General features: G+C 54.4%; 2 protein-coding genes and 1 long non-coding RNA gene across 20 annotated transcripts in view; 1 reads left to right on the forward strand and 2 right to left on the reverse strand.

The window, feature by feature from the left end:
- Positions 1-75,220: 75,220 nt before the first annotated feature.
- On the reverse strand, positions 75,221-182,565 carry NFATC1 (nuclear factor of activated T cells 1). 7 transcript variants are annotated; one of them, XM_058691753.1, is made up of 11 exons: positions 182,036-182,565; positions 167,404-168,499; positions 153,288-153,447; positions 136,987-137,189; positions 136,321-136,493; positions 134,604-134,744; positions 124,171-124,226; positions 119,729-119,861; positions 106,730-107,112; positions 106,423-106,618; positions 75,221-76,954 (listed from the first exon to the last, which is right to left on the reverse strand). In XM_058691753.1, exons 1-11 carry the CDS (start codon positions 182,160-182,162, stop codon positions 76,911-76,913), a joined length of 2,712 nt encoding a protein of 903 aa, XP_058547736.1. In that variant the 5' UTR covers positions 182,163-182,565; the 3' UTR covers positions 75,221-76,910. The 7 variants fall into 7 exon arrangements, with proteins under 7 accessions (XP_058547736.1, XP_058547739.1, XP_058547738.1 ...); XM_058691756.1 differs by lacking the exon at positions 182,036-182,565 and adding an exon at positions 177,696-177,929; XM_058691755.1 differs by lacking the exon at positions 182,036-182,565 and adding an exon at positions 168,976-169,090.
- Positions 182,566-201,228: 18,663 nt separating this feature from the next.
- Positions 201,229-455,400, reverse strand: ATP9B (ATPase phospholipid transporting 9B (putative)). 12 transcript variants are annotated; one of them, XM_058691760.1, is made up of 29 exons: positions 455,248-455,399; positions 434,170-434,346; positions 416,253-416,403; positions 413,226-413,339; positions 404,598-404,706; positions 389,907-389,965; positions 379,418-379,469; positions 361,131-361,225; positions 340,215-340,295; positions 328,441-328,516; positions 320,880-320,956; positions 286,641-286,801; positions 270,427-270,569; positions 252,935-253,047; positions 248,652-248,900; positions 232,460-232,621; positions 231,675-231,767; positions 226,992-227,075; positions 226,732-226,902; positions 223,445-223,543; positions 222,721-222,810; positions 221,649-221,793; positions 221,480-221,544; positions 220,701-220,856; positions 220,422-220,486; positions 215,989-216,097; positions 207,079-207,136; positions 206,247-206,450; positions 201,229-201,714 (listed from the first exon to the last, which is right to left on the reverse strand). In XM_058691760.1, the coding sequence occupies exons 1-29, from the start codon at positions 455,361-455,363 to the stop codon at positions 201,578-201,580; spliced, it is 3,411 nt and encodes a 1,136-aa protein (XP_058547743.1). In that variant the 5' UTR covers positions 455,364-455,399; the 3' UTR covers positions 201,229-201,577. The 12 variants fall into 12 exon arrangements, with proteins under 12 accessions (XP_058547743.1, XP_058547744.1, XP_058547746.1 ...); XM_058691761.1 differs by having other exon boundaries at positions 434,170-434,343; positions 455,248-455,398; XM_058691762.1 differs by lacking the exon at positions 201,229-201,714 and adding an exon at positions 203,019-206,160 and having other exon boundaries at positions 455,248-455,400.
- A 23,460-nt stretch (positions 455,401-478,860) lies between these two features.
- The window catches only part of LOC131489870 (uncharacterized), a 6,699-nt gene continuing 979 nt past the window's right edge, over positions 478,861-484,580 (forward strand). Inside the window, exons 1-3 of the long non-coding RNA XR_009250781.1 lie at positions 478,861-479,119; positions 481,409-481,690; positions 483,166-484,580. The exon at positions 483,166-484,580 is cut by the window's right edge and continues 979 nt beyond it. This is a non-coding gene — a long non-coding RNA (uncharacterized LOC131489870). The remainder of the gene's footprint in view (positions 479,120-481,408; positions 481,691-483,165) is intronic.

Here is a 484,580-nt window from a genome sequence, read left to right on the forward strand (position 1 = left end):
CACCGGATTCACCTGGGTCCGGGTTTTGCGTGAACGGGGACGAGGGCACACGGGCCGTTGTGACTGTTTCTCACGTGGCTCGCGGCTGTTGTCTTCAGCTGGGAATCCCTTCTCGTGGCGCAAAGTACCGCTCTCTACAGACTGGCTTAGGTCGCAGACGGTATTTTAAAAACCTTCCTGCTATGTTCTTAAATTGCCGAAAGAACCCGAGTTTGAAGGTCTTCTCGGGGGAGCTGCACATGTGGCCACCACTCAGAAGTGCTACTGCTCCGAGGAGGCCGAGCCCCGCCCGGAGGCCAGCTGACCGTGAAGCATCGGGGATGACGAGGCGCGCCAGGGGCCGAGAGCGCCCGCGGGCCCGTCTGGTGGAAGCAAACGTTTGGTGGAACGTTCCAGGCCGCTCTTCAGAAGGGGCCGCAGTGACCCAGGCACGGGGAGGGGAAGTGGGGGGGGGGCCCGCCCACGCACGCCCTTCCCCCCTCAGCCTGTGGCTCCTGACGGGGCGCGTGGCCTGCAGCCTGGTCCCAGCAGGCCCGGTGTGTGGCCGGAGAGAGGGGGCTCCCTGGGCCCCCCCCTCCTCCGCCGGTCCCGCAGCTGCTGCCCCTGCACAGCCTGCTCCCGCCTCCCCCCCCCCACCCCCCAGTGACCCCTGGGCTTCTGCGTCTTCTCGCCTGCCCGTTGTGTGCGTGCTCCGGCGAGGTCGTCTTCGGCGAGCCGTGGGGCGGGAGTCCTCGTCCTCCACGGAAAACACTGGGATTAAGGCCGGCAGAGCCGCCTGGCCTCTGTGTGGCCCCGCTCTCCGCCCACCCTCCCGCCCTGCTTCTCCAGTTGTGGGCCCAGTGATGACGGGCGTGCAGATTATGTCACAGTGGAGAGGACGCCGTGACGATGACAGTGATGCCACAATGATGACGGCGATGATGTCATAACGGCAGTGACGCCGTGGCGATGGTGTCATGATGTCATCACGACCGTGAGGATGACGATGATGACGGTGGTGACGAGGATGGTGGCTGGCACTTACTGCGTGCCGGGCACCACTCGACCCACGTGGCCTGTGTTAACGCACATAACCCTCTCAACCCCTTTCACGGATGCGGAAACTGAGTCCCGGAGGGCTCCTCTGCTGTGTCCGGCTCTGGGCACCCACCGTTCCTCAGGCCTGGAACGCGGCACCACCCTTAACCCTCTGTCTGCTGGTTGGAGACTTGTCATTCAAGCCCGAGCCAGAGGGTCAGGTCCGCCCTGGTGATTTTCCAGAATTCACTCTGCACCTCCCCCCCCCCCCCCCCGTTCCTTCTTTGGGTGCCGCAGGCAGGCTCTCCCCGGAGTCCTGAAGTGATGGCCTTTGTCCAGGCCCAGGGCAGGTGGTCACAAACGCTGCGTGCCTGGTCACACAGGTCCCACCCTGGGACAGCTGGGGAAGAGCCTGAGCTGCGTCTGCGTGCAGTTTGTCAGACGGACCACTGGAAACCGTCTTTCATGTCCTCGTCCTTTACTAACAAAGCCTGCGGGGGCTCTGTGTCCACTGGCCATTCTGACTGAAGGCAACATGGCACCGTGCCTCTTTGCGGGTGCGGCTGTGCAGTTGTCCCACTAAGGACACAGAGCCCAAAGCAAGCGCGCCTGCAGACCTCGGCTCAGGGGAGCCCCTCGCGCGTGGCGTCGACTACTGACACCGCCAGCCTCTGCCTCGGCCTCGGCCTCCGCCGTGCCCGCCCGCCTGGTCCTGCCTCCTTCTCGCCCAGGCCCAGGCCCTGAAGAGCGTTGTGCCCTGGTCGCACTGGCTTTCTGGCCCTTCTCTTCTCTGGGTTGCCGAATTTGAGACCCTGGAGCAAGTTCCCGGAAGCAAAGGATGTTCAGTAAATTATGGGGAAAGGGTGTTTCTTGAAACCAAAGCCAAAGGTCAAGTTGACATAGCAACAGAGCACAACCTGCTCTAGGCCACCTGAGCCCTGAGACCTGAGTGTGTGCAGGGTGAGTGTGGAGTGTGCCATATGTTGGCGCAAATTCAGTCATGTCAGGCTGGGAAAAATATCTGTAGAACACAGACAGTCGGAGCCCCATGAAGGCGGCATCTCATATTCGTTGTACTTGCGTCAGTGTTCCGGATCATACGTCAGTGTTCCAGATCGCATGTTAGTGTTCCAGATCATATTATGTTGTTTCTTGGCTTATAAACACCAATGTAGAAATTAAGCATATTTGCCCTTTTGATGAAAATTGTGGCTAGGGGCGCCTGGGTGGCTTGGTCGGTTAAGCGTCCGACTTCGGCTCAGGTCATGATCTCACGGTCCGTGAGTTTGAGCCCCGCGTCGGGCTCTGTGCCGACAGCTCAGAGCCTGGAGCCTGTTTCAGATTCTGTGTCTTCCTCTCTCTCTGCCCCTCCCCTGTTCATGCTCTGTCTCTCTCTGTCTCAAAAATAAATAAACGTTAAAAAAAATTAAAAAAAAATTGTGGTCATCAACTTTTCTTCAAAATAAATAATAAATAATAATGTTCCTTAATTTATATGGCAGAGATGTCTTTAAAAAGCAGATTAGAAACAGAATTTTGCTAGATCAAGTCTTGTTAACTATAGTCTGACTACACTAGAGAATCTCTAGGAAGAAGGGGTGAACGTCTTAGTAAAATAAAATCCTGCCATAATGAAATTCTCTAATTTCTTTGTACTATTCACTTAGATTTGGTATATGAGACTTCCTTAAACTAAGTCTCCCCAAGCAATGAAACCCAAGTTTAGCTAACAATCAGTGTCACCACATGGGCATTTATCCTCCGAAGGCAATAGTCAGATCAGTACCCACCGTCGGGTGCATGTTAGAGACTAATAGTGGGTATCTCATAACTTTTACTATTCCTGCCTATTTATGATTTTAGTAAAAATTGCAGGTTGTCTTGGGACTCTTCATTTGTATTATATTCTACCGCTAGAGGAAATTGCATCTACAAAAGTCAACTTAAAATTATTTTCCAGGGTTGTGGAAAAATATTCTGACATATCACCAGATTACTTGTATTCCAGACAAATCTTGTCAGCTGCAGTGTCATCAAAAAATCTTGCTGGTGGCTGGAGCGGAGAGCACGGGTCTCTGTCCTGCTGACTGTATCCATCCGAATAAGATTTTCCACATTACGCAGACGCAGTACCGACGGCCGTCACTGCCACCGCGATGTCTCCATTACGCAGGTGTTGGGGGCATGGAGTGGATCTCGTATTTTCTCTCTGTGCCCCACCCCGCCCGGCCTGGGTGACACGGAGCCCTTCTAACCACTACCCCAAACCAGGCCACCCTTTTGAAGAGCACTCCTGGCCCCTGTGTATGGTGGCAGGGTGGCGGGCGGCACCTGGGCACTGAATCACACCCGGGGCTCTGGAGGTCAGCTGGTAACTTTGCTTCCAGAAGGGGTCTGCACCTGTGGTCCCGAAGCCTCACTTTCTTGTACCCATGGTCCCTGTGGCCCCATCTCGGTGGCCCTGCTGAGACTTTGCCCCGAGAGGAGGGAGATGGTGAGCAAGACTGGCTTTTGTTGGCAGAAGGACTCAACAGTGAATTATTTTGATCTGTTTGGGAAATTATTCCTCTCTCGGTGAGACCTATCATGACGGCTGCTTTACCATCAAAATTTAATGCACGTGTACCAGCCCAACCTTCACATTAGTCTCTAAAACTATCACTTTAGCCTTGGCCTTATTACTTTGCAAAGGGATCCCACTTTGTCCAGTCATTCATTCATTCATTCATGCATGCGTGCCTTTTTTTTTTTTAATGTTTATTTTATTTTTAAGAGAATGAGCGGGGGAGGAGAAGAGGGCAGAGAGAGAGAGAGGATCCCAAGCAGGCTCTGAGCTGTCAGCACAAAGCCTGACAGGGGGCTTGAACCCTCGAGCCCTGAGATCATGGCCTGGGCTGACGTCAGACACTCAACCAACTGAGCCACCCAGGTGCCCCTCACCCACACACGCCTTTGACAAACATCGGCGTGGTGCTGTGATAGCACGGGACCCGGCCACAGGGCCCAGCAGAGGTGGTGATGAGTGTTGGGAGAGGTGGCTCTGGGTGCTCGAATGAGGTCCCCCTGGGACAGAAAACAACTGGAATGTGTGTTTTCAGGGGATTGACGTGGTCAGATCTGTAGGTTTTATTATGTATTTATTTATGTCTTTTTATTCTTTTTATTTTTTTACGAAGTGAGCTCTATGCCCAACGTGGGGCTCAAACTCACAGCCCTGAGGTCAAGATTTGCATGCTCTACCGACTGAGCCGCAGGCACCCTGTGGGTTTTATTTTTTAAGAGTTATTGTATACATTTTTATCAAAATAATATGAGAAGCGAAATAGAGCCACAGTGTCTATTAAGAAAGGCAGCGTCCCGGCCCACCTCCCCACGCCCCAGAGGGACAACTTGTGATGCTGGCGATTCCAGCTGTCGTTCTAGACACTACGTGCACCTTCTCTGCTGTCCCCACCGGAGTTTTCCGCAGCACCTACTGTCACCCTCCTGGCTTAGACAAAGGCTTTGTTCCCCAACCTGCCCCCGCCCTCCAGACTCCCCGTGTAACCGCGCTGCACTTTGGTGTTGTTGAGAAATCAATGCTCGGTGTTTACAGTATTCTGTAAGTTTTGCTCACTGCCCGGCCAAGTGGTCTAAAGGATGGCCATGAAGTCTGCAACGATAGATATTTATTTATTTATTTATTTATTTATTTTTTTTTTTTTAACGTTTATTTATTTTTGAGACAGAGAGAAACAGAGCATGAACAGGGGAGGGTCAGAGAGAGAGGGAGACACAGAATCTGAAACAGGCTCCAGGCTCTGAGCTGTCAGCACAGAGCCCGACGCAGGGCTCAAACTCACGGACCATGAGATCATGACCTGAGCTGAAGTCGGACGCTTAACCGACCAAGCCACCCAGGTGCCCCGATAGACTTTTTTTTAAACACGGACTGTATTACAACATCCATAAGCAATTACATTAATTTCTGTATTCGTCTATGTTTTCAGATGGCAGCCGCCCTGTGCTATAACTACATCCTCTCTTGTATAGCTGTTTTCGGTTTTGTTTTGGTTTGTTTTTCTTCCAAGATTTTATTTAAATTCTAGTTAGTTAACATACATTGCAATATTGGTTTCCGGAGTAGTATTTAGTGATTCATCACTTACATACAACACCCAGTGCTCATGCCAACAAGTGCCCTCCTTAGTCCCCATCACCCATCTAGCCCATCCCCCACCCACCTCCCTTCCAATAACCCTCAGTCTGTTCTCTGTATTTAAGAGTCTCTTATGGTTTGCCTCCCTGTCTGTTTTTATATTATTTTTCTTTCTCTCCCCCTATGTTCATCTGTTTTGTTTCTTAAATTCCACATATGAGTGAAATCATATGGTATTTGTCTTTCTCTGACTGAATTATTTCACTTAGTATAATACATTCCAGTTCCGTCCACGTTGTTGCAAATGGCAAGATTTCATTCTTTTTGGTCACTGAGTAATATTCCATTGTGTGTGTGTGTGTGTGTGTGTGTGTGTGTGTGTGTGTGTATACCACGCCTTCTTTACCCATTCGCCAGTTGATGGACACTTCGGCTCTTTCCGTAGTTTGGCTATTGTCAATAGTGCTGCTACAAACATTGGGGTGCATGTGCCCCTTGGAATCAGCATTTTTGTGTCCTTTGGATGAATACCTACAGTGCAATTGCTGGGTCACAGGGTAGTTCTATTTAGTTTTTCTGAGGAACCTCCACCTCGTGTAGCTTTTTAATTTTCTGGAGTTAGTTGCTTCTTTTGTTTTCTTGGTTTCTCTAAGTTCCCATCACTAAGTCTTCCTGGACTCCCCAGCAGCTCTACAAAACCTAAGCACAACATCCTCATGGTCACAGGGACCAGGTAACCCACCCGCTTGGGGTGGGGTGGCTGCCCTCCTGGCCTTGGGGAGCTGTCGGCATGGGGCCCCTGCACCCATCCCCCGCTTCCTGAATCACACACCTACCCGTTCCTTGGCTCATCCCCTCACTGGGTGGAGCACACTCCCAGCTCCCTCAGGGGGCCACTCTCTGTCAGCCGGTGCCACCCTCTCCAATGTCACTGACTCCTCTCACCAAAGGGTTTTAGGGTCTTTGATCCCTGGTGACCTAAACCTTCACAGTAATGTACTTCTCTTTTTTTAATTTTAAAAATGTTTTTATTTTATTTTTGAGAGAGAGAGACAGAGAGACAGAGCGTGAGTGGGGGAGGGGTAGAGAGAGAGGGAGACACAGAATCCGAAGCAGCTCCAGGCTCCCAGCTGTTGGCACAGAGTCCGACGCGGGGCTCGAACTCACGGACGGTGAGATCGTGACCTGAGCTGGAGTTGGACACTCAACTCACTGAGCCACCCAGGCGCCCCAAGACTTCTGACCATGGAGGCCTCTGCCTCTTCCAGAGACAGGTGGGCCAGGGAAGGCGGTGGTCACCCAGGTGCCACCCCAGGGCTGGCAGAGGGCAGGGATGCTGGTTGGAGAGGGAGCACAAAGAGAAAGAATGAGGAATACCCTACGTTGGGGCAAATCAAAGCTCGTCCTGGGGACCCTTGAGGCATCACTGTTGCTCTGCTGCTCTGTCCTGAAGGGTCTCCTCTGCCAAGGCTCAGGGGACAGTGGAGGCCAGGGGACCCTGTGGACTCTGACCTCCCTGCCCTCCCTGCCCAGGGCCCAGAGCCCAGAGCCCAGAGCCCAGGGGGCTCTCCACACCAGGGGGCCGGGAAAGCGCACAACTCGGATTCCCGTGGCCCTGAGCCCTCGGGGGCATCCCCTGAAGCCAGGCTGCCATCGACGTGAGTCCACGGCAGGGTTTTCAGAGAGCTGAGTGCACTCTTGGATTGAGGCCTGGGGCCGAGGGGAAGTGGTGTAAATGGCCCACACCGTTGGGCCGTTCCAGGTTCGAGTGTCGTGGAGTTCACTTGGCAGCCACGGAGTCGGGGCCTGTCGGGCGTGGTGCTCACGGGGCCCTGGGCACCGGGTCCAGGCCTGGCCCAGCCCCACGCTCTGCCCGGGGCCCCGTGCAGCCTGGCTCCTCAGCCCCCGCCCGCAGCGCCCCTGCTCACCGGTCCTCCCGGCGCCCTCAAGGTGGCCCACAGGCCACGGGGGAGGCCCCCGCACGCTCCCCAAGGCGCCCCTCACCTCCGCGTCTTGGTCCGTGCTTTTTCTGGCCGGCTGCCCCCTGGCCCGCTCGGACTCCAACCCCAGAGGCGATGCTGGCGCCCGGGAAGCTGCCGAGGGGCCCCGCGGAGACGGGCGGGCAGGATGGTTGCTTCCCCTACTCTTTCCCCTTCCAGCTGAGCAGTAAGTAATCTGGGGCATATTTATACTAAAATACTATTTGTTGTTGTTCTGAGATTCAGACCTAACTTGGCATCTGGTATTTTCGCTGGCAAACTAATAGAGGCAGGGTAGGAAATCCCTGGCTGGGTTCCCTGGGGCCGTGGAGTCCTGGCGGCTCCAGAAGCCACCCCTCCCCGCCCAGGGAGTTCCTGAGCCCAGGACCAGGGCTGAGGCTGGGCTCTCTCCCCTGCAAACGTCCATCAGGAGCTCTGCCTGCTCTCTCTCAGGGGTCACCCGTGTCAGCCGGGCAGGCTGTGGGGAGGACGGGGGCTGCTCAGCAAGCCAGGGTCACCTCGCCATGTGTGCGTCCACGCGATGAGGCTGCAGTCTCCTCCCGCATCCCTCCTCCGTGGGGACACTTTCTCATCACCAGGGAAGGCGTGGCAGGTGAGACCCTCAGGAGGGATGTGGGGGCTTCATGCCTGGAGACACACAGCGACAGATGTCACCGCCAGCCAGCGGGCCTCCCTGGCACCCAGGGCCGGATGTCCTCCTGCTGAGGGGAGGTCCCCCTAGGCCGCTCACTGGGGTCAGGCTCTCCGGTGTCAGGCCCGGGCACTGAGGTTGCCAGAGTCATGGAGACGGGGCCCCAGGGAGACCGGGAGCTCGCAGATGAGGAATGGGCGTGCAGGCCACTGGTCCCCACGTCACCTGACCCGACAGACACTGGCCCTCAGTGTCATCTTGCTCGGCTGTCTGTCCGGATCCCAGAAGGAAACACGTGGTTGTGTCCACAGACCTGCTGCTGGTGCAACGGAGAAGCCAGAACGGGTCATAGTGGGAGCCCCTCTTTTCCCAGGTCCGGTCGTAGCGGGAGGCCCCCCTTTCCCACATCCAGAGCCCCCACTGCAGTGGCACCTCTGACCGCCCTTCCCCTGGGGGACTCTCCCCGACCTCACGCCCAGGACAGGGCACATAACTTCGTTTCGGTGACATTTCCAAGGGCTGTCACTGTCCTCACCTCTCTGCCCCAGGGCCCCAGCTCGGCCTTCGGGTCACTTCCCACTCAGATGTGGGGCCTGGCCTGACAAGGCAAGGGGCCGCATGAGGTCTCTCTCCCTGATGCACTTGGGTGTGGCCTGCTGTCTTCTCTCCCTCGCCTGCTGGACGGTCTGGGATTGCCGCTTCTTGTCTGTCCGTCACAAATGCGCTTTGACCCGAGTGTCCACGGCCATGCCTTTCACCGCAGAAAAGTTTGGAAATATGGAGAAAGTATTCCGCGTCCAGATTCTTGAAAAGAAGTGGATTCTGAGTGACTGATGTCTTTACCTTTAGCACAAGAAGGTGACGTACATGATGTCATCACAATCCCAGACCCTGTCACGGAAGCGAATGTGGCACAATCCCCTCCGTGTGCACGCGGGCCAGCCGCGCCTTGGGCTCAGACTGCGAGCACGGGGCCTTACGGCCTACTTAGCGCCACGGTCCGCACATTTGGGTGGTTTTTGTGGGCGATCTCAGGGTTTAAAACGGTCCCAGTTCAAGTGCCGGAGAGCCGTCTAAGTGCTGTGGGCGCAGGAGGGCGTGATGTGCTCACGGGGAAAACACGCGTGTCACACGAGCTTCCTTCAGGCCTGAGCTCCGGCCACGAGCTCGTTAGCGAGTCCACAACACATGGTAACTACGACGTCTTTAAGCAGAAACACGCGCATACACTGGCGGTGTGTTGCTCGGTGGAGGAAAACGTGACCAGAGTCCGGAAGGAACCCAGCGCCGTGTCTCCCGGGGCCGGCCACGGTTCGGCGTTTGCTAGTCGGGTGCGGTGACTCTGGAAGGTCAGCGCCGTGAATTATGAGAGCCTGTCGTCAAAGAGCACCTACCTTGGCAGGAAGACCTTCACAGGTGGGGCGGGGCTTCCTACTGTGCCCAAGACGTGCAGCTACACGTATTTCATAGGAGATAAAGGTGTATACATAAAATACGTGCCCTCCACGTGAAGGCCCAACATGCACACGTGCAAATGGCTGTGTGCGTGTGTATGCGTCCTTGAAGCAACTGTTCTGGACACGGGATCTGCTAACACTTCCCTTCTGGGTTGAGGGCGGTGGGTGACGAGAGTCCTGACCGCCCCTCCCTGGACACCCGTGGGGCCGATGGAGGCCGAACGCGGCCCCGTCCAAGCTCTGAAGTCCCTGTGACCTGGCTCCGACTTTGCCTGCGTGCGGCACGGACCCTCGATGCGGGCAGCGCGGCAAGCCGAGGGGGCCGGGGGCCTCCGTGTGGCATGTGTTTTAGAGGAGCCGGCCCGGGGGTCCACCTCCAGCCCCACGGAGCTGCTCCGTCTTATTTTTCGTGATTACTTTTCCAACATTGTAACTGCAAAGCCACATTTTCTTCTCGCCTTACATGCCGGAGGCAAAGCTGGGGCCTGTCAGCCAGGACCGGGGAGCCCGGGCTGGCTCTTCTGGGGAGGACGCTCCCGGGAAATGGCCGCCGTGTGTGCGGATGGTCTGACTCTAGGTACCCGGAGCTCACTCTCTGCCAGGACCACGCGACAGGCTCAGATGCTCAAAGGCCTTGCCCACCAGACAGGACCACCCACAGACAGGGAAAGTGACCCTGCAGTCTGACCACAAACCCACACTGCTTTCCCGGAAATGTCCAAGTGCAGGGTGGACAGCGTAGGGTCCAAGCAGCAGAGGGCACCCGAGGGGTCCACTCTCCAGGGCGGTGAGTACACGGGGTCCCTGCTGCTGAGGCTTCTGCACTGACCCCCGGCCCCCGGGACACAGGCTGGCGCCCCTTGGGGCCAGCCTGGTGGCCAGTGGCCGCACGTCTCAGTGTTGAGCAGCATGGAGGTCAAAGGTCTGAGGGGTCCTTTGGTATTTCTCGTAGCCAGAGAGGCCAGCACACCCCAAAGTGCATGATCCCAGAGTGGGGAGGCTTCTGGATTGCGCCCTGGTGAATGCAGGTCAGGCTGTGGAGGACACACAGAGCAACCTTCCGGCGTCGGCTGGAAGCTCCAGGCCAGCGGCGGGTGGGGGGGGAGACAAGATGTACCCTCCAGCAGTTCTAGGGCAGAGTCACGTGAGTACAGACTGTGCCCCACCCCCAGTGCCCCCGAATTCTGAGAAAAGATTGCTGCGGCCACCAGATCCACAGTCAGTTTATGAAGCCCCAAGCATCATCGCCTGGTAGGGAATGTTCTTTGGTGTCAGATGCAGGTGTAGGAGGAACCCCCGGGCTCTTGGCAAGTCAGACCGGAGGGTCTTGGTCTTACGAGAATGGGTTGGGGACAGGATGAGGTTTAAGAGGGGAATTCTCATGAGTGATGCTCAGGGATGGGCCAGGGAGAGAGGACGTGAATCCGGACGTGATGAGCAATCTGCTTCTCGTGGAAAACACGAGTCAGGTATGAAGGTCACTGAGGGGTCAGATGGGGTGCAGGCTTCCAGCTGGGGGTCCCAGGTTTTGTCTCGTCTCCAGGCTTCTTACTCTGCAAACCTGGGCGCATGTGAAATGCCACACTATATTTTTTCTTTCAAATCAAATTAATCCCACTCCCAGCACTGAGAGGAACTAGTGTCCACCATTCCTGGGGAAAGTCTCTGTCTCCTGTGGCCACCCCTGAGTCTAGGGGGCCTTGGGGAGGCCTTGGGGAGGCCACCTTGGTTGCTGTCCTTCCCACAGGGCAGGGGTCTCTGTTGTCCCCTTGCCTGGTCTGGGCACTGGTCTTGGCCATTTCTGGAGACACAATGCTCGTGGCCCAGCCTCCCCGGGTGCCACACACAACCACACCTCCCCAAGTGAGTCCTGCCAGCCCCAGGGTTCAGGCCCCAGCCTCGTCCTTCCTGCTGTGGGGTCTCTGCTCTAGGACCCCGGGGGCCAGGCCCCAGCCTCGTCCTTCCCGCTGTGGGGTCTCTGCTCCAGGACCCCGGGTGCCAGGCCCCAGCCTCGTCCTTCCTGCTGTGGGGTCTCTTCCCAGGGCTGGCTCTCCTGTGCTCCAGGACCCCGGGGGCCAGGCCCCAGTCTCGTCCTTCCCCCTGTGGGGTCTCTGCTCCAGGACCCCGGGTGCCAGGCCCCAGCCTCGTCCTTCCTGCTGTGGGGTCTCTTCCCAGGGCTGGCTCTCCTGTGCTCCAGGACCCCGGGGGCCAGGCCCCAGTCTCGTCCTTCCCGCTGTGGGGTCTCTGCTCCAGGACCCCGGGTGCCAGGCCCCAGCGTTGTCCTTCCCGCTGTGGGGTCTCTTCCCAGGGCTGGCTCTCCTGTGCTCCAGGACCCCGGGGGCCAGGCCCCAGTCTCGTCCTTCCCCCTGTGGGGTCTCTGCTCCAGGACCCCGGGTGCCAGGCCCCAGCGTTGTCCTTCCCGCTGTGGGGTCTCTCCCCAGGGCTGGCTCTCCTGTGCTCCAGGACCCCGGGGGCCAGGCCCCAGTCTCATCCTTCCCCCTGTGGGGTCTCTGCTCTAGGACCCTGGGGGCCAGGCCCCAGTCTCGTCCTTCCCCCTGTGGGGTCTCTGCTCCAGGACCCCGGGGGCCAGGCCCCAGCATTGTCCTTCCTGCTGTGGGGTCTCTCCCCAGGGCTGGCTCTCCTGTGCTCCAGGACCCCGGGGGCCAGGCCCCAGCCTCGTCCTTCCCGCTGTGGGATCTCTCCCCAGGGCTGGCTCTCCTGTGCTCCAGGACCCTGGGGGCCAGGCACTGGCTCTGCACGCAGGCCTGGCTCCTTCCTGAGCCTGCATGTGCGATTGGACCGGGGCAGGGGCCACAGACCGGGCAGGGCCTCCAGGTCAGGGATCCCCCCATGCCATGCAGGGCCCTTGTCGCAAAGTCTCCGAACAAGCACACACCGTCCCCAAAGGCTGGGACCGTGGGCTGTGAAGATCTGCCCAGAGACTGTCACCTCCAGGCCCGGCTCCTGACTCCATCACCTGCTGCTGTGTCTGTGCTCTGCCTTCACTCCCCGGCCTGTCCCGGGCACCACCTCGCCTGCACTGAGCCCAGCTCTCTGGGGACGTGGGGTGACGGCGGCCAGAGGGCCACCGAAGAGCCACTGCCACGCACAGGGTCTCGTGTGGGGTGGACACAACCACGCACAGGGCAGAGAGCCATCCCACTGCACGTGGCTTCCCTTTTACCGACCGCCGACTTCATCGTGCCAACGGCCGATGAGAGCGGACCGTGGACGGTGCTGTTTTCCAGTCTCTGTCCACTTCTCTAGCCCGTGTGTGTGTCTGTGTGTACCCCCTGGCTTCTGTCCGTGGCCCCCACCTGGTACTGGCCGAGTGGGGTGGGAGTGTGCACTTTGGGTCACACCTGCGTGTCTGACTTGCACACAGCGAAGCCAGAGGACCCCGGGCTGGTGTGGCCCATCCACAGCCTGGGCCTCCAAGCAGGGTGGTTGGTCCCCATGTCCGTTTGTGTCCCGCCCCACCCCCCCTGCCAGAGTTGAGTCGTTGGCTGGTTTTGCTGGTCACCGTCTTGAGTCAAAGCTGATTTCCTACATAAAAAGCATCTGCCGTGTCCTGCAATGGCTCGCAGTCTGGCATCCCCGATGCAGATGCTTCAATTGCGTTTGACACACCGGGTACCTTGTCACTCCTCACGCCCGGAGCCCTGCCCCGGACTCGACCCAGAGACGATGCTCGGCCTGGAAACCCTGCTGAACGCTCACCATCCCCGTGTGAAAGTCACGGCCGCGTTCAGGGTTTCCTGACAGCTCAGAAACATGACAATCACGCCGGTCGAGATGGGCTCTTTAATCAAGGAAGCGAGTTACCGTGCATTTGCAGTCCCCCGAGACAGCACAGCACAACAGATGCCCGGTGGATAGTTGCTGAATCAGATTATGTTTTGTTAAATGAAAACATAGGCACTCGAAGGGCCTGGAGGCAGGGAGATGGCTGTCTGGGGGAGGGGCTGAACGAAGCCTGCTTCCGTTTCAGACCAGAATCTGGACAGAAGCCGAAGGGGTCTGTGAGTGGGACCAGCACAAAACCCGGGGAGGCAAAGACAGGAGCTTGGCCTTCAGTGCAGAACTCACAGTGCCAACTCCTCCAGGCAGGCCTCGGGAGATGCTCTTCCACATCCACAGAAAGACCGCCCCATCTCACTTTCTAGAAGGCACTTTCCAGCCATCACGTGGGGGAAACAGACTGAACATTTCCTCTATTGATAAAAAGGCCTCTTAGAAATTGCCAACTTGGGCTAAGCAGTTATTATTTGTTTCGGTCTCAGAACACCTTTCAAAGTTACTGAGGACCCCCAAGAGCTTTTGTGCATGTGGGGTGCACCTATTGAGACATATCATGGTAGCAATTAAAGCTGAGAAATTTGAAAAACATTGGTTGATTGATTCATTTAAAGGTAACAATGATAAACCCTTTAAGTATTAGCATAAGCAACCTTTTATGAAACATAACAAAACGTCTTTAGCGAGAACAATCTCTTTTATGTCTGGCTTACTGGTCAGAATCACATCTCTATCCGAAATATTTAGTTGGAAGAGAGGAGCACTGTGTTAGTCTTCCCAGATAATTGTGAGTATTCTTTGAAACGACACAAATTGTGATAAATTCTAGGTTCTCCGGGGCCGGCCGCCACGTGGACTCTGGAGCCACCCTGCAAGCCACTTTGACGGGCTGGATCCGCCAAGTGCCCGCGTGTTTCTTTATGCAACAGCACGAAGCCCAGTCATCAGCATCACCCCCAACCTGCTCAGAAAAGTGGGAAGCGGAGGAGAGCCCAGGCCGGTACGAGTTTTCCACGTTCTAACGCTGGCTGGGAAGCTGATATCTTGCCATCAGCAGCCAACACGTCGGGTCGTTTGCCTTAAAGCAAAGCGCCAACCGTGTTCGCTTTTGAGAAAACACTCGCCTGACGCCCGCGTCTGAGTGACCGTCGGTGTTGGCTGGGTCTCAAGTGAGAACGTGACGAGGGGCCGGTTCGGTCTGGACCGGGCCTCCTCCTTCCCGGCGTGCTCCCGGAGGCTCACTCGGAATATGGCCAAGATCGGCGCTCGAGGGTTGGAATGTAAGAAAGCTAGTACTTTTGCGCTCTGTGAAGGGTGCCGGTCAGTGACCTGGCAACATGGGCTTCGCAGCCAGCGTGTGATCGCGGGCCAGCGTGCTTCAGAGGCCGGCGGCAGCTCAGCATCACCGTGAACGGGTTCTGACCTCAGGGACTGGCCGGTGGCGTCTTGGGCCTGGGGTCCCCGGGGCCGGGGTTTGCCACCGAGACTGCCGCCACGTCTCTCACCAGTCAGCTGCCAGCTGCCGTTTGGCGGGCGGTGCTTTGGTAAGCCAGCGGGCGAGGCCGAAGAAGGTCCGTGGGCCGGGGCCGGGAGCCGCGGGGTCTGGTCCTGGTCTGACAGCCACCACGGCTGCCATCCGGGGAGTCGTTGAGTGTCCCTTGATCATGAACCCGAGGACGTCACACCACGGCCTCCAGTACCTTTGCCGCGTGAAAGCGCCCCTGCGCTCTGTGGATGGACCTCCTCCTGGCCCTGGGACCCGCGGGCACTCGGACACGCCTGGTTCTCACCGCGCCGGGGACCCGGAGTCTCAGTGCAAGCTCGGAGAGACTGTGCATTTCCATTTGTTTTTGGTCGTTGAATTTCTGTGAACACAGTTCTCCTTAATCTCTCAGAGTCAAGGTCCGGCTGCCGGGACCGGCCGGAGCCAAGTGCCCATCCGCCCAGGGCGCACACATCCGTGGGGCGAGTGACCAGGAGGCAGGGCAGTCTGTTTTCTGTGGTTGGTGAGCTCCACGGTGGAGTCGAAGTTTAGTCAGTAAACATTATTTATGGACACCTGACGTGGACACTTGCACCTCGTCAGACAGTTACTCCGTCGACCTCCCGAATGTGATTAGCAGCGACCTCTTCCTTCAGTGCACCGGCTGCTGGGAGCAGGGGTGCAGGACGCACAGGGAGGGCAGGCCCCCAGGACTGGCCCGGCCGGGCAGCTGGGTGAAGCGGGTGGGACGGACGCCCGGGAAACGCGGGCACGGCTGTCCTCACTCGTCATAACTACGCTGTTGTCTCAGCACCACGTCCCCCATCGCTGAAGATACCGAACTAACGCAGACAGACGCCAGACCGGGTGTCGTTCACTGCCTTCCCCTGTCTCTTTCTCGCTTCGCCCATGACACGAGGCCGTGCGAGAGCTCCTGCCCGGGACACACTCGGCTTCTGCTGGCACGCTTTGGGCTCGAGGACCCACGAGGAAGCACGCAGGGGGACGTCGGGAGAGAACACCCACAGCGAATGAGACGGACCCCTCGCGGTGCAGCTGGCACAGCCTGGAGCTTTGTCCCACTGTCCACGCTGACCCTCGGGCCGAGGCTGCTCCCGGTGCTGGATGCTATCTGTGTGGCTCGCACCTGCGGACGGCACAGGGGGGCACTGCAATCAGGCCGGGGCCACCTGCGAGGTCAGGCTGAAGCCCTGTTAGGGGCGGGGCAGTGGTGACCGCCCGCATGTGCCCGTGTGCTTGTGTGCTCCCGTATTCCTGCGTGTGCCCACGTGCCCATGTGTGTCTGCCTGTGTCCCCCTGTGCCCGTGTGTGCCTGTGTGCCTGTGTGTGCCCACATGCTCGTGTGTACCCGCGTGTGCCCGCGTGTGCCTGTGTGCCTCGCTAACACAGTCCTGCTCCCACTTGCATCCACTGGCTGGGCGCTCCAGCCAGAGTCGACCAGACCCGGGGCCTTGGTGGAGGGCACGCCTGCCCCGGGCTCACACTAGAAGCCACAGGCCGAGCCCTGTGTCCTGTCTCTTGTGAGGCCAGCTCCCGCCAAGGGGCACCAGGCTCCTGGGTTTTCTCCCATGTACGACGGAGGTAACCACGTGCATTCTCTTTGCAGAGCAATTGCCGTTCGAGGAGAAGAGACACAGTGTCCTCTTGCCTGTGATGGCCTCGCCCCCTCGTCCCGGCCTGGGTCACCACGCATGGGTTCCTGGCCCCCACCCCGGGTGGGTGCTGGCAGAGACCTCAGCTCCGGGGCCTGAGTCAGGTCTTGGGCACTGAGCCATTTCTACTTAACCCCGTCTTGCACATCCACCCACCCTTAAAGTCACCTGTCTGGGGCACCTGGTGGCTCAGTTGGTCGAGTGTCCCACTCTCAGTTGCGGCTCAGGTCATGATCTTGGGGTCCGTGGGTTCGAGCCCCGCGTCGGGCTCTGCGCTGACAGGGTGCAGCCTGCTTGGGGTTCTGTCTCTCCCCTCCCCCCCTCTGCCCCTCCCCCGTGCTCTCGTTCTCTCAAAAATAAAACGTAAAATGAAACACTGAAGGTCGCCTGCCTGTGACTGAAGCGGTCGGAGGCTCAGGGCCGGCTTCCTTATTGTCTTCCCCAGAAGACAATCCAAACAGAGGCTCACTCGATGCTTCGGCTGGTCTGCCCGTCCGACACCAGGCAGCCTGAGCCATGTGGCCTGAGGGTGCTCCTCGGAGAACCCACGGGCACGGCTGCTGAGTGACCGTGTGGCTGTTCGTGTCTCCCACCCACCGGCCGTTCCCATTGTCCTGTGCTGGGTCACAGGGGGAGCTGCAGGTGACAGCCTCTTCCTAGCAGTCTAAGGAGACCCTCCCGGGCCCAGGGCTCTGGGAGCCCCTCCCAGGTGACAAGGGTCGCCCTCCTCTGCTCACGGGGAGCGGGTGGAGCATGTTGTCACGTGTTATCTATGGCCAGGGTCCCAGAAGCCCCCCGGCTGCCTTTCTCTGCAGGGAACCCCCCCCCCCCCTGCAAACCCACAGCTGGGGAGTTGCGTCCCTCCGCAGGGTGGGGTCCCTGGCACTTCGGACTTTGCATAACAAATGGAAGTGCCGGCTGGACTGGGTCTCAGAGGCTGGATTCCCTGTGGTCACTAGTGACAAACACCCCACCGTGGAGCAGAACAGAGACAAACCCACACACGCAGGCATCGCAGAGCTGGCTGCGACCCCTTCCGTGTGAATCATCATGGACGACGAGCACTTGATTCCGAGCGTGTCTGATGGTACTCCTGTTCCCCTGTCCTGGGCCCAAGGGGGACTCCCGGGTGCCCTCCGGCCCCTCACCACCTCCTTGCCTGTCTGCAGGGATGTCTGGACACACCGAGGGAGGGGCAGGCGATGAAGGAGGCCCAGACGAGGAGACGTAACGATCCAGATGGTTTGGGTGGAAAACCAGCAGAAACAGAACACAGGTTGCTCAAGCAGAAGACTCCGGATCCCGCAAGGACCCCGAGAGGGCGGGAGGCCCTCCGCTCCTTAGATCTTGTTTCCGTGGACTGTTTGCCAGGCCTCTGTGCAAAGGCTTGTGCCCGCTTCACATGCACGGTGGGCTGGGCCCTTTCACTTGTGGCGAAGGCCATTCTCAAGCCGGTGGGTGAGGGAGACAGAAATGCCAGGCCCCGGTGCCGCAGGCGAGAGAAAACACGCAGACGCCCCCCGCCCCCGAAGCCCCCCCCAAAGCCCCAGCCTGGCAACGTGAAGGACAGAAGCACAGGCTTCGACGACCTCAGGAGCCCTGCTTGGCCGAGACCCCAACCGAGGCACGAGGGGCCGCGGGTCTGCCATCCACTGGGCCCTCGGCCCGGCCGGCTCCTGGGGCGGGTCCTGCCGGTGAACCTCAGCACCCCCCCCCCCCCCCGCCGCCCCCGTGATGCTGCAATGCTGCGGAGTGCGGGGAGCAGGCGGGAGAGACCAGCCCACACCGGGCCCCAGCAGGAGCGGGGCCCGATTCTGCATCCGGGTGCAGAGCGCTTGTGTGGCAGGTGAGGACAGCCCAGGAGCCGGTCCTGCTGGAGGTGCTATTGTGCGGGTGGAAGCCACCGTGAGATCTTGGGGGTCTCCTGTCCTCCTGGGGGCCTCCGCCCCCGGGCCGGTGTGGGGGCCGCTGCCCCAGTGCACGTGCTGCTGTGTTCCCTCAGCTGCTGCTTCTGGGACAGCACGTGGTGAAAAGCAGGGGAACTTCCTCAACTGTATAGAAAGCACCACGAAAGTCATTTGTTCCAAAGGGTGTTTAAATTTCAGGAAGAGGGCTACGTGTGACTTCCTGTGGCCTCTGAGGTGTCAGACATGGGACATGGAGCTGTCCTGCGCTCAGAGCCTGTCAGCTGTCCCTTGTCTCCCTCTGTGTCCCTGGGCTGTCAGCCTGGACCCCGCCTGGAGCCCACCTCGTCCTCCTGTGCTGACCGCGGAGCCAGTGGCGCGACCGTGCTCCTGAGCTCTGGGAAGGAGGAGGCGCTCCGTCCGTGTGGGGCCTCGAGCGCCCGGAAGGTACAGGTGCTCTGGAGCCCGCCCACCGTCCAAGTGTGACGGGGGCTAGTTCTGCCCTCCTCGGCCCGCGGCCCTTGATGGTCACCCGACCGCTTGCAGACGTGGTTCCTTCCTGCTCCCACCCTGACTTACCCGGCACTCGACCAGAGGGGACCTTCCGGGCCCCCTTTGGGCCTGACAGCAGGCTTATGAAAACACGGGGCTCTTAGAAGGCAGCTCTGGCCGTCCCCACGTTTCCCCAGATGGTGGGTCATAGAGCGAGTTTAGAATTTGCTCTCGGGGCGGAGTGACCCTCACTGTGGAGTTGGCCTCACAGGCCGGTCGGGCAGGTGGGCCTCTGGCCGGGCTCAGCTTGTGGCCTGTTCCTCACAGAAGCCCCCGACTTTGATTCTGCAGGGAGTTCACGTGGAGTCCAAGATGCCCCTTGGTGGGGCTAGGGACATGGCCAGACCACGTGGGAGCCACCCCACCTGCAGCGGAGCCGGGCCCGGGGCCACGGTGTGGGACAGGTGGGACGGGACCCTAACTCCCCAAGGCGGGAGTCCCTGCCAAGGGCCGGGTCAACCTGCCGCCAGCCTCAGCGGCCCCGGGGCGGGTGGGAAGAGCTCGCCGTGCGCCTCGGGCCTGAGCCACACGGGCTTGTGTTTAGCACCCGATCCCCATTCTGTGAAAAAGCCACTCTTCACGGAAGGTTTTCTGCTGTCTTTCAGTGCAAAGCCCAGACCCCCGGCCGATTCAAATGGGGTGGGGGGCAGACGCGGGGGAGGAAAGCCGGCCGCGCTGGGGTCCGGAGCCGCACTGTCCCTGGGCCGCAGGCTCCTCTCTGCCCTGAGCCGGCCCCACCACTGGCCGAGCTCTGTGGAAAGTAGCGGGAGCGTCTGAGACGTGCCCAGTGGGGCCTGGATCACGTTCTCAGCTTAATAAATGCTGGTTCCCTTTGTAGCAAATAAAACAACCCGCTGGCTGTAAGTTAATTAATACAACTCTTGCCGTCTTATTATTCTTAGATACAAAGCTAATTTGGAAAGACACATGTTTCTTTTAAAGTTGCCTGGTTTAAAGGGCTCAGGGGCCGAGGTGATTGAGAGACAGCGGCCCTTAGCGTGCGATCCTTGCAATCAGAGGGAATATTAGATCACGGCTCCCGCTCCCTCCCTCCCACCACCGCTCCTGGACACCAAGTCCACGTGAACTTCTCACGCTCCCCGTGGGCCCGAGATCCTGAAGCAGATGTCCGCCAGGCACCCCTGGGTGGGAATCCCGCTCCGGGACGAGTCCCATGGGGGCACAGACACCATGTGGCCGCCCCACAGAAGGGGCCCCAGTCACGAGACTCCGGGGGGCCGGGGGCTCCTTTCTGTGTCACCGGGGGAGCCGGGACTGGGACCCAACCTCGCGGCCAGCCACCCAGGTGCCTTGAGGCTCTGCGTGTCTGCAGTGGGCCCGGCCTGCAGGCTTTTCCCTCGAGGAGACCCCCGTGGCAAAGCTGTGCCTGGACGTTCCCGTTGGGCAGAGGATTCTGGAGGTGTGGGGCCGGCGCTGGACTAGGGGGCGTCTGTGGCCGGCCCCAGGCAGAGGCCGGGCCCCGATGGGGCCCCCGGGGTGCCCACTTCCCCGAGGTGTCGCCTGCCAGCACCGTCGTGGAGGCTGGAGCCCCTCTTCCTGCCCCGGGGCTTGCCTGTCCTGCGGGGCCACAGACGGCCATGTGGCAGAGTGCACGAGGCGCTGACCCTCAGCTGCTGGAGGCCTGGGTCCTGCCTGCTGTGTCCATCTCTTCACCTTGGGGTCCCCACCGTCAGTACGCCCCTCAGCTGGTGCTGCTGCTCCCCGGGTTCCGAGAAAGACACAGCAGAGGCCACACACGGTGTGAGATGTGTGGGACACTGCACACGGGCGCTGAGTGACATCGTCCTCGTGCAGGGCTGAGCGCAACCTAGGACTGAGTGCTCAGAAGCCCATTTCACAGATGGGGATGCTGAGGGCAGAACGGGGGCCGAGGGCAGGCCGCCTACCTCTCCCCTCCCCCCCCACCGCTGTACCCCACATAATGTCTGTGCAGGTGCCACTGGGCCGAGAGCTGGCTGTGGAACAGAGTCGTTCGTCTCTGACCTGGAGCCCTGCCCCTCGAGGGTCTTGACACAGAGCCGTGGGGACCCGAAGGTGGCCGGGCAGGGTCCTCCTCGGCCATCCGTGAGTACCTGCTTTGGGGTCTCTATTTCCACGTACTTCTGTACAGATTAGATTCGGGGGCATGATGGGGTGGGGTGGAGGGTGGGTGCGGTGTGACAGGGAGGGGGACGCAGGCGCCCAGGAAGGTGGGCTCAGGGGCAGAACGGCCCCCCCGTTGGTGGGGCCCTTGGGGGAGCTGGAGAAGGTGCTGGCCGGGGAGGGAAGTGTTTCCGGTCTGGATCATCAGATTACACAAGAAGCACGTAGGGGCCTTGGGGGCCTGTTCTGTTTCCTGGTGGAAAAAAAAAAATGCTGCATCGCCTATTTCTAACAGAGGCCAAATAATGACTTTCTAAAAACCTTAGGAATTACCGTGTGAGAAGTACGCCGAGGGAGAGGACACACGGGCTGTGTAGAATTCGAAATCATTGCGGGGACTCTGCCCTCCAGGAGGGCGCCCTGAGGGCGGGGGTCTCTCCACAGAGAAGGGGTTGGGGCGGCTCCACGTGGGGACCCCTCAGGACCCCCAGCCCCACAGCCACACAAGGGTCAGCTGTGATGACTCCTGTGGATGGCGTGAACCGTGACACTAGGGGACAGCACCTCTCCCCCCAAGTCCGTAACTGCAGAGTCGCTACCGGAAAATTAGCACAACCCCCCACCCCCTGCAACCGGGGCACCTAAAACTTCCTCAAAACCGTCCAGGCATCAGGCACGAGGACCGTCTGAGAGGCTGTCACAGCCCCGAGGAGGCTAAGGTCACGTATGGTCCAAATGGGACGCTCTGACCTGCCTGGATGGGGTCCCAGGAGAGAAGGAGGACGTTGGGGGCACACCAAGGAAATCTGAACAAAATGTGGATTTGGTTAAAACTGGTTCATCATGCGTTCATTTAGCTCAGCATTTATGGGATTGATAGCATCACAACGTGAGGTGTTAATGGCAGGGGTAACTGGGTGTGGGGACCACAAGAACTCTCCGTGCTGTTTTTGTAACTTTTATGTAAAATGAAAATTTTATTAAACAATTTTAGAAATAAATTTAGGGGTGCCTGGGTGGCTCGGTCAGTTAAGTGTCTGACTTTGGCTCAGGTCATAATCTCGTGGTCCGTGGTTCAAGCCCCACATCGGGCTCTGTGCTGATGGCTCGGATCCTGGAACCTGCTTCCGATTCTGTGTCTCCCTCTCTCTCTGCCCTTCTGCTCACTCTCTCTCTCGAAAATAAATAAAAACATTAACAAATTTTTATTTTAAGAAAGACATTTAAATTACAGACGTAAAACAGAGAGAACACCTCTTCCTTCTGTTAGAATAAAAATATTCCCATCCTTGCGTCCTGTGACTTTTGGGGTCTTTCTGCCAGGAGCAGTCCCGAGTGCCAGTCCTAACGGTCCTGGTGAGATGGGGTCACGGTGAGGGCTGAGAGCCTGCCTTTTAAGGCGGGGTGCTTGCTGGAAGTATTAGCTTTCCTACCTCAGCCCCAAACCAGGGGGGCGATTCCCACGTGGCCAAGTCGATAAAGTGAGTGGATAAAGGTTCCGCTGCTGACCCCACTCGGAGAGATGGGATGGGCTGACCGTTAGCCCCCTCCGAGGATGCACCGGGGTCTCACCTCGGATCTCTGCCAGCCTGCCAGCCACTTTGAGCAAATTCCCGGGCGCTGGGGGGGACTCACAAGAAAAGCCCCCTGCGGGGAAGCCTCTGCTCCTGCCCCGGGGTCTCAGGGGGCGGCTGCCCCGCCCCTCCCCGGTGCCTGCAGCCCTGCCTTGGCATCAGACAAGGCTGTGCTCCGGGGGATGGCCTGGAGTGGTGCTGTGGGGGGTGGGCTGGCCCCGAGCCGGGGGAAGGACCACCTTTGCTTATCTCAGAGTGGCCTGGATGGTCAGCAACTTGCAGGACGTGGTGCTCGTGCCCTTGGGGTCCAGCCTCAGCCATGCACGTGGACACTGTAGGTGTCTGCAGACTGAGGACCAGAGGACCCTTCCCCAAGTGTCTAGGGTTTGTCGGACCCCCAGATCTTGGGGGAGGAAGGGAGAAGCCCCGGTGAGGAGACTCAGTGCCTCCCTCCGGCAGGTTGGGGCGCTGATGGCCTGCTGTCTCCGCTGTGGCCCGAAAGCACACCTGCCACCCAGGCAGAGGGTCTCGCCCCAGGATGAGTCTCTAGGATAGAAGCTGGTGCCTTTGGAAGCAGAGACAGTGCGGTCGTGCCGGAAGGAGCGTCCGGGTCAGAGCTTGGGGTTTTAGGTCTTTGTTCACCTGGCGTGTGCGGGAAAGTTCTTCCGCTGCAGGATGTGAGTGGTCGGATCATAGCGAACTCACAACACGTCCTCGGGCGCCGCGTGATACACAGCCTGTGCTCATCTTTCCGAGCTTGGCGAGGCGTCGGGCCAGGATGGGGGCCGTCTGGACACCGAGGACACGAGCTCCCACGTGCCGCTCAGGGCCGACCACCTGGCATCCGGGGTGGGGTCCGCGTGAGCGTCAGTGGGGTTTTCCGTGGTGCACCGAGCTGGGAGGCGACCCTGCACCCGGTGATGCGGTCCGGCAGCGGGCCTGCCCCGTGGCCTGTGGTCAGCCTGGGCTCCAGGAGGCCACGGACATTTGCTGCTCAGAGTCTGGGATTCCGAGCAGCCGTTCTGCAGATGACATCCGTATGTGCCCCACAACTCGTCAAGTGCTGCGACTCCTGGGGTCTGGGATCCCAGAAAGACTGGCAAGGACACCGTTGAGTCCACAAGGATGGGGCGAGCAGAGCCGTCTCACTCCTGCTGCAGAGAGGAGGTGTGCTGGGCTGAGCAGGGTCCCCGAAGAGGATGCTCAGGGACTTGCAGGTGTGACGAGCTCGGAGGGTGTCGTCCGGGATGAGGAGGCCCGGGTAGGACCGTCGTCCTCAGACAGGACGCTGCAGACCCCACAGAGAAGCCATGAGATGACGGAGACGGAGACTGGGGACACGTGGTCGAAAGCCAGGGGCTCCAGCACGACCAGACCCGGAAGAGACAGGAAGCGTCCTCCTCCAGATTCTCCGGGCAGCATGGCACTAAGACTCTCGATCTCGGACCACTGGCCTCCAGAGAGAATGAATTTCCCCTGTTTGGAGCTGCCTGGTTCAGGGGGCTTGGTCAGGGCAGCCGGGGGCACTCACAGCCAGGGAAGCAGGCTGCAGGGAGGAGGTGGTCGAACGGGCACCCCCGCTTCAGGTTAGCTCCCCTCTTGCCCTTGGCTCCCTGGGGCCCCAGATGGGGGGGGGGAACCACAGCTCCGAGGCCGCGGCACAGTGACTGGAGCTGGGGGCCGGACGCGCAGGTCGGGCTTCAGGGCGGCCAGCTGTCCGGCGTGTCCACCCCAGGGGTTCCTGGGACACGGGGCTGGCAGCACTAAGGCCAGCCAAGTCCTGGGGACACTGGGTGGCTGGTCACCCTCCTAAGTGTCCGGGGACGGGCAGTCTGTGGGAACGAGGGCCAGCCCACATTGCTGGCCTACCAGGTGACGCTGTCTTTGTGTGAGACTCTGCTGAAAGGAGTGTCCCCGAGCCACAGGCCCCACCGAGGGCGCCCGGAGGAGGGCCTACCCGCCTGGTGGGGGCCGTTGGCACGAGCCGGGCCCAGGCCCTACCCTCTGCTCCTCTCACTGCAAGAAGGCAGACGGGTCTCAGGACCAGAGGCACCTGTGACGGGCAGGGGGGAGGTGTCTGGGTGGGGGTGGGGCTGAGTTGAGGGGTGGGGGAGGCAGGGTTTCCTCTGGGCATGCCGTCAGGATGCTGGGGACAGGCAGGAGCCAGAGTGTCCCTCCCTGAGCCCCGGGCCGCGAGGCTCTCCTGCAGGCAGGAGGAGGCTGGAGCAGCCGTCCCGGGCACATTGCATCCCGGGCACCGTCACCAGGGTCCCGGCCTCCACGCCGAGGACTCGCTAGAACTGGCCCTAAGTATTTAGTGCGTTAACGTGAAAGGACGGTTTACTGCCTCGTCATCGTGGTTGTGAAGAAATGTCTCTGCACGTGGCTCTCAGTCTGTCCCTCCAACTGTCACAGCCCTACCTGTTACTTTATCACTGAGATCCCGTCTCTGAGGAGGGTGGGGGGCCAGGGGCACTGGGCGAAGCAGCTCTGTGCACAGGATGGGTGAGGGCGTCCTCCCTCTGGGCCCAGTTACTGCCCGTCTGTTTCCAAAAGGGATTTGGGGTTGTTTACAATAAAGAAAATACCAGTTAACGGGAGAGGGGAAAATGGCAGAGAACAAGCTTCTGGAAACTCAGAGAGGGGTAACTGGGCCTTTACCTCTGAGCTTCCTAGCAGACAAGGCACAAATGACCCCCAGCCATGTAAGGAGGCGGGGACTGGGGGTGTGTCTGCAGGAGGCTGTGTCCACCTGCCCCAGGTGACTCCGGAATGTGCACGAGGCTGGCCAGCCTCCTCTCCTGCCTCTTGACCCTGAAGCTCCAGTGTGGCTGGCTGGTGTCCCTCCCCAGGTCCCGAGAGGGGGCCTCCCTCACCGAGAAGTCACTCCTCTGGGCGCCCACTGCCCGGCCCTGCAGTCCTCCAGCCGTTGGCTGGTCTGTTCCTTACGGTTTCTAGTTTCCGTTGGAGAAGACAGAGACCAGATGACATGAGATTCGAGGCACTCCCCTGAGTTGGAATTATCCAGTTTTACCTGCATTGGATAAATATCCACTCATTTACTGTTTTTGTCTTAAACAAAGGCGTGGCAAGTTGTTCCTGGCTGTGCGTCTCTTTGGGGTCCCCTTCCATTCTCTGTGGTGGCCCAAGGCTGGCCCAGTGTGCTTCCCAGCAGGGTAAGGGTAAACCCAGGGCTAAGGCTCCCCGAGGAAGGGGTCCCCGAACAGATGGACCATCCCAGGCACACAGACCTTCCCCAGAGACACAGACCCTCCTGGGCACAGAAACCCTCCTGGACATAGACCCTCCTGGGCAGACATGTGGGGCGGGCCCAAAGGGCCAGTCTTGAGTCGAGTTGTTCAATATTGTGACACTTTGCTCCTGGGGGTTAACTATGTGTTTAATCACACAAAGACGTTCAATTCACACCATAAATCATACACTGACATGCTACCTTCTGGCATCTCGTTTTGTTTACTTAAAGCAATTTCACAGACCCGACTTGGAGGTGAGGAATGTTGCAAGTTGCTGGGTGTTTGGGGCAAGATTCATAGATTATCTGTAGCTCCTATAGAGAAAACGTCACGCGCCCCAGCTACTGGTCCCATCATGCTCATTTCTCCGCTGCTAATTGCCATGGGATGCAGGTTCCGTTACGAAACGAGGTGCCATCCATGACCTCAGCCACATTTATTAAAACATAATTGCTTTAAGGAAATTTTATGAAATAAGGCACAGTTCAAACAAAACGTTGCCTTCATAAGGCTTGATTTTCCTGGCCAATTACAGAAATGACTACAGAATCTCTAGCTGTAAATTTGACGGGCTTCTGCTGGCAAGTGCGTTGGAGGGAACATTCCAGGCAGGGCACCGGGCTCACTGCGGCTGCTTGAACCTGCCAGCTTCACCTTAGTGACTCCCCAGTGGTTGCTGGCAACCCCGGGGGGCACGGGGGGGTGTCAGGGAGGGGTGGGGAGGGTCAGCCTGCAAGGTAAGGAGGGCTGCACGGGTCCCCAGGGCCCCACTCCCTGAGCCAGCCCGTCCTGGCCACCACCGGCGCTCGCCGGTCTGTAATGACCCTGCACAGGTGGAGAGCTGCTGCTGGCTCGTTCACGGCTGGAGCTTTTTAGGCAAATTAATGAGAAACAGACAGAATGACGGGACGCTAGTAAAAAGAGGCCCTGCATGCCAGGAGATATCCCTCTTTGCTTTGTGGCCTCAAGCAAGCACTTGGCTCCGAGAGACTCCGTCTCCCTGTCTGTAAAGCGGGTCACAACAGACACCGCCCATGGTCGCCCCTCCCGGGTGTGGCCTCCGTGTGAGTGTGGTTCAGTGTCAGCTGGCCCCTCCCCCCGCTTCCTGGCTGCGGCAGAACTAGTCACATTTTGCCACGGATTCCCTGTTTTAAAAAATCTGATTGAAATGATTTGGAAAATGAACGGCTCACCTTTTGCCTGCCCTCCTCTGGGGAGTCCTGCTCCCTGTCCTGCCGCTGACTCCCAGGTGGGGACATGTGCCTGTGTCCCCAGGCCACCCCCGTGCAGCCGAGACCACGGACTGCCCCCACCTATCGCCCCAGGTGACAGGCCAGCATAGGTTCTTGGGACAGAAAGCGAACAGAACTGTGACTTTCACGGCCTGTAAGTGAGAAGCTACCCTGTGTCACCCGCTGGCAGCTCGGAGCCCCATCGAGGCTTTGTTTCTGGAGGTGAAGCCAGAGCCCTGACTGTGGTCCTGCTGCTGGACCCACGGCAGATGCCGTGGTTGAGCGTAGAGGATACAGTTTGGTGAGCTCCCGGGGGGCGCAGGGGTGAGCTCCCGGGGGGTGCAGGGGCGAGCTCCCGGGGGGCACAGGGGGTGAGCTTCCAGGGGGCGCAGGGGTGAGCTCCTGGGGGGCGCAGGGGTGAGCACGTGTGCTTGGAGCACCTCCTCCTGCAGACACCTGCCAAGGCCCGTTCGGATCCCCCGTGCCGTGCCAGTCGTGCCAGGCTTCCTTGGGAGCAACGTGCTGGGCCTGTGCGGCCTCAGAGGTGACGTCACTGTTTGAGGGCAGGGCAACCTGACCTGCCTCCAGCCCTCAGCCCTCAGGCCTCGCTTGGGACTCTCCCGCAGTGCCTGCCCTGGGCCAGCCCTTTTGGAGTCCCCCCCCCCCCCCCCCCGCCCCCGGTCCTCAGCAGGGTGCAGCCCTGGTTCGAGCAGGCACCCTAGGAGGGGAGAGGAGGGGACTGGAGGGGAGAGGGGGAGAGGAGGGAAAGGGAGGGGAGTGTAGAGGAGGGCAGGAGGGAAGGGGAGAGGAGAGGAGGGGAGTGGAGGGGAGAGGAGGGGAGAGGGGGAGAGGAGGGAAAGGAGGGGAGTGTAGAGGAGGGCAGGAGGGAAGGGGAGAGGAGAGGGGAGGAGGAGAGAGGAGGAGAGAGGAGGGGAGAGGAGGGGAGGAGGGGAGAGGAGGGGAGAGGGGAGAGGAAGGAAAGGAGGAGAGTGTAGAGGAAGGCAGGAGGGAAGGGGAGAGGAGGGGACTGGAGGGGAGAGGGGGAGAGGAGGGAAAGGGAGGGGAGTGTAGAGGAGGGCAGGAGGGAAGGGGAGAGGAGAGGAGGGGAGTGGAGGGGAGTGGAGGGGAGAGGAGGGGAGAGGGGGAGAGGAGGGAAACGGAGGGGAGTGTAGAGGAGGGCAGGAGGGAAGGGGAGAGGAGAGGAGGGGAGTGGAGGGGAGCGGAGGGGAGACGGGGAGAAGAGGGAAAGGAGGGGAGTGTAGAGGAGGGCAGGAGGGAAGGGGAGAGGAGAGGAGGGGAGTGGAGGGGAGAGGAGGGGAGGGGGGAGAGGAGGGAAACGGAGGGGAGTGTAGAGGAGGGCAGGAGGGAAGGGGAGAGGAGAGGAGGGGAGTGGAGGGGAGCGGAGGGGAGACGGGGAGAAGAGGGAAAGGAGGGGAGTGTAGAGGAGAGCAGGAGGGAAGGGGAGAGGAGAGGAGGGGAGAGGAGGAGAGGGGAGGGGAGGGGAGAGGAGGGCACGAGGGGAGAGGAGGGGAGAGGAGGTTTGGACAGGTCCGGGGCAGGACCTCTGAACCAGGAGGGCTGTTGGTTCCCTGGCTCTGTCATCAGCGGCATGGGAGTCACCATCTGTAACTTGGCCGGACACAGGGGGATCCTGAGCCACCTTCCCTGAGGGGAGACCCTGGCTCCCCGGGTCCTGCCCGGGTTCTGCCCCGGGCCCGGAGTTGGGAGCTGGGCGAGGCGCATCTGTGTCCCCTTCTGTCCATTTTGCTGGGGGCCAGACGTGCCCAGGCCTGTGTCTTGCTGGGACACAGGCGTTCTGTGTGGCCTTGGGGAGACACCGATTTCCCCACGCTTTCACCGTCTGCGTGCCTACTGATGGGGGAGCCGGGCATCAGCTCAGTCCGTGCGCAGGCGGGCCGGCTGCATACCATCCATCCACCCTCCTGCCGCCCACCGTCACTCATCCCCGGGCCTCAGCGGGGGGATGCCGATTGGGGCTGGGGATGGGGCAGGGTCCCCAGGAAGCTCCTAGCACCCCCAGTCTCCCAGGGGCAGCCCGGCCCCGCGGCTCCCCGTTGGGCTGCAGTAGCCGCGGTGACACCTGTCCTGTAATTCCAGGACAGCTGGTGACTCACCGGGGGTGGGGGTGGGGGGTCTCGTGAGGATGCAGGGAAGGGCCGCCAGGTGAGAGGGGTGTTGGTCAGTGGAGACGTGGGGTGGGCCGTGGCTCTGACGCTGGCTGGTGGTGGTATGTGACGTCCCTCCCTCCGGTAGGGCAGTTAGAGGGCATGGTCCGCGGGGTCCACCCTCGTGAGCTCCACGTGCCATCCCCAGGACTTTCTCGGCCTCTGCGAGCGGGGGCTTGCTGGCCTTCCCCGAGCCCCCCACAAAGGCGCCCTTGGGGCCCTGAATCACCACACCTCGATTTCCTGGGAGAGCCCGGGACCGTTACCCTCACGGAATATGCTTCCTGAGAAGTCTCCACACGTGCACGGGAGGCGTGCACGTGGTCAGCAGCCACACTGGCTCCGTTCGGAGGTGGCGGGTGTGGGTCCCCGACGCCCGGGTCGGGCTCTGCAGGTGTCCTTCTGCTCAGCCCTCTGGCGCCGGGGCGCGCCCCCCGCGTGATGCGGCGCCCGTGTTCACGGGCCAGTGGGCACCACACAGAGACCCCAAAGGAAGCGTTGGCAGCAGGCCTGGGCCACGGGAGTCCACGTGGGCCTCCTCAGGGTGGCGTCGACGTGGCCCCGGCCTCTATCAAGCCTGTCCCTGGAGAAGGCTCTGAGGCAGCGATTCCCGGAGGCCAAAGCCTGGGCCAGGAGGGACACCGGCAGGCGGTCCTGGGCCTGCCTCTCCGCCTCCTGCAGGGCCGTGGGGGTCTGTGGGTGACAGGCTGGTGGGATCGGGGCGGGGGATCTAGAGTGGGCTCCTCAGCCTGACGAGGAGGGGGTGGCCGGGGACCAGGCTGGGTCCCGAAGATCCTCTGGAGGCCACGAGCGCCAGGCAGCCGTGTCACTGTCTCTCTCGGGCAGTTTAGGGCCCCAGCCCACTCCACGCCTTGGCCTCTCCCTGAGCAAGACATCACTTCACTGGCCCCCTCCTTTCATGGAGGAAACTGAGGCCTGGGTCACTGTTAATTAGTGGCTGCGGTTCCATTACAACACTGCCTCCTACACGGGCGTAGAGGATGCGGTGATCCGGGCGGGCGTGCACGGGCCCAGCGTGTCTCAGTGTGAATGCCCCTCCCTCAAGGACCCTGGGCCAGCGTGCCTCCTGGTGTGGTGTCCTTGAAAACAGGAGGGCCTGCATACACAGGCCCTGTGTCCACAGGCCCTGTGCCCACAGGGCCTGCATCCACTGGGCCCTGTGTCCACGGGGCCTGAGTCCACGGGGCCTGAGTCCACGGGGCCTGCGTCTACGGGGCCTGAGTCCACGGGCCCTGTGTCTATGGGCCCTGCATCCACGGGGCCTGCATCTACGGGGCCTGTGTCCACGGGCCCTGCATCCACGGGGCCTGCATCCACAGGGTCTGTGTCCACGGGGCCTGCATCCATGGGGCCTGCGTCCATGGGCCCTGCATCTATGGGGCCTGCATCCGCGGGGCCTGTGTCCATGGGCCCTGCATCCATGGGGCCTGCGTCCACGGGGCCTGCATCCACGGGGCCTGTGTCCACGGGCCCTGCATCCACGGGGCCTGCATCCACAGGGTCTGTGTCCATGGGGCCTGCGTCCATGGGGCCTGCATCCACGGGACCTGCATCCACAGGGCCTGCGTCCATGGGCCCTGCATCTATGGGGCCTGCATCCACGGGGCCTGTGTCCACTGGACCTGTATCCATGTATCCTGCATCCATGGGCCCTGCGTCCACAGGGCCTGTGTCTATGGGGCTGAGTCCACAGGCCCTGCGTCTATGGGGCCTGCATCCACGGGGCCTGCATCCATGGGGCCTATGTCCACGGGCCCTGCGTCCACGGGGCCTGCATCCACGGGGCCTGTATCCATGGGCCCTGCATCCACTGGGCCTGCGTCCACGGGCCCTGCGTCCACGGGGCCTGCGTCCACGGGGCCTGTATCCACGGTGCCTGCGTCCACTGGGCCTGCATCTATGGAGCCTGTGTCCACAGGGCTGGCCTCTCCAAGGAGCCCCTGCTGTGGACTCTGCCCTTTCAGACACAGTGGGAGGTAGTGGCCCCACTTGTCCCAGCAGAGGAGCCTGTGGGGGGACAGTTGAGGGTCTCGGGGCTCCCTGGGAGTGTGTGTGTCACCGCAAGAGGTTGCGTGGCAGCCTCTCATCCCCCTCGATGAAGCGGCCACCGGGGTCTGGCTGCAGTTCTGAATCATGGCCCCTTCCCACCAGGTGCAGGGGCAGCTGGGGCCCCCCCTTCCTGGAGGCCCGCTTGTTCCAGGCCCTTCCAAGGGCGCCTGGAGGGGAGGGGGCGTCTGCCAGGAGCTTGGCTGACGGCCAAGTTGGGCCAGACCCTTCCAGATTCAGCGGGGCCCACGTGGCCACCCGAGAGCAGACGTGGGCTCGAGGGCTGCTGGCAGCTTGCCCAGGGCGGGCACCTCGCAGCCTGAGGGGGAGGGAGAGCGGGCAGGTGAGTACTCGTGGGGCGGGGGCGGCCGCCAGCCGCTCGGCAGGATTCTTCACGAAATGAGACGGTTTCAGATGAAAACCTGTCTGGCCCAGGCAGAGGCCCGGGGGCGTGGGGGGACCGAACCACGGCGGGGGAGGCATCGCAGGAGCTATCCGAGCCCCGAGCCGTGAGCCCCGCACCGTCCGGATGGCCCATCATCCGTATCAGCTGGGTCCAGAGGAGGGAGGCCATCCACAGGCAACAGGACAGAAAACAAGCCCTTGCCTCTGCTTCCTGGCTCAGCAAACACAAATTCCAGAGTCCAGGGCTTTGAGAGGTCAGTGAGGGGACAGGAGCACTGCAGCCGGGTCCTCAGGGATGGGGCTGCATAGTGCGGGGGCCCCTGTGCCGTGGAATCCCCTCCCCACCCAGCTGGAGACGCCTCGGCCCCTCCCCGGGGACTCTGACGTCAGGACTGTATGCGTATCGTCTCTGGGGCTGTGCACTGATGCAACCCTACTCTCCTCGCTGATGACCTACGTGGTGTATTGCCTTTCCTTTCCTCCTTGGCTCATGGCCTCGCTCCCCTACCAGTGTCGGTGGGGGTCACCTCCCAAAGTGCTCTGAAAGTTTTATTTTTTTTATTTTGAGAGAGAGGGAGAGAGAGAGAGCGCATGGGCAGGGGAGGGTCTGAGAGAGAGAATCCCAAGCAGGCTCAACTCTGTCAGCACAGAGCCTGACGTGGGGCTCGAACTCATGGACTGTGAGATCATGACCTGAGCCGAAATCAAGGGACAGACACTTAACCACCTGGGCACCCGGGTGCCCCACAAAGTGCTTTGGCCACGGACTCATCTCAGGGGCTCCTTGCGTGGGGCCCAGACTCACACTCCTTCCCTGCGCCTGCACGGAGCCCCGCAGGCTCCTGTGCTCGAACCGGGTGGCCTGGGGAAGTTCCGTCCTGCTGATGGCGCAGGGACCGGGTGGGGATCTCACGGGGCAGGCCTCACAACAGACGCGCACTGCCTGGAGTTGTTCAGAAAACCGGGCTCCCGTGGCCCGGGGACGCCGGGGTCAGAGGGGTGAAGGGAAAGTGCCGGCCGAGCTCTGTGGTGGCCGTGCTCACGAGGCCACGTGTCCTCTTGGTCTCCAAAGGCATGAGGCCCCCCGTGGGCCTCCCATGGGCTTCCCCAGGCCCAGAGAGCCCCCCTGCAGAGGGCCACGAGGGGGCCAGAGTGCCCGCAGGGAACAGACTCCCTGTTGGCCACTCGCGTGAGGACTATGAACCCAAACCGGGTCCCTCACACTCTGCCTGGACGGGCCTCATGTTTTCTCAGTGCTCCCAGGTGGTGAGTGTTGGCCCGCCTCCCCAGGCCCCCACGGCGCCTGCGTTGCCTGTCGGTTTGCAGCCGGGTGGGCGTGGAGTCCAGGGCAGCCTGGGGGACGGTGTCGGGGCCGGTCCAGGGGAAGGGGCGCGTAGCAGTGAAACCGGTCACGGAAACGTCAGAAACGAGATCCGCCCTCCAAGATGGTCTTGCGGGCAGACGGTTTTTCTCCTCTATCACCTGGACTGGTTCCCGACTTGGGGCTTCGCAGTCGGCACCGCTGACCAGCCTGGGTGGCCGCCGTGGGTGTCTCGTGCCCTACGGAGTGCTGAGCACACCGGCCTCCGCCCTCTAAGGCCAGCAGCCCCCTCGCCGCACCCCGCCCAAGTCTGGGCAACCAAAACTGTCTGCAGAGGGCGTCACGACCTGGGCGTAAGAACCACTGGGCGGAGACCTCCAGCCCCCCAGGAACCTCGGCCGGGTGCAGGGCTGCCGGGACTCCACACTCTGTCCATCTCCCCCATTCTCTCTACCCCCGTGTCTCCTTCATGATGGGACGGCCGGCACTGGGAGACGTCCCCTCCTCAGCCCGCGGAAGGGACCGCGGTGGGCCACGGCCAGCCTGCCCGTGAGGCCCGGGGAGGATAAGCCGCTCCTGTGTCTTGGCATGTTTGCCTGGACAGACTTCCCGAAGGCCTGGTCTCCTCCCGGCGTGCGTCCCTCCCAGGAGCCGGGCGTGGCCGGAAGAGGCCTGAGAGGAGACTGCCCTCCTGAGGGGTCTCCCCTGGGCACCTCGGTGTTGGTGTGTCCCCGATTAGAGATGAGAACGATGCTTTTTATAATATCGCTAAAATATCGGCGTGTGCAAGAGTGCCGCAGAGACACGGAGGGCAGGATCAAAATAGAATGTCTAGACAAACTCCTACTGTCTGACCTTTTCTGTATTTCATAATCCGCCCAACCTCGCCAAGCTCACTGGTGAGTAAGCAGCGATTCACGCGGCACCCTGTCACCAGGGCCTGACGAGGCCCAGGTCACTGTTATAAATTTCAGTCTGGCTGCTGCGGCGACGCGCGGCTGCCGTCACCGTCAGGGCTCCTGTGTGGTTTCTGAGCTGCGATGCGTGTCTGGATCGTCAAGCACTGATCTCAAGTGTGTGAAGTGCAAAAGCCACAGGGCTGCCGACAAACAGAGCTCACTTTCAGCCAGCGGGCCCCCAGAGTCTGCACGGGAGGGGAAGGCGGGTCGGCCCCGGGCTCTCCTGGAAGGCGCTGGGAGGGGCCCCGGCGGCTGGCGCTGCTGCTGGGAGGCCGGGGCCCCGAGCACGGCCAGCCGCGTACACGGTCCTCAGAGAGGCCGCCCGGTGCAGATGGCTGGCTGGCAGGGGGATGTCCTTTGTGGTGCGAACGTTTGGCTTTGCACAGCAGGGGACTGATTCTCCCCCCAAACCTGGTGCCGGAGCGTCAGCATCGGGCTGGGGTAAGGGCCCCTCGGCCCTGCCGAGTCGGGGGTGACCACCGGCTGTGGCAGTTCCCAGGATGGCCGGGGCCGAAGCCGGCAGAAGGCCTGGGCGTTCCCGTGAGGGGTGGCCCGCACTGTGAGCCCGCCCCCGCCCAGGCTCCCCTCAGGCTGTGGGCTCTGGGGCCGGTGGCCGCCGTCCAGAGCCACTTGCGGTGGTCAGGCCGGGGGCAGGCGGGCGCTGGCACCCCTCGGGGGGGCCCGGGGGTGCTGCCTCACCTCCTGAGGGCACAGCGCCCCTGGGAGTTACATGGCCCCAATGTCCCAAGCACCTAGGTGGGGGGCCTGCTCTATTGAGAAGGGAGGGGTGTGGCGGACACAGCTGCCGGGGCTGCGGCCGAAGTTCGCGGACCCCACGCTGGGAGGCACCCCCGGTACGGCAGCTTCACCGTGAGCGGAGCTGGGACAGCGGGAGGCTGGCGTGTGGGGGCCCAGCCTGCGGCCGGCGGCACCGACGGCCGTGCAAACCCACCCTCTTTGGTGGCTTCACAGGAACCTCGTGAAGGTCAAACCTGCTCCTGGAACCTACCTGTGCCTCAGTTTCCTCCTCTGCAACAGAAGAATCCGAGCCCGCCCAGGGTCTGGAGTCGTCTTTAAAGGAGCGGTGACGGCCGTCAGAGCCCCACCGGGTATGTGGTGAGCCCTCCGCGACGTCCTTGGATCGTTGAGGCCGCTGAGGCTGCCCCGCTCAGTGAAGCCTCCACGGGGGCTGATGTTGCCCAGCCCGAATGCACCCCAGAGCTCTGCACCGTGACCCGGGCTTTGCGAGCCTGTGCTCAGAGCTGCCGGGAGCCCCTCTTACGAGGCTGGCTCTCGTCGGGACGAACAACCACCGCAGCCTGTCAGTCACGTTTGCCTTGAAATCTCGGCTTCCTAACGTGCCTTTCGCGGCCTGCCTGAGGCCCAGGGCACTGTGCCAACTCCGTGCCATCAGCAGGTGCATTTAGCTGCCGCTCTGAGGGTCTGTTTCCACCTCGATGCCAGGGGCTACAGTTCCACTGCGGCTTCAGAACACGCCCTGTGCAACCTCCCGATTTCAGAACTTGCTACAGAGTATAGTCACCCAACCGTGTGGCCCTAGCCCCAAGGAGCCCCACAGCCCAGACAACAGAGAGCCTGGACACAAGTCCCTACGCGTGCGGTCCCGCCGTTCCCGACGAGAGGACCACGACCCCGTGCTGGTGGAGAAGCGCCTCCTCCGCGGGCAGCTCTGGGAAAACCGCACGTCCACGCGCAGAAGAACGAGGTGGGACCCCTGCCTCACGCCACACACAAGTCAGCTCAACATGGATCACAGACCTAAAACCGCGAAAGTCTCAAGAAAACGTAGGACAAAAGCCGCGTGACATTGGATTTGGCAGATTTCATGGATGTGACACCAAAAGCAAAGGCAACAAGGGCGCCTGGGTGGCTCAGTCGATTGAGCGCGCGACTTCGGCTCAGGTCATGATCTCACAGTCCATGAGTTCAAGCCCCGCGTCAGGTTCTGTGCTTGGAGCCTGGACCCTGCCTCGGATTCTGTGTCTCCCTCTCTGCCCCACCCCTGCTTGCACTTTGTCTCTCTCTCTCTCTCTCTCTCTCTCTCTCAAAAATAGTAAAATAAGGAAGGGGCGCCTGGGTGGCTCAGTCGGTTAAGCGGCCGACTTTGGCTCAGGTCATGATCTCACGGTCCGTGAGTTTGAGCCCCGTGTTGGGCTCTGTGCTGACAGCTCAGAGCCTGAAGCCTGTTTCAGATTCTGTGTCTCCCTCTCTCTGACCCTCCCCTGTTCATGCTCTGTCTCTCCCTGTCTCAAAAATAAATAAAACGTTAAAAAAAAAGTAAAAAAAAAAAAAATAAATAAATAAATAAATAAAGATTAAAAAAAAAAAAAATACCCAGCCCTCCTGAAGAGGGGCCAGAGTGAGGTTCTAGATGCCACAGAGGGGGATCTGAGACGTGTCCTCCAGGTTGCGTGGCCACAGCTCACCTTCGAGCCTCCCAGTTTCGCCCTTTCCGCGAGCCCTGAGGTCCGGATCCTTTAGCGCTGGAGACCCCGACCATGGCGGCGACGCCTCTGTCACATACAGCACATGGTGGCCACTGTGCGCTAGACCTGAAAGTCCCCTCACCCGCGACAGGCACTCTGGCAAGCGTAGCAACACGTGGCTCCCCTGGCCTGGGCTCCCGAGGCCTTCTGTCCCTGGTGACACCGCAGGCTGAGGTCGTCACTGGAAGACAGGCAAGGCAAGGGTAGGGGGCCCAGCCAGAAGCCTGGGAACTGGCTTCCCGGTGATCTCTGTTTTCTGAGGACTTTTTAGTCCCGACCTTCACTGTTGGGTGTGCCCTCCCCCCACAGTGGGTGCGGCTGCCACCCTGGCTTCCTCTGCCCAGCCTCCCCACTTTGGGGGCCGAGTCCTGGCAGTCCTGCCCCCCACCCCGGCTCTGTGGCACCGCTCACCCCGGCTTTGGCCCCGCGCCTCCCTGGGACCCAGGGGCCCGCAGCAGCCCACCGCACACCTAGGTATTGTCCCGGCCAGCGCGGTCCCATGGCCCTGCAACCCCCAGACAGAGGGTCCTGGCCCTGCCCGGTCTCAAGTCTCCTGGGGCATCTCCACGCTTCGGTGACTCCTCGCTGACTGTCCCTCCCTCCCTGCACCGGCTCCACTTTTCCAGAGTCTTCTGTGTCCACCTCCCATTGTGTAGACCTCTCCACTTACGCTTGTCTGACCTATGAGAGCCTATGGGCTTTGAGCTAAAATATTCCTTCTCAAGGAGGTCTGTTCTGACCCCACTATAGGTTCCTGACAAACCCGGAGTATCTCCATGACAAGATCTGTCCATGGATCATGTCTCACCGATGCTTGTCTTTTGGGGCCCTGAGCTCTGGGGACACGTCCTAGGGGCCTTGGGATCTGGGGACATGTGTCTTCTTCTGCCCGAGGGACAGGCCAGAGTGTAATGGCTCCTCAGGGGACAAGGCAGGGGCAGCTATTCTGGCAGGAACGAGCCATCCACAGAGGGACCCCCATCGATGTTGGCTTCCTCCCCTCCCACCCAAAATCACCTCCCGAATAAAGCGGTTGTGTCCAGGTCCTTGGGGTCCTGCTGAGCCCACAGGGGCCCCGTTCCAGTCTCCCGAGGACGGGGACATGGGGGCGGGCCCATGTGGCTGCGGTGCTGTGACACTGCATGCCTAGGACAGTCTCGTCCAACAGAATCACCCAGACCGGACAGAGCCCAAGAGAGCAGCAAATCCACAGAAGTGTCTGGAAGGTTTGCAGCCGGGCTCACTGGAAGCATCATTAAATGCTGAAGGAGAGGGGACATGGACAGATGGCCTTGCTCCCTAACGGGGAGCAGCGCTCCCTTCAGTTATCGCCAGAGCCCCAGGAGCCGGCCGCCGCTTCGTGCTCCAGCAGACACGGCCATCTGTCCTCTGGTAGGGCTGGGCTCCCTCTGGGCGGCTCTGAGACCGCTGGGCCACGCTGCTGTCCTGACTCCTCCGCTGGGTGTGTCCACAGAGGTGGCGTTTCCTCACCAGTGGTGTGTGTCAGTGACCCGATCTGGACGAGTCCCCTGCTGGCTCCCAGGACAGCGAGGCACCACTCGTGGGCGGCCGGGTACCAGGATTTAACCGTCCAAACGGCGAGGAGGTGGACCCCCACCACCAGGCAACGCGGGTGCCCCGGAGGGAGGCTTTGGTGGGAGGGGACCGCGTGTGTGGGACGCCTCAGCCTGGGCCGGGTCTCGCTGGTCTTCACGTGGCCCCAGCTCCCACGGAAGCCCCCACGTGCACGTGGACTGATGAGGTGGGTGGGCCTGGGCCTGGGCCTGGTCCCGCCCAGCAGGGCCCTCCCAACCCATCTCCTCGTCTGTGAGTGTGGGGCCGCCGTGGCGCCTCCCCGCGGGGCGGTGGGAACAGGGGCAGGACCACCCAGACTCAACGCTGGGCCCTCCGGTCCGGGAGAGCCGGGGTCTGGCTGCCCTTGGGCACCGGGGCTCTCCCGGTCCCCAGGGCCTCCGACTAGCAGCCGGGGTGAGGGCCCCTGGGCCGTGTCGAGTGGACGGGGTCTCACAGACCTGATGCTCTAGGGGGGACGTGCTACAGGGCTGACCTTGCAGGGAAAGCGTGGTGAGCAGGGGACTGGGTATCTCAGGTTGGACTGAGCCACCAGAAAGGTATGACCACGTCCTGATCCCCGGGACCTGTGGATGGGACCTGGGCTGGAAATAGGGTCTCTGCAGATGTTCGGGCCAAGATGAGGCCATTAGGGTGGGCTCCAACCCCTTATGACTGTGTCCCTCTAAGAAGAGAGGAATTGGAGGAACAGACACATGGGGAGGCCAGCTGGAGACTGAGGCACAGACGGACGGGACACGGCCAGGAGGCCAGGGCAGCTGGAAGAGGCCAGAAAGGCCCCCTTAGAGCCTCTGGGGGGAGCCTGGCCCGGGGACACCCCGGTCTTGGACTTCTGACCTGCCAAGCTGTGACAGAATACATGTCTGTTGTTTCGAGCCACCCGCTCCATGATAGTCTGTCATTGCCGCCCCCGGACGCTCACCCAACAGTTTGACAGGAAAACCTGGCTCCGGGGCACCCTGGGACTAGTCCGAGCCCCACACGGCTGCAGCCCCGTGGCCCCTCCGCCATCGTCTCCAGAAAGAAAGGCTCGAGAATGGATTCCTCATCCGATGTCCCTTTTCAAGGGAAAGTTATTGTTCGCTTTTTCTCTGGGCTCTGTTGTTCCAGGCTCCTCCAGCGACAAGAAAGGATCTGCCGTAAGTAGTGGCAGATTGGGCACTTGGCTGAGATTTTACGAGCCTTAACTACTGAGGGGCCACGCGGGCGGGAAGCTGAGGCAGGAGCTTAATTCATCCCGTTACCCTTATTGTTCCCGATTACGTCTTGTATGAAGAACATTTGCTGCAGAAAAGGGTGGAGGCAAAAATTCTGGACCCTGGGAGGAGTCAGCACCCTCCGCTCCCAGGGCTGTGCCAGGGAGGGTGGGAACGAGGGGTCCTGAAGCGAACACTGGGCTCTGAGGGCACAGGCGGGAGGGGTGGGACAGGGCCTGCAGGGAGCAGCGGACGGTGTGGGTGATGGCGCGTGCACATGAGTGCGGTGGAAGGTGTGGGTGCTGGTGCATGCACACGTGTGTGGCAGAAGGTGTGGGTGCTCACGCGAACACAAGTGCAGCGGAAGGTGTGGGTGCTGGTACGTGCACACAAATACAGCGGAAGTTGTGGGGGCTGGCGTGTGCACACGTGTGCAGCGGAAGGTGTGGGTGCTAGCGTGTGCACACGTGTGTGGCAGAAGGTGTGGGTGCTCGTGTGTGTGCACACGTGTGTGGCAGAAGGTGTGGGTGCTCGTGTGTGTGCACACGTATGTGGCAGAAGGTGTGGGTGCTAGCGTGTGCACACAAATACAGAGGAAGGTGTGGGTGCTCGTGTGTGCACACGTGTGCGGCAGAAGGCGTGGGTGCTCGTGTGTGCACACGTGTGCGGCAGAAGGCGTGGGTGCTCGTGTGTGCACACGAATACAGAGGAAGGTGTGGGTGCTCGCGTGAACACACAGTGTGGCAGAAGGTGTGGGTGCTGGCGCGTGCACACGTGTGCCGTGTTCTGTTGTCAGCCCGTGTCTGCGGCTGCTGCCTCCTTCCCTTCTGAGAAACCCGCGAGCGAGCGCAGACCCTTGTGGGAGGCTCCCTTCTGGTTCTGCAACCGCCCGCGTGTCGTGGGTGCTGTGTTGACGGGAGTGCTTGGATTTGGAAAGATGTGTGCCCGAATTGAACAGGAAGTTCTCTAAGGGAGAGCTACTTGGTTCCAAAACCTCCTTGCTACTCAGGGCTCAGGCCTTGGTGCTGGGCTTTGTCCTGCCCACAGCGGGCTGGGTGGCCGGGTGGCTCCCAGGAAGAGGAAAGGGAGGCACAGGTCCTTGGCCCTGCAGGCCGTGCCTGACCTGCGCCTGGCCTCTCGCTCGCAGCCCCGTCCAAGAGCCGGACCAGCACTTTAGCCGCCTTGGAGAAGGCTGGGTTAGAACAAGCCTCTGGACTTGTTCACACTAATGTGTGAATGACTGATGGCCTTTTAACAGAGCACATACATTTGCATTTTTAGAATAGGATCCTATTAACCCAAATAGTCCTCTAATTGGTTTCATTCCCTGTGGTTTAAGTGGAAACTTCAGGGGGCAGACACTGTGCAGCGGGGAGGGGGCAGAATCGGCTCCATAGGCCGTCGGGATCCCCCGCTTCTGAAGGCGGGGTGCACTGCACGCTTGAAGGAAGGTAGTGCAATGGCAGAGGGGCTCCTGAAGACCGTCAGAGCCGGAACTTAGAGATCCGCAGGGCAGGGGCTCAGGGCCCGGTACCCCCATCCTGAGACTTCCCTGGAGGAGTGTGCGTCCCACAGGGGCGGGGGTTTCGTCCTTTCTGCCGCCTCAGGTCCTGCAACGCTGGGGACCCAGAGCCCAGGCGTCCAGTCTGAGCTTCCCGGTTGCTCCCGGCTAAGGGGCAGGGGTCGAGGGGGGGTGCTCTGAGAGCCTTGGGGCTGTCCGGCCTGGAGCCCCCGGGGGGCACCGGCGTCCGGCCACCATCCAGGTTGGCCTTTGGGGCGCAGGCCAGGGGTTCGCGGTCCATTTGCCCCTGAATTTGGACCCTGCAGGGGTCTGAGCTGTTTCCCTGGGGGGCCACTGAGGCCGGACGGGGATCGGGGTGGCCCAGGCCACCTCACATGCCAGCACCCCCTGCAGCACAGCTGGTACTGCCTCCCGGCCTCGCTTCCCGAGCCCCCCACCCCCAGGGTGCGCCAGTGGGCGTCACCACCCGCACCGGCTGCAGTGGGGGCAGAGGGAGGGGGCAGCGGGTGTCGGGTGAGAGGAGGGGGCTCCCAGGACTGCCGGGGGCCGTGTGTCACAGGACACCTAGTGCTTTTGGGGTCTCCTCGGGGACTGCAGGACAGAGGAGGGCTCGGGGAGGGGCCTTCCCCTGCTCCGCGTTGTCTGCCGGCAGCTGACAGCGTGACAGTAACTGGGGGGCCTCCCTGTGCCCCGTGCCCTCCGGGGCCCAGCAGGGCCCGTGCTGTTCCCTTGGTCGCGGTGGCACAGGCTCAATGCGCGCTCCCTCGGACCACCTCGGCCTGTCCCGACTCGCCGCACCCGCGCGCCCACCGCATCCCTCCCGCCACGCCGCACGGGTCCACGTCTGCGGCGGCCACACGTGTGTGCCCCGTGCGCCCGCGTGGACGAGTCACAGGGTATTGGGCACTTGGGTCTGAATCCGGGCGGGGAGCAGCTCCTTGAGGACGCGCTGCCTCGAAATCTTCGCCGTCGCAGGCCAGACACGGAAGGAAGGGGAGCGTGTGGTCAGACGCGTGGACCAGTTCACCGAGGACCGTGCCCTCCTGGCGGCCCGGCAGGCAGGCTCGCGGATCAGACTCGGGGATGTGGACCGTGAGGGCAGCCAGAGGCTTGTCCCAAAGGCCCGGTGGGCAGGGGATGCCCCTTGCTCCCCTGGGAACCTCATCCCCCACAGCAGCCCCCACAACAGCCCGCTCGGGAGTCCTGGTCAGAGCCCGCGTTTCTCCCTCCTTGGCTCTCTGGCTGTGTCTTGCCCGGGCAGTCGTTTTGGTTGGCGGGATGCACAGGAGAACCTCAGGGCCGGGGGGCCCCTCCTGCCCGGTGCCGGCAGCCGGGCACCCCCCTTCCTCCCCCCGACAGCCCCCTCCGCAGCCACACTGGCCCCCGGGGCAACTAGAGGCTGGAGGGCCTGACGTGCGCCTCACCCGCCGGGACGCAATCCTGGGGACACGGCTGCCAAGAACGCCCGCCAGCTGGAGGTGTCGCTGGCGCCCGCACCCTCCCCAGCCGGCCTCCGGCTCACCAAAATACCTGGGGCCTGCAGTAACCCCCTCCTCGCCTCCTGTCCCCGGGCCAAGGCCCAGGGAGGTGGCTCTGTTTGGGCGGCTGTCTCGCTGGGCTGAGGGCAGCTGTGGAATAAGGCGGAATTGCAGGTCTGGTTTCTCCCCCGTGTTCTCATTTCAGTTTATGCGACTGAATGGCTTACAGCTGCTTCCAAGGGACAGACCCCGCTCCTTCATTTGCCACATCGCGGCGGGGAGAGGGGCCGGCCAGCACAGCTGGAGCAAATTAAAACCCACCTACTCGGGCTTGGCAACCCCACCGGCCGGCCGCGCAGACTTCCACGGCCCGGCAAAAACAGTCCTTTCGTGGCAAGGCGGGAAGGAAACCACAGCCGAACGTAAAAAGCCTCCCGTGTTGGTTCGGGATCCGTGCAAACTGACACACGATGAGCTCTGTGCCCCGCACCGCCGCACGGCCCAGCCCTCCTGCCCCGCGTCGTCCGTGCGCCCTGGGGCACCGGCTCCTCTGGTCACTCCGCGCACAGGGGTCCCCGGGACTGCACGGGGGAGGGGGGCAGCGTGCAGGGTCGGGGGGCTCCCGGCGCAGCTGTACCCATGCAAGATGCACAGAAATGACGCAAAACCAGACAGGTGAAGTTTAGTGTGAATGCGACGAAGGGACTTGTTCTCCTGGCCCAGAAAAGGGCTTTCCTCTTTTTTTTTTTTTTTTTTTTTTTAGTTTTTGCATTTATCATCACCTCTCGGTCATCACTGGGGTGCCTGGAACGCATAAAAGCGTATTTTTCCAAACTGAAAATCTGAAATAGAAGCACCAGTAAAAACAGATCCCAGATTTATGACCATGTTCCAACCCCCACCCCCACCCGCCCCCGATTTCTCTCTCTTTCAGTTAACTGGGGAGACTGGGGACCAGCTGTCCACTTCGGGGTGGGATGGGAGCCCCCGCCTCGCTGTGGGTGGGCCACCGGGAGGGGCCCAGCCCCTGGAGTCCCACCCTCACCGTGTGAACAGATGTTCTGGCAGCTTTGCATACAGACCCACTTGGGAGTGAACGTGAACCCAGAACACAAAGTGTGTGCACTGTGGGGAGGGGTCGCACCCCTGCTCTGCCCCCAGGCTGGGCCCGAGGCCCCGTCTGGGCACTTCGGGCTCTTCCAACAGGATTTCCCCTCTCCACCCCTGGGCCTGGCCCAGCCGCAGTGTTCCTCGGCGGGGGGCCCTGTCCGCTGCACGGGTCAGCACTGTGCCCACGGCCCGCACACGGCCCCCCGCGCCTTCCCGGCCGGGCGCGGACGTGTCCGCGCTGGCAGCTGCTGCCCCGAGCTCTGTGCCGGGCACAGCCTCGCGCCGGCACCTGGAACAGGGCCCGGGAGCTGGAGGCCCCTCTGAGTCACGGTTTCCAGTATCTCGCACCCTGGCCTCCGGGCCCACGGCTGCATCAGGGCTGGGAGTCCTTCAGGGGCCCGGCCTCCGCAGCCCACGCAGCATTTGGCCATCGCAACGAAAATGTGGGCGCTCTCTGCTCTTGCCCCATCAGTGGGATTTGCTCTCAGGGCTGAAGGCAGAAACGGGCTGGACCATTCCCCATAGCAGCCATTTGCTCCGTTTAAAACTACTTCAGCGTAACAGGCACCGAGGACCTCATTTCGTAGTGTTTCTGCACAGCGGTCTGTGGGGGAGACAGGACTCTGTTGCCAAAGGTACCGTTCGTCCAAGTTCAACACAATATCACATTTGCTTTCATATTATTTTAAATGAAAGCAATTAGGTCTTCGGTTTAGTTTAATCATTTGCCAGACCCGTTTTTTTAAATCGTAAGCATTTAGGGGTTAAAGCTTGCAGCCTCCTTTCCACTCTGTGAACATCCCAGGAGCTCGGGGCTGACAGGGGCTGAGAGGCTGGTGCCCAGCAGGGCAGGCTCTTCTGGAACCGAGGGAGGGGGCCCACCCGAGGGCACCCGTTTTCCTGGCATCAGCCCATCTCTGAGGAGCTCCAGGTCCCCAGGAAGCAGGGCTCTGGGCGAGCGCCCACCACTCCCTCCAGCGGAGGCCTGGCCGGGCTCGGGGCGCAGGGCTGGGGGTCCCTCCAAGCTGTTCGCCAGTCTTCCTCCTGCACACAGACTCTTTCGCTTCAGCAAAACTTATTTTGTCTATTACTTTGCCGTCTTCTTTAGTTTTTATTTCTATTACAGTTAAGACATTTTTTAGGAACCTGGATGTGTTTTGATAGTTTCAGCCTCCACCAGCCGGCAGAGTGTGTGCTTGGCCACGCCCGTCCACACCCTGCTTCTCGCTCCCTAAAGGACCCACTGCGGGCCTCCCAGCTTCCGGCTGATTTCGGCTCAGTCTGCACCACTGTTTTAAGACATTCAGGGTTTAGGCGTCATCTGCCGCTCCTGACTCCGAAGGTGAAGGTGGGGGTTTTGTTGCCCTCGGTGTTGCCTCCAGACCCCATCCCCCAGCCTCTTCCACGTCAGGCACCACCCGGCTCAGGTGGCCCGGCCCAGCCGTGGGGCCCTGGGCTGGTCGTCCCCAGGGCCAGCTGTGCCCTCCCCCACCAGAGGAGCAAGTCTGCCTTTGTTAAGACTTAGTAACCACGGCACGAGTGAGAGGGGCCCGGGCACCGGGTTCCTCTGTCCCCGGGTGAGCTGGTCTGCCCGTCACAGAGGGGACTCTGTCCACGTGGCCCAGCGTCTCTCCAGCCCCCACCCCTCCAGCTTCTCCAGCAAAGTGTCGCCGGGTGCGTGGATCCAAGTCCGAGGTTTCCCTGCACAGGTTCGCCCGGGGAACTGGGCTCCAGCTGGCGCGGCCGCTCCTTCGAGCGTGGCACGGCAGGTGGAAGGGCCAGGCCGGGGCTGGCGGCACTCGTGGACGCAGCCACAGGCTGCAGGTGTGCAGGACTTCTGCCCACACTGCTCCCAAAGCTGCACCCTAATATGTTGTGAGTTCATATCCTGCCTTGTGCGGATCAATGACTGCCTCGATTTTTGATTTTCCAAGTGCTCAGCTCATGGGGCTGTTGTGGATTCTGCCCCCTCCCCGTCCAGCTGACGCGCCCCGGCACTCTCCTGGGGACACCCACCCGAGCCCCTGCGCTCATGCCCGGATGTGGTCTCTGCAAGCCTGTGTCCAGGATGCGGACCGCCCTGTGGGCGTGCTCTCCAGCAGGCACCTCACATTCTATAGGAGCCTCATTCAGATCTGAAAATACCTTCTTCCTCTCGTGCTGGACTGAAAAAGTGTTTGGTTTGGAACTTCCAGTAGGAAATTATTGTCCTAAAAACCAGAAAGGCATTGCTCACAGTGTTCTGGGTTCCGTGTTGCTATTTAGGACTCCAGGGCCATTCCGACATCCAAACTCAGGCAGCTGCTGGTTTTCTCTTCGGCCTCAGAGCCCAGCAGGCCGCGCGGGGGAGGGTCCACTCGGGGCGCCCGCGGCTTTGCTCTTGCAGCCTGGAGAGCCAAGAGCTTCCGTGCGTGGGAGCTCACTTTCTGCTTTCTGTTTCTGGAACTCCTTGGGTCAGACGTGGGGCCGTGTGGATGTGGACCCCTAACTTGTGTGAACTCCTGCTTCTCCAGAGCTCACTCTGCTTCCTAGGGTATTTGCATACTTTTTTAAAGCTTTAAAAATGTTTATTTATCTTTGAGAGAGAGAGAGAGAGAGAGAGCAGAGGAGGGGCAGAGAGAGAGGGAGACGCAGAATCGGAAGCAGGCTCCAGGCTCCGAGCTGTCAGCACAGGGCCTGACGTGGGGCTCGAACCCACGGACCGTGAGATCATGACCTGAGCTGAAGTCAGATCCTTAACTGGCTGAGCCCCCCAGCTGCCTTAGGGTATTTGAATTTTGCCTTCAACTCTTCCTGTGAATTTTTATTTGTGCCGTCATTTTTCAAGTTTCCAATTTAATTTCACTTCAATTTCTTTAATTTTTTAATTTCCAGGAGCTCAGCACTCTGCACAATTCCTTTTACGTCGACTGTGTTTTCTCTGATTATGACGACTTTTCGTATCTTTCCACAATCATGAGGGTTTCCCCTGCTCCCTGGATTTTCCGTTGCTGGCAAGGTCTAGCGGTTGGCCCTCTGGGGGAAAAAGCCTGACTTAGGATGCTGTCCAATTTCCACAGTGTAAATTCTCTCATCACGGACAATTGCAAGTTACCAGCAACTGGCTGCCCAGATTCCTGAAAACTGAACGAATCCCTCTGAGGGGCCGGCGCAAGGCAGCTCCCGTCCAGGGCCGGCCGCAAGCCCCTGCAGGTGCCGGGCCCGCGGTCCTCCCGGCAGCCGGAGCACGTCCAGGAGGTGCCGGCGGAGGGTCTCGGGCATTCTCTCCGGCTCGGCCGTGTCGCACAGCCGTGGGTGTGCCGAGGGCCTCCCCGTCTTGGGACCTGAGCGCGACGCCATGCGCCTCACACACCGGGTGAGCTCCCGCCGGCTTCCTCGTGAGCCTTGTCTCCTCCGTCCCTGCGGGCTCCCGCTGTGTCCCCCTTGCTGTCCTGCTCGCAGAGTCAGGAGGAAAGTTAGAAGAACCCAGCCCAGATCCCTTAGAGGACTGACCCCTAGAGCAATCCTGTCACTGCGGCGGTGAAAGCCTCGCCTTTCCAGAGAGGGCCACCTCTGACCCTCTGAGCTCAGGCACAACGGCCACTCGGTGGGGAGACTCCCTCTCTCTTCCGAGGAGACTGACTCTCACTCTCGAGTCCCCGACCTCCCCGCGCAGGATGGGTGGCAGGAAACACAACCACTCTTTAAGGGGACGGTCAGGAGGCCTAGGTCCCTGACTGAGGGGCGGGAGGGCCACAGACCCCACCCCAAGCCCAGAGTCCTCGCAGGCAGAGGCCACCGTGTGTCCTCCGTGCCGCGTGGCCGGCAGGGACTCGCCTCCTCCTCCCTCGGACGCGCTGATGGGTCCCACCGCGCGGCTGGGCTCAGGGAGTGGAAGGCAGTGGGTCCGGACGGGCGGTCGGAGCTGGTGACACGCGGTCGGAGGCGGCAGTGCAGAGAGTCCGGCACGGCGGTGAGACCACCAGGGAGCGAGGGGCTGGCTCATGGGCAAGACTCCGGAGAATGTTCTGGTTGAGTCATTTTCGGGGGTGCTCAAAACTGCACGTTCATCTGCATGCAAACCACTCCTCCCTGTAATTTTGGGAGAAACCAGCAGCCGAGAGTGGGGCGGGCGGCAGGCTGGTGTTTCTGAAGGACAGACCACATCTCTCCAGTGTCAGGCGACCCCGCCAGATGAGTCACGCAGGGGTGACTAACTCCTGCCTCGTTTCCAGGACGCCTTCCCAGCGCCCAGTGCCAAGAATGCATTCCAGAGGGATGCTGGTCCGCGCTGCTCAGCCCCACGCGCCCAGAAGATGGGCGCCCGCGGGTCCTTGTGGGGCCCCATGCGCCAACGTCCCGGGACGACGGTGGGAGTCGGGATGCCTGCTCTGCGTCTGCCTGGGCCCCTGGGAAGCCGGGGAGCAGGCGCCCCACCCGCCCCACCCTGGCGGGCGGGAAGGAGACCAGTATTCAGGTTGACAGAAACTGAGAACCTTCCTTGTCTGCCTCTTAATTATGTGACCACAACAGCTTTAATTGCTGCCCGCTATAATGAGCAATTAAAAATGTAAAATGTTTACCTGGACCGAGGCTCCTACGCGCTATGGCGGAGGCTTGACGGCGAGGAGGCTTTCCAACTTAGATGTCGCTGAGAACCGAATCCAGCGGTGCCTGTGGCTGAGCCCCGGGCTCGACGGGGCGTCCTCGGCGTCGGCCTTTCTGGTCGAGTCCGGCGCATGGTCTTGGTGGCCGCGTGTCCCAGCCCCACCCCAGCGTCCTGGGATGCGCTTCCCCCAGGCTCCCAGGAGGCGTGAAGATAAGGCATTTTGTCGCGACCACAGGTCAAGTTATCAGACCCACATTGGAGCCTCAAACCTCCCTTGTTCACTTCCCTCCCCCTGTGACTTCACATACGAGGGCAGTGTGGGTATTCGTCCTGACGTGCGTGTGTTTACACGGGACACATCGACATTATTCCCCCTCAGCAGGATCCAGAAATGGACCCAGTTCCCCAAAGATCAGAGCAAGCAGCTGCCGGCCTGATTTGCTGGTGTCGTTTCGTCAAAGCTTACCTGAGGACACAACTAAGGTTCGTGGCGAATCCCGCAAAAGGCCACGGCAAGGCTGGTGTGGCTGCACGAAGGCCCCACAGCGCTCGTGGGCTGCGGGGGGGGGCGCGGGGGGCTCCTGCGGGCGTGTGCCTCACTCCACGAGGGTCGATTGACTCCAACACGGTTCGGATCTGAGAGGCGCCCTGGCTCAGATCCGGGGTCGCTAATTATTAAAGAAGCATTCGTGGTTTTTGTGTTTTTGTTGCTTTTGAGATGCTCACGATCCGATTTCCCCTCTCAGTTCCACGCTGGGAGAAGGTGTGAGCGTAACAAGCAGCTTGACTCCAAGTCTCCCGACTCTCGGCTTTACCTCCACCTGTCACAGGGGCTGGGAACGCCTGGGAGGCACAGAGGCAGCTGGTGCCAAACTGTGAGCGATGTTTATGCGCCACAGGTGACAGCAGGCCCGTCCGCACAAAAGGAAGCTCTCAGGCGGGCTACGTCCTGAGACCTGGCTTTGGACGCCGCGCGCAGCCCGAGGCCACGTGATGGGAAGAGTGGAGAAACGGGGAAAGGATGGCAGCAGCCCGCGGCCGACGAGTCTGGCCACCTGGACAGCGTGAGCTGCGGAATCGTGGGAGCAGGCGGCACATGCCCAGGCGGGCAGGACCCTGCGCCCTGGTCAGCGTCCACCGGGGGCACCTTCACAACGGCCCCTGCGGCGGGTGCTGTCACCACGCGGCTGCAGATGAAGAAGCTGAGGCCCCCAGGGGGTGGGTGGCTCCGGCAGCCCCACGTAGGAGCAGAGCGAACGGCAGGCCCAACTCAGATCCAAGGGCGCCTGGTCCCGAGGCCCACGATTCCTCGAGTTCGGTACGACCCGCGTGCGGCCAAGCGCGCAACGGGACGCGTGCCCCTTGGAGAGCGTGTTCCCAGCGATCTGCCGCGAGACCCCAAGACCAAGGTACGGAACGTCGTGGCGCCCCAGACGCCGGCCTCACGCCCTCCCCGGGCGCAGGGCGCTCTGCTGTCTGCTCGGGAAGCTGTGCCTGGAGTCCCGCATCCCACACTCATGCTGTGAGCGCCGTCCGGTGAGGCGCACAGGTGTGCAGGGCTGTGTCGTGCTCCTCGCCTGCATCTACCACACTTATGCCTGTTGTGCTCGGCGCACAGCACAGTCGGGCCCAGCGTTTGGCCCTTACAAACAAAGCTCTTTTGAATGCCAACGCACGTCCCGGGCGGACATAAGCGCCCGATCTGCTGGGTGTGCGTGCAGGGTGGCGACGGCGGCCAGTCGGGCGGCTGCCCTCAGTGCGTGCGGGACCCCTCTGCTCCAGCACGTGGTGCGACGGGGTCGGCCTGTCGCTCGGGTGTCCCCTGAACGAGTGGTCACAGCGAGCGTCTTTTCAGACGCCGAGAGACGTTTGCACATCGTGTTTGCAGAGCCCCTGCCCGGTCCATCTGTCGAGTTCTGCACGTCTGCCGGTGTCCACTGGCCGCACCGTGACCTCTGCCCTGTGACAGAGGCATGCTCCTCGCTTCCGAGCACGGTCTTCCCGTGAGCAAGGGTTCCTCATTTTACTGAAGTCAGGCGAAGTCGTCTTCCCTTCCTTGTTGGAGTTTCCCGCGTCCTGGCTCGGCACTCTTCGCTTACCGCCGGCTGTGGGAGAGGCTCTCCCCTCGGATGTCCCTGTGTGCCCCACGGCCGGGGCTAACCCCACACGGCCGAGCTCTGCTCTCCTCCCTCCGGGCAGGTGGAGCCGACGGGGGCAGGTGGGGCCAGAGGCCTTGCCTCTTCCACGCCCCTCCCTGCGTCCCTCCCACATCTCTGCCAGGGACCCTCTGCTGTGCTGGCATCAGAGGCTGACCGCTCTTTTTTTTTTTTTTTTTTTTTTTTAATTTTTTTTTTTCAACGTTTTTTATTTATTTTTGGGACAGAGAGAGACAGAGCATGAACGGGGGAGGGGCAGAGAGAGAGGGAGACACAGAATCGGAAGCAGGCTCCAGGCTCTGGGCCATCAGCCCAGAGCCCGACGCGGGGCTCGAACTCACGGACCGCGAGATCGTGACCTGGCTGAAGTCGGCCGCTTAACCGACTGCGCCACCCAGGCGCCCCAAAGAGGCTGACCGCTCTTGAGAGGACGTAGCGCTCTCTCCCCAGCCAGACTCTCCCCAGAAGGAGTGCGTCCACACAGGCCACCGGCAGGGCGACCTGCACAGGGGGCCCAAGCAGCATCCCGCCTCGGAAGGCAGGTGGCCTGGGGCCGCGGTGCCCACGGCCCAGCAGGGGCTCCCCTAGAGCCAGGCCCCCCCGTCCCACTGCTCGTGGGCGGACCCCCCAGTCAGGGGATTCATTTTTCTTTTATTGATATTATTTCTGGTTCTAAAAGTAATGGGATCCGTTGGACACAATTTGGAAAATGCGGTAAAAACACATAAAGGACATGTTCAGAATGGTCCGTGACCCTGGGTCTCAGGTCCCATCTACTGTAAAGCCACCTCACACCCTGGCCTCCAGGCCAACAGGGGCTCTGGAGAACGGAGACGTGGGTGCCCCTGCCCCACGGGCCAGCCTGCGTGGAGCCGCCCCAGGGTCACGGGGCGCTGGGGGGCAGACGGCGGCGAGGGCACTCATGTCACACGGGGCGGTTGGGCCAGCGGGGTCCAGTCGCCAGCCAAGGAAGGCCGCACAGGGCAGAATGAGACCCCGTGTGAGGTCTGCCGAGACCAGGCGGCTGTTTACGAAGCGCAGGTCACAACCCATCAGCGGATTGTGAAATCAATTTAATGAGCCCCAGCGAGCATGAAAATCAAGAAAGAAGTATCCATTTCTATGATCATAATAGAAGTCATGATTTCTATCAGGGCATCGCTCATTACGCCGAGGGCTGTCTCAGCAACGCCGGCCTCCCGTGTGCACGTGGGCGCTGGCCGTGGCGTCAGGGGCCTCCTGTGGGGGTCCTGGTTGGCCTTGCCACGGGAGCGGTATGAAAAGTGAACAGAAAGCGGGTGTGGCTCCGAGGAGGTACCAGCCGGGGAAGCGTCCGTGTTGCAGAATGGAGTTCGGTCCAGGCTGCGGGTGCCCTCCGTGCGGGAAAGAAGGTTGGTGGTGCTTTAGTTCGAGGTGGTAAGACCCGGAGAAACCTCCCCCCTGCTCTGCCGCGGGCGTCACCTCGTCCCCAACCCCGTCCTTCTCGGTCCTGTGGCTGAACGTCACGTAGCCTGCTGTCTAGGGGCAGCGCAGTGTGACAAGTGCCCGGACGCACAGAGGTGGTGGGAGAGGCTTTAGACTGAAGGCTAATCACCAAACCCTCGTGTCTGGCCTCAATTTGAAGTCACGCTCTTAAGGCCACGCGGTCTCCTTGCAGCAAAGCCTGGGTGCCTGGGTAGTAAGAGCAAACGCGGCGGGCTGCCCCCTGCGCAGGGTGGACTCAGAGCTCCCGCCCCTTCACGATGGAATGAGGGACCCACCGTGACGCCCAGGCAGAAGGCGCACACGTCCTATGGCAAAGGTCAGCGGCAAACGGGATCCAAAGTGAGACGCGGCCGCACCCGTCAGCTCACACGGGAGTGAGACAATGGCCGTCGGTGCCTTCCTCTAAGTATCTGTAGGATCAGATGTGGATGTGGAGAAGTTGCCGGATGCCTCCCACCTCCACTTAATTCTGTGCGTTGCCCCCACACGTCCACAAATGCCACGGGCAGTCCCCCACGTCCACAAATGCCTTGGGCAGCCCCCCCCACGTCCACAAATGCCTTGGGCAGCCCCCACCCACGTCCACAAATGCCATGGGCAGCCTCCCCACGTCCACAAATGCCACGGGCAGCCCCCCCCCACATCTACAAATGCCACGGGCAGCCCCCCCCACGTCCACAAATGCCACGGGCAGCCCCCTCCCACGTCCACAAATGCCTTGGGCAGCCCCCCCACATCCACAAATGCCACGGGCAGCCCCCTCCCACGTCCACAAATGCTTTGGGCAGCCCCCCCACATCCACAAATGCCACAGGCAGCGCCCCCCATGTCCACAAATGCCTTGGGCAGCCCCCTCCAGGGAAGCTGGTCAGGAGGCCGGGGGAGGGGTGTGCGAGCCAACAGCCAACACAAGGCGCCACCCTTTCCAGGAAAATGTGCAGCGGACGAAGCTATGGAGAATGGCCCCCAGCGCACAGCCGCCCCACGCTGCAGGGCCACGGGGCAGGCCCCCTCCCGGGCCTGCGGTGGAAGCCTCACACTTGTGTCGCAAGCCCAGGCCGGGACGCGGTGAGCCGCTGCGCAGTGATCACGGCTGTGCTGGAGGCGGTGGCTTCCGGCCTTGCGGGCCGGGGTGACCCTCTGCCAGCCCCGGCTGTGTAGCGGACAGGGTGTGCGTGACCGGCCGGCTCTCCCACCACCCAGATATGGGGGACAAAGGGAACATTCCAGCCTGTTTGGCAGAATCGCTTCTTGGAGCCCTGTCTGAAAATAGATCCTCAATTTCACAGGTAATTAGGATCTTCCTCCGGAACACCATTAAACATGCCGGTGCCATGCGCCCCGAAGCCCCTGGGCTGTCGTGTTTAATCATCTCACCAGCCCGCAACCCGGATGGCTGGAACGCCTGCCATCACAGAGCGCACCCGCAGCCTCCGGGCCCACGAGTGCCGGGCCGCCACAGGGCGTGGTCGGGGCAGGAGGCCGAAGGCCCCCCTCCACTCCCCCAGCCCTCCTCACCCCTGTTCCTGGCCCTCGAGCCCCGTCATTCCCAAGTGCTTCAGGCTAGTGGAGACGGACCGTATTCTGGAATGTTCAAACGCGCCCTGGCTGTTGGCTTTGGGTTTGCCTGGAGGGTTCCGAGCAGGGTCAGCAGGTGAGGAGACGGGTGTTTGGGTGCCGTGCGCCAGGAGCAGGGCCGTGGGGGGCCCGGGGTCCAGGGACAGGCTGCAGGTGCCCTGCCGTGGGGCGGCGGTGAGCAGGTGGGCAGGGGGCCGGTGTCCGGGTGGGCCGGCTGTGTCTGGGGGACTGAGTCAGCACCGAGAGGACAGGACCCTCTCAAGGCAGACAGGGAAGGCGGGCAGAGGACAGGGCACTCCCCGCAGACTGCTTTCTGTCCCCCGGGGCCCTCCGCCTGCACGCAGCCTCTGCGCTTCACCCCTGTGTACGTGCAGCCAAACTGTGAGTGATGGCGGCACCACACAGAGGGCCCGAGCCTCCCACCCAGCCCGTCTAGAGCAGGAGGCGTGGGGGCCAGGAGCAGCCCGCGCTCTGGCAGGGGGCTCCCTCCCAGAGCCGGCACGCACCCTGCAGCCCCAGGGTCAGAACTGCTTCCCAAACAGCCTCCTTCCAGGGGCATAGCCGAGTTGTCGTGGGTGCAGGGGTGGAGCCAGGGGGCGAGGAGGCAGAGTCCCCACCATCCGGGACCCGCCCCTGCTCCTGCGCTGCCCACCAGTCTGGTGAGGAATACCGGGGAGAACTCTCCATGCAAGCCTCGGCCTCCAGGTGTTTGTGAAGACATGTTCATCAAGTTAGGGGAAACACACATTTTATACGATTTGTTGGCTTGACTTAGCACGACTCGACATTTAAGCACAAGGCACACGGCCCCGCGACGCTGGGCGCCTTCCCACCCGCTGCAGGCCATGGAGACAACACCGTGGCTGTCTCCGCCGGCCCCTCTCACCCGGAGGAGGACGGCACAGGACAGGGCAGGAGAGGGCCCCGCACACGGCCCCACTGAAGACAGGGAAGGAGCTGGCACTCTGCGCGGCCCCAGGTTCCGGAACACTCTCAAGGGAAGGCGGCCTGCAGGGTGGGGATCCCGGCCCAGAGTGTTCACCACCAGCTCTCCCCCCGACAACGGTCTGCGTTCCCAGACAAGCCTCCTCTCCTGGGGGCTTTCTTCCTGGGTGCGAGCTCCGGCCTGGTGAGCCCGGCGCTTGGCCGCCCCCTGGGCTGCGGCCCGTGAGCCTGGGCCTTGGGCCGCCCCGAGTATGTGCCGCTGCTGTGAGTGGTCTGTCTTCCGGGGGGACCCACCCGGCAAGACACCGAGGCTTCTGGCCTTGGCAGCGGGGACGTGAGGCCTCCAGACACCATTTCAGAGAGCAAGTGGGCCCCCCAAGCGGAGCCTTGAGGTGACCTGCGCCTGCGTCCCCGAGGACCCCGAGCCGCTCCCTGGTTCCTCATCTTCAAAGGCTGCAAGATACCGCGTGTTTGCCGGCCTGTGGAGCAGTCCGTTAGGCGGCAGCCGTGAACCCGCCAGATGCGGGGGGCATATCTGCAGAGCCCACGCTCCTCCCTGCTCCTGCCGCGGGGGCACCGCCCTCCGCGGTCTCTGTCCGCGCTCCGCTCCACTCGGGGACACAGGCTAGGACGCCTGCAGAAGTAAGCATTTTGGGTTGTTCACTACCGAGTACTAAGAGGGACAATAGACATAATTGTACAAAGTTTTAAAAACAAGATTTGCAAGAAAATGGGTTTTGCAGTCAATCATGACTAACCAGAAAATTCGATTAAACCGACGCCTAGGTCCCCGACACTCATCTGAGTCAAGGCTGCACTTCATTTCTTATGCACTGTTTTGGATTCTGCAGAGAATTTTACTAGGCTTCTCGGGGAGCGCTGAGACACGAACACGTTTCCAGGGTTTCATTCTGTGTGAGATAAAGCCTCTAACGGGTAAGAAGACGCGCAGCTGTGGAGCGCAGGTAAGGGTGTGACGTCACCGTGTTTGGAAGAAACCGGGCAACAGCACGGTCTGACTTCTGGTCGTACGACGGGGAAGGGCCAGAGCCGAGAGGGAACAGACGCCAAGGTCAGTCGAGGTCGAGTGGGGGCCACGGGGGCCCCACGGAAGCAGGCGGCAGAGAAGAAGCGGCTTTGGTCCTAGAGGTCACTGCCCACCGCACCCCGCGGTCAAGCTGGCCTGTCCCCTGCCCCGACAGTGGCGGGAGGAATGGGCCCAAGGAACCCGCCGGGCTGCTGTCCAGTGACGGCCTCCGGGACGCTGCGGCTGCCGCTGCTTCTAGAACCCGCTGGCACCTTTCCACGGTGAGCTGCTTGCCGTTACCACCGTGAGGCCCCCGGATGGCGAGAGCCATCCTACAGGAGGCGGCCGCCAGCTGCCCGGGCGGCTGCGTCTGTCTACGTCTCTCCGCCTGTTTCCCCTGTGACCAAGGGCCCTGCGGGACGTGGGCCAGCCCTCCCTGGAGCTGGCCGGGGGGCGGCAGCACCCACTCAGCAGCCAGCCTCCTGCACCAGGCGCTCAGCTGTCGCGGCCTGAGTGGGGCTGCACCCCAGGAGCCGGCCACAGGGAGCCCACACCAGGCCCCGCTGGTCTGCACGCCTTGACCTCGTCTCTGTGACCTCCTGCAACCACTCTGGAGCCATCGAGACCCCTGGCCACGCTCCGGTGACAGCTGGGCGAGTAGCTCAGGCCGCCCAGGGGCTGTCCCAGCCCAGGATCTTGGGGCCCCTGCCTGAGCCTCTCCTGCGGCCACAAGGTTTCTCCTAAGCCGCTGAAGCAATATGGCTTTGCAGCAATAAAGGAAGAGGAGGAGTGAGAAGGAGTGGAGGAGGGGGAAGGGAGGGGGAAGGGAGGGGGAGGAGAAAGATGGGGAGAAGGGGAGAGGGAGAGGTGGGAAGAGGAGGAGGAGGGAGAAGGAGGAGGGGAAGGGAGAAGGAAGAAGGAGGAGGGGGAGGGGAGGAACCGGGGAGGAGGGAGGAAGGGAGGAGCAGGGAGAAGGAAGAACAGAGAGGGGGAGGGGAGGAGGGGGAGAGGAGGAGCAGGGGAGGAGGGAGGAGGAAGAAGGAAGAGGGAAGAGGGGGAGGAAGGAGCAGGAACAATAGGAAGAAGGAAGAAGGAATAGGGGGAGGGAGGAGGGGAGGGAGGAGGAGAAGGGGAGGAGCAGGGGGAGGAAGGAGGAGGAAGAGGGAGGAGGGGGAGGGGAAGAGGAGGAGCAGGGGAGGAGGGGGGAGGGGGAGGGAGGAGGGAGAGGGAAGGAGCAGGGGGAGGAGGGAGAAGGAAGGAGGAGGAGGACGGGAGGAGGGGAAGAGGAGGAGCAGGGGGAGGAGAGAGAAGGAAGAAGGAGGAGGGGGAGGGAGGAGGAGGAGGGGAGGAGCAGGGGGAGGAGGGAGAAGGAAGAAGGAGGAGGGGAGGGAGGAGGGGAGGAGCAGGGGAGGAGGAGGGGGAGGGAGGAGGGAGAGGGAAGGAGCAGGGGGGGAGGAAGAAGGAGGAGGGGGAGGGAGGAGGAGGAGGAGAGAAGCAGGGGAAGGAGGGAGGAGGAGGGGGAGGAGCGGGCGGGGAGAGGGAAAGACACTTGCGGAGGGTGGGGAGTGGGCGGGAGGCAGGCCCCGCCCCTGTGCAGTCCCATCTCGGGCAACTTCCGAGGCACTGGCGGTTGGAGCTGGGACTAAATCAGGAGACTGAGCCAGGGTCCGCGTGAACACCGAGTGTTCTGAGGTGGGCTTTCGTCTACTACGCAGCGTTTAGGGCGATACGCAGGGTGTGGCTGAAGCGGCACTTGAGTTGGGGGGTGTCTCAGAGCGCCTGGCGAAGGGTCGGGTCAGCACCGCGGGGCTGTACTTCCGGGGGGGCGCCTCGGCGGAGCCCCACCACACGTCAGGCCCTCCTACGGGAGGCCGTGGGCCAGCCTCTGAGGCCACCCGCCACTTCCCAAGTGTCTGGTGCCTCGGGGCCCACCCGGCCGGCCACCAGGGGCTCAGAAGGTAAATGTGGCCGCGCACCGCTTTTGGGCGCAGTCGGCTCTTTCCTGGGCTCTCGGAGCCAAACTGTGCAGACACGTGAAACCAGTTACCGGGGGCTAGGCAAGAAACGGGCCCGCTCTGGTTTCAATCATCCTGACCATGGTGGCGACTCCCCTCACCCGGCGGGCCCGCCTCCCTCGCGAGGCCAGGAGGCAGCTCATGCCGTGCGTTCGCAGAAGGAAATCTAATACAATCTGGAGACTCCTCTAAGTGAATCAGCGGCCAGCGGGGTGTGGGCATTTCTGTGGCGCCCCTGGAACAGAGCTAACCTCAAAGCCAGACGTCAGGCAGCCCGCACAGTCCTGACGTCCCCCTGGCCGCTGGCCGAGGCTTGAAGTCCGCGGTCAGCCTGTGTGTCTGACTAGGGGCGGTGGCTCCTGGAGCGACAGGTTCAGGGTGGTCTGGGTGCGGCACTGAGTCCGTGGCAATGGGAACAGGGCGCCGGCCGCGGACGGACAGGGACAAGAGGGGGCCTGGGGTGAACGAACCCTGACTCGCGTCCTGTTTAGGGGCAGACCTGCACAGAGTTGAGGACGTCAGGCCTCGTGGTGATGAGTGATGGGGGCGACGCTTGACCCCCAGCTCGCACAGAGCACCGTGGTCGCCTGGCACACGGCAGCGGCCACACGGGGCGGAGCCCGGGGCCCCCGGGGGCGTGTGCTGCGGGGGGCAGGCCTCTGTCCTACCGTCCGTTTTCCAGGTCGGCTCCTCATACAGCTGTTCACACATGTTCTATTCAGACTATTCAGTCAGCGCGCAAGAGCACCGACCGGCTGTTTGATCGGACGTCGAGCCCTGGTCACGGACGGCCGAGACCCGTGCTGGCCGCCCCGCGTGCTCTCTGCACCCCCACGGGGAGCCCGGGTCGGGCTGGGTGGCTCCGGGGCCCGTGCCCCAGGGCTGGGCAGGTGCGGGGCGCAGACTGCGTGATTCAGGAGGCTCCGCCCCCCACGCGCGTCACCCAGGCCGAAGGTGTCTCCCTGGGTGTGACACTCGGCCCCACCAACGGTGTGGCAGGCTTAGCACTGTACTAACTTCAGGTTCACGAGACAGAAGCCTAAACGGCTTCTGGCGAAATCCACCCAGAATCTCCACGTCTCGCTCCCACTTCCCGGGTGTTGCCGGTAAACCTCCACGAGCCCTTGGGGGTCAGGGCTTCCCACCCCTGCGGCCCCTTGCCCTCGCCGGCCCCGCCCTGGCCGCTCCCCTCAGACACAAGCCGGAGCGCGAGTGGCCTGGCCTGGATGCACACGTGTGCAGACAGGGCTTCCAGCTGGGTTGCCAAGTCTGGCTCGTCGGCCTCGAGTGCCAGAGAGCACGTTCCTCCCCGACTGAGTCACGGGCGCCGCTCTCCGAGCCGCGTGATCTGTGGTGCGGTGCCCGGGGGAGCTCTGGGGCAGGGGCAGCGCCGTGCGGGGGGGCCCCAGGCGCGGGGGATGCGACCGTCCGGACGCGCAGCCGCGGACCCTCGCCGTCTGGGGCGGCCGGACTCCTGGCGGCGGCAGCCCCGGGGCAACAGTCACGTTATCTTCGGGCCTCGGGGGGCCGATGCTGGGCTTCTCCAGGGAAGCCTGTCGCGTGCACCTGGGAGGTGAGCCGGGTTGAGAGAGCGGACCGGCACGCTGGACGCGCTGGGCCACATCTCCCGGCGAGGCACGCGGAGCCGCGGTGCCTCGGGCGGCCGGGGACAGGCTGGCTCCCACCCACGGGGCCGGGGGGCTGCACGGTCACGGGGCGAGTGCAGAGAATCGCTCCTTCGCCCCAGTGCGAGTGACCGGGCGGTGCCTCCACGCGCTCCTGCCCCGGGGCGGGTGGGGGGGGGGGGCGCACCTGAGGCGGCAGCAGGCCAGCATGTGTTTCCGTAATTTCCTGGAGAAGTCCTGCCTCCCTACTCACCTTCCTCAGCTCCGACGAGGATGTTAGAGAGACCGTGCTGCGCAATAAACTCGCGTCTGTCTTCTGCGTAAACTGGCTTCAGTCTGCCTCGTTGTGAGGAGCCGTTGATAGCAGCAAGGACACAACGGGAGGAGAGGCAGGAAGGGCCGAACCCAGGAGGCACCGGCTTGCGCACTGGCGGCCGGTGGGGTCCCTGGGCAGGAGAAGAAGGAGCGAAACCCGCCACACATGTCCAATCCTGCCAGGGAGGCAGAGGTGGGAGGGCCTGCCAGGAGGCTGCGCGCGACCGACCGGCCGTCAGCCGGGGTGGGGGGCGGTGGGCCCAGCAGGCCGGCCTCACCCGTGTCAGGGTCCAGCCACATCCCCCCAATATGCATGTGCTGGAGTCCCACCCCAGGGCCCCCGAATGGACCCCTGTTTGGAGACGGGGCTGTCGCAGATGTGCTTAGTTAAGATGGGTCCCCGTCCGACATGAGTGGTGTCCTCAGAGCAAAGGAGAAACCCGCAGACAGACACACACACAGGGAGGTGACCATGTGACGACACAGATGGGGGCGCCCCAAAGATCTCAGGCACCGGAAGCCGGGGCGAGGCCTGGGCCAGGCTCTCCCTTGCAGCCTCGGGAGGAACAGCCCTGTGCACGCCTGACCCCCACGGCTGGCCTCCGGAGTGTGGGATGATGAATGTGTCCGTTGCCGAAGCCGCCCAGGGCGGGGACATCAATGCGCCGCCCCAGGACATTCACACGGCCTCCAGCAAGCCCTCCTTCTTGCCGTCTTTTCCCTACTGCCCTTCACAGCCCAGCGCGGCAGCTGGGTGTGGGCGAAGACGGGAGCCACGGGGACTGCAATCCTGCTGATTGGAACTAATTTGCCCAAGTTCCCGGGCAGGTCCCAACAGGAGGTGCTGGAAGGGGAGGCAAGACATTCACGTGACAAGTAGCGGTAGAGCAGGACTGGAACACAGGTGAGAACGGTGCCCTTCCCCCAGTCCGGGCGGGCGTTCGGCTCCGGGACGCCTGCCGGGGCCCCCGGGCTGGAGGGAGGACCCCAGGGTCACAGAGGGTACCACGACCCCGGTCACTCAGTGCCCAGCGTCCCATCTCTGCGCCCGCGTGGCCTATCTGCGCGGGCGTCGGCCGCCACGAGGCGTCTGTGCCCGGGTCCCACGCACACCGAGCTCTCATTAAGATGTCCCACCTTGCTTCTTCCTCCCGAGACCCCCGGGGCCTGCGCGTGGGGCCTCTCCTCCCCAGTCTCACCGTCATTTTTGTGCAGACACAGCGGGGGTGCTGGCGCCCCACGTCCTCGTGCCTTTCGTCCCCACGTTGCTGTCAGGGGAAACCCTTCTTCCCCTCAGCCGTCAGCGAGGTCCGTCGGCTCAGGCTTCCGGGTCCTGACTGGGGGGCCGTTACGCAGTTTGCAACGGTGTGTCCAGTCTTCCCTCTGGACGTCTGCCCCCTTACGGAGGGATGATGCCTTCCAGCCGCTACCGGCTTTGTCTGGAGGCCGGGAGACGGGCAGGTGCTTGGACTACTGGGCCTGGGTGGGCAGCAAAGCACTCGTCTACACAGGCCTACATCCCGCCTCAGCGTTTGAGAGATTGTGCATACGAAAATTCCCGGGGCGACACTTTGCAGGACATTTTGGAGTCCTCTCTCGCCCGAGGTACCAAGCATAATCACTCCCTGGAGCCACAGGGCCCCTAGCGGGCCCTCAGCCGTGCCAGTCTGTGTGGACAGCACCAGGGCCGTGGAGGAGCCCCCTTAAGGCAGGTGCGGCCAACCCGGGCGAAGCCAGCAAGACCCAGGTCTGTCGTCACCACTGCCGAGCACAACAAAACTGCCACCACTTGGCGAGGCCGCGTCGGTGCTCCCGTGACAGCAGAGGGGCCACCGGGACCTAGCTGCCCCGAGGGAGGTTGAGAGGCCCTTGTTCCTCCCCAGGAGTGAGCACGGTGCCCGGAACGCGTTCTCCGCAAATGTCCGGGAGGCCGTGCACTCCTCGGAGTAACTGTTTCTTTAGTGGTTTTAGCCGAGCTGACTGGCTTGTGATTGCAGGAAGGGAAGTCAGGACAGAAGCCGCCAGACGCAGGGACCCTCCGAGGCTGGAGCAGAGCCATCTTCCCGCAGGAGCCCAGACTGTTCCACTGGCTAAATAAAACTGCAGCTGGCCGCCGGGGCTGGCCGGGCGCCCATGCACGCTTCTGGGGGCGCTCCAGCTGGCTCTGCGGTCGGGGCGCCGAGCGGCCTCTGGCTGCCTGGGTGCCGCTGCCCTGAGGCCGCAACGGCACTGCTTCCCCGGGGTCCCCGCTTCGGCGGCGGGACACCGGGCCCTGCGGCCGGGTGCGGTCGTTGGCGGCTGATGCGCACGGGATCACACCCGTCACAGAGCGGGCTGCCCACGGCTCGTGGAGGGCCCGGCGGGGGCCGGGCTGGAGCTCCCGGGAGGGTCGGCTTGCTTCTCGCTCCTAAGCCCAGAGGGAGTACAGCCAACGGCGGACCCCCACCGTTTCCTCCCCCACAGGTTTCCTTTGGCCTTGGGCTCCATCGGCCACGAGGATGGGCCTGAGCGCAGGAGGGGTGATGATCCAACCTGCCCCCACCTCTCCCTCCGGCAGCTGGGGGTGGCCCTCGTCCAGAGGGGCCTGAGGGGGCAGCACTGAGGGGGCGGGCCTGAGAGGACGACCCCGAGGGCTGGAAGCCCCTCCTGAGAATGACCGAGCGGAGGGCAGTGAGGGAGCCCGCAGACCAGCTCTCCTTTCACGGACGCAGAAGCGGAGACACCGGCCTCTCGGCTGAACGTACACCGATTCGTTTATGTCCCTTGTGCCAAAACCAAAGACGGGCTCCCAGGCGGGGCTGCTGGAGGGAGGCTGTCCCAGCCCAGGGCTTCCCCGTCCCCACCCACTCCCTGGTTTCTCAGCTGGTGTCTGCGGGGCACCTGCCGGCCGAGGCAGCGAGCGGACGCGTGCGGCTCCCGGCCCCTCATTCCCGAGGGAGAGGCAGTAAACGAGGACGCGGTGTGCAAGCGGCCAGCGCTTCCTGGGGACGCGCACGAGGGGAGGGGCTAGCAGTGCTCGCCGCAGAGGCGTGGGGGGCACCGCCGGTGCCACCTCGGGCAGACGGCCAAAGGCCCCGGCTCCATCACGGAAGACTCCGGTCTTGGCCGCGTGACCTCGGACGCCGCTCACCCTTCCCGGGCCTTCTATCCCCGGCTTACGGCCAAGCGGGTGGACGTCTGTCCCCAGAGGGCCGTCCTGAGAAACCGGCCCCTGACTCCCCATGTGGCAGCTCGTGATGAGGTCGAGGGGCGGCCGAGAGCGCGAGAGAGGGAGAGCCTTCCGTCTTTGAATCCTTAAATCTACAGTCACCACAGTTGGTGAGGAACTCCTGGGGGCTTTCGTTAAAGTGTTGACAGGTTCCACAGTGGGCTCTGAGGGCTTCAATTTTCTAAGCTTACGTCTGACGCTAGGCTGAGATCCCTCCGCAGGGGGCTCACAACACAGATCGTATCTCAGCCCAAGCCCTGTGCTGCAATCGAGGCTGAGTTTGCTCCGCAAACCACAGCCTTAGTGCTAAAACAAGACCGCTCACCCACCGAGACGAAAGATGGGAGACAACGCACCCTTGTTAGGAACAAAGCGCGCACTGACGGGTCTAGTCAGGGCACGCCGGGGAAGAGCGTCCCGGGGAGGACGTCACCGTCCGATCAACACCTGGCCATCAACGGCAGCCAAGCACTTGCTGTGGACGTGCTTTTATCGAGCCCCAGGCCCAGGACTCCGCGGGGCAGGGGTCTGTGCTCGCACCCAGCTCCCGTGGCTCGCGTGGCCCGTGGCGCCCTGGCCCCAGCCTCCCCTTTCTCCACCAACGGCTTCGGGTGGCTCTGGCTTTCGCCCTGACCGCTGCTGCCCCCCCCCCCCCCCCCGTCTCCACCAGGTGTGTCCCTGGCATAGAACTCTGGCGTGCTGCGTACTGGCAGTCACTGGAGGTCACTGTGGGCATCGCATGGCGCCGAAATGGTGAGTTTTTCTTCCACGGCACAGAAGGAAGGGGGCACTTGGACGGCAGGGAAAACAGCACTCTCTAACAGCAACGCGTCCCTGTGGAGGCACAGGACGTGGGTGTGGGGCCCGCGGGACAGCGACGAGGCTGGAGGAGCCCGGGGGAGCGTCAAGCTGGCCAAGATAAAGGGCTACAGAAAGGGTGTGGCTTTGAAATATGAGAAAGAAAAGTGGTTGTGCTGTCACGGCCCATAAGCACGGCACTGCTTCGTATCCACAATTCCAGGAAGGGCTTCGAAGCTCGGCCAATCGAGGCAGAGAAAGCATGTGTCCGGAGTCACCTGCCCCTGACTTACGGCTGAGACTCCCCACCCACGGGCACCTGTTCCACGCTGGCCGCCCGTCTGTGAGCAGGAGAGAGTGTCCTGGGCCGGGCTCCGGTCGGCGGCGCGTGTCTCCACCTCTCGGAGTGCTCTCCAGGCTGGGGGCCGCTGCCCCATTGCCTTTGTGATGACACCTCCCCACCCCGGCCCTCACCCGCACGCAGACCCCAGCCGGGACTCGACTCAGGTTTGAGCAGGGACACCGGCGGGGCCGTTCCGTCCGCTCGGTCGTGTCTTGGGGGCCGCTAAACCCCCACGTGTGGTCAGCCTGGTCCAGCTCCAGGCCTTGGGTGAGCGAGCCGGGCTCCCAGCCGTGGGCGATGATTTCTTTATTGACGAAGGGGTCCCGCGGGCTGAACAAAACCAGACTTTTCTCTTGGAGCCAAGAGGTTCTCCGCACAAACACAGATGCTTCTGATGAGAACGCCCTCCGACACTGGCTCAGCTTGCCACCCGCGGCCGCCCGTCGTCCCCAGCCGGGGTGCCTCTTGCTTTGGGGTCCAAACCTGACTCCCAGCTTCCCTCTCTTCCGGGCATGTCCTCGGCCAACTCTCTGGAGCCAGGTGCCCCCGGGTCCCCCGATTGGCGTGTTGAGTGTTACTCTGTGACGCGGGGACCACGACCGCCCTCGCTCAGCCAGTCCGTGCGGCCAGTGCTCCGGCCCTCCAGGCAGCAGACCCCACGCCTCCTCACAGAAGAGGTGGCCTGGGGTTTCATCCCAAGACATCAAAACATCATCCAGAAACATCTCGTTGATGGAGTAACCGGGAAACAGTCTGGTCAATGGGTTTCCTGGTTAAAGGAGTCTAAAACTGTTAGGTTGGAGGGTTTTCCCGGAACGTGTCCCTGGACCGCCACCTTCACTCCTGCTGCCCTATTACCCTATCTACAAGCCCCACACCCCGAAGACACGCATGGCCTTTCGCAGCTCAGAGACGAGACCGCGGCCGTTTTTCATTCTACAGAAAGAACCGAGCACAGTTCAGGTTTGCAGGCTCGGCGAGGCTGCTCCCGCCTCTGTGAATCACCCGGAAAGCTAACCCCGCTCAGTCCCCGGGGCAGGGAGGCTGAAGTCTGGTGAAGACAGACTGCCATATGGGGAGACAGCCTGAGCAGACCGGGGACAAGAGAACGAGCTGGAGAGAAAAGGCTCTGTCTCTCCTCCACGGCAGGGCGGCGGGCTCCTTTGCCGGGGGCACTGGGGAGAAGCAGAGCCCGGCCTGCCTCTCCAGGAGCCACAAGGAGGTGAGCAGGAGGGGGAGAGGTTGCAGGGCTGAAGTCAGAAGGGTTAGAGCCTCCTGCTCAACTATGTCACAGGGCAACTTGCAGAGCGCTCTCCCGCCCTCCCCCTTCACAGGAGAGACCGCGGGGCCGGGGCCGCGACCTCACGGGCAGAGGAGCCAAGGTGCAGGCCGCCGCCCCGTGCAGGACGTGGCCCGTCCTCCACACTGCTGCTTGTCCTGACCCCCTGGCCCGAGAGCCCTCTCTGCGCTGGTCATCAGGCTGGTCCTTCCACGTGCCCCATCCCAAAGTTGGGGAGGGGCAGGCGGCCGACCTCCCGGCTCAGGCTGGCTGGGCTCCCACTTGGCTCCCCGAGGAGGAGGAAGAGCCCGTGGGGACCGATGGGTTTGCAGCTGCTCGGGGCCAGCCGGCCACAGCCTGGGGACTAAGCGAGGGCCTGGACTCCCTGGCCTGTGAGACAGGTGTCAGCATGGCACCGGTTTATCAGGGGCCTTCTCGAGGAGGGCCTGGTGGGGCTGGGTGTGGGCTGCGGGGAGGGTCTGTCAGGGACGGGGCCCACCGGGCACCCCGCAGCCTACCCCCAAGCCCGGCCCCGGGAGATGACGAGTTTGGGGCAGATCTGACTCGGGGCGTCACAGGCCTCGGGGGTCTGGAGGCGGCGAAGTGACCAGGATACGGGCCAGGTGGCAGGGTGTGAGGACGGCTCCCCAAGTCTCTACTCAGAAGACTGCCCAAGCCCCACAGAAGGGCCAGGACACTCCAGGACAGGGCTGGCGCCCACGTCACCCCCGTGTGTCAGGTTTGGGGCCCCTGCACAAACATAGCTTCTGTGTTTGTGGGTCGTGAATGACAAGTGTGGAAGTACGGAGAACTTGGAAGACAAAGTGCCGCAGCTGGTCACTCAGGCTCCCAAGCCCGGGGTACGGTCTACTGTGGGGTTTCCCTCTCCTCAGCGGCTTCTCAGGGCCCCCTTCCCATGCCGCACCCCCCGGCCTGGCGCCCATGCCCCCGTGTGCAGTGTGATGGAGTTGCCCCGAAGGCCACCCCTCTCACGAGGGCCCTGCTGTCTGGGCCTCCGGCTTCACCAAAGCCCCAGGAAGGACGGCTGGCTCCAGGAGTAACTAGGAAATCCAAGCCAAGGGGAAGAGCAGGCCACCTGTCACCAGCACCCAGGAGGGGAAGGCGGCCCAGCCAAGGGCGCCCGATGGGAGGACGTGAGGGGCAGAAAGAGCCAGACTTGCGGGACCAGCGGCCCTCGGCTGAGATTCATATCTGCCTGGAAACTACAACCAAAAGACACAAGGAAACCTAACCTAGGTGCCACTGGATGGGCAGAAGGAGGGGCCCCGGACTCCCAACAGACAACAGTCATGGAGCCCGAGAGGGGGTGAGGCATGGAGGGGGCAGAGCAAACCTTAGGGGCCCCTGTGGCTAGGGCTGCGGGCAGCCTACAGGGACAGGGAAAGGAAGGCAGGGTTCCTGAGACAGCTGAACCCAGATCTGTCACCCCAGGCTGTCCTGGGTCCCTCCCCCTCCAGCACTCAGTTCCTATGCCAGATGGTCAGTGCTGTCTCCGTGCACTGACTGTGCCTTAGTCACAGCCTGAATTAATTACATCAGTGGAGCTGCTCTCAGGTCCTGCCTGCCGACACTGTGAGCCAGTGACCCTTGCTCGGCTGGCACACACTGCTGTACAATGATGACAGACTCCCAACATCAGCTGTGTGGTGGGATGTAAGTGAGGAAACGTGCAAAATATGTTAATTCAGTGGGAATGGATGGAGGCAGGGATGGGTGAAGGGGTGGATGCATGATGAGTGGATGGATGGATGAGTGGATAAATGGATGGATGGGTGGGTGGATGGATAGATGGATGGATGGATAGATAAGTGGATAGATAAATGGATGGATGGGTGGGTGGATGGATAGATGGATGGATGGATAGATAAGTGGATAGATAAATGGATGGATGGATGGGTGGGTGGATGGATAGATGGATGGATAAGTGGATAGATAAATGGATGGATGGGTGAGTAGGTGGGTGGATAAATGGATGGATGAATGGATGGATGGATGGATGGATGGATGGGTAAGTGGATAGATAAATGGATGGATGGGTGAATGGGTGGAAAAATGGATAAATGGGTGGGTGGGTGGATGGATGGATGGATGGATAAGTGGATAGATAAATGGATGGATGGGTGAGTAGGTGGGTGGATAAATGGATGGATGGATGAATGGATGGATCGATGGATGGATGGATGGATGGATGGATGGATGGATGGGTAAGTGGATAGATAAATGGATGGATGGGTGAATGGGTGGAAAAATGGATAAATGGGTGGGTGGGTGGATGGATGGATGGATGATGGATGGATAAGTGGATGGATGGGTGAGTAGGTGGGTGCATATATGAATAGATGCATGGATGGGTGGATGGGTGGTTGGATGGATGGATGGATAAATAGATAAACGTATGGGTGAATGGGTGACGGATGGGTGATGGAAGGATGATGGATGGATGGATAGGTGGATGGATGAATGGGTGGATGAATCACTGAATGAATGTCAGGTTATCTCTTGTCAAAGCATGAGCACAAAATGAGAAAGCCCTGTGACCCTACAAGTCACTGAGATGCCCCCATCCCACCTCCGTGACTGCATCGATAGATGGGGATTTTGATTTGCCTTGTCTTCCTCACAGGATGGCTTTGAGGTCAAACGAGGAACAACAGAGTTGGAAAACTGCAGTTGAATTATGTACAAGAGCCGTTTGCAATTATTACCTAGATTAAGTGACGTCTAAATTGGTGAAAATTTTGGGTTAGGGGGCATACTTTTAAAAAAATTCTTTATTCTTCTCAAGTATATGTAGTTACAGGGACTAATTGCTAATAGTATATTTTCAAGTTGAAGTCCTGCTGGGCCCACTTCAGTGACTAGGAAAGAAGTCTCATAATTAGTAGCCTTATTTGCACGCAAACAATGAGTGTTCCTAAAGTCCTTAAAACTGCTCTGTAAGACCAGCACTTACAACTTGTTTTGAGGGATTAAATTGCTTGGCAAACTCCTTTCTCACTAAAAAGTTGAAAAGTGAACCTGAATCAGTGAAACGTCATTATGTCCAATCATTTTACTTTCCAGATTAAGGTAGACTTGGTTAAAATGTCTTCAGGTTTAGTCCATGAAAACAGAATTCACAAAAATTCAGCCATCTTCATTTTCGGGGCATAGAGCTAGATGTGCCGACGGTTCCCTGTGGGTTTCTGGGTGTGTGTCACTCGGGGCGAGACGGAGAGCGGCGTCCTTGCGAGGCAGCCTGACCTCGGCGAGGCCGCGGCGTGAGCCTGGCCGGGTCTCCGTGCCGGTTCCAGGTGAGGACAGCGTCGTGCAGGGGGGGCGGAAGGTAGTGGGCTGAGGTCAGCCTGGACAACCCGTCACGGTGACCACATGACAGCACAGCCATGTGGGAAGCGTCCCCACCCACCTGAACACGGACACATTTCTGCTTCTCTGTCGCTTCCCTGGGTTCTGTTTGTTCTTCCTCCAGGTGAAAAGCATTCTTGGCAGCTGGAGTTGCCTTTCAGCCTCCGTGTGACGCTTTCCTTTCCGATTAAAATTAAGCGGGGCCCCAAGGCGTATCTCGTGATCACAAGTCACTCTCTTGGCGAGCAGCGCGGGTTTCATGTGAATGGCATCATTGTTATGGGTACAGAATGCAGCGAAAATGGAAGCTGGGTTCCTGCCCCGACTGCTCCCCTGCCAGAGAAGCTGTGAGCAGTCAGGCACCAGGACTCCCGTGCTCAGCCAAGGCAGAGTAACAGAACCAGAGTCACCCTCTCGCCGAACAAGCGAAAAGGGGGGAACCCCAGGCAACGAGGTGGGGACCCGGCCGGCCGGCCGGCCTGAGGAAGCAGAGCTGGGAGCCCAGGTGAGAGCCTGGACCCCTGCAGGGGTGAGGCCCCTCAGGGCAAGGAGCCGCCCCGGAGGATCCGAGGGGGGCAGCACTGGCCCTCACATAAGACCCCAGGGCGGAAAGCCACGCAGTTCACAGGGCAGCGGGCAGTGTCCCCAGAAGGGTTTTGCCTTAATAGTGGGCAGGACGAGCCCAGGACATGCAGCGGATACGCGCCGCTCTGGACCCCCAGCACAGTTTCCAAGTTTCCAGTTCTTCCCAAGTCGATCTACGGGTTTAGCGCGATTCCCATCGGCACCCCGCGCGGCTTCCTGGGGGCGTAGACAACTTTCTGGTACAGTCTACGTGGGAAGACACGGGGCCTGGGCAGCTACAGCGATTTTGGAAAAGATGCAGTGGGAGAAATTACTCGAGGGGATTCCGAGACTTAACAGCAGCACTGGCAGCGGGGGCCAGCAGGGGGCGCGACCTGCAGATCCCGGGAAGGAAGACAGAACCCAGAAACAGACCCACACCACCCCCAAACGGACGGAGCAATCGGGTGTGTGAGGGGAAATGAACCCCAGATTCACACCTTACGCAGAAAGTTAGCTCAAAAGGGACCACGGACTCAAATGTCAAACAAACCTCCAAAACTTTCAGGACAAAACATAGAAGGGACTCCTCGGGGCCCAGGGCTAGGAAGACAGCTCTTAGGCTCGACACCAAGCGCATGACCCGTCAAGGGAAAAACTGACAAATTGTGTCTCACCGAAATTCGAGTTTTTCTCTCCTAAAGATCTGTCGAGAGGCTAAGAAGACAAGCCACAGACTGGGAGAAAACATTTGCAAACCACCGTCTGACAGACGACGTGCATTATAAAGACCCCTGAAACCTGATAGTTAAAACAAGACAAAAACAATCCTGGTAGAAAACAGGCCAAGGCACAAAGAGTCGTGTCACCAAGGAGAGCGCGCCGATGGCGGCCGGGCGTGAGAAGTGCTCGCCACCAGCAGCCACCGGGCACCGCGAGTGCAAACCACGGTGCCACGGCGGCGCGCGGCGACCAGGATGGCCGGCCTGCCGAGGATCGCTCACGGGCTGCTGGAGGGGTGCTGAGAGCGAGCGAGCGACTCCCCGGAGGATTGGGGCGCTCGGCAAACGGAGCGCGTTCTTGCCTACGGCCCGCGGCCGCTGCCTCGGGCCCCCGCCCCACGGACAGGAACCCCGTGCTCACCGCGATGAACACTCACGCGGGCACCCTTCGCGGCGGCCCCCCGGGGGCCCAGCCGCCCTCAGCGGGCGAGGACTTACGGGCGCCGGGCTCCACCCGTGGACGGAAGGGTGCCCGGCGGCGGGGAGCACGGAGGACGCACCCCGGAGGCACGGCTGGCTGCGGCCACAGAACACACGGGGCCACGGAAAAGAAACGGCAGGGCCGCAGATACGGAGCGCAGATGCGGGGGGCGACGGACGCGACCCGGGCAGCACATTGCACACTCACCACGCACCCTCGACGCACAGCACGCAGCATACGCACGCACGCACACGCAGCACGCTCGACCCACACCGCACGCACTCCACACACCCTCGACCCTGGTCCCCTTCCTCAAGGAGTGTTTGAATTCCCGCCTCTTTCCGCTCGACATGAGGACACCCCCATCTTCTGTCCTTGGCTGGAAGGGGCGCCCGTGCGGCAGCGCTCCACCCGCCGGCAGCCCCCCCCCCCCCCCCCCAGGAGGACCTTGGCCGCTGAGAGGCGGGAGACGCAGGGCAGCGGCGGAGCCCAGAGGTGCCGTCTCCGCTCCGTCCGGGGGGACGAACCCCAGGGCTCAGCCGGGGCGCATTCTCTTCTCAGTGCTGGGGCGGGAGGCTCAGCTCAGCGCCAGCGTGGCGGCCTCCGGGCGCGGCCGCGGGCTTTCAGACCCACCTTCTGTCCTCCCCACGCAGCGGCTGCCGACAGCGAGAGGGCCCCTCTGTCCGCGCGGGCTCCCGTCACCGGCTCCCAAAGGCCCACCTCCCCACGTCGGCACTCTGGGGGTTGGGGCTCCAGTGCGGGAACTCTGGGGACACGCACACCGCCCGTCACGGATGCCACGAGTGCATCAGCTCTGGGGAGGACAGCCCCTTATTTTACGGACGGGGACGTTAGCCTGCCGTCAGCTGAGTCCCCGGGGAGACAGTGCCAAGCGGGGCGAGACGTGCACGACATTTACACCGAGAGAAGTGAGGGCAGCAGGAGGGGCAGCAGAGGGCTCCATCCAGGACGTGAGTCTGGCTGGGCAGCCGGGAGGGCGACAGGAGGAAGCGGGGCACAGCCGAACGTGGGGCCGCCCCCACCGTGTCTCCTCTCCCAGCGGCACCCGCCTGGGCCCCGGATCCCACCCCTTTCCTCGCCCAAACTAACCTGGCTGGTATGACCCGGATTCTTCTTATTTCGCTGTAACTCTTTGTTTTGTGGATTATTAGTTTTGTAACACAGCTGCCTGATGACGGGGCTCAACGCCACCAGGGACATCTGGTCCCGGCTGCCCTGAGGGGGGGAGGGGGCGGCTCTCTGCATCTCTTCGGCCGTCCATCTGTCTGTCCTCTCCCCCTCACACGTCCGGGGATCTGTGGGGACATCCGCACTCGGCCTCCCCACGGCATGCTCCTTACATCCTGGCATCCGGGCGTCCAGGGGAGCGTCTGAGAGGCTGGGCCACCTGGAAGCCGAGGACAGCCATGTCCACTGTGATGGCGTCTGCCCGGGCCCAGGGCCTGGCCACGTGAGGGTCAGAAACACCGGCTTAGCCCTCATGGGAAAGAAACTCTGCCCCTGCCCGCTGCCCCCTCGTCCCTCCTGGCCTCTCGAGACCGCCCAGTGTGCCTGGCCTAGGATCTCTGCGCTGGTGGTCGCCCCCATGGGGCACTCTTGCTCGGGACAATGTCACCTCTTCGAGTTTCCCTCAAGGTCTCCCTGACCCCCGCTCTGCTCCCCGCTGGCACCCCTCTTCCGCATGGCTCGCCCGCCCTGCCGGACTGCGCATGGGCCCTTCCACGGGGCACGGAGGTTAATGGCTCTTTTCCTCCGGAGGAAGTCTTGTCCGCCGTTACACCAAGCTTCTAGAACATGTCCCGCACAGAGGTGGCACTTGGTCTGTGTCGTGCCCCGTTGCTGACTGCACCATACAAGGGAATCATTGCTCCGTTGGAGGAGAAGGGAGGGGTCTCCCCAGATCACAAAGAAACTCTGTGCCCGTGGCTTTGCCATGCAGCCTGGGGTGTCCGGCCACGGCCTGCCACACACGGAGGTGCGGAAGGAGGCTGGGCCTGCGGGTCCCCAGAGGGCCGTGCCGGGGATGCCAGTTCAGGGAGCTGGCAGGGGGCAGTGGCTTTGTCGGTCTCAGCTAATGTTTTTGGGCGGTCCCAGCACCCTTCTCCCTTGAAGATTCAGGGCTCCTGCTGCTTCCCAGGCAAACGTGGAGACCCTCAGCCCGGGGCCGCTGGCACCCTCCAACCACAGGGCGTCACTTTTAAATGGTGGACACAGCTTCACACCGCAGGAATGACTTTCTAATGGCGGAATCTGGGCCTTCCCGGTGCTGTAGAGACGGGACCCCAGGGTCGCCGCACGGGGACTGGGTGGAGTGAGCGGGGAGGGAGCACCGGTGACAACATTCACAGCTCAGGACCTTCAGAGACAAACCACAGATGGTCTGGAAAACGCACCTCTTCCAGAGGAGCGTGTGTGGACCAGGGTGCCCCTGGCGGGTGGGGCTGACAGGCAGCAGGGACGGTCTGTGCAGCCCAGGCTGGGCTCCAGAAGGGGCAGCAAGGAGGGAAGGGCTCGATCGCCGCCCCCTCCTTCCAGATGTGACTGGGGCTTCCTCCAGATCAAGTCCTCCTCCCTCCTCAGCACCCCTCCTCGACTCGGGGAGAACGAGGAACGGAAAATGATACAAAAGGCCCTGATAATTACAGTCGTCACTGCCAGCAACTCCCGTGCTGGGCACCTTGTGGAAGGAGCCGCTCGGCTGCGACCCGCCGGTCACAGACACAAGGGCCCAGCGAGAACGCGACTGTTAGAAGGTCACGCGGGGCAGAGGATGGCAGTCGTCCTCGTGGCAAGGTCAGGACACTGAGCGCCGGGCCAGCCGGGCCTCTCGGGAGCCCAGCACAGCCGCGCATCTCCGGCGACACCGGTCGTCTTTGCTCTTCTCCCCGTGGCGTCCTCTGTGTGTGGCAAACAGCGACACGTAACTCGGGCTCCGGTGGCACCTCGCGAATGGCTCGGATGCTGGCGACCCGGCGGCGGTGGAGGCACGAGGGCGAGACCCGCCCTCCCCTTGGACACAAGTGAGCATCTGGTCATCTTATACTTAACGTCATGTCTCCTGGCAGGAAGAACCACGAGCGCGATGCAGTTCACACAGACGACCGCAGATTAGGCTCGTGATCTGGGGTCTGTGTTAGGGACGAGTACGTTTAAAACTGGACAAGAGAAAGCCGTTCTTCCAAACGTGAGACATACAGGGGCGTCTGGGGGGCTTGGTCAGTTGAGCGTCCACCTCTTGATTCCAGATCAGGTCGGGATCTCCCGGTTGGTGAGATGGAGCCCTGCGTCGGGCTCTGCGTTGGCAGCTTGAGGCCTGCTTGGGATCCTCTGTCTCCCTCCGCACCACCCCCCCCCCCCCGCCCAAATAAACAAATAAACTTAAAGAAAAGAGTGAGGCAGTTACCTAAGTACCCAAGAAACGCACTCCGAGGGAAGGGCCCCAGACCTGCAGGCAGGGACTCAGCCAGTGTTCCCAGCAGCCAACGGTGGAGGCGGCCCGGATGTCCACCCGCCAATGAGCGGTCCACAAACTGCTCTAGCCACACGGCGGAGTGGGTTTTGGCCACCTAGTGAGTGAGGTGTGGAGTCCTGACAAATGCTGTGATGTGCACGCACCCTGAAACCATTCTGCTGAGTTCTTTCACTCAGGGCCACCTGCTGTACGGGTGGACGGATATGAAGTCCCCAGAAAGCACAGGTCCCCAGAGACAGAGTTCACAGACGTTACCAGGGGCTGGGGCAGGGGCGACCGCCCGATGAGTCCAGGGGTCCCTTCGGGGGTGACGACGTACTCGGAACCAGATAGAGGCGGCAGTTACACAACACCGTGAACGTGCTCGGTGCCACTGAGTTGTCCACTTTAAAAGCTTAATTTCGTCCTGTGTGCGTGTCTTTAAAGACCGTGGTCTCATGCAGGCCCTTCATCTCGGGCTCTGCACCTCCTTCCCAGGTACAGCAGCTTCAGCACAGCCTCTGTGCTCCAACGCGGGACGCGTTTCTCGGGAAACATGTAACGACGGGTGTGCGGGGACACCCTCCTTGCGATGTTGTTGGGACACCGCACAGGGAGGTCACAGACCCTCCTTGGAGCAAAGGTGGGGGCATGGAGAGTTGTCCCCAGCTGGGACTCCGACTGCTCAGGTCAGAGGACGCCCTTGAGATGGGGGAGCTAAAGTACCCGGATTTTTGCTTAGGTTGGGCATGGTTACGAGGAGGGACTGGATGTTTGCCGGACCTTTCCATACCACCCGGTCTCAAACGTGGGAAGGGCGGGACCGGCAGCAAAGGGAGGAGGAGTCTGCCCTACGGGCCCCGGGCACGGCTGGCCCCGCTTTGCGCCACAGCAGACGGTTCTGGGGCACGTGCCGCCCGATCCCGGTCACCGCGGGAGACGAGTGGCTGGCAGGCAAGTGGCCCCGATGCTCCAGGGGCCCGGCCAGCGTGGCCGTGTGAGGGCAAAACGCCTTGCTAGAGGCGAGCCCGCGCTACGCTTCCCTTATTACCCAAAATCAACCCAAAAGAAACGAAACTAGGTCAATAGGTATTTGCAGAAACCCCACCTTTTCGGCAGAGACCATGCCTTAATTCGTGGGTTCGTATTTTTGTTTCTGGAATATAAAATCCTATTGTTGGGCAGGGGGGTGGGACAGGTTTATAAAAACTCGCTTTGAATTTAATAGCTTCCAGGACATTCTTCAGGGATGCCAGTCCGGTCTGGGGCCCCGTGGGTCTGCTCTCAGGAGGGGCAGATGGCACTCCGGATCCCCTCTGCGTCCAGCGGGCTCGGGGCTCCTGGCCTGTGACGGGCCCCGCGGGTCCCCTCTCGTCCACGGCCCCCCCACCCCCCCGGCCCCCGCACTCCCCTCGGAGGGAGCAGGTGCTTGCCAACCCCGCTCGCTAGGTGACCCAGGTTTCTCTAACACTCCACCTCGTCTCGGCAAAACAAAGAGGAAATCTTGCATTTCAGGAAGTCCTAAAATCAAAGCACCGTTTGTGACAATTCAGAACCATCGGTGCTGGAGAAGTTCTGGGTTTCGTGCTGGCTTTATGAACAGCTAGACAGCGTTGCCCTACCTGAGCTGCAGTGGGTCTGGTGGGGAAAGGGGCCGAGCCGCTGGAAGGAGCGAGCAGAGCGACAACAGGTCTGCGGACACACGTCATCTTCCCAAGTGACGGCCGCGTGGCACGCGGGCGTGCGCGTGGCCACAGCCTCGCCCAGGTCGCCCTTCGGAGTGGAAGCATTTGGCTCGGGTGAAAGCTCCCCGTCCGCCCGGCCCGGGTGAGCGGCTCTGAAGCACGGCGTTTAGAGCATCTGCGGCCGCGGCCACACGGCCGCCTCTTCTGTGTCCCGTGCAGGCCTCTCCTCGGACGTGGAGGAGGGGACCCCACTGCAGGGGCAGCCGGTGCTTTGTGGTCGTGCCGGGGCGGCTCTGCCCCACAGCGCTTCGTGCAGATGCCAGCGGAACCGGGAGATACCGCAGGAAGTCCCTGAGAGCCGGGTAGGATGGTCCGCGCACGTAATGAATCACCGGCAGACTAAGATCGTCCAGCAAAAAAATATTGCTTTATTGGATCTATTTCCTAAGCACAGACAGCGGACACAAATACCAAACGTCTCCTCTCCTTAGGACAGCCTACTGAGCAGTGTTCCATGCGAGTCCTGGGGCGCTAACTGCGGGCTGCGGTCTGGGCTACGGGCGGGGCAGCAGCCTGGGAGAAGCGGGGTCACGTCTACGCGGAGCCATACACCGTCGCCCGTGGCAGTTGTGTGCAAATGCTACAGATGTGGCTTTCGGGGCCGTGTCCTTTCTGGGAGTCAGACAAGAATAAGACATAACCACACTGAAGAGCAGTTTTAAAATCATCGTTTCTGTGGGAGAGCGTTCTCTACCGTGACGTTATGTTTCGTTATTGTAACTTACGACCTCCACCGGCGGGTGCAATTCAGGCATGTTCCATGAGGGGGCATGAATTCCTAAGGCACAATTATTAGGTTAGCCAGTGAGACCATGCTTTTTGGTTACGTGGAACAACAGGCCACTGCTAGTAACAACGTGTAATAAGCTGTTAATTGCACAAACGCAGTAGTTTACACTAACCTATCCGTTAACAGTAACTAGTCGGAAAACATACTACAGTCGCTGCGTGTTAAAACGTTTTTGGTAATCGTTGTCTTAGATGAAGCAGAGATATAAGGCTTCTGTGAAGTAACAATCTTACAGCTGAACAAATATATTACACTCCTCTTGGGATGTTATTTACAGTGACTGTCCCACCTGCCGTCTGGTAGCATCCAGGCGTTGAGAACGCACGTCTCCCGGCTTTCTAAAGTGCTCGGCTGACGGCACGAGACGACGAAGGCCCGCTGGAGGGACGTGGGCCCAGTGCACGCAGCTGAAAAGCCAGGCTTTGTCTTAGATGCACCTTCCGGAACGGACGCTGGTTACTGCTGCTGACACGGCAGCCCTCGCTGGGCAAAGACCAGACGTCACCGCCTCTGTCGTTATTATCTGTACTTAAATATGTGCCCAGTCTGTACATACATGCAAACGCAAAAGCTGTCGTGTGGCAGACAGACTTCTTTTTTCGTCCAGCAACCTATCTTGTGCTATCATCTTACGTGCGCTACGCTCAAAGCCAGATTAAAAACAAAACCCTAGCATGCTACAATTAACGATCCTATGGTTCCAGTAACACGGGGGAGGGGGCAGGTGACGAGAGCGAGGACAAAGCAGGAGGTCTCTACGATGCACCGAATGAGGCAACAGATTGCACGCTGCAGCCCGAGGAAAGCTGAGAAAACGCAGGAAGCACGTGTGAGGTATTTCTCACAATGCCTACCTAGCTTGCCAGTATTCTCCTAATTTACACAAGAGAAAGCCTCAGGATGAAGTGTCCTTATAGCTTCTGCTCCTACAAATACTCTCCTGGGAGCAGACTCAGGGCTCCCCCGTGGCGCCCCGATGCTGGGGTCTGCGTAATAAGGCACTTCCAGCACTGGAGTCCCCCCGTGGGAGGCACGCCCCTTTCAGTCTTGACACGGGAGGAGTGGCCCATCCCGCCAGCCGCCGGGCAGCTTCTGTGAGCGGACAATGCAAATCTTCATGAAGCCGGGGATCTGACCGGCACCAGGGCTCTGCTCAGTTTACTTGAAGTCCTGGTGCCGAAGCTCGACGGTCAGCGGCCGAGTCGACACCACGCGGCTTCGGAGCGAGTTCCGTGTCGCCAGCTATGATCAGATGTTGGTGCTGGAGAGATCGTTCCGGATTATCTCATTTACTGCAAGAAAACACAACGGAGAAATCATTAGGGAAACGCTGCTCTGCCCAGAAGCGTATGTAAGAACGAGAAATCCCATCAGCCATGCTTTCGGCCAGTCTCGCGGAGCCCACGACTGGGGGGGGGGGGGGGGGGTGTCTCTGGGCAGGATGGAATTCCTTCCTGCTCCCCACCGCGGGCCTGGGGTGCCCTGAGCCGGCAGCACGCAGCTGCCCAGGACCCGGCTCCACGACTCCAGGGGCCGGCGGTGGTCGGGTTACCGCTCTAGTCCAGAAGCACGGTTGCGAACCGGCCCCGCGACGGCGGGCTCCGGGAGAGGCGCCAGGCGCCGGTCCGGGTGCCGTGAGCGTGTCTTCTCCGGGCAGGAGCGCACAGCTGGCGTCTCCACGGGAAGAGGTGGAGGCACCCCCGTGAAGTCCATGCTCAGAGAACCCCCCTCCTTGCTCTCGTCGTCGGACAGGCCACGTCGAAAAGGAGGGCCGACCACAAAGCGGCCAGGGCCTCCCTTTGTTTGTGGCTCTTCCTCCATTTTTGTTTCCTCGTCCATGTCCACTATCAGCGTGTGGTTTTTGGCAGCAGGAGAGGAAATGAGCGAAGCTGGCAAAGGCCATCGTGAGCGAGCTGCACAACATCCCTCTCTCCACCCCGTGACCGGCCCCCAGGCAGGGGACACGTCCCCACGGCCCACTTTGCCAAGAGAACTGGGGGGTGGGGAGCACACGCTCACGTCACGGAACTGCCCGGGCTTCCCTTCGCCGCCCAGATAAATTCCGCGTGTTTCTGCAAAGGCCCCAGCGGGTCCGAGGGCGGCTTCCTGCAGCCGGCAGCTGGCACACCTGTCATCACCCCCACCCCTCCCCTAAATGCCCTTTCGACACCCCTACTATTGTTAAGAACAACAATAATAAAACGGGGTTGGGGGAACCAGGAACTGTGTCATATGGGTGCCGATAACAGCCCGGCTTCACAGGCGGGAGCCTGCCCGCGAAGCCCCAGGCCACCAGCTCTTCCCGAAGGTGCAGCCCGGGCTCAGACCCAGGGCCGTGGCGTCCCACACTGTGCCCAGGCCCACCCGCGGCCTGCAAGGGGGCCGCCTATGGGGTGGGGGGTGGGATGAGTCACTCAATGCAAACACCAGAAGCACAGCAGGCCAGAGTGGGCGCCAGGCCAGCATGCCTGCAGAGGACACATCTGCCGGGGACACGGACGTGATGCACGAGCCACACCTTCTCTGAAGATGGCACTGACCTTCAGGCACAAAACACCGGAGGGGCCGTGGCTCACGCCAGGCGAGTGACTCTTCCCAGCTGCTGATGAGGCCCGGCTGCTCAGGCCAGCTCTCAGGACAACACCCGTCCCTGGAGCGTCCCAGGGGTCAGCCACACGCAGTTTCTCTGCGACACTCTGGCCGCCCAGCTTTGCGAGGCCCGCTAGAGAGCCCTGAGAAGCGCGCGGCCGAGGCACCTGGGAAGGCAGGGCGAGGTGCTCCCCGCTTCCGCCGCCCGGACCACACGGCCTCCCCCGTCACTTGACCCAGAGACCGCCCTGCACTCCCAAGGTCCCAGGTGCCACGGGCCCCTGGAGCACGGGCACAAGGGCCTGGGCCACCAGCGACAGCTCCCCTCTGCCTCCCGCTGCACTTGCTGGGCCTTCTGTTTCGAGAGGCGCGCGTCCAGCTGGTATTGTGCAGAAGAGCTGACACAGAAGAACACTCGCACAGAGAAGGACAACGAGCGCGAGCTTCCTCGGGGCCCTGCCTTGGCGCGGAGAAGGTCCTCCTGCCATTCGCGTGTCTCCGGACCGCGCGGGGCAGGCGGGACATCCTCAGGATGGCACGAAGCCGCGTGCGGAAAGCCCAGCCCCGCGGTGGCAGCTGGCAGAGGCGGCGACCGCCACCCCCCCACAGAGCACGTCGCCACGGCCGGCGTGGCACCGGGCGGTTTAGAAGTCTAAAAGTCTCACATCCTCCTACGCTGACCGGGCCGGTGGGCCCAGGAGCCCTTCCTGACCCAATTTCAGATGGAAGTCTGGGGGGCGTCCGTGGCGACGTCTGGGCTCCGGGCCCGGCAGGTGATGGCACGGTGGGACGGGGGGTCCGGCCACCACAGGCCTGCCTGGGTCGGGGGCTGCAACACTCAGCCATGACAGCTTGTGCAGACTCGCCCTCCTGGACAGGACGCCCTGAGGGCCGGGCCGGACTCGTCAGCTACACACACGGGGGTCTGGGTGTCACTGCTCCTTCCACTGCCAAGGACAGCGAAGTCTCAGACCAGAGATGCGACCCTAGTGAGATCACTGACCAGGTGGGTGGGAAGTTCTCAGGGGCAATAATGACCAGGAAGTCGGGGCGTTCTGAGGGGCTATAATGACGGAGATGTGAGGGAGCCAGACAAAGAAAAATGACGGAATCTGCGGGGCCTGATGGTTAATAATGAGGGAAAATGTGGGGAAGTCACAGGGGTAATAATGCCGGAGAATGTGGGAAGGTAGAGGGAGTAATAATGATGGGGAAGTGTGAGGGTCTGAGGGGGAATAACGATGGGGAATGTGGGGAGGTCTGAGGGGTAATTATATCGGGGAAGTAGGGGAGGTCTGAGAGGTAACAGTGACGGGGCATTTCAGAAGGTCCGAGGGGTAATAATGGCAGGGAAACGTCGGGAGGTCTGAGGGGTAATGCTATCTGGGAATGTGTGGGCGTCTGAGGGGTAACGATGACAGGGAACGTGGGGACACCTGAGGGGTAGTCGTATCTGGGAATGTGGGGACGTCTGACGGGCAATAAGGACAACCAATAGAAGGGAGGCTTAAGCAAAGCAGCCACGAATCTTCCAGTTCGCCCGGGTTACACAGAGCACAGGAAAAACAACATCTGTGTGACACGACAAAAGGGGAAGCAGCCTCAGGAGCGGGCTTCCCCTTGCTGCCCACCGGGTCACCTGAACCTTGAAGGGGGAGCCCGAGGTGGGTGGGGGTAGGGAAATCACTCAGCGCACCCTGAGCGGCCCAGGGCCCCGGCGGAGCACGTCACGGCCCTCTGTCCTGGCACCTGCCCCCACCCAGGCTGGCAGGAGGGTCTCAGGAGGGCTGGGAGGGCCGTGCTCCTGGCCCGTCACTGGCGTCCGTGGGTTTCTGAGAAGTCACCGGCCCTGCCTGCCTCCCAGCAACGGCCGGCCGGAAGCGAGCGGTCATCCGATGCCCCCGTCCTCCAGGCCTGGCACCGTCGAGCAGCGTCACAGCGCGGCAGGCACCTTAGCACCGCGCTCAGGACCCACGCGCACACGCCAACGCCCTTCGGACCTGCCCTGAGGTCCCCTCGGGAGCGCACGGGGCAGCCACAGCTGACAGAAGGGGCAGGTGGACCAGGTCCCCCGCACAGCTCGGCCGCACAACTGAGGGCAGGACAATCGCACAGCCACGCTGTTTCACAATCTGTGCCTTGGCCTTGCGGGGAAAGCCACGATGGCTCCCGCTCCAGACGGACCTCAGGCAGGGCCCGAGCGCTCCGAGGGCCGGGTTGAGGACGAGAACGCGGGGTCCCGTCGCCCCTGGCCTCACCCTGGCCACGGCCTCCCACTTGTCTTCCGTGAGGTCACGGTTCCAAGGCCCCGTGAGTCCACAGCCGCCCCCAGGGGCTTGTGCTGGTGACTTTGGGGGCGGTTTTCTCTCTGTTACGGTTTCCTACAGTGTCTCCTCTCTGCTGATAGTTTCCATCTTCTTATTCAGCTTTTCCACCGACACGAAGGGTTTTTTTCTCTGTACGAGTATTTTGAACTGCAGGTAACATGTGACCCTCACAGCTTGTCAGACACCTAAAAGAGGAACCTTTGCTTTGCTTAGTGTCAGATGTCCCTGCAGCAGGATGTGGTGAGCTGTTATACCACAATTTAATTTAATGAGAAAGGTTTTTTCCCTCGTATTTAAGTTTTCTCTCAAGCGCTCCCAAGGTGGAAACTACTGTTTTTTTCCTGAAACTTCTGTGGCAGTTTGAATTCTTGTTTTACTCTGGGATACGTGTGCAGGATACACACACACACACACACACCCGAGCCACCTCGATGTGCAGATCTGAGACGGAGTGAAAAGAAAATTCGTGTTTTTTTGCCCCAACATTTAAAGTCTAAAATGTACAAAGCACAGGCACGCGCTCTCACCTCCGCTCACGTTATCTGTCCACAGTCACTGGAACCTTCCAGCAACACACACAGATCTCGAGGCGATTTACAAATAAGTTCGCAAAGTAATCAGTGAAGGGTCCTTTCTAAAGTAAAATTTTTGTATTTTCATCTAACGAGTTTCCTTTTCAACACCATTTTGAAAAAAACGGACTTTACAGTCTCGTGCTGTAGTGAAATGGCCTCGGTTTACCCCTGGTGCACTTCTGTCGGACTCTCCTGAGACAACGTGACCGAAGGGGGCGGCGAGGGTCTGAACCTCACTGAACGTGTTTTCCTTCTTGACGCCTCGCTTATAAGCCCAGTTTCCCCTTTTCGGAATTCCTCGTTTTCGAAAGCGGCCAAGGATCTCAATCAGAATGTCAGGAACCAGCACGGGGCAGGTCGGCCCCGCACGTAGGCAGCCCCCCCCACTCCCCACACACACGCATGCGCACCGTTGCCATCCCCCACGACAGTCCCAGGAGGGAGGGGAGGCAGACCAGCACGGGGCAGGTCGGCCCCGCACGTAGGCAGCCCCCCCCACTCCCCACACACACGCATGCGCACCGTTGCCATCCCCCACGACAGTCCCAGGAGGGAGGGGAGGCAGACGCTGCAGTCGCAGGTTTGGAAGCAGAGAGTGGGAGGGAGGCTCGGCAAGTGGCCCTCGGCAAGGAGCTCCGCCAGCCCGGGGTCCGCGCCCGCGCCCGCCAGGCCCCCTCCTCCCAGCCTGGCCTCTACTCTGCCCCTGCCCCTGGTCCCCTCTGTGCCCGCAGGGCTGCTCGGGGCTCAGAACCCGGCATGAAGGGTGGGGAAGGGCCGAAGGCAGGGCCGCGTTCCCCTCTTCCGCGGCTTCTCTTAAAACACCACCCCCCACTGGCGCCATGCACACAGACGTGGCATTCTGTTCCGTTTGTGCTAAAAACACCTACTTTTTTTCATTCATTTCTCCTGTACTAGCTGTTCTGCGCCTTGAAAAAAAAATTTTTTTTTTCAAGGAGGAGAAGAAGCAAGCGACCGGAGGAACCAGGAACCACTCGGTGTCTGTACGGCCACCAATTTTCCACTGCATCGTCAGAACGAACACCGCACATCAGCATTTCCTTTGCTCTGAAACAAACAGCAAAGGGAACTGACCGCCCTCAACTCGATCACACAGATATCAAAGCCAGAGGTTTGCTGACACGCCGTACGGGAAACTTCATTCAGAAATCCCAGCGGCGTGGCACGGCGGTTCCAGGCGCTGCACGGACGGTCCGCCGGAGGCCCTGACACGATGCTGCCCGCCTGACACGCACGGGCCCTGCTCTCGCCACGTGTGCCCACTCGACTGGTTTTAAGTGTGTTTTTCCGATGTGACGGCCCAGCACAGCCGCCCGCTGTCAACACACCTTGCCTGCCCGTGGGGGCCTCTCTCGGCCTCCGAGGCAGCTTGCTCATCGCCGGCCTGGGGAGGAGGGTGCCGTCCATCTTTTCGGCCCCCACACTTCCTCCGCGACAGCCCTCCTTCCTACCCTGAGGGAAGAAGTGATGGTGTGTGCATCTGTACTTGACTTTAAAGAATTTTTTTTTTTTTCAACGTTTTTTATTTATTTTTGGGACAGAGAGAGACAGAGCATGAACGGGGGAGGGGCAGAGAGAGAGGGAGACACAGAATCGGAAACAGGCTCCAGGCTCCGAGCCATCAGCCCAGAGCCTGACGCGGGGCTCGAACTCACGGACCGCGAGATCGTGACCTGGCTGAAGTCGGACGCTTAACCGACTGCGCCACCCAGGCGCCCCATGTACTTGACTTTAAATAACAGGGGCTTGGAAGTGATGACGGCATCCTAAGACTAGAAAGGAGACCCGGGGTGCTGACAGTGTGTCCCTTAGATCCTAAGAACTATAGGACGCTGTGCGATCAGAGTTAAAATAGAAACAGACTCTGGGATGGAAAGCAATCCCCAGAAAGTGACAGAAACGACCCAGCATCTAGGTGGTGCTTGTTTTGAAAGGCGGCCTGACCCCTGTTGTGCGGGGGGGGGGGGGGGGGGGGGGGTGCCCGGGGCCGTGAATGAAGCCCCTTCAAAGCCAACAACTCCTCGTGGTCCCATGATCCTCTAACTTTCTCAGAACTCAAGTCCCTTCACGTGATTGCCGCACCATTTAAACGCCGGGTCAGAGATTCATGAACGGAGGCCTGTGACCTTCCCCGGAAAACCCGACGTGAGCTCTTTGCGCCCCAGACACTTGCTCTCGGGGCGGACACAGCAGCGGGAGGGCCGGAGGAAGACGACCTGGGTCCTGTTCTCACCCTGCCCCTGCGCCTGACTGGAGCCTGAGGGTCTCCTCCGTGACAAGGGGGGTTGGCCGAGACCCCTCTCTGCCCTCCGAGTCGGGGATGCCGTGACCACGCCGAACGGAGAAACCAACCTTCCGGTTGGAGTTGTGCGTGCCGAGCGTAAGACAGGCGTGAACCGCACGGCACCCTCCCCAGCCCTCTGGGAGGTGGATGTTATTATCGTTCTTCGAAGATGGGCCCAGAGAGGGCAGGGGACGCTCCAGGCCTCACACAGCATCGTCAGCGGCCTGAGCGACGGCCTCCTTGGGGACAGGCTCTCCAGGCTGGCTTTCTGAACGGCAGGGGGACGCGTCGACGCGCCCAGCGCGTGCTCAGCCAGCCTGCTTCCAAAGCCGACGTGCCGCAGGACTGGCACTTTCCGGTGAACTTTCAGTTTCCTGTCCGTGGGAAGAATGGACTTTCGGGCATGTCAGCGGAGGCCTGGGCTAGGCCACGCTGCACGCGCGCTCACAGAGACTCACAACGGTGCCGAGAGGCGGGGGTCATTTCCGTGTGTTGAGTTTCAGTATTTCCTGCACAGCGTGTGCATTCTTTACAGGATCAGAGCACCTCTCCGTGTAGGCGTGTCGTGGGCTAACGCAAACACGGGCCGCGCGCCCCGTGTCTGTCACAGAGCGCCGACAGCCCCGGACGCAGCCCTGAGTGTCGCCCGGGGCAAAACAACTGAACGGACGCCCCCGGGCTGCCTCTGCCTGGCCCCACAGGCCTGGGACCGTGGGCGGGGGGGGTCTCTGTCCCCTCTCCCTGGCAGGAACCAACCCATCAGGGTCGTGGGGCCCACGTGCGGGGCTTCGGGGAGGGAGGACACGGGAGAGGCGGGTGTCCACACAGACACTGGGCCGACTTCCTCGGGAGCTGGGTTTGGGCCTCGGGAGTAAGAAATCCAGTTCGGCAACGTTCCCCCAGCCACACGGCGTCATCTTTGCTTTAAAAAAGTTCAGTGAAGATGGCTAAGGGCTATACTTCACAAGTAACACTCTTGCGTCTGTTTGAAAAAAACATCGATTGCGTCGGTACTCGTTAACTTGATTACGTAAAACACGTTTTTAAAGCATCTTCCTCCTTTCCGATAGTGAGGTTAGTTCTGCTAAGGAGACAGTTGTCCCGGGAAGTTTTAAAAATTCACAGTCAGCCTGGCAGGGCCACTGTTCCTTTTTCATTTCTGGTTTGATGACAGGCCACGATGCCGCTTTTTCACGAAGAGGACGACTTTTCAAAAGCCATCGCTGTCCTTTAAACACAAGCCACGTGGGAAACAAACAGTCCTGAAGGGTCCACACAGGATTAAGTTCTGGGCGCAGGTCCTGTGGCCACAGTGGCACTGTCTCGTCCCATGGGCCCGCTCGAAGCTCACGGCCAAATTACGTACCGCGTGTAAAGAAACGTACGAGGGTGGTTGGTACGCGCTTACTCAGTTTTTTCTGAGGGACGGCAAAATGCGTGCCCTTCATCAGAGACATTTTTATTTTTAAGGGAGAGCCAAAATAGCTTTGTGAGGAGCAAAACAAAACAGGAAGGCCGTTTTCCCCATTCCTATAACTAAAAGATAATTTTAAAAAGTATTTGCTAACTTTCCCAGAAAATACACCGTTAGCTAAAGTTAGTGCTGTAACCCGAGAGGATGATAATTTAGGCAGACAGCAGCGCAACCAGAAATATCGCTGGCCAGGTAGTGTCTGCCGTGTGAACCTTTCCACGGCCAGTGGTTCTGGGACGCGGAGGCCACCGGACGCAAACCCTAACGAGCGCGCGGGTCCTCGCTGCCGAGACCTTCCGTGTGGAGGGCGTGATCCACGCGGTCGGTGGCCTGCTGGACACACAGTGTTCACATGCGCCGCTGCACAGACGTAGCCAGACCTCCTTGGTGATTGAAAGCATTGCGGCAGGCGTGGGCAGTGCGTGAAAACGTCACGATAAAAGCCACCGCTTAGAAAGGTAGGAGCAGAGAAGAACACGCTTTTGTTCCCCCCAAGCACGGGTGGGCGCTGAAGAAAGCTGGAGCCGTCTCTCGTGCGGGGTTTTAATTTCTTAAAAGAGGCAGCGTCTTACAAAGTCCGCCGTCCCTACCTCCTCGTTCACAGGTGGGCGCTCCGTCCGTGGCCTGGTGTGGACGGCGGGCTCAGCGTCCATGCGGCCCCACCTGGCGTGGCCGGTGCTGTCCCCGGCCCCGCACGGCCTCGGGCGAGAGCAGGTGCCGTTCTGCAGGACTGTCACAACCATGGCAATTCTGAAAATGCAGAGTTGCAACATCACCGAAGTCCTGTTTTACTTTTCTGACTTTTTTTCAAAGACGCTTTGTGAGGTGGTGGAAAATGAGGCCGTCTCTCAAGTTTCATTAAAAAGTAAGTTCCCGTGTTACCTCGGGTGTCCTGGACCCATTTCAGCCTTCGCTTATTTTTATCTTTTTAATCATAATAAGCCACTGCCACGGGGCCTGCTATTTTTGGAAGGAGGGACCGGGACGGCGAAGTCTGAGTGACAACAAGTCACGGTTTTAATAAAACATGACCCTCCCGACTGCGTGTGGGGCTGGCACTGGCAGATACTATTGTCACACGGGACTGTCAGCCATTAAAACAGAATAATTTTCCTGCCTTCAGTGCCTGCTTCCTTATTTAGCCCGAATACTCCAGATAATGCGAACGCCCGTGTGGAAACTCCAGCCTCCGTGGGGACCGGGCCGGCCACGTGACTGGGGGTTCCGCGGGCGTGTGGCGGGCGTATGCTCCCCTATCACCTGGCCCATTTTTGTATCCACGCCAAACTCACCCCACAGTCGCTCCTGGGAATCACTAAACCACAAGCGTTTTTCCAGGGCTTTCTTTGTGCTGCTAGAAAACACATTCCCCCGAAATATACTATTTCTATTCACGCAGAATTAACAGAAATGAAAAAATAAAAGACCGAAAAAGCTGCCTTTAATTAAAAAATAACAACGTGAAGTGGACTGAGAGAGACAGAGAGACGATCGGGCTGCTGCCTCCTGTCTCCCTGCCCGGGGACACCAGGCGGGTGTCCTCAACACAAAAGGCGCTAACGAAGCAAGTGGCTCCCGATCCTTCGTGGGCATCGGCAGCGTCCACACGACGGTGCACCGGCTGGGCCTCGGCAGGCCGCACCAGACCGCCCGCCGGCCGAGTGCAGGCCAAGCGCCCTCCACCCGCCTGGCAGCTGCCGGGTTTGGTCAGAAGAGGCTGCTCATCACGGAAGCAGAGGAAAGGCTCAAGCCCACCTGTTCCTGGCTTCACGGGAAGTGAAACCACACCTTATCGGTTAATGTGAGTTTGAAGTAGATCCTCACCTTACCAGAGAACCATGAGTAATTCTGTCGGGCGGGGCTGCCCTGCTGTAATCACTTAAGAAAGTGGTCGCTTGAACAGCCGTCTGTGCCTACGGGATGGCAGACGGCAGACACGAGGTCCAGGACCCGGGTCCTTGCGATCTCAGCAACGACCGCTACAGGGCAGAGAAGGAACAGAGTGCCGTGTCCTGCCCGCCCCGAGTGTGGACCTGGGTGAGGGGCCTGGGGACCCACCGCACTATTTATCGTATCTTGCACGCGTCTGAAACTTTCATAATTAAACGCCAACACCGTCTTCACAGGCAAGCTGGAGCCCGGGAGAAGCCGGTGACTGCCGGTCAGCCTAGGCGCCTCGGCTGCTACCTGGGGAAGCTGCTGGGCGGCCGAGGCCATCCCACGGCAGCGCCCACCCCCAGCGATGTCCTCTGCACCAAGACACCTTTTCACCCTGCCACCCGGGACGCCCGCGTCCCACTCCTGGCTCTCCTGGCCCCCCGGGGGAGGGCCACCTGCTGCCACTCCCGTGCTCACGGGCCCCATTGGTCTGAGCCCACCTTGAGGGTAGGAATTGTTCCTGTGAGTATTGAGAAAACCGACCAGCAGCGAAGCCTGCTTCTTTATTCTGTGAAGATCTGAACAGAAAAATCACAGAACGCAGGAAGAAAACCGTGTGCAAAACCGAGCTGGTAAGTTCCTCTCAGAGATTCTGTGTGTGGAAGAGACAACCGAACTGAGAGGGAGCGGCCACCAAATACAGCCCAGGGAACAGGCCCCTGGTCTGGAGGACATATTGACCCTGGAGTGGAAAAACACCCAAGATTGAATTTTTGTATTGATTATCTGATTATTAATCTTTATAGAAGCTATTCCAACACTGCACATAATGAGTAATTCATCACAGTATATTAGGTGCCATGGAAGCTGCATTCAGTATAAAGGGCCATTAAGTTTCTTGTAATTGCCCATTACTGGAGCTTTCGTGAGTTCTAAATCAAATCAGCAGGACCGGCATGTATGCGCTCTAATTGACTTTATGTAATAACCGCGCGCCCCTGGTCCACCAAGAGGAGCGGACTGGCTGTGTCACTGCGCTCCCGAAGACCACTTCTCGGCCTGAGGCCTCAGGTGGAACCGCCGTTTCCGACCCTCCTCGAAAGGACAGACCCGAGCCGTCACCCGAACGCGGGAAGGACGCGGGGGGGCCCGCGGAAGCACCCCGCCTGGGTCTGCAGCTTTCTCAGAGCTGCTTTCCGGGGGGAGTCTACCTGCTCCGAACTCCCAACGGAACCCAAGCCTGGAGACGGGTCACGTCCTTCAGAGGCCCACACATCTGCAGCTGTCCACGTGGAGCAGACACGGGACAGGTTACAACCTGTTACAACCCAGCCTGTCTCACTCTCCTGAAAAGTCCTCCCAAAACCACCTCTAGGTCCCCAGACTCAAGGCAAGCGCGCGGTCATCAGCGGTCCGGCAGCTTGGCTTTGTCTTCTCGAACCGCTATTTCAACTGTGACTATCGTCAGCTGCCTGACCTCCTCTGCCCACTCCCCTCTAATTTTCGAGGAGCCAGAGAACCGAGGTGTGCGTGTGTTTGAAGGCCCTGTGATGCCGGAACAGAGTGAGGAATCTGCAAATATTGTTTGTTATGTCCTCTTTTGAAAGTTGAACGGATCCTCTGCGCGAGTTTCCAGGAGACCGAGCGAGAGCTAAGTAACAGTCTCACCGGAGGCTTCTGGGCATTTATTGCTCAGGCCGGGCCGACGTCACCGCCCAGCCACGTGGCGGGCTCGCGTCTGCCGGGTTTCTTCCTTTTGGTGGGGCTATGAGCCATCCATTTGCAAAATCTGGCATTAACTCTCTCTCTGTTTATCTGCATTGGTTTCCAAAGAAGCCTTAACATATGTCCTCAAAAGGAGGCAACGTGCAGAGAACGAGCTATTTAGAAATATGTGTGCACAACAGACATTAGCTCAGACTGAAGGGGCTCTGTATCGGGCGTGGGTAACTTTACGGCAAAGCAGTGTCTGAGCTTCCCCCAGGGTCTTGACAGGTCTGTGGCCATTTCCACAACAAAGAGCTACACGGACTAGCCGGGGGAAGTGGACAGGTCCGGGGTCCCGGGCACAGTGCAGGCCTAGGCGCCCGAGGTCAGCCCCTCCATCACGGCTCCACCTTCCCCACAAGTGGCCAGAGGTCTGGCCACACTTCCACGCACCCATCTGAGTGCTGACTTCAGGAAGCCCTGCTCAAGTGGAGGTCACCGATGCAACGGTGACCAGAGCTGCTCTAAGAGTCCCCCGAGTGTCTGCAAAGATGCTCCCGGTGCCCAGGGCCCTGCTCTTTGCAGCTCGGGACACCGAGGGGCGCCAGGAAGAAACCGCCCAGAGGGTTGTGCGTCCTGAAGCTCTCCTCACCTTCCCAGCATTTAATGAATGTGCTGGATGCCGTCTGCTCAGCAAAGCCCACACTCCAGGCCCCAGCCCCTCCCAGCGCAGAGGGGCCTCCTCCCAGCTGCGCCTTGGCGGCAGGTAGGAGCCGTGCCGGCGCCCGGCCACCCCCGCCGGCTCCCCAACGCCAGGCTCTGCCGACCTAGCAGGGCGGCAGCTGGGGACGGCTCCAGGCCGTGTGCACTGGGCCCCGCTGCCCACCTGGCCTTGAAAACACAGGAACAGGAAGCAGAACAGAGGAGGAAGCGGCAGGCCAGGGAAGGGCCGATTCTGGTAAAAGGCTCGCTTGAAAGCCCAGGTCAAAAGGCACCCCCAGGGAGCCTGCCACGCCTCCGGGGAAATGCTCAGCAAAGTGATCAATCACCCAGTTTCCATCCGTATGTCTCCGTGCCATACTTCATTCCGCCCTATCGGGACAGGAAGCTGCACGCAGGATGGAAAGCTGGCACTCGGTCCCGTGGAAACCACCGTTTCCATCTCTGAGAGTGACAGAGCATCAACACCGTGGTTAACGGGTGATGAGAGATAAGGACCAGGGGAGCGGAGGGCGGGTGCGGCCGCTCTGTGCACTTTCCAGCGTTTGGACAAAGTTCGCAACGACGGTCCAACGCGTGCTTCCCACGCTTTTAATCCAGACAAACACTCGATGAGCGGCCAGACCTTGACAAGCAGGTTTTGGGCGCTTTTCTTAAATTCAAGTGCGTAAAAAAAAATGTGGGCATGCCACTCGCCCAGCCCCAGCACTGCAAGCTGTCCTGTGGCTTTATCAAGTGTGGCCGCGGACACCCCCGCCGAAGCCAGAGCGAGCCCGCCGCTGACGGGCAGGCCGCACAGCCCAGCACCACCGCCCTCCCTCCGTCCACCGCCCTTCTGCTGTCCAGCCATCTGCCAAGAGGAAATAACTTCGCTGTGCTGGGAGTCTGGGAATCCCAGAAAACAATCTTAAATCCACAAAAATAATTGAAGTTTGCTTCTACTGAGCCACTTGGTTCCATTCTGATTTTTATTACAATGTCAACAAGAGTTTAATTTGTTTTAAAGTTTAGGTTCTTAAATCTGAGTGATATACGGTAGTTTACGGCTTGCTGGCAACAGCTACCGTGGAAAAAAAAAAGCAAAGTGCAAATGAAGGCGACTCGAGGTTTGACACCGTGAAGGCGGGGAGGTGTGCCAAGAGCAGCAGGCACAGCACGGCCTTCCCCACCCGGGACGCAGCCGTGCCGCGGCCAGGGGCATGCTCCCTGTTCCCCGATCTCGTTTGGGGATGGCAATTCAGGGGAAATGTCCCGAGATGCAATTTCTCACGCGAAAGGTTCTCAGATGCCGGCTAGGGCCGTAACGGCGCCACTGTCTTATCTGGAGTCCCTTCTGGAAACCGGTTCCAGCACAAGCCCGAGAGGGGCCGGTGGGGGAGAAAGGTCTGCCCCACCCAGAGGGTCCCGGCGCAGGCAGCGCCGAGCCCGTGGACTTCTCAGAGCCACCCCGGCGGGGAACCCATCGTGATGCGGACCGCCGGCCGGGACCTGCCCCCGGTTTCCAGCCCAGCTGTCTCTGGGCCACGGCTCTCAGCCCCATCAGAACCATCTGCCCGTGTCAGGGGCAGAAAGGACAGAGGGGCCGGACAACAAGGCTTTCCCTGGGGTCTTGACAGGTCTGTAGCCATTTCCACAACAAAGAGCTACACGGGCTAGCCGGAGGAAGTGCACAGGTCCGGGGTCCCAGGCTTCTTCCTTTTGGTTTGAAGGGTGCTGCCCGTGCGCGGGTCCCACTTTGGGCTCTCAGGCCCAGCTGCCCGCTCTGAGTGACCAGCCAAGGCCCCAGGTGGCAGCCAGGCTCCCCTACATCTGTGTGGCCAGACGGTGTCTCTGTGGCACATTCCCCCTTTCCCCCCTGCGGTGGACTCGGGCTAGAGCCAGACCTGAGGCAAATCACAGGCGTTTCTGGACGCCACCGAGGGCCATCAACTGCCACTGTCCTCCGGGCCCACTTCCTGCCGTATCTAAACTAACAGCAGCTGTGGGGCCTGATAGGGCCGAGTGCTGGGGAAGCCTGCACCCTTGGGTGGGAGAGAGGACGGCCGGGGGGCTGATAACGCCGCCCCCAGGCCCGATGACTGCATCCTGCACTGTCTGCCCCATTTCAGAACAAAAGAACACCGGCCGCTGGCTCTGCAGCGACAGCGTGCGCCCAGGGCGGGGAGTGGTCTGGCTGACTCGGCCCATTGTGCGCAGTATCAGGCCCTGATTAGCCGGGGTCCCCTGGGCCCGATAAGGGCGGATGTTTCAGAAAGGAACAGGCCTTCTTTGTTCTGTAGTGTGTGTAAGTGTCCGCGTTATAATCTGCAAGGAAGGAAGAACCCTGCTTCAAAATTCGAGCAGAGAAAGGTACAGGGACTCCCAGCTCCGTGCACCCACCCGACATGGAAACCGATGGACAGGCTGCATGCCCGACGGCGGGAAATCGAGGACGTCGCCACGAGGCAACCAACGGAGCGGCCCCTGGTACCACTCACTGGCCGTGTCCCCCAAAAGGTCCCTACGTCGGCTGAATAGGGGATAATGTGGAAGCACACGCAGTTTTGCGCCCCCCCCCCGAGAAATTCGACCGCCAGCATTGTGTTTATGCCACATACAAACAGAATTGTCTCCCAGCTGTCCTTAAGAAAGGAGTCCGAGGACCGTACGTGTTCCACAAAGGAAAAACCGTACGTGACACACACAAGCCTTCAGCTTCAAAAGAGCCGTTCTGCCTCTGGCATCGAGTGTCTTAACAAACGTGGGTGACTTTGGAAGGAAGCTCCTTAAGCCCCGTAACAGATGCAGACCTAAAGCCATCCCTGGAGGTCTGGCTCTTCTGGACACGTTCACACGGACGGAACCACGTAACAGGGGATGTTTGTGTCCAGCTTTTTGACTCGGTCTTGTGTTTTCCAGGTGCACCACGCTGGAGTGTGTGTTAGCACGTCAATCCTCCTTCTGGCTGAGTAACACTCCATCGTCTGGTTGTGACATGCCTTTCCCGTCTGTGGTCCAGGGGCTGGACACTCGGTTGTCTCAGATGTTCGGGCGTTAAAAATAATGCTGCTGAGAACATCTGCACGCAAGGCCTTGTGTGGACGTCGGTGCTGACTTCTCGTGGGCAGATACTGAAGCGTGGAATGGATGGGCCACGGGACACAACTGTGCTCCCGTTTCCTCTGCCTTTTCCCAAGTGTGCCGCTGCCATTCTTGCTTATCAGACTCCCTCCACTGGGTACAAAATCACCTCCGTGTCGGTGTCACAGCTGCCCTCCCTGGTGACTGACGACGTTGAGCATATCTGCACGTGCTTATTGGCCGTTCACACGTCTACTTAAATCTTAGATGCCAGTTTTTGTCTAGGCTGTCTTCTTATTGTTGAGATAAGACTTCTGGTACATTCTGGATACGAGCCCTCGATCAGATACGTATTTTGCAACTATATTCTTTAGTCGATTGTTTGTCTTCTCATTTTCTGAATAGTTCTTTCGAAGCAGAATAAAATTTGCATTTTGATGGGGTCTCATTTGCCCCTTTTTAGATATTGGACTAGGTTTTTTGGTATCATATCTAAAAAATCTTTGCGTAATCTAAGGTCTTGAAGATTTTTCTCTTATGTTCTTTACTACGTGTTTATCGTTTTAGCTTGTACATTTAATTCCAGGATCAATTTTGAGATTTTTGTGTACGGTATGAGGCTACAGGTGCAAGTTCGCTCTTTTGCACGTGGATGTCTGATTCTTCTGGCGTCATTTGTTAAAAAGGCTATCCTCTGCCCCAGTTACATGGCTCGGCATGTTTGTTAAAAATCAACTTACCATAAATATAGGGATTTCTTACCTCTAAATTCTGTTCCGTTGATCCGTATGTCTTACGCCAGTGCCACGCTGTCTTCATCGTTGTAGCTTTATAGTAAATTTTGAATCGGGAAGTGTGTGTCCCACTCCGTTCTTTGTTTTTAAAATTGTTTTGGCTACTCTGGATCTTTGAAATTCCATATGAATTTTAGGATCGTTTTGTCATCTGTCATGTTACTGAAAAAAAGCAAAACCAAATACCTGCTAGAATTTTGATAGGGACTGCACTGATTCCGTAAATTAATTCCATTAATTCCACTGTGATGAGAATTAATCCTTTAAAATTTACTAAGGCTCGTTGTATGAATAGAAAATGTACCCTGGAGAATGTTCCACCCGCATTCCACTCTGCTGAGTGTTCTATCCATGTCTTTTGGGTCAAGCTGGTTGACAGCACTGTTCAATTGTTCTACAGCCTTCCTGATTTTTTGTCTAGTTATTCTGTCCATCACTGACAGCGGTGTGGTGAGGTCTGCAGTCATTATTTTTAGATCGTCTTTCCGTTTATCCCTTTAAAGGTACCGATTTTTGTTTCATGTTTTACGCAGGCGTTTTTAGGTGCAAACATATTTAAAATTATTGTATCTTCTTGCTCAATTTACATTTCACTCATTATAAATTGTCCCTTTTTGTCTCCATCAACATTTTCTTCAATTTTTTTCAAGTTTATTTGTTTTAAGGGGGTTGCAGAGAGAGAGGAAGAGGGTGACAATCCCAGGCAGCATGGAGCCTGATGCGGGGCTCGAACTCACGAACCATGAGACGGTGACTGGAGCCAAAATCAAGCGTCAGACATAAATGACTGAGCCACCCATGCGCCTCGACATTTTCTTTGGTCTTAAATTGATTTTGTCTCCAAATCTCTTTTGGTCACTGTTTGCTTGGTATATCTTTTCCATCCTTTCAACCTATTTGTGCCTTTAAATCTAAAGTATGTCGTCTGTAGACAGCACATAATTGGGTCCCGCTTTGTTTTCTTTTCCCTAATCCCGTCTGACAAACTTTACCTTTTTATTGGAGTATTCAGTTCATTTAAATTTAATGTAATTTTGTTGTAGGAATTACATTTGCCATTTTGTTGTTTGTTTTCCATGTCTTGGGGCGGGGGGGGGGGGTTGTTTGTTGTTTTTCTTGTTTCCATGACCTTTCATTACTACCTTCATTTGTGTTAAATATGTTTTCTAATGTATCACTTTAATGCTTTTTTTGTTTGGTTTGGCTTGGTTTCATTTACGGTGTAAATTTTTCAATTAGTTTTTGTTGTGGCTCTTCTAGAGATTATAATATACAGCTTAATTTAAAGCCTTCTAGTTCAGTCTAATATTAACTTATTCCTAATAACATAGAGAACCTTTGCTTTGATACAGCTTCCTTCCCTACCATTCCCTTTCTATTACTGTCACACAAATGACATCTTTATATAAGCCAATCAGAATAGTTTTGTAATTTTTGTTTTATGTATTTTCTTTTAAACGAGTTTGAAGAAAAGAGTTTTGAAATATGTATGCTGTCTTTTTAATTTGTCTACAAAATTACTTTTTACCAAGTGCGTGTATCTGAGTTGCCAACAGCCGAGAGGACTGCCTTCAAAACGTCTCCTAGGTCAGGTCTGCTGGCAACAAAAATATCCACATCGTTGTTTACCCGGGAACAGTTTTATTTCCCCATTTAAAAAAAATTTTTAATGTTTATTTTTTGAGAGAGACAGAGACAGAGCAGGAGCAGGGGAGGGGCACAGAGAGGGGGAGACAGAATCCGAAACAGGCTCCAGGCTCTGAGCTGTCAGCACAGAGCCTGACGCGGGGCTCGAACTCACAAACCGTGAGATCATGACCTGAGCCGAAGTCGGACGCCCAACCGACTGAGCCACCCAGGCGCCCCATTTCTCCTTCATTTTTAAAGCTAGATCTGCTAGCTATTGACTTCTTGGTCAATGGTCTTTTCCTCTGTGACCTCTGCGATTGCTAGTGAGAAGTCAGCCACTACTCTCGTTGAGGACTCTGTGTCCCTGGGGGCTTGTTTCTCTCCTGTTGGTTTCAGGATTGTGTCTTTCCCTTTGACTTTCGACAGTCTGATCTTCATATATTTTTCCTACCCCTTTCTCTCTCTCCTGTCTTTCTTGATTCTCAGTATGCCTATTTACATGTTTTATGGTTTCCCACACATTCATTTTCCTTTTTTCTTTCTATTCCTCAGACTGGATAATCTATAGACATTTCTTCAAGTTTGTTGACTCTTTTTCTCTGCCAATTCCAATCTGCCTCTGAGCCTCTCTAATGAACTTTTCGTTTCAGTTATTGTACTCTGCAAGGAGAGAATGTCTACTTGGTTCTTTAAAAAACTTTTAATCTCGTTATGGATAATCTCTATTTGCTGAGATACTGTTGTCATACTTTCCTTTAATTATTTAAACAGTTTCCTTTAGTTCTTTGAACAGATCTCCAGCCGCTGACTTAAAGCCCTTGCTGCTAAGTCCAACAGCTGAGCCCTCTCAGGGACACTGTCTACTCTGGTGCGTTGTTTCTTCCCCGTCTGTATGGGACGTATTTTCAAGTTTCTTTCCAGGTTTCGTAATGTTTTAGTTGAAAACTGGGCATTATAGATAACATATTGGAGGAACTCTGGAAGCAGACTCCTCTGCCAATAGGGTTTGCTCTTTATTTCCCCCTTCCCTTGCTGCTGTGTATGTGATGACTTTTCTGGATGGATTCTGTGGATCCTGTATTCTCTGTAATGTGTGGCTACTAAGTTCTCTATTCCTCTTTGAAAACCATGTTTTTATTTTGAAGCCTGGCTTCCCAAGGGTCACCCTCAGGTTAGCAGGGTTAATGGTCAGTCGGGAGGTTTCTTTAAATGCCTTACATCTCCACCTTCTGTTGATGAGATCGAACTGCAGGCAATCCCCAAGTCAGCCTCAGCATCCACTTTGCTTCCGCACAGGGTCTCCAGGCCAGCCCGCGGCGAACGACCCAGTCCTTTCTTTCCCCGGGTCTTTCCTGAGCATGTGCGCGTCTGTGTGCACACGTGCAGTCTCCCGTCCCCGGGAATATGTCGGGGCTTGTCAACCCCGCTGCGGTCACCTAATGTGGCCAGTCTCCCGCTGGCCCCCGTTGAGACCCCAGCTTTGGCAATCTCCCACAAGCGTGAGTCCAGCCGTCTGTGTTTTCCATCATGGCCCGGGAAGACGACCCTTCCAGGGAGCTTCACCACCAGTCAAGACACTGTTTGCGCTTCGGGGCAGGGTGTTCACAGAGCCCCACAGACGCCAACGTCCTTCACGGTCTGTGAAGTTGCTGTCTTTCCACAGCTATGCTCCAAGGAGCTGGGGGACGCGGGATGGGAGTAGCCCCCGCTTACACCATCACAGACCCACTCTTCTTCGTGGGTCCGTTTTTTCTCGAGTAAATGCTTTTCAGTTTGTTCCGCCTCTTCGGTGAATTTCCAGATTGTGAAATGATTGATTTGGTAGCTCTGTCAGTATTTTTGTTGCTTTCTTTGGGAGTGCTGACCCCGTGAGGCCCTCTCTCCAACACTCTGCAAGTCCTGTCTGTCTTGGCATCCTTTCCGAGCTCTCAAAAAGTGCCTCCGGCAAGAACCAGAAGTTCTCCGATGAAGACACACCACGGTCCTCCTGGGTTTGCAAGGCCCACGCACGCTTGCAAGCCAGACTTTCAAGCAGGACGCTTTGCACGTCACGTGTCTAGTGGGCGGAGATACTCGTAACGGAGCAGACCCTGGTAAAGAGGCCGCACTTACACCACAGCTGGCAGATCCCCGTGGTGCTCCTGGCCTGTCACTTGTTCAGTGTGATGTGAGCACATTAGCCAACCCGTCTGCGAGCCCCGTCTCCCCTGCCGAGTGTGGCCAACACTGGCACTTCTGGCCACGGGTCTGTTCCAAGGCTGAAGATGTGAACTGAGAGAACGTATGCAAACAGTCAGTCTGAAAAGCACCGAACGCCGTACTGTTACTGGCACGTGGGTTCTCTGTTGACAATGATGCGTCATGCTCGGTCGGGAACGACTTTCTCAGTTCCGACGGGAAGAATGTTGCTACAATTCCAAGCATCCGTGTTCTTCTCTGCCTGAATGGGACGGACACCCATGAGCCAGTGACTCAGTGTTCCTTAGGGATCCGTAGGTGAGAATACACTTTTCCGTCAGGAAGATCGCTTAAAAGTGTCCATGCCTAGCCGTCTCTTTGCCTGCAGCTCCAGGAGCAGGAGAGCCCAGCGCCCGGCCTGAGTTACAGAAGAGTCTGGCTGCTCTTACAAAAACACAGTTGTCTGACAGATGTAGACAGAGCCCTCCGCTGCCCTGGTCACCACTCTCCCCAAAGAGACGCCAGGCCCTGATGGTCGATCGCCAACCGTGCTTTTTGAATGTGGCTATTATGCTCTTAAATGCTTTGCCTTACAGCTTCACGCTCCGGTGACACGGCACAGTGGCGTGCTATTCGCAGGCTCACAGATCTGAAGGTATCTGTAAAGAGCGCTCATTCTCAAGTAGGAAAGCGCCGCGAGCCTCAGAGAAAGAAAAGGCACAGAGCCCAGGCCCGAGTCGTACAACTTGATCTGTGGCAGAGACAAAGCCATTTAAAGAACTCTCAGAAAGGTGCCCTGCTCTCTGCAGGAGGAAGTCAGAAAGAACCAGCATGGCAGTCATGAAATGCTCGTCCACGCACACTCTGCGACTACTCAGAGCTTGCCCGTGACAAAGGACAAAAGTACCACGAGCACGTCCCATGCTGCCCACAAGCACAGTCACGTCCGGGCATCAGCTGGCGGGTCCTCTGCGCTCCTGCTGTAAGTAGATGGAAGGCTGCTGAGCTCCATGGCGGTCTTGGGCTCTTCCCTTTGCTTTCCCTCTCCAACTCCATTTCTTCATCTCAAGTTAATACTAAGAGGGAAACGAGCTAAGGCCCGTGACGGCGAGGAGAGGCGGAAATATCACTGATGGCAATCCCACGGATCCCCCTCCAAGTACGCAGAAAGCAGGCAGACTCTAGAACGATATCGTCATCAGAAACAAGATAACTCAAAGCACTCCATGCTTGCAGGTAATGTCTATACCAGGTAAGAATGGAGGAAAGTGCCCAGAACCTCACCGACACCGGAGCTCCCACGTCCCACGAGCTGAAGGGCCCCTCGCCCGCCTGGCCCCGCGGCACGTCGGAAGGAGCAGATGCTCTGACGTCACGGCCCGACGGGTTACGGGCTGGGTGCCGGTCTGTGTCTGCACGCTACTTCTAGAGGGCCTTCCTCAGCAGGCCTCCCGGACCCCCCGCTCTCTTTCCCCTCTTCTTTCACGGAGGCCCGGCCTCCTGACCACTGCTGCCCTGGGGGTCGGCCGCAGCGGGTTCCCAAGGGGAAGCACACACCTTCTGAGACAGCGGCAACACGGGGCTGGGGCGCTGCCCACGTCCACTCGAGAGACCCTCGTCACACTGACCAACAGTCTCTGCTAGTTGCCGGGTCACACTTCGGTTTATCTGGACAAAGCCTAAAATATTTACACCAACGTCTGCGTATCTGACCCCCACGAGGCGCGCCGTCCCTTGACGCACAGCTCCGCACACACACGGACCGAGGGCCCCGCGAGGAGCGCGCGCGGGTCGGAAAAGCCATGGCCCTTTGAGGCGCTCCGGTACCTGGAAGTGACCCGTTAGAGGCTCTGCTTCTTGGGTCAGCAGCTTCAGGCCAGGCCTGGGGGACTCACTTCTGCGCTGGGAGGGCCCTCTGCGGGGTCTCCAGAGAACCCATTCTCAGAGCCTGCAACCCACCAACAGCAGACCCTGTCTCCAGTGGCGTGGGGCGTAATTTTTATGCCTCGAGACTCCGAGGTGCACATCCACGTGCATGAAGGACTGACTCTAATGAATCATTTGCGTGGCTGAATTCATTCTTCTACCCATCACGCAGTAGCCTCCATCCACGGTATTAACGACTCGCGTGTTTGATCACCGTGATACAGACTCTTTCCATCACGAATGGAATGGGGGAGGCCCCAGCCTTGGGTGCCAAGCCAGGTCAGTAAAACTTTCCATGAGGAAAGATTCTGTTCTCTCCCAGAGCAGCTTGGGCTGAGGGAAGAGGGGGGAGCAGAGCAGGGGACTCACAGCCCAGACTCGGGCAGACACGATCCTGGCCGCCTGGTCCACCTGCTTGTTGTTTTAATGACATGGAGACTTCTGGAAGGCTGAGCGCTGCTGGCGGGGACTGAAAGGGCCGATTGTGGCTGAGGCTGCAGGGCGGGCGGGGTGACAACGGGGGCGAAGGCGCAGACACACCAACGCCTCGGGAGCAAGCGCGTCAGCAGCAAAGCTCAAAGGAGGTGCCCATTTCTGCAAAAGCAGTTCTTGTGTGGGTCCTGTTCACATAACACGCAGTGAATGCCGTGTGCTCCAGAAACGCGTAGGGTACCTTTCCAAAGGCCGTGGCACACGGACAGTTACACGTGCGCGTGTGTGAGCTGCTCACATTTTCGCCTAAGCCACGGACAACCCGTTACCGCAGGGGGTGCACGGCCACACAGCTGCCTTCTGCACACGGGGAACTCACAGGGTCGTACCCCAGAAAGGGCTCCTGGCTAGCTTCTATGGCCGATTTAAAGAAATCTACATTTGAAATAGCACAAGGCCCATAACATGGATCTTTTAAAAACACATGCCTGTGATTCTGCCATGATTGAGAAGTCTAAATCGAGAGCTTAAATCCTATGAATACTGTTGCACCAAAGAACAAATTATAACTGAAGGGCCAAATACTTTTACGGGCCAAATACTTTTGAAACAAAACCTGAGAGTAGAGACAACTGAAAAACAAATTCTAGAAAAAAAAAAAAAAAAAAAGTTGGGATTCGTTTTCAGGCCAGTTCTCTTACGCTTACGTTATTCTTTAAGACAAACGGAAATCTGTAACGCGTTAATCCTCCCAGGTTCCAGGGCGTCGCTCTGCAGACAGAGTAGGTCACACGCGAGGGGCGGTCCCAAGCGTGAGCCGCCCTGGCAGCGACGTTTACGTGCCGCAAGTGCCCCAGACTCCCGGAGACTGGACAGAAACCCCGTTCTTGACTTTTTCATTACACGCTCCTAGAAAACAAAAATAAAACCCAAACGAAACGCCAGCGGAGAACCCCAAAGCACCCGGTCCCCGACTTCTGAATGGTGGTGCAGAAGCCAGCATGCCATCATCGCCCGATGTAATTACACGAAGGTCAGAGCTTTTGCGTGGCCCCAACAGGCGAACACGAGAGCTCCAGAAAGCTCTGCTGGTCGGAGGGAAAGGCCGGGATGATCGTCACCGTGCTCCCCGCTATCGGATTTGTCACCATAGGGGCCGGCACGTGCAGGCCCTCCACCGACCAGGCCCTGTCCGCCCACGGGGCCCTCGGAGAGCCGTGTGGGAGTCCACGGTGCCCGTGGGCCTCTAGGAAAAGGCCTCACTGCCACCAGGTTGTCACGGGCCCACAGTTCCACTGTCCCATGGCTTGCTGGTCTCCCCGGAAAGTGGGCGTATCCCCCCATCACAGCCGCCCCAGCCTCCCCGCTGCTGGCTGCATAACTGCCCAAGACTAGGTGTTCGCTCTTTAACTTCAAGGCCACTTGAAATCAACGTGTCGGGTTTTCTAATTTAGGTTTTTACTGTTTATTCCATTTCCAGGCTACAAATTCAGACCAGAGACAGAGGGAAGATGCACCTGGCCCGGCCACCACCACCCTCATCGTCACAGCTGCCCTTGGGCTGAATCCGCGACACTGGGTCCCATTGTCTTAAGACACAGGGTGAACAAAGCGCAGGGCAACTCACGCCTGGTCCAGGGCAGTGTAATCACCAGTAATTGGGGTGGAGGGCGTGTGGGGAAGGGGAGGCACACGTGCACTGGGGGGAGGGGAGGCACGCGGGGGGAGGGGAGGCACGTCTGGGGTGGGCGTGGGGGGGAGGGGAGGCACGTCTGGGGTGGGCGTCGGGGGGAGGGGAGGCACGCGTGGGGTGGGCGTGGGGGGGAGGGGAGGCACGCGTGGGGTGGGCGTGGGGGGGAGGGGAGGCACGTGTGGACTGGGGGAAGGGAGGCACGCGTGGGGTGGGCGTGGGGGGAAGGGGAGGCACGCGTGGGGTGGGCGTGGGGGGGAGGGGAGGCACGTGTGGGGTGGGCGTGGGGGGGAGGGGAGGCACGTGTGGACTGGGGGAAGGGGAGGCACGCGTGGGGTGGGCGTGGGGGGGAGGGGAGGCACGTGTGGACTGGGGGAAGGGGAGGCACGCGTGGGGTGGGCGTGGGGGGAAGGGGAGGCACGCGTGGGGTGGGCGTGGGGGGGAGGGGAGGCACGTGTGGGGTGGGCGTGGGGGGGAGGGGAGGCACGTGTGGACTGGGGGAAGGGGAGGCACGCGTGGGGTGGGCATGGGGGGAAGGGGAGGCACGCGTGGGGTGGGCGTGGGGGGAAGGGGAGGCACGCGTGGGGTGGGCGTGGGGGGGAGGGGAGGCACGTGTGGACTGGGAGAAGGGGAGGCACGCGTGGGGTGGGCGTGGGGGGAAGGGGAGGCACGTGTGGGGCAGGCTTCGGGGGGAGGGGAGGCACGTGTGGGGCGGGCATGGGGGGGAGGGGGAGGGGAGGCACAACTAGGTTCAGGGCTGCAGCTCCAGGGGGTGTTGGGGGGCTCCCGTGGGCCAAGGCGGGGGAAGCGCCAGCAGGGCAGCTGCTCAGATGGCAGCGGCCAGCAGGACCCCCGGCCCCAGGTCGGCTGTGGTGGGCGTGGCCCCTCTCCCACCCAGGCGGTACGCAAGCTCTCTCCGAACCTTCCCTCAACCCGGAAGGGGCAGAGCGTGACACTGCCCGTTTGGCAAGTTAATTCTCTAAAACCCCCCTCAGGTGAGCTGTTAAAATGGGTGCTGGCACAGGATCAGGCTGTTGGGGCAACACAGGTCCTGCAGGCTTGCAGAGAGCCTTCTGAGTCGAGGCCCGCGCCCGCCCACGACACCTGCGTGCCCTCCCCTCGGCCCGCCGGGAGGGCGCCTGTTTGAACCTGGCCCTAGACGTCCCTCGGCATTCCGATGGGGGGCTCCGGGCTCAGGTGCCGTGCCCGCGACGTGGGCCTTTACCCTGCATTAAACCGTCTTCCGACCACGTTCGTATCGTGGCTCTCGTGAGAGCGTCCTGGGTTCCAGGGAGCCAAGGCTGCCATGGAGATCCTGCCTCCAGATCCTCCCGAGAGCCCGTGCCACCTGAGTGGACGGAGTCACTCACCCAGGCACGAGGACACGGCACTCTGTCCTCACTCGGACCGCAAGAAGGGGCTGGGCGCACTCTGCCTCCTAACGGCCTGTGGGCGCATAGTCTCCAGCCACACAGAGTGACGATCGTTCCATCCGCTTTCCTGGTGGCGGACGAACACCTGGGCCAGGCCACGTGTGTGCCCGGACTGCCAGGGAGAAGCTGCAGAGCCCGCAGCTCTCGGTGCTTACCTCCCGGGCCTGCGTGCGTGGCCAACTCTGGCCTCTAGGCCTAGAAGCCGCGCTGGAGGGAAGCCTGGGCCGGTGTGAGGCTGAGCCCCAGGAGCACGGTGTGTGCTCCCCACTGGCCTCCGTCAGCCTCAGGAAAGGCGGTCCCAGGTTCGTCTCCTCCACCCACCACCGGTTCTGGAAGGACCCAGAGGGGGACGTATCAGGGCCATTTCTGTAAGGGGTCCGAGTCTAGCGTCTACTCCTCAGCTGCTCAAGGTTTGAGTGAGGACCACCAGGGCAGAGTGGGAACAGCACGCGTCGGCGTGCGCGAGTGAAAAAGCACGCGTATTTCTATAAACACGTTATCTGCTTGCTACGGAGGCTTGCAGTGCCCTTGCCTTCACCGCGATCCCAGTTCTGACCAAAAAATAACAACAACAACAAAAATAACAATAAACATCTCCCGGGAACGCTCTCATGAGCTAAAACTGAAAAGCTTTGTTTATAGCCGGCCTCGGATTATGGGGCCTTTGTGGAAATAAGGGCCCACAAATCCAGCCCCAAACGGAGGCAGAGGGAACGTCTTTGCGTGCAGCCTCACGGGCCGGCTCTCAGAGCCACTGCCCAGGGGGCCCAGGACCACAAGCACCACCAAGAAAGGCCAGTGGGCAGACGGCTGCTGTCAGGGGGGCAGGGCTGAGGCTCAGAGCAGGAGGAGATGCCCAGGGAGACCGAGGCAGGATGTTTGGATGAAGAAGGAAAGATCCCTGAGAAAGTGACCTCACAAAGCGGATACAGGTGTGAGACTACCCCCCCGACCCCCACCCAGTGAGGGTACAGCAGGTGATGACGGTGGGTGGGTGACAGGCAGTGCGGGAAAGGTGGGGTAGGCGCCATGGAGGGAGTCAGGCCAGGACTGGGAGCCAGCCGGGAGGTGGTGGCTCCTTGTAGAGCGTGGCCCCAGAGCCCTGCTCCGTGAGCGAGCACCAGGCTGACGGCTGGGCCCCTGCAGACGGGAGTCAGTGCTACGCGTGTGCGGCCGGCGGCCCCGTGGGACCAGGGGCCTGGAGGAGGACCCCCCCCCCCCATCAGCTCTGCCCTCCCCACCAAATCCAACACCCACCCAGGTGAGCTCTAGTTGGGCGGCGCCCAGAGACTCGCCGGGGCCATGGCACCCTCTTGAGAACAGATCCTACACCTGTGGACTCACCGGGCGCAGGACACCCCCATCACACGCACCTCCCAGGTGGCCCCTACCCCCTCACCCCTAACAAGACCGCCTCTGACCTCAAGACACTCGGGCAGCAAAGCCGACTGGAGAGCCTGCCCGGCCGGTCTTCTGTGCTTTCCCGAAGGCACTGGAGATTCGGCCAAGACCCTCGGGCCCTCCCGGCCCCAGGGCCAGGCCAGAACCTCCCGAGACCGCACGGAGCACTGAGAAGGCAGGCAGGGAGCTTGGCCGCCTCGGGCCTGATGGTCCTCAGGGGACCAAATGCAGCACAGGTACCCACAGGGACCTGGCGCCACCTCCCACCGGTGATAAACCTCCTGAGGTTGCCGAGGGCAGCTGTGGACCCAGAGTGCGGTTCTGAAGGACGGATTGCCGGCTTCTGGGGTGTCCCTGAGAGCTCGTCAGGGCCTGCACCTCAGGAAGGAGAAGGGACCTGGTCTCCCGTAGGAGCCGGCAGGCACACGCCACAAGGGGGCTCCAGGATTGAAGGTGGAACGTTTATGGAACAAAAGTACCTGAAAGCTCGTAGCCTCAAGTTGGGAATGGAGAAGCCGGGGCAGGCCCCGGGTCACCCCAGCAGACAGAGGGCAGGCCCCGGGTCACCCCAGCAGACAGGAGTCTGCAAAACCCTGGGTCACCAAGCCAAGGGCAAACACTGGTGCTCAGAGACTGGGGCTGGGGTTGCACTGCCTTGAAGGCTCATGGGTCCCCCTGCCAGGCTGCACCTGCCGGTTAGGTGGGACAGGCCCATAAGTACCGTCCGCTTCTGGAACAGCAGCATCAGAAGGGAACACTCTTCCGACAGGATGCCTGCAGCTCTGCCACAGGGAAGCCCGTATGATAGGAACAGTGAAAATGAGACATTCACTGAAACAGCTGTGGTGAGAGGGACGAGCCTACCATATTTGGCTGTTACTTTTAGGGATGACGACTAAAGAAGGCTGCAAGGCCTTGACCATGGAGGCTGGGGGGCATGTGCCCAGCACTGCCCCGAGCTCTCAGCCCCACCTGAGTCCAGCAGCAGGGGACATGCACATCTGGGCCCAGTAAAGCTTCTACCCGAGGAGGCAAGAAGCACCGCAATCCACGAAGGGCCTGTGGACCCGTGGACCCACTGACCGGGCCCAGCACCCACTCCCAATCCACGCAGGGACCGTGGACCCATGGACCCGCTGACCGGGCCCGGCACCCGCTCGCAATCCACGCAGAGCCCATGGACCCGCTGACCGAGCCCAGCACCCACTCGCAATCCACGCAGGGACCGTGGACCCATTGACCAGGCCCGGCACCCGCTCGCAATCCACGCAGGGACCGTGGACCCGTGGACCCGCTGACCGGGCCCGGCACCCACTCGCAATCCACGCAGGGACCGTGGACCTGCTGAGCAGGCCCGGCACCCGCTCGCAATCCACGCAGGGACCGTGGACCCGCTGACCAGGCCCGGCACCCGCTCGCAATCCACGCAGGGCCCATGGACCCGTGGACCCGCTGACCGGGCCCGGCACCTGCTCGCAATCCACACAGGGACCGTGGACCCGCTGACCAGGCCCGGCACCCGCTCGCAATCCACGCAGGGCCCATGGACCCGTGGACCCGCTGACCGGGCCCGGCACCCGCTTGCAATCCACGCAGGGACCGTGGACCCGCTGACCAGGCCCGGCACCCGCTCGCAATCCACGCAGGGACCGTGGACCCGTGGACCCGCTGACCGGGCCCAGCACCCACTCACAATCTACGCAGGGCCCGTAGACCCACTGACCGGGCCCGGCACCCGCTCCCAATCCACGCAGGGACCGTGGACCCATGGACCCGCTGACCGGGCCCGGCACCCGCTCGCAATCCACACAGGGCCTGTGGAGGCACTGACCGGGCCCACTGTACCGAGCAGACCACGGTGCCGCTGGACACGTGCCTGAGCCCCCAGCAGTCAGGTGAACGAGCGCGAGTGTGCCACCTGCCTGCACCGGGCTCAGGCAACACCTTGTCCTGCAGGAAAGAGAACTCTGCGGAGCGATCGCGCTAAGAACAATGGGGTATCTTCTGCCCTCCTTGTGTGGACAGACCCTAGCACGTGGACTTGCCTGCCACCAGCCTGACTGCAGGTGTCCTGAGGGCCCTTCCCTTCCGAACCACCCTGACGTGGCACGCTGGATGATGAGAGAGCCCGTGTGCTTGGCGGGGGGAGGGGGGGGGGGGGCGGGTGGGTGGGGAGGGTGGGTCCCACACAGGGGGCTGTGAGTCCCCGTTCAGGGGCAGCCCGGCTCCTTATCACCCTTCTGCCAGGCGCCTGACCGGAGCGGTGCGCCACAGAACGTTCACCACTTTCAGCTAAGCCGCCGTTTAAACATCATTCACTCAGCCCGGGAGGCCCTTAAGGTGCTAGGAAGCAAGAAAGCTTGACCCGAAGCCACGTGCCGGGGCAGCCTCTTCAAACAGAACTTGTTCCGCCTGGTGCCGCGTTGGTCCTGCGGGTCTGCAGCCACCGGCACCACGGGGACATCCAGGCGGGGTGACGGAGCGGAGCCGCGCGGCAGGCAGCACGCGACCTGCAGGACGCGCCCGGAGCGCGGACACGCGCGCCGGGCGCGCTCCCCCGCCGGGTGGCTGAGGCGCACACCCCTCCTCGTCACACTCACAGACACGGCGCCAGGCTGAGCGCACCTACGGCCACGGGCACTTACCGTCGTCCAGGTACAGCTGGTCCAGCTCCTGAGGCTCTCGCTTGACCGTTACGGGAAAGGGAGCCAGACTATGACTACTGTCCTCACGCACCTCGGGCAGCGGCGGGGGCCGGGGGGCTGCAGACTCGCTCCTCGGAGCCTTCGGCAGTCGGTGCTGCTGGCGGCCCATCTCGGATGGGCGGGTAGGGCTGCAGGACTGCAAACAGGTCGGCTCTTGGGTACCGGATGGTGGTGAGGAGGAGGGGCTGTCAGGACAGAGAGCTGGCCGGAGGCCCAGGGGACAGCCGCTGCTCAGCCGTGCACTCACCTGTGGTTGCAGCAGGGCGGGGGGCGGCTGCTGGGGGGGCCCAGGGTGCACACCCACAGGCCTTGGCGTCTCCCGAACGGCGAGCACCCCTCCGGCCGGCCGCTGAAGTCCAAGGTGACCGTGGCCCTGGCTGGCCGTGCCCTTGCCGTAGGCAGCGGAAGACAGGTCGTGGAGCTCCTGGCCAGTGCCGGGTGGCGGCGACACCACGGTGCTTCTCTGCGGACAGGGTGGGAAGCCGGCCACCAGGCAGGAGCCCGGGTCGGGTGGCACCACGAGCTGCTGGCTGAAGCGTGGCTGCGGGAGCGGGCTCAGGCCCTGGCCCCCTGGCCCACAGGTCAGGGCGGGCTCGTGGTCATCTGCGGGCTCTGTTTTTATGGTTGGAGCTGCAAGAAGGAAAGGAGAGGAATAAACACGGGCTGCGGACGCCGTGATGGGTGGGGGATGGGGCGGGCTGTGGCCAGGACGCCCTCACAAAATAAACAGCGTCCCGAGTCCCCGTGCGTCTCCGCCTGGTTCTCCCACCCAATTAAGAGGAGGGTGTGAGTCACCGTCTCCAGAAAGCTGCAGCTGGTTCTAATACTGAGAACACTGTTTTGCTTGGAATCCCCCCCAGCACTAATGTGCTATAAAAATCCATTTGCAAACTGCAGTAGAAGCTTTGGACCCAAGGGCCCGCGGATTTGTAGCAATCAAAGCGAAAATTTTAACTTGGATGTACAACCGCCTTCCTCCTGCTACCGACGCCCTATCTGATAAACGTCTGCACGGTCGGTGAACTCGAACACGCACCGAGGTGGCGCGGAGATGTCCGGAAACCCCGAGAGAAACGGTCCGCGACTACACGGCGGGGGGAAGCCTCTGACGTGCGGGGAGAACGCGCCCACCCAGGCGGCTCCGTGGGGCAGCCGCCTCGGAGCCACAGGCCACCCCGGCCACGCAGCCGGGGTGCGGCTCTGGGCCGTCCCGTCCCCCCCCCCGCGCCGGGAAGCGGGGCCGTGAGGCAGACAGCAGGACAGCGGCCCGTCCTCTCTGTCAGACCTGGGCCACACGGCGCAAGCGGCTCCGGCTTCCAAAACGGGGCGGGTGTGCTGTGGGTTTTCGCGGGACCCGCTCCGTCCTCCCACCTTCCCGCATCTCCTGCCCCCGCGCGCTCCCCGGGCCCCGCCTCCTCGCCTGTTCCCCAAAGCCGGCTCACGGCGCACCGGGTGCCGCGACGGTCATCCACGCGGCCGAAGGTCTCCTGGGTGAGGGGCTGTCTCGAGACCCTCCCACCCACCCTCCCCTCTCTTCCTAGGAGGCGGACGCGTGAGGGATGCATGGCGGTGGGGTCTGCCGCACGGGGGGAACCAGCCTGTGGGCCGCGTGGCCCCGGCCCCGGCCCTCACTAGAGCACGTCCGCGCCCCGAGAACTGCCGGCTGCCGTGGACGGCAGGGCCGCTTCCTACGCAGCAGCACCTGCGAGGCACGGCCCTGAGGTGGTGGCGGGTTCCATCTGATCTCCGTTCGAAGACGGCGCCCGCGCTATGTGACCGGCAGGTTCCCGGGCGTCTAGTTCCCCTCAGGGCCGCCAAGTCCTGGTGCTCGGCTCCCGGGGCTCGCCACAGGATCGCTCTCTTTTGCTTCGCGTTTTTGGGGGCAGGAGGGCCGGACAGAGAGCAGCAGAGCGAGGGGTGGCGTTCACACCGGGCACCGTGGGGGCGCCGGGCAGGTGTGCGTCAGCCGCGTCTCCCCAAGGGCCGCTACACGCGCACAGCTCTTGCACTCTTGCCGGGTGAGCGCACTCTCTTCCACGGGACCCGGGGGGCAGGGCTCTGGTTGCGGGCGAGGCCCAGCGCGGGGGCATCCAGAGAAAAGCGCAGTTGGCCGCAGGAGGGACCCAGGAAGCGCAGCTCTTCTCGGGGTGGCGTTGTATCGCCGCGTGTCCATCACACGTGCTCTGGGCCACCGTCACGGGTCTCTGGGAGGAGCCAGGACCCGCGAGGGCCTGGGTGCGCGTGCGGAAGAGTGGGCCCTGCTCCTCACGGGGGCCACAGTGCCCCTGGCCCAGGAGTCCCCGGCTGGCCCCACCTGAGGCGCAGTGCGTACCTAGGCTCCAGCGTCCGTGCGCGTGTGTGGGAACAGTGGCCGTGTCGGGTGGCCCCTCAGAAGCCCTCGCGCCCCTGGGGACTCTCTGTTAACTTCCGTCCACCCAGCAGTGGCCACCACTGACTCTGGAGCTGCCGTGGCCGGGGTTTCTGCCATCGAGCCCCTCCCACCCCCCCCCACCCCCCAGCTGCGGGGCCTCCGGCTCGGCAGCCTGCCTCTGGGGAGAGGCTGTGCCGTGCGGCGCGGCCTGACGCGGCCTCCCCAAGGTGGGGCGGGGAGCTGGACCTCCAGCTGCCCCGCGGCTAACAGGGCACAGTGCTGGGCCCCCGCTCACGTCACACCCAAAGTGCCGGGTGGCAGGGGACGAGGCCTGCAGGGTGACAGTGTTCCCAGGCAGGACCGCCCCGGCCTGCTTCCCGCACACTGCGAATCCGGAACGGCTCAGGCAACAGTCAGGCCCAGAGAGGCAGACAGGCCTTCACCTTCTGGCGGGGCCCCAGGAACTCGGTCCAGCGGCGACGTGCCGGCGAACGAACGGCGGAGGTTAAATTCCGAATTCGCTGGGTAGCTTTCAAGTTCCTGATCTTGAGAACACGTACATGTCTGGCGGATTAAATGAAACCCTACTGGGACTCTGTCTTCACCGCACTGGATTTCTAGCCAGGCACGGGGCCCGCCCGTCTCTCCCGCGAGGTGTCCCCTGAGCTCTTTAAAAACTCCTATCCCGTCTGCACTGAGCCTCAGAACCGCACAGGCAAACCAGCTGCCGGGAAAGGCCGGCCAGCGCGACTCAGCCGCCACGGAGGGATGGGGCTCGGTGCGAGCGGCCAGAACCGGGGACCCCGGGAGGCTGGTCAGAGGCCCGGCTGCCGCCCTCAGCGGGCAGGGGCGAGCTGGGGTCTGCTGGCTCGTGCATGCTGTTTATGACCTGTTTAAGGCCTCCCGGTGGCACCGGCATTAACTCCCGTGTCACCGGGCTCCCCAGGACCTTCTGGAAAAGCTTTCGCAGCATGAGGCCTGCCCCACAGGACACGGGTCACCATCCAATGGTGTGGGGGGCAGTGGAGAGCCGTGGCAGGACCGACGCCATGGGGCTGGACCGCACCCCGTCCAGCCAGCCTGGCCCCCATGGGCTCCTCGGTACTGCGGTGCCCAGTGCCCACGTCCCTCCTGTGTTTGCAGCCGAGACCCCACCAACCTCATGAGGTGGGCCTGACCTCTGCCTAAAGCCCCTGGACAGGCTCCCTCAGGGAATAAACTGACATGGCGGCCCCCCCTGTGCTCGAGGGCCCCACACGGGCCAGGGACCACGGGTCACAGAGGAGCCACCAAGAGAGAGACCCCGGGGCTCTGGGCCGGGGGGGTGGGAGCCACGGGAGGAGAGGCCCGACCACAGGCGAAGGGCAGCAGACACAGGGGCGGGTGTGCTCTGGGAACCAGGCCCGGGACGCGGGACATCCACGCGGCAGCCACGGTTCCCGCCGTCCCCGTGGCACCTTCAGGGGCTCCAAGCATGAACATCCGGCGTCTAAATCACACTTCTTGTGTTGGATTTCAAAGGAAATGCGCGTCCTCGCTGTAAATCAGAGCAAGACGCCGCCTCCTGTTTCCTATTAGCGAGGGAAGAAAGGGGCCGCGCGGGGCCCTGGGCGGTGCGGAAAGCGCTGGGGGGCCGCGGCCACGGCAGAGGGCAGCTTCCTTCCAGACCTGGCACTTGTGTGATGCCATGTCTGGTTCCTTCCCGCCGTCCACCTCGCTGGCCTGGGCGGGGGGCCGGGACAGGAGGCGAGTTTATAATCCAGATTCGTTACAGCAAACGTGCCAGAGATTAGTGTTAATCTCGAAGGCGGCCGCCGCTCACAAAGCCTGTTCTCACGGAAGAGGTGGGGTGCCGCCCCGGCCGTGCTGGCGTTCACACCCCGAGCGCAGCGACCGCGTTCTGCGGAGGAGAGAGCACAGACGTCCCCTCGGCCCCCCGAAGCCGGGCACCCCGTGCCCTGGCAAAGGGCGGCTGTCTCAGGAGGGGCTTTGCCCCCGAACAGGACCTCTGGTCCCCAGGCTGCAGCGCCTTCTCTCCTGGGCCGTGTGGCAGGCATGCCTCTCCGCAAGGACCCCACTCCACCCACAGCCCCTGCAATGGCCATCTGTGGGCCAAAGACCATTGCAGAACATCCTGGCCTGGCTCGAAGAAACCCCATGTCTGGCAAATGGGCCCGACCCCCCCACCCCACAGCAGTGGCTTCCTGTTCCTGTGGGCAGAGCAGGGCCCTCCTCAGAGCCCCAGGTTAGGTCAGGCGGGGCTCAAGGCAGTGCCGGCCACCTCCCTCGAATCGCTCCAAGCAGATTCCCTGCTGCTCGTCAGGTTCGGGTGCTTTGGGGCATCCAAGCACGGGCCCCGTGGCCTACACGTGGTTCGCACATGGGCGGTGCTGTTGTGTCTCACACAGGAGATCAAGCAGTGAGTGTGCGCCTTGCTCCGCAGGGTGGGACCCAGGGTGGACACGTGGGTCCCCAGGCGTGGCCGCCCCATCCCACCCCATCCCACCCCATCCACCCCATCCACGTGCCCCTCGAGCGGAGTGCACAGTGCACACACCCAGCCAGGCTCACGGTCTCCCCCGAGACGGCCAGGCCTTCGGGTCAGCCACTCCCTCTCACCTAGGGATTCCATGCAGGTGCCAAATGGCTGCCACTGACAATTTCAGCAGGTGATGTAGCAGGACCCAACAGCAGGGTCAGGGCTTTGGCCCCCAGGCAGTCCCTGACCCCCAGGACCCCTCCTGGATGGAGACGGTCGGGACCTGGATGGAGAGTGGCCGGGACCAGCTCCCACAGCTGGCCCAGAGCAACGTGATGGGACTCCCTCCAGAAAACGCTCAGACCATCCCGAGGCCTGTGAGCCAGTACGGACACATGTGATGGCCTCCCCCAAGCGGACAGGGGGACACGGTCCCCTCTTACACCAGACCAGCCGTCCCAAGTCTTCCCCATGTCCTGCCCATGATCAGACACACCCCGTCCTCTTGCTGAAGAGCAAAGTCGAGCAATTCAATTTCGAGATGCTGTTTGGGCCAACCCTCCAGCTCAGGGGCCCGAGAAGACAAAGGCGCTTCCCGTTTGTAATGGAAACGTCGGGGGCACTCCGCACCCCCCCATCAGCACCTCAGCTACCTGAAAGCAAAGCCGTTCTTCGAGTCCTGGGTCCCCAAACAGCAGCGGTCTCGTGGCCCCAGCACCTGACCCACTACTCAGATTCCGATTAACGAAGCAGGACACGAGTTGTGAAATGCTCTCCAGTCCCAAAGCTGGTGAGCAGAAAGCACAATTCCCATCTGTGCCTTTCCTTTTAAATATTCCTTCCTAGATGTGCGGCCTGCTGCACACACGGAAGGGGGGACGAGAGGCCCGTACCTCGGGGAGCACACACGGACGGGGGGCCTGAGTCCTGCAGTGACCCACGGGCTGCACAGTCACTGGCTAACTGCCTAAGTCCTATGGGCCTGCTTCCCTATCCCCAGGACAGAGTCCCACCTACCCAGCAAATGGCAAGGGGGCCACATGGGCAGTCCGCGTGCGGGGGCTACTGGTGCGTGCCCCCATTTGCAAACCCCTGCCTCTGCTGGCACTGGGAGAAGTGGGGGTTCGCGAGTCAGGGCCCCGCTCTTTGGCCTCGGATAGGCCAGAGACACTGCGACTAACCACACTATGTCCCCCAAACCCATAGGTTTAAGGCCCAGCCTCGCCACAGCTGGTATTTGGAGACGGCCCTTCAGGGGGCAATGATGGCTGAATGAAGTCCGGGGAGCCCTGATCCTACAGGGAAGAGAGAGACCTTCCTCTGCCGTGTGGGGACACGGCGAGAAGGTGACCTCTGCCGGCCACCTGCGGGCAGCCCTCCCCAGATGTGACCCACCGGCCCGGAGTCCCAGCCCCCAGAACCCCTTCATCTGCAACGGCTCGTGCCAAGATACCCCGGATGCCGAAGCCACCACACGGTGCAGGGGGCCGCCCCCACCACCCCCTTCTCCCTGCACACGCACGCGTGCAAGTGACCCCAGCTGCGTTGGCCTGGATCACTTCCCCAGGTACCCTGCACGGTTCTGGACAAAAGGGGTTTTGTTCTAAACCCTAGAGAACAAAGATCAGATTGTTTTCTGTTCGCTGCCTGACATTAAAGCCCCACTTTTACTGTCAGTATAAACACCCACGATGATAACTTCAGGGCATGACTTTTCCAAATAATGAGAAAGGCAAAGTAGTAACCGCAGCCACCTGAAGGGCCCACCCCAAGGGGCAGGACGCACCATTTCCACACCCGGAGCCCAGAAGGAATGGGGCCTGGTCGGGGGCGGGGGACCGGCAGGCCAGCTGACGCACACCGACCCGCGAGCCACGCGATGACGGACATGGAGGGCATTTCAACTCGGGACTCCACCCCGTTTTTTCCACACAGCTTAACCAGCACCTACGCCAAACCTCCCACATTGCCAGCCAGGTAGGGTTCTCTGGGCTCACGGGGCTGTGGACGCTCCATGGAGCCAGGCAGCAACGGCCATCCCAACCAGGTGGCATCACACTGGTCCTGCGGGTGGGGACCGAGGCTGAGAGATGGGGCCGGAACCCCGTATGGGGCGCCAACCCCCATCTCCTCTGGGTCCCCACCTGTGGGGAGCTGCCGACCAGTCACACTGGATCACACATGCCACGAGACGCATCGAGCATTTTTATCCAAGAATGGCCAAAACCGCCTTTGGAGGGAATGAGATCCACGGTCCTGCTGTTTGCCCCCAAGCAGCTGCACCCACGGCTGTGATTCTGGGCAGGGCCCAGGGGGCTGCCTCCCCCACAGCTGGCGGGACCAGGCTCCCAGGGACAGGACGCCCATCCACAGCACGTGGTCCTTCTGTGTTTGGTGGCCCGTGCCCCGCTCCCTCCGCTTGGTCCCTGTGGGCAGCACGGACTCTATGAAGGAGCCTTGGGCACTGCCACCCCCACTCCCCGGCCCCCAGCGTCCCCCCCAGATGCGCGCCCTGTGGAGTGGGTCTCCCATTTCCTAAGCAGGCCGGACTCGTGCTCGTTCACCCAGGTTCAGACCCAGGCGCCCCGTCCCACAGTCCACCCCTCAGTGTGGTGCAAGTTCAAATCCTCTTCCTGTGGCCAGCACGTCAGGGTCCGTGTGCCGTCTGACCTGGTGGTCAGGGTGTCTGACTGGGGGGGTGCCAGGCGCCTGGGAGGGAAACGCTTCTCCGCTTCTCCTTCGCCTGAGCCCTGCTTCTGCCACCTGGGGGCCTCTCACAACCGAACCCGACACCCAACGGCAGGGCCAGCGACACGTGGACAAGCACTGGTAGACGCGGCGTCCAGAAGGTGACACGGGAAACCGAATCTCTCCACGGAAGGAGGAAGCCGGCCTTCCTGAGCCTGGAGGATGGCTCCCGAATCCCTCTCCAGCTCCTCCCAGGCTGGTGGGGACGGTCCCCACCCAGGACATCCAGGGCCTGGCTCCTGCGGGCAAGGAAGACCCAGCTACACTGGACAGCCAGCTCCCCTCACCTCTACACGGCAGGCTGAAGATGTGGAAGCAGAAATCAGAACACCGGTCCCTCAGTCTCTGGCTGGAATAGCAGGAGGGCCAGTAAACGTGGGGACCTAATAAAATCAGCCTCACGCAGGTTGTGCGGTTGTGCGAGGCTCCGACGAGAAGCGACGGCAGAGTGTCCCGCACAAAGTGCTCACAGCCGTGCACCGTGCACCGGCCCCACTCCCAACGTGCTCGCTCGGCGGTGTGGTTATCACACGGCTCAGCTGACTCGGGAAGAACATTCCACAATGTCCACGGGGACCAGCTGTGCCACTGACCACAGTGGGCCTGAAGCCGGGTGTCCTGGGGTCATGGGACGGGCACCACTGACTCTGCTTTGCCTTGAGAAGGGAGTCCAGGGTGGGCAGGAGTCCCCAGAACGGACACCCCCTCTGCCACCTGGGCCAACCTGACCCTCCATGCCCATGGGTCAGAAACATGGCAGTCTGCTCTGTCTGAGCCCCGAAGGTCTTCCGTGAGAGGCAAAGCTCCAGCCGCGCGCACACGGGGCTCGGGTGAGGTCTCAGCCTGGCGGACCCCGCCGTGGACGGCGGCAGGCTGCCCTGCCGGGCTCCGCCCCAGCTCCTATCCGGTGGGGTGGGGACACTCGCCCGGCAGGGCCTAGGGGTCGAGGACCACGTGCTTATGCCTCGCAGCCCTCTTCAGAAGAAGTGGGGGGCACAGTGCCCTAGGAAACTCGGCCTCCGTGAGCTCTGCATGGACCAAGCCCACCTCCTTGTTACCCACAGGACGAGGGGACGTGGGGAGTGGGTGCCCCGGTGAGGCCCGGCCCAGAGGAGTCTGTCAGAGGGTGCCCTCCCACCCAGCCCTGGGGGCTGCGACAAGGGCCCGGGGGCCCGAGGGGCTGTGAAGCTTCTCCCAGCTGAGTCACTACTAAGCATTTTTACAATTTCGTGGAGGCAATTACTTTGGGACCAAACTTGAACGCCAAGGACTCAGAAAAGCAACGAGGCCCAAAGCTCAGTGGAAAAGGCAGACCCAGAGCTTGCTGTGAAGACAAGGCCACTGGGCTGACGGGACTGGAAGTCGCTGTCCGTGGTTCCATCTACAGACGGGGCCGCCCCTGGAGAGCTGGGTCTGCAGGTGGCCACAGGAGGGAGACCGCCCTGGCCCTCGGGCCCACAGGCCGCTCACAGCCGGCTCCTCCCGTCGGCAGCCTCGACTCTGGGGACTCTCATTTCCGGACCACACGATGCAAACGGAACACAGAGAATCCACTCCTGTCTGCACCTGCTGGGGCGGAGGCGTAGCGTCCCTCCGCTCCCTATCTCGTGGGGGCTACCAACTACTGTAACCGCGAGGTCCGTGGCGAGCGGTGAGCCCCGCTCCTCCTGTGGTTCCTCCTCCAGCTGCTGACGTCGGGCCCACAGAGCCCCGGCCCCGCCACCTGGCTCCGAGCTCCCCCTACCCCCGTCCCGAGAGCGCTCTGTTTAGAGGAGCTGCCCCATGCCAAGTGGTCCCCGGCCGTGACCTTCTACTGTCTGCCGGTGGTGGACAGGCAGGGCCCAGGGCAGGGGGCTCTGGCTGCCTGGGACCTCCAACAACGGTGTGTCCCCAAAGCCATCCCCACTGATCCTGGGGGAACTCCAGGACCGCTACCTGCTCAGCCACAAGCAACAGTGAGCAGGGGCCAGGAGCCATCATAGGCACCTTCTGGGAAACCGACTGCAAACATCTCAGACACAAAGACGCACTCTCCGAGACTCGATAATTTGTCACCGTTTATTTTCTCATCTTAAAGACACACTGACCTTGGTATGTAAGTTTGAGGCCATAAGCAGAAATGCTTATTGCCTGAGCTCCTGCCCCCTCCCTGCCTGTCCCAGGCACTGGGGCAGCCGTCGGGCACATGAGCCCACAGAGTCACCGCTGACGTGGACACTCTTCTTCCCCTCAATGTCAGGAGCCGCTGCCCACGGGTCAAGTCCTTCTCCACACCTAACACGAGCTGGCCCAACGGTGAGAGGTGCCCCTGCTCCCGGCAGAGTCCGCCCCGAGGCGGGCACCAGGGCACTGACGGCCCGCACAGCCCAGCCAGGGGCCTGACGCGCTCCTTGCAGGGGCTGCGGGAGGCACAGTTAACAGGAACAGTGACACACGGGAAACGAGAAAACCTCTCTGGCTCCGTGTGCTCTGTGGCGTCTTCCAGGATCGCACCGGATGTTCTCACGGCTGCCTTCAGGTGCTGCCCCGGGGCACGAGCGGCAGGTGCGCACTCCGTCCCCCACCCCCACCCCCCGTCACACCCACGGCCAACACCCAGAGAGGGGCCCGCGCTCCATCGAAGCCCGGCAGGCCCTGCGTGTGATGCCTCATGGCCTCTTCCAGGTCGACCGCTGGGAACGACCCTGAGACCGGAGGCCCCGCAGACGTGTGTGGTGCAGACGGAAAGAGAGGAGGGCGTCATCCCAGAGAGCCGCGGTCAACTCGCTTGCCGTCCAGCTGTCAGAAGGTCACCGGCGAGCTGAGCCCAGCAGCGGGGAAGGTGACCAGAGTACGCATCCCCGAGCAACAAATGCTCTGATCCCCTCACTTCCAACACCTGCGCCGCCAGGGGCCACACGGGGGCAGTGAGCGTCCCCACCTCTCTGCATGAGGGTGGCCTCCCGGGGGCCCTGTCCCTTGGGGTCACATGTCTGAGAGCCCACCATGAGGACAACTGAGGCCACACCATCACCTGTACCCATGGCTAATTTTGACGGAAACCCTAGAGTGGCACTTGATTTTACACGTTTGAACATGAAAATAAGTTTTTCAGGTAGAGTTTAAGAGGACTTACTTCCAAAGCCTTGCCCGTTTCAACAGCACATTTAATAACCTTGGAAAGAACCTGCCGTCGGAATGCACAGAAGCCAGGGCCCCGCTGTGCTTGCCCTCAGACGGGAGCCCGCCCCAAACAGGCCGATGTCTTCTAGTCCGTGTGGCACGCCCCGTCCGCTACAAAGCTTTCGCCGACACAGCACAGCACGTATCTTTGGGCTCAGAGTCGACAGTCGCGGTCCGTGAGGTGGGAGACTCAGCCCAGGGGGACAGGGTGGGGGGCGCTGTCTAGGTGCCGAGTGCGGGTCTGTGCGTCCTGCTCACGGCCGGGCGAGCCTGGGGAGTGCACGGCAGGAGAAACACCAAACCGAAAACCAGACACACGAGTTCCAGTTTTTCACTCGTTCACTTATTTATTCTTAAAGCCACGTAAGGGTAGACCCCGCGATTCAGCCATGAGGTCAGATCCCGGCCGAGGGTCCTGCTCCAGGGAGCTTACAGCCTAGCGGCGCGTGGCCTCGTCCCAACCCCACAGGGCAGCAGACACCTGCCGCCCCAGGAAGCCGGGGCAGGGCCGGGTGCTCCCAGGGGCCGACAGCGAGGATGCCTCAGGCTCCGAGGGGCTGGAAGCAAATTTCAAGGAGAGAAGCGTGGAGGGTCACTGAGGCCTGAGAGAGGCAGACAGGCCAGCAGAATGGCAGGTACGTCCAGCCCACAGTCACTGGCCCCTGCGCTAGGGGACAGACGATGTCTGGGGTGGAGCACCGGCTACAGAGAGAAGGTCCAAGTGGAACAGAGTCCAGAGTACGTGTGTGAGGTGCCTGGCACGTGGTGGCGGGGCGCCTGGCAGATGGAGGGGGTGGGGAGGGGGCGGCGAGGTCTCTGGGGCAGGTGGAGAGAGGGGCGCCGGGGCACTGGGGTGGAGCGCAGTCAGGACCCCGTGGGATAAGGCTGTAGGATGTGATTCCCGCTGCAGGGCGGGGAGACAGGATGGCCCACACACTGCCCTCTGCACCCCATTGTCTTAGTAACATATCCCTGGGGGCTCAGTGTGCCCCCCGTAGGAGAGATGTGCAGGTCACAGGCGGGGGCCCCTCCACCCCTGACACTGCTCGGGGCACCGTGAACTTGGAGCAGGGACTGCAGGAAACACTAACGTTAGAGATTTTCTAAACCGCTTTAAAAAGCAATTTTTCTTAAAAGGCCTGGTTTTCTTTGAAACGTTCAACTTTTGGTCAACCACGCCTGAAGTTTAATTAGCATACAATCATTACATTTTCACAAAACGACTAAATATTTTCTTTTGTAGGATATATTGCACCTTATTCCAAGAACAGATAGGATTCACCGAGTTGCATGAAGCAGACCACATAACCCAGGACGGGGTCGCAGGCAAGAGAACAGACCAGACCGGCCTGGCGTGAGCGGCTCACGGGCACACGGTGCTATGTTGTGTGCAGTCTCATGACGTAATTTCACAACAAGATCGTATCATTCAAATCCTGAAAGGCACGGCTAACATTTGCCCCCAAAGCAGTTAATTCTAACGGTTTGATATCAACACGGATATTCTAGGGCTTTCTATCATCTACTCGGTATTATGTGTTACAGTCAGAGAAAACGAAAACCTTCAGAGAATCTTGACTTCACCAAGATAGCAACATGGCTGCTTTTTCAATAGTTTTTAGCGTATAACTTCTCTCTTAAATCACACGAATCTCCTAAGCTTTTAGAACAGAAGCTACCGTACAAGAAGATTGCCGCCACTGATGACCTTAACACAAAACACAATGAAATCCAGGATGACCGCAGCTGGGACCACTCAGAGCATCAGGCGATGCTCTGGGGACGACATTCGGGGGGCAAAAGCAAACGCTGGTATTTTCTTTAAGGAAACACCTTAGAAAGCTGAAAAGGTGAACTGTCTTCTAAGTCCTAAGGCTGTATCCTCAGAATGTGTAAACACACAACCTCAACGAGGGTGGTTTTTGGTTGAGCGACAGGTACTTGGGCCTGAAAGCCTCACAGTCACAGGAAGGTGCAATTATTCGACCAAAGATGTGAGGTGGGGGTTTCAGCCCGAGCACAGAAATCGTTAATGTTAGTCAATGACCACATCAGGCACCAGCCTTTAGGCTCAATGCCACGGGTTTACTTCTAAAGGCACCTGCCCAATAATGATAACTATTTGGTTTTCCAGCTTACACATCTACAGGACTTAAACACACGCCTAGACCACCTCAGCCTTTGGGCACAAAAGGGCTGCACTTTTTCTCCCCTCGGGCCATTCTCTATTTGCAAGCGGCCAGCAAAAATGACCCGTCGTTATCCCAATATGCAGCCCCCACCGACAGCAGTAATAAAGGAAAATACACTGAAAGCTTCACTTTTTTTTTTTTTAGGACTCAAGGACGTGTTCCTGTCAACAGGACAATAACGCAGCTTCCGCATACACCGCTTCACCCCGACAGCATCTTGGCATCTATGCGTCTCTTAGGAAAAGCACCCTGCGGGCTCATTCTCAGCGCTTAAGGTTAGAAAGACAGCGTTACCGTTCGCAGGAAGGTAGGTCAAGTGCTGATACTGGCTCCTCTTCCTCTTCCCGTTGCAGACGTAGAAACTGACTTGGACGGGGCTCGTTATTCTCGGATTGCGGAAAGGCGGTATCTCGACCACCAACGAATTCTGGCGAGCAAACGGCAGAGAGGAGGGAGACGGTGAGCATCTCACAAACACGAAGCACCCTGCGGTAAACAGCCCGCGTGGGGGCCACGGCGAGCAGTTCCCGACTGCGGGCTGCTTGGAAGAAGCTGCCCACAGAGAGTCTGCCTGGGGCGCGGGCGCACGTCTGGGCGGATCGAACCTGCCAGCCCCCCCCCACCCACCCCGGGCAGCCCGTGGATGCAGAGCGTGTGGGGGGAGGCAGGCTGGGGCTTCAGCTAACATCCACCGACTCAGCCCCAGAGACAAGCCGCTGGTGCTAATCTGAGAGAGGAGCTACTCGGTCTTTGGAACACCCGGATGTATCTGCCTGCCCTAACCCAAGGGGTCAGTGGCCTTTGGAAACTAGAGGAAAGTTCCACGTTTGGCCCACGGATGGAGCTGTGAGCCCCTGTTCAGGCAACACACTGAAGACCCAGGAGACGGGCTTCCTGGAGACACGTGTCTGGGGACAGGTTCTCTGACGAAGGCTCGAAGCCTGTCATGGCCTCCCAGACTCCCTCAAACAGGTGAGCTCGACCCTAGCAGGTTGAGGGGCGTGTGGACAGTTAGAAAGAAAGCACAGATCGGGATGGGGGCTGTGGTGGGCACTGGTACCTTCCCATGGCTTAAAATACGAACCGACGACATTTTCACAAAAATTACGCTCCTTCAAGTGCGGGTATAAAACAAGGCACATAAGGCAGCACGGCATTGTGGGAGACGCGGGCTGGCGGTCAGGGGCCCTGAGACCCAGCTGACAGCGTGCAGTGCACCAAAGTGCCGACGTCCTCACGGGGGTTCATGCTGTACCTGATTTCACGGGAGGGACAGGATCTCACACCCAAAATGTTTCTTCGATTGCTTTTGTCGAATGATTTAACAAGCAAAGAAAACGTATAAGAAAAACGCATCGTATCGGGTTTTGTTACCCAGCTTAATAGCAAAATTGATTGAATCAGGTTAGTAACGGAATCGTATGAATATTAAAACAGGAAACCGAACAGAACTTTGGGCCCAACCTGTTCCTGTTACAGATAAAGAAACCGAGGCAAAGCAGCCTGCTGCCAAGAGCTGCTCTGGGCCCCTCCCCTGGGACCACGCTCCCTCCAGGCTACGTGGTTTTGTCGTCTCAATAACTGCATCCCATTTGGAAGAAGCAACAAGTAGCCTGAGCATCTGGCCCCTTGCAGACATGACCCTGTGCACGTGCAGCCGATGGTGCCGAGGACGGGTGTTGCGCAGGGTGGCTGCACTGCAGTTACAGGGGATGTCAGTGCCGCGTCTTGGCCAGGAGGTGGCTCGGGCGGCGGCGCGGCCCGTGGTCGGGAGCCTGGCTCGGGAGCACAGGTCTGGGTTCCCACCCGGCCTCCGCACACAGCTGGTGCCCACCAGGGGCGAGCCACTGTGGAGGAAACAGTGGAGTCTAGCGTCCACGGAAGAGAAGACAAGCAAGGAAGAGGTCTCACTGACGCCGAGGAGACGACTACAAAGAGGCGTCAGCGGGAGTCTCCGTGACGGGTCACGTGGGGCAGGGGCGGGCGTGCCAGGCAGGGAGGCCCTCGTCAGCAGTTGGGCTTTGCGGGTTTGGTTTTTGTAAGTTGGAGGCAACTGGGGGTCGCGTTCTGATGCGGGCACAGGCTGATACGCTTCACCTCTCCGAACAGGACGTGCACGACACCGTCCTCCCGGGAGCACGGTGAAGGGGGAATATGCAGCCACAGGACACGTGTCACCACAGAAACACCAGGCATTACAGGTGGCACGCAGAACCCCACGGAGCAAGAAACCCCGCTGAGGGCTCCTGCTAGTGTATAAACTGCGTGTGCAGCACAATCCCGCTTCGTGCAGAAGGCACATTCAATATGACAGCCACGGCACGCGTGTGTGAATACACGCACACGCACACCAGGAACAGCCTGGCAGGACATACGCCCACACGTCAGCAGTGGTGAAATTACACAAGGTGCTTCTATTCTCTTTCTCATTTTTTGTATTTTCCAAATTTCCGCAACGAATAAATACCCTTTTGTCATTAGAAATAACATGTAAAATTAAACCTCAGTTAAGAGATAAAGTATGTCATCATTCGCACGTACTGTTACGTTTCTTGTGGAACGCGCAGCTGTCAACTGCTAAGCTCCCTTTAAAACATGCAACCGGGGCGCCTGAGTGGCTTGGTCGGTTAAACGTCCGACTTCGGCTCAGGTCATGATCTCATGGCCCATGAGTTCGAGCCCCGCATCGGGCTCTGTGCTGACCGCTCAGAGCCTGGAGCCTGTTTCAGATTCTGTGTCTCCCTCTCTCTCTGCCCCTCCCCTGTTCATGCTCTGTCTCTGTCTCTCTCAAAAATAAACGTTAAAAAGACTCTATTACTACATTATAAAATAAATAAATAAATAAATAAATAAATAAATAAATAAAAACATGCAACCGTTCAAAGTGCAAAAGAAAGCCCAGTGACACGAAACCTCCCACAAACGTGGCAGGAAAGATCCCGATAGAGAAAGCTGCAGGATTTCTGCAGGTCTCTTCTTCCTGCTCAGGGGAGGTGCGCACGAGGCCCGTGGTGGTCTGGAGCGGACTTCAGCTGCTGGGCCTGCTGCACCGGGGGACCCTCTTCTGGAAGCCCAGCGCCCGGAGCCCACAGCGCTTGCTCAGGGCTCCTCAGGCAGCAAGAAATGCCCCGGGGCCAGAAGGAGCCCATGCACGTGCGTGAGTGTGCGTGTGCGTGTTGTGTGCGGTCCCGAGCGCGGGGCCAGGCCCAGACAGCACGGAAGGGGAGCCAGGTCCTGAGCACAAGTTTCCCTGGGACCAGGGAGGAATCTTTTCCACAAGACACCACTTGGACAGGCTTCTGGTAAACGGATCAGAGCTTTGGGAAAGGAGGCTTAAGTCTCAAGAAAAGATGCTTCGTCCCGATGGAGCCAGCCGTGAGGACCCAGGGCCGGGCCTGCGGTAACCAAGCCGCCGTCAAAGAGCCGCCTCCGCGGTGGACAGGCATCTCCAGTTGTGACTCAGGTCCCACCAGCAGCAGGGCAGAGATCAGTTACCTGACGGCTTCGGCAAACCCCTCCACCCAAGGCTCCCCGTCCCCCAGCTCCAACAGCCAGGGCCTCTGGGAGCCCAAAGACGGCAGCAAGTTACTGTCCTGACATGATTTCTGAACAGGTGGACACCCCACGTCCCCCCACTGTCAGAAGAAGGGCCACACGCCTGTGCCCGTGGCACCTGTGCCCACACACCTGTGCCCGTGGCCAGGGGAAGAGCTACTGAGCTTGGAAGAACTCTGAATTTTTTCAGACAGTCACCTGCGGCCACAGTGTGTTTTGCGTCAGCCTGAAGACTGTTGCTCTTCTAGGATCACAGAGAACACACACACACACGCACGTGCACACACACACTCCGTGGCAGATGTTAATCCCACCGCGTCTGCAATCTTTCAGAACACTAACGCCCTAGATACGCCAATTAGCAGGCTGTCCGAGTGGACAGAAAGTAAGACCCAGCTACCTGCGGTCTGTGAGAAACCACTTTAAACACAAAGGCACGGATGAAAGTTCGGGGATGGAGAAGACAGGCCGCGCTAACGCGAGCCGTAAGAAAGCTGGACCCGCTGCGTGATCCCAGACAGAAAACGTCCCCCATAAACAACCACGTGGGCACCGACACGTGCGAACAGAGCCAAGGAGGCCGAGAAACGCGGTGTGGGTGGGTGTGGGTGTGCCGGGCGTCTGCGGCCCGGGATCCTCGCGGCGGCACCAGCGAGGCCCGGGCACCTGCCCCGCCACCTTCCGGCGCCCGCAAGTGCACCAGCTAATTGGCAAAATGGAATCAGCAGCACGGAGACCCGCCTTCACATCCAGCCAATTAATGTTCAGAACAAGAGTCTACCGAGTGGCGGGAGACGAGGTCGTGCCAAGGACTCTGCTGGAGCTTTGCGCGGCCTGGCGAGCCCGGGCAGGTGCGACGCCCGCTCAGCGGCTCAGAACGGCCGGTCTTCCTGGCAGATGGCGGCGGCACTGTGTGCGGGCCCCTGGCGACGACGACAGCAGGAGGGTGGCGAAGGCCCTGTGCCCACAGTGCCCGCCACGTGACCGGGAGCAGTTACCGCGCAGGAGGGTCCCAGGCTTCCCTGTGCAGGGTCCCCTCCTACGGGTCACCCCGCTGTGCCGCCCCAGGCTGGTCTGGGTCCTAAGAGCACTGGTGTCAGGAAGCCCTTCACGCCGTTGGCGCATGCTGCACCCTGACCCCGGTGTTTCCAGCGGCTCGTGTCGCAGGAAGCCCCACTCACCGGCTTGCACAGGCCTCTGTCCGTCTTTGCCTCAGCCTCCCAGATGTGGTGACCGTCTGGAAGAGAAGGGCAGAACGAAGGCTGTTACCAGCATGCCCTGTCCAGCACACCACCCCAATCCCCTTGCCTCCACCAGGCGCGGGCCACCCCGGAGACCACAGCCCCATCTGCTCGCACCATGCTGGCTGCTAACGCGCGAGAGCAAAACGTCGTGCGAGCGCTGCCACCGGAGAGGACGCGCTAGGCCCACACGCGGGGGCAAGGAGCCTTGTGGAGCCCGAAGACCCCGGGCTCTGCGGGAGGGAGCCCCGGGCAGCGAGCGCCCCGAAACCCACCCCGCCCGCGTCCACAGGCTCGCCGCCCCGGCCCCACGGCAGCCACGGGAGGGCTCGTAAACACAGGGGACGTGCCGGTGACCCGGTAGACGGTGCGTGGTCTCCAGACCTGGACCCGGGCGGTGTCCTGGCTCCCAGACCCGCCGGCCCCAGCTCCAGGTGCACCGGCGGAAGCGTAGACCTGGTCACCGCGCGCGTTCTGGGAGCAGAGTTACTCTGAGTAACGAGTCGGGGCCCGGGAGCCACAATCCCGCCTCTGCTCAGAGTTGCTGCTGGCTGAGCGAGAGAATCCTTTGTGTGACCACTTCTCGCCACGTCGGGATACAGAAACACAGAGCATGGCATTTCTAACTTTGCCCCAATGGCCATTTGCGTGTTTTTAAAAAAAGGTAGAAAGGCTCCCAATGGGCCTTGAAAGGGCTCAGTGTCCCATGGGCCAGGCCTGGAGGGAGGGAGCTTCGAGAAGCCCACTGGCAGGAACGACTGCAAACCGAGCTCTTGGCCTCTGGAAGCCCCTCGATGGCTGGCCAGCGCGACGGGGCCCGGCTGGGTGGTTACTTGGAATTAACAGCTGTCCGTCTCCTGCTGAGACCTCCCTCTTCCCCATCTCCTGTAAAGTCTGTCCCCAAACAGTTACAGCCAGACACAGTTCCCGCTCCCATTCTGGTTTCAAAGAAGAGATGTACGTGCGTTACAATTCAGAAATTATAAATAAAGTAGACAAAATCTCCTTTTTCTGCCTCACAGTGCGGGCGGGCAGGGGTGGAGGGTGGAGGCAGAGGGAGGAAATGTGAGTCACACAGAGCCCAGAGCAGCGTCTGTGTGCCAGGACCACACCAGCCTCTCGGGACGCCTGAAGTCCCAGCACAAATTACCCACCAGATGAACCCACTCGGTGATAAAATGCAGACCAGAGGCCCAAAGGAGCAGCATCCACGTCTCCTCCAGAAAAACATAACAGGAAACTAAAAATACACTCTGCTGTTCTTAAAGGCATCAAGACCCACAAAGCAGCTAACTTTCTGGAGCCCCGTGAGCCCAGGGCGCGGGTGCGGAAGCATCTCTGTGAACCCCGGTCCCTGAGCTGGCGGAAGGTCCCGAGCTGTGTGAGCCAGGGATGCGGCTCCAGGGGCCGAGCTCGGAGACGGGGCAGGCTCGTCCGGGCCGCGCAGGCCAGACGGGCCTTGGCCCCGTGGGCAGGGTCCCCACCCACTGCTTGCTTAAGGTAATCAAAATTACTCTTCCTGTAAGCACAGCTCCTATGTTCCTGTGCCTCTTAAAACAACTTCAGAGGGACACAGCTGTGGGAGTCACAAGCGGGGACAAACCTGGCCACTGCCCAGTCTCTGCCCGTTGGTGATAACCACAGCTCGAGTTTCCCTGAGGAATTCTCGAGTGTGTCCAGGCCTCCTGTCGAGGCGCAGAGAGCACACAGGGGGCAAGAGGGAGGTCGAGGCCCATGAGGGGCCAGGGACACGGCCACAAGGGGGCCGAGCACCCCATCCATCCTCTAGGAGGGGTCAGACCAGACTCGGCCTCCCTGTGAACACCTTGCAGGCTCATCCGAATAAGGAAACTGATGGAAGGCTCTGTGGGGCCCGCCGGCCAAGAAAGCGCTCCAGCAGAGGCCTCCTCCAGCCCCTCCAGCGCCTAGGGGCAGGGTCCCCCCGTCAGAGCGGCTGCCCGGGGTCGGCGAGCCACACGGTCCACCGTGCACGCCGCGTGTCAGCTTTCCCAGACATCGATCCCGAGAGTCACTCACTAACAGAGCATAGGCCCATCCGGACACGCTGGTTAAAGCCGGGCTTCTGGAGACCCCGCAGGGCGGGAACCAGCGGTCTCAAAGGCCCAGGGCTCTGGCCCTGTTTTCTCTGAGTCTTCGTGTCTGTTTGAATCACAGCCCATGGGGACAAGCACGCCGTGGTCCCTCTGTTTCCACTAAGGGCCCTAAACGAGTGGCCGTCCACTTGTGTGTCAGGATGGCAGCATCGCGGCCACTCAGCGTGGCTGATCATCACGGACAGGTTCCCCGGGGCAGGGTGCCAGCAGGACCCCGTCGCCGGTGTCGTCCCCCCCCCCCCCCCCGCCCCCCGAGCTGGGAGCGTGGGGCCCTGCCGTCCGGCCTCAGGGCGTCCTCCTGGGCTGAGCACAGCCTCAGCCTCCATGGGGTAGGCGGCCCCGCACAGCCTCGGAGCTGCGGCCTTATCAAGAGCTCCGCAGGCCTCAGCGGGGAAACTGTGCGCAAGCCCAGAAGGAAAAATGTTCCAAACCATTAGGGAACTCCCTGCCGCGTGAGTCATCGGAAAGGCTTCCCCACCACACCCGCCCTGAGGCTTCCACAGCGCGGCTCTTAGTCACACACCTCCCCGGGCGGCTCGGGGAGGACGGGGCCACACGTGGAGGTCCCCGGCCTCCGCGGGAGCAGCGGCTGCTTTCCGGAGGCACGCTCGAGTCCCCGGCACGCAGGAGGTGCAGACGCCCGTGACTGGCTTTCGACCGAGTCACAGCGTTGGCCGACGGCCAGAATGGAAACAGCAGGGAGCCCCCGTCAGAAGGACCCCGCACCTGAGTGGCGGGACCTTGTTCCCTGGGGCCCTTGGCCGCGCACACGTCCCCTCCGTGCCTGGCTGCTGGCTCTGGGAGCGGGCTCAGCCCAGACAGGCGCGGACCAGCACCACAGTGCCCTGTCCCCGGGCTGCCGGCTGGCAGGAAAGGCAGCGAGCGGGGGTGCAAACAGGAGGCCCCTCTGCACTCCCGTGGGTGCCACGGGGGAGACGGCACCCTGACCCCGGAGCAGTCGGGGCCGGCCAGGGCGGGGGGCTCCGGGGTTGTTCTGGTCAGCGGGAGGGTCCCCACACAGCTTGTCTTCATCCCCCCCCCCCCCGAGCCCCCCAAACCCCTCCAGGCCTCACACCCTGGGGCGCCCCCAGAGCTGCTCCAACCAGTCTGCTTCCTGCAGAAGACTCCAGAGTGAGAAGGAAATCACCCATCGGCCTGGGGCTCAGCCTGGGCTTTCCTCACATGGCCGAACGTGGGATTCCTGGGCGCGTGCCCCAGGAAGGGGGCCCACGCGTGCACAGGCGGTCACTGGAACACACGAGCCAAGAGGTGGGCACAACCCCAGAGTCCGGCCGCTGCAGGAGACTAAGCACGCCATCCATCCACAAGACAGGAAGCCACCCAGCCTTAAAAGGGACAGAGTCCTGATGCGTGCTCTTTGTGGGCGCGAGGAGCTACGCACAGCAGGGCCCTGTCCTTCCGGGGCGGCGTCCAGAGCAGGCAGAGCCACAGGGACGGAAGTCAGCTCCGAAGCGGCCAGGCTGGGGAGAACGGGGTTAACGGCTAACAGGTAAAGTCTCTTTGGGGAATTTCTGGAATTAGCAGGATGGCTGCCTGGCTCTGAACACACCACAAGCCACTGAACTTTAAGTGGCTGAGCTGTGTGCTCTGTGAGCTGTATCTCAACAAAGCAAACGCAAGACAGAAGTCGTGCAAGGGCTGCGTGCGGCATGCTCCAAGGCGGCCTTCGAAGGAAGCAGAGGCAGCCGGTCCCTCTCCGTCCAGCTTCGCACTCAACACCTGCCCCCTCCCGTGCCCTTCCCCTTCCCACCAAGACTGAGGGCCCCCCAGGTGCCTCTAGTTGCCTCCCTCCCCGCTTCAGAGGGACGTGTGCCCACGTCCTGGATGTCCCCGAGGTGCCGAATCGGAGGTGTGGGGCTGGGCGTGGTTTGGCACAGACCTCAGGGAAAGACTGGTCACCAGCCCAGAGAAAAGAAGTTTTGGTGACAACCTTCTCACGGCAGGGACGCAAGGCCTCTGGTCTGGCTTGGGGAGCCCCGTGGGGGCCTGCGGACGGGCCCTCCAGTGCTGGTGTCACCAGGCCCCAGGAAGGACTGGGGAAGGCACAGAGGTCACACCGAGCCTCCACTGGCCGCCCCTATCCCTGGGGTGTGGACCCCAGAGACCATGGCGGGACCCCACAGGGACAGCCCTGCAGGAGAATGGAAGGCCCGCCAGGCTGGGCTGCAGCTGTGTCTCCCCACGGGCATCAGGTCGCATCCCAGGACATCAGCACAGGGAAGCTGAGCCAGGAGAAGAGTGAGTCTGGGACCGGCTGTCCTGTGGCACCGGCCACGCTCCCAGCTGACTTTCCTCTCCAGCTGGGCTCCTCCTGAGACCACTCAAAACGTCTCAGTGTAACCGTGGGGCCAGCACTCAAGTCCAAGGCCACAGCGTAAGGAAAAACCCTTCGTGGCACGGCGCTCCGGTTTGCCGCTTTCCTTCTGCTCAGCGGAGACGGGCGGCTTCCAGAACGACCAGCCCTGGGAGCGGTCACAGGTGACGCTGTGCGGGGACACCGGTGCCCGCGTGGGGCCCCAGGCCCACGGGACTCTCACCACAGAGGCTGCCCGAGAACACTTGCCTGGCATCACCCCCTCGGCACGCTGACACAGGGGAGCAAGGTGACAGTGGCTGTCCGTGTGGACGGCCGTCCTCCCGTCCCTCCCACATCCACGCCAGGAGACCCTTTTCTTTCTTGCCAAGTCATGACCTGCGGGCATGCGAGCCGCACCGCCAGCTGGAGGCGTCCGTACCTGGGAAATTTCCGGAAACGCTTCAGAACCAACACACCAAGCTAGTGGGACCAGAAGCCCCGCAGCCATGGCCACAGCACAGGGCAGAGGAGGAGGGCAGGGCAGAGGAGGAGGCATGGCCGCCACCACCAGAGGGAGCGGAACACGACCTTGCAGGCTCTGCCCAGCAGTGGGCACCTGGGGCTCCCGACACTGTCACTGCCATGCTGTGCGGTCGGGGGGGGGTGGGTGCGGCCACACCCCAGGACAACAGGAGGCTCGTCACATACACACGGCCCCCCCTCACACCCACACCCACAGACCACATACGTGAACTCACACACACCCTGACACACGCACGCCTGCTCACAAACATGCCCTGACACACACGGGTTCACACACACTGACATACACACCTGCTCACATATGCACCCTGACACACACCTGCTCACTCACACACACTGACACACGCACACCTGCTCACACACATGCCCTGACACACACGGGCTCACATTCTGACACACACGGGCTCACACACACTGAAACACACACCTGTTCACTGACACACGCTCTGACACACACGAGCTCACACACAGACACACACACCTCACACACACACACCGGTGCACACTTGCTCACTCACACATGCTGACACACACACATGCTCACTCACACATGCTAACACACACACACCTGCTCACACACATGCCCTGACATACACGGGCTCACTCACACTGACACACACACCTGCTCACACACTCCCTGACACACACCTGCTCGCTCACACACACTGACATACACACACCTGCTCACACACATGCCCTGACACACACGGGCTCACTCACACACACTGACACACCTGCTCACACACACACCCTGACACACACCTGCTCACTCACACATGCTGACACACACACCTGCTCACACACACCCTGACACACACCTGCTCACTCACACATGCTGACACACACACACCTGCTCACACACATGCCCTGACACACACGGGCTCACTCATACTGACACACACACCTGCTCACACACACCCTGACACACACCTGCTCACTCACACACGCTGACACACGCACACCTGCTCACACACATGCCCTGACACACACGGGCTCACACACACTGACACACACACCTCACACACACACACCCCGACGCACACTTACTCACACACGCTGACACACCCTGACACACACCTGCTCACTCACACACGCTGACACACACACCTGTTCACACACACCCTGACACACACCTGCCCACTCACACACGCTGACACACACACACACCTGCTCACAATGACCTGACACACACGGGCTCACTCACACTGGCACACACACCTGCTCACACACACACGCTGACACACACACACCTGCTCACATACACATGGGCTCACACGCGTTCTGACACACACTGACACACACACCTGCTCACACACACCCTGACACACCTGCTCACACACGCTGACACACACACACCTGCTCACACACATGCCCTGACACACACGGGCTCACACACACTGACACACACACCCCGACGCACACTTGCTCACTCACACACGCTGACACACCGTGACACACACCTGCTCACTCACACACGCTGACACACGCACACCTGCTCACACACGCCCTGACACAGACACCCTGCACACACCACTCCTAAACTGGCCGCTGGAGTCCAGGCCTGTGCTGCAACCGGGTGCATACTTAACAAGAAACATCACCTAAGGCCCCCACACCCCCTCTGCTGGGAGGTGAGATTTCCGCTGCTCTGGGCCACGGCCTGAAGCCTCGCCCGTGAACACAAAATCGTCTGTGCCGATGGTCTGAGAGCGTCCGGGAGGCACAGGTGAGGAGTGAGCCGTGCCACATGCACACACACACAGGCCCAGGATGGACAGCTCAGGGGCCCACACTTCCCCCTCCACACTCAGCCCCCAGGATGCGCCCAAAGAAGCCTCTTACAGCAAAGTGGCCATTTTCCTACTTCTGGAGCAAACGGGCACATCTCCAACCCGTGGGAGGGAGGTGTGCTGACCCCGCAGCCCCCTCCCTCCCACAAGCCTTTTCACCTTGAACCTGGACCCCCGAAAGGACTTTGTTCACAACAGCACCAGGATTAGGGGTGTTCAGAAGCAGATTGGTGAGGATCACAAAGGGGCGTGTGTAGGTGCGGCCGGGGGCGGGGCCCGGGAATTCAGGCTCACCGCCCGATGAGCGCCTTCCCTGCCCACTGCTGGAGGGGCCCGGAAGGGGCGTGGGGGCGGCTGCCGCCCCCACGGACCATCCAGTCCACCGGGTGCACCCATCAAGAGCCCCTCTGCCCATCCCCCACCCGGGAGCAGGTGTGGGATGTGTGCCGCCTCCCAGAGTGCCCACTGGTCGGCGGCTCAGCCCAGGAGGAGCCGCTGATGGGAGAGAACAGCAGAGCCACCTGGGGCTTGGGGCCTTGTGGTGGGGGGGCATCTGAGCGCCCCACGAAGAGGTTTCGAGGGAGCGATCCAGCGTTGAAGGGTGCTCACACCGTGGCCCGATGAACTGGCTTCCACGTTTACACCTCAGAGGCCCCACGTGTGGGCGTGGCAGCAGCTGAGGACGCCAGGCAGGGCCCCGAGACCGTGCAGACAGAACACAGCCGAACTGCCAGCTCAAGGGGGGCCACGGGAGAGGCCACGGGCTGAGACCAGTCCACACAACTGCCAGCAAAGGAAGGGCTTGTTCTTGAAGCCTCTAAGTCTGGGTGAGGTCTGCTGTGCGGCCAAGAAGCCGAAACAGGCTCTGTTTGCGGTTTTCAGGAATCACCACGGAACAGGCAGGAGCCCGCTCGGAGCCACCTGCAGCCCCGGTGTCAGGGACGTGATCTGGCACATCCAAACCAGTGACACGTTCGGCTTTGGCACCTCAGCCCTGCCTCCAGAGCAGAGCGAGTTCACGTTCCACGCGATGTCTTCACACGTGTGGAACATGAGAGGGTCCCCTGGGCTGATTCAAACGTTCACACGCGTGTACAAATACATGCTCGATCCACACCGCTGAGGGCAGCTCCAGAGATCTTCACTGCCAGGGATGTGGGGGGAGGGCCGGTCAGTGTTTCACTCCCGCACAGGGATGTCCACGATGCCCGCAGGCAAGCCCTCGATGCAGGCATCCAGCACTGGACTCTCGGCCCCACTGGGTAAGTGCATTCAGGTTTCCACACGCTCAGCAGCACCGTCTCACGTGCAAGCCACAGCCACTGACCCCAGTCCTCAAAGGAAAGGCTCTTCTAATCCCGGGACCTTTTGCAAAACACAGTAAAGGGCCCCCCCCAAAAAAAAACTACAGGGCTCTTCTGGAAAGCACCATCACGTACACAGCCAGAGCTCTGTGCTGTCACGTCCTGTGTGACACATCCTGATGTCCCTGCAGCCCCTATCCTGCCTGGGCTGCCCCGAGGGACCCGCTGACGCCCACCGGAGGCCCAGAGCCGCCTACCGGGACTCCTGGCTCCCGTGCACTGACTGCTGCTCTGGCCACAGGTGCCACGAGACCCTTCTCCAACCCCCTTCTCTCATGGAGGCGTAGCCGCCGTGGCTGGCCCTCCAGGCAGGAACTGACCCGTGAAACCCTCAGAAAGGTCTGGGTTGCTGGTGCGGGGACTGGGGGCGCCCCAGAGACACCCCAGCAGCTGGGAAAACAGGGCCCGCGTTCAGGACTCCCACAACAAGGCCTCTCCGCTCACATTCTGGCCTTGGTGGTTTAGGGACTGAACTTCACAACAGGGCAGTGACCTCGTCGGAAGCCTAGAGAATAGCTCGGCCCTAACCTAAATTGGCTTTAGCGGTATCTCCAAAAAATCAACCAAGAAAAGCCCAGTTACGGCTGCAGAGGGCGTCAGGATGCGTTAGGAGTGGCACGAGGGCCACCTGTGCCTGGAGTCAAAGGTGAAAGAACGTTCTCTTTTGAAAACATGACTTTCACATACATGCGTGAACACGCAAACCATCTTCTTAAATACGAACACGCAGCCACCGACAGTGTCCAGACGTGAAAGCACAGTGTTTACACCTGCCGGTGGTGGCCACGGGCTGTGACCACGTCACCACCCACACCCACGCCTCGCCGGCTGCCACGGGAGGGGGAGGGGGAGGGCCCCACGCAGCCAGCCTCCACGTGGCACGTGAGGCCCTGGAGTGGACACGCACGCGGGGGCTGATGAGGACGGCCGGGCGGTGAATCCCGCCCCGCCAAAGAAGCCACACGGTGCCCACCAGGCGGGGAGCACCCAGGAGGCGCCCGAAGGTCCCACCGTGGCGCCAAGGTGACAACTGTTCAGGAAGGAGGAAGAAAGCCGCGTGGACTTGTGCAGCAGCCAGAAAAGCAGTGACTCAGGCCAAGTCGCAGCACAGCGCCTGGCGACCCTCCCCCACGCGTACTTGTTCGTGTGTTTAAGCTCAAAAGGTTAAATCATTTCAAAATTAGCCTCCTCCGAAAAACAGTGTCCAGCGATGCAAATTCTCCTCATCATCACCACATTTGGTCCGATTTTCTCCATAATTCACAACATTTTCCAATCACGTGCGTGATTACATGGGCACAAGCTGAGCACACAGGACCTGCCGGCCCGTTTTGATGGGAGGCACTTAAGCCTCCTGCGCAAAATCAAGACCCCGTTGTGGACACTGGGCACCGCTGTGGATTCCGGCATCAGCGTGGGTCCTGCAGCCATGCTCTCCGGAAAACGCTGAGCGGGGGTGCGGCCCCCTGCAGCCCAGCAGTGGCAGCACCGTGGGGGGCACTTGCCTGGCCAGCTCAATGGGGACCGGCCTCCAAACCACAGCTGCCCAGAGCTTCCGGAGGGACCGGCCACACGCACTGTCACCTGCCCCCCCCCCCCCCCCTTGCTTTACTCTCATGAGTGCCCAGAGGCCTCTCCTGGGGCGGGGCGGGCGTGCACACACCTGCATCTGCCCTGCCGCACACCTGGGCTCCGCTCTGCACTCGGAGGTCTACACCTGCCACCCAGCAGTCTACACACACACACACACACACACACACACACACACACACACACACCACACCACGGCTGGGAGCCCACAGCAGCACCCGCCTCTGCATCTCTGGGGCCTGCGGGGGTGCGGGGAGGCCGCCGAGCCAAGTGCGGGTCCCACGGCCGCTGCGGCCACTGAGCATCAGGACGCTCACCTCCCAAGGCGGCGATTCTGACACGAGAAGCCATCATCTACACAGGGCAGAACAGCGCCTCCCGAGACGGCCTGAGCAGCAGCCACCCAAAGCCAGGAAGCAGACGTGTGTCCGGGCCAGGCCAAGGGCAAGGGGCCGCCACGGCCAGCGAGCAGGGGTGGCCCCACACCCGCTGATGTGGGCCGCGTTAAGGACAGCCCTTGACCCAGAGCTCGGTGATCTGCTCCTGCTGTGCGGCGTGGAGACCCCAGAGCGGCCCCGCTCCGCCCCTGGGAGCCACCCCCGACCCCGGCGGCAAAAGCGGGAAACACGCAGACAGTCTGTCATAGAGGAGATACCTGGTGCTTTCTCCACGAAAATGACCTTGGAGTCTTGCAGAAAGTTATGGCCGGACAGGACCATCTTCTTCCCACCGAGGACGGGGCAGCTGGCCGCGCTCTGCTTCTCCACGAGGGGCAGCTCCTGGGCCGACCGCTGGGCTGCGCGGGGTCACAACAGGGGGAATGAGCTGGAGCCCCGGCCCCACCTCGTGCCACAGCCCCGGGAGGGCGCCCCAGGGTCAGCCGGCTGGTCAGGAACGGGCCCTTCCCGCGGGCTCCTTGGGGTTTGGTGCGGGGGCGTCACGCACTCGGAGCACAGGGCGACCGCACGCGACAGCTGGTCGCCCTCACGGCTGCTGCTCCGGGGCAGGTCCGCTTGATGACACACACACAGGGGCGAAGGCGCATCGGCTCGTGTGTGCGCAAAGATCGCGACTTCAGTGGTGCGTGGGCACACGAGCAGTCTGAGTGCACGCCTCCGTGCGGTGAACGTGCCGGCTCCCCAGGGTGACCCCGGCCTCTGCTTGGATAGGACACACCGCCCCGGGTAAGGAACCCCCCCTCGGGACACCCTGTCATGGTGGGAACGGGGTGTGGGCTTTGGAAGCTGGGAGCCACGAGACCCCACCCTGGGCACCGTGGGGGCGCGGGCCCAGCATGAACGGAGGAGTGGGGTCTCACGGTGGAGGCCCTGTCACAGCCAGGAGTGGCGGACAAGAGAGGCTGGGGTCTGCTGGAACAAGGCCAGGCAGCAAGGCATTGAGCGCGGGGAGTCAGGCCGTCTGGAAAGCACAGGACGCGGGGCGGTGGGGGCACCGAGGCTGTTCCAGGCAGAAATAGTGGCCACTTCCCTGGCCACTATGCATTCTCACCCAACCAGTGGGCCCGAGGGAGGAGGCCACACTTCAGACACGTAGAGCCGCCTGCAGCTAACCCACAGGCCACGCCAAGGCGTGGGGACAGGTGTCCGTGGGGCTCCACACAGGGGTCATGAGACGGCCATCAGGGGGACGGGGTCCCTGGGGGCTGAGGTGAGGGAACCAAACACAAACACCCCCACTGAGACGGGCGGGCAGGTGAGCCAGGGACACAGGTGAGTGTCCTGCGACAGCCACGACCGGGTGAGAGAAGAGGGGCCCTGGAAAGGTGACGTTCCGGCAGCGGCCAGTGGGTGTGGCAGGCCTACAGAATGCTGCCTGGTGACCCACCCCCAGGCCCAGGAAAGAAGCCGTGCTGAGGACAGGCGTTCGTGGGGCGTCCACCAACGACCTCATCTGCTGGAGGACCCTGACCCCTTGCCGCGGCCGAGCCCCCGCAGGAGCAGAGGACTCAGGCCCAAGGCTGGAAGACAAGACGAGGGAAAGCCAGGAGCTGCCGGGGAAGATGGGCTTGTCATACAAGGGCTGAGAAACAGGTTTGCTCAGCCCAGTGGACCAGATGCCCCAACCCCACCGCTCGGGTTTCTGAAACACTAGGGATTTGCTCGAATGGGGCGAGAGCACCCATCTCAGGGGTTCAGGACAAACTCTCCTCTCTGTGATCCCCGTGGGTGCAAGGAGGGGGGTGGGCAGAGCCCGTGAACCTGAATGCCAGCGAGGTCAGGGCCTCGGGGGACGACCCACGAGAGGCGGGGAGCAGAGCGGCTGCACATCAGTATGGACACACTTGATGGGAAAAGTCTGTGCGAGGTCACAGACGGGAGGGCGTGTGGCACGGGGGCAGCTCCGCTACTCACAGCACTCGATGGGGTTCGAGGCCACTTGCAGGGACAGCGTCCGGCCGTTGGGCTGCGGGATGTGGACCCGGAAGACCAGCCTCACCCTGGTGTTCTTTCTCCCGATGTCTGTCTCCCCTTTGCGCAGCTCGATGTCCGAGTTTCTGAGCTTCAGGATCCCGGCGCAGTCCACGCTGCCGGAAACAAGGGTCAGACCGTCTTTCGGTCCCTGGGGCAAGGCCCAGGGCGTCCCACCCTGCCCTCGAGAGGCCCACCGTCCGCGCGAGACCCTAGGAGCCACGTGCGGGCAGGAGGAGGACGGGAGGCTGCGAACGGAGGCCCTACTCCCGCAGGAGGTCAGTCCTCAGTTTACGGGTCAGTCCCTCGGAACTAGCGAGCAGGCCTGACTTTGCCCCTTGGCCCGTGCACCTTGGTGGTGGCCGTGTTCAGGCATGAACGGGCGTCGCACTCAGGAGAATCAGGCACGAGGGCACACTGACAGCGGGGGACCGAACCGTCCAAGTGCAAGGCCCGCGGCGCCCGGCGCCCTGGAGCAAATCCACTGCCACAAATGTTTGGGGTTTGCCCAGGTGTTAAGCCGAGCGCAGAGAGGCAGAGCAGGGAAGGGCACGCAGGCCACACCCCCGAGCCGGCCCCCAGCACCCCAGCCCCGCGGGCGCAGCTCACATGGCTCTCATGTTGTTCTCCGGCAGCAGCGGGATCTCCAGGACTTTGGTGTTGGACAGGATGGCCTCGTGACTGGTGGTGGACACGGTCTTGCCCGTGATCCGATGCACCTGGTAGAAGGCGTGGGGTCTCAGCAGGCGGTCGTCAGCGGTCCCGATGAACAGCTGTAGCGTGAGCGGCTCGTTCTCCAAGTAGCCGTGTAGCTGGCGACAGAACAAGGTCCCCCGTCAAGCACCCTGCACGCAGACTGCTCAGAACCGGTTAGATTTTTATAAGCAAAGGCTGATTCAAACGGAAAGGTGCTCGGTGCTAAGTCGGTCCGCGCCCCCGCCCACCCCCGCCCCCACCCCGCTCCGTGACAGACGATGGGAACGCCGGGTGCTGAGTGCTAAGTCGTTCCGTGCCCCCGCCCCCTCCGCTCCGTGACAGACGATGGGAACGCCGGGTGCTGAGTGCTAAGTCACTCCCGCACCCCGGCACCCTCCTCCCTGGCAGCTTGTGAGCACCGTCTACACTCTGCCCAGCATCTGCTGTAAGGACCGTGTGCGGCTGGTGCCACCTGACACCCGGGCCGAGGCCTTTCCCGAGGAATTCAAGCCCCGCAGCCTGCAGGCTGGGGTCCTGCTTCTTGAACAACCCGTCCCGACTGCACATTATAGTCCGCGGACGCGAGTGACTGGTGCACAGAAATGCCACCAGTCCTTCCAAATGTGCAGGGGGGCCGGGGCCGCCGGTTCTCCGAGAAGCTCCCGGAAGGACAGCTCACGGCAGACACACGTCCTCGCCGTCCCGCCCACGGGGCATGACGTGAGAGCCGCACGCTCGGTGAGTGTGCCGGAGCACCTGGTCAGGGCAGACAAGGTGCATGAGGAGGGGACGCGAGCAGGGCGGGCCTGAGGGCACCCGCGGCACTGCCCAGGCTCCACCTCCGCCCTGTGACACAGCCACCATGAGGTCACCTCACCCACCCCGAGGACCTGCCCAGCAGCACAGGCCCTGATGATGGGGGCAGAAGAGGTGCCCTCAGGGACCACGCACAGGCAGCAAACACCGACCAACAGATGGAGAGTGTCCCTGGGAGTGTCCCTGGGCGTCCAGAGGGGGAGGGGGTGTCCAGAGGGGATGGGATATCCACAGGGGAATGGGATGTCCAGAGGGGTGTCCAGAGGGGGAGGGGGCGTCCAGCGGGGGAGGTGGTATCCAGAGGAGAATGGGGTGTCCAGAGGGGGACAGAGCTTCCACAGGGGACGGGCGTCCAGCAGGGAAGGAGGCCTTCAGAACCTCCCACAGTCCCCACGCTGGCTCCGGCCGACTGTGTGTGCGTCTTTCACGTTGGTCTTCGCGGCTCTCCAGGCGCAGCCGCGGCCTCTGGGGCGATGCAGGCGGCTGCCTGTTGTAATTTTCACGGACTCTTCGGTGGACCAGGCACTGGCCAGCAAGACAGCATCGGACGATCAAAGGCCCTGGCTCGCTCCTGTCTGCACCCGTCACCGCTCTGTCTGGAATCGGAGGCACCCGCGAGTGGTGCACACTCGTCAGCTGCCACGAGAAGGTACAAAGGCCACTTCCCCGGCTTCGGGTAGCAGTCTGAGCAAAGGCTTCATTCGCTGGAGGCTGCAGGTGTCCCTGTGCAAAGTGGATCGTCCTCCACGCGGGGTGACGGGCTGTGCCACCCCTGGGATGCCCAACGGCTTGGGAACGAGCAGACGGCCTGGCGCCAGATGTCCTGCTGTCTGTCAGGAGCAGGTCAACAGCTCCACCCAGGGCGTCGCGAGACCTGTTCTAGGGACGCGAACGCCGTCACCCTCAACGGACCCGGGATCTCCAACACAAGCACTCGGAACGTCAAATTTAAGATTAAAAATGGGATCCAACCCTGTGAATTTGTTAACCCTGAGGAGCAAACAGTAGTTGAAATCAGCAGTGAACCATCGACCGGAACCATGCTGATAGAAGACTCGTTAAGTGACGGTCACTGCACTTAATTACGGCACGGTGCTTGCAAGCTCGGGGTTCTCGGAAGAGGGCCCTCCAACGAGGACGGCTCGGGAGGCGCACGCGCCCCCCGCCAGCATGCTGAGGGCCAGGAGGAAGGAGACCGCGTGGTCAAGGCCGCCAGCGCGTGGAGGGCCGGGCTGCCCCGTCCACGTGACGTCACAACTTCCGTGCGAGAGACGCTGGCCACCACCTGTGGGACGTCCTGGAGACAGAGGCGCTCAGTGCAGGAGGGTGTGCCCAGACACACAGTCGCGTGCCCACGCACACGCACACACTCGCACCAGGGCTCTCCCACATACTCTGGAGCGCTGTGCTTGGCTGGGAAGGTTCGTTGCCGGCCGGCGGCAGGGACACACGCATCCTTTTCTGCCTCGACAGGGTCCCACGCATCTGTGGACGTGGTCATCACCAAAGCAGCTTTTTCATGTAAAATCATCGCACTTCCGTCCCGATCCACGGGTGCCTGATGCACACAGACTAAACACGCGTCTGACACGCGTGTGCACGCAGACAGGAAGCGCGGCTGAGCCGAGCGCGGACGTGAGCCCGGGCCTCCGCGGAGGGACGGGAGATGCCACGGCCGTGTGGTGGGCGCGTGGGCAGAGAGGCCGAGGGGCGCCTTCCCTGCCCTGCCCGTCCGCTCGCCGGGGGCCTCGCTATGGCCGCGCACGGAGAACCCGCACACGACTCCTTTCGAGGCCGTTCCTGCTGATGCGGCTTAATCCCGCAGAGACGCCTCTCCTTCCTGAACTGAAAAGCTCTTCCTGTGTGCACGCACGAGTGTCCCCAGAGGAGCACCGTTGGGTCGGGACGGCAGCAGCCGCGACCACCGAAGTTCTCGCCTCCTTGTGGGGAGGGCACCTTCGGGCCTCGGCCGATTTCGTGAGCTTTAATGAGAAACCCCTACTCCGTGCTGGACTCGAATCTATGTTTTTGCAACAGAAAACATAAAAGTAAAATCAGAGGCTGATTAAGGGGCAAATTTTGCCACTCGGTGTTCCGTTCTGTGACGTCTAACGCTACAAGACCTAAATGAGTCTTTGGCCGAAACGGTCTCTCGTGCGGCTGAGGTGGGTCGGTGGCGTGCGGAGGGCCCGGTGGCACTCAGGCGGTTTGGAAATGACAGGTTAGAGCCCCCCCGGGACCCACGCTGGCACTGCTGATTGCGCGCAGCGGATTGTGGGTATAACTTCCCCTTTTAAAAACATGCTACTTCAGTGAAAATGGGAATACTTAAGGTTTAGCTTGGGAAATAAACATCTATTATTTAAAACACGAAGTTCATTTTAAGAAAGTAATTTAAATACTTCACGTGCTCCGCTGCATGGGTTTTCTGCCTCTGGCACGTTTTAGTATCTGTAAAACGCTATTTATAAAATTACCTGTCATAACAATGGCCTCTCTTTGCTTCAACTAAACTAAACAAAATGCATTATTCCGTTTTCAAGCTATGAGAACCGCTAAGTTTTCTACACGTGCGTGTTTGTTTTTAGCTCCTGTGCTACCTCAGCACTTGTGGGGCAGTGACAGGCGGGTGACAAGTGGGGCAAGTCCTCTCGCGCTGCCACTCATGCTCGGGCAGGTGGGGCCGAGCGAGCCGCTCATGCAGAACCATCCGTCCGAAGGGAAATTACGTCCATCTTGGTGTTGGATCCGAATCTTCACACGACGCCCCAAAGAGGAGCTGTGTGGAGAGGGAGACCCGGCCCCCAAACGGGATTCACTTGTTACCCCCACGCTTCTGGCCACCATGCTACCCTGTGAGCCCGCGGGGCGTGAGCGCGGCTGTCACACCGGATCCCGAATCCTCACGGCCTGCACCCGCACTGCTCCCCCGCCCCCCACAAGGGTGTCCTACATCCACACAAATTCCTGCCAAATAACGGGAAGGAAAATCCCACGTGTCTGCTCGCCAGCACCATCACTGGACACGGGAGGGGACGGGGCTACACCGACCACGGCGGGGCCCGGGGATCGGCTGTCATGCCAACTCACATCTGTGACCACCACGGCACACAAATGGCCAGTGCCGTCAGATGCCGACCCCCCACTCCCGGAGGCCGCGTTAAGGGGAGCGGGAAACGAGAAAACCACGAATGAGAACGGAACCACCGTGTAACATGTGGGGCCGAGGTTGGCGGAAGCCCCGACTGAGCACACGTGACGGGTCCACACAGGCCTGTTCTCTCGAAGCAGCTGGCCCCACCTCTCTCGGCCGGGCCTCCAGGCAGCTGCTAAAAACAGCGGGCAGAGCTATCTCTGAGCTGTGCCTCTGCCGAAAAGTAAGTGTGAGAGGGGCCGCAGCCTCCCTGCCTCACCACGATGCCTGGGATAAAGCCGCCAGATAAAGACAGTACGGACCTCAAGAGGCTGGCGGTGTTGTGCGTGCACGAGTATACACACGCAGAAGCACGTGTCTCGCAAGATGGTGTGAGCACGTGCAGACGCGTGCTTGTGGGGAGGCATGAGCAGGTGTGCCGGGTGTGGGCAGAGAGGGTGGCTGTCCCGTGGAGAAGCGGGTGGGGCAGGACGAGGTGACGGCCCAGGTGCAGGCCCCACCCTCCCTCACAGCCCCCAAACACCTGCAGGAAATCCAGGCAGACTTCCCGCCCGCAACGCCACAAGTCATTTTCAACAGCTTTACTGAGGCAACGTTTTCCACAGCATAAAATTGACCCGTTTTAACCACGTAATGTAAGACTTGTAGTCTCTCCTGGAAAAAAGCTCAGGGACTCAAGGAAAGCAGCTAAAACAGGCTGTTTTCTGATGTTGTTAACGTCGGCACCACACTGCCTTCTCGGGAAGGGCCAAGGGAGACTCGGTTACCATGAGGACCGTGTACCGCACCGGGTCTCTCCGAGCCGCTGCCCACAGTGGCCCTGAGCGGGGGGCACACAGCACCTCATCGCCACGAGGCCCAGCTTCTCGGAGGGCAGAAACTCCCGAGGTCGTGGGGTCAGATGTCCGCCACCTGTGGCTGTGTCCACATGCTCTTGGGTCCATCTGTCCCTGTCTGCAGGGGGCCAGGGAAGTGATTAGCAGGTGTGACCAGCCAGGCAGGGCCAGGAGTGGCTGCACCGTGTGTCCCAGACCCGGGCCCTCCCTTCTCTTGGAAGATTGGAAAGTGCCGGCCCCTTGGCTGGCCGCAGCTAGGTCCAGAAGGACCTAGAGTCACGGACAAAAGTGGGTCCTGGCACACGTCCGAGGGAGACAGAAGACGGAGGATTGTGGCTCTCACCGGAAAATCAATTATGTGTGAGTCTAACGTCCTCACAAAAGCAGCTGTGCCATCAGAGGGGGACAGAGCATGGAACGGAGAGGGGGCGCTCAGGCAGGAGCAGAACCTCTGACAGACCACGGCAGCCCGCCCAGCTGTCCCGGGCCCCAGGGCCCCCCGGGGGCTTTGGTCTCGGTCTGTCTCTGTCCCCTTTCCTCGCCACCATGCCCAGGGTGACCGTGCCGGAGGGCCTGGCTGCGGGGTCTGGGGTGGGTGTGGGGTGTGGCCAGCAGACTCCATGGGAGGCAGGAGATGGGACACCAGCGAATGGTGCCACGTGAGGCTGCCACGTGAGGCTGCGCACACCATCCTGTGGCCACATCTGAAGAACCGGTAATCGGAGCAAAGAGCATCCACGGCGGGGAACGGGGGGCTCAGAGGCCCGTGGACAGAGCCGTGAGCAGCTCCGGGCTCTGCAGCCTTGCGTCTTCCCAGCACCTTCCCCGGGTGCCCGGTGCACCTCCAGATCTGGGCACGGACCCACGCGACATGGGCTCCAGTCTGGAGGTAATGGATCACAGACCTGGTGATGGACGCCCCAAACCCTGTGCCACGGAAGGGGAGCGGGGGGGGGGGGGGGCCCACTCCCTACACACACACACACGCGTGCATGTGCATACACATGAAGTACGCACGGGCTCACACACGTGCACACACACGGGCACATCTACCTGTGCGTGCACGCAGGCCTGTGAGCGTACACACGTGTGCACGCGTGTGTCTGCGTGTGCACTACACCCAGCAAACCTTCCGGGTTTACACCGCACAGTGTTACGTAAGTTCTCGGAATTCCTCCCGCGAGGGAATCCTTTGACTCGCACGAGGTTTGCAGCGTTAAGCCAGATCTAGAGGTGCTCGCCGCCAGCCCACGAAGCCTTCCAGCCGTGGTTTTCAAAGCTGACAGTCACACACGGTTCTAGCGACAAAATGGCTGTGAGGGGCTGCACGATGTTCCTTTCAGGAAAAAGCTCATTTCTAGGGTTCCCCGCGTTGGGTGTATAGAATTTTTCTACCTTTCTGAAAAAGCGCAAAATAAACAAGCCAAGGGCTGTGGTTAACGAGTCCATCGTCTAAATATTCAGGACACACGACACCCAGAGACCGTGCCCGCCCAGGACCACTGGCCATCGCCTGTGGGCGGCACGGGGACAGTCGCTGCCTCTGTGGCTCATACTCACTTCCCTTAATGGGACGGTTACATTTTACAACAGATTTTAAATTGTTCAAGGCCTTGAATGGCGAACTGTTCACTCAAAACCCCCTACACTTTACTTCACGTCAGCGTGGGTGTGCATCTTGGATGAGACATGGATGAAACTGCTCGGCTGTCCCTCTCCCGGGGCCTGGGGCGCTCACTGGATGCACACACAGGCGAAGGCAGGGTCTGGAGCACCTGCCAGCACGTCCCGTCCCACCAGTGAGGTGCTGCATGGGGCAGGTGCCAGGCAGGGCTGGAGCCACGCGTCTCCCGGCTGCCCCGCTGCGTCCCGGGATCGGGACGTGGTCTCCAGGAGGGAGGGGCTTTGAGAGGAAAAGGTGGACAGCGTCCTGTGGCTCCGCAGTTGTGAGGCCTTAGCTGACTCGGTTTCCAGACTTGACTGCAAGAAACGTAGGTCCCGTCTTCACTCGGGACTTGGCCTCAAGGACGCCCAGCCTGCGAAGCTACCTGAACGCACGACCCCCGGGGCTTCAAGAGCAGCTGTGCACTGTTCTCGGGCCCTGGCAAAGCTGGCCTGTCGTTCCAGGGGGTCAGGGGCGCCAGGCATACGTCCGCCTCTCGCCACGGGGCTCATCTTCTTCCCCATCGAGACCTCAGACCTGCCCCCACTGATGACGGGGGAGAAGGGCTCACACACGTGGGTCCGACGAGGTCAGCGCAGGGGCTCACCTGGCACCGGGACCCCCGCCAGTCCGCAGGCACGGTTGGCGCGTGTCCCTAATTCAAGGACACGTCCAGACGCCGAGAGAGATAAGGTCCTAGTCCACAGGCTGTGTTTCCCGGGACGCCACTTTCCGGCACGCCGTCACCGTGAGCCTTCCTTCCGAGTGGTTCCCATCCAGCAAGTGACAGAGCAGGAGCTTCCGGCCAAGGGCAGGGAGACGGGCAGAATCCCCGGGGCTTTGTACAGCTACAGGGCACAGTGGTTGTGTGTGAGCGCTGAGTGGAACACACGGTCTCCAGGCTGGTTCCGGCTGAGCCGAGCGCGGGCGGGCAGAGGCCAGAGGGAGGGAAGGGAGGCTTGGGCGGCAGCTCTGTGCCATGTGGGCACCTGCCGCCCGCTAGCCCACCACACACAGGCGCGTCGTCCCTCACGGGAGCAGGGCAGCCGAGGCCACCGAGCCCCGACCCCTGCGGGCTGACCCTACAGATGGGACGGCTCTGAAGTGACCCAGAGACGTCACCCACGGAGCCGGCGGGCAGAATTCACACAGACACGCGTGGAAGCATCCAGAAGAGAGAAATTACATTACTTCTGGATCAAAGAACGTTTTGCATGGAAACACTACATTTAGTGTTTCTAATTAAAAACATGCTGAGGAGACCCAACTTTCTGCTGAGGGAAAAATGATCTAGAAACAGAGTGCGTAAGAGCCTTAGAAACCATTTGGCAATGTTAAACTACAGCAGCAAACATAACTTCAGTGACTCCAGAACCCAGAGCACCCCCAGGAACCTGGCCATGGTGGAGAAAACTTCTGGAAACTTCCATCTTCAAAGAAAGGCCCATCCAGCGGTGTGATAGGTGTGGCGTCTACACAGGCACGGACTCCCATGAACTCACGGACCTGCCCACTGGTGGCCTGCCCTGGAGGAGAGGGTGTCTGGGACCCCTCGGGACCTCCCGGCCCCCCCCCCCCCCCCCGCAGAGGCCACTCACCCCCCGGCCAGGCCCTCGGTGTTTGCCGTCAGTGACCCAAAGGACAGCGAGGGCAGGGCCCCGGCACATCGGCTGATGGAGGTGCTGCACAGCCTGCTGCCCGCAGCCCTCCTCCCTGCACCCAGTGCTGCTGAGGGGACACCGCCCGCGAGGCCGGTCAGGGCGCGATTGTGGGTCCCACCTTGGCTCTCTCAGGCCGCAGCTGGACCGAGCGTCATCTGTGCTGACGCAGAGCAGAGCCCAGCGTTGTCCCGGAGCAGGGAGAGGGACTGGGGGGAGCCCGGCTCGGTGGGACCGCGGCTGCCAGCCCGGGACACGCGGCTGACGCTCAGGGACAGTCACGGAACAGCAGCTCAGGAAGGAAGCGTTCTCCAGTCCACAGACTGCTCTCAAATACGGGACAGACTTTAAAACCACAGGGCAACAGACAAAAACTCAAGCATCTGGACAGTCGGTCACCGGCCACCCGCCTCCTTGGCGTGCAGGAATGCTGAGTCCTGAGCTACCTGCGGCCCGTAACGGGGGTCTACACTGTAGGTCTCAGCACGTCCGCCTCTCCCTGCGTCGCCCTGCACTAGTGGGGCCCCTGGGGGACAACAGCCGGGGTAGAGCCTGGCTCACAGGCCGAAGACCAGCCCCGCCAGGCACCACAGGCCAAGGGCCAGCCAGTGGGAACGAAGGCGGACCTCAGAGCACACGGAGCAGGGACCCCCTGCCATGTGCAGCCCCACCCGCGGGCACCAGGCGCCTGTCACTTGGCCGCCATGGGGAGGCACAGCTGGGATGTGGATTTCCCAATTTTGACATGTTTATTAAAGATGATAATTTCTTGGGGCATCTGGGTGGCTCAGTTAAGCATCTGACTTGATTTGCGCCCAGGTCATGATCTCACGGTTCGTGAGTTCAAGCCCTGATCAGGCTCTGTGCTGACAGTGTGGAGCCTGCTTGGGATCCTCTCTTCCCCTCTCTCTCTCTGCCCCTCCCCTGCTCGCCCTCTCTCTCTCTCACCCTCTCTCTCAAAATAAACTTTTTATAATTCTTCACCATTGTCTCCAGTTAAATTGCCTGGCGCCCCCCCATCACACCCTCCCCCCCATCACGCATGCGCCTGATGTCACGTTTCTGAGGCACAGGCACGCATCTGTACGTGGAAGAGTCCCGCACGCTGCTCTGCCCTCAGAGGGCCTTTCAGAAAACCGCCTGAGAACACTCTTACAGTTTCCACAGCCTGCAACAAGAAAGCTCAAGTGCTGAATCGAGATTTCTGGCAGCTTCCACTGCAACGCTACTCACGGACTTTATTCCCAGGGGGATGTCTGGGCGGCACGGAAACCAAAACCACACTTCCATCAGCTTGGTGGAACAACCAAACTCAAATGGGCGTCCAGGAGCCCGCCTGAGTCCGTCTGCCTTCTCTGCACACCAGCAGGTGGCAACAATATTCCAAGGAACCCCCCCCCCCCAAACTGAGATGACAACAGACTGGCCACCTGAATGGCACTACTACAGTGACACAAGGCACTGGGGCACCTCTCTCCACGGTCTCAGCGGACGTCTCTGGCTTTCTTAAGAGGGACGAGCCCTCGTCGTCATAAAAGCTGGTAACACATTTCAGGGGTGCTGGGCAGGTACAACCATTGTGGACCCACCCGTGTTGGGGGCCAGATGGCCCCCCTGCCTGACCAGGACAGGGCGGCACCTACAGAATTGTGTGTACTCAGCAGACCACCTGCCTGGACGTCCCCCTGGACGCCTGCCTGGGCACGCTGCAAGGGTATGGGCGGCCCCGGGAACGTGAGTCCACACCCCCTCCAAGTCGGCCAGACTGGACTGCGGGGCCAGCTGACATTGGGTTGGGGTCAGAACTGCGTTTGAATCCCCACTGTGTGAGGGCTCCGTGGGAGGGGCCGTTCCGTGGATCCAGACGCTCCCACCCAGCCGGGCCTATGAAAGTTTGTCATCAAGTACTAGTTTATTCCGGCAACATCTATCTCTCTGCCTTTTGTGGAAATCCTGGCTTTCCAGGTTAGCAGCCCTGTCTGGACAGAAGTGACACCTGCCGTGACAAGCCAGGTAGCAGACGACGGGGCGCACGTCTGGGTGAAAGACCGTGCCGTGGGCCCGGGCAAGCCTCTCTCCACCCGCCCGCTCACGCCCAGGTTTCTCACCCCACAGCTCTGCAGCCCCACCGTTCAGGCGGGTGAGACAACAGCAGCGAGACTTTGTCAGCCCAGCCTCCAGGACAGGACAACGTGGGCTCTTCCCCAGTGTGTCTGTACCTGGGCTGCAGGCCTCAGAGGCCTCACATTACAGGGACACTTGCCACGCGCCTGCTGGGGCACAGCTCAGCCCCGATGCACCCGGGGCAGCCTGCCTGAGCCTGAGGCCAGGGTGGTCCCCGGGTCCCTTGAGGCCCCTGCCCTCTGCTCCAGGGCCGATTCTGGCATCACCGGGCAGGACTGATGCCAGCCACCGGTCACCGACCACCCGTCACCGACCGGGAGCCTAGAACCGACAACACCAGATAAAAGTCTAAAGTGCCGTTTACGACCTCGCGAGACTTCCCAAGGCTTCTCGTCTCAGTGACCTATTAATTATTCACACAGACCCGGCCTCCTGTGTGGTGGGCTAGATGCTATCAGACAGTTATTTCGGGAGCTTGGTAAACAGAGCTTAATTCTTTGACCCCTGGCTCAGAGGTCAGCGATGTCCCCCAGGTTGCTCCTCGGGTCCCTGCAGGGCAGCTGGGAACAGACAGGTTCTCTGCAGACGGGCCACCGGGCACAGCACAGGGCAGGGAGAGCAGGCAGCGGGGTCACACAGGAAAACAGAACAGAAAACCAGGGTCAGCAAACCCGTTTGGCCGGGAGCCCAGTCTGAAGGAGGGACCCTCAGGGCAGAATCCTCTGGATTCTCAGCGGCAACACTGGAAGAGGGCCAGCCTTCCTGCGCCCCCTGGGAAGGCAAGTCTCACGCAGGCCCTTCTGACGCCTCCCACCTTGCCCAGGACTCGGGGGCCTCGCTCTGCCGGACCCTCTGACGGCCACACGCCGGCCTCCCAGGGCCGGGACTACAGCCGGGGCAAGGCCGGCCCAGGAGGCCACAGGTACTAACGCGGGCGCTGGGGAGACACGGACGCCGGCAAAGCCCACGTGACTGCTGAAGTCCCTTCCCACCCTCCAGTCCCGGCCCGTGCCTGGGAAGGAGGCACCTCCCGGAGGCAGGTGCACCGGGCGGCTCCTTCCTGCGGTCAGGGACACGGCTGACCCGGAGCAGGTCCTGCCCTGGGGCACGGCTGGGTGTCCCGTTCTGCACAGGGGCTGCGATTTGACGCACAGACTTGGAAACGCGGCAGAGCCTGGTCGTCAGCGGCTGGCGCGGGGACGTCATGTTCCCATCAGGCTTCCCCAGGAACCGCCCCTGCGCGGCCTGGTGGCAAGGGCGGGCACCTGGCTTCCGAAAAGGGAGGAGCGGGCGTGGCGCTGGAGCCCTGTGTCAGGATGTGCTAAAATGACTCCCCACAGGATAAAACCTGTGGTTAGCAGGCTTTCGCGGCACCTGAGAGGGTTTTCTATTTTCACGTGTTTTGTAATTACGCACTAACGCTATTTTCACCCAGTTGTGCGGGCCACCGACTGAAAAAGAGCAAACCCCCCACACCCCTTCTTTTTAACTGCTCACCTCATACGTGCACAGATGGGAATTCACTTTGCCACGGATCCATCAGAAAAGCCTCAGTCGCTCATTTCTCACCCGCGAGAGACCCTCTCAGCACCTGTTTCTGCTAGGCACCATTTTCTTGCTGTATTTCCCCCGTGAGGCTGGGGGGGCGTTCGGCCCGTTCAAACCCACAACCAACTCTTGCATTTAATCTGAAACAATCATTCAGACGTTGTAAATGCCACTTCAAGTTCCGTAATCCTCGCCGTAACATCCACATGAGAGACTGGAGGCGGGGGTCCCGCGAGGGGCGAGGGGCACAGGCAGACGGACGCAAAGCACCCGGAGACCCGGGCTCTGCTGGTCGCCCTCCCCGACCCCCAGGACAGTGGCCGCCGGCCGCGGACCGTCCTCAATCACACGCGCCAAGTCCCGGGCGTCACACGTCCACGCGGAAGGTGCTAACGTCTGCACGCGGCTGTCCCTACTGCAGGACCCGCTCCCCCTGCTGCGTTTACTTTCAAGAAATGGGGGTGTTTTGGGGCGCCTGGGTGGCGCAGTCGGTTAAGCGTCCGACTTCAGCCAGGTCACGATCTCGCACTCCGTGAGTTCGAGCCCCGCGTCAGGCTCTGGGCTGATGGCTCGGAGCCTGGAGCCTGTTTCCGATTCTGTGTCTCCCTCTCTCTCTGCCCCTCCCCCGTTCATGCTCTGTCTCTCTCTGTCCCAAAAATAAAATAAAAAACGTTGAAAAAAAATTAAAAATATATTTAAAAAAAAAAAAAAAAAGAAATGGGGGTGTTTTGCTGCCGGATTCTCTCTTCTCCGTGAGCTGCTCCGCGGCCTTTCCTGTCCACAGCAGTGCACTTTTGTTCGGTGAAAACGGCTGCGGGAAAGGGAGTCGAATGTCTGTAGTTACAGAGCCGGGCTGATGCCCGCGTCCCCCGACCTCAGCCCGCCGCCGTGAAGGCGGGACGGAGAACGCCCAGCGGGCCGCGGTGTGTGCGTCCTGCAGCCAAGCAGGCAAGCACTAGTCAGCATGAAACGCAGGGCCACAAGCACGGTCCCCGCAAACTCCAGCTGCTGATTGTCGTCTGGGCGGACGGCCTTTCTCTCTGGGGCTCCTTCCCTGGCAGGCCTTCTGTTTATCGGAACGGAATAAAGTAAAAGCGTTCCGTGCCCTGCCAGGCGCCCTCCGGCTGGCCTCCTTCCCCCAGTGACCGGTCAGGGCTCCTGATTTCGTGGTGGGGGCCAAGCATTCCCCATCCACCGCCTGGAGCTCTGGGCAGGAGAGCAAGCCCGACCCCACACGGGTGCCCGAGAGTCACAGCGACGGGCCCGGGCAGGAGGGCCGAAGCTCGTCAGGAACGGAGTCCACCGACGTCACACAGCGGCCACGCTCTGCGGCCACACGTCCTCCCTGAGGTAGAAGGGTGATGCCTTCGGGCGGTGGACACTACCTGTCCCCGTCACAGTTACCAAGGTGCCCCCGGAACACCAGTGACAAACGCTCCAGCTCTAACGCCAAATGAGTCTTCTTCCCGTCCGGTGTTTTCAGTTGGGAGGCCAGCACCCGCAGTCACCCCCGACACGTGGGCAGGAGACCCCAGCACGGCCTGGCGGTGCATGGCGCCTCTTCCTGGGGAGCGCGGGGCTCCCTGATGCCCAGGCGCCTCAAGGCATGTCCTCTGCTCTTCCCGTGTCCGGCATGAGGGTCCCCAAGACGTGGGAAGGGACAGACCGCGCACGGCCCGCTCCATATAAGGGAGCCGAGGGGACCAGGCCTCGGGCCCACCCAGGAACTCCACGATCCGGGGTCTGTGTGGGCCACAGAAACTGCATTTCTAGCGACTCCCAGGTCAGGGCCCTCACGTTGAGAACCTCTGTCCTTCAGAAAGAAGGAAGTCTTCAAACCAACCACTGAAACCACCGAAAATACCCAAGCCAAAAGCAGCATCACGTGAATGGAATTCACTGAAATGGTGGCCAAGGGGACCTTTTGTTGCTCCTGATGATTTGCTGTTAGAGACGCCCTGGATGGACGCGGGGCGGCTGAGGTCTCCCCAGGCCACCGCTCCAGGGACAGCGAGGTCTGGGCAAGAGGTACGGCCCGGGGCTGCGGGCACCTTCTCCTCATCGCCCCCACCTGAGCGGGCGGGACAGGGCCAAGCGGGAGTGCGGGCGGGTGCGAAGTCTCTGCAGAGCCCCGTGAGTGGCACCCTGGCTCTGCTGACACTTTACAGACTTTTACAGAAGAGCTCCTCAAAAATAAAACATTTTGATTCCGAGGTTATATTTAATTCACTCTTTGTTTACCCTCAACAAAGGAGTAACAGCCAGGGTCACGCCTCCTAAGAGGCGCGGAAGATGGCCCACCGCGCACACTGCCCACGGGTGCCATCAGGGAAGCAAGGCCGGCCCTCGGGCTCCTCTTCCTCTTAACGTCTCGTCTGAATCAAACGTGTCAGCCTAGGAAGACGTGGGGAGAGGAGGCGTCCGACTGGACGCAGCATCAGCAAGGCTCCAGCCACCCACACAACCTACATGCCACAAGGGGTGGCCGCCAAGCGTGGACCTGCCGGCAACAGCAGTGGGTGGGCCACCCCCCGCCAGGGCCAGGCCCACTCGGAAGACTCCCAGCCCCCACCCAGGGCCAGGCCCACACGGGCGACCCCCGGCCCCCGCCAGGGGCCAGACCCACAGGGACGACCCCTGGTCCTGCCCGAGGCCAGGCCCACGCGGACACAGACGACCCCTGGCCCCCACCCGAGGCCAGACCCACACGGGCGACCCCCGGCCCCCGCCAGGGGCCAGACCCACACGGGCGACCCCCGGCCCCCGCCAGGGGCCAGACCCACAGGGACGACCCCCGGCCCCCACCCAGGGTCAGACCCACACGGACGACCCCCGGCCCCCACCCGAGGCCAGACTCACACAGGCGACCCCCGGCCCTTGCCCAAGGCCAGACCCACAGGGACGACCCCCGGCCCCCACCCGAGGCCAGACCCACACGGGCGACCCCCGGCCCCCACCCGAGGCCAGGCCCACACAGACAACCCCCGGCCCCCGCTGGGGCCAGACCCACAGGGACGACCCCTGGCCCCCACCCAGGGCCAGACCCACACAGGCGACCCCCGGCCCCCACCCGAGGCCAGACTCACACGGGTGACCCCCGGCCCCCGCCAGGGGCCAGACCCACAGGGACGACCCCTGGCCCCCACCCAGGGCCAGACCCACACGGGTGACCCCCGGCCCCCGCCAGGGGCCAGACCCACAGGGACGACCCCTGGCCCCCACCCAGGGCCAGACCCACACGGGCGACCCCCGGCCCCCACCCGAGGCCAGACTCACACGGGCGACCCCCGGCCCTTGCCCAAGGCCAGACCCACAGGGACGACCCCCGGCGCCCACCCGAGGCCAGACCCACAGGGACGACCCCCGGCCCCCACCCGAGCACAGACCCACAGGGACGACCCCTGGCCCTGCCCGAGGCCAGGCCCACGCGGACACAGACGACCCTGGCCCCCACCCGAGGCCAGACCCACACGGGCGACCCCCGGCCCCCACCCGAGGCCAGGCCCACACAGACAACCCCCGGCCCCCGCCGGGGCCAGACCCACAGGGACGACCCCTGGCCCCCACCCAGGGCCAGACCCACACGGGCGACCCCCGGCCCCCACCCGAGGCCAGACTCACACGGGTGACCCCCGGCCCCCGCCAGGGGCCAGACCCACAGGGACGACCCCTGGCCCCCACCCAGGGCCAGACCCACACGGGCGACCCCCGGCCCCCACCCGAGGCCAGACTCACACGGGCGACCCCCGGCCCTTGCCCAAGGCCAGACCCACAGGGACGACCCCCGGCGCCCACCCGAGGCCAGACCCACAGGGACGACCCCCGGCCCCCACCCGAGCACAGACCCACAGGGACGACCCCTGGCCCTGCCCGAGGCCAGGCCCACGCGGACACAGACGACCCCGGCCCCCACCCGAGGCCAGACCCACACGGGCGACCCCTGGCCCTTTCCCGAGGCCAGGCCCACACGGACGACCCCTGGCCCCCACCAGGGGCCAGACCCACACGGACGACCCCTGGCCCCCACCAGGGGCCAGACCCACAGGGACGACCCCCGGCCCCCGCCCGAGGCCAGGCCCACAGGACGACCCCCGGCCCCCACCCAGGGCCAGGCCCACACGGGCGACCCCCGGCCCTAGAGATCCCTGGGAATCCCTGAAAGTAATCCCACGTGCACACAGTCTTAGCTGCTTACAGCTGGGTTTAAGCTACGGAGCCGAGAGCTACGTGGTCGTCCACTGCCAGCCACTGTCTTACGAAGGAGGAAAGCAGGACTGTACGCTCTCAGCTGAAGGGGCCAGGGGAGAACAATTACGTTTTAAGAGAAAAAGAGAAGCACAGATAGAAGCACCACGAGCGGTGGACCAGGGGCCCCATCGGGCTCCCGGTGCGTCCTGCGGCCAGCAGACCGGTACCTGCACGCTGGGGTGTCCTCCGGCCGACGCCTTCACAGCCCCACGGCTCCCCTCCGTCTCGTAGTGGGCTCTGTGGTGGGGCTTGGGCTGCACCTCGATCCGCAGCTCGTAGGGCCCTGAGCGCGAGGGCACCTGCCAGTCCAGGGCGGGGAGGGACGGGCTGCGGGAGAACACACAGGGCGTTAGATGGCGACGCCACGCGCCTCCTCGCACACACACCGTGGCAGCGCCCCGCCACGTCCGACGTCCGACGTCCCCGTCGGGCAGGGGAACAACCCCGTGAGGCCAACGGTTGTGTGACCAGGACGCACGCCACAGGCTGTCGGGTCCCAAGACGAGGTTCTGGCAGATGTCGCGCACGACCTCAAAATAGTTCCCTCCCGTCGGGATAGGCCTTTTTAAATGATTTATCCTCCGTGGCAGGACGGGTTCCGGAACTAACTGAAGATCCTTTCAAAGTCACCGAGGTACGAGCCTGACCACAGGAACGGGAGGCCACGGCCCCGCTCGCCGGCCGTCCAGGGCTCGCCGGCCCCCCTTCTAACTAGCTCGCGGTGACCGCACCCCAGCCCCCTCGACCCAGGGCCCACGCAGGACAAACGAGACGGCCTGCTCGCTGAGGGCGCGGACCCAGAAGAGAGGGAAACCGGGGGTGTCACGCGAGGTCACATGTGTGCGCTGGCAAGGGCAAGCGTGTGCACCTGCCAGATCCCATCCTAAGAGCCACGGAACCACGCTGTCTCCTCGTGGCACAGAGGTTTGCTTTAACAGCCCCATTTCGTAGCTGCAGAGCTGGCGACCTTTGCAAAGGAGGCAATTTCCCCTTTGAAACCAAGTCCCGCTCTCCCGACGAAGTATATGCCTCAGGGCCCCACCCCTTAGGAAGCTAACGCGTAGCCCTGAGCAGCTTTGGGCCACCTGTGCTGGCCGTTGTGTCCCCCCCACGGGACCGGGATCTGGTCCACCGGCCACCGTGCTCCAACCACAGCCCGCTTCTGGGGGCCCTGTCTCCCCTTCACGCCCCTGCCTGCTGTGTGCGCGTCAACTCCACTGTAACGAGATGCTGAGACAAAACCTGAGGCCCAGGGTCTCTCACTGTGTAGACAAACCTCAGGGATCTCTAGAGAAACCGATCCAGCAACTTGACCAGTTAAGAGTGGGGTAAAGACACATGTGCACAGGGAATCTGCCCAGGACTAAAACGGGCCAAAGTTGGCGTGAAATGCCAGCGTCGCTTCTAAAGGACTTACACAGCCGTCAAATGAGACTTTTCCTGACGAAGGAAACGCCTTGGTGGGTCAGAGGCATTTCCTAGACGAGGTTATCAGCCGAGCACCGGCTTCCGGTGACACCGAGGGCGGAAGGAAAGGCCATCTGGGAGGACTTCTGGGGAGGGGTCGAGGGCGGGAAGGGGGTCGGCGGGTTGCTCCCCTGCCCGGACGGACTCCGCACAGCACAGCACGCAAGCAAACACCGCACCCCCGCTGTGGCGAGGGCGCCTCCGCTCAGAGTGTCCCACACACCAGCCCCGTGTGACCCTAACCGCTCCACCGACCTAGGTGAACAGAAAGAGAAACAAACTCTTGGGGCCACCTGCCTCCCGGAGGTAAAACCAGAAAGGGGGGGCAGGAAGGAGGTGGGAGGCACCGCGGCAGGTCCCTGGAGTGTGGGCCTGGGCACAGGCGCTTTCTAATCCCCTGCGCACTTGAACGTGACCGGAGAGTAAATGTGCCCGAACGACCCGCTCTGGGTCATCGGCGAGTGTGCCCACGGTGCGCTACCACGTGGTCTCGCGTGATCACAAAGTGCTACGCTACACGCGGTTAAAGTCACTGAAAATTTCCGGCGTGACAACAGATGCAAACTCGTCTCTGGCTCAGAGACGGGGCCGAGCCCGGAGAGATATCTGGGGCCCTGGGGCCACAGCTCCGCGGTCCCCACGGGCCGGTCCCCACGCTGCCGCCCGGCCTCGGCCCCGGCTCCTGGGCTTTGCCCGCTGAACGTAGCAGATGACTTCGTACTTCAGACCCATCTTTGAGTTGATCTGATCCTCTCAGTGCAACAAGAAAAAGGTGGCTGAATCCATAAGTACGATCCACGTGACCTATAGAGACTACCTGAAGCTCTCTACGTGCACGCGCTCAAACATCTCAAAATCCTCCCCAGAAACGATCTCCACAATTGGATGTGTATCTGGGAGTATTCTCATTTAAAAAAGGGTGTATTTTAATAAAGTAAAATATGTAACCGGATACCCTGCCTTTTTTAAATTAAAGATGTTCAGCATTTTGGCATACTGTTAAACATTGGTTCCATCCCAGTATCCTATTTTGCCATATAAGTAACTGATTGCTACCTCACTGCTCAGATTCTGGGTTGTTTCCAATTTGTCGCTATCACCAGCGAGGTGAATGGCCAAGTAAGAGGCCTAGGCCACCTTCCTGGTCACATCAAAGGCAGCAAACACTTGAACCTCTGGATGTGTCTCCAGACATCGCCCCGAGACACTCCGGGAGGCCCCTCATCGGCCGGGTCGTGCGTGTGGAGAACCCCGCTGGAGAACGTGCGCCCATCCTGCCAACACATCCCACCAAAGACCTTGCTGGGGCCTCGTGGTCACAGACACACCGAGTGCAAAACAGCCCGTTAGATATTAATAACAAACACTTCAAACCAGCAGCAGTAACCTCTGAAGATCTCAGGAGGCTCCGTATCTGTCTGATTTCTTTTTTTTTTAATGTTGATTTATTTTTGAGAGAGAGACAGAGCAGGAGCGGGGGAGGGGCAGAGAGAGAGGGTGACACAGAATCTGAAACAACTCCAGGCTCCGAGCTGGCGGCACAGAGCCTGACGTGGGGCCTGAACCCACAAACCGTGAGACCATGACCTGAGCTGAGTCGGACGCTCAACCAACCAAGCCCCCAGGAGCCCCATCGTCTGATTTCTCATATGCGTTCTTCCGAAGACAACGCGTGCCCCCAACCCCTGGCCTGAAGGCCTGGCGCCCAGCCCAACAGACGGCCTGGTCCTGCCGCGTCCTCCCGATCTGCTCCAGGTTGACGGTCACCGTCCTTAGTTCTGTTCACACTCATTTGAAAGTGACACGTAATGATTTCACAATTGCAGGACACAGGTCTTGTAAACTCCGTGTGAAGCACAAGCCGGTGAAACGGCACAGGAACACCAGCCCCGTGTAAGGTATACAGTTGGCCAAAGCTGCTTTTAGCTTGAAGAGCCCGAACTCGTTTCGTCCCCCAAGACCACCGGTCGAGGTTCAGCTGCCGGGTCTGGCGCAGAGGGGACTCTGGGAAATCTGCAACCACAAAGAAGCAGCGTCCTGTGGACGCCCTCCCTCCCCCGCTCCCTCCCTCTCTCTTCTCTCTCCGACCCTCCCCTGCTCACTCTCTCTCTTCTCTCTGTCCCTCCCCGGCTCGTTCCCTCTCTCTTCTCTCTCCGACCCTCCCCTGCTCACTCTCTCTCTTCTCTCTGTCCCTCCCCCACTCATTCCCTCTCTCTTCTCTCTCTGACCCTCCCCCACTCTCTTTCTCTCTCTCTCAAAATAAAGAAACTTAAAAAAAAACGGTCGTCCTTGTCTCGGGAGACACAAATCCAAATCGTGTGCCCGTTACTATCATAACTACCCGAGCTGCTGTCGCATGTGGACCCCCCTCTCCCCCCAGAGCGGCCCTGGGGCCTGGGTCAGTGCCAGTCGCCTGGGGGGGGGGGGGCAGGGGCCCCTTCCGCCGGGAGCTCTGCTGTGTGCCAGGGGCCCGGATAGCACTGCCCTGTGTGACGGCTTCCCTCAAGCCGTCACAGTCTCCCCGGCGCCCCTTCCGAGCGTGGGCGAGGCCTCCCGTGGGGAGAGGAGGCCTCGCGCTCCCAGTCTGAATCACCGGGTTCTCGCAGCGGCTGCCACCGCCCGTTTCCCACGAGAAACGCCTTTCGACTCTCACTGAACCTCAGTCTTCCTCCACGTAGGAAAAGCGTGAAGGGTTCTTTTAAATGCTTGGTTCGCGGCACCTCTAGGCTGTGAGGAGGGAACCGGCCAGGTCCCAGCTGCGTCTGCCTGGCCGGTCCCGGGACCCTGGAGAAGCCCTTCCCACCCGGGCCGCCAGCTCCACCCCTCACCAGAGTCTCGGGCCGCATGGACAGAGGCCGGCGTCTCTAGAACCCGCAGGACCTTGTCGACGGCCCCTTCCCTTCAGCGACGTTGCCCAGAAGCACCGTCAGCAGGGCCGTCCGCTGAGCCACGCATCTGTGCTTTGCTGCACAACACAGCCTCCTCATGTCACAGCACCAGTTCCTAACAGGTATTCGGTGACACGTGGTGCCCTGACCGCCTCACACACAAAGCTGGACAGCGACGTGGCTTCTGCGGGGCCCTCCAGCGTTTCTGTGCAGGGGACCCGGCGAGCCAGAGGCCCAGCTGCCGGGAGAACCGCTGAGGCCGGGGGGGGGAGGGGGGGGCTGTTTGTACTGGAATTCAAAACCAAGGTGACCTTGATGACACCGCACTGCTCCTGCCAGGGCCCGGGGCGCACAGAAGTCTCCAAGCCTCAGCGCGGCTCACACGACAGTCAGCCGCCCGGCCGGCGCTCTGGGAGACCCATGGCTAATGGGGCCACGGCAGGGCTCAGGCCAGACCTCCAAAGCCCCGAGACTCTGGATGGAAATCACCTCGTCAGTGACCACTGACGCCAGAGAGGGACACCGGACGTCTGCCTCCCGAGGGGCGTGCACTCACCATTTTGCCAAAACACGAAGCCAGATGACCAAATTCAGTACCAGTCTGAGAAACAAAAAACAAAACAGGGACTACCCAGGACAGGAGAGCCTGCAAAGCAACACCACGGGGGCACCAGGGAGACCCAGCCCGGGTGGGGGGATGCCCTGATGGCCGACGGGGTCGTGGCTCCAAAGAGACGCCCACTGAATGTGTAGATGAGATGATGCGACGTCTGGGCTGTGGGACAGCCAGGAGGGGATGGCGGGGACTCTGTCGCACGTGTCCTCGGCTCTCCTCGGTACCAAGTAGCAGGCGGGGCCAGGTTGTCACGGGAGGCGACAGCGCCCACAGGGCTGCTGTGGTATTCGGGGCCCGGCCACGTGATTCGTGTCTCTTTCTGTGTATCCACAGCTTATAGGTACTTACCACTTAGAAGAAAGCTGTAACGGCTTTTATGAGCCCTATTTTCCTAAAGTAACTGAAGCCGTAAACTCTGAACTTGGCAGGACTCAGGCCCGCCCAAAGGAAGGACAATCGAAACTTAAGGAAAACGAAATTATCAAAGTTTTAACGCAACACATTTTCTCAGGGTCGCGGCCAAAGGCCTCCTCTCCTCTCATCTGTTTATTTTGGTTTTCCCTCTCATTTTAAAGAGGGTTATCAGTGCGGTTCTCAGGCCCTTCGCCCGGGATCCGGGCACAGGGTGCGCCCGGGACCACACAGGAGTCCTGGCACAGGCCCGCCCGCCCCCGCCCGGCTCTGGGCTGAGAAGCTTCTTCCCACACCCGAGAGGTCGACCTTCCTGGAGGGCGGCTGAGTCCTGTCGGGAAGGGACAGGTAGGTCCACCCGTGATGAAACCTTGGCTGACCGCCCACCAGCGTTCCAGGGCCAGGCGCCCTTCCCTGTGCACGTCCTCCCTGCAGCGCCCACTGTCAGGGCCCACAGGGTGGCCCCCCGGGAAGGAGGGGCTTCGCTTCTGCGGGGACAGAAGTCCGGGGGAGACCTCGCACAGGACTTTGCTCCCGGAGCCTTGGGCCCTCGCTGCCCGACAGCTGCCTCTGCTCCGTCACTGAGGGTGACTCGGAGCAGGACCTGTGACAGATGCCGCAGGGAGGACAGTCATGCGGAGGATGCAGGAAAGGCACAAGGAGGCCATCGTCTGCAGGCTCCCGAGTGAGCCGTCTGCCCCCACCCCGCCCCTCCCCGTGGTTGGCGACGCGTCCCGTGATGGTCCTGGGACCCGGGAGCCCCTCTAATAGGCCCATCCACAGCGACACCGCCTCCTTGGCCCTGACCTGTCCCTGTGCCCCATGTGCAGGCTCAGCAGCCCAGAGAGGCTGTGTCCAGTCAGGAGCTCCATTCACACTCAGCACGAACTGGGAACCTACGGCGTGCGAGCCATACTCCATACTCGTGCCGGGTTTTAAACTGACGGATTCGGTAAATTCCCTGCTAATCTTTGCCTCAGGAGTCCCACCGCCCGGGCTTTTTCTGGCTCCCGGGGCACCCACATCATCCGCGTTCTGCCCCCAACTCGCAGACACGCCTCCACGGCCCCCACGGCCACAGACTGTGCCCTGACCTCACTGCCCTGCACTCAGATGGGGAGGGATGGCCCAGAGCCCACGGCCTCCGCCAGCCCCCTGCCCTCCAGAACAGCCCAGACCGATCCAGTAATGCCAGAGATTCCCTACAGTCCCACCAGGCAGGGGCTGCTCAGGGAGGCAGAGAGGAGGAGGCTTTGTCCAGAAATCCAGACGCAGACGGAAACAACTACGAGGGACCCACCGTCGACCCAGCAGAAGAGAGCTCTGTACTGACGCCTCACTCCTGCCCCTGCGCTCCACCCCTCCGGGACTAGACTGGACCTGTGTGGACACAGACCACCTCTCCCGGTGGCACTCGGGCAGCAGAACACCACCAGCCACACGCTGCTTATAAAGACTGAGAAACTCGGGACCTCCAAGTTCACGCAGGTTGGGGTGCAAAGGTGCCGTGAAGCAGGCTCTCCCACCGGGCGGAGCACGCGGGACAGGCAGGGACAGACACACAGCCAAGGTCACTCAATGGGTTCGGTTCCAATAGGGGACCCGCAGCCTGGATACTCATCAAATAGCGACCACTCTTTCTCTAACGTGAAGTTAGAAACCCAGCGGTTCAGGATGCGTCCAAGCACAGCATTTCACGCCGGGGACACTGTCTGGGGCCGAGCCCTTGTGCTCAGGCCACGGGAGCCCCGTTGCCAGCGGATGCCGCAGCCACATCACCGTGGTCCCGGGCCCTGCCTGCGGGGTCGCGGCACCTGTCCCCAGTTTGGCCAGAGCTGAGGGCCCCTTTTCTGCATCAGCCACCGCCCACGGCCTCTGCCTCTGGCCCACGTGCCCGCACGCCCCTCCGTGATGGGAACCGAGACCCCACCCTGCAGCTGAGCAGCTCCAGGCCCCGGTCGGGAGGAGACGCCAGCACGTGGGCCCCGATCCGCACGTGGCCTCAGAGCACAGAGCCCTCCAGTGAGCAGGCCGTGCCATCCAGAACCTTACGGGGCCTGGTGGCTTCTTACTCTTTTATTTTAAATTGGGAAATTGCCACACACCTCGGTTTGCCCATCTGCACGACGAGACTTACCCACACACTGCCTCCCACAGCAAGGAGCTCTCTGGGCCTGGGTCCAGGGCCCTGGGGAGGGGCACGTTAGGCTTTCAGGCCACAGTGCTCGCCCCTGACAGCCCTGCCGGACCCCAGGCTCCGGTGGGAGGGGGGCACTCGTCACCGCGCACCCACCCCACAGATGGCCACGTTCACCCGTGGGGAGTGATGCCGAGGGAAATCGAGGCATTGCCACGTGGCTGGAGAACTGGGCACGATCTCACCATGTGTGAGATCACGGGCACTGGGATGAACTACCACATCCTGGCGACCGTCCGCTCAAACCTACAAGCGGCCTGCGCACCAGAGAAAGGCCTGGAGCGTCCACCTCGACGGGCCGTCGCAACAACACGGCAGCGGCGATAAAGTCGCACAGTTGTCACCGCACTAAACAAGGAAGCACCACGCGAAACTCCCTGCTCCCTGCCCTGCGTGCCCTGCGTGGGCGGCTCGAGCTCTGCAGGAGAAGTGTTTATTTATGCTAGGACTAGAACCTGCCCCTCCCCCTGGGGCTGGCCGGGATCAGCGCCCACAGAGCCGGGAACCTAGTGTGCGGGTGGCTCCGGGGTTCAGAGACGCCCTGGCCCCCGAGTCCCTGCAGCGCGGAGCCGAAGGCAGCCTGACAGGTGGGGTTTGCTGCGTGCACTTTCTCAGGGCAGCGACCTCGTCTGGAAATGCACCTGCCCCACGGCCCACGTGCAGGCAGCAGGCAGGGCACAGACCACCTGCGTCAGAAGCGAGACCTTAGGCAAGTTGCTTGTTTACTGAAAACTGACCGAATACTGTGTGTCCCAGCTCGCAGATGACGGCTTAGAACTATTTATAAAAAAGCGAACCCCATCGTGATACGTAAGTGGTTTTTGTTCAAGAAACCAAGCAACACGGGCAAGCAAGTCCTACTGCTTTGCGTGGAAGGTCTAGTCCTGCATGTGTCTCTGGCACAACCACGGTCTCTGGCAGGAGCTGGCCTGGCGGCAGGCCACACTGGTCACCGGGGGTGGACGACCCCCTTCCCGCACCCTTTCCTCAGAGGAAAAGGCCCGAGCAGAGATCAGTTCTGATCTGTCTGCGGTCAGCGACACAGGGCGTCACGGGACGCTTGCTCCCGGCAGGGCTCCCACGGTTTGGGAAATCTCCACACTGGGGTCCCCTGAAGGCCCCGTGAGCACAGGACAGGCCAGGCACAGGTCAGACTCGACGCGGTAACTCCTCCCGTCCTCTGACCGTTCTATGAAATGAGCCACGGTCCGGATCTCGGTGGTCTGACTTAAGGGCCACGTCCCGCACTCGCACCTGGGACAACCATGGCAGAGGTGGGCAGAAGCCTCGCCCTGCCCTCCCCGCCCCCACACATCCGCTAACTACGCTCGCCAACAGCAGGCTCACCTTTCAAGGCAGAGGCAGTACTCGCCGCGAAGCACCTTCCGAGGTGTCGGCCGTGAGCTCGGTAAAAGCAGAGAGAACCCGCACGAGAGGCAGAGGCCCGGGTCTCCGCAAAGCCTCTCAAGCTCGGGCCTCTCGGCCCTCGTACTTGTGTGGCAAGCAGACACGGCGCGTTCAGCGTCCCCGATGGGGACAGACGGTGCCTGGGTCCTCCCCGCCAGATGCCGGGTTCACCCCGGAAGGGGTTGTGCCTCAGGTTAATCTCTGGCCTCCCCGGAACCTGTGTGCTGGGCGTCCGCCCGCCCCGGAAGCGCGCTCAGCGTCCTGTAGCAGGACGCGTTCTCGTCACTTCCGGGCACGTCCCGACGCCCACCCCGCCCTCCACGACACGTCTCCTGGGAGCAGCGGTCAAGGGTCACAGGCTGAGTTCTGGCTCCGCCCCTCAATAGCCAGGGCCCTAACGGGCATCCCCGACTGCACCTGCGTCCTGGCAGCACAAGGGGGACCCTACAGAGTCCCCACGGGGCCCCACGGCACGGCCCATTAGGCTCCCTCCTGTCTTAAAGCTCCGTGTCAGCGAGCCTCCTCCAAGGGGCCTGCTGCTGTGCCATGAGCCACATGCCGACATGGCCCAAGACCGCCTGAGCACAGACGACGCGGGGCCAGGGCTCCCACAGGGGTGCGACAGGGGCGCACCGGGACACCGCGATGGTCCCAAGCATTACCAGCCTACAGTTGAATCTCACTCCAAGCTGGGACACACTCTGAGACACTCAGAAAACATAAAATCAGTCGGGGTCGACAGACTTCCAGAAGCCAGCACCTAACGCCGGGCACAAGGGCCGGGGACGCTATGAAAATCGATGTTGCAGCCAAAAACCTGAAAGAAATGTCAACCACGCCACCCTAGACGCACAGCCTCCCCAGGTCCCTGACCCAGCTCAGCTCTGAGCAAAGACGGCTCATTACAGTTACCTGGCCCCCTAGTAAATCTTTTCAAGAGCTCAAATCGAAAGAGCAAAGTTTCCCATATAGGAATTTAGTTCTGCAAGTGAGAGGTTGATAGATCGCATTAGGGGCACCGGCTGGCTCGGCCCGTGGAGCGTGCAACTCCTGATCTCGGGGTTGCGGCTTCGAGCCCCACATTGGATGTAGACATTACTTAGAAACACAATCTTTAAAACAAACTCAAATAGAAGGCTTCTGCGCTTCCAAAACCGGTTTCCTTATCCGTCTATATTCCTCACGTGAGTACGCCTCTTTGAAGGCAAATTCAGAGATGATTCTGGGTGCAGAAGCCGAAGACGTTAAGACCCTGTAAGTTGACACGTCCCGTGAGCCCGTCCTAGGAAAAAAGGCGTCCATGCGCACAGAGGCAACCCCCAACACCGGATGTTGTGCACTGACCGGACGGACACCCGCCAGGTCCGCCGAGTGACCCGAGGAGTCAAGAGCACCCACCGAAACTTGAGATCCTTCGTGCCACCGCAGAAACCTCTAGAAGCTGCCCTCTGACCTCTACCGTCTAGAAGTCACCAAGCGTAAGCTAGTATCTTGTAAGTCAGGCCTTCAGATGTTCATCCCGTTCTGGCCTCCACACACCCACCCCCCCAGCCTCCCCACACTCGGCCCCCCCAGCCTCCCCGCCTCCGCACACCTGCCTTCCCCCAGCCTCCCCACCTCTGAGCACACGCCCCCCCCCCCCCCAGCGTCCCTACCTCCGCACACCCGCCCCCCCCAGCCTCCCCGCCTCCACACACTGGGGCCCCCCCAGCCTCCCCGCCTCCGCACACCCGTCCCCCCCAGCCTCCCCACCTCCACACACCTGCCCCTCCAGCCTCCCCGCCTCCGCACACATGCCCCCCCCCCCGCAGCCTCCCCGCCTCCACCCACTCGGCCCCCCACCAGCCTCCCCACACCTGGCCCCCCAGCCTCCCCCAGCCTCCCCGCCTCCACCCACTCGGCCCCCCCAGCTTCCCCGCCTCCTCACACCCCCGCAGCCTCCCCTCCTCCACACACTCGGCCCCCCCAGCCTCCCCACACTCCGTCCCCCAGCCTCCCTGCCTCCGCATACCCGCCCACCCCAGCCTCCCCGCCTCCACACACCAGCCCCCCCAGCCTCCCCGCCTCCACACACCGGCCCCCCCCAGCATCCCCGCCTCCGCGCACACGCCCCGCCCCCCCCGACCCCCCCCCCCCCCCCCCCCCGCACACCCGCCCCCTCCTCCCCCAGCCTCTGCACACACACCAGCTGCCTCAGCAATGGAGTCTAGGCTGACCTGGGAAGCGGTTATCACTGGCATCATCACTGCAAACACCCTCTCCTTTCTGAAGAGGCTCACAGCCTGCCTCTAAGACTTAGAAAATTCTAGATTTTAGAGGGACTCAGACACATTGATGCAGTTTCTGTGTACTTCCCAAGCTCTGAGAACAGAAGGGTCGTTCTGTTAAACTCTAAAACATGTCAAAACTACAAAGCAATGAAGTTCTATGAAACACTATGGTTAGTTTCACAATTTCTTCAAGTGCAGCGAGAACCAGGTACCCTTTCTGACTGCCGTGGGCCTATCAGGACGCTCTGCACAGAGGGGTCGCCGTAAATGTTCGGACAAAAAAAGGCCTCAAAAGGGAGAGAATCCCGCAGCATCCAGAGTTCTTGGGAAAGGCTAGTGTTGCACACTTTTCATTAAAAAGCTCCTTTTCCGGTCAGGATGGGATTAAAAGTGCACCCAGCACATCTGTTGTGATGAATTCTCCACATCCCAGACTCCAGAGACTGTTACAAACTCGGCCCTGGGGCTGCACAGCCGAGACCCCGCTGACGTCCCAGGCGCTGGCCAGAGTGGGACAGGAAGCCTGATGCGGCCACCCTCTCCCGCGGGTACGACGGCCCGTCCCTGTGGCCCGGCTGCCCTGGGGCACCAGCCGACAGGACAGCATGGGAACAGCACAAGGGACCAGGAAACATATTTCACCGTGAAACCAAAACAGGGGGAAAGGTTAGCTTCCACCCTCCCCCCACGTGCCGTGTTTGCTCACCGAGCTCATAGGAACCCCGGGCGCCCTCCCCTGCTCCCAACCGGGCGCTGTGACAGGGGCACATCGCGGGGCCCTGAGCACAGACAAGACAGACGGACTCCTCTGGTCCGCATCCACAGCAACCTGCCAGGGACACCCGAGTTCCTGCAGACGCCCCGCAGCTGAGCGAGCCTCCAAGGGGGGGCCATCGTCGGAGGCGTCCTGCTGTCCTCACGCGGAGGCCACGTCGGGTGCTCTGGGCTCAACTGCATCCCCCCCAAATTCCTGGGCCGGAGTCTTAACCCCAGGACCTCAGAATGTGACTGTGTTTGCACACGGGGTCACGTTACAGTGAGGTCACCGGGTGGGCCCTGGTCCCAGTGGCTGGTGTCCTTGTAAATAGGGGACATCTGGACAGACACAAGCCAAGAAGACGGGCCTCAGGAGCCAACCCGCTGGCACCCTGACCTCCGACCCTGGGAAACAAATGTCTGTCGCCTACGCCGCCAGGGCACAGACCAGCACACAGGGTCACCGACACATCACGCTTCACCCTGAGCCACGGTTTCCTTCATGCTTGTGGCCTTGGCCCAAGGAGTCCAGTGAGAGACCGTGGCCTTCAGGGTCCACGGAGACCATAGTATGTGAGCCTGTGTGCTTATGGCCGTTGGCTTGGAAATAGTCTTATTTTTACTTGAAAATTATAGAGAGGACAGCAGGCATAAAAGGTTCCTAAAATTTTTTAAATGCCTCCAAATGGATTTTTAAAACTCCCATGTTCACGAATTAAATCCAGGTGCTGAAATACATTTGTTTTGATGATAACTCTGAATACATCCGCTCGTTAAGCTTCGTACCATGCAAAGTAGAAGCTGGGATAGAAATGACACGAGTCAAGAAAAATCTGTGGTGATTTGAGCTTTCCTGTTTTCTCGTCACCGACTCCTACCCTAAACAGCACGCTGGCAGGAAGGCAGCGTCCACCAGCTCAACGCTCTACAGGCCGTCAGTCAACAGGGCGCCTGGGGGCTCGGTCGGTTCAGCATCTGACTTCGGCCCAGGTCATGATCCCTCGGATCCTGAAATCGAGCCCCGCGTCAGGCTGTCAGTGCGGAGCCCGCTCAGGATGGATTCTCTCTCTCCCTCTCTCTGCCCCTCCCCCCGTGCTCGCTCACGCGTGTGCGCGCTCTCTCTCTCAAAATAAATAAATACACATTTAGAAAAAGAATCCAGTCAACGTCATATTGGTTTCCCACCACAAACTTTCTCCAGGCTCAGCCGGGTTCGCCGGGCACCCACGAGCCCGTCACCCCTTGCGGCCGCGCCCCAGGCCCTCGCTGTGGACACGGGGTCCGAGCAGAGCAGATTCCGAATCAAAGGATGCTGCGGACGCGCTCGCCGGAGCCAGTGGGTGCCGCTCCCCAGTGTCGCTTCTGGAACGCCCTCCCGCAGAACAGGGACGGGAGAAACAGGACAGCGAGCCCAGGACACGGGACACACGGGGGCGTCCGGGGAGGCGCCCCGCGCTGCGAGGGAAGCCCGTCTCCGTGCTGGTAAAGCTCGAGGTGCAGAAAGCACTCTGCCAGGCGGCATTAGTGGCCTACCTGTTGGGAAGGCTATTTAGTTAAAAATAAGAACGCCGGGCTGGATAAGTGGACCCGGCGGAGTGGCGCAGCCCGCACACCGCTGAGGAGTAAAATCAACAGCCCGAGACGCTCGCCTGAGCTCCCGTCGCCAGACTGCGGGGAGCGGGCGCCGCTCTCCCGGGACGGGAGGCCGTGCTGTTCTCCGAGGACCGCGGGGAGCGGGGTTTGCGGCTCTGGGGAATCGCAGCGCCGAGGCCCCAGCTGCAGCGACGCCACGGTGGCAATTAGGCGGGAGAACGGGAGCGGGTGAGCAGCGGAGGGAAGCACACAAACAGGGATCGTTTGGTTTTATGGAAAAAATGCTGAGCGCACACGTGTGCGCCCTCGTTACGGCCGGCGGGTCCCCACCTGAACGCACGTGCGGGAGCCCCCCCCACCCCCCCCCAGCAGCTCAGAACGTGGCCTTGTTGGGACACGGGGCCTTTAATGAGATAATTAAGTGAAGGCGAGGTTTGAGGGTGTCCTTACAAGACGCGGATTTGAATACAGCCACGCGGGGAGAAGGGCGCTGAGGCCCAGGGAACGCGTGATGCTTCTAACGGCAAACCCTGAGGCTGCCGCGGGCCGCGTGCGCGTCCCGGAAAGCGCCAGAAGGCAGCGGCCCTGCGGGCACCCGGATCCCGACCGGCAGCCACCAGGCCGCGAGGAGCCGCCTGCGCCGCCCGCGGACCCTGCACGCCCCCGACCCCCGCTCACCTGGCGTAGGATGTCGGGGACCTGGGCCTGGCCCACTGGTAGGGGTGCTGCGGCACCGACAGGTACTGGTCGCAGAAGGCGCCCTTCCGGATGTGCTGGAAGGGGGGGACCTCCTCGGGCAGGAACTCAGACGTGGGCGGCGTGGCCCCCAGGTCCTCGCCGGCCGGCTCCACCTTGAGCGCCACCGAGGGACAGCGGTCCAGGGCGGTCTTGCGCGCCTTCACGGGGACGCCGTCGCCCAGCTCCAGGGTGCTGTCGGTGCTCAGGGCGTTGATGGCGGCCACGATGGCGGAGCTGGTGTACTGCGTGCTGTTGCCCAGCCAGGTGTCGTCGGTGACGCTGACCCGCGGCGAGCTGCGCGGGGACGGCGTGGGCGAGTGGTGCGGGGAGCAAGAGAGCTGCCGGCCGTTGAGGCCGTACTTCCTCTTGTTGCAGGGGGACGACGGCCGGGACGTGCGGGCCCCCAGCCAGCTCTCTTCCGTGACGCTCGTGCGGGGCGAAGTGGAGGGCGAGTGTCTGGGGGACCCCAGCAGGCCGCAGGCGCCCAGGCCGCGGGGGAAGCCCTCCTCGGGGTCTGTGGTCTTGGGGGACACGCAGGGCGACTGCCACGGGGACGTCTGCGGGGACGCGTAGGGATACGAAAAGTTGGACTCGTAGGACGAGGCCTCAGAGTTGCAGCTGCGGGAAGACAGGCTGCTGGCCGGGCTCAGGCACGAGGGGTCCCGGTAGGCCTCCAGGTTGGGCAGATTCAGGGTGGCCGTCGAGGGGGGCCGCTTGGAGCTGGGAATGACGTCTCCCACCTCCACATCGTGGAAGAACTGGTTGTTGCCATGGTGCAGTCCCATGTACGAGGTGATCTCGATGCGGGGGCTCTCCAGGGCGGGGGCTCCGTTGGGCCGGATGTGGCTGGAGGACAGGAGGTAGCTGGAGGGCCCGCTGTCCACAGCCCCCCCGTAGCCCGGGGGCTGGCCGGCCGCAGCGCCCGGCATGCCCGGGGCGGCACTCTGCAGGTCGTGGCACAGAGCCGGCAGCGAGGGGTGAGCCGAGCCGGGAGGCAGAGCGGTGCTGATGCTGGGGGGTGCATAACTGTAGTGCTCTAGAAAGGGGCCAGAGAAGAAGACGGCGTGAGGGGCCAGTCGTCAGAAAGCACGCGCACAGCTTGGCGAGCCCGTCGGCGCTGCGCAGCTCCGGGCCGGGACCCCAGGAACCAACCCCGCCTCCCCTCCCTCCTCCGCCCTGCAGCACGAGGGCACCCGCTGCACCTCACGCCACCTTCACGCTCCTACTGGCCGTCCTCTGCCCCAAGTTCCTGCCCGCAGAGAGCTGTCTGCTCCCCCCCTCCCTTCCACTCTCCACGCCAACGCCCCCTTCCCCGGCCACCCTCCCAGGTTTCGGTCCCCAGCCCAACCGCTCTCCACGCAGACACCCCAGTCGATCTCTTTTCCTCGGCACTTAACATCATCTGGGTCATCACCTCTTTGATCAGAAGGAACTAAGTTCTGTGACAGCAGGACCCCTTGCCTGCTTTAGCTTAGCTTGCTTCGGGGCTGTCTTCGGAGCCTATGACTGTACCTGGCACAGATAAGGTCCTCAGTTTGTCAAACGGATGGATGGATGGGTGGATGGAAATGTGGGTGGGTGGAAGGACGGGTGGGTAGATGGTTGGACGCATGGATGGGTGGTGGGTGGATCGATAGGTGGGTGGGTAGATGGAAGGATGGGAGAATGGACAGGTGGGCGGATGGGTGGGGTTTAGCTACAGGAACCTGGACATGTAAAGAGATATGATGAGCTAATCGCTGTCAAGATGTCCTAACTACTGGCTACAGACATAACACCCAAGGATCCAACAGAAAGCTTTTCTGGGGTCTCTCACGGCCTGGGAAACAGATGACAGTGGCACATAGCTGTATTTAAGAATCATTATATGCTAATTATAACTTCAATGAAAAACGTTTCTAAAAAATCATTACCAGTGTAATTAGTCATTTTTAATAGGAAAGCCACATTTCTGGAGCCACACCTTGGTGCCTCATTATTGTTGGCCCGGAGAGGAGTACTGCACAGTCTCTGAATAATGGAAACGCACACATGGAACCCTACACCGTCCCCTGGTTTCAGGGCACTGCTGCCTGGAAGACACTCCCTTCGACGAGGGTGCCGCCCCTGTGCTGTATTTCAGAGACCCACACGGACCGACCTTGGAGAATCAAGGGTCTCAAAGTACAGGTTCGAACCCCATCGTATTTGCTCACAGGAAGCAGTCTAGCACCCTAAATAGGGAAGGGTCTACAGCTGTTCTTATTTTTTCCAGAAGGAGCCATTCAACCACCCTCTCTGGAGACCCAGGCTCTTGCCGTCCTTGCTACCAAGAAGTTCTTGCTTTCTTGCTCTGAATGCCCCCCGTGAAAACCTGCTTGCTATTCCCCAAATGGCCTCTCTTCCTCCAGGCCCCTCACAGGTGGCCTGGGGAGAGCGCGCAGGCCCACCCCCTTTCCGAGAGAGCACCCCAGGTGCTCGGCGGGCAGCGGTGCTAAGACGCCCTGGCCGAGGCAGCGTGGGCAGAGCTCTGCCGAGGGAGAGAGAGCAGCACTGCCTCTGGGGAGACCAGATGCTGGGAGCGACAGGACGCGATCCCGTCCGGACGGCCCAGCCACCCTGCCGCCCACCTCCCGTCTTGGACCCCGCCTGCTCCCACGGCCCCGCGGGCAAGCAGGACCCGGGACACTGAAGGCGGGGAAAAGACCAGCCCCTTGTCTCCCCAGGGCAGGAGGTGGGGAGCTGGGCCCACGCGGGCCGCCTGCCCTGGGACCGTGTCCCATGCTCCCCACGTGGCCACTGACACCTGAACACAGGAACTGCAATCAAAAGTTACAAATACGATTACAGTCTTGGTAAAAATCAAGAAATTGCAACCCTGGAAAGGAACTTCCCGGAGAAGGTCACGGTTCCTGAGGAAGAGGTGGCATGGCGGCCGTGCCCCCCGGGGACACGTGTGCACATCCCCACACCCGGACCCGGCAAACCGCCACACAGGTGCCTGAGCGGGACGTCATCAGGGGGAGGGGCCCGGCAGGCGCGAGGGGACAAGCCCCCAGAAGGAGGGCCCCACCCAGACCCCGGATCCTCAGCAGACAGGACGAGGCAGGAGCAGCAGGGGCGCCAACACCCGGGCCATTCCGCACGGAACGGGGTCTCGGCAGAAAGGTCCACCTCAGCAGAAAACATTTGTTCGCAGCCACACGCCTTCCCGTGTAGTAAACACATTTCCCCGCGTATTAGTATCATTATCAGTAAGCAGAATATCAGCAAGGAGAGCGTGAGTCCGTGAGTCCGTTTTACACACTCAGAGGACAGGAGTGTTAGTAATCAGACGTCAAGAAACAACAGTAGTGTGTATGGCATATTGCAAAATTGAGTGTGAGTGAAAGACACGCTCGGCTGTCCTGGTCCCCAGCACCCGGCTCGCTGCCGGCCACGGAGCCCCTGCCTCCTGGGCTGCCACAGGCGCCCAGCCAGCAGCGCCGATCCCACAACCGCTGGCACCGGCCGCACACGCCTCTCTGGGTGCCTGCAGCCCCCACCCGTGGGGCAGTGAGCGCAGGTCTGCAGACGCCCCATCCCCGCCCGCGTCTGCGTCTGCGCCCTGGGCGCCTGGGCGCCACCTGCCCGCGCCACCGTCACACCTGTCCAGACACGCACTTTCCCAGACCACCGAGAAAGCCACGCTGCTACTCTCCTGTGGTCTCGGCCCCCTCTGGCCTTCGGGGGGGCCAGACACCCCTGGGGGCCCCCAGCGAGCCCTGAGCCACAGGCATGAGGGGCTCTGCCCTCCCTGGAGCAGCTCAGAGTGTGCGGCCCGCCTGTGGGCTCAGGTCCAAGGGCTCCCAGGACCAGCGCGGTCTCGGCATTCTGTCCTCCGGGTGGCAACGTCCCGACGACAGGGGCACCTCGCCAGACCCTCCCGGTGGACGAGGCCCCCAGGCCCTGGCCCGCCTGTGGCTGGGGCGCTCACACCCACACGGACCGTGGGCCCTGCCGTAGAGCCCTCGGACCCGTGACGCACGTGACGTCCCAGCGTTCGGTGAGGAATGTGTTTTCACTTCAAAGGGAATCACCGCCTCCAGCAGACAGAGCATCGGGCGTGGGGCTGAGGGGAACGTTAAACGCCACAAATACAAATGTGTGTCACAAAGCCACGTGCTGGGTCACCGCCAAGGAAGTGGTGTCCCTTGTGATGGGCCCCCTCCAGCTCCCAGGCTGTCTGGACCTCAAAGGAAGTTTTATGGACCGATCCCTGTATTCCCTGACACGGTTAAAAGAGCACTATGGGTGGGGTTCCCCGGGCGTCCCAGTCGGGTGAGCGGCCGACTCTTGATTTGGGCTCAGCTCAGGATCCCACGGCCACGAGATCGAGCCCCACATCGGACTCTGTGGTGAGCACGCGAGCCTGCCTGGGATTCTTTCTCCCTCCCTCTGCCCTTCCTCAACTCGTTTTCACTCTCTCTCAGAAGGAAATTTTAAAAATTTAAAAAGAAAAAAGGAAAACGGTGCATCTACAGTTTAAGAGTTGGGGCACCCAGCTGGCTCAGTGAGTGTAGTGAACATCTCGTAGTTGTCAGTTTGAGCCTCTTGTTGGGGGCAGAGATTCCTTTAAAAAATTAAAAATAAACGTAAAAAAAGAGAGAAGGTTGAGCCCGCAATTGAGCTAACATTTGTTGGCAAGAAGGTAATCCGAAGAATTAAAAAACAAATCCGGGGCGCCTGGGTGGTGCAGTTGGTTAAGCGTCCGACTTCAGCCAGGTCACGATCTCACGGTCCGTGAGTTCGAGCCCCGCGTCAGGCTCTGGGCTGACGGCTCGGAGCCTGGAGCCTGTTTCCGATTCTGTGTCTCCCTCTCTCTCTGCCCCTCCCCCGTTCATGCTCTGTCTCTCTCTGTCCCAAAAATAAATAAAAAAACGTTGAAAAAAAAAATTTTTTTAAATAAAAAAAAAAAATAAAAAACAAATCCTACCAAACAGCCGAGCAGGACTGGGGGCCCCCCCAGCAGGTGCCTGGGCCCCAGGTTCTGACTGCACAGCCAGTGGAGGCATGCGGGGGGTCACAGGCAGGTTCTGGGTGAAATGGCCGGTGGGGGCGCGGCCGGTCTGACCGGTGTGCCCCCGGGAGCGCGGTCTTCTAGGAGGATCTGGAAGAGACCAGGAGGAGCAGACAATGGGCCTGGGCTGTGGAACTACTGAGGGGACTTTATGTAAACCAAACACTGTCAATAAACATGAGTCAATGAGAAAACAAAAAGCAAAAAGCCTCATTTAAAAAAAAAAAAAAAAAAAAAGACTCACCTAAAACACAACTTTCCCTAATTAAACAAATTACAGACGGAAAGCCACATGCCTGACCTTCGTGAGGGCCCCACAACGGCGGGGCTGGGCGCTGGATGATGGAGGTATCTCTGCCGGGGCAAAAACACATCAAGGGAGACGTCCCTGCTTGCCAAGCCCGGGGGCTCCCGCCTGCTCCCCACTCCGTTTGGGTTGAGGACCCACCTAAACCGTATTCAAATCTGTGTTACTTAGCGATTCAATGAAAATGTTTCCAGTAACTTTCTTAACAACGCTGAGATGTTCAGGCTGATTCATGTCGCGTCAGGAGCCGCTGAGGCGCTCAACACCCATTAGGGTCACTTTCTGCCGCTGCTTCTGGGACCTGGCCGTCTGCCAACGAGTGTTCAGTAACCTGCAGAGCAGGGGAGCGCGAAAGACAGCGCCCGAGTCGGAGCAAGTATCGTGGGGACCTTCAGAAGGCTCCACGCGCAAGAGTGACAGCAGTGTGGCCCGTCCTCTGAGGACACGCACCGCCCCTTCGCCGTCCGCACTGGAGTCCCAGCCCCACGCAGGTGCGTGTCCCCGAGGAGGGACGCCCGGGTGGGACGGGGGCCACCCCGAGGCTTCTCCAGCGCTCAGACTTGTCAGAACTATTTCCTCCCGTTCTGAGAAAGAATCTATTTCAGAACCAGACAATTTTGTCACTTCCGAACCACCACCAGAAAAGTACATCCGTGTGTCTTGTGTTGAAGCCAACGGCCTCTGGGCATCATCCCGGCCACTGGCCTGGCCCTGCCGGCCCATCCCCTGCAGGCGGCGAAGGGCAGGGCACGACGGGCAGGCTCACCCCCACCGGGCTCCCCTCGTCCTTCACAGAATGATGCTCTCCATTTCCAGGAACCCCCCCCCCCCCCCCGTGGAGTCTGCTGGGGCCTGACCGCAGGACACGGGGCTGGACAGAGGACCGCACACCCGTGACGCCCGGTCCTGTCCTCCAAGACGCCCGACCAGACCTTCTCACCGAGGCCCCACGGCCACCAGGCAGCAAGACGGCAATTTCCCAGGTGATGGAAACAGAGCAAAACAAAACGGAAACACACACCACGCGAGAGCCTGCCGCCCGGCCCTGTTTCCTGAGCACACAGAGGCGGCGCCACAGCGGCCCAGGCCCGGCGGCCGCGGGGCACACACGGAACCGCGAGGAAGCCCCGGGGCCCCACAACCTGCCCGGGAAGGTCTCGCACCGACACCACCACCTGCCCCAAAGGTGCCCCCCACCCCAGCCTTCTGCGGCCTCCTCACGGCGGCGGCGCCCCTGTCCCCGGGCCACACGGGCGCCCCGCACACCTCTTGTCCCTCAGGCCCTCACTTTCTCATTCCCTGTCTTCAAGGAATCGTCGTTATTAGCTGCAGTCTTCCTCTGACAAAGGCCCTGAATGAAAACACCCTCGTGCCAGTAACTATCCTGATGGAACATCCCGGAACCTCAGGACAAAGTGCGGACGGTGGACCGCCCACATTGAATGCAGGGGCGCCTGTCCCGCAAGCTGAGGGTCCCCCCTGAGGCCCCCTGAGGGTGCAGGACCCACACTCACCGAGCCCCTAGCACCAGAGACCCCGGGTCTCTTCCTGCCATCGCCACCTTCCTGACAACGGACTTAGGAATAAAGGTCCCTGCAGACAGGTCTCCTTTCTGTGCGCACTGGGACACACCGCCCTCGGCCCCCGGCACCACGCCCGCCAGCCTGGAGGCCCGGAGGACGCTCTTCTGCCGGGGACACTCCAGCCCGGGCCCACAGGCCTGGCCGACTTCCTCCCAAGTTGCCACAGCGACAGCACCGCAGCTCGGGGCCAAAATAACTTAGGAGCCGGGCTCCGGCCCCGGGTGGGAAGCAGGGCGGTGCCCGCCTCCCGGCCGACGAGGCAGCTCCGTCCTGAGCCTGAGAAAGGGGCCCCACCAGCCTTCTGGGGGGCGCTGGGGCCGCCAGAGATGGGACGGGGGGCGGGGTGCGGGGACCCTGTGAGCACAAGCACCCCTCCTGTTCAGTGGGGGCAAATGGTTCTAAACGTGCTCTCTCCCTTCCCTCAACGAACGGTGACTACTTGTGTCTGCCGAGCGTCCTGGGGACAAGGAACTCTGTGCGCCCCAGCCCTTCAAGCGCCAGGCGAGACGGAAGCCGTGTGCATGCCTCCTGCCCAACGGGAGCACGAGGCGACGAGAGTGACAGGGGTGCAGGCCCACCACCCACGACTCCTCAGGGTGGGGGATGCCGCTAAGGCAGGGGGAGCCGTGACAAAGGCCCGGTCCGCGCCCCCGCGGCCGAGCGCCCGTCTCCGTGCGCCCGGCGGCCTGTCAGGCCACGTTCCCGGGCCTCGCAGCCCAGCGCAGGGGCAGCTACCCATTCACGGAGCCACATCCAGGCTCGTTCCAGAACGAGCGCGAAGCCATTTCTATCACCCAGTAAAGGCTGGAGAATTTAACGTAACAGCTTACTATAACACCGTGATATTTTAATATTTAATGATTATGATATATCAATTATTCAGAACAAAGAGGAGGGACTTCATTAAATAATGGCCAAAACCCGGAAGCAATCACAGATGTCCTTCAGCAGGTGATGGATAAATAAACCGGTCCATCCAGCAAGGGACTATTACCCAGCACCAGAAAGAAATCAGCTACCACTAGCCACGAAGAGACACGGAGGAAACCGGAACGCACATCACCGAGTGGAAGAAGCTGGTCTGAAAAGGCTACATCCTGTATGACTCCAACTGGAAGACATTCTGGAAAAAGCAGAACCACGGAGACAGTACAGACCAGCGGTCACCAGGAGCTGGAGGAGAAGGAGCCCACAGGGTGTCTAGGGCCGTGCAAGGACCCCGTGGGGTGCAGGAACGTTGCCTGCGTGTCCTCGTGTGCCAGTGCTCTGTGAGGTACAGTCACGGTGCACACGTGTCCTCGTACGTGTGACCAGGCCCACGGAGCGTGCACCACCAAGAGCGACGCCTACCGTCCACTGTGGACTGTGGGTGAGGATACAGGTCCAGCACAGTGACAGGTGCCCTCTCCAGGCAGGTGTTAAATGACAGGGCAGCTGAGGCGGGGCGGGGCGGGGCGGGGGGTCTACGGGAAATCTCTCCACCTTCCTCTCCTTCAGCCCTGAACCTAAAAGTGCTCTTAAAAGACAGTCTTAGTAAAATGCAAAACAAAACAAAACAAAACCACGAGTATCTCTCACAAAAATACGTTAAAAGAGGAACGTTTCCTACACTTCTTTCTAACACGTGATGATGCGAAGGAGGCCTTTCCTTCTCTGCCTGGCCTCCTCTGCCCAGAGCTATCTCCTAGTTGCTCAGGACTGCCCAACCCCCAAAGCCTGGTGAATGCTGGGCCCCAGGTGCCGGCACCCTGGAAGCCTTCCCGCAGGAGACTTTCCCTGGATTGTACTCCCCTGGGAGCCTGAGGGCCGGGGCACATGTTGAGCTGAGGATTAAAAGCAGCCTTATGAAGGTTCCCGGCTCAGGGTCGGCTCTGAGTGTGGAGCAGACATTCTGGGAGGCACAGGGAGGCGGCGAGGTCCTCCCCAGCTCTGGAAGCCCCCAGCCACAGAAGCCACATGGGGTCTGTGCCCCCCAGCCTTCGGGCACAGCAGCACCCCTGAGGGCCCAGTGGTGGGAGGACAGTGCTGGGAGGCCCTGCCCAGGATGGGCCTTTACACCACGGTGGCGGGGGGGGGGGGGGGGTCACAGGCACGGCCCCCACTTTCACCTTGTGCCTCTTGGCAAAGACACTTGCTGAGTGCCTGAAACCGGGGGCTGGAAATCCGCCAGACTCAGGGAAGAAAGTGAAGACGGCCCCAGGGACCACGGCCCTTCCAGTCCCAGCCTCTCCTGAACTGCCTTGGCTCCCACTGACCCCGGAGGCCTGGAGACCCACAGCCGTGGAAGACGAAAACGGGGTGCAGATGAAAAAATTCAGGCCGCCTCTGCCTGGTTGCAACGTTTATTCTTTAAAAACGAACAGGACGTTGCAGTTTTTAAAGGAGGGGTGGTGAGCGACGTGGAAAATATTATACAATCATCGCAGAAATGCCGTCCCATCAGCGCCAAGAGCTGCCTTCAGCCTCCTCGCTTTAGCGCCACGTGGGCAGGCCAGAATGCAGAGGTGAGGGGCCCGGCTCTGGGGGTCCTGCACCCGCCCCCCCCCCCCAAGCCCTCCCGCCCGCAGACAGCGCCTGCCACCAGGAGCTGGCTGTGAACATTCAACACCTCAGCTCGAGTTCTGACTCTGACTCAAGAGCATCCACTTCCACTCCGGGAGGCTGGAGGTTTCGTTTATTTGTTTGTTTAACTGAAACCTTTCTTTTTGCAGAGGAGAAAATGAAAGAGACAAAGGCTCCCGCTCTTGAGGGCAGACTCACTTAACGCTTCCTCCCTTCCTCCCTTCCTCCGGGAGGGGCCGGGGCCTCCGGGGCGCTCAGGGACAGGTCTGGAGGGGCTCCATGGCCCCCTGCCCTCTGGCAATGGCCGCTCACCACCTGTCCCTCGACAGCGTCCAAGTCCAGGGCCTCGGACACTCGTGTCCCCTGGCAGAAGGAGCACACCCCCACCCTGGAGAAGCCGCCTCTCCAGCATGAGTGCCCGAGAGACCCCACAGTGTGACCCGCGGGCAGGAGGCCTGATGCTCTCCCTGTGGCCACTTGGCGACATGGCCTGTCCCACCCTCCCACAACTCCCCACTAAACTGGGTCTTGGTGCCCTAGGGGCAGGATGGGGGCCCCAGGCACACCCCCCAGGCCAGCCCTCCTGACTTCAATCTGGTTCCTGCGCCCCCACCCCTGCCCTGCACCGCCAGGGTCCTGCACCTGCGGCCTCGCACCCCGAAACACAGCACCGGAGGCCCCCGCACCTCCGGCCCTCGCGCCCCTCGCCCGCGCCCCCTCCGCAGGCCCCGCGCGGACCCACCTGGGGCAGCGACGGCGCCTTCGTCGCTCTGGTTAAACTCGAAAAGGAAATCGAAGTCGAACTCCTGGTCCTCCTCCAGCCCCGTCATGTTGGGATGGGCCAGGTCGGGGTTGGGGTCCTTGTCCGGGCTCGGGGCCCAGGGTCCGGGGTCAAGGTGCGGGCCAGTCAGGTAGGGGTCTGGGGTCGGGGGTCAAGGTCCGGTCAGGGTCGGGGGGGGGGGGGGGGGGGGCGGTGGCGGTCCCGGTCTGGGATTGAGAGGGAGGGGGGCGGGGCCCTGGCCCCGATCCGGGCCGGGGTCGGTCGGGGTCGGGGTCGCGGCCTGGCTCGGGGCCGCGGCCGCGGGCACCTGTGGTCGCGCCGCCCGGGGCTCGGCTGCGCCCGGCGCTGGGCCGCGCGTCCTCGGGTAACGTGACTCCCGCCCGCGCCCCTCCCCCGCGCCCGCCCCCGCGCCCCTCCCCCGCCCCCCCCGCCGTTTCCGGGTTGACATAAACAAGCCGCTCGCCGGCCGCCGGCTTCCGAGTTTTAAATAAACTCCCGGGGCAGCCGGGGCGCACGCGGCTCCCTCGTGTCCCCCGCCCCCCGCCCGCGTCCGGGGGTCCACGTGCGCCCGGCCAGACCCCCCGCGGCCCGCGCCCGACGGGCTGGGGGCGGGGGGGGGGGGGAGGGGGCGGAGAGCGGGCGTCCGGGACCCCCGCCCCCCCCCCCCCCCCCGCCCGCGGACCCGCCGGGTCCCAGGGGGCGAGAGGGCGCCGCTCCCAGGCACCGAGTGGCCCAAAGGTGGAAAACTGCGTGCCACCGAGACGGGAGACTGCGTCCCGCCTGCTAAATTTGTGTAAAAGTTAAAAAAAAAAAAAAGTCTCTCAAACTGCCGGGGCCTCGTCTGGAGCGAGGATTTGGTTGCTGCCTGAGTCTACAACATGCACGTCCTGCCAGAGGCCGGCGCTCGCCCGAGTGCCGATGCAGTCCACTGGATAGCTGTGCTCACTTTCTGACCCGCCTGCCCCTTGGACAGGCAGCGGGGGGTGCACCATCTCTCAGCCCCCGTGGCTAAATCACCCGCAAATGCCAAGGAAATGTGCGGGTTTCCGCAAGGACCGGAAACGCCCTCCCGTACAGTGGGAGACTCTGCTGTGGCCCGCAGGCTGCACACATCTACGCGCCGCTGGCTGGCACACAGCAGCCCTTTTGTGCTGTGGCGTCTTCCTCACAGGCTCGTGCCCACCCGCCACCTAGCTTCGTTGCAACACCGTTTGCCTCAGTCCTGCAACTTCTTAAAACACACGTGCACACTCCTACGCGTCCACAAGTAACTGCAAAGCTTTCAAAGGTTCAGTGTGTGGGGACTGAAACCCAAGGCTAGGACACAGCAGCCGGGCACAGCAAATCTAATGTACAAGGCAGGTCTGGGCACCATTGTCTCCTAGGTCTTTGCTTCAGCCGTCCGTTCTGACTGTCCCCAGTGTCTCAGCGCCACACACAACTGGCATCTGCAAGAACACGCGAACTTTACAGGAGAGTGAGCGTCAGCCACGGAGAAGGACACGTCCAAGAGAGGGAGGGCGGGACCGCAGCCACTGCTGCTGGTCCGCTAAGGAACAAGCGCCCTCCTTTCTGCCCTGCAGGCCCTTTGCCCTGGGGGTACTGCTTTTTCCGGAAGCAAATAAACTGCAAATCACGTGACCCCCCCCCCTTGATTCTCTCCCCTAACCCTTTTCAAAATGCCTGGTTTTCTCCAGTGATAAACTATAGTTCACTTTGGCCTGATTTAGTTTCTAATAATAGTGCTCACTTTGAGATGCATGTTGGAGGGGTGTTTTGTTTTAGTTCGCTTTTTTTGCTGACCTTCGGGCAAATGGAAGTCTGTTTCTGTTGAGAAGCCGCAACATTTCATTTTCTTTCCAGCTGTTTTCTCTGCAGCCACCTTCTAGTCCCCACCGAAAATGTACACACAACAGCCCTTGTCATCTGTTTAGACGAAAACTTTTTGTTCGACCGTTTCAGAGAAAGTGGGTTCGCACTTCCGCACGCACACGGGTGCCCACCAGCTTCCCACCTGGGCCACCGGACCAGGACTCAGCCCTGCCCTGCCTAAGGCTGAGCTCCCCGCCGCCCCCAACCTAGTTTCAGATCCCCAACCAAAGCCACCACATGGGGAGGCCAGGTTTTTAAACGCTCCCCTTACCAGCACCCCCCTCCCGGTGAGTGCCTTTCAACTGGTAGATGGTGTGGAGCTATTTGCCAACTCAGCAGACACTCCTGTCCTGATGCAAATGTTTAGCTTGGCGCTTAGTCTCTGAGGCTGCGGGTGTGGGAGCACAGAGCTCCAGCCCTGGGTGTGATAGAGCAGGGCCTCTCCTAATCTGGATTAGGAAACTACGCGGCCGGCTCGAAGTTAAGTGTCGGGAGAACAGAGCGAGCTTTGTTCTGTTCCGGAGAGCCCCGGGGGCATTCTGTGTGGAGCAACCTCGGAATGGGTGGGTGGGTGGCTACCTACCAGGCCTTGCATTTCCCTGCGCTCTCCACGCGGAAAAACAAGCACAAGGCCTTCAGAAACAACAGGCCTAATGAGCTTCAACCCAGATGCTCATTAAACTGGAGGGAAGTGCCGGGGAATCACGCAGATTCTCACAGGGGCAGCTGACGCCTTAGTCAGGCCTTGGGGAGGGGACAGATCACGCGTCCTCCAGCGCTCGCTCGCTCGCTCGCTCGCTCGGCTAGGCAGGCGTTGACCTGCAGTAAACTGAGCGCCTGTCAGACCCTCAGCCTGTCTCCCTGAAGGACTCGACCACGCTTTCTAGCTGCCTCGCCTCGTAGTTCTCACAACATACACGGATATTCACCTGGTCCAAAGGCCTCGCTGCACCTGGCCTGCTGTCTTTTCTGCAGAGGCCCTTTGTCAAATGCAGGAAACAGGAAGAATCCCCACCCCCCAGATGGCTTTTTTCCTTGTGAAAGAGAAGAGGTTGTTGCAGGATGGGCCGCCGGCTGTTCAAGTGAAGACACTCCGAAAACGGTGTCCCAGAATCCGACAGCAAAACCTCAGCACACTTTTTAGAAACTGTTCCAATAGCGAGAGCTTGGCCCATAACCATCACCTGGTATTTACATTTAAACATCTCCTCAGCTGGGATGAAATGGTAAGAAACGCACGTCTTCCTCCACCGACACAAAACACCCGGCAAATAATTGATCTCCTTTTGATGAGCGTACCGACTGGCCTGGGCTCCTCTCTGTTAAAGAACGTAGGTTCTCGAAGCTGGCAGGCTTCGGAGAACGCGGCTCTAAGTCTGCTCTGCAAATGCCGCAGGAAAGTTCTGGTCCTCAGAAGCACGTCCGCCCCAAAAACTCACTACCAAGTTTGCCCGCTGTCTTAAAATAATTTAAATAAAACATCGGGCGCTCCTAAGGCCTTTGGGAAGGTGTCTCCCGGTTCCCAGGGTGCAATCGCCTTCCCGATGCCCCGGCAGGATGCCGGTCACCCCGGTGGGAGGCCGTTTTCAGACACCTGCGGGAGCACAGCCGGTGGGAGCTCCAGGCCGCCCGGCTGGAGGTGGTGGCGCTTCTAAGGGCAGCGGGCCAAGGGGACTCCGTGAGACTCCCTGTCGGGAGCGGAGTCGCCATCACCAGGCTTCATTCACTTTATGCACTTTTGGGACTGTAAACAAGCGGCTTGAAACTTGGCGGTCCCTTTTCAAACTATCCTGAATCCTTTTCTACGGTTGGAACTCGCCCTCTACGAGGTTGCAAAATGTTCTGAATTAGGGGCTGTGTCCAGACAGCGCGTTTGATGCCTGGAGTCCTGCGGGTCGAGCCACCAGCGGGGCAGAGCCGCGGCGGGGGGCGGGGGGCGAGACGGCGCCCGCCACCGGCGGAGCTCGCGCAGGGGCGCAGACCCCCACCTCACGCCGCGTGGCTGCTCTCCCAGGCCGCAGGGTGGCCTTGCCCCCGCTGGGGACGAAACCGGCCGAACTTCGTTCCCAAAGAAACCTCCTGGCTCGGTCGCAAGGCGTCTCCTGCGGTGGCGACGGCCCTAACCTCGCCCGGTCCCCGGACCGCCTGCGTTTGAACGCAGTTTGGGCAGCGGCTGCGCCGCGAGGCTGCGCTCAGCGCTGGAGGAGAGGAGACACCTATTGGCAGGAAGGCGCGCTCGAGACCAGGGCTGCTCCGGGGAAACACCAGGGGGACACCGCTTCCCAAGCCGCGCCGCGCCGCGCCGCGCCGCGCGCCCCGCCGCCCGCGCCCCTCCCGGCGGCGGACCCGGGCCCGGCCCGCTCGCCGCTCCCGGGCCGGGACCCCGGGGGGGCGCGGGGGGAGGGGGGGCGGCGGCCTCGCCGGCTTACCTTCCTCCGCCGACTTCATGGTGCCGCCGGAGGGCGGCGCGGGCCCCAAAGTTTCTCCGCTCCCGCAGACTGCAGCCGGAGGCCCGAGTGGAAACTTGGAAGGGACTGGAAAACTGGTACTTGGCATCCACGCGGCGGCGGCGGCGGCGGCGGCGGCGGCGGGGAGCAGGAGGAGCGGGAGGAGGAGAGGGAGGCGCTCGGCGCCGCCGCCCCGGCAGGGTCTCCCGGGAAGGCAGGGACCTCTCCCCCGGCTCAGCGCCGCCCGCCCCGGACAAATGTCATTGGGGGGCGTGTGCGCGCGTGGCGGGCCGAGCCGCGGCCCTGGGGCCCGAGCTGCGTGGCGGGGTGGCGGGGTGGCGGGGGCTCGGCGGTGTGCTCCCGCGCCCCGGTGCCCGCGCCCGGCCGCCCGACCCGGCGCGGTGACTGTGCCGGCGAGTTCGGAGTCCTCTGAGTGTCGCTCTGACGCAGGGCCGCGCTCTGCCTCCTGCCTTTTTAAAGCTGGAAAACACCTCCCCCGCCTCCCCGCCGGCCCGGCCGCTCCCGCGCCCCCTCCCTGCCGTGACATCACGCCCCCGCCCGAGCCGGCGCAGGGCCCGGAGGACAAGTCGCCGAGCTCCTGCCCTCCCCGCGCCGCCGGGCCCGCTGCTCGCCGGGCCCGCGGGGCGCACGGGGGGCGGGCAGGGGCGCACGGCCCCGGAGGGGGCGCGCCGGGGGCGGGCAGGGGCGCCCGCGGAGGGCCGGGGCGCACGGGGGGTGTCGGCGGGGGCGCCCGTGGAGGGCGGGGGCGCACCGGGTGAGACCCGGGCGCACCCGAACAACGAGCCGGCCGGGACGCCGGGGTCCAGCCCGTGTCCTAAGGGAGTCACACTCTGCTTTAAAGAGGGGGCGGAGGGAGCGGAGACGAGGGGGCCGAGAGCGCCCTGCATGCTGAAGTCATTATGTAAAATCGCAGGCTTCCCCCGCTGTGGAAATTTGGAAAAGCGCTTCCATTGGCAGGCCCGAGAAAGGAAATTCCCATCCCGCTAAATTACTAACAGATTGCACGGCAGTCCCGGGACGTGGACTTATTGTCATTTTACTCTGTAAATATCTGAGCGACCCAGATTGCCTGCCGCGTGAGCTAGCTGGGGGGGGGGGGGGGGTCCCGGAGAACCCGGGCACAGCCCCCACGCCCGCCCCCGGGCTCCCAGCCGCCGCGGGAGGGACTTTGGGGTTCCAGCCGAGGGGGAGGGGTCTGAGCCCGGGAGCTGGTTTCGGGAAGGCCCCTTGAACGCCGCCCGGTTCACTTTACACTTTCTTCTCACCCCCCCCCCCCCCCGCCTCCCCGCCTCCCCGCCTCCCCGCCTCTCCTCGGCGCGGCTCAGCTGCCAAAACCGGACCGTATTTTCGTGTTGGCCTTGGATGGAAGGGGTTGGGGCGTCAGGGCGGTTAAAACGTCTGGTGTATAAAAATCATAAATCTGCTGCACGACACCCTTATGTGGTTTCAAATAACCCCAAAAGCAAAGTTGTGTCTGCCGCGCGGACTCAGGAGGCCTGCAGGCAGCGGACGCCCCACAAGCCTCCAGGGCCTGGACCCGGTGGGGGGGGGGGGGGGGGAAGGCGGGGGGGGGGGGGGCGGTGCAACATTTGCCCCAACCGGTGAGTTTCGTTGGCTAATCGGTGCCCGACGGAAGCCGTCACCACCGCCGTCTGTTGGGTTATCCAGTCCGTTGGGGACAGAACTGAATTCCCTCTTTGAAATCCCTCATCCGCGCTCCCGCGGGTGTCTGGGTGGCTGTCAGGACACTTCCCAGGTGCCCCTACCTGGAGATCTGCCCCCACGCGGTGAACTGGGCCTGGCACGTGCCTTGGTGCCCCAGGGCCGGGGAGAAGGTGACGCGGGGGAGGGGGGGAGGATACTATGGCTTAGGGCCCCGGAGGGGGGGGGCACCCACGGGGATGCCCGAGGCTGGGGGGACCCCGCGAGGATGCTGAAGCTGGGGGCACCCCATCAGGATGCCCCGAGGCTGGGGGGACCCCGCGAAGACTCTGAGGCTGGGAGGGGGAGGGGCGCGCCTCCTGCGTGGGAGGCCGCCAGGGGGCGCCAGGGCCTCACAGCCCTTGCCCCTCCCTCGCCCCGCCCCTTACAAAGATCCTGCGGCCTGGGGGTCCTAGTGGCCCACATCTGGGGCCACGGGGAGGGTTGAGGGCAGAGTCCGGGCACCGGGGCAAGAAGGTCTCACAAGTTGCATGAAAATAAAAATTGACCCCCATCGCTTCCTGTCCGCCCCTCCCACACAGGCTCCTCCCCGTTTTCTTGCTCTCCCACCCCCCCTTCCTCACATCTTCTGCCTCCACCTCTCCTCCTTCTCTTCCCCACCCTCCTCTTCCTCCTTCTTGTCTCCCTCCAACCCCTCCCCTCCTCTCCATCCTCCCCTTCCCCCTTTCCCCTCCCCGTCTCCTCTCCCTCCTCCCCTTCCCCCTCCCCGTCTCCTCTCCCTCCTCCCCTTCCCCCTCCCCGTCTCCTCTCCCTCCTCCCCTTCCCCCTCCCCGTCTCCTCTCCCTCCTCCCCTTCCCCCTCCCCGTCTCCTCTCCCTCCTCCCCTTCCCCCCTCCCCGTCTCCTCTCCCTCCTCCCCTTCCCCCCTCCCCGTCTCCTCTCCCTCCTCCCCTCCCTCTTCCCCACCTCTTCCTCTTCCCCCACTTCCTTCTCCATCTCCGCTTCCTCTTCCTCCTAGTCTCCTCCCTCCTCTTCCTCCTCCCCCCCACCTCGTCTCCCCCTCCCCCTCCCCCCCTCCTCCCCTTCAGTAAATAATTTTCACTCCATCCAGAAAAGCTCTCTTCCTGTCTGCTCTCAATGCCTCCTTCTTCCCCGCCCGGTGACGGGATCCCCGTCTGTTTCCCTCTGTTTAATGCCGTTGCCGGGACCACGGTGGCCGCGCGCCAGGGCGCAGGGAGTTCCGGAGGCGGCGGCGGCTCCTCGGCCAGCGCGCCCCCGGTCCGCCCGGGGCGGCTCCCGCGGCCACCCCGGGGCCGGCGCGGTCGGTCCCCGGCCGCGGCCCCTGCGCTCCCTTCCGCCCGTCGGCGCGGCCTGCGCGCGGGTGTGTTTATCGCTGCTACCAGGAGAGACGCTACACGGGTTTTATTTTAAGGATCGGTGACTAACGAAGTTAAAAGGAGCTGAGGACAGAAAACAAGACTATTTTTAGATTACTGTTGTTTCTGTGGATTATTGGGGCGATGCACCCAGGGAAGCTGACCATTTTCAAAGTCCCTTTGGGCGCCAGATCCCTCCTCCTGGAGCGCACCTGAGTGTCGAGCGCCCAGAGCCCGGGGCCATGCCTGTCGCCTGGCTTTAAGTTTGTGCACGAGTGCTGCCGAGATGTGATGTGTGCGGGCCGGGCCGGGAGGGCCTGCTTGCGCTGCCCTGCGGCCGAGGCTCGGCACCCTGCCCTGGGGGACCCGCTGGGGCCTGCGGGGTCCGATCCTCCCGGCCGCCTCGGTCCGCACCGGCCAAGCGCAGCCGCCCCTGGGCCGGGGGTTCGGCCGGCCGCCCCTCTTCCTGTTACCCCGCTGGGCAACCGGTCACTTCTTGCTCCTGGACGTCACCTGGGACATCCGCGAGTTAGGGGAGAGCGCGGTTCCTGCTGGACCTGCGTTCCAGATCACAGCCGAGGCCACTCTGAAACCTCTTCCGTTTAGGGGCCCTGAGCCTCTGACCCCCGTCGGCCGCAGGTGGGGGTTCTCCTTCCTCACGGCACCTCTCGCCGGCAGGAAGGGGGCACCCAGGCGGGTCAGAGCTGCCAGGACGCGAGCTTGGGGTGAACTAAGAAATCACAACTACGGAGGGTCATTGGCTTTCAGGTGAACTGCTGATGTTTTTAAAAACTGCCAGTGCAGATAAGTCTCACAACTGTTCCTGGAGCTGGGGAAGACGGGGTGCCCTCTGACGGCACCCCTGTGTCAGAGCATTCGGACTCCCTCCCAGGTGCAGGTGTTCCGAGAGCTCCGTGAATGTGGGCTTCTGAGATTCTCCGCTGCACTTGACTCACAGAGTCTCTCTGTAACCCGCCCCCTTCCCCTGGGGCCCTGCAGAGGCCCTTCGTTTATTGTCTCTCTGCCCAGACACAGCCCGACCACCCAGTCCAGGCACGCCAGGTCTAAAACCTCAGTGGTCACAGACTCACTCACCCTCCCTCCCCGGGGCACTTGCCCAGGGCACCGAGGTCAAGGCCAAAGTGGTCAGCCTGGCACCTGATGTTCTCCCCGCTCCACACCTGGGGCAGCCCTGGGGGACCTCCTCACCAGGAAACCAGCCTCAGTCCCAGGGCCTGGAGGACCGTCTCCCCACCTGTATTTGGCCAGGCACCAGAACCTTCCCCCAAGCCGCCTGCCGCCCCTGCCCAGGGTCCTCACCTCCCCCTGATAAGTCTCGGCCCGCCTCCACGGCCCCCTCTCACTTCCTGGCGTGACGGCCTCACGCGGTGGCCCGTTTGTTTCGCAGCCTGGAGAACCTTCCGTGCCACCTGAGAAGTACGACCCCCCTGCTGTCGCGGTGGACTGTCTGTCCACACCTGGCGGGTCCGGCTGCTTGATGATGCAGTGAAGTTCTTCTGTCTCCTTGCTGGCCTTCGCTTAGCTTGCTTGAGCGCCGCGGACGGTGGGGCGACGCCGCCCGCGGCTACTGTGGGACAACTGTCTGTCTCTCCTTCTTTCCACGGGTTTCCTCGCTGTGTTTGGGAGCTCTGCGGCTGCGTCCTCCTGACGGGTCGGGTATCGAGCGTCCCTCTGTGTCGTTAATCGCACCCTCGTGTTACAGTCCGTTTTGTCTGACGTTCGCACGAGCCTCTCGCCTCTGCCGGCCTGTATCAGACGCTGTCTTGCACTGCGTTCGTCCGTTTGTGACTTTGACCCCTAAGGGCTCTCCGTCGCCAGCTGGAAGGCGGATCGTGGGGTTTCTGTTTGTTTCACTCGGCAATCTCTGCCCTTTGACTGGATCGTCTGGTCGGTCCACATTGTTCTTATCGATGCGGTTGGCTCTACGTCTACGGTGCTGTTTTCTGCTTTTCTCGTGCCTCCCTTCTCCTCTTCCCTTCCGTTGCTTTTTCAAAATGCCGGCCGACTCTTCCCTAATGTTACGGCATCTCAATCACAACCCGCTTCACGATATGCTCGCTTGCTTCTGGCGCTGGTGTGAACCTCAGTCCCGGGTACGCTCAGTCCCTTTTCCCGAGTTCACGAGGTCATGTGACACACGGTCCCGGCAACACTCCGATAATTATCGCTCTCCCGTCTCCTTAGGCCACACGGCTCTGCCCTACCCGCTTCCTCTGGTTGTTATCGCACATGTATTCCACGTCTATCACATTTGTATTAATCATAGGCCCGATGTCATGTCACAGACACATTTGTTTATACAACTGCTTTCTGAATTGGTTACAGGAGGGAGAAAGGTTGTACATTTGTCTTTACCGGCAATCTGGCTTTTCGGGCGGACTCAGCCTCTGTCTGGGGCACTTGACTTCAGCCTGAAGCGTGTCCTGCTCTATTTTGCGAGCTGGGTGGGTCCTGCGGGCGGCAAATTCCGACTCATTGTCGCCGTTGCTGTTTTAACCTGGCAAAGTCTTCATCCCCTTCATCTTCGGAAGATGGTTTTGCTGACGATCGTGCTGTTGCTTGACAGGCGTTTTGCACACGCGGCCCACAGCCTCCGGGCCTGCGCAGGCCCTGCCGAGAAGTCACCGTCAGTCCCTCGTAAGGGGCGCATTTTTCCCTCGCTACTTTCAGGATTTTCTCCTTGTCTCTGGCTTTTGGCGTTCGTACAGCCACGTGTGGGTTTGAGTCCGCACTTATCCCCATCCAGCTTCCCGGGCACGTACGTCACTGTTCGGTGGTAGGTTGGCGACACCGGCCCACATTTCTCTCTTTTCCTCCTGCCCTCTGTCTCCCGCTGCGCACTTGGTGCCGTGAACCCCTTCCTCTACGCCCCCTGCGTTTTCGTCCCTGCAGTTCTGCCTCCTCGGCTGCAATCTCCACTGGTCTGTCTTCAAGCCAAGGAATTCTTTCTTCTGCCCGTCCCGATCTTCTGTCATCCACTCTCGTGTACCTTTCCCTTTAGTGCCGGTGCCTTTCAACTCCAGAACCTCCATTTGGCTCTTTGTTATGGGTTCTCCCTCTTCCTCCACAGTCTCCTTCACGTGACATCCCTTTTTCTCTCGAGTGCAGCTGCCTTGAGTTCTGCGATGGGTACTTTGCAGTACTTTTCTGTGAAGTCTGGCACCTGCCGGCTCGCCCAGGCGGCCTCTCTGCCCGCCTGCTTTCCGACGCGTGCGGGTGCCTTCCTGCGTCTCGAGTGCCTCATAATTGTTTACTAGAAACTGGACATTTTAGATAATATATCGTAGCAACTTGGGGTTCTGCCCCCCCATCGGGGGCCTGTTCCTGTCCTTCGCTTGCTTATCTGTTCAGTGACCAGATCATCTAGTGACGTCTCCTGCCCTCCCGAGATGTCCAGCCCCTGACGCTGCTCCCAGGGGCCAGGGTGGGGGTGTCTGCGCCCTGCTTCTCCTGCAGGGAAAGCCCTCCGGCAGGGGGCGGGCGCAGGGGCCTCGTGTGCCGGGCTGCAGCCTCCGGAGCGAGTCTCTGTCCTCACGAAGCCCAGGGCAGGGGCAGTCCTGGTTCAGACCCCGATGCCTCATGCCTTTCCTAATGAATTTCCCCAGATTTTCTCAGAAAACTGCTTCATGTGCTGCTTGCCTTCAGGACCGCATCCACGGGCTTCAAATGGTGCTTCGGTTTGAAAGCGTGTCCTCCGCTTCCCACCTGGAGAGGCTCAGCGGCTGCCTGCGGCTCTCCTGGCGGCATCCCTGCATTGACCCGGTCGGCGTCCCCGCTGCCCCCCGAGGGGCGCGGCCGTGAGGGTCTTCGCCTCCGTGAGGCTGTGAGACGGTGCCGCTCGCGTCACTGATGCCTCCCGCTGGTCACTCAACACGTTGGACCCTTTATTCCGCGGCAGTATGGTCACGGGTTGAACCACGTCCCCCGAGAAGACGGGTCAGGGCCCTAGCTCCTGGTCTGTGCCCACGGGGCTTATTCGGAAAGAGGGTCTTTGCAGACGTGATTAGCTCCGAGGAGGCCAGTAGGTGTGCCCTAACCCAGTGTGACCAGGGTCCTTGTCAGAAGGGGTCACGTGGCGGCGTCACCACGTGGTGACGGAGGGCAGGGACCGGAGCGCCAGGTGCCGCCAGCACGTGGGGCTGGGCAGAGACGGGGAGGGCCCCCCACGGGTTGGCGAGGGCCACAGCCCAGTGGTGCTTCGACTCGGAACTTCCGGAGGGTTGGCAGCTGTGTCGGCCGAGGTGACCGTCCGGCATCCCCAGGGGTGGACACAGACACCGTGCGGTTTCGTCTCCTTCCGGGATGTCCCCCACGTCCTGTCCCGCGGCCCCCATCCCCTGGATGCCACCCAGCTCTCCCTAGAGGACGTGTCGCGGGAGCGTGGCCACCAGCCACGGCCACCAGAACTCCCCTGTCACGCAGCCTCTGCTTCGGGGCCTGGCCCACGGTCTCTGAGGGAGACCCCTCAGAGGGGGACCCCCCCCACTCCCCGCAGGCTTCCTGCACCTGCCGGAAGGAGGCGTCTCTTCCTCTGGGGTTTGTGGGGCCAGCCCGTGGCTCCTCCTGGAGAAACTCCACCACCCGAGGCCGACGTGGAGGGAAGCAGACCCGGAGGCGGGTTTGCGAGCAGTTCAAGCGTCTGGATCCAGCCGGGTCCGCAGGCCTGTGAGCGTGTCGCCGGGCTGAGGACACGACTCCCCTCCTGCTCAGGCCGGTCTGACTGGTGCTGCCACGGCTACGGGAGCCACGAGGCGTACAAGACACAGCAAGTGCACGTGGCCAGACGCGATCTTCTCCTCCCGCGTGTGGACGGGGACGGCCCGGCTTCGGAGGCAGATGAGAACCAAGCGATGCCCCGAAGAGGCAGGAAGAAGGAGGCGCTGGGCCGCGTGGTCTGCCGGAGCCCACGGAGGACGCTGCCTCGCTCTGCACCTGGAATACTCTTGGGAAACACAAACTGGGCCGAGCCGGCGGTCCACGGCGTGTGCCCGTCAGGCGGCGCAGGTTGCTGAAATACCGCGGGGGCTCCTGTGCCGGCCCGGACGAGCGGCCCCCGGGCCCCCCGCGCCCGTGCTCCCCACCCGGCCAGCCCTGGGTGGCCACAGGCTCCCGGAGATGTCACACTCCCGTTAACTGACCTTAGTTTCTAGCACGCGAGAGGCACCTGCAAACGGGGGGGCCTCAGCCTTATCGGCCCCACGTGCCCCGGGCTGAGAGGGTCCTTCTGGCCACGTCCAGGGAGGAGAAACCACTTCCTCACGCTGTGGCCTTGGCTCTTGTCACCCTCCCGCCTTCTGTTTCTGACAATGCTTGGGTTTGTACCTGTGAGTTCACAGTGTCTTCTAACGGCAGCATTGAAACGCGTCCCTTAAGCTAGCCGGCTTCCTGGATCTGTTCAATGAAGCGGCAACGAAACGGGAGTGTTTTTATCCCCGGTCTCAGACAGGGATGCCGATCGTCTTAAGCCCCTTGTTCGATTCTCCGTGACCTCCCTGTTAGGCCCGGTGCCGTGCTGCCGGGGGGGGGGGGCGGGGGGGGCGGGGGCGGGGCTCTGCAGGACCGCCCCCCTCCCCCCAGGCCCAGGCCGCGGCCCAAGCCGGGTGCCCCTCCCAGCGTCCTGACTCCAAACCCCAGGGAATGGAGTGGAAGCCACCCAAAATCCACGCAAGACGCAGAGCCCAGCCCGGGCTTGTTCGCTGAGCTCCCCAAACTATTTTTAAAGTGTTTTTGGTTCAATAAAGGTCTAAACAAGTTTTGCCAGGCGCTTTTTCCATTAATTTGTAAACCAGAGTGAATTTCAAGGGAAATTTAGTCCCATGTGCTTCCGATTCATTTACACTTAACTCATCAAGATGCTGTGCGGGAGCCGTTTGATGTCCGGCAGACGGCAGTTTTTACAAGCCTGCTCTCAGAAACAGGAAGTGGCGTCCTGCCAGAGCGTAAGCGAACGCTGATGCCGTTTCAAACCCCACGCCGTGAGCCGCGGCCCCGGGCCGTGTGGCCCCTGGAGCCGCGGGCGGCGGGTGGGCAGTGCCCTGTGAGGGATCAGAATCGCCCACCTGGGCTGGCTGCTTCGTGGGGGGGGAGGGGGGCAGGGGGGGAGGAGGGGAAGGGGGGGCCGCGGAACGCGCGGGGCAGAGCGGTGCCCGCGCCAGCCCCTGGGCCTCCGGCACTCCGACGGCGAGAGTGTTCCAAAGGTGCCCTTTCTTACAACTGTGGTAAAACGCGCATAAAAATTTACCAGCAGCCACTCTGGGTCGCAGGTCTCCGGCAGTCCCCGGTCCCCAGGACCCCTTCATTTTGCAAACTGACCGACCCTCTGTCCCCTTGCTTCTGAGTCTGGGGACTTTCCTGCTTGCCCCCCTCACCCCCCCCCCCGAGAGTCCTCAACCCTCCCCCATCTTGCAGAACTCCCCCCGCAAGGCTGAAGAATATTCCAGGTGTGTGTGCCACCCTCTGTGCATCCGTCTGTCCACAGAGGGATGTCGGGCTCGCTTGTGCCTTTCTCGTGACCGTGCTGCGGCGAACGTGGGGTGCAGGTGTCCCCCGAGGGCTGGGCTGCTGGGCCCAGGGAGGCCGGTGAGGAGAGGCTGCCTGGGCTTCTGTGTTTGCGGGTCTCCCTGCGCGGCCTCATGCGCACGCCCCTGGGCTCCACGCCTGCTCCGGCCGGCCATCTCCCTGGTGCCCCTGTCCCGAGACCCGGCCGGGCGGGTGGAGGAGCAGAGAGAGGCCACCCGCCGTCTCTCGCTGTTTCGGTTTCTTCTCCTTCTGTCACACATCGGGGTGGGGGTGCCCAGGGGGGCCGAGGGGAGAGGGAGAGCAGCGGAAGCCAACGTGAGGGTCCCTGGGGCTCAGGGTGGGCCGTCGGCCGCATCCGTCCGGGGCGGTGCCAGTAGGGGGTGGCAGGGGTGTGGGGGGGCAGCCCCCACCGTGGCTGTGACGCGCCCCCCTGCCCCGCAGGCGTTGGGTCACCCGCACGGCCCTGCAGTGTGCCTCACGTCTGCTGTCCTGTGCACCCGGTCCTCCCCCGCTGGGCACGTGTCGGGCAGATCAAGGGAGTGAGAGCAGGGACCTCGAGGGCTCCCGGCTTCTTTTCCCCTCGTGGGTGCCATGCTCAGAGGGCCGCCCGGGCGCCAGCTTCTTCCCAGGGACAGCAGGGCCCTGGACGGCGGGTTCCCGTCGCTCTACCGCCCCACCCCTTTCTCCGGGTGGCTTCTGTCCCGGCGTCCACATCCCTGCTGCGTGGCTGACACAGCACCTCCGGGGGGCCAGGTGGCCAACCTGGAGCGTCCTCTGAGCTGGCAGGAGGCCCCAGTACCCGCGGGGGACGCCCTCTGGGAAGTGCTCGTATCTCCTGAGACGGTGCCCCTGCAGGTGAGAGCTGAGCGGACACAGAGCCCTGGCTGGTGTCCGAGGGGCAGGCAGAGCCGGGCAACCCAGCTGGGGTGCCAGGGCCGGCCCCCAACGTGCCGGGGTGGCGTCCTGCTCCTGGCACGCCCAAGGAAGCCATCGCGTGCACGGGCCTCCGCCCCGGTCACGACGGCCCCGCAGGCGTCCAGCCCTCGTCCCAGGAACCCGGGGCCTGTCGTCTCTCGTGGCAGAAGCGACAAAGGACTCTGAGCTGGGACAGTGCCGGGTTCCAGGTGGACTCAGTGCATTCAGGGTCCTCGTGGGAGGGAGGCTGGACGTGGGGGCCGGGAGGACAGGGCGGCCAGCCGGCTGCCGGGGGCCGGGGGAGCCTCCAGAAGGAGCCGGCCCTGCCAGCTCCCGGACTTTCTCCCAGAGGAGCCCCCTTCGGACGTCCGCCCCCCAGGACTGTGTTGTTTCATCCGCTCCGTCTGTGCTCATCTGTTATAGCAGCCGGAGGCTCACGGTCCGATTCGGGATCGGAGGGACCGCACTTCTCTCCTGGGACTTGGGTAGACGTGCAGTTCTGTCTCCAATGTCCAGCACCAACCTCCTGCGCCCGCACGCGCCCGGCTTCCGCAATCGGCAGCCCACTGCACCGAACGAAACCCGTCCGACCCACGCTCGGCCACCAGGGCAGACAGTGTGGACGGGCAGGGGCCCAGATCCCCAGAAATCGTGCCTGGGCCCCCACAGAGCCCGCAGGGATCGTCCCTGCGCACAGACCTCACCCGGATAACGGAGCCAGATGTACCGTGTGGATTTATCAATAACCGCTTTAATTTGGAAGAGGGGCACTGCTCTCCCCGAGCCCCTACAGGCGGGGAACATCAGCTTCCCAACTTGGGACCACAAATGGACCGTTTAGAGAACGACAGAGAAATACAGACAATTAAAAGCACATCAGAGGGACGTCGGAGTCGGATGCATAATTGGAAGGTAATGGTGTGAGTCCTCCTTGCGACAAGCTAATCTTCTCCACGGAACCTGCCCTAAACGCAGGATGCTTGGGCAGGAACAGGTGTGCCAGGGAGCGGGGAGCTGGCTACTTTGTTCCGGACCGCGGAGGCCGTCGGCACCTCCCAGGCGGGAGTGATGACCCCCCCCCCAGGGCTCGCAGGCCGGAGGCGTCCTTGCTCCGCTTAGGGGACCCCAGACAAGGTAAGGTCCGTGCTGCGGGTTTGATGGCGTGGCCCCTTCTTGGCTCTAATCTGAGGAAAACAGTAAGAATATGGCGTCCCCTTCTCCGGTGTGAGAACCCAAAGCTGCTCCCGTGGTAACAGTGTCCAGATGCTCAGAGAACCCTGCTTGTCCCCAGTCTCTTCGGTCACGGCCACTCGCTTGGGAGCCACCGGGAGAAACCGAGTCACAGAGAAGAGAGCGCCGCTCAAGACAGAAAGACGCCCGAGGCCAAGTCCAGGTCATGGGTGTGTGGACGGTGCCCCCCAGGGGCTGCCCGGCGCCCTGGGTTTACTCAGACCCCACCACTAACTCGAGAGCTCGTGCCTTGACACAAACTTGCAGGTTTTCCCTTTTCTCAAGAACGTGTCCGCTGGGGGCCAGGGCAGGGGGGCGGGCACAGAGCCTGAGGACACACAACTACTAGTCGTACAACTGAAACCACCTTTCTGCTCGGCTGCTGAGACCCTGGCGCCTTCGGGTAGAGGCGGAAGGAGCAACCTCGGCGGACGGCACGTGGCTGTTATGTCACCGACACCGTTCCGGCCTCCAGCGGTCACCCCACTGTCCTGGGCTGGGCGGTGTCCCCGCAAATTCACGTGTACCAGGTGTCCTCGCCTATGGGGGCAGAGACTGGAGCCACGGGGCCACGGGCCCAAGAACGCCCCGGGGAACACGGCCCCGGGCACTTTGGCCTCTGACACGAGGCCCCCAGAACCGAGGGTTGAATCTGCTGTCGCACACGCCTGGCTTGCAGGACAGCGTTTCGGGGCCCTGGCAGGACGGGGGCCCTGGCAGGACGGGGGCCCCGCTCTCGGAGCCTTGGGGTTCTGGCCGGGACCCTGTCCGGGCTCTGCCGAGGGCAGGGGCCCAGACCTGCCGGCGGCTTAGCTGAGTGCGGACGGGGTGAGGAGGTGCGGCTGTGTTCTGGGGGCCCGTCCGCTGTGCCCAGTGACCCGGGGCTTCCCCTGCAGGGCCCTGCGGTGCCCTTGTCCCTGAGGGCGCCCCTGGTGGGTCTGGGTCTTTCTCCCCTTCTTTGTGCACAGGTTGCAGGCTGGGCCCAGGACTCCCCACGAGCCCCGGTTGGACAGGTGGTGGAGCGCCGGGCAGCCCGGTAAGAGGGGGGCAGACAGACGGACGGGCCCGGGCCTTGGGGGTGGACACGGCTGCCCACCCCCGACCAGTCGCTGCTCCGAGCCCCTGCCGGGCTTGCGGGGGGAGGACAGAGCAGGGGAGGGCAGCAGGGCTGGGGCCGGAGGGGTCCCCGTGACGAGGACCCGCATGGGGGGGGATGCGCCAGGATGCTGGGAGCAGCCCCGCGGCCCCTGATGCGGAGCCGCCTCTCTTAAGGGTGCGAGGCTGGTGTTACTCGCCTCTGGAGCCCCAGAGCCGGCACCTGCACACACCCGCCCGCCCGCCGCCCAGTGGCCTCGGACACAGGGCGCTTCTGGGCTCTCTCTCGTTCTCTCACCGCTGAGTGTTTTTAAGACTCAGAAAAAAGGACACAGAATCAGTTCTGCTGGTCCCCACGGCGTCTGCTCGGCCAACTCGGCCTCCAGAAACTTCCAGACCCACCAGGAGGTTCTGTCCACGGGGAGGGGGCTGCGGGACGGGGCAAGCTCTCGTGGGGCCCTCCCCTGGACCAGGAGACCCCCGCCCGACACACGGGGCCTGCCTCTCACCTGTTTGGGAGGAGGAGCCCGTGGCTCCCATTCAGACAAAACAGGCACCACATGTATACACAAGCCCGTGGGCCCCGAGGCAGCTCAGGGAGGACACCCAGGTGTAAGAACTCTTCTCTGCTGTCCCCAAGCCGCGGCCTCTGCCGCGCACCGGCAGGGTGTCATTTCTTAGCTTCCAGCACCACCTTCTGGAATCTTCTGAAATGACACCCGGAGGTACGCCAGATGCTGAGGCATTTCCTGTGTGTTTGGAGCGGGTCTGAGGCTGGCACCAGGGCACGAGGGCCCCCACCAGCAGGCGCTGCTCGAAGCGTCCCCATGCATCTTGCATCTCGGGGGCTGGAGATGCCCGAGGACGCACGTCGGTGCCACGTTCCTGCCTCAGAGTGGCCCCCACAACTCCACCCGGCACTCCCCGCCGCCAGGACGGAGGGACACGAGAGGCCTTCTGGGCCAGTGGGACAGAGCCCTTGTAGGGGAGGCCGCTCGGCCCAGGGAGGCTGCAGGAGGAAAGGGGGGCTCCGACGGACTGTCTTTGCAGCTCCTCTGTTGGTCCGACATTATTCCAAGACGAAAGCTCTCAGGAGACGATGTGCCAGAAAGCCCCGTCACGGGGGGACACAGGGCGGCCCGGAGGCTGGCTGCAGGGTCCTGGCGGGAAAGCCTGCTGCGCTCTGTCTGTCCTGGTGGCTGCCGGGCTGGGAGGGGGCCACCAAGAGGGGCGGAACCTGACCATTCGCCCTGGGGGGGGGGGGCAACACGGCTCCCCTCGAGTCCCCACCGCACCGTCTGGGGAGGGATCTTCATGCACCTCGGCCTCAGGTTAATGCCAGGAAGGAGCGGACGGCCTCCCAGGCTCTGGGGAAATTACTTTAAATTTCCCTGTGCCTTGGTTTCTCCACACACCCTGTCAAAAGTTTTCAGAGGCGTCAGGTGACTGTTGCTGTCCTGGGAGGGGGACAAGGCCAACCCACCCCCAAGGACTTGAGGGGAGAACCGGTAGAGGGGGACATGACGGTGGCCATGCCTGAACAGCCCTAAACTCAGGTGTCCTTCTCCCCCCAAACACCAGACCGGGTCAGCGCCTACCTGTTTCTCTTCCAGTTCCACCGAAGGAATCCCAGGACATAACCTCCTTGGATGGAAGTCCGGGAGGGAGGAGGGCAGGGCCTCGGTCAAGGCCGGGCCGTCCAAGGTGATCCACCTGCTCACAGGTACTGGCCGTGGTGCACGTCAGGTGGACACGATCTGGGGTGGAGGGAGGTGACCCCATCTCTGGGGCAGGGGGAGCATGTCCTCTGGAGGACATGGGGGGCCTTCTGTGGGTTTCCTCGTCCTCAGAGCCTGAGGAATTTGGCGGGGGCAGGGGGTGGTGGTGGTGCTGGCATCTGCTTGGGGCCCGGCCCCTTGGGCTGAGTCTGCAGCGTTCAGGTGAGATGTGGTGACGCTGAGTGAGGCCGGCAGATCTGTGGGTCAGGGGCCCAGGTGACAAGGGCAGCAGACCCTGACCTGTGTCCCTGAACAGCAGCCTGGGCTCCCTAGTGATGCGGGAGGCAGGGGGGGAGACAAGAAGAGCCCACGGGGGCCTCCCAACAGGGCTTAAGGTGCAGGGAGTTGTGGCCTCCTTCCACAGGTGGGAGTCCACTCACTGGGGGTCCCTTGCCCGATGACCCTGAGCCTTCATGCCCCCAGAGCCAGGACAGGACGAACAGGGTCCGAGGCAGTCACTCCAGGGCCATCCCATTTCGACAAGGGGCCTCTTTGGCCTAAGCAGCAAGGAACAGGTGGCCACTTCGGCAATCTGCTTTGGCTCCTTGGGGTGTAGTCTGTGGGCTTTGCTAACACAGCTCAGCCCTCAATATTCAGAAATACTGAGGAAAACACGTGATAATAGGTGCTTGTCTGGAATAGGACAAAATTGTAGAGGGCATCCACCGAACTGCCCATCCGTCCATTCATCCACCTGTCCACCCATCTGTCCATTCGTCACCTGTCCATCCATGCGTCCATTCATCCACCTGTCCATCCATGCGTTCATTCATCCACCTGTCCGTCCATCTGTCCTTTCATCACGTGTCCATCCATCTGTCCATTCATCCATCTGTTCATCCATCTGTCCATTCATCTACCTGTCCATCCATCCACCTATCCATCCATCTGTCCATTCATCCACCTGTCCATCCATCTATCCATTCGTCACCTGTCCATCCATCCATCCATTTATCCACCTGTCCATCCATCTATCCATTCGTCACCTGTCCATCCATCCATCCATTTATCCACCTGTCCATCCGTCCGTCCATTCATCTACCTGTCCATCCATCCATCCATCCATCCACCTGGCCTCCCATCCGTCCGTTCACCCACCTGTCCACCCATCCGTCCATTCATCCACCTGGCCTCCCATCCGTCCATTCATCCACCTGGCCTCCCATCCGTCCATTCATCCACCTGTCCATTCATCTACCCATCCATCCATTCATCTACCTGGCCTCCCATCCGTCCATTCATCCACCTGGCCTCCCATCCGTCCATTCATCCACTTGGCCTCCCATCCGTTCATTCATCCACCTGTCCATTCATCTACCCATCCGTCCATTCATCCACCTGGCCTCCCATCCGTCCATTCATCCACCTGTCCTCCCATCCGTCCATTCATCCACCTGTCCTCCCATCCGTCCATTCATCCACCTGTCCATCCATCCGTCCGTTCATCCACCTGGCCTCCCATCCGTCCGTTCATCCACCTGGCCTCCCATCCGTCCGTTCATCCACCTGTCCTCCCATCCGTCCGTTCATCCACCTGTCCTCCCATCCGTCCGTTCATCCACCTGTCCTCCCATCCGTCCGTTCATCCACCTGTCCTCCCATCCGTCCGTTCATCCACCTGTCCTCCCATCCGTCCGTTCATCCACCTGTCCTCCCATCCGTCCACTCATCCACCTGGCCTCCCATCCGTCCGTTCACCCACCTGTCCTCCCATCCGTCCATTCATCCATCTGTCCATCCATCCATCCATTCATCCACCTGGCCTCCCATCCGTCCGTTCACCCACCTGGCCTCCCATCCGTCCGTTCACCCACCTGTCCACCCATCCGTCCGTTCACCCACCTGTCCACCCATCCGTCCGTTCACCCACCTGTCCACCCATCCGTCCATTCACCCACCTGTCCACCCATCCGTCCATTCACCCACCTGTCCACCCATCCTTCCACTCATCCACCTGGCCACCCACCACCTGCCTGCCCACCCTGTCATCCATCCATGCACCCAACTGTGCCTTCATCCACCCCTTCTCCCACCTGTCCATTCATCTACCTGCCCACCGCGTCACCTGCCTGTCCACCCTACTGCACGCGTCAGAGCTCCAGTGGCAGTGAGGCACTGGGGTAAAACACTCAGCACCTCCTCACACCAGGCCCCTCTTGTGCCCGTGTTCCTCATTAACATGAACTGGTCTAAATTCCCTGGCGGCGGGCTGTCCTGACCGCCTGTCACGGTCTGTAAACACACAGGCCTCCGCACGCGCCCTCCACCTCCTGACCTCGAGACCCTTTCCTGTCGCTCGTCGAATTCCCTGGGGCTGTCTGATGTGCGGTGTTGTCCTCCGCCCAAAGCGTTCGTGACCTCTCCAGGTGCTTGGGCCACACAGTCCGAGTCGGCCTTGCCTGCCAGCTGAGGGCCTCTGGTCCCACCCCGGCCTGCTGAGCTCCCCCACCGCAGGGCCTGGAGAAAGCTGCTGTCGCTTCTTTTTCAGCGTGGGCCTCACCTCCTCGGAGGAGCCGGTCACCCGCCCTTGGCTTCCGGAGCGCGCCTCTCCACCTCGGCGAGTCTCCTCGGCAGGGGAGCAGGCCCATCCCTGCGAGGGCAGCACCTGCCCCGCAGGCACCCACCACGGGCACCGTGCACACCCACTGTGTGCACAACAGACACCACGCACTGCGTGTGGCTCACAGCAGACAGGGAGAACATGGCTACACTATCAGACAATTAAAACGCACTTTGCACGCCCAAAAGGCGGCAAAGCAACCATGAAGTCCTACAGGGTCGGACAGCTTTCGCAAATGGAGCTGACGGGGCTTGGCGACTTGGGCCGGGGACCAAGCGCGGGGACGGTCGCTGCCCGCGGCTTCCCTGTGCAGCGCCCTCCCGTCTCTGCAGGGCTGGTTCCTAAACGTGAACCTGACTGGGACCGGGTGACCCTCGTGGGGCAGCTGCCTTGTGTCACCTAGCAGAGGGCTGGAGTCACAGACATCGCCCGTGCCACCACCGTGCGCCAGCCGCCCACGGAGAGCTTCTGTTATTGCCACTGTCACGTCACTCAGCCCTGGTGGCAGAGATCGCTCCCCCTTCGCAGATGAAAACACACCTGAGCTCGGAGTCTAATTCGGACGTAATGCACCTTCATTTCTCAGGACTCAGGTCGAGCTCCGTCTGCTTAGTCAGAATCCAGCTAAGACCCCATGGCTTGGAGAAGTTTCTGTATTTTTTAATTTTCATTATTTTTATTTTTAAAATTTTTAGAGGGAGAGTGTGAGTGGGGGAGGGGCGGGGGGGGTGGGGGAGACAGAGAATCCGAAGCAGGCTCTGTGCTGTCTGTGCAGAACCCGATTCAGGGCTCGATGCCACGAATCGTGAGAGACCATGACCTGAGCCGAAACCCAGAGTCGGACGCTCAGCCGACTGAGGCACCCAGGCGTCGCTCTGGATCTTTACATCACTCTGCAGAACCATTCCCAGCGCTTCCTGGTTTCTCAGGTTTCTGGTCGCTCACAACTCATTATGTCGGAACTAAGCAATTCCGAGGCAGACCCCCCCATTTGCTCTGGGACATCCTGCGTGTCCCACAGGCCATCGGCTGTGGACGGGCTGAGATTTCTGTGATGCCCCAAGTTCAGGGTGTGCTCCCGTCCCCGCCACAGGCTGCGTGCGCGGTGGCCTCAGGACCTGAGCCCACAGCGCGTGGGGCCGGCTCTGCGGCCGGAGATGGTGACGTCGGGCCGGCAGCGGGGACCCCAGCGCTTGGCCACCACCCCCCCCCCCACCCCCCGAAGCAGCTTCCTGCCCGTGCTCCTTCGTCGCAGCTGCTGCTTTTCCGCTTTGGGAGGACACCGCAGGGACGCCCGGGCGGTGGGTGGTGCCTGAGGACACGGCGTGCGGCTCCACCGGTGGCTGATGACCCCGTGGTGACTGGGGGACGGGCCACCTGCTGGGGGAGGCCGAGCTGAAGGGTGAGAACAGACCGGAACCACCTGGCACGGGAGGCACCCGGCCTCAGGACACAGGGAGGAGCTGCCCTTCCAGCCAAGAGCCCACCGCTCGGAACCCCCCAGTACGCTCCTGGTGACGGGCTGGGGGTCGGGGGTCACCAGTGACACCCAGGGTGCTCCACAGAGTGGCGGGGGCCACCTCCGCGGCTGGAAAAACGCCCCATTGGACGAACACAGCTGCGTGGGTGCACGAAACCCACGGAAACACACGGGCTGCTTCTAGCAGGATGCTGTCAGGTGCGTGTGCGCGCTTACGACCCCAGCGCCGGGACCAGCGGGGACTGGGCGGGCGAGGCAGCGCTGTGAGCGCACAGGACCGCCGGGGTCCACTTCCAGACCCGGCGCGGGGGTTTCCCCGTTAGAAGCGGGTTCACTCAGCGGCGACGCCTTCGAGTGCACGTCGCTGGTGGCGGCCACGGACTTAGTGCAGAGACGCGGCCCCTCTTCCGCCTTGGCCGCAGCGCGTGTGGAGACGCGGCCCTTCACGCTGGGAACTCGAGTCCCCGCGGGGGAAGTGTGACCGGCGGGGAGGCATCGGCAGCAAACACAGACACCAGCGTTTGGCGTCTAGACTTTATTCTGGTTGAGCGGAAGGGGCTTTCTCTACCGTGACATCGGAGAGAGAATCTGAATGTTAGGAAATGGCCAAATGCTAAATAAACTTTCATTTTAATTCTCAGAACACGAGAGTCAGATGAATGCTTTACCGTAACAGTGAGAGAAGTAGGGCTTCTTTTCAAAAGAAACGCGAGTGGTTTGACACGGAAATGCAGTCGTGAGCAACAGTGAGCGCGACTCGCCACGCGGGCCGGGAGCGTCCAGGCGGCGGGGGCTCCGGGCCCTCGGGCTCGTCCCTTCCCGACCTCCCCGCAGCCCCGCACGGCCCCCGAGCTGCTGCTGTGGCCGGCCTAGGACGTGAGCTTGGTGTAGCTGGGGGGAGACAGCTTCCGCTTCAAGTACTTGAGGACGTACAGCGGCAGACAGCTGACCATGGTGATGGCCGACACTTTCCACACGAAGGTCACGGTCGTGATGAAGGCAACATCTGTAGGGAAGAGGCAGGAACAGGTTGAAGAGGCGGCCCGAAGCCGCAGACCCACGGCCGTGGCGCGTCCCCGCAGACGCTAGAGACGGGCCCGCGCACCTGGCGTGATGGGCTCTTTCAGCAGAAGAAACGGAAGCCAGATCTTAGAGACCCAGTATGACGTCCCCAAATGCCCTCCGGCGGGTGGAGGCTCGGCGCGGTCTGTCGTACCCAGTCTGGGAGGTGACCCCGCGCACCGCGACCTCTGTGTTGGCGGTTGGGGCCGTCAGCCCGAGGGGCCCGCAGGCTCGCCTTTCCGCCCAGGCGGAGAAAGCCGGGCTGCCCGGATGTGTCCTGGGAGGGGCGCATGCGGGAGCCCACACTCAGTGCTCGTTCTCACCCTGGCAGGACTCACGGATTCCACACGGGTCGAAGCCAGGGCCGAGCCCGCAGACGGTTGGATATGGTCTGGACTTAACCGTGCTTTGAAAAACCCTGCCAGTGTTTTCCAGGGCCTCAACCACTAAAGACAGAAAAGCAAAACCAGCCGCAGGGAGGGATGCACGGCGCCCTGACGGACGCGATTCTCAGCAGCAGACGCAGAGGCCTGGGCACCTGCCCTCACCCAGCAGAGGTGGGGGAACCTCAGCGGGGAACAGCCCAATGCCAACCTGTGGCACAAGGAGAGTCCGCGAGAAACCGGGGGAGACTGGTCATCACTGCCTGTCTCCAACTCTTCTGCTAAATTTGTGTCCTTGTGAAAGAAACAAGAACATCAGCTAAGAAAGCTCCGGAGACACTCTGCCTGCACTGGTCTGAAAACAGGCCAGGAACGGGGACGACAGAGGAGAGGTGAAGGGGGTAGCAGGACCTCGCAAGCTGCCAGCGGTAAACGTGACCATGGGAAATGCATCTGTAATTGTGGTTTCACTGCTTTCGTGTTCCTGCCTGTCGTGTTGGCATACGGTGTTGCTTTTTTGTAAAGTTTACTTATTTATTTAGAAAAAGCGTGAGCAGGGGAGAGAGGCAGAGAGGGAGGAAGGGAGGGAGGGGGGGAGGGAGAGAGGGAGGGGGAGACGGGGGGGGGAGAGAGAGAGACAGAGAGAGAGAGAGAGAGAGAGAGAGAGAGAGAGAGAGAGAGAGAGAGAGTTGCAAGCAGGCTCCACGGCCAGTGAGGAGCCCAATGCGGGGCTCCAACCCACGGCCTGGGATCATGACCTGAGCTGAAATCAGGAGTCAGAAGGCCAACCGGCTGAGCCACTAGGCGCCCCGTAAGATGTTTTAAACCATAACCGAAAGACAATAACTGACTCATGGCAACTTACTCATTTTTTAAATGTTTATTTTCTAATTTTGAGGGAGCGAGCCAGTGCGAACAGGGCAGGGGCAGAGAGAGAGGGACAGAGAGAATCCCCAGCAGGCACCGCACTGTCAGGACGGTGGGGCTGGATCCCATGAACTGTGAGATCACGATCTGAGTCGAAATCAAGGGTCGGACGATCGACCGAGCCCCCACGCGCCCCAACTTACTGCAACTTTAAGGTGCGTCCCCCAACATTCCCTATAGGATCCAGACCTCAAGGTTCCGGGGGATTTAGTCTCAAAGGCAAAACCTGCTGTGTGTGGCGCTTCCCCAGGTGCGTGTGCACATGCCTACTGGAAGGTCCCGCACCTGACACGAAGGTCGCTGGTGACCGGTCCTGACAGGAAGGACAGACGTGCTTCCGGGAGGGGCTGCTGTGCGTGACCATCAGTCCTCACCCCAGACAACTGTGCCTGTGTCGTACTCTTCCACAGCAGTTTGAGGCTCTTCTCTTTCTCTCCTGGTGAAGACAACTTTGCCCCAAAGGCTCATGGTGTGGCCTGGAACGCTGCTTACTCACAGAAAAAACGTCGCCGTTTTGATTTTCAGGGACCAAGGCTTCTGCCTCAAGACGAATTTTCTGACACACGTCGACATACTGACAGGCGATGCTCTGACCCGACGGCTCATCAGGGAGGGCCCGCCAGCATCTGAAGGGGGGCAAGCCATGTAGACTCCAGGGCCGTCCTCCCGCCCTCATCCCCAGGGCCACGCGGCACTCTACCTTCTCACCTCCTCCCGCCTGCCGCAACCCCACATGCACCAACGGCAAGACGCTGGCTCTCAGAGGCACTCACCCGAGTGACTCCCACGCCCCGCGCCCCTCACCATGAAGCTCCCTCCCACGGGGTCCCGCACCTGCCCAGGCAGCAAGTTGCCCGATGCCCCGCGAAGCCACAGGAGCGGTGCGCCCACGGCACGTGGCCTCATCACGCGCCCCGGGTGGCAGGCGCTGGCTGGAGTCGCGCAGGCCAGCCTGGACCCGGGCCCGGCGGTGCCCTCGACGCCTTGGTGCTGCCCAGAGCACAGCCCTTGCCAGGACCGTGACCTGCCCCCAAAGAGGCCACGCAACACGGAGACCTTCCGGAAGCCCCCGGCTCTCCTGCAGACGGGCCGGGCCCGGGAATCAGCCTCCGTCGGCCGGCGGCCTCGGACAGTGCTCCCAGAAGTGGCTTTCACGGAGCACGCGTGTCCGTCCGCACCGTCCCCTCCTCTCCTCGTGGCCAGGCCGGAGCCGCTCTCCCGCTCAGCTGTGCACGCTGCCCTCGGAACCTGGGGCAGCGACTCATACTCCCCGGACGCCTCTGCAGGGCACGCTCACGCTCCTGACCGCCCGCAGAGGCTGCTTTGGCCTCTCCCTCGGAGCTGTGGGGACTTCCCATCCTCGGGGGCGTCTGGAGCTTCCGAGGAGGGTGGGTCCGGGTGTGCATCCCGTCTTGTCCCCCGCAGACACAGGGACTTCAGATCTGGCTTTTTCTTGTGCTGTTTCCGAACTCATTCCCATGCTGTGTGTTCTCTTCCTGGGAATCCCGGTGGTCGAGGGCAGGGACCGGTGCTCCTCCTGGTTTGCACCCCACGAACTCTCTCTCCGCCTCTTTGCTCACCTTCGGGGAGGGCTCCTTGGTCGTATCTTCCACTCCTGCGACGTCTCTGTTATCACGCTACTCCCCCCGCCCTGTTCTGGGCCACCGGACACAGCTCCTCTCATTCTGAGGTTTGTGCCCCCCTCCGGGGCTGCGGCTGTCTGTCTGTCAGGGCTTCTCCCCAGCTGTCTGCTCTCCGCTCACCGGAGCCACGATGCGCTGCTGGGAACCTCTGTGGGGTGTGTCAGGCGCCCGTCAGGCTGGGCGTCCAGCCGCGTGGGGCAGGTGACAGAACTGAATCCTCAGTGAGTGAACTTAAAGGAAGGGCTGGCCTGCACAGACCACGGTCACATGAGGAGCTGTCTGGAGGCCGTTCGGGTTTACTGGTTGCTGGGAGGCCGGCCACAGGCTGATGTCACAAGGCCCTGAGGCGACCCCAGTTCTGCTGCTCGGGGGGGGGGGGGGGGGGGGCGGGGAGGTGCTAGGAAGTCCTCTGCACTGGTCACACGAGAGTGCGACTGAGTGGCTTTGCACAGCAACAGCGGGTACGAGCAGGCAGCATCTTTTGCTGGGTTATTGGCGCTGACGAAACCACCAGGGACACGACGCAGTCTTCCCTTTTCTCAAAGTCCCCTGGGAAGTTCCACGTCAGATCGGGGAAAGCAGTCACTGAGCTGAGTTTCTGACGTGCAGTGTGGACCCAAGAACCGTTTCCACCCTGCGGGGGCCGGGGCTCGGGGTGGGGGTTGGCCCGAGCACCTGACGGTGATGCCCGAAGGACAAACATCATCTCTGGGCTCATCTGACCATATCCTGTCTTCTCGCTGCCCTAGTTCTAAAATCCCTGCAGTCCCAAGGCCACATCAATCCCTTCCAGGACGGCGCCCAACAGAACTGGCCACTGGGCGTCCACCTCCGGCTGGAAAGGCCCAAGACTGGCAACAGGGAGGGAGGAGCTGCTGTGTGGTGAGGACAACGTGATGAAGGGACCGCGTGGGGCTTCTCCGGGCAGGAGTCCCTCCCGAGGGAAGCGCTTTGAGACAGTCGGGCGGGTCCTGGGCAGGTGGCATCAGGTGGCAGGTGAGGGCGACTCTGGCCCACTCTCCCTCCGATCTGTACGGCAGGGTGACCAGGACCAGCCTGGTGGCAACCGGAGCCACAGTCTGAGTGTGGACCAGCAGCCACGTGTGGGGACAGGTTCCGTGAGGCCACCCTGTCAAGGTCGCTAGGCCAGGGACAGCGGAGTGGGGGTGAGCGTGCCCAGTGACCCCATTACAGTGCCCACGGCGCTTCGTGCCGCCGCCATGGGGCCCTGTGGCCTCCGTGTCGGGGGCAAGCCCGCCCGTCCCCTGGGAAGAGGGACAAACCGTGGAGACTTATGGAAACGGTCATCTTCAGTGTCTTTTCAGAAGCCAGCGTGCTGACGATCTGAATTTTTCAAATTATGACAAGGACTTTAATCTTTCCACGAAAACAAGCTTTTTGTGTCGTGAAGTGTTCTGACGTGGGTTTTACCGTGATCTGTGGTTTAAGACGACGCGGTAAGAAGCAACAATAAAAAATGTTCAAAAACACTTTGAACAAACCAGATTTCCAAGGCAACTTACCAAAATACTCATTCAGAAAAGCCAGCGAGGCCACGTAGCAGCCCAGGCTGAGGACCTCGGCCACCGCCATCAGCCAGTGCCACGTCCTGATGGTCAGGGCCACCATCAGGAGCTCCGTGAGGATGAGCGCCGTGAAGGAGATGGCCAGCACGTGCACAAACTCGGACTCGAACAGGAGCAGGGCCCCGTACATGAGGATGCCACCTGGAACACACAAGCAGGGGACACGCGGCTCCGATCAGGGTGCGAAACGAGCGCCGTGCAAGCCGGCGGGGCGACATCACAGAAGCAGCACCTGACACGAGTCACACTTAAAATACGGGACTGCGTGCACCCCACACGTCGCGCTGACTGACGATTTACGGAAACTCCGGATTACGGAGAAAACAAGACGTGGCCCCAAGCGGAGGCGCAGGAACCGTTTACAACCTGGAGGAAAGGCCGCGTCGCCTCTCCCCCCAGCAGTTCTGCTCTCGAGGGAACGCACGCGGGGTTACTTGACTGTCGCGACCTCCCCTTTATCGGGAGCACCCAGCCCAGGTGGCTGCCGGCTCCTGTCCACCCAAGTGAGGTTTCTCACCCTTGAAGGGAAACCACTGCGTGGGGCACACAATGTGTAGGTGCGTGTGGAGATGTTCCTGGGTTAACAGTTCATTAAAAACAGGTCAGTTTTTAGGTGACGCATGCCAGTCAAAACATCAGGCCACACTGCGGCGTGCAGGGGTCCGGGGCTGCTGATGGAGCTGTGGCCTTCTGGAATTGAACCGAGGGGTGAGAACTGCGTTGCTAGAAGACACGACGCGTCAGTCCCGGAGAGGCAGGCCCGTCTTACCTTGGTAAATGCTGATCAAAACCCAGACGAGGAAGGTCTTGAAAGACAAGGATCTCCCCTAGGGGTAAACAGTGGAATATCTTAGTTAACGGAGCGGAACACGCGTGACACACAGCTTTTCAAACAGCCAGGAATGAGCACAAATGCTAAAAGGCCCCCGAGGCCCAACCCCCCGCCCCCCACAGCCTGCCTGCGCCCCCCGTGTGCACCTGTGGCATGCAGCCATGTCTCGTTTGACCTCTGGTGACCTGCAGCCACACGCTCGTTGGCTTCCCAGGAGTGGATGTGCGTAAGCAAACGCTTCAATGCACTAGCAGATGAAGACTTTGTCGTAAAAACAACTTCATTTACGCCCTTACTTCTTCCGAACAAACATCTCCATGTTTATTTGTTAGTTTCTCCAGATAAAAACGGACGGTCTACCTCTGCTCAAGTTGGAGCTTATGAACCCTGAGATCCTTTCTGGAAACGAGTCCAAGAGTGACAGACAGAGTGGTTTCCGTACAGCCACCTTCACTTTCGCAACTTAGCCCGGGCTGTTCGGGATGCGTCCAGGATGGTGGAGACGGCCTGCGGCCCTGCCTGACTTCCGTCCCGAAGACACGTACACCCAAGAGGGAAGACTCGGCCATTAACCAACCGCACTGACCTGCTGGCGCTAAGGGCTGCTCCCAGGCAAGGCCCCTTAGACAAGGCCGTGAGAATGACAGACACTCGGACAGAGCCCCTCGGGGCCACCACCAGATAGATGCGCGTGCTCACAGACCACTGCCTTTCTTCCACACCGCTGCTTCAACGTTCTCATCCATGCAGCGTTGTGGTGAGACGGGCAGACGTCGTCCCCACTTTACAGAGGCAGAGACACAGAGAGTCTGGGGCTTTCCGTAAGTCCACGTTGCAGGTTAGCTGTGCTGATGTGTACATCTGACCCTTGACATGGGTTTGAACTGTGAGGGTTCTTCTTTAAATAAATATGGTAGTGAAAATGTATTTTCTTGTCCTTATGATTTTTTTTAAGTTTATTTTCAGGGAGGGAGGGGGAGAGAGAGAGAGAGAGAGAGAGAACACTAGGGAGGAGCAGAGAGAGAGAGAGAGAGAGAGAGAGAATCCAAGCTGTCAGCACAGAGCCCCATGCGGGGCTCAAACCCACAAACAGATCATGATCTGAGCCAAAACCAAGAGTCAGATGCTCAATCAACTTAACCACCCAGGTGCCCCTCCTTGTAATTTTCTTAACGTTTTTTTCTCCAGCCTACTTTATTGTGATGTGTGTGATGTATATAACACATGATATTCAAAGCCCACGTTAATCAAAGGTTTACGTAACGAGTGAGGATTCTGGTCAGCGGCAGGCTGTTGGCAGTTACATGTCGGGCAGTCGAAAGTGATCTGCAGATTTCTGACTGTACACAGTGTCCGTGCCCCTGACCCCCCCAAGGTTCAAGAGTCAACTGCAAATGACCAGCGTCCGAAGCCGTGTCTGTGACCAGGGTCCCCCTGCCCGGGGAGGTGGGTGGTCTCCGAGTCAAAGTGCTGTCAGATGCCAGCAAAGGAATATGGGAGATGGAGGGGGGCGTTTCCATGACGACCTCCAGAGCAGTCTGCATCCGAGCCGTGATCACCTAGTCAGGTGACAACTTCACAGAAGAGACGCATGCCGTGAGACACGTGTGGCCACGTGGCCACTCCAGCATCTTCCTGAGTTACACGCCAAACCCGAGTCCTTAGCATACGTACGTGTGAAAAGTAAGGTTCAAATACAACAGGTGTTTTTTTTTTTTAATTTTTTTTTTTAACATTTATTTATTTTTGAGACAGAGAGAGACAGAGCATGAACGGGGGAGGGGCAGAGAGAGAGGGAGACACAGAATCCGAAACAGGCTCCAGGCTCTGAGCTGTCAGCAGAGCCCGATGTGGGGCTCGAACCCACGGACAGTGAGATCGTGACCTGAGCCGAAGTCGGACGCTCAACCAACTGAGCCACCCAGGCGTCCCGAACAGGTGTTTTTGAAAGGCAATGCTGATTTTAAAAAAGGCGGAGAACGTTAACCTGTGTCACACAGGTCCTTTCAGTGCCGATTTCCCAAGCACACTTCTCTGACTGGACGCCAACAGGTGTTTGATCCTCAACAAAATGCACGTCATTAAGCACATGGCCGATTTTATCTGAGTATTTTAAAAGAGAACTTAAATTTTTTGATGTCAAACTAACAGATTTAGTCTGTAGCCAGATTTGCTGACATCTGTTCAACATTATGTATGTGACATGATGATCAGTTTATATAGTGAAAGACACAAAGGGGTATCTGTGCTGTTTCTTGTATTAGAAGCGACAAAATCATCACACGGTGTCTGTTAAAGAGAACGTATCAGTGTGCGCGGAGCTCCTGTATCCAAGCAGGCTGTAGGTTCCTAGGGCAAAACGCTACAAGATGGGCATAAGAACTGTCGATACAATAAATTGGAGAAAAAACCTGAAAAATATGCATAAACCACTAGCTTCTGGATGTGATGCTTGTTAATGGCTCTGGAAGACGAAAGCAAGAGTCTCGCCGTACTCGGGGGTACAAGTGTGCCGTGCACAAACACAATTCCATTCCACTCGTCCAGCGGCTCTCGTGGGCCCACACACGCCTTTCCTTCGGTTCTGGGAGAGGAAGAACGTGTCTGCCACTGACTGGTGGAGCTCTTCACACCCCTGCCTCACACACGCACGGGATACTCCTTCAGCAGGAGCTCTGTCCGGGCAAACAGGCAGACACCGCTCAGGACCGGCCGCCCCGGGTTTGAGTCCTGCCTGGGACGCCCCAGGGCACATAGCTAACCTCGGGATGAGAGGTTTCCTCCAAGTGAATACAGATGATCATGGCACATACTCATGCGGATAGAACTACTGAGTACTGAATAAATGCTTGTTACTATATTTAAATATTTCAATATCTCAATATGAAATCTTAAAGACCCGAAAGTACTTTTCTGTTAGACACCAACCCAAACTGTAAAAAATAAAATCAAGCAAATTTTGGGAAAGGTTAATCCACCTGAAGGTCACGTGGTTTGAGACCGAGGGATCACAAGGGGCCACACCGTATCAGCTCAGCTGCCCCCAGCTGCCCTTCTCAGCCTCCCTACCTGGACCCTGGGCAGCCACCCCCCTGTCCTCTGTCCCCATCACTCTGCATTTCCCAGGCTGGCAGGCGAATGGGATCTTACGGACTTTTGAGCCTGACTTCTTTTGTGTAGCAAAACGCATTCAAGACTCATCCGTGTTGCTGGATTGATGGTTTTTCTTCTCACTGCTGAACACTATCCCAGTGCGTGTCTGCAGTTTTGGGCAATTATGGCAAAGCTCCTGTAATCATTTATCTACAGGATTCCGTGTGAACACGAGTCTTCATCTCTCTCTGGTGAAGGCCCAGGAGTAGGACTGCTGCCTCCCGTGCTCAGTGCATGTCTAACTTCACAAGAGACTCCAAGCCACGCTCCGTCTGGGCGGCTGTGCTATCCTGTGTTCCGTCAGCCGTGGGAGAGCCCGCGCTGCAGCCGACGCTCTGGACCTGCCTGCCTGGGGGGTCGTCGCCGGCCCCCCAGCAACAGTGGGTGGTGGTGGGAGTTTCACATACGCTGACTCGCCACCTGCATGTCGTGACCTTGGGTGTCACGTCAGTTCGTCTTTTGCCTGTTTAAAAAATTGGGTGGCCTTCTTTTTGAGTTTTGAGGGTTCTTTATATTTATCCAAGATAAAACCCTGGGTGGCGAGGAACTTGTCCTGCTAGTGTCCCGAAAGACGATCAAACATTTCTAACAAATTTTAACTTGATACATGAGCGATGTCTTGCTGGGAGTAGAATATGATGCAGAACGTCACATGATCACAACTGAGCCAAGGGTTCCTCTCTCTCTCTCTCTCTCTGCAGGATTGTGGGTGATCGTCTCATATGCTTGGATGCTGGGTCTCAGGCCTCGGTGTTTGGCAGAAATCATTGAGTTTTCTGGACGTTGGAAGGTGCCCACAACTGGCACTCGTGTGCCAAGCACCTACGGACAGTCCTTTGCTTCCTTCTAGGTCAGGCTGCCTGCAGATATAGACCCTCTCCTCTGCTGCCTTACTGCCAGTTACATTACATACAGTCTATGACGAGAGTTTATTAATACTGCACCGTAGTCATGATCCGGGCGAGCGTATACAATGGCCCCCACGCAGAGAAAGATTCCATCGAGTCAACAGATAGCAGTGATTCCATTAGTGGTAGTGAAAGTCGTCCTACACAGTAACCCTCCTCTCTCCTGTCTCCCTCACACCAGCCACAAAGGTTTTCAAAGGTAAGTGCAGGTCAATTTATTTTTCTATTTTGTATTTTCCTTATTACCTTAGATCACAGTATTATAATAATTTTTTATATGAATCTTCGGGTTGTGGAATGAATCATCTGACTTTCCATTATTTCTTGTAGGGAGATTCGCTTTGATACACAAATGTTTTGGATTACAGGCATGTTTCCGAAACGAATTATGCTGAGACCAAGGTTTTACTGTATTTTGGATACAAGTCCTCTGTCTTGCATGATTTGTAAGTATTTTCCCCGTCTGTAGCTGGCCCTTTCATTTTGTTAACAGTGTCATTCACAGAACTAAAGTTCTCAATTATGATAAAGTCTAACTTACCAAGTTTTTCCTTTCTGAATCATGCATCTGGCCCCATATCTAAGAACTATGCCTACCCCAAGGTCACGCACGTGGTTCTTCCCCATTTTCTTCCGGAAGGCTAACAGTATTAAAGTCTAGGACTCATTTTGAGTGGGTTTCCCCCAAAATGTGAGGAGTGGGTGGAGGCTCCATTTCTGCCAGTGGTTCCGACAACATCAGTTGACAAGATGACCCCTCTCCTTTGGATTTCCCTTCACGCTTGTCAAAGATCAGCCGTGACACGGTGGCTCTCTCTCCGGGCTGTCGACCCCGCTGGCCCACATGTCTGTCCTCTGCCAATAATCTGGTGGATTGGTTACTACCAAATAGAAAGTCTTGAAATCGGGTACAGTAGAGTCTTCCAACCTTGTTCCCCTTTGTAAAAACGTTTTAATTTTGGAATCAGCTTGTCAGCTTTTGGCCACGCTGCCTTCCAGTCACAAACGTTCTTTTGCATTTTTATTTATTAATTTTTAAATTTGAGATGGGGAGCATAAGGGCAGGAGAGAGGATCCCAAGCGGGCTCTGTGCTGTCAGCACAGCCTGGGATCATGACCTGAGCTGAAATCAACAAGTCAGATGCTCAATTGGCTGAGCCCCCCAGGCACCTCTCTTTTGGACCTTTAAAGACCTCTCTCACACCCTACAGCCTCCAGCATCCACACCCCACACATGTTTTGTCATTAAGCCAACTTTACTTTATGTCACTGCAAACGCAGTTTAAAAACTTTGCTCAGATTTCAACTGTTTATTGCTAATATACAGAATTACAAATGATTAAATATATTTTTAAGTAGATTCTTAAATATTTTAAAATATACTTTAAATATATTTTTAAACATTTTAAAATCTATTTTAAATATATTTTTTCTTTCTTATTAAATATATTTTTCTACTATTAGTTAACTAACTACTAGTAACTAGTAGTTAGTTACTACTAGGTAACTAACCTTACTAGTCTAGAAGGGTTTTGGGGATGCTTCGGGATTTTCCAGAGATGATTACTTCATCTGCAAAAGGATCCTCCCTGATTTCTGTCTTTAGTTTCCTTTTCTTGCCTTGTCACTATTATTTCTAAATTATGGAAGAATACATACATTTCAGAGCTAAAGCCATCTTGAGAATATTCAACAGAAAGTAAGAAAATAGTGAAGTAATCCTAACAGTTGAGCGTCTAACGGTGTCAAGGTTGTTTATGAAGGACTGTATGGTATTACCGACTTCAATCCTTGACAATTAGTGCAGCCATAACCCAGATGCCTCCACGGTTAGCAGGTTATTTATCATGAATACACAGAACAATGTGTTGGGACTCAGACTTCACAGCTACAGGTCTTAGATATTTTAGGACCATGGGGGCTGGCTGAGCTGAGCCTGGGTCACCTTACTAGTCCTGACCCCTGATCTCGGCTTGCGTGGCCTTTCCTACGAGGCCGCAGACCGTCTGGGATAAATCGAGCCGTCTGCAGAGTTGGGAGAGCGGGGAGTGCGCGGGGCCCCTGACGCACCGGCCGCGCCCGGGACAGTGCAAGTGGCTGTTCCTCTTGAGTAAAGTGTGGGCGTTCAGAGCGGAGTCCGGCCTTTAAAAGAGGAACACCAAAACATTACTGCACTTTGCGCCAGCAACACAATACGGATTTAGGAAGGAGAAGGGAAGGTGGCCTCTTCGTTGGGAGTCCTTCACCCCGTCGTCGACACAATTACTGGACAGGTACCGACTCCAGGTAGGGCTTAGGCTCTGCAGGCAGAGCAGGGCGGAGACTGATATTCAGGCTGGCTGACCCCGTTAGGATAAGTCAGTCAGGGGGGAACGCTTTATCCTTCACACTCCGGAACAAAAAGACTGGTTATCAAGGAAGTATGAAAAACAGGGCATTTTCTTTTCAAGCATAGGATTTCCTGTCTGTTTTGCAAGGGATCCGTACTCTGCTTCCCTCGATTTCCTCTGAAAGTATTTGAGAAATTTATCGTGACCTCGGGCTCAAAATGGGCTGGACGTGTAGCGCGGCAGACGACGGCTCACATCTGTCTGCAGCTCGTTTCGCGCTGCCGTCCTGTGCTGTGTGTCGTTTAACTTATTCTGAGTTTCTGTTTTCTCTCCTGACTGCACGTGGCTTCCTGGGACCAGTGATGGCTTCGTGTGTCTTTGCGAGCCCAGCCGGCTACCTCCAGTGGCCGCGACTCCACGCCTGCCCACGGCCGGCCGGCCCGCCGGCCTCCTGAGTCATCCGCAAAGTGTTACGAAGCAACGTGAAGCTTCAAAGTATCTCCCTGGCTTCAGTAAGAAAACACGACTCAACTGTTATCAAGTTAGGTGGTTGAGTACTTTAAGGCTACCTCATTTTCAAAGGATTTGAAGGCTCTCAGATTTACAAAGATACACCATAAACACAAAAGGAACAGATTTTAGATCTCAGGGAAAAGATGCTTCGGGAAGATAAGTGGCTGAATTCTTGCCAAAATAACATAGGAACGATGTCCGGACTTTAGGATACCGAAATATTCTAAACTGGTCACCTTAACAAAAATGAAAAACTAGTACCTTAACGAGATCCAACTCAGTCAGAACTGAACATCGTTTCCTGAGTCCCCTTGTGTTTAAACGCATCCGCTAATGGGGGAACTTACGGATTTGTGGCCACATGTGACCCTGTAAACATATTCTGGTTACTAGGTAACTTAGGGCATCCGCATTTGACATCCTGAACAACCGTGAGCAACCCCGTCCAGCTGGTAATGACTGCGCTCTCTGAGTCCTTCATGGTCTGGCCACGCCCCCCGGCCCACCTGTAACGGCTGGGCCACCAACTGCCCGTGGTTTCAGAGTAGCTCATGGAGTTTCGTTCTTACATGAAAAGCTTGCTTCCGCCTCAGGCGTGTGACGCGGCATTTAAGTAAACGTTTCTGGAGTTTATGAAAATAAGGAAACACACGATCTAATAAAATTCTAACTACTCACAAAAGCTTCCTGTAGTTTTTGGATCTTTGATCCTGTACCGCTTTACTGAATGATAACGGTTTTGCCATTTTAAAATAAACCAGTTTTCCTTGTAATTCACAACAATATTACCATCAAGATACTAGTGCTCAATGTATATGTTTTATGTTTGCATTTTATTACCAAATTAAATGTTCTTGAATGTAATGACTGATATTTTATTTTACACGATACTGATGCACTAGCTTTATTTTTGTCCTGACTATGAAAGTAATGTGAGCACTCTGTATTTTTTTCCAAGAACTTTAAATCTCCTTTGCTCCAACTCCATAAGAAACCCACCAAGCCCAAAGATAGATGTCCTTTAATTAACATTAAGGGGCCAGCGCTCTCCGAGGGGTCAACAGTCAGCCGAACAGAGTCTGTGCTAACACCAGCAAATTCCTTCTCCGCACGGCTGTGGTCTTAAAGATCTGACTTGGTGGTTTCAGGTTGGCAATTGTAAACCTGGGTTGAACTGGGGTTAGTGGGTTTTGTTCTCAGTGTTCCCTCAGGAGACTAGCCTTCTGGAAAACCCCAAGGTCACTGTCACTTGTGCCTGGAGAGCTGGGGGCTGTTCCTGTTTTCCACGTTATGAAAACATGGTCTCATAAAAAAACACGACACACCGAAGCTTCGTTCGGGAATACTTCAACCTGAACAGAGCGCAGTTTGGGGACAAATAAATGTACGTACTGCACACTTTCAGGGAGTGGTGTTTTCTGGGGGTGGACTTTTCCTCCGCAGCATCCTTGTGACCACAGCCCTGGGTCCTGGGGACAGGGACACACTGTCCATCGCATCTCAGACGGGACTCTGACGTGCACAGTGTTGGGACGTGGCAGCGAGTGGACGGGAAGTCAGTCCTGCCAGTAAGCGTCCTTCCCGCAGGAACAGGCAACGAGGGCGCACCGGCCACTGGGTGACCCGGGTCCATCTGCCGAGCTGCCCAAAGTCCCCCCAACGCTTCAGAGCCTCTTTGCGATTGTTAACTGTTCGTACACACCACGACAGAGCTTGACTGCAAACATCTGAGAAAACGGTTTTCCCTTTCTGACGTTTAAGTCAGAAGGAAAATGTTAACAACAACTAGGAAAAGTGAAAAACATGCAGAAGAATGGAGAAGAGACTGTTTAGAGCCTGCCTGGAAACGCGTCATGGCTGGCAAACGTCCTCACAGCAGGTGCTCAGCTGGAACACCAGGAGTGGGCATGCTGGTCCCGGGAGGCGCGGCCGCGGGTCGGTACCTTGGTGAGGTCCTTGTACAGCTCCGGGTACAGCATCGCCGTCTCCGGCTTCACGTCTTGGTCCAGCACCAGCGAGAACACCGGGAACATGGTGTATATGGTCGCATACCTAAAACCCACAGGGAGTCAGGTTAGCGCGAGGAATGCACACCCCTGTCAACACAGCTGTGCGGTCAGGGGCTGGCGCCCCAAATCCCGAACAGCAAAACCAGGCTCGGCTTCTTCCTGGGACTTAATGCTCACCCCAAATAACACAGCCCGTAAGGAACGAATGCTCACACAGGTCCACTTTTTTCTTTCTACACTTTGTATTTTGAGATCTCTGCAGACCCACAGGCAGTTGTAGGAAATCACAGAGAACCCCCGTGCACTTCACCCAGCTTGCCCGGCGGTGGCAGCCCCGTCTCGCGGCCCGGGTGTCGTGTGGGCGCCGGCGGTCAGAACCTCCACCGGCAGCAGCGGGGCCCCTGACGCCCCTCCCTCCCACACCCCCCTGCCCCCGCTCATCCGCTAACCTGCCCCCCACCCTACAGTTTTGTCATCGCAAGGCCACACTTGTGCCTCGCACTCAGCCTGACCCCCAGGAGGCTGTTCCAGGCACCACTGCGGCCACGGGCACCCCGTGTTCCCGGTGGGGGTGCCTGCCTCCGCGGCCCCGTCGATCACGGGAGGGCAGTGGGGTCATTCCCCGTTTCCGGCTGCCACAGATAGAAGTGCTATGAATACTCACTGCACAGGTCTTCATGTCAAACCAAGCTGTCGCTTGTTTCTGAAAGGAGCCACCTGGGGTCGTAAGCCCAGGAGCGTAACTGCTCGGGGATTCGGTAGCGGAAGGTTTCGTCTTTCAAACAGACTGCTGGCCCTGCCCGTGTACCCTCTCCCCTGGGAGCAGTGTTGCTGGGCGGCTGTGTGCCTGGACACCGTCCCTCCCACCGGGTTCTGCAGAGAACCCGCTGTCCTCGGCCGTGCCCCCCAGCTCTCCGCTGCCCAGGAGTTTGTCTTCTGAAGTCTCAGGCTGAAGCATCCTGGTGTGGATGTCCCTGGATGGACCATGTGTGGGGAGCTGTCAGCCATCCTTTCTGTCTCCTCAGCCCTGCCCTCTGTCCTCCCTCCCTCCAGGGCTTCAGGGGCACAAGGCCAGAGTCTTGGAGGCCTCAGGTCTCTGGGCCATTCGTCCCGACCGGCGGTGGGCCCTGCGCTCTGGTCCGTTTCCATTTGGTTCTGCTTCACATTTTCTACATCTTGGCCGAGTCTTGTCTTTCCGTTGGTTCTAACACTCCCGTTACTCGTTACGGTATTTTTGCACAGCCGCTTCACACCCTCGTCAGACACACCTAACCCGGGCTCCTCGGGGCTGGCATCCATCCTCTCTGACTCACTCAGAAACCTTCCTGGTTCCTGGTGTGGCGACTGATTTTCTCCTGAAACCCGGACGCTCAGGTGCCGTGCAGCCTGGGTCTCCTGGAGCTGTGCCACCCCCGCCCACCCCGGATGCCGCCCAAGGACTGCTTGTTACCGTGCCTGCCAGGGAGGTAGGGATGGGGCATGGGGGCTGCTGCAGGGACCCTCCCTGTCCGGCCGGCTGCCCCCTCCTGTCCCTCGGCCGCAGCACAGGCTCCTGGGGGTCCTCATCCCCGGGACCAGGGCCATCTCCAGCTGCCAGCTCGTCCGTCCCGGGGGTGGGGGGGGGTGGGGTGGGGGGACACAGACGGCAGGACCCCGGGGCTCAGGTGGTGCTGCCCCAGGCCCTCCTCTTCCCTCTCACATCTCCACACGCGTGTCCTGTGTACGATGTTTGTGAGATTCTGGTTATGCTTAGCAGAAGGATGAAGAAAAGTACCTCTGACTTTCCCAAAACAGGACCGGGTTTCACATTTTTATCTGTGAGAAAGCGTTCAAGTTGGGAGGTCGGCCAGTGGCCGAGCACCACAGCGAGTGACCCCAGCCACCTCGCCTAGCTGCCGATGCGGGTCCCAAGGTCACTGCGGGGCTGTGGGGGAGGAACGTTCTCAGGGAGGGTGTTTCCGGCTACTGCCCACCATCCTGTGCTCTCGGAGGTCAGCGGGGTCACAGGAGCTACCTACAGATCCAACCTTTAATTTCTGGGTTAAATTAAACTGGTTTAAGGCCCTACCTTTCCTCCAAATTTCTAGTTACTTCTGTCAACCTTCTGGGAACAATTCCCATCCCCTTAGGATTTAGGAGCTGATGGGGGCACAGCTGCTCCCCCCCAACAGTGCCTGCAGACACAGGGCCCCCCAGGTCCTGCGAGCGGCAGCCGCCGTCACACGAGGGACCCACTGACCAAGGCCGGCCTGGCCCTAAGGACGTTGCTCGGAGCAGGAGACGCCGGCAGGCCGGGCAACGTGGGACGGGTTCTCCACCAGGCGTCTCACCAAGACTTCCACTTGCTGGTAAGCGCGTAAGCCTCTTAGAGGGGCTGGGAACACCGCGCTCCCCGGGAACTGTGCTGAGGCGTGCTTTCTGGAGGGGCGGGCGCAACTTCTTCCAGGACCTGTGATGGGCGGGGGGAAGGGGGGGCGCCCACGGTGCCCAGCTGCCTCGCCTCAGACACACGGACCTCACGGGTGCCCCTGCCGAGCTAACAAGAGGAAAGTGGGGAAACGCCAGGAAATACTCGGAGTTGAATTGTACCAACTGTCCTGCAGCTTCTGTAGCTGGGTTTCTGATCTGGGAACGTTACGTTGGCCTTGTTAGACTTGGATAAAAATCACCTTCCTTCACATCCACTTCTGACTGTTGTTTTCTAGGTGAGGGCAAAACTAACTTCGCTGTTTACTCTTCAAGAAGCTTAACACAAAAGCATCTCTTCTCCACTGCCAACAGACTCAGGGCACCGAGGCTCGAGAAAATTCTGGATGCCTCTCGTGGACTGCAGAGAAACTACCTCTGAATAAGAGCCAACAGAAGTGCCAGCTTCTGCTGACGAGGGTTCAGGCTGTGGTGGGACGCATCAAAGCAGACAGGCCTACAGCTGTGCTTTCGCTAACTTGGGCAAGTGTTATTTAGGAAGGGATCGCCGCTGTCCCTTAAATTCTCCTTTTCGTGTTTCAAGTCCACAGTTTGACAGCAGGAAAGAAAGCGGGAACTGTTTTCTTTGGCCTCCACAGAAACAGTCCAGCTGTCACAACGTCGTGTGCAGACCCCGTGCTCCGACAGCAAGTCATGGGACACGTGTCGCAGAGGCCAAGGCAACAGAAAACGTGAAACAGCGCTGAAACCTTTTGCACCTTCAGGGTCTGCCCGTTTGTGTGCTGCTCTGGGCGCCAGCACTGGTCACCGTCCCCGGGCCTGGGCCATCAGGAGTGAGGCTGGGTCGCACAGCTGGCCCTGGGACTGCAGGAGGACCCAGGCCCCAGGCCACGGCAACCACAGGTGGGAGGGCCCCGCGGCCGCACTGAGGACACACGCGACCCCGCCCGGGCCCCTGGAGCGGTGCTCAGGTCTGCCTGCTGTCCGCCTCCCCAGCGGGTGCAGCTTTGGTGGGGGGGGGGGCAGCAAGCAGCTGCCGTTGGCCTCGCGCTGGGACGACGCCGGGGACTTCCGGACATCAGTGTCCAGGGGAGCCTGACGGGGCCGGCCTGATGCTCCCGGTTCTCGGATCACCCGGAACCTTGGCATTTGGGCACGTGTCAATGAAATGGACTCAAAACAACCCCAACCCCAAGGGCTGGAGCCGCTCATGGGCTCGTTCTCTGCTGCCCCGGAAAGCCGCTAAACCCCGCAGGAGACAGGTCGGGCTGTTTGAGGCCCCGGCTCTGCCCCTACGAGCTGTTGCCTCGGTCACGTTCCCCGGCCCCTGGGTGTGTCCTTCCTTGCCCGTGACACGGGGGAGCCGCTGATGCCTGCGCCGCAGGGATGCTGTGCGGATGGAGCCTGGGGGGCGACCACACGGGCGGTGCAGGGCAGCGGGTGCTGGGCTCTGCGGGAGCAGGGGGGAGGCGGTGCCGGGAGGCACAACCTAGACTTCACCGCCACGCCGACGGTCCTGCCGGCTTTATTTCCTGGCGTAACTCTGAAGCACGAGGGGAAGAGACGCTCCATTTCATTCACTGTAACAGAAAATTCCTGCTCTCCAGGCTCGACGGGCAAAACTGGCAGCAGTTGCTGCCGTGGGGGATCTGGAGACACGTGGTGACTAGCGGGGACACTCTCCCGGGGTCTGGTGTGGCGCCGGGTCCCGGCCCGGGGTGTCTGCTGTGGGGCCGTCACTGGCCACGTCACTGGCCACGTCCCCGGCACGTCCACCTGTGTTCCAGCCCGTGAGGGGGGTCACGGTCGCCCACCCGCCTCACCGCACCCCGGACGCCCGCCGGGAAACAGACGCTCTGCTCAGATCGCGAGGGGGTCCGAGCTCCTGACGCTGACGGTGCGCGGAGTCACCCAGACGGCGCTGTGCGTGGCTCACTCACCCCACCATGAGGAATCCTTGGTACAGAGGGACGGATGCGAAGTAGAAGACAGAGGAGAACACGGCCTGCGGGGAGCGGAGGGGAGGGGAGGGGCGGGGAGGGGAGCGGAGGGGAGGGGCGGGGAGGGGAGAGGAGCGGAGGGGAGGGGAGGGGAGGGGCGGGGAGGGGAGGGGCGGGGCGGGGAGCGGAGGGGAGGAGAGCGGCCGTCAGCCCCGCCGGCAGGCCGTTCCTCCGCGCTGCACCGGCTGCACGCGGCCGCGCCCGCAGCGGTCCCGCTACCTGCATGGTGGAGATGATGAGGCCCCGGTGCATGACGAACTGGCCCAGTGCCGCCGACCGCTTGTAGCTGCTCCGCCCGTGGACCATCAGCAGCCGGCCGATGTGGCGGAACTGCGTGACGGAGAAGTCCGCTGCCAGGGAGGCCTGCCTGCCCTCCTGAAACGAGCAGGGGTGCCGCTCAGGGGTGCCGCTCGGACCCAGCGCCTCTCCGCGTCCGCCGCCCGAGGACCGAGGCCCGTCCCCGCGGCCCCGCAGGGGACAGGCGCACCCGCCGCAGACGCAGGAGCCGCTGGCCGTGACCCGGGAGCCCGTGGGCCCTGCGGGAATCAGGCCCGCAGGGCGGCCCCCGGGTCCCTAAGCAGCCGCAGGCCACACCACAGAGCTGTGCCGGGGCGGGACTCCAAACGGCGCCACCTGACGCACAGCTGTCGGGCAAAGCGAGACATGCACCGGGCTCATTCCCACACCAGACGAACCCCCCGCCACAGGCCTGCGCCAACGTGAGGGGAGACGGGGTGCGGGGCGGCAGGAGAGTTTCAATGGTGGCACGCGTGGAGCCCGGCGCGGGAGGGGCTGCAGGCGGCTGGTCCCGCGCACCTCCTGGGGGACGCAGGGACGCGGGGACGCGGGAGGGGCCCGGCGCTGGTCCCGCACTCCTCCTGGGGGACGCGGGGACGCAGGGACGCGGGAGGGGCCCGGCGCTGGTGGGCTCCGCTCTCTCCCCGCACCACCGAAGGGGTCGCTCAGGGCCGGCCGCAGGGACCAAGGGGCACACGTACCTTCCCTTCGATCCCGATCCCGCAGTCGGCCGCCTGGATCATGCTCACGTCGTTTCCCCCGTCACCTGCGGGCACAGGAGCGGGAGGTGGCACGGAAGCCCGGAGACACGGGACCAGCTCCCCGGGGGTGGGGGTGGGGGGGCCGGGCCCGGCAGGGCGGCAGGCTCACCAACGGCACACGTGCGCTTCCCCGTGTGGTGCTGCAGCAGCTTCGCGATGCGGGCCTTCTGGGTGGGCGAGCAGCGGCAGCACACCACGGCGGGACACTGGCAGGCCAGCTCCGCCAGCTCGTGCTCGTAGTACTTGAGGCACACCTGCGACACAGCGGCGTCAGCACCGAGGCGCAGAGCACGGCGCGGACGGGTGCCGGGCGCACCTCCGGGTCCTCCTCCCCGGGTCGCGGGCGCCCCGCCCGTCCGCGGATTCGGGGCCCGCAGCAGCGGCCCCGCCGGATGCCGGGGGCGGAGCGTCAGGGAGGTGCCCGCACACGGCCAGACACACAGATCCCCTGGAGCCCGGCCTTGGCAGAGGCTGGGTTTAGCCCCCGGGGACGGGAACCAGGAAGGAGGCCGGGGACTTGGGGCACGGGGCACGGGCCCCGGCCTCAGGGTGAGTGTGGTTCGGGAAGGAACAGCCGTGCCAGCCCCTCCTGTGGGGCCGCAAGCCTGTCTCCTGTTCCTGTGACCCGGGGCGCAGTCCTGGAAAAGCCGGTCTGGGTACCTCTAGGTCCAGACTCTGGGCGCCACACTGGAGGCTCCAAGGCGGCTGTGCTATTAACCGCGAGAATGAGGCCTAGCGCCTCGAGAGGACTGTAAGTCGGAAATGGATCAACCTCTAAAACACGAAGGAACAAGTTATCCCTTGTTCAGGCCACAGGTGCTCACCAGGGTCGCACAAGTGCTGCTATCAGAGAAGTAGCTTCAACAGCAGCACAGGTGAGACCCAGGAAGCCCTTGGTCCGCAGCGGGGGAGCAGACACGAGCCGGGTCAGAGAGCGGCCTCGCCTCCGCGGAGGGAGACGGACAGACAGATGGACGCGAGCCGGGTCGGAGAGCGGCCTCGCCTCCGCGGAGGGGACGGATGGACAGATGGATGCGAGCCGGGTCAGAGAGCGGCCTCGCCTCCGCGGAGGGGACGGACGGGCAGATGGACGCGAGCCGGGTCAGAGAGCGGCCTCGCCTCCGCGGAGGGGACGGACGGGCAGATGGACAGACCTGTGCTTGGTCAGAGAGCAGCCTCACCTCCAGCGAGTCCCCAGATATGACCAGAGCGCAGTCGTGCTTCCTCCGGAAGGCGTTAAGCTCCAAGTGGGCCTCTCCCCGATTGGTCACCTCCACAAAAGAGAGAGAGGCACCCACGTTACAGTGTCATCCAAGTCGGGGGGACAAACAGCCCATGTGTATGAATCACAGCGACCTCTGTGGACTCGTGACTTAAGACGCGGTCCGGTCTTGCGGCGGCAGTCCAGAGCCGGGAAATTTCATTTTTGTTTGAATTACAAACAGTCATAACTAATACATACAGGAAACACAAACTTTGGACCATCTTGTTGATTTTCTTTGAATTAATTAAGGAACGGCATTTCATTTGAAACTTGTGGTAGATTAAAGATGGATTCCTACTAGGGTGTAACTAATATAAAAATGTAATTTTTACCAACACACAGTTTGTAAACTGAGCAGGAAATGAATGCATCGGTGTTAAAATAGAAACTCGGTGAGTAAACGAACCTCCTAGGACAATGGGAAAGTACGTGTGAATTTAGACCTTTCTCTCCATTCAAATGTCGCTTTTTCATCATGAGGTAGGCGGCTGACAGAAACCGTTTTCAATGTTTTTATGGATGGGAGTAAAAAATGACGGCGTTTCTCTCTCGGTGGAGGTATTCAGGAATTAACACACACTTGCACGTACACCCTCACAAAACCAACAGGTAAACCAAAGTGCTTTCAGACAAATACTCACTGGTCTGAAAATGTGAATGTCTTGGGTTCTGGACACCAAATGCGAGCTTTTGGCAATGCAGGTGGCGGTCTCGAGCTTGTCGCCTGTCAGCATCCATATCTAGGAGACCAGTGACGGTGGTGAGCTTCCACACTACCACACTTCTGTCTCTTACAAGCGCCTATTCATACACAGACGCCTGCACGCGCAGGCGCACGGCGTCACCACGGGCACTGGCCACAACGCAGAAGCTGTCCAGTGTCACGGACGGGCGGACGGATAAGCAAAACGCGGCACATACACCACAGAATAGCAGTCGGTCTTAGACAGGAAGGAGATTCCGCCAGACGCAACAAGACGGACGGCCGAGGACACTATGCTCAGTGAAATGCGCCCGTCACAGAAGGGCAAACGCTGTGTGATCCCACTTGTAGGAGGTCCCTGGCGTTGTTGCATCCAGAGACAGAAAGCAGAGGGTGGACACCAGGGCTGGGGGCGGGGGGGGGGGGTAGTTAGCGTTTAATGGGGACTGAGCCTCAGATTTACGAGCTCTGAAGACAGCTGGTGGGGACGGGTGCACAACAGTGGGCACGTACTCAGTGACGTGAGCTACACGCTGAAGAGTGGCTATGATGGTAACTGCTACTTGTCGTACGTTTCACCACCGTATGAAAAGTCTGTCCACTTATCTAAAACGAGTAGGAGCAAAGTGACGTTAGACGTGGCAGCCGAGACCTGGAGGCACGGGAATGCTGGGGGTTGAGGCAGGTCAGGACCGAGGCTAACAAGGGCACCTGGACACACCCAAGGGCAGAGCTCACACAGCCCTGTGTGCAAACAAGCGGGGCTTGCACGGTGAGGAGCCCCCTGGAGATCCTTGCTCAACTTGCTGGTTTTTCCGCTGGAAACTGAGGTTCAAAATGGATTTTAAATGGGGAATAGTTAAGCCAAAAATTGTATCAAATAAAACACGTGAGGGGCGCCTGGGTGGCTCAGTCAGTTACACATCCGAGTCCTGACTTCCGCTCAGGTCGTGATCTTGCGGTTTGTGGGGTCAAGCCCCGCGTCAGGCTCTGTGCCGACAGCGCGGAGGCTGCTTGGGATTCTCTCTCTCCCTCGCTCTGCCTCTCCCCCGATGGCTTGATCTCTCTCTGCCCTTCCACCACTGGCGTGTGTGCGCTCTCTCTCAAGATTCATGAACATAACAAAATGTCAAATACTACTACTCTTACTGAAAAAAATGGGGTGCCTGTGTGGCTCCATCGGTTGAGTATCTGACTCTGGACTCCAACTCAGGTCATGATCTCACGGTGTGTGAGCTCGAGTCCCGTGTCAGGTTCCACGCTGAAGGTGTGGAGCCTGCTTGGATTCCCTCACTGTCTTCCTCTGTCTGCCCCTCCACCACTCGTGTGTGTGTGCGCTCTCTCTCTCTCTCTCTCAAAATAAAGTTAAAAAGAAATTACATAAACACGTGCTATGTATCGTAAGCACCCCTAGACTATAAAGAGAACATAACCAGGACATCTAATACACAACAGGATGGTTTGCACACCTAGTCACAGAGCGGCAAACACTTCTCATTAACATCTGAATTCCTCAAGTGTTTTGTGTATCGTGTATAAATACGCATTTTTGGAAAGAGCCAACAACTCGTGGCACACCAGTTCTCTCAGGCGTGACTCCCGGTGACGAGACTTGTGGGTCTTCTCGGCGTCTGGGGATTCGAGCGCTTTATTTACTTCCCACACCGCTTCCCTTCACGGAGCCTGGACCTAGACTACGATGTATCGACGCGTCGTTAAGACAAAGCTGGGAACGATTTGGGCCGGACTCCCGGCCGCTGGTGACCCCACGTGCAGCACAGGGGCACGTGTGGCCTCCGAAATCACACCCTCACGCCACGCGGAGATGCAGGGTCTCCTTCCTGACACGGGGGTGTAAGGGCAGAAACCCTTACGAGCTTAGGGAATGATCAGTGTGAACGCCCCGGCACCACACCCGAGGCACACTCACCACGGCAGCCCCCCGACCACCGTGCACGTACGACCGAGACTAGGGGAGGTTTATGAAAAACCTCAGCAAAACCAGCGGGGCCCTGCTTCTAAGCGGTCACAGCTCTTCCCGCCAATGTTTGCTGCACAGCAGTCAGGCTTCCATCACGTAACAGCCCGGGGTCTGAACTGCTCTCGCGTAATTCCGAAGCCAGATGTACCTCCTGACTCGGCCAAGGTCCGCGACAGAGGGACGTATCTTCTCGTCTCCCACCTGGACCCCTGGAGGCAAGAACCGCCCCTCCCCACCCCTGCACACACTGCCGCGTCTTCGTCAGAACCGCCGCGTGCGTTCCGGTCGGATGCCGGGAGCCGCTTTCCTCGTCTCCAACTAGCTACCTACTGGTTCTCTTCCAACTAGCTACCTACCAACACCAGCTGAGTGTTATTTTCACCATTGAGCGTGAGGCCCGGTCCTCAGGGCAGCCTCGGGATAAATCTTCTCTCCCAGCCTGTAACCGAACTTTGGGCTTCACTGGGAACACGTGGGATCAGAAAGGACCTCTCTCAAAGCTAACGCTCAAGGCCACCACGCGCCAATTTCCCCTGTACGAAGGGGACAAACCAGGAAGAAAAAGGCAGGGCGGGCCGGCAGGCAGCGCCATGCAGCCTTGAGTCGTGTGGCTTACGGGGACCCCCCCACGACAGCACGACGAACAGACGAGGCAGTGCCGAGTGGCCCTCGCCTTCATATCAGGTCGTGAGCGGGAAGCTCGGTGGCACGAGGGGGGGCACCCCCATCTGGGTGGGACCTGAGGTCTCCGAGGCTGGGGTTGTCCCGAGCTCACACCCGATGGATGCCCAGGGCCCCAAAAGTCTCTGGGACGAAGCTGCCCCACGGGCGAGTCCGAGACCCAGGTGGGCCGGGACATCCAGGGCAAGGGAAGGGTACGGAAGGGTGGGATAGGAAAGGGTAGGGTGGGGTAGGGAAGGGTAGAGGCAGGGCAGGAAGGGCAGGGATGGGGGAAGGGAAGGGTCTGGTGGGGTAGGACAGGGTAAGGGCAAGGAAGGGTGGAGGTGGGGGTCTGGTGGGGTAGATGTAGGGCAGGGAAGGTCTGGGGTGGGGGAGGGAAGCGTAGGGCAGGGAAGGGCAGGGTGGCGGGCAGCTAGCGAGAGAGACAAACCGTGGGCTGGGGCAGGAGGCAGGCGGGGGGCCGGGGCGACTCTGGGCGGGGAGGAAGGGGTCCTGCGTCCCCGACCCCGGCGGCACGGCGGGCGCTTCCAGGAGGGACCCCCGGGCCCGGGCCGCGCCCGCACCTTGATGCCCGCGTTGCGCAGCAGCTCCAGGGTGGGCCTCACGTCCGCCTGCAGCCGGTCCTCCACACCCGTGAGGCACAACAGCTCCATCTGGCGCTCCAGGCTCTCCACCACGGCCGCCACCTTGAGCGCCCTGTCGTGGATGCTCAGCTTGGCCTGACTGTAGCGGCTCTGAGGAGACAGGGGCCGTGCGGTCAGGGGGGCCGGCCTCGGTCCGGCGGGCGGCCGCGCGGGGTGGGGGCCCGCAGGGGTCGGCTCACCTCGAAGTCCTGGTACTGCTCCTCTGTCAGCGCCCTCTTGGCGACCACGAGGGTGCGCAGGCCTTCCCGGGCCATGTTTCCGCACTGGAAAAGGAGACGCGGGTCACACGCGGCCCCGATGGCTGCCCGCGGGGGCAACGGGTCCCCGGCATATCCGCGGGCACCGCTCCGCGGGAAGGACCGGTCCCCGGCCCGTGGGCCCCGCGGTCCCCGTGTCCGTCGGTGCGCCCCAAGCCGCCCAGCTTCTCAGGCTTGTGTCCCCCCGGACACCTGGCAAACACAGCCTCCTGTCACAGCCGTGTCACAGCCGTGTCGGGAGGGCGGCTCTGCCCCTCCTGCCCTCCGTGGGCGGACGGAGCTGCCGTCACGGTGACGCTCTCGGGCAACAACCACACCTTCCCACCTCCAGTCAGGCTCTCCAAGATGGTGTCAGGAGCATGATGTTCCCAAAGTCTACACCTGTCTGCACGCAGGAAGTGAGGGTGCCAGGGCAGGAAAGTGGGAAGGCCTCATGTGGAGGTGCAGGGGGAGGAGGACGGGGGGGGGGAGGAGGACGGGGGGGAGGAGGACGGGGGGGAGGAGGACGGGGGGGGAGGAGGACGAGGAGGGGGAGGAGGAGGAGCAGGAGCTGGTGCCGGGGCGGGGGCGGGGGGAGAGGAGACCCCGAGGCCCCTGGGGCCTAGTCTCAACCTGCAGGGAAAGGGGCCTGAAGAGACGCCACAGGCCCCAGCTCCCGTTAAGAGACGGAAACGCATTCAACAGGTGTGTGAGAAGCTGTCCAGTCCGCTCCTGCTCAGAGACCACCCAAACACACCCTCTCCTGTTGGAGGCAAACCCGGGCAGCCTCAGTTGACGACGGGGTGTAGGGACAGCCTGACCCGTGCGACAGGACCCGCGCCCACCTATCTGCTGGTGACGGGCCTCTCCTGTCACCGTGAGCTGCACATGCCATCGACACAAATCCCACTGCTGGAAACGGACCCGGTACCTGCAGAGGCGCGCCTGGCGCTCCTCCGGGGGACACGGCCCGTGCACACCAGCCGGCACCAGGGAGCCACGCCCGAGGCCGCGCACACAGCCACGCTGGCGGAGCAGGAGTCCACGCCGCTCTCCCGGCCGTGGACCCCCAGAGCGGGTGCCGCTTCCTTCTGTGACCGCGCGTCCCTCCCTCAGGCCGTGAAGCTGCCACGGGGCGTGGAGACCGACCGACACCCTCAAAACGCGGCCTGGAAAGGTGGGAGCACGGTCTGCAGGGAGGGGGCGGCCCGTGGGGCGAGCAGCTGTCTCGCCCCAAATAGAGGCCCCGCCCCTGGGGGACCAGGCAGGGTGGGAGGGGGGAGAGGGGCCCCCACTGGTCACTGCCCTCAGACTCTGAGCCGAGCAAAACCAGGCAGCGTTCCTGGCGCGCACGCGGGCACCAGGGGGCCCCCGCGTGGACAGCAGGGGGAGCAGGGAGAGGAAGAGCGTCTGGGAGAAGACGTGGAGGCCGCTGCCAAGTGGGGCACTGGCTCCTTGGCTGCTGGGACAGTCGCACGGGAAGTCTGAGGACCAAGCGCCCAAGAGGCCCAAGCTCGGGCGTCAACTGCAGCGCTTCGCAGTGATGTGTGTTTATGCAAATGAAATGTAAAAAACAACCTGAGCGCTAAGCTGTACCGTTCTCTGCGGCCACGCGGTCTACACGTCAAGAACACTACCACCAGCCAAGGCTCCTCCAGGCCGCGGGCTTCCGAAGGCCTGCTGCTTGACAGCCCTTCACCTCTTTCTTGCTGACACTCTCAAGCTTCCAACTTTGAGGAACTGTTTCGAAGGCCGAGCATCTTTCTAAAGCTCTAACCTGCAGCATGTTTAGCCTGTTTCCGGCACTCGTGGTCGACACGGCAGAGCGCCACGTGCTCACCCCGCTCTGGAGTGTTTCCTGGCCCCAGCAGGGGCTCCCGGACCGCACGGACAGCCACGTGGGGCAGGTGCGGCGGCGCCTGGGTGTGCGACCGCTCGCTGCCGGGCCACGCAGAGACGCGCAGGTCTCTTCAAGTGTCCGCAGCGAAGCCCGAGGGGTGCAGGGCTCCACACTTCAGCCATACAACAGCCACAGACAGAATCCCCGATGTGCACAGCGTGTGCTTGCAAATGAGAACGGACACCGTAGTCAGGCATTTCGGCGAATGCATCCCAGACAAATGAATCAGCTGCTTTTTGGTTCATAAAGAAACTCAGGTACTAGTAAGCTCGGGTATCCGACGCTGGGACCGCACACCGACAGCTCCCCACGACCCTGCTCGGGACGTCCTGGCGTGTGTGCCAAAGCCCGGACGCCAGCCCTGCGTGCAGCCACAAAGCCACGCAGACGGGCAGTTACGGCCGCTGAGGGAGCCATGACTTGGAGTGTGTGACCTTCCGTGAGTGGAGACCGCACATCACTAGGGACAAGTGCACGCACTCACTGATCAACAGTCCAGACGCGACTCTGCACGCAGGCTCTGCCCTGCCCGGCCGTGCGCACAGACCTCAGCCTCTGCTGTCCCTTGAGGGCACAGGCTGGCGCTTCCAGATAACCGCGGTTCTCGCTCGCTCTCTCTCTGGGTGGGGCGCTCACGTCTCACAAAGCTCACCTGCCAGACTGCTGCTGAGATGCTCAAGTCTGCAAACGCGGAGTATGAACCATTCAGACTTTCTGAAATCCTTCCTAATCTGGCCGCTTGAGTAGGTCTGATGCTCACGGAGAAGCGGACTGTGGGCACAGCTCCCACGCCCCCGCCTCACACATCTTCTGGGGACGGCAGGGCACTGGTCACCGCACCCCTTCATTCACGCCTTCCCCGATCCCCAGTTCTGACCCTCGTTCCACGTCTGCGCGTGGAGGGCAGGAGGCCAAGTGCCCGAGCACTTTCGCCGTCCGGGGCGCGGTTGTTCCAGGTCTGTGCGCACTGCACAATCTGACGTGGCGGGTCTGACAAAATTGGCTCTTTCTGTTACGTGGTGAGTCAAGAGTGTTGGTGGCTTGTTTCTGTTTTGTTTAATAAGCGGAGAATACAAGTTTACAGCCAAGAATCCAACGTGGGGAGCGATGCTCAGGCTCTCCCAACCTGCGTGTTTTTTGGTTTTTGTTGTAAATAAAGTAAAGGCCGTCAGACTATAAGAGCATTACCGCAAAGACATGGGTGGAGGACCAAGAGATTTATCTAAAGGAAGGGAATGTCAAGTTGAGCAGTGAATGCACAAAGGATTTTTAATAAAGTTATCTTTGTGGAAAACAATCTGACATTATCTGTCTGTTGCAAGACATTTATTGATTTGACCTCATAAAGCTAAATAAATTAAACAAGTATTTTATAATTAATGGCACATCATTATGACCAAAAGTAATTTTTATGGCATTTTACTAGGTCTTCAGGGAATTTAATTTATTCATGGGCCTGATTAAATCCAAGCGCCTGAAGGAGCTATTGATTCATATTGCCAATGCTGCCGCGGACGCGGGGTGCGGGGTGTGGGGTGTGGGGTGTGGGCAGCGGCGGGTGACCCAGGAGCACCACAGAGGGCTGTGCCGACACCCACAAGGGTTCCGTGCACTCTGAAATCCAACTTTTTCGCTAACACACAAACGTAAACAATAACATAACCTCATGAGGCGAAACATAAATCCTGTTTTCTATAGGGAGAATTTGGTAAAATACAGAGTTGATTTTATTCGTATTTTATTTTATTTTATTTTAATTTACTTACTAATTAATTAACTACCAGGCTCCAAGCCCTGCACGGAGCCCGAAGTGGGGCTAGAACCCACGACCGTGAGATCATGACCTGAGCTTAGATCAAGAGTTGGACCCTCCACGGACTGAGCCCCCCAGGAGCCCCAGTATTTTCTGTTTTTAAAGTGAATCATATGTACACATTAAAATGAGATCAAAATTCTCGTTAAAATCTTGCAAATAACTTAGGTTACAAAATAAACATGAAAATATAATATATGTAATATAATACAATGTTATTTCAGAATTTTTAGTGAATGATTAGTAATGCTACTTTTTCACTACTGGAAACAAATATTATTCATAAGGACCCACTAATGTATCTACCCGCATCCCCACAAAAACCAAATCGAGTAGTTGTTTATACAGAAAGTAAACCATCTGCAATTAAGCAGCACCCCCTCCTTTCTGCTTTACGAAATCGAGAGGAACTGGAATCGCTTAAAGGAATCTGGTGGAGGGGCGCCCGGGGGGCTCAGTCGGTTGGGCATCCAACTCTTGATTTCAGCTCAGGTCATGATCCCAAGGTCATGGGACCTAGCCCTGTGTCAGGCTTCATGCTGAGTGTGGAGCCTGCTTAAGATTCTCTCTCTCTCCGGGGCGCCTGGGTGGCTCAGTCGGTTAAGCGGCCGACTTCGGCTCAGGTCACGATCTCACGGTCCGTGGGTTCGAGCCCCGCATCGGGCTCTGTGCTGACAGCTCGGAGCCTGGAGCCCGTTTCGGATTCTGTGTCTCCCTCTCGCTGACCCTCCCCAGTTCATGCTCTGTCTCTGTCTCAAAAATAAATAAAACGTTAAAAAGAAAAAAAAGAATCTGGTGGAGAGCCAATCCCATGTCCAGAAACCTGTCGGCGTCTGGCCGCAAACGTGGTGTCTCGATACCCCCCCTCGCCACCCCGCCCCCGTGACGCAGCACGCGTGAACCGGCTGCTTACCTCTTCCTCCAGCCAGTCGTTGTACTGCACGATGGAGGACATGGCCACGTCGGCCCCTTTCATGTAGAAGGTGATCTCCGCGGTGGACTCGTCCTGCGCAGGGAGGGAGCACAGGCACGCTAAGGACACACCGCGCCTTGCAGATGGCAGCTGCCTGACTAGAAACGCGCTGGACGAAGCGACTCCCCCGAGTGTGTTCCTTGGGCCTGAGCTACTCAAATATCCTCCCGTGCAGGCAGCATCAGCATCCCCTCCTAGGTGTTCGGGCAGACGAGACCTGAGAACGTAACCGCAGATCTCGACAGGCCGTGCCGAGGGTGCGGAAACGCAAGCTGTTGGCAACACGTGCCTCAGACGGCAAGGTGAAGGTGAACCCTCTCAAGTTCTCACCGCCCGATCGAATACGCTTTCTTCGGTCAGCCAGCTTCCAGGATATGTTTTTGGAATTTGCTGGAAACATCTAACAGGGCTGTAGGGCGGCAGCTTTATCGTCCTGACTCATCCTCCAGCAGAGCTCCCTGGCGTGCTACTGCCGTCAGTAACAGAACCGAACAGCTGTAGCGGATTTCAAACGTTACCGGCTAAGTCCTTTGACTTATTCTGCCCTTTAAATCACTACCGTTAGAGCCTCGCTAACTTCTCGGTATAAACCCTTAGTCTGGACTTTATTTAAAGAAAGAGAACTCCAGCAAACAGAAGCACTGGCAGCAAACCGCCCTGAGTCACCAGCCTGGCGTGCACAGCCCCGAGCGGAGCGCAAGCCTGGGTCACGAGCGGACGCCTACCCGGACGATGACCCCCATCCGCTTGCTGTCTGACGTGAAGGGGAACATCTGCAGGATGCAGTAGGTCTGGATCTGGCCGCTGGGGGTCCTCAGCTGCATGGAGCCCAGGTCTCTGCTGACCAGCGTGAGGCCGACGCTCTCCGTCCACCGCACCAGGGCCACCTGGAGGAGACCAGCGAGACGTGAGGCCACGCGCTAAACGTGAAGGGAAGCGACAGGCTGGCGGTCAGGAAGCTCACCGGCAGCGGCAATTCACGACACCTACGCTGTCCGGAACCTTCCCGGGGTTGCGGCTGTGTCAAGTATCGACCCTGGAACAACCACTCTCTGGCTGACGACCTGGCAGTGTGGCCGGGTCCCTCGGTGTCGCTTTCCAGCATGAAACGCATTACCGATCATTCTTCTGTGGCTCGTTGTGTCTTCGGCTGCCCAGAGGTGGGGCTTTAAAACCCACACAGGTGCCGGCCTGGGCGCAGAGTGGGCTGTGAGCGACGGGGCCTCCCGAGAGCTCCCGCCCGCCCGCCCGCCAGCGCCACGTCCCTGATGGGGCCCTGCTCTCCTTCTAAATGAGAGCCAGACGGGTGACCGAGGACAGCTGGTGCGTCTACTGGAGTACCTGAACTGAGCTCAGCTCTGCCAGCAACCCCTGGGTCAGGAGGAAAACGGACTTGCACACTGTTCTAACGCTGAAATGACCAAAGTCCCCTGGCACACGGTCATTCCTCAAAAACAGAAGTATTCTTATTGACGGTTCATTATGTAGCATTAAAATGTGAACAGAAAAGTAAAAATCATAAACAGAAGAGTAATTTTTAAGGCTGATTTATGGACAGTGTTTTTCATGACAGTGTTTTCTGGAAAAAAAAAATCAGTTTGTCTTTAAAAGCCACCTGACAACAGTCATCAGCTAGAACGTGGTCCGCTGGACCCCCCCACCCCCTGCCCCCCTGCTCGGTGAAGGGCCGTCATACGCAAGCTGGGGGGCTCGGGCTCCTCCCGTGCCCCCCGCCCCTTCCTTCAGGCCTGCAGTTGTGCTCACCCACTACAGGCCCAGCATTTACCCTGGGCCGGAGGAGCACACCCGCTCAGTTCTGCCCAGCAAGCAGAGCGTTACCGCTGGTCCTGAGCGTCCCCTGTGAAATCGCGGGGGGACAGGCTGTGATGAGGCCCAGCACCCCTGGTTCCGAGGCTGGAACGCCCCGGTCGCTCCCACTCCAACTCCTCACCTGGACAACCGTGGCGGCCAGGCCACCGGGCAGGCCGCCGTGCACGCCAAAGCGTATCTGGGGTGTCAGGGTTCCGCCGTCACCCTCCCTCACAGAACGGGAATCCCTTTCAAGGTGAGGTTTCCTAGGTGGCCCCCACACTTCTAACTACGGGAAGATTCCAGCACAACTGCCAACTGAGGGCGAGGGGCTGTTTGCTCCAGTGCGTGCTGGGGAGGCCGCGAGTGGCCGGAGACAGGAAGGTAGGAGAACACGGAAGTGAAGGATTGTCTGGGACGGCACGTGTTCCAGAACACAGCCAAGAGCGTGAGTCGCCCGTGCTGTGCTGGCAGGAACTACCGCCGGGCGGCTGGTTCGGGGCACGATGGCCATGCTCCATGCGCTGGTCGTAAAGAAATCCCTGACAGACACCAGTCCGTCTCCTTCACCGGGGTCGGAGGGTGGGTGGCCTTTATTTCCCCAAATGTTAGGATCTCGTAAAGGAGCCAGACAGGTAGGTGGTCAAATTTCAGGGTAGTAAAGACATACGGTTTAAAATCATTTTTTTTTTTTTTTAAATAAGTATCATAGGTCAATGCACCAGAATTCACGTGGCAGAAATTTTGCCTCTTTTACCGTCTTTTACACAGATTACCTGGTAGGGTCAGCCCACAGTACACGGAACGGAACAATTTCAGGAAAGCGGGATTGGGAAGGAAACGGTAATAACGACCCCGCATTACTGCATCACTTCGGAGACAGTAACGCATTCCTAGAAGAAAGGCCGAATGCTCAGAGCAACTTTCTCACCCGGGCTCGGCGTCTGAGTGCCAGACACAGGCAGTGACCATGGTGCCACCTCCTACTTCCAAGGACGGGACGCAGTGGCCTCATTCTCGAGCGGACCGAAGGTGGCCCGCCGTGCGCAAGCTGCGCTCCGACGCTGTGGCCTGTCAGCGCCCGGTGCCTGAGGGGAGACTTCCCGCCCCCTTGCCCGGCCCCACTGCCCGCGCCTGGTCCCCAACCCGCCGCGGGGCACAGTCTGCTTGCTGAGGCGGGAACGGCTACGTGCAGGGTGCAAATTTCTCCTCCCCGATTTTCCCCTTAAAAACACAAGTGCCGTTTAAATTAGTCAAGTCACAGCACTAGCCAACAGTACCATGTTACGAATTAGGGCGCCAGCTGGAGAGTCAACGGTGCAGAACCACCATCTTGTGTGAGCAGCACTGCGCAATCGGCTCCGACGTCCGGAAGGAGAACCCGTCCACGCGCCGGCCAGCCCTGCACACAGGCCGTCTCACGGACGCCCCGGGTCGGGGGGCTGCCCCGTGGCGCAGCGGTCACTGCCGGGAAGCATCCCGCTGAAGGGGAAATTCTGACCTTGAGCCTTTCCTGCTGTGTACCTTGACCTTCTCTGTGCCTGGGTCCTTACACAGGGGAGACCCGCTTGCTCTCCAAAACCTCGGATCGAATTCCACAATGTGCCCAACAGGCTAGAGTACTGAATTTAAACTGGTAAGGCAAAACCTAAACCAAGAATAAATCAGAAGCCCTCAGTGTGTATTACATTTGGGCTGGTCAGACCACGTCTCAAGTGCTGGACTCACTCCTGCTGCATTTTGGGAGCACGCTGTTCGTGGGAACACCTAGCATTTTAACTGCTGTGCGCCTGAAGCCCCCACTGCCCATGTGCAACTGATGCTTCTCCCCCTTTTGGGGGAAATAAAGGAAATGAGCAGATGTTTACTTTTGTCTACTTGATGAACTATTTCAGTAAGATCACCGTTCTTCCTTTCCAGAAGGTAAATTATACAAACGGTCACAAAGTGAATGCTTCATGTCTGTCCAATGCTGTGAGAGACTGTTGTGTCGACAGGACTTGTTTGTGATTTTCACGTTTTGTTAGTGGAACCTGCCCACCAAAGCCACCGCCAACGGGGTCAGAGGCAGGACAGTATGCTGTGACCCCTCACCTCTGCCGGGGAGTCAATGGAAGGCCAGAACACTGCCCTGCTTAGGGGCAACTGCCTCATCGTGCAGCGAGGACTGTGGGCTCTGTTCCTGGGGGCGGGTGTCCCCACCACGGTAACGGGCCCTGGAGTGGGCTGCACACGGTTTGCACCATCAGTGTGCCTTATGGAGGGGTGCTGGGCTTATGGTCCCCCCGACCTCTGCAGGGGCAGGAAACAGGTCAGCCATGTGGGGGTCAACCATGTCTGCGTGAAAGACCCCAGGAAAAACCCTGATGCCGAGGCTCAGTGGCCTTCCGGCCCTGGTGGTGCCGTGCACACATCGCACGACACGCTGGAGAAGCAAGCGCGGTGCACACAACCCTCGGGGCGGGGGCGAGTGGGAGCGCACGGCAGGTCTCTGGGGGACCCCGGCCTGTGCAGCTGTGCCATGGGTTTCCTGGTGGATCTTAATCTTTGTCCCTCCGTGGTCACAGCCGGGGCGGGTCTGATAGCTGAGCACAGTCCTCCTGCCAGTGACCACCAAACAGAGGGAGGTTTTGCAGACCCTGCCTGGCAGGAGCCCTGTGCGGACCGCGTGCGGAGCAGGGGTCCAGCGAACGGCAGCACACCCCTCCAGGTGAGTCTCCCCGAGCCCAGCGAGCCCAGCCAGGGCGGGAGCAGGGGCCCCGGGCTGCGCAGAGAATGGAAAAGCCGAGTAGTGAGGCCCGGACGTTACGAGGCACTGCCCTGGGTGGAGAATAAAAAGAGGAAAAATAACCTTTGAACTGGATTTGGGATTTCTCGCTGCCTTTTAAAAAGAAGTGGAAGCCATCTGGGAAGGGCACACCTCTGATCCTGGGAAGGAGCCACGTGTCTGAGCCCGGGCGACCAGGGGTTAAGGCCGAGGCGGCACAGCCCCACGCCGCAGACCTGAAGGCGGGCGGGCGGGTCTTCCCGCGGCAGGAAGCGCTCACACGCTCTCGGCTCCTGCCCACGGCAGGGATGGACCGACGCGGCGCCCCACGCAGTCCACGCACACAGGCTGCCGAGCAAAGGCTCGGTGGTCTTGCCGGCCGTACTGGCTGGGGCAGGGCAGCCACGGTGGCCTCCCCGCCACGCTTTGCCACCCCGTGGCCACTGTCCGCTGCAGAGGGCGGGGCGAGCCCCCAGACTCCCGACCCACACCCCAGGAGCAATCTGCATGTTTTCTACCTCCCGCACCCCGGCCCTGCTCTGGGCGTGTGTGCAGGCACAGCGACGCGTGTGGGCCTTCTTGCCCCTGAGCTGAGCGGCCGGGCTGGAGGGCAGTCCGGCATCCTGTAGGCGTGTTGAGCGTTAACCAGAGTCACTGTGCAGCTCGCATTAGACCTCACATCGTCTGGTTTTCAAGTGTGTTACTGGGCTCCTCGAGTTTGCCAAGATCCTAAAACCACGCTACGGATAACACGGCACTGATTCAGGGCACCCCAGAGACACATGGCCGTCCCAGGAGGAGCAGGGGGGAACGTGGGTTCTGCAGCCCACCTGGGGTGGGAAAGGAAGCGCACACTGGACACGCTTTTCCTATAAAACTTCGATATAAACTGCAAATGGCCCCACACTCCCCAGGTGAAGGGCAACTGTGACGTTCTGACCCGTCAAGTGTCTCTTCTTGCCGACGCCCCATCACCTCCTCGGGCCCCCCAGTCGGGACTTCAGGCTCTACCGGAGGACTCACACCCGTGTGCCATTTACTGTACGCGTGCCCGCACAACCCGCCCCAGGGAGCGGCTTGTAACCGCGTCACGTCAGTGCCGGTGCCCATACAACTGTTTTTAATCATCATCGTTTCGAGGACTAAGTCTCCACGTGACGCCAACCAGGAGTGTGACCCCTTTCACAAGACAGATGCCTTAATCACCGTCCTAATGCGAGTTGCTCAGTGAAGGGTGAACAGAGGGTCTCGCTCCGGCTTTGAGCTTTCCCACCTCGTCTCAGAGCACATTGGGAGTGCAGGGCACCTGGTCGGATTCATACCAACTCTCTCATTTCTGAAAGAGTAGTGTTTATCCAGAAAGCCTCCTAGAAACAACTTAAATCCAGCGATATTAAATGTAGAAATTAACTGAAATTTCAGAGGTGTTGGCGTTTGGCTCTGTTTTCTTCCTAAAGACACGTAAGCGGTTAAAACACACGTCCTCTTTGAAAGCCTGCAAGCCTCGCCTGCTGTATGGGGGATGGGGGGGGGGCTACAAGCGTGAGGGCTGGAGACCATAGCCGCACACACGCACACACACACGCACACACACACGTGCACACACACGGTGAGAGTGCTGCATCCACAGCCCTGCTGTGCGGGAATGGCCACCTGGCTTCTGCCCAGGGAGGTGCGGCTACGGACGTGGACACTACACTTGGAACCAACCCATGGACCCCCAGCCTCTGCCCGTCCCAGGTCTGTGCTCAGGGCTGGCTTGGCGAACCGGCCCGACGTCCCCTCTCCACCATGCTACAGCAGGCCTTCTCTCCCGCCTCCACTGCTCCAAAAGGTTCCCTGGGCTGCCTAAGGTGCTGCGTCCTGGCTCCCTTCCCTGTGCTCCTTCGGGTGTACCCACTCTTCTCTGAGTGGCCATCGTGACAACCTACACTTACACGCGCGGGGGTCTGCTTGTTGGTCACGTCCCGCACCCCAACCCGCAGCACATCTGGGACTTCCACGCCGGAGGCGCTCGTGTGGCCAGCACGGGACAGTCCTCCAGCCACAGAGAGCGGATGGTCTCTTACCCGGAGCGACTTAGGAGTGGAAAGCTGCTGGGGCACCTGACACAGGTGCCAGTGCATAAATGGGGCTGTTCTGAGCACCTGCTTGTGTGAGGCACTCTCCCCAGTTCTGGGAGGAGACTGGTGAGCAACCCCCCCTCAGCATCACCGGGGCTGGGAGCTAAGAAACGACGGTCTCCCTGGAAGTTACCAGTCCGCCTTTAGACCATTTCTTCACATACAAGACGCCAGTCATCTGAAGGAAGCACCGAGCCTCACTCTTAAGGTCTTATTATTACCGTAAAATGTTTCTTTATTTGGGGGGGGTGGGGTGGAGCAGAGAGAGGCAGAGAAAATCCCAAGCAGACTCTGTGCACTCAGTGCAGAGCCCCACGCGAGGCTTGAACCCGTGAACTGTGAGATCATGACCTGAGCTAAAACCAAGAGGTGCTCGCTTAACCGACCGAACCACCCAGGCACCCCACCTTTACTTTTTGTTGTTAAGTATTAAGTATCATGCTAATGACAGGATTCTTCACACATGCCCTTTATTAGGTTGAACAAATTCTTTTATTTCTAGTTTACTGGGAGATTTTATTAGGAATGGGTGTTTGATTTCGGTCAAGAGTGCTTTTCCCCCTGAAGCTACTGAAATGATCATACGGATTTTCCCCTTTGTCCTGTAGATAAATTATACTGACTGATTCATCACAGTCGAACCAACCTTGCATTCCTGGAATAAGCCCCACTTGATCATGATGTATTACCTTTTTTATTTGTTGCCAGGCTTTATCCACTCCTACTTTGTAAGAGTTTTGCGTCTACGTTCATAAGTGATTACGTTTCCAGTTTCTCATAATGCCTTTGTCTGGTATCAGTATCACTTTACCACCAGAGAAGCGTTTCTTCCCCTGTTGTATTCCAGAAGAGTATGTACAGAATTGGTATTGTTTCCTCTTAAACATTTGGTAGAATTCACCTGAAGCCACCCAGCCCTGGATGTGGAAAGGTGTGTAACTGCAAATGAAATTTCTTGACTAGATACAAGAGCTGTGATGGCTCTGGGTGTTTTCAGTAACGTGAGAGAGCTGGGGGAGAGGAGGAGAAATTACTGATAATGCGCACGAGCATACACCCTGTTCTTTTGCTGGGCAACTGAGGCCAACACGGGTACGTGGTTTCTGGGCCCCTGGAGCAGTGCGCTTCACGGGAGGCTCTTCTGCACTGGCAAAAGGCAGATTCATAGAACAGTCTAACGGGATGATGTGCATCTACTTAATTTATTAAGCAACGTATATTGCAACCTTAACACTTAGTGAAATAAACTGTTTAGAAAAATTTTTTTAATGTTTATTTATTTTTGAGAGAGGGAGAGACAGAGTGCAGGCTGGGGAGGGGCAGAGAGAGAGAGAGAGAGAGGGGGAAATGCAGAATCCGAAGCAGGCTCCAGGCTCCAAGCTGTCAGCACAGAGCCCAATGTGGGGCTGGAACTCACGAGCTGTGAGATCATGACCTGAGCTGAAGTCGGACACTTAACTGACTGAGGCCACCCAGGTGCCCCGAAATAAACTGTTTTTAAAACAAATTAGAAACAATATAAGGAACAACAGAAGGATTTTTGATTCTGCAGATTTAGTTTCAGTAGGTTGGGGAGAAATCTAGACATCGGGGGGTCTGAACTCCTCAAATGTGTCCAAAGGCGGTCCAGGGCTGATAATGACCAGAACAATCATTCTGGCATTAAAAACAAAACTGCCCTTGGCCTTGGATGAGATGCCAGCATTTTCTGCGCTTACTTCTGTTCATAAATGAGGACACCTCTTTCAGAGAAGATTAAGAGTGTAGGTAAAGCATTAATAAGTGTGCTTTAAAGTCTAGCTTTAAAATTAGTTGTTTTAATCCGCACTGCATGTTCCTACTTAGGTTCATGATTAAATATTTTTATTGTTGTGGTTTCGTGAATGGGACACTGTCTTCAATGTAACAGGCTGTGGTCGATACAGAAGAGTGTATGGGTTTGTGTATTTTTATTGGGGTCTCCTGAATCTTTGCCTGGATATACAGTCACACCATGTCTAAGGTGTAATTTTATTTTCTTGTAATAACTGTCATGATTTTTCCCTGCCATGCTGTCTGGATAGAGCATCCGGGACAGACAGTTTGAAATGGCATTGATGTTAGCAAACATCTTTGTTTTATCCTTCGCTTGGGAAGGACTGCACAGTCTATCCAGTGTGACGGTGAGTATTGGTTTAAGACAGGTAGCATGGATCACGTTAAGAAAGATCTGTCTGTTTTCAATGGACTATTGCTGGATTTGGAGAGGAAGCTAGTTTGTCTGTTTTGATCTGGAATGGGTACTGGGTTTTAACTTAAACGCCTTTTTAAAAGTCTCTAATGGAAGTGAGATTATCAAGTGGCTTTCAACTTCTACAGAGCCGTACGGACACACCTCCTAGTCAGTCGTTCTTGTATCCCTGGGGAAGAGGTCACCTGGTCATGGTCATTCGGTAGTACTGTAGCTTTGTTGGCCTTATAGGATTTCTGGATCTTTGTTTATAAGATTTATCTCTGAGTTCCTTTTGTACTGTGTGTATATTTATACTGTGTGTCTTGATCAGATTTTAGAACTTAGGAATAAGTTGGCCTTATGAAATGACTTAGAAGGTTTTGTACTATTTCCCTTGTTCCAGAAAAGTTTTGGGTGGGATTTATTTTTGGCTTAAAATAACTGGCCTATAAAACTGTCTGGTCCAAAGTGGTTTTGGCAACTTTTTGAATGTTGTTTGTGGTCTACTCAGGTTTTAGGTGTTTTAGACTCCACTTGGCTAATTTAGATTCTTCCCGAACACGGTTACTTAATGAACTTTTCAAAAATATTAGCATTGGGGCTGTTCAATACACTCACAAAAATTGAAGCCTGTTTGTCTGGTGTACACTCCTCACGTGCAAATTTTGTGTGTGTGCTTAGTCTGCATTCACTGTTTGGTATTATTTACTAATTTTGCCAGTCATTTTCCCATTTTACGTAGCTTTTGAATTTATTGCCTTCTCAGCCATTCCTTTTTGTTCTCCTTTCCTTTCATTTCCTTTGGTTTTGTTTTGTCTTCTCAATTGTTTACTTGGATGCAAGCTCACTTCCTTCTCCTTACGGGTGAGCACTGCCTCCGGTTTGGCTCGCAGGGTGCTCGGCAGGATGCCCTCTGGCCGAAGTGGACTTTCGTCTGCTGACTGCACCTGCTACGGTGCGAGCAGGAGCTGTTCAGCGTCCCACGGAGGTCACGCCGTGTCCTGGCCTCTCCTGACCATGGCTTCTCTCGGGTCCTATTCCCTACACTAACAGGACGTACACACAAAGCTGCTGAGGGTGGATAGAAATTGTCAGGTCTCCGGCTCAGAATCTCTCTCAGGAGCAGGTAACGCGCTGCTGCCCGCTATCCCGGTGAGGCCCTCTCCGTGGGCAGAAGCGGGGCACGCGGCTTTCCCTGTTCCCTGGGGGTGCTCACGGTGACGGTGTGGGCCACCTAGCACCCCGGCTCCCGTATCCGTGGCCCACAGAACACGAAACCTTCCTGGCACTCAGGTGTGGGCTCCTTAGTAAGAAAGTTTCGGTCTCCACGCGATCTCATCTGGTCGGGCAGCCTTGTCACTACCTGAATAAAACGTGGGGGGTTAGTTTGTCACATCTTCCTTGGGTGCTGCCATGTTTCTACGGAAGCGGCTGCTGACGCACTAGGATGTGATCCTGAGAGGTATTCCTCTGATATGTGAAGAGAGCTCAGAGCTTAGAGGCTCACATTTCAAATGACTATTTCTAGGATTACTGAGCTTATAGAAATTTCTAACAATGTGACCACTGACAATAATACAAGGGTAAAGAGACTTGAAACGTGAATATAAAAACTACATTTGGAGGAAGCCCGGGCTAAATGTCAGCCACAGGCCGCTTAGTGACATCCAACCCTTGTCATGGGCAACTTATGAACACATTGTCACCTCTCCATGCTCAGGAGCCAGTACAGGAAAGTATTCCCAGGGTCCTACCGCATGAGAGAAAACAGAATACGAGGCAAGGTCTGATCACTGATTTTTCCCTACGATCCCATTATCCAGAAACTTCTGTGCTATTACTAACGAAAAGCTTGGGGACATTACTTTTCTCCTCTTGGCAGTTACACACACACCTGGCAGTTCTGCTCAGGGATGCATTTCTTACCAGGCGCCTTTGAAATCGTAACCCGATCACTGACCCACACATCTTCCACTGCGGTCCCACCAGCACGCTCATAACCGAATGGAGTCACGAACACGAGAGGCAAGCTGGTCACCTGGAAAAACTGCCCCCAACAGTCACGGCGGGCCGTGCGTGCGCCTTCTCTGCTGCTCCCGAGAGCAGGGCTTCCGACGCTGACAGGGACCTGAGCCCACACGTGCTGACAAGCGCCATGGTCCGTCCCACTGTGAGGAGCACCTGCGACAAAGTGAGTGTAAAACGAGAGCACACCGTGCGCGGGACGGCTTGCTTTGGTAAGTCCAGAAGCAGTGCCAGTAAGGACGTGATATTCTTCTATATTTAAATAATCCACTTGTAGTCTGGCATAAATTTTAGCCGATTCTTACCAAGAAATGTCTAAGTGAGGAGCTAACATCTACACCTGAAAATAATACGCAAACGCAGACCTCGCCTACGTGCAGGATGAGGCCACGGTGCGGACAAGAACATTGCTAGCGAGTAGCTAGCGTTCAGAAGTCAGCAGTCCTTAAAGTCACAGCCGACTGATCTTTTTGGACCGAAAGACACCAGAGCCCTTCAAGGTTTGTGTCACCATATGCCCTGATTGCTTGAGCTGACAACCTTCCAACGCCAAGGCTCTGCCCACTGAGCTCGTAGCCGCCAGGACTGCTCGTGACATTCAGGGTCCTGGCTTCCTCTACCTGCGCTGGACACAGGACAGCTGGAGGGGGCTGGGTTGCAACTCTGTCCAGGGATTTCCAGGCAACGCCCACTGTTCACTAAGCTGCAATTTGCTCTGCTGACGCCGTAGAGACAAAGCGACGGGCAAGTGCAACTTCCTACTCGCGTAGAGAAAATAAACTATTGATCACTTATCATAAGGAACAGGACAGGGCATCGGGGCTCCACGGGATGAATGCAAGACGAGCTGCTGACACTCCAGCACTGCCACCTGCCGCACCTTGAAGTATCACCCGCGTTCCATGGCCACACGTCGCCACAAGTATTCAGTGACTGCACCTCAGTTTAACATGAGCTGCCCCAGAATGCAATTATTTGTATGAGACATTCACTTGCGCACATCCGCAGGGAGGGAAAAGACCCTCTGTTTGCAGGAAAATGGAAAGGAAGGCCGCTTCCGTTGTGAGGAAATGCAACTGTGACGTCAGACTCGGACACAGGAACGTTCGACTTCAGCGCGTCCTTTCGAAAGACAAAGAGGACGCGAGAGCCGTGAGTACGCGGGGACCGTGAGGGCGGAGTGCTGAGGCGGAATCTGCTACAAAGCTCCCGAGCGATAGCATTGCTTATTAACCACACATGTTGTGATAGGTCAACGCTGAGGTCAGACAGAAACCATCAATTGAGCCATTTCCCTGAACAAAGCTCCAGGGTGCAATATTCTAAGCACTTTATTCAATAAAAAATGCTTTTAAAACGGTGCTTTGGTGATTGGGAACACTGCCATCATCCGTCAACCTAACTGCAGCAAAGTTCAATAAGCTAAATAATGAACCATTTAGATGATTTTCCTTGGGCCTCGGGGATTTGCAAACACTGCATCAATAAAGCTCTTTAAAAATTATGACAAAGTCTATTTTTTCATTTTCAGATTTAAAATCTGTTGGGGATTTTTTTTAAGTTATTTAACATGCTGCTACTTCTGATCATTGCCCAATCTCCAAAGTAGAAGGAAAATTGTAAACAAGTAAAAAATTTAATTATAAGATTAGCAGTTCTATTTAGTTCTCGTAATCTCGGAATCAACGAAATCCCTCTCTACTGTGAATTCCTAATTTAAGATTTAAAAAGTGTTAGGACTTACATAAAAAACCAAAGATAGGGGCGCCTGGGTGGCGCAGTCGGTTAAGCGTCCGACTTCAGCCAGGTCACGATCTCGCGGTCCGTGAGTTCGAGCCCCGCGTCGGGCTCTGGGCTGACGGCTCGGAGCCTGGAGCCTGTTTCCGATTCTGTGTCTCCCTCTCTCTCTGCCCCTCCCCCGTTCATGCTCTGCCTCTCTCTGTCCCAAAAATAAATAAAAAACATTGAAAAAAAAAAATTGAAAAAAAAAAAAAAAAAACCAAAGATAAAAAACCCTATGTATTTTTTCTTCCTTCCTTCTTTTCCTCCTTCCTTTCTTTTTAGAGAGAGTGAAGAGGGTAGAGAGGTAGCGGTGAGGGAGTGCGGGGGAGGGAGGGAGGGAGGGAGAGAGAGAATCCCAAGCAGGCTCTACGCTCAGCACGGAGCCTGACGTGGGGCTCGATCCCACAATGCTGGGATCATGACCTGAGACGAAATCAAGATTCAGATGCTCGACCAACTAAGCCACCCAGGCACCCCAAAAATCCCATGTAGTTTCAGGAAATTCATATTTCTTTTTGGCAGGTATTAAGGTGAAATATGTAATATAATATTTTTAAAACAAATACAATTTTTCTTGAGAAACATCTGTGGTCTCAGCTTCCTGTGCTTAAGACTGAGAAGTAATTCTTAATCCATAATCAAATGGGATTCTTGACAATTTCTAGCATGTTATAATACAGAACACGATGTATTCAACCCTTTCCTTACGTGAAAAGGAATGTGGTCCATTTCCTTTACAGAGCAGTCACCAGTGGCCTACACTTGTCTCAAAGTGTCCACCGGAATGCTGAGACGGCAACTTACAGATCTTATAAATCTTAGCTATTCATCTTATAGCTTCTCCTACGTTTCCTGTTACCAAATACACATGCGCGCGCACACACACACACACACGCACCAGATTCTTACATCTACGTACAGAATGTAACACTCCCGGTGTTACTGGACGCTGACACCCAGAGGCGGCTGTGCCTGAGGGAGTGGGGGGCCTGGTCCTGCACACACCCAGCCTCCTCCATACACAACGAGCTACACTCTCGAGCTTCTCGACAACCCACAGCACCGCCGCTACTCCAATGTTCACAGCCTGAGCCAATACCCCCCAAATGAGAGGGCGGGGTGACACTGTGACTCACAAAAAGATGCAGTCAGTCATCACAGTTCATTAGGTATCGAAAAGGGAAAGGCTACAAACCCCAGGGCTCTGGTTCCCACTTGATGTCATGGCCTGATATTGCCAGGAGACTGGTTTCTGGATAATTACCAAGGTCTGCTCCCCACACCTCCCTGCACGGCCTGGGCCTCGGGGCCCGGCCGAGATCTGTGTACCCCACATCTGCAGGGGGAGGGGGGGCCCAGCTGAGACTTGTGCACTCCACACCCACGGAAGAGGGGGGGCTCGGCTGAGACCTGTACACCCCATATTTGCAAGTGGAGGGCTCCCGGCTGAGACCCATGCATCCCACACCTGTGGGAGAGAGGGAGGGCCTGGCAGAGACCTGTGCACCCCATATCCGCGGGGGGGCCCGGCTGAGACCCGTGCACCCCACATCCGCAGGGGGGAGGAGGGCCTGGCTGAGACCCACACACCCGAGAAGGAAGACGAGGGTCCCAGGAGGCACAGTAAGAGCACAGCCTGCCCCCCGCACCCCTGCAGCACCACGTACCCTGTGCCCAGGATGTGCCAGAGGGTGACCCAGACAGGACACCGTGGAGGTAATGGTTCAGGATCAAGCAGGTTTGAGACGCTGCTTTGTCTTCAGCCTTTTTCATTCTTTTCAGTGTAAGAAAACCGAGTAATTCCAAGAGTAACAGAGTTACCGTAAAGCTGTCCAACAGGAATGGTGTTTACGAAACAGTAAGGGCTCCCTTTATCTCGTCCTCATCAACGAGAACCAAGGACGGGGCGCCTGGTGGGCGCAGGCGAAGACGCCCGGGCAGAAGTCGGGGTGCGGCACTCGGGGCGCCCGTGGGAGGACCCTGCGGGCAAGGGGTGCAAGGGACGCGACAGCGGCCACAGGAGGGAGGACGTGCGGGTGTGGGCACAGACACCAGGAGGGGGCTCCAGGCGTGAGTGTGAGGGGGGAGAGGAGCAGCGGCCCTGGGCTGGGCTTTCCACGGCGAAAGGAAAACAACCCAACTTCTACCTTTTTGGCTGGTTTCTCACCACCTTTAAGTTCTTACACGAGAAATGACGTGTTGCCCTAATTTCTAACTTAGTTTGTTCTGGTTACTATCAGATAATTTCTTGACTAAATAATCGAAGAAATGCCAATGTAACTAAATCTGCAAAAATGAATTTGGTTTCCAGAAAATACAGCAGTGCATAAAGCTTTGTAAAAAAACACCACAAATCTGGAGGTGCTGTTTTCATCATTATGAAGTCACGTCTTTGTTTCCACTGGGGGACCCTTGGGGGGCGCCGCCCAGGAACCGCTCAGACCACTGGCCCACCTGGCTCCTGGCTCGGGCGCTGGCAGCATGCCCTGGGAGGGGCCACGGGAAGACGGCCAGGACCCGGGGGCTCTCAGCCGTGGGTGCACCTTAGCGCGTCCCCAGAATGGAGAAGCGTCCGGCCCCACGAGACCCACCCAACAATCACCGGTGGAACTGAGCCCGTGCGCAGAAAAAGGCAGATAAACAAAACAGAAAAAAGACAATCGAGGTTGTGAGCGCACCTGATGTGCGGACAGGATCAAGGGTGCCGATGTGTCCACCCATGGCGCCCCAGGAGGCCGCAGACAAGGGCTGAGGGCACCTCTGGGAATGAGACACGTCAGGACGGTCACAACCCGCCTTCTCCCGCTGCAGGGAGAGGACACAAGCCCCTTCCAGATGTGCCAGCCTGGCCAGGGCTCCTCCGTTCAGCCCCGCAACACAGGCTGCACGGTCCTCTCTGCCTGCGGCCACAAGCTGGCTCGGCCGTTACTCCTGGGATGCCTTTCCTAACGCTTTAAACTCACCGCTTACCTTGTGACTTCCTGACTGATTTTAATCACTGAAACAGGGTGCAATGGTTCCAGGCTCTGCGGGGTACGTGTGGGAGCACCTGCCACTTCCTGTTCCCAGCTGCACAATGTGGCCCTGAGCGTCTGCGGCCTCACCAGCTCCCCGATGCTGACACCCCGGCAGTAATGCGACACCCAATTTCCCTGCAGTGATGCTATTACAGTGGAAGGACCCTGCTCTTCTGAAATAACGTTGATAACAAGATTCACCAGGCTCCTCTTTAAAACATCAGACTTTTTTAAAAAAACTGTGATTTTGGGGCGCCTGGGTGGCTCAGTCAGTTGAGCCCCTGACTTCAGCTCAGGTCATGATCTCATGCTCTCAGGTCTGTGAGTTTGGGCCCCAACAGCTCAGAGCCTGGAGCCTGCTTCGGATTCTGTGTCTCCCTCTCTCTCTGCCCCTCCCCCGCTCATGCTCTGTCTGTCTGTCTCTCTCTCTCTCTCTCTCAAAAATAAATAAAGGTTAAAACACCCTGTGATTGGGGGTTATTGTATGATCCAGTTTTAGCAGGTAAAGAAGCTTGTTTGCTTCCACGGTTTGATGACAGAATCATCTCTGAAGAACCCGGAGTAGAAAACAATACATAAGAGAACTGTGTTTAAAATATACTGGCTGTACAGGAATTGGACAAATTAATTTAACAATCTAAAAATCAAAAAATGATGCAAAGGTAGAAATGACTAATTTACTGCATTTAGGATTTTACTGTTTCGTTTGTCTTTTGCAGAGTTTTGAGACGATTTGCATCCCAATTCTCTTTTGAAATAGATACATTATATCTCAATTCTGGCAAAAAACAAAAACAAAAAACCCAAAAAGCCCTGGAAATTTACTTGGAGGAGAGAGAGGACGATGAGGCAGGAACAGCCCAAGTCTCAGCAGCTTTAGGAAGATGGGACTTGGTCACAAAAGTTCTGGATTCTCTCATGTGCTTTCCGGTAACGGACTTAGACTTTTTGGGAGATGGGGACACACTGAGACCAAGGGCCCGTCTTGGAAAGGACCCTGACGCCAGGGGCTGCCATCCAGGAAGAGCCGCGTGGCCCCTGGCCCGTAGCTAAGGCCTGCTAGAACTATGGTAAAGCTCGCCTCTCACCCCGTGAGAGAACTCATTCTCGCGCCTTCTGAGACCGACTGAAACCCAAGGTGATGAGTTCTGTACTCTGATTCTCCAAGAGGCCCCAACTGACCTCGTCCGGGCTGGCGGCCTGGTAGGTCCGGTTCCCGTCGCTGAAGTCCTGATCTGCCTCGGCGTACTCGGCCTCCCCGCCCACACCGGCTCGGGACTCGTACACAGGGCTCACATTGTGGCACAGCGCGATGGCCTTCACCGCTTCGTGCACTCGGCTGCTGACACTTTTTCTGACTTTGGGAGCTGAAGACTGGGCTTTTCTCGGGGGCGTTGAACTGGCATTGTTTCCGCCAGCCTGGGACTGCATCTGGTAAAATACGGAATGTCATAAAGTTGAAAATACAATATAGTTGATGCTGGAGTTATTAGCATATGCTATTTTTATAAGCTAGTTAGCTAGGGATAGGAAAAGCAGCTTGGGGCGCCTGGGTGGCTTGGTCAAGGGTCCAACTCTTGATTTTGGCTCAGGTCATGGGATCGAGCCCCACACTGGGTTCTGTGCTGGGACTGGAGCCTGCTTGAGATTCTCTCTCTCTCCCTCTACTCCTCTCCCCTGCTCATGTATATGTTCTCAATCTCTCTAAAATAAAATACCAAAAAGAAAAAGAAAGATAGAAAGAAACAAAGAAAGAGGAAAGGAAGAAGAAAGAAAGAAAGAAAGAAAGAAAGAAAGAAAGAAAGAAAGAAAAGAAAAGAAAAGAAAAGAAAGAAAGAAAGAAAGAAAGAAAGAAAGAAAGAAAGAAAGAAGAAACAAAGAAAGAAGAAGAAAGGAAGGAAGGAAGGAAGGAAGGAAGGAAGGAAGGAAGGAAGAAAGGAAGGAAGAAACAAAGAAAGAGGAAAGAAAGAAAGAAGAAACAAAGAAAGAAGAAAGGAAGGAAGAAACAAAGAAAGAGGAAAGAAAGAAAGAAAGAAAGAAAGAAAGAAAGAAAGAAAGAAAGAAAGAAAGAAAGAAGAAACAAAGAAAGAAGAAAGAAGCAAAGAAAGAAGAAGGAAGGAAGGAAGGAAGGAAGGAAGGAAGGAAGGAAGAAGAAACAAAGAAAGAAGAAAGAAACAAAGAAAGAAGAAGGAAGGAAGGAAGGAAGAAAGAAGAAACAATGAAAGAAGAAAGAAGAAAGAAAGAAAGAAAGAAAGAAAGAAAGAAAGAAAGAAAGAAAGAAAGAAAGAAAGAAAGAAAGAAAGAAGGAAGGAAGGAAGGAAGGAAGGAAGGAAGGAAGGAAGGAAGGAAGGAAGGAAGAAAAGTAGCTCGATTTGATTATGTGGTTTGATTCGGATTCCCTTCTACAGAACAGCTATTACTAGAGTTGTCATACATACCAAAATATTTGTTTCAATACTTAAAATCTGGGTGTTTCCTTTGACTAGATGCACTTGGGCCACGGCATTAACTTGCTAAGTCCTTAATAACTCATGCTGATCCTCCCTCTAACGATGGGGTACGCTGGAGAACAAACAGTAGACTTATAAGTGCTCTCACTTTTCTTTAAAAGTGCCGTATCTCAAGTGGTATAAAGCTAAAAGCAGGAGGAAAATGCTTATGAATCTTCCTTTAATACGATAAATTAATCCATCTCGTGATAGCCTCAGTTAGGGTCTGATTTCGTGCCTAACAATCATTACACACAATAAACACTGCATTCTGAGGAAGAATCATCCCCGTGTCAGATTTCAAAATCGTGCTCTCTCGAGGTGACTCCCCATTTACACCGTGTTTGGCTCTTGTCGCACTCAGCCGTGTCCGGGGGAGCTCACCTTCGCCAGCGAGGCGGGCGGCTACTCACTGTCGCCCATCCTGGAGGAGGAGGAGGAGGAGGATGCCCCCCCCCACCCCCCCCGCCACCAATAGGACCTCAGACATTCCTCAGTTCAGTTCACAGCCGCTCGTGAGTCCTCCCGAGACAGTGCGTCTCCCGCTCTTGGACGGCACGTGTAGAGCCGCTGAACCATGAACATTCTGCCCATCAAATTACAGGGTTGTCTAATGAAGGCTTTGCCTGTTCGGCACAGCAGCTGGCACTCAGAGCCACATCTGCGTGCTGCTCACATGACTGCGTCACAGCAGAGACCACGGCCGACTCCCCCTTATGAATTATGTCATGTTTATTGATGGCTGTATGATTTAATTTCACCCAAATGCCATTAAAGATTATGCCCTCCGTCACCAAATGCTGCCAGCGGGGAAATACAATCAGATTACGAAAGATCTGTTACGTTACGCTGGACCTGGCAGACTATTATCATCTTAATAAAAAGACAGAATCTAAGGAATAAAATCAGTTTTACATGAAAAGTACTGTCTAACCAACAGATAGCTAACAAAAAAGATTTTTAAAAGAACTCTTACACGGAAATAAGTATTAAATATTTGTTGTTTTTATACAGTGACTTATCCTTTCTGCTTTTGATTCTTCTAGTAAAATAGCTTATTTGGAGCTATTAAAATCATACTAATGGGTAATGTAAATTAGTTATCTTTTTAAAAAAAGATGTTCCCCGGTACTATTTCCAACTAGACAAAGATTACTAGAAGAGAAGTCTTTTTTCCTTTTCCTTCTTAGAATTTTCCTTCTGTTAATAAATATTCTAGGTTACACAATACTTAGCCACCCAGGTGGCTCAGTCAGTTAAGCGACCAACCCTTGATCTCAGCTCAGGTCATGATCTCGTGGTTCATGAGTTCAAGTCCCGCATAGATCCCCCTGCCTGGGATTCTCTCTCTCTTCCACTCTCTCTGCCCCTCCCCTGCTTGTGCTCTCTCTCTCTCTCAAAATAAATAAACACTCAGAATACTCTGTCTTGAAATGAGTGACGTCCAACTCAGTAAAGCGTTGGGTTTCCAGTTTGCACATGAGCTTGCGTAAGTGATCAGTACATACGATAAACTTACATGCATCATGGTTCTCATCTGACGGCATCTTGAAAGTAAAGTATACGATATTCTAGTAAGTGTTACAGAAGAAAGAGAAGGTTTTCACAAACTAAACGCAAGGCAGACAGTCCACTGGAATCTGGTCAGAGCAGAAAGCGCTTGGGGCAGGTGTGAGGAAGACAGGTCGGAAGCGTGACGGTCAACACAGACGGTCCACAGCCTCCCAGAGGGCCCAGGGTAGCCTGTGGACACGTGAGCTCCTCGTCCTTGGTGGGCGGGAGACTTGGTCCTCTCCCTGACATACCACAGTGGCTGTTACTACGTGGTGACTAAACCCTACCAAAGACTGGCGAGGAGACAGAGAAGCAGCCTCGGAAGTGGTGACTGGTCCTCCATGGCGACCGCAGCCTTCAGTGCAAGGACCTTAAACAGACACCCCAGGGTTGTGAGGTGCGGTTACACAGAATCAGTGGGTCCACACGAGTGCAACACACACACTACCTGGGAACAGTCTGTGGGAAGGAACCACGCAGCCTGAAAGAAACTCTGGAAAATGGTCTATGTCTGCCGTCCCTCCGCTCGTGATCTGTGATCTGTGCACGCACAGGGCCCCACGGGCCCGACGTCGGGACCTGGAGCATCAGGACCGTCCCAGGCCACACCACACATGTGTCACTTGCAGATTCCGCTGCCTACAAAGTGTCGGGCAGGTGCTGTGACTACTGGGCTGCAACCTTGTGCGAAAGCAAGTAATTCCTATTCTCACAACCTCAGCTCCTGAGGCCCCGGTGAGAAGACGAGACTTAGGTCATGTGCCCCTCTCCCACAAAAACGTCCTTACGTAATCCAGATACAGACCACACACTTACAGATGGAATAACGTGATATCTGAGGATCACTACAAACACGGTGAAGGACAAGGGCTATGGATGAAACAAAACCCACCGTGCGTGGACACCTGCTGACGTGGATGACAGGGCGATGGGCTCACCACGGTACGGTGTGCCCACTGCTATTTATTGAAAAGGCAAAAAAATATGAGAAAGTCTTATTAATTATGAAGGAAAACAGAGGGACTGTTAAGAAACACATTTGAGGGAGCACCCGGGGGGCTCAGTCGGTTAAGCATCCGACTTCAACTCAGGTCATGATCTCCCTGTCTGTGAGTTCGAGCCTCACGTCGGGCTCTGTGCTGACAGCTCGCAGCCCAGAGCCTGCTTGGGATTCAGTGTCTCCCTCTCGCTGCCCCTCCCCTGCTTGTGCTCTCTCTCTTTTTCTCAAAAATAAACAAACATTTAAAAAAATTTAAAAAATAGTAATAAAATAAAATAAGTCCAAAAACTGCTTCTTGATTTATAAATTAGAACCGAATGTTTTGGGACATTCAAAGAAGTCTGCCGATTTCTGCACGAATAGACACAACAGCTCAGGCTGGCTTCCACAGAACGCGTCCGCGCCGGGGCGCGTGAGCTCACCTGCGGGCACGGATTCCTGAGGTGGCCCTGGATCTCGTCCATCGTGTCTGCTCCATAAGACACAGTCCCCAGGTGCAGCCGCTTAAACACCATCTCGTTCTGGGTGAGGGTTCCTACGACAGGAGTGGCGAAGACGAAAATCAGCGTACACACAGGAGGCCAGCAGGCCGAACACAAGACTTCTCCACCCACGTTTCCACCCGCAGGTGGACGCTCTCCTCCCTGCTCAGGCTTCCCCTCAGCACGCTCTGGAATTCCAGCACCCAAACTGTCCTTCTGCCGAGGACCAGCGTCCGTCCTAGCTCCCTCCGCGGTGGCTGCCTGAAGACAGGGCACACTCCGCCTTTCAGTTCACGTGTGTGACCTGGCCCACATGTGAGTCCTGCACGTTCTGAGACAGGCAGGAAAGGGGAAGACGCGGCCGGTCTCCGCAGTTACACCTGAGGACGCCGCCTGAGAAAGACATCAGCCAGTCCCAAATCAGCAGGCCTACTGGTTTTTTAAAAACCCAATTTTGAAAAATTAGATATTTTCCATTGAACAGAAACAGATGCATTTAACCCTTCGCGTCCATCTGTATCACGTGGGGCGAGAGCACGTGGGCAGGAAGGCACATTCTCCCGAGCTGGGTCTCCGACCAGTGCCCTCCGCAGATGGGGAGGACCCTCCAGAGAGACAGTCAGGGGTCACTCCTGGGGACTGCCGGTCCCCGTGTGCCCGCCACTAACGTGTGCCTGCGCACAAGTAAGTACTTCACTCCCGGCGTGTGAGGAAGGCAGTCAGGAGAGCAGCACAGGTCAGGTTTATGAGACTTCCGGGGTCTGGCTTCCTATCAGAAACGTATACAGCCAAATACAGTGAGTAACCTCATGAAAGGCAGTGAGACAGAACATTATTTCAAAAACATGGTGAGTTTTCATTAAAAGTGACACGTAAATTCACCTTGTTACACATCATGACTCTGGAAACCCCAAACTCTGTGAATATATATCACTTGACATAAAAATATACATAGAACATGTGCATACAACTTTTGCTTACTTGCTCTTGGGGACATGTGGACACCTGTGAATGTGTTCGTCACGTGCTGCCATGACGTGCTGTCACACAGCCTCCCTGGGCTTTTCTGCACTCACTTCAAGGCACACGGAAGGATCACCCACGGGCTGAGGTCGTTATAAACGTGAATAGGAACAACCCCATTGCCGATCGGTGATAATGAAAGTCGGGCTTTCCACACGGCTACGAGACACCCACAAAATATTAACTGATTTTTGCCTTCTTTGGCACACGTGACATTGAAAATACGAAGCGTTTTCCTATCTACCCCCGACTCCACACACATGAGTGAGAACTAGCGTTCAAGACAAAATAGGTCATCCAACTCGAAACTCCCACCAGGACACGAAGGCCACTTGAACGTGACAGGTAAGAGGAAAGCCCGTGCTGCCCGTCACTGTGTCAGGGGTGGCTCCGTCCGTCCTCCTGCACGAGTGGACACCATACAACAGACCTTCATGCATTTCAGAGAGCAGCTACTCTTACGGGTGCTTGTCTTATAAACTTTGTCTTTAACCCTTTTAATACCTTGAATAAATGGAACCCAAGTTTCCTGAAGTCAAAATTATGTGAGAAGTACAGTTTTTGGGTTATGTCGTCATTAAATAGAATTAGCTTAAAATAGTGGCTTGCATTAAACAACGTAATTAAAAACAAGTCAGCCTCCAAATGAAATAAGGGAAGTTCTAGAAATGATTTCTATCAGAGATTTGAGATGAAAACGACAGTTCTCTTATCCGAAATCAAGACAATGAAATCATACGTTAACTCCTATGAGAATAAGCACAAAGTTCACCTCTATTAACGTGTGCCTGGATGAGTTCCCTGAAAAATTATTTAATGTTGCTCTAATAAAAAATGTTTTACTTATCAGACTGACACAGAGAATTTCCTGTCGACATTTTTTTCTCTGATACACACTGAACGTGAGACTGGTTTACAAAGGGCTGCGGTAATGAGGCAGTTCAGAAGCAGGACTGTGACGAGTAATTCTTCTCCTTAACCTGACTTCTTACTAGCAATTCTATGTATGTGGCAAAGAGAAGGATACCATGGCCTGACAGTGCCATGGAGCATCTAGGAGTAATAGGAGTAAACTATTATTTCTTTAGGTCTTTAAACCGCTAGATGCAAGTCACAGAAGACCCCAAGTAAAGAGATGCGTCTTCTCCTCCGCTCGCTGTCTTACGCCACAGGGACCGCGGGGACAGGCACTTGGGAGCGCCAGTTCACTCCGCGCTGTTACTGTTTCTGTATTAATCGTTCACCCCTTCTTCTCTTTGTAAACACCGAAGTAAAATTGACATATACTATCTATTTCGGGGCCACTGTCTAGTGATTCAGTATTTTGCACTCCCCAAAAAATGATCTGCAAAAGTGCAGTTACCACCGGGCGCCATACGGAGTTACTACCAGACCATCGACCACGCTCCCCGTGCTGCACTTTTCGTCCCCGGGACGTACTTATTTTGTCACTGCAGGTCTGTCCCTCTTCATCCCCTTCACCTGTTTCACCCTCAGGCCACCACCTCTGTGTCTGGGGAGTCTGTTTCTCTATTGTTTGTCCGTTTAGATTACACACGTTTGAGTTTCTCTGACTTGTTTCCCTTGGCGTAATACCCTCTAGATCCACCCACACTGTCGCAAATGGCAAGGTTTCATTTTTATGGCTGAGTAGTATTGTATATACACACATCTTCCTCACCATTCATCTGTCGGTGGACACTTGGGCTGTGCCCGTGTCTCGGCCACTGTAAATAACGCTGCTAGGAACACAGGGGTGCAGACGGCTTTCTGAATTCGTGTTCTTGTTTTCTTTGGATAAATGCCCAGAAGTGCAACTACCGATCACATGGTAGTTCTACTTTAAATTTTTGAGGAACCTCCACACTGTTCTCCAGAGCGGCTGCACCAGTTGGCATTCCCACCAACAGTGCGAGAGGGTTCCCCTTTCTCCACATCCTCAGCAACATCTGTTGTTTCCTGAGTTGTTGATTTTAGCCATTCTGATGGGTGTGAGGCGGTATCTCATTGTGGTTTTGATTTGTGTTTTGTTGATGAGTGACGTGGGGCATCTTTTCATGTGTCTGTTGGCCAGGTGTGTGTCTTCTTTGAGAAATGTCTATTCGTGTCTTCTGCCCATTTAAAAAAAAATTTTTTTTAATGTTTTATTTATTTTTGAGACAGAGGGAGACAGACCATGAGCAGGGGAGGGGCAGAGAGAGAGGGAGTCACAGAATCGGAAACAGGCTCCAGGCTCCGAGCCATCAGCCCAGAGCCCGACACGGGGCTCGAACTCACGGACCGTGAGATCGTGACCTGAGCCAAAGTCGGACGCTCAACTGATTGAGCCACCCAGGCGCCCCTGCCCATTAAAAAAAAATTTTTTTGACGCTAAGTTGTCTAAGTTCTTTACATATTTGTGGATATTAACCCCTGTGAGATGGTTGATGTGAAAATATCTCCTCCCACTCAGTAGCTGCTCTTTCGTTTTGTTGGCAGTTTCCTTCATTGTGCAGAAGCTTTTCACTTTGATGAAATCCCATTGGTCTATTTGAGTTTTTGTTGCCCTTTCCTGGGGAGACAGATCCAAACAAATGTTGCTAAGGCCAAGGTCAAAGAGATTACGGCCTGTGTTTTCCTCTAGAACTTTTGCAGTTTCTGGTCTTTAGTTCTGTGCTAGTTTTGTGGGTATAAGAAAAAGGTCCAGTACTTTCTTCTGCACGAGGCTGTTACTGCAGAGACAGTCTCTTCCCCATCCTGTGTTCTCGTCTCCTTCGTTGGACATTAGCTGCCTGCCATTCATGTGCGTGGGTGTTTTCGGCTCTTGACTGTTCCACTGGTCTGTTCTGTGCCGCGCTGCTAGGACTGTGGCTTTGCTGACCTTTTAGAGTTTAAGGCGCCGCCATTTCCCGATCTTGTAGCGCCCAGCTCCTCCCACTCTTCCTCTAGGATGGTTGTTCTGTGCTCTGGATGCACAGCACGGCCTTGGACTCCCCTTCCCCCAACCGGAACACATGGACCCCCATCCCCACCTGGCCTCCCCTCTTCCCCACTGGGCCACATGGACACCCCATCCCCGCTGGCCTCCCTTCCCCCAACCGGTCCACATGGAACCCTCCCATCCCCCCCGGCCTCTCCCTCTCCCCACTGGTCCACATCCCCCCCCATCCCCCCCGGCCTCTCCCTCTCCCCACTGGTCCACATCCCCCCCCATCCCCTTGGCCTCCCTTCCCCCAACCGGTCCACATGGAACCCTCCCATCCCCCCTGGCCTCTCCCTTCCCCCAACCGGTCCACATGGAACCCTCCCATCCCCCCCGGCCTCTCCCTCTCCCCACTGGTCCACATCCCCCCCCATCCCCCCCGGCCTCTCCCTCTCCCCACTGGTCCACATCCCCCCCCATGCCCCCCGGCCTCTCCCTCTCCCCACTGGTCCACATCCCCCCCCATCCCCCCCGGCCTCTCCCTCTCCCCACTGGTCCACATCCCCCCCCATCCCCCCTGGCCTCCCCTTCCCCCGACGGGTCCACACCATCCTCACCAGACACACTCCTCCCACATCAGCCACAGGCTCCGGTGGCCGCACGGCCTCAAGATGCAGCCACCGTTCCCCAAACACCATCAACCCTCACATTCCCATCGATTTCTAACACACTTGGCATTCATTTATGCGTCTGGCAAAAAACTCTCTTAAGGGCATCGCTGCGCACGGGGTCTTGGAGGCTGACGGATCAGGGTGTGCGCCCTGTTTGTTCCCTGGGGGCCAAGGAACGTCACACCTCGGTGTGTCTGAAATAAGGACGAGACCACGTACCTTGCCCAGCTGTGGCACAGGGTGAGTGAGATCATGTACGAAGAGCCCGAAGCACGAGGACTCGGGGTCCCTTTGCTCAAGAACCCTGCGGCGCAAAGGCAGAGAGGGGAGCGCAGGGCAGGTCTGCTCCCAGGGGACGCTGGGCACGGTGGGCAGAGGCGCGGGGTCTGCGGCCGCAGCCGCTGGAGGAGGATGACAGCGAGGGCTGCGGATCTGAGGAGTGTCCCGTCACCGAGGGCATCCCCCGCGTGGGTCACGGGGACTGATCAGCACAGCGGTGGCGACGGCGGAGGACAAAGTCGAGGAAGGTCTGGGAGACCGGGGATGTGGCGGCGGGGCTGGAGACAGAGAAGAGGGTGCAAATCCAGAGGCCGGAGAGGCCGGGAGTTTGCTCGGGGGTCTGGGCTCCGCAGGGCTGGCGGGGAGGGGGCGCGGCATGCCCGGGGGCTGCGCTCCGGCAATGGTGTCCCCGTCCCGAGTTCCCCAGCGCGGAGCCGCGGGGCCCGCCGTACTGTGCCTCCTACCCCTTCAAGCTTTGGGCACAGGCTCACGGCAGGGCTCCGCAGAAGCCACAGGCCCTTCGCTCGTGGTTTGAAAGGTGCCAGCCCGCCGAGCGGCCAGGGCAAGCACTGTCCCCGCTCCAGGCACAAGTACAGACGGCACAGAGGAAGTGGCCCAGCCGCACACGGTCGGACTGCCGGTACGTTAGTGAGACAAGACCTCAGATCCTGACATGACCAATTCTGTCTTCCACGCGTCGACCTGCCTCAGCCGACGGCTGCTAGCTAGCAACCAGACTCCGTGCCGCGCTAACTTGTGTCGAGGGGGACGAGGCTTCGTTCAAAGACCAGACTCAGTTAAGGTTACAATGCATTTCAGGAAACAGAGCAGATCGAATTATACTGTAGGAGAAAGGATCGGTCATTTCTAGAAAGATCTTTTGGGCTGCGTCTGGTACGTTTCAACAGGTTTTCAAACTGTCAAGAATAATCACAACGTTTAACGCACTCACGTCACAGTGAATGGGAAAAATACCCCATTCGTCCAACACCGGCAACTCCGATGGCGGGACAGACACACGGCCTGAAACCCGGTCACGGAAGCAAGAGGGCGTCTGGGAGAAATATGGCCGCACGCGCAGAGCAAACACGCCGGCAGAACAGGCACCGACGCAAGCTGCTGCTTCTGTCCCACACACCCTCTGTGACCCCCGGGCCCTCTGAGCTCAGCCCGGACCGTCCTCCCAGGACACAGTCTCGGCCGTGCAGGGTGGACCCTCCAGCCGGAACGCTCCACGGTCTGACACTGAGCTCTACAAGTCCGCTGTTTTCACAAACATCACCTTCCTTGATCCTCAGAGGAGCACAGACCGGTAGGAGCAGTGCGCATCCCTGCTGCTGGAATCGAGGGGCCTGTGTTTGTATCCGGGGTACTCGAAATGCTAGAGGAGCACAGGACGAGAGTTCTAGAGTTTCAAAAGTTAACGACTGTCAGGTACACGAGTGCAATGACAGGAGAAAGTAGCGAATGTGCTTTTCCCAAGGACATTGCAATTACGGGGACGCACGCTCCCCCGCAAAGACCAAGGGACGTCGTGGTTTCGGGGACGCACGCTCCCCCGCAAACACAGGTGGTGTTTCTCGCTGGGGGCAGCAGTCTTAGCGAAGACCTTTCCCAGATGTGGCAGCCTGAGTCAGGGTGGCTGGGTTCTGTTCCGACTGACTTTGAAAGGATCATGGATTCACAGAAGGCTGCACACATACACAGAGGGGGCCCCCCCGTGCCCGCCACCCGGCACCCCCTCACCACGGGCTGCTCTGCTACACTGAGAGGCGCAGCACTGGCGGTGCATGTGGTTCCGCGTCACCATCGCGTGTGGGTCTGCGCCAGCACCTCCCTCGCCTGCGGCCACGTCCACCCTTCCCCCGTCCCTGCCCTGGCTCAGCGCGTCAGGTCTCCATCTGCCGGACCGGGAGCTGGGTCATCTCCGGATGGCCGGGCAAGGGTGCAAGTCTAGGGTCCCCACTGGACCCTTGGGGCAGAGGGTGGGGCCACAGATCCTCCGTCAGCTTTACTGACACAGAACGGAATTTAACGCCGCAAGTCTGAGGTGTACGACAGGCCGACCGGACAGACTGACACGCGGCATGCAACGGCCAAGGTCGCGCTGGCCGGCCCCTCCATCTGGCACGTCATGGGGCCACACCCGCTGCACTGACATGCACACCTTCTTGGAAGGGCTGGAACGGAAGCGTAGGAGGCCCCCGTCCCACCAGCTGGTCCTGCGGCTCGTCGTGCCGCTGGCATTTCTGCACCGCTGGCTTCTCCAGCACCCGGGCTGGGGCCGGAGGCAAACCAGCAGGGAACTGACCCCAGCGCCGTCACTCCTGGGGTCCCAGGGGCCCTGCGAGCCTGCCTGCTTCCCTCCGCGCTCACAGTCCCCCTGTGTGCGTTCCATACGTCACATCAGCAGGAGGAACGGGGAGAAGTGCATCCGCTCCCCTGTTCCGGAACTGGAGGCTCTAGGTTTTATTGGAGCACACTGTAAAGGCTCACTTCACCCTCTAACACTCTGGGATCGCCTAGTTCGGTATGGAAGCTCTCCTAATCTTTCCTACGATCACAGGACACTGACAGAGACAGGTACACGTTTATAAACTACCTTCTCACGTGGCAACACACAGGAGTATGGAATCTGCACGGGGTGTACCATAAACTCACTGTAACATACCACATTCTGTCAGGCGATTCTCCCAAGCATGGATACTCAGACGGTTTACAATTTTTGCTCTAAAAACGTGATTTCTGTGGGGTAGATTCTTCAAGATGAGATTTCGGAGAGCACAGTCTGAATTTACACACGTGCCACACATGTGTCCCCGGGTTACACTGGTCACAGTGCCCACCGCCAACACAGCATGCTCAGCCATGGCATCGACAGGCTTCAGGTCATAATCACAGAGGTGTTCAGAGGCACTAGCCGTAAATTACGTTCTTAAGATGTAATTTTAGACATTCACTTACCTAGTGATAAATTAACTTTTATACCTGTTTCCTAATTTAAAAAAAATAGTAAGTTCTATTCACATATAACTGGCTAATGCTCATGTACTTAAAGAAGTCTCGAGATTACACGTTGTTACAATAAAACATTTTGTTTTCTCATGCTAACTTTTCTTTGAAGATTACATCTGTTTTACATCAAGGCAGTAGCGTGGGGGGGACTGGTACTTGTCAGCTGTCCAAGACGCCCACGAGGTTAGGTCTCCTGCCCCAAGGCCTCGGACCAGCAGGATGTGGACGCTGCATTCGGGCCGGGTGGCTCAGCGTCTAACTGTGTGCACCCAGCAGACCTGGGAGATCTTAAGTCCCCAAGCCCAAGTCACAGCCCCGTATCGCCTGAATCAGAGCGCCCGAGAAGAAAGCCGGTCACAAGATCCGAAGTCTGGGGACCGCTCTCTCCACAAGAGAATGCTGGTTGCATGCAGCGTATGGAGCGAGGGAAAGGATCAACTTTGGAGAATTAACCGGAACGTAAAGCCCACGTCTCTGCGCCTTGGCGTTTGGACACAACACTTCTGGCAATCCACCCAGTTGACTGCAAGCCTTTCCCTTCAAAGTTAAACGCTCTGCCAATGGATCAGGGCCAATGACCGCACAAAGCAAGTTCAACGACGGTGCCTGAACGCGTTCCATCCCCTCCAGACGTATCTCCGTGGTCGTCTCAACTGTACTATACTTAGGAGAATATCCCCTTTTCCATTTTCCACGCATCCAATCAAAGGAAAAAGGAACTGCAATACGCGAATGTCACTGTTATCAGCAAGGCAACACAACACTGCTGACCAGAAGCATCCCGCCGTAGCCCGGACGGGAGGAAGCCACCACAGCCAACGGCCAGCTTGTCTGGGGGCACGTATGCACGTGCTCAACTCACAATGCCCAGGCAGCAGGTGGACGGGGCAAACGAGTGCCAATTCCTGCCATCTGGACGACGTGAGGAAAACAAAAAGTGCTTAAAGGTGAACTATGACAAAGGAACCCAAATCCCTCAGCCGCGTAAATCTCCCACACGGCACACGCCGGTCACTCGGAGAAACCTGCACAGTTTGTTCTGAACGCCCCCTCACCAAAAATACGCAAGGATGAGGAACAGGGCTCTGGGGCGTGAACGAGGACGTGTGCCCAGGGCACGGGTCTCAGTGCCGTCCCGTGCACTGTCCCCCCGACACTGGCTCCTTTGTGGGGGACGTTCCACTCAGCAGGGAAAACACCGACGGGAGAAGCACAGCCGTGCAGGGAGGCCTGGGTCGGGAGCCCGGGACACGCCCTTACTGGCGTCTGGAAGCTTGTGCACCTGACGGTGGGGACATCTCTGCTCTTCACACGCGTGGCCCTTGTGTCTCGGGCCATCAATCTTTGCTTCGTGACTGCAAAGCTGGAAATAATTCCGAGGTTCGTGGATTTAAATACAGCGTTAGATGTAATGACTGAATGACAGTTTGGTTTCATCAAGGCGAAATATGGCCAAGCATCTGATTCAGCAACATTTTGTCCTTCATTAAACTAGCTGTGATATATTTTAGAGTACAACAAACTCCTCTATTAGGAGCATTTACCGCGAAAACTCAAATGAAGACAACGACCGACCTGCCGGGTCCAAACCCCTGGTTTCCTACATGATGAAAACGGGGTTCGACTACTGGCGGGGGACACAACAGGTGATGGCGGCATAAACTACGAGGCATCCCCAAGCGTGACGCTCCACGCAGACAGCAAGTATTTTCCACAACCAAAGGCACATCACGACCACCGCTCCACTCACAGACTATTTCTGGACAGTGAATCTGGGGCTGAAGAGTGACTGCTATTTTAACGGGCTGCTTTAGCTACTTGTCCCCAGTTAGCCTGGTGACAGCATTTCAAGTTCTGGGACCCCGACGCCACCCGTGCCGCAACACTCTGCTTCTTGCTGCTGTTTGGAGAAACCTCTGGAGGAACGTGCCCAGATCCCTTGAAAATATGGGAGCCCACATCATTCCCACAGACACATACAAGCAGATGCTGGAATAGTAAATATATTGTTGGATTTTAAAATTTAGCATAGGGGCGCCTGGGGGGCGCCGTCGGTTAAGCGGCCGACTTCGGCTCAGGCCATGATCTCGCGGTCCGTGAGTTTGAGCCCCGCATCGGGCTCTGTGCTGACAGCTCAGAGCCTGGAGCCTGTTTCGGATTCTGTGTCTCCCTCTCTCTCTGCCCCTCCCCCACTTGCACTCTGTCTCTCTGTTTCTCAAAAATGAATAAACATTAAAAAAACTTAAAAAATAAAATAAAATAAAATTTAGTTTAAAATAATTAAAAGATAACTTAAATCCAGATTTGAACTGCTTCTTTCTCCTTTTGGGTTATGTTTATAACCCAAATGTTACATTGAGGCAAATACCTAAAAGCTCTTTATTCTGGTGCTTAACGTAGCCAAGGAGAACGAAACAGAAAATAAATTGAGAAGCTTCTGAAAGCAACCAGTTTAAAAGAATGGTCATGTTAGAGCTTCCATACAGGTCTGTGATCCACGCTGAGCCGATTTCCGTGTGGTGTGAGGCAGGGGTCCCAAATATTCTTCTGCACGTGGCCGTGTGGTTTCTCCCAGCACGGCCTGCGGAAGGCGCCATTCATCCCCCAGTGTATTGAGGCAGCCTTGCTGAAAGCCAGTTGCCAGTGTCAGGCTGATGTCCGGAGTCTCGATTCCATTCCCTTGATCCCGACGTCTGCCCTCACACGCAGCACCACCCTGTCTGACCCCTACCTCCTGGTGGCAGGCTCTGTGACGAGGAACTGTGGAGTCCCCCGGTTTGCTCTTTTCCCAAGACCGCTGACACCACTCTGCGTCCCCTGCACTTCCACAGGGGTTGTAGGGTCGGCCTGTCAATTCCCACGAAGGCGGCAGTTGGGACTGAAAGGGACTCTGTAGAGTGCATGAATCAATTTGGGGAACCCTGCTGCTATCATAACACTATAAGGCACCGACTTTATTTTTTGATGCCATTGTAAATGGAATTGTTTTCTTAATTCTATTTTGGGATAGTTCACTGCTAGCGTGTAGAAATACAGTTCGTTTTTGTGTATTCGTCTTGTATTTTAAACCTTACTAAAATCATTTATCGATCCTAACAGACTTTTAGGGGATTCCCTAGGATTTTCTGTGTAAAGACCATGCCACACACGAGTTTTACTCCCCTTTATAGTGTGGATGCCTTTTTCTTTTCCTCGCCTACCTGCCCTGGCTCGAGCCTTGAATGGACGCAGCGGCATTCTTCCTGACAGACAGAAAGCAGAAACCACTCCGATGTCCTTCAAAGGACAGGTGGGTGAATAGAACGTGGTCGACCCGCACGACTGAGTATTACTCTGCAATGAAGTACGAACAGATGCGACAACGTGGCTGAACGTGGAAAGCGCTATGCTGAGCGAAAGAAGCCAGACACAAAAAGCCACACAACGTGTGTCCATCCATGTGAGAAATCCAGAACAGTCAGGCTGATGAGGCAGAAGGTCGTCAGAGGTGACGGAGGGCTGAGTGCGGGAAGGGAAAGTGTGGGGGCTGCCGGTGCGTATCAGGTGGCTCTGCGAGGGACAAAAGCGTCCTAGGCTATGACTGCAGTGACGGTTGCCCAGCAGCTGTGCCAAATGCTGAGAGTAGCCTGCCCTGGGGACCTGTCGTCGGAGTCAAACGCCGGGTGGTGACGCATCCTGCCCCTGGTATGACTTCCTAGTGCTAATAACTCATGTTTTAAGGAGGCTGTAACTGATGTATTCAAACAGACGACTATCATTTCATCAAACAATGAAATATTTGGCTGTTATTTTGCCATCTGAGTAAATACGTTCACATCTTGTTGCATTAAAGACATTCCTTTATGTGAAAGGCACATTTTAAAGTTCAGTTGTGTTTTGTTTCTGAAATGCTGAGCAGGGAATTCAGGGCTGGTTTCAGACTTTCTATGCCCTTTCAAACAGCAGGAAAGTCTAGGGTTCAATCAGTTATTAAAAGAGTGGGGGGAGAGCACCCGGGTGGCTCAGTCGGTCAGGCGTCCAACTCTTGGTTTCGGCTCAGGTCGTGACCTCACGGCTTGGGACTTCAAGCCCCTTAGCGGGCTCTGTCAGCACAGAGCCTGCTTGAGATTCTCCCTGTCCTCTCTCTCTGCCCCTACACCGCTTGCACTCACTCTCAAATAAACTTAAAAAAAAAAAAAAACAAAAGAAGAGTCGGTGACGCAAAATTATTTTTCAAGTCAAACAATTTTCACGGTTTCAACCAGTTGATAGTTTTTGGCAATTTCTGTCATCTTAATACAACACATGTTAGTATGTCCCAAATCTGCAGCTTTGTCAGCAGGAGGGGCCGGCAACGGGAGGGGCAGACAGAAGCCACCGGAGGGCTTCCCAGCGACCTGGCATTCTGATGGCGCCAGGGACAGAAAGCATCTTCTGAGAAGAGGTCTGTGATTCCTGGAAAGCGGGAGAGGTGTAGCCCCTTACTAAGGCAGACGGTCTGGAGTACGAGGAGCACAGCAGGCAAAGAGGGTGTTAGTTTCTAAGGGAAGAGTCCTGCGGGCGCCCACCTCAGGGCGTCGACAGATGCCTGGAGACGTCCCTGGAGAGGCAGACGCGAAGCTTTCAGGTCAACTGTTCCCGGGCTGGGATGCGGCCTCACCCTGGATCTGCTGTAGGAGAGCGAGGGCAGTGGCCCGTGGACTTCCCTGTGAAGGGCCTAGCTGGGCAGACCTTACAAAGAAGGAAGGGAAACAAAACTCGGAAGTGATTAAGACTCAGTTACCACACCGTCGAGTACGCGTCGATTCTTCAAAGCGTCGCACATACTGAACTCGAGTCCCACACTGTACCTGCTGTAAACAGGGCTTTCCGTCAAGCGGTCACGATAACCGGGACTGTACGTGTCTGCTCAAGCGCCGCGTGTGTCCGCGTGCCCATGGGCGCACGCCGCAAACTGTGGGCAGGTGCGTGCGCCGAGCATCCCCGTACTGGTCAAACGCACCACCCTGTGAAAGCCGAGGCTGGGCTGTCGTCCTTGGGCAGGAGAGCGCCTTCCCCTGGCTCCCAGGACACTCGCGCCCGCTCGTAAATCTCACGTGTGCCACGCTCCGCTGCTGCCACCCGCCACAGACCAGACGGCCTTCGGAGCAGGAACACAGGGCACGCAGGGCACGCAGGGCAACGGGTGCTGGGACCCCTGCGTGCCTCCCGAAGAACCTGTCGTATCGGGGGGTGTTTTGGTAAAGCTCTGTTCTACGTCAAGATCAGAACCCCAACAAGGGACTAAGGTCCCGCTTTAAGAGGCTGCAGCCTGGCTGGAGCTGAGCCTACCGAGCCCTCCGCGGTCCGGTCGCACGAGCGGTGGCGCTGTCCAGAGCGGGGACGGTGGCCTCACTGTGGCCAGTACCCACGACCTGTCCCGGGGTCCAGCGCACGCCTGGTGTTCCCTGTCGGTGTCTGCATCCCGGCAGCTAACAGATGTCTGCTCTCGTCGAGCGAATTACTTCACGTTTCACGCACTGGCGGCCGCACACGTGTCACTATGGCAACATCATTAATTTCAGATCTTACCGGAAACGTGCACTCTAATCACAGCTAATTACACCGCACTGCTCTCCCGTCCACGGGAAGGGAGCGGGAACGCAATCACGGGGACTGCATTTTCCGTTCGGCTGTGGCCAACGACGCGCGGTGTGATGGACGCTTCCCATCAGAACGCTCGTCGACCGAGCCCAAGCCTGGTCCCGGTCACGCCGAGCGCCGCCTCCCGGCTACGTTGGCGCCTCTCGGTTCCAGTTGCCCCTCACACCACAGCTTGGTCGCAATCACGCGGGCGGACCGTGTCTGCAAACTCACACCCCAGATTCTCCGCAGCCACCCACCGTGACTGCTAAGCCCCGGCCGACTTCGGGTCAACCTAGTCCCATGACAGAGGAAGGAATAAAGAGCAGCCTACTGGCCGCAGGGGGGCGCTGCAGGCAGAGGGTGGGCCGGCAGGTTCTGGAAGGCGAGCAAGGCCGCACTGCCCTCGCCTCCCCTGCGTAACGCCCACCACAAAACCTGCCTGGCCAACAACACGGGGCTTTGCCCGGAAGGCCGGTGTCTGCCCGAGGCCACACGGTGCCCAGCGGCGAGGGCTCAAGCCCCCGTGTGCCAGTGCCCCCATCCGCCTGTGTGACAAGCACGTTTACAGTCACAGCGAGGACAGTGCCGTGTCTGCGATGTGCCCGCAGCCATGACGGGACTCCACACCTTGTCCCCCATTTCCATCACCTGCGACTGGGGCCGTGTGGACTTGACACACGGCCCGGGACAAGGACAGTGCACGGCTGTCACCGCGTGTGCCACACAGACGTGCTCAGTAAGTGGTGTTCACCTTGTGGTTACCGACAAAGGTTCTGAGAAAGGTCGAGACCGAAAACTTTTAAATCCAAAAAATGTTTCAAGCTCCACGTCTTCAAAACAGGAAGTGACGGCGGGAGTCCCCTCCCATGACCTCTGGTACAAAAAGGCCTTCGGAGGATGAAATGCAGAAGATTTTTCCAGTTTATTTCATGAGCAGGGGAGGGGAAAAGAGAGAGAACCCCAAGCAGGACCTACACCCTCAGTGCAGAGACCAAGGCGGGCGGGGCTCGAACACGTGAACCGTGAGACCGTGACCTGAGCCGATGTCACACGCTTAACCGACTGAGCCCCCCAGGCACCTCTCACTAACGTGCTTTATGTAATTTTTTGTAATTCTTTTTAAAGCTCAGGAGCCCAGATTACTTATTTTTGCTTTTTAAATTTTTTTAAACATTTGTATTTATTTTTGAGGGAGACACAGCATAAGCGGGGGAGGGGCAGAGAGACAGGGAGACACGAGATCTGAATGAAGCAGGCTCCAGGCTCCGAGCCGTCAGCACAAAGCCCGATGCGGGGCTCGAGCTCACAAACCGTGAGATCATGACCCGAGCCAAAGTCGGATGCCTCACCGACTGAGCCACCCGGGAGCCCCATAATGCTCCATAACTTCTACGCTGTAGCAGTCACTGCTTTTCTGGTGTTACACTGTTCGGTTTTGTTTTCCAAAATGACGCCGTGAACCATCTTACGTCGTCTCCTGTCTCAGACACGCAGCTGCTTCCCGAGAGGCAGTGTTGTGCGGAGCCTGCCCAGACGAGTGCCCAGCAGGTAACACTTCCACCCGCGGCGCAGAGGGGGCCCGACACGGTGTGCCCCTCACAGGTCAGGGGTCTTCACGTTGGGGACAAGCCATGTCTCCACCGCACGAAGACGCCTACTCACAAACAGTGTGCCTGTCCACCACTTAGGTCTTCCAGAATGTCGGTAAGAACTTACATCCGTATAGGCCTTACACGGGTTTTGTTTGAATTTATTTTTAATATACTTTTTGTTGCTGTTCTAATTGGCATTTTTGGAATTAAATGCCCCCATTGTTACTGGTGTAGGAAATGTAGTTAAATTTTAAGGATGAATTTACAGGTGTAACTAAGCTGTCCCATAATTCTAGACGCTCTCCTGACGGCTCCTTTGGGTTTCTTTCTAGGTAAACTGTCACGGAACCCCTGCTCTCGGGGGAAGCAGGCCTGTTGGCGCTGGAGGTCCGAGCACACACAGCTGTTCTCATCTGTTAGACCACGGTTAGAGAGCAGGCTGTGGAGGGCGGGGGCGGGTCCCTCCCACCGCCTGTGGACAGCTGAGGCCCTCGCCCACCTCAGCCCGCACCTATCCCCTCCGTGTGTCTCCAGGACGCTGCTCTGGGGAGACGTCCCGGCATCTCGGCAGGGTCGCTCTAGGAACCATTTTGAGTTTGGGTTTGCTTGGCTCCAGCTTCTCCATCAAAATAACTCCACCCGGTTTCCAGAAATCACTCACTTCTGTAAGGGTACTTTTGCTTATTCGCCACAACTGTTACAGATTTGTTCTTAAGATCTTCTCCTGTCAGCTCCGTGAGGGTGGGAAGGAGGCATCTGAAGGCATCTTCCCAGGGTACCGTCTTGAGCCTAAGCTCCTCGTTATTTCTGATCTCACAACCCATGCACGAACTCACCGGCAAGTTCCTGGAGATGCTACAAAGACAAGCCCTCACGAAGACCGGACGTCAACGCCACCTGACAGCTGGATTTGGACCGAACCGCGGTAAACGCCTCACTTCCTCGTGAAGGTGGACGACTGCGAAACACCAGTCTTCTCGCTGGGAACCGCGACCCGTCTCTCCACTGGGTCACGTCTTCCTTCACGATTCTCTGGAAGGTCTGACCACCTTCGCACCCCTCACATTTACGCCCACGCTTGATGCTCCCTCGCACTGCCACGAGCGGGTTTTTACTCTTCAGTCTGCTTGACGCACAGGGAGCCATTCTGTCATTTTGCCCCGTGACCTGCCACTTCACTGACTTTTAGCAGTTGGCTTCCTTGGTTCATTGTTTCATCTACAAATATTTGCTTCTTCTTTTAGTTGTACGGCTGACTTCTGTGTCTTGTCTTACTGCAACGTCTAGAACACACGCTAAATCACGTTAGTCTTTTCTTTACTTTTCCTATGATGAAGCTTGTTCTCACATTTTGTTAAAAATAATGTTGAATTTTACTTGAGACATATTTTGCCATGTGATAGAAGTATTCTCTTATTTCCAGTTCACCAAGAATTACTGGGAATTTAAGCCACGAATGGATCAATCAGGTAGGGACTTCAACCTGTCGATAGGACTTTTATTATAGTACCAGATTCAGTTCGTCTTTTATTGAATATGTTACGTATTGACAAGAATTCTTTGATGAAAAAAGTTAAAAGTGAAATAAAAAAATATAAAATCTGGGGCACAGACCTGATGGGGTAGTTTCTAGTAAGGCTCTTTAGGAGTGTTACTGTGAAAATACCAAATCCATACACACATTGTCGTACCCTCCCAACAGCTCAAAAGTACCATCCTGTAATAAACAAGCAATTTTTCCTCTTACGTACCCTCTACAGAGATGTCATAAAGGCAGTTAAAACAAAGAAAGAACTGAAAGGCTGCAGAGAATTAAAAATATTCAAGCACGTCATTTAAATCTCTAAGAATTTAACATTTTGCTAATTCTGATGATATTCCAAGATGAAGATTAGTTGTGTGCCAGTTCAGGCAAGGTCTGGAAAATTCTAAATGTGAATGAATTCAATACCCTTCTACACACACACACACACACACACACACACACACGAGCATGTGCGCCCCTGAACATACATGGACACACAGGCCCCGTGCATACATGTAGACACACACCCTGTGAGCATACGTGGACACATGCTCTGTGCACGCATGTGGGTGCACACACCCATGCACATATGTGAATGCACACATTTTGAACATACGTGGACACACACACCCACACCCACACCCGTGAACACACATGGACACACACACACACACGCCCCATGCACACATGTGGACAGACGTGGACGGACACATACACACACACACACACACACACACACACACACACACACACACAAACACACACCCCGGGCACACAAGTGGACACACAGGATCACTACGGACTGGATGCCGGCTCGGTACCTGTTTTGTCGGTCAGCAGGTACACCAGGCGTCCCAGCTCTTCTGGGATGGTGCTGGTGCGCACGACTGTGCCGGGGATGCTCTCGTCCTTCATGATCATCCACCCGTACGCGGCCTTGCCCATGTCCAAGTTCACACGCAGACTGCCGAATAAAACCGACCAGAGTTGTCAGTGTGGTTCAAAGCCAGGCAACGACCTCACACTCATGTTTTCCACAGACATTTATTACCTTTGACCTTACGTGAACTAGGTGGGTGATACTGGATTTCAGCATTTAAAATAAACGAATTTGTTGACGCTTAAGCCAACGAACCTTTTCACGCCACACAACGTGTTTGCAGGTGGTGGTCAAACGGGCTCCCGATCCTTGCCCTACAGCTGAGCGCGTGGAATCGGATGTCCGGGAAGAAGATGGGTGGCCGCACGCGCCCCACGCACGCCCAGAGGAGAGATCTGTGTTCATGGGGCTCAGGCGGTGCCTCCCTGGGAGACATTGTCAAAACGTGCTCATGTGCTCATTTTACAAGAACAAACAGGAGGCTTCCCCCCTGGTGGTGACTCCCAGGCTGAACTCGCCCGGGAGGAGCGCTCGGCCCCGCACAAGGCCAGGCTTCCACGCCAGGGCTGCGACCTGAGGCCCGGGGCGGTGACAGAAGCAGGTACCGGGGACAGTGGCAAGAGGCGGGATCAGAATAGCCGGGGCCAGGCCACCAGGTGCAGCGCAGGGTCTCACAGTCAAGAGCCACGGAGGCCCCTGACTAGGCTGAGGCGGAGTCTGGAGTACATTTTAAAAATGGCGCCTCTTTGACCCAAGCTGCACTCGTCCACCTGCTGGCTTAAGTGAAGCACTCACTCTGCTCATACTTTTGTACCTAGCAGTTCTGGCCTCGCTTTGCTCTCGGTAACGATAAGACTTAAGATCATCAGATACGCGTCAAAGCCCATAAAAAAATCTGTGCCCGGTGCAACTGTGTCACGAAAACAGCAGACACGACGCACCTCCACCATGTGGTGAGGCTGCTGACCCTCAATCACTGCGACCCAAATGGCAATTCGTAACAGTAACAGCACACTTGGAAAACAACGTGAAGGAGTCAGAGTCAGTGAAGACAGCCTGTAGGCAAGTTAAGGAAAATTAAAATGATCATAATGAGTTATTTGTCCATAACGCTCCCATCTCAAAACTCCTAAGACCTCTCACGGTCAGAAAGAAAAGTCGTAATGGACAAATACACAGACCTTTGAAACCGGCCTCACGACCTCTTGGCTACTTACAATGCCAACACAGCAGGGAGACCAGCCGGTCAGGGAGGACAGACACCCCAGGACGGCACGGGGGGCAGAGCACGGCAGCCTCTCGGCCTCACGGGCGGCCTCCTGTCAAGGTCTGGGGTGCAGACACCACTCTCTCTGTGGGGCCGGGGTGAGCGCCCAGAGCGGCCGGCGAGGAGCTTGAGGAGCACTGGCGAGGGTCCCAGCGGCAGCCGCTAAGAGCCACCGCCTGGAAAGGCTGAGGGGCACAGGGGCTGGAGGAGGGACACGCGGCGTCTTGTGTGGACTTGTCTGTGAGCCGGGTATCGGCGATCAGACAGACCCTCTGAACCCGGACAGTCAAGTGAGAGGCTCAGTGGGCCAGCGAGCGGGCAGGGGCAGGGGCAGGCAGGGGGTCAGGCCACTGATGACCGGGGTGCAGGGGGCGCAGGGGGCGGTGTGGGTCCCTGTGGAGCTCAGCACGGTGGGCTGGGCAGGCCCAGAGGCCAACGCGGTGCGGGGGCACGACCTTCTTCTCTTGTGTGCCGGGGTCAAATTATTTTGGAAAACGTCAGCCTGCCTCAACTACCACAGGGCAAATGGGTACTTTCCCGGAGTTCACAGGGTGCTGCTGGGCTTGGGGCTGAGTGGAGACCAAAGGGGCACCTTCTGGGTTCTTCCACGGGATCCTCTCGACATCACGAACGGCCACGATTTAACAAAACAACTGCTGTCGTCACAGAGCCGTAAGAGCCTGCCGTTTCATGAGCCAGTGTGACACAAGGTGGCGGGAACGGGCCCGGCCAGGGCGTCAGGAAGGGTCGCGCCCGAGCACAGGCTAACTGGGAAGCATGGCCACCAGCTTCCCATCACCAGCCCACCTTCCTGACCAAACCCCCCCCCCCCCCCCCCACCGTGGCCTCCCTTCCTCTACACAATGTCTGAGGAGGAGACCCGAGCCCCGGGTAAAGGTGAGGTGTATTTTCCTAAAATACGCAATGCGATTCGATGCCCTTGAGGCCCCACCTGCCTGGCGCATCTCAGCTGGCACGCTGGGCCCGGCGCCTGCGGCTGCTCAGGGGACAATCCACCTGGACCGGCTCACGTGCACTCCTGCCTGACTGAGGCTTAGTCTTAGATCTTAATCTGAGCAAAAGAATAGTCATTTTAATGAGAAGTTTTCATCAAAAGTAATCAAACCCCTTTCCTGTAAATTGTCACCGAAAGGAAACGGACAGATGTGGTTTTATCTGAATCTCCCCCAACGTTCTTCATCTTGTGACATCTTTACACTCTGTGACATACTGAGGGTGGCCGGGGATGTTCAAGCCTCACTGGCTGAATTCACCCAATGCCATGCAGTGACGGTGCCGCTCGGGCCTCCGTCAGGACCTGGACCTCTTCCCAGGCTTCAGACGACTGTATCTGTTGCCGATCGAGCATCCAGCCTTCGCCTTTCCACAAAAGCCTTTAAGTGCAGGCATACGACACACCGTCCTCTCCCTGCGCCACAACACAGAGCAAGTTTACGGTTTCTCCATGAGGAAGCCATTTCTCCACAGGAGTGAACAGCAGGACAGAGCTGGCGAGTGACCCTGGGTTCCTTTTTCCTTTCCCTTCCCGTATGTCAGTAATCACCTCCTGCCCACTGCACGGCCCAAGTTCTCCCGCACCTGCTTTCCATGCTCCGCCCGGAAGACGCGTGGGTACCTGAACTGTACAGGTTTAAGGCGACGTGTGACTTGTACTGATTCTTAATTTTCAAGTTTCCATCATCTTGGACAAACGACAACTTGAGTTCTCCGAGCCTCAGTAACAGTACCTGTAAAATGCCACCTATGCGCAAGATCGCTGTGGGAACTGCACTAACACATAAAAACAGGTGAGTTGCATCACTGGAGCAGACGACCACCGGTCTCAACAGCCAGACAAGGTCTGATAGGAAAGACAGGCCCTGGGCCAAAACGGAATGGACAGGGGCGTACGGCAGGTCCTACCCCAGCAGCGAAGGCAGGACGTGAGCTCGGAAGGCACAGGCAGGACTTTAGGTGGAACAAAGGCGGAAATCCACCCGAGTGCCCTGAGAATCCGCCGGCACTGCACCCACGGCCATGTGCACAAGGACAAACGAAGTGTGGTCTTGGGTCCTAAGAACAGAAAACCTGGAAAGGCATGAAAGCAGTTTAAATTGGTACAAGCAAAATTCCAAATCGCATTACGTTTCCGAGTGGGCGTGGGAGATTTGAAATAACGTAGTGTTTTAGGAAAAATAAATGGGAGTGTCAGTGTTCCAGATAAACTGAACCAAAGAAATCCTGGAGCCATCAGGAGAGTCCAAAGCTGTGCACAGGGCAGCAGGTGGCACGCCAGGGCCCGGGGCTCCATGGGGGGGCTCTGAGAATACACCACTGCTCCGAGCCACACTTAGGGAGAGGGGGGCAGACTCAGGAGGGCCTTCCATTCAGAGTGATGTCAGCCAACCTCCCGAGCATCCACAACAAGCAAATACTGGTCACAGGATCAGATATGGGGTGAAGGACAACAAAGCAATTCAGGCCTTCCCCAACATTCAGAACGGTTTCAGCCTTTACTGGGGAGCCACGTGAAACACTGCATGTGCTATGCAGCAGCCAGTGCTAAGGGGTGTGTGTGTGTGTGTGTGTGTGTGTGTGTGTGTGTGCGCACGTGCACGCACACGCACGCCCGCAGAAGTCATCCTGTATGGCAGCAGTATAAATATATTTGTGCAGGAGTGAGGCCAAATCTTTTGTGTCAACGTGTCAAAGGGATAAACCTTCCTATTAAAGGACTAACACTTCCTTTAGTTCATAAATGAATAAAGGTACTAAGTATATGCAGTTTGATGCACCTTAAAATAAAATGTCTCCAACAGTCGAAGAATGAAGGAGCAGCGAAGGTACCCGTGACAAGCCACCCAAGCCAAGCAGGTAGTGCTTGTGTCAAAACATCAGTAAGCAAGCTAACCAGGAGAAAGGGACCAGATGAAGAGGTGGAAGGCTTGGGGCTGGAAAAGCTCAGCTCAGCTCTCTACACAAAGGGGACAGTGACCACAGCGAAGCCAGGCTGGAGGAAAGGAGGAGGGGTCCCGCAGCACCCGCACCACGGGGGCCTTGCACGCACAGCGGACATGCAAGGCTGCGGCACAAGAGACCCACCCCGGCCTCCAAGGGCAGGCAAGGGCGCCGGGCCTTACGGACTCACGCTACATACAAGACAAGCAGTGGTGGGTTCAGGGGAGATGCACTCCGGAACTGGCTGCAATAAAGTATTTGCTTTTTCCTTGTGTAATTTAGCGAGCAGAACACGGGCTTGAGGCCTCTAACACCGTCTGTGTAACCAGGTGAGGAAGGTCTGGCAGAGAATGACACTTAACCAGAAGAAAGCAGAGTCGACAGACGGGGAGAAGAGTCCCAAAGGGCACTGGGCTTCCCATTCGAGCCACACCCAATGAACGGGCTGTGTGGCTGACCTTTCCTGCACCCGTTTGATAAATTAACCAATGCTCCCTCAGACTTATACTTAACTTAAAAATTGCACGTACTAATCTATCATGAAAAAGTGCCACAATTAAAAGGCAAATGAGAAGGGCGTCTGGGTGGCTCACTCGGTTAAGTGAATGACTCTTGATTTTGGCACAGGCCATTATCTTGCGGTTCGTGAGTTTGAGCCCCGCATCGGGCTCCACACTGACAATGCAGAGCCTGCCTGGGACTTTCTCTGTCTCTCTCCCCCTCTCCTGCTCATGTGCACGTGCATGCTCTCTCTCTCTCCCTCTCTCTCAAAATAAATAAATAAATAAGTAAGTAAGTAAGTAAATAAATAAATAACTTTTAAAAATTAAAAAAAAAAAGACAAATGAGATAAGTATACTGGCCAATAAAAAGAGCTACCTATTATGATGTTAAAAGCCAACACAAACGGATACACGAAGAATGGGGCAAGACTCAGAAGGACAAAGGCACGAAGAGTGCATTCACGCTACTGAGGTATTACTTTAAATACAACTTTATCCCATGAGGAAGCAGACGGGAAAAGGCGACAGGTTAAGAACCCTCCGGAGGCCACAGCAGTGGGAGCCTCAGGGCACGAATGCAAGCTCATCGCCCCCATTCCAGAGCCTGAGACCTCCACCTCCCAGAATACACTAACTCTCATGGACCAAAGGTGGTGACAGTGTTTTGCTTTTTGATAATTCTAACTTTGACGTCGTTTTTAAGACTCACAAGAAGTAGCGAACCAGGAGGGTTCCCGGGTGCTTCCCCAGTGACACGTCACACCGCCATAGCACACCCCCCAGGCAGAGTCGGGGTTACAATACGAGTAAGTCAGGTGAAGACTTCACTCGGGCTTTGTCAGTTTTTACACGCGCTCTCTGCTTTCTGTGTCCCAAGGACAGACTCATGTCACACCCCATCCACCATCGGGGTCAAACGGTTCCATGCAGCTCGCACGCTCCTCAGCTAAACCCCCACCTGCCCCCGACTTGCCCCCTGGCAACCGTTGAATTGTCCATCATAATTCTGTAACTTCAAAAATGTCCTATAAATGCCCCAGTGGTTGTCTGTATCAATACTTTATTCCTTTTTATTGACGGACAGTCTTCACTGAATGGACATACCAGAGTTTATCCGGGTGACACTGTCGTAACAGCTTGCGTTTCCCAGGTTCACTATGATAGAGCTGTACTTTGTGTTTAAAAGAAAGTTTGCTACATTCTCAGGAATAAAGTTGATCACATTTAGGACCTGAAAGTTTTACCCTTGGAAAGTACTGCCATGGAAGTTAATCAGAAATTTTCAAATTTGTCCTTTTTTTCTTTAACGTTTTGCTTTATATTTTTTGAGAGAGAGAGCGAGCGAGTGAGTGAGTAAGCGCTAGCAGGGGAGGGGCAGAGAGAGAGGGAGACACAGAATCCAAAGCAGGCTCCAGGCTCCGAGCTGTCAGCACAGAGCCCGACGCAGGGCTCAAACCCATGAACCGTGCGAATCGCGACCTGAGCCAAAGTCAGATGCTCAATCCACTGAACCACCCAGGCGCCCCTAACTTTCTTTACATAAAAACTGCAAGGAAGTTCTGTGATCTTGGGTAATGGCTGGCTGTCCTACTTGAACCAATGTTCCCACTGAAAACAGTAAGAAATACCACGTAAAATATTTTTTAAGTTTCTGGAAAGAAAGAGAAAGAGCAGACTAGACAGTAAGGGGCTTCTGGGCTGGGCCCTGACCAGGTACCACACAGGTGAAGTGACCACAGGACCCCCTTTGCCCTGAGACCGCCAGCCCCCGATGGTCTGAGCTTTCTTGTCAGCAGCCTTCCGGTGCGGGGAGCAGACACAAAGGCCAGGACCAAGGCAGGTGGAGGTCCCGCAAGAGGCCCCTCTTTCCAGGATAAGAGGCCAAGAGGGGCTACACCCCACACTAAGAGGGGACTGGGGAGCCGTGTGCCCACACGTGGAGAAGGAGCCAGGCTCCCACAACTCAGGGACCGTGAAGTGAATCTCACGTTCGGAAGAAGATGTTCCGTGACAGGGGGCACCTCCATATATCAGCAGAGGCAGGGTATATGCTTCAAGAAGACAGCTTCCATTTTTTATCTCAAATCACTCCTACAATTAGCTTCTCAAATACAATCACCAAAAAAACCCACAAAACACCCCACAGATAAACTGAAACCGAAGCACGCAACAACAAACGCCACACAGCACTCAGTGAAACCATGTGCAAGAGCCAGAAGGAAAAAGTAAGAGAGAAAGACTGGCGGGAACAGCAAGCAGTCTGTGACTGACGCAGACTGTGAAACAGGACACAGGAACAAAACTAGAGTGATCGTCTGCGTGGAATACGCAAATATAAAACCGAAGAAGCAGTGTGATAAAGACACCAAACAGAATTTTCAGAACTAAAACGTGTCAATGACCGAAATTCGGAACTCAAATGGTCTGGCAGCCAAGGCTGAGATCGCGACTTGGAAGACGGGTCGCTGCAACGAGGCAGAACGGGGAATGGAGACAGAAGGTGGAAAAGAAGAAAACGAGAGGACCAACGAAGAGCATGGGGGGGGGGGGGGGGAGACATCTGACACAGCTCGCATTCACGTCCCCAAAGGAGAGGACGCAGCAGGACCAAACCCAGAGTTTTCTGGCATAAAGGAAAGGGCCCATCCACACACCCGAGAAATGCACCGAATCCCAAGCATTCTACGAAGAGAAGCTTCAGTCTGGACACAGGGTGGCTGAGCGCAGAGCAGGAGGGAGCAGGTGTGAGAGCGGCCGCAGGCAGAGGGCACCGAGGAGCACAGGCCCTGGGGACCCCGCTAGCCGCGGCCAGAAGGCAGCGGGGAACGCAGGAGAAACGGTTTCTAAGGAAAGCCAAGCAGAAACCTAGCACATTCCCAACAAAGCCATACTGGACAAAAGAATAAATTTTTGACACAAGGAAAATTATTCTCCATGGAAGGCCTCAGTGTAAGAAATGAACACGGATGTACACCAAAATATACGGGGAATGTACAAAGCAACAGTATCCTTGAGGCCTAAGAATGAACGAAATTAAAATAAATGGCGAAAACAGCACAAGGTCAAAGGGGTGAGGGGAGGTAAACATCGTGCTAAGGTGACAGGGAAAGGAAACGGCTGCCTGTGGACTTTGACAGATTAAGAATAACGTTCTCTGTTTACAGGGTAATGACTAGAAGAACAAAAATAGCTTAAACCTTCCAAACTCGTTAGTGGAGAAGTGCAATTATAAAAATTACAAGGAAAACGGTAAGCAAGGAGGAAAATCTACGACAGGTAAGGCACACTAAAAATCCAAGATAAGATGACAAATTTAAATCAGAACGGTAACAGAATTACAATAACCGTGTGGGCACAAAACAGTCAAAATTTGTCAGAGAAGATAAAAATTCAAACCCAAGAGACACACATACACACAGAGAAGGAAAGTGCTCAACGGAGCCACCCAAGCCGAGCGCACTTGACTAGCAGGCACGGTGCTGTGAACGTAAGACAAACTAGAATTTAACCCAGGAAGCGTGAGCAGAGATCAAGAAAGTCACGTTATAATGAGAAAATACGTAATTCAGCATAAATACATAACAATTTATATTTGTATATATCTGACACCAAAGCCGCAAAGTATATGACAGCCGCAAGAGAATTCCAGGGAAAACAGATTCCCAAGACTACTGAAAGAGCTCCACACAACTCTTAGCAAGTGTTAGAGAAGGCAGAGAAAAGCCAGTAGGGGTGTGGAGACACTGACAACAAGCCTCACAGATGCGCTTACACACTGTGCCAGCAATCCAGAATCCAGGTTCTCTGCGAGGGCGGGCAGGTGTTCGTGGAAATCAACGAGACACTTGGCCCTGCACCTCAACTCTGCAAATGTCACACATCTGAGATAACAGAAGATACGTTCTCTAACGACAACGCAAACTAAATACAGATGCAGACGATAATTAGAAAATTCAAACATGCTGGTAAATTAAGAAATGACTTTGTAATAACCATGGGTCAAAGAAGAAATCAGTGGAAATTAAAAAATATTCTGTACCTGAAAATAACAAAAATATTACGTATAAAAACGTATGGGAATCAGCCAAAGCAGTATCTCTGTGAACATTTATAGCCTCAATGACATACATTCAAAAAGGGGGGAGGGGGAGCTGAAAACTAGTAAATTAAGCATCTATATCAAGAAGTAAGAATAATACAAACCACAGAAGGCAGAAGGAAAGAAGGTAACATTAATAAGTTAGAGAAATACTGTATGTCACAGAGAATCAAGCCTAGAGAAGCCTCATCCAAAAGACTCCTAAAGCTGATACACCCACTGAAAGACCGATCAAGAAAAACAGAAAAGAGAAACAAGTATCACAAATGAAGAATAAATACCACAGATCCTATCCATTTGAAATAACAGGAAAATATTATGAACAAGTTTTAGGAATAAATTTGAATACAGGTACAGGTGACACATTTCCTGAAAACCATAACTGCAAAACTGAAGAAGAAATTAAAAACTTGAAATCAATTTTAACTTTAAAGTTAATTATTTAGACTGTAACTATTCAATAAATATATTTAAAACTATTAAAGAAATCAAGTCTGTCAAAGATCTTTTTTGCAGTAAAAAGTTCAGGCCTCCCTGATGTGTAAATGCCCAAGGAATAAATAAGTATCATTTTAGAGAAAATATTTTAGAGACAAGAAGAGGAAAGAAAACTTGGCCATGTATTTTGTGAGACCGGCACAGCCTGGACACCGAACACCAGAAAAATGATACGAGAAAACCAGTAACAGCATTGTCACTCATGGGAATCAACGCAAAAACTTCACAAAAATACAAACAATGGAATCTGATAACACACAAAAGAATATTATACCACGATTAAGATGCATCTTTTACCGGAAGAACGTTAAGGTAGGTATCATATTAGAAAGTCAATCAGTATAATTTTTCATATTAAAATATTACAGAAAAACTTAAAAATAAAAAAATCACCTCAACAGATTTAGTAGCAGTATTACAAAAACGATATTCACAATCTTATTTTTTAAAATGTTTTTCTTTTTAATGTTTATTTATTTTTGAGAGAGAGACAGAGAGACAGAGCATGAGAGGCGGAGAGGCAGACAGAGAAGGAGTCACAGAATCCGAAAAAGGCTCCAGGCTCTGAGCGGTCAGCACAGAGCCCGATGCGGGGCTCGAACTCACGGACTGTGAGATCATGACCTGGGCTAAGTCGGACGCTTAACCGCCTGAGCCACCCAGGTGCCCCCACAATTTTATTTAAAAAAATTTTTTTAATGATTATTATTTTTCAGAGAGAGAGCATGCTCACGTGTGAGCAGGGGAGGGGCAGAGAGAGGGAGACACAGAATGCGAAGCAGGCTCCAGGCTCTGAACTGACAGCACAGAGCCCGACACAGGGCTTGAACTCACAAACCATGGGATCATGACCTAGGCCAAAGGTGAATGCTCAACCAACTGAGCCACCCAAGCGCCTATATATTCATAATTTTATAACAATTTTTAGCATAATAGGAATAGGAAAAACTTTCTTAGTATAAAACGGGCCTCTATAAGAACATAGTATGCTAAATGATGAAATTTGAACGTTCTGCCCTTCACATCAGAGACAAAAACAATGTCTGTTCTCAGCACTCCCGCGTAACGAGGTACCAGGAATCGGACACAGTGACAGGGCAAAGAAGCAAATGTGCACGGGATCCAAAGAAACAAAGCTCTCATTATTTGCGGCCAATACACTTACCTACGGAGAAAATTCAAGGGACTCCAGATTAATAATTAAAACCAATAAAGTTTTACCAAAATTGATGGGTTCGATCCTTTTATAAAAGTCAATTTTATTTCTCCAAACCAGTTACAAATACATAAGAAACAGTACTTTCAAAAACCACAGTATTTACAACAGCAAAAAATATCAAGTATCTAAGAACAGCTCTAACAAAAGTTATGCAGGATTTCTGTGAAGACATTTTTTAGACTTCAACATACTGGAGAAGGCCTAAAAAATAGGCCAGATTTATGGTTTGGAAAATTTAACACTGAACGCAAACGGCCAATGGGGCAAAGGCACTCTGAAAGAACACAAGGAAGGCCCTGGTCTCTGAAATACTGGCTTATTACAAAGCCAGTGTTTAGAGAGTTGTTATGTGGTCAGGAATAGACATGCCCACCAAGGGAACAGAACAGAAGACCCCAAACCGGCCAGGCCTGTCTGAGCACCCGGTGTAGGACAGAGGTGCCCTGGCTCACTGGGGGACAGTCTCTTCCACAAGGGGCACTGAGCCCACTGGGATGGAAAACAATTCTACGTGAAAACCCTATTTGGCACTCAGAGAACCTGCCGCTTCCCGTGGTCATGGCCAACCCTGTTAACCTTTCAGAAGTTAGCACTGGAGGACAGCGCCATCGTCCAATGTACAGAAGCGCTTCCTGAACAACCTGCCCAGGGTAATAACCACCAACGAAAACGATTTCTCAATTTGGCTACGTAAAACTTACAGGTTTTCTTCCCCCGAAGATTTCACTGCCAGGTGAGTAAAACTTCCAGCTACGGAGCGAAAAAGATTCTCGGCAAACCAGAACTGGCGGGAATGCCCGGAACACAGGCACAACCACGCAGGCCCCGACTCTGTCCTGTTACCAGGACGGGGAATGATCTTCTGAGACTGGACGTCCTACCCTCTGGCCCGCGGTGCCAGGACTCCATACGGCCCAGGCCCGTGGCCTCGTGACCCTTCCTTTTTCCTGAAGGGCAGCACATGCTTGTGGCCGGGGTCTCCACCAGCCCATCTCCCGCCCGTAGGATTTCGGGAGTCAACAGGCTGCTCTCATTTTATTCCATGCCTGTTCCTTCCAGTGCAAGCTGATGGCATTTCTGCTGATAAAAGATTCTCAAAACCTTTGTGGGTCTCCTGTGTGTGTCACGGGGGGACCACGCCACTAGACAAGAGGCTCCCGCACAGACCTTTCCTGGATCACCCCGTCCACTCCAGGCTCTTGCTGAGATGGCTGAGTGGGTCCATGAGTCACATACGTAACCTCTTCGGCAAAAAGCTGTACAGCCACATCCTGGGCCTTCTTTCCTGTATCTGCTTTCCAAACCTTGAATTTTCTCGCATTAGCCTCTTTTGCAGTCTGGACACGCTGCAAATTTCCCCAACCATCGAGTGCTTTCCTAGGTTGGAAACACTCTTTTTCCCAGGCATCCCCCAAGCATGCTAAATGGAAAAGGAGGCCCCACTGAGATGTTAAGCAAGTTAATTTCTAAGTTCTGAAGCAAACTTTGTACCTGTGCCAGCTGATGTTTTGAAACCGCGTTCTTACTGTGTGCAGCGAGCAGGGGTCTGAGCAGGGCACTGGGCGCTCGCTCCCCCAGGCAGCCGCGGGCAGAACGGGAGCGGGGGCATCCACGGGCCACGGTAAGCGAGAGGAAAAGTCTGCCTCTCAAGCCAGGCACACCCCGCCAAGCGCAGGACTTCGGACAGATGGTTCCTACGTGTTCCGCCGCGGGAACATTCTCACTCTGTCAGGTGCGGCTTTACCTCTGCTGCCCACGCGTGCCTCCCGCGACTCAGCCCCGATTGCACAGTCTTCCGGACCACCAGCTAGAAGGGGACACGGCACTCTGAAGCGTGCGGACCGAAGACTGGCTGAACAAACCAGCTCCTGCACATGCCTGACGGAACAGTTGGAGTAAGTTCCGAGCAGCACAATCAGGGAACATACATCCATTTCAGTTCCGGGAGTTAAATCCCGCAACACTGTCCTTGAAAGACTAAGTAAGTGCTATCAGGTGATTCAAAACTATTTTGTCCCGTAAAGAACAATCTCTGTGAGACAGCCTAACTTTGTGAAATGTGTAAAAAGCATCTGAAGAAAACAAACCAGAAACACTCATAGAGACAGAGAACGGTTGGTGGCCGCAGGGAAGGGGGTGCGGAAGAGTGAGAGATGAAGGGCATTGGCAGGAACAAACCTCCAGTTATGAAACAAACACGGCACAGGGAACGTAGCTGATGATGCCGTAAGGACTCCGAACGGCAACGGCCTTCTTGCGGGGAGCAATTTTCTAAGGCACACACTTGGCTAGTCACTATGCTGTGCGCCTGAAACTAATGTAACATTGTGTGTCAGCTACACTTCTGTTACAAAAATGTGTTAGGTCAGGCCGTCTCGGTGGCTCAGTGGGTTAAGCGTCCAACTTGATTTTGGCTCAGGTCACGATCTCCTGGTTCGTGAGTTGGAGCCCTGCCTTGGGCTCTGTGCTGACAACATGGAGCCTGCTTGGGATTCCCTCCCTCCCTCCCTCCCTCTCTCTCTGTCTCTCTCTCTGTCTCTCTCCCCCTCTCTCTCTGCCCCTCCTCCACTCGTGTGTGCACTCGATAAAAATTAAAATAAAATAAAATAAAATAAAAATAAATAAATAAATAAAACCTTTTTAGAAACGTGTTAGGTCAACAGAGGAAAAAGCGCTTTACTTTCGAAAACTGTGCACTTTTCAACATAAAAAAATTTTTTTGATCTATCCTTTATTAAACTGAAAAATATACTTAGTAAATACTAAAATATATTATTATCCCTATTTTATGGAAACTTTGCAAAAGGAAAATAAACTTGGTTGAATCAAATGTAAACACGAATTCCCTAAATCAGTGTCCTGGGCGTACAAATAAAAGTGCATGAAAGTATTATAAACAAATACTTTAAAAATGCTCACAATATATTCTATTTCATAACTATAATTCACTTCTCCTGCTACTTTGGTAAAAGTCAAAATGTCAAGTTTCTTTGTAGTGTAATTATACTGACGAAAGAAAAACAATATTTTGCTACGATAAAAACATGCACCGTGCTGCCTGGATCGCAGCACTCCCGTAGGGAAGCGTCCCAGAACAGAGCACAGGGTCCCCAGCAGGCCGGGTGCTGTGGGGCAGAAGCAACCTCGACGTCCGTCACACTCACATCTTAGAACCCACAGAAGCAACACAGAGAAACGATTGTTAGCGAAAGCAAAAAAACGCACAAAATGAACAACACGGGAACTGCTGAGAAAAGACGCGTTTGCTCAGTGGAGAGGGGAGGACGAGGCAGCCGAAGGAGGAAAGCAGGGGACCGCGCCGGGCGGCTGACACGTGCGGGCCAGTCACGGCGCACCCAGCCTGAGCGGGTGAGTGGGGGGGGCTCCTGCCGGGCAGCGGGGTTCACACCACACGGCGGGGCTCCTGCCAGCCACGGGGTTCGCACAGGGCTGGGGGCTCCCGCTGGGGAGTGGGGCCCCCGAGCTCGGACCCTCCAGCGCGGAGTGCCCCCGGTGCCCAGTGGGCTGTGCGATGTGCTCGGCACGCGGCGCCTTGCTTCCCACGGGGACTTACAGGCTCACTCACATGCCCTGCGCGCAAGGAACCCTTCCGTGCAAGCCCCGGATGAGAGGCGGGAAGTCCACGTGGAGGGCCGAGAGGCCAGTCCAAAGCAGAGATGACATCAAGGTCCTTGACCCCGGGGGCACCCCAGTCGGGTTAAGTCCGCAGACCAAACCCACAGAAACGGGTGCCCCGCCGACGGGGGTCCGGAGAAAGGGGAGGGGCCTCAGCGCTCCCCTAGGCAAAGCAGGGCCCCGGTCACCGCGTCGGGCAGAGCGCTCTGCGTCACGAGTAGCGGCGCGGACGGGACTAGACGAGAACCACTCGCAGCGGGGGCTCACGGCGTCTGTCGGCTTGCTTTCCCTCGGACCCGTTCTCCCCGCGGACTCGCTCGGAGGGCACCCTGCGTGCCGAGCGCGGCGCGGGCGCGGGCACGGGCGGGGCGGCGCACACGCAACAACACGGCCGCTGAGCCGAGTGCTCGCTGCCGGGTCCCGCGAACGTCGGCCCTCGACCGCCCCCAGGCCCCATGTGACACCGGGCGACGCGCACGGTGCAGCTCGGGGCTGGCTGGGGGGGGGGGGGGGGGGGGGGGGGGCGGGGCGGCTGGCGGGGCGGGCACTGGGTATGCGGGATGGACAGCCCGGAACGAGCCAGGACCACCGCACCTGAGCAGGTCGCTTCCGTAGGGCTCTTAGAAGTACCACTTCCCCGGGAGGCTCTGGGGACACACGTGACCTCTCTGTCACCAGAGCCCACTGTGGGCACTCGGTACGTGTCTACGTGGGGACGACGATGCCGCGTGACAGCCGGACGGGCCCTGCGCACGCCTGCCGCTCTGAGAGCGGGAAGGGCTCTGTGCCGGGTGGCGCCGTAAGCGTGCGAGGCCCCAGGGCGCGCCACGCGCTGTGCCAGGCACGAGGCCAAGCGAGGCCCCCCTCTCCCGACGGAGCACAGTGAGCACGCAGAATCAGAAACCGGGCAGGACGGGGCTCCGCGACCGGTGGAGACGCAAGCATTACCGCAGCAGGCGGACGGAACCCCAGGCGGCCTGCGGGCACACGAGGAACCCCTCGGAGGGTTCGCAGAGCGTCCGCACAGCACGGCCGAGGCGGCCCGCGCTGGCGTGTGGTGGAGGGGGGCCGGCGGGGCCGGGAAGGCGGGCTGGCCCCGTCAGCTGCGATGCCGAGGCGCCAGGGGTGAGGGTCTACGGCAGCCGGCACTCTGGCCCCGGCAGAAACAGCCGAGAGCACGCGACGGCCCCACTCTCGGGACGTAAGTGACAGAGACATCACCTTTGGACCACCTTTTGGAGAAAGCTGGTCTATAAAGACATGTGCGCCTTCCTCTTCCAAATGCTTACCTCCCCGCGCCCTCTATACTGTTTTACTCTGTTCTGTTACAGAAAATGGTTACTCTAGCTTCATGCTTCACGCACGATTTATCGGGTTTTAATTGCTCACTCACATAAAAATGTTCATTCATGTGTACTATGTATTTTTAAAATACATTTTAAAATGTCCTTTGGGGAAATACACATTTATACGGTAAAGATTAGTCTTGAAACTGAATAGACACCTCACAATAACTATTTATATCCCAAGCTTACTGTTAGAAGGGTTACCGTTTTGAAACACTGTTCGCATTAAAAGACTGTCTTACTCAATACTTTGTCTCACTTGACAGATACATCAGGTGGTTTCTGAAACATAAAGTCAGTGAGGCACACAAATCCAATCCAAGGGCACTGGAAGTAAGTCGATTGGCAGTAAACAAAACCAGCCCGAGAAACATCTCCCAATTCTTCAATATTATATTGTCAACACATTCATGTATGGAAAAGTGTCAGATTTCTAGACTAATCAAAGAATAACAACTCTGCCCCTCCAAGTAGCATCTTCTACGGAATCTCTTCTCAAGATATATCGGAGTCTTGGCTCCTGTTCAGCTTTGTGTGGACAAACTTCTTTCATACCGAGAAAGATAACTTTCAATAAAATCATACTCAGCGAGACTAGACGTTTGTTTTATCTTAGTTCTCAAACCTACCTTATGGGAATGATGTAGGAGAAGAGGAGGAGGAACCGAAACAGGCTGCGGTACCACGGGCCAACAAATCCTTGTAAGGTTACCATAACAACCGACAGGGCAACTAAAGCCACAAACAGCGCTTTGGTCAGCTGGTTGAGTTCAAGGTCCAACAAACCAACCTGAAAGAAAAGCACAAAATGTAGGCATAACCATGAAGCATCTAACATTACAAATTTGAATGCACAATAGTGATGACTAAGGCTCCTCTCGTACTGACCTTAACCCTAACGAAATACAAAAAGGTATTAACTTTACTTTTCTCCTGAAAAGCCTCTTCAGAGATTTAAGCAGAATTTCTGAAAAGGAGTCACGATCCCCAGAGCATTTGCAGAAGGGTTCCACTGAGAAAACACGACTCCAGGGTAGCCAACCACAAAACACTGAAATCCTTCCCGAGATCGAGGCGTTCTGACAGCCGGCTGCGGTCAGCCGGGACGTGGGATCTCATTCCGACGGAGCGCCCCAGAAAAGGACGGCCTCTGCCAACCCTCGCTGCCAGGAGCCTGTCTCAACTACGCAGAAAAGCAACAGGGCAGTTGGCCTGAACGGATTCCTTTTTAAATTTACACAGACCCTACACTTTACGTTCTCCCAATAAGCTATCGGGAGTCATTCTGTGGAGCGTGGCCTCGCTGAGCAAAACGTGAGGGAGGTCGCGTCCCTGGGAACGAGCTCCTCTCTGGCTGCATCCCGTGCGGGATCGCGGCAATGGCGAGAAGCGGCGTTCGCTCCTCAACTCAGACATGCGCAACTGGGATTTCGAGCTCCGGCGGCCTGCACGAAGCCCCCCCTGCGAAGTCACCGGCTTGAAGGACCACAGCGCAGTACAGGGTGTGGGGGGACACAGGGTGGGGTCTCGGGGTTTACAAAAAGGCTTCCGAGCTACAGGGGGAGAAGGGGGGCCGCAGAGCAACTACTTTTCCTCAGGAATCGAAAAGCAGGCTAGTTTGAACGCTGGCGGTATAACCTTGGGAGAATGGAGTGCCGTTTTCTCATCTGTAAAATGAGGGTGCAAAAGTGCCTTCGTCACGAGACTCGGGGCTCGATGAGACGGAGCGCAGCTCCGGGTCCAGGGCGAGCCCTCATGCACATTCTTGTCCTCGTTACTGGCACTAGGAAACCCTTCCATCTGATCCCCGCTTCCTAACTGTGCGGCCCTCGCCTTGCGCTGGGCGAGCCCTGCTTTCCTCCGCTCTCCGCTGGCGCTCCCCGCCTGCTAACTAGACGAGGTGGACTCCCTGTGGGCCCGGGGAAGCTCCCTGTCACTCCCGGTGACTGTCAGGCCGCAGCTGGCACGTGTTCAGCACACTGCCTGCTCCCGACGCCCAGGATGACGACAGCAGACTGGGTCTCCATCACGGGAGTTTCCCCTGAATCTGTACAAGTTTTGAGAGAGGGTAATTTAAACAAAAAGAAAGTGACTGCCGTAACTTTGATAAAATATATGGGGTACTGTAATTCTGAAACTAAAGAGTTTTTAGTTTGAGCTAATTAGTAACTTAGTTTATTTTTGAAAATCCCTAACTGTGGCCAATAAAAGGTTAGCTTTCCCCATGTCTCATGAATTTAGTTCACATCTGGTTTTGATCAACATCTGCCACACACTTGCAGGAGAACATTAGAACACGTAGTTAGAAAGAAAATACAAAACGTTGTCAGGAAAGCCAGTTAAGCGTGGCTACAAAAAAAATTCACTCATTGAATAAATACATGTAAATGTCTCCTGCATTTTACTCCTACCTACAGTGTAAGGTTATGAAAAATGAGTCAACTATGAGACTCTACCTGGAAGAAACAGCCAGTCTAGTAGGAAAACTAAGACGAGCCACCAGCCATACAAAATTACAAGTTTTCCCCTCAAACCCAGTGTGTGTACAGATACTCACCGCCTTTAAGAACAGCCTAGAAACATGGGAACGACACGCACCCAGAAGTAACGACTGACGTCGTTCTAGAGCTTGGGTTCTACCCGCACACCCACCAAGACACGGCAGGGTCTGTGCCCTGGGCGGCCTGTGACAGGCCCCGCCACACAGGCTCCACCCCAGAGGCTCACTTTCTGAGAGCCCCGCCCCTCTCGCCGACCCCTGTGGTCCCCGCCCCTGCACCTGCTCCCCGGGCCCCGCCCCCTGCGACCCCGCCCCTCCCTCTGGCTGACACCTGTGGTCCAGGCCCCTGGGAAGAAAGCCCAAGACCTGTTGGAAGGCGGTCTGGTCTGTTCAGGCACATGCAGCCTCCTAACTAAGGAAGTTCAAAGCAAACCCAGCCGGGCCCCCAGCACTCACTCCGGTTTTCCTGGTTTTCCTGCGGCCACAGGCGGGGGCCCTTCTGCGGCCAGCCTTCCCGTTCTGCACAAGGTGGCCTTCCGGCCAAGGGGCCGCGAGGGACACGGGGTCCACACCCGGCCTCCGCCTGCAGCCGCGCAACACAGCCTGCCCCCGGCCCAGGCGGGGCTGCGGAGGAACCCTGACCAGGTTCTGGAAACTTCCAGTAGGGCTGCCCTGCAAGGGCCGGGCTTCCCCCGAGGGGCAGGCAGCTCAAGACCACGGCTCCTGATTTATCAACCGCACTTAAAAAGCAGCATGACGTGGACAAATATCTCGCCGTTTCCGCTACTCCAACTACTCCATAGTTTATGCTTGAATTATTGAGGAAAATAGGTTTTGGGATTAAAATGAAGAAAAACTAAGCCGAGGAAGTAGAGCATGTTTCAAAGCGCAGCTCCTTCTGCTGTGACAAAGGAGGCCTAAGTGTCAGGCCTCGCTGAGGGTCAGATGAAGTCATTACTCATTCAGTCAGGGAAGGAAGGCTCAATTACCTCAGCCTAAAGATGCTATCAATGAACGCAAAGTGCACATTTTACTCTATTCATCCAAATCCCATTAAAAAGTGAAAGGGATGATTTAATCGGGCCTTCCAGAGTTGGTCTTTTTTTCGTAATAAAATAAAGAATCACTGTCTCGCAAAATGCATAACCACTACCTCCCACTTTCCCTGCACCACAGCAGTGAAAGACTGGAAAAGCTGAGGACAAAAACAGTCAGAAACGAACACAAAGTTTCCTTTGAAAAAGGCCACATATAGGATGGGAGCTGACGCGGCCCCTGCACACCGACTGGCAGACCCGCCGTGGGCACCAGCAGCTTGGCCGTCCCCCCTCCCACCCCCCCACCCCACCCCGCCACCCCGCAGCTCTTCCTGCACCGTCCAGCAGAAAGGACAGCCTCACCGTCGCAAGCCTCCCTGTGTGCGGGGTAACGACAACCGTCCCCTAACGGGCTGCTCCCTGCATTCTGGCAGGAAGCCTTGAGCTCTGACTTTTCTCCCTGGAAAATCACTGCAGCCGAGCTCTAGCGAACAGTACAGTCAGAATTCTCCTGTGTCAGTGCTAACACAACACAGGGCAAAGAAAAGATGTATTTCAACAATTAGCTTCTTATGGGTACACTTTTAGCTACGAGCCAGTATCTCTATACTCATTTCTCTAAAACAGACTTAAAAGTCTCTTCAACTCACCTAAAATGCAATCTGGACTCTGAAAAACTATTCAGTATAAAAACTAGTTAACTTGTAAACTTACAGCTTTTACAAAGAAGACCGTGGCTTCAGTTTTGATGTGAATCTCTTCCTTCTTTAGAAAATTTCTGGAAACACCTGAACCAAATGCCTTTTGCTATAACTGCAAAACCTTTCAACTCATAAAATATGTTATTAATCCCTCGAAGTAATTTTGACTGTATAAGAAAAGGTAAATTAAGTACACTAGCAAGCAATTTTCAACATTTATTGTAATTTCCTATATTAGTAAAGCAAATTTTCTTCTACTTGTCATAATATTTGTTTTATTTGAAACAACTGTGATAACAAAATTAAATACGCTACTGGAAATTTTAATCTCCAAGGGAAAATTTGTGCATAATGTCTAAGACACCACAATGGTTCTGCAAAGGGGCTGTTCTAGGATAATGAACACAATAATTGCCTGTATAATCTAAAATGCTACTAATGGCAACGATCACAAATCCATTTAGCTCCTCTTTAATTTATGTACCAAGTTTTAAATAGCTAATGGTTCTCAGTAAAATAATGGTTTATACCAACAATAAAGGGTAAATACGGTATTCTTCCGCTTAATCAAGAAAAGATCAGTCAGGTTTTCTTAAATGGGCGCGTGGACGAACAAGAACCCGCCTCATCTCTGGGACACGGTGCCGTCCTGTCCGTCCCAAAGTAAAACCCCGCAGTGGGGCCCTCAGTCCCTAGGACGTCAGCGCACACCCCAAACTGGGACAGAGGTCTCGTGTTCTGACTTGGCTAAGAGGCAAAACGAAAGGCACCAGTGCCACGGCGCACGACCGTAGGGCGTCACCCCCAGATCGGCAGGACGTGAACCTCGACACACCTTCGCCAGTCTTCTAAAGCTCACGTGTAACTCGTCACAGAGAAGGGTTTCAGAATGGCCAAACAGGAGGATGTGAAATATCAAAAAGCTAATTTAAACTCTTGCAAAACGCGAAATATTATTTTAATTGTCCGATGTTATCGCTGCACGTGTGTCATATTTTGAAAGGCAGAAAAGCCTCCGATCTAACAGCCCGAGAGTCAATTCACTCAAGACGACTCTACGCAGGCAGAAGTACGGCTTTGCACGGGAAAGATTACCCACAGGGAAACACAACGCGAACAGCGCCGTTCGCCGTTTAACAGCCAAATTACTCTCGGATCAGCCCATCAAGTTCCTCCTCACTCAGAGTCTGGAGTCTGACTACTAAACTGATAGCAGGGCTGCACCGTAACCCAACTGAAATCCCTGTACGAAGCACATTCCTTTTAAATATCTTTGAAGCAAATCAGCCCTCCACTTCCCACTTTTAGGAGAATCCTAAGAAACAAGGAAAAGATGGGTAACTTTCGGACCTTCATCTGCACCACCGAGATATGCATTTCAAATAACGGAAACTCGTCCACTAAATCTAACTCCCAAACCTTCCAGCAGTAACGCTTTCCATTTTGGAGTTTACATTAAAAGCGTTAGTTTTTAAGAAGTGGTGCTATTTAGCCTTTTGCTCTTTTTCTCCAGTCTGCTTATTTACTCACCTTTGCACACCGACTCCTGAGTGGTAAGTGTCGGCCGCGCTGGGCAGATGTGTCTGAACGACCGCAGCTTGCGCCTCAGCGATCTGCGAAATACGCAGTGTGCCCGCGAGCCGCGTTAGTCTGCTGGCTCAGTAATCCGTGCTGTGGAAACTCCCTAAATAAGCATCCGTACGACGATTCTTAACGCTGCAATACAGCCCCTTGATTTTTAAAAACCGAAGTGTGTATTTATACAACAAACGGTTTAAAGTCTATTGCGTGACAGTGTTTCATATCCTACATTTTTACCTACCAACAAATTCCGCCTGACCCTTCTACACTCAGCAGTTAAGGTTTTTTTTTTTTTCCCTTGCTTACTATATAGTTATGACAGGGATGTTTTTCCTTGAATGTTTAACGTTTACAAAGAAAATAAGGTTGTTCTATTTTTCACACAAACAAAACAAAGTACTGATGTGAGGATCAGCTACTCAGCAAGCAGTGAAGCCGTGCCCGTGTCGACGTGGGAGACGTCGAGAGACAGGGGATTCGAGGCACGACCTAAGCCTGGCATGCACAAACTCGGGACGACCACAGTGCGTCAGAGCACTTGTCGGCCGGCCTACAGTGAGCACGTTGTTAAAGCTGAAATTATTCCTAAAATCCTTGCAGATCGTCTGAGAAATTTCAATACTGGCTTTAGCATTTCCTATATGGCACGTGTCCACTCGACAGGGTACTTTTTATAATTGACAAAAATGCCACAACACAGCACACCGTCTACGAACATATGTACACACACGTGCACACATCTCAGACTTGTTTCTGCAAAATGCAGGCTTACTTTATGTTCATGCAGGACAATCTGGTCATGGCCGGTACCATCAGTTTCCTCTGTCATATTGGAACCTTGATTCGGGTATAACCAATTTATCAGGAGTCATCAAATTTAAATCAAGACAGTGCCTTAAAAATAAGTGGCAAGCTAAATGTTTAATTTTTAAGGTAATAAATTATTTCAAAATACTCTCTTACGTACAATCTGTGACACATCAAAGACAAACAAAAATGAGTATGTGTAAACATGCAAAAAGAGTCTGGAAACTACTTGGAAATTTAATTTGCACTCGATGTACACAAGTTACATTAAAATCCAGGGCTGAATATTAAGAAACCCCGTAAGTTTCTAATGTACCATACTCCTCATTTTATTTTACAATGGTCCACAGAATTTATTTGAAGAGTGGGGACATAAGAAGACTAAAAGGTACAAACCACTGCCATCCCAACGCTACACTGAATACTATTCGTGTGCACTGCTGTCTTATTTCCTGTTCGTATTTCATTGCGGGGGGGGGGGGGGGGGGCGGCAAAATGTACGGCACTCTGTAGTTTAGCCAGCAGAGGGCGCTCAAGTTTGATGCTTATTTTTTCTGAATCCTGAAAGCCTTTTTTTTTTAATGCAGAAACTCAATCTCTAATTCAACCAATTCAGTATATTTAATATGTTGTTGCTCTATAAAAATAGTTACTTTAAACATCTATTTTTGCCATGCAGAATTCACGACATGATTTACAGACTTCACCATACTGGACTGCAGGGGAATTTCCTGAATAAAAATATACTGTCATATAAGGGATCATTTTTAAAGCCCTGACATCCAAAATACTGCAGGTGACTAGCACAGTAGCAGAGCGCTAAGGCTTCTGAATATGCAGGTCTGTAAACAAAACTGACACACGAAACAACAGCCAACGGCTGACATTAATGGTCTCGAGATGCTGCACCCTCATTTTCGTCCTAACCAAGTAGGAAGCTATCAATTTTACATGGTTTTGCCAAGACCACTCACCAATTGAAAATAATTACTTCAATAACCTAAGTTATCCACTGACACCAGAAACCTCAACGTTCAATATCATTCGTGTAAGTGAAATTCGAGCTCAGGCATTTGGATTTCAATATAATTAAAGAAGCAGTTGATTTGGGTAATTTTATATTTAACAGATATTTTACAAATAGCATTAACTTAGTCTCAAATGCTTACTATCTAAAAACACAATAGCCGTGAGTTTAGGGTCTCATAATGCTCTGACCGTGTTTAAACAACAAAGCCCGGGGGCGCCTGGGTGGCTCAGTCGGTTGAGCCTCTGACTCGCAGATCCTGACTTCAAGCCCTGCATCGGGCTCTCTGCTGACAGCTCGGAGCCTGAAGCCTGCTTCGGATTCTGTCTCCCTCTCTCTGCCCCTTCCCCACTCGTGCTCTGTCTCTATCTCTCAAAAATGAATAAACGTTAAAAATTTTTTTTTTTTTTTTTTTTTTTAATAAACAACAAAGCCCAGAGGGCCACGGCCAGAGTAGATCGGGCCCGCGGTCACCAGTACAAGGGACACCCAGCATGCCCAGGGACACGGGCTGTGGCCTGCATCTTCCAACACTTTAAAGACCTGACGCTCTTGGGAGTTCTTTGTTCCCTAGCAACATGAGAACCAGATTTTTCTAATAATAACTCTAATGGTACTTAAATTTTTCAAGAAAGGCTTTTATTAGAGTCTTAAAAGTTGAACAGACATGGCAGGAAAGGGAAGACCACAGATTCGGGAGAGCGGCCGACAGGGAGGCAAGCCCCTGCCTCAGGCCCCAGCCTGGCCCCCAGTGGGCACAGGAGAGACGGCGGCCGGCTGCTCAGTCGGGAGCGCGTGCATGTGCGGGGCCCCTTGAGTGTGTCAGGTCCTCTATTTTAAACACCGTGTCTGTGGATTTCAGAAATGCCCTGGAAATACACTCTTATTCACTCAGAGATCACGGACAAAATGGTATCGGCTGGAAAATGCTGCATTACTGAGCCATTACCGAACTCTAGTCGCGTCTCGGCCCTACTTACTACTTGCTGAGGGGACCGTCAAGCACACCGCCACGCTTCTCACGCTACCGCGTCCTGAAATCCCCGAGCGCAAGGACGGCTTCCCTTCGGGGAAGAGCTGAAAGAAGCCTATGCGGTACCTTTCTGATATCCAGAAAATGAGGTGTTGAAGGAATTATTCCTGTGAGTGGCTTGGGATCGCTGGACCACAGGTAACAGGGCAAAGCTGGACGCGGAGGAGGGCACAGGCCAGAGCACCCCTCCTCCAGCACGGCGAGGCCCTGCAATCCACAGGAGGCGCGAGGCGGGCCGGGGGAAGGCACCTGCCGGGGGCTTCACCCTGAGACCTGTTGGTCCTTCCCCTCCCCTCCCCTCCCTTTTCTTTCCTTTGTTTAAAACATTGCATGGAATGGGGGCTAGGGGGCACCACCTTTCCACCTGCTTATTTTCCTTATACAACTTTGAACAAAGAAACGGTTACATTTCTATTAGTAAATAAGGTCACTAATTGGTAACGAAATCTTTATTTCCAACCCTAGGTCCTCTTTCGTAAGACGTCACGATGCAGAAGAGTCTCCATAATAAAAGTCAGAAACCTGCTCGGAGATCAACTTTAAGCCGCTACGTGTAAGCTCTTGCTTTGGCGCTCGGCGAGCATGTGCATACGACGCTTTGCGCGGGAGGGAGGGCGTTGGCGCTAGTTCAGTGTCCCGTAGAACAGTGACTCCAGGGGTCTGGCTTCCTTAGGGACTTCAGTCGAAGCTGCTAGTTGCCAGCAGCACGTCGTGGGATGGAGGGGACGACAACTAGCAGGAAACCCCAGTGGCAGAGTCCCGTTTAGCTCCCCGTCTGGCCCTCTGCAGGCCACCATGCCCCCCGGTGCTGCCAGCCGCCACGTCCCAAGAAGGCCACAATGGCGTCTGGTCCTGCGTCACTGTCTCCCTCGTGGTTCTCAGTTTATCGCGTCAATATGTCGGCACTTGCGGACCATTTAAGGTCTCTACCCCCATCTCCACACATCCAGCAACTGTCATTACATAAACCACTCAATAGTGCTTTTAAATCAAGGGTCATTAGCTGACTTGACAAGATCTGGGACTGCAGTATTTACTGGAATCAACCAGGACCACTGTGTCACTGCGCTCACAGAGTCCCTGGCGATGCGAGGCCAGCCCCCATCTGCAACCGAGGGCAGCACCCGCGAGACCCGTAGCACACCGGGGACCAGAGCTCAAAACATCTCGGAATGACACGGCCCCGCACACGGGGACCAGTTCTGTCCATGTTCTGTGACCAACCCCCCCGCCCCCCCACGTCAATGTCAGCAGCTACTGACCCACAGTGAGTCGCAGGTGACCACGCAGAATGGCGTGGACACACTGGTGGACAGTGGCCACCGGTCTAGCTCTGAGTCAGTCCATGGCTCTCATGACTTACATGCCTCTGGATTTTCAAGAAAAATGGAATTTAGCAGATTTGCTGAAAACTGCGTATGACAAACTTGAGGCGGTTAAAGACTTTCCACCTCGCTTTTTACCTCTTTTATTATCAAAACTGTCCGTGTGAGAAGAGTTGTTAGTGGTATCTTGGCAAGATGTAACACTATTTTAAATCTAACATTTTTGTGTTCCTTCATATCTTCAAAGACATTTTATGAACCATTTCATACTTAATGGCTTGTAAGCAATCCCAGGAGTTAGGAATTGTGTGAAAAGTTGCCCAGATTGACAGATAGAGTGAAAAGGTCTGTATTAATTTCCAAATAAAGAAATGCATGGCGTGGTATCTCGCGATGATTACACTCTAAAGTACCAATTAGAACGCATCAGAAACTAGAGCAAGTTGACACTCTACAATAAAGCAAATAATTTCCAGTTGGAGGGGCAGAAAATGTTAATATGCAATGTTCAAGCCTACAAGAATCCTTGTAAAAGGAAGTAGCTAATAAGGTTTAATGATGCATGTCAGGAAGCCACAGTATGTAGGGAAACACAGCTGGCTTCATTTTGTAAACTATTTGATATACACATCTTTCTGGTTCGCGATGATCAGCTGTGCCAGTGCCGCAGGGGACAGTTCGGCCCGAGTCAGGGCACGCTTCTCCTCCTCTGAACTACAAGTGAAAGACACTAACATAGGACAGTGCTGCAGGCTGGGGCCCTGACCGCACTGTATCTGCTCACAAGAGAGGAGTAAAGAAGTCTCCCGTGAAGTGTCGCGGAAGCAATCTTACCAGCCTGAAGAGCTACTAAGAGCTAGAACCGTGACGACAAACCATAACGCAGATGAAACACTCGGATTTAGTGAATTACTTACCTTCCCAAGACGGACACCATCATTCGTACCTTGATGGCTACTGAAATACCAATGATCTGAAAACCGGCTCCACGGAGAAACCCCACAGCACAGGACCGCGCAGCCCTCCTGGGGAAACACGTGTGCGTGTGGAGGACTCCACTCCAGAAGGCAACACGCGTCCTGCTCACACGCACTCGGCTCTGGGGCACCGGGACGTGCAGGGGACAGCAATCGGTAGCAGACAACAGAAGCGCGCGGCACTTGTACCCGACGGCAGCTGAGGGTCACGGGAAGCCAGCGAAGCTTCCACAGGAAACCCCGTGTCAGGCAACCATCAAACGGGAAAGCTCTCAGACACAAATGAACGATTCAGCCACCAGAAGACAACTCCTAGGTCACAACACTAATATCAGAACGCTGTTAAAGCGCTTGGAGCCGCTCATTCGAAACGTCATGGCACACATTAGCTGCTAAAACAAACGGGCCACGTGACAACGAAAAAGCAGTAAAATTCTACTAATTAGGGAACTGTCTTACTTATGTTCCATACTCAACAGGTTCTGGCTCCGGGTGACGGCTGGGAACAGCCAGTGTGCCAAGAGTCTGCACTGCAGGTTCCCCGGCACCGTGGCGGTGGGGGTCACAGCTCCCGGCGATCTGAGAAGAGTCTCAGAGTCTCGAAGACGGTCTGTCAAGCCTGTGTGCTCGAAAATAAAGTCCTACGATGGCGCAGCCAGGCCGGAAGCGAGGAGACGAGGGACACCGTGCCGCCCGGTGGGGACGTCCCCACCAGGGGCTAGCTCCGTGCTGGAGTCCATCAGTCCACGTTCTCTGTGAAAGAAGATGCGGGCAGAAACGCTCCACGCAGACAAAAATCAAATGCGTCAGTAACTGATTTCCTGTAACAAGATGAGCCACACTGGTAACTAAAACGGTTTCATTTTGGGTTGAAACTGTTCACCTAATTTCCGGCTTCTCACGACCTTAGCAACTTCCGAGCCAACAGTCTTCACCAAGTGCTTTGGCATGACTTCGTCGTCCATCCTCGGAACCCCATCCCAGGCCAGTACGCACGGCTGACGCCCCAGGAGCTGCAGCCGGGACCTGGCCGGACCCAGGTCAGACCCAGGCCTCCTGGGCCTGCAGACGTGCGCTAGAGAGGATCTCGCTTTCATCCCCACAATCAGATCTTTGGTTGCACTTCTCATTAACGACACACACTTGCATTGGGTTCACGAAACGAAGACTGGTCAAACCGCGCTGCGCTTATCAAAATGTTCTCTTTACTATTTCTTATTCAGATGTGGTAAAACTTGCGTGACCGGCAACAAGTACTTAGGGAAAAGAACAGACTAAATAAGGCGAATGTTGTAACCAAAACGACTACGAAACAGTCATCAAAGGCAGGTCCTTCATCCAGCCCAGTGATCAGAAGCACACCTTCGCCACCTACCCTGCTCCATGCCTTCCTGCCAGAGGGGCCTCCCCCTGCGCTCTAAGTGGGTCCGGCTGACAACATCCTGTCCTCGGCCCAGCTGGGGGACACGGGGCCGTGAGCAGGGACGGTGTGTGTGGAACCCGGCGGCTCTGGGTTGGGCAGGAGGGCATCCTCGGAGAGCCAGGGGCGGGGGACACGGTGCACACAAGTGCCCTTGCTCACCTGTGCAGCAAGCGGGCCTGACGGACTCTCTCGGGGCCCCAGACGCTCGGAAAGGCAACGTACATCCCCGCGTCTTTCCGTATCCCTCAGAGCTTTATACTTAATTGGCAATTAACTGTCCTCAGGAGACAATGCTCTCAAGAAAACGGCATCCCTCCTAAAAAGGAGGGAAAGGTTAGAAACGCATCCCTCCTAAAGGATAATCATCTAACTTACATGAAAAGCATCGCAAGCGAGAGAAGAAGCTGCCGTGAATTTGCCTGAAGCAAGCGGTGGTCATCAGATTTCCTTTAAACAATGACACGCTGCAGGTAAGCTCATTTTTCTTCAATTTCCTTTCAAAGTAAGTATGACATGATGGCAGGAGATGGCACCATAATGACTAGAATTTAAACGAATTAATTCTCACCCGACTATTTTCAGTACCTATAATACGCACACCGCTTCCTCCCATCTGCCTGTCACTGCGACAATAGACTCAAGCAAGCTTCAGCGTGCGTGTCCTCCCAGAGCTCAGGGGCCCAGGCTGGGCCCACGCTCCATCCTGGGGCTCGGCTCTGGAAGAGCCCGTGCGCACGTGTGGGTGCACGCGCCACATCTGTGTGAAGTGCAGGGATTTAATGTGGCCTGTTTGGAAACTCCCCGTCCGATTTTCGTCTCGAGATGCAGAACCAGAGCCTGACTGTGGGCGGCGGGCACTCGGGCAGAGCTGGCACCTCTCTGGGAGGGTGTCCGTCAGCCAGTCTAGCACCACGTGACCACGTGGCCTCAAACCTTCCCACGTGGCTTTCTGAAGCTCCTACAAGGCGCGACACATCTGGGCCCAAGGGGTCTGTGCCTGAAAGCCCCCTTCGCCTCCGAGCCATCTGCACGGGCGGTTCAGGGCAGGCTCAGCAGGCGGCCTGGCGGGGACGCCCTCCCTGGACCTGCCCTGCCCAGGCCACGGCGGGAGCAGGGGAACTGCTCATTCTTGTTCTTCCTCAGGTGACAAAATTGCATGTACTTATCTATCCTCTGATCGGATTTTTACCTTTACTTTTTATTCCCCCACCTATGTTCCAATCCAAGCCAAAACGAGGCTACAGGATAGCTGACTTGGCTGTTGAGCTGCCCCCCATCTCACAACCAGAGGGCACGGGAGCTGCTGGCCCCTTAGCCACGGGGCACACACATCACCATCTCAGCATGGGAGGCAGAGGAAGGAAGCCGAATTTCAAGTCGATCAAACCTGCTGCCCACCCACGTCCATAGCTCGTGAGAGCAGAAGGGTGGCCCAGGGCTGGCCGGGAGGGTCGAGGGCGGGCTGCGCCCACAACAAACCGGGGAGCTGACCTCGGCCCCCCCCAACTCCGTGAGTAGACGCGGCTGGGGAAAAATCCGGATGCGGCCGAGCACCTCCAAAGCGACCACCCCTCCCCTCCCAAGGTCGGGATGGTACGGAGCCAGAACAACAAGGGCGGGACGGGCCCGGTCAAGGGCACGCTGCACTCTGGCTCCAGCACGGCAGCCCGCAGGGCTGCCAAACGGGAGGCACACTGTCTCCGCACCCACATGTCAGGCACCCAAGGTCAGCCTCCCTCACACCCGTGCCACGGCAGCCCCGTGGCCCCACAGGGTTAGCAGACCTGAGCGGCAGCGGTGAAGAGGGCTATCGGCGGCCAGACAGGGTAGTTCTTATTTGTTTAAGTTTATTTATTTTGAGAGAGACAGAGCAAGCGGGGTAGGGGCAGAGAGAGAGGGGGACAGAGGATCCGAGGCAGGCTCTGCCCTGTCAGCACAGAACCCGATGCCGGGCTCCAACTCATGAGCCGTGAGTTCATGACCTGAGCCGAAGTCAGTGGCTTGACCGAGCCACCCAGGTGCCCCTAGACAGGGTAACTTTTGACATGGCAGTGCTCGACATCTGATTGGGGATGTATCGTTAAAATGCAAAGTATGCATTTAATATTTTTAATGGGAAGCCAATTTGGGAATAAAAAGTTCGCTGCAATTACACTTTTATAGAGCAGTAAACAGAAAATGAAATTCTAAGAAGGTAACAACTGAAACAGCATCAACAAAGTCTACATACATACTTACAAGTAAATTGAACAAAAGGTGTACAAAACTCTACAAAGAAAAATCCTAAGACATTATTGAGGAACTTAAATAACACCTGAATGAACGTGGGATACACAGCATGTGTCAAAGTTCTCTGAAGATTAGAAGCAATCCGAGTCAAAGCCCCTGCAGTAACTGAAGATCATTAGCACAGAAGCTGATGAACATGAACAGAGCCATCGGAGAAGAGGGTCCGGACGCACACCCACTGCACACAGACGTGCACCCACACCTGCGGCACCGGGGAAAGGACAGACCGTCAAGACGGTTATGGGTCTGCTTCCTCACACCAGACACGAGAATAAACTCGAAATGGATGAAAGACCTAAATGTAAGACAGGAGCCGTCAAAATCCTCGAGGAGAAAATAGGCAACAACCTCTCTGACCTCGGCCGCAGCAACTTCTTACCTGACACGTCTACAGAGGCAAGGGAAACAAAGCCAAAAATGAACTATTGGGACCTCATCAAGACAAAAAGCTTCTGTACAGCGAAGGAAACCATCAGCAAAACTAAAAGGCAACCGACAGAATGGGAGAAGATATATGCAAGCGACATATCAGATGAAGGGTTAGTATCCAAAATCTATAAAGAATTTATCAAACTCAACACCCAAAAATACAAATAATCCAGTGAAGAAATGGGCAAAAGACATGAATAGACACTCTCCAAAGAAGACATTCAGGTGGCCAACCAACACACGAAAAAATGCTCAACATCATCATCATCATCATCATCATCATCAGGGAAATACAAATCAAAACCACAATGCGATATCACGTCACACCTGTCAGAGTGGCTAAATTACCAACTCAGGCAACAACAGATGTTGGCGAGGATTCGGAGAAAGAGAACCTCTTTTGCATTGTTGGTGGCAATGCAAGCTGGTGCAGCCACTCTGGAGAAGAGCATGGAGGTTCCTCAAAAAATTAAAAATGGAACCACCCTACTATCCACCAATTGCACTACTAGGAATTTATCCAAAGGATACAGGAAGCACTGAGTCAAAGAGGCATATGCACCCTAATGTTTACAGCAGTGCTAGCGACCATAGCTAAAGTATGGAAAGAGCCCAAATGTCCAGACACATGAATGAATAAAGAAGATGTGGTCTGTATACAATGGAGTACTACTCAGCAATCAAAAAGAATGAAATCTTGCCATATGCAACAACATGGATGGAACCAGAGTGTGTCAGGCTAAGCAAAACAAATCAGTCAGAGAACCACAAATACCACATGATGTCACTCATATGTGGAACTTAAGAAACACAACAGATGAACACAGGAAAAGGGAAGACAAAATAAGGCAAAAACAGAGAGGGATGCAAACCGTAAGACTCTTAAATGCAGAGAACAGACTGAGGGTTGATGAAGGCAGGTGGGTGGGGGATGGGCTAGAGGGGTGACGGGCACGAAGGAGGGCACTTGTTGGGACGAGCACTGGGTGTAATATGTGAGTGATAAATCACTAAATTCTGTTCCTGAAATAATTATTACATTATATGTTAACTAACTTTGAATTTACATTTTTAAAGAAGTAAAATATGTCAATAAATAAAACTTGACATCTAAGGAAAAAAACAAAAGGTTACGGGTCCACTGAATGTCCACGTGGGAAAACCGCAAACTGTCCCGTCCCCACGCACACCAAAGAGAAAACCCAGTTTCACAGGTCAAGAGATGTGACAGAGGTAAGAAGATAAGGGAATATCTTTGGGACCTGGGGCAGAGGGAGACCTCACACCAGAAAGACAAGAGGCCAGCTGGATTAGTAGAGAACCACTATTCCGCAAGACTCCAGGAACTCGAGGGTGGGGGGAGCCCCACGCCCTAGCGGCCACCTGCTCAGCAGGAGACGGGAAGGACTAACGGCCCAGGGGACAAAGAGCTAAAAGACACACACGGGTGCTTCTCACACCAACATGCCCAGGGCCGCCAGGAAGCTCAGGAAGGGAGCTGAGCCTCATCAGTCCTCGGGGAAATGAAGACAAAGAACAGAGGAAGCGTCCCCACATATCCCTACAACCCTCCCAGCGGGAAAAGCAGGCGATGAGGGCGGGCACCAGGTCACGGCGGAACCGGGGCTCTCGGCACCGGGACAGACGAAAAGCGTGTCTCGACCTGGAGACTGGGATCATGCGAAGCGACCGTGAACACATCGTGCGGCCAGGCCCCCACCCGGGGAAGCACGCCTGGGCGCACGCCGACACACGCACGCCGACGTCTGCCGCAGAACCACCGGGAACAGCGAAACGCCGGCGGGTCCCGAAGGTTCCCTCCCTCGACTGCAGACGACGCACCACGCGCTCGCGGTCACACCGGGGACGCGGGCACCGGCGCGGCACACGGCAGCAGCTGCGGCCGGCCTCACACACGCAGAGCTTTGCGCCCGATGAGCCAGGCTCAACACAACACGCTTCCCGAAACCGCGCTGTGCAAACGGGAGAGCGAGAGGAGTCGTGCCGCCGAGGCAGGACGGTGGCTCTGCGCGGGGAGGAAAGAGTGAGGCAGGGAAGCTCCCGGAGCGCCCTTGCCTGCCCAAGTGCCGGACGGGGAGGTGGCTCGCCGACCCGCACGCCTCAGGTTTGTGCGCTCTGGTGCACGCGTGGCAACGGAAGGTAAGAGTTACAACGGGGTAACGCAGACGCAATGTCACTCTGTTCTTGAACCCGATGCGAGGACTGACGGAAACCTTCACCGCGGAAGCCTCCGCCGCTCCACGGCACGAGACCGAGTGCTAGGAGCGAGGCGTGTGGCGGGCGACCGCCTCGGGGGACGACGAGGCGCAAAACTGGATCTAACGCCTCAGAAGACGCTAACGGAGAGCACCTCTGGAAGCTCAGAGAAGGAGCCGGCATATAACGGATGCGACCATCTAAGGCAGCACAGGGGCGCCCACAGACGTCCCCCCACGGCGACCCACGCTTCCACGCGTGACCGCAAACCGCACGCCACCCGCCGCACTCCCGAGCCACACGGCATGCACGCGGCAGCACGTGGGCGCACACTCGCCTCCCTGCTCGCGCCGTCCGGCAGCGTGACTGGGAAGGCGGTGGGGGCAAGGGGGTCTCCCTCTCTCCAGTTTCCCAACCGGGTGGTCGTGTTCAATCTACCGGTTCCTCCTCCCTCCCAGGTTCTGGAAGACTCTGGCTAATCCTTCAGCTGTCCTCTTCCTCCCTGGGCTGGCCTCCTCCTCCGGCCTGCGCGACGGCGAGGGGACACCCGTTCCCGGCGGTGTGGGAGGTGGGGGGGGGGGTGGGGGGGTGGCCTGCCCCTTTCCAGGCCGGTGCTCTGACTTCCTCTGGCTTCCGTCAAGATGCTCCCTGCCTTTGGGCCGCCACGGTCTGAGCGTCACACGAGTGGGTCCCGCCTTTCCTGGCATTCACCGGGCTCGGTGTTCCTCGAGCGTCCTGGATCCGCGGCTGGCGTCTGCCACTAGTTTTAGGGAACGCTCAGCGTTACTGCTTCAGCTGCCTGTCTGTCCTCTCTGCGGCCGGTGTCCCCGCTAGGGGTGTGTTGCATTGCTCAGAGTGTCCTCACTCCTCGGGGGCTCCGCTCCAGGCTTCTGGGTCCCCCTTCCCATTCCTTTTTCTTTCTGCTTCTCGTTCGGGAGGTCTCTCTGCGCGTGTCTTTGGGCGGAGCCTCCCCTGGGCCGTGTCCAGCCTACCGAGAAGCTCACCACCGACGATCTTCGTTTCTGTTACAGTGATTTTGATTTCCACCCCCTCCTCTTGGTCCTGAGTGTCCACCTCCCTGAAGGCAGCGTCCACATCTGCTTACCTCGGTCGCATCTCTTGACCTGTGAATCTGGGTTTTCCGTTTGATGTGGGTGGGGACGGGACAGTTTGCGGTTTTCCCATGTGGACATTCAGTGGACCCGTAACTTTTTTTTTTTCCTTAGATGTCAAGTTTATTTATTGACTTAATTTACTTCTTTAAAAACTTAAATTCAAAGTTAGTTAACTCTCACACAACATCTACTTTTCCTATCAGAGCGCTTAACGTGTTGACCATGGACCCTTCACGTTCCCAGTCTAACTCCAAACACGGGGTCACACAGGGGCCACACAGGGGCCCGGCCCTGCGGCTTGCTTCGTTTCGTCAGACTTTTTCCCTACCTGGCAGCGTGTCTTACGAGGTTTGTTTCAAGCCGGACATGACGCACCACGTAATAGGAACTGAGGTGAACAGCTTTTAGCATAAGGCTTCCTATGAATCCGGGCAGGACCTCCAGCATCCACCTCTCCGTCTCCCACCGACCTGGGCTTCCTGAGTGCGGCTTTCTCGCTGGGGACCCACTACGGCTGCACCAGCCACCCGCTGGCGTGCGTGTACAGCGTGGGACAGGAGGAGTGTTCTAGAATTCTGTAACTAACTCAGGTTTTTAATGGATCTGTCACCTTCACAAGTGGGGGGCTGAGTGGGAGAGATGCCCTCCCCGGGTGGCACAAGGCCAGACAGGCTTTTCACGGTCTACGAGTAAGACACTTGCCGTTGTCCCCTCCCTGCCTTGCAGAGCAGGTGGTGTTCTGCACGTAAGAGCCCACGAAAGTGAGCCCCCAAGACGGCAGCACCCAGGCCCCAGCCTAGGTGCACAGCCATCCTCCAGAATCTGTCACAATGAGCACTTAATTGTTCCTCCCAGTTTCCGGCTCCAGCTCAGCACATCTCAGCCTGTGTCTCCAGATTTTGGGGGACAGTCACCGGTTTTGTGGGCTCAGCTCCTTTCCGCTCAAGGGCCAGGAGTGTGGGTTTCCCGGGCTGATGCTGGAGGGCACAGTGTGCTCCCCGCTTCCAGCAGGATGGAGGGGCAGTGACGAGGCCCCAGGGATGCCAGAACCACAGCTGGGAGAAACCCAAATTTCCGGTCACCCCAAGAAGAGCAGTCTCCAGGCAGGAACAAGCTGTTTCCGAGCCACTGGCCACGTTGGGGACTGTTCCTACACATTAGCTCGCTCTGAGTCACCTGCCATAAAACCCTGTCAGCAAGCCCCAACATCCGGATCCCTGCTTCTGGGGACTCCTTGCTGGAGAAAGTCACACAGCAATTTAAGACAATCCTTCTAGAAACGCAGGCTCCAGCCTCTACTAGGGCCTCAGCAACACGGATGCATCTCTCCAATGCCTTGTACGGCTTGCTCTCCAGCCTTCTCCACTCCAAATCCCCGAGGTTTCTCTCAAGGCCAGAGGCCTCTCCCCTGACTTAACTTCCTTTTCTGTTACGTTTATTTGAGAAAAAGCATGCATCAGCACAGAGACCGACGCGGGGCTCAATCCCACGGGTCACGAGATCACGACCTGAGTGGACATCAAGTCTGACACTCAACGGACTGAGCCACCCGGCTGGCCTCACTCTGACAGACAAGCACATGTCCTGCTTCATCCAGAACACGGAGCTGAGTGGCTTCTACACCCCGCTGGATGAATCTGCACCCACGGACTTCCTCCTGTCCTCTCTCCTGCCTCGTGAAACAGGAGGTCCCCCCCATCCGGTTCAAGCACACCCGCCGCTTTGCTGAAGGCCTTCCCGCTTCCTTTGGGATGCGCTTCTGCCGACCTGGTCTCTCTGGAATCGTCCACCTCTTCCCTGCTACTGGCGTGGCTGGAAACATGCTTCCATGGAAACGTGGCCACACTTTTTCTGCCCTAGAAACAACAGCCAGTCCCAGAAAACCCGTCAGGCTATCCGCTCCCCCCCTCTCCTTACCTCCCTCCATCTGACTTCCACCTTCACCTTCTAGAGGTCCCCAAAGCCGCCCCAACAGTCAGATGCGTGTCTATTTTCTAGTTAGCCGCATTTGATACTGGTGATCATCCCCTCTGGCTCGAAACTCTTCTCTGATTCAACTCATAGCTCCGCCCCTTTTTGTGGCTTCTATTCCTCTGACCTATACCCTAAACTCTTAGAGGAGCACAGATCACGTCCTTGGCCCAAGCCTACTCAGTTTCCGTGAGTACAGTATCTGTCCCCACGATAGCTCTACCATGACCAGGAGATACAGGACCACATCTAATCGCACCTAGAATTCTCTACCTCCGAGTATGCCAACGTTCGGGAAGTTTAGAGTAGTAGGTACCATTTTTACAGGAGGTAGGCAGGGATGTGCAAAGCATACCTGTATTTTCCTAAAACAAGTTCCTAGATATTCAATCTAGCAGAATATAATCTGGTCACATCCTACAATTAGCGATTAGTATTTCAGATTTAAATTAAATTTCATTCTGGCCTTGGCCATTCTGTTTCCGCGCCCCTACCTACCTCTAAATTCCAGGATGGGCTGAGGGGGCTCAGTAGCAGCTGAGGACGGGGAGGCCACCCTCCGCCCACTATCCGCAAGGTAGCGGCCCTGGGTGCTGGATCCCGGGGCCGGTGGTCGGCACCATGGCAGCCATTCTCCCGGTCTTCTCCCCGGTATGCACCCTCCTGGGGGCATGGAAACCTCCGGCACTGTCCTGCGTGACTGTGAAGCCCGCAGTACTCGTGGGAGGGGCTCACATGCAGAGGACCGGGGACCAGGCTGTCTCCGGCTTGCACAGCTCCGCTGGCGGGGGCGGGGGGCGGGGGGGGAGAGGGGGGGTCTGGGAGGCAGCAACGCCACATCCACACCTGTCTTTCGTGTCCTGTCCCGTCGAGGGCAGGCTAAGACATCGCGGGGATGCCCACGCTGGACAGTTTGCTTGTGTCACCTCTCTTTTGTACCGCCCACAAATAAACTCTACCTGGGTTCCCTGAAGACCCGACTTCTTAAATCTCAAAGCACACAGTTCTTTCAAATCAAAGTCTCAGTTCTCAAGACGATTACGTTTGTTTGTTTGTTTTAAATCTACTTAGAAACTCAAAAGCTGAGCACTAGGCTACGTATTTTTTGCTTCACGTTGATATTTTACAAATTCTAGTTCTCGTGTGTCTGGTGGCAGAAAGTGGCCCGGGTTCCTTCTCCTGCACGTCGCTGTCCAGTTTTCCCAGCACCACTTGCCGACGCGACTTTTTTCCACTGGATATTCTTTCCTGCTCTGTTGGAGATGCGTTGGCCACACGCGTGGGGGTCCGTTTCTGGGTCCTCTATTCTGTTCGTGGACCTACTTTGAGCAGTTACGAAGTGTCGGACGACGTGCTGTACATAAAGTGCACGACGTCACCTCCTCACTCTCGTGCCGTCCAGCCGGCTGCGTCCAGCCGTCTGGCGTGCGTCTCCCCTCGCTCTGGCACAGCCTTGCACACAGCTGCACAACAACCCACCGCACCACACACACCTCCGCCCCTCAGCTCGTTCCGCCCTGGGTCGGGGGTATGGGTCAAGCCCTCCTCGGCGGCACAGAGGGCCCTGGGTGACCCAGCCCTTGAGCGTGTCTTCAAGGACAACTCTTGCCGCCCCTTCCTTACACACACACCAACAGCACCCCGTCGCTCCTGGTCCGGGACCGGGGCACGTCCCCGACCTTGTAGCCCCCTCCTCGGGTCCGACCCCTCCGGGCCCCACCTCCCTCACAACCCCGGGTCGGTTAGGGTCCGTCTTTGGTGCTCCCCACACACCCGACGACGGGCAAGACTGTAACGGCCAGGTCTGTTAACGTGTGTCCCACTGGGCGGGCGACACGCTCCTTGAGGGAAGGGGGTCTGTGACCCCATGTACTTCCTTCCCTCCGGAAGCACCTGTTGTACAAAACAAGTGTTCGCCAATGACGAAGGAGCAAGTTACCAGCCCTCCAAGCAGTTCTCAGCAGAGCCGGGAGGCACTAAATACAGAGTGAGCATTTATGCTCACTTTCTCAGTATGAAACGTGTAAGGTGAATTGGTAGCAAACAGTTATAAGCAGAAGCAACTTCGTGTTAATCAATTAACAGCAGCCAAGAGCTTGACCTGCACCCAACGACCAAACTAACGGAGATTCAGAGCCAGCAACGAGCAGGCGTGGGCCGGGCCCCCCCTCCCCACACACCAGGGTGACAGGAGCCGAAGGCCTCCCACCTCACCACAGAAGCCAGTACTGCCACGCTAGCAAAACAACACTTTTAGACTTCGTGAACTACTGAGATTCTCTTTAAGGGGAAATGATGGAGTTGCTCTTCATTCACTCTTAAAACCTGCATGCGGACTGTCCCTCCAGAGCACGGTGAGTGGCACTTGGAAAACAGACCCAGGCCCTGCGTACCCTCCCCCCCTCCCTCCCCTTCCGTCCAACGTATTGAGTCAGCGTTAAAACAGAGACGGAACACTCACAACCTGGCACGTTACACGTCCTTAAAACGATTCGAAACGTGTATTAAATGAAACTGTGCGAAGACACAGATACTTTAAGATGTGCAAGGACCCATTTACTTATTGACTGGTGTTAATTAGCAACCCTAAATATCGTTGCAATCGTTATGGTTCTTCACGCAGGCAGTCAAGGTTTACGGATAGATCTCGCGTAAGAATTCGGGACTGATTAAGGAACGTGAGGGAACCTTTCAATCTGATATTCTTCTAGAATCCAGAGTGCACTCTTTGGTAACCTGACCTGACTGCCAACGAGGCTGAGAGTGCGCTCTCCCGGAGTCAAGCTGCTGCAAAGCCATCTGCATTATCTGAAGGACAGAACCAATGCATCATCTCAGCCCGGAATTACAACTTGGAAGTAGTCACTTTTCTTTATATTGTTTGGAATTAAAAACACATTAAAAGGGTCCATTATGAAAATTCTGTTTCCTGTGTTGTGGGTTTCAGACCATGTCTGTGTCTTAAGGCTATGAATTGTAATAAAAACACAAATTATTGACTTTAACTTAGGAAAACTGTCGCTCGCATGACTAAATACCCAACCCAAACACAATAAATCCCTCTCTAAATCGTGTCACATGCAGCCCGCTCGTCCCCACAGGTTAATGGACTTTATGTAGCAATGTGACCTTCGTCTCCTTCTCTGCTTCTCAACGGCACGTGGTTTGTGTCCCGCAGCCATGCGGCCCGGCCGCAAGCGCTCCCGTGGGGAAGACAAGGTGCGGGCGTGCGGCTGCACCCACACCAACAGCCAGGTCAACAGGAATCCTCTCTGGCTGGAAGACCTAACTTTGGGCTCCAGGCCCAGTTTCCCGAATCTGTTCATTAACTTTGAAGTCACTTAATTTGGAATATTAAAAAACAAAACCAAAAAAACAAAACTATCCTTAATGTCAACACAGCAACTCCTACCTCAAGTAAGTCGTTACGTATCGAGGGTTTACTATTTGTAAAATATAGGGGAAGAGAAGATAAACGTATCCACGACGCATTCCCTCTTTCGACTGTAATCTCCTTCAGGACACCGTTATCACTTCGAATCCCAAGCAGTAACAGAGGCAAAAGGCGATTCGCATTCAGTCTGGTTTACTGGATTCTGGAGTGGCAGACGGAGAAAGGGGAGGGACGTGGTTTCGGCAGCGTCTCTGCCCAGGGTCCGGGGACCGCTGTTCGGCAGGAGCGGGGGGGGGTGGGGGGGGGGGGGGGGTGTCGGGCTCCACGTGAACAATCAGGCCTCACGCCCGTGCCTGCCCAGGGCTTTCCGTGGATAGAGGGAGGCCCCACAGCAAGAACACCTGTTAGGTGGACACTGGAGACTGTGACCACGGAGACGGCAAAACTAAAAACACTGCTCACCAGAGAAGCGTCGCAGTCAGTCTCAGAGGGTGAGCATTTCCTCTTACGTCGATCAAAGACAAACACTATCCTGTACTCACATACAGGCTCTCGGGATGATGCTCTCAGTGTTTACTACATCTTCTGTCGGTTCTCTCAACAACGGACTCATCTGTTTGCTCCATCAGAATGCACTGAACATCTAACACGCTATGCGCTTGGGCTGAGGTCCAGAAAACGAATAAGCAACGGCTTTAGCCCCCAAGAAATGAAATAAAAGTGAAAAAAAAACATTGGAGAATAACTAATGTGTCCCCGCCCTTTCGAAACACAACACGCATGAATGTGCCTGAGCAGAGTGGTCCAGTCCCCCACGAGGGCACAGGCCCAGGTGGGGGGCTGGAGCCAAGCCCATGGAGGAAGGACACAGGCAAGGATGGGCTGGCCCAGATATGCTGGAGTTCAACAGGAGGAAAGGGGTGCAGCCGGCAAGTGTGGGCACTGGTCACGTAAGTAAATGCATCGAGGTACCCATAACCACATTCTCACTCTCAGGGAAAGGAGTTCCGACACAGAAGGAGAAAACCAGAAGAAACCCTATGGACCTGAACTGAAGCAGGAAGTGTGTCTGAACTCAGGGTAATCGACATACGTACATAAAAACGGGCTTCGTGGTGTGTGGATGTGCCCACATCCGTCCATCTATCCAGCCACCCACCCATCTTCCTGTCCACGTGTCCATCCGCCTGTCCGTCCATCCATCTGTCCGTCCGTCTCCTTACTCTGCCCGATGCCTGGGCCTGGGTACGGCGCGTCTCGACGGCCACGAGCACACCCAGCTCCGGACCCTGACTTCCAACACCCATTCTCTGCTGACTGCACCCAGGACGGGCCAAAGAAGCTACAAGGTGAATCTGGAACGTCTCTTTGCGGCAGAGAACACAAACAGTGTATCTCAGGTGACAGCTTTACGATAACGGGGCAGACACGGGGCTGAAGGCGCTCGGGTATATGCGCCACGCAGGGACGGAACAGATAACGATCCCGGAACGGGCACGAAAGACAGAGTCGGGTACGAAGCGCAGGGTCTGGGGCCCAGCGCCATCAGGGCCGTGCACTCACCTGCAGCCGCTCCCCTGCCCGGGCACCTGCCCCAGCGCTTCTGCTACCCAGCTGGGCAGCCCCGCTCTCTATCACACGTGTGCACACGCCCCCCACAAATGCTCCACAGAACCTTCGAGAGAGCCACCTCTATACACTCTTTCTCGCTCCCAGTGTAAACCGTCCAGCGTCTATTGCGTCTGAGGAGCTCGGAGGGCAGGAAGCAATGTGACACAGACAAGGACACAAGCGTTACCCCAGGTGACACGGGTGCTCCCCCGTTTGCTGAGCACGAACCTCGTGCCGGGGACATACAGACACGCAGACCCGCACAGTCCCTGCGGGCAGGAAGCTCGTGGACTAGAGGAACCGGTAGACAGACAACGGGTCACGTCTGTCCTAAGGCTCAGGATCGGCGCAGGCGGTTCTGAGTCCGCGCCGGGACCAGGCCCACACGGTCCCGCGGTCAGTGGACGGGTTGCTGAAGACACGGGAAGTGCCCGACAGGCTCTCCCAGGACGCCACCTCGAACTGTGCCTTACCGCCACCAAACAATAAGAAACTCAACTAACACGCCCTAAATGTTCGCCCCGGGAAGGCTCCGCTCACTGTGGGGAGAGACTCATTAACCCGCAACTGGTATGTTTTGGGCTCACTTAAAACTTTTCCGATTGCCTCTTGGAGGCACAAGGACATACGCTGGCACGCCAGTTTCAATCTATACTGGAGGTAAGAAGGGAACGTCTGATGTGTAATTTATCCCCCACAAGTTTCTGTGTCCTGTGTTCAGATGACAAGAGTTCAAAATGGCATTCTGACTCAAGGCCTCAAAAAAGTTTTCATTTTGATGGTCTTACGCAGTTTAAAAACAAGCCTTTCAGAGACGTCTGGTGTGATCACAGTGGGAAAGCTCTCACACTCACTCACACACGATATATTTTAAAGTTTTACAAAAGGTAATTATTAGCTGACACTGCTAATTACAGAGGAGAAAAGAAGCCATTTAATTTCATGTTAAATTTATCATACACATGTTTTAGTTAATGCGGTTTTAAAAAAAGAAACTTTGGTACAGTTGCTACTCTACCGTCAACAACTCAAATTTTTAAAAAACAGTAGCATCCAAATACATTTTCAGATGCATGAAAAGACAATTAAGTTGAAACCAGATGTTTTAAGATTTGCTTCTGAGGAGTATTTTTTAAAAAATTATCACTTAGGAAAAATTAACTATGGAGGGAGAAGAAATGAACAGCTCCTTCGGAAAGCTGTGCAATCGCTCAGAAGGTGTGGCAGGAGCTGTGCCAGAGGCTCGAAACCGCAAGGGTAGCCAGCACAGGACAGGGGTACCCACGTGGGGCTGGCACAGGATAGGGGCAGGGGGGGTATCCCCACACAGGACCGGCAGGGTGGGGGGGGGGGTGTGTTGTGTTCCCACGTGGGGCCAGCGGAGCACCGGGAGGGGGGGTGTTTCCACACGGGCCGGGCTGTCTGGGAGGGCCTCGGTCTCTGGCAGCGAGCTGGAGGCGCCCCACACAAGGGGCCAGCCCCGAGGACAAGCATGTCACATGACCTGCCGAGTGCTGGCCAGTTGGTGCCCCCCCCACCCCCCACCCCCAGATGGGCTTCTCGCTCTGAGGAGCCAGGTGGGCCAAGGACCCTGCACAGTCGGCCTTCCCAGGGCACAGAGAGGAAACCAAACGACCTTCCCTCCTAGCTGAGCCGGCTGGGACTCCCCGCCCAGGAAAGTCTGCTTCCGGCCACGCTCCACACACGTGACCTGTTCCCGACCCAGGATGGCCACGCCGACACCCCACTGCACGCATGGTGACACAGCCCTCCTGGGAAGAAGACACCACTTATCGGAGCAACGGGGACATCGCGCTGCCCCCCAGCACCCCACCTTCCTCCAGTTCGACGACGGCCCTGTACTCTCGGGCCTGCCCCTCACCGGCCCCTCAGAGCCCCTCAGGATGGCCCGGGGGAAGGGCTCCGTTTTGCGAGCTCACACAAAGTGAGATGGAGACATCGTGATATACAAGGCTGCACACCTTCCAGAAGCTTCTAACCATTTTTATGGCCTTGGAATAAGGTTTCCAGGTTTCAAAAAACAAAAACAATTATGAAAACGCTTACTTGCTTCTTGAATGAATTCTACTTCTTTGTTAAGATTTTGATTACGAAGAATTTAACCAATACGGCTTGGAAATGACAAAATACAGTCAAGTATTTTCACTGAACACACAACAAATGAGAGGAAGCCCTCCTCGCTGAGAACTCCGTGTCCAACTAAGTCTCTTTAGTGAGACCAAGTATGTATTTTATTTTAAATGATAAATAGGCTTGTGTTCCTACTTAGAACACCTGCTTTATAATCAGATTCATATTTAAGAGGAACTTAGGGACTAAATCCAGGTTTTCTGGTGTAGATATTTGCTGCATACTCTGATAGAGCATTATGTCCCAGATGTTATCATTAGGACTGCTTTCGAAGCATTTAGCATTTTGCCTCTTTATTGCTTTCCTGAAATTATAAGTTTATTTACATTCACACTGCTGATGAAGAAACACAACTTTTAATTGTGAGCAGCTGTAATATTAACGTGTGCAGTCACACAAGTGTGGCGAACGCGGTGTAGCGCACTGCCCGAGCGCCGAGAGCCACCCGGGGTCCCGTCTGCACGCTGCTGAGCTACTGGTTCCTCAAGTTAATCTTTTCCCGAGGAGGCTTTCAAACACCACGGCTTGTTAATGTTAATAACAGCTATCCAAAACAGCATTCCCGGAGCTCGACGGAGATCCGCCACGATGCCGTGCTCGACAACACGCAGCGCCTTCGTGAGGCACGTGATCGCGTTGCTAGCACATATTTAAACCCAAAGATGTTTTATTCCTCAAGAGGGCAACTATGAAACAAATTAAGGGGTGTACGGATCGCACACAGCCATGAGAAAAGAGAAAAGTAAGTTACTCTGTCGTAACGTCTTAATGGAGGTCAAAGCAACTTCTAAAATATTAATAAACTGTCCTTTTTATTTTTTTTTATTTTTTTTTTTTAAATTTTTTTTAATGTTTTTTATTTATTTTTGGGACAGAGAGAGACAGAGCATGAACGGGGGAGGGGCAGAGAGAGAGGGAGACACAGAATCGGAAACAGGCTCCAGGCTCCGAGCCATCGGCCCAGAGCCCGACGCGGGGCTCGAACTCACGGACCGCGAGATCGTGACCTGGCTGAAGTCGGACGCTTAACCGACTGCGCCACCCAGGCGCCCCATAAACTGTCCTTTTTAAAGTAAGAAAAGTGTTCTCCAGAACAGCCTTGGTATCGCACCCTGCAAAGTGCAGCCTGGCCGGTTCTGTTTTGTTCTGTTCTCTGCAAACGCCCGACAACAATGCAGGGAAGAGGCTCTAATTCACATAATGGCACATATCACCTGTCTGTCTGTCAGTGAGACGTCGGAGAGCATCTTTTTATTAGAAACGCGAATCAATATGCCCAAGGGACTACAATAACTGCTTGGAGCAATCTGTATTATCGCCTCATCCTGGATGCTTTTGCTCTGAGCAACTTATTATTATGAATGGCATGAAAATGGCAACCTGTCACAATTGATTTTTCTTAACCTCCTGGAAGAATTTTTCTGTCTTAAATGTAATCAAGTATCATCTTATTAAATATGTCTCAAGCTAGGTTTTATAGAACAGTCCATTATTCAAGTTGCATTCCTTGTAATTTAAACTTTCACCAAATATTATTAAAGTACTTAGTAATCAAAACTTTTGATTTGTTCGAAGTTTTAAGATAAAAATTTCAAACTGAGGGGCGCCTGGGTGGCTCAGTCGGTTGAGCATCTGACTTCGGCTCAGGTCGTGATCTCACGGTTCATGAGTTCGAGCCCCGCCTCAGGATCGGTGCTGACAGCTTGGAAACCTGGAGCCTGCTTCCGATTCTGTGTCTCCCTCTCTCTCTGCCCCTCCCCCAATCACACTCTGTCTCTCTCTCAAAAATAAGTAAACATAAAAAAAAAAAATTTCAGACTGAGTAGACCCCACCTCCCTGCTCTGCACCTGCCGTCAGTGAGTGCGGGAGAGGAAGCATGCTAACCCTGAAAAGGAGCCAGGAGAACTTCTCTTTACCTCAGATGTTTCCTCCATCTGACAATCTGGTAGGATTTATTGTCAATCCCCATGTCTGGATAAAACGTGCTACATTTTCTTAAAAAGTATTCTGGTAAACCCTCGTAATATTCATAAAGCTGTATGTTCTGATTACATAAAATTATCAACTTAGATTTCAAGCATCACTTTAAAAGGATTCATTAAAGTGGGCCACTTGTCAGCAAGTGGGTTTGGTTGTAGCTTAACTTGCCTACAAATTCTCTTTCCTGTCACGACCACTAAGGAAAAGGCGGCCTGTGTCACGGCCCCCCAGACGAGGCTGCATCTCCCTGCTTCGGACTCAGGAGATCTAGGAGATCCCCGGGGCGGCCTCAGTGCAGGCACAGGTGACGCCCAAGTCTCCAACCCTGCGCCGCTCAGCTGGGCCACGAAAGAAGGCTGTGTGGACACAGAGGGGTCACAGAGTAAGACAGGTGGCTGAGGCAGCAGCTAGAGAAACTGCCTGAATTTCTGTCTCTCAAAACGCGTCAGTGGGACAGAGTGGTAGCCTCTGGGACCCCAGGAGAAGTGCAGGGAGGGCTCCCCTTCCTTTTCTGCTTGAGCTTTTCAAGAAGCAGCTAGAGAGGAAAGGATAGACACAACGAAGACAAAAAGAAGTGGCCCACTTGAGGCCTGGAACGGGAGACGGGTAGAAGGACAAGGTTAACAACGGGTCTTACGAAGCAGCTCGTCACGGTGGTTACACAGCCGGCGTCCCTACACGTGGCTCCAGGAGCACAGATGCCGGTGAACAGGCACGTCTGACCTCCGTGGGGAAGTCACACTCACGTCCCCGGAGCCAGCGGGACACTGCGGGGTGCGGGGCAGGGCCACGGGCCGTGGGGACGAAGGGTTGTGACGTCGCGGATCACGGCCTGCGGCACGCTGGCCGCCCGTCCGCCTTGTTGGGAGGCTGCTGTCAGCCCTGTACCCCCCCGACCCGGCACTTCAGAGCGGCCACCGGGGCTCCTGACCGTAGGCCTGAGAAGGCCACACCCTCCTTACTGGTTCCTTCGCTAACCTGGCTCCCAGCAGGGGGTTCCTTACCGTCGTTACCGTCGCTCTGGAGTTGACGAGCCTTCACCGTCAGGTGCGGGTCCTCCGGGGCTTCCCGTCGCGTCCCGCGTCCCGCTCTCCACCGTCTCCGTTGTGGTGACCGCTGGCTTTGGCCTTCCTTCCGCCAGCACGGCGTTCGCGCAGGGCTTTCCACCCAGGAAGCTGGAAGCAGCTCCACAAGTGAGCACGCGCCTGTCTCCGCTCCTCGTGAGGGCGGCGGGCAAGCGCATCCCCGAGCGAGAGGGGAACCGCGCCCCTCCGAACCCAGGAAGCCGAGAGAACCTTCTCTCCACACTGGAGTCACTGCCCCTGACAACCGTCGGCCCACACGCTGCGTTTTCTCCTGCGTCAACCGAGCGCCGCTCTCCTTCCACGGAAGGCACCGGTAGCTCCGCATTTTCTCACCGCAGAGAAATGCAATGGATGACATCCTGGCCCCGTGCCCCGGCCCGAGCGTCTGGCCCCACGGGAACGCAGGGCACACGACGACGTCCACGTCCGCAGGACTCTCCCGGCAGGGCACGGGCTAGTCCCTTTCTGTGGCTCTCGGCCGCCCCCCGCCGCTTCGGCCCTGTCCTCCTGGCACCCCTCCTCCGTCAGCCCTTCCCCGCCCGCACTGTGCGGGGTCTCAGGAGCCTCGTCTGGTCTGCCCTGTACGCACGAGGCCCGGACACTCTCATCCGCAGCCACGCCGGGGCAGCCAGCGGTACCAGGCCATCGAGATGCCCCGCTTCTCCCGGAGAAGACGGCCCGTACCCTCCCGGGGCCACCCTCCCCGGTGCCACGGAGGCCCGTGTCCAGGAGGCTCCCCGAGGGCCCGGGAGGACCGCCGGCTGTCGGGTCGGTCGCGCTCTCTGAGGAGAAAGGTCTCGGTCGCAGGAGGCCACCGTGGCTTCAGGGCGGTCTGAGTGGCGGCACGACGCAGAGACGGGGCTCACAAGACGCACTTCCAGCTGCGGCGACTCTGCCGTCACGAGCGGCGCGGTCAAATTCCGCCGACCACCGCGTGGGTCGGCGCCCTGCACGCTCACTGCGCCCAGGGTGGCCCCGGGACTGAGGATGACGAGCAGTGTGCCTCCCTAGAGAGGGACACTCGGGTACACGATCCGACTTGCCTCTGAAGGGGTTCCTTGTTTCCAGTAGCCGTCTCAGAAGTCCAGGCACACGGGGACGTTCTCCACACAGGGTCTTAGAGCGAACGGTACTTTCTGTCCTCCTTTCTTCAGGCATCTGAGTGTCACCACTCAGCATGGGTCCTCCAGCATGGGCCAGTGCTTCCCCTGGAGAAACTACAGCTCTCCTCTTTGCCCACTGCAGCACGCGTATAACGTTGCCTGAAGTTTTCTCTTCTAAACCTGGCACTTAACGCTTCGAAAGACTTAACATACGCAAACGTGGAGATTTTCTTCTTCTTATTCCTTGATTTACGGAAGCGTTTTCACAGCACATGGCAGCTCTGTGACCCTCAGCGCCCTCACGGAGAAGCGAGCCCCACACTAACAGGCGCAGCCTTCCGCACGGCGATGTCCCTGCTCTGAAACCAGATGACACCGTTCCCTCTGAGGGCTGTGCGGACTCATGACGTCACGTCCACAGCGCCTGCCGCGTGTCAGCTCTGCACCTCGGCCTCGGCTTCCACGGTTACGCTGATTTCCACCGGAAGGGGAGCCCTGAAGGCTGACTTAAGCACCAGAAAGGTGCCAGCCGATGACAGCACACGTTTGTTCCACACGTGGGGCTGACAAGTGGCAGGGCAGCGTTTTGAGACCCATTCTGCAAAACGCCAAAGCCACCCTTTGTTTTATAGATACTTTGCATTAACACCAAGGAAACTTAGAAGGCTATTTTTTTAAGAAGGAGGGAGTGGGGAGGAGGAAGAGGAGGGAGGAGGAGGTGGAGGGGGGGGAGGAGGAGGAGGGACGGGAGCAGCGGCAGAAGGCTGTGCACACGGGCACTCAGGGGTCCCCGGGCTGCCTGGCGTGGCGGCGTCGGGGAGAGCGCCCCACGGCTGCTTGCACAGTGAGCATCTCGGGACTGATGACGAGGGCTGGGCTGAAGAAGCATGGCACTCGTTCACACCACACACTTCACTTGACAGGAAGACAGTAATGTCGGGGGACGTTTACTTAGCAAGACACAGAATCAAGCCACTTGCCCAGGGCCACAGAGCTGGTTGGTGGCAGCACCGACTCTGACCAGTAAACCCCGGGCCAGCTCCTCACTGCAGGCAGCAACGGGAAAGGTCGCCTGACCACCCCCGCGCCAACACCCACGGAAAAGAGCACATGAGCCAGAACCACAGGCGCGTGGACAGCGAGCTGCGCACGGGGACGGTGGGAGGGGACAGAGTGTAAGCCGCACCAAAGAATAAGGTGCCCGGAGACAGGAGTCACGTCAAATGACAGGACAACTTCTAAGATTTTATTTTTTTTTTCAACGCTTTTTTTTTTTTTTTTTTATTTATTTTTGGGACAGAGAGAGACAGAGCATGAACGGGGGAGGGGCAGAGAGAGAGGGAGACACAGAATCGGAAACAGGCTCCAGGCTCCGAGCCATCAGCCCAGAGCCTGACGCGGGGCTCGAACTCACGGACCGCGAGATCGTGACCTGGCTGAAGTCGGACGCTTAACCGACTGCGCCACCCAGGCGCCCCAAAGATTTTAAAACTTAATATTTAAAATTGAATTTACCCTCAATATTCATCCTAAAAGTAAAGCGATTAAGGAAAAAAACACACCCTACGACCCACACATGCATTATTAGAACATTCTAGTTTTGCTTACTGAAGAAAAAGAGTCACCGTACTTCCCAGAAAACACAAGCATGTATGCATGTGATTCTGTCGATAATTTAATAATTTATTCTCAAATAAATTTAACTCTACTGAGGAATTAAGGACTCTGATTTCTTCAAATTAGTGCAAAGCTGTAATATAATCGACAAGGATAATTCTCCCAGTTATCATAATCAGAATTTATACTAAAATGCTAGTAGTACGACATTTCTCTTTCGCTTTAGTCAATGTGTCACACACAGAGCCATCTGGGAGTCCTGACAAACACAGTGTTCGTCAAGCTCACCAGGACGACTCGTGTGACCCTGGTGGAGTCCAGGGCACTCCAGACCTGAAGCCGTCAGTGCCGCTCTGCTGCACGGCAGACGGGGAGACATTCAGAGGGTCATGGATGCCTTCCTAATGTTGGAAGGGTTAACTATTTTACTTTATTAATTTACATTTATTTCTTTATTTTGAGAGGGAGAATCCCAAGCAGGCTCCACGCTGTCAGCACAGAGCCCTACGCAGGGCTCGAGCCCACAAACTGTGAGATCGTGACCTGAGCCAAAATCAAGAGTCTGATGCTCAACTGACTGAGCCCCACCCAGGTGCTCCAGAAGGGTTAACTATTTTTTTAACACAGTATTCAGCTAAAAAAAGAAAAGAAGAAACACATCTTATCCTTTAAAATATCTCCTCAAAGAATTATTTCACTTCTGTTGCTTTGTAATAAAAATTCCTACAAAAGTTAACTTTTTCTAATACTCACAAAGCAAGGTATGAATCCACGAAGAGTGGTTTCTTTTTGTTCTACTTAGACACACCTCCAATTATATTTCAAATAAAAATGAGTAAAATGCACAGTTAGCATGAACTTCTCATAAAGTAGGCATCAGCACATACAACATGTATTATCCAAACAACAGCTAACAATTCAAACTTTTTGTTACAATCTAACTTACACACACATGCTGACTACATAAATAATAATTTTAGGAATATAACAAATACAATCGATTTAGAAATATAATCAAGCAGTCTTTAAAACTAAAATCTGATTTTCAATATGCTTCTTATGCGATGAAAGTAACTTAAATAAAACAAGTTTAACCATGCCATACTATCAAATTAAATACTATGTTAATATAGATTCTTTTATTTTAAAAATGAACCATCGAGACAAAAAATTAAAACAAATTATAAAATAAATAAATTGAAGAGACCCACAATTAACCATCAAATTACAGGCAAATTATATGCCCAATAGAGAAAACTTAAGAGACATAAACAACTCTGATTAAGCAAGAAAAGACACTGTCGGAAGCTGTTCAGTTTGAGCATGCGGTGACACAAATACAGAGAGTTCACATCTGAAATCACCACCATCTCTGGAAGTCTGTTTTTACGGTATATATTAAGCTCAAGCAAACAAGCTCTTCAGAAGCGCAGCACTTTCTTACTGAAAGGGAAAATCAAGTCATTAAAGCAGCCGCTCCTTAATCTAGCCTACCTTATTTTTTGGATTGGATGTGTTCATTACACTTCGAGTCTCTTTTCCCGTATAAATGACAACACCTATTACAGTACCTGCAAAAACACGAGAGCGGTCCTTACCGAGAGGCCTCAGAGTGAGCACAGAGAACACTTTCTAATCAACGGTCTTGATGGAAAATATTATTCACTACTTAATTTTATATAAGCTTATCCAACAGCATATTTGACTGGGCTAGTTCAGGAAAGTCTAGTCTCAACTTCAAAATAAACTCCATTCAACATACAACTCAAACGATTCCTCAAGCAACGCCTACGCACATTAGAAAATGCACGACTATGCTTTTTCCCGTCAAGGGAAAGGGTGGCCCCTCATCCGTTCCCATCTACCGGTGCTGGAGGTACGTGAGGAGAGGCTGCGTCCCGGGACCCGCGCCCCCGGATGGCACCGGCTGAGCCACCTTCCCCGCACGAGGGGCTCGGGCAGGACCGCGAGTCAGAGCCTCTGCTGACGCTCCAGCACAGATACAATTAAAGCAGTGAGAGACAATTACACACAAATTATTTGATTTTGAACGCGGATTTCGTTAGTCTTTTTTATTCATGTCCCCCGGAGGTGTGGTTTCCTAAGCGCACGCGATCATTTTGTGGCCTGTCAAGCGTGAGGCAGAAGAATGAAGAAACACCCCTGGAACAGCCCCCGAAAGGCTCAGAGGCACTCGCCTCCGCAACGTCAAACGAAAGCCCTTTCAAGTCTGTTTCTAAACTGCAGCCGGGCATCATTTACATTCCCGGTTTTCTGGTTTTCGTACGTTCTGGCGGTGAGAAGCGATTAAGGTGAGGGGACGGTCACGTCTGCAGCTGCCGAGCAGGACTCACGGAGACGACGGTGATACAAAAACTCTGTGACGTCACGCTACTGTAACGTGTGAAATGTCGCGGGTCATTAGGACCCACGGAGCACACGTGATCTTAGTGAGCCCCTGGGTGCACACGAACAGAAAGCTGCAAGTTACTCGCGCGACCCTGCGACCGGTCTCCTCCGCAGAGCGCTCAGGGAGGCAGGAGATGGCACAGGACCTCAGCGGTCGTATCTGCAGAGGTTACACATTTTTATTTGAAAATAAGCATCCACCCGCCCCTGCTCCCGCTTTTAACTGTGTGCCATCCGGAAAGCTGTGAGGCTTGAATTTACCGTGTCCCGAAAACAGAGTGACCCCCGTGCTGCATGAAGGCTGGCCCAAACTGCACACAGGCTACCTTCCCGCGGTATTACCCAGACACGCTTCGGACAGCAGCCCTGTACGCAGCGTGTGGGGGACACAGCACATACACAGTGCGACCGGACCGGAAGGGACTTTCAAAACCAACACATCAGACGTTCTTTAGTCAGTGAACCAAAGGCTCAATCTAACCGGATCAGGATTTTCTCCCTTTTTTGCCCATCAAGTTTAACTTAACCAAAATATGAAAGTGTCTAATGTCACAGGGCACCTGGGTGGCTCAGTCGGTTAAGCGTCCGACTTCAGCTCAAGTCACGCTCTCACATTTGGTGGGTTCAAGTCCCGGGTCGGGCTCTGTGCTGACAGATCAGAGCCTGGAACCTGCTTCGGATTGTTTGTCTCCCTTTCTCTCTACCCCTTCCCTGCTCGTGCTCTGTCTCTGTCTCTCTCAAAAATAAATAAACATTAAAAAAAAATTTTTTTTAAGAAAAAATAAAAAAATGAAAGTATCTACTGTTAAATAAGCTAATGTTAAAAAAGCAAAACAAAAAAACAACAAGACAAACTACAAAATTATTTTTAATATTAGCAGAACAAACAAGTCTCAGGACAAAAAAATTAATCAGGCTACAAAACCTGTCCTAAAATCCAGACAAATTATTAGCAATGTTCACTCTAGGCTGGCATCACAATTAAAAGCATCAAAATAGGAGAAATAGTGAAAGCTAACAAGAAACAATTCACTCAGATTTACACAGATACCATACAGAATCGGACACACACAGCTTTCGTACAAAATCAGACACACACAGCTATCGCGCAGAATCGGACACGCCCAGGCATCGTACAGAATCGGACACACACAGCTCTCGTACAAAATCGGACACACACAGCTATCGCACAGAATCGGACACACACAGCTATCGCACAGAATCGGACACACACAGCTCTTGTACAAAATCAGACACACACAGCTATCGCGCAGAATCGGACACGCCCAGCCATCGCGCAGAATCGGACACGCCCAGGCATCGTACAGAATCGGACACACACAGCTCTCGTACAAAATCAGACACACACAGCTATCGCACAGAATCGGACACGCCCAGGCATCGCACAGAATCGGACACGCCCAGGCATCGCACAGAATCGGACACACACAGGCATCGTACAGAATCGGACACACACAGCCCTCGTACAAAATCAGACACACACAGCTATCGCGCAGAATCGGACACACACAGCCATCGCACAGAATCAGTCTGCGGGCCACATCCCCCACATGTGGTCAGTATTTAACAGAGTCCTCGTGTAATTTTACTTGCATAATCTACTCAAGTCTGGTGAAGGCTCTCATGTGTGTTACCTCATTTCATGCTCAACAGAAATGAGTCCTCCGTGTGGAGTGCATTTTCTTCGGAGCCTGTCATGCGCTCTGACTGCTAACGTTACTCAAATCAGCACGAAGTATTTGGAAGACTCTCCACTCTCGTTGACAAATGGCACCTAGTTACGGACCGGTATGGGCTAAGAGGTCGCATACGCCCTGTATACGTGGCAACAGTGTGCATGTGGGGAAGGGGATATCATGAGACCAGGGAGGGGACACAACAGAGCACAGCCATCAGAAAGTCTGACAAAGATCCCATGTCGTAGAGACAGACGGACCCAGAGAGCCATTGTGCACTATCAGTTAGGAACCTGCCGGGTCAGTGTGAAAACCACCTTCCCGGCACCCGTCTCCACAAACCCCCAAGCACGGGCTGCCCATCCGCTACAGCGATTCCGCGTGCCCAGGACGGTGGGGACGGCAAAGACTCTGGCCAGCGGCTGAGGGTGCTGGTGACCCAGGTGCCAGACCCCACCCGGATGCACACGGAGAGACCGAGGCCAGGGACGCGGCTGCTGCTGTGCCCCGCACCAGGTCTGGGCTCCACCAGCTGTGCACACAGTCGGGGGGTGGGGATCGGATGGGCCGGAAGGGAGGGCAGAGTTGCCTCCCCCACCTCCTAGCTGCCAAGACCGCCCGCCCCATGACACCATGACACGCAAGGTTTGAGAAGCAGCAACTCCCAGCCCTTGTTGGGAGCGATGAACTGCGTGCTGGCGTGTCCCTGTGGATCTCCCCCCCCCCCCCCCCCGCTGTAGCAGTGCTTCACCACCACACTGTCGTGTGCACCCACACCAGAGCTCTCCGGGTCGGGTCCCTCCAGTGGACCCTAGGAGGACAGCTTCTCCTGCCACCTCTAATCCACCAACCTCTCTGCAGCAGGAGCCTCACAAACTATGCATGCTAAAGGGACAGGTTTGATTTTCAAATTTCTGATCTGTCATGAGGACTAGTTTTAGAAAATGCCGTGCCCAAAATTACCAAGAAAAATGAAACAACCAAAAACCAGAAACAGTATATATGTCCAAATTCTTTTGACACTGAATTACTTCATATCCAAAGGGGTCACCCTGGACCCCCGTCTGCACACACACCCATCAGCCCTGTCCCGGGGGGGGGGGGGGGGGGTGTCACCCTGGACCCCTGTCTAAGCACACGCTCCGCAGCCCTGCCCTTGCGGGGGGGTCACCCAGGACCCCCATCTGCACACACGCCCAGCAGCCCTGCCCTGGGGGGGGGGGGGGGGGTCACCCTAGACCTCCGTCTGCACACACGCCCAGCAGCCCTGCCCTGGGGGGGGGGGGGGGGGTCACCTTAGACCTCCGTCTGCACACACGCCCAGCAGCCCTGCCCTGGGGGGGGGGGGGGGGTCACCTTAGACCTCCGTCTGCACACACGCCCAGCAGCCCTGCCCTGGGGGGGCGGGGGGCGGTCACCCAGGACCCCAACTGCACACACGCCCAGCAGCCCTGCCCTGGGGGGGCGGGGGGGGCGGTCACCCAGGACCCCAACTGCACACACGCCCAGCAGCCCTGCCCTGGGGTGGGGGGGGGGGGGCGGTCACCTTAGACCTCCGTCTGCACACACGCCCAGCAGCCCTGCCCTGGGGGGGGGGGGGTCACCTTAGACCTCCGTCTGCACACACGCCCAGCAGCCCTGCCCTGGGGGGGTGGGGGGGGGCAGTCATCCAGGACCCCAACTGCACACACGCCCAGCAGCCCTGCCCTGGGGGGGGGGGGGGGTCACCTTAGACCTCCGTCTGCACACACGCCCAGCAGCCCTGCCCTGGGGGGGGGGGGGGGGTCACCTTAGACCTCCGTCTGCATACACGCCCAGCAGCCCTGCCCTGGGGGGGGGGGGGGGGGTCACCCTAGACCTCCGTCTGCACACACGCCCAGCAGCCCTGCCCTGGGGGGGTGGGGGTGGGGGTCACCCAGGAACCCAACTGCACACACGCCCAGCAGCCCTGCCCTGGGGGGGTGGGGGTGGGGGTCACCCAGGACCCCAACTGCACACACGCCCAGCAGCCCTGCCCTGGGGGGGGTGGTGTCACCCTAGACCTCCGTCTGCACACACGCCCAGCAGCCCTGCCCTGGGGGGGTGGGGGTGGGGGTCACCCAGGACCCCAACTGCACACACGCCCAGCAGCCCTGCCCTGGGGGGGGTGGTGTCACCTTAGACCTCCGTCTGCACACACGCCCAGCAGCCCTGCCCTGGGGGGGTGGGGGGGGGGTCACCCAGGACCCCAACTGCACACACGCCCAGCAGCCCTGCCCCAGACGCACATCTCTGCTTCCAGGCTCTCGGCAGTTAAGTGTGCTCAACCCTGGCTACCACGGCCACTCTCTGGGACATGACTCTGCTCTGGAGAACGTCTCCGAACCCTACAAGGGGAAGAAGAGGGCGGCACCATGAAGGTCTGTGTTTGCCCCTCTCGTGGGACCCTCGGCCCTCGGGTCCTCTGTGTTGGTAGCCCGAGTCCTCGACCCCACGCATCGGAACCCCAGGGCCGGGGAGGAAGGTCTGTGTTCACTTCACACAGGAGGCAACCTGCATCCCGTTGACACATAACATTTAAAAAAATAAGATTAAAAAAATTCCAATCTTTCCTTCTCAACTTGTAATCAAGTATAAAGAAGACACGAGCCCTTAATTGCTCACATTATTAAGGTTTTTAACTAAGGTAAGGATGTCTTAGAATACTTCAAATTAATGAAAACAGTTTGCATTTTTTAAATGTCCAAACACAAATGAAAATTAGATGTGTCTTATTTAAATTTTTCTGAATGGATGGTTTTAGAGCGACAGAAATACTTTCTTGGAAGACAAAATAACCCTGGGCAAACTGAAGTCTGCACATCATGGGGCAAGAAACGGTTCTCAGGACGGCAAGCGTATCTGATGCCTAATGCGTGCACCGCCAGGGTGCACAAGCAGGGGCCACCGGTGAAAGGTCACCTGGAGAGAGGGCAGGAAGGCGGGTACAGGGAACGAGCCTTCCGGTCGGGTGCTTCTCTGTCTGTGGGGAGACAGCCCACAGTCCAATACGCAGGGAACACAGGATCAAATAAAATGAACGGTTTAAAAAGAGTGTCTTCAATATGACGGGAACAAAACAGAACATAACTCTAGACAGAGAAAATGTAAAATCTGTGACCGACGTTAGCTAACGTGTGGTATATTGTAAATATTTGTCTACAAACTATAAAATGCTACGGGCTGAAGGGTGACCGCTGTGGAGGACAGCCACCTGGATTCAAATCCTGACCCTGCGACAGCCCGGCCGCGTGACCACCCTAATGTGGGCCTCTCTGAGCCACAGTCCGTGGCCCGTGCAGCGAGACGAACAAGGTGAGGCTCGGTGATCCTCGGGGGTCAGTGAGGTGAACAGGAAACAGCCATGCGGAGGAAGCGTGAGCACAGGATTCGGAGATCTCTCCTGGTGACGGTGACCCCTCCACGGTGACTCCAGGGGCACCGTGAGTCTCCCCTCCCCGAGGCCTACACGGTGCCCGAGACCTGGCCTGCGCCCCCTGAGTCTCTCCTGCGCGTGCTATCCTTACTTCCTCTTTCTCTTTATTTTGAGAAAATTTTTAAAATCCACCAGTATGAAAATCCTGAAACACCTCATGGAATTTCTATGAAAACTGTCCTGTATGCCGTCACCCTTTTTCTGGGACATGTAAGGCAGTGTATAGCGAAGTCCCCGTTGACCCTCCATTCCCTAAAAGGTGAACACGTACCCACACGGGCCCTCGCGCACACGCGCACAGAACCGCCCTGCGTGTGTGGCCGTCTCTTCTCCGTGCGCCAGGCACGCGGACATCACCCTCTTCGGCCCACGGGGCACCAGGCCCTCAAGCGGCTGCGGGTGCGACAAGAATCCTCCCACACCTTTCCGCCCCCTCGTCCGGTGCACCTGTCTATTCCTCAATCTAAGCCGCCCCTCTGCTCTCACCAGGTAAGGACTGAGGCGTCTATGATTTCGGGGCGCCCTCTCCTTCCCTGTGGTACTTCACACAGCTTGACGTGGCAGCCTCACTTTAGCAGAGTCTCTCTTCCTTGCCCGTGAGCGCCCGAGGCCAGGACCCGTAAGCACTCCGCCCCACGCTGCGTCACCAGCGCCCGGCCCGGAGAGGGATTCTTACAAAACCACCAGAAGAGCGACTGAGCTCCCAGACAGGAGGGCGGCCAGCGTCGGGCCACAGGTAAGACACGCAGCCCTCCCCTGATCGCGTCCTGGCCTCCCCACCCCTACCAGCATCCTTCAGGCTTCCTGCTTCTCAGATTCAGTCCCACTTACCACTGGCAAGTCGACTACTTTTCTGGAAAGCTGACCATCATTTAGATTTCAATACTCCAGAGATCTTCACTTTCCGAAACGTAAATTTAGGTGACCTTCCTGTTCAGCCACTAGGAGTACTCCAACATCCTCCAATTTCACTCAAAACAAGTGAAGGACCTTTACCCTGGCCCCCAAAGGCCCAACATGAACTACATCCCAAGGTCCCCCCTGCCTCATCTAATACTTTCCTCCCCGAAAGACAACCCACCACAGTGGCCTCCTATGAATTCTGCGGATGACTGAGGAGGAGTTGGAAGATCCCTCAAAGGCCACCATGCGCCCCGGGCCCTGCCCCGCCACCTCTCGGTAAGGACCACACGCCCGGGGGACACCGACAGGCTTGCCAAAGAGAGTCCTCACGGCCAGCAGAGCGCCCATGCCCCGAGGCACGGAGAGCAGGCACACTGCTCGCGGCGGCTCTGGGCCCTGCCCCTCAGAGTGAACGTGCCAGGTGGCACACGGGCCACAGCCAGCGCTGGCCTGGGACGCACAGCCCCAGGGCCTGCCCCCGGCCCCCAGAGCATGTTGTTACGGTCCCCGTGTGGGACAGGCACTTCCAGAGACACTGTGCAGAATCTCCCTTGTGTGAGCATCCACGCTAACGTAAGAGCTTACTTCTTACCTGACGCCACAATGGTGTTCGCCCACAGTGTATTTTCTATGCTGAGACTTTCGTGAATGGGCGGCTCACTGTCTTCCTGTTCGGATAGAAAAGGAAGAAAATGGCAAGTTAGCGACTTTTTTACGTTAGGTATCCACAGTGATAAACCCGAGTGCACAAGCCGGCGCACTTACTGAGCGCTGGGACGCACTGCAAAATAAAGTGAACAACGAGGGACTTTAGACAGGGGATTCTGGGAAGACAGCAGAGCAGGGGCCCCGGGAATCTCTCCCCCCCAGATGACAACAGCAGGGGCGGAACCTGTGTGATGGGACTGCTTTGGAACTGTGGACTCTGCCCGAGGCCTGCCACGTGTCCGGGAGAAGTCGTCGATTTTGGTCCACTCCAGCTCGCAGCACAGCAGCACCTGCCCGTCCCGCGCCCCAGCCACGTGGCAGGCAGCCGGGCACGTGTTTCTGGAGCAGCCCGCAGAAGCCAGGTGGACGAAAAGGACCCCGTCCCCCAAACGCCAGGAGGCCATGCTCTGACCACACAGGTGCGGACTCAGAGGCTGGCGGCCATTGCTGTCACCCCTCCGGCTCCAGCTCGAGTGACTTCAAGGGGATAAGTGCCCTCTTATCCCCCTTTTGTTTTCCACTTTTCCCCTTTCGGGAGCCACACGTTAAAGACTAGGACATTCCAGAACAACTGCACACATGGGGGAAAAAAACCAGCAAGTGACCGTGCAGGCCCAGGGAAAGGCTCGGAAAAGACCTGAGAAGACATTAAATGTAGGCCGGCCCCCGGCACAGAGACAGTCTGTAATAATTAAAATAAACCAATAAATATAATGACTAAAAACCCAGCAAAACCTGAGGGAGAGATTTTGCCTTCTAGAGTTACCACATTACTATCTTAAAAAAAACAGTTTCGACAATAGCAAGGCATTAAAAAATATAAATAAAACAACTCAGAAAATGACAGCTGATTAAAAGGAAAAATTACAAATCAAGAGAAACTATCCCTGAGAAAGACCTGATGTCAGATACACTAGACAAAGACTTTAAAAGAAAAGTACTGAATAGGTTCCAAGAAATGAAGATGTGGAGAAAGCCAAGAAAACAATGTGTGAACAAAATGTAAATTATCGACAGAGATAGGAAACCCCAAAAGAAACCAAAAGACGCCTAAGAGCTGAAAAGTCCAATGACTGAAATGAGTTTCCCTGAAGATTCACGGCAGATGTGATGAGGCGGGGGGGTCAGCAAACCCAAAAACAGAGCAACGGAAAGGACCGAGTTTGAGAAAGAGAATGAAAACACGGTGAGGAAAATTAACAGGCCTGACGGACTGTGGGGCACCAGGGACCAAACCCATAAACGGATCGTGGGATCCTGAAAGGGGAGGACGCAGTGAAAAGGGCAGAGAACACATGTGAAGAAACAATGGGTGAAAACACGCCGAATCTGCTGGAAGACGGGAATGTAAACACTGCAGAAGTTCAACCACATCCAAGCAAGATGAACTCAAAGAAACCCAGAGAGACACGTTGGAACTTTGTCTTCTAAAAGACAAAGACAAAGAGAGAATCTTGCAAGCAGTTTAAAAAAAAAAAAGCGGCAGCAGCAGCAAACCATCACACACAAGGGGCTCCCGATAAGGTTATGTGCAGATTTTTCATTAGAAATTTGGGGGGCCAGAAGGCAGTGTGCTGACTGATTCAAAGTGCTCGAAAACAGCCACAGCCACACGCACGCACACTCACGCACACGTCAGCCAAGAATCCTAGATCCAGCAAATCTGTCCTTCAAACGTGAGGGCGACATCAACACCTTCCCAGACAAACAAAAGCTAAGACAGCGTGTGAGCGCTGGACCTCTCCCGCAAGACCTGTGCCGGGCGGTCCTGCAGGGAAGGGACGGGACGCCGTGACTGGAACATACACGGAGAAGTAACACCCCAATAAAGACAAATAGGCAATTATAAAAGCAAGTGTTATCATAACGTGCTTGGTAGCTGCCCTTTTTGTTCTCTATGCGATTGAGGAAACTCATACACAAAAGCTAGTATTGTCACTTTGGTCTGTACTTCCAAATCTTGTTTTCTGCATTACTTAAGAGGCTGGTGTTAGGAGAATTATTAGTTTATGTTTTTAGGCACAGAACACATAAAGAGGTAATTGTGTGACATCAGCAAACACAAGGGAGGGGAAGGAGCCATACAGAAGCAGAGCCTCGGTATGCTATTGAACGTAAGTTGGTACAAATTCAAACTGGAGTATTATATCTTTTAGGATGCTAAATGTAATCCCCATGGTAACCGCAAAGAAAACAGCTATAGAATATACACAAAAGGAAATGAGAAATTTAAACGTTTCACTACAAAAACCAACTAAATACAATAGAAGACAGTAATGTAGGAAATGAGGGACAAAAAACCTACAAGGCATTTGGAAAAAAAATGAACAATGACAGAAGGAAGTCCCTTCTTTTCAGTAATTACTTCAAATATCAATGGATTAAACTCAACAATCAAAAGACAGAGATTGGCACAATGGATAAAAACACATGATCCAACTCTATGCTATCTACATGCGGAGGCTCACTTTACATCCAAAGACACAATGAGGTTGCAAGTGAAAAGTATGAGAAACATATTCTATGCAAATAGTAAGCAAAGTAAGCAGATGCGGCCACAGGAATATCAGACAAAATAAATATTAAATCAAAAAAGGTTACGAGACATTTTATATTATTAAATGTTCAATAGGGCAGGAAAATTATAAACTGTGCATCTAACAAAAACTATAAAAATATATGAAGCAAAAACTGACAGAATTTAAGAGTATTGAAACAGACAGCTCAGCAGTAATAGTTAGAGACCCCAGCACCCACTCACAATTATGGCCCCAGTACCCCATTCACAATCGTGGCCCCAGTATCCCACTCACAATTATGGCTGGAACCATCAGACACAGGTAAGTAAATAGAAAACTCAGCACAATAAACCAACTAGATCTAACAGACATACAGAACACTCCACCCAGAATAGCAAACACATTCTTCTCAAGTGAACACGGGACATTTCCCAGGACAGACCTTACGTTACAAATGAAGTCTCAACAGATCATCATACGAAGTATCTACTCCAACCACGATGAGATAAAGTTAGAAATCAGTAACAGAAAATTCACAAAATTGTGGAAATTAAACACTTTTAAACAACGAATGAATTAAGAAGAAATCACAAAGGAAATTAAGAGGTGCTCAGACACAAATGATACTGAAAGTACAACTTACAAAAACTTACGAAGTGCAACGTAAGTGGTGCTAAGGGGGAAACTGACAGCGATAAACGCTTATATTAAAAAAGAGGAAGCTCTCAAATCGATGACCTCACTTTACAATTATGGGACTAGAAAAAGAATAAACTAATCCCAAAGCTAGCTGAAGGAAGGAAAAAATAAAGATGAGAACAGAGACAAATGAAATAAATAACAGAAAAACAATTTAAAAAATGAATGAAAGCTGGGGCGCCTGAGTGGCTCAGTCAGTTAAGTGTCTGACTCTGGCTCAGGTCATGATCTCGTGGTTCATGAGTTCAAGCCCCACGTCGGGTTTTGTGCTAATAGCTCGGAGCCTGGAACCTGCTTTGGATTCTGTGTCTCCCTCTCTATCTGCCCCTCCTCTGCACGCTCTCTCTCTCTCTCTCTCTCTCTCTCAAAAATAAATAAATGTTAAAAAAATTTGTTTTAAATAAAAAAATTCAAAAAAATGAATGAAACCACAAGTGGGTTCTTTGAAAACATCAACAAAATTGGCAAACCCTTAGCTAGGTGGACTAAGAAAAAAAGAAGACTACTCAAATTACTGAAATCAGAAACCAAGGTGGGGACACCGCTACAATTCTACGTTAATAAAATGATTATAAGAGAATACATTAGCACCTGTGTGCCAAGAAATTTGATGAAATGTGTGAATTTCTAGAAACACAAAACCTCCCAACACTAATCATGAATAGAAAATGAGAAGAGACCTATATCTAGTTAAAAGACTGAATCAATAATAAAAAATCTGATACAGAAACACCCTGGATCCAATGACTTCACTGGTGAAATATACCAAAAATTTAAAGAAAAAGTAATTTCCATCCTTCTCCAACTATTCCAAAACATTAATGAGGAGGGACATCTCCTAACTCACTGTATAAACCCAGTGCAACCTTGGTACCAAAGCCAGACAGAGACATGACAAGAATAATAAACTAGAGATCAGTATCCTTTATGGTCACTAATGCAATAATCTTGTAATACTAGCAAATAGAATGTAGCAAAATATTAAAAGGATTATACAGTATGACGAAGCAGAATGCAAGGTTGGTTCAAAATATAAGCCAATCAATGTCATACCTTACATTAACAGAATGAAGAAAAAAAATCCCCATGAACATCCCAACTGATGAAGAAAAAGCACCTATTCAATACCCTTTTATGATTAAAAAAAAAAAAAGAATTCAACAAACTAGGAAGAGAAGGGAACTACCTCAACATAAATAAAAGCCATATTAAGGGCATTTGTTGGGACGAGCATGGGCGTTACATGTAGGTGCTGAATCACTGGGTCCTACTCCTGAAACCGATACTGCACCGTATGTTAATTAATTATACTTGAATTTATACAAATTTAAAAAATAAAAATAAAAGCCATACACGAAAAGGCCACAGAGACTATCATCCCAGGTGGTAAAAGACTGAAACCTTTTCATCAGGATGCCTACCTTCACTGTATCTATTCTCTTTGGAACATAGTACTCGAAGTTCAAGCTACAGCAATTATGCAAGAAAAAGAAATAAAAGCCATATGGGTAAGAATATGTAAAATTACTTGTCTACAGATAATATGACCTTAAAAGTAGAAAACACTAAAGATTCCACAAGAAAACTCTTTGATTGAACAAATGAATTCACCAAAGTAGCAGGATAACACAGTCAACACACGAAAATGACTTGCATTTATATACACTAACAGTGAACAATCTGTAAAGTGAATTATAAAAATGATTCCTCCTAGCACCAAAAATAATAAAATATTTAGAAACTAACTTGAAAGACCTATAAAATAAAAATTACAAAATGGCTGAAACAATGTAAACAAGACATAAATAAATGGAAACACATCCCACGTCCATGGATTGGAAGACAATATTGTGAAAATGTCAATACTACCCAAAGTGATCTATAGATTCAATGCAATCCCTCATCAAAATCCCAATGACATTTTTTTTGCAGAAATAGAAAAAACCCTCCAAAAATTCATATGGAACCCCAAGGGACCCCAATATCCAAAAACAATCTTGGAGGAAAAAAAAAAAAAAAAGAACAAAACTGGAGGAATCACACTTTCTGATTTTGAAACTTACTACAAAGCTACAGTAATCGTAACGCTGTGGTGCTGCCATAAAGACAAACACGAAGACCAATGGAATACAATGAACCCTTGCATATACGGATAAATAATTCTTGGTGAGGGTACCAAGACCTTACACTGGGGAAAAGAGTCTTCCAACAAATGATGCTGGGAAAACTGGATATCCACTTGCCAAACAGTAGAGCCACCCTTCCCTAATACCACATATAAAAGTAACAAAACGAATCAAAGACCTGAACGTAAGACTTACAACAACAAAAGCGTTAGAAGAAAACATAGGACAAAAGCGTCCGACTCTCGACCGATGAGGACATGATGCTGAGTGAAATAAGCCCGTCATGATTAGACAAATACTGTAGGATTCTAGTTACACGAGGCACTTAGCCAAAACCATCTCAGAGACAGAAAAGAGAATGGTGGTCGCCAAGGGCTGCAGGGAGAGGGAATTGGGAGTTAGTGTTCAGTGGAGACAGACTTTCAGTTTTACGAGATGAAAACAACACAGAGGTGGATGGTGGTGAAGGCTGCACGACACTATGAACCTACCTAACGTCACTGCATTGTACACTTAGAAACGCTTAAGATGGGGGGACGCCTGGGTGGCTCAGTCGGTTAAGCGTCCAACTCTTGATTCGGGTGCAGGTCGTGATCTCGTGGTTTGTGAGTTCGAGCCCCGCACCGGGCTCTGCGCTGACAGCGCGGAGCCTGCTTGGGATTCTCTCTCCCTCTGCCCCTCCCCCCGCTCGTGTGCTCTCTTGAGTGTGCGCTCTCTCTCTCTCAAAATAAAACAATTTAAAAAATGCGTCAGATGGTAAACTTTATGTTATGTGTATCTTACCTTAACAAAATGAAAAACAAAATCACAAAAGTAATGGAAATTTAAAAACGAAATTACAAGTGGGAAGAATTACTTTAATGAATTCATTTTTTGGATATTTAACTTCAATATAAAGTAATTTAAAATTTTCACTAAACTACTACATGTTCTCATTTCTCCACAGAGCAAACTAAAATTATATCTTCTAATACGTAACTTAATAACACCACAGCACTCCTGGAAAATTGTAAAATATTATCACAGATATATTATAAATTAACGCATCGACATTTATTTAGTAGGTGTGGCCAAATAAACTCCTTGCCTGGCGCTAAGGACACGGGTTATGCTTTTCAAATGTATGTATACTCAGGGGAGAAAAAGTGTATGTGTTTTATTTTAAAACTGAAACATGTATGTGTCTGTCTCTGTAAAGGCAACAGTTGCGTTTAATTTCTCCTTAATATTATTATCACACCAGAGACTTTCCATCGAACCAAATCTCAAGTTGAAGCTGCACGTTAACAATGACCACGCGTGGCTGTCAAGCACAGGCACGCGCCACAGTCACGGCAGCAGTAATGCACGCTCCAGTTATCTTTATATTTTCGCGTTTATGTTCAAAACCTAAAATAACTGTCTAAAATCTGGGATCTTTTCCCCTTAATCTGAAGTCCCTGTCTATAAAGTATTGTAACTTTGGCTATGGAACATTCCAGAATAGGGAGTTACAGAAGTCCACAGCCTTGCACCCAGAAGTTCCGCGGGGAAGATGTCCAGGGTGGTGGCCAACTGCCTGTACGTCTCCAAGAAGTGACAGGTCCTCCGCCATCCTGAGCGCTGTGTGTCTCCCTTACATAATGCCACTCTCTGTAGAAGTGCTTTCTATTAAAAATTGATAATCTGCTGTAGGGATATATACCTTAAGATCACAAAGAAATCAAAATTATTTGGGAAGGAGGAAAGAAATTAAAATTGTCCAAGGGGCGCCTGGGTGGCTCAGTCGGTTAAGCGTCCGACTTCGGCTCAGGTCATGATCTCGTGGTCCGTGAGTTCGAGCCCCGTGTCGGGCTCTGTGCTAACAGCTCAGAGCCTGGAGCCTTTTTCGGATTCCGAGTGTCCCTCTCTCTCTGCCCCTCCCCCACTCATACTCTGTCTCTCTCTCTCTCTCTCTCTCTCAAAAAATAAACAAACAAACAAAATGAATGTAAGAAACAGAGGTTTATGCTACTGGTGTTTTCCTTCTATTCACTCATCAAACCATTTTGAAGTGATATAAATTCTGGCCATTTTGCTAATTACATGGAATATCCCTTCTAGATATTTGGTTCTCTAATATAACTGATTCTCTGATTTATTCGTGAGGCACAAAATCTAAACCAACCTAACAGTTTCCAGAATATGTCCCCTAGAATTGCAAATATTTGTCAGGTGACATACCGGGACTTAAATTTAGTCCAGGGACGGGGCTCCACCCACAGGTGCCTCGCAGGCACGCGACAGCAACACCAGCAGCCGGTCGGCCTCCTCGATCCGAGCACTGCGTTCAGTGTCTCCCCTCACTGCTTTACGTCACCCTAAGAAGAAAGCCACCCCGGACACAGAAGTTTTCTCAGCCTCCAGACCCGGATGCCGTGCAGGGTTCAGAACACGGGTGGCTGCCGTTCCTTAACAACCCACTCGTTTCAAGAGCCGAGGCGGGCATTTAATGCTGCCTCAGTTACACCCCGTGTGAAGAGGAGAGTTCATTCGATTCATTCAAACACGTGGGGTGTCTAAGCAGAGCCCACGCGCGGGTGAGACACCGCAGCCTGGGGTTCTTACAATGCATAAGCATATTCCAGCCCTGTGCCTCGGGGACTCCAAGGCCCCTGCTTGTCTCTCCCACAGGAAAGTGCCAGGCTGCCACATGGGCCCGTTTTTACAAGCAGCGTAGCCGTTCCAAGTAGAGATGACCATTGCCTGAGAAATGAATAGCCCAAGAAAACGGAGTTTTCCCTTGGGCCTTCATGATTTTACAGAAAGAGCATCAACTTTCAAAAGAGAACTAGGTGGCGTCTATGCATCAACTGTTTCGTACTTGAATCTGTAACTGAACTGAAAGGACTGACTTCCGATCCATTCAGAGATGGTCTCAGAATGCGACTCTGACAGACACCGTCAGACAGAAAACTCTGTTAGTCTCATTCCTGCTTCCCAAATATGGTCCACATAGCACATCTTTAAATTATGTGTTCATCTAGGCATTTCAGCCACAACCTAGCAAACTGAGCCTATAACTTGGGTCAATCCTGCCAAGTGCTGCCTCGCACACTTATCGTTTAAGGTGTGAAACGAACAAACACTTTTTAATATGAACTCTGACTCATTTCCACTGCCTCGTGGCAATTGCTATGCTTATCTAGGCAACCACGGTGGTGACCCTGACCTTCCAAGCACGGAGCAGGCGTCCCCGTGGGTCCAGGAAGTGAATAAGTCAGACAGCAAAGGAACGCGGAGCCCCTCCCCCAGGCGCGCCCGTGAGGACCCTCGGCCGTCCGGCCTCTGCTGCGCGGCTCCGCTCCTCCTCCTCCAGGCCGCCCGCCTGCAGCTGCCAGTCCGCCCGCGACCGCGCAAGGACCACAGCGTGACCGCAGCGGTCTGCCACTCTTCCGGCTCCCTGATGACGACGGAAGTAGGTTTAAACATGCGTGCCGCTGCCGGTCGCCTGGTACGGTGTCCCCCGCTGCGTCAGACCCGAGAGGAGTAAGGGCCTTAAAAACTCCACACGAACCACAGGCCATCTACCTAAACTGCAGAGAAAGGTTCTGCGCCATTCCGTTTCGGAAGTTTAAGCCGGCTCTCCCTCTACGTTTCCACGACTATCTAATCATGTGAACGCATCAGTCTCTTTCTCTCACAATTGTGCGTGAACAGCACGGTATCTATGCAGTTTCAATTCTGGATAACGAGGAAGGACTTTAAACTTTTTCTAATATCAAGAAAACCACTGTAAGACATAGCTCCTTACCAGTCTCACACAGGACAGAATAAACACTGGGAAGATGGGAAAGAAACGATCTCCAAGGAACTTTCTCCCCGGGTTTCTGCCTCCTTAATGTTACAGTTTGCCAAGATGAAATTTGCTTTGGGGAGGGAGAAAGCAAAAGGATACCATTTGAGGCTGTTTTTTCCGCATTCAGCAAACAATAGAAATTTGCTTTTTAGAAGGGGAGTATTTTGACTGGAAGAGACCTGAACAAGGACGTGTGCTCTGGTTCTAAGAAATTACAGCAGAAAACGTATTTATAAAGAAGCTTGAATGGTGTTAATGGCCCACAAACATTGCTACTATTTCAAAACTGGCTAGTTTTAAACTCTAAACTTCAGAGAGAATTGCTTGGTCCTGAACAATAAGCAAATCAATTGTGCCACTAATAATGACACGAATCATTTCTGTAACTCATAATGTCACACAGTGAGCAGCTGAGGTCATCCTGACATGACTCACAATGCGACGACCAGACTCCGCGCAGGCAGCAAAGTACGTACTACATGCACTGCCCCAGGGCACGTGAATTAATTTGTTCTGATTCTTATTTAATTACTCAGGCTGATACAAAGCATATATTGTTTCCTCTGTGTATCATGCTCTGAAAAAGGAATCTAAGCAGGTATCACTTCTTCAAACGTTGACTTTATACTTCAGTAATTAAACTGGTGAATTCCATTTTCTGGTGGCGAAACCAGCTACTCAACACGGTTTCTTTCTTTCCTCCTTTTGGAAAGACGCACACAAAAATGACAATTTTTCTCCTTAAACAACCCAGAACGTGACGACGTATCTGAACGGAGTGAAACAAAATCTTGTTGGAAACACCCAAAGGAGACCGCGGAAGGCGGGTGGTTGAACCACGTGTATCAAGAACGTGCCAGAATTCACACAAAGTACATGTAACTTGGGTGAACCGTGGCCTTGATGAAGTCAAAACCCCGAGACCAACCGCCCGTGTGGCGCCCTGGCTCTGGGGCAGACCCTGCCATTCTGGACACTTCTCCTTACAGAAAACTGCAGTTTGCAGTCTTTTCCTTCTCCCAGGCGTGCAGCCTGATCGGTCCGGGGAGGCCGGGGGGACATAAATGCACGTGACTGCCTGGGATCTTTTACAAGCACCAATGTCATCCTCTCTAAGCTGGAAATCCTGAAACGGCCTCTTCCTTCTTTCGACCAGACCTTGGGGATGGAACCTGGCTGCCCTTCCCCATCCTTCTTTCCCCCACCCCGCACGCTCACTCGCGCACACACACGCTCAGTCACACACTCCGCCACGCACCGCGTGAACGGCGCTTTGCAGCCTGGTCGTGTTCGGCCACACTCTCGCACACTCGCACAGAACTCGGTGTGATTCCGCACATCGTCTAGCAGACACTTCCAGCTCTAAGCAAGCGGTAAGCAAGACAAAGCTGGGAACCAGGAAGGAAGACGGCAAATAATTTTCCAAAATACTAACAGTGGCTAAGCTAATAACTCTTAATTTATTGTACTAATGAAGCCCTTTCGTCAGGCTTTTTCTCACATGTGCCAACTCGTCTTTAACTAGAAGTGCTTTTTTTCATAAATATTTTTGCAAAAACACGAAAGATCTTGGTTTTCTCCAGACCTCATTATACACTTCCTCACGTGTCTCCACCAACATTTCGAACGTGCTTCTCTCACTGAAGCACATGTAATAACAAAGTTACAGAACAACGACCATCTCCCCCACAGGCACGCCTGTTTGCATTCCCATAATTTGCCCATCGTCTGACACGTAGTAAGTGCTTTCCCAACAAGGACACCTGCTCACAGGCACGCCTGTTTGCATTCCCATAATTTGCCCATCGTCTGACACGTAGTAAGTGCTTTCCCAACAAGGACACCTGCTCACCTGGTGTGTGACCAAGAATGAAACGAAGCTGACTGCACCAACAGAAATCTTTGTACAACAATTGCACCAATTAAAAGTAAACTCTAGTCATGTACTAAAACCCCTTAATTTTTATAAGGCATTTATAGTATCAGTGTAAGCTGCTAAATCCAAAGTTACTGAGTCGTCCAAATCCTATCAAATAACTGGGGAGAAGGGACTTCAAGATAGAGTAAAACACCTCAATACTGAAAAGGGAGTTCAACGAAACGCACGCGTCTATGTGAGCAAATGAACACGCACACGCCCATCCACGCACCCGCTTACTAAAATCAGGCGACGATGTGGCTATTCTAGTGTATTAACTATAACACAGAGTCGAAGCTGAAATGGCAATTTCAGACTTCATCTTACTGACTCCTAGTATTTTCAGGGTGAAGACCTCTTCCAGAGTAAATATGCTAAACAGAAACACGGTCGTGAGCGCGTCCCACACGGAGACTGGATACATGGAGATTTGAGAACTGGAAACATTCTCTAGGCTTTCCCGCTTCAGTTCAAAACTTCTGTTTTAATTCTCTAAGTACTCTTTCAAATGTAAGGTTTGCTATTTTTAACTTATATGCACAATGAATATATTTGTATTTAACAAAAGACTTAACTTACCCTGGTAAAGGTGCCTTCAAAACTGTGAATATCCAGTTGTGGCTTCTGAGCATAAACATAAGCACTGATTGAAAAAAGGTCCTGGAATACAGAATATCCGAATTAATTACACCATAATTAAGTAAAGTTACATGCAAAATTTTCAATTACCAACTAACATTTGTCATGTATTGTTATCAAAAGCGACGGCCGATCTTCCTGTATTTCGTGCTCACGTACTGTTATCAAAAGCGACGGCCCATCTTCCTGTATTTCGTGCGCCAACTCTATGGGTCAGGACGGAAGGGCAACTAAGAGAAATCATCCATGAGCTCAACAGAGGTGCGGCAATTTCTCTCGATTCTAACACACCGCTGCTGCTTAATGACAGGTGTGTGTCAAAAGCACGTGGGCGATACTTACACGACACCTACCGCCTGCGGCTGCCCCACGGGCCCAAGTTTAAAGGCGAAGGTATACTTCCCATCTGTATGCTTTGAAGTTTTGTCAGACCGTGTGTGAGTATTTAGGAGTTAGTGGGTACCAAAGAATCTAGTGAGATTTAAGTAAAGCTCACAATTCCGCACCAGTTTTATAAAACAACCTAGCAAATCCTAGATTTGTTTACATGCTCTTCTTTCAGCAGCTACTGCATTTGCTATACACAACTGCTTTCCTTACAGCCATGAGCGTGTTGCATTTCTCCCATGCGCCTGAACCACATCCCCATGATCTGTATTTGTAAGACTGTACGGGAAGGCTTCAGCTATCCACACATCATAGCGACTTTCCCAGAACTGGGGTTGACGTAGGAAAGAAATGGTTTAGGATATTCCATTCACTGGCAACACGGAAGTTTAAATAGCTGAGTCTCCAGAGATAACATCTTAAGCACCTCATTTTAAGACAATTATAAAGGTATGTCTGCTGACTTAGAAAGTTTAGTTTTTCAAACTCTCTCTGTATACAATCTTAAAGTTATAATAAGTGAAATGTATTGAAAACACATTTCAAGTTTTTAATGGTGCATGATAGTTTTTACTGGGAGATCACAAAGGGCTTACAACACTGGAAAGTTCCTCGTCTGTTTGGACTTTGGCAAAACCAAAACCCACATGGGACTCTGACTGCACTGGGCACCAGACGGCCCAGGGGAGAGGGACCTCGTTTTTGTTCTGTGTGGTGACACCACACACCCTAAAGTGCCCAGCATATAACCGACACTATAAGACAAAACCCCAAAGCACACATCGTAAGTTTGTTACCATCCAAATGGGCTAGTCTATTTTTCACACCGAATCACGTGAACACAAATAATATTGTACGTGGGTGAGTTATAGCCACAAATGTAGATTACGTATAGCCGAGTTCTTCAGAGTAAATAAAGGTCTTTTACTTCTTGATATTTCACTTGTGTTTAAAAATATAATCTTAATTGGCTGTCAAAAAGCTGGACAAGTACAACACTACACAGAAACTTAAGAAATCTGTCCTTACGACGGGCCTGAAATGTCAAGGACACAGCAACGAGGAGGCCCAGAACCCCAGCCCGCTGTGCCCCACACGCCTCGGCAGTGCCCTCACCTCTGCGCCCCCCCAGACCTAGTCTCCCTGCCGCCCTCTGAAGGCAGGCCGGCTTCCCTTTCGGTTCCGTGAGCGATCTCCTCAGCATCAGCAGACGGCACAGGCGCCTGAGGATAACTGAAAACCCTCAACCACAGTCGAACGCACTTCTGAGTTTAAGGTGAATTCTGAGGTGGAAACGCGGGTTTGATACAACAACCCAGTGAATACGGAAACAATTCGTGGAAAAAGAGAGAACTAGCCACTCACACAGGAACACGTCAGACTCAAGCTCACTGCACAGGAAGGTAAACGCTGTGGACGGTGGACCTTTGACCAGGGTGGGCTTCCCGATGGGACCCCACGGAGGGAGGCCGGAGGGACCCCTGCTGCGCACCTCCACCTTGCCCTCAAACTGTCCTCGGAGCAGGGCCGATGCCGGGTCTGCAGCACAGCTCTCACGGCCCGGCCGGGAAGTCGCATCATTTGAAGCCTGGACTCACAGACCCCACGTGCCTGCACCGGACTCCAAGCTGGATGTGACGCTGTCCGCCAGGGCTGTTCCGACCATGGCACGAGCAGTGCCACGCCGAATGCAGGCAGAGGCTCGCAAACACAGCCTGGAGCTGCAGCCGGTGCAAGAATTCAGACCCTTGGGAGGGATGTTAACCACAGAAACCACCTGGGCGTGGGCTGGGCCGGGGTCGCCTGAGCTGCCCACGATCAAGGGCCGGTGCTCTGGCGGGCCACGTGGAATCAAGATGCTTCTGGTACCAACGTGTGACCCCTGCCCAAGCTCCCAGAGGACGGCCCACCCCTCCTGGTGACCCCTCCACGGCCCCATCTGTCTCGGGAACATCTCACCGCTGCTGACCTGTGGTTGGCGTTCCAGATCAGCCATGGTCTGCAACGGAGGACCATGAGCCTGACCCCACTTCCCTCACCTCCCTGCACGTGCACATTAGAGTAAGGTGGTCTGATTACTAAGTGCCACTGTCCCAGAAAGGGAATGGTCTCTTCTGGGCCACTCCCCAGTAAAAGATCGAGACAGAAGGGGGAGCGGGGGGCATGTAAAGGCACTGTAAAAAGGTTTGAAGATTCAGATTTCCTCTTGGCCAATTCCTAAACACAACGTGTCTTCAGGATTAAGCTGTATGAAAATATTTTCCTGGGGCGCCTGGGTGGCTCAGTCGGTTGAGCGTCCGACTTCGGCTCAGGTCATGACCTCACGGTTCGTGGGTTGGAGCCCCGCGTCGGGCTCTGTGCTGACGGCTTGGAGTCTGGAGCCTGCTTCTGATTCTGTGTCTCCCTCTCTCTCTGCCCCTCCCCTGCTCACGATCTGTCTCTCAAAAAGAAATAAATGTAAAAAAAAAAAAAAGTTCCTGTAAAAAATGCTTTGTGCCTCCTGCATAAAACCCTTCCGGCTCAAAGTCTGGGCAGGCGACATGAGGCCTGCAGGTGGCCCAGCAGAGGCCCTGACACCAGGCAGGAGCACGGGGGAGGGTAAGGTCACAGCTGCCGCCCACAGCTGTTGGCAGGCCCTCCCCTCCCGCTGCCAGAGACTGGCATTTGAGATTCAAAGGGGCTGCGGGACCTAGAGCAGCGGCTGCTGGGGTCTCCCACTCAGACGCGGTGCGAACGGTGGACTGCGTGGCTCTAGAGGCCGCGGCCAGGCCTCTCGAGGGAGCCGGCTGCTCTCCCCCTGCTGCGTGAGGTTCAAGGGCGATATGGCTGGCACTCCTCCCGGAAGGACACCACGGCCGAGGGGGTGGGCTGAGCCGAGACAGGAACACAGCCGACTTGGGAAAGGCCTGCTCGCACACAAGGCTGGGTGGGGTCTGGCAACGTGCCTTTCAGGCCGGTCCCCACCACTCCCAGATGAGAACCTCCCGAGTTCAGGAAACCCGGTTCATGCCGAACACCTGCTTCCCTCCGGGAGTCTGGCATCTGGGCACATGCCTCCGTGAGTCCCCACTGTGCTCGCCTGATAGGGCCGTTTCACACGTGTTCTCCCAACGTGCTGCTGGGGTGTGCAGCCCACCCCGCGTGAGGCCACTGGGAGGGGCTCTGGAACCCGCATGTTGCTTCCTCCAGATTCGCCCCACGAGTCCTTCAGCTGGCTGTCTGCGCCCGTGTCCTTTAGCTGGAATAAATCGTGGTCATGAGGAGGACTGTGTGCTGAGTCCTGGGGGTCCTCCTAGGGAATCATTAAAACTGGGGGTGGTCGGGGCGCCTGGGTGGTGCAGTCGGTTAAGCGTCCGACTTCAGCCAGGTCACGATCTCGCGGTCCGTGAGTTCGAGCCCCGCGTCAGGCTCTGGGCTGATGGCTCGGAGCCTGGAGCCTGTTTCCGATTCTGTGTCTCCCTCTCTCTCTGCCCCTCCCCCGTTCATGCTCTGTCTCTCTCTGTCCCAAAAATAAATAAAAAATGTTGAAAAAAAAAATTAAAAAAAAAAAAAAAAAAACTGGGGGTGGTCTTCCCATGTTTACAGCAGCACTACTGACAATAGCCAAAGTGTGGAAAGAGCCCAAATGTCCACCGATGGATGAATGGATATATATATACACACACACACACACATATACAGTGGAGTATTACTCGGCCATCAAAAAGAATGAAATCTTGCCATTTGCAACTACGTGGATGGAACTGGAGGGTGTTATGCTAAGTGAAATTAGAGAAAGACAAAAATCATAGGACTTCGCTCATATGAGGACTTTAAGAGACAAAACAGATGAACATAAGGGAAGGGAAACAAAAATAATATAAAAACAGGGAGGGGAACAAAACAGAAGAGACTCATAAATATGGAGAACAAACTGAGGGTTATGGGAGGGGTTCGGGGAGGGGGGATGGGCTAAGTGGGGGAGGGGCATTAAGGAATCTACTCCTGAAGTCACTGTTGCACTACATGCTAACTAACGTGGATATACATTTTAAAAAATAAAAAATAAAATTAAAAGTGAAAAAAAATACCATTAAAAAAAAACAACAACTGGGGGTGGTCTTGAGGCACCTGGGTGGCTCAGTCGGTTAAGCATCTGACTCTTGATTTCAGCTCAGGTCATAATCTCACAGATCGTGAGGGCGGGCCCCATGCTGGGCTCTGTGCTGACAGTGGGAGCCTGTGTGGTGTTCTCTCTCTCCCTCCCCTGCTACCCTTTCACCACTCGTGTTCACTCACTCTCAAAATAAATAAATAACCATAAAAAAATTGGGGGTGGTCTTGAAGGTCGGGAGTTTCCCATTGTTTGAGTTCTGGTATTCATCTTTTGTTACCTGTTTTATTTTGGGTTTGTCTCAGAACCAACGTTTTAGCGTGGCTGCCGTATCTAGACAGAAAACCACAGACTAGCCAAAAGAGACAGAGGTCAAAGACTGGGCAACCGCAGCAGCTGAAGAGTGATGGTGCAGACAGGGACCTGAGACAGGAGAGTGCCTCAAAGGGGCCCTGACTTCTGGCATCGTCTCATCCTGACCCCACACAGCCCACACTCGGGGTGGGTTTCCAGCAGCCCCCAACTTCAGGAAAGATAGAGTTCAGAGTTCGACTTCAACCAAGTTAACTACCATTTAAAACAAAACTAAACACAAAACACAGCACTCTTCAGAAGGACATAAGACCATCCAGAATCTCTGCATTTGGATGCGGAATCCAAATGCAATCTTCTGCATTTGGATGCAGAAGAAAGAATCCAAATTTCTAGACCTATGAAGACACAAGAACACAAGGTCTGGGGCGCCTGGGTGGCTCAGTCGGTTGAGCGTCCGACTTCGGCTCAGGTCATGTTCTCGCAGTGCGTGAGTTCGAGCCTCGCGTCGGGCTCTGTGCTGACAGCTCCGAGCCTGGAGCCTGCTTCAGATTCTGTGTCTCCCTCTCTCTCTGCCCCTTCTCTGCTCATGTTCTGTCTCTCTCTGTCTCAAAAATAAATAAAAACATTAAAAAAAAAAAAAAAAAAAGAACACAAGGTCTGTATTCAGCAAAGAATTCAATCAACAGACTAATTCTGGGACACCTGGGTGGCTCAGTCAGTTAAGCATCCAACTCTTGACTTCAGCTCAGGTCACGATCTCACAGTTCGTGAGAAGCACGGAGCATGCTTGGGATTCTCTTTCCCTCTCTCTCTGCCCCTCCCCCACTAGCACCCTCTCTCTCTCTCAAAATAAATAAGTAAACTTAAAAAAAAAAAAAAAAAAAAAAAAGGATTAATTCTGAGATGACCAGATCAGAATTAAGAGATGAGAATTTCACAGCAATTATAACATATCAAAGACTTAAAGAAAAATATTCTCCTAAACAATAATCAATGTGAAACCAAAGCACACACACAAAAATTACATTTAAGGAAAAAGAACCAAATGGAAATTCTAGAATTAAAAACATACGACACCTGAAATAAGTTTATTAGATGGGCTTAGCAGATTGGGGATGACAGAACAGAATCAGTCAATTCAGGGAGAGATCAAGGGATAATGACTCTGAAGACACAAAGGAAAAAGATCTAGAAAAGAATATGGTCACAGCACCACTGGCAGAATATCAAGAGGTCTAACATGCTTATGCCTGGGATCCTGGGAGGAGTGGAGAAAGAACGAAGGAAACCTATGAAGAAGTAATGACTAGAAACATGCTAAATATGTTAACAGCCCAGACAGATTAAAGAAGCCGAGAAAAACCCTACACAGATTTAAAAACAAAACAAAACAAAACAAAAAAAACAATAACAACAACACTAACAACAACATCAAAAAACAAAGACACGCTGCCAAAAAAACAAAGAAAGGAAAATCTCACAAATCCATAGAGAAAAATGACATATTACACACAGGAACAACGATCAAAGTAATGCTGATTTCTCATTAGAAATAATGGAAGCAGGAGACAGTGGAACAAAATATTTAAAGTGCTACAAGGAAAAACACAGGTCAACCCAGAATTCCACATTCAGCCAAAATATCTTTTACCGAAACAGCTGAAATAAAGAGATTTCAGATCAATGAAAATGAGACTTCACTATCAGCAGACATACACTACAAGAAATATTAACAGAAGGGAACTGTTTAGGCGGCAGGGAAATGTTATGCAGTAGAAACTCAGCCTTTTGGAAGGAACGGTGAAGAACAGAAATGATAAACAGCAAAAGGAAAACAAAAATGCTGTTTTTCCACTTCATATTTCTTTAAAATACAAGTGAAACATTGGAACAGCTTACGTGCAGATATAATGCATATAAAAAGTATATGAATGCATATGAATGTAGATGCGTGCAGAAAAGGCACAATACACTTTCAGAAGAAAGGACAGGGTGAGTTCTCACACTTTATGTCAGGTGACACAATTTTACCTTTTTACAAGACACTTTTAGTTACGTGTGTATTGCAATCTCCAGCGAGTAGGAAAAGAGAAAGAGCTGAATGAAAATCCAATAGATAAAACAAAACAATTGTAAATACATTCACCTAAACTAAAACTGAGACACGGCTGCCCGGCCCGTGAGGGAGGGTCAGGAAAGGAGAGGGAGGGGGGGACTGCCGGCCAAGGTCTCTGAAGAGCAGTGGTGGCCAAAGTGGTGGAAGAATCATCCTTCCACAGGAGAAGAAACAATTCTTGAACATCGTAACCGATCAGAGGGAGGGGACGTAAATACCAAGACGGGTAACACTGTTCATTTATTGGTGGAAAATAGAAGGAATTTCCATTTGATGTAAGGACAGACTGTCTGCAGACAGAGGCGGGCGGACGAGAAGCCGCGTGAGGGCGGACCAGACTGAAAGCATGGACGCGGACGAGGGCGGCCGGTGATGGCAGACAGTCACGAGGGCTATGGACTTGCTTTCTGGCCTGTGGTGATGGCCTCACAGGTGCAAGTGTGTGCAGTTTCATTATGTGCAATTTACTGCCTGCTGACTTGGCCTCAACATCACAGAAAACACACATGCAAGATGACCGCAGGCAGCACAAGGACCAAGGAGAAACGACAGTCACCGAGGGGTGTTTCTCATCTCTGGCCTTCTCACTCAGAGACACAGAACAATTCACCTTCCAGTCCTGTCTGCCTGCTTCTACTTCAGCTGTCATGTCATTCTAAGTGGTCTCACTTTCCACTTGGTCTTTTTTGGCAGCTTCTGTTCAGACTGTGGTATCCTCTCAGATTTCTTAAAATATATTAGAGATTCGGGGCGCCTGGGTGGCGCAGTCGGTTAAGCGTCCGACTTCAGCCAGGTCACGATCTCGCGGTCCGTGAGTTCGAGCCCCGCGTCAGGCTCTGGGCTGATGGCTCGGAGCCTGGAGCCTGTTTCCGATTCTGTGTCTCCCTCTCTCTCTGCCCCTCCCCCGTTCATGCTCTGTCTCTCTCTGTCCCAAAAATAAATAAAAATAAAAATAAAAATAACGTTGAAAAAAATATATATATATTAGAGATTCGTATTTACTCTCTTCTCTTCCCGGAAGACCTAGTTAAGCTAGGCTTGTCAGCTCTCCTCTCCCAGTAGGAGCCCCAACTGGCGGGCTTAAAGAAAATATTCTTGGGGCATCTAGGTGGCTCAGTCAGTTAAGCGTCTGACTTCAGCTCAGGTCATGATCTCACAGTTGGTGTGTTTGTGCCCTGCGTCGGGCTCTGTGCTGACGGCTCAGAGCCTGGAGCCTGCTTCGGATTCTGTGTCTCCCTCTCTCTGTATCCCTCCCCGACTAGTGCTCTGTCTCTCTGTCTCTCAAAAATAAATAAATGTAAAAAAAAAAAAAAAAAAGGAAAAGAAAAGAAAGAAAATATTCTTTAGCAAAAAACAAGCAACAGTCTAAAATGTTATGGCTTCTTTCATTTCTAGAAAACGTATTATTTTGCTGCTTACATTTATCTCCTACTTTAATTTCAACCCAGGTGAGTGGGGAGCACACAAGTCTTCAAGCAGCCTAGAGTTACTTGAACAACAAGTGTGAAAGAACTGATTCTAATAAAAGTGGTAACCATAACAACTCCAGAGGGAGCATCCTGTTCTAAGGGCAGCAAAATCCTCCGAGAGAGCTAACTGGGAAGTGTCGGTGCACATGGCCCAGTAGGAAGTACGACAGCAACTCAGAGAAACTCACCAGAAAACAGAAGGAAGAGACGGTGTGGCGGAGACTCCTGTTAAAGACAGGACTTTCAGGCTTTCGCTGGGGACATGGCGCCACTGAAGAACCCTCCCTCCCTCCCTCACCCCTCTTTCCAGCTCTCACCACGTGGGGCAGAGCACAAGGAGCAGGGGTGGGTGTGTGCCGTAAGGCCCACAGGCCCTCTCCCCACCCCTGCCCTCCCCTCCTGCTGGCGAGGCTGGAGGGGAGCAGTCACGTGGGACACAGGTGAGGGTCACATGTCAATGACGACAGAGCTGCCCTCTCAGCCTCGGACCACCGACCTCTGGGCTGGTGAGTGAGGGGGAAAAACCTCTCTCTTCTAATTTGTGGTGTATCGGTTCGGGAAGCTGAAACCACTCTAGATCTCAGGGGCAGAAAGGGATTTGCTTGCTAGATGGAATGAGACACTTCCAAACACACCCGGAGGGATGAGACTCATGACTGAACCTCCCAAAACGACTCTGAGAATGTTACCAAAACGGTCCTCCGCGGAAAATACCCTTGCAACTGCAGAGTTCAAGAGACACCCTGGAGCCGGACCCCAGGGTTGAGGGGGACATGACTACGCCACAGCTGCCACTTCTGCCCGTGACGCCGAGGGCGGCCCCTGTCGGTGCAGAACTGCCAACGGGGCAGGAGACCCCTTCCTCTCCTGCCCTGTAACTTCTTCTGAGAGTCTGCCGAACCTGGGAAAGCTCACTCACATACCTTCATCAGGGCCTGGAAAACACGCACCGATGAATTTTCGCGTTTCTAGAGAACAGAGATGCTCCGCTGGATGAAGGGTGAGCACAGCAGCTCACCACAGCGGGTCGGCTACTGCAGCTTAGAGTATACGTTAACTAATAGAAAGTTATTTTCAAGTTAATTAAGTCAAGCTGGTTTGCACAAGAAAAAACACATCGTGTCACAATTGTAGACTTAGGGAGATACGACAAGAATGCCTAGCAAGCAGCCAAGCGGCTCCTGGGAGAAGGCGCATCTGGGAATCCTTCCTCATTTCAGCATTACGCTGTGGAAATATTTTTCAAAACATGAAGCTCGCGTACAACAGACTACCTTCTGATACATGGAGATCGAGAGCAACCCCAGCAACAATCCTCACTTCTACATGCACATGAACATTCAGAGGAATGCCTTTCATCTAGTACATTAGACATCAAATGACTGAATAATGGCACAATAATGAGAATGTCATTCGAAGCTTTTCACGATAATTTAAAAATCATTCTGAAGTTTTCAATAATGTAGGAAAGCCTCTGCTATTAGGTCAAGGGCAACATTTGTTCGCATTACTTAAAGGTCATTAAAATACATCCTTAATCATAACATGTGGTTCATTACAAATAAAATTGCCTTTCGTTCAATAAAACTAATTAAATGTAAATGGTGTTGTTTACTGCTACATAGATCTTTTGGAATAAATCAGCAAGTCATGATTTATTGTGACCTCGTTGTTGTTAATAAATCCGCCTGATCGCAAAAGCCAGAAACATGTTTCCCGAATGTGTATGGGCGCCTGAAGCACGCCTTCTAGACGCCTGTGCGGCCGCGAGAAGAGACCCTGCCTATGCAGGGCTGGCAGCACGGCTAAGGCGAAACGGCCTGTTCAAACCGTAATTGTCTGATCACATCAGGTGACCAGGGGATACGACAGAACCAGACAGGTTATTCTTGGCGGTGTCCTCAGTTCTGCAAGAAAAGCTCTAAGGTTTGCAGGGTCACTTCTTCTTAGTGTCAGGATGCTCGACTGACGGGTGTCACAAACCGTGATGACATCGCATACCCCAAATCCATCACGTTAGACACAGAAAAGTCAAAGTGAGTGGCAGTCAGGGGAAGTGTGTTAATGGGGAAGCTATTAATGGAAAAACCAAATTGTCTTGCCTGAATCCATAATGAAACTAGAGCTTTTTCCCTATGAAAAAAAAAATCTATACAAATATTGCAAATTATACGAAGCTACAAATTTAAACTGATTGATATACCAGAAATTCAGTTAAGCTTTCCTTTTTTCTAGGATATACTGCTTTTTGGTTTTACGGTCATAACAGAACTCCAAATGCTTTCATTTTACTACACCGTTACTTTACTTAAATGCTTAATCACACTCTCTATCAAAGTGCATCAACCATAAAATTTTAAAATTAGCATTATCTGAACCGCATGCTACAACTCTGTAACTGCCCTTGAAATGTATACCCGTGTGTCACTGATAAAAATGAGGAGCACATCCTTGTGATCTTGAGCGTAACAAAATGTCACCTCCCGTGGATCACGGCACACGGGACAGGCAAAGGTACAGATGTGGACACGATAGGATTTTAACTCCTCTCCCGACACACGACTTACACACAGAACTGCCAACGGCCAGAAGGAGAGCCCCTCCTCACCTGCCCGGCAAATTCGCGTGAGAGTCTGTTGAACCTGGGGAAGCTCACTCTCCCGAGTGCACGCGTGCACCCGTGTGCCCTTTAACCGCCTACACGCCCATGCCATCGCCCCATCACACCCTCTGCAGGGCTGGCGATTCCGCCCCTGGCCTCCGTCACGGCTCATCCGCTTTCCTAGAATTCTGCGTTAACACCAGTACCCCAGGTACCCTCGTTTGTTTGCCTTACGTTTGGCTTTGCTTTCAGGCACGTTCTGTCTAATACAGGTTCTAACTTCACACTTTTCTTTCTACCTCACTTAGCAAAATTAAGGCCGCTACAAATGAGTATTTAGCGCAGGCGTTCCCAACCATCCACGCGGGTGACTCGAGAATTCTTGCGAAGGAGACTCAGCCGGCAAGACTCGGGGTGGGGCCCCCACGCGGGCCAGGCAGCAAACAGAAATCCCTCCCGGTCGGTTGGCATTCGCGATCTGCTTCTCCCCCACTTAACCCTGGAGAGTTTACGGAGGACGCAGGCTACAAAACAAGAGGAACGCTCAACGGAGAAATAGCGGCACCCGCCAAGCAATCGGCTCGAATCGCATCAGAAAGTCAACAAGCCGCAAGAACATCTCGTGACAGAAACGAATCCATTTTAGCAAACAGTATGAGAAGCGTAAGCTAGATGTCCTAAGTAATAAGGTGACGGACCAGCTGTCTTTTGCCACATTGAAGAAAAGCACAGCAAAGCAGACAGAAAACAGGGGAGTCTGAGCGAGCCCGGGAAAAAGCTGAGAAAGGAGGAGACCGCAGGGCGAATTTCCAGGCCCCGGCCCAGCAAGACCGGGCCTTTTCACAGCACGTGACACCAAGCAACGCGTCTGACACTCCCTCTAACAACAATCCTGTAGCCACGCAGATTTCGGGATGGGATCCAACTCCCTTCTCTGTGAGGCTACGTGCAGGGAACGCCTGAGGAGGTATGACACCGCCAGTGCTAACGACAAGCATCGCTGTCCGCTCACAGGCACCAAGTCGGGAAGACAGCCTTCTGATCACAACCGAGCCTCCACAAGCATAGAGGAAAACATGTTTCCGTATTTACCATGGGAAGCTTAAAATATTTACGTGGCAAAAGGCACTGTAAAGCGAGAACTCGAGAAGCAGACTGGAAGGCGACATTGGCAACAACGCACCTGGCCAAGGTAGGGAGCGACGGGCGCGCTGCTATGCTGACGCGGGGATGGAAAGCTTGGAGACGGAGTGAGGGCAATTTTACATGTCTGCAAAAATAGCGAGCTATTCAGTACACGGCACTGCTGCCGTTGGTCAACAAGTTGTTTCCTTAAGTCTGATTTCCCACTCGCAGCTTGACTCAAAATAAATGCTAGCAGGATAGGAGATTTGATGTGTAAAGCGGGAATCGTCTTTAAATTGAAAATAGAATCATGGAGTAGAAACATTCAAAGCATAAAACCGAAGGCAGTAACCAATTTATTTTTTTTTCACGTTTATTCATTTTTGAGAGACAGAGAGAGACAGAGCATGAGCACGGGAGGGGCAGAGAGAAAGGGAGACACAGAATCGGAAGCAGCTCCAGGCTCCGAGCCATCAGCACAGAGCCCGACACGGGGCTCGAACTCACGAACGGTGAGATCATGACCTGAGCCAAAGTCGGACGCTTAACCGACTGAGCCATCAGGTGCCTCAATAACCATTTTATTTTTAAAAACTGTTTTTATTTGAAACATAACTAACATATAACATCATCCAAAGTCAAGGTATACAGCATGCCAACTGGACATATTTGCCGCTGCAATAAGACTGTCACTGTAACAAGAGTGATGACCACGGCTGTGTCACGTGCGATAATCGGAACGGCAGCCGTGGTGGCCATGCCACGTGTAATAATGAGCACAACAGCCGTGTCACATGTGATAATGAGCACCGTGGCCACATCACGTGTGATGATCGGCACCGCGGCCGGGTCACGTGCGATAACGAGCACCGTGGCCACGTCACGTGTGATGACCGGCACCGCGGCCGCGTCACGTGCGATAATCAGCATGGCGGCCATGTCACACATGATAACCAGCACCACGGCCATGTCACGTGTGATAACGAGCACCGTGACCGTGTCACGTGTGGTCATCAGCACCAAAGCCTGTTGGATAAGTAGCCATTTTAAAAAAGAACCACTTTAAAAAAAAAGAAAGAAAGAAAAGAATCACTTTTGCATTACCAGCAGGCCACTCTACAGATACAGTAGACTTTCGAAGGGACAAAAGAAACCATAAATGAAAAACATGGACGAGACTTAAGCAGAGTGGAAACTGATGCAAATGCTTCACAAGCTGCACACAAAGACCTCTAAAAACATACAACAGAAAAGAGGCAGATATCACAGCACAAACTTATAAAAGATAAACCTAAATTTGAACAAAATGCCATTTCCAGTCATCAGATGGGAGAAGACTGGTCAACCGACGGACTGATACACAGGAAACGCACACACCGCTGCCGTCTGCGGGGACGTCTTGGCAAAAGGACCAAAATCCTTCAGATACGTCTGTCTTTTGATTTCTAACACTGTTTATAAAACGTCCAAGTGCTAACTTTCGTATTCACCAATACACACCAGGCTGGTCACTGAAGTTAGAATGTGTCAAGCACCACGCAGCCCTGAGCACTTGCAGAGACACACGTGTTCTATCATAAAAAGGAGACACAAAACATACCGTGGAATGAATATCCCAAGAGAAGAAAGTACGTGCAGAGCTATCCAACCACCCAAGGGCGTGGTGAGGCGAAGGGACAGAAGGGGGGCTGTCGGGAGTAACTTCTACCCAAATGTGAACGGCAGCCAACATTAACGAGTAAAATTATGATAGTTTTCTATCCTTTTTATGATCTATATATTATTTTCAATGACATTACTGTCATAAGCAGCAAAAATTAATCTCCATTTCTTTTCCGCAACGAGCGCTAAGAGAAAGGGCCGGCTGGCCTGGAAGCCGTGAGGCAGGAGGGTGGCCCCACGCGTGTGCGCTCCAGGGCCCGTCCTCCTGGCATGTCTGTCCCTACAATGAGGAAATCCACCCAAAACAAAGACCCATTAATTTGGTGTTTTAAAATTTTATGCTTGATGACCCATGTTTTAATTATAATTTGAATTCTTTAAAAAAAATTTTTTTAGGTTCATTTATTTTTGAGAGAAAGAGACAGCACAAGTGGGTTAGGGGCGGAGAGGGAGACACTGAATTCGAAGCAGGCTCCAGGTTCCGAGCTGTCAGCACAGAGCCCAACGCGGGGCTCAAACTCACAAACCGTGAGATCATGACCTGAGCTGAAGCTGGATGCTTAAGCTACTGAGCCGCCCAGGGGCCCCTGACTATAATCTGAAATGTCACATAGATCAGTTAGTCCACAAGGCATTTATATCTCTCATTAATAATTAATCAAGGACTTCTATAAGCTATGTTGCTGTAACTGGTATGAGACTTGCCCTCCCACCAAAAACATCGGGGAAATGAACAAAATAATGAGAAACAGCTGTTTTCAGACATGGGACGCAATGCTTCCGGAAGCACCCCTGGGTGGCCAGCTTCCTGCATAAGTGGAGTTTTCCACCCCCACAAAGTGAAGGGGACGCCAAGCCCACAAAGGTAGTCTTCTTAAATTTAAGGACAGAGACCGGAGCTCAGGGGGGCAGGGCAGTTAGCATCTGCAAAACCCCGAGAGGGAGACGAGGTGGAAAGGACCAGAGGCCCCTGCGCTGAGCTCATGGAGTGCACCGCTGGTGCCACCGCTCGCCTGGCTGGGGGGAGGGAGCTCTGGCCAGGCAGAGCGCACCCAGAGAGCCCTAGCCAGAACCAGCCCCAGAGATGACACAGATTGGGGGACAGACCAAGTCTGACCAGCCAGCCACTCAGAGGCATCTGTGAACAACCAAGAATTTTCATGGTTATCCCAGAAAGACCAGGCCCTTGTAGTAGGATTATACCAGCATCGCAATAAAGGCGATTCGAGGTCCACCCCGGGAAAGTTTAACAAGCCTTGAAAAGATCAAGTTTATTCACAGGCTGCTAAACTAAGAAAATAAAATCAATGGTTTTGAAAAAAGAAAAAAATATGACATTTATTATATCCAGCATCCATTATAAAATTATCAGACATGCAAAGAGGCAGGAAATTGTGACCTGTAACAAGGAGTAAAAATGAAAACTAGAAACATACCAGGAAACAACAGAGACAATGGATAAAGAATAAGTGTTAGAAACTGCTGAGTGATTTAAATGAAACTAAAAACATATCGGGAGAGAGGGAAAAAAAGCTATTTAAGCAATAACAAAAAGAAGAGAACCACCTGGAACTTCCAGATATTAAAAATAGAATATTTGGAATAAATAATTCGCTGGACAGCCTTAACAGAACACTCGATACTGCAGAAGATAAGATTAGTGAATGTGAAGACAGAGCAACAGAAACTATCAAAACCGAGCCACAGAAAAGAGCACGAGAGTGCCAGTGGACTGTGGGAATAACGAGTGGTCTCCCACACAGGTCGTTCAGGCCCCAGATAGAGGGGTTGGGCAGAAAGGCATGAAAAATAAAGAGTAAAAGTTTTTGAAATTGGGGGAAAAAAACCACAAACCACAAACCCGAAGCAAGACCAATCAGATGCATCACTCACGAATTCCTCAAAGAGCGCCCTGAGGAAGAAAAGACAAAGAGGAGACAGAAGGGTTGCAGAGTGTTTCAGAACGACGTATGCCATGAGGCAGAGCAGAGACAGCTCCGAGATGACAACAGAGACCAGAAAAACTGTCAAACAAAAACTTGAAAAACGTCTCCCAAAAATGAAGGTAAAATAAAAACATTTTTCAAGCAAAAATTCTCACAGTTAAGCAGACTTCTCCATGACGTATTGAAAAGTGTTTTGAGTTGCAGGAAAATGACACTGAATGGTAAGTTGGACCCACACACAGGAAAGAGGGCTGTGGAACTGGCAAATGTGCAGGAAAGTGGAAAAGATGGGTTTTATTTTTTAACATGGGTTTTATATTCTTAACATGCTTGACTACTTTAAGCAAAAATATATCCATTTCATTGTGTGGTTTGTAACACACAGAAGTAAAACACATGACATGGTAACACAAAAGACAAGAGGAAGGAAGTGGAAGTCTACTGTGCAAGTTTCTTAAATTACAGATGAACTGGTATAACACCAGTGGAGAGAGACGCTGGTGGGTGAGGAACATGCTGGAAACCACGGAACAACCACTACAAATAGAACCAACTGTTACAGCTGATAAGTCAATAATAGTAAGTAAACAAAAATCTAAAATAATACCTAAAGACGCAAAAAAGGAACATAAAGATGGGATAAGTAGAAAATAAACAGCAAGATAATTGCCTTTACCTCAACCATTATTAGTATTATTAGGGTAAATGCACACATTAAGAATGCAACAACTGTCAGTAAGTAAAAAAGCAACATCTACTTCTATTATGTTAATAAGAAACCCACTCCATATATAAAGAAATAGACACTATAAACATAAAAGCATGGAAAAAGATATGCCATGCAAACACCAATCAAAAGAACACTAGAACCACCATATTAACATCAGACAGAGCAGATGTCACAACACAGCATACCATCACACATAATGAAAAAAGGTCAATTCACCAACAAGATGAAATAATTCTGAGTGTGTACCTAACAGCGATGCTCCAGAGTACATCAGACAACTGATGGAATTCAAAGGAAAAAGAGTGTATCTTAAAATTCTTGTTTCATTAATTAAGAGAACAAATGGCAGAAAATAAGTAAAAATATACAACATTTAAACAACAGTTTCCATCAACTTGACCCAATGAGCACTTACAGGATATCCACAGAGCAGCAGGACACAATCTGTACCCGGAAAGAGCACGTGCCGGGTCATGTCACGAGTCCCAACTTGTACCAAAGGACTGAGACAAAACATAACGCGTTTAACGAACATAACATGGTTAAATAACAACTAAATTACAAAGGACATCAGGAAAATCCCTGACTACAAGGTAAGTAAACAATGTTTCCAAGTAAACAAAGGATGAGAAGAAATCCCAGAAGACCTAGAAAACATTTTAACAAAAACATAATAAAAATATAGTATGTAAAATTTGTGTGATACAGGTTAAGTAACGCTTAGGTGTGTTACAGCTAAAGGCTTATAACAGAAAACAGCAATGTAAAAATCAAGTTTACTTCCACTTTAAGAAGGTAACAAAGAATAAAAAACTGAACACAAACTAAGTGAGAATGAAGGGAATAAATATCAGAAAGAAATAAGTAATACAGAAAATAAACCAACAATAAAGATGATCAAAGACACCAAAAGCAAGTTCTTTGAAATATGACTAAAATCAATGAGCCTCTGATGAGACTGGACTGACTAGGAAGAAAAGATATAAATTACCAATATTGACGATGCAAGGGGGATCCTACAACCACTAAAAAATAGTGTAAGAGAAGGGAAAAATGGGTGATGGGCATTGAGGAGGACACTTGTTGGGATGAGCACTGGGTGTTGTATGTAAGCCAACTTGACAATAAATTGTATTTTTAAAAATAATAAAAATTAAAAAAATAAAAAATAGTAACAGATTTTGAATTTTATACCATTAAATTTGGCCACTTATATGGAACAGATAATTCTTCGACAAACATAAATTTCCAATGAATAATAAATCTGATTAACTCTACTATCTACTTTAGAAATTCAATTCATAATTACCTCCCCACCAAGTAAACTTGTAGCTCAGATAGTTTCAAGGCTGAATATGTCCAATAATAAAAACGAATGACACCAATCTTACACCAACTATTTCAACAAATACAGGAGGCAAAAAGACTTCCCAACTCATCTTATGAGGCCAGCTCACCCCTAGGTAACAAACCAAAGGCATTACAACAAAAGCAAAACAAAATACAAATTTTTCCAGTCCATGTCAATCATCGTGTTAACAGATAACAAAGAAAAACCATATGATCATGTCAACAGACAGAAAAGCTTCTGAAAAATCCAATACCCATTCATAATAAAACGTCTCAGGACGTTCTAGGAATAGAAAGAATTTCCACAGCCCGATAAGGGGAATCTTAAAAAAGCCTACAACTACCATCACAAATGATGTTAAGAAGCTACGTGTTCCCCAAGAACGGAGAGAAGTACGGTTTCATCACTTCCGTTCAACAATGCAATTAGCGATCGCAGCCAGTGTGATACCGCAAGTAAAAGAAAGAAAAGGCTGTACGTGCACACTTGCATAAAAGAGCTATAGTGTCTTCTTTGCACATGGCGTGATCAGGTAGAAAGAACATTCTAGGGAATGACACAAAAGTCACTAAAAAGGCACGCACAGACATTTCACCAAAGAGGATACGGAGATGGAAAACGAGCACATGAAACAATGTTCCACGTTACTAGCCGTTACGGAAATGCAAACTACAATGAGGTGTCTGTCACTACACACTTACGGAAATGACTAAAGCAAAAAAATAAAAAAAATAAATGACCCCACCAAATATTAGCAAGGCTGTGGAGAAACCGCAGCAATCATGCACGGCCGGTGGGGGTGTTTGATGGCACAGCCACTGAAAAGCAGGCTGGAGGGTTCTGCATGCACACTTTCCCATACATCCCTGACTTGTGACTTAATGACTTCCTAGCTTCCCATTTGTGCCTGCCCCCCGTGGAGTGGGCAAAGCTCACCCCATATCCTACGGAATTTAAATAAACCATCCCAGAACATTGAGAATCAACAGACTGGAAACAAATCATCCGAGTGGTGCGCCACCTGGCACTGACTGAGAAACTGATCCAGAACAGTAGTCTCGACAATTTTCCAAAACAACTTCTGACCCGGGGAACGATGGAGACCACAAGATGTACTGAGATGATACCAGAGATATAAGACTATTTCCGTGTCTAAACAGGGAAGAATTAAAAACAGCACACACTTTGCATACATCTGGTTTCATCAATTCAATACTACACGCACATGAGTGTATATAAAATTCTAACTGGCAAACACCAACACAAAAATGGGCAGGAGAGAAGGGCCAACAACGAAATAAAGACAAATTTCTAGTGAACACGTGGTGCAAATTTCCAACTGAATTAGTATCCAAAGACGTACAAATTAAAACAATGAACTGTCCAAATTTTCTCTAAGAAACTGAGATTTTTTTCTTCACTATTTAAGTGTTTTGAAGCACGGTCACCAGTAATTACACTCTGGTTACAGGAATATGGGCACGGCTCTTCTGAGATGACCTATGACCTATGACCTACTAGAGCGGAAGCCTAAGCACTCCTTCGCCCACACCCCTCTTCTACCTTTCACAATTTCTCTGAGAAAGGAAGATTGGTACTTACATGCCTCCTCTTCACGTTCATATATTTAAAAAATACACATACTGGGGGCTGCCTACTTGGCCCACCCATGACAGAGGTGCACGATGTTAGCTGATGAAATGAGAGGGATCCTTCTCCAAGTCAGCAGTCAGGAAACCAAGATGTGGAGCGCCAACCTGGCAACCCGCACCCTCTCCTGTGGCACCCTTGGGGTAAGAATGGTTGTGTGTGCGTGTTTGTTTTAAAGGACTGCCAAAAAAAAAAAAAAAAAAAAAAAAAAAAAAAAAAGAGGGGGGGGGAAGTCAGGAGGAGAGGTTAAGTATGACAGACATATTATATGACCTGCATTATCACGTGACAATGAATGGACAGAACAAATAAGCAAATGCCCATTCGTGACAACAGGTTTTGGAAGACACAGATAAAACATATAAAAGAATGAATTTCAACCTAGGGAGCACCAAACATACAGGCAACCGAAAATACCTAAAGAAGCAAATACTTCCAAGTTTTACACACGCCACACACATTTAGTTCCCAAAAGGTCCAGTGTGCACAGGACGGGGAAGGTCAGTAACCGGAAACCACACGCAGTACAAGCAGCTATTCCTCTCCAGACCCGACCAATCTAAGGAAAGTGACCAAATCTATACTACCCAATCCCCTTCCGTTGACCAACAATTGCCCGAGTCAAAGGTCTTTCTTGGACCATCGCAAGTTTTCTTTAGTCTACGCTGGTTATGAGAAAATCACGTCAGAAGAACGAAGCTCCTCTCATTCAGATATATACTACATCTCGCAGAAGCACCAAGCGGCCTCAACTGTGGTTTTGTTACAAAAAGATGTGTGCAGGCTTAGGAGAGCCTCAGCACTTGTGAGACCTGGCTGAAAATGCTGAAATCCAGAGGCACGGTTTCCTCCAATCCCAGCCCTGCCTACTCCCGGGAACAGAGGGGCACTGGGCGGAGACCATGCGAGGTGCTGAGGGTGTGCTCCTCCTCCTCTCTGGGCCAAGAGACACCGCAACACGCCCCTTCCTCCCGAGGGAAGAAGCTTCACCGCCATCACAAGAACGGCGCAACACGAACCAGGCTCCACAAGGAGGCGAACTTCATCTGGGCTCCGAGGTCTGCCAAAACCATGGCAACCAGACCACTAGGGAGCCAGTCAGCAATCATGGACTCACTTAACCCGCCAGAAGTTCTCAATCTTCACGATTACCCAACTGAGAGGGTTTAAAAGTAAAAGACCAAAAGGAAAGGGAAAGTGAGAGAAAAGGAGAGAAAAGCGAGCAGGGCATGTGCTAAGACACCACAGAAACTATTTTGGCGTAATTTTCAACAATCCTTCGTTGGTAATAATAAAATTATTTTGAACAACTGTCAGGGCATTCAGTAAGCTAGCTGGTACACAGAAACTGTTTCCTGCCCGGCAGCGAGCACGACACGTGAATGGCACCGGAAGCGCAAGGACACTCACCCCCAAGGCTGGCAGCCTCTGCGTGCAGCTCACCGCCACCTTCAGCTTCCAGTCAGTTTCACCATCGAGCTGGTCAGTGCGAATAAAACACGAACCTTGGGATGAAAGAAGAAAGTTCCGGAGTTACAGGTACTTTAAGAGCACAATTCTCCAGCACAGTGGGATACAGAAATGATGCCTCTAGAGATTCACGGAAACAAAACTCCTTACAAGGCTTCATTTATTTGATTCGCAAACGAGTGTGCAGAGAAGATCCAGGTCATTAACTGATCACTTACCTCCTACGTGCTGTTCTTGCCTATTAAGGCTTAGTATTAATTAGTGCTTTATTTTAGAAAACCTGCATTGACCATTCCCACCCTCAATTCATGTTCTGATGATAACAGAATATGCAAATACACAAAAATATCCCAAGAACGTGCGCCATAATGTTGCTAATAAATTATCTGATGTGCCACCATAAAACAGGTTCAGTAATAAAAGCACAGTTAAAATGTCAAAACCAAGGTAAGGTCTATCGTCATGCAACCCTCTCAAATTTTAACATGAGAAAACATTAAATTACAAAATTCGATTTACCCTTGACCACTCTCACACCATTTCTCAAAACCTATCCTAAGACAGATAAACAAAAAATGACCGATGTGCCAGATGACCCCGTAACGTTATTTACGGTAACGAAAGGCTGGGAATCGGTGAATCAAAGGAGCACGAGCAGCAGGAAAACACAGGGCCCAGGTGGCAGACATGGAGGGAGGGGACAAAGGAAAGGGAGGGAGAGAGAGAATGAGAGAGAATGAGAAAGACCTCCATTTTTACCGGTAACGATCCCTTGGGTGCACATCGCCAGGTGAAGAAAGCGGGATGCAGATGCTGGGCGTGGAACAGCACCTTCCCCTGACAAGCCAGGTGGGGCAGGGAGGGGACGTGCAGGTGGGGACGTGGGGATGACGTCTGCCACACCCGAGTGCCCCCCATTTTACACTGCTCGCTCTGAAACCATGTGTTTTACGTAATTAAGAAAGCAAATTACACCAAACTTCTAAAAAGCAACCCCTAAAAACAAGCACGTAAAACGATACATCAGCAGTTTCATTACCAGATGAATTCCAGTGACTTCAGGTTTTTCAAAAGCCCTCTTACAAAACACACTGGTTGTAGAAACCCACACCAGCATGCGTGTACCTTGGTGACTCACGACAAGGACCTGGTAGACAACTGCAACCTCCCGAGAAGACCCTGCACGTGCCCCGTCCCACACAGCCCTCCCTCCTTGTAACTCTACCGTCACTCGCGCTTCTTGCTTTGATTGAGAGTCTACCCCCCAAAGCCCCCTCAAGACACTACAGCCGAGCCTTGTCCGTTCTGGGCACGTCTTCCAAGTCACATTTCATCTACAGGCCCTCCCTGCTCTCCCTCTAAATTGTCTACTGAAAGGCCCCGTTTGCATCTCACTGACCGAACACTCATGATCCAGGCCAACCATCTCCCCTCCACCTGGGGGTCCCATAACCCCAGCTCCTGCACCCGGAGCCCAGCTCACACTCCAGGGACCATCAGAACTGCTGCCCGACTTCCATCCAGAGGCACCGTGTCCAGGCTCTGCTCTGGCTTGATGCCAACAGGCCCTTTGTGCTCAACGCCCATACCCACGCCTGCACTACAGGTCGAAGAAAACAGAAGTCTTTCCTTCCTTCTCAGAATAAAGAGCTAGAATAAAATGTAGAAAGAGAGGCATCCGCTCTTTGGATTCGGTCTTGTCACCTGGTGACACAGTTCCTGTGAGAAAGTATTGATTCTTTGTTGCAATTTATCCGCATTTCAAGACAATGAGTTGGCCGCCTGCCATCTTCACGAGACGACCAGTTAGGCACACGTGTGTGCGTGTGTGCGTGCGTGTGTGTGCCGGGTGACCTCCAATGCCGTTCCGCTCATTACAGAGTCTCAGGCTGATCCATTGTTGGAGCGGGGGAGACATCTGATTTTCAGAATTACCATATTATGAAGATTAAAACGTCCAGTGTTCAACAAAAATCCCAAGGCACACAAAGTAACAGCAGAGTATGGCCAATTTAAAGCGGGGGGGGGGGGGGGGGGGGGGCTGCCAAACAACAGATACTGTCCCCGAAGAAGACCCGACGTCAGATCTACTAGACAAGGACTAGTCTAAAAGATGCTCAAAGTCAAGAAAATAATTATGAACAAGATGGAATCAATAAAAAGAGAGAAAACATAAAGAGAAAAAGGAAAAAAAAAATTCAACAGCTGAAAATTCAACACATATAATAATGTCAGTGAAAAATTCCCTGGGTAGAGCCCAAGGCAGACTTGAACAGGCAAAAGAAAGAATCGGTGAACCTGAAGACAAGGCAATAGAAATGGTCCAAAATGAGGGACAGAAAGAAAATGAGCCGAAAAACCATGAACAGAGACTGAGAGACCTGTGGGACCCACCACTCAGCCCAGCATACACACAGTGGGAGTCCCAGAAGAAGAAGAGAGAAAGGGGCCAAGAGACTATCTGGGAAATAATTACTGAAAACATCTCATATGTGATACAAGACACAGATGTGAACACCTATGAAGCCCAAAGAAAGCCAAGTAAGATGAACTCAGACCCACTCTGAGACAAGTTCTAACCAAACTTCCAGAAGACCAAGAATCTTGAAAGCACCGAGAGAGAGGGGAATCATCACACCCAAGGGGCCCTCAGTAAGCTTATCTGCAGATTTTTCACCAGAAACTTTGGGTTTCAGAGAAAGTGCACAACACATTCAAAACAGTGTACGAAGACAGGCCCGTCACGTGTGACTCCTATATCCGGCAAGATTGTGCTGCAAAGCGAGAGGGAGATCAAGACGTTCCCAGACAGACAAACGCTGTGGGAGGTGGGGACCACCGACCTTTTCTGCAAGAACTGCTTGTTCCCGGGAGTAGGGCAGACGCAAGGACAGGACAGGAGACAGTCACTAGAGGCCGTGCGAGAACTAAGGTCTCGGGGCAGGCCAGCCCGCGGCAGGTTATAACACGAGGAGTATGGCCACAACAGTCTATAACTGCACTTGGTTTTCTACATGATTTCAGAGATTCATAAATCTGAAGAAAAGCAATCATTCCTCTAAAAGTTGAAATTATGTAACTTTGGCTTATAATTCCACACCTTGTTTTCTACGTACTTTGAAACACTATGAATGCACTCAAAATAATTTTTAGTTTATGTTTTTGGACACACAATGAATAAAGATGTAATTCTGTGACATCCACAAAGGGGTGGGGATGGAGTTGTAAGTGAGCAGATTCTTGTACGTTATCAAACTTAAGTTGGTACAAACTGAAATTCCACAATTGTATCTTCAGGATGCTGAATGTCATCCCCGTGGTAACCGTAGCGAAAAAAGTTCTAGAATGGAAACAACAGGCAGTGAGAAAGCAATTTAAACACTTCACTACAAAACATTCACCAAAACAGAAAATAATACAGAAAGTGAGGGATGAAAAAGAGCTCTAAGGCACATGGGAAACCAACTGCGGTGAAAAAGTCCTTCTCCATCATTATGTTAAGATGTAAATGGGTGAAACTCTCCAAAAAGAGAGACGGGCAGAATAAGTGAAAACGCACAATCCAACCACATGCGGTCTGGAGGAGACTCCCTTGAGCTCCAAAGACACACAGAGGTCGCAAGAGGAAGGATGGTGAGAGATGCTCCGTGGGAAAGAGTATGGCAATTTGTCACAAGATTAAACACAGAATTAGCAAATGAGGCAGCAGCTCCACTCCTGGGGATAAACCCTTAAGAACTGAAAGCAGGGTCTCCAAAAGAGAAGCGAACTCCGTGTTTTACATGGTCACAGCATTATTCACAGGAGCCAAAACATGAGAAAAACCCAAGCGTCCACTGATGGAGGCGTGGATACGGAACATGTGCTCTGTGCATACAGTGTAAGACATCGAGCCTTAAGGAAGGAAATTGTGCGATACGATGCAACATGGACGAACCTTGAAGACATTATGCTAAATGAAACCAGCCACACACAAAAAGACACATACTGCAGGATTCCACTCATATAAGGTTCTTAGAGGAGTCAAACCATAAAGACAGAAAGCAGAATGCCGTATGAGAGGAGGGGAGAACGAGGAGTCATTTTTTAATGGATACAGAGTTCCTGCCCTACAAGGTGAAAAGTTACAGGGGCAGAGGACTGGTGTAGTTGCACAACAATGTGAATGTATTTAACATCATGAAAGCGTGCACTTACAAATGGTTAAGACGGAGTGACACTGTGATTTATGAGAAATATATATTTGGTCTTAGTCCACAATTTCTCACTCTCTGCTCCTAAATATCCTACCTGTTGAGAGTGATAAAGGTGTCTTTTGTTAATGAAGGAGACTTCTGGACCCCACTCAAGGGCGGGGCTGTTTCCAGGACGACCAACCATGTGATCAGAGGGTTGGAACTTCCGGCCCCACCCCCGACCTCTGTGGAGAGGGGAGGCGCTGGAGGCTGAATCAGCCAATGGCCAAAGATCTAATCAACGGTGGCTATACAAAGAAGCCTCGATAAAAATGCCAAAGGACCGGGTTCAGAAGCTTCTGGAGATTGGGAAGAGTGCTGTGCGGGGAGGGATGGAAGCCCCACAGCCTTTCCCCAGACCTGTCCCTATGTTCTCTTCCTCTGGTGGTTGATTCTTAGCCTTTGTCACCTCCTTGAGCCACCAGGTGAGCGGCAGTGTTCCCCTGAGTTCTGTGAGCCGTGGCAGCAAATTGCCAGTTGGTCAGAAGCACGAGTAACAAACAGCCTGGGACTTCCGACCGGTGTCCGAAGTCGGGGTGGGGGCATCTTACAGGACTGAGCCCTTACTACGCAGGATCTGATGCTGCCTCCGGGTGGACAGTGTCAGAATCCGCAGGCACCCTGCAGGTGTCCTGAGAACTGCCTGGGCTTGTGTGTGTGGGACCCTCCCTAGCCCACGTTGGAACCGGGTCCAAGAACTCTAAAAGAGATAATAAATTTTATGTTATGTGTATTTTAACACAATAACAAAAAAGATACATTTAAAAATTAAAAGCATTCACGAGCCTTGTAAAAAGAAGGCTTACTGTAAAACAACAATAAGGTGGTGGGGTGTGATGAGAGAGCGCACACAGGTCAATGGAGCAGAACAGAGCCCAGAATTAAGCCCCATAAACACAGCTTCAAGAAAGGAGCAAACACCGTGTCGTCGGGAAATGGCGCTGGGAAAACCAACCAACGCCCCCCCCCCCACCTCCCGCCGAAAAACTGAATCTAGACGCAGACCTTACATCCCTCAGGAAAATCAACTCCAAATGGGACCTAAATGTAAAACACAAAACTATAAAAGTCCTGTAAGACAATATAGGAGAAAACCTAGGTGACCCCAGGTGTGGTGAGGACTTTTTAGATACCGCACCAAAGAAACGATCCAAGAGAGAAATATGTGATTAGCCAGACTTTGGTAAAATTTAAAACTTCTGTTCTGCAAGACATTATCAAGAGAATTAGAAAACAAGCCACAGACTGGGAGGGCGAATGTTTGCAAAATATACATCTGATACAGGATCGTTATTCAACATATACAAAGAACTCTTCAAACTCAACAGTAAGGAAACAACCTGATTAAAAAATGGGCTGAAGCCCTCAACAAAGAAGATATACAGACGACAAGTAAGCACATGAAAGTCTCCACGTCATCCCATATCATCAGGGATACAAGTCACAACCACAGGGAGACAGCAACCCACCCCTATTACAACGGCCCATGCCCGGGGCACTGACCAGGCCGAGTGCTGACGGGCTGTGGAGCCCCAGGAGCTCGTGCTCACTGCTGGTGCGAACGCAACGTCGTGCAGCCACCGCAGAAGACAGCTTGCTGGCTTCTTGCAAAGCTAACCACAACCGTACTGTATAATCCAGCAGTACTGCCTGGCATCTACCCAAAGGAGGTGTGAACGTAAGTCAACACAAAAACCCGCACGTGCGTCTTATACCAGCTGCTTTCATAACTGCCAAAACTCGGAAGCAACTAGGGTGTCCTTCAATAAGTACACGAATAAACTGTGGTCCGTCCAGACAATGAAGAATTAGTCAGCACTAAAAAGAAATGAGCCATCAGGCCACAAAAGACACAGAGGAAATTTTCACGCACGTCACTCGATGAAAGAAAATCTGATACGGCGTTCTGGAAAAGGCAAAACTAAGGAGACCACAGAACGATCAGTGGTTGCTGAGGGATGAACAGACGGAGCACGAAGGATTTTTACATACAGCATCACTAAGGAAAATACTCTGTACGCTGCCATAACAACACATGTCTTTACACGTTTGTGCAAGTCGACAGAACGCGAACCACCAAGAGTGGAGCCTCACGTAAACCCGGGGGGGGCTTTGGCTGGTGCAGGTGCATGTACGGTAACCAGCGTGCCACTCTGCTGGGGTGTGTGCTGACGACAGGGAGAAGCCATTCATGTGTGAAGGCAGGGCGCACAGGGAAAATCTCTGTCCCTCCCTCGTTTGTAAAGCTAAAACCGCTCTAAGACTATAAGGTCTGGGGGCGCCCGGGTGGCTCAGTGGGTTCAGCATCCAACTCTTGATCTCGGCTCAAGTCTGGACCTCAAGGTTGTGAGTTCAAACCCCTCACCGGGCCCCATGCTGGGCGTGAAGCCTGCTTAGAAAAAAAAAGTCTGAAAATATATTTTAAAATGCATTCAGATTAGTACAGAATATATCAACCAAAACCTTGTACAGTTGATCCTTACACTTATACAAGGATTGTTTGAAAATAAGTACAGCACAATACAGTACTAGAAGTGCATTTTCTTTTCCTTATAATTTTCTTTCTTTTTACTTACAGAAAATTTTTTTTAATGTTTATTTGTTTTTGAGAGAGAGGGAGAGGCAGAGCACGAGTTGGGAGGGGAAGAGAGACAGACAGGGAGCCACAGAATCCCAAGCAGGCTCCGGGCTCCGAGCTGTCGGCACAGAGCCTGACGTGAGGCTCGAACCCATGAACCGCGAGATCATGACCTGAGCCAAAGTCAGACGCTTAACCGACTGAGCCACCCAGGCGCCCCTCCTTATGATTTTCTTAATAACGTTTTTCCTCCAGCCTGCTTTACTTTAAGAACACAGTGTACGACACATGCAAAATGTGTGGACTTTATGTTACTGGTAAGGGTTCCCGCCAACAGCGGGCTATTGGTAGTTAAGTGTGGGGGAGTCCAAAGTCATACATGGGTTTTCAACTGCACAGGGGCGAGGCGGGGTAGGTGGTAGAAAGTGGCCCTGACCCTACGTTGTTCAAGGGTCAAGTGTACAAACATTCGATCTTTGCAGTAAAGAAACCCTGCGAGTAACCAGAACAGCAAGTAACCAGAACTGCAGAAGCCACACTTACGTTTGCACTCGAGCACCTACAGAGGGAGACGCCTCCAGTTAGACCTTCCTCATACGTGGGTTCAGGGCCCCGTTCCCCTGCCTCTCAGGGCTGCCCGCGCCCACAGACTTCACCGACGGCACCCGTGGGCTCTGGTGAGCGGCTGGCTGCATGCACGCTGCCTCCAGAGCTCGCTGCGGCGGGTGCTGGCCAGGGCGCTTCCTCTCCACCTCAGCAGCCAACTTCATCAACAACCCACCTCACCGCCTTTCCCCTTTTATCCAGGAGACACCACAGCAAAACAGAAACGTTAAATAAAAGGTTTCCACAGTATTTTGAACCACTTCACTGGTACGGATGGCGTAACTTTAAGCGTCCCGAAGCTGCTTAGACTCAGACGGCAGAACCAGATGACAGCAGCTGAGTTTTCTGACATCTAACAGACCCGTTAAAGGTCACTTACCCATAAAGCAGCTCAAATGACATGGCTATTTAACAGTTAAGGTGCTAAAATAACTTAAAATGGTTAAAATACACTATAGATGCTTATAATCAAAACAAAAGCAAAACTGAATAGTGGTGGGAGGTTGTGAATAATGTTACATTAAGAAGAACAGATTAACTGATAAAATGCAAATAAAGACCTGAAGATGATTTTACAGGAAACGTCCGGAACTATTCACTGAGAACTGCTGACAGGGTGACAAAGCAGCGCCACCAACTTGTACCGTAAGTCACAGGTACAGCTGTGCTTTTCCTCAACACAGGTTTCCACGCGATGCTGCCCCTACAGGTGTATTCAGTACTCCCTGAACAGAAAGCAGTGCTCCTACTGACCTTAGCAGGTTTACAGACGAGGAGTTAGAGAAGCAAATAAGCCAAATCAGAAGGAATAAAAGAAGTTCTGGGAGACACACACGGTCCAGGTTGATAAGGAAGCCAGACTCAAAGTCCTTAACACAAAACCCACACTTCGTCATCTGGAGCAACCCAACGTCCTATTCTAGAAATCAGATGCAAGGACTTCTGCGAAAGTCACCGAGGGAGAGGGATCCGGCGGGCATGCCAAGTGGCTACGATATACAGTTACCGGAAAGAAGACCCGTCACAACATGCTTCACGCACCCAGAACAGTCAGCTTAACAAAGCAGGTATGCTCACTCGCGGAGTGTAACGGTCTTTTCTGCCATGACTGGGATCCTCCTGAACCTCGGGGGCCAAAGGACCGCAATAAAAGAGACCACTGGGGGGTGGGGAGAAGGAGGGATACAGACTGGGATAAAGTGCCAGGGAGACGAACCTGGGGACATAGGATTTAATACAAGCACACTACGGGGCGTCTGCGTGGCTCAGTCGGTTAAGCGTCCCACCCTTGGTTTCAGCTCGGGTCACGATCTTGTGGTTTGTGAGATCTGACATCGACCCCCTTGTCAGGCTCTGTGCTGACAGCATGGAGCCTGCTTGGGATTCTCCCTTCTCCCTTCTCCCTTCTCCCTTCTCCCTTCTCCCTTCTCCTTCTTCTTCTTCTCCTCCCCCTCCTCCTCCCCCTCCTCCTCCTCCTCCTCCTCCTCCTCCCCCCCCTACCCCCCCCACCCCTCCTCTGCTGTCTCTCAAAATAAATAAACTTTAAAAAAAATTTTTTTTTAATGTTTTTATTTATTTTCGAGACAGAGAGAGACAAAAAATGAGCAGGGGAGGGGCAGAGAGGGGAAGAGACAGAATCTGAAGCGGGCTCCAGGCTCTGAGCTGTCAGCACAGAGCCCGATGCGGGGCTCGAACTCATGGAGTGTGAGATCATGACCTGAGCTGAAGTCGGACGCTCAACCAACTGAGTGACCCAGGCGCCCCACAAAATAAATAAACTCTAAAAAAAAATGTAATGCAAGTACACTTCTTTAGGGCCTGGCTCATTTAGAAAACACCTTCTAAAGATGGTTATGGGGAGGCACTAACAGAATACTCCAAATCAAGGAAGAGGGAAATATGGCGTCTACTTCTAATCAGGAGATTAAAAAACGTTCCGGGGCGCCTGGGTGGCGCAGTCGGTTGGGCGTCCGACTTCAGCCAGGTCACGATCTCGCGGTCCGTGAGTTCGAGCCCCGCGTCAGGCTCTGGGCTGATGGCTCAGAGCCTGGAGCCTGTTTCCGATTCTGTGTCTCCCTCTCTCTCTGTCCCTCCCCCGTTCATGCTCTGTCTCTCTCTGTCCCAAAAATAAATAAACGTTGAAAAAAAAAATTTTTTTTTAAAAAAATAAAAATAAAAATAAAAAATAAAAAACGTTCCGCACCCGCCCCTCAAAAAATGTATGAAGGCATGTGTGCATAACACCAAGTCACGTACTTCTTTCTCCTCGAAAAAGGAGGTCACTAACATCACTGACCGTCTACGAAGTGCCTGACATGTGAGGTCCCATCAGATAGGAGGCAGGTAACGTGCCGCTGCCGCAAGCCTTGAGGTGCAGCGCCCCGAGGTCAGCGTGGGAAGGGCACAATGCCACCACGAGGTCATCGACTCCAACCCTGTGTCGTACTAGCACATAAAATTCACCACGGCCGATCAGTCAGCAGTCTGAACCGTGTTATGCAAACATCAAACGTTTTATTCGGGTGCTGGTGGTTGGTTAGGCACGTTGTTTATCTCTAGTGACTTGGCTGACCTAATTCTGTGAAGTCCACTTCCCCTGTAGCAGGGACACTCCCGATGTCCCTGATCAGATTTTTATTCCTGGCTTTCTAAGGGCTACTCCTGGCCCCACATAAACTTCCTGTTGGCTCAAAGGTGGTATCCAAATTCACGTAGTCGGATTTTCACCCTTTCCCACTGGATGCATGTGGCTGGGAGGCCACTTCCCCCAGTTCAGAAGTTTGTTCGTGATTCTGTCCCATGTTCAGTCAGGGACAGACCAGCAGCTTGAGGTTCTCTCCGTCCACTCCTGGGGCCACAGCCACGGGTTTGGCATAAGGACATTCTTCTAGACTAACGGGGAGGCGTGGGATTGTGCTTCTAAGCTTGGCTTCGCAGGAGCCACACCGGAGTGAGCAGCACACCCAGAAGACTGTGCTTAGGGCCCCTGCACCGGGCAAGACTCTGACCGCTGATGGGTGTGCGTCCTGCAGAAGCTTTTCCAGAATGCCCCACTCTGACCACTCCCGAGCAGAGCAGCCCAACACACGCATGCAGTGACGAGTGCGATCCCATGGGACTCTTCCTGGCTCTTTCCCTGGATCCGGCGGTGAAATTTCTCACTGGGCTCTGTGTCCCTTGGTGGTGTATATCAGGGACCCTCCCTCTGAAAACTGGCCACCAAGCTCTCCATTGTTGTCAACACGACCCTTCGGCACGAACTCCCAGAAGGTCCGTTCCTAATCAGCACCACAGGGAAAGCTGCAGAGATCTCTCGCCCCAGGCACGGGAAATGCCAATGGGACAGCAGCTTGCACGTGGGTGCTGGGGTTGGAGGGGTTGTGGTATCTTCTCCAGGCACGTTACCTTCTGCCCCACAAGCTAGCCGGTGGGGGTAATAGCTGGGGCCCTGTTACTCCCGGCTCGGCAAAAGCGAGCAGAGCTCTCGCCTCGGAGTGGGAGCTGGCCAGCAGAGGGAGGGCCCATCCACGGGGCCAGGGGAAGGGAGCCATTAGTGGAGCCCCCTCGCAGGGCGGTGCCCTGGCCTTAGGCTGGCAGTGGCGGGGAGACGGAGCCAGTCCCCGGATTCCAGGCTGCGCTGGCGTGGAGTGGAAGCCGCTTCCCCATGGAGCCAGATTCCACAGAATCAATCTGTTCTTCCCGAGAAAGGTCTCTGAGAAACGGGAGAACGACTGCTCTCGAAAGACACGTAACTGAACACTGAGATTATCTCAGGCATTCTCTTCGGTGAAAAATAAAAGTCTCTAGTCCTTTCGACCAGGGGTGACTCTGCCCCCTGAGGACACCTGGGAACTTCTGGAGACGCTGCTTGTTTTCGGAACCGGGCGGGGAAGGCGGATGCCACTGGCACAGTGACCCGAGGCAGGAATGGGCTCAGCAGCCTGTATGAAGACAGATGTGGCCCCAGGCGGCGGCGGCGGCGCCCCAGCAGGCTCCCGATCCCGGGCCGGGCTCACGACAGCCGGAAGAGCAGGCCTCGGGCTGAGCGCCAGCTCTGCGTCTCACTCACCAACGCTCCCCGTGCGGCAACCCCGTCTCACGAAGGCTTTCTCCCGCACGGTGGGAGAAGTCACATGTTCCTTACGGCCGTCTCGTAAAACTTAGGGGCAAGTCTAGGAAAGCCTGTCGGTGAGTGGCAGACGGCAGGAACTCCAGATTTAGCTAACTACGCCTCAAGTGTGGGGTACTGGTTAAGGCAGAAAGGTAAGAGTGTGTCTTCACAGAGCTCGGTCCAGGACGTCTCCCGCAGGACGTGCGCCAGCCCCACCGCCCCGCGGGCCCCCGGAGAAGATGCGCTCTGCCACCACGAGCACCTCCCTGCCCTCTCACTGCTCTCCTCCGCCAGCCGGGGCACTCCCGACGAGTCCGTTCGGTGTCTGCGGTGTGCCCCACGGAAACCCTTCACCAGCGACACTTGCAGTCCTTTCAGCTACTCTCCGCCACGGGCATCAGTGCTGCCCACGGGACCAGAGGGGGTCCCCAGAGGCGGAGTCACTCTCCCGAGGCCCGGTAAGACTGACAGCTGCGAGACGCTCTCCGAGTCACCCATCGTATCAAGTGAGGACTCCTGGAAGAGACCTCTGTCTGATCGCGTGCGCTTTACATAAACAAACTGTTACGCGTTACACGACCTACCACAAGGAGAGTATTTTGTACGAACTGATTTCAACTAAAAAGGAGTACAAGGAAATCTGCAGTGGGTCTTATTTTACAGTTAGACAGTTTTCCAAAACTTAACTGTACGTGCGATTATATACGTGCGGGTGCATGCGTGTGTCCTGCTATAAATTTAGCTGTGCAGGGACCGGACTCCAGGTTCTGTCTGACACGTGCCGTGAGACGTCCGTGCCGACAGCCCTGCCGTTCATGCTCTGTCTCTCTCTGTCCCAAAAATAAATAAACGTTAAAAAAATAATAATAATTAAAAAAAAATAATAATAAATTTAGCTGCGCAGGGACGGGACTCTAGGTTCTGTCTGATACGTGCCGTGAGACGTCCGTGCCGACAGCCCTGCTCTAGGTGTGACTTCTAACACATAAAATAGTAAGAAGGGAAACTCACTAGTGTCTTAAAGTTCAAATATTCTGTGGTTCTAAAATAGCGAGACCAACACCCAGATCTCTATGAACTTATTAAACACCGGAAGAAATAGAGCTGCCTTTCTTTAAAGAAAAAGGGATATGCTTCATATTAAATGATTATATCCTGCTTTAAAAATTTAGAGACAATAGACATCTTACTAACCTTCGAGTACAGTTAACATTACTAACCTTGCGGTAACGGAGATGATTTAAAGAGAGACCAAACTGTAGCAAAATCAGAAGTACGGCCAACTTGACGTGTCTTACACGAACTCTATCTAATCATGTTTAACAGCAAGCAGTAGCTACGATGGATGCCAGTGAACGCTCGGCAAAACTGAATTATTAAATTGGCCTGCTCATATCCTGTTACAGACTTCTTATGAATACTTGATTTTATTTTGTATTAATTGACAAGAGCTGACAGGAAAGGACAGGTTTAATGACAATCAAATGAAGATCAACTGGGCCATGTGTCACACAGGAGAGCTGCATCAAGTAGTGATAAAGCAACTGCTGGGACGCCAGGAGACAGAGCACAGGAGTCTGTCATAGACCGTGATAAGTTATCCTGTAATATTAGTAGATGGCCTGCAACAGCTCGCGAATCCAATAGCTCTCAGAGACGGGTACAGTATGTGCCCAACAAAAGAAAAATAGATATTGACTTTGCATATGTAATACCAGATCGTTTGCCATTAAACTTAATTTCTAAATCATTTATGGGACTTAATGACTCTGCATGAAATTTTTAAGCCAGTGGGAAGATGAATAGCACCAAGAGAGAATGTGGACGAGCACAGTGTCATTTACCTACCCCTGGCCCACTAACAGGTGACAGCTGAGCTACTGAAATATGTCCCAAACACTTAAACTATAATGTCATCACTTAGGAGACAAGTGAAAAAGATATTGGCATTTATAAGAGATTGATGAAAATTAGTTCCAAAGCATTAATTTCTCTTAATACCACTAAAAGAATTGTGTGCATTCAGGAGACATTTGATCTGAGTTAAGAAACCGATGAAGCAATTGATTAATTGGGATTCAAGCCATCAGTCCCCAGATCCATCAACAACTTGATCTGCATTCTAAACAATCAAGCCGGCAGCCCAGGGACCGTCCAGTGTTAGTCCCTGGTCAGTGTCCGGCAGCCCAGGGACCGTCCAGTGTTAGTCCCTGGTCAGTGTCCGGCAGCCCAGGGACCGTCCAGTGTTAGTCCCTGGTCAGTGTCCGGCAGCCCAGGGACCGTCCAGTGTTAGTCCCTGTTCACTACACCATAGACAGGCCCCCTGAGCTGTGCTGACAAGCACAAGCTTTACCTGGTCAAGCCCGGACACACCATGGAGACCGAAGACTTGTACACGGGCTAGGGCTGGAAGGTTTTTATTATAACAGACAACCTACTATCAGATTTTTCTGAACTGACACTGCAAAGTAATAAAATAGTATCAATGGCGTCAGTAGATACACAAAAAATTCTGAATAGGTGTACCTTCAAAAATGAGATGATTACAAAAACTTAAAGTAATTACTTAAAGTCATAGAAACAGAGATGATTACAAAACTTCAAAATGAGGTGATTACAAAAACTTAAAGTAATTACTTAAAGTCATAGAAACAGAGTTTCCAAAGAAATTCTAAGAATTCCTGAGAATTCTTGATTTAAAGCAATATTACGACACACATTTTATCCAGCTGGGAAGCTCCTGGGTCCATTTTACAAAAAGAAGAAAAATAGCAAGAAATAACAATCTGACATTTTAATATCTGCATTATCTATAGTTAGCGATGGTTTTAACAATTTATGTGATAGGAAAAATAATAAAACTAAGGAATATAACAGAACCGTATGCTTAAACAGACTACAGTAAGGTCCTAACTCAGATCCATTAATAACCTTCCAGGAATATGTTAAACAATAAGGAATTTAGCATAATGCATATTAATTGTGTCCATTTTTCTGGGGAACAAGTTGATTAATTCCTAAGATTCTCAAAGACATCCAGGACCTCCACAATATGAAGTACCATTACACTACAGTGGGCAATTGTCCCTACAACATGAAATGCAACAGAAAAGTAGAGGCAAAGAAAATGTTTTTAAAACATCATCAATCCTGGGGCGCCCGGGTGGTTCAGTCGGCGTCCGACTTCAGCTCAGGTCATGATCTCACGGTTAATGGGTTCGCGCCCCACGTCAGGCTCTACGCTGACGGCTCGGAGCCTGGAACCTGCTTCGGATTCTGGGTCTCCCTCTCTTTCTAGCCCTCCCCTGCTCACGCTCTCTTTCAAAAATGAATAAAGGTTAAAAAAAAAAAAAATTTAAAACATCATCAATCTAGATGTAATGTTCTTCATCCAAAGCTAATAAAGAGTATCTCATTTTGCCTAATGCTCTAATATTCTACCTATGTTCTGCTGCCTAAACAATGATACAGTGAAGACATCATTCAGAGGCTGAAGCACTTCTAAAAATGCTGTTGGTCACGTGATCATCAACAAGGCACTGATGTTCAGCCCTCAGATTCCTCCTCTGAAAAATGAACGTTTCCCATTATCTTCCAGCTTCAAAGTGCTGACTTTTCTTCTTTTATCTCCCAACACAAACTGTATAATCTATTTCTCTTGAGTTATTTATCTAAACACCATTTCCATATTTAGGACAGTATTCTTTTGTTTTGTTTTGTTTATTTAGAGAGACAGAGAGACTGCAAGAGCGCGTGTGCTAACAGGGGAGGAGCAGAGAGAGAGGGAGACACAGAACCCCAAGCAGGCTCCACACTGTCAGCACAGAGCCCAGAGGCAGGGCTTGATCCCACGACCATGAGATCACGACCTGAACCGAAACCAAGAGTCGGACCCCGACCCAACTGAGCCACCCAGGAGCCCCTAGGTTAACATTCTTACTCTCATATATTATTTCCACCACAAACATTCAAAGGGTAATTAGTATAAAAGCATCTCTCAGGGTCGCCTGGGTGGCTCAGTCGGTTAAGCGTCCAACTTCGGCTCAGGTCACGATCTTGCAGTTTGTGGGTTCGAACCCCGGGTCGGGCTCTGTGCTGACAGCTCAAACATCTCTCAGACTTGAATAAACGTTAAAAGAAAAAATTCAAGAAAAAAAAAGCATCTCTCAGGCACAAATATTTCTGCTATTCATTATATTAAATACATTTAGAAACAAAGACAAACCATAAGTAAGTAGATGATGTAAACAGGGATGGCAGTGTAAGAATGTCCGAAAATCCATTTCTCCATAACTACAATGAGAACATCAGTAAAAACTGTCAAAGGCAACCCTTTCAGAACTCTGGGGAATGATCAAAGGCTTGCGACAGTCCCAGGTGCATCTGTTTCAGAAACACGGCTGAATCGAGCCGAGAGTAAGCTGGGGAGTGTCGTGATTTCTCCCATTTCCAAACCCTCCCCCCTCCACCCCACGGCTCCACAGTAGCTGAGAAAACGGGCAGCCCCTGACGGGGGCCAATCACAGCTGGGGCCCTTCGAACCCACGCCCTGCGAACTGTCATCACCTGACAAGCAGGGCTCGCCTGGATGTGACCCGACCCGGAGCCCATTCACCGACGACAGCACTCTCCCTGGGCTGTGTGTCAAAACCCGTCAGCGGCAGGTGTCTGACATCACGGCTCCCTCAGGTGGTGACAAAACTGGTAAACACTAAGCTAACCAGAAAATTGAAAGAAAACTGGGAAAATCAGATGACCTGAAGGAGGCTCTGAAAATTCCCATCACATTCCTGGGAGTCTAGAAACCAGCGGCCCGTGCAGAGCTGCACACGCGCCCAGGAAACCCTGAAAGGCCGTAACCTCACGCCCGGGTGACCTCGGGGCTCTGCACGATCAAGAAGCAAGGGCATGGGCAGAGCCGTCACCCGCCTGCCCCGGCTGCAGGAGTTAAGGCGACACAGGCTACCATAAAAGGTAAACCTTGCAGCTGGGGAACTCAAACAGTTCGCTCTCTCCGAGTCACTTGGTCAGGGGATGGCAGGGGGCTCAATCCCGCAGGCGTCCGTGAACCCCGGCTGGCGGCTTCAACACGCAACTCCCGAGACGACCCCGGCCACGGCCACGGCCACGGCCACGGCGCCGGCACTGGGAAGACAAGGGTCCAAGGCTACAAAGGAGGTTGAGACCAGGCCTGGAAGCAGCACACGTGGCTGCCAGCCGTCCTCCTTCGGCCAGACATCAGGGCACAGCCCCATCGGACTGGGCAGGAAAGGGGCCTGGCTGTTTATTTCTGCGAAGACAGGGAAACGGACCAAAGAGCCGCTCCCCGGTCCGCTGGCGGGAAGAACCAGACCGCAGGAAGGCACACACAATAAGGTAAACGTATCAAGTGTACGTGCCCAAGAGAAGCAGCCGCACTCTGGCGTCAACGGCAGCCTCGCGTTACAACGTAAATAACCATAACTACAGTGGGTGAGAAAACATTTTCTTTCTCAGGACTTAAAATGTCCCTTTAAAAAAATGCTGTTTACAAATGAAGAAAACCCTAAGCTAACAACTCTAGCACCTGGCTGGCTCAGCGTGCCACTCTTGATCTCAGGGTCATTGAGTTCAAGCCCCACGCTGGCTGCAGAAATTACTTAAGTAAATAAACTTAAAAGAAAGTTGTTGGGGCACCTGGCTGGCTCAGTGGGTGGAGCATGCCAACTCCATCTCGGGAATGTAAGTTCGAGCCCCCTGTTTGATATAGAGATTACTTAGAAAGAAAAGGAAAAAAAAGAAAAGAAAAAGAACTAAATTAACAACTCTAAAATTTAACTTTGTCCTTTCTAGGTTTCACACTACAAATAATGCATATGCTGAGCTTCCTATAAAAATACTGTTCATTTATTCAACAAAGTCAGAAATGTGAGACAGAAGGAACTTGGGTATTACTTGAGAGGCCTCCCATCGTTTTAGATGCGATGAAACTGTGTGTGACCCCGTGGCTGGCGCACGTGATTCAGAACTGGCCGGAGCAGACCAGGCTTCAGGTCTCCTGATTCCCAGCATATAGTTTTCCCCCTCGACCGCACGAGGCTGCCATCTCCTTAGCCCTTGTCCACCTGCTTCTGGCCGGTGAAAGCTCAGTCACAGAAATAACCATTTACCCTGTGAAGCGCACTTCAACTAAGCTTCAGACCTAAGCAACGGTCTGCTTCCTCTCAGGTTCCCCCCACACATCTTCTAACCATATTATCTATATAATCACAGTACTACTGGCAAGGTATGTCCATCCACACGACTGCTTAGAAGGGAACAACACAGTCTTGCTCCCTTTGGATCCTACATGACAAGTACTGCCTGGCACACAGGAAGGGGTCACTACGTGTTTGCTGAATTAACAACACTGCAAATACAGAACGGCAATCAAATTTCAAGCAATATTATCATTTAACTACTTACATATCAATACACGTGTGAATGAAAACACTCATTTGATAGAAAGGTTGTGATAGGATTATCTTTTGTTAATAAACATAAATAGTAAAGATGATCATTTGAAATATCAGCAGTTAAATGTGATTTAGAATTAATGAATTTAATGTATTACCATTCAAAGAAAACTTTTCTGTAAGAATAAATTTTTATTTTTCAAAATGAAAATCAAACTCCTAAAATACTAAATGATCAGCAATTTAAATACACATAGAAATACCTGCTTTTTCTGACGTCCTAAGAAATACCATGTCCGATGGAATTCTTTGATTCTGCAGAGAGTAATATAAAATACTAATTATACATATGCAAGTTTATAAAGTAACACCATTCCATTACAAAGTAGAAATAGCTAGCAGAAAGTATCTAAAAAATGTTATAATAAAATTTATACTGAAGCAATTAACATTAATGATTCGTATAACAATTTGTATAATTGATATTCAAATTCATTTTTTAGTTAGACTTTTTACCACTTTTCCCTGTTAACAAACCATGAAGATAGCATTTGTGAAGACTTGAAACCTACTCCATTTCTGAAAAGTGTTACATATTGCCTTTTCTTTGGCCTCTTTCTTATCTGAACTTGTGCATACAAGACAGAAGTTTCTGCCCTAGAAAAAGTTATGTCCTCCCTATTAGACTAAAAAACCCTGGGAAGGGAGGGTAGGGTTCCAAGGCCTAACACAAAACAGAAAATACCATAAATAAACTATTTGCTACATATTATAAATGAATAAATGTACTACTGAGCAAACAAACGAAACCCCCACAAATTTGAGGGAGATTCTTTTATAAAGCAGAAAAGGACAAAATCTCAAAAGTACTGTATAGCATATAAAAACTTTTGCACGAATTCGCTATTAATACATTTATTTAATCATTGCTAATCATTCTATCAATTGGGAAAGCTGTATCAAACTAAGAAAAATATACAGTAAAGAACATTTCATGTAACATCCTAAAGTACTTATGTTTTTTGAGACCTAAGTAAAGATCTACCCACACATGATACAGTAGAGGAAGCAAGCAATGCAAGCAAAGCGAGCAAGCAATACAAACAAACAGAAGTTGTTAGGCTGAGAACACCGCGCTGTGGGATAAAGCTGTCAAGTACTGAGATCTAAAGAAGTCTTAGGTCAAAAAGGAAATCACAATGGAAGTCAGAAGATATTTTTAGCTGAACGATAAAAACGCAACACAGCAGAGCGTATGGAACCGTGCTCCCAATGCCAAAGGGAAACGTTAAGAGGAAAATGTATACAGTTAAATTCACACAATGGAGAAGGGAAGCTAAAAACAGAATCTAAATATCCACTTGAAAGCAGGGTGACAAAAGCCAATGAGCCCCAAACGAGGTACAAGGATGTAAGCAAATACAAAGCAAAAATTAATGACGCAGAAAACAAGTATATATATATATATATATATATATATATATATATATATATACACATATATATACGAGTATATATATATGTATGTAATGATCAGCAAGAAAGTTTTTTTAAATATGTCCATTTCAGTAAAAACAAAAGCGAACGTTAGACTATAACTAATAAAAGATGCAGAGCAAGTCAAGTTCTGTAAACGAAAAAACTATCAAACGTTACTGAGAGAAGTTAAACAAAACCTAAGTAACACAGAACACATCCTGTACCAAAATCAGAACACAAAGACGTCTGGTGCCCATCAACCGATCTAACACAAAGCCAATGAAAATCTTAACACGTTTTTTGGGAGGAACTGACAGGTATTCCCAGTATTTACCGGGAAATGCAAAGGCCGAGAATGAACAAGACAAATGTGAGAAACAAGGAGGCTGAGTCTCCAGTATAATAAAACTAAAGTATCAAACTAGAGCAATTACGACAAAACGGTTTTCCACCTCGACGAGACAGTTCTAGTGAAGAACACGCAGAGACAACAGAAGGCTGGCCCACATGTTCATGAACGCCAGGTTAACGAGAAAGGTGCCACTGCAGACCAATCAGGAAAAGTGGTGAGAAACATATCTACAGAAGATGACGGGAAAGAATACCAAATTTCTGTAACAGTCAAAACATAAAAATCTATCCCGAGTGAATTTGAATCTATCCCGAATGAATTTCTAAATGTCAAAGTCAAAGCAATAAAGCTCCTAAAATACAGAGTATTTTGACAATTTTTTGGTAGGGTCCCTACCAAACCTAACAAGACTCCTCCTCCACAATCAAAAATTTTAAAAACCAACCAACCAAACAAAAACCCAATTAACTATAAATGAGAAGATTAATAAAATAGACTTCATCAAAATTAAGAATATCTGTTTAACAAAGCACACCAGGGAGGAAAATATTATTTGCAACATTATCACTAATAAGAGACCCCCCAACCGGAACGCCTGAAGGCCTAAAACCTGACAAGAAAAGAAGAGATAACTTAGAAGAAAAATAGCAAATGATTTCAATAGGCTCTTCCCAAACAAGAAAGGTATCCAAAGGCATATGAAAAGGTGTGCAATTTTGTTACTCTTCAAGGAAATGCATGTTAAAACCGCCACTACCACACACATACTGGAAATGCAAAATGCACAGGGCTGACAATGCCGAGTGTTGACAAACACGTGAAGCATCCGGAACTCTTACGCACCGCACTGCCCACTAGAGGAGAACGTGGTACACTGCCTTGCAAGGTCAGTTGCAGTATCCACTAAAGTGGAGTATATGTGTCCCCCATGCCCTGCAATCCCACTCCTTAGGCATATATACAGTAGCACTGTGTGCACAATTATCACTTCTAACAGGCAAAACTAAAAGCTGCCCAGATATGTACCAACAGTAGGACGGACAAAGGGCACACTGCGTAACAACGAGACGAGTGAACCATGGACACACAACAAAATGGAAGAATCTCACAGACAGTACCGGACCAAAAAAGCACCCACCCAAATACATCCCCCACCCCACTCCACCAGGTGCCCCTGCTAAGTTTATTCTTAACAGTAATTTTATTTGTAAGTATTTTATTCTTTCTAATGCTATTGTAATGGAATTGTTTCCCTTAATTTCACTTCAGGCCATTACTCTTTAGTCCCTTACCCTGTTTTATTTTCTGTGAAGCACTCATAAATAAACTAGAGTGTTAAACAATCATGGATACTTTTTATTTTTCCCTCCCTTCAAGACTATGAGCAACACAGGAGCAGAGACCCGTGTTTTCTTAACATCGTAGACCCTGGTACGATGTACAACTGTTCCTCTGACCATCACCCATTCAGGGTATCTGGTTTGTGATTTTTGGCAATTATGAATAATACAGGCATAAACATTCAGATGGCCTTTTGTGCCGATTCAAATTAACATTTCTCTGTGATAAGGGGTCCACGAGTTCAACTGCTGGGCCATACCACAGTTGCATATTAAATTCTTTAAGAGACTGTCTATCGATTTTCTAGGATGAGTGTAACATTTGATGTTCCCACTAGAAATGTATGAGTGGCCTTTCTTCACATCGCTGCTAGCACCTGGTGGTGTTACCAGTTTTCACTGTAGCCGCTGTGCTGTGTGTGCACGGAGACGTCACGGTGCGGTCACTTGCATTCACAGCTTACTGATGACGCTGGGGACCCTCTCCTGCTCACTCTCCAGCTATAATCTTCTTGGAGACACATCTCCTCCGTCTTCAGTTCGTTTTCTCACTTGATTCTTCGTACTGTTGGGTTTTCACATACTCTAGATACACAAATCTATCAGCGATGCGGTTTACAGACGTCTCCTTCTGGGCCTTTGAGCCTGTTTTCACCATAGTCACGTGTTCTTTCACAAGCGCAAACGCTTTATCTTAATGAGATGCAACTTACCATTATTTTTCTTCTCCGCATGCTTTTGGCATCAAGTCTAAACACCAGTTTCCTACCCTAGATTTGGAGTATTTTCTCCGATGTTTTTCTTCCGAAGTTTCACACTTACACATTTTTCACTTAAATTCATGATTCATTTTGATTTAATACCTATATAATGTGTAACATTTAGATTGGGTTCGTTTTTTTAAACCCTGGATGTCCACGAGTTCCAGGCTCATTTGTTGAAAGGCCAACCTTTCTCCATTTTAATTGCTTTTGCACTTTGTCAAAACTCACTTGAGCATTTTGGGTGTATCTGTTTCTGGGTTCTCCAGAATGTCCCACCGATCTCTATTTCTCCCCTTCTTACACGCTGGGCTCGGTCACGCGCCTCAACACCAAGAAGTCACCCTTCTCACGTTATTCTCCTCACCAGCACTGCTTTGCTATCTCAGCCTTCACAAATGGCTTTTACAATAAGCTTATTTTGTATGTAAAAAGTGAACACAAAAAAACAAAATCTTGCTAAGATTTTAATGGGAATTATATTAAACCTATATTCAATTTGAGGAAAACTGGAATATTCCAATCCAAATCCACAGTATCTTTGATTACTTTCATGAATACATTGTCATTTTCAGTCACACCTAAGATTTAGTTTTCATAGTAGTGATTTATTAGAAAGCGACTTTATTTTTAATTTGTTTCCACATGTTGGAAATGGGATTGGTATTTGAGTGGTGATCTTATAATTAGCCACTTTGCTAAATCTACTCATTATCATTAGTTCCAGGAGGTTTTCATAGGTTTGTTGGGATTGTCCACACACACAATCATGTCATCTGCAAATAGGGACATTTTTATTTCGTCCTCTCCAACCTGAATTCCTTTCATTTGCTTTACCTGCCTTATTCTATGTGGCTAGAAATGTTAGTCAAGTTAAGACTGGTAGGAGCAGGGGCGCCTGGGTGGCTCAGTCAGTTAAGTGTCTGACTTTGGCTCAGGTCATGCTCTTGCAGTTTGCGAGTTCAAGCCCCGCACTGGGTTCTATGCTGACAGCTCGGAGCCTGGAGCCTGCTCCGGATTCTGTGTCTCCCTCTCTCTCTGCCCCTCCCCGACTCACACTGTCTGTCTGTCTCTGTCTGTCTGTCTCTCTCTCTCTCTCTCTCTCTCTCTCTCAAGAAATTAAAAAAAAAAAAAAAAAAAAATTAAAAAAATTAAAAAAAAAAAAAAAAAAAACAGTGGTAAGAGCAAACATCCTGGACTTACTCCCAATCTGAAAGGAGAGGCATTCAGACTTTCACCATTAAGTGTGATCTTGGCTATACATATTTATAGGTGCTTTTTAATTAACTGTTTAATCCAGGCTGTGGAGAGTTTTTATTATGAATGTGTGTTGGATTTACCCAAATGTTTTTCCTACATCAACTGATATAATTTTTTTTTTATTATTTTTTAGTTTGTTAACAGGGTAGAGTACATCTGGTGCTTTTAGAACGCTGAACCAGCCTTAGATACCCGGAATAACGTCCACTCTGTCCTGATGTGCCGTTTTTCTATATACTGCTGATATCCATCGGCAATTGTTTTCCTAAGGATGTCTGTGTGTATATGCACATTATTTGTAGTTTTCTTTTGCCGTACTGTCTTGTGTTGGTATGAGGGTAACACTGGACTCCTAAAATGAGCTGCGTAATGCTCCATCCATCCTCCACTATTTTCTGGAAACTACCGTGCAAAAATGATGCGAAGTCTTCTTTAAAGGTTTCAAGGAGTTCTTCAGTGGAAACATCTGGACTTAGATACTTCCTTCTCAGAGATTTTATTTGTTTTTTAACAACTGCGGTTTATCACAGGTATGACATGCATTTTTTATTCATCGGTGCCAGCCTCAAAGCAATTTCCTCTCATCCCCATCGCAGTCCCCATCGCAGTCACTGAAACACTGATGGTAACGCCATTTTTATTTGTTTTAATTTTATTTATGTCATCTTTACACCCCCAAGATCAAGAGTCACACACACTTCCACCTGGACCAGCCAGGCGCCCCTTTCTCAGAGATTTGAAATGACTAACTCCACTTCCTTACTCTTTGTAGAACCATCATATTACCTGTTCCATTGTGACTGTTTTGATGGTTTGTGCTTTTGGAGGAAGTGGTCCCTTTCGTCAAAGCTGGTGTGCTAGGGAGTGTACAGCTCTCGGTGGGAATCCATGATTATCCTTTCGATGGCCTGGCATCAGCAGTAATGTCCCCTGTGTCACTACGGAGACTGGTGACTTGTGTCACTGCTCTTCATTTTTATCACTCCTGGGAGAGGTCTATCGGTTTTATGAATTTGTCTAAAAGAACCAGCTTTTGCTTTCACTGACTTACTATCTTGTTTCACTGACCTGCTCTTATATTTACCTCCTTCCGCATACATTGCTTTAATTTTGCTCTTCTAGTCTCCTGAGCCAGGGACTTAGACCATTAACTTGAGACTTTGACGTCCTTCTAACGTAGGTGTTGACTACTACAAAATTCCCACTCGGCACCGCCGCACGTGCGTACCATGTATTTTGAATGTTGAAATTCCGCTTTCACACAGTTGCATTTTGTTTCCTAGATTCCATACTTAAAGTACACTGTTTACTTTTCACCTATTTTAGAGTTCTCCTGTTGTCTTTCTGTTGTTAATTTCTAATTTGACTCTACCATGATGAAACAACACACTGTATGATTTCAAATTCTTTTCATTTTCTCGAGGTTTCTTTTATGGATCTGCTTTAACTGGTGCATGTTGAAACTTGGTGCGACTTGAAATAAATGTGTGTCCTCCTACTGTCGGGTAGAGCGGCCTGCATTTGTCAGTTAGATCTGGCTGGCGGACTCAGTGGGGATCTTCTCTGTCAGTGCCGATGCTTGGCCCACCACTTCTGTCTGATGCTCAGAGAGTGGGGCTGAAGTTCTCACTCAGAACTGTGGATCTGTTTCCCTTGTTCAGGTCCAACAATTTTTGATTTGTGTATTCTGTGGTTCTGTTGTCTGGTGAGTACAACTTCAGGACCGTCTCGTCTTCCTGATGGATAACTCTTAATATTATGTGAGGTCTCTCCATCTCTAATAATTTTCTTTGTTCTGAGCTATCCTTCACTGGATATTAACTCAGCCCCTCCTACTTCCGATTAATTTTATGCGATGTGTACCTTTTCCATTCTCTTACCTCCTTTTATCCTACCCGTGTCACTGGATTTGAATTCCTTGTGAGAGGCGCATGGCTGGGCCTCCTTTCTTCATCCACTCTGCCTGTCTCTGGATTGGTATATTTAGACGGTTCACAATGAACATAAATTACTGACACATTACAGAAGTCTGCATTTTATGATCTGTTTTCTGTTGTCAGGTTTCCCCTGGTATTCACTCCTCCGTTTCTAATTTCTTGCCTTCTGGTGTGTTACCTGAAACCTGTTCAGGAGCCCATCTTAGTTTATTTACAAGCATCTCAGACTGTCTCTCTCTGCATAGTTTTTGTCGTGTCTGTCCTGGGTATTAAAATATACATTGTAATACTTGGTAAAATTGTTGAAAATATTTATTAAATTGCATTACCTTAAAAAAATAGGATAAAGAAACTGTCTTTCAATTCAGCTGTTAAAAAAAAAAGAAGATCTTCTTTTCTTGCTCATTTTGGTTGAGTAGAAGAAGGACTCAACAACAGTGTCAACTTCAATCCTGCTTGTGTCCTCTGGATCCTTCTCAAACACTTGGACTTCAGAGTCGGGTGTTAGGACCTGGCCAATGACCTGGACAACCTTCGACTTTTAAAAGTCTCTTGTTACAAACAGTTACCTGCCTGACACATTCCTCAAGTATTAATATTTAAATTGACATGTCTGTCTAAAATTTTAGATACTTCTTAGGAGGGCTGGTTCCTTGTTTGTTCAGCCAGGAGACAACCTTCGGATTTTCTTCCTCTGCCCTGCGTGCATAACCCGACCCTGACTCTGAATGGATCTAGCCTGCCACTTTCCAAGTGCGCATCAAAGAGATGCTGCTCCTGGGAGGGGCTGAGGCTGGAAAACTGGGAGTTTACACCCAGATCCATCTGGCGTCGAAGCCCACATCTCCCCTTGCCCGCTGTGCCCAGCTGCTACTCTCCCGTGAGTTGCACGACTCCCAGCATCTGCAGCACTGGGCCAAACGCGATCGGCGTACCTCAAATATCTACACAATGACTATCCATAGACTAACTGTAATTCCACATCAGGGTACAGAATTAGAAGAGCTACCCTCCAACATAACATCCACCAAGGAAGCATCCAAGGATTGATTTCTAAGTAGCAATACGGTCAAATAACAGAGAAGTAACTTTCTGGTTAGTGACAAGTATTTCCAGAATCCTTAAATAAAAAGTAAAAAGACAAAACCATTTGCTACCATATCACTGCCATTTCCTTATGACGGTTAGTCAGTCAGTAAGACAAAAACTTTTATCCCTAAAAAAGCCACAAAGTTGGTTTAACAAATATAAATTCACTACTAAAAACTTATCACTTCATAGCAATTACCAGAAATTATGTCTCAAGATTCTAAATATCCAAGTTTTTTAAGTAACTAAAATATGTGGAAAATTTTTATGAGAAAGTAGGTGTAAAATTGGCAATGTAAAAAAAACTCAATCAGGTACAGGTGTCACCCCTATTTTTTAGCGTATAGCATTTCCTGAAGATTAGCGAAAACATTTTAGAAGTTCTTCCTGTAGCTCTGCTACCGAATCTCTCAACACCAGGGTAGAGAAGGGGCCGTACACATGCTTGTGTAGTGATACCAATCTAGTGTTGGGAGTGCCACCCACACTGTGCTACCCGTGGAACACTGCAGTGACAAAACAAAAGATGGGCAGCTACCCCATTACCGTAAAACCTTTTCCCGGATGTCGACAAAGGCCCATGTCCCTCATCCATCTCTCACAGACGGAGAATATCCCTGGGAGGCCAGAGAGAGGCCCAAGGGGAACGCCCCCACATTGATCTCGACATCCACCTTCACATCCATCTACAGGACAGAAGAGATGAGCACACACAACGTGGCCAAGAAGGACTCAGGCTACTCAGTAAAAATGGGAGCACTGAAGAGCACAACAGTCCATCAACTCTGGCAGGAGGGGGAAGGAGAATAACAAGAGAGCAAAGGAAATGAGAGATGGAACGATGACAAGGCCAAGCAGTGCTCCCCGATCCACAGAGACTCTCTCTGCTCCTTAAACACCACCATCAACACCACGCAGCCTCTTGAGAAGGAAACAAGACGTGATGGGTGTCACTGCTGGCACAGGTCCCAGCCCGCAATCCATGCTGCTGGCTACCCACTTTTGTCCTGACGGGCCACCGGGAGCTGCCCTGTGGAGGACCCCCAGCCTTCCCACCTTGTGGTCGGGAACGAAGGCGGCCTCCTTCCAGCCAAAAGCTCATGGAACCAAGGCCCTGAACCTGCCAACAAGCCCCCACGAGCTGGAGGCGATGGCCGCCTGGCTGACTACAGCCCTGAGAGGGACCCGGAGCGAGGACCCAGGTGCCTGACCACAGAAAGGGTGAGGTATTGGACACTGGCATCTGACTCTCATTCGGCTCAGTCATCTGTCATCAGCATTTACCCTACAGAAGCGCGAAGAGGTGTGTGTGTAAGGATATTCACACAGCGCTTTGTAAGAGGAGAACAAAGACACCATCTGAAAATCTAACCGCGGATCAAAGCTAGTGACTTACAACGTCCATATGACCAAACGCTACACACACGAGTTGCAAATCAGTATGTTCAATTTTAATCCTTTTGTAAAATCAAACAAGCATACCTAAAAACATGGCCGATGTAGAGATGAAAGCAGCAAGAGAAAGCCCACGCTGGTCTTGAGGAGAAAGGCCTTCTGGTACTAAACCCCTCCACAACATGGCTCAGGCTGGGTGCGTGGCCCGGGGACCAGCTGGCACCGAGGGCTCAGACTACTCTTGTAAGAGGCCTTATTACAACTTTTCCTGCGACACTTTTTAAAAGTTGTTCTAAGGGCACCCGGGTGGCTCAACCAGTTGAGCTTCTGACTTCGGCTCAGGTCATGATCTTGCCGTTCGTGAGTTCGAGCCCCGCGTCGGGCTCTGTGCTGACAGCTCGGAGCCTGGAGCCTGCTTCGGATTCTGTCTCCTCTCTGCCCCTCCCCTGTTCATACTCTATCTCTGTCTCTCTCTCAAAAATCATTAAAATTTTTTTTAAAAATAAAATTAAATAAAAGTTGTCCTAGAGCCTTTGAAAAAAACAAAGAGGCTACCTGCTCAGTGGCCATTACTCAGGGATGTGGGCAGAAGCACCCCCCCCCCCCCACAGGCAGTCAGCCTGCTCACCCCAGGCCGCTGGCAGCTTCCACCACTGACACTGACAGGCTTTCTGAGCGGCTTCCCCCTCCGCAGACCTGAGCCGTTTCTTCCCAATATTCTCTGACTTCCATTGACCCTCCCTTCTTTAAGGTAAATTCTAAACCGTAAGAATATCCAATTCTTATGTGTGATATATCTAGCTACAATAGGAAGTTTTAGAAAATGAAACATATTCTATTATAAATAGGTTCTAACTAATACAGTTTTTTCATCAAATGAAATAATTCCAGTAATACAATATTAAGCAGTTAACACAGGTGTTATTTTTAGACAAAATATGATCTCACCTGCACACAATGAAATGTACTAAAGCAAAAACAAACTAGATTTTTCTTCATATATATCATATCTTATAAAAGATGTTAAGACTTAAAATAACTGTCTCATACAATTTCCTTTAGATTCAAAGTTACTGCAATCAGGCTAAATGTTAATCACCGGCATACACACGTCTAAAATATATGAAAAATGCATCAACCTTTTCCACTATGATGAGGTCTCCAACTTGTATGTCTGAACTCTTAACTTGCACTTTACCTTAAAGAAAAGAAGAAGTATAATCAACTCAAGGAAACAACAGCACAGCAAGTTAAATTTTCAATTAGCAAATAATACTCCAGAAATAACTTTTGGGGTGGAAAAACACTAGAAATTTAACTGTGCTTATACTTTCAAAATAAATTGATTACACAGTCACCAAAAGTGAACTTCTCTTAGCTCCCAAATGCGAACAGGTAACTGTCCCCAGTAAAAGACGTGGGGTAGGGGAGAGGGCTCCAACCGGAACGTTCTTCCCAAATCCACCATTATTTCAGGTCTGGGCCCAGTACTGACCATCAGAATAGCACTCAAGATGACTTAATGAGTGAATAACAGGAAGATGTATCCTTGTATTCACATTGTAAATGGCACTGATGGACACAGAACTGACAACAGAAGTCAAGAAAACGATGTATAAAGTCACCGACATTTCAGAACTGATAACTGATACCAATACGGTCGACAGCTTTATTACAAACAGTGATTCATCCACGTGATACAGTGTGTAAATTCTTACATTATTTGTATCATATCCAGTCTGCAATAAGCACCTATAAGACTTAACATATAAGCCTCTAAGACAAAGTTAACATCACAGAGTAGATGAAATGTTGAATACACAATTTGAGACACCCTTCTACATAAGTAACGAAACTTACTCAAGTTCTCTCTCTCCCTGGGACTCCGAACCCTTCCCCTTCCCTCCTGCCCTCCCTCCTCCACCTCCCCTTCCCCCTCCCTCTGTCAATCTCCCTTTTAGAACTAGCAACAGCCTTGTGGATCTATTTTTACCTCTTCGTGACCACCGTTTTTAACATGGGGAAAGGCCTGTCTTTACATTCAATTTACTCTGAAAGCTAACGGGACAGGAGGTAAGCCCACATCACATCATCAAAAACTAACATTACCAGTCATACTACTGACTTTTCGACCACGTTCAACTTATTACAAACTTATTTCCTAATTACTTCTTAAAGCAGCTCAGTTTCAAGAGTACCACAACTGTTCCTAAAGATATGTTTTGAGGATATCCAGAAGTTTTGTATTTTATTTTTCTACATTCCTCAATTATACAGTAAGCACATAAGGAATGGAACTATTGGGGGAAGCTATATTTTATTCATATTATAAAACAGCAATGTTTGGGGGTGCCTGGGCGGCTCAGATGGTTGAGTATCTGATTTCAGTTCAGGTCATGATCTCACGGTTCGTGAACTCAAGCCCTGTGTCGAGCTCTGTGCCGACAGCGTGGAGCCCGTTTGGGATTCTCTCTCTGTCCATCCTCCACTTGCACATGTGGTCTCTCAAAACTAAATAAACATTTAAAAAAAAAAAAAAAAGACGATTCTGGCATCTTTTATTAAAAAAAAATAAAATAGAGTACCAATGTTCTTTAGCGTTACTGTGAAACAAATCTTCAGATACCTTCATAACTGGTAAGTACATCTACTAATAGTCAGAAAGTATACTTACAGAAGAATGTCTATTTTAGTTACTTTTTCATTTGGCCCCTTCAAGCTTCTTGTCTGTACTCCCACTGTTATGTTTTCTACAGCTAAGCACCAGGCAGTAAACATACCATACCGATCTCATTATTACTGAGTATTATTCAAAAGAATTCCTGTCTTATCACTTAATTTTATTTTCTCTACTATCCATTCCACTGTTCCTTCTGCTTTGCTATATTCTCTGTAATAGACCCATTTAGAAAGCAGAGAAAGAAACAGCCATAATCATAAGATGGAATAAATGTAGTAAATAATTTTTAAATATTTTGAAACAGAAAACATATCCTTTTCTGACTCCGCGATCATGGTCTTACATTTCTGAGAAAGAGGTACCATTCTGTCACATCACAGACACAGTTTATACTTAACAGCCTTTAATTTTTAGGTACTGTACAGTGATTTTCATTCATTTCTATGGAGCTTCCTTGCAAGTACATGTTTAAGGAAAACAGGTGATGGTAAAATGAAGTGCAGAAATTCTTGTGTTAATAAGACAATATGAACAAAAACACGACAAGGCTATCGTGTCAAATCGGTAAAGCAATCTGCCTCCAAGTGCACATTTCTAAATGTAAAGAATTGGTCAAACTGTTCAGTAGCTCTCGGTTCTCTAGGAATTTTCATCTGTGTGCAGGGGGCTGTCTGTACTTCCTGCATAGCCTCAGTCCCATGAACTCACAGCCTTCTGTTCCCTTTCGTCAAGAACAGCTGGAGCTTTAGTATTAATAAGATATTAATTCTCCCTTAAATTTATCTTTAGACTCAGTGCAATCCCAATCAAAATCCCAGCAGGGATTTTTGATCTGAATATTTTACAGAAATTGGCAAGCTGATTCTAAAAGTCATATCGAAATCCACGGGACCTACACTAGACAAACAACTCTGAAAACAAAAACACAAAGTTGAAAGGAAAACACTACCTGACTTCGAGAATTATTCTCAAGAAACAGTAATCAAAAAAGAATGATGTTAGCATAAAAACCGACCAACAGATGGGTGGAGTGGAAGAGAGAGTCCAGAAATAAAGCCACACGTAAGAGACAACTGATTTCTGACCAAAGTATACGGCACTGCAGTGAGACAAAGATCACCTTTTCAATCAACGGTGCGGGAAACATTTGGAGATCCACATACAAAAACAGCCCTTACTGGTACCAGTACAAAGGTTTACTCAAAATAGATATACACAGTGCAAATCCCTCTAGAAGAAGAAACACAGGAGAAACTTAACAGAAAATCTCTGTGAACCTGAGTTAGGCCAAGAGTTCTTAGGGCACCAAAAGCACAATCATAAAAGAAAAAACTGGTGAATCAGACTTCATCAACTAGAACATTACAGGGGCCACGAACAGTGCAAAAGCGTTAAGGCCACAGAATCGGCAGCTGACAAACAGCTGGACTCAGGTGTAAAAGGGAGGAAGCTAGAAAGACAGAAAGGGTGCCCTGCTCGCTCCAGGACAAGTGGCCTCCAGGCCCCGGTTGAAAAACCACCACCACGTGCCAGCGACTGCAGAGGGCGAGGCGCCCCGGAGAAGGGCCAGGCTCTTCTCAGGGGAATCAAGAAGGCTCAGCTGGGGGCATCGGCAGGTGGAAGCCTGAGGCACCGATGTACAGAGTCCCAAGGTGATGAAGGGCGACGGCGCCATCGGAGGCTGTCCGAGGTCAGTGAGAGAAACGCGGACGAAGGCCCCGTGAAGCCAGTCCCAGAGCACACAAGCCGGGGCTCTGCTCAGGCTGGGAGGCCCGGGGACTCCCGCTGAAGGTGGGTGGGGCACAGGCGAGGAGGACCCGGATGTGCAAGGGCAGGAGCTATCCTTCCCGAGACACAGGCTGGGGACAAACGTTGGGAACAAAATGGGCCACACCCGACCCGCAGGAACCTTACCTAAAGCCCAGGAGATAAAATACATCCACATAGGACCTGTATTGACTACAGCCTAGGAAATTAAAGAAAAAAAAGGAAATGCTGCTGTCTGGGGGTAAGGGTTAGAGAGCATCTTGCGGAAGGTAACCAATTTTTACTCTTACACTTTCACCAGCAATAATCAAAGTAGTTTTAAAAAACATTCTTTAGCAATTAAAAACAAACAAAACGGGGGAGGGGCCAAGATGGCGCAGCACCATGGAAGTTCTTTTGTGCATCTCTGGTCCCTGAAATGCAGCCAGATCAACACCAAGCCATCCCGCACGCCTAGAAAACCGATCTGAGGATTAACACAATTTGCACAACCTGAACCACAGAACTCGGCAGGTACGTGGTGCGGAGAGAGCAACTGGGGGAGAGAGGAGCCGTGGAGGGCAGAGAGCTCGCGAAGAGAGGAGGGAGATGGGGGGGGAGGGTACTGGAAACCCCCACCCCCCGAAAGCAGCTGGAGAGAAAAGAGAAAGAGTGGCGGAATCAAAAAAAAAGTAAGATGCTCAAGTTAAACACACATTTTTTTTCTTATTCTATCAGGAAACAAAGTGTGAGATAGCTTTAGAAAGAATATGGAAATAATGAAATATCGTGGTAAGAAACAGAGATGAAACACTGAATGTTATTCACCGGACCCCTTCCCTTCTAACACGGTCTCACTATCTGAAACAGTCTACCATCCAAATACCAATGAAGAGCCCAAAATTGCCAGAAGAGACCATGCAGACAGACTTGCTGAGCCAACCGACGTACACGTTTTGCTGCAGCAAAGGCAGAAATAAGTATCAACAGCAAATGACCACCTTCACTAAATAAAGATTTTGTAGGAAAGTACACGGGTTTAAAACACTTACTAAGTACCTCACTCTTAAATATTTTATCAAGCAACAAATACAAATGAAAATTATGTGGTCTTACTATAGACAAGATACTTCAAAGTCTTGGTTAAGCCTGCTGGTGTCTGCCTAAGAGAAATTTCCAACCTCTGTTTTCTGTGGTTAGAAAGACTTTTTACACCTCTACCAAATGTTAAAATACAAAGTACTGTTAACACGAACGGTTCATAATTAACAAGTTCTAAGACTCTCAATCACGAAAACCAGAAACCTGATGAGAAAGCAGGCGCCTGCAAATGTACAAAAATCCCAATGCCCCGCGATTCTGTATGGTTATGTTACCGCTAAAAGGGAGATGAACTAAATATGGCTCAAAATCGTCCCTAGTCTCTCATTTCCTCTAGATTTTCGCTCATCCCACGGCAGTTTCTTGCTGCACAAACACTCGCAGCGTGGAGACTAACATCGGGCCCTTGGTACAAGAGAGAAGAAACCACGGGTGAGGATAGTGAGCAACCACGAGCCTGTTCATGAGGGTTCGATGCCACTGGTCTAATTCACGAGAAGAAAATCTCCAAATAATGAAAAAAGAAAAATAACTGAGGGAGGGAGGGAAAGATTCTAAGACGCTGGAACATGCCGAAAAGGAACATTATTTAAAACTGGAATGGAGCCGGCACGGAGATCTGGATGAATCTGGAGAACTCAAGGCAAAGAATGGGGCCCAAAGAAATCTGACACATTTCTCAAAGGCCTGAAAAAGAAACTTTATTTTTTTTTAAGTGTATTTATTTATTTATTTTGAGAGAGAGAAAAGGGGAGGGGCAGACTAAGGGAGAGAGAGAGAATTCCAAGCAGGCTCCACATCACATTGCCAGCATAGAACCTGACGTGGGGCTCGATCCCACAAACCATGAGATCACAACCTGAGCTGAAGCTGGATGCCTAACTGACTGAATAACCCAGGTGCCCTTTTAGTTTTTTTTATTTTTTAGGTTTGTTCTTTTTTTTTTAAGTTTATTTTGAAAGCATACTGATCTGGGCGGGGGGGAGGGAAGGGGCGGGGCACAGAGAGAGGGAAAGAGAAAATCCCAAACAGGCTCCATGATGTCACCCTGAACTCATGAACCCTGAGATCATGACCTGACCTGAAATCAAGGGTCAGACGTTTAACCAACTGAGCAACCCAGGTGCCTCTGGAAAAAGAACTTTAATAACATTAAAAACTAGTTTTAAAGGAACTAACTAACCATTTGCGGTAAAAAAAGACAGGTTCCCTTCTCCATGGAATAGACACCTGAAATGTAAAATTGCAAATGGAGGGAAACATCAGCTATGAAAAATGAAAACACAGAAATACTACTGTAGGGAAATTAAGATATTCACACTAGGGTTAAACAGCCTTTCTAGGATTAAAGTAAAAACCACAAAGGAAAACAGAAGGTTTGCATACATAAAAATTATAAACTTATCTACATCTAAAAGAAAAAGATAGGGGCGCCTGGGTGGCTCAGTCTGGTAAGCATGCGACTTCAGCTCAGGTTGTGATCTCACTGTTTGTGTGTTCGAGCCCTGTTTCAGGCTCTGTGCTGACAGCTCAGAGCCCAGAGCCTGCTTCGGATTCTGTGTCTCCCTCTCTCTCTGCCCCTCCCCCGCTCAAGCTCTGTCTCCCTCTCCCTCTCTCTCTCTCTCTCTCTCTCAAAAATAAACAGTAAAACAAATTTTAAAGAAAAAGATAAAAAATGAGTCAAACAAGATAAAAATATTTGTCACGTGATAAGCTTCTCTTAGAGAAATTCTGAAAAGGTAGAAATGGACGTATGAAGAAAGACGAGTAAACTCGTATAAAAGACCACGATAAACAAGGAAATGTGAAAAGGTCAGCAGCAAGCAAATCACAAGGAGAGTATTTTTCACCAGTCAAGGCAGCAAGTTAAACCCAGTGCTGTACCTGACGCGAGCAAGGATGCTGGGGGAGGCGCGAGCGGGCACACTGGAGCGCACGCAGGCCTAGGGCTGTCATATTTGATCTGCAAACCCCTCATTTACTGAAGCCCTCCATCGTCTGAGATCCTGCCAGGTGCCAACAACCCCGGAACCTTCAGGGAAAACAGCCGCACGAACACAGAGCAGAGGACCCAGCAGCACAGCGACCAGCACAGTAACAGCAGCTACCAGAGGGAAGGGGCGGGGTGCTGGCGACACACACACCGCCACACGACTCCACCTGTGCCAAGGTACGTCGTGTTAGCCGGCGTTTCTTGTTACTTTCACGTATTCCGGGCCCCAATCTCCAAACAACGCGATAAAAGACACGTGGCGCACCAAGGCCACAAAGAAATGAATTCACACAGATCCTCCCAGGATGAGCTGAGAAAGCACGACGGGTCACGCACAGCCGGTCCCGAAGCTATGAATCTGCTCCTGTGTATATGTCCCACCCGGGCGGACCCGCGTCCACCGCGTGCAGCCACAGAGGACGGAGCAGATAAGATCATGAATCTCAGCTGCTGATCGGTGTCGACCTACAACAACCTACGACAACCTACGACGACCGACCGATGGAGACCTACCATACAGATCTGACAGATCGAGAGCCGCTACTAGACTATCCAGAACATTCTTTTTTTTAAGTTTTTTTAACGTTTATTTATTTTTGAGACAGAGAGAGACAGAGCATGAACGGGGGAGGGTCAGAGAGAGGGAGACACAGAATCTGTAACAGGCTCCAGGCTCTGAGCTGTCAGCACAGAGCCCGACACGGGGCTCGAACTCACGGACCGCGAGATCATGACCTGAGCTGAAGTCGGCCGCTCAACCGACTGAGCCACCCAGGCGCCCCTCCAGAACATTCTTGAACTGATACTTCCCAAATGCTGCTCAGCCCACAGATGCTGAAGACCACCCAAGATGAACGGGAAGCACCGAGCAGGCCCTGACCTCATGAGAAAAGACGCACTGTTCTACTTGATCTGCACCATCACAGAAGTGGACGAACGAGGGATGCCACACGAATAAGAAGGAAAGTCACCGATGCCTCTCTGAGCAGCAGCTGCAGAAACCCACTCCGATGACTTCTGAGTTCATCAGCTCCTAAGCAATTTCTGATGGGAAAATGTAGCCAACATTTGAGAATACTATTTAAAAGAAACCCAACTATCTGAAGACATGACTGTCACAAAAGGGACTCCTTCTTGCCAAGTGGAAGATGCAGTAACCCAAGAAACCAGTTACATGTTAGGACATGCCTGGGAAGTGTGCACTGCCCACAGACGGTGTGTAAAATGCACTAAAGAGGGATTTTTAAAAGGAGATCTTTCAAGAAAACATTACTCACAAACAGTAAATTTCACTAAAAGATGATAAAATTTTAATAGGTATTTCATGATTTTTTATGTAAAAATAACAGTAAGAATTTTAACAAGTATGTGACAACAGTGTTGACAGAAAGAATCAAAGATGCTAAAATACACAGGAAGAAAGAACATTGTCTCAGCGGGTCAAGTTCCTTTCTGGCAAGGAAACTGGAACACAAGAAACACCTAAATATGTGAGCGTTCTCTCTGACAACTACACACGCACACAATGTACACAAGTTCAAAGACAACAGACTCTCTTCTCTCTTTCATATGTCTAACACGTTGAACAACAGAATGCCATAACCATTACAAGAAACAGGTAAGAGCCACCGGAAATCAGTCATCACCAAGTGTAAAGAGAAGCCACAGCCCAGAATTAATTCCAGATCATTTCTAAAGCTCCACATTAGCTTGAGGTGGGCATCTGGAATACACATTAATAGTGGGTGACGTGATACAGTCCTACTGACATTTGATGGTTGATTAAAACAAAAGCAAGTAAACAAAAACCTCTGAGTTTATCCTGTCTGCTAGAATACTACAGGAGCTCTTTCAAAACCACAGTCCAGGACTCACTCGTGTTTGAATCCCCAGGGGGGATCACAGTGCCGACCACAGTGAGTACTAAGTATCTGGAACTGAATCGTGAACCAGCCAGCAGAATGATTATAGCCCAGTATGCAATTTATACACCTCTCTGGAGCAAAGGTTAAAAAAAAAAAAAAAAATAGCACTGATCCCAAGAAACCAAAAGCAGAATGACCCCACAATTCAAATTCCTCACCAGGGATTTCTGAAAAGCTGCCAACAATTTCATTTTCTCCTCCTTAACTCTGATGGACGCTATCCATTAGGAGAGAACCATGAATCATAAAGCAGGTCACAAACAAGGAGAAAGCAAAGAACGGAGCAGGAGCAGACGTGGAAAATTCCCACATGACAAGACAGCCTCTCAAGCAGCAAAGTGTGCAGTTGGCTAAAGATCACCCGGTGTCGACTGAGCTCGTGCACCAGTTAAAATACTCTCTGCTTCTAACAAAGCACCCTCAAGACCCGAGCATACTTAAAAGTGGTCGTGGCTTTCCTTTTCAAAAGAAAAAACGGAGCAGGGAACATCTTCCCAGAGTATTTCTACAAGAATGTGTGTAAGAACTCCAAATACAAAATTCAAATACTGTAAATACAATAAATACGATAAGACAAACCGCAGTTAAGTCACATAAGGAAGGAGCCACCAATGCCATTCAAAGAACACATAACCTATGAAATGCTACAAATTAAGGAGATGAGCAAAGAATATTCTTCCCAAGAAAACAAGTTTCAGACTAGCCAAGAAGCATTTTTTACATTTTTACGTGCATTTTTCACATTCTAGATTTTACTCATCAATCATCTGCGTCAGAATAACGAGCCACAGAGCAACGTACAACCCACAGAACAGCCACATGAAGTCGGAGGGGGCTGGGCTCACACAGCCGCTCCAGCGAAGCTGCAGGGACTCGGGGGCCTCAGGCCCCTCCCCTATAAGGTGGAGAGAACACCAACCTACCTAGGATGGCAGTTATGCCAATGAGCAAGTCACCTGACACAGATCACAGAGGAGGAAGTCAGAGATAGCCACACCGTTACCATCTACGAGTAAAACGTCCTTTCAAACGGGACCAACGGTCGTCAATTTGGTGTAAGAAGGTAAATCTCCGTTTGTATTTGAAATAAACCCACTGACAATTATTTTTAAGATCTTCTGAGTTCGAGTATCATAGAAGGGTAAAAGACCTAATTATTAGTATGCCTTCGTCAACAGTTTTTACTATTTTTAGGTGACAGCGACATAACATAAAATCAGCCATCGTAAGCGAGTACTACAACGGCACGGGGTATATTCACGGTGTTTTGCGACCCACTCTATCAGGTTCAAATACATTTTCCTCACCACAAAAGGATGCGTCAACCCACTAAGCAGTGCCCCCCACAACCTGCCTTCAGTTCCAGTAATCTACCTGTTCCCATACTTCACGTAGATGACGTCGTACAGTCCGTGACCTTTTGTGTCTGATTTCTCTCACACGGCTTTTTCGAGGTTCACTCATGTTGTATCAGTATTCATTTTTACGGTTGAATAATACTCCAACGTGAGAAAACAGCACAATTTGTTTATCCACTCACGCGCCGATGGACATTTGGGTTGTTCTCCCCCACTGGCGATTATAAAGGGCGCTGCATGAACGTGGCTGCATGAGTATTTGCTCGAGTGCCTGTTTTCAATTCTACAGGCATTTGGGAACATCCGAATTTCTCCTTCACTCGTGAATGGGGCACACAATTCTTGGTTGGCAGTTTTTTCTTTTGTCATTTTAAAAACGTCATCCACCTCCTGTCCTCCACAGGCTCTTACTCGAGAGGCCTTGTGTGTGACAAGCTGTCTCTCCCTTGCTGCTTTCAGAACATTCTCTTTGTCCTCCTCGGGTTTGAACTGTCTGATTACAACGTCTCGGTGTGGATTCTCTGCGTCCGTCCTTCTAGGGATTCACGGAATTTCCTGAACGTGTAGATTCATGTCTCTTAACAAATCCGGGAAGTTAACGGCCATTATTCCTTCAAACTTTCTCTCCGCCCTCTCCCTCTACAACTCCCACGACTCCCACTGCACGCACATTAGCGCATCTAGTGCTGCCCCCAAGTCTCTACTTAACTTTCCTCGTTCTTCTTTCCACATCTCAGAATGGATCATCTCACGTGATCTAGGTTCAGGGTCAGGGATTCTTTCTCCCGGACACTTAAATTTGCCACTGAAACTCTCGAGTGAGTTCTTCTTGCAATTTATTATAATTTTTGGCACCAGAATTTCTCTTGGCTTCCTTTTTATCATTTCTATACCTTTACCGATCTTCTGTTTAATACAGTACATTGTTCTCCTGATGTCTCTTAACATTTTTCAGTTGTCTCCTTTAGCTCCGTGAGCATACTTATGGCAGGTGAGTTAGACTTTTGTCCAGTAAGTCCAGAATCTGGGCCTCCTCAGGGACAGCTTCTGTTCCTTTCTTCTATGACTGGGCCACATGGTTTCTCTGCATGCTTCATAATTTCCTGTGGAAACCTGTACATTTTGACTATTATAATCTGGTAATTCGGGAAATCAGTCACGTCCTCCTCTTCTGGGTTTCTTTTGTTGCTCAGTATATGCTGTAGCCGTGCACGTCTAGTGACTTTTCTAGAATCGTTTTGTAAAGTGTGTATTCCTCGTCATGTGTGGTCTGTGAAGTCTTTCAGTCAGTGTTTTGAAAAAGATTTCCCTGCAAGGGAGGGGGTGAGATTAAGAAAGAAAAGGAGGGATGATGGAGGGAAGAAGGAATGAGAAGGGGAGGAAGAAAGGGAGGAAGGGTGAAGGACAGGAGACGGAGAGAGAGAGGGAGGGAGGGAGGGAGGGAGGGAGGGAGAGAGGGAGGGAGGGAGGGAGGGAAGGACGGAGGGAGAGAGGGAGAGAGGAAGGGAGGGAGGGAGGGAGGGAGAGAGGAAGGGAGGGAGGGAGGGAAGGAGGGAGGGAGGGAGGGAGAGAGGAAGGGAGGGAGGGAGAGAGGAAGAGAGGGAGGGAGAGAGGGAGGGAGGGAGGGAGGGAGAGAGGAAGGAAGGAAGGAAGGGAGGGAGGGAGGGAGGGAGGGAGAGAGGGAGGGAGGGAGGGAGGGAGAGAGGGAGAGAGGGAGAGAGGGAGGGAGGGAGGGAAGGAGCGAACAGCCTCTCCCAGCCTTGGCAGGCTGGCTGTCCCGGGGCACCCGGCACTCGGCAAGCTGTCTACAACTCTGCCTGAGACCTCATCTCTGCTTGCAGTGAGCCTAGAGACTGGCTAGAGGCAAAACACTTTCTTGGGGTCTTTTCTGAGCATGATTCCGTGCCGGCCTTGGATGTGGCTTTCAAAACTCTCCTGTCAACACACTCACTTCTGAAGGCCCCAATTTTCCAAAAAATCCTGTCTCCAGCTCCTTCTAGCGGGCACTAGACACTCTCTTCGGTGTGTCAACTATCACCTATCACCCCCCAGCCACTGCTGCTGACACAGGCTTCCGAAATGCCGACTGTTCTTTTGGCTCTTCTGCCCGGAGTCACACCCAATCAGAGGAAGAGAGACAACCGTCTTGAGTCGGTCCTTCAAGCGGCCCTGCCAGGCTGGACAGACACAATTCTCGCAAGTGCGTGCCGCTCCACTACCTTCAGAGCCACGGCCTGGAGTCCCAAACTGAGAATGTGGGCTGCTCTCTCTGAGGCAAGTGCTCGACCCTTCACTGCTTCCACGCTCAGGAGGGCAGGCAGGACTGCCGACTGATGGTTCACAGATATCATCATGCCATTTAGTTTTGAATGATACAATTAATACACGGAAACGAATCTCTGCTCATTCCAAATATCACAACGAAAACAATTTAAAAACTAAGCCAGGACCTATGCTATATTCCAAAAAAGACACATCAAAGGTACACCTAATTTACCTGGCCACTCTGGGGATTCCTTTTTTCCAAAACTTCACCTCTTCTCTACAACACACCTTTCCTCCACCATGCCATTACTTCATACATCAAAACTCTTCACTAGTTAACCGTTCAATTTAATCGCAAGAGTACAGTCTTTTCAAAAATGGTACTGGGACAACTGGATACTCACACACAAAGGAATGTGGACCCATGTCGTGGACCCACGTCATACACCCACACAAACTACAGAATGAAAACGGATCACACATCTGAGCGTCAGAGCTAAAAGCATAAAACCCCTGGAAGAAGATATAGAAGTAAATCTTTGCAACCCTGGGTTGACAAACTGTTCCTTCGGTACATCACGATGGCACAAGCAATAAAAGAAAACACAGATGAGCAGGACTTCGTCAACATGAAAACTGTTGTGCGTCCGAAGACACAAAGAAAAGGAAAAAAACACAAGCCACCGAATGAGACAAAATATGTCCAAATCACAGAATGACAAGGGACTTAAATCCAGAATATATAGAGTTTTTCCAACTCAATAAATACAAAAAAAGAACCCAGTTCCAACAGTAAGCAAAGAGTCTGAAAAAACACGTCTCCAAAGCAGACATACAAATGCCCAATAAGCAGATGAAAAAGACGCTCAACGTCATGAGTCATCAGAGAAACACAAGTCAAAACCACAACGAGCTACCACTTCACGCCCAACAGGACGGCTGCAACAAAAAGACAGACGCTAACAGGTGCCGGTGAAGACGCAGAGAGACTGGACCACTCACACGCTGCTGGTGAGACAGCAAACCGGTAAGGCCAATCAGAAGAGGAGTTTGCAGTTTCTCAAGAACGTGGTTACCATACAATCCAGCAATTTCACTCGTGGCAGGTATGCTCGCAGAAGAAGTAACATCACGTTCGTACAGAAAAACCGCACGCAGACATTTGCAGGGGCATTCTTTACAGTCGCCTCAAGTGGAAACAACGCAAATGTCCACCCACTACTGAATGGGAAGCAAACACGGCACGCCACAGAGAGGAGGAGCCCTGGGCAACGAAAAGAAAAAGAGCGCTGCCAGGCGCCACGCCAGCGATGAACTGATGACCCGTGACCACAGGACGCCGGGGAAAGAGGCCTGTGACACCAGCCCACACGCTGCAGGCTTCCGGACACCTGCTCCTCGGGGGCAGACCCATGGAGACAGAAAGCAGACCAGGGGACGGACCCGGGGCTGGAGGAGGGGCAGGAGGGGCAAGAATGGGATGACGGCTAACATATTCAGAGTTTCTTTCTAGAACGTCAAGACCGTTCCAAAAGCAGAGGGCAGTAATGCTTCCATAACTCTGTGAACAGACCCAAACCACTGAACTGTACACTTTAAACGGACAAACTTTACGTTACGTGACATCTGTCCAAATAAGCTATAAAAATATTTTTTTGGAGAATTATTTCAAATAAATAATTCAACGTACAAATGTCCCCATGTAATCAGAAGGTACAAACTCCACTCTAAACCTCAACTTTGAGGGGCGCCTGGGTGGCGCAGTCGGTTAAGCGTCCGACTTCAGCCAGGTCACGATCTCGCGGTCCGTGAGTTCGAGCCCCGCGTCAGGCTCTGGGCTGATGGCTCGGAGCCTGGAGCCTGTTTCCGATTCTGTGTCTCCCTCTCTCTCTGCCCCTCCCCCATTCATGCTCTGTCTCTCTCTGTCCCAAAAATAAATAAAAAATGTTGAAAAAAAAAAAAAAAAAAAAATTTAAACCTCAACTTTGAAACAGGCTTTGAAGTTATTATGAATACGTATTTAGTTTTTCGGTGCCTTCCTTCATTGTCCCTCATTGATGTGATCACTGTCATGGTGTCACTGTCACTTTTTGACGGGCGTAATGCCCACCCACAAATGCTTTCCCCACACTCTTCCCAATACATCGTTTCTTTTCCACTGAGACTGAGAGACCAAATAAACAAACTCTTTAAAAACATAAATTAAGCAAGGGTTAAAAGCCCTGAACGAAGTTAAGGAGAAATGGGCATAAAGTGGTCCCACTTTGGATCATGACATGAACTGTAGGTGCTCCGAGACCTTGCACTTAAACAGTTTAAGGCCCTGGTACCAACTGTCTAACCCTACGACTGTGTTGAAAATATAACACAAACAGAGAGGGCAGGTAAGGTGATAGAGGGCTTCACAGAAAATGTCCTGCACCAGCTGGGTTTCACACGTGTCTACGTGCACACGCCTCATATACAAACCGAGACAGAGCGCACCACACGACCATTTCTCGGTGCGCATGTGCGCATGTGTGTTTAAGTGTGTACATGTTTATACTCATACACACACATCCCAGCATCTGGAGAATGAATAAAAAATCTACCTTGAATTTGTAGGCATTACATTATCGTAAGAAAATTAATTAGATACCATATGTAATTGCATAATACTATTTTCGGTAACAGAATTATGACGTTTTCTTTCATTTATGTTAACTCTGACGTGATGGCTACATTAAGCAAACGATAAACTAAATCAAAAGTGTCTTGCTGACCTCTTACTGTGAGCTTGCTGTATAGCTGTGAATTTACTTCCTTGTCTCGCTGAAAACGCCGAAATTCATCAATTGCTTCCCTCATGATGGTAACAGCCAAAACGAATCCCTATGAGACAAAATAAAATCAGGTATTTGAGAAAACTGGATTTTAAATAACAAAACAGTAACAAAGTTTTACTCCCCACCCCCCACCCGCCAATTTGTTACTTCTAAAACATAAATGAAAACAAAGACCAAAAGGAACAATGAAACACCACTAAAAAAATATAATATATAAGATTTACGATTCTATCAGCCAAAAAATTTTTTTAAATTCGTATCATAGCTTGTACTTCAAGCCAAACATCAGAAAGGACTTAGTAACCGAAAAATAAGGAAACCAACAATCTTCAAAACCCCATGAATTATATTTAGAACATGCGAGCATTCAAGTTTAAATTAACAAAGACTGACATCAAAATCACACATTTCCTATACTTCTCTTTCTGGTAGAATGAGATGTGTAGCAACAGGAAGCTATCCCAGCACGACAAGTTTCTCCCCGTGGCAGCGTCTACAGACACACGTGGGGCACAGGCACAGCCACCACGCTTTTTCTCACTTTTTTAAAAAAATATTTTTATTTAAACTTACTTTTTTTTATTTTGGGGGGGGAGGGAGAGAGAGAAAGACAGCATGAGCAGGGGAGGGGCAGAAAGAGGGAGAGAGAGAGGATCCCAGAAAGACTCCACACTACCAGCGCAGAGCCCGACGTAGGGCTCGAACCCACAAACCGTAAGATCCTGACCTGAGCCGAAATCAAGAGTCGGACGTTTAACCGACTGAGCCACCCAGGCGCCCCTACTTCCTCACTTTTTAAGTAAAACCCTGGACAGATTAACTTGATGCTATCTAAATAAAACTTTTTTCAAAGTGTATTTATTTATTTTGAGAGAAATAGAGAGCACGGGAGTGGGGGAGGTGCAGAGGGAGAGGGAGAAGCTCAAGCAGGCTCCGTGCCGTCAGCGCAGAGCCCAACGTGGGGCTCGAACTCACAAACTGTGAGGTCACGACGTGAGCCGAAGTCAAGAGCCAGATGCTTAACCAACTGAGCCACCCAGGCGCCCCTACAGAAAACCTATGTACTTGGAATCTATTGTGAAATCTATTACACCGCTAACGTGGCTGGAGTCATTTTCAAAGGCTACTTGGGTGTTTTCTGACACATTACATGGCTACTCTTCAAGTCAACCTCTCTCGGACCACACTGTCCAGTAGGCTTCATTTGACTGATGAGCATCCCCCCGTCTACTGTGAAAATGGCCAAGGCAAGGCCGGGCAACTCCCCTTAGGGGACAGTAACCTGTTATCCCAGGGCCGTTTTTGTGTCGCCGACAGGCTACACCACGTGGGCCCCTGGAACCCGTGGTCCTTGTGTTTACTGAAACACGGCCGTCCCCAGCGCATTCAGAGTTGTGCCACCATCAACACCATCTGACTTTCATCACCCCAAAGAGAAAGCTCACCCCCCTTTCCCATCTCCCCTGCTCCCAGCCCCCTGCAACCATAGCGCCTCTTCCGGGTGACACGGTACGGTTGGCATTTTCATGAACTGCCAAACTGCTTTCACCACTTAACATGAGCTTACTGGCCATATACACGTTCTCTTGGGATAAATGTTATTCAGATCCTACACCCACTTTTTACCTGTGTCATTCATCTTTTCACGTGAAGTTGTAAGAGCTCTTCATGTGATTCTGGATATAAATACCTTGTTAGATATATGATTTACAAGCGTGAGGTTACACTTTCCAGGTTGTATTGTTTCACTTTCTTGATAGCGTCCTCTGATGCACCAAAGTTTTTAATTTTCATGATGTCCAATTTAAATTGTTTCTTTGGTCACCTGGGCTTTTAGTGTCCAAGATCCCAAAACTCCACCTCTGTTTTCTTCCAGGAGTCTTACTGGGTTCAGCTCTTCCATTGAAGTCTGTAACCCATTCTCGGTTACATTCTGTGTGTGACAGGAGGCAGGGTCCAAATTCATTCTTTGGCTCTGTCTCCACTGACCTGTCTTAGCACCCTTGCCAAAAATCAAGTTGTCCTAAGTGTCAAGGTTTGTTTCTGGACTCGACGTGTATCCCGTGATCTATCCTTCAGCTGGTACCACACCTTCTTGATGACTATAGCTTCAAAGTAAGTTTGGAATGGGAGGCAGGAGTCCTCCAATACTGATCTACTTTCTAGGTCGCACTGGCTACTCTGCGTCTCTTGTATTTCCATATGAATTTTAGGATCGGTTTGTCAATTTCTGCCAAAAAAGCTACGTGGGATTCTCACAGGGATTGTACCGAATCTACAGATCAATTCGGAGAGTGCTATGGTTACAATAATATCAAGTCTTTCAATTCTTGAACATGGGATGACTTCTATCTATTTAGATCTTTAATTTTTTCAAAAAACGTTTTAAGTTTTCAGTATGAAATCTTGCATTTTAGCTAAATCTACTATTTCTCCTTTCTGATGCTTTTATAAATGAAATTACTACACTAATTTCATTTTCCGGTGGTCACTGCTAGTATACAAAAATATAAGCGCTTTTTGTGTATCTATCTTATACCCCGTAGCCTCACTAATTCCTTTATCAGCCCCAGCAAGTCTGTGTGTGTACTCCCCAGATTTGCCTACACACCAGGTCATGCCACTTGTCAACAGAGACAGCTTTTCTCTTTCTTTTCCATCTAAATGTCTTTTAGCACATATAAGACAAAAAAAAAAAAAAAAAAAACACCATGAAAATCCAAAACAGGAAATACCAAAAATACTTTAAAGAAATTTAGTGTTATCAAAAGCCTTAAAATTTATACACATTTTAACCAAACAGTTCCACGTCCGGAAAGTTTTCCTAAAAAACAAACAAAAAACCAAGGATCCCGGCATCAAATATAAAAAACCGGAAATAACCTAAATGTCCACAAATAAGAAAATTCCTGGTACATTCGTACGATGAAATACCGTATTTCCTTAACTCAAAGTTGCCGTCAGTCTCGGGTGAGAAGACAATACCACTTTAAATACACCAATTCTAAGTCACAACTCATTGTCAGTAACGTGAGAAACACGCATCTACCCATCCGGGAAAGACAGTTCCGTGAGCCATTCTCACATAGAGAGTTTTTACTATTAGGACTCACGTTCACCACGTAGAATTCCGTAAAACTGTGTTTGTGACGGACTCATCGCGAGAGGTAAGAGGAGAATGGCTGTCAAGCACGTTACTTACACACTGAAGACGGTACCGTTAACGGCGAGGGTCGATCAGGCGAGCGCATGGCCATCACCTGGAAGGTGTTCTGCTCAAGCCCCACCTGAAGAGGGCGCCTTCACCTCTCCTCTGTGAGGCGCAGGTCCCAGATGTGTGTGTGTCATCTAAACTGTGCAGGTGGATCTAACTTTCACCCTTTAAACCTATGGCTTAAAGACAGCAAAAGTGAATTCTCCATTCATCAAGGAACTTTAAGCCACAAAACCTAAGAGTTCCCAGTGCTTCCGAGAACTCGAGAAGTGAAAGTAGGCTTCTACTTCAAAGCAGTAACATTAGAAAAGATGCGACAGAGGGTTGGGTCCCAACTTGTAAAACAGGAGGTGAGCGCTCTTGGGAGGAAACAGAGCCCTGAAGACCGCTGGTGCACACGAGCAGCTCGCAGCCACGCTCCAAACCTAAGGTTTCCCCGAACACGTAACAGATGTGGAGGCCACTCCCGTGCCACCACGTCCGTCTCCGGCTTATCTATCCCGAGAAAAACCCCAAAAGCCAGCCTCAGAACATAAAGCAGATTCCAAGAAAGGCACAGCTGAGGCCAGGGTTTCCTTCATAGGCACTGGAGTCTACGACCCACGGACCTCCACCCTGCAGAGTTTACATCTACTGAGTCTTAACTGGGTCACTGCAGACTGACGGCCTATGGAAGTTGTGGGTAAGTAAGTCTTCCCACAGGAGGGGCCGGGCCTTCCCGCGACCTCAGCACCGACCACGTCCTCAGCACCGACCACGTCCGAGACCGAAGCTACGGTACCGCTACTGGAAAACCCAAACTGGACACGAGGGGGTGACAGTACTTCAGTGACACAACAGTATTTGAGGTCAGCCTGTTAATCAGAACGGATGACAGGAATGTCTCACGTGGCCGGTCCACGGGCCATGACTAAATCTTGTTTCATAAAGTGGACTTCTTTTTTCCTACTTCACCAGACGACCCAGGAGTCATGTAAAGTAACTGCCAAAATAATATGCATTTTTATAAAAAGACAAAAAATTCTATCGATATAATACCAGTTTAAACTTGAGGGATTCTTATATACCAGAAGCTTTTTATTTTAAGTTGATTTATTTACTTTGAGGGACAGAGAGAGAGCGCGAGCACGAGCAGGGGAGGGGCAGAGAGAGGGGGAGGGAGAGAATCCCAAGCAGGCTCCACACCGTCAGAACAGAGCCTGATGTGGGGCTCGAATCCATGAACCGTGAGATCATGACCTGAGCAGAAGTCAGATGCTTAGCTGACTGAGCCACCCAGGAGCCCCCAGAAACTATTTTATGGGGTTTTTAAAATTTTTTTGAATGTTCATTTATTTTTGACAGACAGAGAGAGAGAGAGAGCACGAGTAGGGGAAGGACAGAGAGAGGGAGACACAGAATCCAAAGCAGGCTCCAGGCTCTGAGCTGTCAGCACAGAGCCCGACGCGGGGCTCGAAGCCACGAACCATAAGACCGTGACCTGAGCCGAAGTTGGACGCGTAGCCGACTGAGCCCCCAGGCGCCCAAACTTTTCTATGTTTTTTGAATGAGTCAACTTTTAAATGCCACAAAAACCTAATGAGCAATACTTCAGACAGGGAAACTGAGGCACAAGGAGCGCAAGTACTTCGAGAGTGGTCGTCCCTGGGCGGCATGTGATAGGAGTCCCAGTGAGGGATGTGCTTTCTCCTTTCCGTACTCCACCCACACCACCGAAGTACAGAGACACTCAGGAAAGGAGTGGACAGAGGGAAGGACTGGAGAATCATACTGAAAGTCAGAGTCTCTTGCAAATGCCCTGGTCACCCTGGAGGTTACGTGTTAACAAACTTCCAGGACCACATCTTATATGGAAGAGGTAGCATCACCAACCCAGACTTCCTCTAAGAATCGTCTGCATGGGCAGGTCTATCCCACCTCATTCATTCTGACAGAAGCACTGCGATCCGTTTTGGTACTCTGGTTACACCAGCTGTCCCTCAAAGAGCTGTTCCGAAGGCTGAACGATACGAAAGGTAATCCTCATTCCGACACAAGAATGTAATAATGAAATCAATTATTTTCAGTTGACTCTTCTGTCATACGGCAAGATATAACAGAAAGGAGATCAGAGCTGAAGTAAACAATATTGCCAGGAATAACTGACAAAAACGATTACGAAGCTATCACTGTTTTCAGAAACACCCTTTAGCTGGAGAACAGAGGGAAGGAATCAGAAGTTCCCTGCTGAAAATTAGCGGGCGGGAGACCGAAGACTTTATAACCACCGGCCGGATGACGGGTTTACGCTGGATTGGCGGGTTTCTGTCAGGGAGGAACCTGGAGATGCCGAGCCCTTTTTCTGAGCAAGAAACCTCAGAAGGTTCCGCCTTACGGAACCTCACAAGGCAAGCAGAGAAAAGGCGGTGCGACGTGAGTGCGTACGAAGGCCACGCGCCGGGGCAGGCCCCCCAGGACGGGGTGAACGGGCGGCTCGAGAACCAGCAGGAACTCAGGAGCTGTGAGAATCCTGCTGAAGAATACTTCCTTGACTTTAAAACAAAACAAAAAACAGTATGTGGTCTGGATACAGATTTAGTGTAAATTTGCCGCGACTAATAAAAAAGATCTTCTCTATGTGGTATCTGAATTTTCAGTTTCCAAAAAACGTTTCTGAGGGGAGCTTGGATCAAAGAACCAGTCTACCTAAGCCTGCTTCTGGGATTGGAAGGCGAGCCTGATGCACACGTCAACTTTTTAAGACCTTTGCTAAACCAGAGGTTAAAACGTGCACGAGGAGCGCAAGCGCAGACTCACAAGTCCTGACTGATCACACGACCAGAGGCGCTGATCACACATGGTCGGCACACTTGACCAGACCTGTACGTGTCACGCGACCGTGGCTGCCACCGGGGCGGGGAACGGCAGGGCGCGGATTCCTAAGCAGGCCAGCTGGAGGTCCACCGGGGCGTGGGGACAGGGGCGCGGGGAACGGCCGGCGCGTCCCGAGGAAGCATGAAGCGCAACTCAAACGGGAGAAGCGGGCTTTTCACTCTTCCGCGGGGCCCCTGAGCCTCTGCTCAGCGTCCCTTCTAGGAGCACTGAGCCAGGTCCCTACCGGGGCACTTCTCTGAGCACGGGGAAGTGAATTCCCACACGCCAAGTGCTTCAAACACCTGCGGCTGACGGGACAGGACAGGTCAGGTTGGCGGACGTAAACTTCACACGGACAGAGGAAGGGGCGGCTCTGGCCGACACAGCCAATTCTGCGCACACTTAAAAGCAAGTCCTCGTTAGGAATCCACCTGCAACGAACATTCTCTTTGGCTACGAGCCACTTAAGTCACAGTCATGAGGAAAAGACGCAAAAGCAAAACAAACGAACGCTCTGTACGTCAGAGTTTTAAGAGGGTCCCGTATCCTCAGACAATCAGCGCTAATGGACACTTCAAGCCGAGCTGGCGGTGACACCGGAGGGGTGAGAGCACCCTGCGAAGCCACGGGTAGGAAGAGGGGCCAAAAATAAACACCCTGAGATCGTAAGTACACTTGATCTAAGCTTTCACTGGAAAATGGGAAAACTAAGCAGGGCTTAGGCAATGAGATTCCCAGGATGCACAGGGAACAACGTACAATCAGACCGATCGTCACAGCCGAGTCTGTTAACTGTGAAAAATCAGAAAGAAACTCAAAGTCTCCTTCCCTGGGAAGATGGACAAATCGACTGTGTATATATTCAACGGAACACTTCCGAGAAGCGAAGAGTACGTGAACTAGACCTGTACGTGTCAGGGATCCGTTTTATAAGACAATGTTAAGTCAAAACGCATGTTGCAAAAGGGTACACGGAGTAAGGTAATCTTTATGCAAACTTTTCAGAGCATGCAAACAATACGATTTCAGGGAGACAAACATTAAGTAGTAAAATTACTGGGAGACGCGTTAACAACTGAATCTCAAATGCAAACAGAAGTTGCCTGCAGGGGAAGGAAGGTGAGCAGGGGGAAAAGAAGAGAAAGTGCCCCCTCCGTCGTCTCTCCACAGCCACCTGGCTTGAACATCAACTCTGAGCACTGAGGTCTGAGCTTCGGTGTCGCCCGTGTGCTACGCGACACCCACACCGTCACGGGGCTCCCTCTCCCTCACCCACGGGAGCACCCTGACCTCCCTTACAAGCACCGTCCCCCACGTCCCCAAGTCGCCACGCTCCAGCGGCACCCCCAGCATCCTGGCCCGAGAGTTTCCGCAACCGCGGCTCCCTGTGCCTGCGCCTCTCTCTTCCCTGACCGGTGCGTGGCCCGGGCTCTCAGAAATCCGGATGTCATCCCAATGCCACCCCTCACAGCGGCCTAACTTAGATAATCCCGACGTCGTCCAACCCCACTGATTTCCTGAGTGCAGCGTACTGACTCCGTGATCCATCCGTACTACAAACACCGTTACTGTCACTGCTCTGAAGTCTGTGTGGGTGCACAGGGGGAGGGGCTGACTCCAGCGACCCTGCCAACGAGACTTCTGTCCCCTCTGCCAGTCGCCCTGGCGCATCTGAGACTGGCTGTGAGAGGCGGCAGGACTGCGCAGCCTGGAGAAATGAACTCCAGAGCACGCCGCTCACGTCCCAGCTCCGAGAGGAGCACTTATGCAGGTAAGTGAGCACTACGCCGGCTCCTTCCTTAAAGGAGGAGTTTCACTACGCTGTCTTGACTGGATTATGCTGACAATCTGCCCAAAAGGGAGCAGTCCAAAGGAAGCAGTCCATTTTTCCAGGTGCAAGGAAGAAAGAAGGCATTCGTATCGTCTACATAAGCTGAAAACTGATGAAAATTATCGGCAAACAGCATCAAACTATCCCAGCGGCATTATGTTGGAAATGGAAGTATTCGATGAGAAGTATCATTTGCCTTTCCAAAACTTTTATGCACTGAGGGGTCAAGCAGAAATGGTCCGGACTTCACTGAGATGCTTCAGCCAAAAGTAAGAACCGGCCATCTGTCAGGACAAGAGGGTCGCTGAGCAGATCACACCCTGGTTCCAGACAGTGCCATCAGCACAGGGGAGAGACCGACCCGTTATCGCAGCCTCAGCACAGAATGCGCCATGGAAACCACCCCACCCCCCCACCCCCCACCAGCAGGGGTGCCTAGCGGCCTCTCCAGACGACACCTGGAGCAGGGCACCACCCGGACGCTCCTGCAGGGCCGCCCGGCACACATGTGACCGAGCTCTGTAAAATCTTTCACGGAAGTTCCCGGATACACGGCAACAATATCACATTTCTTAAAATCTGATCGGTTTCTCTCTCAACCATCTCCACTCTCAAAACCATATTCTACATAATCATTTAACTTAATTTCAAAAATCTTTTCTTTTACCAGAGGAGCCCAGTAGGTGTAGAGATAGCCTATTTTCAATGCTGGTACAAACTGCGAGCAGGATACTACCAGAAAATAGAGATTCAAGAAAAACTTGAATTGTTCATACAAAACCTAAAAAGGAAAAAGAAAAAATTAACACAGTCTCTCCAAGGAAAATCTTTAATACTTCAATCAAATAATTAAATCGGCACAATATCTAACTACATCTCCAACAAACATTGAGAATATGCCCTGAGGTACAGTAAATTTCTTAATTTTGGCACTGGCTTTCCAATAACCAAATCACATACAAAGCGAGGTAAGGTTACCTCAAAATTATGTCTAAAATAAATTGAAAAAAAGACAATTAGAACTTTCAATTATGTTAAAAGCATCCTCTAAAAGTTTTGATTTTCCAGTTTTTCACACTGACCGACATATAAATATCTTTGTACGTACATCAAAGCAAATGAGATAGCAAGTCCTTTCCAGTGTTGGTGGTCGATAAATATATATTTATATACACACATGTGTATCTTGATAACTCAGAAAATCTTACAATGGGAAAGTCGTGTTAACCTTGTATTTATGCAACGGTAAAAAATAAAACACGACAGCCACGTTTCTGAACACGAACGTCAGGGCAGTTTCACAAAAGCTGAGTGAACAGGCAGAGAGTGCACACAACGTGACTTCACAAAACCGCCTCCGCCTCCTGTAAATATCTGCTTCCCGCAGACGGTAAGAGACGATGACATATAAAAGAATGTGAATTCCAAAGCCATCTTGGGGGAGACAGATGCCTACGTATTTTTTACAGACTCTTAGCAGTGAACCTGCAACAAGAGCTTCAAATATAAAATAAATATCATTCAACAAAACGTCAGGAAGGCAAATCCTGCAACTTTCTGTTTTTGTTTTTTAATTCAAATAGAGTTGTCTTTAAGGAAGAAAACCCAAGGTCCGGTATATTAATACACTTCTATTTACAAATTCTCAAACTATTAAATTGAAATTGAAAACGAAAATGGAAGAAACCTCGTGTTTACAGACGAGAATAACTCAAACAGCAGCTGTAACCGCAATTGAACTTCCATCCTTGCAACTTGCAGTCGAAATCTCCTTGGATACCATTTTTTATGCAACTCGAAGGTAGGAAAATTTCAACCAGAGCAGAGCAGTGGGTTAAGTACTTACTGTTGACTTAAAGAGTCCGGAACCACAGGTTTCATGTAATGAAGTTTTCCACATCAACACACAGTTGCTTGTGCAACTAAAGCATCGGCTACATTGATAACATGTTTATATTCATAATCATATTCAATTGCTGTCTAAAAATGTTTTCAGTCATTTCATAAATTAATCTCAGCAGGAGAGAAAGCTCTTTTTCCTCAGTGATTTCTTTAAAATCTCTGTTAGCATAAATTATATCTATTAGCAATTCAAAAATTGCCATTTGGTGCTAAAAATGGCATTGAATTCCTACTGTGCAATTACCAAATGTTTCTAAAATACTACGTTTTAGATGAAAAGCCTAATTTAAGAGACAATCTAAGGAAACAAATTCACACGGTAACACTTGTGCAGACAACACATCAACAGGTATTTTCAGGACACGGCCAATCTTGGCAGGCTGTGTGGATTTACTCTGGTCAAAATTAAGCTGTGCTGTTGGCTTCAAGCCGCCGTGATCAATACCTTCTTGTCTACCGAATGAACTTTGTGACCTTTAGGAAAATGTGCAATGCTTAGCCAATCCGCGAGTATTTAATAATTTAAAATTAAAAAGAAAGCAGCAGCCTCATTCAATACAGATGAGAGTATTTATCTGCCTGAAAGACAGTTTACATTTTATATCCTGACAAAAGAGCAGTCTTTCAATTACGGAGCCAACGGTTTTGTGTGTTTTAATAAAGAGCAAATTAGATATCAAGCATTCACCAACTATTAGATGGATGGGGAAGGGTGGTGGGAGGTAATCAATGCCCAACATAAAATCGGCATGATTATTTACATAAAAACATGAAAAGTAAGACAGCCCTTATTTCACAAAACCAAGAGACTTTCTTGCAAAATAGCATAAAGCTAATAACTAGAACATGTCAAAAACTTTGATCTAGAAACACAGTCAGTAGGAGCTGCCTTTTGCCTGTAGAAAGATGAATAAATTCGTCTATTAAAATAGGAAATGATGCACAAAAATCAAAAATTATCCAATCATTCTAAATGCATAGAGTTTGTACATATTTAAGACAAAAATATCACCAGCAATAAAAGAAATTAATCAAATATTTAAACCTCAATATTTAAACTCAGCATAATACCTATTTAAGATAATGAATAATACAATAATACATGGCCTGAAATTCATAATGTGAAGTAGAAAATCCACCTATAAATGCTTACAGAGATCCCGTTACGGAGTCCTGTCTGTGTAAGCACTTACGTTACTCTCACTTGGAGGCTCCTACGCAGGCTTTACACTTGGCATTCAGCTTCACTTCCAAACGAAACTTACAGCTCTTTTCTGATAATTTAATTCAGGCCTACTTGGTTATTTCTACAGTAGCATAAATATTTTTATCTAAGGCTGAAGTCAAACTATAAACTTTCTCTTTTCTTAATTTTTTTTTTTTTAATGTTTATTTTTGAGACAGAGAGAGACAGAGCATGAACAGGAGAGGGTCAGAGAGAGAGGGAGACACAGAATCTGAAACAGGCTCCAGGCTCTGAGCTGTCAGTACAGAGCCCGACACGGGGCTCAAACTCACGGACTGCGAGATCATGACCTGAACCGAAGTCAGACACTTAACCGACTGAGCCACCCAAGCGCCCCAAACTATAAACTGTCTTAAGTTGAACTCTATGCTGTACCCATAAAAGTGTGCATGAATTATTTAACAATCATCTGAAACATGAATGGTTCAAAAACAAAGGGACACTGATTTGGACGGGACACAATTAAAAGGGGGGGAAAACAGTGAAAACAAAAGCAGCTGGCAATGTCTCATATAAAGCCCAATTTTAAGAATGTAACAGCCTTACCCCAGGTATAAAGGTAAATATATTGTATTTCTGATTTTTGATAGAGTTTCGGGGATGCTTCTCTTCACACTTTTCAGGACATCCGAGCCACACTGTGCGAGCTTTCAGTTCTCTCTTTCTTTGACAAATATTTACCAGCCAATCACAGCAACTGCATGAAAAAAAGAGACACATTATGAATGCTCTATTCCAAGTCTTTAAACTAATCGTACACACTTAGAGCCAATACGGATTGTTTCTGTGTATATGCACCAGACACTGACAGCATATCTAAAGCTAATCTGTAGGGTTGTCTTAAAATAAGTTTTATGGATATGAAGGTGTGACATAAAACACTGAGAGAAACTCGTATGAGCGAGTATATGACGACTTTTCGAACCTCAAGGAAACTATCTTCCCTGTTTAGACCAAACAGGGTCGAAACAAAACGAAAAACAAAAAACCACACTGACATTCTGAAGTAGTCAATGCTTTACTACGCTGAGAAAAAGGCAGTCTGTTGTTCGTAATTCTCAACGCACCGCTCAGGAATTTGATGATAGAGGTCCTCAGACATCAATTCATCCCAAATGTGACCTGCCCTCTCTTCTTTGAGGGGACCACTTTTTTCCTTTCTAAAAAGGCGGCTTTTCTAGTAGCATTAATATAAAGTTAAGACTACGGCTCAATTCAGTATTTAGGAAGGGTACTGATGCTCAGTGGGATGTTCTAGTGACAGTGACAGCGACAGCGACAGCGACACTGCATTGCCATGCAGCCATGCTCATGTGTGCAGTAAACACGTTAGATCTGTCCTTGCTCTAACAGCACCAGGGCTCCAGGAGCACAAATACTTCTACTCCCTGGACGTCCAAACCACCATCTTTGGATAGAGAGAATAAAGGTTTCTTAAAATACTTAAGAAAATGATGAAAAGGCATCAGAGCCATCTCGACTGAGCGTAGCATAATCATGAATTTAAAATCTGATCTAATTCAGATCCCCACAACGCCGAGGAAGCCAGTCTCCCAGGTGCGCTCCAGGCTGGACGGGCAGGCCGGCAGCAGGAGGCACAAGTGCCGAACTCCCCTCAGGGACAGAGTGAGCCAGAAGGTCACAGCAATTTTGCGGGATGACGACAGTCCTCTAGGCGTCATTACAAAATGAGGCTGGCGCTCTGGGCTTGTACCTTGAAGTCACCGCCTAACTTCCACGGCGGGGCACTAGCCGACACGACCCTTCGGAAATCGCCTGCCTTGCGAGTGATCAGAACGCAGACACGGCGCTTCCCGGCCCAGCCGGGGGGCATCCCACGTGAGCGTACAGATGTGTGCAGCGCACCGCTACGGACGGTCTGCCTACTTGCCAGCTGCGCCCAGAAGATCTCCGGTCGGGAAGGGCAGGGCTTTGCCCTCGGAAGCCCGCTGGCCTTCGGTCGTGGGCACCCGGCCACGGCACCGGGAGCGCCGTCACCGTGAGTGAGCTCTCCCGCGATGGGAACGCATGCGGCAGCCACAGACGAGCGGGTCAGCTCTGACACACCCCCAGCGACCCTCCTGCTTCAACTTTTAAGAACAGACAGCATCTTCACATATCAAGTATGCTTTTAGGTCCCCGACTGTTATAAATCAGGATGTTATGAAAGTGATTTAAGGCTGTCTAAGTATTCCCATGTTTACTGCTTTCTTTGGGGGGGGCGGGGGGGGAGTAAGGGATTGTCAACTAGCTTTAGTAAAACGTTAGGGATTTGTGATCTGTTCGGGCGTGAATGAAACAAAAATTAAATAAGACTTCAAATAAAATATAAGCATCAAACTCCCATTTCTCACCTTGCTGCTGCTTCTGCTGTGTGGCCTGGACACCCTCCCTAGGACTCTTCTCCTCTGGCACCATCCACCTTGCCACGCCCCTGCCACCCGCCCCTCCCCCGTCAGGACCCCAGACACCCCGGAGGTCAGGGGGCTCCCTCCCGACTCCTTCCCGGCAGCAGCTCAAAATTGCCAGCCTCTTATCTAGCCGCATACAGCCGTGCTCCTGGTGCACAAAAGCCACGCAGTTATGGTACACGAGACCCACGTTACACGAGCCGGGAGGGACTCTTCCCCAAACTCCGGGTTCAATCGGTATGACACCCGCAACTACCTTCCAGAGATGTACCTTCCTTCCTTTCCAGGAGGAAACTGGGGGCCAGAAAAGTAAGCAATTTCTCCAAGACGAAACAACTCGTTGCTGGCAGAGCTACGCGGCTTCCCGAGTCACACTCAGAACGCCTCCAATCTTAGAAAGTTGCATCTGACACAGAAGCGCACGTTACTGGGGGCGTCCGACTTCGGCTCAGGTCACGATCTCATGGTCTGTGGGTTCGAGCCCCGCGTCGGGCTCTGGGCTGACGGCTCAGAGCCTGGAGCCTGCTTCATATTCTGGGTCTCCCTCTCTCTCTCTCTCTCTCTCTGCCCTCTCCTGCTCATGCTGTCTCCCTCTGTCTCTCAAAAATAAACGCTAAGAAAAATTTAAAAAATAAATAAATAAATAAATAAACGTTAAAAAAATTTTTTAAAGAAGTGCATGTTACTGTACTGCCCAATATAGCATCCACTGGCCACGTGACTTTTTTTTTTTTTAAGTTTAGTCGAGAGAGAGAGAACAAAAGACAGAGAAAGAGCGCAAGCATGAGTGGGGGAGGGCCGGAGAAGAGAGAATCCCAAACAGGCTCCGTGATGTCAGCATGGAGCCCAACGGGGGCTCAGTCTCACAAACCGCGAGACCACGGCCAGAGCCGCCATCAAGAGTGGGACGCTAAACTCACCGAGCCACCCAGACTATTCATTCAGCATGTAACTGTCTCAGTATGAATCAAAATTCAGTGAAATAAAAAGGCCAGTTCCTCAGTTACATTAGCCACATTTCAAGGGCTCAACAGCCACCTGGGCCAGCGGCTACCATACCGGACATCGCAGATCTGGAACATTCCCCTCGTCACAGGGAGGGTTAGCGGGCAGGGCTGGTCCACGGGGAGCATGGTGCAGACACAGGCGCAGCGGACAGGATACAAGCTTCAAATCGGGGCGAAAATCCTCCAGCAAAGTATTCAAACGGGAATTTTTGTTCGGAAACACCTACTTGCCTAATGTGTGTGACGGCTTAACGTACACAAGTCGGGCAAATCCACCGTGATATTGAAAACAGAAAAATTGAGCGTTTGAAAAATGTATGTAAAATTTAGAAAATGTGGGTTTTACAAAGTTTACGCTGGTATCAGCATATTCTTATACAGACAAAAGGCTCCATAAATGTAAAACCACTTTGAGCATCACATGCACACTGCAGACAATAGCTAAAATAAAAACGTCAACATCAACACCACTGCGTGTAGCACCTGAACCTAACAACCCAGTAAGTTCCAAAGACTTACACTCTATAAACTCTAAATTAAATACTAAGGGCTAAAAACACGTATACTCAACAGTTTATTAATTTTTCCCTATAGCCCTATATAGGAAAAAAAAAAAAAAGATTCCTAGACTTCCAAGATGTAACGATTATTTGAAACACTTGGCTACTGATAACTATCAACAAAAGTATTATTACTAAGTATTTCCTCATACAAATACAAAAGAAAGTGGTAGATAGGGAGCCACAATCCAATCACATGCTATTTCACAGAATTAAATGAATACAGAGCCTTGAGGGTTTAAAAGCCTGGGGTCCCACCAGAATTGCCACTGGCGATGCAGGCAGAAACTATGAGCAGGAGGGGAAGACAGGTGCCTTGAGTGCATAAGCCCCCAAAGGTGAGTAACCCAGAAAGTATACTTAAGCCTCATGGAGCTGTAGAGGTAAGCAGGAAAATAAAATGAGGGGCAATTTCTGAGGAAGATGGAGCTGTGAACACTGATAACAAGAGGGCGAGTGAAACGGAGGTCCTTGGGAGGAAACAACCAGGAGCTAGCTTCACCTGGTAACACTTCTTTGGAAGTGGAATATTTTCTAAGTGAGTGATTGCTCGGGAGACACTGCCCATTTATACATAAATCACCTGACATTGTCAAGTCACATAAGACTAAATCCAAAAGTGAATACGGCACAGCAGCATGGACACCCTCAGCTTGTCTTGTCCCTGAAACGCAGCCAGATCAGCACCAAGCCATTCTGCGCACCTAGGAAACTGATCTGAGGATTAACACAACAATCCGTATACCCTGAGCCACAGAACTCGGCAGGTACGCAGTGCGGGGACGTGAAACGGTGGAGAAAAAAGCCCCAGAAGGTAGGGAGCTGTTTTCGTGGAGGACAGAGAAGAGAAAGGGGGAGAGTGAGGCACATCAAGAGCGTGCAAGAAAAGCACTCCCCCAAAAGCAGCTGGAGAGAAAGATGAAAACACTCGCAGGGAACTGAACAAGGAATCTGTTCCCCAAAACCACTGACGAGAAGAAAGGAGAGGGTTTCAGCACCACCAGGATTCTACAAACAGTGGAACACAGTCTGAAGTTCTGGAGCCCAGTGCCTGGCGGTGCTCTGGTGAGGAAGCAGGGCGAAGCCCCAGGAGCAGGCAGCGGGGTCTGAGAGGTCCGTGTGCCACATGGGGAGTAGCGGTTCCCCTAGCTGGAGTGCACTTGGAGAAGCCATGTGACCTCCCCATAGGCAAAGACCCCAATAAAACTCAGAGAGCAGCCACATTTGCTGGTCTTGGGACAAAGCCACCAGAGTGCAGGGAAACCTGGTACCAGCTGTGTGTTGTGATTGGCCACAACCTCTGAACCTCTGCTGCTGTGCAACGGCATGAACATTTTCTGGGGCAAGCCAGGACCGGCCGTTGCTCAGTGAGACCCTTCCCCAGAGAGCTGGTGTGGGTCCAAGCCACAGGGGTCTCTGAAGTCTACACGGTACCCTATCTGTGTAGAGATGGGGAGTGGACGGAGGCCTGAGACAACGGAGAGGTGCCTGATCACAAGTCGGTGAAAGAGCAAAGTTCCTGTGCCAGAGACTAGGCAACTGGGTGAAACCATTTCCATCTCTCATGTGCACGCACATGTGTGCCACAATGATCCACCTCAGTAAGCTACGCAGCGCCACCTACTGGACAATACAGCCGTTACACCAAGCCCTGTCCAACTGCACCATCCAAGTACACCATCCAGAAGACCGGCACAAGTCCCTCCACCTGCTTAATGTATGGACAATAGCGGGCTTCCCTGTTCAGTTCTAAGGGAAACTGGATGTAACTTCACTGTAGTTTCATTCTGTTTTCTGGCTCATGTATTTGTTCGTTTGCTTTGCTTTGTTTTTGCTTACATTGTTTTCTTTTTTTCGTTTTTCTTCCTCATTCTTGCATACAGAAAGAAAAATTTATTTTTATTATTTTTTATCTTATTTTTTACTTCATAAATTTTTTATTCTATTTCATTTAATTCTATTTTACTATATATTTTTTTAATTTTTTTCTTACCTTTTTTCTTTCCCTTTTCTCTCTATTCTATCAACTTTCTTTCAACCAGCAGATGAAAACACACCTGGCATCAAGCTGCATTTGATTTTTTGCTTTGTTTTTAATTTTTTAATTTTTATATTTTACTTTTTCTTTTCCTCAAGATGACAAAATGAAGAACAAAAGAAAGAAGAGAAAGACATGACAGCCGAGGCTTAATCAACACAAATATAAGGAAGATGTCTGACCTAGAATTTAGAACCATGATAATAAGAATACTAGCTGGGGTTGAAAAAAGTCTAGAACCCCTTTCTGCGGAGATGAAAGAATTAAATCTAGTCAGCACGAAATTAAAAATGCTATAACCGAGATGCAATCTCAAATGGATGCGATGACGGAAAGGATGGACGAAGCAGAGCAGCAAATCAGCAATTAAGACGATAAAACTATGGAGAATAATGAAGAAGGAAAATGGAGGGAAATAAAGGCAAAATATCACGATTTGAGACTTAGAGAACTCAGTGACTTATTAAAAAGGAGTAACATCCGAATGATAGGAGTCCCAGAAGAGAGAGAAAAGGGGGGAGAAGGTTTACATGAGCAAATTATAGCAGGAAACTATCCTAATCTGGGGAAGGACACAGGCATCAAAATCCAAGAAGCACAGAGAACTCCGATTAGATTTACCAAAAACCAACAATCACCAAGGCAGATAACAGTCAAATTCGCAAAATACACAGACAGAGAAAGAATTATGAAAGCAGCAAGGGGAAAAAAAAACTTTTTAACCTATAAGGGAACAGAGTTCAGGCTCACAGCAGACCTAGCCACAGAAACCTGACAGGCAGAAAGAAGTGGCAGGATATATTCAACATGCTGAATTGGAAAAATATGCAGCCAAGAATTCTTTATCCAGCAAGGCTCTCATTCAAAATAGAAGGAGATATAAAGAGCCTCCCACACAAACAAAAACTAAAAGAGTCTGTGACCACTAAACCAGCCCCACAAGAAATTCTAAGGGGGACCCTTTGAGCAGAGAAAAGAAAAAACAAAACAAAAAAGACCAAAATCAACAAAGACTGGAAAGGACCAGAGAATATCACCAGAGACATGAACTCAAAAGGCAACCCAATGGCACCAAATTCGTATCTTTCAATAGTCACTCTAAATGTCAATGGACTAAATGCTCCAATCAAGAGACATAGGCTCTATACAAGACCCATCTATAGGCTACTTACAAGAGACTCATTTTAACCTAAAGACACCTTCACATTGAAAGTAAGTGGATGGAGAACCATCTATCATGCTAAAGGTTGTCAAAAGCCGGTGTAGCCATACTTAGACAAACTAGATTTTAAAATAAAGACTGTAGCAAGAGATGAAGAAGGGCATTATAACATAATTAAGGGGTCTATCCACCAAGATCTCACTGCTGTAAATATTTATGTCCCCAACATGGAGCCACCCAAATATATAAATCAATTAATCACAAACATAAAGAAACTCACTGATAATAATACCCTAAGAGTAGGGGACTTCAACACCCCCTTACAATAATGGACAGATCATCGAAACATAAAATTAACAAGGAAGCAATGGCTAAGAATGACACACTGGACCAGATGGACTTAACAAATATATTCAGAACATTTCATCCTAAATCAGAAGAATACACATTCTTCCAAGTGCACATGGAACATTCTCCAGAATTCATCACATACTGGGTCACAAATCAGCCCTCAACAAGTACAGAAAGACCGAGATCATATCCTGCATGTTTTCAGACCACACTGCTATGAAACTCAAAATCAACCACAAGAAAAACTGTGAAAAGACCAGGAATACTTGGAAATTAAGCAATACTCTACTAAAGAATGAATGGGTTAACCGAGAAATTAAAGAGAAAATTTAAAAGGACGTGGAAGCTAATGAAAATGAAAACACAACCCAAAACCTCTGGGATGCAGCAGAGGCGGTCCTAAGTGAGAAGTATATAGCAATCCAGGCCTTCCTAAAGAAGGAAGAAAAGTCGGGGCGCCTGGGTGGCGCAGTCGGTTAAGCGTCCGACTTCAGCCAGGTCACGATCTCACGGTCCGTGAGTTCGAGCCCCGCGTCAGGCTCTGGGCTGATGGCTCGGAGCCTGGAGCCTGTTTCCGATTCTGTGTCTCCCTCTCTGTCTGCCCCTCCCCCGTTCATGCTCTGTCTCTCTCTGTCCCAAAAATAAATAAAAAACATTGAAAAAAAAAATTTAAAAAAAAAAAAGAAGGAAGAAAAGTCTCAAATACACAACCTAACCTTACACCTAAAAGAGCTGGAAAAGAACAGCAAATAAAGCCCAAAACTAGCAGAAGAAGGGAAATAACAAAGATTAGAGCAGAAATCAATGATATCGAAATCAGAGAAACAGTTGACCAGATCAATGAAACCAGGAGCTTGTTCCTTGAAAGAATTAACAAAATTGACAAACCCCTAGCTAGATTAATCAAAAAGAAAAAACAAAGGACCCAAATGAAATACTTTCATTTCACAAATGAAAAGAGCAGAGATCACAACCAATGCTGCAAAATACATACAATAGTAAGAAAATATTATGAGCAATTATATATCAACAAACTGGGCAACCTGGAAGAAATGGTCAAATTCCTAAAGATAGAATATCTACCAAAACTGAAACAGGAAGAAACAAAAAATTTGAACAGACCCATAACCAGTAAAGAAATTGAATCAGCAATCAAAAATCTCCCAACAAATAAGAATCCAGGGCCAGATGGCTTTCCAGGAGAATTCTACCAAACATTTAAAGAAGAATTAACACCTATTCTTTTGGAGCTGTTGCAAAAAATAGAAATGGAAGGAAAACTTCCAAACTCATTCTACAAGGCCAACATTACCTTGATTCCAAAACCAGACAAAGACCCCACTAAAAAGGAGAACTACAGACCAATTTCCTCATGAACATGGATACAAAAATTCTCACCAAGATACTAGCCAAAGAGATCCAACAATACATTAAAAGAATTATTCACCACAATCAAGTGGGATTTATTCCTGGGATGCAGGGCTGGTTCAATACCCACAAATCAATGTGACATATCACATTAACAAAAGAAAGGACAAGACCCACAAGATCCTCTCAATAGATGCTGAAAAAGCATTTGACAAAATACAGCATCCTTTATTGATAAAAATCCCCAAGAAAGTAGGGATAGAAGGATCGTACCTCAAGATCATAAAGGCCATATATGAAAAACCCACCGCTAATATCATCCTCAATGGGGAAAAACTGAAAGCTTTCCCCTTAAGGCCAAGAACACAACAGGGATGTCCACTCTTACCACTGTTATTCAACATAGTATTGAAAAGTACTAGCCTCAGCAATCAGACAACACAAAGAAATAACAGGGATCCAAATCGTCAAGGAGGAAATCAAACATTCACTCTTTTTTTTTTTTTTTTTTTTTTTTTTTTTTTTTTTTTAAATTTTTTTTTTTTAACGTTTATTTATTTTTGAGACAGAGAGAGAGACAGAGCACGAACAGGGGAGGGTCAGAGAGAGAGGGAGACACAGAATCCGAAACAGGCTCCAGGCTCTGAGCTGTCAGCACAGAGCCCGATGCGGGGCTCGAACTCACGGACCGCGAGATCGTGACCTGAGCCGAAGTCGGCCGCTCAACCGACTGAGCCACCCAGGCGCCCCAAACATTCACTCTTTGCAGAAGACATGATACTCTACGTGGAAAATCCAAAGACTCCACCAAAATACTGATAACACTGATATGTGAAATCAGCAAAGTTGCAGGATATAAAATCAAGGCACCAAAATCGGTTGCATTTCTATACACCAATAACGAAGCGACAGAAAGAGAAATGAAGGAATCGATCCCATTTACAATTGCACCAAAAACCATAAAATACCTCGGAATAAACCTAACTAAAGAGGTGAAAAATCTATACACTGAAAACTATAGAAAGCTTATGAAAGAAACTGAAGACACAAAAAAATGGAAAACCTTCCATGCTCATAGATTGAAAGAACAAATATAGTTAATATATAGCTCCCGAGGCTCCCACAGCCACACGGCCACCACCAAGTTCGCAACGGTTCAGGCTCTCTCACTGACAGAAACTCGTAACACTATGCTGGATGCAATACAAATGCATCACTATTGATTCTCCTTTGTTGGTTATTATCTCTCTACCAAAGCCAGGACCGATTTTCCCATGTTTTCAGTCCTCATCTGGATCCCAGTCATCTCCTCACCCAAATGACCTCATGTTCCCAACTAAGGACAAGACAAAAGTCATCCCGGGGGTGCCTGGGTGGCTCAGTCGGTCAAGTGCCTGATTCATAATTTCCACTCAGGTCATGATCTCACGGTTCATAAAATCAAGCCCTACATCGGGCTCTGGTGTTGAGTGTGGAGGCTGCTTAGGATTCCCTCTCACCTTCTGTCCCTCCCAAGCTTGCACGCACACTCTAAATTTTTTTTTTTTTTTTAACATTTTTTATTTATTTTTGGGACAGAGAGAGACAGAGCATGAACGGAGGAGGGGTAGAGAGAGAGGGAGACACAGAATCGGAAACAGGCTCCAGGCTCCGAGCCATCAGCCCAGAGCCTGACGCGGGGCTCGAACTCACGGACCGCGAGATCGCGACCTGGCTGAAGTCGGACGCTTAACCGACTGCGCCACCCAGGCGCCCCTCTAAATTTTTTTAATTAAAAAAAAAAAAAAAGGACAAAAGTCACCTTCTCTACCACTTCTCCACTCTTCCAGTGCTACCCTTCCCCCCCACCGCCCCCCGCCTAAGAGAATGGATTCTAGTCTTCCTTCCCAGAACTGTCCTTCTCCCCAAGGTGTCCCTTTCCTTTATTTTTCACAGACCTATGCCACATGTCCTGTGAGATGTTCAGAAACACCATCCTTCCATGTGGCTTCTTCTATGACAACGACAGGACTCTCAAATCTGGATCTCTAGATCCTGTTTCTGAATCTGACACAACTGTTTGTATTACACCCACCCAACACAAGAGAGATTTAAAAAACAATTTTTTTAATGTTCATTCATTTTTGAGAGAGAGACAGAGCACAAGTGGGGGAGGGGCAGAGAGAGAGACACACACAGAATCAGAAATAGGCTCCAGGCTCTGAGCTGGCAGCTGATGCTGGGCTCGAACTCACAGACCTCAAGATCATGACCTAAGGCAAGTCAGACGCTTGACTGACTGAGCCACCTAGGCGCCCCCCAAAGAGAGATTTTAAATAAGAAAACTATCAATAATTTTAATTTTTTTTTTTTTTTTCAACGTTTTTTATTTATTTTTTTGGGACAGAGAGAGACAGAGCATGAACGGGGGAGGGGCAGAGAGAGAGGGAGACACAGAATCGGAAACAGGCTCCAGGCTCCGAGCCATCAGAGCCCCAGAGCCTGACGCGGGGCTCGAACTCACGGACCGTGAGATCGTGACCTGGCTGAAGTCGGACGCTTAACCGACTGCGCCATCCAGGCGCCCCAATAATTTTAGATGAGTAATCTATTTTAAACAAACAAACAAACAAACAAACAAACCAACCAACCCATAGTTCACATCATACTTAGTGGTGAAATACGGAAAGCTTTCTCCCAAAGGCTGGGAACAAGAGGCAACAAGGGGGGTCATCTGGGTGGCTCAGTCGGTTGAACATCTAACTCTTGATTATGACTCAGGTCATGATCCCAGGGTCGTAGGACTGAACCCTCATCAGACACCCCATTGGGCATGGAGCCTGCCTGGGGTTCCTTCTCTCTCCCTCTGCCTCTCTCCTGCTTGCACTCTCTTGCTCTCTGCCTAAAAAAAATTAAAATTAAAATTAAAAAAAGTAGCAAAAAGGCATACCCACCACTGCTGTTTCACATAATAGTGTATGTTCCAGACAGACCCATATGCAAAAAAAGAAAATAAAAGGCATACAGGCTTAAAGGAAGAAATAAAACTGTCTCTATTTGCAGATGACATAACTGTTCATGTAGAAAATTACAAAAAAACACTCTTAGCACTAACAGTAAGCTCAGCAAGGTTGCAAGATAAAAGACAAACACAAAATTCAACTCTAGTTCTGCACACCAGCAATGAACATATGGAAACCAAAATTTAAAATACCATGCCATGGGGCACATGGGTGGCTCAGTCAGTTAAGCATCCACTTCGGCTCAGGTCATGATATCGAGGTTTGTGGGTTTGAGCCCTGCATCAGGCTCTGTGCTGATAGCTCAGAGCCTGGAGTCTGCTTTGGATTCTGTGTCTCCCTCTCTCTCTGCCCCTCCCTGCCCCCAAAATAAACGAACATAAAAATATAAAATAATTAATTAGAATAAAATAAAATGCCATGTCAGTTACAAACACGGAAGGAAGGAAGGAAGGAAGGAAGGAAGGAAGGAAGGAAGGAAGGAAGGAAGGAAGGAAGGAAAGAAGGAAGGAGGCTGACTTAGGAATAAATCTAACATGTATAAGACCTGGGTTCTGAAACTATAAAATGCTGAAGAAAAAAACGGAGAGAAGTAAATTGTGATCTAGAAGATTCAACATAGTAAAGATGTCAATTTCCCCAAGTTAATATACAGGTTAAACATAATCCCTTATCAAAATTCCTGGAAGGACTTTATAGATTGGAAAAGATTATCTAACATGTCTATGGAAAGGGACAGGAACCAGAATAGCTAAAAGAATCTGGAAAAAGAAGAACAAAATACAAGGAATCGACTGGCCTCTTTTTAAGACCTAGATGAAGAGAGAGCACTCCAGACTGAGGGGCACTAGCAAGGCAAACAGACGGACAGTACAGATAACAAAAGAGAGCAGACAGCCCCGCTCACGGACAGCCGACAGACTGGTGACACCAGTACAAGAGCCATTCAGGAAGGAAGGATGTTCTTTCCAACAAATGGTGCTGAGGCATCTGGATATACATAGGCAAAAAAAAAAAAAAAAAAAAAAAAAAAATCTCCACCGAAACTTCCCACATAGCACAAAAATTACTCAAAAGGATCTAAATATAAACTATAAAACTTGTCAGGGCACCTGGGTGGCTCAGTTGCTTATGCGGCCGACTTCGGCTCAAGTCACCATCTCACAGTTTCATGGGTTGGAGCCCCGCATCCGGCTCTGTGCTGACAGCTCAGAGTCTGGAGCCTGCTTCGGATTCTGTGTCTCAGTCTCTCTCTGCCCCTCCCCCACTTCTGCTTGGTCTCTCTCTCTCTCTCTCTCTCAAAATTAAATAAACATTAAAAAAATTAAAAAGAAGAAAAACTATAAAACTTGTAGAAGAAAATCTTTGAGACACAGGGCTAAGTGAAAAGTTCTCAGCTGTGACATCAAAAGCATAATGCTCAAAGGAAAAACAATCAAAATCAAAGACTTTGGATCTGTGGAAACACTCTTTCAGAGGATGAAAAGATAAGCTACAGAGTGGAAGAAAATATTTGCAACCAACCTAGCTGACAGAAGATTCACAAGTAAAATATAGAAGGGGGCACTTGGGTGGCTCAGTCGGTTGGGTGTCTGACTTCAGCTCAGGTCATGATCTGTGGTTCATGAGTTCAAGTCCCACATAGGGTTCTGTGCTGACAGCTCAGAGCCTAGAGCCTGGAGCCTGTTTCAGATTCTGTGTCTCCCTCTCTCTCCGCCCCTCCCCCACTTGCACTCTGTCTCTCTCTGTCTGTCTCTCTGTCTCTCTCAAAAGTAAATAAACGTTTGGGGTGCCTGGGTGACTCAGTCGGTTGAGCGTCTGACTTCGGCCCAGGTCATGAGCTTGCGGTTCGTGGGTTTGGGCCCTGCGTTGGGCTCTGTGCTTACAGTTCAGAGCCTGGAGCCTGTTTCAGATCCTGTGTCTCCCTCTGTCTCTGCCCCTCCCCTGCTCATGTTTGTCTCTCTCTTTCTCTCTCTCTCTCTCTCAAAATAAAATAAAATAAAATAAAATAAAATAAAATAAAATAAAATAAAATAAAATAAAATAAAAATAAACATTAAAAAAAACTTTAAGGGGCACGTGGGTGGCCGAATTAAGTGTCTGACTTAGGCTCAGGTCATGATCTCGCGGTTTGTGGGTTGGAGCCCTACAGTTCAGAGCCTGGAGCCTGCTTCAGATTCTGTGTCTCCCTCTCTTTGTCCCTCCCCATCTTGTGCTCTCTCTCTCTCTCAAAAGTAAATGAATAAACATTAAAAGAAATTAAAAACCAAAAGATTTTAAAAATAATAAATAAAATTTAAAATACACGAAGAACTCTCAAAACTCAACAGAAATAAAACAAAACCAAGAAGAAAAAGGAATAGACCTAAAGAAACACTTACTGAACAAGATATGACAATGGCAAGTAAGATAATCTCGCTAGTCATTTAGAAAACGCAAACAAAGACCACAGTGAGCCGTCACCACACACATATTTCAGCAACCAAAATAAAAACAGTGACAACAAATGTTGACATGGAGACACTGAATCTCGCACACACTGCTGGTGGGAATGTAAAATGGCACAACCAGTCTGAGAAATATAAATAGTCCAGCGGTTTCTTAGAAAACTAAACACATACCTAGGATGCGGCCCAGCAATTGTGCTCGTGCACGTTTATCCCAGAGAAATGAAAACACGTCCACACACAAAACACCTGCACTTGATGGTTCACAGCAGCTTTACTGGTAACGTCCAAACACTTGAAACAATCTCCATGTTCTGCACAGCAAGTGGTCAAACATTCATCCATCCCACGGAACGCCAGCCGGCAATAAAAAGGAACACGCCGTCGTCGATACACCCCACAACTTGAATGGATCTCGAGGGCGCTGTGCTGACCGAACAGGCCAATCTCCAGAAATCACACACCGAATGGTTTCAGTTATAGAACACTCTCAAAACTAAACGTACAGAGCTAGAGAACAGACTAGTGGTTGCCAGAGGCCAGGGACTGGGGCAGGGGAGGGAACAGGACCCGAAAAGGCAGCACACCGGAGACAGCTGTGGCGACGGGACGGGTCTGCGTCGTTACTGCCCTGGCGGCCTTGCGATCCCACATGTGTAGTACAGTGAGTGAAGTACACACGGGTACAGCGCAGCCGGCTTCCCGTCTGACGCCACACTACAGGGATGTAAGATGCAACCCCTGGGGGGACTGGGTGGGGGCGGGTGGGACCCTCTTTACTATCTTTGCAATTTACTGTGAAGCTATCATTATTTCAAAAGAAAAGATTTTTTTTTAATAAAACAAAGAAAGAAAATTATACACGATGCAAATACAAATCAAAGAAAGCTGGTACTGACAGAGGGAGGGAGGGAGGGAGGGAGGGAGGGAGGGAGGGAGGGAGGGAGGGAGGGAGGGAAAGAGACAAATCAAGAAACAGACTCTTCATAATAGAGAGTCATCTGATGGTCACCAGGGGTGGGGGTGGGGCATGAAACAGGTGATGCAGATTAAGGAGCGCACTCGTCACGATGAGCACAGGGTGATGTGTGGAACTGTTGAATTACCACATTGTACACCTGAAACGAATCTAACACTGTAAATTAACTGGAATTAAAATTAAAAAATAAAAATAAAAATGGTATCATTGTACTGAAGTCAGACATACGCACGCATAGAAGAAATACCAGCAGAGACAAAGACCAAACCAACGCAAGTTAGTAATCCCACGCTTGCATCATCTAACGGCATACTCTAAAATATATGAAGCAAAACTGACATCATTTAAAGCAGGAGACACACCCTCAACGATGTTGAGAGATCCACCCAAGCTTCTCGTAACTGATAAACAAGCAAACTTCGGGAATACAGAGGACTCGACCAAGACAATCAGCTCTTACAACTCACTGACATACAGAGCAACACACACAACAACTAAAAAAATTTGTATTATTTTTCAAATACACACAGAAAATTAACTAACGTTGTCCATATATGATGAATCATAAAGCAAGTTTCAACACATTACAAAGACTGAAATTAAAAAAATCATAAGTACGTTCTCCAGCCACAGTGGAATTAAGACAACAGTCAATTACAAAAAGATAATTAGGAAACTTCCCAACTGTTTGGAAATTAAGCAGAATGGTTCTAAATTGCATCGATGGAAGCAGAAATGACAAGGAAAATCGTTATATATTTTTAACTAAATGATAATGAAAATACCATGTGTCAAAACTTAAATGCATTTATTTTTAAAACAGAAAAAACTGCAATGCTCATCTTAGGAAGCTAGAAAAAGAACAGCAAATTAAACTCAAAGTATGAGAAAAAATGAAGGGAAGACAGAAATCAATGAAACAGGAAGCAAACAGCCTACGTTCACAGTGTCTCTCCTACAGTGCTTCGCAGAGAATATTTTACCTGAATCTAACAGCAAGGAAACTTCAGACAAACCCAAATTTGAAACATACAAAATACCTGATCCGCAGTCTCAAAAATATCAACACAATGAAAGACCAACCGCGAGGACGGTTCCGGATTAACGGACCCTGCACAGACATGCCACCGAACAGCCACACCAGCCCAGAGAAGAAGCGCACGACGGAGGACGGGATGGGGACAGCAGGTGGAAGGCACGGCACCGACACGACATCTGAACACGGCGACCGCGTGACGGAGGGAGGAAAATACCCTTCTCCTACGAAATGCACGACGAAGTACTCGGACGTAGAGAAAGGAACGTAGAAGCAACCTAGTCCGAACGACTCGGAAAACAACGGTAAGATGTGAAGAGAATGGTAGGGTAAACATGGCAGAAGCTTAAAAATTCGTGAACTTGGGCAAAAGGCATAGAGGAATTCTCTGTACAATTCTTGCAACTTTTCTAGAAGTTAGGATTTATTTCAAGATCAAAGTTTACAATTTCAAAAGCAAAGATACCACCAGATGTTTGGCTCTTTGAAAAAAAGAAAACTGATAATCTTCTATCAAGATTACTAGGAAAAAGGGAGAGACAAATTGACAATATCATGAATTGAAAAAATGTGACGTCCCTACAAAGCCTCATTCATCGTACATCGCAGGAATTTATATATTTGAAAAAAGATAAATCCCTTGAAAAGCACAAAGCATCACAACTGACACGAGAAAAACAAAACAAATCTGCACAGCTCTGCAATTGCTAAAGAAATTAACTCTAGAATTAGTAGGTGCCCACAGAGAACACTCTAGGAATACGGGCTATTCAACCTAGAAAATGCGACACAAGTCAGCGACTTCTAAAACCTTGTTTGGCCGTGAAATTCCTTCTTCGTATGAAAAGCTTACAAGAGGTAAGAAAGAAAAAGACAGACACCAAGTGGAAGTGGAAAGGGGGGTGGATAAGCCTAAATCCTGCCCGGGCTCACTTCCTGACTCGACACTGCCCACCTCTTTGAGGGACTCCTTGGAGTCCCTGGGAGCCCACGGAACACTGTTTGAAGACCACTGCATGAGCTGACACTGAAATCAAATCAGCTGTAAAAACAGCTTTCTGTAAGGGGCGTCTGGGTGGCTCAGTGGGTGGAGCGTCCGACTTCGGCTCAGGTCATGATCTCACGGCTGGTGAGCTCGAGCCCCGCGTCGGGCTCTGTGCTGACAACTCAGAGCCTGGAGCATCTTCAGATTCTGTGTCTTCTCTCTTATTCTGTCCCTCCCCCCACTCACACTGTTTCTCTCTGTCTCTCAAAAATAAATAAACATTAAATTTTTTTTTTTTTTAAAACATCTTTCTGCAAACTTCTAATGGGATAAAGAGGATGATAAGTAAGATATCTTTCTACAATTATGTATATTCTTTTTACGGGGAAAGGGACAGAAGTTCATGACCGTAAGAAAGGCTCTGACCACAAGCCTTGAACAGAAAGCCTAAAGAAGCTGTAACTTCTTAGACACACACTGCTCAAGTGATGTTGGCATTGGCCAGCCGTAATCTTGCCCTGCCAGTCCCCAGGGCTGGAGGACAGTCAGTGGCAAAAGTGTCCTACACACAGAGTGTGGTTTCACACACCAGGCCCTAAAGTCAAAGGTGAGCAGACTTAATGCAGTTTACGTCAACCACAAGCGAACCTGTTTAAAGTATAAGCAGTCCTTGCCTTCATCTCCTTCGGGTTAAATTAACAGAAGAATCTTACTCCAAGCCAAAGCATTCCAGTCAAATAACGCACACAGGCGGCTACGGTGTGAATACATTGCATTTTACGGGCCCATATCCGCCTTTTTGGACACAGGATAACCACAGACGAAGACAAGGGAACTTAGCTATAAATGCTGATATGGTCACCAGAACTGATTCTACCATGCGTTAATTACAAAACCGCTAATTTTCTCCATCCTCTAAGCATTAAAACGACCCATAAAAAAAGTGAATTTGGCTTTCCGGCCCCTTCTGGTTCTAATGGCTATCACTCTCCATGACGTCATTTCGTTTAGACTGTCTTCTTTAGTTTGATACGAAAATAAACGTTAGAAGCTAAGCTTTTAAACGTCTGAACTCTGTAACCCCGGTGCCCAGGACACTAGGCAGCAACAGATAGCACACCTCGTACAGAGGAGCTTCCAGCCTCCACAGACAAACCGCTCCAGTCCTCTCCTTCGTCGTGCGGTCCTCGCTCGTGGTAGCGTGTGGTAATCACTCTCGTCATTCTCAAAGCCTTCTTCAGACATCATTAGTGGCATTTCGTCCAGGTGGGCGGACTCATCTTCCAGCTGGTACCTGCTAAAAGGTAAGAGCAGAGTGCTGAGGCAGGCCACGCAGGCTTCCGTCACGGTGAGGGGATCATGTAGGACCCGAGCTGGTCCAACTTTACTGACCACGCTTTTCTGTACTCCTCAAACTAAGCTGTCTGCAGCGCAGGCAAACCATTATAAATAACGGATGCGACTTTCCTTTGCAAAAATCTTACCTAGCCAGGGTAAGCAGAAACGGAAGAGGCTCCCCAAGGAAGCCGCCGTGACCGTGCTGTGAGGGGAGCCCCCCACGGTCATCAGGGTGAACGGTCAGCTCGACGGTACCACCCACTCACGGTGTTCAATTCAGGAATATAAAAAAGTCCATCATCTAAAACACTACTATTAGCAAAAAATGTATATGTCCGGGTCACATCTCCATACTGTTCCAGACTGAAAGGATATAAAATCTGACCAACTTTACACTCATCAATCAAAGTCATGGAAGTGACTTTTGACCTACGCAGGTGTCTTACGGTCAAGGCAGGAACCTGGTGCCCCTGGTTTGTTGTCAGACTTGACACACACAGCAAGAATACTATGTCCCACTTATACTTATTCTCTCTAATTCTCTTTTCTAAAACTTTCTATTCAGTTAAATTTCCTTCCTAGCCAGCATCCCTTTCAGAGTCCAACAATCCTCTTCTGATTCCAAAAACAGGCAGCCTACCGTCAAAGGTCCATTTTATCTTTCCTAAATCACGGACACATTTGTCTTCAACAAATAAAAGCTTACCTTGAGAACCAACAATTTGTTAGAAAGTGTAACGCAGAGTCAACAAATGCTATCTTATTTAATGTTACCTCAAGCCTTCTTGGTAGGCGTTACCCCAATTTCAAAAATAAGAGAGGAGACTTCTGTGTTCCTGTGAGATAATGGCAGTTGCTGAAACTGAAAAAGTCCACAGACTTTACAGAAGACAAATAAAACCAACCCAAACTCACAACCACGGCCTCAGTGAGAGCCAGACGATACTACAATCTACTTAAAGACAACAGCAAACCTGTAACAGGACGAAGGCAAAGAAAATCAGACAAAGCGTATCGCAACCAAACTACTCAAAGCAAAGATAAAGGAAAAATTCTTGGAAGCAGCCGGAGAAAAAGGACTCATTACGTCTAGAAGAACATTAGCTCCAACACCCACGAACATCTCGTGGAGACAGACGGAGGCCAGGACTCCACGTCTAAGTGTTGAAACAGAAGCAGGCTCAACCCAGAATTCTACCTCCAGCAAAAAGATCCTCCAGGAACGAAGGCAAAACAAAAACATTCTCAGATGAAGGATAAAACTCGGAGGATTCGTCACCATCACAGCTAGGACAAAAGAATGCTAAAGAAAGTTTCAAGATAAGAAAACGATACAAACAGGAAACTTACAATTTCGAGAATGAAAAGCAACACAAAATTCTTTAAAACGTGTATGATGATGGGAAATGACAGTTATAACATCATCCGGTGAAGGCTTCAGCATAAAATATGTGAACAGACATCACAGTCATACTGTAAGAAGTGGGCAGTTCCACAGTCTACATTAAGTGTAAAATACTAACAGTGAAAAGTTAGCTATGTATATACTGCAATCCGTACAGTGGGACATCTCAACAGCAGTACCATTAACATTTGGGGTCATAGAATTCTCTGCTGATAGAACAGTCATGTACACTGTGGAATGTTCAACAGCATCCGTGGACTCTACGCATTTGATGCCCGTGGGAGCACCCCCCTAGTCGCAACAATAAAAAGGTTTCCAGACGTTGCCAAATGTTGCCTGGAAGACAAACATCACTATCTACAAAATAATAATAAAACATTTTATTTTTTTTTAATGTTCACTGCAAGAGAATAGCTGGTTATTTTATTATTCCTTTATCGAAGTAGCTTAACAAAATCCACCTATAATTTAAAATTATACCACAACGTTTTTCTCTGTGATTTCCAACTTCATATTGGATGTGCTGATGTGTATAATTTTTTAGTTCATTTTGTAAATTTACATCCAAGTTAGCATAGAATGCAACCATGATCTCAGTAGTAGATTCCTTAATGCCCCTTACCCATTTAGCCCATCCCCCTCCACAACCCCTCCAGTAACCTGTTTGTTCTCCATATTTAAGAGTCTCTTATATTTTGTCCCTGTTTTTATATCATTTTTGCTTCCCTTCCCTTATGTTCATCTGTCTCTTAAGGTCCTCATATGAGTGAAGTCATATGATATTTGTGTTTCTCTAATTTCACTTAGCATAACACCCTCTGGTTCCATCCACGTAGTTGCAAATGGCAAGATTTCATTCTTTTTGATTGCCAAGTAATACTCCAGTGTGTGTGTGTGTGCATGTGTGTGTATAACATCTTCTTTATCCATTCATCCAGCGATGGACACTTGGGCTCTTTCCATACTTTGGCTATTGTTGACAGTGCTGCTATAAACATTGGGGTGCATGCGCCCCTTCGAAACAGCATACCTGTATCCCTTGGGTAAATACCTAGTAGTGTAATTGCTGGGTCATAGGATAGTTCTAATTTTAATTTTTTGAGGAACCTCCATACTGTTTTCCAGAGTGGCTGCACTAGTCTGCATTCCCACCAGCAGCGCAAAAGAGATCCTCTTTCTCTGCATCCTCGCCAACATCTGTTGTTGCCTGAGTTACCAAATTTAGCCATTCTGACTGGTGTGAGGTAGTATCTCATTGTGGTTTTAATTTGTATTTTTCTGATGATGAGTGATGCTGAGCATTTTCTCATGTGTTAGTTGGCCACCTGGATGTCTTCTTTGGAGAAGTGTCTATTCATGTCTTTTGCCCATTTCTTCACTGGATTATTTGTTTTTTGGGTGTTGAGTTTGATAAGTTCTTTATAGATTTTGGGTACTAACCCTTTACCTGATATGTCATTCGCAAATATCTTCTCCCATTCTGTCGGTTGTCTTTTAGTTTTGCTGATTGTTTCCTTCGCTGTGCAGAAGCTTTTTATTTTGATAAGTTCCCAACAGTTCACGTTTGCTTTTGTTTTCCTTGCCTCCAGAGACGTGTTGAGTAAGTTGCTACGGCCCAGATCAAAAAGGTTTTTCCCTGCTTTCTCCTCGAGGATTTTGATGGCTTCCTCTCTTACATTTAGGTCGTTCATCCATTTTAAGTTTATTTTTGTGGATGGTGTAAGAAAGTGGTCCACGTTCGTTCTTCTGCATGTCACTGTCCAGTTTTCCCACCACCACTTGCTGAAGAGACAGACTGTCTTTATTCCATTGAATATTCTTTCCTGCCTCATCAAAATTAGTTGGCCATTTGTCTGTGGGTCCATTTCTGGGTTCTCTATTCTGTTCCATTGATCTGAGTGTCGTTCAACGGAACAGGTAGGAAACCTTTTAAATATAATGGCACATAATGTTGAAAGATTAAAAGTAAAAAGACAGAAAAGGATACGATGCAAACCCTCTTTCAAAGGAAGAAAAGTAGCTATTGTACTTTAAAACAAAGAAGACATCAAAAAAATAAAATGGAAGAACCGCCCAGGATAAAGAAGGACATTACATAATGACAAAAGATCAAATCCCCAATAAGCTCCAGCAATCCTGAGTGTGCACACACTTACCACCAGTTTCAAAGTACACGAAGTATGAAGGACATAAGCAAAAGGAGGAACAGACAAATCCTCAGTACTGCCCTAAGGTTTCCAAACTCCTCTCTCGGTTACTGACAGAAGAAATGGAACATCAGAAAGGACATAAAGATGTGGCCAACACCACCAGCGTACCTGCCCTTACTGGCATTTACGGAACACTCTGCCCTACACAGCAGAATATACTCCTCAAGTGCTCAATGAGCACTCACTCCCACGGACCACATCTTGGGCCCCAATACAAACTAATACATGTAAGAGAACTGAAATGAGACAAAGTATGTTCTCTCACCGTAAAGAAATTTCTTTTAAAAATCAATGACAGAAACGTATCTGGGAAATCCACAAATACTTGGGGGGTAAAAAGCAGAACAGTCCACGGTGCTGGAGAAGCATCCACAAATTCCTCGCAACCGGAATGGAAACTCGGGAACTGCAGAAAGTTCTAGAGATCTCCACCCTAACCTGGACTCACCCTCCGAACCGCTCACCACCGGCAACCTGACACCTGCCTGCTGACGCGATACAACACGAAGCAGACCCAGCATTCCCCCAACACATTTACTGTATTTAATCAGTCTCCAGAGCAGTGGTTCTCAAAGCGCAGTCGCCACGCCAACAGCATCAGCATCACACGGGGTTGCGTCAGGACCAGAAATTCCCGGACCACCACCAGACACGGGAAACTTCCACAAGTAGCCTACAGCTGGCGTCAGGAGTGCTCACACTCTGCTGTTTGAGAAGCACTGTTCCGGGGCTAATTTCACGTGACAAGAAGTACACAAAACCAAGAGCACTGCCCAACTCCAGGAGGTGCTAGTCCAGACACAGGACGCACTACAAAACACCAGCCTGGACTCCTCAAAACCACCATGTTCTAGAAGCACATGACGGTGATGGCTATACAACCCTGGGGGTATACCAAATGCCACTGAATTCTGCACTTTAAAATGGTGAATGATATGTTGTGCATTGTACCAGTTTGGGAGAAAAGAAATTATTGAGACAACAGAAGATACTTGAAATGAGCTGCAGATGCCCTATCAGGAGTTATGTTAATTTCCTTGGCTGTGACAACAGTGTTGTGGCTCTAGAATCCAGCCTGTCATGGGGAGGCCCGTGCTAAGGGCCCTACCTGCAGAGCACTGAGAACAGGTCAGTGTAGACAGAAAGCCAACGAGGCATAACGTTCACTGTTGTTCAATCTATGTAGAAGAACGTTCTTTTAATGTTTCTATATGTTTAAAAGCCATCATAATGAGCGACTGGGGAAAATGTACTCAAGGAAAAAATATTTAAGACCCAAACTGACGTCCGAGTGTCGTTTCTGTGGTTTCTTGGATCCAGGTTTCGCCATCTGTCTTCCCACCATCATGTCCAAGAACTGTCGTGCCCTGGACGCTGTCCTCTGTACCATCGTTACTATCTTCATTCTCTAGACTGCTTGTGACTCTCCAACGTTCTGGAATGAAGGCTTTCACAAGAATGACAAGTTTGAGCGCTACTCCAGATAATTGGGAACATCCAGCAACAGTGCAATTATTTCCGTTCTGCTCTAAATGTTATTAAAACACATCTTCTACAGCGTGTAACATGCTTCGCATGTGCAAAATGAGCTCTCTTTTTAGCAGTGCTTCAGGGAACTTTGTGCATGTGGACGTTCTCACACCTGCACGTGTGTGCGCAGGCAGGCATGCAGTGATGGTGCCGGGCGCTACTCTGCCTACCAGCATTCAGTGCAAAGGTCAGAAGGCAAAATATTCCAGAAGCCTCGACCTTCAGGAAACTTTATTCTTGCAATAGGTGCCCAGCTGTCAAGAATCCAAGCACAAGTGGAATTCAATGACGGAAAAGATGTCCTTAGACTACAAGGCCAATGCTAACCTGCAACCTAAGCTTCTTGTGCCATCTTTTTAACATCTGGTAACTAGAAAATAATCCAGCAAGCAGACTGCTGAGTTACAGGTTACTGATTTATTCCCTACTGTTGGACAGAGAAGACAGGACTTCCCACTAAATAATGTTTCAGTGAAAATATCTGTGCACAGAACTCTCTCCCCATTTTTACGTGAATTCTTTCAAAGATTCCCTGAGCCGTATAATTGTCCCATAAAGTCACAAGCTCTAGAACACGTGAAATGTAATTGCCAATTGCAATTTAAACTCCTACCACTAGGAGTGCTAGAACAGTACCAAAAACACTGGAAGCAATTTTACCTCAAGCTCATCAGACTGGGGCTGAATACATGTGACACTTCACTTAAATAAGGGGCAGAAAATGACATCTTGTCCTGGCAGTGATTTGCTTCTGCCATCACACGGGGTCCTACACGACTACTTACAAACGATGGCTAAGGCTGCCCCCCATCAGTGTAGCTGGGCCCATCTTGCGTGTGCCCGCTCTGCGGTGCTCCCCGTGGCCACCGCTCAGTAGCCCTGGTGGCTTGGGCCTCCTCACGTAAGTGCTGGGCTGCAGAAGCACCTCTTCAGCGGCCAGGGACTCGCCGTGCCTCTTCAGCCAGTGTCACCAGGACCATGAGTGCGTTCGTTAGTGACGGGGTCACAAAAAAGGTAGGTTCCCCGTGGTCTGCCCGAACTTATTTGCGCCCGTAAACCCTGCTATTTTCAGCGAGCACTTCGACCACCGCGGGGTTCTGCGGGGCCGTACAGAACACAACCACAGAAATGGCAACACTCGCTACTGAAGGGCCCACCTCCGCACACGGATCTGTAAGACCTTCTCAACATGTGGGGGCAATTTGAAGCAAGAAAACAAGACGTTACCCTCCACCCGCATGGACCGGGCCTCTCCGCAGGGCCTATACGGGGGAGGCAGCCTGCCGACAGCCTGCGGGAGCCGTGGGAGACCAGACGGCCCTGGCCGACCCAAGCGGGAAGGAAGAAATCTGTTGAAAGCCACTATACTTGTGATCGTTTTACCACAGCGACGGAACGAATGCCACTGCAGAGCAGCCAATGACGGGATTTTGTTCCCTCTGTGCCCTGAGGCTCTCATCGCTCCTGCTCTCCGCATAGCCTCGGGGAGCGCAGGGCGGCAGAGTCCCCGCAGCCCGCAGCCCCGCTGTGGCTCTCCCAGGCGCACGGGCACCCAGCACAGAGACGTCAAGTGTCACAGGGAACCCACACTCGGCGCCTGGCACATGTGGAGACCGCTGGCCCTCGTACCGTAAAACAGAGTAAGACTAAGTAGACGATGAGCGGACCCTCAGCAAACACTAGACGCCGAGATGTTTCTCCTCCTCCCACGACAATTAAATGTCACAAATAAAAACCATGGGACGTCTGAAAATACTGGAGAACGAAGAGCACATCAGACTGAGTACCCAAGGAAGGTCACCTCCCCGAATCATTACAGGAACACGAACAAACGCTCTGCAAGCCAGCTGGCCATGCTGAGCACCCACACGGGATGGTCAGCAACAGACGCGGCCTCCGACTCAAGGGGCTCACGCGCACCAACCGGTAAATCTACAAGGACGGCAGCGGCAGCTGAGGAGACGGTCACCTGGCACCGGGAGGGTGACTGAGCGGGGGCCGCAGGGGCGTGAGGGATGACCGCGGCACGCCGGAAGGTCGCACGGCCAGCACAGCGCTCGGGAAGGACTGCCGGCCACTCGAGCTGGGCACGACCGTCTGTCACGAGTGCGGAACTGGAGTCGGTCAGAGAGAGCAGGTGCCTCCAGGTAACTGCAGCTGTTACTCCCGCCAGAGCTCCGGGCGGTCTGCTGCGCGAGGCAGGCAGAACACCCCAAACACCCGGCTTCCGAAAGAGGAGACACAGACGTACGCACGTAAAAGGGTAAAAAGTTTCCTGTAAAGACAGAAGATCAAATACACGGTCTCCTTTCAGCACCTAGGTTTTCAAAGCCTGAGCCTGAATGGAAAACAAGAGGTACCAACAAGGTGCAGGAAGCTAGAAAGCACACGGGTGGGCGGTGAACACGCAGGTCCAAGGAAGCAGGCGTCTACACCCAGTGGCAAGGAAACAGGAGAGCCGAGCTGCTGGAACCTCAGGGTCCCTGCGGGGCGGGGCTGACACCGCTGGGGCCTCCAAAGTGGGTCTGAGGAGAGGTAACCGTAGGAAGTGATCCAGGAAGTGATCGGAGAAACATCTGGATCCTCAGATTACCCCCTTCCCCCTACAGATCGAAGACACCTACCCTCTGGGGAGGGGAGTCAGAAGAGAAAGCAGAGGGGAGGCTGTGCTGAAACTGAAGACTGAGTGAAGGAGAGCAAACGAGCGAGCCAGCCCGCCCGCCCTCCAGGCTGCCCAGGTAGGAATTCAAGGTTGAGAGGAGGGGAAAGGAAAGGAGGAGAAATCAGCAGCCAGCATTTACCCGATGCTGTCAGGCATCAGTCTAACGCACTTCACCCATATTCACTTAACTCCTAGTTTTAGACAATTAATACCGGAAATTTTTACTATAAAAAGCAAAGTAACTCAAATGTCCAAGACAAATGTGCTCTATCCACATAATGTGGTATTATTCAGCCTTAAGAAAAGGACATTGCGACGCGTGCTACAACATGAAGCTTCAAAACATTCTGCTCAGTGAAAGGAGCCACACCCAAAAGACCAGCCTCCAAGGACTCCAGACCCACAAGATGATCAGAGCAGTGGACTTCGCAGACAGAGGCACAGGAGGGTTCCGGGGGCTGGGGCGGCGGGGACCGTGTTCAAGGGCTGGAGAGCTTCAGTTTGGGGGGGGGGGGGGGTGGCGGTGACTGGCTCCTTTCAAAGGGAGCGGCGCTGGAAAACAAAGGAGGTGTGGGGACCGGGAGACACAGCACAGGTCTCCGAAAGACCCAGAAGGGGCTGCAGAGCCCTGAGGGCCCTGGACTGGAGGGGGCAAGGCCAGGGAGGGACACTGCGAGCCAGGCAAGCCAAGGGGAGGGACTTCCACTTTAATTTTCGGAAGAAAATTTTCAACCTAGGAAAAAATTTTGTTTTCAAAAAGAACTTTTGAAAAGTGCAAATTAAAACAATTGAAAAAACTAATTCTTAACACTTAGCATTCCTAACAATCTTGGATAACCAGGCACTCGATGGCTGGTCGGTGTGAACAACTTCTCTGGAGAACTCTTTGTGAAAATGCATCGAAAGCCTTTTTTTGTGTGTGATGTGAGTAAACTTTAACCACAGATGTGAGTAAACTTTAAATATCTGAAAACATGAAAAACGAATACAAGATTTATCTACAAAGATGACCATTACTGTGCTGTGCTGCTTAAAAGTACACCCAAGAAGCACGGGAAAACTTTAATATCGGTGATTAAGCCTGGTTAAACACATCCGGAAGGCCGCTTGCTGAAGGTCAAGGGCACAGTGGGGAGAGGCAGCAGCACCTGCCGCCCCACCCCCCACCCCCAGCCTCACCAAGCAGCAAAGCAGCAAGCACAGAACATCCCCACAACAAGGGACTGGTCACTTGAGATACGCAGGCAAAAGCCCAGGTCATCTGTGAAGCAGCAGGCCTAAAACAGGGCCAGTAGGTTTCCTCCGAAAAATTCCTTGTTTTCTTATTTTCTGCATAAGAGCCCTTCTTTTAAAACAGTCGACTAGAAAATGAATATTTATACATAATGCAATTAAAATTCAAAACGCCACTTAAATATATTATAATATAGTATACAAAATGAGATTTTTCGTCTTTTTCATTAGGTTCCTTCCGCGATTGTGTTGCATTTTAGCAAAAGTCACAATCTTATCAAGTTTAATGCTAGAAAAGTAGTACAATGAGTCTGAAAGATAATGGATATAAGCAACATCATGTTTAGTAACCTCCACTTCAGAAATGGAGCCTTTGAACTGGCAAGCAATTTATTCCATTTCCAAAGCAATTTTCCTATTGTATTGAAAATTTTACCTCAGTATTTAAAAACAATAAGACGATGAATAATGGATTTTTTCAGAGACAGGATAAGCAGAAAATCTTAAGTGTCTTTGTTGCCTAGTGTCATACACACTTAATTGGTTTGTCACTCAAGAAAAATCAACGTTTCCAGCAATTAAGTATAATTCTGGAAACATATTTTTAAAACGAGTAAAAACAAAGTGAACAAAGACGACAGAACAGATGATACCAAACCCACGAGGACTGCCACACTAAGAGGTGGAGACAGCTATCTGAGCTGCTGCCAAAGGTTTACAAAAATTAGGAACTTTCAACAAAACACTCAAGGGCTGGAAGGCACGTAATTTGCATGAATCTAAGGAAAAGGAAAAGTAGGTCAATACAATAACTAGCTTAAACTCACATTAAGCATCTAACAGCCTTATTGTTTCCATTTTGATGAGAAACATTTCTGAGAAGCCAACTGCTAGTAAAGGGAGAAACCATTAAAATACGCCTAATGCTGAAACCTTCTGGAAGAAAAATAGACACTGCCCCCTCTGCCTACATGTTAATAAAGTAGGAAAAACAAAGCAGCAAAGGGCTATAAAGAAACGTCTTTTTCCTTCATCAAATACAACTTCCAAGTTCAAGTGTCACTGATGAGTCATTAATATGCAGCAAAAGTGTATGAAGTACTGAGAAATTGGGACTTTTCCAGTCTTCCCTTCCTACACTAGCGGAGGAGGTAAACAGTGGAATAGTTTAAAAAAAAAAAAAAAAAAAGGAAAGGAACAGTGCCCAAGAAGCAAGCCGTGACCTTGGCAACAGAACAAGCAAGGACAAGGGCCTGCTGGTCCCTCAAGCCAAGAGACGCCCCTCACATGAACTACACACACAGTCACCTCGGAGCTACCGATCCCTGTTCCAAGATGTTCTATAAGAGACCGAATACCAACTTCTTGACGTAAGAAATTACACAGATGCTATACATAAATTGAAACAAACTTCTAAATTAGAGTTAATGCTACAATACCCAATATTAAGCAAATGCCAATCTAGAAATTTAAAGATAAGTGGGCCAGTTGGCTCAGGACACATACTCAGTCCCCTCCAACTGTGACCTTCACAATCATCAACTCTTATCTTCATGCTAATACTGTCAACTGCAGAAAATTCAACCGAAATATTCCTGTCCTGGCAGATTTAAAGAACTTCATAAACTTGGTGAGCTACAGACCCTTAAGAATATGTATGTGTCTGATCCAAGGAGGCCTGGGCACTTTGACAAATGCTATCTTCAGAGTCATTCTGTACTTCAAAAAACCTTTTCAGTTGTAAATTGTCACAGAAAAGGAGAAGTTTCATCTTTACAACTCGTAAGATATTTTTTAGATCATCATCACAGTTGTAAAATTTGTAAGATTCAGAGAAAACTGTGTATAGACACTCAGAATGGGAAAACTAGCATTAAAAAAATTTGTGTTGCCTCTATCAAGAAACATGCTAATATTTTAGAGATAATCAGACAATAGCCATCTGTTCTCAGCATGAATCTCTTTTCAAACACTAAAGTTTAACTATTATAATACCGCAAATGGCTCTAGGCAGGGCCAAAAGCCACACTGCAAAGAGAAGCAAGGAAAGGGTACTAACAGACATGGATAAACAAAATAATGTCCAATGTTATTCATTCTTCATTCAACTGTAAAGATAAGGTGAATAACACAGGTACCATTTAAGAGACAGAAATACAAATATCAAATTAACAAATTTAAAAGTTACCTTACTTTTACCCAACTACACATAACACAAGAAGGAATAGATGCTTCACATTAGTTTACCAAAAAAATGATCTTAACAAGTGATCGCATTCCTAGTGAACTGTTGAATACTACATGTGGGAGACAGCATTTCATTCACCTACTAACATACTGAAAAGACAAAACAAAACAAAAACAACCAAGAACATCCTCACACATGTTAAACCACACTCAAAGCACATCTAATTTTTCCCCTTGAAATTTTCATAAAATATAAACCTCAGGATGAAAAATTCTATACAAGTTTTAACGATTTGCCATCACTATATTTCAAGTATATTGTGTCCTAAACTGGTCTGATTATAATGAAATAAAAGTTATTTCACTCCAAAGAAAACCTGAGAACTTTTAAAATACTTTAGTACAATTCCTTATACATTGTGAGCACAAAATTATATTTTTATATGGTCAGAGAAAGAGGCTTTTAAAGCTCACAGAGCAAGAAAAGCCTGTATCAAAGCGGTTTTTCTTTTTTTTTTTTTTAATTGTTTTTATTAGTTTTATTTTTGAGAGGCAGAGAGAGACAGAGCACGAGTCGGGGAGGGGCAGAGAGAGAAGGAGACACAGAATCCGGACCAGGCTCCAGGCTCTGAGCTGTCAGCACAGAGCCGGATGCAGGGCCCAAACCCACGAACCGTGAGATCATGACCTGAGCTGAAGTCTAATGCTCAACCGACCGAGCCACCCGGGCACCCCCCAAAGCTGTTTTTCTAACAACTAATTAGCTTTCTATTGCCTATGTGGAGGAAAAAAACCTCATAATATTAACTTTTGTTCTTGGAAATGTAAGACTGCATTTACACTTTTCATTTTTAAACTATTTTTTAGATTTTATTATTTAATCTAAAATTTATATCATTTTTAGACTGTACTATTTAATCTAAAATTTACATTATAGATCATATAATTTTTTAGCTGCATCCTAATACGCAGCACACATATTTCCCAAAACAGAAATACTAGACAAACCTTAAACTATCTACCAATTCTGAAGTATGAAATTAGTGATTTGTTATATATTAGGTCAAAAGTACACTTAAAAACGGTTAGTTTTGTTAAATATAGTTTGCTGCAATAACAAAATCTATAGCAGGGTGCCTGGCTAGCTCAGTAGGAGTGTGGGACTCTTGATCTCAGGATCGTTGAGTTTGAGCCCCAAATGAAATGTAGAGATTACTTAAATAAAACTTACCAAAAAAAGAAGAGAGAAGAAAGAAAATCTAGAGATGAAGTGGGATGGCAGCTACAGCGTGCCAGGTTTCTTTCCGAGGTGACAAAAATGCTCAACACTGACTGCAGTGATGGCTGACTTATCTGTGAATACACTAAAACACAGAATTTTACCCTTTTTTAAGTTTATTTTGAGAGAGAAAGGGCACACACACCTTCCGGGGAGGGGCAAAGAGAGAGAGGAGAGAGTCCCAAGCAGGCTCCGCAATGTCGGCACAGAGCCCAACATGGGGCTCAATCCCACGAACCGTGAGATCATGACCTGAGCCAAAACCAAGAGTCGGACGCTTAACCAACTGAGCTACCCAGGCGCCCCTGAATTTTACACTTGAAGTGGGAGACCTGTATGGTATGTGAACTGTATCTGAAAAGCTATTAATGAATGAAAAATAAGTAAGAATGACTTTAAAATACAAGGAGGAAAGACAAAAACAAAAACAAAAAACAAAGGAAAATTACTCCTTCCTTTCAGTTCCAGAGCAAGACTGAGCAGAGCCCTTCCCAACTCCCCAACAGACATAGCTACAAGCTGGAGATGACACACACAGACAGGTGAGGGGGAGGAGGAGGCAGACCAGGAGGGACCTCACACCCCAGGAGCGACACAGCGGGAGCTCCCAATGCTGTGTACAAGAGAGTCAGCAGCCAGAAAACAATCTCGGGCACACACCTAAGACAGCCCCAAGAAAAGCCTGGTCCCTCCTGCCCATCTCTCCCACTGTCACAGCACATGACAGGACAAGCTGGAACCCAGAGGTAAAGGACCCTCAGGAGACACTGGAGGAGGCCACAAGGTGTAATAAACAGGCACTCCTCCCCTCCCCAGACAAGGAGACACCAGCAGAGCCCAGTGGGACGCCTCAGACCCCACCCATCTCTGCCCAGCGGTAAAGGGACACCCGGTTTTCACCCCATGAGGCAGCTGTAAGGCAACATGGCCTCATCCCACCTCCCCGCCCCTCAGTCCTGGGGTCAGAGGAGGCCTCATAGAACAGAAGATCCAGAGCCTCATAGCATAATACCCAAAATGTCTAGGATACAATCAAAAAACACTCATACTGGGGGTTCTGGGGGGCTCAATTGGTTAGGCGTCTAACTTTGGCTCAGGTCACGATCCCACAGTTCGTGGGTTCAATCCCCGCGTCAGGGTCTGTGCTGACAACTCAGAGCCTGGAGCCTGCTTCCGATTCTGTGTCTCCCTCTCTCTCTGCCCCTCCCCGACTCTTGCTCTGTCTCCCTCTAATAAATAAAAAAATTAAAAAAAAAAAAAAAAAAAAACATACTTGATGCAAATGAAAACCAACAGCTATTTCAGCAAAGGATACCAACATGAAGAAGAATCAAATGGAAATTCTGAAACTACACATACAGTAACAGAGATCTAAAACCCTAACGGATAGGGTTCAGGAGCAGAATGGAAGCGACAAAGGAAAAACCAATGAACTTTCTTTAAGTGAACAACAAAAACCACCCAATGTAAGCAGAAAATGGACTTAAAACAAAAGAGCAGAAAACTCAGGACCATATGAGACAAGAAAAGATCTCCAAAGTTGTCTCCAGAGAGAGTATCAGAAGACACGAAAGAGGGTGGGGCTCAAAAGTACACAAAAAATGGCTGAAAACTTCTAACTTGACCAAAGATATAAACACGCAGATTCAATATGCTATGTGAACTCCAAACGATATAGACCCGAAGAAATCTATGCAAAGACCCATAATGGTGAAACTACTGAAAAATCAAGACAAGAAAAAAGCTTGACAGCAGTAAGAAGTGACGTATTGGGCGCCTGGGTGGCGCAGTCGGTTAAGCGTCCGACTTCAGCCAGGTCACGATCTCGCGGTCCGTGAGTTCGAGCCCCGCGTCAGGCTCTGGGCTGATGGCTCGGAGCCTGGAGCCTGTTTCCGATTCTGTGTCTCCCTCTCTCTCTGCCCCTCCCCCGTTCATGCTCTGTCTCTCTCTCTGTCCCAAAAATAAAAAAAAATTAAAAAAATAAAAAAAAATAAAAAAAAAGAAGTGACGTATTACCCACAGGAAAAGAAACATCCAAATGACATCGGATTTCTCATCAGAAATCATGGAGGCTGAAAAGAAGCAACATAACATTTTTCAAGTGCTAAAAAAAAATACAAAAAACCTGTCAACCCCAAATTGTATATCTGGTAAAATTACCCTTCACGAATGAAGGAGAAAGACCTCCTAAGATGAAAGAAAATTAAGAGAATTTGTTTTGAGCACACCTACATTAAAGACTAGCAAGGAATTCTTAAAACAGAAATAATAAAATAAATTCAAGAATTTCAGAAAATAAGAGAATAACAGAAATAGCAAAAACATGGGTCAATACGACAGGCATTCCTTCTTTTGATTCTTCTAAATTATGCTTGAGCAATAAAGCAAAAGTTAGAACACTGATGTGTGATTCTAGTTACACGAAAGGGAAATATTTACATACTTCTACGTATATAAAATTTATACGTCATTTTACCGCAGAGACGAGTAAAGGGATGTCGTGAGGTAAGGATTCTACACTTCACTAACACAGATAAAATATCAACCCCAGAACACTGTGATGAGTCACGTATGGATAATGAAACACCAGAACTACCACCAAATAGTATCTATACAAAGAGATACAGTGAAAACCACCACAGGTAAATCAAAATGGAATTCTAAAAAATGTTCAAGTAACCCACAGGAAAACAGGAAAAAGAAAACAAAGAAACAAAAACACAGAAAACAAAAAGGAAAATGGCAGATATCAGCCCTAACTTATCAATCATGACAGTGAACATAAATGTTCTAAATACGTCAAGCGTAAGACAGACATGGGCAGCGTGGATAAGAAGTAGAATCCCACCATATGCTGACGACAAGAAACTCACCTCAAACGTAAGTAGGCTGGAAGTAAAATAATGGAAAATTATATGCCAAGCAAACATTAATCAAAAAAAAGCCTGGGGCATCCAGGTGGCTCAGTCAGTTACACATCCAACTTGGTTTCGGCTCAGGTCACGATCTCAAGGTCTGTGGGTTTAAGCCCCACATCGGGATCTGTGCGGACAGCACAGAGCTTGCTTGGGATTCTCTGTCGTCTTCTCTCTCTGCCCCTCCCCTGCTCTCTCTCTCAAAATAAATACACAAACTTAAAAAAAAATTTTTTTCAAAGGAGGAAAAGTCTCCAATCAATAATCGAAACTCCCACCCTAAGAAACAGGAATGAGATAAGAAAAATAAACCTAAAGCAATGAAAAGGAAGGAAAAAGTAAGACACAGATTAATGAAATAGAAAACTACAAAAAAATAAGTAAAATAAAAGATGGCTCTCGGAAAAGATCACATCTCTAGCAAGACTAACCCACAAAGAGGAGTGAAGCCCAAACCACCACCATCTGAATGAAACCACCTCAAAGCCAGCAAGAGAACATGGCCAACAACTCTGTACACACAAACACGGTGACTTTTCTGGAAGGGACCAATTCCTCAAAGGGCACAATCACAACTCACCCAACGTGACACGGCTCACGTGAACAGCCTAGAAACTGAGTCTGTAAATTGAAACACCCAGGAAAGCAATTTGCAGGCCCAGATGGTTTCACTGGGAAATTCTACCAAACGTCTAAAGAAGTCAACACCAAGTCTATACGATGTCTTCCAGAAAGTAGAAGAGAAGGGAACATTTCCCAACTCATAAGGCCAGGCGTCAGGGGTAAAATCTGACCGCCGCTGCACCCACATCTACCGTCAAGCGCAATCTGTGCCGTGAGGGGAGCAGGGGACCACAGGAGCCAGCAGGGCGTTTAATTCTATCCCGGCTGGGGTGGAGATACGCAAGGCCTCACAAGAAAGTAACTGGAGGTGCTGACAAAGTCAGGAAGGAACACAGGCACTGAAATATGGAGATTTTCAACGCCAGCAGAAACAGCCGCAAGAGTCCGAAATAACTGCCTCGGGGGTGAGGGGTGAGGGGTGAGGGGTGAGGGAAGGAGAAGGGAGTAAGCAGAGCACAGAGCCACAGCACCTTCTTCTGGGCGTTTTGCCACTTAGCTTTTCCACTGCACACACATTCCCGGGACAAAACGCAACCAAACTTCACAAAATAATGTAAAAGCACAAGTTCCGGTTAAGACCCATCTCTCCCTGCTCCCCTACCAAGTCCACACATAAACCTTGGAAATAAAGCAAGAGCCAACCAAAGGAGTGCTCTGGAAGATGGTAAAAAGGCAGCAGTAAAGAGGAAGCGAGCTGGGCTGCTCTGGAACAGAGGACCGGAGAAACAACACAGGGGCAGGACGTCTTACACGCGCCCACCCGACAGAAGGAAGGACCTAGGCCTGGTGTTCCCTAACTCCCAACCAGGCAACAAAAGGCAGCCCAGGAGGGTTATTCCTCCCCTGGAGAGAGTCCACCACCAGCAGCAAGAGATCACCAAGTGCCTGTGGGAAATGGCCCTAAGACTCCCCTGTCCTATCAGGGGACACTGGTGCATCTGGGCAGCACCAGTTAGAGGAACCCTAGAGGCCTCAAAAGCCCCCCTGTGCCCACGAGCCTCAGGTTCCCCTCTCTCACCAGGACAACCAGGCAGCACCAACTGCAATCTCGCTTCAGAAGCAGCCAGTCCAGGAAGCCTGAATCCACCCCCCTCCTGTGCCACCAGAGACCAGAGCGGCGGGGGGCACCAGCAGGAAGGATCTGGCCTCAGGGGTGCTCAGACTCTTCTAACCAGAGGCCCCAGAACCGCCAGCAGGCACACACAGAACAGGTACAACCACAACCACCGCCCAGCCAACAAAGCCTCCTGGTCACAAGGCCTGACACTTCCTTCTCTTACAAACAGACGCTGGGTCTGGGGAAATCCCTTCTTCCTCTCAGCAGCATAAGCAGAGAGGATAAGAGTCCCAGTAGGACCACGTAAAGCAAGGACACCAAAAATCACAGCACAAAATTAAACTGTCATTGGAATCACAGCCCATAAATGTAGGCTGGGACCTATAGGCTAAATCTAAACAGGCTGATCACCTGCTAAAGTAAAAGATACAACAGGACCCACGTATAACCAAACATTAACAGCCAGAATGTCCGGGATAAAATCAAAACCCATCAGTCATACGAGAACCAAAACACTCACAGTGGGACTTACAAAAGGCAACACACACCTAAGCCGAGGCTAGCTCAGATACTGGAATTAGGTGACCACCATTTTAAGCAGCATACAGAAAAACACTTCAACAATCAATTACGAACTCTCTTGAAACAAATAGAAACTATAAAACTGAACAATACAACAGCGAAAGTACAACACTGCTGGATGGGATCAATAGAAGAGTGAAGACTACAGAGGACAGAATTGGGGAATTTGAGAACAAATCAATAGAATGCACACAATCTGAACACAGAAAAAAGAAACTGGGGGGAAAACAGCCCAGGGAACACTAACAAATGTCCAACATTTGTATCATCTGAGTACCAGCAGGAGAGAGAGGAGATGGGGGAACCAAAGAGAGAGTACACGAGAAACTGACGGCTAGAAACTCCCTAACTTTGGTGAAACAAACCCCAACAGATTAAGAATGCTTAACTAAGTACCAACCAAGATAAACTCAAAGTCCACAAGATACATCACAGTTGAACTTGTAAAAATGAGAGACAAATAAAAACTTGAATGCAGTCAGACACAAACAACACACTGGCCATAGGGATCCCAATTCGAGTGGCAGTGAACTTCTGCAGAAGTCATGAAGTGTAGCCGGACATGTAACAAGAGTTTTCAAGTGGTGAGAAAAAACTGTCAACCAGGAATTCTATATCCAATAAATCTACCCTTCAGGAATGAAGCGTTAGTGAAAACATTCTAAGATGAAAGACGTTTCAAGATTGGCTATACTAAGTTTCTCAAATAGAATGGATTGGGGGGAAAAAGAGAATCCTGGAACACCAGGAAGGAAATGAGCAAAATAGCATGAATAATAACAGAATGACCAAAAACATGGGTACGTACAATGAACTATCCTTATAATCCTGAGTTTTATAAATTGTATTTGATGATTTAAACAAAAAGTGTAGGGGCGCCTGGGTGGCTCAGTCGGTTAAGCATCCGACTTCGGCTAAGATCATGATCTCGCGGTCCGTGAGTTCGAGCCCTGCGTAAGGCTCTGTGCTGACAGCTCGGAGCCTGGAGCCTGTTTCAGATTCTGTGTCTCCCTCTCTCTCTGACCCTCCCCCGTTCATGCTGTCTCTCCCTGTCTCAAAAATAAATAAACGTTAAAAAAATATATATAAAAAAATAAACAAAAAGTATAACACCTTCTGATATGAGTTAAAGGGGGGGGGGGGGTGGAAATGGGTAAAGGGACCAAAATGCAAGCAAGGTTTACACACTTCACTCCATGGAGTAAAATCCTAATACCAACATACCATGGTGGTAAGTCCCTGTGTATGTATACTGCAATACCCAACAGAGCGAACACAGTAACATACAAGGACCCACACTCAAAAACACTGGGGAGATATCCAAGAAAAGCTCAAGTAACCTAAAGGAGGGCAAGAAGAGAAACAGAAGGGGAATGAGAATCAGGAGAAACAGAAAACAGACAATAAAATAGCACCTGAGCTCTAAGGTAGCAATTAACTTAAAGGTAAAGGGTTTAAATACAACAATCCAAAGACAGAGACTGAGAGTGCTTAGTGGCAGACCACGATCCAACAAAGAATTTGAAACTCACTTCAAATTCAACTTAGGTTGAAAGCGAACACGATGCAAACATTAAACCACGATATGGCAGAAGTAAATTTCAGAGCAAAGAAAATTACCAGAGACAAAGAATATGTTGTAATAAAAGAAACAATCCACCAGAAGACGAAGGGATCCTAAATATCTACGTACCAAAAACGGAGATGCAAACCATGATGGAAATCGATTGTGAAATAAGCAGGATATTTCCAAATAATGATCTTCTAAAACCGACCACTTGGAGAATTACTAATGCGATTACTCTCATAGGTAATATGAGGGAGGAAAGGAGAAATGGTACAAACACCAGACACAGGCACCTTACAGCCCTGTAACTCTCGGCAGTCCTGTAAGAGCCAGTGTCCCCGCTTTTACATCCCAGGAAATGGGGGTTCCGTTTAAGTAAGATCAAACAGCAAGTAAGTCAATGAACCAAGATTCAATTCAGCTCTGTAACATTATAATACACGTTCTTCGACTGTATGTCATAGCCTTTCAAACAGCCTGCAACAAAAACTACCTTAAAACTAGAATCCTGAAGCAACTAGATATTGAAATATGCAGTTTTCTTCCTCTTATGTATTAAAAGTTAATTGCTTCTAAAATTCCTCAGGAATAAAATTTCCATTTACTGTACAGAACAGTATTTCTTCTTTCCACTCCTTTTTCTAATAACTCTACCATTTATTAAATGCAGTGTTCTGGGGCGCCTGGGTGGCGCAGTCGGTTAAGCGTCCGACTTCAGCCAGGTCACGATCTCACGGTCCGTGAGTTCGAGCCCCGCGTCGGGCTCTGGGCTGATGGCTCGGAGCCTGGAGCCTGCTTCCGGTTCTGTGTCTCCCTCTCTCTCTGCCCCTCCCCCGTTCATGCTCTGTCTCTCTCTGTCCCAAAAATAAATTAAAAAAAAAAAAAAAAAAAAACGTTGAAAAAAAAATAATAAATGCAGTGTTCTTCTCTTTAGGTAAGAAATAAATATGAGCTAAAACCAACTAGGGTATGAGACCTCCATTGTAAAATGAAAGGTGGGTAGGTTTTCAGTCTAGCCTAAACTGTGGTCCCCATTAACCAACTTAGCCTTCCGAACTTCCGTTTCCCATTGCTACAAGCAAAAATTCTTGTCAACAAAAAATACTTTGTAAACCCATGATTAAGTAAAAAGTGTAGTCTGCAAATAAAACGAAACGTCCCACATTTGTGAGAATAGTGCTTGCCCGTGAAGGTACATATTTGTGACGCTAAGTACAAGTTACAGGAGTCACGTCCACAATCTCTCCAGTAACGCCCGGAGGTTCGAACACCGGAGCGTCCGCGTGACTTCCCGCCGGCGCAGCTGAGAGCGCAGCAACGGCACGGGGGGGACTCGTCTCCGTCTGCGATGGGCGCCAGGGCACCCGGGGTCGGGACAGAGGGCCTGACAGCGCATCCCGGAGCCCCCCCCCCCCACCGGGTGGCCGCCCTCCCAGAGTCCCGGCGTGCCGGAGTCGGAAGCACTGTGCGCGGCCTGCGGGTGCGCGGACAGACCGGCTGGGGAGTCGGGGACCGGCCGCACCTGCAGGGGGACCCCACCCGGGCAGGGAGCGGGAGGGGGGAGGGCGGGGGAGCGCCACGGCGAGCGGGAGGTCCGCCCCGTCGTTACCTGCTGGGCCACTCGGCCCCCGACCCGGGCCCCGCCGCGCTGTAGTAGGCCGCGCGTTTGCGGTGGGCCGCGGCCGCCGCGCTGCGCACCGGGTACAGAGGGATCTGGTCCGCCATGCTCCGGCCGCCACCTTCCCGCCCCTCCCCGGCCCCACCTCAACTCGCTGCCTCTCCCCGCCCTCTGCGCTCAGCTCCAACCCGGCCGAGGCACCGCCCGCTCGTCTCTCCCCGCCCCCAGCGCGTCGGGGCCCGATAGCGTCACCGCGCGTCGGGGCCGGATGACGACGGCGTGCGGCGAAGGCAGGAGGCGGCGGCGCCCGGAGGTCCGGGCGCGCGTCCCGGCCTGATGACGTCACCGCGCGGCGCGGGAGCGAGCGGAGGCGGTGGCGCCCCGAGACTCCGCCCCCCCCCCCCCCCCCGCCTGCGCGCGCCGTGTCCGTTGGCGTCACCGCGCGACCGGCGCGCCAGCGGAGGCAGCGTGGCCCCCGCGGCCCCGCCCCGAGCGCTGGGCGCGTGCGCACACGCCGCGGGGCGGGGGCTGGGCTCCCGGGGGCCCCGGTGTCGCGGCGCCGCGCTGTCGTATCCCGCCGCCTCGCTCGGGTGTGACCCGCGCCTCCGGACAGGGACTTCCCGGGATCCCTTGTTCCCGGGGATTTCGTTATTCCCTCACATCGCCTCCAAGCAGCAATCTTGACAGCTAGGTCCGGAGAGACGTCTACTTCGCTACCTTGCTCTTGAAGGTTGTCAGTCTTGAGAGCTTGGAAATTTGCTCCGAACTCTTTCCATGCTTTACAGTCGAGGTTTCTTCTGGCCACATGCATGGCTACATTTCTAAAGTAGAGTTGACCCTGGGGTAACACGGGTTACGTGTGCTTCCTCCCCGCCCTCGTAAGTTTTGACCCAAGAACTTGACCGCCAGGAGCCTGCTGTTGACCAACAATATTAACCCGTATTTTGTATGTTGTATGTATAACATACTGTGTTCGTACAATAAAAATCTAGCGAAAAGATGTTATGCAGGAAATCATAACAGAAAATACATTTACAACAATGTGCGTGTATTGGGAAAATCCCCGTACAAACCCATGTTACTCAAGGAGCAACCGTATGTCGGCGAGTAGATCTTACATTCCAAGACCAAGATGCTAAAGGCCCGGTAGTGATGAAGTCCTCACCCGCCCCCAGTGGTGGCCGGTCCCTTAATGCGCCGCCGTGAGAGTCTGTGTGGAGAGCTCCTCCTGGGGTCGCCTCTGCAGGGGATGCCGCCTCATTAGAGTCACGGTGGCCCCGCTCCTTACAGGGGCGCAGCCCCCTGCGGGACAACAGCCTCTCCCAGCGCCCCACAGCCCAGCCAGTCTTCTGGGAAGTTCCCGCAGCTGCTTGCTGGCCCCCTTCAGCCCACCGAGGCCTGTGAAATGCACCTGCCAGCCCCCGCCGACCAGCCGGAAAGGCTCCTCCCGCTCCAGAGTCCCACCTTCTTAGGATGCTGGCCAGTCAGCGTTTCCTCTCTTTACCTGATAAAACTTCATCTCCTAACACCCTGAACTCCTGGTACAATAAGAGTGACACCAGAAGGGCTACCTTGCCGCAGGTTTGTGACTCAACAGCCTTTATTAATTTTGCCTTGGAGCTGGTTTTGTCTTTAACATTTGAGGCATTTATTTCAATGACTTTTTTATTGTGAAGATTTCTCATCAGTCCTTTGTCCTATCCATCTATTCTTTCATTTGTGCCTGTTTTGTTTCTTACTTTAAATTATCTGAGGAGGGGCGCCTGGGTGGCCCAGTCGGTTGAGCATCCAACATCAGCTCAGGTCATGATCTCGAGGTTCGTGGGTTTGAGCCCCGTGTCGGGCTCTGTGCGGATAGCTCAGAGCCTGGAGCCTGCTTCGGATTCTGTGTCTCCCTCTCTTTCTGCCCCTCCCCCCCCACCCACAAAAATAAACATATTTTTTTTTAATGTTTAATTCAAAGGAGAAAAAATGTTTTGATTGTTGATTTATTAACTGTCTTTTTTACACTGGATTTCTTCACACGTCTTGGAATTTAGGTTTGCGGGCACAGTGTAAGTGGGCCGGGGACACTGGCTCTTCCCCCCTGCCCTCCACCTCCTCACTCCTCCCTGGTTAGCAGCTTTCCTGCTGCTTCCACTGTCGGCCCAGAGCTGGGGCCCACGTGGCACGTGAAGGTTCTCGGCAATTGGGACAACATCAGATCTAGGGTCTGCAGGCAGTGGGATTCCTTCTGGGTCTTCCCGTCTTCATGCTCCTAAGCCCCCACCCTGTTCAGAAGCCCTGGGCAGCTATGGGCATCAGCCATTGGTTGCTTGTTGTTTGTTGCTTGTTCAGCTTCCTACTCCTTGTAGGAGGCCTGGCCGGCTCCGGGGGCGAGCCCATCCCCCACTCCGGAGCCACCTTCCAGGCCCAGAAGCCGGCCCCGCTGGGCCCACTTTGACCTGGTGCTCGTCCGGTAACATTGGTGTCTTCAGGCCCTGCTGTGTCTTCTTGTTTTCTAATTCCATAATTTATAAATCCGTTACGACTGTGTATAGGAAGCACTGTGTTCAATATAAACTTCTAGATTCTAGGCTCATCTTGACTAAGTATTTTCATGTATTACTTTCTCAACTTAAAAACCTATTTGTTAAAAAGTCACTATTCTAAGTAGGTGCTCCAACTTTCTGGTTCCAGTTTGCTACTCAGCAGCTTTTTCTGTAGCTTGAATACAGGCTACTTTGTGGACACCACTCTCAAAGGATGCGGTGACCTAATTGCGAAATGAACCGTACTCATTCTTTCCCTTACTCAGACTCACTGTCAGCTGCTGCTGACAGTGCTCCACCAGGTGCTCAGACACCCTGCACAGCTGACAGGGTCACACCGGCCAGACACCCACACTTGAGTTCACATATTAACACCAGGTCCTGGAATTTTTCCTTCTGTGGCAACTTTGAGACAGATCCCCTGGCTCTCCTCCTTCGTGAACTCCACCTCTCCCCGTTATGTCTCTTGTCACAGCCTGCCCACTTTAAAATAAAACTCCTCGAGTCTTTTTTCCAAATCCTCACCTCCCCTGCCTCCCTTTCTGCAGTACTCGTTTAGTTTAGTTTAGCCAAGATTGTTCATTCCCATTTTGTGGAGTGAGGGACAGGTATGTGGGGATACAAATATAACTAAGGCAGTGTCTGCCCTGCAGGAGGCTCCTCCTGGGCAGGAGACACACGTGCAAACTGCCAGTTGGCGTTTGGGACGCGGTGGAACCTTCGCCGTGACGCAAGCCTACGGGTCTGTTAGGGTCTCAGCAGGAGCCGGGCGGCCGCTGCAGCATTCGGCGAGAGAATTTGGTTGAGGGACTGTACGGTGTGGATGGGAATACAGCACCAACGTGGTTGGCCGGACTCCCTGTGAGAGGTCGAGTGGAAGCCTTCATCGCCCCCAGGCTCCAAGAGACGGAAGAGATAGAATGTTCCTGGAGCCCGACCCCCCAAAGGGGCTGAGGCTGGAGGGCGGGGGTCAGCGTGCGGGGGTCAGCGTGCTGCTCACAGGCAAAATCTACCTGTCGCCTGTTTAGTAAAGAAAGCTTGTTCGGACACAACCGCACTGCTTTGTCGACATAGTATCTATCTGTGGATTCTTTCAAGCCACAACAGCAGAGTTGAGGAGGCCCTACAAAGGTCATATGACCGCAAAGCCTATTTCCTATGTAGCACTTTGCAGGGAAGTTTGCCAACCCCTGTGACGGGGGCCCGTGGCCTTGCCAATACCTGGGGGCGGGGTGGGGGGCGAGCACCGATGCTGTAGGCCGCAGGTGCTTCCACGGGGCGGGACTTCCCTGCAGTGATCGCTGAAGTCTAAGGAAAGAAGGTGCAGGAGCAAGTTAACGGGGGGAGGGGAGGGCAGAGAGTATCTCGTTAATCTCAGGATTAACAGGAAGGCACAGATGGGGGCACGCGGCTGACACAGCCAGTGGAACTTGCGACTCTTGATGTCAGGGTCGTGAGTTGGAGCCCCACGTTGAATGTAGAGATTACTTCCATAAATCAGATTTTTTTTTAAAGTTTAAAAAAAAGAACAGGTGGAAGAAAAAGCAAACGGATAAGACAGTAGAGTCACACTCGAGTGTCAGTTTCGGTGCCTCAAACGTAAGCAGACTCAACACCCCAGGAAAAACTCAAATTGCCAGACTGGGCTGAAACCCAACCCAGCTACATGCCTGAGGTCTAAGAGGCCTCACACCAAATGTGAAGTCACAGACAAGTTGAAAATAAAAGGATAGAAGATACAGACCGTGCCAGTGATCACTGGCCACAATCACTCCTTCAAAAGGAGAGCTCCGTTAACGACCCCCCGCTGCCGCAGACCAGGACCCCGAGGCACAGGACGGTTAAGGGCCTGCCTCGGGTCACAGGGCACTGCTAGCACAGTCAGAACTCGAACCCAGGCTCTGAACACCATGTCGTTAGCATCTGAACCAAAGTTGCCAGCTGAGCTTTAGAAAGAGAACGTGACAGGGGCGCCTGGGGGGCTCCGTCGGTTAAGGGTCTGACTTCAGCTCAGGTCATGATCTCACGGTTCGTGGCTCCGAGCCCGTGTCAGGCTCTGTGCTGACAGATCGGAGCCTGGAGCCGGCTTCGGATTCTGTCTCCCTCTCTCTCCGCCCCGACCCCACTCACACTGTCTCTCTTTCTCAAAAATAAATAAAAAAGAAAAGAAAGAAAGAGAGAAAGAAAGAAAGGAAGGAAGGAAGAAAGAGACAGCCTGTACCCAGAAATAAGGAGACAGGAGGCTGGCCTGTCATTTCCAGTCATATGGGGGCACAGGGAGCCCGAACTCTAGGAGAGTGCACTTTGTTCAACTCACTGCTCACTGGTGTTCAGAGTCCGCAGCTGAGGCGATGACATGTTAACCTAAAGATTTTGCCAGCAGAGAAGCAAATCGTTTCTGTCAAGGAGGAAAAGATAACCCCAAAGGATATTTTGTCCTTCAGGATATCAACCACTTTTGGCATCTAACTCCACGACCTCATCCTGACATCCAGGAATTCTAGGTCCCAGAAAACTCTCCAAGGCTGTCCTGGGGTCTTAGCCGTTGTATCTTCCCTCACCATCCTCTCAATTCACAAGCTGATGAAGTGTGGGCACGTGTTCCTCATGCGTGTACAGGAGGGGGCCTCCCCCCTTTGGTAACTGTACTGTGGTGTGTGCCACGGTGCACGGTCAAGGTGAAAAGGAGAGCCCCGTGCGGGAAATTTGCACCCACAAGCTCTCCCTCGCCCCCCGTGTGGGGGCCAGTGGAGACGCACCGCCAGGGCTGGAGGTGCTGGTGCAGCGGGGGGCCAGACCCCCGTGTTCCCCAGAGCTACAGACGCAGTCGGGTCCTTTGGCAGCTGGAGAAACGAAGATCGCTGTCCGCTGCACGGTCCGTGGGGCCAAGGTGGGCGAAATCCCGGAGAAGGACCCGAAGGTGCGGGAGTGTGAGTTGAGAAAAAATACCTTCTCCCAGCCTGGAAGCGTTGGCTTTGGGTCCATGAGCACATCGGTCCGGGGAGCAAATATGACCCCGGCATTGGTGTCTGTGGCCTGACTTCTCTGTGGCACCAGGTTCCAGCCCCAGGACAAGCTGCACTGGGGCCAAACACAGAGTAAGCAAAGAGGAGGCCGCATGCTGGTGCCGGATGTGTGGCAGAATTGTCCCTCCTAGCAAATCGACTCCCAGTCCTATCCAAAAGGCCAATAAAGGGGCGCCTGGGTGGCTCAGTCGGTTAAGCGTCCGACTTCAGCTCAGGTCATGATCTCACGGTCCGTGAGTTCAAGCCCCGTGTCGGGCTCTGTGCTGACAGCTTAGAACCTGGAGCCTGCTTCGGATTCTGTGTCTCCCTCTCTCTCTGACCCTCCCCCGTTCATGCTCTGTCTCTCTCTGTCTCAAAAATAAACAAACATTAGAAAAAATTAAAAAAAAAAAAGGCCAATAAAAACTTTTCAGTGGAATGTTCAAAAACAACACATGCACTAGCAAAAAAGAAAGAGTTTCAAATGTCACAGAAGAGCTTCGCTATGCATTTTTTAAGATCGATGATGACGGGGCTTATCATATTGTGGAATTGAAACGTCATTCAATTCAATACTTTTTAAAACGTGACGTCCCAGTTCCATTTGTCAGTGTAGATGCAACATGCCAGGAACGCGTCATCTGTAAGTATTCACAGTTACAGTGGAGACGTGCAGTGTCGATACACAACGCGTGAAGGGATACATACTTTCCCAAACTCCTCTCAGGGCGTCAACGAGCAAGAAGTTTGAAGATTGCTATTGTAACGCACAATACTTAAAAAAAAAAAAAAAAAAAAAACTACCCTGAAAGATGAAACTCGAGGGAAGCCATCTTTAAAGGCGTCATCACAGGCCAACTTTAGCGCCCACTACTTCTCCCTAGGCTTTCTTCCGTCCACCCAGAAGTGCGTCCTCTCCCAACAGCCGAGGCAGGAAGGTGCGAGGCTTTGCACAAAGCCACCTTGCTCCCACCTCTCCACCACCCGTCTCAATTCAGAACCGCCCAACACGGACCAAAGTCTGAGATTTCCCACACCACATTGCTCCCTTGAAAACACGTACCAGGGGAGGCGTTAGCCACCCTCCTAAGGGGAGATGACTTGACTGCTTAGAAAAGGAGGAAAACGTAACTACGGGTTCGTTTCTGTGGATCCATTTACCACACAAGGGGCTCGCGTCAATTACAGCAAGCTCGTCGTTTAAAAATATGTATTTTGTGCAGAATTTATTCCAGCATTTCATCCTCTGAAAGAAGGTGACCACAGGAACAGGGGTGTGTGTGAGCACGGGTGCAAGAGTGTGGGTGGCTCTGCCGCTCCCGTCGTGCCCGGAAAGCCGGGGCTGGAGCAGAGCTTCCTGTCGAGGCTCGCGCCCAGGTGCGTTTAGACCGATGGATCTAGAAAAGTCCTAGTTTCCTCTAAACCGTGCATTCAATTGCCATTTTGTACTGAACCGCCCACATCTCAGCTGTCCCGTTAAAGGGAAAGTGTAATTAACAGCTTCTCGTGGATAGTCTCCAAGGGCTGCACACAGAACAGAAACCCCAGAAGCGAACTGCGCCCTTCAGAGCCCCGTTACGGGTGGTTGGGGGTTGGGATCCAAACCGCCGGCCCGCATCAACGGCTGTGGGGCCAACAAGGTCTTTCCACCTTTACGTCCAGCACGTGCAAATCTCTTCCCAGACACGATACCACCATCTGAGTAATGACAGACCCGGGAGGGGTCTTCACAGAGTTCTGGAAGAAGTCAGTCTTGCACCGAAGCCTTATCTTGTCTCTACCACGTCAGGCGGGTGGAGCCAGTCACTTCAGACCCTTACTGGGATGCTATTTGGACCAGCCGGCCCCCTGCTGACTGGAGATACGGAGCCCGCAGGTACGGCACAGGACGCTTTCCCTTTTTAGTGTATTTTTTTTTTAATTTTTTTTTTCAACATTTTTTATTTATTTTTGGGACAGAGAGAGACAGAGCATGAACGGGGGAGGGGCAGAGAGAGAGGGAGACACAGAATCGGAAACAGGCTCCAGGCTCCGAGCCATCAGCCCAGAGCCTGACGCGGGGCTCGAACTCACGGACCGCGAGATCGTGACCTGGCTGAAGTCGGACGCTTAACTGACTGCGCCACCCAGGCGCCCCTTTAGTGTACTTTTAACTAAAAGTCTATCATTGGAGGGCAGTGGAAACACCATTTCCCTGAGCGTCAGGGGTCCCTCACGGTGAGCCCGCACCTCTGGACATACTCCACGCCGGTGCCGTGCAGCCGCCTCTCCCGCCACGGGACGCGAGTGCGGTGTCCCGACCACACTTGTGCCGTGGTTTCTGCACTGTCACTGGCAGTTGGTACCTCTTGTCCCCCCCCCACCGCCCACCAACCCTGCCAACAGCCGCACGTTGTCCTCTGTATTTAAGCATCTGGTGGTCCACCACGGTCTCCGTTGCCCGGCCTGCTCCGGGCGGCCCTGGCCGTCCTGACCCACTGTGTGCTCACGGCCCCCCCTCGCCCACCAGGGACGTTGACCGCTGGGTGGAGAGAGCCATCTGACAAGCCGGCTTGTAGCAGGGCATCTGGCGGGGGTCAAGGCTCTGGCCCGGACGAGGCTGCCCTCCTGGCCACCACGAGGCTGCCGTGGGTCCCTGTCCCCTCCCCCGCTGAGGATGCTGTGCTTCTCGGCCCTCTGTCATCTCACCACCTGGTGCCTGTCAAGGGACCCCCGCCACTTGGCTCAGTGTGGGCACGGACGTCACAACAAACGCTTTGGAATGAGTGGCCCTCCCACGTGGTTCTGGGATGCTGTGGTCATAACGTCACAGACGACTTATTCTCCTTCGTGATGGGAGGTCTCCACTGTTCTCCAGCAGCTCTCACGTGGGGACAAGTGTCTTCCTGTGACACCAGGGCGTAAGGGCGTGCGGATCCTGAAGACACACCGAGGGCCGCACTTCTCACCCTTCCTGGCTGAATCTCTGGGTCAGATGGGCCTCGGGTTTCATAAGATGTCACTAACCGTCGAAAAGTCACCTGCGACTCCCGTGAAGATGAGAGTGCCTCGTGAGACAGCCCGGCTCAGAACTGAAGGCGCCTCTCATCTGTAACTGCCTGCTCCCCACTCCACACTCACTCATTACCCAGGAGCGCAGAGGTAGCAATTATTTATAATAACTTTATTAGGTATAATTTGCATCGACCTTCTGAAAGGATCGCGTGCGCTTCTGAGAGCTGTGTATTAAATGCAAGCACCCATCCTTGACCCTGCCCCGTCGTCTCGGTGCACAGCAGTGTCCCTTTCTTCCCGGGAAGGACAGGTACAATTTGCCACCACACAAATTATACGTACTTGCTGTTGACATTCTTTTGTCAGACAAATTACTTGTACTTATTATGCTGAAGGCAGTTTCCACGAACATCTCACATTATGAAAGTCTGGGTTTAGGCTGAGACGGAGAGGGTTATCTTTCGACCGTGGACACAGAGATGCAGGTCCTGAGAACACGTGTCTGTGACTCTCCTGGGAGAAAAGCTGGCATTTTTGGCGCCCAATGCTTGCAGCTCTGGGCCTCCACTTGGCCACCACCGCATGTGGCGGCACCGGCCCCATGAGGCACACAGATGCCCCTCTCCACGTCCACGAGGGACAGAGTGGGGGCTGGAAGGGCAGGAAGCCACGTCCAAGTGTCACTTCCGGCAATTTCTAGCACTTACCAGAAGCTTCACAGAACGTGCTGCTGGCATTGCAAACCAGCCTCTGAAAGTCACACACTGCCGATGACAAAGAGAGCAAAGTTTGAGGAAAGACCCCAGAAAGCACTTGTTAACGTTTTTCTTTAAAAAAAAAAAAAGAAAAGGAAAAATAAATTAAAAAAAAGAAGAAAGGAAAGTTTCCCCTCTCTCTTTGCCCCTCTCCTGCTCACACTCTGTTTCTCTCTCTCAAAAATGTAAAGAAAAAGAATAAACAAAACAAAATAAAAAAAGGAAAGTTTCCTTCCCTCATGAGAATATTGTGCTCAGACCGAACGGTGAGGTGGTTGAGGACACAGGTTAGCAACGAGTCCTTGGCCCCTGGTGTCACTGCTCCCGGAGCGTGCCGACTGGCCTCGCCAAGTCTGGCCGCCTCCCCTGCTTGGAGGGACCAGCGGCATCTGCCCGCCAAGCTCTCAGGACAAGTCAGTGACATCAAATATTTAACCATTTAGCTTAGTGCCTGGTACAAAGTCAGCAATTTTAAGGTGGGGCTGCTATTATATTTTTATAATTACCAAAGAGCAAAAATGCCCCCCCCCAAAAAAAAACTGTCATTAGAAAATGTGGCGTTGAGTCACAGTGGCCAAAATGAACAAATCAGGAGACTCTAGATGCTGGAGAGGATGTGGAGAAACGGGAACCCTCTTGCACTGTTGGTGGGAATGCAAATTGGTGCAGCCACTCTGGAAAGCAGGGTGGAGGTTCCTCAGAAAATTAAAAATAGACCTACCCTATGACCCAGCAATAGCACTGCTAGGAATTGACCCAAGGGATACAGGAGTACCGATGCATAGGGGCACTTGTACCCCAATGTTTATAGCAGCACTCTCAACAATAGCCAAATTATGGAAAGAGCCTAAATGTCCATCAACTGATGAATGGATAAAGAAATTGTGGTTTATATACACAATGGAGTACTACGTGGCAATGAGAAAGAACAGAATATGGCCCTTTGTAGCAACGTGGAGGGAACTGGAGAGTGTGATGCTAAGTGAAATAAGCCATACAGAGAAAGACAGATACCATATGGTTTCACTCTTATGTGGATCCTGAGAAACGTAACAGAAACCCATGGGGGAGGGGAAGGAAAAAAAAAAAAGAGGTTAGAGTGGGAGAGAGCCAAAGCATAGGAGACTGTTAAAAACTGAGAACAAACTGAGGGTTGATGGGGGGGTGGGAGGGAAGGGAGGGTGGGTGATGGGTATTGAGGAGGGCACCTTTTGGGATGAGCACTGGGTGTTGTATGGAAACCAATTTGACAATAAATTTCATATATTGAAAAAAAAAAAAAAGAAAGAAAATGTGGCGTTGGCCTACCGTGCAGATACTTAGGATGTTACTAAAGTTCAAAGTAGAGCTGGCTTTTGCTGAGCCAACCCCACGGGGTGCTATGGGAAGACCCAAAGAACTCCCCTCCACCTCTCCCTCCGAGAGGGAGCAAGTCGGGGCAGCCACACGGCCTCCTGGACTGGCCCTCAGCACTCAGGTGGGCCCAGTGGCCGCTGGACCAGGGCTTCTGTGCTCTGCAGGATGACAGAAATACACACACACAAGCAGAGACACGTAACGGCCCGGAAAGGCGGTATTCTTTTAATTCAGTGGCCTACTTGGTACCATAACAGTTTGGGTTCAACAAACCTGGAAATGTTTTCAGTGAGATGTTAGACGGAATTTCTTTTTAAAAAAAGACTCTTTGGGGTGCCTGGGTGGCTCACTCAGTTAAGCGTCTGACTTTGGCTCAGGTCATGATCTCGCGGTTCGTGGGTTTGATCCTCGCGTCGTGCTCTGTGCGGACAGCTCGGAGCCTGGAGCCCGCTTCAGATTCTGTGTCTCCCTCGCTCTCCGCCCCTCCCCCACTCGTGCTCTGTCTCTCTCTCTCTCTCTCCCTCTCTCTCAAAAATAAACAAACATAAATAACTTTTTCAAACAGGATGAATGACAAGTTGGTATATTTCTATACAACTGGGTTAGATGTGGCGTGGCTGGATTTCGAGACAGAGTTGCAGCATAAGAAATGCATAAGTAACAGTGGAAGTGTGTTACTGAGGAGGTTACTGGCCATAGTATAACAATGTTTCATGTGGATGATAAACTGTGGGGAATTTCTGATGTTAGTTTCGCCGGTGAGATTAGGGAGCACAGGAGAAGCAGGGGTAACTGTTGCCTTAGATGATCCACTGGAGGAACTCAACAGGCCTGAGAAGCCGAGTGATAATCGTGATAATCACATAGCACACATTAAAGATTGCTGAGTAAGTCAATGGCAAATGAAAATTGTAAGCTGGTCAGAACAGGTGATTTTCTGGGTTTTGTTTCCTTGGACTTCATTCTGTATGTAATAAAAGAGACAGACTGTCTTTGAAATGAGACCAGTGCAGCAAGTTCCACGGAGGATAGCCCGTTAGTAGGGTCCCGTACGGGGGACTTGAAGGAAGACATGAGCAGCCTCTGGACGATGAGGACTGAGGACATGTCCAGTGATGCTCGACTGTTGAGATGACACAGCCCGACTGAGACTCTAAGGTGCTCCGAGGACGAGCGAGGCAGTGACCCCTGGGCCACCACTCGGACGGTGTGGAGACTTGACAAGGTGGTCAGTGAGCATCACACGGGCACAGAAATGCTGGGGATATGGTAGTGACAAGAAGACCCTAGCTTGGGCATCTTGACCAGTTCTTTTTCCTTTTTTTAAAATCTTTATTTATTTTTGAAAGAGAGAGACAGAGCATGAATGGGGCAGGGGAAGACAGAGAGAGAGACCCAGCATCCGAAGCAGGCTCCAGGCTCCGAGCCGTCAGCACAGAGCCCGATGCGGTGCTCGGACCCACGAACCGTGAGATCAGGACCTGAGCCGAGGTCGGACGCCTAACCGACTGAGTCCCCCAGGAGCCCCAGCATCTTGCCCAGTTCTAATGGGGCTTCTTTTCCCCACTAGAAAAACGTGTTCATTCTGGGCGTACAGCTGTTAACTCACAATGAAATATAACCTTTCTCAGACCACATGCCGTGTGATCCCACTTATGTGAAACGTCCAGAATTAGTAAATCTACGGAGACAGCCAGCAGATTAGTGGTTGCCTGGGGCTGGGGGTGGCTGGGGTGAGCGGTGGGGCTGCTACGGGTCTTTTTCGGGGGGTGAAGAGAATCTTCCAGAATTAGGTTGTGCCGATGGCCATGTGACGGAGTCCGCTGAAGCCACTGGACATACCATCCACACGTCGAATTCTCCAGAATATAATTTATACCTCGGTGAGGATGTGAAACAAACCTTCCTTCTGTCTAACATCTGCAGGGCTCTGATTCACTCTGACGTCACCATTTACTGCGGATCCAAGCAACCAGCTTAGTATTTGGTCCCGTTTCCAGGCCGGTTTGTTTACAGCTGGGCGAGTTTACACGGGACGACACGAAACGCTCCCATTAGTTGTGCACAAGAGTGCAAGGCACGGTCTCCTCGATGTCAGAATGCAGAGACGTTTAACTGGCTTTCACTTTCTAAAACTGAAAGGTCTGCTGTGTCGCTTTTATCTCAGGACAAACAGTGTAGCGTTTACTTACTGCAGATGTTGTTTGGTTCTACGATATTAATGTGAATCAGGAAAAAGCGAGGTCACAGCCTGACATTCTGCTATTATTACGTGTCGAACAACAAGCCATTGCACTGTCTCCACTTTCTATCTTTAGCTAGCTAATTGCAAATATTCTCGATTCTCCTTTAGGAACCGATCCTTCCGTACAGTCAAGCAGAGAGTGGAGACAAAGCCAAAGCCACTGGAACCCGGAGAACGTTCACTCAGCAGTACTGGGTTCCAGGGTCCGGGGACGGGACAGGCCTCGCTTACCTGCAGCCTGGGGCCCTCGGAGTCATCTGCGCCGTGACCGGGGTGGCCGCCTAAGGGGAAAAGCCCAGGGTGCCCTGCGTTTCCTCCTTGTGCTCAGGGCGCGTCCCAGTTTCAGAACGTGGCTCTCACGCCCTGGTAGTTGGAACAGTCCCGTCCCGTTCTCCTTTCCTCCCGTCCTCTGAGCTGAGCCCCGCACTCGAAGGGACCGCACGGCGCCCCCGGGACAAGATGTGTGCCAGCCCCACCGTCCATGGGGCCTTTGGGGACAGCCGCGTCCTGCCCAGCGAGCAAGGCACGTGGCCGCCGCGTGAGCCTCTGCCACCTTTACGCTCCGAACTACAAGGAGCTGTGAGGGAGCGGCCGTTGTGTTTGCCGGGCAGGAGGAGACGGGGCCGGGAGGTCACTGGGGGCTGACCAAGCGGGGCCTCTGTGGCCTCTGCTCTCGTGCTTTGGAGCCTGTGTTAGAAGCTCATCTGGCCGGGTACTGAGTGGAGACCCTGCGTGTGGGCACAGGAGCCTGGGCAGGACTGGGGGTACTGAGGGAGAGGGGCTGCACGTGCACGGGGGAACCCCCCCCCCAGACCCTGCTTTCAGACAGGGGGTATTCACAAGCAGAAGACGTGCGAAGGTCATCGAACATCCAAGCAGCACGTGAGCCTCTGCGACCATCGCTGAGGGGGCACGGGATTTGGACATTTCTTGGCTTTTTCAAAACTGCAGACTGGAAGAATCGTTGGTGCACGAAGTTTACGCCCTGGGTAGTACTTCCTGCCCTCTCCCTCCACCTGGGCTGCCTCCTCCGAGCAGCCCGTGCTTCCCCCAACCTGCGCTGTCTTCTCAGACCCCGAGCAGCCGGCCTCGCTCCAGAGTCTGCCCCTCCCCAGCCCGGACGGGCCACTGGCAGGCAGCCCAGACCGAGTTTTACTTGAATTAGTTTACACTGTAAACATCAAGCTCCAGCAATCCACTCACAAACTCAATCATATTCCGCTGGCAGGCAGGCCCTGTTCTGGACCAGAATGTGGATGTGTGGGCACCAGGGCTGGGGCGGAGGCACAGGGCTGCAGGGCGAGTCCCCAGCAATTGCGGTCTTCTGCTGCCTGAATCCCCTGCCTGCCTTCCCCTCCCGTGCCCAGGACCCGCGGTGCTCCCTCCTCCTTGAGTCTTGTTTCTGGCACTCCCTGCACTCAGCACGTCCAGAGCCTTCTCCGTCCCCTTCTGCCTGACGGTCTGGTGCTGTGGACTGAAGGCTGGGTGCCCCCAATTCATGTGTTGAAACTTAACTGCCAAGGTGATGGTTTTAGGAGGTGGGGCCTTTGGGAGGTGATCGGGTCATTGGGGTAGGACCCTCACGAACAGGATTAGTGCCCTTGTAAGAGGCCCCAGGGAGCCCCCCCGTCCTGTTGAGCCGTGCAAGGACACGTCAGGAAGATGCCGTGAAGGAAGGAAGTGGGGTCTCTGCAGACACGGAATCGGCCAGAGCCTGGGTCTTGGGCTTCAGCCCTGAGAACCATGAGGGGTCCACACCAACCAGCCTGTGGTGTTCCGTGGCGGGGGGTGGGGGGACACTGCCTGCCTGCCGTGGGGACCTTCTCAAAAGACACCGTCCTCTGAACTCCCACAGCACCTGCAAGACCCCTCGTAGAAGGTCAGGTCTGTATTTTGCCGTTTGCACAGTTGTCCTACTCTGTGCCGCACGCATTTTCTTTACCCTTCTCTCTGGCGACTCCCATAGTCTCACCCACACCAAGCGTCTAAGAAATATTTGCTGTATTGAATCGTGAAACTGTCGCTTCCTCCTAATCCCCTATGATGAGACTTCTCTGCACAGAGCAGAGACCCAGCTGGGCCCACTGGTCTTTAGGGCGTCCGGTCCTACACGGTCACTGTTGACATGAGTGCTGGCATTTCCTATCGACTCCTCGCGCTGGTTTTCAGCCCATGCTCCTATATTAGAGTCAGAGTATTCCCGATTCTGTTTTAGTAGTCAAATAGGACAAGCCTAATGCTGAAAACTTTTTTCCTTCGGTATTTTCAGAGAGTCTAAAATTAGCAAGTTGATGGAACTGGGAGTTTTCAGATACGCTCGATACATTTGTAAAACTTAGAACGGGTCCTGGGATTGCAAGCACTGTGCCCACACACCCTGAAAGGCCAGCCCGGGGACACTCAGCCTACGACCACAGGAGCCCCGGCCGTCTGCAGGCCCCACTGTGTCCTCTAGGACCGCGTCTCACCGCACAGCCGCCCTCAGTAACAGGCCTCACGGCGTCTTGGGCTCAGCCCGGTGGATCTTCCTGTCCCCTCCAAACCACCATCACCTAGAGCAGCCCACACCGCCCGTGTCGGCGGAAGGGCCCTTGCGCCTCCGCTCTGTGCCCTCCTCTCCAGAGAGACTCTCCAGGAACGTTGACCTTTAGCACAATTGCCAGTTTGATTTGTGAAAACATACTCTACAGATGTTAACTGTTATTATAGTCATCACATTTGTTATTTGTTATTATTTACTCATTAATTATTATTATTTTTTTAATTGAGTAGGCTCCACACCCAGCACGAGGCTTGAACTCCGGACTCTGGTATGAAGAGCCACGCGGTCCACCGACTGAGCCCGCCATGGGCCCACACGTGTTATTTTTCGAGGATAACTCTGGCTCTGCCCCCTGAAAATTTGAGGCAAAAATTTTCAACTGCAGAAACTTCACACCCATCGGAGAGTGGGACACATTTATTTTTAGATGTATTTTAAGGCATGGCGCTGCCTTCATTAAATGTAGGCGCGAATAGCGTGCAGCATCTAGGAGTTAAGGCAGCACGTCACCGGGTCTTGACCTCTTCTCTCCCGCTGACCTGTGATCACAAGCACGTTTTAAACTCTGAGTGTGTTTCCGTATCCAAGAACGCGAACGAAAACAGTACTCGCTTGAAAGCTTCACTTGAGGCCTGAGTGGGAGAACGCATGGGACGCCCCCAGTGCGGTGCGGACACACCTGTGAACACGCGGCAGTGACAGTGGCCCCCGTGTCCGCTCCACCTGGCCGCTGGCGCCTCCTCAAGGCCACCGCCCAGACACCTGCCGGCTGAGCGCCACGCCTCATGTCCGCTCTGTCTTCCACGAGACAGAGCCTGCAAGACAAGGCATGGAAGTGACGTCATCACCGCCTGCCTCTGTTGACGACCCGAGGTCCTCGGAGCCGCAGCCACATCCACTCTCATCGGGGCGCATGCCACGCCTTCTCTCCTCGTCCCTCGTCGTGTATGTTTGTTGCTTTGAGTTTGCAGATGTTTGGCGCTCCCGAAAGGAGGGAAGCAGAGCCCCTCCAAAAACAAAGCAAAAAAACCCTCAAAATACAAAATCCTCATTAAACAATATTAATACTCATGAATTAAGAAAAACAAAAGGAGAAATTGCCTGGAAGAAATTCAGATCACCCTTTGATTCTGTCCACTGAAACGTGTAAATGACTGCTCCATTAGACGGAGGCGCGTGGACGCGGTGGAGGCTGGAGCCCGCGGCCGCAGCCCTGAGCCCCCGTCCAGGTGAGCTGTGCCCCCAGTGGCCTCAGCAGGTGCTCACCTGTTCTCCGTCGAAAGCTGGATAATTGTGGGACACGGACCGGCACCCAGATTATCTTTCAGTGAGACACACAAACATATTATGACATGTTGACAGCTCTTTCCTTCCCCAAAGAAAACATGGTGTGAAAAGAACAAGAGAAACAATGAAACTACAGGGTGGTACAGTTGGATTAGCGGCCTTTTGCAAGGGGCCACACTGTTTCCAGTGATTTCCTGTAGAACTGAAGTGTAAGACGCGTGCACTGCAAGACGTGTTTGTGAGCACGAGCACAGACACTGTGTGCAAAACAACTATTATTAAACACATTTAAAGAAGTTGAAGAAAACCACCCAAGGACATAAATGCCGTTTTCTTGTATCAACTTAAAAATATCCACCTTCAGCATCTTGTCCTCAAAAAGTAGAGGCGTCGCAAGGATATTCAAAGACACCTGTCAGACTGAGGCACTCTGATTTTATCTTACTTGCTGGCCTGCCCTGTGGGGGCCACACACACATATTTTTTAAGCAGGTTCCACGCCCAGCATGTTGCCCAACACGGGGTCCAAACTCACAACCCTGAGATCAAGACCTGAGCCATGACCGAGAGTCAGATGCCTAACCGACTGAGCCCCCCAGGCACCCCAACACATGCTAAGTCATCTCACCGTGGAACTCAGTGAGAGCAATGGCCATCCCAGCGATCACGGGGACACCTGTGTCACAAAAGGCCGCACGTAAACAGGGTCAAGATGGCGGGCGGCAACGCCGTGTTTTCAACATGAGAGTCACAAAGCAAGACAAGACCACGGGTCCAGCTTGACACCGTCCTAATTCTCTCATGCGTGTCTGTTCGTATGTGTATGCTGTCATGTTCAACAAAGACAGGAAGGACGCACGTGAAAGTTAGTGGCAACATCAAAGACACAGTCATGGGATTCGGGGTGATGTTCCCTTCTTTGTTTATATCTACCACATTTTCTACAACGAACATAAAGTACGTAGGAAATTGGAAGGAAAATCTAAAATGAAATTTCATGCGGGGATTTTTAAGCTTATTTATTTATTTTGAAAGAGAGAGCATGTGAGCGCAGGGGAGGGGCAGAGAGAGAGGGAGAGAAAATCCCAAGCAGGCTCCAGGCTCTCCAGGCTTGTCATCACCAAGCCCAACTCAGGGCTCGAACTCATGAATCATGAGATCATGACCCAAGCTGAAATCAAGAGTCGGACGCCCAACCGACTGAGCCAACCAGGTGCCCCAGGAATTTTTTTAGTTTAACTATTAAAAATACGATGCAGAAGCCCTTGTGAGGAAGCATACTTAACGTGAAGACCCCCGTTGTCTGAGGCATGAGAGAAGAGGGCACATGGGCGGCCTGGGAAGCAGAGGCTGTCACCACCGTGTCCTTTGGCCCAGGGCCAGAGCTCAGGTGCACGTTCAGAGGAAACTGCCGTTACCTGAGACGGCAATGCTGACCTATGTCAAACCTGTGGCCAAGCTGGGAATTTTGGACTGTGTGGGAAGAATTGGATTTCTCGTCTGTCCATTCATCCTGTCCTTACTTGGTCACCTGCACACAGTTAAGTATATAAAGATTACTAAACAAGTAATAACAAAACCAGGGGTCGGCAATCTGGGTCACGATGATTTGATGAAAATAGAAGACTGGGCTGTCCCTCTGATTCAGGTCGGTAGACAACTGCTCAGAAACATAAAATCCACGCGTGTATGAGCGTGCATCCTTCTCCGACCGGCAATTTGGGCATCTAGTCACACACAGGACGTGTGTTGGAGTCACGTAAGGACGCTCAGGTCTTCAGAAGTTTGTAGAAGTGTCCGTAGCAAGGAGGGCACCGGTGACCAGCCACACTCAAGCTCCTGGACACCATGGGCAGCAGACCGAGGAGGCAGAGTGGAAGGTGGGTCCACGGTGTGGGCGTTGCCCGTGTCTTCGGGCTCTGGGATCTCAGCCGCGGGTCCTGCTGGGCCCTGTGATGGCTCGGACACCAGGACTGCAAGTGATCTGACAGCATCTCCTTGGCTAGCCTTCTCGTGGCCACTCTGGGTGTTACATCCCAGGGACGCCCACACAGTCCACTTTCCGGGTCAGCTGACTTTCTGGAACATCTGCCTCCTACTGTGGTCTGCAATGTCCCCTCTCGACTCGTTACAGCCCCCCCGGACCACGCTTGTATCTCACCTCTGCTGTCAGGACTCAGTACACGCAGGGTGAGGACGCACGCCCATCCCGTGTATGCGGGCTGTTTGCGCGGCTTTCCTTCATCATCTCCCTGGTGCTCCTAGAACGTGGTGTCTGTGCCCTGGTGGACTAGGCCTGCGTCACAGCTCCGCTGCTGTCCCCGGCTCTCCAGCTTGTCCTCTCCCCTTTGTGTGTCTTGCTGGGTGTGGACGCAGCCAGGTGGTTCCTCCCGGCACCTGAAACTGTGTCTGCAGCTTCCTCTCTCCGGTGGCTTCTGGTTCTTGATGAGAAATCCACTGTCATTCTAATTGTTTTCCCCCTCTCGATAAGTGTCATTTTTCTCCAGCTGCCTTCAAGTCTTCCCCCCGATCCTGAATGTTCACACAAGCCTGTGACGGGTCCCGGTGTGGGCTTGGGCTCACGCTGCTGGACGTTCGTTCACTCAGCTTCTTGCATTTGTAGGTATCTCTTCCAGATTTGGGACGTTTTCGGCCACTGTGTCTTGCAGCACTGTGTTAAGCCTGCCCTCGCTCTCCCTTTCCGCGCGCTCTGGGCACGAGTGTTGGCAATTCTGCGGGAGCCTCACTGTCCCCGCGTCCATTTCCCCCTGCTGTTCAGGTCCCTCCTGGTGCAGCGTCCACTTCCTGGGTCCCTCCCCTGCCCTCCTGCCGCTGAGCCTCTGACTGCGTGTTTTACCCCTCGTGCCCCTTTTGCCCTGCTTGTTGTTGTGTTTTCATTCTGATGCTGCCCCGTGGCACTTCCCCGGACGCGGTGGCTGTGCCAGGCCTTCTCCTGCAGCCGTGTGACTGGCGCTTGGCAGCCTGTCGAAGCCTTTTCATTGCGATGCTGTCCCACGTGCCCGAGAGTCCCCAACCTTTGCCCCCGTAGAGTGCACCTCCCCGGCTGTCCTCCTCTTTCGGCTTGAGGTCTTGCTGTTCTTGGGAGGACAAGGGGTTTTCTTTCTTTCTTTTTGTTAAGTTTATTTATTTATTTATTTTGAGAGACAGTGCATGAGCAGGGGAGCGGGGGTGGGGGGGGGTGGGGAGAGAGTCCAAAGCAGGCTCCAGGCCATCAGCCCAGACAGAGCCCGAGGAGGAGCACGATCCTGTGAACTGTGAGATCGTGACCTGAGCCGAAACCGAGAGTCACGCTTAACCGACTGAGCCACCCGGGCGCCCCACGAGTGATTTTCAGCTGAAGCCTGGGTGGTTTCACGGCACGTTGTGAGAGCCTCGACCTTACTCAAACCTCGAGTTTGGCTGTCTCCCCCTGGCTCTGCTCTGGCAGCACGATGGACGCACCTGTCCCTGGTGGGGAGCCTGGGGTCCTTGTTGCTGCCGGGCCAAGGGGTCACCGGCTGCCCCCAGGGTCACCACTGACACGAGGCAGGCGGGTGTCCACCGAGCAGGGTGGTTATTGTCTAAAAGTTGTCTGTCTGGCCAGGCAGCCCCCTTCCTGGCCCCTAGGCTGGAGAGAGCAGCTCTTCTGGGACGTCTTCACCTCTGCCCACCGGTCCTTCTGGGCTGCTGGCTCCTCAGTCCCGAGTCCGGGGGGAGCCCGGGGAGCCTCTGCCATGGGGCCCCCGCCGGTCTGCCTCCTCCCGCCGCGGGGTCCTCTCGTGTGTGTGCTGTGCAGGTAACGGCCAGCGGGGTTTAGTCATTCTTGCCAAGATGGGAAAGGAAGGAGCATGTCAGCTCCTCTCTCCAGAGACACAGCCCCCACTCCCTATGTGTTTCTGTCTCTCACCTGCACTTTCTAATTGGCAGAAGTCCTTAATTTTGATCAATTTTCCTTTTCAGTTAGTAATTTTTTAAGTTTATTTATTTTGAGAGAGAGAGAGAAAGCAAGCCAGGGAGGGGCAGAGGGAGAGGGAGAGAGAGAATCCCAAGCAGGCTCCATGCTGTCAGTGTGCAGAGCCCGACGCAGGGCTTGAATTCACGAAACTGCGAGGCCAAGACCTGAGGTCAAACCAAGAGCCGGCCGCTTAACCGACTGAGCCCCCCAGGAGCCCCTCAGTTAGTAATTTTTATGTTCAGCTTTGACCCATAAAGGTATTTTGTCCTGTGGAATTTCCTGGCAGGTTTATTGTTAACCGTTTGCACTTGTGTCTACACTTTGCCTAGAGCGATGTGGGTTTTTCCGACATGGGGCACTGCAGAGCTCAGGTTTCGAGTTTTTTCCCTGGATGCTCGGCTTAGCACAAAGGCAGCTGGGCCTAGCGACGGGGGGAGCATGCTGTTTTTAATAAATAATGCCCGGTCACCTGGGTATCCACAGGACATCCATAAACACGGAACACGCCTCCATATACTGAGACCTTTCACTCTGAAACCCAGGCGTTTTTGGAGCGTAGAAATTAGCACAGTACACGTAGCAGGTGCCACACGTCTGCAGTGGTTCAGACTCGTGCAGCAAAGCATGAATACTCACAACCAGAGAACACACAGGTGCCTGTGCACACACACACACGCGCGTGCAGGCACTTTGGTTCAGGTTAGGTGCACCAGAAAACACATTGCATGGCCACTTCTGATTTCCAAAACACTTCACGTTTCTCGACAACGACAGGCTGTCGATCGCACTGTCTCGTCTCCGGGAACAACGTCACAGCCTCTACGAAGCCAAGTCACCCCAGTGACAAAAGACCCCCCTCCCTTTGCCGGGCAGCCTCTTGGTGCTCTCAGGGGCACAGAAACCCAGCAGCAGGACAGTAAAGTGATTCGTACGTCCACACCCTTCCAGGCCAACTCCTACAGAGGACTGGATTTCACGGCGTTTCCCACGGAACAGTGCTCATTTCACATAAAAAAGAAAGCAGCGTAATTTGCAAATAACCCCAATGGGAAACTTGGTAATTTAATTAAAAGCAGCTCTTGAGGCCTTAAGTATTTTATGTTTCATTGTGACAACTCTGGAAACCCACAACCGAGTACCAGGGGAGGGACAGGCAGCTGGTTCATAGCAGAGCTCTTCCGAGGCCGTACCCAAACTGGGCTGCATAATTTGATTTGTATCAATAACCCCAGCGGCTGTTGGGTGAGAAGTCCGTAGAATCACTGGCCTCCTGGATGGGAGTCTCCCATGGAGACAGCAGCCACACGAAAGGAGGTCTTCAACGCGCTTCCCCAGCTGGCTTCTAACATCACACTTGGTTTCTTTGTCTTTGGTCATACAGGGACTGTTTCTAAGCTAATGGCCCTCTTTTATCATTTTAAACTTGATAAAGCTTCTTGTTAGTAAGCTATTAGATGACATTTAGGCCATTCTAGATCGGAGCCAAGTTCATACTCCACAACCACGTCCCACAATGCACCTTTGGAGACATCAGGGTGGGTGGTTTTTCTAGAGCCTCTGAGTGTTTCTAGTTCCCGCCCTAACCATCTGTCTCGGCCTCAATTCTCCATACATAGAGCCTGGGCCAAGCGCTTCCTTATCTGGTGAATTGGACCCGGTGCCCTCGATCTCCAGAATCCTCTTCAGGTGGGTCTGGCTCCCAGCTTCCGGAGAAGCGGGCCACCCAAGGTCACTGCTCCTCAAAGATGGTCCACCTTCCTCAGAATTGCCTGGGACCATTTTTGAATGGCAGCTCTGCACACGGGCCCCAGCCCTAACCCCGGGGTCTTTGCGGGATGAGGTTGACTCTTACTAAGCGTTCTGTCAATAAGGCAGCTCGAGGATTTCTTTGTAAGAGGGCTGCACTCAAGCCGTGTAGCCAGGTAACCAAGGCAGAGGGGCCTTGTCAAGCTGCTGTGTAGCAAAAGCTGCACTGCCAGTTGGCTCATATGGCCATCTGGGGGGGGGGGGGGGCAGCCCTTGGCACCGCTCCCACTCAGAGCTCCGGTTCAAGGGCTGACCCAGGGAGCCCTCAAGCCACCTGAGAAAGTCTCGACGGAGCTGTGGCTTAAGGGCCTTTCCCCCGGGCTGTCGGCGGCCGGTGCGTGTGAAATCAGCTGTCACCTGTGCTGCATGGGGGACACCCAGGCAGGAGGTGGAGAAGGACAGGCCGAGCCTGTGTCCACAGCTACGGACATGACACGCTGTCACCTCTGTGTGCCTCAAGTTGTCGAGTGGACAATAGAATCTGTGCCGCGTGGAGGGACCAGCCATTGTGTACTCGGTGACTCTCACTGTGTACTGACAACCCCCTGGGGACACACCGCAGGGCTGACAAGTTCCCAAACATCACCGACACTTGCTCTGAAGTTACTTCCCCCACGAGTTGACACAGATCTTACTTTGCTGCGGGGACGGTACGCAGACGTGGAAACGGCCCTCCGATGCCGTCACGGACGTTTCGGTTTTAACCCTTCCAAGCGGGCGGTAGCAGAAGGCGGCGTTCCGCTCTGCAGAGAGCCACCGAATTTCACCACGCTGACGTGAGCGTGGCGCCGGCGTGCTCCCGTCTCCCTCTGACGCCTCCCGGCAGCCCCTTCGCTCGGAGTAAAACAAAATGGCAGCGCTCGCGTCGACCCGCTGCTTTTCCGTCAGAGAAACGAACAGACAGCGGTTTTCCTTTTGATCGTCAGCGTGCACGTGAATGTCGCCAGGCTGCGGTACTTGCTGCTCTGGCGACGCCTTTGCGGCGCGGTGGCCACGATCAGCGGGTCCGGCTGCAGAGCGAGGGGGAAGGTGTCGGAAGGGGGGGGGGGTCAGCCGTCTGTGGGCACCGGGCGCAGGTCTCTGCGCGGCGCTCGCTTGGCGCGTCACCGCGCGCTGTCCGCCGGGAACCGGGCGCGATTTCGCGAGACCCTCTCCGCTCACGTGCTTCCGGGAAGTGACGCGCGTCAGAAAGCTCGTGCGGCGCTCGGGCCGGAGCTGGTCCCGCCCAGTCACGTGACGGCAGGCGTTGGCCACAATTTCAGGCTGTGGCTGTGTTAGAGACGCTCGCAGGACGTTTCAAGACCACGTCTTCTGAAAACGAGGATCAGTCGGTCTGTGAAGAAAACTTTCGGGACACGAGCATGTACCGAAGGCGCCATGAAAAACGGTGGGCGGATGATGTGCATTAGGCAGAAATCGTGTGCTGTTGGTACCAGAATTCCTTGAAATGTTCCCAGGAGGCTCGATTTGAGGTCACTTTGGAACTTTGAGACACCTGTCACCCTGTAGGGAGGTGTCGGTTGGAGGCCTGCTCTAGCTGCACACCAGTCGTAGACGCTAACTCGCAGGGGGTGTGGAGGCAGCCAGCCAGCTTTCGCCAGAGGCTTGGAGGAACCACCTGGGTTCGTCGCTGAACCGCGGGCTCCCAGGACCCGTGTGGATCCAGCCTGGGTGCCGCCTGAGGTGACAGAATTTGTGACAACCAAACAGGTCACAGAAAAGATCGCAGAACACATCCCGCTCTGTCTTTCCCTCGCCGTCTGCTTCCGGGGGCCCATCCAGCGCCCCTGTCTTCTGTCCATGCGGGAGACGGCTTGTGACCTGGGGTCAGGCAACCCCCGGAATGTATCCAGATGCTTATATCTGCGCATCGTCTCTGTATTTCTGGGAGAGATTCACCAGCTTCCCTCACAACCCATGACAGAGCACACGACTCGGCTCAGTTCAGTTTTTAGTTGGCTCTAAATAAAGGTTTATTTTAAAACAGATTTAGATTTATAGAAAAACCGCAAAGATAGTACAGATCATTCTCCATATGCCCTACGTCTAGTTTCTGTGACGTTTTACGTCGGTACAGTATGTTTGCTACAGTTAATGAGACCGGCAATGCGTTATGACACCCGAAGGCCCATACTTTACTCAGGCCCCTGGTTTTCTCCGCTGTTCTTGTTCGGCCCCAGGACCCGTGAGACCTTAGCCCTCAGGAGGCTGCAGGTCGTGTCCTTCCTTCGTCCCAGGACCTGAGTACCAGCAGCTCAAGATCACGTCTATGTTTTCAAATAACATCCAGTGATGTGGATTAGATTAGCCAAGTCAGATCAGACCATGATCCTGCCAGCACGGACACGCCGGGATTCACACGGCTTTGCTGTTTGTACTCAGAGGACCATCCCCCAGAGATGGGCGGCTTATGCAGTCACAGGCGTGCCTCGTACCTTCTCACACAGGAACCCAGCAGCGCCCGGCCTCGGCCTTGTTATGTGGCTGGCTCAGAGAATTCTTCCATTTCAGTTTCCTTATAAAGGAGAGTCCTCCTCTGTTCCTGTATGAGAAAACAATGGTGTGCAAGTCTGGGTTCCGGGCCCGAGTTCAAATCCTACTGTGCACGGGCCTCTAAGCGCCAGACCTCTGTGCTGATGTCTTGGGAGGACGTCGGCATGACTGGGTGTTGGGGAGACCCCAGGGAGCACTGACCGGCCCACGGTTGCCGGTGCAATCAGCATGCTGGTGTCCAGAGAGCCTCGCTCTGAGCCTGGCTTAAATATGCATGTTTCGGGGAGCCTGGGTGGCTCAGTCAGTTAAGCATCTGATTCTTGATATCCGCTCAGGTCATGGTCTCACAGTTCTTGAGTTCGAGTCCCGCATCAGGCTCTGCATGGACAGTGAGGAGGCTCCTTGGGATTCTCTGTCTCCCTCTCTCTCTACCCCTCCCCTGCTCCCACAGGCTGTCTCTCTCTCTCTCTCAAAATAAATGAATAAACTTTAAACAATTGTTTTCAGTAAAATAAATAAATAAATACGCGTGTTTCATCACAGAACCTCATGTTTGTCAGAACGGACAGATAATTGGACACTTCATTATTTAAGCTGGTGGGGCCCCTGGGGGCCCTGGGCCAGGTGGGTGGTCACCCCCAGAAATCACCTGGCTGAAGGAAGCTCGAAAGTGGTGGCAGGTAGTGGAGACGGTGTCGGGAGGGACAGCGAGGGCACCTGCCCTGTGCTGGGGGCGGGCGTTTTGGACGCGGCTGATGAGTCACGCTGTTCTTTCTTAGGGTTTATCCAGTCACCATAACTCACAAAACAACACCCCTTTGGGCAGAAATTTTTCTCAGTAATGGGAACTCGAGCATAGGGAGCAGCACGTCCTAAACGGTGACACCACTGGAAGTGCTTCCGGCTTCATGCAGCTGTCGGATCTCGTTTGTTTCTTTTTTTTTTGTTAATTTTTTTTTTTAACATGTATTTATTTTTGAGGCAGAGAGACACAGAGAATGAACAGGGGAGGGTCAGAGAGAGAGGGAGACACAGAATCTGAAACAGGCTCCAGGCTCTGAGCTGTCAGCACAGAGCCCGATGCGGGGCTCGAACTCACGGACCGTGAGATCATGACCTGAGCCGAAGTCGGAGGCTTAACCAACCAAGCCACCCAGGCGCCCCTCGTTTCTGTTTCTTACAGACCGAATGGATTCAGCATAAAAAGTCATCTATTTGGAGGGACCCTGCCATCGGTGTCATTCTGGGAAGCCGAGTGAGGCATGACAATTGTGAGGCGTACGTGTAACGCTGGCGTCCTAACAGTTTCAGCCGCTGTTTTCAGGTGCCTGCACTGCTTCTGTTCTGTCCTGCTTCCTACGCTGTTCCACGACAGGAAGTCAGAAGAAAATGGGCCTGAAGACCACGTTTGGCTTATACGCCGCGGAGAGGACTCCTCAATCTGGACATTTATTCAGATTTTCAGGTAAGAGCCAGGCCCTGTGCCTTTCTGTCTCCTAAGAGTCACAGTTGATATTAAAAACTACTTGACAGCATAGGAAATGTTTGATTACCCATTTTTACCAAACGGTCGCATTTTCCATAAGATGGAGGTTTTTGTGGGGTCAGGCTGGATTCCTGTTGGAAGACGGTGTTTTTCACAGAGACAAGCCGTTGGTACAGATGGGCGCCTTTGCAGTTTCCAAGTCGTGAAGCCTCGGGCCCCTGCTGGTTGGCACAAAGTTGCCAGGTGCCTGCTTACTACTCGGCTCTTGCTCCCGGGAAGCCCTCAGGCCGGGAGAGCCACGGTGCCCACTCTGCTAACCCCACCTCGGCTTGGCACCTGCCTGTACTGTCGGCAAGTACAAAATGCGCACGCAAAGGAAACAACAAAATGGAACGGGGGAGGATGAACGTGAGGCGAGCATTTGTGTTTGAACCGAGCTGCTGCCCAGAGACAGGGGCGAGATGCACGTGGGAGGGGGCAGAGACCCGGGCAGCCCCCCCCCCGCCCCCCGCAGAGTCACAGCTGCCGGTGGCAGGCTTTCCTGCAGAAATCACTGTGCCGTAGGAAGCAGGGAGTGAGGCGGCCGACGGATTGCGCCCCGAGAACACTGGCCCCGTCGCCTGCAGCCGGGGTGCAAGCCCAAATGTCACAGAGCAGGTGCACACTAAGTACAGGTATGCAGATGCTGGTAAAGGGAAAGCAACGGTCCCGCGTGAGGATGAAAACCGGCGCACATCAGGCCTCAGGGCCGCAGTGCGGACGGCCGGGCGGAAATCCCACGTCCTCGGTGTCTTGTCTACAGGACAGCTGCTGTCCCGCTCCAGGCGCTGGCCGCTGTGTGGCAGCAGGCCCGAATTCTCCAGGACTCGTCATTTTTTAAAATGTTTATTTATCTATTTTTGAGAAAGAGACAGAGCACGAGCAGGGGAGGGGCAGAGAGAGAAGGAGACACAGAATCCCAAGGGGGCTCCAGGCTCCGAGCCATCAGCACAAGAGTCCGACGCGGGGCTCGAACCGTGAGATCATGACCTGAGCCGAAGTCGGACGTTCAACTGACTGAGCCACCCAGGCGCCCCTAGAAGTCACTTATTTTTGACAGCTGAGTGCAGTGATGGTTACACAGTATCTAGAATTTGGCTCAATAAAGCAAGTGCTCTGGACAGACCATCAATTACAGTAAGAATAGTACACTGTGATCATGATGGAAGCGGATACAATGTAACTTTAATAAATGGAAACACACTTTCTACTTTGGCTGTTTGTTCATTCCAGGACCAAAACACCTATGAAATTTCTGAGTTTCTAATTTAGAAAATCTTAAATAGGGAGAGAGCTGTTTGGACAAGCCTGGCTAACGGTTTTCAAAAACTCATTAGTCCTGTAAAATTCCAATTTATCGTCTCAAATTTGCAAGGCTTCCAGCGTGCTTACCAATAATGCCTTTTCTTTTCAAGTTATCCTCACCTCATCTGCAGTTCCCCGTATCATTAAGCCGAACACAGAGTTGACTGCAGGGAGAGCCCTCAGCATTCCGTCCGTGAGCGCTGCTGAGGCACGAGGAGAGGCAGAAAATGGCGAAGTTCTGGGGCAGAGCGGCTTTCTTCCTCGTTTGCCCCAACGTCAAGTTCCGAGAATCCTCCAGCATATACGGCTCTAATTTCAGTTCATCAACACCTTGGCTTCGACACAGATGACTTGCCCACGAAGGGGAGAGCCAGAACACGGGGCGCTGCTCTCGGGGACATGAATGGATCCTGCAGGCCACGACCCTCCGGGGGGCCGCCTGTCCTCCACACCTCCCAGCTCAGCACAGCTCTGGCCCCCGGTGTTGGGCTTTGTCACCGGCAGCGGGCCTGAGAGCCCCTCTGCCGTGTAGACCAAGAGTGCTGGTGCCAGACAGCAGATGCAGAGGAGGAGGAGGGGTGGGCCGCAGGTGACACTGCGGTGGGACGGGGAGGGCAGCGCGGTGTGATTACTGCACACGGTGGCCAAGCTGGACAGGGCCGAGCCCCCAGATGACTCCCGGGGAGGCCCCTGCACGGACTCTGTCCCATTAGGGCCGCTTCTAACCAGCGGCTTCTCTCTGCTTTCACTGACGGAGCTCAGGGGCGGCCCCTGTGCCCTGTCCCCGCATCATCAGACTTAACTCCCATGGAAAACTCCAACATTCCCTTTTGCAAGGTTGAGCTTTACCTCCAATGTCCAGATGTGTGGGTCCCCGGGTCTTCGGGGCACCGTCCCCCACACCTGCCATGCTCTCTTAGCTGGTCACGACACAAGCTGCTAGGAAAACAGATCATCCATTGTGCCTGGACTGGTGCAGTACCCCAACCAGTGCTTTCAGAAGGTAGCCGCGTCACAAAGCTCATTCGTTCTCTGCTCATAAATAGTCGGCAGCCCCTCTTCAGGAGGGGTGGGTCTTGTTTTGTTTCATTTTTAATTTTTAACGTTTTTATTTTTGTGAGAGACAGAACGAGTAGGGGAGGGGGGCAGAGAGAAAGAGGGAGACACAGAATCATGGGAAGCAGGCTCTGGGCTCTGAGCTGTCAGCACAGAGCCAGATGTGGGGCTCAAACCCACGAACCGTGAGATCGTGACCTGAACTGAAGTCGGATCCTCAACCGACTGAGCCCCCGGGCGCCCCAGGAGAGGTGGGTCTTAAACACATGTGTGAGCCCCCCCGGGGAAGAGCTGGGGGAGGCGTTCTGGACAGAGGGAGCTTGCGAGTGACAGCTGTTCCCCTGCTGGGTGGGCCGCAGACACGAGCTCAGGGAAGCATTGTGAGGTGGTTTCTAACCCCCGCTGCACAGGCCCTAAAACTAAGCCCCGGAAAGCATGGGCCGTGGCCACGGTCAGAGCAACAAGCGGG

The sequence above is a fragment of the Neofelis nebulosa genome, chromosome 11, assembly GCF_028018385.1.
Source record: "Neofelis nebulosa isolate mNeoNeb1 chromosome 11, mNeoNeb1.pri, whole genome shotgun sequence".
NCBI lineage: Eukaryota > Metazoa > Chordata > Mammalia > Carnivora > Felidae > Neofelis > Neofelis nebulosa.

What these genes read in the sequence shown, in the direction of transcription:
- NFATC1 (XM_058691753.1), bottom strand. Translation starts at nt 182,162, where the DNA reads ATGCCAAGTACCAGTTTTCCAGTCCCTTCCAAGTTTCCACTCGGGCCT. An exon ending in GAGAACAACATGAGAGCCAT is followed by an intron (nt 136,494 to 136,986) that starts GTGAGCTGCGCC and finishes TGTTTCCGGCAG; the next exon opens with CGTGGACTGCGCCGGGATCC. An exon ending in CCAGCTGTACCTGGACGACG is followed by an intron (nt 76,955 to 106,422) that starts GTAAGTGCCCGT and finishes GTTTTCTTGCAG; the next exon opens with TAAATGAGATAATCCGGAAC.
- ATP9B (XM_058691760.1), bottom strand. Translation starts at nt 455,363, where the DNA reads ATGGCGGACCAGATCCCTCTGTACCCGGTGCGCAGCGCGGCGGCCGCG. An exon ending in TCAGGAATCCGTGCCCGCAG is followed by an intron (nt 248,901 to 252,934) that starts GTGAGCTCACGC and finishes GTATTTTACCAG; the next exon opens with ATGCAGTCCCAGGCTGGCGG. An exon ending in GGATCGGGATCGAAGGGAAG is followed by an intron (nt 220,857 to 221,479) that starts GTACGTGTGCCC and finishes TGCTCGTTTCAG; the next exon opens with GAGGGCAGGCAGGCCTCCCT.